Consider the following 576716-nt stretch of genomic DNA (forward strand, 5'->3'; position numbering starts at 1 on the left):
CAGGTGGGGCCCCCATGACATGCGTCATGCATTTGGGGCTGCCGCGACATGCGGCATGCATTTGGTGCCCCCATGACATGCTTCATGCATTTGGGGCTCCCATGACATGCGGCATGCATTTGGGGCCCCAATGATATGTGGCATGCAGGTGGGGCCCCCATGACATGCGGCATGCATTTGGGACCCCAATGACATGTGGCATGCACGTGGGGCCCCCATGACATGCGGGATGCATTTGGGGCCCCCAAGACATGCGTCATGCATTTGGGGCTGCCGCAACATGCGGCATGCATTTGGGGCCCCATGACATGCTTCATGCATTTGGGGCTCCCATGACATGCGGCATGCATTTGGGGCTCCCAAGACATGCGGCATGCATTTGGGGCTCCCATGACATGCGGCATGCATTTGGGACCCCCATGAAATGTGGCATGCTTTTGGGGCCCCCATGAAATTCTTCATGCATTTGGGGCCCCCATGACATGCGGCATGCATTTGGGGCCCCCATGACATGCGGCATGCACTTCGGGCTCCCATGACATGCGGCATGCATTTGGGGCCCCTATGACATGCGGCATGCACGTGGGGCCCCATGACATGCGGCATGCATTTGGGGCCCCCATGACATGCGGCATGCATTTGGGGCCCCAATGACATGCGTCATGCATTTGGGGCCCCAATGACACGCGGCATGCACGTGGGGCCCCCATGACATGCGGCATGCATTTGAGGCCCCCATGACATGCGGCATGCACGTGGGGCCCCCATGACATGCGGCATGCACGTTGGGCCCCTATGACATGCGGCATGCATTTGGGGCCCCAATGACATGCGGCATGCACGTGGGGCCCCCATGACATGCGGCATGCATTTGGGGCCCCCATGACATGCGGCATGCATTTGGGGCCCCCATGACATGCGACATGCACTTCGGGCTCCCATGACATGCGGCATGCATTTGGGACCCCAATGACATGCGGCATGCAATTGGGGCCCCAATGACATGCGGCATGCATTTGGGGCCCCAATGACATGCGGCATGCATTTGGTGCCCCATGACATGCGTCATGCAAGTGGGGCCCCCATGACAAGCGGGATGCATTTGGGGCCCCCATAACACGCGGCATGCATTTGGGGCCCCCATGACAGGTGGCACATAATTGGGTCCCCCATGACATGCGGCATGCATTTGGGGCCGCCACGTCATGCGGCATGCATTTGGGGCCCCAAAGACATGCGGCATGCACGTAGGGCCCCCATGACATGCGGCATGCTTTTGGGGCCCCCATGACATGCAGCATGCACGGGGGGCCCCCACGACATGTGGCATGCTTTTGGGGCCCCCATGACATTCTTCATGCATTTGGGACCCCAATGACATGCGTCATGCACGTTGGGCCCCTATGACATGCGGCATGCATGTGGGGCCCCTATGACATGCGGCATGCATTTGGGGCCTCCATGACATGCGACATGCATTTGGGGCCCCAATGACATGCGGCATGCATTTGGGGCCCCTATGACATTCGGCATGCATTTGGGGTCCCCATGACATGCGGCATGCACGTGGGGCCCCCATGACATGCGCCATGCATTGGGGGAACCAATGAAATGCGGCATGCATGTGGGGCCCCCATGACATGCGGCATGCATTTGGTGTCCCCATGATATGCGGCATGCACGTGGGGCCCCCATGACATGCGGCATGCATTTGGGACCCCAATGACATGCGGCATGCAATTGGGGCCCCAATGACATGCGGCATGCATTTGGGGCCCCAATGACATGCGGCATGCATTTGGTGCCCCATGACATGCGTCATGCAAGTGGGGCCCCCATGACAAGCGGGATGCATTTGGGGCCCCCATAACACGCGGCATGCATTTGGGGCCCCAATGACATGCGGCATGCACGTGGGGCCCCCCATGACATGCGGCATGCATGTGGGGCCCCCATGACAGGCGGCACATAATTGGGGCCCCCATGACATGCGGCATGCATTTGGGGCCCCCAAGACATGCGTCATGCACGTGGGCCCTCATGACATGCGGCATGCATTTGGGTTCCTCATGACATGCGGCATGCATTTGGGACGTGAATGATATGCGGCATGCAGGTGGGGCACCCATGACATGCGGCATGCATTTGGGACCCCAATGACATGCGGCATGCACGAGAGCCCCCCATGACATGCGGCATGCATTTATGGCCCCCATGACATGCGGCACAAAATTGGGGCCCCCAAGACATGTGACATGCACTTTTGGGCCCCTATGACATGCGGAATGCATGTGGGGCCCCCATGACAGGCGGCATGTAATTGGGGCCCCCATGACATGCGGCATGCATTTGGGGCCGCCACGTCATGCGGCATGCATTTGGGGCCCCAAAGACATGCGGCATGCACGTAGGGCCCCCATGACATGCGGCATGCTTTTGGGGCCCCCATGACATGCAGCATGCACGGGGGGCCCCCACGACATGTGGCATGCTTTTGGGGCCCCCATGACATTCTTCATGCATTTGGGACCCCAATGACATGCGTCATGCACGTTGGGCCCCTATGACATGCGGCATGCATGTGGGGCCCCTATGACATGCGGCATGCATTTGGGGCCTCCATGACATGCGACATGCATTTGGGGCCCCAATGACATGCGGCATGCATTTGGGGCCCCTATGACATTCGGCATGCATTTGGGGTCCCCATGACATGCGGCATGCACGTGGGGCCCCCATGACATGCGCCATGCATTGGGGGAACCAATGAAATGCGGCATGCATGTGGGGCCCCCATGACATGCGGCATGCATTTGGTGTCCCCATGATATGCGGCATGCACGTGGGGCCCCCTTGACATGCGGCATGCATTTGGGACCCCAATGACATGCGGCATGCAATTGGGGCCCCAATGACATGCGGCATGCATTTGGGGCCCCAATGACATGCGGCATGCATTTGGTGCCCCATGACATGCGTCATGCAAGTGGGGCCCCCATGACAAGCGGGATGCATTTGGGGCCCCCATAACACGCGGCATGCATTTGGGGCCCCAATGACATGCGGCATGCACGTGGGGCCCCCCATGACATGCGGCATGCATGTGGGGCCCCCATGACAGGCGGCACATAATTGGGGCCCCCATGACATGCGGCATGCATTTGGGGCCCCCAAGACATGCGTCATGCACGTGGGCCCTCATGACATGCGGCATGCATTTGGGTTCCCCATGACATGCGGCATGCATTTGGGACGTGAATGATATGCGGCATGCAGGTGGGGCACCCATGACATGCGGCATGCATTTGGGACCCCAATGACATGCGGCATGCACGAGAGCCCCCCATGACATGCGGCATGCATTTATGGCCCCCATGACATGCGGCACAAAATTGGGGCCCCCAAGACATGTGACATGCACTTTTGGGCCCCTATGACATGCGGAATGCATGTGGGGCCCCCATGACAGGCGGCATGTAATTGGGGCCCCCATGACGTGCGTCATGCATTTGGGGCCGCCACGTCATGCGGCATGCATTTGGGGCCCCAAAGACATGCGGCATGCACGTAGGGCCCCCATGACATGCGGCATGCTTTTGGGGCCCCCATGACATGCAGCATGCACGGGGGGCCCCCACGACATGTGGCATGCTTTTGGGGCCCCCATTACATTCTTCATGCATTTGGGACCCCAATGACATGCGTCATGCACGTGGGGCCCCTATGATATGCGGCATGCACGTTGGGCCCCTATGACATGCGGCATGCATGTGGGGCCCCCATGACATGCGTCATGCACGTGGGGCCCCCATGACATGCGGCATGCATTTGGGGCCCCAATGACATGCGGCATGCATTTGGGGCCCCCATGACATGCGGCATGCATTTGGGGCCCCCATGACATGCGGCATGCACGTGGGGCCCCCATGACATGCGGCATGCATTTGGGGACCCCATGACATGCGGCATGCATTTGGGGCCCCCATGACATGCGGCATGCACTTCGGGCTCCCATGACATGCGGCATGCATTTGGGGCCCCCATGACATGCGGCATGCACTTCGGGCTCCCATGACATGCGGCATGCATTTGGGGCCTCTATGACATGCAGCACGCATGTGGGGGCCCCATGACAGGCGGCATGCATTTGGGGACCCCATGACATGCGGCATGCATTTGGGGCCCCCATGACATGCGGCATGCACTTCGGGCTCCCATGACATGCGGCATGCATTTGGGGCCCCCATGACATGCGGCATGCACTTCGGGCTCCCATGACATGCGGCATGCATTTGGGGCCCCCATGACATGCGGCATGCACTTCGGGCTCCCATGACATGCGGCATGCATTTGGTGCCCCCATGACATGCAGCGTGCATTTGGGGCCCCCATGTCATGCAGAATGCATGTGAGGCCCCCTTGACATGCGGAATGCATGTGGGGCCTCCATGACATGCGGCATGCATTTGGGGCCCCCATGACATGCGGCATGCACTTCGGGCTCCCATGACATGCGGCATGCATTTGGGGCCCCCATGACATGCGGCATGCACTTCGGGCTCCCATGACATGCGGCATGCATTTGGTGCCCCCATGACATGCAGCGTGCATTTGGGGCCCCCATGTCATGCAGAATGCATGTGAGGCCCCCTTGACATGCGGAATGCATGTGGGGCCTCCATGACATGCGGCATGCATGTGGCCCCCCATTACATGCGGCATACATTTGGGGCCCCCATGACATGCGAAATGCCAGCGGGGCCCCCATGACATGCGGCATGCATTTGGGGCGTGCATAACATGCTGCATGCATTTGGGGTACCTGAGAAATGCGGCATGCACGTGGGGCCCCCGTGACATGCTGCATGTATTTGGGTCCCCCATGACATGCGGCATGCATGTGGGGCCCCAATGACCTGAGTCATGCATTTGGGGCCGCCAAGACATGCGGCATGCATTTGGGGCCCCCATGACATGCGGCATGCATTTGGGCCCCATGACATGAGGCATGCATGTGGGGCACCCATGACATGCGGAATGCATTTGGGGGGCCCATGAAATGCGGCATGGACATGGGGCCCCCAGGACATGCGGCATGCATTTGGGTCCCCCATGACATGCGGCATGCACGTGGGGCCCCCAGGACATGTGGCATGCATTTGGGGCCCCCATGACATGCAGCATACGCTTGGGTCCCCCATGACATGCGGCATGCACGTGGGGCCCCCATGACCTGAGTCATGCATTTGGGGCCATCATGACATGCAGCATGCTTTTGGGGCCCCCATGTCATGCAGAATGCACGTGGGGCCCCCAGGACATGCGGCATGCATTTGGGGCTCCCATGACATGCGGCATGCATTTGGGGGCCCCATGACATGCGGCATGCATGTGGGGCTCCCATGACATGCGGTATGCATTTGGGGCCTCCATGACATGCGGCATGCATTTGGGGCACCCATGACTTGCGACATGCACGTGGGGCCCCTATGACATGCGGCATGAATTTGGGGGCCCCATTACATGCGGCATGCACGTGGAGCCCCCATGACATCCGGCATGCATTTGGGGCCCCCATGACATGCGGCGTGCATGTGGGGCTCCCATGACATGTGCCATGCATTTGGGCCCCCATGACATGCGGCATGCATTTGGGGCCTGCATAACATGCTGCATGCATTTGGGGTACCCGAGACATTCGGCATGCACGTGGGGCCCCCATGACATGAGTCATGCATTTGGGTCCCCCATGAAATGCGGCATGCATGTGGGGCCCCCATGACATGTGGCATGCATGTGGGGCCCCAAGAAATGCGGCGTTCATGTGGGGGCCCCCATGACATGCGGCATGCAATTGGGGTCCCCATGACATGCGGCATGCACGTGGGGCCCCCATGACATGCGCCTTGCATTGGGGGCCCCCATGAAATGCGGCATGCATTTGGGGCCCCGATGACATGCGGCATGCATGTGGGGCACCCATGACTTGCGCCGTGCACGTGGGGCCCCTATGACATGCGGCATGCATTTGGATCCCCCATTACATGCTGCATGCAAGTGGGGCCCCCATGACATGCGGCATGCATGTGGGCCCCCCCATGACATGCGGCATGCACGTGGGGCCCTCATGACATGCGGCATACATTTGTGGCCCCCGTGACATGAGGCATGCACGTGGGGCCCCTATGACATGACGCATGCATTTGGGGGCCCCATGGCATGCGGCATGCATGTGGGACCCCCATGACATGCGTCATGCATTTGGATCCCCCATTACATGCTGCATGCAAGTGGGGCCCCCATGACATGCGGCATGCATGTGGGCCCCCCATGACATGCGGCATGCATTTGGGGCCCCCATGACATGCGGCATGCATGTGGTTCACCATGACATGCGCCATGCATGTGGGGCCCCTATGACATGCGGCATGCAATTGGTGCCCCAGTGACATGCGGCATGTATGTGGGGCACCCATGACATGCGCCATGTACGTGGGGCCCCTATGACATGCGGCATGCACATGGGGCCCCCATGACATGTGGAATACATGCGGGGCCCCCATGACATGCGGCATGCACGTGGGGCCCCCATGACATGCGGCATGCATTTGGGGCCCCCATGACATGCAGAATGCCTGCGGGGCCAGCATAACATGCTGCATGCATTTGGGGTACCTGAGACATGCGGCATGCACGTGGGGCCCCCATGACATGCTGCATGTATTTGGGGCCCCCATGACATGCGGCATACGCTTGGGTCCCCCATGACATGCGGCATGCACGTGGGCCCCATGACCTGAGTCATGCATTTGGGGCCGCCATGACATGCGGCATGCATTTGGGGCCCCCATGTCATGCGGAATGCACGTGGGGCCCCCATGACATGCGGCATGCATTTGGGGCCCCCATGACATGCGGCATGCACGTGGGTCCCCCAGGACATGTGGCATGCATGTGGGGCCCCTATGACATGCTCCATGCATGTGGGGCCCCATTACATGCGGCATACATTTGGGGCCCCTGTGACATGCGGCATGCACTTGGGGCCCCTATGTCATGCGGAATGCATGTGGGGCCGCCAGGACATGCGGCATGCATTTGGGGCCCCCATGACATGCGGCATGCACGTGGGTCCCCAAGGACATGTGGCATGCTCTTGGGGCCCCCATGTCATGCGGAATGCACGTGGGGCCGCCAGGACATGCGGCATGCACGTGGGGCCCCCATGACATGCTGCATGTATTTGGGGTGCCCGAGACATGCGGCATGCACGTGGGGCCCCTATGACATGCCGCATGCATTTGGGTCCCCCTTGACATGCGGCATGCACGTGGGTCCCCAATGACCTGAGTCATGCATTTGGGGCCGCCAAGACATGTGGCATGCATTTGGGGCCCCCATGACATGCTGCATGCATTTGGGCTCCCATGACATGCGGCATGCATGTGGGGCACCCATGACATGCGGAATGCATTTGGGGGGCCCATGACATGCGGCATGGACATGGGGCTCCCAGGACATGCGGCATGCATTTGGGGCCCCCATGACATGCGGCATGCACGTGGGGCCCCCAGGACATGTGGCATGCATTTGGGGCCCCCATGACATGCAGCATACGCTTGGGTCCCCCATGACATGCGGCATGCACGTGGGGCCCCCATGACCTGAGTCATGCATTTGGGGCCGCCATGACATGCGGCATGCACGTGGGGCCCCCAGGACATGTGGCATGCATTTGGGGCCCCCATGACATGCAGCATGCACCTGGGGCCCCCATGACCTGAGTCATGCATTTGGGGCCGCCATGACATGCGGCATGCATTTGGGGCTCCCATGACATGCGGTATGCATTTGGGGCCTCCATGACATGCGGCATGCATTTGGGGCACCCATGACTGGCGACATGCACGTGGGGCCCCTATGACATGCGGCATGAATTTGGGGGCCCCATTACATGCGGCATGCACGTGGAGCCCCCATGACATCCGGCATGCATTTGGGGCCCCATGATATCTGATATGCACTTTGGGCTTCCATGACATGCGGCATGCATTTGGGGCCCCATGACATGCGGCATGCACTTTGGTCCCACATGACATGCGGTATGCATGTGGGGCCCCAATGACATGCGGCATGCATTTGGGGACCCCATGACATGCGGCATGCATGTGGGGCCCCCATGACAGGCGGCATGCACGTGGGGCCCCATGACATGCGGCATGGATTTGGTGCCCCCATGACATGCGTCATGCACTTGGGGCCCCCATGACATGCGGCATGCACGTGGGCCCTCATGACATGCGGCATGCATTTGGGCCCCCATGACATGCGGCATGCATTTGGGACCATAATGATATGTGGCATGCAGGTGGGGCCCCCATGACATGCGGCATGCATTTATGCCCCCCATGACATGCGTCACAAAATTGGGGCCCCCAAGACATGTGACATGCACTTTTGGTCCCCCATGACATGCGGCATGCATGTGGGGCCCCCATGACAGGCGTCACATAATTGGGGCCCCATGACATGCGTCATTCATTTGGGGCCGCCACAACATGCGGCATGCACGTGGGCCCTCATGACATGCGGCATGCATTTGGGGTCCCGATGACATGCGGCATGCATTTGGGACCCCCATGACATGCGGCATGCATTTGGGGCCCCCATGACATTCGTCTTGCATTTGGGGCCGCCACGACATGCGGCATGCACGTGGGCCCTCATGACATGCGGCATGCATTTGGGGCCGCCACGACATGCGGCATGCACGTGGGCCCCCATGACATGCGACATGCATTTGGGACCATAATGACATGCGGCACGTACGTGGGGCCCCCATGACATGCGGCATGCACTTCGGGCTCCCATGACATGCGGCATGCATTTTGGGCCCCCATGACATGCGGCATGCATGTGAGGCCCCCAAGACAGGCGGCACGTAATTGGGTCCCCCATGACATGCGGCATGCATTTGGGGCCCCCATGACATGCGTCATGCATTTGGGGCTTCCACGACATGCGGCATGCACGTGGGCCCCCATGACATGCGGCATGCATTTGGGACCCCAATGATATGCGGCATGGAGGTGGGGCCCCCATGACATGCGGCACAAAATTGGGGCCCCCAAGACATGTGACATGCACTTTTGGGCCCTCATGACATGCGGTATGCATTTGGGGCCCTCATGACATGCGGCATGCATTTGGGGCCCCCATGACATGAGGCATGCATGTATGACCCACACGACATGTGGCATGCATTTGGGTCCCCTATGACGTGCGTCATGCACGTGGGGCCCCCATGACAAGCGGGATGCATTTGGGGCCCCAATGACATGCGTCATGCATTTGGGCCCCCATGACATGCGGCATGCACGTTGGGCCCCTATGACATGCGGCATGGATTTGGGTCCCCCAAGACATGCGTCATGCACGTGGGCCCTCATGACATGCAGCATGCATTTGGGGTCCCCAAGACATGCGGCATGCATTTGGGGCCCTCATGACATGCGGCATGCAATTGGGGTCCCCATGACATACGGCATGCATTTGAGACCCCAATGATATGCGGCATGCACATGGGGCCCCCATGACATGCGGCATGTACGTGGGGCCCTCATGACATGCGGCATGCATTTGGGGTCCCGATGACATGCGGCATGCATTTGGGACCCCCATGACATGCGGCATGCATTTGGGGCCCCCATGACATTCGTCTTGCATTTGGGGCCGCCACGACATGCGGCATGCACGTGGGCCCTCATGACATGCAGCATGCATTTGGGGCCGCCACGACATGCGGCATGCACGTGGGCCCCCATGACATGCGACATGCATTTGGGACCATAATGACATGCGGCACGTACGTGGGGCCCCCATGACATGCGGCATGCACTTCGGGCTCCCATGACATGCGGCATGCATTTTGGGCCCCCATGACATGCGGCATGCATGTGAGGCCCCAAGACAGGCGGCACGTAATTGGGTTCCCCATGACATGCGGCATGCATTTGGGGCCCCCATGACATGCGTCATGCATTTGGGGCTTCCACGACATGCGGCATGCACGTGGGCCCCCATGACATGTGGCATGCATTTGGGACCCCAATGATATGCGGCATGGAGGTGGGGCCCCCATGACATGCGGCACAAAATTGGGGCCCCCAAGACATGTGACATGCACTTTTGGGCCCTCATGACATGCGGTATGCATTTGGGGCCCTCATGACATGCGGCATGCATTTGGGGCCCCCATGACATGAGGCATGCATGTATGACCCACACGACATGTGGCATGCATTTGGGGCCCCCATGACATGCGTCATGCACATGGGGCCCCTATGACATGCGTCATGCACGTGGGGCCCCCATGACAAGCGGGATGCATTTGGGGCCCCAATGACATGCGTCATGCATTTGGGCCCCCCATGACATGCGGCATGCACGTTGGGCCCCTATGACATGCGGCATGGATTTGGGTCCCCCAAGACATGCGTCATGCACGTGGGCCCTCATGACATGCAGCATGCATTTGGGGTCCCCAAGACATGCGGCATGCATTTGGGGCCCTCATGACATGCGGCATGCAATTGGGGTCCCCATGACATACGGCATGCATTTGAGACCCCAATGATATGCGGCATGCACATGGGGCCCCCATGACATGCGGCATGTACGTGGGGCCCCCATGACATGCGGCATGCATTTGTTGCCACTATGACATGCGTCATGCACGTGGGGCCCCCATGACATGCGGGATGCATTTGAGACCCCAATGATATGCGGCATGCACATGGGGCCCCCATGACATGTGACATGCACGTGGGCCCCCCATGACATGCGTTATGCACGTGGGGCCCCATGACATGTGGCATGCATTTGGGCCCCCATGACATGCGACATGTATTTGGGACCCCATTGACATGCGGCACGCTCGTGTGGCCCCCATGACATGCGGCATGGATTTGGGACTCCATGACATGCGGCATGCATTTGGGGCCGCCACGACATGCGGCATGCACGTGGGGCTCCCATGACATGCGGGATGCATTTGGGGCCCCCAAGACATGCGTCATGCATTTGGGGCTGCCGCGACATGCGGCATGCTTTTGGGGCCCCCATGACATGCGGCATGCACGTGGGGCCCCCTCGACATGTGGCATGCTTTTGGGGCCCCCATGACATTCTTCATGCATTTGGGACCCCAATGACATGCGTCATGCACGTGGGGCCCCTATGATATGCGGCATGCACGTGGGGCCCCCCAAGACATGCGACATGCATTTGGTACCCCAATGACATGCGGCATGCACGTGGGGCCCCCATGAATTGCGGCATGCACGTGGGGCCCCAATGACATGCGGCATGCACGTGGGGCCCCCATGACATGCGGCATGCATTTGGGGCCCCCATGACATGTGGCATGCTTTTGGGGCCCCCATGGAATTCTTCATGCATTTGGGGCCCCCATGACATGCGGCATGCATTGGGACCCCCATGACATGCGGCATGCACTTCCGGCTCCCATGACATGCAGCATGCATTTGGGGCCCCCAAGACATGCGTCATGCATTTGGGGCTGCCGCGACATGCGGCATGCATTTGGGGCCCCCATGACATGCTTCATGCATTTGGGGCTCCCATGACATGCGGCATGCATTTGGGGCTCCCAAGACATGCGTCATGCTTTTGGGGCCCCCATGACATGCGGCATGCACGTGGGGCCCCCTCGACATGTGGCATGCTTTTGGGGCCCCCATGACATTCTTCATGCATTTGGGACCCCAATGACATGCGTCATGCACGTGGGGCCCCTATGATATGCGGCATGCACGTGGGGCCCCCCAAGACATGCGACATGCATTTGGTACCCCAATGACATGCGGCATGCACGTGGGGCCCCCATGAATTGCGGCATGCACGTGGGGCCCCAATGACATGCGGCATGCACGTGGGGCCCCCATGACATGCGGCATGCATTTGGGGCCCCCATGACATGTGGCATGCTTTTGGGGCCCCCATGGAATTCTTCATGCATTTGGGGCCCCCATGACATGCGGCATGCATTGGGACCCCCATGACATGCGGCATGCACTTCCGGCTCCCATGACATGCAGCATGCATTTGGGGCCCCCAAGACATGCGTCATGCATTTGGGGCTGCCGCGACATGCGGCATGCATTTGGGGCCCCCATGACATGCTTCATGCATTTGGGGCTCCCATGACATGCGGCATGCATTTGGGGCTCCCAAGACATGCGTCATGCTTTTGGGGCCCCCATGACATGCGGCATGCACGTGGGGCCCCCTCGACATGTGGCATGCTTTTGGGGCCCCCATGACATTCTTCATGCATTTGGGACCCCAATGACATGCGTCATGCACGTGGGGCCCCTATGATATCCGGCATGCACGTGGGGCCCCCCAAGACATGCGACATGCATTTGGTACCCCAATGACATGCGGCATGCACGTGGGGCCCCCATGAATTGCGGCATGCACGTGGGGCCCAATGACATGCGGCATGCACGTGGGGCCCCCATGACATGCGGCATGCATTTGGGGCCCCCATGACATGTGGCATGCTTTTGGGGCCCCCATGGAATTCTTCATGCATTTGGGGCCCCCATGACATGCGGCATGCATTGGGACCCCCATGACAAGCGGGATGCATTTGGGGCCCCCATAACATGCAGCATGCATTTGGGGCCCCCATGACATGTGGCATGCATTTGGGGCCCCAATGACATGCGGCATGCACGTGGGGCCCCCATGACATGCGGCATGCACGTGGGGCCCCCATGATATGCGGCATGCACGTGGGGCCCCCATGACATGCGGCATGCATTTGGGGCCCCCATGACATGCGGCATGCACTTCAGTCTCCCATGACATGCGGCATGCATTTGGGGGCCCCATGCCATGCGGCATAAATGTGGGGCCCCCATGACAGGCGGCACATAATTGGGGCCTCCATGACATGCGGCATGCATTTGGGGCCCCCGAGACATGCGTCATGCATTTGGGGCCGCCACGACATGCGGCATGCACGTGGGCCCCCATGACATGCGGCATGCACTTCGGGCTCCCATGACATGTGGCATGCATTTGGGGCCCCCATGACATGCGGCATGCACTTCGGGCTCCCATGACATGTGGCATGCATTTGGGGCCTCCATGACATGCGGCATGCATTTGGGGCCCCCGAGACATGCGTCATGCATTTGGGGCCCCCATGACATGCGGCATGCATGTGGGGCCCCCATGACAGGCGGCACATAATTGGGGCCCCAATGACATGCGGCATGCACTTGGGACCCCAATGACATGCGGCATGCACGTGGGGCCCCCATGACATGCGGCATGCATTTGGGGCCCCCATGACATGCAACATGCATTTGGGACCCCAATGACATGCGGCATGCACGTGGGGCCCCCATGACATGCGGCATGCACGTGGGGCCCCCATAACATGCGGCATGCATTTGGGGCCCCCATGACATGCGGCATGCACTTCGGGCTCCCATGACATGCGGCATGCACTTCGGGCTCCCATGACATGCGGCATGCATTTGGGGCCCCCATGACATGCGGCATGCACTTCGGGCTCCCATGACATGCGGCATGCATTTGGGGCCCCTATGACATGTGGCATGCATGTGGGGAACCATGACAGGCGGCACATAATTGGGGCCCCCATGATATGCGGCATGCATTTGGGGGCCCCAAGACATGCGTCATGCATTTGGGGCCGCCACGACATGCGGCATGCATTTGGGGCCCCAATGACATGCGGCATGCACTTGGGGCCCCTATGATATGAGGCATGCACGTGGGGCCCCCAAGACATGCGGCATGCAATTGGGGCCCCCATGTCATGTGGCATGCTCTTGGGGCCCCCATGACATGTGGCATGCATGTGGGGCCCCCACGACATGTGGCATGCTTTTGGGACCCCATGACATTCTTCATGCATTTGGGACCCCAATGACATGCGTCATGCACGTGGGGACCCCATGACACGCGGGATGCATTTGGGGCCCCCATAACACATGGCATGCATTTGGGGCCCCCATGACATTCGGCATGCACGTGGGGCCCCCATGACATGCGGCATGCATTTGGGACCCCAATGACATGCGGAATGCACGAGGGCCCCCCATGACATGCGGCATGCATTCATGGCCCCCATGACATGCGGCACAAAATTGGGGCCCCCAAGATATGTGACATGCACTTTTGGGCCCCCATGACATGCGGCATGCATGTGGGGCCATCATGACAGGCGGCATGTAATTGGGGCCTCCATGACAAGCGGGATGCATTTGGGGCCCCCATAACATGCAGCATGCATTTGGGGCCCCCATGACATGCGGCATGCATTTGGGGCCCCAATGACATGCGGCATGCACGTGGGGCCCCCATGACATGCGGCATGCACGTGGGGCCCCCATGATATGCGGCATGCACGTGGGGCCCCCATGACATGCGGCATGCATTTGGGGCTCCCATGACATGCGGCATGCACTTCAGTCTCCCATGACATGCGGCATGCATTTGGGGGCCCCATGACATGCGGCATGCATGTGGGGACCCCATGACAGGCGGCACATAATTGGGGCCCCCATGACATGCAGCATGCATTTGGGGCCCCCGAGACATGCGTCATGCATTTGGGGCCGCAAGACATGCGTCATGCATTTGGGCCCCCCACGTGCATGCCGCATGCATGTGGGGCCCCCATGACAGGCGGCACATGATTGGGGCCCCCATGACATGCGGCATGCATTTGGGGCCCCAATGACATGCGTCATGCACGTGGGGCCCCTATGATATGCGGCATGCACGTGGGACCCCATGACATGCGGCATGCTCTTGGGGCCCCCATGACATTCTTCATGCATTTGGGACCCCAATGACATGCGTCATGCACGTGGGGCCCCTATGATATGCGGCATGCACGTGGGGCCCCCATGACATGCGGCATGCACGTGGGGCCCCCATGACATGCGGCATGCATTTGGGACCCCAATGACATGCGGCATGCACGTGGGCCCCCATGACATGCGGCATACATTTGGGGCCCCCATGACATGCGGCATACATTTGGGGCCCCCATGACATGCGGCATGCATTTGGGGCCCCAATGACATGCGGCATGCATTTGGGGCCCCCATGACAGGCGGCATGTAATTGGGGCCCCCATGACAAGCGGGATGCATTTGGGGCCCCCATAGCATGCAGCATGCATTTGGGGCCCCCATGACATGCGGCATGCATTTGGGACCCCAATGACATGCGGCATGCATTTGGGGTTCCCATGACATGCGGCATGCATTTGGGACCCCAATGACATGCGGCATGCACGTGGGGCCCCCATGACATGCGGCATGCATTTGGGACCCCAATGACATGCGGAATGCACGAGGGCCCCCCATGACATGCGGCATGCATTCATGGCCCCCATGACATGCGGCACAAAATTGGGGCCCCCAAGACATGTGACATGCACTTTTGGGCCCCCATGACATGCGGCATGCATGTGTGGCCCCCATGACAGGCGGCATGTAATTGGGGCCCCCATGACAAGCGGGATGCATTTGGGGCCCCCATAACATGCAGCATGCATTTGGGGCCCCCATGACATGCGGCATGCATTTGGGGCCCCAATGACATGCGGCATGCACGTGGGGCCCCAATGACATGCGGCATGCACGTGGGGCCCCCATGATATGCGGCATGCACGTGGGGCCCCCATGACATGCGGCATGCATTTGGGGCCCCCATGACATGCGGCATGCACTTCAGTCTCCCATGACATGCGGCATGCATTTGGGACCCCAATGACATGCGTCATGCACGTGGGGCCCCTATGATATGCGGCATGCACGTGGGGTCCTCATGACATGCGGCATGCATTTGGGGCCCCCATGACATGCGACATGCATTTGGGATCCCAATGACATGCGTCATGCACGTGGGGCCCCTATGATATGCGGCATGCACGTGGGGCCCCCATGACATGCGGCATGCATTTGGGGCCCCCATGACATGCGACATGCATTTGGGACCCCAATGACATGCGGCATGCACGTGGGGCCCCCATGACAAGCGGCATGCACGTGGGGCCCCCATGACATGCGGCATGCATTTGGGACCCCAATGACATGCGGCATGCACGTGGGCCCCCATGACATGCGGCATGCACGTGGGCCCCCATGACATGCGGCACGTGTTTGGGGTCCCCAAGACATGCGGCATGCATTTTGGGCTCCCATGACATGCGGCACGCATTTGGGGCCCCCATGACATGTGGCATGCATGTGGGGCCCCATGACAGGCGGCACATAATTGGGGCCCCCATGACATGCGGCATGCATTTGGGGCCCCCAAGACATGCATCATGTATTTGGGGCCGCCACGACATGCGGCATGCATTTGGGGCCCCAATGACATGCGGCATGCACGTGGGCCCCCATGACATGCGGCATGCACGTGGGCCCCCATGACATGCGGCACGTGTTTGGGGTCCCCAAGACATGCGGCATGCACTTTGGGCTCCCATGACATGCGGCACACATTTGGGGCCCCCATGACATGCGGCATGCACTTCGGGCTCCCATGACATGCGGCATGCATTTGGGGCCCCTATGACATGTGGCATGCATGTGGGGCCCCATGACAGGCGGCACATAATTGGGGCCCCCATGACATGCGGCATACATTTGGGGCCCCCAAGACATGCATCATGTATTTGGGGCCGCCACGACATGCGGCATGCACGTGGGGCCCCCATGACATGCGGCATGCATTTGGGGCCCCCATGACATGCGTCATGCACGTGGGGCCCACACGACATGTGGCATGCAAGTGGGCCCTCATGACATGCGGCATGCATTTGGGGCCGCCACGACATGTGGCATGCAAGTGGGCCCTCATGACATGCGGCATGCATTTGGGCCCCCATGACATGCGGCATGCATTTGAGACCCCAATGACATGCGGCATGCACGTGGGGCCCCCATGACATGCGGCATGCACGTGGGGCCCCCATGACATGCGGCATGCACGTTGGCCCCCATGACATGCGGCATACATTTGGGGCCCCCATGACATGCGGCATGCATTCTGGGCCCCAATGACATGCGGCATGCACGTGGGGCCCCCATGACATGCGGCATGCTTTTGGGGCCCACATGACATTCTTCATGCATTTGGGACCCCAATGACATGCGTCATACACGTGGGGCCCCTATGATATGCGGCATGCACGTGGGGCCCCCAAGACATGCGGCATGTATTTGGGGCCCCCATGACATGCGTCATGCACGTGGGGACCCCATGACACGCGGGATGCATTTGGGGCCCCCATAACACGCGGCATGCATTTGGGGCCCCCATGACATGCGGCATGCACTTGGGGCCCCAACGACATACGGCATGCATTTGGGGCCCCAAGACATGCGTCATGCATTTGGGGCCCCCATGACATGCGGCATGCATGTGGGGCCCCCATGACAGGCGGCACGTAATTGGGGCCCCCATGACATGCGGCATGCATTTGGGGCCCTCATGACATGCGACATTCATTTGTGACCCCAATGACATGCGGCATGCACGTGGGGCACCCATGACTTGCGGCATGCACGTGGGGCCCCCATGACATGCGGCATGCACGTGGGGGCCCCATGACATGCGGCATGCACGTGGGGCCCCCATGACATGCGGCATGCACGTGGGGCCCCCATGACATTCGGCATGCACGTGGGGCCCCCATGACATGCGGCATGCATTTGGGACCCCAATGACATGCGGAATGCACGAGGGCCCCCCATGACATGCGGCATGCATGTGGGGCCCCCATGACAGGCGGCACATAATTGGGGCCCCCATGACATGCGGCATGCATTTGGGGCCCCCGAGACATGCGTCATGCATTTGGGGCCGCAAGACATGCGCCATGCATTTGGGCCCGCCACGACATGCGGCATGCATGTGGGGCCCCCATGACAGGCGGCACATAATTGGGGCCCCCATGACATGCGGCATGCATTTGTGGCCCCAATGACATGCGGCATGCACGTGGTGCCCCATGACATGTGGCATGCTCTTGGGGCCCCCATGACATTCTTCATGCATTTGGGACCCCAATGACATGCGTCATGCACGTGGGGCCCCTATGATATGCGGCATGCACGTGGGGCCCCCATGACATGCGGCATGCACGTGGGGCCCCCATGACATGCGGCATTCATTTGGGACCCCAATGACATGCGGCATGCACGTGGGCCCCCATGACATGCGGCATACATTTGGGGCCCCCATGACATGCGGCATACATTTGGGGCCCCCATGACATGCGGCATGCATTTGGGGCCCCAATGACATGCGGCATGCACGTGGGGCCCCCATGATATGCGGCATGCACGTGGGGCCCCCATGACATGCGGCATGCATTTGGGGCCCCCATGACATGCGGCATGAATTTGGGGCCCCAATGACATGCGGCATGCACGTGGGCCCCCATGATATGCGGCATGCACGTGGGGCCCCCATGATATGCGGCATGCACGTGGGGCCCCCATGACATGCGGCATGCATTTGGGGCCCCCATGACATGCGGCATGAAATTGGGGCCCCAATGACATGCGGCATGCACGTGGTGCCCCATGACATGCGGCATGCATTTGGGGCCCCCATGACATGCGGCATGCATGTGGGGCCCCATGACAGGCGGCACATAATTGGGGCCCACATGACATGCGGCATGCACGTGGGGCCCCCACGACATGTGGCATGCTCTTGGGGCCCCCATGACATTCTTCATGCATTTGGGACCCCAATGACATGCGTCATGCACGTGGGGCCCCTATGATATGCGGCATGCACGTGGGGCCCCCATGACATGCGGCATGCATTTAGGGCCCCCATGACATGCGACATGCATTTGGGACCCCAATGACATGCGGCATGCACGTGGGGCCCCCATGACATGCGGCATGCACGTGGGGCCCCCATGACATGCAGCATGCATTTGGGGCCCCCATGACATTCGGCATGCACGTGGGCCCCCATGACATGCGGCACGTGTTTGGGGCCCCCAAGACATGCGGCATGCATTTGGGACCCCAATGACATGCGGCATGCATTTGGGGCTCCCATGACATGCGGCATGCATTTGGGACCCCAATGACATGCAGCATGCATTTGGGGCTCCCATGACATGCGGCATGCATTTGGGCCCCCATGACATGCGGCATGCATTTGGGACCCCCATGACATGCGGCATGCACTTCGGGCTCCCATGACATGCGGCATGCATTTGAGACCCCCAAGACATGCGTCATGCATTTGGGGCCGCCACGACATGCGGCATGCACGTGGGCCCCCATGACATGCGGCATACATTTGGGGCCCCCATGACATGCGGCATGCATTTGGGGCCCAATGACATGCGGCATGCATTTGGGGCCCCAATGACATGCGGCATGCACGTGGTGCCCCATGAGATGCGGCATGCATTTGGGGCCCCCATGACATGCGGCATGCATGTGGGGCCCCAATGACATGCGGCATGCACGTGGTCCCCCATGACATGCGGCATACATTTGGGGCCCCCATGACATGCGGCATGCATTTGGGGCCCCAATGACATGTGGCATGCATTTGGGGCCCCAATGACATGCGGCATGCACGTGGGGCCCCCATGACATGCGGCATGCATTTGGGGCCCCCACGACATGTGGCATGCTTTTGGGGCCCCCATGACATGCGGCATGCACGTGGGCCCCCCACGACATGTGGCATGCTCTTGGGGCCCCCATGACATTCTTCATGCATTTGGGACCCCAATGACATGCGTCATGCACGTGGGGCCCCTATGATATGCGGCATGCACGTGGGGCCCCCAAGACATGGGGCATGTATTTGGGGCCCCCATGACATGCGGCATGCACGTGGGGCCCCCATGACATGCGGCATGTAATTGGGACCCCAATGACATGCGGCATGCACGTGTGGCCCCCATGACTTGCGGCATGCACGTGGGGCCCCCATGACATGCGGCATGCACATGGGGCCCCCATGACATGCGGCAGGCATTTGGGGCCCCCATGACATGCTTCATGCATTTGGGGCTCCCATGACATGCGGCATGCACGTGGGGCCCCCACGACATGTGGCATGCTTTTGGGGCCCCCATGACATTCTTCATGCATTTGGGGCCCCAATGATATGTGACATGCACTTTTGGGCCCCCTTGACATGCGGCATGCATGTGGGGCCCCCATGACAGGCGGCATGCATATGGGGCCCCATGACATGCGGCATGCATTTGGTGTCCCCATGATATGCGGCATGCACGTGGGGCACCCATTACATGCGGCATGCACGTGGGGCCCCTATGACATGCGGCATGCATTTGGGGCCTCCATGACATGCGACATGCATTTGGGGCCCCGATGACATGCGGCATGCATGTGGGGCACCCATGATTTGCGCCATGCACGTGGGGCCCCTATGACATGCGGCATGCATTTGGGGCCTGCATATCATGTTGCATGCATTTGGGGTACCTGAGACATGTGGCATGCATGTGGGGCCCCCATAACATGCTGCATGCATTTGGGGTGACCGAGACATGCGGCATGCACGTGGGGCCCCCATGACATGCGGGATGCATTTGGGGCCCCCAAGACATGCGTCATGCATTTGGGGCTGCCGCGACATGCGGCATGCATTTGGTGCCCCCATGACATGCTTCATGCATTTGGGGCTTCCATGACATGCGGCATGCATTTGGGGCCCCAATGATATGTGGCATGCAGGTGGGGCCCCCATGACATGCGTCATGCATTTGGGGCTGCCGCGACATGCGGCATGCATTTGGTGCCCCCATGACATGCTTCATGCATTTGGGGCTCCCATGACATGCGGCATGCATTTGGGGCCCCAATGATATGTGGCATGCAGGTGGGGCCCCCATGACATGCGGCATGCATTTGGGACCCCAATGACATGTGGCATGCACGTGGGGCCCCCATGACATGCGGGATGCATTTGGGGCCCCCAAGACATGCGTCATGCATTTGGGGCTGCCGCAACATGCGGCATGCATTTGGGGCCCCATGACATGCTTCATGCATTTGGGGCTCCCATGACATGCGGCATGCATTTGGGGCTCCCAAGACATGCGGCATGCATTTGGGGCTCCCATGACATGCGGCATGCATTTGGGACCCCCATGAAATGTGGCATGCTTTTGGGGCCCCCATGAAATTCTTCATGCATTTGGGGCCCCCATGACATGCGGCATGCATTTGGGGCCCCCATGACATGCGGCATGCACTTCGGGCTCCCATGACATGCGGCATGCATTTGGGGCCCCTATGACATGCGGCATGCACGTGGGGCCCCATGACATGCGGCATGCATTTGGGGCCCCCATGACATGCGGCATGCATTTGGGGCCCCAATGACATGCGTCATGCATTTGGGGCCCCAATGACACGCGGCATGCACGTGGGGCCCCCATGACATGCGGCATGCATTTGAGGCCCCCATGACATGCGGCATGCACGTGGGGCCCCCATGACATGCGGCATGCACGTTGGGCCCCTATGACATGCGGCATGCATTTGGGGCCCCAATGACATGCGGCATGCACGTGGGGCCCCCATGACATGCGGCATGCATTTGGGGCCCCCATGACATGCGGCATGCATTTGGGGCCCCCATGACATGCGACATGCACTTCGGGCTCCCATGACATGCGGCATGCATTTGGGACCCCAATGACATGCGGCATGCAATTGGGGCCCCAATGACATGCGGCATGCATTTGGGGCCCCAATGACATGCGGCATGCATTTGGTGCCCCATGACATGCGTCATGCAAGTGGGGCCCCCATGACAAGCGGGATGCATTTGGGGCCCCCATAACACGCGGCATGCATTTGGGGCCCCCATGACAGGTGGCACATAATTGGGTCCCCCATGACATGCGGCATGCATTTGGGGCCGCCACGTCATGCGGCATGCATTTGGGGCCCCAAAGACATGCGGCATGCACGTAGGGCCCCCATGACATGCGGCATGCTTTTGGGGCCCCCATGACATGCAGCATGCACGGGGGGCCCCCACGACATGTGGCATGCTTTTGGGGCCCCCATGACATTCTTCATGCATTTGGGACCCCAATGACATGCGTCATGCACGTTGGGCCCCTATGACATGCGGCATGCATGTGGGGCCCCTATGACATGCGGCATGCATTTGGGGCCTCCATGACATGCGACATGCATTTGGGGCCCCAATGACATGCGGCATGCATTTGGGGCCCCTATGACATTCGGCATGCATTTGGGGTCCCCATGACATGCGGCATGCACGTGGGGCCCCCATGACATGCGCCATGCATTGGGGGAACCAATGAAATGCGGCATGCATGTGGGGCCCCCATGACATGCGGCATGCATTTGGTGTCCCCATGATATGCGGCATGCACGTGGGGCCCCCATGACATGCGGCATGCATTTGGGACCCCAATGACATGCGGCATGCAATTGGGGCCCCAATGACATGCGGCATGCATTTGGGGCCCCAATGACATGCGGCATGCATTTGGTGCCCCATGACATGCGTCATGCAAGTGGGGCCCCCATGACAAGCGGGATGCATTTGGGGCCCCCATAACACGCGGCATGCATTTGGGGCCCCAATGACATGCGGCATGCACGTGGGGCCCCCCATGACATGCGGCATGCATGTGGGGCCCCCATGACAGGCGGCACATAATTGGGGCCCCCATGACATGCGGCATGCATTTGGGGCCCCCAAGACATGCGTCATGCACGTGGGCCCTCATGACATGCGGCATGCATTTGGGTTCCTCATGACATGCGGCATGCATTTGGGACGTGAATGATATGCGGCATGCAGGTGGGGCACCCATGACATGCGGCATGCATTTGGGACCCCAATGACATGCGGCATGCACGAGAGCCCCCCATGACATGCGGCATGCATTTATGGCCCCCATGACATGCGGCACAAAATTGGGGCCCCCAAGACATGTGACATGCACTTTTGGGCCCCTATGACATGCGGAATGCATGTGGGGCCCCCATGACAGGCGGCATGTAATTGGGGCCCCCATGACATGCGGCATGCATTTGGGGCCGCCACGTCATGCGGCATGCATTTGGGGCCCCAAAGACATGCGGCATGCACGTAGGGCCCCCATGACATGCGGCATGCTTTTGGGGCCCCCATGACATGCAGCATGCACGGGGGGCCCCCACGACATGTGGCATGCTTTTGGGGCCCCCATGACATTCTTCATGCATTTGGGACCCCAATGACATGCGTCATGCACGTTGGGCCCCTATGACATGCGGCATGCATGTGGGGCCCCTATGACATGCGGCATGCATTTGGGGCCTCCATGACATGCGACATGCATTTGGGGCCCCAATGACATGCGGCATGCATTTGGGGCCCCTATGACATTCGGCATGCATTTGGGGTCCCCATGACATGCGGCATGCACGTGGGGCCCCCATGACATGCGCCATGCATTGGGGGAACCAATGAAATGCGGCATGCATGTGGGGCCCCCATGACATGCGGCATGCATTTGGTGTCCCCATGATATGCGGCATGCACGTGGGGCCCCCTTGACATGCGGCATGCATTTGGGACCCCAATGACATGCGGCATGCAATTGGGGCCCCAATGACATGCGGCATGCATTTGGGGCCCCAATGACATGCGGCATGCATTTGGTGCCCCATGACATGCGTCATGCAAGTGGGGCCCCCATGACAAGCGGGATGCATTTGGGGCCCCCATAACACGCGGCATGCATTTGGGGCCCCAATGACATGCGGCATGCACGTGGGGCCCCCCATGACATGCGGCATGCATGTGGGGCCCCCATGACAGGCGGCACATAATTGGGGCCCCCATGACATGCGGCATGCATTTGGGGCCCCCAAGACATGCGTCATGCACGTGGGCCCTCATGACATGCGGCATGCATTTGGGTTCCCCATGACATGCGGCATGCATTTGGGACGTGAATGATATGCGGCATGCAGGTGGGGCACCCATGACATGCGGCATGCATTTGGGACCCCAATGACATGCGGCATGCACGAGAGCCCCCCATGACATGCGGCATGCATTTATGGCCCCCATGACATGCGGCACAAAATTGGGGCCCCCAAGACATGTGACATGCACTTTTGGGCCCCTATGACATGCGGAATGCATGTGGGGCCCCCATGACAGGCGGCATGTAATTGGGGCCCCCATGACGTGCGTCATGCATTTGGGGCCGCCACGTCATGCGGCATGCATTTGGGGCCCCAAAGACATGCGGCATGCACGTAGGGCCCCCATGACATGCGGCATGCTTTTGGGGCCCCCATGACATGCAGCATGCACGGGGGGCCCCCACGACATGTGGCATGCTTTTGGGGCCCCCATTACATTCTTCATGCATTTGGGACCCCAATGACATGCGTCATGCACGTGGGGCCCCTATGATATGCGGCATGCACGTTGGGCCCCTATGACATGCGGCATGCATGTGGGGCCCCCATGACATGCGTCATGCACGTGGGGCCCCCATGACATGCGGCATGCATTTGGGGCCCCAATGACATGCGGCATGCATTTGGGGCCCCCATGACATGCGGCATGCATTTGGGGCCCCCATGACATGCGGCATGCACGTGGGGCCCCCATGACATGCGGCATGCATTTGGGGACCCCATGACATGCGGCATGCATTTGGGGCCCCCATGACATGCGGCATGCACTTCGGGCTCCCATGACATGCGGCATGCATTTGGGGCCCCCATGACATGCGGCATGCACTTCGGGCTCCCATGACATGCGGCATGCATTTGGGGCCTCTATGACATGCAGCACGCATGTGGGGGCCCCATGACAGGCGGCATGCATTTGGGGACCCCATGACATGCGGCATGCATTTGGGGCCCCCATGACATGCGGCATGCACTTCGGGCTCCCATGACATGCGGCATGCATTTGGGGCCCCCATGACATGCGGCATGCACTTCGGGCTCCCATGACATGCGGCATGCATTTGGGGCCCCCATGACATGCGGCATGCACTTCGGGCTCCCATGACATGCGGCATGCATTTGGTGCCCCCATGACATGCAGCGTGCATTTGGGGCCCCCATGTCATGCAGAATGCATGTGAGGCCCCCTTGACATGCGGAATGCATGTGGGGCCTCCATGACATGCGGCATGCATTTGGGGCCCCCATGACATGCGGCATGCACTTCGGGCTCCCATGACATGCGGCATGCATTTGGGGCCCCCATGACATGCGGCATGCACTTCGGGCTCCCATGACATGCGGCATGCATTTGGTGCCCCCATGACATGCAGCGTGCATTTGGGGCCCCCATGTCATGCAGAATGCATGTGAGGCCCCCTTGACATGCGGAATGCATGTGGGGCCTCCATGACATGCGGCATGCATGTGGCCCCCCATTACATGCGGCATACATTTGGGGCCCCCATGACATGCGAAATGCCAGCGGGGCCCCCATGACATGCGGCATGCATTTGGGGCGTGCATAACATGCTGCATGCATTTGGGGTACCTGAGAAATGCGGCATGCACGTGGGGCCCCCGTGACATGCTGCATGTATTTGGGTCCCCCATGACATGCGGCATGCATGTGGGGCCCCAATGACCTGAGTCATGCATTTGGGGCCGCCAAGACATGCGGCATGCATTTGGGGCCCCCATGACATGCGGCATGCATTTGGGCCCCATGACATGAGGCATGCATGTGGGGCACCCATGACATGCGGAATGCATTTGGGGGGCCCATGAAATGCGGCATGGACATGGGGCCCCCAGGACATGCGGCATGCATTTGGGTCCCCCATGACATGCGGCATGCACGTGGGGCCCCCAGGACATGTGGCATGCATTTGGGGCCCCCATGACATGCAGCATACGCTTGGGTCCCCCATGACATGCGGCATGCACGTGGGGCCCCCATGACCTGAGTCATGCATTTGGGGCCATCATGACATGCAGCATGCTTTTGGGGCCCCCATGTCATGCAGAATGCACGTGGGGCCCCCAGGACATGCGGCATGCATTTGGGGCTCCCATGACATGCGGCATGCATTTGGGGGCCCCATGACATGCGGCATGCATGTGGGGCTCCCATGACATGCGGTATGCATTTGGGGCCTCCATGACATGCGGCATGCATTTGGGGCACCCATGACTTGCGACATGCACGTGGGGCCCCTATGACATGCGGCATGAATTTGGGGGCCCCATTACATGCGGCATGCACGTGGAGCCCCCATGACATCCGGCATGCATTTGGGGCCCCCATGACATGCGGCGTGCATGTGGGGCTCCCATGACATGTGCCATGCATTTGGGCCCCCATGACATGCGGCATGCATTTGGGGCCTGCATAACATGCTGCATGCATTTGGGGTACCCGAGACATTCGGCATGCACGTGGGGCCCCCATGACATGAGTCATGCATTTGGGTCCCCCATGAAATGCGGCATGCATGTGGGGCCCCCATGACATGTGGCATGCATGTGGGGCCCCAAGAAATGCGGCGTTCATGTGGGGGCCCCCATGACATGCGGCATGCAATTGGGGTCCCCATGACATGCGGCATGCACGTGGGGCCCCCATGACATGCGCCTTGCATTGGGGGCCCCCATGAAATGCGGCATGCATTTGGGGCCCCGATGACATGCGGCATGCATGTGGGGCACCCATGACTTGCGCCGTGCACGTGGGGCCCCTATGACATGCGGCATGCATTTGGATCCCCCATTACATGCTGCATGCAAGTGGGGCCCCCATGACATGCGGCATGCATGTGGGCCCCCCCATGACATGCGGCATGCACGTGGGGCCCTCATGACATGCGGCATACATTTGTGGCCCCCGTGACATGAGGCATGCACGTGGGGCCCCTATGACATGACGCATGCATTTGGGGGCCCCATGGCATGCGGCATGCATGTGGGACCCCCATGACATGCGTCATGCATTTGGATCCCCCATTACATGCTGCATGCAAGTGGGGCCCCCATGACATGCGGCATGCATGTGGGCCCCCCATGACATGCGGCATGCATTTGGGGCCCCCATGACATGCGGCATGCATGTGGTTCACCATGACATGCGCCATGCATGTGGGGCCCCTATGACATGCGGCATGCAATTGGTGCCCCAGTGACATGCGGCATGTATGTGGGGCACCCATGACATGCGCCATGTACGTGGGGCCCCTATGACATGCGGCATGCACATGGGGCCCCCATGACATGTGGAATACATGCGGGGCCCCCATGACATGCGGCATGCACGTGGGGCCCCCATGACATGCGGCATGCATTTGGGGCCCCCATGACATGCAGAATGCCTGCGGGGCCAGCATAACATGCTGCATGCATTTGGGGTACCTGAGACATGCGGCATGCACGTGGGGCCCCCATGACATGCTGCATGTATTTGGGGCCCCCATGACATGCGGCATACGCTTGGGTCCCCCATGACATGCGGCATGCACGTGGGCCCCATGACCTGAGTCATGCATTTGGGGCCGCCATGACATGCGGCATGCATTTGGGGCCCCCATGTCATGCGGAATGCACGTGGGGCCCCCATGACATGCGGCATGCATTTGGGGCCCCCATGACATGCGGCATGCACGTGGGTCCCCCAGGACATGTGGCATGCATGTGGGGCCCCTATGACATGCTCCATGCATGTGGGGCCCCATTACATGCGGCATACATTTGGGGCCCCTGTGACATGCGGCATGCACTTGGGGCCCCTATGTCATGCGGAATGCATGTGGGGCCGCCAGGACATGCGGCATGCATTTGGGGCCCCCATGACATGCGGCATGCACGTGGGTCCCCAAGGACATGTGGCATGCTCTTGGGGCCCCCATGTCATGCGGAATGCACGTGGGGCCGCCAGGACATGCGGCATGCACGTGGGGCCCCCATGACATGCTGCATGTATTTGGGGTGCCCGAGACATGCGGCATGCACGTGGGGCCCCTATGACATGCCGCATGCATTTGGGTCCCCCTTGACATGCGGCATGCACGTGGGTCCCCAATGACCTGAGTCATGCATTTGGGGCCGCCAAGACATGTGGCATGCATTTGGGGCCCCCATGACATGCTGCATGCATTTGGGCTCCCATGACATGCGGCATGCATGTGGGGCACCCATGACATGCGGAATGCATTTGGGGGGCCCATGACATGCGGCATGGACATGGGGCTCCCAGGACATGCGGCATGCATTTGGGGCCCCCATGACATGCGGCATGCACGTGGGGCCCCCAGGACATGTGGCATGCATTTGGGGCCCCCATGACATGCAGCATACGCTTGGGTCCCCCATGACATGCGGCATGCACGTGGGGCCCCCATGACCTGAGTCATGCATTTGGGGCCGCCATGACATGCGGCATGCACGTGGGGCCCCCAGGACATGTGGCATGCATTTGGGGCCCCCATGACATGCAGCATGCACCTGGGGCCCCCATGACCTGAGTCATGCATTTGGGGCCGCCATGACATGCGGCATGCATTTGGGGCTCCCATGACATGCGGTATGCATTTGGGGCCTCCATGACATGCGGCATGCATTTGGGGCACCCATGACTGGCGACATGCACGTGGGGCCCCTATGACATGCGGCATGAATTTGGGGGCCCCATTACATGCGGCATGCACGTGGAGCCCCCATGACATCCGGCATGCATTTGGGGCCCCATGATATCTGATATGCACTTTGGGCTTCCATGACATGCGGCATGCATTTGGGGCCCCATGACATGCGGCATGCACTTTGGTCCCACATGACATGCGGTATGCATGTGGGGCCCCAATGACATGCGGCATGCATTTGGGGACCCCATGACATGCGGCATGCATGTGGGGCCCCCATGACAGGCGGCATGCACGTGGGGCCCCATGACATGCGGCATGGATTTGGTGCCCCCATGACATGCGTCATGCACTTGGGGCCCCCATGACATGCGGCATGCACGTGGGCCCTCATGACATGCGGCATGCATTTGGGCCCCCATGACATGCGGCATGCATTTGGGACCATAATGATATGTGGCATGCAGGTGGGGCCCCCATGACATGCGGCATGCATTTATGCCCCCCATGACATGCGTCACAAAATTGGGGCCCCCAAGACATGTGACATGCACTTTTGGTCCCCCATGACATGCGGCATGCATGTGGGGCCCCCATGACAGGCGTCACATAATTGGGGCCCCATGACATGCGTCATTCATTTGGGGCCGCCACAACATGCGGCATGCACGTGGGCCCTCATGACATGCGGCATGCATTTGGGGTCCCGATGACATGCGGCATGCATTTGGGACCCCCATGACATGCGGCATGCATTTGGGGCCCCCATGACATTCGTCTTGCATTTGGGGCCGCCACGACATGCGGCATGCACGTGGGCCCTCATGACATGCGGCATGCATTTGGGGCCGCCACGACATGCGGCATGCACGTGGGCCCCCATGACATGCGACATGCATTTGGGACCATAATGACATGCGGCACGTACGTGGGGCCCCCATGACATGCGGCATGCACTTCGGGCTCCCATGACATGCGGCATGCATTTTGGGCCCCCATGACATGCGGCATGCATGTGAGGCCCCCAAGACAGGCGGCACGTAATTGGGTCCCCCATGACATGCGGCATGCATTTGGGGCCCCCATGACATGCGTCATGCATTTGGGGCTTCCACGACATGCGGCATGCACGTGGGCCCCCATGACATGCGGCATGCATTTGGGACCCCAATGATATGCGGCATGGAGGTGGGGCCCCCATGACATGCGGCACAAAATTGGGGCCCCCAAGACATGTGACATGCACTTTTGGGCCCTCATGACATGCGGTATGCATTTGGGGCCCTCATGACATGCGGCATGCATTTGGGGCCCCCATGACATGAGGCATGCATGTATGACCCACACGACATGTGGCATGCATTTGGGTCCCCTATGACGTGCGTCATGCACGTGGGGCCCCCATGACAAGCGGGATGCATTTGGGGCCCCAATGACATGCGTCATGCATTTGGGCCCCCATGACATGCGGCATGCACGTTGGGCCCCTATGACATGCGGCATGGATTTGGGTCCCCCAAGACATGCGTCATGCACGTGGGCCCTCATGACATGCAGCATGCATTTGGGGTCCCCAAGACATGCGGCATGCATTTGGGGCCCTCATGACATGCGGCATGCAATTGGGGTCCCCATGACATACGGCATGCATTTGAGACCCCAATGATATGCGGCATGCACATGGGGCCCCCATGACATGCGGCATGTACGTGGGGCCCTCATGACATGCGGCATGCATTTGGGGTCCCGATGACATGCGGCATGCATTTGGGACCCCCATGACATGCGGCATGCATTTGGGGCCCCCATGACATTCGTCTTGCATTTGGGGCCGCCACGACATGCGGCATGCACGTGGGCCCTCATGACATGCAGCATGCATTTGGGGCCGCCACGACATGCGGCATGCACGTGGGCCCCCATGACATGCGACATGCATTTGGGACCATAATGACATGCGGCACGTACGTGGGGCCCCCATGACATGCGGCATGCACTTCGGGCTCCCATGACATGCGGCATGCATTTTGGGCCCCCATGACATGCGGCATGCATGTGAGGCCCCAAGACAGGCGGCACGTAATTGGGTTCCCCATGACATGCGGCATGCATTTGGGGCCCCCATGACATGCGTCATGCATTTGGGGCTTCCACGACATGCGGCATGCACGTGGGCCCCCATGACATGTGGCATGCATTTGGGACCCCAATGATATGCGGCATGGAGGTGGGGCCCCCATGACATGCGGCACAAAATTGGGGCCCCCAAGACATGTGACATGCACTTTTGGGCCCTCATGACATGCGGTATGCATTTGGGGCCCTCATGACATGCGGCATGCATTTGGGGCCCCCATGACATGAGGCATGCATGTATGACCCACACGACATGTGGCATGCATTTGGGGCCCCCATGACATGCGTCATGCACATGGGGCCCCTATGACATGCGTCATGCACGTGGGGCCCCCATGACAAGCGGGATGCATTTGGGGCCCCAATGACATGCGTCATGCATTTGGGCCCCCCATGACATGCGGCATGCACGTTGGGCCCCTATGACATGCGGCATGGATTTGGGTCCCCCAAGACATGCGTCATGCACGTGGGCCCTCATGACATGCAGCATGCATTTGGGGTCCCCAAGACATGCGGCATGCATTTGGGGCCCTCATGACATGCGGCATGCAATTGGGGTCCCCATGACATACGGCATGCATTTGAGACCCCAATGATATGCGGCATGCACATGGGGCCCCCATGACATGCGGCATGTACGTGGGGCCCCCATGACATGCGGCATGCATTTGTTGCCACTATGACATGCGTCATGCACGTGGGGCCCCCATGACATGCGGGATGCATTTGAGACCCCAATGATATGCGGCATGCACATGGGGCCCCCATGACATGTGACATGCACGTGGGCCCCCCATGACATGCGTTATGCACGTGGGGCCCCATGACATGTGGCATGCATTTGGGCCCCCATGACATGCGACATGTATTTGGGACCCCATTGACATGCGGCACGCTCGTGTGGCCCCCATGACATGCGGCATGGATTTGGGACTCCATGACATGCGGCATGCATTTGGGGCCGCCACGACATGCGGCATGCACGTGGGGCTCCCATGACATGCGGGATGCATTTGGGGCCCCCAAGACATGCGTCATGCATTTGGGGCTGCCGCGACATGCGGCATGCTTTTGGGGCCCCCATGACATGCGGCATGCACGTGGGGCCCCCTCGACATGTGGCATGCTTTTGGGGCCCCCATGACATTCTTCATGCATTTGGGACCCCAATGACATGCGTCATGCACGTGGGGCCCCTATGATATGCGGCATGCACGTGGGGCCCCCCAAGACATGCGACATGCATTTGGTACCCCAATGACATGCGGCATGCACGTGGGGCCCCCATGAATTGCGGCATGCACGTGGGGCCCCAATGACATGCGGCATGCACGTGGGGCCCCCATGACATGCGGCATGCATTTGGGGCCCCCATGACATGTGGCATGCTTTTGGGGCCCCCATGGAATTCTTCATGCATTTGGGGCCCCCATGACATGCGGCATGCATTGGGACCCCCATGACATGCGGCATGCACTTCCGGCTCCCATGACATGCAGCATGCATTTGGGGCCCCCAAGACATGCGTCATGCATTTGGGGCTGCCGCGACATGCGGCATGCATTTGGGGCCCCCATGACATGCTTCATGCATTTGGGGCTCCCATGACATGCGGCATGCATTTGGGGCTCCCAAGACATGCGTCATGCTTTTGGGGCCCCCATGACATGCGGCATGCACGTGGGGCCCCCTCGACATGTGGCATGCTTTTGGGGCCCCCATGACATTCTTCATGCATTTGGGACCCCAATGACATGCGTCATGCACGTGGGGCCCCTATGATATGCGGCATGCACGTGGGGCCCCCCAAGACATGCGACATGCATTTGGTACCCCAATGACATGCGGCATGCACGTGGGGCCCCCATGAATTGCGGCATGCACGTGGGGCCCCAATGACATGCGGCATGCACGTGGGGCCCCCATGACATGCGGCATGCATTTGGGGCCCCCATGACATGTGGCATGCTTTTGGGGCCCCCATGGAATTCTTCATGCATTTGGGGCCCCCATGACATGCGGCATGCATTGGGACCCCCATGACATGCGGCATGCACTTCCGGCTCCCATGACATGCAGCATGCATTTGGGGCCCCCAAGACATGCGTCATGCATTTGGGGCTGCCGCGACATGCGGCATGCATTTGGGGCCCCCATGACATGCTTCATGCATTTGGGGCTCCCATGACATGCGGCATGCATTTGGGGCTCCCAAGACATGCGTCATGCTTTTGGGGCCCCCATGACATGCGGCATGCACGTGGGGCCCCCTCGACATGTGGCATGCTTTTGGGGCCCCCATGACATTCTTCATGCATTTGGGACCCCAATGACATGCGTCATGCACGTGGGGCCCCTATGATATCCGGCATGCACGTGGGGCCCCCCAAGACATGCGACATGCATTTGGTACCCCAATGACATGCGGCATGCACGTGGGGCCCCCATGAATTGCGGCATGCACGTGGGGCCCAATGACATGCGGCATGCACGTGGGGCCCCCATGACATGCGGCATGCATTTGGGGCCCCCATGACATGTGGCATGCTTTTGGGGCCCCCATGGAATTCTTCATGCATTTGGGGCCCCCATGACATGCGGCATGCATTGGGACCCCCATGACAAGCGGGATGCATTTGGGGCCCCCATAACATGCAGCATGCATTTGGGGCCCCCATGACATGTGGCATGCATTTGGGGCCCCAATGACATGCGGCATGCACGTGGGGCCCCCATGACATGCGGCATGCACGTGGGGCCCCCATGATATGCGGCATGCACGTGGGGCCCCCATGACATGCGGCATGCATTTGGGGCCCCCATGACATGCGGCATGCACTTCAGTCTCCCATGACATGCGGCATGCATTTGGGGGCCCCATGCCATGCGGCATAAATGTGGGGCCCCCATGACAGGCGGCACATAATTGGGGCCTCCATGACATGCGGCATGCATTTGGGGCCCCCGAGACATGCGTCATGCATTTGGGGCCGCCACGACATGCGGCATGCACGTGGGCCCCCATGACATGCGGCATGCACTTCGGGCTCCCATGACATGTGGCATGCATTTGGGGCCCCCATGACATGCGGCATGCACTTCGGGCTCCCATGACATGTGGCATGCATTTGGGGCCTCCATGACATGCGGCATGCATTTGGGGCCCCCGAGACATGCGTCATGCATTTGGGGCCCCCATGACATGCGGCATGCATGTGGGGCCCCCATGACAGGCGGCACATAATTGGGGCCCCAATGACATGCGGCATGCACTTGGGACCCCAATGACATGCGGCATGCACGTGGGGCCCCCATGACATGCGGCATGCATTTGGGGCCCCCATGACATGCAACATGCATTTGGGACCCCAATGACATGCGGCATGCACGTGGGGCCCCCATGACATGCGGCATGCACGTGGGGCCCCCATAACATGCGGCATGCATTTGGGGCCCCCATGACATGCGGCATGCACTTCGGGCTCCCATGACATGCGGCATGCACTTCGGGCTCCCATGACATGCGGCATGCATTTGGGGCCCCCATGACATGCGGCATGCACTTCGGGCTCCCATGACATGCGGCATGCATTTGGGGCCCCTATGACATGTGGCATGCATGTGGGGAACCATGACAGGCGGCACATAATTGGGGCCCCCATGATATGCGGCATGCATTTGGGGGCCCCAAGACATGCGTCATGCATTTGGGGCCGCCACGACATGCGGCATGCATTTGGGGCCCCAATGACATGCGGCATGCACTTGGGGCCCCTATGATATGAGGCATGCACGTGGGGCCCCCAAGACATGCGGCATGCAATTGGGGCCCCCATGTCATGTGGCATGCTCTTGGGGCCCCCATGACATGTGGCATGCATGTGGGGCCCCCACGACATGTGGCATGCTTTTGGGACCCCATGACATTCTTCATGCATTTGGGACCCCAATGACATGCGTCATGCACGTGGGGACCCCATGACACGCGGGATGCATTTGGGGCCCCCATAACACATGGCATGCATTTGGGGCCCCCATGACATTCGGCATGCACGTGGGGCCCCCATGACATGCGGCATGCATTTGGGACCCCAATGACATGCGGAATGCACGAGGGCCCCCCATGACATGCGGCATGCATTCATGGCCCCCATGACATGCGGCACAAAATTGGGGCCCCCAAGATATGTGACATGCACTTTTGGGCCCCCATGACATGCGGCATGCATGTGGGGCCATCATGACAGGCGGCATGTAATTGGGGCCTCCATGACAAGCGGGATGCATTTGGGGCCCCCATAACATGCAGCATGCATTTGGGGCCCCCATGACATGCGGCATGCATTTGGGGCCCCAATGACATGCGGCATGCACGTGGGGCCCCCATGACATGCGGCATGCACGTGGGGCCCCCATGATATGCGGCATGCACGTGGGGCCCCCATGACATGCGGCATGCATTTGGGGCTCCCATGACATGCGGCATGCACTTCAGTCTCCCATGACATGCGGCATGCATTTGGGGGCCCCATGACATGCGGCATGCATGTGGGGACCCCATGACAGGCGGCACATAATTGGGGCCCCCATGACATGCAGCATGCATTTGGGGCCCCCGAGACATGCGTCATGCATTTGGGGCCGCAAGACATGCGTCATGCATTTGGGCCCCCCACGTGCATGCCGCATGCATGTGGGGCCCCCATGACAGGCGGCACATGATTGGGGCCCCCATGACATGCGGCATGCATTTGGGGCCCCAATGACATGCGTCATGCACGTGGGGCCCCTATGATATGCGGCATGCACGTGGGACCCCATGACATGCGGCATGCTCTTGGGGCCCCCATGACATTCTTCATGCATTTGGGACCCCAATGACATGCGTCATGCACGTGGGGCCCCTATGATATGCGGCATGCACGTGGGGCCCCCATGACATGCGGCATGCACGTGGGGCCCCCATGACATGCGGCATGCATTTGGGACCCCAATGACATGCGGCATGCACGTGGGCCCCCATGACATGCGGCATACATTTGGGGCCCCCATGACATGCGGCATACATTTGGGGCCCCCATGACATGCGGCATGCATTTGGGGCCCCAATGACATGCGGCATGCATTTGGGGCCCCCATGACAGGCGGCATGTAATTGGGGCCCCCATGACAAGCGGGATGCATTTGGGGCCCCCATAGCATGCAGCATGCATTTGGGGCCCCCATGACATGCGGCATGCATTTGGGACCCCAATGACATGCGGCATGCATTTGGGGTTCCCATGACATGCGGCATGCATTTGGGACCCCAATGACATGCGGCATGCACGTGGGGCCCCCATGACATGCGGCATGCATTTGGGACCCCAATGACATGCGGAATGCACGAGGGCCCCCCATGACATGCGGCATGCATTCATGGCCCCCATGACATGCGGCACAAAATTGGGGCCCCCAAGACATGTGACATGCACTTTTGGGCCCCCATGACATGCGGCATGCATGTGTGGCCCCCATGACAGGCGGCATGTAATTGGGGCCCCCATGACAAGCGGGATGCATTTGGGGCCCCCATAACATGCAGCATGCATTTGGGGCCCCCATGACATGCGGCATGCATTTGGGGCCCCAATGACATGCGGCATGCACGTGGGGCCCCAATGACATGCGGCATGCACGTGGGGCCCCCATGATATGCGGCATGCACGTGGGGCCCCCATGACATGCGGCATGCATTTGGGGCCCCCATGACATGCGGCATGCACTTCAGTCTCCCATGACATGCGGCATGCATTTGGGACCCCAATGACATGCGTCATGCACGTGGGGCCCCTATGATATGCGGCATGCACGTGGGGTCCTCATGACATGCGGCATGCATTTGGGGCCCCCATGACATGCGACATGCATTTGGGATCCCAATGACATGCGTCATGCACGTGGGGCCCCTATGATATGCGGCATGCACGTGGGGCCCCCATGACATGCGGCATGCATTTGGGGCCCCCATGACATGCGACATGCATTTGGGACCCCAATGACATGCGGCATGCACGTGGGGCCCCCATGACAAGCGGCATGCACGTGGGGCCCCCATGACATGCGGCATGCATTTGGGACCCCAATGACATGCGGCATGCACGTGGGCCCCCATGACATGCGGCATGCACGTGGGCCCCCATGACATGCGGCACGTGTTTGGGGTCCCCAAGACATGCGGCATGCATTTTGGGCTCCCATGACATGCGGCACGCATTTGGGGCCCCCATGACATGTGGCATGCATGTGGGGCCCCATGACAGGCGGCACATAATTGGGGCCCCCATGACATGCGGCATGCATTTGGGGCCCCCAAGACATGCATCATGTATTTGGGGCCGCCACGACATGCGGCATGCATTTGGGGCCCCAATGACATGCGGCATGCACGTGGGCCCCCATGACATGCGGCATGCACGTGGGCCCCCATGACATGCGGCACGTGTTTGGGGTCCCCAAGACATGCGGCATGCACTTTGGGCTCCCATGACATGCGGCACACATTTGGGGCCCCCATGACATGCGGCATGCACTTCGGGCTCCCATGACATGCGGCATGCATTTGGGGCCCCTATGACATGTGGCATGCATGTGGGGCCCCATGACAGGCGGCACATAATTGGGGCCCCCATGACATGCGGCATACATTTGGGGCCCCCAAGACATGCATCATGTATTTGGGGCCGCCACGACATGCGGCATGCACGTGGGGCCCCCATGACATGCGGCATGCATTTGGGGCCCCCATGACATGCGTCATGCACGTGGGGCCCACACGACATGTGGCATGCAAGTGGGCCCTCATGACATGCGGCATGCATTTGGGGCCGCCACGACATGTGGCATGCAAGTGGGCCCTCATGACATGCGGCATGCATTTGGGCCCCCATGACATGCGGCATGCATTTGAGACCCCAATGACATGCGGCATGCACGTGGGGCCCCCATGACATGCGGCATGCACGTGGGGCCCCCATGACATGCGGCATGCACGTTGGCCCCCATGACATGCGGCATACATTTGGGGCCCCCATGACATGCGGCATGCATTCTGGGCCCCAATGACATGCGGCATGCACGTGGGGCCCCCATGACATGCGGCATGCTTTTGGGGCCCACATGACATTCTTCATGCATTTGGGACCCCAATGACATGCGTCATACACGTGGGGCCCCTATGATATGCGGCATGCACGTGGGGCCCCCAAGACATGCGGCATGTATTTGGGGCCCCCATGACATGCGTCATGCACGTGGGGACCCCATGACACGCGGGATGCATTTGGGGCCCCCATAACACGCGGCATGCATTTGGGGCCCCCATGACATGCGGCATGCACTTGGGGCCCCAACGACATACGGCATGCATTTGGGGCCCCAAGACATGCGTCATGCATTTGGGGCCCCCATGACATGCGGCATGCATGTGGGGCCCCCATGACAGGCGGCACGTAATTGGGGCCCCCATGACATGCGGCATGCATTTGGGGCCCTCATGACATGCGACATTCATTTGTGACCCCAATGACATGCGGCATGCACGTGGGGCACCCATGACTTGCGGCATGCACGTGGGGCCCCCATGACATGCGGCATGCACGTGGGGGCCCCATGACATGCGGCATGCACGTGGGGCCCCCATGACATGCGGCATGCACGTGGGGCCCCCATGACATTCGGCATGCACGTGGGGCCCCCATGACATGCGGCATGCATTTGGGACCCCAATGACATGCGGAATGCACGAGGGCCCCCCATGACATGCGGCATGCATGTGGGGCCCCCATGACAGGCGGCACATAATTGGGGCCCCCATGACATGCGGCATGCATTTGTGGCCCCAATGACATGCGGCATGCACGTGGTGCCCCATGACATGTGGCATGCTCTTGGGGCCCCCATGACATTCTTCATGCATTTGGGACCCCAATGACATGCGTCATGCACGTGGGGCCCCTATGATATGCGGCATGCACGTGGGGCCCCCATGACATGCGGCATGCACGTGGGGCCCCCATGACATGCGGCATTCATTTGGGACCCCAATGACATGCGGCATGCACGTGGGCCCCCATGACATGCGGCATACATTTGGGGCCCCCATGACATGCGGCATACATTTGGGGCCCCCATGACATGCGGCATGCATTTGGGGCCCCAATGACATGCGGCATGCACGTGGGGCCCCCATGATATGCGGCATGCACGTGGGGCCCCCATGACATGCGGCATGCATTTGGGGCCCCCATGACATGCGGCATGAATTTGGGGCCCCAATGACATGCGGCATGCACGTGGGCCCCCATGATATGCGGCATGCACGTGGGGCCCCCATGATATGCGGCATGCACGTGGGGCCCCCATGACATGCGGCATGCATTTGGGGCCCCCATGACATGCGGCATGAAATTGGGGCCCCAATGACATGCGGCATGCACGTGGTGCCCCATGACATGCGGCATGCATTTGGGGCCCCCATGACATGCGGCATGCATGTGGGGCCCCATGACAGGCGGCACATAATTGGGGCCCACATGACATGCGGCATGCACGTGGGGCCCCCACGACATGTGGCATGCTCTTGGGGCCCCCATGACATTCTTCATGCATTTGGGACCCCAATGACATGCGTCATGCACGTGGGGCCCCTATGATATGCGGCATGCACGTGGGGCCCCCATGACATGCGGCATGCATTTAGGGCCCCCATGACATGCGACATGCATTTGGGACCCCAATGACATGCGGCATGCACGTGGGGCCCCCATGACATGCGGCATGCACGTGGGGCCCCCATGACATGCAGCATGCATTTGGGGCCCCCATGACATTCGGCATGCACGTGGGCCCCCATGACATGCGGCACGTGTTTGGGGCCCCCAAGACATGCGGCATGCATTTGGGACCCCAATGACATGCGGCATGCATTTGGGGCTCCCATGACATGCGGCATGCATTTGGGACCCCAATGACATGCAGCATGCATTTGGGGCTCCCATGACATGCGGCATGCATTTGGGCCCCCATGACATGCGGCATGCATTTGGGACCCCCATGACATGCGGCATGCACTTCGGGCTCCCATGACATGCGGCATGCATTTGAGACCCCCAAGACATGCGTCATGCATTTGGGGCCGCCACGACATGCGGCATGCACGTGGGCCCCCATGACATGCGGCATACATTTGGGGCCCCCATGACATGCGGCATGCATTTGGGGCCCAATGACATGCGGCATGCATTTGGGGCCCCAATGACATGCGGCATGCACGTGGTGCCCCATGAGATGCGGCATGCATTTGGGGCCCCCATGACATGCGGCATGCATGTGGGGCCCCAATGACATGCGGCATGCACGTGGTCCCCCATGACATGCGGCATACATTTGGGGCCCCCATGACATGCGGCATGCATTTGGGGCCCCAATGACATGTGGCATGCATTTGGGGCCCCAATGACATGCGGCATGCACGTGGGGCCCCCATGACATGCGGCATGCATTTGGGGCCCCCACGACATGTGGCATGCTTTTGGGGCCCCCATGACATGCGGCATGCACGTGGGCCCCCCACGACATGTGGCATGCTCTTGGGGCCCCCATGACATTCTTCATGCATTTGGGACCCCAATGACATGCGTCATGCACGTGGGGCCCCTATGATATGCGGCATGCACGTGGGGCCCCCAAGACATGGGGCATGTATTTGGGGCCCCCATGACATGCGGCATGCACGTGGGGCCCCCATGACATGCGGCATGTAATTGGGACCCCAATGACATGCGGCATGCACGTGTGGCCCCCATGACTTGCGGCATGCACGTGGGGCCCCCATGACATGCGGCATGCATTTGGGGCCCCCATGACATTAGGCATGCACGTGGGCCCCCATGACATGCGGCACGTGTTTGGGGCCCCCAAGACATGCGGCATGCATTTGGGACCCCAATGACATGCGGCATGCATTTGGGGCTCCCATGACATGCGGCATGCAATTGGGACCCCAATGAAATGCGGCATGCATTTGGGGCCCCAATGACATGCGGCATGCACGTGGGGCCCCCACGACATGTGGCATGCTTTTGGGGCCCCCATGACATGCGGCATGCACGTGGGGCCCCCACGACATGTGGCATGCTTTTGGGGCCCCCATGACATTCTTCATGCATTTGGGGCCCCAATGATATGTGACATGCACTTTTGGGCCCCCTTGACATGCGGCATGCATGTGGGGCCCCCATGACAGGCGGCATGTAATTGGGGCCCCCTTGACAAGCGTGATGCATTTGGGGCCCCCATAACATGCAGCATGCATTTGGGGCCCCCATGACATGCGGCATGCATTTGGGGCCCCAATGACATGCGGCATGCATGTGGGGCCCCCATGACATGCGACATGCACGTGGGCCCCCATGACATGCGGCATGCACGTGGGGCTCCCATGACATGCGGCATGCATTTGGGACCCCCATGACAGGCGGCATGCATGTGGGGCCCCCATGACATGCGGCATGCACGTGGGGCTTCCACGACATGTGGCATGCTTTTGGGGCCCCCATGACATTCTTCGTGCATTTGGGACCCCAATGACATGCGTCATGCACGTGGGCCCTCATGACATGCGGGATGCATTTGGGGCCCCCATAACACGCGGCATGCATTTGGGGCCCCCATGACATGCGGCATGCATTTGGGGCCCAAATGACAGGCGGCACGTAATTGGGGCGCCCGTGACATGCGGCATGCATTTGGGGCCCCCATGACATGCGACATGCATTTGGGACCCCAATGACATGCGTCATGCACGTGGGGCCCCCATGACTTGCGGCATGCACGTGGGGCCCCCATGACATGCGGCATGCACATGGGGCCCCCATGACATGCGGCATGCATTTGGGGCCCCCATGACATGCTTCATGCATTTGGGGCTCCCATGACATGCGGCATGCATTTGGGGCCGCCACGACATGTGGCATGCACGTGGGCCCTCATGACATGTGGCATGCATTTGGGCCCCCATGACGTGCGGCATGCACGTGGTGCCCCCACGACATGTGGCATGCTTTTGGGGCCCCCATGACATTCTTCATGCATTTGGGACCCCAATGACATGCGTCATGCATGTGGGGCCCCTATGACATGCGGCATGCACTTCGGGCTCCCATGACATGCGGCATGCACGTGTGGCCCCCATGACTTGCGGCATGCATTTGGGGCCCCCACGACATGTGGCATGCTTTTGGGGCCCCCATGACATGCGGCATGCACGTGGGCCCCCCACGACATGTGGCATGCTCTTGGGGCCCCCATGACATTCTTCATGCATTTGGGACCCCAATGACATGCGTCATGCACGTGGGGCACCTATGATATGCGGCATGCACGTGGGGCCCCCATGACATGCGGCATGCATTTGGGGCCCCCATGACATGCGGCATGCATTTGGGGCCCCCATGACATGCGGCATGCACTTCGGGCTCCCATGACATGCGGCATGCATTTGGGGAACCTATGACATGTGGCATGCATGTGGGGCCCCATGACAGTCGGCACATAATTGGGGCCCCCATGACATGCGGCATGCATTTGGGGCCCCCAAGACATGCATCATGCATTTGGGGCCGCCACGACATGCGGCATGCATTTGGGGCCCCAATGACATGCGGCATGCACGTGGGGCCCCCATGACATGCGGCATGCATTTGGGGGCCCCATGACATGCGTCATGCACGTGGGGCTCACACGACATGTGGCATGCTTTTGGGGCCCCCATGACATGCGGCATGCACGTGGGGCCCCCACGACATGTGGCATGCTTTTGGGGCCCCCATGACATTCTTCATGCATTTGGGACCCCAATGACTTGCGTCATGCACGTGGGGCCCCTATGATATGCGGCATGCACATGGGGCCCCCAAGACATGCGGCATGTATTTGGGGCCCCCATGACATGCGGCATGCACTAGGTCCCCCATGACATGCGGCATGTAATTGGGACCCCAATGACATGCGGCATGCACGTGTGGCCCCCATGACTTGCGGCATGCACGTGGGGCCCCCATGACATGTTGCATGCACATGGGGCCCCCATGACATGCGGCATGCATTTGGGGCCCCCATGACATGCTTCATGCATTTGGGGCTCCCATGACATGCGGCATGCACGTGGGGCCCCCATGACATGCGGCATGCATTTGGGGCCCCCATGACATTCGGCATGCACGTGGGCCCCCATGACATGCGGCACGTGTTTGGGGCCCCCAAGACATGCGGCATGCATTTTGGACCCCAATGACATGCGGCATGCATTTGGGGCTCCCATGACATGCGGCATGCAATTGGGACCCCAATGAAATGCGGCATGCATTTGGGGCCCCAATGACATGCGGCATGCACGTGGGGCCCCCACGACATGTGGCATGCTTTTGGGGCCCCCATGACATGCGGCATGCACGTGGGGCCCCCACGACATGTGGCATGCTTTTGGGGCCCCCATGACATTCTTCATGCATTTGGGGCCCCAATGACATGTGACATGCACTTTTGGGCCCCCTTGACATGCGGCATGCATGTGGGGCCCCCATGACAGGCGGCATGTAATTGGGGCCCCCTTGACAAGCGTGATGCATTTGGGGCCCCCATAACATGCAGCATGCATTTGGGGCCCCCATGACATGCGGCATGCATTTGGGGCCCCAATGACATGCGGCATGCATGTGGGGCCCCCATGACATGCGACATGCACGTGGGCCCCCATGACATGCGGCATGCACGTGGGGCTCCCATGACATGCGGCATGCATTTGGGACCCCCATGACATGCGGCATGCATGTGGGGCCCCCATGACATGCGGCATGCACGTGGGGCTTCCACGACATGTGGCATGCTTTTGGGGCCCCCATGACATTCTTCGTGCATTTGGGACCCCAATGACATGCGTCATGCACGTGGGCCCTCATGACATGCGGGATGCATTTGGGGCCCCCATAACACGCGGCATGCATTTGGGGCCCCCATGACATGCGGCATGCATTTGGGGCCCAAATGACAGGCGGCACGTAATTGGGGCGCCCGTGACATGCGGCATGCATTTGGGGCCCCCATGACATGCGACATGCATTTGGGACCCCAATGACATGCGTCATGCACGTGGGGCCCCCATGACTTGCGGCATGCACGTGGGGCCCCCATGACATGCGGCATGCACATGGGGCCCCCATGACATGCGGCATGCATTTGGGGCCCCCATGACATGCTTCATGCATTTGGGGCTCCCATGACATGCGGCATGCATTTGGGGCCGCCACGACATGTGGCATGCACGTGGGCCCTCATGACATGTGGCATGCATTTGGGCCCCCATGACATGCGGCATGCACGTGGTGCCCCCACGACATGTGGCATGCTTTTGGGGCCCCCATGACATTCTTCATGCATTTGGGACCCCAATGACATGCGTCATGCATGTGGGGCCCCTATGACATGCGGCATGCACTTCGGGCTCCCATGACATGCGGCATGCACGTGTGGCCCCCATGACTTGCGGCATGCACGTGGGGCCCCCATAACATGCGGCATGCATTTGGGGCCCCCATGACATGCTTCATGCATTTGGGGCTCCCATGACATGCGGCATGCATTTGGGCCCCCATGACATGCGGCATGCATTTGGGACCCCCATGACATGCGGCATGCACTTCGGGCTCCCATGACATGCGGCATGCATTTGGGGCCCCTATGACATGTGGCATGCATGTGGGGAACCATGACAGGCGGCACATAATTGGGGCCCCCATGATATGCGGCATGCATTTGGGGGCCCCAAGACATGCGTCATGCATTTGGGGCCGCCACGACATGCGGCATGCATTTGGGGCCCCAATGACATGCGGCATGCACTTGGGGCCCCTATGATATGAGGCATGCACGTGGGGCCCCCAAGACATGCGGCATGCAATTGGGGCCCCCATGTCATGTGGCATGCTTTTGGGGCCCCCATGACATGTGGCATGCATGTGGGGCCCCCACGACATGTGGCATGCTTTTGGGCCCCCATGACATGCGGCATGCATTTGGGGGCCCCCATGCCGCATATCATGCATTTGGGACCCCCATGACATGCGACATGCATTTGGGACCCCAATGACATGCGTCATGCACGTGGGGCCCCCATTACTTGCGGCATGCACGTGGGGCCCCCATGACATGCGGCATGCACATGGGGCCCCCATGACATGCGACATGCATTTGGGGCCCCCATGACATGCTTCATGCATTTGGGGCTCTCATGACAAGCGGCATGCACGTGGGGCCCCCAAGACATGCGGCATGCATTTGGGACCCCAATGACATGCGGCATGCACGTGGGGCCCCCATGACATGCGGCATGCATTTGGGGCCCCCATGACATGCAACATGCATTGGGACCCCAATGACATGCGGCATGCACGTGGGGCCCCCATGACATGCGGCATGCACGTGGGGCCCCCATAACATGCGGCATGCATTTGGGGCCCCCATGACATGCGGCATGCACTTCGGGCTCCCATGACATGCGGCATGCACGTGGGGCCCCCATAACATGCGGCATGCACGTGGGGCCCCCATAACATGAGGCATGCATTTGGGGCCCCCATGAAATGCGGCATGCACTTCGGGCTCCCATGACATGCGGCATGCATTTGGGGCCCCTATGACATGTGGCATGCATGTGGGGAACCATGACAGGCGGCACATAATTGGGGCCCCCATGATATGCGGCATGCATTTGGGGGCCCCAAGACATGCGTCATGCATTTGGGGCCGCCACGACATGCGGCATGCATTTGGGACCCCAATGACATGCGTCATGCACGTGGGGACCCCATGACACGCGGGATGCATTTGGGGCCCCCATAACACGTGGCATGCATTTGGGGCCCCCATGACATTCGGCATGCACGTGGGGCCCCCATGACATGCGGCATGCATTTGGGACCCCAATGACATGCGGAATGCACGAGGGCCCCCCATGACATGCGGCATGCATTCATGGCCCCCATGACATGCGGCACAAAATTGGGGCCCCCAGGACATGTGACATGCACTTTTGGGCCCCCATGACATGCGGCATGCATGTGGGGCCATCATGACAGGCGGCATGTAATTGGGGCCTCCATGACAAGCGGGATGCATTTGGGGCCCCCATAACATGCAGCATGCATTTGGGGCCCCCATGACATGCGGCATGCATTTGGGGCCCCAATGACATGTGGCATGCACGTGGGCCCCCATGACATGCGGCATGCACGTGGGGCCCCCATGATATGCGGCATGCACGTGGGGCCCCCATGACATGCGGCATGCATTTGGGGCTCCCATGACATGCGGCATGCACTTCAGTCTCCCATGACATGCGGCATGCATTTGGGGGCCCCATGACATGCGGCATGCATGTGGGGACCCCATGACAGGCGGCACATAATTGGGGCCCCCATGACATGCAGCATGCATTTGGGGCCCCCGAGACATGCGTCATGCATTTGGGGCCGCAAGACATGCGTCATGCATTTGGGCCCCCCACGTGCATGCCGCATGCATGTGGGGCCCCCATGACAGGCGGCACATGATTGGGGCCCCCATGACATGCGGCATGCATTTGTGGCCCCAATGACATGCGGCATGCACGTGGTGCCCCATGACATGTGGCATGCTCTTGGGGCCCCCATGACATTCTTCATGCATTTGGGACCCCAATGACATGCGTCATGCACGTGGGGCCCCTATGATATGCGGCATGCACGTGGGGCCCCCATGACATGCGGCATGCACGTGGGGCCCCCATGACATGCGGCATGCATTTGGGACCCCAATGACATGCGGCATGCACGTGGGCCCCCATGACATGCGGCATACATTTGGGGCCCCCATGACATGCGGCATACATTTGGGGCCCCCATGACATGCGGCATGCATTTGGGGCCCCAATGACATGCGGCATGCATTTGGGGCCCCCATGACAGGCGGCATGTAATTGGGGCCCCCATGACAAGCGGGATGCATTTGGGGCCCCAATAGCATGCAGCATGCATTTGGGGCCCCCATGACATGCGGCATGCATTTGGGACCCCAATGACATGCGGCATGCATTTGGGGCTCCCATGACATGCGGCATGCATTTGGGACCCCAATGACATGCGGCATGCACGTGGGGCCCCCATGACATGCGGCATGCATTTGGGACCCCAATGACATGCGGAATGCACGAGTGGCATGCTTTTGGGGCCCCCATGACATTCTTCGTGCATTTGGGACCCCAATGACATGCGTCATGCACGTGGGCCCTCATGACATGCGGGATGCATTTGGGGCCCCCATAACACGCGGCATGCATTTGGGGCCCCCATGACATGCGGCATGCATTTGGGGCCCAAATGACAGGCGGCACGTAATTGGGGCGCCCGTGACATGCGGCATGCATTTGGGGCCCCCATGACATGCGACATGCATTTGGGACCCCAATGACATGCGTCATGCACGTGGGGACCCCATGACACGCGGGATGCATTTGGGGCCCCCATAACACGTGGCATGCATTTGGGGCCCCCATGACATTCGGCATGCACGTGGGGCCCCCATGACATGCGGCATGCATTTGGGACCCCAATGACATGCGGAATGCACGAGGGCCCCCCATGACATGCGGCATGCATTCATGGCCCCCATGACATGCGGCACAAAATCGGGGCCCCCAAGACATGTGACATGCACTTTTGGGCCCCCATGACATGCGGCATGCATGTGGGGCCATCATGACAGGCGGCATGTAATTGGGGCCTCCATGACAAGCGGGATGCATTTGGGGCCCCCATAACATGCAGCATGCATTTGGGGCCCCCATGACATGCGGCATGCATTTGGGGCCCCAATGACATGCGGCATGCACGTGGGGCCCCCATGACATGCGGCATGCACGTGGGGCCCCCATGATATGCGGCATGCACGTGGGGCCCCCATGACATGCGGCATGCATTTGGGGCTCCCATGACATGCGGCATGCACTTCAGTCTCCCATGACATGCGGCATGCATTTGGGGGCCCCATGACATGCGGCATGCATGTGGGGACCCCATGACAGGCGGCACATAATTGGGGCCCCCATGACATGCAGCATGCATTTGGGGCCCCCGAGACATGCGTCATGCATTTGGGGCCGCAAGACATGCGTCATGCATTTGGGCCCCCCACGTGCATGCCGCATGCATGTGGGGCCCCCATGACAGGCGGCACATGATTGGGGCCCCCATGACATGCGGCATGCATTTGTGGCCCCAATGACATGCGGCATGCACGTGGTGCCCCATGACATGTGGCATGCTCTTGGGGCCCCCATGACATTCTTCATGCATTTGGGACCCCAATGACATGCGTCATGCACGTGGGGCCCCTATGATATGCGGCATGCACGTGGGGCCCCCATGACATGCGGCATGCACGTGGGGCCCCCATGACATGCGGCATGCATTTGGGACCCCAATGACATGCGGCATGCACGTGGGCCCCCATGACATGCGGCATACATTTGGGGCCCCCATGACATGCGGCATACATTTGGGGCCCCCATGACATGCGGCATGCATTTGGGGCCCCAATGACATGCGGCATGCATTTGGGGCCCCCATGACAGGCGGCATGTAATTGGGGCCCCCATGACAAGCGGGATGCATTTGGGGCCCCAATAGCATGCAGCATGCATTTGGGGCCCCCATGACATGCGGCATGCATTTGGGACCCCAATGACATGCGGCATGCATTTGGGGCTCCCATGACATGCGGCATGCATTTGGGACCCCAATGACATGCGGCATGCACGTGGGGCCCCCATGACATGCGGCATGCATTTGGGACCCCAATGACATGCGGAATGCACGAGTGGCATGCTTTTGGGGCCCCCATGACATTCTTCGTGCATTTGGGACCCCAATGACATGCGTCATGCACGTGGGCCCTCATGACATGCGGGATGCATTTGGGGCCCCCATAACACGCGGCATGCATTTGGGGCCCCCATGACATGCGGCATGCATTTGGGGCCCAAATGACAGGCGGCACGTAATTGGGGCGCCCGTGACATGCGGCATGCATTTGGGGCCCCCATGACATGCGACATGCATTTGGGACCCCAATGACATGCGTCATGCACGTGGGGCCCCCATGACTTGCGGCATGCACGTGGGGCCCCCATGACATGCGGCATGCACATGGGGCCCCCATGACATGCGGCATGCATTTGGGGCCCCCATGACATGCTTCATGCATTTGGGGCTCCCATGACATGCGGCATGCATTTGGGGCCGCCACGACATGTGGCATGCACGTGGGCCCTCATGACATGTGGCATGCATTTGGGCCCCCATGACATGCGGCATGCACGTGGTGCCCCCACGACATGTGGCATGCTTTTGGGGCCCCCATGACATTCTTCATGCATTTGGGACCCCAATGACATGCGTCATGCATGTGGGGCCCCTATGACATGCGGCATGCACTTCGGGCTCCCATGACATGCGGCATGCACGTGTGGCCCCCATGACTTGCGGCATGCACGTGGGGCCCCCATAACATGCGGCATGCATTTGGGGCCCCCATGACATGCTTCATGCATTTGGGGCTCCCATGACATGCGGCATGCATTTGGGCCCCCATGACATGCGGCATGCATTTGGGACCCCCATGACATGCGGCATGCACTTCGGGCTCCCATGACATGCGGCATGCATTTGGGGCCCCTATGACATGTGGCATGCATGTGGGGAACCATGACAGGCGGCACATAATTGGGGCCCCCATGATATGCGGCATGCATTTGGGGGCCCCAAGACATGCATCATGCATTTGGGGCCGCCACGACATGCGGCATGCACTTGGGGCCCCTATGATATGAGGCATGCACGTGGGGCCCCCAAGACATGCGGCATGCAATTGGGGCCCCCATGTCATGTGGCATGCTTTTGGGGCCCCCATGACATGTGGCATGCATGTGGGGCCCCCACGACATGTGGCATGCTTTTGGGACCCCATGACATTCTTCATGCATTTGGGACCCCAATGACATGCGTCATGCACGTGGGGACCCCATGACACGCGGGATGCATTTGGGGCCCCCATAACACGTGGCATGCATTTGGGGCCCCCATGACATTCGGCATGCACGTGGGGCCCCCATGACATGCGGCATGCATTTGGGACCCCAATGACATGCGGAATGCACGAGGGCCCCCCATGACATGCGGCATGCATTCATGGCCCCCATGACATGCGGCACAAAATTGGGGCCCCCAAGACATGTGACATGCACTTTTGGGCCCCCATGACATGCGGCATGCATGTGGGGCCATCATGACAGGCGGCATGTAATTGGGGCCTCCATGACAAGCGGGATGCATTTGGGGCCCCCATAACATGCAGCATGCATTTGGGGCCCCCATGACATGCGGCATGCATTTGGGGCCCCAATGACATGCGGCATGCACGTGGGGCCCCCATGACATGCGGCATGCACGTGGGGCCCCCATGATATGCGGCATGCACGTGGGGCCCCCATGACATGCGGCATGCATTTGGGGCTCCCATGACATGCGGCATGCACTTCAGTCTCCCATGACATGCGGCATGCATTTGGGGGCCCCATGACATGCGGCATGCATGTGGGGACCCCATGACAGGCGGCACATAATTGGGGCCCCCATGACATGCAGCATGCATTTGGGGCCCCCGAGACATGCGTCATGCATTTGGGGCCGCAAGACATGCGTCATGCATTTGGGCCCCCCACGTGCATGCCGCATGCATGTGGGGCCCCCATGACAGGCGGCACATGATTGGGGCCCCCATGACATGCGGCATGCATTTGTGGCCCCAATGACATGCGGCATGCACGTGGTGCCCCATGACATGTGGCATGCTCTTGGGGCCCCCATGACATTCTTCATGCATTTGGGACCCCAATGACATGCGTCATGCACGTGGGGCCCCTATGATATGCGGCATGCACGTGGGGCCCCCATGACATGCGGCATGCACGTGGGGCCCCCATGACATGCGGCATGCATTTGGGACCCCAATGACATGCGGCATGCACGTGGGCCCCCATGACATGCGGCATACATTTGGGGCCCCCATGACATGCGGCATACATTTGGGGCCCCCATGACATGCGGCATGCATTTGGGGCCCCAATGACATGCGGCATGCATTTGGGGCCCCCATGACAGGCGGCATGTAATTGGGGCCCCCATGACAAGCGGGATGCATTTGGGGCCCCAATAGCATGCAGCATGCATTTGGGGCCCCCATGACATGCGGCATGCATTTGGGACCCCAATGACATGCGGCATGCATTTGGGGCTCCCATGACATGCGGCATGCATTTGGGACCCCAATGACATGCGGCATGCACGTGGGGCCCCCATGACATGCGGCATGCATTTGGGACCCCAATGACATGCGGAATGCACGAGTGGCATGCTTTTGGGGCCCCCATGACATTCTTCGTGCATTTGGGACCCCAATGACATGCGTCATGCACGTGGGCCCTCATGACATGCGGGATGCATTTGGGGCCCCCATAACACGCGGCATGCATTTGGGGCCCCCATGACATGCGGCATGCATTTGGGGCCCAAATGACAGGCGGCACGTAATTGGGGCGCCCGTGACATGCGGCATGCATTTGGGGCCCCCATGACATGCGACATGCATTTGGGACCCCAATGACATGCGTCATGCACGTGGGGCCCCCATGACTTGCGGCATGCATTTGGGGCCCCCATGACATGCTTCATGCATTTGGGGCTCCCATGACATGCGGCATGCATTTGGGGCCGCCACGACATGTGGCATGCACGTGGGCCCTCATGACATGTGGCATGCATTTGGGCCCCCATGACATGCGGCATGCACGTGGTGCCCCCACGACATGTGGCATGCTTTTGGGGCCCCCATGACATTCTTCATGCATTTGGGACCCCAATGACATGCGTCATGCATGTGGGGCCCCTATGACATGCGGCATGCACTTCGGGCTCCCATGACATGCGGCATGCACGTGTGGCCCCCATGACTTGCGGCATGCACGTGGGGCCCCCATAACATGCGGCATGCATTTGGGGCCCCCATGACATGCTTCATGCATTTGGGGCTCCCATGACATGCGGCATGCATTTGGGCCCCCATGACATGCGGCATGCATTTGGGACCCCCATGACATGCGGCATGCACTTCGGGCTCCCATGACATGCGGCATGCATTTGGGGCCCCTATGACATGTGGCATGCATGTGGGGAACCATGACAGGCGGCACATAATTGGGGCCCCCATGATATGCGGCATGCATTTGGGGGCCCCAAGACATGCGGCATGCATTTGGGGCCCCAATGACATGCGGCATGCACTTGGGGCCCTATGATATGAGGCATGCACGTGGGGCCCCCAAGACATGCGGCATGCAATTGGGGCCCCCATGTCATGTGGCATGCTTTTGGGGCCCCCATGACATGTGGCATGCATGTGGGGCCCCCACGACATGTGGCATGCTTTTGGGACCCCATGACATTCTTCATGCATTTGGGACCCCAATGACATGCGTCATGCACGTGGGGACCCCATGACACGCGGGATGCATTTGGGGCCCCCATAACACGTGGCATGCATTTGGGGCCCCCATGACATTCGGCATGCACGTGGGGCCCCCATGACATGCGGCATGCATTTGGGACCCCAATGACATGCGTAATGCACGAGGGCCCCCCATGACATGCGGCATGCATTCATGGCCCCCATGACATGCGGCACAAAATTGGGGCCCCCAAGACATGTGACATGCACTTTTGCGCCCCCATGACATGCGGCATGCATGTGGGGCCATCATGACAGGCGGCATGTAATTGGGGCCTCCATGACAAGCGGGATGCATTTGGGGCCCCCATAACATGCAGCATGCATTTGGGGCCCCCATGACATGCGGCATGCATTTGGGGCCCCAATGACATGCGGCATGCACGTGGGGCCCCCATGACATGCGGCATGCACGTGGGGCCCCCATGATATGCGGCATGCACGTGGGGCCCCCATGACATGCGGCATGCATTTGGGGCTCCCATGACATGCGGCATGCACTTCAGTCTCCCATGACATGCGGCATGCATTTGGGGGCCCCATGACATGCGGCATGCATGTGGGGACCCCATGACAGGCGGCACATAATTGGGGCCCCCATGACATGCATCATGCATTTGGGGCCCCCGAGACATGCGTCATGCATTTGGGGCCGCAAGACATGCGTCATGCATTTGGGCCCCCCACGTGCATGCCGCATGCATGTGGGGCCCCCATGACAGGCGGCACATGATTGGGGCCCCCATGACATGCGGCATGCATTTGTGGCCCCAATGACATGCGGCATGCACGTGGTGCCCCATGACATGTGGCATGCTCTTGGGGCCCCCATGACATTCTTCATGCATTTGGGACCCCAATGACATGCGTCATGCACGTGGGGCCCCTATGATATGCGGCATGCACGTGGGGCCCCATGACATGCGGCATGCACGTGGGGCCCCCATGACATGCGGCATGCATTTGGGACCCCAATGACATGCGGCATGCACGTGGGCCCCCATGACATGCGGCATACATTTGGGGCCCCCATGACATGCGGCATACATTTGGGGCCCCCATGACATGCGGCATGCATTTGGGGCCCCAATGACATGCGGCATGCATTTGGGGCCCCCATGACAGGCGGCATGTAATTGGGGCCCCCATGAAAAGCGGGATGCATTTGGGGCCCCAATAGCATGCAGCATGCATTTGGGGCCCCCATGACATGCGGCATGCATTTGGGACCCCAATGACATGCGGCATGCATTTGGGGCTCCCATGACATGCGGCATGCATTTGGGACCCCAATGACATGCGGCATGCACGTGGGGCCCCCATGACATGCGGCATGCATTTGGGACCCCAATGACATGCGGAATGCACGAGGGCCCCCCATGACATGCGGCATGCATTCATGGCCCCATGACATGCGGCACAAAATTGGGGCCCCCAAGACATGTGACATGCACTTTTGGGCCCCCATGACATGCGGCATGCATGTGTGGCCCCCATGACAGGCGGCATGTAATTAGGGCCCCCATGACAAGCGGGATGCATTTGGGGCCCCCATAACATGCAGCATGCATTTGGGGCCCCCATGACATGCGGCATGCATTTGGGGCCCCAATGACATGCGGCATGCACGTGGGGCCCCATGACATGCGGCATGCACGTGGGGCCCCCATGATATGCTGCATGCACGTGGGGCCCCCATGACATGCGGCATGAATTTGGGGCCCCCATGACATGCGGCATGCACTTCAGTCTCCCATGACATGCGGCATGCATTTGGGGCCCCCATGACATGCGGCATGCATGTGGGGCCCCCATGACATGCGGCATGCATTTGGGGCCCCGAGACATGCGTCATGCATTTGGGGCCGCCACGACATGCGGCATGCACGTGGGCCCCCATGACATGCGGCATGCACTTCGGGCTCCCATAACATGCGGCATGCATGTGGGGCCCCCATGACATGCGGCATGCATGTGGGGCCCCCATGACAGGCGGCACATAATTGGGGCCCCCATGACATGCGGCATGCATTTGGGGCCCCAATGACATGCGGCATGCACGTGGTGCCCCATGACATGCGGCATGCATTTGGGGCCCCCATGACATGCGGCATGCATGTGGGGCCCCCATGACAGGCGGCACATAATTGGGGCCCACATGACATGCGGCATGCACGTGGGGCCCCCACGACATGTGGCATGCTCTTGGGGCCCCCATGACATTCTTCATGCATTTGGGACCCCAATGACATGCGTCATGCACGTGGGGCCCCTATGATATGCGGCATGCACGTGGGGCCCCCATGACATGCGGCATGCATTTGGGGCCCCCATGACATGCGACATGCATTTGGGACCCCAATGACATGCGGCATGCACGTGGGGCCCCCATGACAAGCGGCATGCACGTGGGGCCCCCATGACATGCGGCATGCATTTGGGACCCCAATGACATGCGGCATGCACGTGGGCCCCCATGACATGCGGCATGCATTTGGGGCCCCAATGACATGCGTCATGCACGTGGGGCCCCTATGATATGCGGCATGCACGTGGGGCCCCCATGACATGCGGCATGCATTTGGGGCCCCCATGACATGCGACATGCATTTGGGACCCCAATGACATGCGGCATGCACGTGGGGCCCCCATGACAAGCGGCATGCACGTGGGGCCCCCATGACATGCGGCATGCATTTGGGACCCCAATGACATGCGGCATGCACGTGGGCCCCCATGACATGCGGCATGCATTTGGGGCCCCAATGACATGCGGCATGCATTTGGGGCCCCAATGACATGCGGCATGCACGTGGGCCCCCATGACATGCGGCACGTGTTTGGGGTCCCCAAGACATGCGGCATGCACTTCGGGCTCCCATGACATGCGGCACGCATTTGGGGCCCCCATGACATGCGGCATGCACTTCGGGCTCCCATGACATGCGGCATGCATTTGGGGCCCCTATGACATGTGGCATGCATGTGGGGCCCCATGACAGGCGGCACATAATTGGGGCCCACATGACATGCGGCATGCACGTGGGGCCCCCACGACATGTGGCATGCTCTTGGGGCCCCCATGACATTCTTCATGCATTTGGGACCCCAATGACATGCGTCATGCACGTGGGGCCCCTATGATATGCGGCATGCACGTGGGGCCCCCATGACATGCGGCATGCATTTGGGGCCCCCATGACATGCGACATGCATTTGGGACCCCAATGACATGCGGCATGCACGTGGGGCCCCCATGACAAGCGGCATGCACGTGGGGCCCCCATGACATGCGGCATGCATTTGGGCCCCCATGACATGCGGCACGTGTTTGGGGTCCCCAAGACATGCGGCATGCACTTCGGGCTCCCATGACATGCGGCACGCATTTGGGGCCCCCATGACATGCGGCATGCACTTCGGGCTCCCATGACATGCGGCATGCATTTGGGGCCCCTATGACATGTGGCATGCATGTGGGGCCCCATGACAGGCGGCACATAATTGGGGCCCCCATGACATGCGGCATGCATTTGGGGCCCCCAAGACATGCATCATGTATTTGGGGCCGCCACGACATGCGGAATGCATTTGGGGCCCCAATGACATGCGGCATGCACGTGGGGCCCCCATGACATGCGGCATGCATTTGGGGCCCCCATGACATGCGTCATGCACGTGGGGCCCACACGACATGTGGCATGCAAGTGGGCCCTCATGACATGCGGCATGCATTTGGGGCCGCCACGACATGTGGCATGCAAGTGGGCCCTCATGACATGCGGCATGCATTTGGGCCCCCATGACATGCGGCATGCATTTGGGACCCCAATGACATGCGGCATGCACGTGGGGCCCTCATGACATGCGGCATGCACGTGGGGCCCCCATGACATGCGGCATGCACGTTGGCCCCCATGACATGCGGCATACATTTGGGGCCCCCATGACATGCGGCATGCATTCTGGGCCCCAATGACATGCGGCATGCACGTGGGGCCCCCATGACATGCGGCATGCTTTTGGGGCCCACATGACATTCTTCATGCATTTGGGACCCCAATGACATGCGTCATACACGTGGGGCCCCTATGATATGCGGCATGCACGTGGGGCCCCCAAGACATGCGGCATGTATTTGGGGCCCCCATGACATGCGTCATGCACGTGGGGACCCCATGACACGCGGGATGCATTTGGGGCCCCCATAACACGCGGCATGCATTTGGGGCCCCCATGACATGCGTCATGCATTTGGGGCCCCCATGACATGCGGCATGCATGTGGGGCCCCCATGACAGGCGGCACGTAATTGGGGCCCCCATGACATGCGGCATGCATTTGGGGCCCTCATGACATGCGCCATTCATTTGTGACCCCAATGACATGCGGCATGCACGTGTGGCACCCATGACTTGCGGCATGCACGTGGGGCCCCCATGGCATGCGGCATGCACATGGGGCCCCCATGACATGCGGCATGCATTTGGGGCCCCCATGACATGCTTCATGCATTTGGGGCTCCCATGACATGCGGCATGCACGTGGGGGCCCCATGACATGCGGCATGCACGTGGGGCCCCCATGACATGCGGCATGCACGTGGGGCCCCCATGACATTCGGCATGCACGTGGGGCCCCCATGACAGGCGGCACGTAATTGGGGCCCCCATGACATGCGGCATGCATTTGGGGCCCTCATGACATGCGACATTCATTTGTGACCCCAATGACATGCGGCATGCACGTGGGGCACCCATGACTTGCGGCATGCACGTGGGGCCCCCATGACATGCGGCATGCACATGGGGCCCCCATGACATGCGGCATGCATTTGGGGCCCCCATGACATGCTTCATGCATTTGGGGCCCCCATGACATGCTTCATGCATTTGGGGCTCCCATGACATGCGGCATGCACGTGGTGCCCCATGACATGCGGCATGCACGTGGGGCCCCCATGACATGCGGCATGCACGTGGGGCCCCCATGACATGCGGCATGCACGTGGGGCCCCCATGACATTCGGCATGCACGTGGGGCCCCCATGACATGCGGCATGCATTTGGGACCCCAATGACATGCGGAATGCACGAGGGCCCCCCATGACATGCGGCATGCATGTGGGGCCCCCATGACAGGCGGCATGTAATTGGGGCCTCCATGACAAGCGGGATGCATTTGGGGCCCCCATAACATGCAGCATGCATTTGGGGCCCCCATGACATGCGGCATGCATTTGGGGCCCCAATGACATGCGGCATGCACGTGGGGCCCCCATGACATGCGGCATGCACGTGGGGCCCCCATGATATGCGGCATGCACGTGGGGCCCCCATGACATGCGGCATGCATTTGGGGGCCCCATGACATGCGGCATGCATGTGGGGCCCCCATGACAGGCGGCACATAATTGGGGCCCCCATGACATGCGACATGCATTTGGGGCCCCCGAGACATGCGTCATACATTTGGGGCCGCAAGACATGCGCCATGCATTTGGGCCCGCCACGACATGCGGCATGCATGTGGGGCCCCCATGACAGGCGGCACATAATTGGGGCCCCCATGACATGCGGCATGCATTTGTGGCCCCAATGACATGCGGCATGCACGTGGTGCCCCATGACATGTGGCATGCTCTTGGGGCCCCCATGACATTCTTCATGCATTTGGGACCCCAATGACATGCGTCATGCACTTGGGGCCCCTATGATATGCGGCATGCACGTGGGGCCCCCATGACATGCGGCATGCACGTGGGGCCCCCATGACATGCGGCATGCATTTGGGACCCCAATGACATGCGGCATGCACGTGGGCCCCCATGACATGCGGCATACATTTGGGGCCCCCATGACTTGCGGCATACATTTGGGGCCCCCATGACATGCGGCATGCATTTGGGGCCCCAATGACATGCGGCATGCATTTGGGGCCCCCATGACAGGCGGCATGTAATTGGGGCCCCCATGACAAGCGGGATGCATTTGGGGCCCCCATAACATGCAGCATGCATTTGGGGCCCCCATGACATGCGGCATGCATTTGGGGCCCCAATGACATGCGGCATGCAGGTGGGGCCCCCATGACATGCGGCATGCACGTGGGGCCCCCATGATATGCGGCATGCACGTGGGGCCCCCATGACATGCGGCATGCATTTGGGGCCCCCATGACATGCGGCATGAATTTGGGGCCCCAATGACATGCGGCATGCACGTGGTGCCCCATGACATGCGGCATGCATTTTGGGCCCCCATGACATGCGGCATGCATGTGGGGCCCCATGACAGGCGGCACATAATTGGGGCCCACATGACATGCGGCATGCACGTGGGGCCCCCACGACATGTGGCATGCTCTTGGGGCCCCCATGACATTCTTCATGCATTTGGGACCCCAATGACATGCGTCATGCACGTGGGGCCCCTATGATATGCGGCATGCACGTGGTGCCCCCATGACATGCGGCATGCATTTAGGGCCCCCATGACATGCGACATGCATTTGGGACCCCAATGACATGCGGCATGCACGTGGGGCCCCCATGACATGCGGCATGCACGTGGGGCCCCCATGACATGCAGCATGCATTTGGGGCCCCCATGACATTCGGCATGCATTTGGGGCCCCCATGACATGCTTCATGCATTTGGGGCTCCCATGACATGCGGCATGCATTTGGGGCCGCCACGACATGTGGCATGCACGTGGGCCCTCATGACATGTGGCATGCATTTGGGCCCCCATGACATGCGGCATGCATTTGGGACCCCAATGACATGCGTCATGCACGTGGGGCCCCCATGACTTGCGGCATGCACGTGGGGCCCCCATGACATGCGGCATGCACATGGGGCCCCCATGACATGCGGCATGCATTTGGGGCCCCCATGACATGCTTCATGCATTTGGGGCTCCCATGACATGCGGCATGCATTTGGGGCCGCCACGACATGTGGCATGCACGTGGGCCCTCATGACATGTGGCATGCATTTGGGCCCCCATGACATGCGGCATGCACGTGGTGCCCCCACGACATGTGGCATGCTTTTGGGGCCCCCATGACATTCTTCATGCATTTGGGACCCCAATGACATGCGTCATGCATGTGGGGCCCCTATGACATGCGGCATGCACTTCGGGCTCCCATGACATGCGGCATGCACGTGTGGCCCCCATGACTTGCGGCATGCACGTGGGGCCCCCATAACATGCGGCATGCATTTGGGGCCCCCATGACATGCTTCATGCATTTGGGGCTCCCATGACATGCGGCATGCATTTGGGCCCCCATGACATGCGGCATGCATTTGGGACCCCCATGACATGCGGCATGCACTTCGGGCTCCCATGACATGCGGCATGCATTTGGGGCCCCTATGACATGTGGCATGCATGTGGGGAACCATGACAGGCGGCACATAATTGGGGCCCCCATGATATGCGGCATGCATTTGGGGGCCCCAAGACATTCGTCATGCATTTGGGGCCGCCACGACATGCGGCATGCATTTGGGGCCCCAATGACATGCGGCATGCACTTGGGGCCCCTATGATATGAGGCATGCACGTGGGGCCCCCAAGACATGCGGCATGCAATTGGGGCCCCCATGTCATGTGGCATGCTTTTGGGGCCCCCATGACATGTGGCATGCATGTGGGGCCCCCACGACATGTGGCATGCTTTTGGGCCCCCATGACATGCGGCATGCATTTGGGGCCCAAATGACATGCGGCATGCATTTGGGGGCCCCCATGCCGCATATCATGCATTTGGGACCCCCATGACATGCGACATGCATTTGGGACCCCAATGACATGCGTCATGCACGTGGGGCCCCCATTACTTGCGGCATGCACGTGGGGCCCCCATGACATGCGGCATGCACATGGGGCCCCCATGACATGCGACATGCATTTGGGGCCCCCATGACATGCTTCATGCATTTGGGGCTCTCATGACAAGCGGCATGCACGTGGGGCCCCCAAGACATGCGGCATGCATTTGGGACCCCAATGACATGCGGCATGCACGTGGGGCCCCCATGACATGCGGCATGCATTTGGGGCCCCCATGACATGCAACATGCATTGGGACCCCAATGACATGCGGCATGCACGTGGGGCCCCCATGACATGCGGCATGCACGTGGGGCCCCCATAACATGCGGCATGCATTTGGGGCCCCCATGACATGCGGCATGCACTTCGGGCTCCCATGACATGCGGCATGCACGTGGGGCCCCCATAACATGCGGCATGCACGTGGGGCCCCCATAACATGAGGCATGCATTTGGGGCCCCCATGAAATGCGGCATGCACTTCGGGCTCCCATGACATGCGGCATGCATTTGGGGCCCCTATGACATGTGGCATGCATGTGGGGAACCATGACAGGCGGCACATAATTGGGGCCCCCATGATATGCGGCATGCATTTGGGGGCCCCAAGACATGCGTCATGCATTTGGGGCCACCACGACATGCGGCATGCATTTGGGACCCCAATGACATGCGTCATGCACGTGGGGACCCCATGACACGCGGGATGCATTTGGGGCCCCCATAACACGTGGCATGCATTTGGGGCCCCCATGACATTCGGCATGCACGTGGGGCCCCCATGACATGCGGCATGCATTTGGGACCCCAATGACATGCGGAATGCACGAGGGCCCCCCATGACATGCGGCATGCATTCATGGCCCCCATGACATGCGGCACAAAATTGGGGCCCCCAGGACATGTGACATGCACTTTTGGGCCCCCATGACATGCGGCATGCATGTGGGGCCATCATGACAGGCGGCATGTAATTGGGGCCTCCATGACAAGCGGGATGCATTTGGGGCCCCCATAACATGCAGCATGCATTTGGGGCCCCCATGACATGCGGCATGCATTTGGGGCCCCAATGACATGCGGCATGCACGTGGGCCCCCATGACATGCGGCATGCACGTGGGGCCCCCATGATATGCGGCATGCACGTGGGGCCCCCATGACATGCGGCATGCATTTGGGGCTCCCATGACATGCGGCATGCACTTCAGTCTCCCATGACATGCGGCATGCATTTGGGGGCCCCATGACATGCGGCATGCATGTGGGGACCCCATGACAGGCGGCACATAATTGGGGCCCCCATGACATGCAGCATGCATTTGGGGCCCCCGAGACATGCGTCATGCATTTGGGGCCGCAAGACATGCGTCATGCATTTGGGCCCCCCACGTGCATGCCGCATGCATGTGGGGCCCCCATGACAGGCGGCACATGATTGGGGCCCCCATGACATGCGGCATGCATTTGTGGCCCCAATGACATGCGGCATGCACGTGGTGCCCCATGACATGTGGCATGCTCTTGGGGCCCCCATGACATTCTTCATGCATTTGGGACCCCAATGACATGCGTCATGCACGTGGGGCCCCTATGATATGCGGCATGCACGTGGGGCCCCCATGACATGCGGCATGCACGTGGGGCCCCCATGACATGCGGCATGCATTTGGGACCCCAATGACATGCGGCATGCACGTGGGCCCCCATGACATGCGGCATACATTTGGGGCCCCCATGACATGCGGCATACATTTGGGGCCCCCATGACATGCGGCATGCATTTGGGGCCCCAATGACATGCGGCATGCATTTGGGGCCCCCATGACAGGCGGCATGTAATTGGGGCCCCCATGACAAGCGGGATGCATTTGGGGCCCCAATAGCATGCAGCATGCATTTGGGGCCCCCATGACATGCGGCATGCATTTGGGACCCCAATGACATGCGGCATGCATTTGGGGCTCCCATGACATGCGGCATGCATTTGGGACCCCAATGACATGCGGCATGCACGTGGGGCCCCCATGACATGCGGCATGCATTTGGGACCCCAATGACATGCGGAATGCACGAGTGGCATGCTTTTGGGGCCCCCATGACATTCTTCGTGCATTTGGGACCCCAATGACATGCGTCATGCACGTGGGCCCTCATGACATGCGGGATGCATTTGGGGCCCCCATAACACGCGGCATGCATTTGGGGCCCCCATGACATGCGGCATGCATTTGGGGCCCAAATGACAGGCGGCACGTAATTGGGGCGCCCGTGACATGCGGCATGCATTTGGGGCCCCCATGACATGCGACATGCATTTGGGACCCCAATGACATGCGTCATGCACGTGGGGACCCCATGACACGCGGGATGCATTTGGGGCCCCCATAACACGTGGCATGCATTTGGGGCCCCCATGACATTCGGCATGCACGTGGGGCCCCCATGACATGCGGCATGCATTTGGGACCCCAATGACATGCGGAATGCACGAGGGCCCCCCATGACATGCGGCATGCATTCATGGCCCCCATGACATGCGGCACAAAATCGGGGCCCCCAAGACATGTGACATGCACTTTTGGGCCCCCATGACATGCGGCATGCATGTGGGGCCATCATGACAGGCGGCATGTAATTGGGGCCTCCATGACAAGCGGGATGCATTTGGGGCCCCCATAACATGCAGCATGCATTTGGGGCCCCCATGACATGCGGCATGCATTTGGGGCCCCAATGACATGCGGCATGCACGTGGGGCCCCCATGACATGCGGCATGCACGTGGGGCCCCCATGATATGCGGCATGCACGTGGGGCCCCCATGACATGCGGCATGCATTTGGGGCTCCCATGACATGCGGCATGCACTTCAGTCTCCCATGACATGCGGCATGCATTTGGGGGCCCCATGACATGCGGCATGCATGTGGGGACCCCATGACAGGCGGCACATAATTGGGGCCCCCATGACATGCAGCATGCATTTGGGGCCCCCGAGACATGCGTCATGCATTTGGGGCCGCAAGACATGCGTCATGCATTTGGGCCCCCCACGTGCATGCCGCATGCATGTGGGGCCCCCATGACAGGCGGCACATGATTGGGGCCCCCATGACATGCGGCATGCATTTGTGGCCCCAATGACATGCGGCATGCACGTGGTGCCCCATGACATGTGGCATGCTCTTGGGGCCCCCATGACATTCTTCATGCATTTGGGACCCCAATGACATGCGTCATGCACGTGGGGCCCCTATGATATGCGGCATGCACGTGGGGCCCCCATGACATGCGGCATGCACGTGGGGCCCCCATGACATGCGGCATGCATTTGGGACCCCAATGACATGCGGCATGCACGTGGGCCCCCATGACATGCGGCATACATTTGGGGCCCCCATGACATGCGGCATACATTTGGGGCCCCCATGACATGCGGCATGCATTTGGGGCCCCAATGACATGCGGCATGCATTTGGGGCCCCCATGACAGGCGGCATGTAATTGGGGCCCCCATGACAAGCGGGATGCATTTGGGGCCCCAATAGCATGCAGCATGCATTTGGGGCCCCCATGACATGCGGCATGCATTTGGGACCCCAATGACATGCGGCATGCATTTGGGGCTCCCATGACATGCGGCATGCATTTGGGACCCCAATGACATGCGGCATGCACGTGGGGCCCCCATGACATGCGGCATGCATTTGGGACCCCAATGACATGCGGAATGCACGAGTGGCATGCTTTTGGGGCCCCCATGACATTCTTCGTGCATTTGGGACCCCAATGACATGCGTCATGCACGTGGGCCCTCATGACATGCGGGATGCATTTGGGGCCCCCATAACACGCGGCATGCATTTGGGGCCCCCATGACATGCGGCATGCATTTGGGGCCCAAATGACAGGCGGCACGTAATTGGGGCGCCCGTGACATGCGGCATGCATTTGGGGCCCCCATGACATGCGACATGCATTTGGGACCCCAATGACATGCGTCATGCACGTGGGGCCCCCATGACTTGCGGCATGCACGTGGGGCCCCCATGACATGCGGCATGCACATGGGGCCCCCATGACATGCGGCATGCATTTGGGGCCCCCATGACATGCTTCATGCATTTGGGGCTCCCATGACATGCGGCATGCATTTGGGGCCGCCACGACATGTGGCATGCACGTGGGCCCTCATGACATGTGGCATGCATTTGGGCCCCCATGACATGCGGCATGCACGTGGTGCCCCCACGACATGTGGCATGCTTTTGGGGCCCCCATGACATTCTTCATGCATTTGGGACCCCAATGACATGCGTCATGCATGTGGGGCCCCTATGACATGCGGCATGCACTTCGGGCTCCCATGACATGCGGCATGCACGTGTGGCCCCCATGACTTGCGGCATGCACGTGGGGCCCCCATAACATGCGGCATGCATTTGGGGCCCCCATGACATGCTTCATGCATTTGGGGCTCCCATGACATGCGGCATGCATTTGGGCCCCCATGACATGCGGCATGCATTTGGGACCCCCATGACATGCGGCATGCACTTCGGGCTCCCATGACATGCGGCATGCATTTGGGGCCCCTTTGACATGTGGCATGCATGTGGGGAACCATGACAGGCGGCACATAATTGGGGCCCCCATGATATGCGGCATGCATTTGGGGGCCCCAAGACATGCATCATGCATTTGGGGCCGCCACGACATGCGGCATGCATTTGGGGCCCCAATGACATGCGGCATGCACTTGGGGCCCCTATGATATGAGGCATGCACGTGGGGCCCCCAAGACATGCGGCATGCAATTGGGGCCCCCATGTCATGTGGCATGCTTTTGGGGCCCCCATGACATGTGGCATGCATGTGGGGCCCCCACGACATGTGGCATGCTTTTGGGACCCCATGACATTCTTCATGCATTTGGGACCCCAATGACATGCGTCATGCACGTGGGGACCCCATGACACGCGGGATGCATTTGGGGCCCCCATAACACGTGGCATGCATTTGGGGCCCCCATGACATTCGGCATGCACGTGGGGCCCCCATGACATGCGGCATGCATTTGGGACCCCAATGACATGCGGAATGCACGAGGGCCCCCCATGACATGCGGCATGCATTCATGGCCCCCATGACATGCGGCACAAAATTGGGGCCCCCAAGACATGTGACATGCACTTTTGGGCCCCCATGACATGCGGCATGCATGTGGGGCCATCATGACAGGCGGCATGTAATTGGGGCCTCCATGACAAGCGGGATGCATTTGGGGCCCCCATAACATGCAGCATGCATTTGGAGCCCCCATGACATGCGGCATGCATTTGGGGCCCCAATGACATGCGGCATGCACGTGGGGCCCCCATGACATGCGGCATGCACGTGGGGCCCCCATGATATGCGGCATGCACGTGGGGCCCCCATGACATGCGGCATGCATTTGGGGCTCCCATGACATGCGGCATGCACTTCAGTCTCCCATGACATGCGGCATGCATTTGGGGGCCCCATGACATGCGGCATGCATGTGGGGACCCCATGACAGGCGGCACATAATTGGGGCCCCCATGACATGCAGCATGCATTTGGGGCCCCCGAGACATGCGTCATGCATTTGGGGCCGCAAGACATGCGTCATGCATTTGGGCCCCCCACGTGCATGCCGCATGCATGTGGGGCCCCCATGACAGGCGGCACATGATTGGGGCCCCCATGACATGCGGCATGCATTTGTGGCCCCAATGACATGCGGCATGCACGTGGTGCCCCATGACATGTGGCATGCTCTTGGGGCCCCCATGACATTCTTCATGCATTTGGGACCCCAATGACATGCGTCATGCACGTGGGGCCCCTATGATATGCGGCATGCACGTGGGGCCCCCATGACATGCGGCATGCACGTGGGGCCCCCACGACATGCGGCATGCATTTGGGACCCCAATGACATGCGGCATGCACGTGGGCCCCCATGACATGCGGCATACATTTGGGGCCCCCATGACATGCGGCATACATTTGGGCCCCCCATGACATGCGGCATGCATTTGGGGCCCCAATAGCATGCAGCATGCATTTGGGGCCCCCATGACATGCGGCATGCATTTGGGACCCCAATGACATGTGACATGCACTTTTGGGCCCCCATGACATGCGGCATGCATGTGTGGCCCCCATGACAGGCGGCATGTAATTAGGGCCCCCATGACAAGCGGGATGCATTTGGGGCCCCCATAACATGCAGCATGCATTTGGGGCCCCCATGACATGCGGCATGCATTTGGGGCCCCAATGACATGCGGCATGCACGTGGGGCCCCATGACATGCGGCATGCACGTGGGGCCCCCATGATATGCGGCATGCACGTGGGGCCCCCATGACATGCGGCATGCATTTGGGGCCCCCATGACATGCGGCATGCACTTCAGTCTCCCATGACATGCGGCATGCATTTGGGGGCCCCATGACATGCGGCATGCATGTGGGGCCCCCATGACATGCGTCATGCATTTGGGGCCCCGAGACATGCGTCATGCATTTGGGGCCGCCACGACATGCGGCATGCACGTGGGCCCCCATGACATGCGGCATGCACTTCGGGCTCCCATGACATGCGGCATGCATGTGGGGCCCCCATGACATGCGGCATGCATGTGGGGCCCCCATGACAGGCGGCACATAATTGGGGCCCCCATGACATGCGGCATGCATTTGGGGCCCCAATGACACGCGGCATGCACGTGGTGCCCCATGACATGCGGCATGCATTTGGGGCCCCCATGACATGCGGCATGCATGTGGGGCCCCCATGACAGGCGGCACATAATTGGGGCCCACATGACATGCGGCATGCACGTGGGGACCCCACGACATGTGGCATGCTCTTGGGGCCCCCATGACATTCTTCATGCATTTGGGACCCCAATGACATGCGTCATGCACGTGGGGCCCCTATGATATGCGGCATGCACGTGGGGCCCCCATGACATGCGGCATGCATTTGGGGCCCCCATGACATGCGACATGCATTTGGGACCCCAATGACATGCGGCATGCACGTGCGGCCCCCATGACAAGCGGCATGCACGTGGGGCCCCCATGACATGCGGCATGCATTTGGGGCCCCAATGACATGCGTCATGCACGTGGGGCCCCTATGATATGCGGCATGCACGTGGGGCCCCCATGACATGCGGCATGCATTTGGGGCCCCCATGACATGCGACATGCATTTGGGACCCCAATGACATGCGGCATGCACGTGGGGCCCCCATGACAAGCGGCATGCACGTGGGGCCCCCATGACATGCGGCATGCATTTGGGACCCCAATGACATGCGGCATGCACGTGGGCCCCCATGACATGCGGCATGCATTTGGGGCCCCAATGACATGCGGCATGCATTTGGGGCCCCAATGACATGCGGCATGCACGTGGGCCCCCATGACATGCGGCACGTGTTTGGGGTCCCCAAGACATGCGGCATGCACTTCGGGCTCCCATGACATGCGGCACGCATTTGGGGCCCCCATGACATGCGGCATGCACTTCGGGCTCCCATGACATGCGGCATGCATTTGGGGCCCCTATGACATGTGGCATGCATGTGGGGCCCCATGACAGGCGGCACATAATTGGGGCCCACATGACATGCGGCATGCACGTGGGGCCCCCACGACATGTGGCATGCTCTTGGGGCCCCCATGACATTCTTCATGCATTTGGGACCCCAATGACATGCGTCATGCACGTGGGGCCCCTATGATATGCGGCATGCACGTGGGGCCCCCATGACATGCGGCATGCATTTGGGGCCCCCATGACATGCGACATGCATTTGGGACCCCAATGACATGCGGCATGCACGTGGGGCCCCCATGACAAGCGGCATGCACGTGGGGCCCCCATGACATGCGGCATGCATTTGGGACCCCAATGACATGCGGCATGCACGTGGGCCCCCATGACATGCGGCACGTGTTTGGGGTCCCCAAGACATGCGGCATGCACTTCGGGCTCCCATGACATGCGGCATGCATTTGGGGCCCCCATGACATGCGGCATGCACTTCGGGCTCCAATGACATGCGGCATGCATTTGGGGCCCCTATGACATGTGGCATGCATGTGGGGCCCCATGACAGGCGGCACATAATTGGGGCCCCCATGACATGCGGCATGCATTTGGGGCCCCCAAGACATGCATCATGTATTTGGGGCCGCCACGACATGCGGCATGCATTTGGGGCCCCAATGACATGCGGCATGCACGTGGGGCCCCCATGACATGCGGCATGCATTTGGGGCCCCCATGACATGCGTCATGCACGTGGGGCCCACACGACATGTGGCATGCAAGTGGGCCCTCATGACATGCGGCATGCATTTGGGGCCGCCACGACATGTGGCATGCAAGTGGGCCCTCATGACATGCGGCATGCATTTGGGCCCCCATGACATGCGGCATGCATTTGGGACCCCAATGACATGCGGCATGCACGTGGGGCCCCCATGACATGCGGCATGCACGTGGGGCCCCCATGACATGCGGCATGCACGTTGGCCCCCATGACATGCGGCATACATTTGGGGCCCCCATGACATGCGGCATGCATTCTGGGCCCCAATGACATGCGGCATGCACGTGGGGCCCCCATGACATGCGGCATGCTTTTGGGGCCCACATGACATTCTTCATGCATTTGGGACCCCAATGACATGCGTCATACACGTGGGGCCCCTATGATATGCGGCATGCACGTGGGGCCCCCAAGACATGCGGCATGTATTTGGGGCCCCCATGACATGCGTCATGCACGTGGGGACCCCATGACACGCGGGATGCATTTGGGGCCCCCATAACACGCGGCATGCATTTGGGGCCCCCATGACATGCGTCATGCATTTGGGGCCCCCATGACATGCGGCATGCATGTGGGGCCCCCATGACAGGCGGCACGTAATTGGGGCCCCCATGACATGCGGCATGCATTTGGGGCCCTCATGACATGCGCCATTCATTTGTGACCCCAATGACATGCGGCATGCACGTGGGGCACCCATGACTTGCGGCATGCACGTGGGGCCCCCATGACATGCGGCATGCACATGGGGCCCCCATGACATGCGGCATGCATTTGGGGCCCCCATGACATGCTTCATGCATTTGGGGCTCCCATGACATGCGGCATGCACGTGGGGGCCCCATGACATGCGGAATGCACGTGGGGCCCCCATGACATGCGGCATGCACGTGGGGCCCCCATGACATTCGGCATGCACGTGGGGCCCCCATGACAGGCGGCACGTAATTGGGGCCCCCATGACATGCGGCATGCATTTGGGGCCCTCATGACATGCGACATTCATTTGTGACCCCAATGACATGCGGCATGCACGTGGGGCACCCATGACTTGCGGCATGCACGTGGGGCCCCCATGACATGCGGCATGCACATGGGGCCCCATGACATGCGGCATGCATTTGGGGCCCCCATGACATGCTTCATGCATTTGGGGCTCCCATGACATGCGGCATGCACGTGGTGCCCCATGACATGCGGCATGCACGTGGGGCCCCCATGACATGCGGCATGCACGTGGGGCCCCCATGACATTCGGCATGCACGTGGGGCCCCCATGACATGCGGCATGCATTTGGGACCCCAATGACATGCGGAATGCACGAGGGCCCCCCATGACATGCGGCATGCATGTGGGGCCCCCATGACAGGCGGCATGTAATTGGGGCCTCCATGACAAGCGGGATGCATTTGGGGCTCCCATGACATGCGGCATGCACTTCAGTCTCCCATGACATGCGGCATGCATTTGGGGGCCCCATGACATGCGGCATGCATGTGGGGCCCCCATGACAGGCGGCACATAATTGGGGCCCCCATGACATGCGACATGCATTTGGGGCCCCCGAGACATGCGTCATACATTTGGGGCCGCAAGACATGCGCCATGCATTTGGGCCCGCCACGACATGCGGCATGCATGTGGGGCCCCCATGACAGGCGGCACATAATTGGGGCCCCCATGACATGCGGCATGCATTTGTGGCCCCAATGACATGCGGCATGCACGTGGTGCCCCATGACATGTGGCATGCTCTTGGGGCCCCCATGACATTCTTCATGCATTTGGGACCCCAATGACATGCGTCATGCACTTGGGGCCCTATGATATGCGGCATGCACGTGGGGCCCCCATGACATGCGGCATGCACGTGGGGCCCCCATGACATGCGGCATGCATTTGGGACCCCAATGACATGCGGCATGCACGTGGGCCCCCATGACATGCGGCATACATTTGGGGCCCCCATGACTTGCGGCATACATTTGGGGCCCCCATGACATGCGGCATGCATTTGGGGCCCCAATGACATGCGGCATGCATTTGGGGCCCCCATGACAGGCGGCATGTAATTGGGGCCCAAATGACAAGCGGGATGCATTTGGGGCCCCCATAACATGCAGCATGCATTTGGGGCCCCCATGACATGCGGCATGCATTTGGGGCCCCAATGACATGCGGCATGCAGGTGGGGCCCCCATGATATGCGGCATGCACGTGGTGCCCCCATGATATGCGGCATGCACGTGGTGCCCCCACGACATGTGGCATGCTTTTGGGGCCCCCATGACATTCTACATGCATTTGGGACCCCAATGACATGCGTCATGCATGTGGGGCCCCTATGACATGCGGCATGCACTTCGGGCTCCCATGACATGCGGCATGCACGTGTGGCCCCCATGACTTGCGGCATGCACGTGGGGCCCCCATAACATGCGGCATGCATTTGGGGCCCCCATGACATGCTTCATGCATTTGGGGCTCCCATGACATGCGGCATGCATTTGGGCCCCCATGACATGCGGCATGCATTTGGGACCCCCATGACATGCGGCATGCACTTCGGGCTCCCATGACATGCGGCATGCATTTGGGGCCCCTATGACATGTGGCATGCATGTGGGGAACCATGACAGGCGGCACATAATTGGGGCCCCCATGGTATGCGGCATGCATTTGGGGGCCCCAAGACATGCGTCATGCATTTGGGGCCGCCACGACATGCGGCATGCATTTGGGGCCCCAATGACATGCGGCATGCACTTGGGGCCCCTATGATATGAGGCATGCACGTGGGGCCCCCAAGACATGCGGCATGCAATTGGGGCCCCCATGTCATGTGGCATGCTTTTGGGGCCCCCATGACATGTGGCATGCATGTGGGGCCCCCACGACATGTGGCATGCTTTTGGGACCCCATGACATTCTTCATGCATTTGGGACCCCAATGACATGCGTCATGCACGTGGGGACCCCATGACACGCGGGATGCATTTGGGGCCCCCATAACACGTGGCATGCATTTGGGGCCCCCATGACATTCGGCATGCACGTGGGGCCCCCATGACATGCGGCATGCATTTGGGACCCCAATGACATGCGGAATGCACGAGGGCCCCCCATGACATGCGGCATGCATTCATGGCCCCCATGACATGCGGCACAAAATTGGGGCCCCCAAGACATGTGACATGCACTTTTGGGCCCCCATGACATGCGGCATGCATGTGGGGCCATCATGACAGGCGGCATGTAATTGGGGCCTCCATGACAAGCGGGATGCATTTGGGGCCCCCATAACATGCAGCATGCATTTGGGGCCCCCATGACATGCGGCATGCATTTGGGGCCCCAATGACATGCGGCATGCACGTGGGGCCCCCATGACATGCGGCATGCACGTGGGGCCCCCATGATATGCGGCATGCACGTGGGGCCCCCATGACATGCGGCATGCATTTGGGGCTCCCATGACATGCGGCATGCACTTCAGTCTCCCATGACATGCGGCATGCATTTGGGGGCCCCATGACATGTGGCATGCATGTGGGGACCCCATGACAGGCGGCACATAATTGGGGCCCCCATGACATGCAGCATGCATTTGGGGCCCCCGAGACATGCGTCATGCATTTGGGGCCGCAAGACATGCGTCATGCATTTGGGCCCCCCACGTGCATGCCGCATGCATGTGGGGCCCCCATGACAGGCGGCACATGATTGGGGCCCCCATGACATGCGGCATGCATTTGTGGCCCCAATGACATGCGGCATGCACGTGGTGCCCCATGACATGTGGCATGCTCTTGGGGCCCCCATGACATTCTTCATGCATTTGGGACCCCAATGACATGCGTCATGCACGTGGGGCCCCTATGATATGCGGCATGCACGTGGGGCCCCCATGACATGCGGCATGCACGTGGGGCCCCCATGACATGCGGCATGCATTTGGGACCCCAATGACATGCGGCATGCACGTGGGCCCCCATGACATGCGGCATACATTTGGGGCCCCCATGACATGCGGCATACATTTGGGGCCCCCATGACATGCGGCATGCATTTGGGGCCCCAATGACATGCGGCATGCATTTGGGGCCCCCATGACAGGCGGCATGTAATTGGGGCCCCCATGACAAGCGGGATGCATTTGGGGCCCCAATAGCATGCAGCATGCATTTGGGGCCCCCATGACATGCGGCATGCATTTGGGACCCCAATGACATGCGGCATGCATTTGGGGCTCCCATGACATGCGGCATGCATTTGGGACCCCAATGACATGCGGCATGCACGTGGGGCCCCCATGACATGCGGCATGCATTTGGGACCCCAATGACATGCGGAATGCACGAGTGGCATGCTTTTGGGGCCCCCATGACATTCTTCGTGCATTTGGGACCCCAATGACATGCGTCATGCACGTGGGCCCTCATGACATGCGGGATGCATTTGGGGCCCCCATAACACGCGGCATGCATTTGGGGCCCCCATGACATGCGGCATGCATTTGGGGCCCAAATGACAGGCGGCACGTAATTGGGGCGCCCGTGACATGCGGCATGCATTTGGGGCCCCCATGACATGCGACATGCATTTGGGACCCCAATGACATGCGTCATGCACGTGGGGCCCCCATGACTTGCGGCATGCACGTGGGGCCCCCATGACATGCGGCATGCACATGGGGCCCCCATGACATGCGGCATGCATTTGGGGCCCCCATGACATGCTTCATGCATTTGGGGCTCCCATGACATGCGGCATGCATTTGGGGCCGCCACGACATGTGGCATGCACGTGGGCCCTCATGACATGTGGCATGCATTTGGGCCCCCATGACATGCGGCATGCACGTGGTGCCCCCACGACATGTGGCATGCTTTTGGGGCCCCCATGACATTCTTCATGCATTTGGGACCCCAATGACATGCGTCATGCATGTGGGGCCCCTATGACATGCGGCATGCACTTCGGGCTCCCATGACATGCGGCATGCACGTGTGGCCCCCATGACTTGCGGCATGCACGTGGGGCCCCCATAACATGCGGCATGCATTTGGGGCCCCCATGACATGCTTCATGCATTTGGGGCTCCCATGACATGCGGCATGCATTTGGGCCCCCATGACATGCGGCATGCATTTGGGACCCCCATGACATGCGGCATGCACTTCGGGCTCCCATGACATGCGGCATGCATTTGGGGCCCCTATGACATGTGGCATGCATGTGGGGAACCATGACAGGCGGCACATAATTGGGGCCCCCATGATATGCGGCATGCATTTGGGGGCCCCAAGACATGCGTCATGCATTTGGGGCCGCCACGACATGCGGCATGCATTTGGGGCCCCAATGACATGCGGCATGCACTTGGGGCCCTATGATATGAGGCATGCACGTGGGGCCCCCAAGACATGCGGCATGCAATTGGGGCCCCCATGTCATGTGGCATGCTTTTGGGGCCCCCATGACATGTGGCATGCATGTGGGGCCCCCACGACATGTGGCATGCTTTTGGGACCCCATGACATTCTTCATGCATTTGGGACCCCAATGACATGCGTCATGCACGTGGGGACCCCATGACACGCGGGATGCATTTGGGGCCCCCATAACACGTGGCATGCATTTGGGGCCCCCATGACATTCGGCATGCACGTGGGGCCCCCATGACATGCGGCATGCATTTGGGACCCCAATGACATGCGTAATGCACGAGGGCCCCCCATGACATGCGGCATGCATTCATGGCCCCCATGACATGCGGCACAAAATTGGGGCCCCCAAGACATGTGACATGCACTTTTGGGCCCCCATGACATGCGGCATGCATGTGGGGCCATCATGACAGGCGGCATGTAATTGGGGCCTCCATGACAAGCGGGATGCATTTGGGGCCCCCATAACATGCAGCATGCATTTGGGGCCCCCATGACATGCGGCATGCATTTGGGGCCCCAATGACATGCGGCATGCACGTGGGGCCCCCATGACATGCGGCATGCACGTGGGGCCCCCATGATATGCGGCATGCACGTGGGGCCCCCATGACATGCGGCATGCATTTGGGGCTCCCATGACATGCGGCATGCACTTCAGTCTCCCATGACATGCGGCATGCATTTGGGGGCCCCATGACATGCGGCATGCATGTGGGGACCCCATGACAGGCGGCACATAATTGGGGCCCCCATGACATGCATCATGCATTTGGGGCCCCCGAGACATGCGTCATGCATTTGGGGCCGCAAGACATGCGTCATGCATTTGGGCCCCCCACGTGCATGCCGCATGCATGTGGGGCCCCCATGACAGGCGGCACATGATTGGGGCCCCCATGACATGCGGCATGCATTTGTGGCCCCAATGACATGCGGCATGCACGTGGTGCCCCATGACATGTGGCATGCTCTTGGGGCCCCCATGACATTCTTCATGCATTTGGGACCCCAATGACATGCGTCATGCACGTGGGGCCCCTATGATATGCGGCATGCACGTGGGGCCCCCATGACATGCGGCATGCACGTGGGGCCCCCATGACATGCGGCATGCATTTGGGACCCCAATGACATGCGGCATGCACGTGGGCCCCCATGACATGCGGCATACATTTGGGGCCCCCATGACATGCGGCATACATTTGGGGCCCCCATGACATGCGGCATGCATTTGGGGCCCCAATGACATGCGGCATGCATTTGGGGCCCCCATGACAGGCGGCATGTAATTGGGGCCCCCATGAAAAGCGGGATGCATTTGGGGCCCCAATAGCATGCAGCATGCATTTGGGGCCCCCATGACATGCGGCATGCATTTGGGACCCCAATGACATGCGGCATGCATTTGGGGCTCCCATGACATGCGGCATGCATTTGGGACCCCAATGACATGCGGCATGCACGTGGGGCCCCCATGACATGCGGCATGCATTTGGGACCCCAATGACATGCGGAATGCACGAGGGCCCCCCATGACATGCGGCATGCATTCATGGCCCCATGACATGCGGCACAAAATTGGGGCCCCCAAGACATGTGACATGCACTTTTGGGCCCCCATGACATGCGGCATGCATGTGTGGCCCCCATGACAGGCGGCATGTAATTAGGGCCCCCATGACAAGCGGGATGCATTTGGGGCCCCCATAACATGCAGCATGCATTTGGGGCCCCCATGACATGCGGCATGCATTTGGGGCCCCAATGACATGCGGCATGCACGTGGGGCCCCATGACATGCGGCATGCACGTGGGGCCCCCATGATATGCTGCATGCACGTGGGGCCCCCATGACATGCGGCATGAATTTGGGGCCCCCATGACATGCGGCATGCACTTCAGTCTCCCATGACATGCGGCATGCATTTGGGGCCCCCATGACATGCGGCATGCATGTGGGGCCCCCATGACATGCGGCATGCATTTGGGGCCCCGAGACATGCGTCATGCATTTGGGGCCGCCACGACATGCGGCATGCACGTGGGCCCCCATGACATGCGGCATGCACTTCGGGCTCCCATAACATGCGGCATGCATGTGGGGCCCCCATGACATGCGGCATGCATGTGGGGCCCCCATGACAGGCGGCACATAATTGGGGCCCCCATGACATGCGGCATGCATTTGGGGCCCCAATGACATGCGGCATGCACGTGGTGCCCCATGACATGCGGCATGCATTTGGGGCCCCAATGACATGCGTCATGCACGTGGGGCCCCTATGATATGCGGCATGCACGTGGGGCCCCCATGACATGCGGCATGCATTTGGGGCCCCCATGACATGCGACATGCATTTGGGACCCCAATGACATGCGGCATGCACGTGGGGCCCCCATGACAAGCGGCATGCACGTGGGGCCCCCATGACATGCGGCATGCATTTGGGACCCCAATGACATGCGGCATGCACGTGGGCCCCCATGACATGCGGCATGCATTTGGGGCCCCAATGACATGCGGCATGCATTTGGGGCCCCAATGACATGCGGCATGCACGTGGGCCCCCATGACATGCGGCACGTGTTTGGGGTCCCCAAGACATGCGGCATGCACTTCGGGCTCCCATGACATGCGGCACGCATTTGGGGCCCCCATGACATGCGGCATGCACTTCGGGCTCCCATGACATGCGGCATGCATTTGGGGCCCCTATGACATGTGGCATGCATGTGGGGCCCCATGACAGGCGGCACATAATTGGGGCCCACATGACATGCGGCATGCACGTGGGGCCCCCACGACATGTGGCATGCTCTTGGGGCATCCATGACATTCTTCATGCATTTGGGACCCCAATGACATGCGTCATGCACGTGGGGCCCCTATGATATGCGGCATGCACGTGGGGCCCCCATGACATGCGGCATGCATTTGGGGCCCCCATGACATGCGACATGCATTTGGGACCCCAATGACATGCGGCATGCACGTGGGGCCCCCATGACAAGCGGCATGCACGTGGGGCCCCCATGACATGCGGCATGCATTTGGGCCCCCATGACATGCGGCACGTGTTTGGGGTCCCCAAGACATGCGGCATGCACTTCGGGCTCCCATGACATGCGGCACGCATTTGGGGCCCCCATGACATGCGGCATGCACTTCGGGCTCCCATGACATGCGGCATGCATTTGGGGCCCCTATGACATGTGGCATGCATGTGGGGCCCCATGACAGGCGGCACATAATTGGGGCCCCCATGACATGCGGCATGCATTTGGGGCCCCCAAGACATGCATCATGTATTTGGGGCCGCCACGACATGCGGAATGCATTTGGGGCCCCAATGACATGCGGCATGCACGTGGGGCCCCCATGACATGCGGCATGCATTTGGGGCCCCCATGACATGCGTCATGCACGTGGGGCCCACACGACATGTGGCATGCAAGTGGGCCCTCATGACATGCGGCATGCATTTGGGGCCGCCACGACATGTGGCATGCAAGTGGGCCCTCATGACATGCGGCATGCATTTGGGCCCCCATGACATGCGGCATGCATTTGGGACCCCAATGACATGCGGCATGCACGTGGGGCCCTCATGACATGCGGCATGCACGTGGGGCCCCCATGACATGCGGCATGCACGTTGGCCCCCATGACATGCGGCATACATTTGGGGCCCCCATGACATGCGGCATGCATTCTGGGCCCCAATGACATGCGGCATGCACGTGGGGCCCCCATGACATGCGGCATGCTTTTGGGGCCCACATGACATTCTTCATGCATTTGGGACCCCAATGACATGCGTCATACACGTGGGGCCCCTATGATATGCGGCATGCACGTGGGGCCCCCAAGACATGCGGCATGTATTTGGGGCCCCCATGACATGCGTCATGCACGTGGGGACCCCATGACACGCGGGATGCATTTGGGGCCCCCATAACACGCGGCATGCATTTGGGGCCCCCATGACATGCGTCATGCATTTGGGGCCCCCATGACATGCGGCATGCATGTGGGGCCCCCATGACAGGCGGCACGTAATTGGGGCCCCCATGACATGCGGCATGCATTTGGGGCCCTCATGACATGCGCCATTCATTTGTGACCCCAATGACATGCGGCATGCACGTGTGGCACCCATGACTTGCGGCATGCACGTGGGGCCCCCATGGCATGCGGCATGCACATGGGGCCCCCATGACATGCGGCATGCATTTGGGGCCCCATGACATGCTTCATGCATTTGGGGCTCCCATGACATGCGGCATGCACGTGGGGGCCCCATGACATGCGGCATGCACGTGGGGCCCCCATGACATGCGGCATGCACGTGGGGCCCCCATGACATTCGGCATGCACGTGGGGCCCCCATGACAGGCGGCACGTAATTGGGGCCCCCATGACATGCGGCATGCATTAGGGGCCCTCATGACATGCGACATTCATTTGTGACCCCAATGACATGCGGCATGCACGTGGGGCACCCATGACTTGCGGCATGCACGTGGGGCCCCCATGACATGCGGCATGCACATGGGGCCCCCATGACATGCGGCATGCATTTGGGACCCCAATGACATGCGTCATGCATGTGGGGCCCCTATGACATGCGGCATGCACTTCGGGCTCCCATGACATGCGGCATGCACGTGTGGCCCCCATGACTTGCGGCATGCACGTGGGGCCCCCATAACATGCGGCATGCATTTGGGGCCCCCATGACATGCTTCATGCATTTGGGGCTCCCATGACATGCGGCATGCATTTGGGCCCCCATGACATGCGGCATGCATTTGGGACCCCCATGACATGCGGCATGCACTTCGGGCTCCCATGACATGCGGCATGCATTTGGGGCCCCTATGACATGTGGCATGCATGTGGGGAACCATGACAGGCGGCACATAATTGGGGCCCCCATGATATGCGGCATGCATTTGGGGGCCCCAAGACATGCGTCATGCATTTGGGGCCGCCACGACATGCGGCATGCATTTGGGGCCCCAATGACATGCGGCATGCACTTGGGGCCCTATGATATGAGGCATGCACGTGGGGCCCCCAAGACATGCGGCATGCAATTGGGGCCCCCATGTCATGTGGCATGCTTTTGGGGCCCCCATGACATGTGGCATGCATGTGGGGCCCCCACGACATGTGGCATGCTTTTGGGACCCCATGACATTCTTCATGCATTTGGGACCCCAATGACATGCGTCATGCACGTGGGGACCCCATGACACGCGGGATGCATTTGGGGCCCCCATAACACGTGGCATGCATTTGGGGCCCCCATGACATTCGGCATGCACGTGGGGCCCCCATGACATGCGGCATGCATTTGGGACCCCAATGACATGCGTAATGCACGAGGGCCCCCCATGACATGCGGCATGCATTCATGGCCCCCATGACATGCGGCACAAAATTGGGGCCCCCAAGACATGTGACATGCACTTTTGGGCCCCCATGACATGCGGCATGCATGTGGGGCCATCATGACAGGCGGCATGTAATTGGGGCCTCCATGACAAGCGGGATGCATTTGGGGCCCCCATAACATGCAGCATGCATTTGGGGCCCCCATGACATGCGGCATGCATTTGGGGCCCCAATGACATGCGGCATGCACGTGGGGCCCCCATGACATGCGGCATGCACGTGGGGCCCCCATGATATGCGGCATGCACGTGGGGCCCCCATGACATGCGGCATGCATTTGGGGCTCCCATGACATGCGGCATGCACTTCAGTCTCCCATGACATGCGGCATGCATTTGGGGGCCCCATGACATGCGGCATGCATGTGGGGACCCCATGACAGGCGGCACATAATTGGGGCCCCCATGACATGCATCATGCATTTGGGGCCCCCGAGACATGCGTCATGCATTTGGGGCCGCAAGACATGCGTCATGCATTTGGGCCCCCCACGTGCATGCCGCATGCATGTGGGGCCCCCATGACAGGCGGCACATGATTGGGGCCCCCATGACATGCGGCATGCATTTGTGGCCCCAATGACATGCGGCATGCACGTGGTGCCCCATGACATGTGGCATGCTCTTGGGGCCCCCATGACATTCTTCATGCATTTGGGACCCCAATGACATGCGTCATGCACGTGGGGCCCCTATGATATGCGGCATGCACGTGGGGCCCCCATGACATGCGGCATGCACGTGGGGCCCCCATGACATGCGGCATGCATTTGGGACCCCAATGACATGCGGCATGCACGTGGGCCCCCATGACATGCGGCATACATTTGGGGCCCCCATGACATGCGGCATACATTTGGGGCCCCCATGACATGCGGCATGCATTTGGGGCCCCAATGACATGCGGCATGCATTTGGGGCCCCCATGACAGGCGGCATGTAATTGGGGCCCCCATGAAAAGCGGGATGCATTTGGGGCCCCAATAGCATGCAGCATGCATTTGGGGCCCCCATGACATGCGGCATGCATTTGGGACCCCAATGACATGCGGCATGCATTTGGGGCTCCCATGACATGCGGCATGCATTTGGGACCCCAATGACATGCGGCATGCACGTGGGGCCCCCATGACATGCGGCATGCATTTGGGACCCCAATGACATGCGGAATGCACGAGGGCCCCCCATGACATGCGGCATGCATTCATGGCCCCATGACATGCGGCACAAAATTGGGGCCCCCAAGACATGTGACATGCACTTTTGGGCCCCCATGACATGCGGCATGCATGTGTGGCCCCCATGACAGGCGGCATGTAATTAGGGCCCCCATGACAAGCGGGATGCATTTGGGGCCCCCATAACATGCAGCATGCATTTGGGGCCCCCATGACATGCGGCATGCATTTGGGGCCCCAATGACATGCGGCATGCACGTGGGGCCCCATGACATGCGGCATGCACGTGGGGCCCCCATGATATGCTGCATGCACGTGGGGCCCCCATGACATGCGGCATGAATTTGGGGCCCCCATGACATGCGGCATGCACTTCAGTCTCCCATGACATGCGGCATGCATTTGGGGCCCCCATGACATGCGGCATGCATGTGGGGCCCCCATGACATGCGGCATGCATTTTGGGGCCCCGAGACATGCGTCATGCATTTGGGGCCGCCACGACATGCGGCATGCACGTGGGCCCCCATGACATGCGGCATGCACTTCGGGCTCCCATAACATGCGGCATGCATGTGGGGCCCCCATGACATGCGGCATGCATGTGGGGCCCCCATGACAGGCGGCACATAATTGGGGCCCCCATGACATGCGGCATGCATTTGGGGCCCCAATGACATGCGGCATGCACGTGGTGCCCCATGACATGCGGCATGCATTTGGGGCCCCCATGACATGCGGCATGCATGTGGGGCCCCCATGACAGGCGGCACATAATTGGGGCCCACATGACATGCGGCATGCACGTGGGGCCCCCACGACATGTGGCATGCTCTTGGGGCCCCCATGACATTCTTCATGCATTTGGGACCCCAATGACATGCGTCATGCACGTGGGGCCCCTATGATATGCGGCATGCACGTGGGGCCCCCATGACATGCGGCATGCATTTGGGGCCCCCATGACATGCGACATGCATTTGGGACCCCAATGACATGCGGCATGCACGTGGGGCCCCCATGACAAGCGGCATGCACGTGGGGCCCCCATGACATGCGGCATGCATTTGGGACCCCAATGACATGCGGCATGCACGTGGGCCCCCATGACATGCGGCATGCATTTGGGGCCCCAATGACATGCGTCATGCACGTGGGGCCCCTATGATATGCGGCATGCACGTGGGGCCCCCATGACATGCGGCATGCATTTGGGGCCCCCATGACATGCGACATGCATTTGGGACCCCAATGACATGCGGCATGCACGTGGGGCCCCCATGACAAGCGGCATGCACGTGGGGCCCCCATGACATGCGGCATGCATTTGGGACCCCAATGACATGCGGCATGCACGTGGGCCCCCATGACATGCGGCATGCATTTGGGGCCCCAATGACATGCGGCATGCATTTGGGGCCCCAATGACATGCGGCATGCACGTGGGCCCCCATGACATGCGGCACGTGTTTGGGGTCCCCAAGACATGCGGCATGCACTTCGGGCTCCCATGACATGCGGCACGCATTTGGGGCCCCCATGACATGCGGCATGCACTTCGGGCTCCCATGACATGCGGCATGCATTTGGGGCCCCTATGACATGTGGCATGCATGTGGGGCCCCATGACAGGCGGCACATAATTGGGGCCCACATGACATGCGGCATGCACGTGGGGCCCCCACGACATGTGGCATGCTCTTGGGGCCCCCATGACATTCTTCATGCATTTGGGACCCCAATGACATGCGTCATGCACGTGGGGCCCCTATGATATGCGGCATGCACGTGGGGCTCCCATGACATGCGGCATGCATTTGGGGCCCCCATGACATGCGACATGCATTTGGGACCCCAATGACATGCGGCATGCACGTGGGGCCCCCATGACAAGCGGCATGCACGTGGGGCCCCCATGACATGCGGCATGCATTTGGGCCCCCATGACATGCGGCACGTGTTTGGGGTCCCCAAGACATGCGGCATGCACTTCGGGCTCCCATGACATGCGGCACGCATTTGGGGCCCCCATGACATGCGGCATGCACTTCGGGCTCCCATGACATGCGGCATGCATTTGGGGCCCCTATGACATGTGGCATGCATGTGGGGCCCCATGACAGGCGGCACATAATTGGGGCCCCCATGACATGCGGCATGCATTTGGGGCCCCCAAGACATGCATCATGTATTTGGGGCCGCCACGACATGCGGAATGCATTTGGGGCCCCAATGACATGCGGCATGCACGTGGGGCCCCCATGACATGCGGCATGCATTTGGGGCCCCCATGACATGCGTCATGCACGTGGGGCCCACACGACATGTGGCATGCAAGTGGGCCCTCATGACATGCGGCATGCATTTGGGGCCGCCACGACATGTGGCATGCAAGTGGGCCCTCATGACATGCGGCATGCATTTGGGCCCCCATGACATGCGGCATGCATTTGGGACCCCAATGACATGCGGCATGCACGTGGGGCCCTCATGACATGCGGCATGCACGTGGGGCCCCCATGACATGCGGCATGCACGTTGGCCCCCATGACATGCGGCATACATTTGGGGCCCCCATGACATGCGGCATGCATTCTGGGCCCCAATGACATGCGGCATGCACGTGGGGCCCCCATGACATGCGGCATGCTTTTGGGGCCCACATGACATTCTTCATGCATTTGGGACCCCAATGACATGCGTCATACACGTGGGGCCCCTATGATATGCGGCATGCACGTGGGGCCCCCAAGACATGCGGCATGTATTTGGGGCCCCCATGACATGCGTCATGCACGTGGGGACCCCATGACACGCGGGATGCATTTGGGGCCCCCATAACACGCGGCATGCATTTGGGGCCCCCATGACATGCGTCATGCATTTGGGGCCCCCATGACATGCGGCATGCATGTGGGGCCCCCATGACAGGCGGCACGTAATTGGGGCCCCCATGACATGCGGCATGCATTTGGGGCCCTCATGACATGCGCCATTCATTTGTGACCCCAATGACATGCGGCATGCACGTGTGGCACCCATGACTTGCGGCATGCACGTGGGGCCCCCATGGCATGCGGCATGCACATGGGGCCCCCATGACATGCGGCATGCATTTGGGGCCCCCATGACATGCTTCATGCATTTGGGGCTCCCATGACATGCGGCATGCACGTGGGGGCCCCATGACATGCGGCATGCACGTGGGGCCCCCATGACATGCGGCATGCACGTGGGGCCCCCATGACATTCGGCATGCACGTGGGGCCCCCATGACAGGCGGCACGTAATTGGGGCCCCCATGACATGCGGCATGCATTTGGGGCCCTCATGACATGCGACATTCATTTGTGACCCCAATGACATGCGGCATGCACGTGGGGCACCCATGACTTGCGGCATGCACGTGGGGCCCCCATGACATGCGGCATGCACATGGGGCCCCCATGACATGCGGCATGCATTTGGGGCCCCCATGACATGCTTCATGCATTTGGGGCTCCCATGACATGCGGCATGCACGTGGTGCCCCATGACATGCGGCATGCACGTGGGGCCCCCATGACATGCGGCATGCACGTGGGGCCCCCATGACATTCGGCATGCACGTGGGGCCCCCATGACATGCGGCATGCATTTGGGACCCCAATGACATGCGGAATGCACGAGGGCCCCCCATGACATGCGGCATGCATGTGGGGCCCCCATGACAGGCGGCATGTAATTGGGGCCTCCATGACAAGCGGGATGCATTTGGGGCCCCCATAACATGCAGCATGCATTTGGGGCCCCCATGACATGCGGCATGCATTTGGGGCCCCAATGACATGCGGCATGCACGTGGGGCCCCCATGACATGCGGCATGCACGTGGGGCCCCCATGATATGCGGCATGCACGTGGGGCCCCCATGACATGCGGCATGCATTTGGGGGCCCCATGACATGCGGCATGCATGTGGGGCCCCCATGACAGGCGGCACATAATTGGGGCCCCCATGACATGCGACATGCATTTGGGGCCCCCGAGACATGCGTCATACATTTGGGGCCGCAAGACATGCGCCATGCATTTGGGCCCGCCACGACATGCGGCATGCATGTGGGGCCCCCATGACAGGCGGCACATAATTGGGGCCCCCATGACATGCGGCATGCATTTGTGGCCCCAATGACATGCGGCATGCACGTGGTGCCCCATGACATGTGGCATGCTCTTGGGGCCCCCATGACATTCTTCATGCATTTGGGACCCCAATGACATGCGTCATGCACTTGGGGCCCCTATGATATGCGGCATGCACGTGGGGCCCCCATGACATGCGGCATGCACGTGGGGCCCCCATGACATGCGGCATGCATTTGGGACCCCAATGACATGCGGCATGCACGTGGGCCCCCATGACATGCGGCATACATTTGGGGCCCCCATGACTTGCGGCATACATTTGGGGCCCCCATGACATGCGGCATGCATTTGGGGCCCCAATGACATGCGGCATGCATTTGGGGCCCCCATGACAGGCGGCATGTAATTGGGGCCCCCATGACAAGCGGGATGCATTTGGGGCCCCCATAACATGCAGCATGCATTTGGGGCCCCCATGACATGCGGCATGCATTTGGGGCCCCAATGACATGCGGCATGCAGGTGGGGCCCCCATGACATGCGGCATGCACGTGGGGCCCCCATGATATGCGGCATGCACGTGGGGCCCCCATGACATGCGGCATGCATTTGGGGCCCCCATGACATGCGGCATGAATTTGGGGCCCCAATGACATGCGGCATGCACGTGGTGCCCCATGACATGCGGCATGCATTTTGGGCCCCCATGACATGCGGCATGCATGTGGGGCCCCATGACAGGCGGCACATAATTGGGGCCCACATGACATGCGGCATGCACGTGGGGCCCCCACGACATGTGACATGCACTTTTGGGCCCCCATGACATGCGGCATGCATTTAGGGCCCCCATGACATGCGACATGCATTTGGGACCCCAATGACATGCGGCATGCACGTGGGGCCCCCATGACATGCGGCATGCACGTGGGGCCCCCATGACATGCAGCATGCATTTGGGGCCCCCATGACATTCGGCATGCACGTGGGCCCCCATGACATGCGGCACGTGTTTGGGGCCCCCAAGACATGCGGCATGCATTTGGGACCCCAATGACATGCGGCATGCATTTGGGGCTCCCATGACATGCGGCATGCTTTTGGGACCCCAATGATATGCAGCATGCACGTGGGGCCCCCATGACATGCGGCATGCATTTGGGGCCCCCATGACATGCTTCATGCATTTGGGGCTCCCATGACATGCGGCATGCATTTGGGCCCCCATGACATGCGGCATGCATTTGGGACCCCCATGACATGCGGCATGCACTTCGGGCTCCCATGACATGCGGCATGCATTTGAGGCCCCCAAGACATGCGTCATGCATTTGGGGCCGTCACGACATGCGGCATGCACGTGGGCCCCCATGACATGCGGCATACATTTGGGGCCCCCATGACATGCGGCATGCATTTGGGGCCCAATGACATGCGGCATGCATTTGGGGCCCCAATGACATGCGGCATGCACGTGGTGCCCCATGACATGCGGCATGCATTTGGGGCCCCCAAGAACTGCGGCATGCATGTGGGGCCCCAATGACATGCGGCATGCACGTGGGCCCCCATGACATGCGGCATACATTTGGGGCCCCCATGACATGCGGCATGCATTTGGGGCCCCCACGACATGTGGCATGCTTTTGGGGCCCCCATGACATGCGGCATGCACGTGGGCCCCCCACGACATGTGGCATGCTCTTGGGGCCCCCATGACATTCTTCATGCATTTGGGACCCCAATGACATGCGTCATGCACGTGGGGCCCCTATGATATGCGGCATGCACGTGGGGCCCCCATGACATGCGGCATGCATTTGGGGCCCCCATGACATGCGGCATGCATTTGGGGCCCCCATGACATGCGGCATGCACTTCGGGCTCCCATGACATGCGGCATGCATTTGGGGAACCTATGACATGTGGCATGCATGTGGGGCCCCATGACAGTCGGCACATAATTGGGGCCCCCATGACATGCGGCATGCATTTGGGGCCCCCAAGACATGCATCATGCATTTGGGGCCGCTACGACATGCGGCATGCATTTGGGGCCCCAATGACATGCGGCATGCACGTGGGGCCCCCATGACATGCGGCATGCATTTGGGGGCCCCATGACATGCGTCATGCACGTGGGGCCCACACGACATGTGGCATGCTTTTGGGGCCCCCATGACATGCGGCATGCACGTGGGGCCCCCACGACATGTGGCATGCTTTTGGGGCCCCCATGACATTCTTCATGCATTTGGGACCCCAATGACATGCGTCATGCACGTGGGGCCCCTATGATATGCGGCATGCACGTGGGGCCCCCAAGACATGCGGCATGTATTTGGGGCCCCCATGACATGCGGCATGCACGTGGGGCCCCCATGACATGCGGCATGTAATTGGGACCCCAATGACATGCGGCATGCACGTGTGGCCCCCATGACTTGCGGCATGCACGTGGGGCCCCCATGACATGCGGCATGCACATGGGGCCCCCATGACATGCGGCATGCATTTGGGGCCCCCATGACATGCTTCATGCATTTGGGGCTCCCATGACATGCGGCATGCACGTGGGGCCCCCATGACATGCGGCATGCATTTGGGGCCCCCATGACATTCGGCATGCACGTGGGCCCCCATGACATGCGGCACGTGTTTGGGGCCCCCAAGACATGCGGCATGCATTTGGGACCCCAATGACATGCGGCATGCATTTGGGGCTCCCATGACATGCGGCATGCAATTGGGACCCCAATGAAATGCGGCATGCATTTGGGGCCCCAATGACATGCGGCATGCACGTGGGGCCCCCACGACATGTGGCATGCTTTTGGGGCCCCCATGACATGCGGCATGCACGTGGGGCCCCCACGACATGTGGCATGCTTTTGGGGCCCCCATGACATTCTTCATGCATTTGGGGCCCCAATGACATGTGACATGCACTTTTGGGCCCCCTTGACATGCGGCATGCATGTGGGGCCCCCATGACAGGCGGCATGTAATTGGGGCCCCCTTGACAAGCGTGATGCATTTGGGGCCCCCATAACATGCAGCATGCATTTGGGGCCCCCATGACATGCGGCATGCATTTGGGGCCCAATGACATGCGGCATGCATGTGGGGCCCCCATGACATGCGACATGCACGTGGGCTCCCATGACATGCGGCATGCACATGGGGCTCCCATGACATGCGGCATGCATTTGGGACCCCCATGACATGCGGCATGCATGTGGGGCCCCCATGACATGCGGCATGCACGTGGGGCTTCCACGACATGTGGCATGCTTTTGGGGCCCCCATGACATTCTTCGTGCATTTGGGACCCCAATGACATGCGTCATGCACGTGGGCCCTCATGACATGCGGGATGCATTTGGGGCCCCCATAACACGCGGCATGCATTTGGGGCCCCCATGACATGCGGCATGCATTTGGGGCCCAAATGACAGGCGGCACGTAATTGGGGCGCCCGTGACATGCGGCATGCATTTGGGGCCCCCATGACATGCGACATGCATTTGGGACCCCAATGACATGCGTCATGCACGTGGGGCCCCCATGACTTGCGGCATGCACGTGGGGCCCCCATGACATGCGGCATGCACATGGGGACCCCATGACATGCGGCATGCATTTGGGGCCCCCATGACATGCTTCATGCATTTGGGGCTCCCATGACATGCGGCATGCATTTGGGGCCGCCACGACATGTGGCATGCACGTGGGCCCTCATGACATGTGGCATGCATTTGGGCCCCCATGACATGCGGCATGCATTTGGGGCCCCCATGACATGCGGCATGCACTTCGGGCTCCCATGACATGCGGCATGCATTTGGGGAACCTATGACATGTGGCATGCATGTGGGGCCCCATGACAGTCGGCACATAATTGGGGCCCCCATGACATGCGGCATGCATTTGGGGCCCCCAAGACATGCATCATGCATTTGGGGCCGCCACGACATGCGGCATGCATTTGGGGCCCCAATGACATGCGGCATGCACGTGGGGCCCCCATGACATGCGGCATGCATTTGGGGGCCCCATGACATGCGTCATGCACGTGGGGCCCACACGACATGTGGCATGCTTTTGGGGCCCCCATGACATGCGGCATGCATGTGGGGCCCCCACGACATGTGGCATGCTTTTGGGGCCCCCATGACATTCTTCATACATTTGGGACCCCAATGACATGCGTCATGCACGTGGGACCCCTATGATATGCGGCATGCACGTGGGGCCCCCAAGACATGCGGCATGTATTTGGGGCCCCCATGACATGCGGCATGCACGTGGGGCCCCCATGACATGCGGCATGTAATTGGGACCCCAATGACATGCGGCATGCACGTGTGGCCCCCATGACTTGCGGCATGCACGTGGGGCCCCCATGACATGCGGCATGCACATGGGGCCCCCATGACATGCGGCATGCATTTGGGGCCCCCATGACATGCTTCATGCATTTGGGGCTCCCATGACATGCGGCATGCACGTGGGGCCCCCATGACATGCGGCATGCATTTGGGGCCCCCATGACATTCGGCATGCACGTGGGCCCCCATGACATGCGGCACGTGTTTGGGGCCCCCAAGACATGCAGCATGCATTTGGGACCCCAATGACATGCGGCATGCATTTGGGGCTCCCATGACATGCGGCATGCATTTGGGGCCCCCATGACATGCTTCATGCATTTGGGGCTCCCATGACATGCGGCATGCACGTGGGGCCCCCATGACATGCGGCATGCATTTGGGGCCCCCATGACATTCGGCATGCACGTGGGCCCCCATGACATGCGGCACGTGTTTGGGGCCCCCATGACATGCGGCATGCATTTGGGGCTCCCATGACATGCGGCATGCAATTGGGACCCCAATGAAATGCGGCATGCATTTGGGGCCCCAATGACATGCGGCATGCACGTGGGGCCCCCACGACATGTGGCATGCTTTTGGGGCCCCCATGACATTCTTCATGCATTTGGGGCCCCAATGACATGTGACATGCACTTTTGGGCCCCCTTGACATGCGGCATGCATGTGGGGCCCCCATGACAGGCGGCATGTAATTGGGGCCCCCTTGACAAGCGTGATGCATTTGGGGCCCCCATAACATGCAGCATGCATTTGGGGCCCCCATGACATGCGGCATGCATTTGGGGCCCCATGACATGCGGCATGCACGTGGGGCTTCCACGACATGTGGCATGCTTTTGGGGCCCCCATGACATTCTTCGTGCATTTGGGACCCCAATGACATGCGTCATGCACGTGGGCCCTCATGACATGCGGGATGCATTTGGGGCCCCCATAACACGCGGCATGCATTTGGGGCCCCCATGACATGCGGCATGCATTTGGGGCCCAAATGACAGGCGGCACGTAATTGGGGCGCCCGTGACATGCGGCATGCATTTGGGGCCCCCATGACATGCGACATGCATTTGGGACCCCAATGACATGCGTCATGCACGTGGGGCCCCCATGACTTGCGGCATGCACGTGGGGCCCCCATGACATGCGGCATGCACATGGGGCCCCCATGACATGCGGCATGCATTTGGGGCCCCCATGACATGCTTCATGCATTTGGGGCCGCCACGACATGTGGCATGCACGTGGGCCCTCATGACATGTGGCATGCATTTGGGCCCCCATGACATGCGGCATGCACGTGGTGCCCCCACGACATGTGGCATGCTTTTGGGGCCCCCATGACATTCTTCATGCATTTGGGACCCCAATGACATGCGTCATGCATGTGGGGCCCCTATGACATGCGGCATGCACTTCGGGCTCCCATGACATGCGGCATGCACGTGTGGCCCCCATGACTTGCGGCATGCACGTGGGGCCCCCATGACATGCGGCATGCATTTGGGGCCCCCATGACATGCTTCATGCATTTGGGGCTCCCATGACATGCGGCATGCATTTGGGCCCCCATGACATGCGGCATGCATTTGGGACCCCCATGACATGCGGCATGCACTTCGGGCTCCCATGACATGCGGCATGCATTTGAGGCCCCCAAGACATGCGTCATGCATTTGGGGCCGCCACGACATGCGGCATGCACGTGGCCCCCCATGACATGCGGCATACATTTGGGGCCCCCATGACATGCGGCATGCATTTGGGTCCCAATGACATGCGGCATGCATTTGGGGCCCCAATGACATGCGGCATGCACGTGGTGCCCCATGACATGCGGCATGCATTTGGGGCCCCCATGACATGTGGCATGCATGTGGGGCCCCAATGACATGCGGCATGCACGTGGGCCCCCATGACATGCGGCATACATTTGGGGCCCCCACGACATGTGGCATGCTTTTGGGGCCCCCATGACATGCGGCATGCACGTGGGCCCCCCACGACATGTGGCATGCTCTTGGGGCCCCCATGACATTCTTCATGCATTTGGGACCCCAATGACATGCGTCATGCACGTGGGGCCCCTATGATATGCGGCATGCACGTGGGGCCCCCATGACATGCGGCATGCATTTGGGGCCCCCATGACATGCGGCATGCATTTGGGGCCCCCATGACATGCGGCATGCACTTCGGGCTCCCATGACATGCGGCATGCATTTGGGGAAACTATGACATGTGGCATGCATGTGGGGCCCCATGACAGTCGGCACATAATTGGGGCCCCCTTGACATGCGGCATGCATTTGGGGCCCCGAAGACATGCATCATGCATTTGGGGCCGCCACGACATGCGGCATGCATTTGGGGCCCCAATGACATGCGGCATGCACGTGGGGCCCCCATGACATGCGGCATGCATTTGGGGCCCCCATGACATGCGTCATGCACGTGGGGCCCACACGACATGTGGCATGCTTTTGGGGCCCCCATGACATGCGGCATGCACGTGGGGCCCCCACGACATGTGGCATGCTTTTGGGGCCCCCATGACATTCTTCATGCATTTGGGACCCCAATGACATGCGTCATGCACGTGGGGCCCCTATGATATGCGGCATGCACGTGGGGCCACCAAGACATGCGGCATGTATTTGGGGCCCCCATGACATGCGGCATGCACGTGGGGCCCCCATGACATGCGGCATGTAATTGGGACCCCAATGACATGCGGCATGCACGTGTGGCCCCCATGACTTGCGGCATGCACGTGGGGCCCCCATGACATGCGGCATGCACATGGGGCCCCCATGACATGCGGCATGCATTTGGGGCCCCCATGACATGCTTCATGCATTTGGGGCTCCCATGACATGCGGCATGCACGTGGGGCCCCCATGACATGCGGCATGCATTTGGGGCCCCCATGACATTCGGCATGCACGTGGGCCCCCATGACATGCGGCACGTGTTTGGGGCCCCCAAGACATGCGGCATGCATTTGGGACCCCAATGACATGCGGCATGCATTTGGGGCTCCCATGACATGCGGCATGCAATTGGGACCCCAATGACATGCGGCATGCATTTGGGGCCCCAATGACATGCGGCATGCACGTGGGGCCCCCACGACATGTGGCATGCTTTTGGGGCCCCCATGACATGCGGCATGCACGTGGGGCCCCCACGACATGTGGCATGCTTTTGGGGCCCCCATGACATTCTTCATGCATTTGGGGCCCCAATGACATGTGACATGCACTTTTGGGCCCCCATGACATGCGGCATGCATGTGGGGCCCCCATGACAGGCGGCATGTAATTGGGGCCCCCTTGACAAGCGGGATGCATTTGGGGCCCCCATAACATGCAGCATGCATTTGTGGCCCCCATGACATGCGGCATGCATTTGGGGCCCCAATGACATGCGGCATGCACGTGGGGCCCCCATGACATGCGACATGCACGTGGGCCCCCATGACATGCGGCATGCACGTGCGGCTCCCATGAAATGTGGCATGCATTTGGGACCCCCATGACATGCGGCATGCATGTGGGGCCCCCATGACATGCGGCATGCACGTGGGGCTTCCACGACATGTGGCATGCTTTTGGGGCCCCCATGACATTCTTCGTGCATTTGGGACCCCAATGACATGCGTCATGCACGTGGGCCCTCATGACATGCGGCATGCATTTGGGGACCCCAAGACATGCGTCATGCATTTGGGGCCGCCACGACATGCGGCATGCATTTGGGGCCCCAATGACATGCGGCATGCACTTGGGGCCCCTATGATAGGCGGCATGCACGTGGGGCCCCCAAGACATGCGGCATGCATTTGGGGCCCCCATGTCATGCGTCATGCACGTGGGGCCCCCACGACATGTGGCATGCTTTTGGGGCCCCCATGACATGCGGCATGCACGTGGGGCCCCACGACATGTGGCATGCTTTTGGGACCCCATGACATTCTTCATGCATTTGCGACCCCAATGACATGCGTCATGCACGTGGGGACCCCATGACACGCGGGATGCATTTGGGGCCCCCATAACACGCGGCATGCATTTGGGGCCCCCATGACATGCGGCATGCATTTGGGGCCCAAATGACAGGCGGCACGTAATTGGGGCGCCCGTGACATGCGGCATGCATTTGGGGCCCCCATGATATGCGACATGCATTTGGGACCCCAATGACATGCGTCATGCACGTGGGGCCCCCATTACTTGCGGCATGCACGTGGGGCCCCCATGACATGCGGCATGCACATGGGGCCCCCATGACATGCGGCATGCATTTGGGGCCCCCATGACATGCTTCATGCATTTGGGGCTCCCATGACATGCGGCATGCATTTGGGGCCGCCACGACATGTGGCATGCACGTGGGCCCTCATGACATGCGGCATGCATTTGGGCCCCCATGACATGCGGGATACATTTGGGGCCCAAATGACATGCGGCATGCATTTGGGGCCCCCAAGACATGCGTCATGCATTTGGGGCCCCCATGACATGCGGCATGCATGTGGGGCCCCCATGACAGGCGGCACGTAATTGGGGCGCCCGTGACATGCGGCATGCATTTGGGGCCCCCGAGACATGCGGCATGCATTTGGTGCCGCCACGACATGCGGCATGCACGTGGGGCCCCCATGACATGCGGCATGCACTTCAGTCTCCCATGACATGCGGCATGCATTTGGGGGCCCCATGACATGCGGCATGCATGTCGGGCCCCCATGACAGGCGGCACATAATTGGGGCCCCCATGACATGCGGCATGCATTTTTGGCCCCCGAGACATGCGTCATGCATTTGGGGCCGCCACGACATGCGGCATGCACGTGGGCCCCCATGACATGCGGCATGCACTTCGGGCTCCCATGACATGCGGCATGCATTTGGGGCCCCCATGACATGCGGCATGCATGTGGGGCCCCCATGACAGGCGGCACATAATTGGGGCCCCCATGACATGCGGCATGCATTTGGGGCCCCCATGACATGCGGCATGCATTTGGGGCCCCAAGACATGCGTCATGCATTTGGGCCCGCCACGACATGCGGCATGCATGTGGGGCCCCCATGACAGGGGGGCACATAATTGGGGCCCCCATGACATGCGGCATGCATTTGGGGCCCCCATGACATGCGGCATGCATTTGGGACCCCAATGACATGCGGCATGCACGTGGGGCCCCCATGACATGCGGCGTGCATTTGGGACCCCAATGACATGCGGCATGCACGTGGTGCCCCATGACATGTGGCATGCTCTTGGGGCCCCCATTACATTCTTCATGCATTTGGGGCCCCCATGACATGCGTCATGCACGTGGGGCCCACACGACATGTGGCATGCAAGTGGGCCCACATGACATGCGGCATGCATTTGGGACCCCAATGACATGCGGCATGCACGTGGGGCCCCATGACATGCGGCATGCACGTGGGGCCCCCATGACATGCGGCATGCACGTGGGGCCCCCATGACATGCGGCATGCACGTTGGCCCCCATGACATGCGGCATACATTTGGGGCCCCCATGACATGCGGCATACATTTGGGTCCCCCATGACATGCGGCATGCATTTGGGGCCCCAATGACATGCGGCATGCATTTGGGGCCCCCATGACAGGCGGCATGTAATTGGGGCCCCCATGACAAGCGGGATGCATTTGGGGCCCCCATAGCATGCAGCATGCATTTGGGGCCCCCATGACATGCGGCATGCATTTGGGACCCCAATGACATGCGGCATGCATTTGGGGCTCCCATGACATGCGGCATGCATTTGGGACCCCAATGACATGCGGAATGCACGAGGGCCCCCCATGACATGCGGCATGCATTCATGGCCCCCATGACATGCGGCACAAAATTGGGGCCCCCAAGACATGTGACATGCACTTTTGGGCCCCCATGACATGCGGCATGCATGTGTGGCCCCCATGACAGGCGGCATGTAATTGGGGCCCCCATGACAAGCGGGATGCATTTGGGGCCCCCATAACATGCAGCATGCATTTGGGGCCCCCATGACATGAGGCATGCATTTGGGGCCCCAATGACATGCGGCATGCACGTGGGGCCCCCATGACATGCGGCATGCACGTGGGGCCCCCATGATATGCGGCATGCACGTGGGGCCCCCATGACATGCGGCATGCATTTGGGGCCCCCATGACATGCGGCATGCACTTCAGTCTCCCATGACATGCGGCATGCATTTGGGGGCCCCATGACATGCGGCATGCATGTGGGGCCCCCATTACATGCGGCATGCATTTGGGGCCCCCGAGACATGCGTCATGCATTTGGGGCCGCCACGACATGCGGCATGCACGTGGGCCCCCATGACATGCGGCATGCACTTCGGGCTCCCATGACATGCGGCATGCATTTGGGGCCCCCATGACATGCGGCATGCATGTGGGGCCCCCATGACAGGCGGCACATAATTGGGGCCCCCATGACATGCGGCATGCATTTGGGGCCCCAATGACATGCGGCATGCACGTGGTGCCCCATGACATGCGGCATGCACTTGGGGCCCCCATGACATGCGGCATGCATGTGGGGCCCCCATGACAGGCGGCACATAATTGGGGCCCACATGACATGCGGCATGCACGTGGGGCCCCCACGACATGTGGCATGCTCTTGGGGCCCCCATGACATTCTTCATGCATTTGGGACCCCAATGACATGCGTCATGCACGTGGGGCCCCTATGATATGCGGCATGCACGTGGGGCCCCCATGACATGCGGCATGCATTTGGGGCCCCCATGACATGCGACATGCATTTGGGACCCCAATGACATGCGGCATGCACGTGGGGCCCCCATGACAAGCGGCATGCACGTGGGGCCCCCATGACATGCGGCATGCATTTGGGACCCCAATGACATGCGGCATGCACGTGGGCCCCCATGACATGTGGCATGCATTTGGGGCCCCAATGACATGCGGCATGCATTTGGGGCCCCAATGACATGCGGCATGCACGTGGGCCCCCATGACATGCGGCACGTGTTTGGGGTCCCCAAGACATGCGGCATGCACTTCGGGCTCCCATGACATGCGGCACGCATTTGGGGCCCCCATGACATGCGGCATGCACTTCGGGCTCCCATGACATGCGGCATGCATTTGGGGCCCCTATGACATGTGGCATGCATGTGGGGCCCCATGACAGGCGGCACATAATTGGGGCCCCCATGACATGCGGCATGCATTTGGGGCCCCAATGACATGCGGCATGCACGTGGGGCCCCCATGACATGCGGCATGCATTTGGGCCCCCCATGACATGCGTCATGCACGTGGGGCCCACACGACATGTGGCATGCAAGTGGGCCCTCATGACATGCGGCATGCATTTGGGGCCGCCACGACATGTGGCATGCAAGTGGGCCCTCATGACATGCGGCATGCATTTGGGCCCCCATGACATGCGGCATGCATTTGGGACCCCAATGACATGCGGCATGCACGTGGGGCCCCATGACATGCGGCATGCACGTGGGGCCCCCATGACATGCGGCATGCACGTGGGGCCCCCATGACATGCGGCATGCATTTGGGGCCCCCATGACATGCGGCATGCATGTGGGGCCCCATGACAGGCGGCACATAATTGGGGCCCACATGACATGCGGCATGCACGTGGGGCCCCCACGACACGTGGCATGCTCTTGGGGCCCCCATGACATTCTTCATGCATTTGGGACCCCAATGACATGCGTCATGCACGTGGGGCCCCTATGATATGCGGCATGCACGTGGGGCCCCCATGACATGCGGCATGCATTTAGGGCCCCCATGACATGCGACATGCATTTGGGACCCCAATGACATGCGGCATGCACGTGGGGCCCCCATGACATGCGGCATGCACGTGGGGCCCCCATGACATGCAGCATGCATTTGGGGCCCCCATGACATTCGGCATGCACGTGGGCCCCCATGACATGCGGCACGTGTTTGGGGCCCCCAAGACATGCGGCATGCATTTGGGACCCCAATGACATGCGGCATGCATTTGGGGCTCCCATGACATGCGGCATGCATTTGGGGCCCCCATGACATGCGGCATGCATTTGAGGCACCCATGACATGCGGCATGCCCCTTATGCCTCCATGACATGCAGCATGCATTTGGGGCCCCCATAACACGCGGCATGCATTTGGGGCCCCCATGACATGCGGCATGCATTTGGGGCCCAAATGACAGGCGGAACGTAATTGGGGCGCCCGTGACATGCGGCATGCATTTGGGGCCCCCATGACATGCGACATGCATTTGGGACCCCAATGACATGCGTCATGCACGTGGGGCCCCCATGACTTGCGGCATGCACGTGGGGCCCCCATGACATGCGGCATGCACGTGGGGCCCCCATGACATGCGGCATGCATTTGGGGCTCCCATGACATGCGGCATGCATTTGGGGCCGCCACGACATGCGGCATGCACGTGGGCCCTCATGACATGTGGCATGCATTTGGGTCCCCATGACATGCGGCATGCACGTGGTGCCCCCACGACATGTGGCATGCTTTTGGGGCCCCCATGACATTCTTCATGCATTTGGGACCCCAATGACATGCGTCATGCATGTGGGGCCCCTATGACATGCGGCATGCACTTCGGGCTCCCATGACATGCGGCATGCACGTGTGGCCCCCATGACTTGCGGCATGCACGTGGTGCCCCATGACATGCGGCATGCATTTGGGGCCCCCATGACATGTGGCATGCATGTGGGGCCCCAATGACATGCGGCATGCACGTGGGCCCCCATGACATGCGGCATACATTTGGGGCCCCCATGACATGCGGCATGCATTTGGGGCCCCAATGACATGCGGCATGCATTTGGGGCCCCAATGACATGCGGTATGCACGTGGGGCCCCCATGACATGCGGCATGCATTTGGGGCCCCCACGACATGTGGCATGCTTTTGGGGCCCCCATGACATGCGGCATGCACGTGGGCCCCCCACAACATGTGGCATGCTCTTGGGGCCCCCATGACATTCTTCATGCATTTGGGACCCCAATGACATGCGTCATGCACGTGGGGCCCCTATGATATGCGGCATGCACGTGGGGCCCCCATGACATGCGGCATGCATTTGGGGCCCCCATGACATGCGGCATGCATTTGGGGCCCCCATGACATGCGGCATGCACTTCGGGCTCCCATGACATGCGGCATGCATTTGGGGAACCTATGACATGTGGCATGCATGTGGGGCCCCATGACAGTCGGCACATAATTGGGGCCCCCATGACATGCGGCATGCATTTGGGGCCCCCAAGACATGCATCATGCATTTGGGGCCGCCACGACATGCGGCATGCATTTGGGGCCCCAATGACATGCGGCATGCACGTGGGGCCCCCATGACATGCGGCATGCATTTGGGGCCCCCATGACATGCGTCATGCACGTGGGGCCCACACGACATGTGGCATGCTTTTGGGGCCCCCATGACATGCGGCATGCACGTGGGGCCCCCACGACATGTGGCATGCTTTTGGGGCCCCCATGACATTCTTCATGCATTTGGGACCCCAATGACTTGCGTCATGCACGTGGGGCCCCTATGATATGCGGCATGCACGTGGGGCCCCCAAGACATGCGGCATGTATTTGGGGCCCCCATGACATGCGGCATGCACGTGGGGCCCCCATGACATGCGGCATGTAATTGGGACCCCAATGACATGCGGCATGCACGTGTGGCCCCCATGACTTGCGGCATGCACGTGGGGCCCCCATGACATGCGGCATGCACATGGGCCCCCATGACATGCGGCATGCATTTGGGGCCCCCATGACATGCTTCATGCATTTGGGGCTCCCATGACATGCGGCATGCACGTGGGGCCCCCATGACATGCGGCATGCATTTGGGGCCCCCATGACATTCGGCATGCACGTGGGCCCCCATGACATGCGGCACGTGTTTGGGGCCCCCAAGACATGCGGCATGCATTTGGGACCCCAATGAGATGCGGCATGCATTTGGGGCTCCCATGACATGCGGCATGCAATTGGGACCCCAATGACATGCGGCATGCATTTGGGGCCCCCATGACATGCGTCATGCACGTGGGGCCCACACGACATGTGGCATGCAAGTGGGCCCTCATGACATGTGGCATGCATTTGGGGCCGCCACGACATGTGGCATGCAAGTGGGCCCTCATGACATGCGGCATGCATTTGGGCCCCCATGACATGCGGCATGCATTTGGGACCCCCATGACAGGCGGCACGTAATTGGGGCCCCCATGACATGCGGCATGCATTTGGGGCCCTCATGACATGCGACATTCATTTGTGACCCCAATGACATGCGGCATGCACGTGGGGCACCCATGACTTGCGGCATGCACGTGGGGCCCCCATGACATGCGGCATGCACATGGGGCCCCCATGACATGCGGCATGCATTTGGGGCCCCCATGACATGCTTCATGCATTTGGGGCTCCCATGACATGCGGCATGCACGTGGGGGCCCCATGACATGCGGCATGCACGTGGGGCCCCCATGACATGTGGCATGCACGTGGGGCCCCCATGACATGTGGCATGCACGTGGGGCCCCCATGACATGTGGCATGCACGTGGGGCCCCCATGACATTCGGCATGCATTTGGGGCCCCCATGACATGCGGCATGCATTTGGGGTCCCAATGACATGCGGCATGCACGTGGGGCCCCCATGACATGCGGCATGCACGTGGGGCCCCCATGATATGCGGCATGCACGTGGGGCCCCCATGACATGCGGCATGCATTTGGGGCTCCCATGACATGCGGCATGCACTTCAGTCTCCCATGACATGCGGCATGCATTTGGGGGCCCCATGACATGCGGCATGCATGTGGGGCCCCCATGACAGGCGGCACATAATTAGGGCCCCCATGACATGCGGCATGCATTTGGGGCCCCCGAGACATGCGTCATGCATTTGGGGCCGCAAGACATGCGCCATGCATTTGGGCCCGCCACGACATGCGGCATGCATGTGGGGCCCCCATGACAGGCGGCATGCACGTGGGGCCCCCATGACATGCGGCATGCATTTTGGACCCCAATGACATGCGGCATGCACGTGGGCCCCCATGACATGCAGCATACATTTGGGGCCCCCATGACATGCGGCATGCATTTGGGGCCCCAATGACATGCGGCATGCATTTGGGGCCCCCATGACAGGCGGCATGTAATTGGGGCCCCCATGACAAGCGGGATGCATTTGGGGCCCCCATAACATGCAGCATGCATTTGGGGCTCCCATGACATGCGGCATGCATTTGGGGCCCCAATGACATGCGGCATGCAGGTGGGGCCCCCATGACATGCGGCATGCACGTGGGGCCCCCATGATATGCGGCATGCACGTGGGGCCCCCATGACATGCGGCATGCATTTGGGGCCCCCATGACATGCGGCATGAATTTGGGGCCCCAATGACATGCGGCATGCACGTGGGGCCCCCATGATATGCGGCATGCACGTGGGGCCCCCATGATATGCGGCATGCACGTGGGGCCCCCATGACATGCGGCATGCATTTGGGGCCCCCATGACATGCGGCATGAATTTGGGGCCCCAATGACATGCGGCATGCACGTGGTGCCCCATGACATGCGGCATGCATTTGGGGCCCCCATGACATGCGGCATGCATGTGGGGCCCCATGACAGGCGGCACATAATTGGGGCCCACATGACATGCGGCATGCACGTGGGGCCCCCACGACATGTGGCATGCTCTTGGGGCCCCCATGACATTCTTCATGCATTTGGGACCCCAATGACATGCGTCATGCACGTGGGGCCCCTATGATATGCGGCATGCACGTGGGGCCCCCATGACATGCGGCATGCATTTAGGGCCCCCATGACATGCGACATGCATTTGGGACCCCAATGACATGCGGCATGCACGTGGGGCCCCCATGACATGCGGCATGCACGTGGGGCCCCCATGACATGCAGCATGCATTTGGGGCCCCCATGACATTCGGCATGCACGTGGGCCCCCATGACATGCGGCACGTGTTTGGGGCCCCCAAGACATGCGGCATGCATTTGGGACCCCAATGACATGCGGCATGCATTTGGGGCTCCCATGACATGCGGCATGCATTTGGGGCCCCCATGACATGCGGCATGCATTTGAGGCACCCATGACATGCGGCATGCCCCTTATGCCTCCATGACATGCAGCATGCATTTGGGGCCCCCATAACACGCGGCATGCATTTGGGGCCCCCATGACATGCGGCATGCATTTGGGGCCCAAATGACAGGCGGCACGTAATTGGGGCGCCCGTGACATGCGGCATGCATTTGGGGCCCCCATGACATGCGACATGCATTTGGGACCCCAATGACATGCGTCATGCACGTGGGGCCCCCATGACTTGCGGCATGCACGTGGGGCCCCCATGACATGCTGCATGCACGTGGGGCCCCCATGACATGCGGCATGCATTTGGGGCTCCCATGACATGCGGCATGCATTTGGGGCCGCCACGACATGTGGCATGCACGTGGGCCCTCATGACATGTGGCATGCATTTGGGCCCCCATGACATGCGGCATGCACGTGGTGCCCCCACGACATGTGGCATGCTTTTGGGGCCCCCATGACATTCTTCATGCATTTGGGACCCCAATGACATGCGTCATGCATGTGGGGCCCCTATGACATGCGGCATGCACTTCGGGCTCCCATGACATGCGGCATGCACGTGTGGCCCCCATGACTTGCGGCATGCACGTGGTGCCCCATGACATGCGGCATGCATTTGGGGCCCCCATGACATGTGGCATGCATGTGGGGCCCCAATGACATGCGGCATGCACGTGGGCCCCCATGACATGCGGCATACATTTGGGGCCCCCATGACATGCGGCATGCATTTGGGGCCCCAATGACATGCGGCATGCATTTGGGGCCCCAATGACATGCGGTATGCACGTGGGGCCCCCATGACATGCGGCATGCATTTGGGGCCCCCACGACATGTGGCATGCTTTTGGGGCCCCCATGACATGCGGCATGCACGTGGGCCCCCCACAACATGTGGCATGCTCTTGGGGCCCCCATGACATTCTTCATGCATTTGGGACCCCAATGACATGCGTCATGCACGTGGGGCCCCTATGATATGCGGCATGCACGTGGGGCCCCCATGACATGCGGCATGCATTTGGGGCCCCCATGACATGCGGCATGCATTTGGGGCCCCCATGACATGCGGCATGCACTTCGGGCTCCCATGACATGCGGCATGCATTTGGGGAACCTATGACATGTGGCATGCATGTGGGGCCCCATGACAGTCGGCACATAATTGGGGCCCCCATGACATGCGGCATGCATTTGGGGCCCCCAAGACATGCATCATGCATTTGGGGCCGCCACGACATGCGGCATGCATTTGGGGCCCCAATGACATGCGGCATGCACGTGGGGCCCCCATGACATGCGGCATGCATTTAGGGCCCCCATGACATGCGTCATGCACGTGGGGCCCACACGACATGTGGCATGCTTTTGGGGCCCCCATGACATGCGGCATGCACGTGGGGCCCCCACGACATGTGGCATGCTTTTGGGGCCCCCATGACATTCTTCATGCATTTGGGACCCCAATGACATGCGTCATGCACGTGGGGCCCCTATGATATGCGGCATGCACGTGGGGCCCCCAAGACATGCGGCATGTATTTGGGGCCCCCATGACATGCGGCATGCACGTGGGGCCCCCATGACATGCGGCATGTAATTGGGACCCCAATGACATGCGGCATGCACGTGTGGCCCCCATGACTTGCGGCATGCACGTGGGGCCCCCATGACATGCGGCATGCACATGGGGCCCCCATGACATGCGGCATGCATTTGGGGCCCCCAAGACATGCGGCATGTATTTGGGGCCCCCATGACATGCGGCATGCACGTGGGGCCCCCATGACATGCGGCATGTAATTGGGACCCCAATGACATGCGGCATGCACGTGGGGCCCCCACGACATGTGGCATGCTTTTGGGGCCCCCATGACATGCGGCATGCACGTGGGGCCCCCACGACATGTGGCATGCTTTTGGGGCCCCCATGACATTCTTCATGCATTTGGGGCCCCAATGACATGTGACATGCACTTTTGGGCCCCCATGACATGCGGCATGCATGTGGGGCCCCCATGACAGGCGGCATGTAATTGGGGCCCCCTTGACAAGCGGGATGCATTTGGGGCCCCCTTAACATGCAGCATGCATTTGGGGCCCCCATGACATGCGGCATGCATTTGGGGCCCCAATGACATGCGGCATGCACGTGGGGCCCCCATGACATGCGACATGCACGTGCGGCTCCCATGACATGCGGCATGCATTTGGGACCCCCATGACATGCGGCATGCATGTGGGGCCCCCATGACATGCGGCATGCACGTGGGGCTTCCACGACATGTGGCATGCTTTTGGGGCCCCCATGACATTCTTCGTGCATTTGGGACCCCAATGACATGCGTCATGCACGTGGGCCCTCATGACATGCGGCATGCATTTGGGGTCCCCAAGACATGCGTCATGCATTTGGGGCCGCCACGACATGCGGCATGCATTTGGGGCCCCAATGACATGCGGCATGCACTTGGGGCCCCTATGATATGCGGCATGCACGTGGGGCCCCCAAGACATGCGGCATGCATTTGGGGACCCCATGTCATGCGTCATGCACGTGGGGCCCCCACGACATGTGGCATGCTTTTGGGGCCCCCATGACATGCGGCATGCACGTGGGGCCCCCACGACATGTGGCATGCTTTTGGGACCCCATGACATTCTTCATGCATTTGGGACCCCAATGACATGCGTCATGCACGTGGGGACCCCATGACACGCGGGATGCATTTGGGGCCCCCATAACACGCGGCATGCATTTGGGGCCCCCATGACATGCGGCATGCATTTGGGGCCCAAATGACAGGCGGCACGTAATTGGGGCGCCCGTGACATGCGGCATGCATTTGGGGCCCCCATGATATGCTACATGCATTTGGGACCCCAATGACATGCGTCATGCACGTGGGGCCCCCATGACTTGCGGCATGCACGTGGGGCCCCCATGACATGCGGCATGCACATGGGGCCCCCATGACATGCGGCATGCATTTGGGGCTCCCATGACATGCGGCATGCATTTGGGGCCGCCACGACATGTGGCATGCACGTGGGCCCTCATGACATGCGGCATGCATTTGGGCCCCCATGACATGCGGGATACATTTGGGGCCCAAATGACATGCGGCATGCATTTGGGGCCCCCAAGACATGCGTCATGCATTTGGGGCCCCCATGACATGCGGCATGCATGTGGGGCCCCCATGACAGGCGGCACGTAATTGGGGCCCCGTGACATGCGGCATGCATTTGGGGCCCCCGAGACATGCGTCATGCATTTGGGGCCGCCACTACATGCGGCATGCACGTGGGGCCCCCATGACATGCGTTATGCATTTGGGGCCCCCATGACATGCGGCATGCACTTCAGTCTCCCATGACATGCGGCATGCATTTGGGGGCCCCATGACATGCGGCATGCATGTGGGGCCCCCATGACAGGCGGCACATAATTGGGGCCCCCATGACATGCGGCATGCATTTGGGGCCCCCGAGACATACGTCATGCATTTGGGGCCGTCACGACATGCGGCATGCACGTGGGCCCCCATGACATGCGGCATGCACTTCGGGCTCCCATGACATGCGGCATGCATTTGGGGCCCCCATGACATGCGGCATGCATGTGGGGCCCCCATGACAGGCGGCACATAATTGGGGCCCCCATGACATGCGGCATGCATTTGGGGCCCCCATGACAAGCGGGATGCATTTGGGGCCCCCATAACATGCAGCATGCATTTGGGGCCCCCATGACATGCGGCATGCATTTGGGGCCCCAATGACATGCGGCATGCACGTGGGGCCCCCATGACATGCGGCATGCACGTGGGGCCCCCATGATATGCGGCATGCACGTGGGGCCCCCATGACATGCGGCATGCATTTGGGGCCCCCATGACATGCGGCATGCACTTCAGTCTCCCATGACATGCGGCATGCATTTGGGGGCCCCATGACATGCGGCATGCATGTGGGGCCCCCATTACATGCGGCATGCATTTGGGGCCCCCGAGAAATGCGTCATGCATTTGGGGCCGCCACGACATGCGGCATGCACGTGGGCCCCCATGACATGCGGCATGCACTTCGGGCTCCCATGACATGCGGCATGCATTTGGGGCCCCCATGACATGCGGCATGCATGTGGGGCCCCCATGACAGGCGGCACATAATTGGGGCCCCCATGACATGCGGCATGCATTTGGGGCCCCCATGACATGCGGCATGCATTTGGGGCCCCAATGACATGCGGCATGCACGTGGTGCCCCATGACATGCGGCATGCATTTGGGGCCCCCATGACATGCGGCATGCATGTGGGGCCCCCATGACAGGCGGCACATAATTGGGGCCCACATGACATGCGGCATGCACGTGGGGCCCCCACGACATGTGGCATGCTCTTGGGGCCCCCATGACATTCTTCATGCATTTGGGACCCCAATGACATGCGTCATGCACGTGGGGCCCCTATGATATGCGGCATGCACGTGGGGCCCCCATGACATGCGGCATGCATTTGGGGCCCCCATGACATGCGACATGCATTTGGGACCCCAATGACATGCGGCATGCACGTGGGGCCCCCATGACAAGCGGCATGCACGTGGGGCCCCCATGACATGCGGCATGCATTTGGGACCCCAATGACATGCGGCATGCACGTGGGCCCCCATGACATGCGGCATGCATTTGGGGCCCCAATGACATGCGGCATGCATTTGGGGCCCCAATGACATGCGGCATGCACGTGGGCCCCCATGACATGCGGCACGTGTTTGGGGTCCCCAAGACATGCGGCATGCACTTCGGGCTCCCATGACATGCGGCACGCATTTGGGGCCCCCATGACATGCGGCATGCACTTCGGGCTCCCATGACATGCGGCATGCATTTGGGGCCCCTATGACATGTGGCATGCATGTGGGGCCCCATGACAGGCGGCACATAATTGGGGCCCCCATGACATGCGGCATGCATTTGGGGCCCCAATGACATGCGGCATGCACGTGGGGCCCCCATGACATGCGGCATGCATTTGGGGCCCCCATGACATGCTTCATGCACGTGGGGCCCACACGACATGTGGCATGCAAGTGGGCCCTCATGACATGCGGCATGCATTTGGGGCCGCCACGACATGTGGCATGCAAGTGGGCCCTCATGACATGCGGCATGCATTTGGGCCCCCATGACATGCGGCATGCATTTGGGACCCCAATGACATGCGGCATGCACGTGGGGCCCCCATGACATGCGGCATGCACGTGGGGCCCCCATGACATGCGGCATGCACGTTGGCCCCCATGACATGCGGCATACATTTGGGGCCCCCATGACATGTGGCATGCATTCTGGGCCCCAATGACATGCGGCATGCACGTGGGGCCCCCATGACATGCGGCATGCTTTTGGGGCCCACATGACATTCTTCATGCATTTGGGACCCCAATGACATGCGTCATACACGTGGGGCCCCTATGATATGCGGCATGCACGTGGGGCCCCCAAGACATGCGGCATGTATTTGGGGCCCCCATGACAGGCGGCATGTAATTGGGACCCCAATGACATGCGGCATGCACGTGTGGCCCCCATGACTTGCGGCATGCACGTGGGGCCCCCATGACATGCGGCATGCACATGGGCCCCCATGACATGCGGCATGCATTTGGGGCCCCCATGACATGCTTCATGCATTTGGGGCTCCCATGACATGCGGCATGCACGTGGGGCCCCCATGACATGCGGCATGCATTTGGGGCCCCCATGACATTCGGCATGCACGTGGGCCCCCATGACATGCGGCACGTGTTTGGGGCCCCCAAGACATGCGGCATGCATTTGGGACCCCAATGAGATGCGGCATGCATTTGGGGCTCCCATGACATGCGGCATGCAATTGGGACCCCAATGACATGCGGCATGCATTTGGGGCCCCCATGACATGCGTCATGCACGTGGGGCCCACACGACATGTGGCATGCAAGTGGGCCCTCATGACATGCGGCATGCATTTGGGGCCGCCACGACATGTGGCATGCAAGTGGGCCCTCATGACATGCGGCATGCATTTGGGCCCCCATGACATGCGGCATGCATTTGGGACCCCCATGACAGGCGGCACGTAATTGGGGCCCCCATGACATGCGGCATGCATTTGGGGCCCTCATGACATGCGACATTCATTTGTGACCCCAATGACATGCGGCATGCACGTGGGGCACCCATGACTTGCGGCATGCACGTGGGGCCCCCATGACATGCGGCATGCACATGGGGCCCCCATGACATGCGGCATGCATTTGGGGCCCCCATGACATGCTTCATGCATTTGGGGCTCCCATGACATGCGGCATGCACGTGGGGGCCCCATGACATGCGGCATGCACGTGGGGCCCCCATGACATGTGGCATGCACGTGGGGCCCCCATGACATGTGGCATGCACGTGGGGCCCCCATGACATGTGGCATGCACGTGGGGCCCCCATGACATTCGGCATGCATTTGGGGCCCCCATGACATGCGGCATGCATTTGGGGTCCCAATGACATGCGGCATGCACGTGGGGCCCCCATGACATGCGGCATGCACGTGGGGCCCCCATGATATGCGGCATGCACGTGGGGCCCCCATGACATGCGGCATGCATTTGGGGCTCCCATGACATGCGGCATGCACTTCAGTCTCCCATGACATGCGGCATGCATTTGGGGGCCCCATGACATGCGGCATGCATGTGGGGCCCCCATGACAGGCGGCACATAATTAGGGCCCCCATGACATGCGGCATGCATTTGGGGCCCCCGAGACATGCGTCATGCATTTGGGGCCGCAAGACATGCGCCATGCATTTGGGCCCGCCACGACATGCGGCATGCATGTGGGGCCCCCATGACATGCGGCATGCATTTTGGACCCCAATGACATGCGGCATGCACGTGGGCCCCCATGACATGCAGCATACATTTGGGGCCCCCATGACATGCGGCATGCATTTGGGGCCCCAATGACATGCGGCATGCATTTGGGGCCCCCATGACAGGCGGCATGTAATTGGGGCCCCCATGACAAGCGGGATGCATTTGGGGCCCCCATAACATGCAGCATGCATTTGGGGCCCCCATGACATGCGGCATGCATTTGGGGCCCCAATGACATGCGGCATGCAGGTGGGGCCCCCATGACATGCGGCATGCACGTGGGGCCCCCATGATATGCGGCATGCACGTGGGGCCCCCATGACATGCGGCATGCATTTGGGGCCCCCATGACATGCGGCATGAATTTGGGGCCCCAATGACATGCGGCATGCACGTGGGGCCCCCATGATATGCGGCATGCACGTGGGGCCCCCATGATATGCGGCATGCACGTGGGGCCCCCATGACATGCGGCATGCATTTGGGGCCCCCATGACATGCGGCATGAATTTGGGGCCCCAATGACATGCGGCATGCACGTGGTGCCCCATGACATGCGGCATGCATTTGGGGCCCCCATGACATGCGGCATGCATGTGGGGCCCCATGACAGGCGGCACATAATTGGGGCCCACATGACATGCGGCATGCACGTGGGGCCCCCACGACATGTGGCATGCTCTTGGGGCCCCCATGACATTCTTCATGGATTTGGGACCCCAATGACATGCGTCATGCACGTGGGGCCCCTATGATATGCGGCATGCACGTGGGGCCCCCATGACATGCGGCATGCATTTAGGGCCCCCATGACATGCGACATGCATTTGGGACCCCAATGACATGCGGCATGCACGTGGGGCCCCCATGACATGCGGCATGCACGTGGGGCCCCCATGACATGCAGCATGCATTTGGGGCCCCCATGACATTCGGCATGCACGTGGGCCCCCATGACATGCGGCACGTGTTTGGGGCCCCCAAGACATGCGGCATGCATTTGGGACACCAATGACATGCGGCATGCATTTGGGGTTCCCATGACATGCGGCATGCATTTGGGGCCCCCATGACATGCGGCATGCATTTGAGGCACCCATGACATGCGGCATGCCCCTTATGCCTCCATGACATGCAGCATGCATTTGGGGCCCCCATAACACGCGGCATGCATTTGGGGCCCCCATGACATGCGGCATGCATTTGGGGCCCAAATGACAGGCGGCACGTAATTGGGGCGCCCGTGACATGCGGCATGCATTTGGGGCCCCCATGACATGCGACATGCATTTGGGACCCCAATGACATGCGTCATGCACGTGGGGCCCCCATGACTTGCGGCATGCACGTGGGGCCCCCATGACATGCTGCATGCACGTGGGGCCCCCATGACATGCGGCATGCATTTGGGACTCCCATGACATGCGGCATGCATTTGGGGCCGCCACGACATGTGGCATGCACGTGGGCCCTCATGACATGTGGCATGCATTTGGGCCCCCATGACATGCGGCATGCACGTGGTGCCCCCACGACATGTGGCATGCTTTTGGGGCCCCCATGACATTCTTCATGCATTTGGGACCCCAATGACATGCGTCATGCATGTGGGGCCCCTATGACATGCGGCATGCACTTCGGGCTCCCATGACATGCGGCATGCACGTGTGGCCCCCATGACTTGCGGCATGCACGTGGTGCCCCATGACATGCGGCATGCATTTGGGGCCCCCATGACATGTGGCATGCATGTGGGGCCCCAATGACATGCGGCATGCACGTGGGCCCCCATGACATGCGGCATACATTTGGGGCCCCCATGACATGCGGCATGCATTTGGGGCCACAATGACATGCGGCATGCATTTGGGGCCCCAATGACATGCGGTATGCACGTGGGGCCCCCATGACATGCGGCATGCATTTGGGGCCCCCACGACATGTGGCATGCTTTTGGGGCCCCCATGACATGCGGCATGCACGTGGGCCCCCCACAACATGTGGCATGCTCTTGGGGCCCCCATGACATTCTTCATGCATTTGGGACCCCAATGACATGCATCATGCACGTGGGGCCCCCATGACATGCGGCATGCATTTGGGGCCCCCATGACATGCGGCATGCATTTGGGGCCCCCATGACATGCGGCATGCACTTCGGGCTCCCATGACATGCGGCATGCATTTGGGGAACCTATGACATGTGGCATGCATGTGGGGCCCCATGACAGTCGGCACATAATTGGGGCCCCCATGACATGCGGCATGCATTTGGGGCCCCCAAGACATGCATCATGCATTTGGGGCCGCCACGACATGCGGCATGCATTTGGGGCCCCAATGACATGCGGCATGCACGTGGGGCCCCATGACATGCGGCATGCATTTAGGGCCCCCATGACATGCGTCATGCACGTGGGGCCCACACGACATGTGGCATGCTTTTGGGGCCCCCATGACATGCGGCATGCACGTGGGGCCCCCACGACATGTGGCATGCTTTTGGGGCCCCCATGACATTCTTCATGCATTTGGGACCCCAATGACATGCGTCATGCACGTGGGGCCCCTATGATATGCGGCATGCACGTGGGGCCCCCAAGACATGCGGCATGTATTTGGGGCCCCCATGACATGCGGCATGCACGTGGGGCCCCCATGACATGCGGCATGTAATTGGGACCCCAATGACATGCGGCATGCACGTGTGGCCCCCATGACTTGCGGCATGCACGTGGGGCCCCCATGACATGCGGCATGCACATGGGGCCCCCATGACATGCGGCATGCATTTGGGGCCCCCAAGACATGCGGCATGTATTTGGGGCCCCCATGACATGCGGCATGCACGTGGGGCCCCCATGACATGCGGCATGTAATTGGGACCCCAATGACATGCGGCATGCACGTGGGGCCCCCACGACATGTGGCATGCTTTTGGGGCCCCCATGACATGCGGCATGCACGTGGGGCCCCCACGACATGTGGCATGCTTTTGGGGCCCCCATGACATTCTTCATGCATTTGGGGCCCCAATGACATGTGACATGCACTTTTGGGCCCCCATGACATGCGGCATGCATGTGGGGCCCCCATGACAGGCGGCATGTAATTGGGGCCCCCTTGACAAGCGGGATGCATTTGGGGCCCCCTTAACATGCAGCATGCATTTGGGGCCCCCATGACATGCGGCATGCATTTGGGGCCCCAATGACATGCGGCATGCACGTGGGGCCCCCATGACATGCGACATGCACGTGCGGCTCCCATGACATGCGGCATGCATTTGGGACCCCCATGACATGCGGCATGCATGTGGGGCCCCCATGACATGCGGCATGCACGTGGGGCTTCCACGACGACATGTGGCATGCTTTTGGGGCCCCCATGACATTCTTCGTGCATTTGGGACCCCAATGACATGCGTCATGCACGTGGGCCCTCATGACATGCGGCATGCATTTGGGGTCCCCAAGACATGCGTCATGCATTTGGGGCCGCCACGACATGCGGCATGCATTTGGGGCCCCAATGACATGCGGCATGCACTTGGGGCCCCTATGATATGCGGCATGCACGTGGGGCCCCCAAGACATGCGGCATGCATTTGGGGACCCCATGTCATGCGTCATGCACGTGGGGCCCCCACGACATGTGGCATGCTTTTGGGGCCCCCATGACATGCGGCATGCACGTGGGGCCCCCACGACATGTGGCATGCTTTTGGGACCCCATGACATTCTTCATGCATTTGGGACCCCAATGACATGCGTCATGCACGTGGGGACCCCATGACACGCGGGATGCATTTGGGGCCCCCATAACACGCGGCATGCATTTGGGGCCCCCATGACATGCGGCATGCATTTGGGGCCCAAATGACAGGCGGCACGTAATTGGGGCGCCCGTGACATGCGGCATGCATTTGGGGCCCCCATGATATGCTACATGCATTTGGGACCCCAATGACATGCGTCATGCACGTGGGGCCCCCATGACTTGCGGCATGCACGTGGGGCCCCCATGACATGCGGCATGCACATGGGGCCCCCATGACATGCGGCATGCATTTGGGGCTCCCATGACATGCGGCATGCATTTGGGGCCGCCACGACATGTGGCATGCACGTGGGCCCTCATGACATGCGGCATGCATTTGGGCCCCCATGACATGCGGGATACATTTGGGGCCCAAATGACATGCGGCATGCATTTGGGGCCCCCAAGACATGCGTCATGCATTTGGGGCCCCCATGACATGCGGCATGCATGTGGGGCCCCCATGACAGGCGGCACGTAATTGGGGCCCCCATGACATGCGTTATGCATTTGGGGCCCCCATGACATGCGGCATGCACTTCAGTCTCCCATGACATGCGGCATGCATTTGGGGGCCCCATGACATGCGGCATGCATGTGGGGCCCCCATGACAGGCGGCACATAATTGGGGCCCCCATGACATGCGGCATGCATTTGGGGCCCCCGAGACATGCGTCATGCATTTGGGGCCGTCACGACATGCGGCATGCACGTGGGCCCCCATGACATGCGGCATGCACTTCGGGCTCCCATGACATGCGGCATGCATTTGGGGCCCCCATGACATGCGGCATGCATGTGGGGCCCCCATGACAGGCGGCACATAATTGGGGCCCCCATGACATGCGGCATGCATTTGGGGCCCCCATGACAAGCGGGATGCATTTGGGGCCCCCATAACATGCAGCATGCATTTGGGGCCCCCATGACATGCGGCATGCACGTGGGGCCCCCATGATATGCGGCATGCACGTGGGGCCCCCATGACATGCGGCATGCATTTGGGGCCCCCATGACATGCGGCATGCACTTCAGTCTCCCATGACATGCGGCATGCATTTGGGGGCCCCATGACATGCGGCATGCATGTGGGGCCCCCATTACATGCGGCATGCATTTGGGGCCCCCGAGAAATGCGTCATGCATTTGGGGCCGCCACGACATGCGGCATGCACGTGGGCCCCCATGACATGCGGCATGCACTTCGGGCTCCCATGACATGCGGCATGCATTTGGGGCCCCCATGACATGCGGCATGCATGTGGGGCCCCCATGACAGGCGGCACATAATTGGGGCCCCCATGACATGCGGCATGCATTTGGGGCCCCCATGACATGCGGCATGCATTTGGGGCCCCAATGACATGCGGCATGCACGTGGTGCCCCATGACATGCGGCATGCATTTGGGGCCCCCATGACATGCGGCATGCATGTGGGGCCCCCATGACAGGCGGCACATAATTGGGGCCCACATGACATGCGGCATGCACGTGGGGCCCCCACGACATGTGGCATGCTCTTGGGGCCCCCATGACATTCTTCATGCATTTGGGACCCCAATGACATGCGTCATGCACGTGGGGCCCCTATGATATGCGGCATGCACGTGGGGCCCCCATGACATGCGGCATGCAATTGGGGCCCCCATGACATGCGACATGCATTTGGGACCCCAATGACATGCGGCATGCACGTGGGGCCCCCATGACAAGCGGCATGCACGTGGGGCCCCCATGACATGCGGCATGCATTTGGGACCCCAATGACATGCGGCATGCACGTGGGCCCCCATGACATGCGGCATGCATTTGGGGCCCCAATGACATGCGGCATGCATTTGGGGCCCCAATGACATGCGGCATGCACGTGGGCCCCCATGACATGCGGCACGTGTTTGGGGTCCCCAAGACATGCGGCATGCACTTCGGGCTCCCATGACATGCGGCACGCATTTGGGGCCCCCATGACATGCGGCATGCACTTCGGGCTCCCATGACATGCGGCATGCATTTGGGGCCCCTATGACATGTGGCATGCATGTGGGGCCCCATGACAGGCGGCACATAATTGGGGCCCCCATGACATGCGGCATGCATTTGGGGCCCCAATGACATGCGACATGCACGTGGGGCCCCCATGACATGCGGCATGCATTTGGGGCCGCCACGACATGTGGCATGCAAGTGGGCCCTCATGACATGCGGCATGCATTTGGGCCCCCATGACATGCGGCATGCATTTGGGACCCCAATGACATGCGGCATGCACGTGGGGCCCCATGACATGCGGCATGCACGTGGGGCCCCCATGACATGCGGCATGCACGTGGGGCCCCCATGACATGCGGCATGCACGTTGGCCCCCATGACATGCGGCATACATTTGGGGCCCCCATGACATGTGGCATGCATTCTGGGCCCCAATGACATGCGGCATGCACGTGGGGCCCCCATGACATGCGGCATGCTTTTGGGGCCCACATGACATTCTTCATGCATTTGGGACCCCAATGACATGCGTCATACACGTGGGGCCCCTATGATATGCGGCATGCACGTGGGGCCCCCAAGACATGCGGCATGTATTTGGGGCCCCCATGACATGCGTCATGCACGTGGGGACCCCATGACACGCGGGATGCATTTGGGGCCCCCATAACACGCGGCATGCATTTGGGGCCCCCATGACATGCGGCATGCATTTGGGGCCCCAACGACATACGGCATGCATTTGGGGCCCCCAAGACATGCGTCATGCATTTGGGGCCCCCATGACATGCGGCATGCATGTGGGGCCCCCATGACAGGCGGCACGTAATTGGGGCCCCCATGACATGCGGCATGCATTTGGGGCCCTCATGACATGCGACATTCATTTGTGACCCCAATGACATGCGGCATGCACGTGGGGCACCCATGACTTGCGGCATGCACGTGGGGCCCCCATGACATGCGGCATGCACATGGGGCCCCCATGACATGCGGCATGCATTTGGGGCCCCCATGACATGCTTCATGCATTTGGGGCTCCCATGACATGCGGCATGCACGTGGGGGCCCCATGACATGCGGCATGCACGTGGGGCCCCCATGACATGTGGCATGCACGTGGGGCCCCCATGACATTCGGCATGCACGTGGGGCCCCCATGACATTCGGCATGCACGTGGGGCCCCCATGACATGCGGCATGCATTTGGGACCCCAATGACATGCGGAATGCACGAGGGCCCCCCATGACATGCGGCATGCATGTGGGGCCCCCATGACAGGCGGCATGTAATTGGGGCCTCCATGACAAGCGGGATGCATTTGGGGCCCCCATAACATGCAGCATGCATTTGGGGCCCCCATGACATGCGGCATGCATTTGGGGTCCCAATGACATGCGGCATGCACGTGGGGCCCCCATGACATGCGGCATGCACGTGGGGCCCCCATGATATGCGGCATGCACGTGGGGCCCCCATGACATGCGGCATGCATTTGGGGCTCCCATGACATGCGGCATGCACTTCAGTCTCCCATGACATGCGGCATGCATTTGGGGGCCCCATGACATGCGGCATGCATGTGGGGCCCCCATGACAGGCGGCACATAATTAGGGCCCCCATGACATGCGGCATGCATTTGGGGCCCCCGAGACATGCGTCATGCATTTGGGGCCGCAAGACATGCGCCATGCATTTGGGCCCGCCACGACATGCGGCATGCATGTGGGGCCCCCATGACAGGCGGCACATAATTGGGGCCCCCATGACATGCGGCATGCATTTGTGGCCCCAATGACATGCGGCATGCACGTGGTGCCCCATGACATGTGGCATGCTCTTGGGGCCCCCATGACATTCTTCATGCATTTGGGACCCCAATGACATGTGTCATGCACGTGGGGCCCCTATGATATGCGGCATGCACGTGGGGCCCCCATGACATGCGGCATGCACGTGGGGCCCCCATGACATGCGGCATGCATTTTGGACCCCAATGACATGCGGCATGCACGTGGGCCCCCATGACATGCGGCATACATTTGGGGCCCCCATGACATGCGGCATACATTTGGGGCCCCCATGACATGCGGCATGCATTTGGGGCCCCAATGACATGCGGCTTGCATTTGGGGCCCCCATGACAGGCGGCATGTAATTGGGGCCCCCATGACAAGCGGGATGCATTTGGGGCCCCTATAACATGCGGCATGCATTTGGGGCCCAAATGACAGGCGGCACGTAATTGGGGCGCCCGTGACATGCGGCATGCATTTGGGGCCCCCATGACATGCGACATGCATTTGGGACCCCAATGACATGCGTCATGCACGTGGGGCCCCATGACTTGCGGCATGCACGTGGGGCCCCCATGACATGCGGCATGCACGTGGGGCCCCCATGACATGCGGCATGCATTTGGGGCTCCCATGACATGCGGCATGCATTTGGGGCCGCCACGACATGTGGCATGCACGTGGGCCCTCATGACATGTGGCATGCATTTGGGCCCCCATGACATGCGGCATGCACGTGGTGCGCCCACGACATGTGGCATGCTTTTGAAGCCCCCATGACATTCTTCATGCATTTGGGACCCCAATGACATGCGTCATGCATGTGGGGCCCCTATGACATGCGGCATGCACTTCGGGCTCCCATGACATGCGGCATGCACGTGTGGCCCCCATGACTTGCGGCATGCACGTGGTGCCCCATGACATGCGGCATGCATTTGGGGCCCCCATGACATGTGGCATGCATGTGGGGCCCCAATGACATGCGGCATGCACGTGGGCCCCCATGACATGCGGCATACATTTGGGGCCCCCATGACATGCGGCATGCATTTGGGGCCCCAATGACATGCGGCATGCATTTGGGGCCCCAATGACATGCGGTATGCACGTGGGGCCCCCATGACATGCGGCATGCATTTGGGCCCCCACGACATGTGGCATGCTTTTGGGGCCCCCATGACATGCGGCATGCACGTGGGCCCCCCACAACATGTGGCATGCTCTTGGGGCCCCCATGACATTCTTCATGCATTTGGGACCCCAATGACATGCGTCATGCACGTGGGGCCCCTATGATATGCGGCATGCACGTGGGGCCCCCATGACATGCGGCATGCATTTGGGGCCCCCATGACATGCGGCATGCATTTGGGGCCCCCATGACATGCGGCATGCACTTCGGGCTCCCATGACATGCGGCATGCATTTGGGGAACCTATGACATGTGGCATGCATGTGGGGCCCCATGACAGTCGGCACATAATTGGGGCCCCCATGACATGCGGCATGCATTTGGGGCCCCAAAGACATGCATCATGCATTTGGGGCCGCCACGACATGCGGCATGCATTTGGGGCCCCAATGACATGCGGCATGCACGTGGGGCCCCCATGACATGCGGCATGCATTTGGGGCCCCCATGACATGCGTCATGCACGTGGGGCCCACACGACATGTGGCATGCTTTTGGGGCCCCCATGACATGCGGCATGCACGTGGGGCCCCTATGATATGCGGCATGCACGTGGGGCCCCCAAGACATGCGGCATGTATTTGGGGCCCCCATGACATGCGGCATGCACGTGGGGCCCCCATGACATGCGGCATGTAATTGGGACCCCAATGACATGCGGCATGCACGTGTGGCCCCCATGACTTGCGGCATGCACGTGGGGCCCCCATGACATGCGGCATGCACATGGGGCCCCCATGACATGCGGCATGCATTTGGGGCCCCCATGACATGCTTCATGCATTTGGGGCTCCCATGACATGCGGCATGCACGTGGGGCCCCCATGACATGTGGCATGCATTTGGGGCCCCCATGACATTCGGCATGCACGTGGGCCCCCATGACATGCGGCACGTGTTTGGGGCCCCCAAGACATGCGGCATGCATTTGGGACCCCAATGACATGCGGCATGCATTTGGGGCTCCCATGACATGCGGCATGCAATTGGGACCCCAATGACATGCGGCATGCATTTGGGGCCCCCATGACATGCGTCATGCACGTGGGGCCCACACGACATGTGGCATGCAAGTGGGCCCTCATGACATGCGGCATGCATTTGGGGCCGCCACGACATGTGGCATGCAAGTGGGCCCTCATGACATGCGGCATGCATTTGGGACCCCAATGACATGCGGCATGCACGTGGGGCCCCATGACATGCGGCATGCACGTGGGGCCCCCATGACATGCGGCATGCACGTGGGGCCCCCATGACATGCGGCATGCACGTTGGCCCCCATGACATGCGGCATACATTTGGGGCCCCCATGACATGCGGCATGCATTCTGGGCCCCAATGACATGCGGCATGCACGTGGGGCCCCCATGACATGCGGCATGCTTTTGGGGCCCACATGACATTCTTCATGCATTTGGGACCCCAATGACATGCGTCATACACGTGGGGCCCCTATGATATGCGGCATGCACGTGGGGCCCACAAGACATGCGGCATGTATTTGGGGCCCCCATGACATGCGTCATGCACGTGGGGACCCCATGACACGCGGGATGCATTTGGGGCCCCCATAACACGCGGCATGCATTTGGGGCCCCCATGACATGCGGCATGCATTTGGGGCCCCAACGACATACGGCATGCATTTGGGGCCCCCAAGACATGCGTCATGCATTTGGGGCCCCCATGACATGCGGCATGCATGTGGGGCCCCCATGACAGGCGGCACGTAATTGGGGCCCCCATGACATGCGGCATGCATTTGGGGCCCTCATGACATGCTTCATGCATTTGGGGCTCCCATGACATGCGGCATGCACGTGGGGGCCCCATGACATGCGGCATGCACGTGGGGCCCCCATGACATGTGGCATGCACGTGGGGCCCCCATGACATTCGGCATGCACGTGGGGCCCCCATGACATGCGGCATGCATTTGGGACCCCAATGACATGCGGAATGCACTTGGGGCCCCCATAACATGCAGCATGCATTTGGGGCCCCCATGACATGCGGCATGCATTTGGGGTCCCAATGACAAGCGGCATGCACGTGGGGCCCCCATGACATGCGGCATGCACGTGGGGCCCCCATGATATGCGGCATGCACGTGGGGCCCCCATGACATGCGGCATGCATTTGGGGCTCCCATGACATGCGGCATGCACTTCAGTCTCCCATGACATGCGGCATGCATTTGGGGGCCCCATGACATGCGGCATGCATGTGGGGCCCCCATGACAGGCGGCACATAATTAGGGCCCCCATGACATGCGGCATGCATTTGGGGCCCCCGAGACATGCGTCATGCATTTGGGGCCGCAAGACATGCGCCATGCATTTGGGCCCGCCACGACATGCGGCATGCATGTGGGGCCCCCATGACAGGCGGCACATAATTGGGGCCCCCATGACATGCGGCATGCATTTGTGGCCCCAATGACATGCGGCATGCACGTGGTGCCCCATGACATGTGGCATGCTCTTGGGGCCCCCATGACATTCTTCATGCATTTGGGACCCCAATGACATGCGTCATGCACGTGGGGCCCCTATGATATGCGGCATGCACGTGGGGCCCCCATGACATGCGGCATGCACGTGGGGCCCCCATGACATGCGGCATGCATTTTGGACCCCAATGACATGCGGCATGCACGTGGGCCCCCATGACATGCGGCATACATTTGGGGCCCCCATGACATGCGGCATGCATTTGGGGCCCCAATGACATGCGGCATGCATTTGGGGCCCCCATGACAGGCGGCATGTAATTGGGGCCCCCATGACAAGCGGGATGAATTTGGGGCCCCCATAACATGCAGCATGCATTTGGGGCCCCCATGACATGCGGCATGCATTTGGGGCCCCAATGACATGCGGCATGCAGGTGGGGCCCCCATGACATGCGGCATGCACGTGGGGCCCCCATGATATGCGGCATGCACGTGGGGCCCCCATGACATGCGGCATGCATTTGGGGCCCCCATGACATGCGGCATGAATTTGGGGCCCCAATGACATGCGGCATGCACGTGGTGCCCCATGACATGCGGCATGCATTTGGGGCCCCCATGACATGCGGCATGCATGTGGGGCCCCATGACAGGCGGCACATAATTGGGGCCCACATGACATGCGGCATGCACGTGGGGCCCCCACGACATGTGGCATGCTCTTGGGGCCCCCATGACATTCTTCATGCATTTGGGACCCCAATGACATGCGTCATGCACGTGGGGCCCCTATGATATGCGGCATGCACGTGGGGCCCCCATGACATGCGGCATGCATTTAGGGCCCCCATGACATGCGACATGCATTTGGGACCCCAATGACATGCGGCATGCACGTGGGGCCCCCATGACATGCGGCATGCACGTGGGGCCCCCATGACATGCAGCATGCATTTGGGGCCCCCATGACATTCGGCATGCACGTGGGCCCCCATGACATGCGGCACGTGTTTGGGGCCCCCAATTCATGCGGCATGCATTTGGGACCCCAATGACATGCGGCATGCATTTGGGGCTCCCATGACATGCGGCATGCATTTGGGGCCCCCATGACATGCGGCATGCATTTGAGGCACCCATGACATGCGGCATGCCCCTTATGCCTCCATGACATGCAGCATGCATTTGGGGCCCCCATAACACGCGGCATGCATTTGGGGCCCCCATGACATGTGGCATGCATTTGGGGCCCAAATGACAGGCGCCACGTAATTGGGGCGCCCGTGACATGCGGCATGCATTTGGGGCCCCCATGACATGCGACATGCATTTGGGACCCCAATGACATGCGTCATGCACGTGGGGCCCCCATGACTTGCGGCATGCACGTGGGGCCCCCATGACATGCGGCATGCACGTGGGGCCCCCATGACATGCGGCATGCATTTGGGGCTCCCATGACATGCGGCATGCATTTGGGGCCGCCACGACATGTGGCATGCACGTGGGCCCTCATGACATGTGGCATGCATTTGGGCCCCCATGACATGCGGCATGCACGTGGTGCCCCCACGACATGTGGCATGCTTTTGGGGCCCCCATGACATTCTTCATGCATTTGGGACCCCAATGACATGCGTCATGCATGTGGGGCCCCTATGACATGCGGCATGCATTTGGGGCCCCCACGACATGTGGCATGCTTTTGGGGCCCCCATGACATGCGGCATGCACGTGGGCCCCCCACAACATGTGGCATGCTCTTGGGGCCCCCATGACATTCTTCATGCATTTGGGACCCCAATGACATGCGTCATGCACGTGGGGCCCCTATGATATGCGGCATGCACGTGGGGCCCCCATGACATGCGGCATGCATTTGGGGCCCCCATGACATGCGGCATGCATTTGGGGCCCCCATGACATGCGGCATGCACTTCGGGCTCCCATGACATGCGGCATGCATTTGGGGAACCTATGACATGTGGCATGCATGTGGGGCCCCATGACAGTCGGCACATAATTGGGGCCCCCATGACATGCGGCATGCATTTGGGGCCCCCAAGACATGCATCATGCATTTGGGGCCGCCACGACATGCGGCATGCATTTGGGGCCCCAATGACATGCGGCATGCACGTGGGGCCCCCATGACATGCGGCATGCATTTGGGGCCCCCATGACATGCGTCATGCACGTGGGGCCCACACGACATGTGGCATGCTTTTGGGGCCCCCATGACATGCGGCATGCACGTGGGGCCCCCACGACATGTGGCATGCTTTTGGGGCCCCCATGACATTCTTCATGCATTTGGGACCCCAATGACATGCGTCATGCACGTGGGGCCCCTATGATATGCGGCATGCACGTGGGGCCCCCAAGACATGCGGCATATATTTGGGGCCCCCATGACATGCGGCATGTACGTGGGGCCCCCATGACATGCGGCATGTAATTGGGACCCCAATGACATGCGGCATGCACGTGTGGCCCCCATGACTTGCGGCATGCACGTGGGGCCCCCATGACATGCGGCATGCACATGGGGCCCCCATGACATGCGGCATGCATTTGGGGCCCCCATGACATGCTTCATGCATTTGGGGCTCCCATGACATGCGGCATGCACGTGGGGCCCCCATGACATGCGGCATGCATGTGGGGCCCCCATGACAGGCGGCATGTAATTGGGGCCCCCTTGACAAGCGGGATGCATTTGGGGCCCCCTTAACATGCAGCATGCATTTGGGGCCCCCATGACATGCGGCATGCACGTGGGGCCCCCATGACATGCGACATGCACGTGGGCCCCCATGACATGCGGCATGCACGTGCGGCTCCCATGACATGTGGCATGCATTTGGGACCCCCATGACATGCGGCATGCATGTGGGGCCCCCATGACATGCGGCATGCACGTGGGGCTTCCACGACATGTGGCATGCTTTTGGGGCCCCCATGACATTCTTCGTGCATTTGGGACCCCAATGACATGCGTCATGCACGTGGGCCCTCATGACATGCGGCATGCATTTGGGGTCCCCAAGACATGCGTCATGCATTTGGGGCCGCCACGACATGCGGCATGCATTTGGGGCCCCAATGACATGCGGCATGCACTTGGGGCCCCTATGATATGCGGCATGCACGTGGGGCCCCCAAGACATGCGGCATGCATTTGGGGCCCCCATGTCATGCGTCATGCACGTGGGGCCCCCACGACATGTGGCATGCTTTTGGGGCCCCCATGACATGCGGCATGCACGTGGGGCCCCCACGACATGTGGCATGCTTTTGGGACCCCATGACATTCTTCATGCATTTGGGACCCCAATGACATGCGTCATGCACGTGGGGACCCCATGACACGCGGGATGCATTTGGGGCCCCCATAACACGCGGCATGCATTTGGGGCCCCCATGACATGCGGCATGCATTTGGGGCCCAAATGACAGGCGGCACGTAATTGGGGCGCCCGTGACATGCGGCATGCATTTGGGGCCCCCATGATATGCGACATGCATTTGGGACCCCAATGACATGCGTCATGCACGTGGGGCCCCCATGACTTGCGGCATGCACGTGGGGCCCCCATGACATGCGGCATGCACATGGGGCCCCCATGACATGCGGCATGCATTTGGGGCTCCCATGACATGCGGCATGCATTTGGAGCCGCCACGACATGTGGCATGCACGTGGGCCCTCATGACATGCGGCATGCATTTGGGCCCCCATGACATGCGGGATACATTTGGGGCCCAAATGACATGCGGCATGCATTTGGGGCCCCCAAGACATGCGTCATGCATTTGGGGCCCCCATGACATGCGGCATGCATGTGGGGCCCCCATGACAGGCGGCACGTAATTGGGGCCCCGTGACATGCGGCATGCATTTGGGGCCCCCGAGACATGCGTCATGCATTTGGGGCCGCCACTACATGCGGCATGCACGTGGGGCCCCCATGACATGCGTTATGCATTTGGGGCCCCCATGACATGCGGCATGCACTTCAGTCTCCCATGACATGCGGCATGCATTTGGGGCCCCCGAGACATGCGTCATGCATTTGGGGCCGCCACGACATGCGGCATGCACGTGGGCCCCCATGACATGCGGCATGCACTTCGGGCTCCCATGACATGCGGCATGCATTTGGGGCCCCCATGACATGCGGCATGCATGTGGGGCCCCCATGACAGGCGGCACATAATTGGGGCCCCCATGACATGCGGCATGCATTTGGGGCCCCCATGACAAGCGGCATGCATTTGGGGCCCCAAGACATGCGTCATGCATTTGGGCCCGCCACGACATGCGGCATGCATGTGGGGCCCCCATGACAGGGGGGCACATAATTGGGGCCCCCATGACATGCGGCATGCATTTGGGGCCCCAATGACATGCGGCATGCACGTGGTGCCCCATGACATGTGGCATGCTCTTGGGGCCCCCATGACATTCTTCATGCATTTGGGACCCCAATGACATGCGTCATGCACGTGGGGCCCCCATGACTTGCGGCATGCACGTGGGGCCCCCATGACATGCGGCATGCACATGGGGCCCCCATGACATGCGGCATGCATTTGGGGCTCCCATGACATGCGGCATGCATTTGGGGCCGCCACGACATGTGGCATGCACGTGGGCCCTCATGACATGCGGCATGCATTTGGGCCCCCATGACATGCGGGATACATTTGGGGCCCAAATGACATGCGGCATGCATTTGGGGCCCCCAAGACATGCGTCATGCATTTGGGGCCCCCATGACATGCGGCATGCATGTGGGGCCCCCATGACAGGCGGCACGTAATTGGGGCGCCCGTGACATGCGGCATGCACTTCAGTCTCCCATGACATGCGGCATGCATTTGGGGGCCCCATGACATGCGGCATGCATGTGGGGCCCCCATGACAGGCGGCACATAATTGGGGCCCCCATGACATGCGGCATGCATTTGGGGCCCCCGAGACATGCGTCATGCATTTGGGGCCGCCACGACATGCGGCATGCACGTGGGCCCCCATGACATGCGGCATGCACTTCGGGCTCCCATGACATGCGGCATGCATTTGGGGCCCCCATGACATGCGGCATGCATGTGGGGCCCCCATGACAGGCGGCACATAATTGGGGCCCCCATGACATGCGGCATGCATTTGGGGCCCCCATGACAAGCGGCATGCATTTGGGGCCCCAAGACATGCGTCATGCATTTGGGCCCGCCACAACATGCGGCATGCATGTGGGGCCCCCATGACAGGGGGGCACATAATTGGGGCCCCCATGACATGCGGCATGCATTTGGGGCCCCAATGACATGCGGCATGCACGTGGTGCCCCATGACATGTGGCATGCTCTTGGGGCCCCCATGACATTCTTCATGCATTTGGGACCCCAATGACATGCGGCATGCACGTGGGGCCCCCATGACATGCGGCATGCACGTGGGGCCCCCATGATATGCGGCATGCACGTGGGACCCCCATGACATGCGGCATGCATTTGGGGCTCCCATGACATGCGGCATGCACTTCAGTCTCCCATGACATGCGGCATGCATTTGGGGGCCCCATGACATGCGGCATGCATGTGGGGCCCCCATGACAGGCGGCACATAATTAGGGCCCCCATGACATGCGGCATGCATTTGGGGCCCCCGAGACATGCGTCATGCATTTGGGGCCGCAAGACATGCGCCATGCATTTGGGCCCGCCACGACATGCGGCATGCATGTGGGGCCCCCATGACAGGCGGCACATAATTGGGGCCCCCATGACAAGCGGCATGCATTTGTGGTCCCAATGAAATGCGGCATGCACGTGGTGCCCCATGACATGTGGCATGCTCTTGGGGCCCCCATGACATTCTTCATGCATTTGGGACCCCAATGACATGCGTCATGCACGTGGGGCCCCTATGATATGCGGCATGCACGTGGGGCCCCCATGACATGCGGCATGCACGTGGGGCCCCCATGACATGCGGCATGCATTTTGGACCCCAATGACATGCGGCATGCACGTGGGCCCCCATGACATGCGGCATACATTTGGGGCCCCCATGACATGCGGCATACATTTGGGGCCCCCATGACATGCGGCATGCATTTGGGGCCCCAATGACATGCGGCATGCATTTGGGGCCCCCATGACAGGCGGCATGTAATTGGGGCCCCCATGACAAGCGGGATGCATTTGGGGCCCCCATAACATGCAGCTTGCATTTTGGGCCCCCATGACATGCGGCATGCACGTGGGGCCCCCATGATATGCGGCATGCACGTGGGGCCCCCATGACATGCGGCATGCATTTGGGGCCCCCATGACATGCGGCATGAATTTGGGGCCCCAATGACATGCGGCATGCACGTGGGGCCCCCATGATATGCGGCATGCACGTGGGGCCCCCTTGATATGCGGCATGCACGTGGGGCCCCCATGACATGCGGCATGCATTTGGGGCCCCCATGACATGCGGCATGAATTTGGGGCCCCAATGACATGCGGCCTGCACGTGGTGCCCCATGACATGCGGCATGCATTTGGGGCCCCCATGACATGCGGCATGCATGTGGGGCCCCATGACAGGCGGCACATAATTGGGGCCCACATGACATGCGGCATGCACGTGGGGCCCCCACGACATGTGGCATGCTCTTGGGGCCCCCATGACATTCTTCATGCATTTGGGACCCCAATGACATGCGTCATGCACGTGGGGCCCCTATGATATGCGGCATGCACGTGGGGCCCCCATGACATGCGGCATGCATTTAGGGCCCCCATGACATGCGACATGCATTTGGGACCCCAATGACATGCGGCATGCACGTGGGGCCCCCATGACATGCGGCATGCACGTGGGGCCCCCATGACATGCAGCATGCATTTGGGGCCCCCATGACATTCGGCATGCACGTGGGCCCCCATGACATGCGGCACGTGTTTGGGGCCCCCAAGACATGCGGCATGCATTTGGGACCCCAATGACATGCGGCATGCATTTGGGGCTCCCATGACATGCGGCATGCATTTGGGGCCCCCATGACATGCGGCATGCATTTGAGGCACCCATGACATGCGGCATGCCCCTTATGCCTCCATGACATGCAGCATGCATTTGGGGCCCCCATAACACGCGGCATGCATTTGGGGCCCCCATGACATGCGGCATGCATTTGGGGCCCAAATGACAGGCGGCACGTAATTGGGGCGCCCGTGACATGCGGCATGCATTTGGGGCCCCCATGACATGCGACATGCATTTGGGACCCCAATGACATGCGTCATGCACGTGGGGCCCCCATGACTTGCGGCATGCACGTGGGGCCCCCATGACATGCGGCATGCACGTGGGGCCCCCATGACATGCGGCATGCATTTGGGGCTCCCATGACATGCGGCATGCATTTGGGGCCGCCACGACATGTGGCATGCACGTGGGCCCTCATGACATGTGGCATGCATTTGGGCCCCCATGACATGCGGCATGCACGTGGTGCCCCCACGACATGTGGCATGCTTTTGGGGCCCCCATGACATTCTTCATGCATTTGGGACCCCAATGACATGCGTCATGCATGTGGGGCCCCTATGACATGCGGCATGCACTTCGGGCTCCCATGACATGCGGCATGCACGTGTGGCCCCCATGACTTGCGGCATGCACGTGGTGCCCCATGACATGCGGCATGCATTTGGGGCCCCCATGACATGTGGCATGCATGTGGGGCCCCAATGACATGCGGCATGCACGTGGGCCCCCATGACATGCGGCATACATTTGGGGCCCCCATGACATGCGGCATGCATTTGGGGCCCCAATGACATGCGGCATGCATTTGGGGCCCCAATGACATGCGGTATGCACGTGGGGCCCCCATGACATGCGGCATGCATTTGGGGCCCCCACGACATGTGGCATGCTTTTGGGGCCCCCATGACATGCGGCATGCACGTGGGCCCCCCACAACATGTGGCATGCTCTTGGGGCCCCCATGACATTCTTCATGCATTTGGGACCCCAATGACATGCGTCATGCACGTGGGGCCCCTATGATATGCGGCATGCACGTGGGGCCCCCATGACATGCGGCATGCATTTGGGGCCCCCATGACATGCGGCATGCATTTGGGGCCCCCATGACATGCGGCATGCACTTCGGGCTCCCATGACATGCGGCATGCATTTGGGGAACCTATGACATGTGGCATGCATGTGGGGCCCCATGACAGTCGGCACATAATTGGGGCCCCCATGACATGCGGCATGCATTTGGGGCCCCCAAGACATGCATCATGCTTTTGGGGCCCCCATGACATTCTTCATGCATTTGGGGCCCCAATGACATGTGACATGCACTTTTGGGCCCCCATGACATGCGGCATGCATGTGGGGCCCCCATGACAGGCGGCATGTAATTGGGGCCCCCTTGACAAGCGGGATGCATTTGGGGCCCCCTTAACATGCAGCATGCATTTGGGGCCCCCATGACATGCGGCATGCATTTGGGGCCCCAATGACATGCGGCATGCACGTGGGGCCCCCATGACATGCGACATGCACGTGGGCCCCCATGACATGCGGCATGCACGTGCGGCTCCCATGACATGCGGCATGCATTTGGGACCCCCATGACATGCGGCATGCATGTGGGGCCCCCATGACATGCGGCATGCACGTGGGGCTTCCACGACATGTGGCATGCTTTTGGGGCCCCCATGACATTCTTCGTGCATTTGGGACCCCAATGACATGCGTCATGCACGTGGGCCCTCATGACATGCGGCATGCATTTGGGGTCCCCAAGACATGCGTCATGCATTTGGGGCCGCCACGACATGCGGCATGCATTTGGGGCCCCAATGACATGCGGCATGCACTTGGGGCCCCTATGATATACGGCATGCACGTGGGGCCCCCAAGACATGCGGCATGCATTTGGGGCCCCCATGTCATGCGTCATGCACGTGGGGCCCCCTCGACATGTGGCATGCTTTTGGGGCCCCCATGACATGCGGCATGCACGTGGGGCCCCCACGACATGTGGCATGCTTTTGGGACCCCATGACATTCTTCATGCATTTGGGACCCCAATGACATGCGTCATGCACGTGGGGACCCCATGACACGCGGGATGCATTTGGGGCCCCCATAACACGCGGCATGCATTTGGGGCCCCCATGACATGCGGCATGCATTTGGGCCCCCATGACATGCGGGATACATTTGGGGCCCAAATGACATGCGGCATGCATTTGGGGCCCCCAAGACATGCGTCATGCATTTGGGGCCCCCATGACATGCGGCATGCATGTGGGGCCCCCATGACAGGCGGCACGTAATTGGGGCCCCGTGACATGCGGCATGCATTTGGGGCCCCCGAGACATGCGTCATGCATTTGGGGCCCCCATGACATGCGGCATGCACTTCAGTCTCCCATGACATGCGGCATGCATTTGGGGCCCCCATGACATGCGGCATGCATGTGGGGCCCCCATGACAGGCGGCACATAATTGGGGCCCCCATGACATGCGGCATGCATTTGGGGCCCCCATGACAAGCGGCATGCATTTGGGGCCCCAAGACATGCGTCATGCATTTGGGCCCGCCACGACATGCGGCATGCATGTGGGGCCCCCATGACAGGGGGGCACATAATTGGGGCCCCCATGACATGCGGCATGCATTTGGGGCCCCAATGACATGCGGCATGCACGTGGTGCCCCATGACATGTGGCATGCTCTTGGGGCCCCCATGACATTCTTCATGCATTTGGGACCCCAATGACATGCGTCATGCACGTGGGGCCCCCATGACTTGCGGCATGCACGTGTGGCCCCCATGACATGCGGCATGCACATGGGGCCCCCATGACATGCGGCATGCATTTGGGGCTCCCATGACATGCGGCATGCATTTGGGGCCGCCACGACATGTGGCATGCACGTGGGCCCTCATGACATGCGGCATGCATTTGGGCCCCCATGACATGCGGGATACATTTGGGGCCCCCATGACAAGCGGCATGCATTTGGGGCCCCAAGACATGCGTCATGCATTTGGGCCCGCCACGACATGCGGCATGCATGTGGGGCCCCCATGACAGGGGGGCACATAATTGGGGCCCCCATGACATGCAGCATGCATTTGGGGCCCCAATGACATGCGGCATGCACGTGGTGCCCCATGACATGTGGCATGCTCTTGGGGCCCCCATGACATTCTTCATGCATTTGGGACCCCAATGACATGCGTCATGCACGTGGGGCCCCTATGATATGCGGCATGCACGTGGGGCCCCCATGACATGCGGCATGCATTTGGGACCCCAATGACATGCGGCATGCACGTGGGGCCCCCATGACATGCGGCATGCATTTGGGACCCCAATGACATGCGGCATGCACGTGGTGCCCCATGACATGTGGCATGCTCTTGGGGCCCCCATGACATTCTTCATGCATTTGGGACCCCAATGACATGCGTCATGCACGTGGGGCCCCTATGATATGCGGCATGCACGTGGGGCTCCCATGACATGCGGCATGCATTTGGGACCCCAATGACATGCGGCATGCACGTGGGGCCCCCATGACATGCGGCATGCATTTGGGACCCCAATGACATGCGACATGCACGTGGTGCCCCATGACATGTGGCATGCTCTTGGGGCCCCCATGACATTCTTCATGCATTTGGGACCCCAATGACATGCGTCATGCACGTGGGGCCCCTATGATATGCGGCATGCACGTGGGGCCCCCATGACATGCGGCATGCATTTGGGACCCCAATGACATGCGGCATGCACGAGGGCCCCCCATGACATGCGGCATGCATTCATGGCCCCCATGACATGCGGCACAAAATTGGGGCCCCCAAGACATGTGACATGCACTTTTGGGCCCCCATGACATGCGGCATGCATGTGGGGCCCCCATGACAGGCGGCATGTAATTGGGGCCCCCATGACAAGCGGGATGCATTTGGGGCCCCCATAACATGCAGCATGCATTTGGGGCCCCCATGACATGCGGCATGCATTTGGGGCCCCAATGACATGCGGCATGCACGTGGGGCCCCCATGATATGCGGCATGCACGTGGGGCCCCCATGACATGCGGCATGCATTTGGGGCCCCCATGACATGCGGCATGCACTTCAGTCTCCCATGACATGCGGCATGCATTTGGGGGCCCCATGACATGCGGCATGCATGTGGGGCCCCCATGACAGGCGGCACATAATTGGGGCCCCCATGACATGCGGCATGCATTTGGGGCCCCCGAGACATGCGTCATGCATTTGGTGCCGCCACGACATGCGGCATGCACGTGGGCCCCCATGACATGCGGCATGCACTTCGGGCTCCCATGACATGCGGCATGCATTTGGGGCCCCCATGACATGCGGTATGCATGTGGGGCCCCCATGACAGGCGGCACATAATTGGGGCCCCCATGACATGCGGTATGCATTTGGGGCCCCCATGACATGCGGCATGCATTTGGGGCCCCAATGACATGCGGCATGCACGTGGTGCCCCATGACATGCGGCATGCATTTGGGGCCCCCATGACATGCGGCATGCATGTGGGGCCCCCATGACAGGCGGCACATAATTGGGGCCCACATGACATGCGGCATGCACGTGGGGCCCCCACGACATGTGGCATGCTCTTGGGGCCCCCCGTGACATTCTTCATGCATTTGGGACCCCAATGACATGCGTCATGCACGTGGGGCCCCTATGATATGCGGCATGTCATTGGGGCCCCCATGACATGCGGCATGCATTTGGGGCCCCCATGACATGCGACATGCATTTGGGACCCCAATGACATGCGGCATGCACGTGGGGCCACCATGACATGCGGCATGCACGTGGGGCCCCCATGACATGCGGCATGCATTTGGGACCCCAATGACATGCGGCATGCACGTGGGCCCCCATGACATGCGGCATACATTTGGGGCCCCCATGACATGCGGCATGCACGTGGGGCCCCCATGACATGCGGCATGCATTTGGGGCCCCCATGACATTCGGCATGCACGTGGGCCCCCATGACATGCGGCACGTGTTTGGGGCCCCCAAGACATGCGGCATGCATTTGGGACCCCAATGACATGCGGCATGCATTTGGGGCTCCCATGACATGCGGCATGCACTTTGGGCTCCCATGACATGCGGCATGCATTTGGGGCCCCTATGACATGTGGCATGCATGTGGGGCCCCATGACAGGCGGCACATAATTGGGGCCCCCATGACATGCGGCATGCATTTGGGGCCCCCAAGACATGCATCATGTATTTGGGGCCGCCACGACATGCGGCATGCATTTGGGGCCCCAATGACATGCTTCATGCACGTGGGGCCCCCATGACATGCGGCATGCATTTGGGGCCCCCATGACATGCGTCATGCACGTGGGGCTCACACGACATGTGGCATGCTTTTGGGGCCCCCATGACATGCGGCATGCACGTGGGGCCCCCATGACATGCGGCATGCATTTGGGGCCCCCATGACATGCGTCATGCACGTGGGGCCCACACGACATGTGGCATGCTTTTGGGGCCCCCATGACATGCGGCATGCACGTGGGGCCCCTATGACATGCGGCATGCACTTCGGGCTCCCATGACATGCGGCATGCATTTGGGGCCCCTATGACATGTGGCATGCATGTGGGGCCTCATGACAGGCGGCACATAATTGGGGCCCCCATGACATGCGGCATGCATTTGGGGCCCCCAAGACATGCATCATGTATTTGGGGCCGCCACGACATGTGGCATGCATTTGGGGCCCCAATGACATGCGGCATGCACGTGGGGCCCCCATGACATGCGGCATGCATTTGGGGTCCCCATGACATGCGTCATGCACGTGGGGCCCACACGACATGTGGCATGCTTTTGGGGCCCCCATGACATGCGGCATGCACGTGGGGCCCCAATGACATGCGGCATGCATTTGGGACCCCAATGACATGCGGAATGCACGAGGGCCCCCCATGACATGCGGCATGAGTTTATGGCCCCCATGACATGCGGCTCAAAATTGGGGCCCCCAAGACATGTGACATGCACTTTTGGGCCCCCATGACATGCGGCATGCATGTGGGGCCCCCATGACAGGCGGCATGTAATTGGGACCCTAATGACATGCGGCATGCACGTGTGGCCCCCATGACATGCTTCATGCATTTGGCACCCCCATGACATGCGGCATGCATGTGGGGCCCCAATGACATGCGGCATGCATTTGGGGCCCCAATGACATGCGGCATGCATTTGGGGCCCCAATGACATGCGGCATGCACGTGGGGCCCCCATGACATGCGGCATGCATTTGGGGCCCCCACGACATGTGGCATGCTTTTGGGGCCCCCATGACATGCGGCATGCACGTGGGGCCCCCACGACATGTGGCATGCTCTTGGGGCCCCCATGACACTCTTCATGCATTTGGGACCCCAATGACATGCGTCATGCACGTGGGGCCCCCATGACATGCGGCATGCATTTGGGGCCCCCATTACATGCGTCATGCTCGTGGTGCCCCCACGACATGTGGCATGCTTTTGGGGCCCCCATGACATGCGGCATGCACGTGGGGCCCCCACGACATGTGGCATGCTTTTGGGGCCCCCATGACATTCTTCATGCATTTGGGACCCCAATGACATGCGTCATGCACGTGGGGCCCCTATGATATGCGGCATGCACGTGGGGACCCCATGACATGCCGCATGCACTTCGGGCTCCCATGACATGCGGCATGCATGTGGGGCCCCCATGACAGGCGGCATGTCATTGGGGCCCCCATGACAAGCGGGATGCATTTGGGGCTCCCATAACATGCAGCATGCATTTGGGGGCCCCATGACATGCGGCATGCACGTGGGCCCCCATGACATGCGCCATGCACTTCGGGCTCCCATGACATGCGGCATGCATTTGGGGCCCCTATGACATGTGGCATGCATGTGGGGCCCCATGACAGGCGGCACATAATTGGGGCCCCCATGACATGCGGCATGCATTTGGGGCCCCCAAGACATGCATCATGCATTTGGGGCCGCCACGACATGCGGCATGCATTTGGGGCCCCAATGACATGCGGCATGCACGTGGGGCCCCCATGACATGCGGCATGCATTTGGGGCCCCCATGACATGCGTCATGCTCGTGGGGCCCCCACGACATGTGGCATGCTTTTGGGGCCCCCATGACATGCGGCATGCACGTGGGGCCCCCACGACATGTGGCATGCTTTTGGGGCCCCCATGACATTCTTCATGCATTTGGGACCCCAATGACATGCGTCATGCACGTGGGGCCCCTATGATATGCGGCATGCACGTGGGGCCCCCATGACATGCCGCATGCACTTCGGGCTCCCATGACATGCGGCATGCATTTGGGGCCCCCATGACATGCGGCATGCATTTGGGACCCCAATGACATGCGTCATGCACGTGGGGCCCCTATGATATGCGGCATGCACGTGGGCCCCCATGACATGCGCCATGCACTTCGGGCTCCCATGACATGCGGCATGCATTTGGGGCCCCCAAGACATGCATCATGTTTTTGGGGCCGCCACGACATGCGGCATGCATTTGGGGCCCCAATGACATGCTTCATGCACGTGGGGCCCCCATGACATGCGGCATGCATTTGGGGCCCCCATGACATGCGTCATGCACGTGGGGCTCACACGACATGTGGCATTCTTTTGGGGCCCCCATGACATGCGGCATGCATGTGGGGCCCCCATGACATGCGGCATGCATTTGGGGCCCCCATGACATGCGGCATGAATTTGGGGCCCCAATGACATGCGGCATGAATTTGGGGCCCCAATGACATGCGGCCTGCACGTGGGGCCCCATGACAGGCGGCACATAATTGGGGCCCACATGACATGCGGCATGCACGTGGGGCCCCCACGACATGTGGCATGCTCTTGGGGCCCCCATGACATTCTTCATGCATTTGGGACCCCAATGACATGCGTCATGCACGTGGGGCCCCTATGATATGCGGCATGCACGTGGGGCCCCCATGATATGCGGCATGCATTTAGGGCCCCCATGACATGCGACATGCATTTGGGACCCCAATGACATGCGGCATGCACGTGGGGCCCCCATGACATGCGGCATGCACGTGGGGCCCCCATGACATGCAGCATGCATTTGGGCCCCCCATGACATTCGGCATGCACGTGGGCCCCCATGACATGCGGCACGTGTTTGGGGCCCCCAAGACATGCGGCATGCATTTGGGACCCCAATGACATGCGGCATGCATTTGGGGCTCCCATGACATGCGGCATGCATTTGGGGCCCCCATGACATGCGGCATGCATTTGAGGCACCCATGACATGCGGCATGCCCCTTATGCCTCCATGACATGCAGCATGCATTTGGGGCCCCCATAACACGCGGCATGCATTTGGGGCCCCCATGACATGCGGCATGCATTTGGGGCCCAAATGACAGGCGGCACGTAATTGGGGCGCCCGTGACATGCGGCATGCATTTGGGGCCCCCATGACATGCGACATGCATTTGGGACCCCAATGACATGCGTCATGCACGTGGGGCCCCCATGACTTGCGGCATGCACGTGGGGCCCCCATGACATGCGGCATGCACGTGGGGCCCCCATGACATGCGGCATGCATTTGGGGCTCCCATGACATGCGGCATGCATTTGGGGCCGCCACGACATGTGGCATGCACGTGGGCCCTCATGACATGTGGCATGCATTTGGGCCCCCATGACATGCGGCATGCACGTGGTGCCCCCACGACATGTGGCATGCTTTTGGGGCCCCCATGACATTCTTCATGCATTTGGGACCCCAATGACATGCGTCATGCATGTGGGGCCCCTATGACATGCGGCATGCACTTCGGGCTCCCATGACATGCGGCATGCACGTGTGGCCCCCATGACTTGCGGCATGCACGTGGTGCCCCATGACATGCGGCATGCATTTGGGGCCCCCATGACATGTGGCATGCATGTGGGGCCCCAATGACATGCGGCATGCACGTGGGCCCCCATGACATGCGGCATACATTTGGGGCCCCCATGACATGCGGCATGCATTTGGGGCCCCAATGACATGCGGCATGCATTTGGGGCCCCAATGACATGCGGTATGCACGTGGGGCCCCCATGACATGCGGCATGCATTTGGGGCCCCCACGACATGTGGCATGCTTTTGGGGCCCCCATGACATGCGGCATGCACGTGGGCCCCCCACAACATGTGGCATGCTCTTGGGGCCCCCATGACATTCTTCATGCATTTGGGACCCCAATGACATGCGTCATGCACGTGGGGCCCCTATGATATGCGGCATGCACGTGGGGCCCCCATGACATGCGGCATGCATTTGGGGCCCCCATGACATGCGGCATGCATTTGGGGCCCCCATGACATGCGGCATGCACTTCGGGCTCCCATGACATGCGGCATGCATTTGGGGAACCTATGACATGTGGCATGCATGTGGGGCCCCATGACAGTCGGCACATAATTGGGGCCCCCATGACATGCGGCATGCATTTGGGGCCCCCAAGACATGCATCATGCTTTTGGGGCCCCCATGACATTCTTCATGCATTTGGGGCCCCAATGACATGTGACATGCACTTTTGGGCCCCCATGACATGCGGCATGCATGTGGGGCCCCCATGACAGGCGGCATGTAATTGGGGCCCCCTTGACAAGCGGGATGCATTTGGGGCCCCCTTAACATGCAGCATGCATTTGGGGCCCCCATGACATGCGGCATGCATTTGGGGCCCCAATGACATGCGGCATGCACGTGGGGCCCCCATGACATGCGACATGCACGTGGGCCCCCATGACATGCGGCATGCACGTGCGGCTCCCATGACATGCGGCATGCATTTGGGACCCCCATGACATGCGGCATGCATGTGGGGCCCCCATGACATGCGGCATGCACGTGGGGCTTCCACGACATGTGGCATGCTTTTGGGGCCCCCATGACATTCTTCGTGCATTTGGGACCCCAATGACATGCGTCATGCACGTGGGCCCTCATGACATGCGGCATGCATTTGGGGTCCCCAAGACATGCGTCATGCATTTGGGGCCGCCACGACATGCGGCATGCATTTGGGGCCCCAATGACATGCGGCATGCACTTGGGGCCCCTATGATATGCGGCATGCACGTGGGGCCCCCAAGACATGCGGCATGCATTTGGGGCCCCCATGTCATGCGTCATGCACGTGGGGCCCCCTCGACATGTGGCATGCTTTTGGGGCCCCCATGACATGCGGCATGCACGTGGGGCCCCCACGACATGTGGCATGCTTTTGGGACCCCATGACATTCTTCATGCATTTGGGACCCCAATGACATGCGTCATGCACGTGGGGACCCCATGACACGCGGGATGCATTTGGGGCCCCCATAACACGCGGCATGCATTTGGGGCCCCCATGACATGCGGCATGCATTTGGGCCCCCATGACATGCGGGATACATTTGGGGCCCAAATGACATGCGGCATGCATTTGGGGCCCCCAAGACATGCGTCATGCATTTGGGGCCCCCATGACATGCGGCATGCATGTGGGGCCCCCATGACAGGCGGCACGTAATTGGGGCCCCGTGACATGCGGCATGCATTTGGGGCCCCCGAGACATGCGTCATGCATTTGGGGCCCCCATGACATGCGGCATGCACTTCAGTCTCCCATGACATGCGGCATGCATTTGGGGCCCCCATGACATGCGGCATGCATGTGGGGCCCCCATGACAGGCGGCACATAATTGGGGCCCCCATGACATGCGGCATGCATTTGGGGCCCCCATGACAAGCGGCATGCATTTGGGGCCCCAAGACATGCGTCATGCATTTGGGCCCGCCACGACATGCGGCATGCATGTGGGGCCCCCATGACAGGGGGGCACATAATTGGGGCCCCCATGACATGCGGCATGCATTTGGGGCCCCAATGACATGCGGCATGCACGTGGTGCCCCATGACATGTGGCATGCTCTTGGGGCCCCCATGACATTCTTCATGCATTTGGGACCCCAATGACATGCGTCATGCACGTGGGGCCCCCATGACTTGCGGCATGCACGTGGGGCCCCCATGACATGCGGCATGCACATGGGGCCCCCATGACATGCGGCATGCATTTGGGGCTCCCATGACATGCGGCATGCATTTGGGGCCGCCACGACATGTGGCATGCACGTGGGCCCTCATGACATGCGGCATGCATTTGGGCCCCCATGACATGCGGGATACATTTGGGGCCCAAATGACATGCGGCATGCATTTGGGGCCCCCAAGACATGCGTCATGCATTTGGGGCCCCCATGACATGCGGCATGCATGTGGGGCCCCCATGACAGGCGGCACGTAATTGGGGCGCCCGTGACATGCGGCATGCATTTGGGGCCCCCGAGACATGCGTCATGCATTTGGGGCCGCCACTACATGCGGCATGCACGTGGGGCCCCCATGACATGCGTTATGCATTTGGGGCCCCCGTGACATGCGGCATGCACTTCAGTCTCCCATGACATGCGGCATGCATTTGGGGGCCCCATGACATGCGGCATGCATGTGGGGCCCCCATGACAGGCGGCACATAATTGGGGCCCCCATGACATGCGGCATGCATTTGGGGCCCCCGAGACATGCGTCATGCATTTGGGGCCGCCACGACATGCGGCATGCACGTGGGCCCCCATGACATGCGGCATGCACTTCGGGCTCCCATGACATGCGGCATGCATTTGGGGCCCCCATGACATGCGGCATGCATGTGGGGCCCCCATGACAGGCGGCACATAATTGGGTCCCCCATGACATGCGGCATGCATTTGGGGCCCCCATGACAAGCGGCATGCATTTGGGGCCCCCATGACATGCGGCATGCATGTGGGGCCCCCATGACAGGGGGGCACATAATTGGGGCCCCCATGACATGCAGCATGCATTTGGGGCCCCAATGACATGCGGCATGCACGTGGTGCCCCATGACATGTGGCATGCTCTTGGGGCCCCCATGACATTCTTCATGCATTTGGGACCCCAATGACATGCGTCATGCACGTGGGGCCCCTATGATATGCGGCATGCACGTGGGGCCCCCATGACATGCGGCATGCATTTGGGACCCCAATGACATGCGGCATGCACGTGGGGCCCCCATGACATGCGGCATGCATTTGGGACCCCAATGACATGCGGCATGCACGTGGTGCCCCATGACATGTGGCATGCTCTTGGGGCCCCCATGACATTCTTCATGCATTTGGGACCGCCACGACATGCGGCATGCATGTGGGGCCCCCATGACAGGGGGGCACATAATTGGGGCCCCCATGACATGCGGCATGCATTTGGGGCCCCAATGACATGCGGCATGCACGTGGTGCCCCATGACATGTGGCATGCTCTTGGGGCCCCCATGACATTCTTCATGCATTTGGGACCCCAATGACATGCGTCATGCACGTGGGGCCCCTATGATATGCGGCATGCACGTGGGGCCCCCATGACATGCGGCATGCATTTGGGACCCCAATGACATGCGGCATGCACGAGGGCCCCCCATGACATGCGGCATGCATTCATGGCCCCCATGACATGCGGCACAAAATTGGGGCCCCCAAGACATGTGACATGCACTTTTGGGCCCCCATGACATGCGGCATGCATGTGGGGCCCCCATGACAGGCGGCATGTAATTGGGGCCCCCATGACAAGCGGGATGCATTTGGGGCCCCCATAACATGCAGCATGCATTTGGGGCCCCCATGACATGCGGCATGCATTTGGGGCCCCAATGACATGCGGCATGCACGTGGGGCCCCCATGATATGCGGCATGCACGTGGGGCCCCCATGACATGCGGCATGCATTTGGGGCCCCCATGACATGCGGCATGCACTTCAGTCTCCCATGACATGCGGCATGCATTTGGGGGCCCCATGACATGCGGCATGCATGTGGGGCCCCCATGACAGGCGGCACATAATTGGGGCCCCCATGACATGCGGCATGCATTTGGGGCCCCCGAGACATGCGTCATGCATTTGGTGCCGCCACGACATGCGGCATGCACGTGGGCCCCCATGACATGCGGCATGCACTTCGGGCTCCCATGACATGCGGCATGCATTTGGGGCCCCCATGACATGCGGTATGCATGTGGGGCCCCCATGACAGGCGGCACATAATTGGGGCCCCCATGACATGCGGTATGCATTTGGGGCCCCCATGACATGCGGCATGCATTTGGGGCCCCAATGACATGCGGCATGCACGTGGTGCCCCATGACATGCGGCATGCATTTGGGGCCCCCCAGGCGTCACATAATTGGGGCACACATGACATGCGGCATGCACGTGGGGCCCCCACGACATGTGGCATGCTCTTGGGGCCCCCCGTGACATTCTTCATGCATTTGGGACCCCAATGACATGCGTCATGCACGTGGGGCCCCTATGATATGCGGCATGTCATTGGGGCCCCCATGACATGCGGCATGCATTTGGGGCCCCCATGACATGCGACATGCATTTGGGACCCCAATGACATGCGGCATGCACGTGGGGCCACCATGACATGCGGCATGCACGTGGGGCCCCCATGACATGCGGCATGCATTTGGGACCCCAATGACATGCGGCATGCACGTGGGCCCCCATGACATGCGGCATACATTTGGGGCCCCCATGACATGCAGCATGCACGTGGGGCCCCCATGACATGCGGCATGCATTTGGGGCCCCCATGACATTCGGCATGCACGTGGGCCCCCATGACATGCGGCACGTGTTTGGGGCCCCCAAGACACGCGGCATGCATTTGGGACCCCAATGACATGCGGCATGCATTTGGGGCTCCCATGACATGTGGCATGCACTTTGGGCTCCCATGACATGCGGCATGCATTTGGGACCCCAATGACATGCGGCATGCACGTGGGCCCCCATGACATGCGGCATACATTTGGGGCCCCCATGACATGCGGCATGCACGTGGGGCCCCCATGACATGCGGCATGCATTTGGGGCCCCCATGACATTCGGCATGCACGTGGGCCCCCATGACATGCGGCACGTGTTTGGGGCCCCCAAGACATGCGGCATGCATTTGGGACCCCAATGACATGCGGCATGCATTTGGGGCTCCCATGACATGCGGCATGCACTTTGGGCTCCCATGACATGCGGCATGCATTTGGGGCCCCTATGACATGTGGCATGCATGTGGGGCCCCATGACAGGCGGCACATAATTGGGGCCCCCATGACATGCGGCATGCATTTGGGGCCCCCAAGACATGCATCATGTATTTGGGGCCGCCACGACATGCGGCATGCATTTGGGGCCCCAATGACATGCTTCATGCACGTGGGGCCCCCATGACATGCGGCATGCATTTGGGGCCCCCATGACATGCGTCATGCACGTGGGGCTCACACGACATGTGGCATGCTTTTGGGGCCCCCATGACATGCGGCATGCACGTGGGGCCCCCATGACATGCGGCATGCATTTGGGGCCCCCATGACATGCGTCATGCACGTGGGGCCCACACGACATGTGGCATGCTTTTGGGGCCCCCATGACATGCGGCATGCACGTGGGGCCCCTATGACATGCGGCATGCACTTCGGGCTCCCATGACATGCGGCATGCATTTGGGGCCCCTATGACATGTGGCATGCATGTGGGGCCCCATGACAGGCGGCACATAATTGGGGCCCCCATGACATGCGGCATGCATTTGGGGCCCCCAAGACATGCATCATGTATTTGGGGCCGCCACGACATGTGGCATGCATTTGGGGCCCCAATGACATGCGGCATGCACGTGGGGCCCCCATGACATGCGGCATGCATTTGGGGTCCCCATGACATGCGTCATGCACGTGGGGCCCACACGACATGTGGCATGCTTTTGGGGCCCCCATGACATGCGGCATGCACGTGGGGCCCCAATGACATGCGGCATGCATTTGGGACCCCAATGACATGCGGAATGCACGAGGGCCCCCCATGACATGCGGCATGAGTTTATGGCCCCCATGACATGCGGCTCAAAATTGGGGCCCCCAAGACATGTGACATGCACTTTTGGGCCCCCATGACATGCGGCATGCATGTGGGGCCCCCATGACAGGCGGCATGTAATTGGGACCCTAATGACATGCGGCATGCACGTGTGGCCCCCATGACATGCTTCATGCATTTGGGGCCCCCATGACATGCGGCATGCACGTGGGGCCCCCATGACATGCGGCATGCATTTGGGGCCCCCATGACATGCGTCATGCACGTGGGGCCCACACGACATGTGGCATGCTTTTGGGGCCCCCATGACATGCGGCATGCACGTGGGGCCCCTATGACATGCGGCATGCACTTCGGGCTCCCATGACATGCGGCATGCATTTGGGGCCCCTATGACATGTGGCATGCATGTGGGGCCCCATGACAGGCGGCACATAATTGGGGCCCCCATGACATGCGGCATGCATTTGGGGCCCCCAAGACATGCATCATGTATTTGGGGCCGCCACGACATGTGGCATGCATTTGGGGCCCCAATGACATGCGGCATGCACGTGGGGCCCCCATGACATGCGGCATGCATTTGGGGTCCCCATGACATGCGTCATGCACGTGGGGCCCACACGACATGTGGCATGCTTTTGGGGCCCCCATGACATGCGGCATGCACGTGGGGCCCCAATGACATGCGGCATGCATTTGGGACCCCAATGACATGCGGAATGCACGAGGGCCCCCCATGAAATGCGGCATGAGTTTATGGCCCCCATGACATGCGGCTCAAAATTGGGGCCCCCAAGACATGTGACATGCACTTTTGGGCCCCCATGACATGCGGCATGCATGTGGGGCCCCCATGACAGGCGGCATGTAATTGGGACCCTAATGACATGCGGCATGCACGTGTGGCCCCCATGACATGCTTCATGCATTTGGCACCCCCATGACATGCGGCATGCATGTGGGGCCCCAATGACATGCGGCATGCATTTGGGGCCCCAATGACATGCGGCATGCATTTGGGGCCCCAATGACATGCGGCATGCACGTGGGGCCCCCATGACATGCGGCATGCATTTGGGGCCCCCACGACATGTGGCATGCTTTTGGGGCCCCCATGACATGCGGCATGCACGTGGGGCCCCCACGACATGTGGCATGCTCTTGGGGCCCCCATGACACTCTTCATGCATTTGGGACCCCAATGACATGCGTCATGCACGTGGGGCCCCCATGACATGCGGCATGCATTTGGGGCCCCCATTACATGCGTCATGCTCGTGGTGCCCCCACGACATGTGGCATGCTTTTGGGGCCCCCATGACATGCGGCATGCACGTGGGGCCCCCACGACATGTGGCATGCTTTTGGGGCCCCCATGACATTCTTCATGCATTTGGGACCCCAATGACATGCGTCATGCACGTGGGGCCCCTATGATATGCGGCATGCACGTGGGGACCCCATGACATGCCGCATGCACTTCGGGCTCCCATGACATGCGGCATGCATGTGGGGCCCCCATGACAGGCGGCATGTCATTGGGGCCCCCATGACAAGCGGGATGCATTTGGGGCTCCCATAACATGCAGCATGCATTTGGGGGCCCCATGACATGCGGCATGCACGTGGGCCCCCATGACATGCGCCATGCACTTCGGGCTCCCATGACATGCGGCATGCATTTGGGGCCCCTATGACATGTGGCATGCATGTGGGGCCCCATGACAGGCGGCACATAATTGGGGCCCCCATGACATGCGGCATGCATTTGGGGCCCCCAAGACATGCATCATGCACGTGGGGCCCACACGACATGTGGCATGCTTTTGGGGCCCCCATGACATTCTTCGTGCATTTGGGACCCCAATGACATGCGTCATGCACGTGGGCCCTCATGACATGCGGCATGCATTTGGGGTCCCCAAGACATGCGTCATGCATTTGGGGCCGCCACGACATGCGGCATGCATTTGGGGCCCCAATGACATGCGGCATGCACTTGGGGCCCCTATGATATACGGCATGCACGTGGGGCCCCCAAGACATGCGGCATGCATTTGGGGCCCCCATGTCATGCGTCATGCACGTGGGGCCCCCTCGACATGTGGCATGCTTTTGGGGCCCCCATGACATGCGGCATGCACGTGGGGCCCCCACGACATGTGGCATGCTTTTGGGACCCCATGACATTCTTCATGCATTTGGGACCCCAATGACATGCGTCATGCACGTGGGGACCCCATGACACGCGGGATGCATTTGGGGCCCCCATAACACGCGGCATGCATTTGGGGCCCCCATGACATGCGGCATGCATTTGGGCCCCCATGACATGCGGGATACATTTGGGGCCCAAATGACATGCGGCATGCATTTGGGGCCCCCAAGACATGCGTCATGCATTTGGGGCCCCCATGACATGCGGCATGCATGTGGGGCCCCCATGACAGGCGGCACGTAATTGGGGCCCCGTGACATGCGGCATGCATTTGGGGCCCCCGAGACATGCGTCATGCATTTGGGGCCCCCATGACATGCGGCATGCACTTCAGTCTCCCATGACATGCGGCATGCATTTGGGGCCCCCATGACATGCGGCATGCATGTGGGGCCCCCATGACAGGCGGCACATAATTGGGGCCCCCATGACATGCGGCATGCATTTGGGGCCCCCATGACAAGCGGCATGCATTTGGGGCCCCAAGACATGCGTCATGCATTTGGGCCCGCCACGACATGCGGCATGCATGTGGGGCCCCCATGACAGGGGGGCACATAATTGGGGCCCCCATGACATGCGGCATGCATTTGGGGCCCCAATGACATGCGGCATGCACGTGGTGCCCCATGACATGTGGCATGCTCTTGGGGCCCCCATGACATTCTTCATGCATTTGGGACCCCAATGACATGCGTCATGCACGTGGGGCCCCCATGACTTGCGGCATGCACGTGTGGCCCCCATGACATGCGGCATGCACATGGGGCCCCCATGACATGCGGCATGCATTTGGGGCTCCCATGACATGCGGCATGCATTTGGGGCCGCCACGACATGTGGCATGCACGTGGGCCCTCATGACATGCGGCATGCATTTGGGCCCCCATGACATGCGGGATACATTTGGGGCCCCCATGACAAGCGGCATGCATTTGGGGCCCCAAGACATGCGTCATGCATTTGGGCCCGCCACGACATGCGGCATGCATGTGGGGCCCCCATGACAGGGGGGCACATAATTGGGGCCCCCATGACATGCAGCATGCATTTGGGGCCCCAATGACATGCGGCATGCACGTGGTGCCCCATGACATGTGGCATGCTCTTGGGGCCCCCATGACATTCTTCATGCATTTGGGACCCCAATGACATGCGTCATGCACGTGGGGCCCCTATGATATGCGGCATGCACGTGGGGCCCCCATGACATGCGGCATGCATTTGGGACCCCAATGACATGCGGCATGCACGTGGGGCCCCCATGACATGCGGCATGCATTTGGGACCCCAATGACATGCGGCATGCACGTGGTGCCCCATGACATGTGGCATGCTCTTGGGGCCCCCATGACATTCTTCATGCATTTGGGACCCCAATGACATGCGTCATGCACGTGGGGCCCCTATGATATGCGGCATGCACGTGGGGCTCCCATGACATGCGGCATGCATTTGGGACCCCAATGACATGCGGCATGCACGTGGGGCCCCCATGACATGCGGCATGCATTTGGGACCCCAATGACATGCGACATGCACGTGGTGCCCCATGACATGTGGCATGCTCTTGGGGCCCCCATGACATTCTTCATGCATTTGGGACCCCAATGACATGCGTCATGCACGTGGGGCCCCTATGATATGCGGCATGCACGTGGGGCCCCCATGACATGCGGCATGCATTTGGGACCCCAATGACATGCGGCATGCACGAGGGCCCCCCATGACATGCGGCATGCATTCATGGCCCCCATGACATGCGGCACAAAATTGGGGCCCCCAAGACATGTGACATGCACTTTTGGGCCCCCATGACATGCGGCATGCATGTGGGGCCCCCATGACAGGCGGCATGTAATTGGGGCCCCCATGACAAGCGGGATGCATTTGGGGCCCCCATAACATGCAGCATGCATTTGGGGCCCCCATGACATGCGGCATGCATTTGGGGCCCCAATGACATGCGGCATGCACGTGGGGCCCCCATGATATGCGGCATGCACGTGGGGCCCCCATGACATGCGGCATGCATTTGGGGCCCCCATGACATGCGGCATGCACTTCAGTCTCCCATGACATGCGGCATGCATTTGGGGGCCCCATGACATGCGGCATGCATGTGGGGCCCCCATGACAGGCGGCACATAATTGGGGCCCCCATGACATGCGGCATGCATTTGGGGCCCCCGAGACATGCGTCATGCATTTGGTGCCGCCACGACATGCGGCATGCACGTGGGCCCCCATGACATGCGGCATGCACTTCGGGCTCCCATGACATGCGGCATGCATTTGGGGCCCCCATGACATGCGGTATGCATGTGGGGCCCCCATGACAGGCGGCACATAATTGGGGCCCCCATGACATGCGGTATGCATTTGGGGCCCCCATGACATGCGGCATGCATTTGGGGCCCCAATGACATGCGGCATGCACGTGGTGCCCCATGACATGCGGCATGCATTTGGGGCCCCCATGACATGCGGCATGCATGTGGGGCCCCCATGACAGGCGGCACATAATTGGGGCCCACATGACATGCGGCATGCACGTGGGGCCCCCACGACATGTGGCATGCTCTTGGGGCCCCCCGTGACATTCTTCATGCATTTGGGACCCCAATGACATGCGTCATGCACGTGGGGCCCCTATGATATGCGGCATGTCATTGGGGCCCCCATGACATGCGGCATGCATTTGGGGCCCCCATGACATGCGACATGCATTTGGGACCCCAATGACATGCGGCATGCACGTGGGGCCACCATGACATGCGGCATGCACGTGGGGCCCCCATGACATGCGGCATGCATTTGGGACCCCAATGACATGCGGCATGCACGTGGGCCCCCATGACATGCGGCATACATTTGGGGCCCCCATGACATGCGGCATGCACGTGGGGCCCCCATGACATGCGGCATGCATTTGGGGCCCCCATGACATTCGGCATGCACGTGGGCCCCCATGACATGCGGCACGTGTTTGGGGCCCCCAAGACATGCGGCATGCATTTGGGACCCCAATGACATGCGGCATGCATTTGGGGCTCCCATGACATGCGGCATGCACTTTGGGCTCCCATGACATGCGGCATGCATTTGGGGCCCCTATGACATGTGGCATGCATGTGGGGCCCCATGACAGGCGGCACATAATTGGGGCCCCCATGACATGCGGCATGCATTTGGGGCCCCCAAGACATGCATCATGTATTTGGGGCCGCCACGACATGCGGCATGCATTTGGGGCCCCAATGACATGCTTCATGCACGTGGGGCCCCCATGACATGCGGCATGCATTTGGGGCCCCCATGACATGCGTCATGCACGTGGGGCTCACACGACATGTGGCATGCTTTTGGGGCCCCCATGACATGCGGCATGCACGTGGGGCCCCCATGACATGCGGCATGCATTTGGGGCCCCCATGACATGCGTCATGCACGTGGGGCCCACACGACATGTGGCATGCTTTTGGGGCCCCCATGACATGCGGCATGCACGTGGGGCCCCTATGACATGCGGCATGCACTTCGGGCTCCCATGACATGCGGCATGCATTTGGGGCCCCTATGACATGTGGCATGCATGTGGGGCCCCATGACAGGCGGCACATAATTGGGGCCCCCATGACATGCGGCATGCATTTGGGGCCCCCAAGACATGCATCATGTATTTGGGGCCGCCACGACATGTGGCATGCATTTGGGGCCCCAATGACATGCGGCATGCACGTGGGGCCCCCATGACATGCGGCATGCATTTGGGGTCCCCATGACATGCGTCATGCACGTGGGGCCCACACGACATGTGGCATGCTTTTGGGGCCCCCATGACATGCGGCATGCACGTGGGGCCCCAATGACATGCGGCATGCATTTGGGACCCCAATGACATGCGGAATGCACGAGGGCCCCCCATGACATGCGGCATGAGTTTATGGCCCCCATGACATGCGGCTCAAAATTGGGGCCCCCAAGACATGTGACATGCACTTTTGGGCCCCCATGACATGCGGCATGCATGTGGGGCCCCCATGACAGGCGGCATGTAATTGGGACCCTAATGACATGCGGCATGCACGTGTGGCCCCCATGACATGCTTCATGCATTTGGCACCCCCATGACATGCGGCATGCATGTGGGGCCCCAATGACATGCGGCATGCATTTGGGGCCCCAATGACATGCGGCATGCATTTGGGGCCCCAATGACATGCGGCATGCACGTGGGGCCCCCATGACATGCGGCATGCATTTGGGGCCCCCACGACATGTGGCATGCTTTTGGGGCCCCCATGACATGCGGCATGCACGTGGGGCCCCCACGACATGTGGCATGCTCTTGGGGCCCCCATGACACTCTTCATGCATTTGGGACCCCAATGACATGCGTCATGCACGTGGGGCCCCCATGACATGCGGCATGCATTTGGGGCCCCCATTACATGCGTCATGCTCGTGGTGCCCCCACGACATGTGGCATGCTTTTGGGGCCCCCATGACATGCGGCATGCTTTTGGGGCCCCCATGACATTCTTCATGCATTTGGGACCCCAATGACATGCGTCATGCACGTGGGGCCCCTATGATATGCGGCATGCACGTGGGGACCCCATGACATGCCGCATGCACTTCGGGCTCCCATGACATGCGGCATGCATGTGGGGCCCCCATGACAGGCGGCATGTCATTGGGGCCCCCATGACAAGCGGGATGCATTTGGGGCTCCCATAACATGCAGCATGCATTTGGGGGCCCCATGACATGCGGCATGCACGTGGGCCCCCATGACATGCGCCATGCACTTCGGGCTCCCATGACATGCGGCATGCATTTGGGGCCCCTATGACATGTGGCATGCATGTGGGGCCCCATGACAGGCGGCACATAATTGGGGCCCCCATGACATGCGGCATGCATTTGGGGCCCCCAAGACATGCATCATGCATTTGGGGCCGCCACGACATGCGGCATGCATTTGGGGCCCCAATGACATGCGGCATGCACGTGGGGCCCCCATGACATGCGGCATGCATTTGGGGCCCCCATGACATGCGTCATGCTCGTGGGGCCCCCACGACATGTGGCATGCTTTTGGGGCCCCCATGACATGCGGCATGCACGTGGGGCCCCCACGACATGTGGCATGCTTTTGGGGCCCCCATGACATTCTTCATGCATTTGGGACCCCAATGACATGCGTCATGCACGTGGGGCCCCTATGATATGCGGCATGCACGTGGGGCCCCCATGACATGCCGCATGCACTTCGGGCTCCCATGACATGCGGCATGCATTTGGGGCCCCCATGACATGCGGCATGCATTTGGGACCCCAATGACATGCGTCATGCACGTGGGGCCCCTATGATATGCGGCATGCACGTGGGCCCCCATGACATGCGCCATGCACTTCGGGCTCCCATGACATGCGGCATGCATTTGGGGCCCCCAAGACATGCATCATGTATTTGGGGCCGCCACGACATGCGGCATGCATTTGGGGCCCCAATGACATGCTTCATGCACGTGGGGCCCCCATGACATGCGGCATGCATTTGGGGCCCCCATGACATGCGTCATGCACGTGGGGCTCACACGACATGTGGCATTCTTTTGGGGCCCCCATGACATGCGGCATGCATGTGGGGCCCCCATGACATGCGGCATGCATTTGGGGCCCCCATGACATGCGGCATGAATTTGGGGCCCCAATGACATGCGGCATGAATTTGGGGCCCCAATGACATGCGGCCTGCACGTGGGGCCCCATGACAGGCGGCACATAATTGGGGCCCACATGACATGCGGCATGCACGTGGGGCCCCCACGACATGTGGCATGCTCTTGGGGCCCCCATGACATTCTTCATGCATTTGGGACCCCAATGACATGCGTCATGCACGTGGGGCCCCTATGATATGCGGCATGCACGTGGGGCCCCCATGATATGCGGCATGCATTTAGGGCCCCCATGACATGCGACATGCATTTGGGACCCCAATGACATGCGGCATGCACGTGGGGCCCCCATGACATGCGGCATGCACGTGGGGCCCCCATGACATGCAGCATGCATTTGGGGCCCCCATGACATTCGGCATGCACGTGGGCCCCCATGACATGCGGCACGTGTTTGGGGCCCCCAAGACATGCGGCATGCATTTGGGACCCCAATGACATGCGGCATGCATTTGGGGCTCCCATGACATGCGGCATGCATTTGGGGCCCCCATGACATGCGGCATGCATTTGAGGCACCCATGACATGCGGCATGCCCCTTATGCCTCCATGACATGCAGCATGCATTTGGGGCCCCCATAACACGCGGCATGCATTTGGGGCCCCCATGACATGCGGCATGCATTTGGGGCCCAAATGACAGGCGGCACGTAATTGGGGCGCCCGTGACATGCGGCATGCATTTGGGGCCCCCATGACATGCGACATGCATTTGGGACCCCAATGACATGCGTCATGCACGTGGGGCCCCCATGACTTGCGGCATGCACGTGGGGCCCCCATGACATGCGGCATGCACGTGGGGCCCCCATGACATGCGGCATGCATTTGGGGCTCCCATGACATGCGGCATGCATTTGGGGCCGCCACGACATGTGGCATGCACGTGGGCCCTCATGACATGTGGCATGCATTTGGGCCCCCATGACATGCGGCATGCACGTGGTGCCCCCACGACATGTGGCATGCTTTTGGGGCCCCCATGACATTCTTCATGCATTTGGGACCCCAATGACATGCGTCATGCATGTGGGGCCCCTATGACATGCGGCATGCACTTCGGGCTCCCATGACATGCGGCATGCACGTGTGGCCCCCATGACTTGCGGCATGCACGTGGTGCCCCATGACATGCGGCATGCATTTGGGGCCCCCATGACATGTGGCATGCATGTGGGGCCCCAATGACATGCGGCATGCACGTGGGCCCCCATGACATGCGGCATACATTTGGGGCCCCCATGACATGCGGCATGCATTTGGGGCCCCAATGACATGCGGCATGCATTTGGGGCCCCAATGACATGCGGTATGCACGTGGGGCCCCCATGACATGCGGCATGCATTTGGGGCCCCCACGACATGTGGCATGCTTTTGGGGCCCCCATGACATGCGGCATGCACGTGGGCCCCCCACAACATGTGGCATGCTCTTGGGGCCCCCATGACATTCTTCATGCATTTGGGACCCCAATGACATGCGTCATGCACGTGGGGCCCCTATGATATGCGGCATGCACGTGGGGCCCCCATGACATGCGGCATGCATTTGGGGCCCCCATGACATGCGGCATGCATTTGGGGCCCCCATGACATGCGGCATGCACTTCGGGCTCCCATGACATGCGGCATGCATTTGGGGAACCTATGACATGTGGCATGCATGTGGGGCCCCATGACAGTCGGCACATAATTGGGGCCCCCATGACATGCGGCATGCATTTGGGGCCCCCAAGACATGCATCATGCTTTTGGGGCCCCCATGACATTCTTCATGCATTTGGGGCCCCAATGACATGTGACATGCACTTTTGGGCCCCCATGACATGCGGCATGCATGTGGGGCCCCCATGACAGGCGGCATGTAATTGGGGCCCCCTTGACAAGCGGGATGCATTTGGGGCCCCCTTAACATGCAGCATGCATTTGGGGCCCCCATGACATGCGGCATGCATTTGGGGCCCCAATGACATGCGGCATGCACGTGGGGCCCCCATGACATGCGACATGCACGTGGGCCCCCATGACATGCGGCATGCACGTGCGGCTCCCATGACATGCGGCATGCATTTGGGACCCCCATGACATGCGGCATGCATGTGGGGCCCCCATGACATGCGGCATGCACGTGGGGCTTCCACGACATGTGGCATGCTTTTGGGGCCCCCATGACATTCTTCGTGCATTTGGGACCCCAATGACATGCGTCATGCACGTGGGCCCTCATGACATGCGGCATGCATTTGGGGTCCCCAAGACATGCGTCATGCATTTGGGGCCGCCACGACATGCGGCATGCATTTGGGGCCCCAATGACATGCGGCATGCACTTGGGGCCCCTATGATATGCGGCATGCACGTGGGGCCCCCAAGACATGCGGCATGCATTTGGGGCCCCCATGTCATGCGTCATGCACGTGGGGCCCCCTCGACATGTGGCATGCTTTTGGGGCCCCCATGACATGCGGCATGCACGTGGGGCCCCCACGACATGTGGCATGCTTTTGGGACCCCATGACATTCTTCATGCATTTGGGACCCCAATGACATGCGTCATGCACGTGGGGACCCCATGACACGCGGGATGCATTTGGGGCCCCCATAACACGCGGCATGCATTTGGGGCCCCCATGACATGCGGCATGCATTTGGGCCCCCATGACATGCGGGATACATTTGGGGCCCAAATGACATGCGGCATGCATTTGGGGCCCCCAAGACATGCGTCATGCATTTGGGGCCCCCATGACATGCGGCATGCATGTGGGGCCCCCATGACAGGCGGCACGTAATTGGGGCCCCGTGACATGCGGCATGCATTTGGGGCCCCCGAGACATGCGTCATGCATTTGGGGCCCCCATGACATGCGGCATGCACTTCAGTCTCCCATGACATGCGGCATGCATTTGGGGCCCCCATGACATGCGGCATGCATGTGGGGCCCCCATGACAGGCGGCACATAATTGGGGCCCCCATGACATGCGGCATGCATTTGGGGCCCCCATGACAAGCGGCATGCATTTGGGGCCCCAAGACATGCGTCATGCATTTGGGCCCGCCACGACATGCGGCATGCATGTGGGGCCCCCATGACAGGGGGGCACATAATTGGGGCCCCCATTACATGCGGCATGCATTTGGGGCCCCAATGACATGCGGCATGCACGTGGTGCCCCATGACATGTGGCATGCTCTTGGGGCCCCCATGACATTCTTCATGCATTTGGGACCCCAATGACATGCGTCATGCACGTGGGGCCCCCATGACTTGCGGCATGCACGTGGGGCCCCCATGACATGCGGCATGCACATGGGGCCCCCATGACATGCGGCATGCATTTGGGGCTCCCATGACATGCGGCATGCATTTGGGGCCGCCACGACATGTGGCATGCACGTGGGCCCTCATGACATGCGGCATGCATTTGGGCCCCCATGACATGCGGGATACATTTGGGGCCCAAATGACATGCGGCATGCATTTGGGGCCCCCAAGACATGCGTCATGCATTTGGGGCCCCCATGACATGCGGCATGCATGTGGGGCCCCCATGACAGGCGGCACGTAATTGGGGCGCCCGTGACATGCGGCATGCATTTGGGGCCCCCGAGACATGCGTCATGCATTTGGGGCCGCCACTACATGCGGCATGCACGTGGGGCCCCCATGACATGCGTTATGCATTTGGGGCCCCCGTGACATGCGGCATGCACTTCAGTCTCCCATGACATGCGGCATGCATTTGGGGGCCCCATGACATGCGGCATGCATGTGGGGCCCCCATGACAGGCGGCACATAATTGGGGCCCCCATGACATGCGGCATGCATTTGGGGCCCCCGAGACATGCGTCATGCATTTGGGGCCGCCACGACATGCGGCATGCACGTGGGCCCCCATGACATGCGGCATGCACTTCGGGCTCCCATGACATGCGGCATGCATTTGGGGCCCCCATGACATGCGGCATGCATGTGGGGCCCCCATGACAGGCGGCACATAATTGGGTCCCCCATGACATGCGGCATGCATTTGGGGCCCCCATGACAAGCGGCATGCATTTGGGGCCCCCATGACATGCGGCATGCATGTGGGGCCCCCATGACAGGGGGGCACATAATTGGGGCCCCCATGACATGCAGCATGCATTTGGGGCCCCAATGACATGCGGCATGCACGTGGTGCCCCATGACATGTGGCATGCTCTTGGGGCCCCCATGACATTCTTCATGCATTTGGGACCCCAATGACATGCGTCATGCACGTGGGGCCCCTATGATATGCGGCATGCACGTGGGGCCCCCATGACATGCGGCATGCATTTGGGACCCCAATGACATGCGGCATGCACGTGGGGCCCCCATGACATGCGGCATGCATTTGGGACCCCAATGACATGCGGCATGCACGTGGTGCCCCATGACATGTGGCATGCTCTTGGGGCCCCCATGACATTCTTCATGCATTTGGGACCGCCACGACATGCGGCATGCATGTGGGGCCCCCATGACAGGGGGGCACATAATTGGGGCCCCCATGACATGCGGCATGCATTTGGGGCCCCAATGACATGCGGCATGCACGTGGTGCCCCATGACATGTGGCATGCTCTTGGGGCCCCCATGACATTCTTCATGCATTTGGGACCCCAATGACATGCGTCATGCACGTGGGGCCCCTATGATATGCGGCATGCACGTGGGGCCCCCATGACATGCGGCATGCATTTGGGACCCCAATGACATGCGGCATGCACGAGGGCCCCCCATGACATGCGGCATGCATTCATGGCCCCCATGACATGCGGCACAAAATTGGGGCCCCCAAGACATGTGACATGCACTTTTGGGCCCCCATGACATGCGGCATGCATGTGGGGCCCCCATGACAGGCGGCATGTAATTGGGGCCCCCATGACAAGCGGGATGCATTTGGGGCCCCCATAACATGCAGCATGCATTTGGGGCCCCCATGACATGCGGCATGCATTTGGGGCCCCAATGACATGTGGCATGCACGTGGGGCCCCCATGATATGCGGCATGCACGTGGGGCCCCCATGACATGCGGCATGCATTTGGGGCCCCCATGACATGCGGCATGCACTTCAGTCTCCCATGACATGCGGCATGCATTTGGGGGCCCCATGACATGCGGCATGCATGTGGGGCCCCCATGACAGGCGGCACATAATTGGGGCCCCCATGACATGCGGCATGCATTTGGGGCCCCCGAGACATGCGTCATGCATTTGGTGCCGCCACGACATGCGGCATGCACGTGGGCCCCCATGACATGCGGCATGCACTTCGGGCTCCCATGACATGCGGCATGCATTTGGGGCCCCCATGACATGCGGTATGCATGTGGGGCCCCCATGACAGGCGGCACATAATTGGGGCCCCCATGACATGCGGTATGCATTTGGGGCCCCCATGACATGCGGCATGCATTTGGGGCCCCAATGACATGCGGCATGCACGTGGTGCCCCATGACATGCGGCATGCATTTGGGGCCCCCCAGGCGTCACATAATTGGGGCCCACATGACATGCGGCATGCACGTGGGGCCCCCACGACATGTGGCATGCTCTTGGGGCCCCCCGTGACATTCTTCATGCATTTGGGACCCCAATGACATGCGTCATGCACGTGGGGCCCCTATGATATGCGGCATGTCATTGGGGCCCCCATGACATGCGGCATGCATTTGGGGCCCCCATGACATGCGACATGCATTTGGGACCCCAATGACATGCGGCATGCACGTGGGGCCACCATGACATGCGGCATGCACGTGGGGCCCCCATGACATGCGGCATGCATTTGGGACCCCAATGACATGCGGCATGCACGTGGGCCCCCATGACATGCGGCATACATTTGGGGCCCCCATGACATGCAGCATGCACGTGGGGCCCCCATGACATGCGGCATGCATTTGGGGCCCCCATGACATTCGGCATGCACGTGGGCCCCCATGACATGCGGCACGTGTTTGGGGCCCCCAAGACATGCGGCATGCATTTGGGACCCCAATGACATGCGGCATGCATTTGGGGCTCCCATGACATGCGGCATGCACTTTGGGCTCCCATGACATGCGGCATGCATTTGGGACCCCAATGACATGCGGCATGCACGTGGGCCCCCATGACATGCGGCATACATTTGGGGCCCCCATGACATGCGGCATGCACGTGGGGCCCCCATGACATGCGGCATGCATTTGGGGCCCCCATGACATTCGGCATGCACGTGGGCCCCCATGACATGCGGCACGTGTTTGGGGCCCCCAAGACATGCGGCATGCATTTGGGACCCCAATGACATGCGGCATGCATTTGGGGCTCCCATGACATGCGGCATGCACTTTGGGCTCCCATGACATGCGGCATGCATTTGGGGCCCCTATGACATGTGGCATGCATGTGGGGCCCCATGACAGGCGGCACATAATTGGGGCCCCCATGACATGCGGCATGCATTTGGGGCCCCCAAGACATGCATCATGTATTTGGGGCCGCCACGACATGCGGCATGCATTTGGGGCCCCAATGACATGCTTCATGCACGTGGGGCCCCCATGACATGCGGCATGCATTTGGGGCCCCCATGACATGCGTCATGCACGTGGGGCTCACACGACATGTGGCATGCTTTTGGGGCCCCCATGACATGCGGCATGCACGTGGGGCCCCCATGACATGCGGCATGCATTTGGGGCCCCCATGACATGCGTCATGCACGTGGGGCCCACACGACATGTGGCATGCTTTTGGGGCCCCCATGACATGCGGCATGCACGTGGGGCCCCTATGACATGCGGCATGCACTTCGGGCTCCCATGACATGCGGCATGCATTTGGGGCCCCTATGACATGTGGCATGCATGTGGGGCCCCATGACAGGCGGCACATAATTGGGGCCCCCATGACATGCGGCATGCATTTGGGGCCCCCAAGACATGCATCATGTATTTGGGGCCGCCACGACATGTGGCATGCATTTGGGGCCCCAATGACATGCGGCATGCACGTGGGGCCCCCATGACATGCGGCATGCATTTGGGGTCCCCATGACATGCGTCATGCACGTGGGGCCCACACGACATGTGGCATGCTTTTGGGGCCCCCATGACATGCGGCATGCACGTGGGGCCCCAATGACATGCGGCATGCATTTGGGACCCCAATGACATGCGGAATGCACGAGGGCCCCCCATGACATGCGGCATGAGTTTATGGCCCCCATGACATGCGGCTCAAAATTGGGGCCCCCAAGACATGTGACATGCACTTTTGGGCCCCCATGACATGCAGCATGCATGTGGGGCCCCCATGACAGGCGGCATGTAATTGGGACCCTAATGACATGCGGCATGCACGTGTGGCCCCCATGACATGCTTCATGCATTTGGGGCCCCCATGACATGCGGCATGCACGTGGGGCCCCCATGACATGCGGCATGCATTTGGGGCCCCCATGACATGCGTCATGCACGTGGGGCCCACACGACATGTGGCATGCTTTTGGGGCCCCCATGACATGCGGCATGCACGTGGGGCCCCTATGACATGCGGCATGCACTTCGGGCTCCCATGACATGCGGCATGCATTTGGGGCCCCTATGACATGTGGCATGCATGTGGGGCCCCATGACAGGCGGCACATAATTGGGGCCCCCATGACATGCGGCATGCATTTGGGGCCCCCAAGACATGCATCATGTATTTGGGGCCGCCACGACATGTGGCATGCATTTGGGGCCCCAATGACATGCGGCATGCACGTGGGGCCCCCATGACATGCGGCATGCATTTGGGGTCCCCATGACATGCGTCATGCACGTGGGGCCCACACGACATGTGGCATGCTTTTGGGGCCCCCATGACATGCGGCATGCACGTGGGGCCCCAATGACATGCGGCATGCATTTGGGACCCCAATGACATGCGGAATGCACGAGGGCCCCCCATGAAATGCGGCATGAGTTTATGGCCCCCATGACATGCGGCTCAAAATTGGGGCCCCCAAGACATGTGACATGCACTTTTGGGCCCCCATGACATGCGGCATGCATGTGGGGCCCCCATGACAGGCGGCATGTAATTGGGACCCTAATGACATGCGGCATGCACGTGTGGCCCCCATGACATGCTTCATGCATTTGGCACCCCCATGACATGCGGCATGCATGTGGGGCCCCAATGACATGCGGCATGCATTTGGGGCCCCAATGACATGCGGCATGCATTTGGGGCCCCAATGACATGCGGCATGCACGTGGGGCCCCCATGACATGCGGCATGCATTTGGGGCCCCCACGACATGTGGCATGCTTTTGGGGCCCCCATGACATGCGGCATGCACGTGGGGCCCCCACGACATGTGGCATGCTCTTGGGGCCCCCATGACACTCTTCATGCATTTGGGACCCCAATGACATGCGTCATGCACGTGGGGCCCCCATGACATGCGGCATGCATTTGGGGCCCCCATTACATGCGTCATGCTCGTGGTGCCCCCACGACATGTGGCATGCTTTTGGGGCCCCCATGACATGCGGCATGCACGTGGGGCCCCCACGACATGTGGCATGCTTTTGGGGCCCCCATGACATTCTTCATGCATTTGGGACCCCAATGACATGCGTCATGCACGTGGGGCCCCTATGATATGCGGCATGCACGTGGGGACCCCATGACATGCCGCATGCACTTCGGGCTCCCATGACATGCGGCATGCATGTGGGGCCCCCATGACAGGCGGCATGTCATTGGGGCCCCCATGACAAGCGGGATGCATTTGGGGCTCCCATAACATGCAGCATGCATTTGGGGGCCCCATGACATGCGGCATGCACGTGGGCCCCCATGACATGCGCCATGCACTTCGGGCTCCCATGACATGCGGCATGCATTTGGGGCCCCTATGACATGTGGCATGCATGTGGGGCCCCATGACAGGCGGCACATAATTGGGGCCCCCATGACATGCGGCATGCATTTGGGGCCCCCAAGACATGCATCATGCATTTGGGGCCGCCACGACATGCGGCATGCATTTGGGGCCCCAATGACATGCGGCATGCACGTGGGGCCCCCATGACATGCGGCATGCATTTGGGGCCCCCATGACATGCGTCATGCTCGTGGGGCCCCCACGACATGTGGCATGCTTTTGGGGCCCCCATGACATGCGGCATGCACGTGGGGCCCCCACGACATGTGGCATGCTTTTGGGGCCCCCATGACATTCTTCATGCATTTGGGACCCCAATGACATGCGTCATGCACGTGGGGCCCCTATGATATGCGGCATGCACGTGGGGCCCCCATGACATGCCGCATGCACTTCGGGCTCCCATGACATGCGGCATGCATTTGGGGCCCCCATGACATGCGGCATGCATTTGGGACCCCAATGACATGCGTCATGCACGTGGGGCCCCTATGATATGCGGCATGCACGTGGGCCCCCATGACATGCGCCATGCACTTCGGGCTCCCATGACATGCGGCATGCATTTGGGGCCCCTATGACATGTGGCATGCATGTGGGGCCCCATGACAGGCGGCACATAATTGGGGCCCCCATGACATGCGGCATGCATTTGGGGCCCCCAAGACATGCATCATGTATTTGGGGCCGCCACGACATGCGGCATGCATTTGGGGCCCCAATGACATGCTTCATGCACGTGGGGCCCCCATGACATGCGGCATGCATTTGGGGCCCCCATGACATGCGTCATGCACGTGGGGCTCACACGACATGTGGCATTCTTTTGGGGCCCCCATGACATGCGGCATGCACGTGGGGCCCCCATGACATGCGGCATGCATTTGGGGCCCCCATGACATGCGTCATGCACGTGGGGCCCACACGACATGTGGCATGCTTTTGGGGCCCCCATGACATGCGGCATGCACGTGGGGCCCCTATGACATGCGGCATGCACTTCGGGCTCCCATGACATGCGGCATGCATTTGGGGCCCCTATGACATGTGGCATGCATGTGGGGCCCCATGACAGGCGGCACATAATTGGGGCCCCCATGACATGCGGCATGCATTTGGGGCCCCCAAGACATGCATCATGTATTTGGGGCCGCCACGACATGCGGCATGCATTTGGGGCCCCAATGACATGCGGCATGCACGTGGGGCCCCCATGACATGCGGCATGCATTTGGGGCCCCCATGACATGCGTCATGCTCGTGGGGCCCCCACGACATGTGGCATGCTTTTGGGGCCCCCATGACATGCGGCATGCACGTGGGGCCCCCACGACATGTGGCATGCTTTTGGGGCCCCCATGACATTCTTCATGCATTTGGGACCCCAATGACATGCGTCATGCACGTGGGGCCCCTATGATATGCGGCATGCACGTGGGGCCCCCATGACATGCCGCATGCACTTCGGGCTCCCATGACATGCGGCATGCATTTGGGGCCCCCATGACATGCGGCATGCATTTGGGACCCCAATGACATGCGGCATGCACGTGGGCCCCCATGACATTCGCCATGCACTTCGGGCTCCCATGACATGCGGCATGCATTTGGGGCCCCTATGACATGTGGCATGCATGTGGGGCCCCATGACAGGCGGCACATAATTGGGGCCCCCATGACATGCGGCATGCATTTGGGGCCCCCAAGACATGCATCATGTATTTGGGGCCGCCACGACATGCGGCATGCATTTGGGGCCCCAATGACATGCGGCATGCACGTGGGGCCCCCATGACATGCGGCATGCATTTGGGGTCCCCATGACATGCGTCATGCACGTGGGGCCCACACGACATGTGGCATGCTTTTGGGGCCCCATGACATGCGGCATGCACGTGGGGCCCCAATGACATGCGGCATGCATTTGGGACCCCAATGACATGCGGAATGCACGAGGGCCCCCCATGACATGCGGCATGAATTTATGGCCCCCAAGAAATGCGGCACAAAATTGGGGCCCCCAAGACATGTGACATGCACTTTTGGGCCCCCATGACATGCGGCATGCATGTGGGGCCCCCATGACAGGCGGCATGTAATTGGGACCCCAATGACATGCGGCATGCACGTGTGGCCCCCATGACATGCTTCATGCATTTGGGACCCCCATGACATGCGGCATGCATGTGGGGCCCCAATGACATGCGGCATGCATTTGGGGCCCCAATGACATGCGGCATGCATTTGGGGCCCCAATGACATGCGGCATGCACGTGGGGCCCCCATGACATGCGGCATGCATTTGGGGCCCCCACGACATGTGGCATGCTTTTGGGGCCCCCATGACATGCGGCATGCACGTGGGGCCCCCACGACATGTGGCATGCTCTTGGGGCCCCCATGACATTCTTCATGCATTTGGGACCCCAATGACATGCGTCATGCACGTGGGGCCCCCATGACATGCGGCATGCATTTGGGGCCCCCATTACATGCGTCATGCTCGTGGTGCCCCCACGACATGTGGCATGCTTTTGGGGCCCCCATGACATGCGGCATGCACGTGGGGCCCCCACGACATGTGGCATGCTTTTGGGGCCCCCATGACATTCTTCATGCATTTGGGACCCCAATGACATGCGTCATGCACGTGGGGCCCCTATGATATGCGGCATGCACGTGGGGACCCCATGACATGCCGCATGCACTTCGGGCTCCCATGACATGCGGCATGCATGTGGGGCCCCCATGACAGGCGGCATGTCATTGGGGCCCCCATGACAAGCGGGATGCATTTGGGGCTCCCATAACATGCAGCATGCATTTGGGGGCCCCATGACATGCGGCATGCACGTGGGCCCCCATGACATGCGCCATGCACTTCGGGCTCCCATGACATGCGGCATGCATTTGGGGCCCCTATGACATGTGGCATGCATGTGGGGCCCCATGACAGGCGGCACATAATTGGGGCCCCCATGACATGCGGCATGCATTTGGGGCCCCCAAGACATGCATCATGCATTTGGGGCCGCCACGACATGCGGCATGCATTTGGGGCCCCAATGACATGCGGCATGCACGTGGGGCCCCCATGACATGCGGCATGCTTTTGGGGCCCCCATGACATGCGGCATGCACGTGGGGCCCCCACGACATGTGGCATGCTTTTGGGGCCCCCATGACATTCTTCATGCATTTGGGACCCCAATGACATGCGTCATGCACGTGGGGCCCCTATGATATGCGGCATGCACGTGGGGCCCCCATGACATGCCGCATGCACTTCGGGCTCCCATGACATGCGGCATGCATTTGGGGCCCCCATGACATGCGGCATGCATTTGGGACCCCAATGACATGCGGCATGCACGTGGGGCCCCCATGACTTGCGGCATGCACGTGGGGCCCCCATGACATGCGGCATGCACATGGGGCCCCCATGACATGCGTCATGCATTTGGGGCCCCCATGACAGGCGGCACATAATTGGGGCCCCCATGACATGCGGCATGCATTTGGGGCCCCCAAGACATGCATCATGTATTTGGGGCCGCCACGACATGCGGCATGCATTTGGGGCCCCAATGACATGCTTCATGCACGTGGGGCCCCCATGACATGCGGCATGCATTTGGGGCCCCCACGACATGCGGCATGAATTTGGGGCCCCAATGACATGCGGCATGCACGTGGGGCCCCCATGACATGCGGCATGCATTTGGGGCCCCCATGACATGCGTCATGCTCGTGGGGCCCCCACGACATGTGGCATGCTTTTGGGGCCCCCATGACATGCGGCATGCACGTGGGGCCCCCACGACATGTGGCATGCTTTTGGGGCCCCCATGACATTCTTCATGCATTTGGGACCCCAATGACATGCGTCATGCACGTGGGGCCCCTATGATATGCGGCATGCACGTGGGGCCCCCATGACATGCCGCATGCACTTCGGGCTCCCATGACATGCGGCATGCATTTGGGGCCCCCATGACATGCGGCATGCATTTGGGACCCCAATGACATGCGGCATGCACGTGGGCCCCCATGACATGCGCCATGCACTTCGGGCTCCCATGACATGCGGCATGCATTTGGGGCCCCTATGACATGTGGCATGCATGTGGGGCCCCATGACAGGCGGCACATAATTGGGGCCCCCATGACATGCGGCATGCATTTGGGGCCCCCAAGACAAGCATCATGTATTTGGGGCCGCCACGACATGCGGCATGCATTTGGGGCCCCAATGACATGCTTCATGCACGTGGGGCCCCCATGACATGCGGCATGCATTTGGGGCCCCCATGACATGCGTCATGCACGTGGGGCTCACACGACATGTGGCATGCTTTTGGGGCCCCCATGACATGCGGCATGCACGTGGGGCCCCTATGACATGCGGCATGCACTTCGGGCTCCCATGACATGCGGCATGCATTTGGGGCCCCTATGACATGTGGCATGCATGTGGGGCCCCATGACAGGCGGCACATAATTGGGGCCCCCATGACATGCGGCATGCATTTGGGGCCCCCAAGACATGCATCATGTTTTTGGGGCCGCCACGACATGCGTCATGCACGTGGGGCCCACACGACATGTGGCATGCTTTTGGGGCCCCCATGACATGCGGCATGCACGTGGGGCCACAATGACATGCGGCATGCATTTGGGACCCCAATGACATGCGGAATGCACGAGGGCCCCCCATGACATGCGGCATGAATTTATGGCCCCCATGACATGCGGCACAAAATTGTGGCCCCCAAGACATGTGACATGCACTTTTGGGCCCCCATGACATGCGGCATGCATGTGGGGCCCCCATGACAGGCGGCATGTCATTGGGACCCCAATGACATGCGGCATGCACATGTGGCCCCCATGACATGCTTCATGCATTTGGGACCCCCATGACATGCGGCATGCATGTGGGGCCCCAATGACATGCGGCATGCATTTGGGGAACCAATGACATGCGGCATGCATTTGGGGCCCCAATGACATGCGGCATGCACGTGCGGCCCCCATGACATGCGGCATGCATTTGGGGCCCCCACGACATGTGGCATGCTTTTGGGGCCCCCATGACATGCGGCATGCACGTGGGGCCCCCACGACATGTGGCATGCTCTTGGGGCCCCCATGACATTCTTCATGCATTTGGGACCCCAATGACATGCGTCATGCACGTGGGGCCCCCATGACATGCGGCATGCATTTGGGGCCCCCATTACATGCGTCATGCTCGTGGTGCCCCCACTACATGTGGCATGCTTTTGGGGCCCCCATGACATGCGGCATGCACGTGGGGCCCCCACGACATGTGGCATGCTTTTGGGGCCCCCATGACATTCTTCATGCATTTGGGACCCCAATGACATGCGTCATGCACGTGGGGCCCCTATGATATGCGGCATGCACGTGGGGACCCCATGACATGCCGCATGCACTTCGGGCTCCCATGACATGCGGCATGCATGTGGGGCCCCCATGACAGGCGGCATGTCATTGGGGCCCCCATGACAAGCGGGATGCATTTGGGGCTCCCATAACATCCAGCATGCATTTGGGGGCCCCATGACATGCGGCATGCACGTGGGCCCCCATGACATGCGCCATGCACTTCGGGCTCCCATGACATGCGGCATGCATTTGGGGCCCCTATGACATGTGGCATGCATGTGGGGCCCCATGACAGGCGGCACATAATTGGGGCCCCCATGACATGCGGCATGCATTTGGGGCCCCCAAGACATGCATCATGCATTTGGGGCCGCCACGACATGCGGCATGCATTTGGGGCCCCAATGACATGCGGCATGCAAGTGGGGCCCCCATGACATGCGGCATGCATTTGGGGCCCCCATGACATGCGTCATGCTCGTGGGGCCCCCACGACATGTGGCATGCTTTTGGGGCCCCCATGACATGCGGCATGCAAGTGGGGCCCCCATGACATGCGGCATGCATTTGGGGCCCCCATGACATGCATCATGCTCGTGGGGCCCCCACGACATGTGGCATGCTTTTGGGGCCCCCATGACATTCTTCATGCATTTGGGACCCCAATGACATGCGTCATGCACGTGGGGCCCCTATGATATCCGGCATGCACGTGGGGCCCCCATGACATGCCGCATGCACTTCGGGCTCCCATGACATGCGGCATGCATTTGGGGCCCCCATGACATGCGGCATGCATTTGGGACCCCAATGACATGCGGCATGCACGTGGGGCCCCCATGACATGCGGCATGCACATGGGGCCCCCATGACATGCGTCATGCATTTGGGGCCCCCATGACATGCTTCATGCATTTGGGGCTCCTATGACATGAAGCATGCATTTGGGGCCCCATGACAGTCGGCACATAATTGGGGCCCCCATGACATGTGGCATGCTTTTGGGGCCCCCATGACATGCGGCATGCACGTGGGGCCGCCACGACATGCGGCATGCATTTGGGGCCCCCATGACATGCGGCATGCACGTGGGGCCCCCACGACATGTGGCATGCTTTTGGGGCCCACATGACATTCTTCATGCATTTGGGACCCCAATGACATGCGTCATGCACGTGGGGCCCCTATGATATGCGGCATGCACGTGGGGCCCCCATGACATGCCGCATGCACTTCGGGCTCCCATGACATGCGGCATGCATTTGGGGCCGCCACGACATGCAGCATGCACGTGGGCCCCCATGACATGCGGCATGCACTTCGGGCTCCCATGACATGCGGCATGCATTTGGGGCCCCCATGACAGGCGGCACATAATTGGGGCCCCCATGACATGCGGCATGCATTTGGGGCCCCCATGACATGCGACATGCACGTGGGGCCCCCATGACATGCGGCATGCATTTGGGGCCCCCATGACATGCGGCATGCATTTGTGGCCCCCAAGACATGCGTCATGTATTTGGGCCCGCCACGACATGCGGCATGCATTTGGGGCCCCCAAGACATGCGTCATGCATTTGGGGCCGCCACGACATGCGGCATGCACGTGGGCCCCCATGACATGCGGGATGCATTTGGGGCCCCCATAACACGCAGCTTGCATTTGGGGCCCCATGACATGTGGCATGCATTTGGGGTCCCAATGACATGCGGCATGCACGTGGGGCCCCCATGACATGCGGCATGCACGTGGGGCCCCCATGATATGCGGCATGCACGTGGGGTCCCCTTGATATGCGGCATGCACGTGGGGCCCCCATGACATGCGGCATGCATTTGGGGCCCCCATGACATGCGGCATGAATTTGGGGCCCCAATGACATGCGGCATGCACGTGGTGCCCCATGACATGCGGCATGCATTTGGGGCCCCCATGACATGCGGCATGCATGTGGGGCCCCATGACAGGCGGCACATAATTGGGGCCCACATGACATGCGGCATGCACGTGGGGCCCCCACGACATGTGGCATGCTCTTGGGGCCCCCATGACATTCTTCATGCATTTGGGACCCCAATGACATGCGTCATGCACGTGGGGCCCCTATGATATGCGGCATGCACGTGGGGCCCCCATGACATGCGGCATGCATTTAGGGCCCCCATGACATGCGACATGCTTTTGGGACCCCAATGACATGCGGCATGCACGTGGGGCCCCCATGACATGCGGCATGCACGTGGGGCCCCCATGACATGCAGCATGCATTTGGGGCCCCCAAGACATGTGACATGCACTTTTGGGCCCCCATGACATGCGGCATGCATGTTTGGCCCCCATGACAGGCGGCATGTAATTGGGACCCCAATGACATGCGGCATGCACGTGTGGCCCCCATGACATGCGTCATGCTCGTGGGGCCCCCACGACATGTGGCATGCTTTTGGGGCCCCCATGACATGCGGCATGCACGTGGGGCCCCCACGACATGTGGCATGCTTTTGGGGCCCCCATGACATTCTTCATGCATTTGGGACCCCAATGACATGCGTCATGCACGTGGGGCCCCTATGATATGCGGCATGCACGTGGGGCCCCCATGACATGCCGCATGCACTTCGGGCTCCCATGACATGCGGCATGCATTTGGGGCCCCCATGACATGCGGCATGCATTTGGGACCCCAATGACATGCGGCATGCACGTGGGGCCCCCATGACATGCGGCATGCACATGGGGCCCCCATGACATGCGTCATGCATTTGGGGCCCCCATGACATGCTTCATGCATTTGGGGCTCCTATGACATGAAGCATGCATTTGGGGCCCCATGACAGTCGGCACATAATTGGGGCCCCCATGACATGTGGCATGCTTTTGGGGCCCCCATGACATGCGGCATGCACGTGGGGCCTCCACGACATGCGGCATGCATTTGGGGCCCCCATGACATGCGGCATGCACGTGGGGCCCCCACGACATGTGGCATGCTTTTGGGGCCCACATGACATTCTTCATGCATTTGGGACCCCAATGACATGCGTCATGCACGTGGGGCCCCTATGATATGCGGCATGCACGTGGGGCCCCCATGACATGCCGCATGCACTTCGGGCTCCCATGACATGCGGCATGCATTTGGGGCCGCCACGACATGCAGCATGCACGTGGGCCCCCATGACATGCGGCATGCACTTCGGGCTCCCATGACATGCGGCATGCATTTGGGGCCCCCATGACAGGCGGCACATAATTGGGGCCCCCATGACATGCGGCGTGCATTTGGGGCCCCCATGACATGCGACATGCACGTGGGGCCCCCATGACATGCGTCATGCATTTGGGGCCGCCACGACATGCGGCATGCACGTGGGCCCCCATGACATGCGGGATGCATTTGGGGCCCCCATAACACGCAGCTTGCATTTGGGGCCCCATGACATGTGGCATGCTTTTGGGGCCCCCATGACATGCGGCATGGACGTGGGGCCCCCACGACATGTGGCATGCTTTTGTGGCCCCCATGACATTCTTCATGCATTTCGGACCCCAATGACATGCGTCGTGCACGTGGGACCCCTATGATATGCGGCATGCACTTCGGGCTCCCATGACATGCGGCATGCATTTGGGGCCCCTATGACATGTGGCATCCATGTGGGGCCCCATGACAGGCGGCACATAATTGGGCCCCCATGACATACATCATGTATTTGGGGCCGCCACGACATGCGGCATGCATTTGGGGCCCCAATGACATGTGGCATGCACGTGGGGCCCCCATGACATGCGGCATGCATTTGGGGCCCCCATGACATGCGGCATGCATTTGGGGCCCCCATGACATGCGGCATGCACTTCGGGCTCCCATGACATGCGGCATGCATTTGGGGCCCCCATGACATGCGGCATGCACTTCGGGCTCCCATGACATGTGGCATGCATTTGGGGCCCCTATGACATGTGGCATGCACGTGGGGCCCACACGACATGTGGCATGCTTTTGGGGCCCCCATGACATGCGGCATGCACGTGGGTCCCCCACGACATGTGGCATGCTTTTGGGGCCCCCATGACATTCTTCATGCATTTGGGACCCCAATGACATGCGTCATGCACGTGGGGCCCCTATGACATGCGGCATGCACTTCGGGCTCCCATGACATGCGGCATGCATTTGGGGCCCCTATGACATGTGGCATGCATGTGGGGCCCCATGACAGGCGGCACATAATTGGGGCCCCCATGACATGCGGCATGCATTTGGGGCCCCCAAGACATGCATCATGCACGTGGGGCCCACACGACATGTGGCATGCTTTTGGGGCCCCCATGACATGCGGCATGCACGTGGGGCCCCCATGACATGCGGCATGCATTTTTGACCCCAATGACATGCGGAATGCACGAGGGCCCCCCATGACATGCGGCATGAATTTATGGCCCCCATGACATGCGGCACAAAATTGGGGCCCCCAAGACATGTGACATGCACTTTTGGGCCCCCATGACATGCGGCATGCATGTTTGTCCCCCATGACTTGCGGCATGCACGTGGGGCCCCCATGACATGCGGCATGCACATGGGGCCCCCATGACATGCGGCATGCATTTGGGGCCCCCATGACATGCTTCATGCATTTGGGGCTCCCATGACATGCGGCATGCATTTGGGCCCCCATGACATGCGGCATGCATTTGGGACCCCCATGACATGCGGCATGCACTTCGGGCCCCCATGACATGCGGCATACATTTGGGGCCCCCATGACATGCGGCATGCATTTGGGGCCCCAATGACATGTGGCATGCATTTGGGGCCCCAATGACATGCGGCATGCATTTGGGGCTCCCATGACATGCGGCATGCATTTGGGACCCCAATGACATGCGGAATGCACGAGGGCCCCCCATGACATGCGGCATGCATTCATGGCCCCCATGACATGCGGCACAAAATTGGGGCCCCCAAGACATGTGACATGCACTTTTGGGCCCCCATGACATGCGGCATGCATGTGTGGCCCCCATGACATTCTTCATGCATTTGGGGCCCCAATGACATGTGACATGCACTTTTGGGCCCCCATGACATGCGGCATGCATGTGGGGCCCCCATGACAGGCGGCATGTAATTGGGGCCCCCTTGACAAGCGGGATGCATTTGGGGCCCCCATAACATGCAGCATGCATTTGGGGCCCCCATGTCATGCGGCATGCATTTGGGGCCCCAATGACATGCGGCATGCACGTGGGGCCCCCATGACATGCGACATGCACGTGGGCCCCCATGACATGCGGCATGCACGTGCGGCTCCCATGAAATGTGGCATGCATTTGGGACCCCCATGACATGCGGCATGCATGTGGGGCCCCCATGACATGCGGCATGCACGTGGGGCTTCCACGACATGTGGCATGCTTTTGGGGCCCCCATGACATTCTTCGTGCATTTGGGACCCCAATGACATGCGTCATGCACGTGGGCCCTCATGACATGCGGCATGCATTTGGGGTCCCCAAGACATGCGTCATGCATTTGGGGCCGCCACGACATGCGGCATGCATTTGGGGCCCCAATGACATGCGGCATGCACTTGGGGCCCCTATGATAGGCGGCATGCACGTGGGGCCCCCAAGACATGCGGCATGCATTTGGGGCCCCCATGTCATGCGTCATGCACGTGGGGCCCCCACGACATGTGGCATGCTTTTGGGGCCCCCATGACATGCGGCATGCACGTGGGGCCCCACGACATGTGGCATGCTTTTGGGACCCCATGACATTCTTCATGCATTTGCGACCCCAATGACATGCGTCATGCACGTGGGGACCCCATGACACGCGGGATGCATTTGGGGCCCCCATAACACGCGGCATGCATTTGGGGCCCCCATGACATGCGGCATGCATTTGGGGCCCAAATGACAGGCGGCACGTAATTGGGGCGCCCGTGACATGCGGCATGCATTTGGGGCCCCCATGATATGCGACATGCATTTGGGACCCCAATGACATGCGTCATGCACGTGGGGCCCCCATGACTTGCGGCATGCACGTGGGGCCCCCATGACATGCGGCATGCACATGGGGCCCCCATGACATGCGGCGTGCATTTGGGGCCCCCATGACATGCTTCATGCATTTGGGGCTCCCATGACATGCGGCATGCATTTGGGGCCGCCACGACATGTGGCATGCACGTGGGCCCTCATTACATGCGGCATGCATTTGGGCCCCCATGACATGCGGGATACATTTGGGGCCCAAATGACATGCGGCATGCATTTGGGGCCCCCAAGACATGCGTCATGCATTTGGGGCCCCCATGACATGCGGCATGCATGTGGGGCCCCCATGACAGGCGGCACGTAATTGGGGCGCCCGTGACATGCGGCATGCATTTGGGGCCCCCGAGACATGCGTCATGCATTTGGGGCCGCCACGACATGCGGCATGCACGTGGGGCCCCCATGACATGCGGCATGCACTTCAGTCTCCCATGACATGCGGCATGCATTTGGGGGCCCCATGACATGCGGCATGCATGTGGGGCCCCCATGACAGGCGGCACATAATTGGGGCCCCCATGACATGCGGCATGCATTTGGGGCCCCAAGACATGCGTCATGCATTTGGGCCCGCCACGACATGCGGCATGCATGTGGGGCCCCCATGACAGGGGCCACATAATTGGGGCCCCCATGACATGCGGCATGCATTTGGGGCCCCAATGACATGCGGCATGCACGTGGTGCCCCATGACATGTGGCATGCTCTTGGGGCCCCCATGACATTCTTCATGCATTTGGGACCCCAATGACATGCGTCATGCACGTGGGGCCCCTATGATATGCGGCATGCACGTGGGCCCCCCATGACATGCGGCATGCATGTGGGGCCCCCATGACAGGCGGCATGTAATTGGGGCCTCCATGACAAGCGGGATGCATTTGGGGCCCCCATAACATGCAGCATGCATTTGGGGCCCCCATGACATGCGGCATGCATTTGGGGTCCCAATGACATGCGGCATGCACGTGGGGCCCCCATGACATGCGGCATGCACGTGGGGCCCCCATGATATGCGGCATGCATGTGGGGCCCCCATGACATGCGGCATGCATTTGGGGCTCCCATGACATGCGGCATGCACTTCAGTCTCCCATGACATGCGGCATGCATTTGGGGGCCCCATGACATGCGGCATGCATGTGGGGCCCCCATGACAGGTGGCACATAATTAGGGCCCCCATGACATGCGGCATGCATTTTGGACCCCAATGACATGCGGCATGCACGTGGGCCCCCATGACATGCGGCATACATTTGGGGCCCCCATGACATGCGGCATACATTTGGGGCCCCCATGACATGCGGCATGCATTTGGGGCCCCAATGACATGCGGCTTGCATTTGGGGCCCCCATGACAGGCGGCATGTAATTGGGGCCCCCATGACAAGCGGCATGCATTTGGGGCCCCAATGACTTGCGGCATGCAGGTGGGGCCCCCATGACATGCGGCATGCACGTGGGGCCCCCATGATATGCGGCATGCACGTGGGGTCCCCTTGATATGCGGCATGCACGTGGGGCCCCCATGACATGCGGCATGCATTTGGGGCCCCCATGACATGCGGCATGAATTTGGGGCCCCAATGACATGCGGCATGCACGTGGTGCCCCATGACATGCGGCATGCATTTGGGGCCCCCATGACATGCGGCATGCATGTGGGGCCCCATGACAGGCGGCACATAATTGGGGCCCACATGACATGCGGCATGCACGTGGGGCCCCCACGACATGTGGCATGCTCTTGGGGCCCCCATGACATTCTTCATGCATTTGGGACCCCAATGACATGCGTCATGCACGTGGGGCCCCTATGATATGCGGCATGCACGTGGGGCCCCCATGACATGCGGCATGCATTTAGGGCCCCCATGACATGCGACATGCTTTTGGGACCCCAATGACATGCGGCATGCACGTGGGGCCCCCATGACATGCGGCATGCACGTGGGGCCCCCATGACATGCAGCATGCATTTGGGGCCCCCAAGACATGTGACATGCACTTTTGGGCCCCCATGACATGCGGCATGCATGTTTGGCCCCCATGACAGGCGGCATGTAATTGGGACCCCAATGACATGCGGCATGCACGTGTGGCCCCCATGACATGCGTCATGCTCGTGGGGCCCCCACGACATGTGGCATGCTTTTGGGGCCCCCATGACATGCGGCATGCACGTGGGGCCCCCACGACATGTGGCATGCTTTTGTGGCCCCCATGACATTCTTCATGCATTTGGGACCCCAATGACATGCGTCATGCACGTGGGGCCCCTATGATATGCGGCATGCACGTGGGGCCCCCATGACATGCCGCATGCACTTCGGGCTCCCATGACATGCGGCATGCATTTGGGGCCCCCATGACATGCGGCATGCATTTGGGACCCCAATGACATGCGGCATGCACGTGGGGCCCCCATGACATGCGGCATGCACATGGGGCCCCCATGACATGCGTCATGCATTTGGGGCCCCCATGACATGCTTCATGCATTTGGGGCTCCTATGACATGAAGCATGCATTTGGGGCCCCATGACAGTCGGCACATAATTGGGGCCCCCATGACATGTGGCATGCTTTTGGGGCCCCCATGACATGCGGCATGCACGTGGGGCCGCCACGACATGCGGCATGCATTTGGGGCCCCCATGACATGCGGCATGCACGTGGGGCCCCCACGACATGTGGCATGCTTTTGGGGCCCACATGACATTCTTCATGCATTTGGGACCCCAATGATATGCGTCATGCACGTGGGGCCCCTATGATATGCGGCATGCACGTGGGGCCCCCATGACATGCCGCATGCACTTCGGGCTCCCATGACATGCGGCATGCATTTGGGGCCGCCACGACATGCAGCATGCACGTGGGCCCCCATGACATGCGGCATGCACTTCGGGCTCCCATGACATGCGGCATGCATTTGGGGCCCCCATGACAGGCGGCACATAATTGGGGCCCCCATGACATGCGGCATGCATTTGGGGCCCCCATGACATGCGACATGCACGTGGGGCCCCCATGACATGCGGCATGCATTTGGGGCCCCCATGACATGCGGCATGCATTTGTGGCCCCCAAGACATGCGTCATGTATTTGGGCCCGCCACGACATGCGGCATGCATTTGGGGCCCCCAAGACATGCGTCATGCATTTGGGGCCGCCACGACATGCGGCATGCACGTGGGCCCCCATGACATGCCGGATGCATTTGGGGCCCCCATAACACGCAGCTTGCATTTGGGGCCCCATGACATGTGGCATGCTTTTGGGGCCCCCATGACATGCGGCATGGACGTGGGGCCCCCACGACATGTGGCATGCTTTTGTGGCCCCCATGACATTCTTCATGCATTTCGGACCCCAATGACATGCGTCGTGCACGTGGGACCCCTATGATATGCGGCATGCACTTCGGGCTCCCATGACATGCGGCATGCATTTGGGGCCCCTATGACATGTGGCATCCATGTGGGGCCCCATGACAGGCGGCACATAATTGGGCCCCCATGACATACATCATGTATTTGGGGCCGCCACGACATGCGGCATGCATTTGGGGCCCCAATGACATGTGGCATGCACGTGGGGCCCCCATGACATGCGGCATGCATTTGGGGCCCCCATGACATGCGGCATGCATTTGGGGCCCCCATGACATGCGGCATGCACTTCGGGCTCCCATGACATGCGGCATGCATTTGGGGCCCCCATGACATGCGGCATGCACTTCGGGCTCCCATGACATGTGGCATGCATTTGGGGCCCCTATGACATGTGGCATGCACGTGGGGCCCACACGACATGTGGCATGCTTTTGGGGCCCCCATGACATGCGGCATGCACGTGGGTCCCCCACGACATGTGGCATGCTTTTGGGGCCCCCAAGACATGCGTCATGCATTTGGGCCCGCCACGACATGCGGCATGCATGTGGGGCCCCCATGACAGGGGGCACATAATTGGGGCCCCCATGACATGCGGCATGCATTTGGGGCCCCAATGACATGCGGCATGCACGTGGTGCCCCATGACATGTGGCATGCTCTTGGGGCCCCCATGACATGCGGGATACATTTGGGGCCCAAATGACATGCGGCATGCATTTGGGGCCCCCAAGACATGCGTCATGCATTTGGGGCCCCCATGACATGCGGCATGCATGTGGGGCCCCCATGACAGGCGGCACGTAATTGGGGCGCCCGTGACATGCGGCATGCATTTGGGGCCCCCGAGACATGCGTCATGCATTTGGGGCCGCCACGACATGCGGCATGCACGTGGGGCCCCCATGACATGCGGCATGCACTTCAGTCTCCCATGACATGCGGCATGCATTTGGGGGCCCCATGACATGCGGCATGCATGTGGGGCCCCCATGACAGGCGGCACATAATTGGGGCCCCCATGACATGCGGCATGCATTTGGGGCCCCCGAGACATGCGTCATGCATTTGGGGCCGCCACGACATGCGGCATGCACGTGGGCCCCCATGACATGCGGCATGCACTTCGGGCTCCCATGACATGCGGCATGCATTCGGGGCCCCCATGACATGCGGCATGCATGTGGGGCCCCCATGACAGGCGGCACATAATTGGGGCCCCCATGACATGCGGCATGCATTTGGGGCCCCCATGACATGCGGCATGCATATGGGGCCCCAAGACATGCGTCATGCATTTGGGCCCGCCACGACATGCGGCATGCATGTGGGGCCCCCATGACAGGGGGCACATAATTGGGGCCCCCATGACATGCGGCATGCATTTGGGGCCCCAATGACATGCGGCATGCACGTGGTGCCCCATGAGATGTGGCATGCTCTTGGGGCCCCCATGACATTCTTCATGCATTTGGGACCCCAATGACATGCGTCATGCACGTGGGGCCCCTATGATATGCGGCATGCACGTGGGCCCCCCATGACATGCGGCATGCATGTGGGGCCCCCATGACAGGCGGCATGTAATTGGGGCCTCCATGACAAGCGGGATGCATTTGGGGCCCCCATAACATGCAGCATGCATTTGGGGCCCCCATGACATGCGGCATGCATTTGGGGTCCCAATGACATGCGGCATGCACGTGGGGCCCCCATGACATGCGGCATGCACGTGGGGCCCCCATGATATGCGGCATGCATGTGGGGCCCCCATGACATGCGGCATGCATTTGGGGCTCCCATGACATGCGGCATGCACTTCAGTCTCCCATGACATGCGGCATGCATTTGGGGGCCCCATGACATGCGGCATGCATGTGGGGCCCCCATGACAGGTGGCACATAATTAGGGCCCCCATGACATGCGGCATGCACGTGGGCCCCCATGACATGCGGCATACATTTGGGGCCCCCATGACATGCGGCATACATTTGGGGCCCCCATGACATGCGGCATGCATTTGGGGCCCCAATGACATGCGGCTTGCATTTGGGGCCCCCATGACAGGGGGCATGTAATTGGGGCCCCCATGACAAGCGGCATGCATTTGGGGCCCCAATGACTTGCGGCATGCAGGTGGGGCCCCCATGACATGCGGCATGCACGTGGGGCCCCCATGATATGCGGCATGCACGTGGGGTCCCCTTGATATGCGGCATGCACGTGGGGCCCCCATGACATGCGGCATGCATTTGGGGCCCCCATGACATGCGGCATGAATTTGGGGCCCCAATGACATGCGGCATGCACGTGGTGCCCCATGACATGCGGCATGCATTTGGGGCCCCCATGACATGCGGCATGCATGTGGGGCCCCATGACAGGCGGCACATAATTGGGGCCCACATGACATGCGGCATGCACGTGGGGCCCCCACGACATGTGGCATGCTCTTGGGGCCCCCATGACATTCTTCATGCATTTGGGACCCCAATGACATGCGTCATGCACGTGGGGCCCCTATGATATGCGGCATGCACGTGGGGCCCCCATGACATGCGGCATGCATTTAGGGCCCCCATGACATGCGACATGCTTTTGGGACCCCAATGACATGCGGCATGCACGTGGGGCCCCCATGACATGCGGCATGCACGTGGGGCCCCCATGACATGCAGCATGCATTTGGGGCCCCCAAGACATGTGACATGCACTTTTGGGCCCCCATGACATGCGGCATGCATGTTTGGCCCCCATGACAGGCGGCATGTAATTGGGACCCCAATGACATGCGGCATGCACGTGTGGCCCCCATGACATGCGTCATGCTCGTGGGGCCCCCACGACATGTGGCATGCTTTTGGGGCCCCCATGACATGCGGCATGCACGTGGGGCCCCCACGACATGTGGCATGCTTTTGGGGCCCCCATGACATTCTTCATGCATTTGGGACCCCAATGACATGCGTCATGCACGTGGGGCCCCTATGATATGCGGCATGCACGTGGGGCCCCCATGACATGCCGCATGCACTTCGGGCTCCCATGACATGCGGCATGCATTTGGGGCCCCCATGACATGCGGCATGCATTTGGGACCCCAATGACATGCGGCATGCACGTGGGGCCCCCATGACATGCGGCATGCACATGGGGCCCCCATGACATGCGTCATGCATTTGGGGCCCCCATGACATGCTTCATGCATTTGGGGCTCCTATGACATGAAGCATGCATTTGGGGCCCCATGACAGTCGGCACATAATTGGGGCCCCCATGACATGTGGCATGCTTTTGGGGCCCCCATGACATGCGGCATGCACGTGGGGCCGCCACGACATGCGGCATGCATTTGGGGCCCCCATGACATGCGGCATGCACGTGGGGCCCCCACGACATGTGGCATGCTTTTGGGGCCCACATGACATTCTTCATGCATTTGGGACCCCAATGACATGCGTCATGCACGTGGGGCCCCTATGATATGCGGCATGCACGTGGGGCCCCCATGACATGCCGCATGCACTTCGGGCTCCCATGACATGCGGCATGCATTTGGGACCGACACGACATGCAGCATGCACGTGGGCCCCCATGACATGCGGCATGCACTTCGGGCTCCCATGACATGCGGCATGCATTTGGGGCCCCCATGACAGGCGGCACATAATTGGGGCCCCCATGACATGCGGCATGCATTTGGGGCCCCCATGACATGCGACATGCACGTGGGGCCCCCATGACATGCGGCATGCATTTGGGGCCCCCATGACATGCGGCATGCATTTGTGGCCCCCAAGACATGCGTCATGTATTTGGGCCCGCCACGACATGCGGCATGCATTTGGGGCCCCCAAGACATGCGTCATGCATTTGGGGCCGCCACGACATGCGGCATGCACGTGGGCCCCCATGACATGCGGGATGCATTTGGGGCCCCCATAACACGCAGCTTGCATTTGGGGCCCCATGACATGTGGCATGCTTTTGGGGCCCCCATGACATGCGGCATGGACGTGGGGCCCCCACGACATGTGGCATGCTTTTGTGGCCCCCATGACATTCTTCATGCATTTCGGACCCCAATGACATGCGTCGTGCACGTGGGACCCCTATGATATGCGGCATGCACTTCGGGCTCCCATGACATGCGGCATGCATTTGGGGCCCCTATGACATGTGGCATCCATGTGGGGCCCCATGACAGGCGGCACATAATTGGGCCCCCATGACATACATCATGTATTTGGGGCCGCCACGACATGCGGCATGCATTTGGGGCCCCAATGACATGTGGCATGCACGTGGGGCCCCCATGACATGCGGCATGCATTTGGGGCCCCCATGACATGCGGCATGCATTTGGGGCCCCCATGACATGCGGCATGCACTTCGGGCTCCCATGACATGCGGCATGCATTTGGGGCCCCCATGACATGCGGCATGCACTTCGGGCTCCCATGACATGTGGCATGCATTTGGGGCCCCTATGACATGTGGCATGCACGTGGGGCCCACACGACATGTGGCATGCTTTTGGGGCCCCCATGACATGCGGCATGCACGTGGGTCCCCCACGACATGTGGCATGCTTTTGGGGCCCCCATGACATTCTTCATGCATTTGGGACCCCAATGACATGCGTCATGCACGTGGGGCCCCTATGACATGCGGCATGCACTTCGGGCTCCCATGACATGCGGCATGCATTTGGGGCCCCTATGACATGTGGCATGCATGTGGGGCCCCATGACAGGCGGCACATAATTGGGGCCCCCATGACATGCGGCATGCATTTGGGGCCCCCAAGACATGCATCATGCACGTGGGGCCCACACGACATGTGGCATGCTTTTGGGGCCCCCATGACATGCGGCATGCACGTGGGGCCCCCATGACATGCGGCATGCATTTGGGACCCCAATGACATGCGGAATGCACGAGGGCCCCCCATGACATGCGGCATGAATTTATGGCCCCCATGACATGCGGCACAAAATTGGGGCCCCCAAGACATGTGACATGCACTTTTGGGCCCCCATGACATGCGGCATGCATGTTTGTCCCCCATGACTTGCGGCATGCACGTGGGGCCCCCATGACATGCGGCATGCACATGGGGCCCCCATGACATGCGGCATGCATTTGGGGCCCCCATGACATGCTTCATGCATTTGGGGCTCCCATGACATGCGGCATGCATTTGGGCCCCCATGACATGCGGCATGCATTTGGGACCCCCATGACATGCGGCATGCACTTCGGGCCCCCATGACATGCGGCATACATTTGGGGCCCCCATGACATGCGGCATGCATTTGGGGCCCCAATGACATGTGGCATGCATTTGGGGCCCCAATGACATGCGGCATGCATTTGGGGCTCCCATGACATGCGGCATGCATTTGGGACCCCAATGACATGCGGAATGCACGAGGGCCCCCCATGACATGCGGCATGCATTCATGGCCCCCATGACATGCGGCACAAAATTGGGGCCCCCAAGACATGCACTTTTGGGCCCCCATGACATGCGGCATGCATGTGTGGCCCCCATGACATTCTTCATGCATTTGGGGCCCCAATGACATGTGACATGCACTTTTGGGCCCCCATGACATGCGGCATGCATGTGGGGCCCCCATGACAGGCGGCATGTAATTGGGGCCCCCTTGACAAGCGGGATGCATTTGGGGCCCCCATAACATGCAGCATGCATTTGGGGCCCCCATGTCATGCGGCATGCATTTGGGGCCCCAATGACATGCGGCATGCACGTGGGGCCCCCATGACATGCGACATGCACGTGGGCCCCCATGACATGCGGCATGCACGTGCGGCTCCCATGAAATGTGGCATGCATTTGGGACCCCCATGACATGCGGCATGCATGTGGGGCCCCCATGACATGCGGCATGCACGTGGGGCTTCCACGACATGTGGCATGCTTTTGGGGCCCCCATGACATTCTTCGTGCATTTGGGACCCCAATGACATGCGTCATGCACGTGGGCCCTCATGACATGCGGCATGCATTTGGGGTCCCCAAGACATGCGTCATGCATTTGGGGCCGCCACGACATGCGGCATGCATTTGGGGCCCCAATGACATGCGGCATGCACTTGGGGCCCCTATGATAGGCGGCATGCACGTGGGGCCCCCAAGACATGCGGCATGCATTTGGGGCCCCCATGTCATGCGTCATGCACGTGGGGCCCCCACGACATGTGGCATGCTTTTGGGGCCCCCATGACATGCGGCATGCACGTGGGGCCCCACGACATGTGGCATGCTTTTGGGACCCCATGACATTCTTCATGCATTTGCGACCCCAATGACATGCGTCATGCACGTGGGGACCCCATGACACGCGGGATGCATTTGGGGCCCCCATAACACGCGGCATGCATTTGGGGCCCCCATGACATGCGGCATGCATTTGGGGCCCAAATGACAGGCGGCACGTAATTGGGGCGCCCGTGACATGCGGCATGCATTTGGGGCCCCCATGATATGCGACATGCATTTGGGACCCCAATGACATGCGTCATGCACGTGGGGCCCCCATGACTTGCGGCATGCACGTGGGGCCCTCATGACATGCGGCATGCACATGGGGCCCCATGACATGCTTCATGCATTTGGGGCTCCCATGACATGCGGCATGCATTTGGGGCCGCCACGACATGTGGCATGCACGTGGGCCCTCATTACATGCGGCATGCATTTGGGCCCCCATGACATGCGGGATACATTTGGGGCCCAAATGACATGCGGCATGCATTTGGGGCCCCCAAGACATGCGTCATGCATTTGGGGCCCCCATGACATGCGGCATGCATGTGGGGCCCCCATGACAGGCGGCACGTAATTGGGGCGCCCGTGACATGCGGCATGCATTTGGGGCCCCCGAGACATGCGTCATGCATTTGGGGCCGCCACGACATGCGGCATGCACGTGGGGCCCCCATGACATGCGGCATGCACTTCAGTCTCCCATGACATGCGGCATGCATTTGGGGGCCCCATGACATGCGGCATGCATGTGGGGCCCCCATGACAGGCGGCACATAATTGGGGCCCCCATGACATGCGGCATGCATTTGGGGCCCCCGAGACATGCGTCATGCATTTGGGGCCGCCACGACATGCGGCATGCACGTGGGCCCCCATGACATGCGGCATGCACTTCGGGCTCCCATGACATGCGGCATGCATTCGGGGCCCCCATGACATGCGGCATGCATGTGGGGCCCCCATGACAGGCGGCACATAATTGGGGCCCCCATGACATGCGGCATGCATTTGGGGCCCCCATGACATGCGGCATGCATTTGGGGCCCCAAGACATGCGTCATGCATTTGGGCCCGCCACGACATGCGGCATGCATGTGGGGCCCCCATGACAGGGGGCACATAATTGGGGCCCCCATGACATGCGGCATGCATTTGGGGCCCCAATGACATGCGGCATGCACGTGGTGCCCCATGACATGTGGCATGCTCTTGGGGCCCCCATGACATTCTTCATGCATTTGGGACCCCAATGACATGCGTCATGCACGTGGGGCCCCTATGATATGCGGCATGCACGTGGGCCCCCCATGACATGCGGCATGCATGTGGGGCCCCCATGACAGGCGGCATGTAATTGGGGCCTCCATGACAAGCGGGATGCATTTGGGGCCCCCATAACATGCAGCATGCATTTGGGGCCCCCATGACATGCGGCATGCATTTGGGGTCCCAATGACATGCGGCATGCACGTGGGGCCCCCATGACATGCGGCATGCACGTGGGGCCCCCATGATATGCGGCATGCATGTGGGGCCCCCATGACATGCGGCATGCATTTGGGGCTCCCATGACATGCGGCATGCACTTCAGTCTCCCATGACATGCGGCATGCATTTGGGGGCCCCATGACATGCGGCATGCATGTGGGGCCCCCATGACAGGTGGCACATAATTAGGGCCCCCATGACATGCGGCATGCATTTTGGACCCCAATGACATGCGGCATGCACGTGGGCCCCCATGACATGCGGCATACATTTGGGGCCCCCATGACATGCGGCATACATTTGGGGCCCCCATGACATGCGGCATGCATTTGGGGCCCCAATGACATGCGGCTTGCATTTGGGGCCCCCATGACAGGCGGCATGTAATTGGGGCCCCCATGACAAGCGGCATGCATTTGGGGCCCCAATGACTTGCGGCATGCAGGTGGGGCCCCCATGACATGCGGCATGCACGTGGGGCCCCCATGATATGCGGCATGCACGTGGGGTCCCCTTGATATGCGGCATGCACGTGGGGCCCCCATGACATGCGGCATGCATTTGGGGCCCCCATGACATGCGGCATGAATTTGGGGCCCCAATGACATGCGGCATGCACGTGGTGCCCCATGACATGCGGCATGCATTTGGGGCCCCCATGACATGCGGCATGCATGTGGGGCCCCATGACAGGCGGCACATAATTGGGGCCCACATGACATGCGGCATGCACGTGGGGCCCCCACGACATGTGGCATGCTCTTGGGGCCCCCATGACATTCTTCATGCATTTGGGACCCCAATGACATGCGTCATGCACGTGGGGCCCCTATGATATGCGGCATGCACGTGGGGCCCCCATGACATGCGGCATGCATTTAGGGCCCCCATGACATGCGACATGCTTTTGGGACCCCAATGACATGCGGCATGCACGTGGGGCCCCCATGACATGCGGCATGCACGTGGGGCCCCCATGACATGCAGCATGCATTTGGGGCCCCCAAGACATGTGACATGCACTTTTGGGCCCCCATGACATGCGGCATGCATGTTTGGCCCCCATGACAGGCGGCATGTAATTGGGACCCCAATGACATGCGACATGCTTTTGGGACCCCAATGACATGCGGCATGCACGTGGGGCCCCCATGACATGCGGCATGCACGTGGGGCCCCCATGACATGCAGCATGCATTTGGGGCCCCCAAGACATGTGACATGCACTTTTGGGCCCCCATGACATGCGGCATGCACGTGTGGCCCCCATGACATGCGTCATGCTCGTGGGGCCCCCACGACATGTGGCATGCTTTTGGGGCCCCCATGACATGCGGCATGCACGTGGGGCCCCCACGACATGTGGCATGCTTTTGGGGCCCCCATGACATTCTTCATGCATTTGGGACCCCAATGACATGCGTCATGCACGTGGGGCCCCTATGATATGCGGCATGCACGTGGGGCCCCCATGACATGCCGCATGCACTTCGGGCTCCCATGACATGCGGCATGCATTTGGGGCCCCCATGACATGCGGCATGCATTTGGGACCCCAATGACATGCGGCATGCACGTGGGGCCCCCATGACATGCGGCATGCACATGGGGCCCCCATGACATGCGTCATGCATTTGGGGCCCCCATGACATGCTTCATGCATTTGGGGCTCCTATGACATGAAGCATGCATTTGGGGCCCCATGACAGTCGGCACATAATTGGGGCCCCCATGACATGTGGCATGCTTTTGGGGCCCCCATGACATGCGGCATGCACGTGGGGCCGCCACGACATGCGGCATGCATTTGGGGCCCCCATGACATGCGGCATGCACGTGGGGCCCCCACGACATGTGGCATGCTTTTGGGGCCCACATGACATTCTTCATGCATTTGGGACCCCAATGACATGCGTCATGCACGTGGGGCCCCTATGATATGCGGCATGCACGTGGGGCCCCCATGACATGCCGCATGCACTTCGGGCTCCCATGACATGCGGCATGCATTTGGGGCCGCCACGACATGCAGCATGCACGTGGGCCCCCATGACATGCGGCATGCACTTCGGGCTCCCATGACATGCGGCATGCATTTGGGGCCCCCATGACAGGCGGCACATAATTGGGGCCCCCATGACATGCGGCATGCATTTGGGGCCCCCATGACATGCGACATGCATGTGGGGCCCCCATGACATGCGGCATGCATTTGGGGCCCCCATGACATGCGGCATGCATTTGTGGCCCCCAAGACATGCGTCATGTATTTGGGCCCGCCACGACATGCGGCATGCATTTGGGGCCCCCAAGACATGCGTCATGCATTTGGGGCCGCCACGACATGCGGCATGCACGTGGGCCCCCATGACATGCGGGATGCATTTGGGGCCCCCATAACACGCAGCTTGCATTTGGGGCCCCATGACATGTGGCATGCTTTTGAGGCCCCCATGACATGCGGCATGGACGTGGGGCCCCCACGACATGTGGCATGCTTTTGTGGCCCCCATGACATTCTTCATGCATTTCGGACCCCAATGACATGCGTCGTGCACGTGGGACCCCTATGATATGCGGCATGCACTTCGGGCTCCCATGACATGCGGCATGCATTTGGGGCCCCTATGACATGTGGCATCCATGTGGGGCCCCATGACAGGCGGCACATAATTGGGCCCCCATGACATACATCATGTATTTGGGGCCGCCACGACATGCGGCATGCATTTGGGGCCCCAATGACATGTGGCATGCACGTGGGGCCCCCATGACATGCGGCATGCATTTGGGGCCCCCATGACATGCGGCATGCATTTGGGGCCCCCATGACATGCGGCATGCACTTCGGGCTCCCATGACATGCGGCATGCATTTGGGGCCCCCATGACATGCGGCATGCACTTCGGGCTCCCATGACATGTGGCATGCATTTGGGGCCCCTATGACATGTGGCATGCACGTGGGGCCCACACGACATGTGGCATGCTTTTGGGGCCCCCATGACATGCGGCATGCACGTGGGTCCCCCACGACATGTGGCATGCTTTTGGGGCCCCCATGACATTCTTCATGCATTTGGGACCCCAATGACATGCGTCATGCACGTGGGGCCCCTATGACATGCGGCATGCACTTCGGGCTCCCATGACATGCGGCATGCATTTGGGGCCCCTATGACATGTGGCATGCATGTGGGGCCCCATGACAGGCGGCACATAATTGGGGCCCCCATGACAAGCGGCATGCATTTGGGGCCCCCAAGACATGCATCATGCACGTGGGGCCCACACGACATGTGGCATGCTTTTGGGGCCCCCATGACATGCGGCATGCACGTGGGGCCCCCATGACATGCGGCATGCATTTGGGACCCCAATGACATGCGGAATGCACGAGGGCCCCCCATGACATGCGGCATGAATTTATGGCCCCCATGACATGCGGCACAAAATTGGGGCCCCCAAGACATGTGACATGCACTTTTGGGCCCCCATGACATGCGGCATGCATGTTTGTCCCCCATGACTTGCGGCATGCACGTGGGGCCCCCATGACATGCGGCATGCACATGGGGCCCCCATGACATGCGGCATGCATTTGGGGCCCCCATGACATGCTTCATGCATTTGGGGCTCCCATGACATGCGGCATGCATTTGGGCCCCCATGACATGCGGCATGCATTTGGGACCCCCATGACATGCGGCATGCACTTCGGGCCCCCATGACATGCGGCATACATTTGGGGCCCCCATGACATGCGGCATGCATTTGAGGCCCCAATGACATGTGGCATGCATTTGGGGCCCCAATGACATGCGGCATGAATTTGGGGCTCCCATGACATGCGGCATGCATTTGGGACCCCAATGACATGCGGAATGCACGAGGGCCCCCCATGACATGCGGCATGCATTCATGGCCCCCATGACATGCGGCACAAAATTGGGGCCCCCAAGACATGTGACATGCACTTTTGGGCCCCCATGACATGCGGCATGCATGTGTGGCCCCCATGACATTCTTCATGCATTTGGGGCCCCAATGACATGTGACATGCACTTTTGGGCCCCCATGACATGCGGCATGCATGTGGGGCCCCCATGACAGGCGGCATGTAATTGGGGCCCCCTTGACAAGCGGGATGCATTTGGGGCCCCCATAACATGCAGCATGCATTTGGGGCCCCCATGTCATGCGGCATGCATTTGGGGCCCCAATGACATGCGGCATGCACGTGGGGCCCCCATGACATGCGACATGCACGTGGGCCCCCATGACATGCGGCATGCATGTGCGGCTCCCATGAAATGTGGCATGCATTTGGGACCCCCATGACATGCGGCATGCATGTGGGGCCCCCATGACATGCGGCATGCACGTGGGGCTTCCACGACATGTGGCATGCTTTTGGGGCCCCCATGACATTCTTCGTGCATTTGGGACCCCAATGACATGCGTCATGCACGTGGGCCCTCATGACATGCGGCATGCATTTGGGGTCCCCAAGACATGCGTCATGCATTTGGGGCCGCCACGACATGCGGCATGCATTTGGGGCCCCAATGACATGCGGCATGCACTTGGGGCCCCTATGATAGGCGGCATGCACGTGGGGCCCCCAAGACATGCGGCATGCATTTGGGGCCCCCATGTCATGCGTCATGCACGTGGGGCCCCCACGACATGTGGCATGCTTTTGGGGCCCCCATGACATGCGGCATGCACGTGGGGCCCCACGACATGTGGCATGCTTTTGGGACCCCATGACATTCTTCATGCATTTGCGACCCCAATGACATGCGTCATGCACGTGGGGACCCCATGACACGCGGGATGCATTTGGGGCCCCCATAACACGCGGCATGCATTTGGGGCCCCCATGACATGCGGCATGCATTTGGGGCCCAAATGACAGGCGGCACGTAATTGGGGCGCCCGTGACATGCGGCATGCATTTGGGGCCCCCATGATATGCGACATGCATTTGGGACCCCAATGACATGCGTCATGCACGTGGGGCCCCCATGACTTGCGGCATGCACGTGGGGCCCCCATGACATGCGGCATGCACATGGGGCCCCCATGACATGCGGCATGCATTTGGGGCCCCCATGACATGCTTCATGCATTTGGGGCTCCCATGACATGCGGCATGCATTTGGGGCCGCCACGACATGTGGCATGCACGTGGGCCCTCATGACATGCGGCATGCATTTGGGCCCCCATGACATGCGGGATACATTTGGGGCCCAAATGACATGCGGCATGCATTTGGGGCCCCCAAGACATGCGTCATGCATTTGGGGCCCCCATGACATGCGGCATGCATGTGGGGCCCCCATGACAGGCGGCACATAATTGGGGCCCCCATGACATGCGGCTTGCATTTGGGGCCCCCGAGACATGCGTCATGCATTTGGGGCCGCCACGACATGCGGCATGCACGTGGGCCCCCATGACATGCGGCATGCACTTCGGGCTCCCATGACATGCGGCATGCATTCGGGGCCCCCATGACATGCGGCATGCATGTGGGGCCCCCATGACAGGCGGCACATAATTGGGGCCCCCATGACATGCGGCATGCATTTGGGGCCCCCATGACATGCGGCATGCATTTGGGGCCCCAAGACATGCGTCATGCATTTGGGCCCGCCACGACATGCGGCATGCATGTGGGGCCCCCATGACAGGGGGCACATAATTGGGGCCCCCATGACATGCGGCATGCATTTGGGGCCCCAATGACATGCGGCATGCACGTGGTGCCCCATGACATGTGGCATGCTCTTGGGGCCCCCATGACATTCTTCATGCATTTGGACCCCAATGACATGCGTCATGCACGTGGGGCCCCTATGATATGCGGCATGCACGTGGGGCCCCCATGACATGCGGCATGCATTTGGGACCCCAATGACATGCGGCATGCACGTGGGGCCCCCATGACATGCGGCGTGCATTTGGGACCCCAATGACATGCGGCATGCACGTGGTGCCCCATGACATGTGGCATGCTCTTGGGGCCCCCATTACATTCTTCATGCATTTGGGGCCCCCATGACATGCGTCATGCACGTGGGGCCCACACGACATGTGGCATGCAAGTGGGCCCTCATGACATGTGGCATGCATTTGGGGCCGCCACGACATGTGGCATGCAAGTGGGCCCTCATGACATGCGGCATGCATTTGGGCCGCCATGACATGCGGCATGCATTTGGGACCCCAATGACATGTGGCATGCACGTGGGGCCCCATGACATGCGGCATGCACGTGGGGCCCCCATGACATGCGGCATGCACGTGGGGCCTGCATGACATGCGGCATGCACGTTGGCCCCCATGACATGCGGCATACATTTGGGGCCCCCATGACATGCGGCATACATTTGGGGCCCCCATGACATGCGGCATGCACGTGGGCCCCCATGACATGCGGCATGCACTTCGGGCTCCCATGACATGCGGCATGCATTTGGGGCCCCCATGACATGCGGCACAAAATTGGGGCCCCCATGACATGCGGCATGCATTTGGGGCCCCCATGACATGCGGCATGCATTTGGGGCCCCAAGACATGCGTCATGCATTTGGGCCCGCCACGACATGCGGCATGCATGTGGGGCCCCCATGACAGGGGGCACATAATTGGGGCCCCCATGACATGCGGCATGCATTTGGGGCCCCAATGACATGCGGCATGCACGTGGTGCCCCATGACATGTGGCATGCTCTTGGGGCCCCCATGACATTCTTCATGCATTTGGGACCCCAATGACATGCGTCATGCACGTGGGGCCCCTATGATATGCGGCATGCACGTGGGGCCCCCATGACATGCGGCATGCATTTGGGACCCCAATGACATGCGGCATGCACGTGGGGCCCCCATGACATGCGGCGTGCATTTGGGACCCCAGTGACATGTGGCATGCTCTTGGGGCCCCCATTACATTCTTCATGCATTTGGGGCCCCCATGACATGCGTCATGCACGTGGGGCCCACACGACATGTGGCATGCAAGTGGGCCCTCATGACATGTGGCATGCATTTGGGGCCGCCACGACATGTGGCATGCAAGTGGGCCCTCATGACATGCGGCATGCATTTGGGCCCCCATGACATGCGGCATGCATTTGGGACCCCAATGACATGCGGCATGCACGTGGGGCCCCATGACATGCGGCATGCACGTGGGGCCCCCATGACATGCGGCATGCACGTGGGGCCTGCATGACATGCGGCATGCACGTTGGCCCCCATGACATGCGGCATACATTTGGGGCCCCCATGACATGCGGCATACATTTGGGGCCCCCATGACATGCGGCATGCATTTGGGGCCCCAATGACATGCGGCATGTAATTGGGGCCCCCATGACAAGCGGGATGCATTTGGGGCCCCCATAGCATGCAGCATGCATTTGGGGCCCCCATGACATGCGGCATGCATTTGGGACCCCAATGACATGCGGCATGCATTTGGGGCTCCCATGACATGCGGCATGCATTTGGGACCCCAATGACATGCGGAATGCACGAGGGCCCCCCATGACATGCGGCATGCATTCATGGCCCCCATGACATGCGGCACAAAATTGGGGCCCCCAAGACATGTGACATGCACTTTTGGGCCCCCATGACATGCGGCATGCATGTGTGGCCCCCATGACAGGCGGCATGTAATTGGGGCCCCCATGACAAGCGGGATGCATTTGGGGCCCCCATAACATGCAGCATGCATTTGGGGCCCCCATGACATGCGGCATGCATTTGGGGCCCCAATGACATGCGGCATGCACGTGGGCCCCCATGACATGCGGCATGCACGTGGGGCCCCCATGATATGCGGCATGCACGTGGGGCCCCCATGACATGCGGCATGCATTTGGGGCCCCCATGACATGCGGCATGCACTTCAGTCTCCCATGACATGCGGCATGCATTTGGGGGCCCCATGACATGCGGCATGCATGTGGGGCCCCCATTACATGCGGCATGCATTTGGGGCCCCCGAGACATGCGTCATGCATTTGGGGCCGCCACGACATGCGGCATGCACGTGGGCCCCCATGACATGCGGCATGCATTTGGGGCCCCAATGACATGCGGCATGCACGTGGTGCCCCATGACATGCGGCATGCATTTGGGGCCCCCATGACATGCGGCATGCATGTGGGGCCCCCATGACAGGCGGCACATAATTGGGGCCCACATGACATGCGGCATGCACGTGGGGCCCCCACGACATGTGGCATGCTCTTGGGGCCCCCATGACATTCTTCATGCATTTGGGACCCCAATGACATGCGTCATGCACGTGGGGCCCCTATGATATGCGGCATGCACGTGGGGCCCCCATGACATGCGGCATGCATTTGGGGCCCCCATGACATGCGACATGCATTTGGGACCCCAATGACATGCGGCATGCACGTGGGGCCCCCATGACAAGCGGCATGCACGTGGGGCCCCCATGACATGCGGCATGCATTTGGGACCCCAATGACATGCGGCATGCACGTGGGCCCCCATGACATGCGGCATGCATTTGGGGCCCCAATGACATGCGGCATGCATTTGGGGCCCCAATGACATGCGGCATGCACGTGGGCCCCCATGACATGCGGCACGTGTTTGGGGTCCCCAAGACTTGCGGCATGCACTTCGGGCTCCCATGACATGCGGCACGCATTTGGGGCCCCCATGACATGCGGCATGCACTTCGGGCTCCCATGACATGCGGCATGCATTTGGGGCCCCTATGACATGTGGCATGCATGTGGGGCCCCATGACAGGCGGCACATAATTGGGGCCCCCATGACATGCGGCATGCATTTGGGGCCCCAATGACATGCGGCATGCACGTGGGGCCCCCATGACATGCGGCATGCATTTGGGGCCCCCATGACATGCGTCATGCACGTGGGGCCCACACGACATGTGGCATGCAAGTGGGCCCTCATGACATGCGGCATGCATTTGGGGCCGCCACGACATGTGGCATGCAAGTGGGCCCTCATGACATGCGGCATGCATTTGGGCCCCCATGACATGCGGCATGCATTTGGGACCCCAATGACATGCGGCATGCACGTGGGGCCCCATGACATGCGGCATGCACGTGGGGCCCCCATGACATGCGGCATGCACGTGGGGCCCCCATGACATGCGGCATGCACGTTGGCCCCCATGACATGCGGCATACATTTGGGGCCCCCATGACATGCGGCATGCATTCTGGGCCCCAATGACATGCGGCATGCACGTGGGGCCCCCATGACATGCGGCATGCTTTTGGGGCCCACATGACATTCTTCATGCATTTGGGACCCCAATGACATGCGTCATACACGTGGGGCCCCTATGATATGCGGCATGCACGTGGGGCCCCCAAGACATGCGGCATGTATTTGGGGCCCCCATGACATGCGTCATGCATTTGGGGCCCCAACGACATACGGCATGCATTTGGGGCCCCCAAGACATGCGTCATGCATTTGGGGCCCCCATGACATGCGGCATGCATGTGGGGCCCCCATGACAGGCGGCACGTAATTGGGGCCCCCATGACATGCGGCATGCATTTGGGGCCCTCATGACATGCGACATTCATTTGTGACCCCAATGACATGCGGCATGCACGTGGGGCACCCATGACTTGCGGCATGCACGTGGGGCCCCCATGACATGCGGCATGCACATGGGGCCCCCATGACATGCGGCATGCATTTGGGGCCCCCATGACATGCTTCATGCATTTGGGGCTCCCATGACATGCGGCATGCACGTGGGGGCCCCATGACATGCGGCATGCACGTGGGGCCCCCATGACATGTGGCATGCACGTGGGGCCCCCATGACATTCGGCATGCACGTGGGGCCCCCATGACATGCGGCATGCATTTGGGACCCCAATGACATGCGGAATGCACGAGGGCCCCCCATGACATGCGGCATGCATGTGGGGCCCCCATGACAGGCGGCATGTAATTGGGGCCTCCATGACAAGCGGGATGCATTTGGGGCCCCCATAACATGCAGCATGCATTTGGGGCCCCCATGACATGCGGCATGCATTTGGGGTCCCAAAGACATGCGGCATGCACGTGGGGCCCCCATGACATGCGGCATGCACGTGGGGCCCCCATGATATGCGGCATGCATGTGGGGCCCCCATGACATGCGGCATGCATTTGGGGCTCCCATGACATGCGGCATGCACTTCAGTCTCCCATGACATGCGGCATGCATTTGGGGGCCCCATGACATGCGGCATGCATGTGGGGCCCCCATGACAGGTGGCACATAATTAGGGCCCCCATGACATGCGGCATGCATTTTGGACCCCAATGACATGCGGCATGCACGTGGGCCCCCATGACATGCGGCATACATTTGGGGCCCCCATGACATGCGGCATACATTTGGGGCCCCCATGACATGCGGCATGCATTTGGGGCCCCAATGACATGCGGCTTGCATTTGGGGCCCCCATGACAGGCGGCATGTAATTGGGGCCCCCATGACAAGCGGGATGCATTTGGGGCCCCTATAACATGCAGCATGCATTTGGGGCCCCCATGACATGCGGCATGCATTTGGGGCCCCAATGACTTGCGGCATGCAGGTGGGGCCCCCATGACATGCGGCATGCACGTGGGGCCCCCATGATATGCGGCATGCACGTGGGGCCCCCATGACATGCGGCATGCATTTGGGGCCCCCATGACATGCGGCATGAATTTGGGGCCCCAATGACATGCGGCATGCATTTGGGGAACCTATGACATGCGGCATGCATGTGGGGCCCCATGACAGGCGGCACATAATTGGGGCCCACATGACATGCGGCATGCACGTGGGGCCCCCACGACATGTGGCATGCTCTTGGGGCCCCCATGACATTCTTCATGCATTTGGGACCCCAATGACATGCGTCATGCACGTGGGGCCCCTATGATATGCGGCATGCACGTGGGGCCCCCATGACATGCGGCATGCATTTAGGGCCCCCATGACATGCGACATGCATTTGGGACCCCAATGACATGCGGCATGCACGTGGGGCCCCCATGACATGCGGCATGCACGTGGGGCCCCCATGACATGCAGCATGCATTTGGGGCCCCCATGACATTCGGCATGCACGTGGGCCCCCATGACATGCGGCACGTGTTTGGGGCCCCCAAGACATGCGGCATGCATTTGGGGCTCCCATGACATGCGGCATGCATTTGGGGCCGCCACGACATGTGGCATGCACGTGGGCCCTCATGACATGTGGCATGCATTTGGGCCCCCATGACATGCGGCATGCACGTGGTGCCCCCACGACATGTGGCATGCTTTTGGGGCCCCCATGACATTCTTCATGCATTTGGGACCCCAATGACATGCGTCATGCATGTGGGGCCCCTATGACATGCGGCATGCACTTCGGGCTCCCATGACATGCGGCATGCACGTGTGGCCCCCATGACTTGCGGCATGCACGTGGTGCCCCATGACATGCGGCATGCATTTGGGGCCCCCATGACATGTGGCATGCATGTGGGGCCCCAATGACATGCGGCATGCACGTGGGCCCCCATGACATGCGGCATACATTTGGGGCCCCCATGACATGCGGCATGCATTTGGGGCCCCAATGACATGCGGCATGCATTTGGGGCCCCAATGACATGCGGTATGCACGTGGGGCCCCCATGACATGCGGCATGCATTTGGGGCCCCCACGACATGTGGCATGCTTTTGGGGCCCCCATGACATGCGGCATGCACGTGGGCCCCCCACAACATGTGGCATGCTCTTGGGGCCCCCATGACATTCTTCATGCATTTGGGACCCCAATGACATGCGTCATGCACGTGGGGCCCCTATGATATGCGGCATGCACGTGGGGCCCCCATGACATGCGGCATGCATTTGGGGCCCCCATGACATGCGGCATGCATTTGGGGCCCCCATGACATGCGGCATGCACTTCGGGCTCCCATGACATGCGGCATGCATTTGGGGAACCTATGACATGTGGCATGCATGTGGGGCCCCATGACAGTCGGCACATAATTGGGGCCCCCATGACATGCGGCATGCATTTGGGGCCCCCAAGACATGCATCATGCATTTGGGGCCGCCACGACATGCGGCATGCATTTGGGGCCCCAATGACATGCGGCATGCACGTGGGGCCCGCATGACATGTGGCATGCATTTGGGGCCCCCATGACATGCGTCATGCACGTGGGGCCCACACGACATGTGGCATGCTTTTGGGGCCCCCATGACATGCGGCATGCACGTGGGGCCCCCACGACATGTGGCATGCTTTTGGGGCCCCCATGACATTCTTCATGCATTTGGGACCCCAATGACATGCGTCATGCACGTGGGGCCCCTATGATATGCGGCATGCACGTGGGGCCCCCAAGACATGCGGCATGTATTTGGGGCCCCCATGACATGCGGCATGCACGTGGGGCCCCCATGACATGCGGCATGTAATTGGGACCCCAATGACATGCGGCATGCACGTGTGGCCCCCATGACTTGCGGCATGCACGTGGGGCCCCCATGACATGCGGCATGCACATGGGGCCCCCATGACATGCGGCAAGCATTTGGGGCCCCCATGACATGCTTCATGCATTTGGGGCTCCCATGACATGCGGCATGCACGTGGGGCCCCCATGACATGCGGCATGCATTTGGGGCCCCCATGACATTCGGCATGCACGTGGGCCCCCTTGACATGCGGCACGTGTTTGGGGCCCCCAAGACATGCGGCATGCATTTGGGACCCCAATGACATGCGGCATGCATTCGGGGCTCCCATGACATGCGGCATGCAATTGGGACCCCAATGACATGCGGCATGCATTTGGGGCCCCCATGACATGCGTCATGCACGTGGGGCCCACACGACATGTGGCATGCAAGTGGGCCCTCATGACATGCGGCATGCATTTGGGGCCGCCACGACATGTGGCATGCAAGTGGGCCCTCATGACATGCGGCATGCATTTGGGCCCCCATGACATGCGGCATGCATTTGGGACCCCAATGACATGCGGCATGCACGTGGGGCCCCATGACATGCGGCATGCACGTGGGGCCCCCATGACATGCGGCATGCACGTTGGCCCCCATGACATGCGGCATACATTTGGGGCCCCCATGACATGCGGCATGCATTCTGGGCCCCAATGACATGCGACATGCACGTGGGGCCCCCATGACATGCGGCATGCTTTTGGGGCCCACATGACATTCTTCATGCATTTGGGACCCCAATGACATGCGTCATACACGTGGGGCCCCTATGATATGCGGCATGCACGTGGGGCCCCCAAGACATGCGGCATGTATTTGGGGCCCCCATGACATGCGTCATGCACGTGGGGACCCCATGACACGCGGGATGCATTTGGGGCCCCCATAACACGCGGCATGCATTTGGGGCCCCCATGACATGCGGCATGCATTTGGGGCCCCAACGACATACGGCATGCATTTGGGGCCCCCAAGACATGCGTCATGCATTTGGGGCCCCCATGACATGCGGCATGCATGTGGGGCCCCCATGACAGGCGGCACGTAATTGGGGCCCCCATGACATGCGGCATGCATTTGGGGCCCTCATGACATGCGACATTCATTTGTGACCCCAATGACATGCGGCATGCACGTGGGGCACCCATGACTTGCGGCATGCACGTGGGGCCCCCATGACATGCGGCATGCACATGGGGCCCCCATGACATGCGGCATGCATTTGGGGCCCCCATGACATGCTTCATGCATTTGGGGCTCCCATGACATGCGGCATGCACGTGGGGGCCCCATGACATGCGGCATGCACGTGGGGCCCCCATGACATGTGGCATGCACGTGGGGCCCCCATGACATTCGGCATGCACGTGGGGCCCCCATGACATGCGGCATGCATTTGGGACCCCAATGACATGCGGAATGCACGAGGGCCCCCCATGACATGCGGCATGCATGTGGGGCCCCCATGACAGGCGGCATGTAATTGGGGCCTCCATGACAAGCGGGATGCATTTGGGGCCCCCATAACATGCAGCATGCATTTGGGGCCCCCATGACATGCGGCATGCATTTGGGGTCCCAATGACATGCGGCATGCACGTGGGGCCCCCATGACATGCGGCATGCACGTGGGGCCCCCATGATATGCGGCATGCACGTGGGGCCCCCATGACATGCGGCATGCATTTGGGGCTCCCATGACATGCGGCATGCACTTCAGTCTCCCATGACATGCGGCATGCATTTGGGGGCCCCATGACATGCGGCATGCATGTGGGGCCCCCATGACAGGCGGCACATAATTAGGGCCCCCATGACATGCGGCATGCATTTGGGGCCCCCGAGACATGCGTCATGCATTTGGGGCCGCAAGACATGCGCCATGCATTTGGGCCCGCCACGACATGCGGCATGCATGTGGGGCCCCCATGACAGGCGGCACATAATTGGGGCCCCCATGACATGCGGCATGCACGTGGTGCCCCATGACATGTGGCATGCTCTTGGGGCCCCCATGACATTCTTCATGCATTTGGGACCCCAATGACATGCGTCATGCACGTGGGGCCCCTATGATATGCGGCATGCACGTGGGGCCCCCATGACATGCGGCATGCACGTGGGGCCCCCATGACATGCGGCATGCATTTTGGACCCTAATGACATGCGGCATGCACGTGGGCCCCCATGACATGCGGCATACATTTGGGGCCCCCATGACATGCGGCATGCATTTGGGGCCCCAATGACATGCGGCATGCATTTGGGGCCCCCATGACAGGCGGCATGTAATTGGGGCCCCCATGACAAGCGGGATGCATTTGGGGCCCCCATAACATGCAGCATGCATTTGGGGCCCCCATGACATGCGGCATGCATTTGGGGCCCCAATGACATGCGGCATGCAGGTGGGGCCCCCATGACATGCGGCATGCACGTGGGGCCCCCATGATATGCGGCATGCACGTGGGGCCCCCATGACATGCGGCATGCATTTGGGGCCCCCATGACATGCGGCATGCACGTGGGGCCCCCATGATATGCGGCATGCACGTGGGGCCCCCATGATATGCGGCATGCACGTGGGGCCCCCATGATATGCGGCATGCACGTGGGGCCCCCATGACATGCGGCATGCATTTGGGGCCCCCATGACATGCGGCATGAATTTGGGGCCCCAATGACATGCGGCATGCACGTGGTGCCCCATGACATGCGGCATGCATTTGGGGCCCCCATGACATGCGGCATGCATGTGGGGCCCCATGACAGGCGGCACATAATTGGGGCCCACATGACATGCGGCATGCACGTGGGGCCCCCACGACATGTGGCATGCTCTTGGGGCCCCCAAGACATTCTTCATGCATTTGGGACCCCAATGACATGCGTCATGCACGTGGGGCCCCTATGATATGCGGCATGCACGTGGGGCCCCCATGACATGCGGCATGCATTTAGGGCCCCCATGACATGCGACATGCATTTGGGACCCCAATGACATGCGGCATGCACGTGGGGCCCCCATGACATGCGGCATGCACGTGGGGCCCCCATGACATGCAGCATGCATTTGGGGCCCCCATGACATTCGGCATGCACGTGGGCCCCCATGACATGCGGCATGCATTTGGGACCCCAATGACATGCGGCATGCATTTGGGGCTCCCATGACATGCGGCATGCATTTGGGGCCCCCATGACATGCGGCATGCATTTGAGGCACCCATGACATGCGGCATGCCCCTTATGCCTCCATGACATTCAGCATGCATTTGGGGCCCCCATAACACGCGGCATGCATTTGGGGCCCCCATGACATGCGGCATGCATTTGGGGCCCAAATGACAGGCGGCACGTAATTGGGGCGCCCGTGACATGCGGCATGCATTTGGGGCCCCCATGACATGCGACATGCATTTGGGACCCCAATGACATGCGTCATGCACGTGGGGCCCCCATGACTTGCGGCATGCACGTGGGGCCCCCATGAAATGCGGCATGCACGTGGGGCCCCCATGACATGCGGCATGCATTTGGGGCTCCCATGACATGCGGCATGCATTTGGGGCCGCCACGACATGTGGCATGCACGTGGGCCCTCATGACATGTGGCATGCATTTGGGCCCCCATGACATGCGGCATGCACGTGGTGCCCCCACGACATGTGGCATGCTTTTGGGGCCCCCATGACATTCTTCATGCATTTGGGACCCCAATGACATGCGTCATGCATGTGGGGCCCCTATGACATGCGGCATGCACTTCGGGCTCCCATGACATGCGGCATGCACGTGTGGCCCCCATGACTTGCGGCATGCACGTGGTGCCCCATGACATGCGGCATGCATTTGGGGCCCCCATGACATGTGGCATGCATGTGGGGCCCCAATGACATGCGGCATGCACGTGGGCCCCCATGACATGCGGCATACATTTGGGGCCCCCATGACATGCGGCATGCATTTGGGGCCCCAATGACATGCGGCATGCATTTGGGGCCCCAATGACATGCGGTATGCACGTGGGGCCCCCATGACATGCGGCATGCATTTGGGGCCCCCACGACATGTGGCATGCTTTTGGGGCCCCCATGACATGCGGCATGCACGTGGGCCCCCCACAACATGTGGCATGCTCTTGGGGCCCCCATGACATTCTTCATGCATTTGGGACCCCAATGACATGCGTCATGCACGTGGGGCCCCTATGATATGCGGCATGCACGTGGGGCCCCCATGACATGCGGCATGCATTTGGGGCCCCCATGACATGCGGCATGCATTTGGGGCCCCCATGACATGCGGCATGCACTTCGGGCTCCCATGACATGCGGCATGCATTTGGGGAACCTATGACATGTGGCATGCATGTGGGGCCCCATGACAGTCGGCACATAATTGGGGCCCCCATGACATGCGGCATGCATTTGGGGCCCCCAAGACATGCATCATGCATTTGGGGCCGCCACGACATGCGGCATGCATTTGGGGCCCCAATGACATGCGGCATGCACGTGGGGCCCCCATGACATGCGGCATGCATTTGGGGCCCCCATGACATGCGTCATGCACGTGGGGCCCACACGACATGTGGCATGCTTTTGGGGCCCCCATGACATGCGGCATGCACGTGGGGTCCCCACGACATGTGGCATGCTTTTGGGGCCCCCATGACATTCTTCATGCATTTGGGACCCCAATGACATGCGTCATGCACGTGGGGCCCCTATGATATGCGGCATGCACGTGGGGCCCCCAAGACATGCGGCATGTATTTGGGGCCCCCATGACATGCGGCATGCACGTGGGGCCCCCATGACATGCGGCATGTAATTGGGACCCCAATGACATGCGGCATGCACGTGTGACCCCCATGACTTGCGGCATGCACGTGGGGCCCCCATGACATGCGGCATGCACATGGGGCCCCCATGACATGCGGCATGCATTTGGGGCCCCCATGACATGCTTCATGCATTTGGGGCTCCCATGACATGCGGCATGCACGTGGGGCCCCCATGACATGCGGCATGCACATGGGGCCCCCATGACATGCGGCATGCATTTGGGGCCCCCATGACATGCTTCATGCATTTGGGGCCCCCATGACATTCGGCATGCACGTGGGCCCCCATGACATGCGGCACGTGTTTGGGGCCCCCAAGACATGCGGCATGCATTTGGGACCCCAATGACATGCGGCATGCATTTGGGGCTCCCATGACATGCGGCATGCAATTGGGACCACAATGACATGCGGCATGCATTTGGGGCCCCAATGACATGCGGCATGCACGTGGGGCCCCCACGACATGTGGCATGCTTTTGGGGCCCCCATGACATGCGGCATGCACGTGGGGCCCCCACAACATGTGGCATGCTTTTGGGGCCCCCATGACATTCTTCATGCATTTGGGGCCCCAATGACATGTGACATGCACTTTTGGGCCCCCATGACATGCGGCATGCATGTCGGGCCCCCATGACAGGCGGCATGTAATTGGGGCCCCCTTGACAAGCGGGATGCATTTGGGGCCCCCTTAACATGCAGCATGCATTTGGGGCCCCCATGACATGCGGCATGCATTTGGGGCCCCAATGACATGCGGCATGCACGTGGGGCCCCCATGACATGCGACATGCACGTGGGCCCCCATGACATGCGGCATGCACGTGCGGCTCCCATGACATGCGGCATGCATTTGGGACCCCCATGACATGCGGCATGCATGTGGGGCCCCCATGACATGCGGCATGCACGTGGGGCTTCCACGACATGTGGCATGCTTTTGGGGCCCCCATGACATTCTTCGTGCATTTGGGACCCCAATGACATGCGTCATGCACGTGGGCCCTCATGACATGCGGCATGCATTTGGGGTCCCCAAGACATGCGTCATGCATTTGGGGCCGCCACGACATGCGGCATGCTTTTGGGGCCCCCATGACATGCGGCATGCATTTGGGACCCCAATGACATGCGTCATGCACGTGGGGCCCCCATGACTTGCGGCATGCACGTGGGCCCCCCATGACATGCGGCATGCACATGGGGCCCCCATGACATGCGGCATGCATTTGGGGCTCCCATGACATGCGGCATGCATTTGGGGCCGCCACGACATGTGGCATGCACGTGGGCCCTCATGACATGCGGCATGCATTTGGGCCCCCATGACATGCGGGATACATTTGGGGCCCAAATGACATGCGGCATGCATTTGGGGCCCCCAAGACATGCGTCATGCATTTGGAGCCCCCATGACATGCGGCATGCATGTGGGGTCCCCATGACAGGCGGCACGTAATTGGGGCCCCGTGACATGCGGCATGCATTTGGGGCCCCCGAGACATGCGTCATGCATTTGGGGCCGCCACTACATGCGGCATGCACGTGGGGCCCCCATGACATGCGTTATGCATTTGGGGCCCCCATGACATGCGGCATGCACTTCAGTCTCCCATGACATGCGGCATGCATTTGGGGGCCCCATGACATGCGGCATGCATGTGGGGCCCCCATGACAGGCGGCACATAATTGGGGCCCCCATGACATGCGGCATGCATTTGGGGCCCCCGAGACATGCGTCATGCATTTGGGGCCGCCACGACATGCGGCATGCACGTGGGCCCCCATGACATGCGGCATGCACTTCGGGCTCCCATGACATGCGGCATGCATTTGGGGCCCCCATGACATGCGGCATGCATGTGGGGCCCCCATGACAGGCGGCACATAATTGGGGCCCCCATGACATGCGGCATGCATTTGGGGCCCCCATGACAAGCGGCATGCATTTGGGGCCCCAAGACATGCGTCATGCATTTGGGCCTGCCACGACATGCGGCATGCATGTGGGGCCCCCATGACAGGGGGGCACATAATTGGGGCCCCCATGACATGCGGCATGCATTTGGGGCCCCAATGACATGCGGCATGCACGTGGTGCCCCATGACATGTGGCATGCTCTTGGGGCCCCCATGACATTCTTCATGCATTTGGGACCCCAATGACATGCGTCATGCACGTGGGGCCCCCATGACTTGCGGCATGCACGTGGGGCCCCCATGACATGCGGCATGCACATGGGGCCCCCATGACATGCGGCATGCATTTGGGGCTCCCATGACATGCGGCATGCATTTGGGGCCGCCACGACATGTGGCATGCACGTGGGCCCTCATGACATGCGGCATGCATTTGGGCCCCCATGACATGCGGGATACATTTGGGGCCCAAATGACATGCGGCATGCATTTGGGGCCCCCAAGACATGCGTCATGCATTTGGGGCCCCCATGACATGCGGCATGCATGTGGGGCCCCCATGACAGGCGGCACGTAATTGGGGCGCCCGTGACATGCGGCATGCATTTGGGGCCCCCGAGACATGCGTCATGCATTTGGGGCCGCCACTACATGCGGCATGCACGTGGGGCCCCCATGACATGCGTTATGCATTTGGGGCCCCCGTGACATGCGGCATGCACTTCAGTCTCCTATGACATGCGGCATGCATTTGGGGGCCCCATGACATGCGGCATGCATGTGGGGCCCCCATGACAGGCGGCACATAATTGGGGCCCCCATGACATGCGGCATGCATTTGGGGCCCCCGAGACATGCGTCATGCATTTGGGGCCGCCACGACATGCGGCATGCACGTGGGCCCCCATGACATGCGGCATGCACTTCGGGCTCCCATGACATGCAGCATGCATTTGGGGCCCCCATGACATGCGGCATGCATGTGGGGCCCCCATGACAGGCGGCACATAATTGGGGCCCCCATGACATGCGGCATGCATTTGGGGCCCCCATGACAAGCGGCATGCATTTGGGGCCCCAAGACATGCGTCATGCATTTGGGCCCGCCACGACATGCGGCATGCATGTGGGGCCCCCATGACAGGGGGGCACATAATTGGGGCCCCCATGACATGCAGCATGCATTTGGGGCCCCAATGACATGCGGCATGCACGTGGTGCCCCATGACATGTGGCATGCTCTTGGGGCCCCCATGACATTCTTCATGCATTTGGGACCCCAATGACATGCGTCATGCACGTGGGGCCCCTATGATATGCGGCATGCACGTGGGGCCCCCATGACATGCGGCATGCATTTGGGACCCCAATGACATGCGGCATGCACGTGGGGCCCCCGTGACATGCGGCATGCATTTGGGACCCCAATGACATGCGGCATGCACGTGGTGCCCCATGACATGTGGCATGCTCTTGGGGCCCCCATGACATTCTTCATGCATTTGGGACCCCAATGACATGCGTCATGCACGTGGGGCCCCTATGATATGCGGCATGCACGTGGGGCCCCCATGACATGCGGCATGCACGTGGTGCCCCATGACATGTGGCATGCTCTTGGGGCCCCCATGACATTCTTCATGCATTTGGGACCCCAATGACATGCGTCATGCACGTGGGGCCCCTATGATATGCGGCATGCACGTGGGGCCCCCATGACATGCGGCATGCATTTGGGACCCCAATGACATGCGGCATGCACGAGGGCCCCCCATGACATGCGGCATGCATTCATGGCCCCCATGACATGCGGCACAAAATTGGGGCCCCCAAGACATGTGACATGCACTTTTGGGCCCCCATGACATGCGGCATGCATGTGGGGCCCCCATGACAGGCGGCATGTAATTGGGGCCCCCATGACAAGCGGGATGCATTTGGGGCCCCCATAACATGCAGCATGCATTTGGGGCCCCCATGACATGCGGCATGCATTTGGGGCCCCAATGACATGCGGCATGCACGTGGGGCCCCCATGATATGCGGCATGCATGTGGGGCCCCCATGACATGCGGCATGCATTTGGGGCCCCCATGACATGCGGCATGCACTTCAGTCTCCCATGACATGCGGCATGCATTTGGGGGCCCCATGACATGCGGCATGCATGTGGGGCCCCCATGACAGGCGGCACATAATTGGGGCCCCCATGACATGCGGCATGCATTTGGGGCCCCCGAGACATGCGTCATGCATTTGGTGCCGCCACGACATGCGGCATGCACGTGGGCCCCCATGACATGCGGCATGCACTTCGGGCTCCCATGACATGCGGCATGAATTTGGGGCCCCCATGACATGCGGTATGCATGTGGGGCCCCCATGACAGGCGGCACATAATTGGGGCCCCGATGACATGCGGTATGCATTTGGGGCCCCCATGACATGCGGCATGCATTTGGGGCCCCAATGACATGCTGCATGCACGTGGTGCCCCATGACATGCGGCATGCATTTGGGGCCCCCATGACATGCGGCATGCATGTGGGGCCCCCATGACAGGCGGCACATAATTGGGGCCCACATGACATGCGGCATGCACGTGGGGCCCCCACGACATGTGGCATGCTCTTGGGGCCCCCCGTGACATTCTTCATGCATTTGGGACCCCAATGACATGCGTCATGCACGTGGGGCCCCTATGATATGCGGCATGTCATTGGGGCCCCCATGACATGCGGCATGCATTTGGGGCCCCCATGACATGCGACATGCATTTGGGACCCCAATGACATGCGGCATGCACGTGGGGCCACCATGACATGCGGCATGCACGTGGGGCCCCCATGACATGCGGCATGCATTTGGGACCCCAATGACATGAGGCATGCACGTGGGCCCCCATGACATGCGGCATACATTTGGGGCCCCCATGACATGCGGCATGCACATGGGGCCCCCATGACATGCGGCATGCATTTGGGGCCCCCATGACATTCGGCATGCACGTGGGCCCCCATGACATGCGGCACGTGTTTGGGGCCCCCAAGACATGCGGCATGCATTTGGGACCCCAATGACATGCGGCATGCATTTGGGGCTCCCATGACATGCGGCATGCACTTCGGGCTCCCATGACATGCGGCATGCATTTGGGGCCCCTATGACATGTGGCATGCATGTGGGGCCCCATGACAGGCGGCACATAATTGGGGCCCCCATGACATGCGGCATGCATTTGGGGCCCCCAAGACATGCATCATGTATTTGGGGCCGCCACGACATGCGGCATGCATTTGGGGCCCCAATGACATGCTTCATGCACGTGGGGCCCCCATGACATGCGGCATGCATTTGGGGCCCCCATGACATGCGTCATGCACGTGGGGCTCACACGACATGTGGCATGCTTTTGGGGCCCCCATGACATGCGGCATGCACGTGGGGCCCCCACGACATGCCGCATGCATTTGGGGCCCCCATGACATGCGTCATGCACGTGGGGCCCACACGACATGTGGCATGCTTTTGGGGCCCCCATGACATGCGGCATGCACATGGGGCCCCTATGACATGCGGCATGCACTTCGGGCTCCCATGACATGCGGCATGCATTTGGGGCCCCTATGACATGTGGCATGCATGTGGGGCCCCATGACAGGCGGCACATAATTGGGGCCCCCATGACATGCGGCATGCATTTGGGGCCCCCAAGACATGCATCATGTATTTGGGGCCGCCACGACATGTGGCATGCATTTGGGGCCCCAATGACATGCGGCATGCACGTGGGGCCCCCATGACATGCGGCATGCATTTGGGGTCCCCATGACATGCGTCATGCACGTGGGGCCCACACGACATGTGGCATGCTTTTGGGGCCCCCATGACATGCGGCATGCACGTGGGGCCCCAATGACATGCGGCATGCATTTGGGACCCCAATGACATGCGGAATGCACGAGGGCCCCCCATGACATGCGGCATGAGTTTATGGCCCCCATGACATGCGGCTCAAAATTGGGGCCCCCAAGACATGTGACATGCACTTTTGGGCCCCCATGACATGCGGCATGCATGTGGGGCCCCCATGACAGGCGGCATGTAATTGGGACCCCAATGACATGCGGCATGCACGTGTGGCCCCCATGACATGCTTCATGCATTTGGCACCCCCATGACATGCGGCATGCATGTGGGGCCCCAATGACATGCGGCATGCATTTGGGGCCCCAATGACATGCGGCTTGCATTTGGGGCCCCAATGACATGCGGCATGCACGTGGGGCCCCCATGACATGCGGCATGCATTTGGGGCCCCCACGACATGTGGCATGCTTTTGGGGCCCCCATGACATGCGGCATGCACGTGGGGCCCCCACGACATGTGGCATGCTCTTGGGGCCCCCATGACACTCTTCATGCATTTGGGACCCCAATGACATGCGTCATGCACGTGGGGCCCCCATGACATGCGGCATGCATTTGGGGCCCCCATTACATGCGTCATGCTCGTGGTGCCCCCACGACATGTGGCATGCTTTTGGGGCCCCCATGACATGCGGCATGCACGTGGGGCCCCCACGACATGTGGCATGCTTTTGGGGCCCCCATGACATTCTTCATGCATTTGGGACCCCAATGACATGCGTCATGCACGTGGGGCCCCTATGATATGCGGCATGCACGTGGGGACCCCATGACATGCCGCATGCACTTCGGGCTCCCATGACATGCGGCATGCATGTGGGGCCCCCATGACAGGCGGCATGTCATTGGGGCCCCCATGACAAGCGGGATGCATTTGGGGCTCCCATAACATGCAGCATGCATTTGGGGGCCCCATGACATGCGGCATGCACGTGGGCCCCCATGACATGCGCCATGCACTTCGGGCTCCCATGACATGCGGCATGCATTTGGGGGCCCTATGACATGTGGCATGCATGTGGGGCCCCATGACAGGCGGCACATAATTGGGGCCCCCATGACATGCGGCATGCATTTGGGGCCCCCAAGACATGCATCATGCATTTGGGGCCGCCACGACATGCGGCATGCATTTGGGGCCCCCAAGACATGCGTCATGCATTTGGGGCCCCCATGACATGCGGCATGCACGTGGGGCCCCTATGACATGCGGCATGCACTTCGGGCTCCCATGACATGCGGCATGCATTTGGGGCCCCTATGACATGTGGCATGCATGTGGGGCCCCATGACAGGCGGCACATAATTGGGGCCCCCATGACATGCGGCATGCATTTGGGGCCCCCAAGACATGCATCATGTATTTGGGGCCGCCACGACATGTGGCATGCATTTGGGGCCCCAATGACATGCGGCATGCACGTGGGGCCCCCATGACATGCGGCATGCATTTGGGGTCCCCATGACATGCGTCATGCACGTGGGGCCCACACGACATGTGGCATGCTTTTGGGGCCCCCATGACATGCGGCATGCACGTGGGGCCCCAATGACATGCGGCATGCATTTGGGACCCCAATGACATGCGGAATGCACGAGGGCCCCCCATGACATGCGGCATGAGTTTATGGCCCCCATGACATGCGGCTCAAAATTGGGGCCCCCAAGACATGTGACATGCACTTTTGGGCCCCCATGACATGCGGCATGCATGTGGGGCCCCCATGACAGGCGGCATGTAATTGGGACCCCAATGACATGCGGCATGCACGTGTGGCCCCCATGACATGCTTCATGCATTTGGCACCCCCATGACATGCGGCATGCATGTGGGGCCCCAATGACATGCGGCATGCATTTGGGGCCCCAATGACATGCGGCTTGCATTTGGGGCCCCAATGACATGCGGCATGCACGTGGGGCCCCCATGACATGCGGCATGCATTTGGGGCCCCCACGACATGTGGCATGCTTTTGGGGCCCCCATGACATGCGGCATGCACGTGGGGCCCCCACGACATGTGGCATGCTCTTGGGGCCCCCATGACACTCTTCATGCATTTGGGACCCCAATGACATGCGTCATGCACGTGGGGCCCCCATGACATGCGGCATGCATTTGGGGCCCCCATTACATGCGTCATGCTCGTGGTGCCCCCACGACATGTGGCATGCTTTTGGGGCCCCCATGACATGCGGCATGCACGTGGGGCCCCCACGACATGTGGCATGCTTTTGGGGCCCCCATGACATTCTTCATGCATTTGGGACCCCAATGACATGCGTCATGCACGTGGGGCCCCTATGATATGCGGCATGCACGTGGGGACCCCATGACATGCCGCATGCACTTCGGGCTCCCATGACATGCGGCATGCATGTGGGGCCCCCATGACAGGCGGCATGTCATTGGGGCCCCCATGACAAGCGGGATGCATTTGGGGCTCCCATAACATGCAGCATGCATTTGGGGGCCCCATGACATGCGGCATGCACGTGGGCCCCCATGACATGCGCCATGCACTTCGGGCTCCCATGACATGCGGCATGCATTTGGGGGCCCTATGACATGTGGCATGCATGTGGGGCCCCATGACAGGCGGCACATAATTGGGGCCCCCATGACATGCGGCATGCATTTGGGGCCCCCATGACATGCGTCATGCTCGTGGGGCCCCCACGACATGTGGCATGCTTTTGGGGCCCCCATGACATGCGGCATGCACGTGGGGCCCCCACGACATGTGGCATGCTTTTGGGGCCCCCATGACATTCTTCATGCATTTGGGACCCCAATGACATGCGTCATGCACGTGGGGCCCCTATGATATGCGGCATGCACGTGGGGCCCCCATGACATGCCGCATGCACTTCGGGCTCCCATGACATGCGGCATGCATTTGGGGCCCCCATGACATGCGGCATGCATTTGGGACCCCAATGACATGCGGCATGCACGTGGGTCCCCATGACATGCGCCATGCACTTCGGGCTCCCATGACATGCGGCATGCATTTGGGGCCCCTATGACATGTGGCATGCATGTGGGGCCCCATGACAGGCGGCACATAATTGGGGCCCCCATGACATGCGGCATGCATTTGGGGCCCCCAAGACATGCATCATGTATTTGGGGCCGCCACGACATGCGGCATGCATTTGGGGCCCCAATGACATGCTTCATGCACGTGGGGCCCCCATGACATGCGGCATGCATTTGGGGCCCCCATGACATGCGTCATGCACGTGGGGCTCACACGACATGTGGCATTCTTTTGGGGCCCCCATGACATGCGGCATGCACGTGGGGCCCCCATGACATGCGGCATGCATTTGGGGCCCCCATGACATGCGTCATGCACGTGGGGCCCACACGACATGTGGCATGCTTTTGGGGCCCCCATGACATGCGGCATGCACGTGGGGCCCCTATGACATGCGGCATGCACTTCGGGCTCCCATGACATGCGGCATGCATTTGGGGCCCCTATGACATGTGGCATGCATGTGGGGCCCCATGACAGGCGGCACATAATTGGGGCCCCCATGACATGCGGCATGCATTTGGGGCCCCCAAGACATGCATCATGTATTTGGGGCCGCCACGACATGCGGCATGCATTTGGGGCCCCAATGACATGCGGCATGCACGTGGGGCCCCCATGACATGCGGCATGCATTTGGGGCCCCCATGACATGCGTCATGCTCGTGGGGCCCCCACGACATGTGGCATGCTTTTGGGGCCCCCATGACATGCGGCATGCACGTGGGGCCCCCACGACATGTGGCATGCTTTTGGGGCCCCCATGACATTCTTCATGCATTTGGGACCCCAATGACATGCGTCATGCACGTGGGGCCCCTATGATATGCGGCATGCACGTGGGGCCCCCATGACATGCCGCATGCACTTCGGGCTCCCATGACATGCGGCATGCATTTGGGGCCCCCATGACATGCGGCATGCATTTGGGACCCCAATGACATGCGGCATGCACGTGGGCCCCCATGACATGCGCCATGCACTTCGGGCTCCCATGACATGCGGCATGCATTTGGGGCCCCTATGACATGTGGCATGCATGTGGGGCCCCATGACAGGCGGCACATAATTGGGGCCCCCATGACATGCGGCATGCATTTGGGGCCCCCACGACATGTGGCATGCTCTTTCGGCCCCCATGACATTCTTCATGCATTTGGGACCCCAATGACATGCGTCATGCACGTGGGGCCCCCATGACATGCGGCATGCATTTGGGGCCCCCATTACATGCGTCATGCTCGTGGTGCCCCCACGACATGTGGCATGCTTTTGGGGCCCCCATGACATGCGGCATGCACGTGGGGCCCCCACGACATGTGGCATGCTTTTGGGGCCCCCATGACATTCTTCATGCATTTGGGACCCCAATGACATGAGTCATGCACGTGGGGCCCCTATGATATGCGGCATGCACGTGGGGACCCCATGACATGCCGCATGCACTTCGGGCTCCCATGACATGCGGCATGCATGTGGGGCCCCCATGACAGGCGGCATGTCATTGGGGCCCCCATGACAAGCGGGATGCATTTGGGGCTCCCATAGCATGCAGCATGCATTTGGGGGCCCCATGACATGCGGCATGCACGTGGGCCCCCATGACATGCGCCATGCACTTCGGGCTCCCATGACATGCGGCATGCATTTGGGGCCCCTATGACATGTGGCATGCATGTGGGGCCCCATGACAGGCGGCACATAATTGGGGCCCCCATGACATGCGGCATGCATTTGGGGCCCCCAAGACATGCATCATGCATTTGGGGCCGCCACGACATGCGGCATGCATTTGGGGCCCCAATGACATGCGGCATGCAAGTGGGGCCCCCATGACATGCGGCATGCATTTGGGGCCCCCATGACATGCGTCATGCTCGTGGGGCCCCCACGACATGTGGCATGCTTTTGGGGCCCCCATGACATGCGGCATGCACGTGGGGCCCCCACGACATGTGGCATGCTTTTGGGGCCCCCATGACATTCTTCATGCATTTGGAACCCCAATGACATGCGTCATGCACGTGGGGCCCCTATGATATGCGGCATGCACGTGGGGCCCCCATGACATGCCGCATGCACTTCGGGCTCCCATGACATGCGGCATGCATTTGGGGCCCCCATGACATGTGGCATGCATTTGGGACCCCAATGACATGCGGCATGCACGTGGGGCCCCCATGACATGCGGCATGCACATGGGGCCCCCATGACATGCGTCATGCATTTGGGGCCCCCATGACATGCTTCATGCATTTGGGGCTCCTATGACATGAAGCATGCATTTGGGGCCCCATGACAGTCGGCACATAATTGGGGCCCCCATGACATGTGGCATGCTTTTGGGGCCCCCATGACATGCGGCATGCACGTGGGGCCGCCACGACATGCGGCATGCATTTGGGGCCCCCATGACATGCGGCATGCACGTGGGGCCCCCACGACATGTGGCATGCTTTTGGGGCCCACATGACATTCTTCATGCATTTGGGACCCCAATGACATGCGTCATGCACGTGGGGCCCCTATGATATGCGGCATGCACGTGGGGCCCCCATGACATGCCGCATGCACTTCGGGCTCCCATGACATGCGGCATGCATTTGGGGCCGCCACGACATGCAGCATGCACGTGGGCCCCCATGACATGCGGCATGCACTTCGGGCTCCCATGACATGCGGCATGCATTTGGGGCCCCCATGACAGGCGGCACATAATTGGGGCCCCCATGACATGCGGCATGCATTTGGGGCCCCCATGACATGCGACATGCACGTGGGGCCCCCATGACATGCGGCATGCATTTGGGGCCCCCATGACATGCGGCATGCATTTGTGGCCCCCAAGACATGCGTCATGTATTTGGGCCCGCCACGACATGCGGCATGCATTTGGGGCCCCCAAGACATGCGTCATGCATTTGGGGCCGCCACGACATGCGGCATGCACGTGGGCCCCCATGACATGCGGGATGCATTTGGGGCCCCCATAACACGCAGCTTGCATTTGGGGCCCCCATGACATGTGGCATGCTTTTGGGGCCCCCATGACATGCGGCATGGACGTGGGGCCCCCACGACATGTGGCATGCTTTTGTGGCCCCCATGACATTCTTAATGCATTTGGGACCCCAATGACATGCGTCGTGCACGTGGGACCCCTATGATATGCGGCATGCACTTCGGGCTCCCATGACATGCGGCATGCATTTGGGGCCCCTATGACATGTGGCATGCATGTGGGGCCCCATGACAGGCGGCACATAATTGGGGCCCCCATGACATGCATCATGTATTTGGGGCCGCCACGACATGCGGCATGCATTTGGGGCCCCAATGACATGCGGCATGCACGTGGGGCCCCCATGACATGCGGCATGCATTTGGGGCCCCCATGACATGCGGCATGCATTTGGGGCCCCCATGACATGCGGCATGCACTTCGGGCTCCCATGACATGCGGCATGCATTTGGGGCCCCCATGACATGCGGCATGCACTTCGGGCTCCCATGACATGTGAGATGCATTTGGGGCCCCTATGACACGTGGCATGCACGTGGGGCCCACACGACATGTGGCATGCTTTTGGGGCCCCCATGACATGCGGCATGCACGTGGGTCCCCCACGACATGTGGCATGCTTTTGGGGCCCCCATGACATTCTTCATGCATTTGGGACCCCAATGACATGCGTCATGCACGTGGGGCCCCTATGACATGCGGCATGCACTTCGGGCTCCCATGACATGCGGCATGCATTTGGGGCCCCTATGACATGTGGCATGCATGTGGGGCCCCATGACAGGCGGCACATAATTGGGGCCCCCATGACATGCGGCATGCATTTGGGGCCCCCAAGACATGCATCATGCACGTGGGGCCCACACGACATGTGGCATGCTTTTGGGGCCCCCATGACATGCGGCATGCACGTGGGGCCCCCATGACATGCGGCATGCATTTGGGACCCCAATGACATGCGGAATGCAAGAGGGCCCCCCATGACATGCGGCATGAATTTATGGCCCCCATGACATGCGGCACAAAATTGGGGCCCCCAAGACATGTGACATGCACTTTTGGGCCCCCATGACATGCGGCATGCATGTTTGGCCCCCATGACAGGCGGCATGTAATTGGGACCCCAATGACATGCGGCATGCACGTGTGGCCCCCATGACTTGCGGCATGCACGTGGGGCCCCCATGACATGCGGCATGCACATGGGGCCCCCATGACATGCGGCATGCATTTGGGGCCCCCATAACACGCAGCATGCATTTGGGGCCCCAATGACATGCGGCATGCATTTGGGGGCCCCATGACATGCGGCATGCATTTGGGACCCCCATGACATGCGGCATGCACTTCGGGCCCCCATGACATGCGGCATACATTTGGGGCCCCCATGACATGCGGCATGCATTTGGGGCCCCAATGACATGTGGCATGCATTTGGGGCCCCAATGACATGCGGCATGCACGTGGTGCCCCATGACATGCGGCATGCATTTGGGGCCCCCATGACATGCGGCATGCATGTGGGGCCCCAATGACATGCCGCATGTCCTGGGGGCCCCACGTGCATGCCGCATGTCATTGGGGCCTAAAATGCATGCCGCATGTCATTGGGTCCCCAAATGCATGCCGCATGTCATGGGGGCCCCAAATGCATGCCGCATGTCATGGGGGCCCACGTGCATGCCGCATGTCATGGGGGCCCCAAATGCATGCCGCATGTCATGGGGGCCCACGTGCATGCCGCATGTCATGGGGGCCCCAAATGCATGCCGCATGTCATGGGGCCCCCAAATGCATGCCGCATGTCATTGGGGCCCCAAATGCATGCTGCGTGTTATGGGGGCCCCAAATGCATCCCGCATGTCATTGGGGCCCCAAATGCATGCTGCGTGTTATGGGGGCCCCAAATGCATGCCACATGTCGTGGGGGCCCCACATGCATGCCGCATGTCATGGGGGCCCCAATTATGTGCCGCCTGTCATGGGGGCCCCACATGCATGCCGCATGTCATGGGGGTCCCAAATGCATGCCGCATGTCATGGGAGCCCGAAGTGCATGCCGCATGTCATGGGGGCACCAAATGCATGCCGCATGTCTTGGGGAACCCAAATGCATGCCGCATGTCATGAGGGCCCACGTGCATGATGCATGTCTTGGGGGCCCCAAATGCATGCCGCATGTCATGGGGGCCCCAATTATGTGCCGCCTGTCATGGGGCCCCACATGCATGCCACATGTCATAGGGGCCCCAAATGCATGCCGCATGTCATGGGAGCCCGAAGTGCATGCGGCATGCATTTGGGGCCCCCATGACATGCGTCATGCTCGTGGGGCCCCCACGACATGTGGCATGCTTTTGGGGCCCCCATGACATGCGGCATGCACGTGGGGCCCCCACGACATGTGGCATGCTTTTGGGGCCCCCATGACATTCTTCATGCATTTGGGACCCCAATGACATGCGTCATGCACGTGGGGCCCCTATGATATGCGGCATGCACGTGGGGCCCCCATGACATGCCGCATGCACTTCGGGCTCCCATGACATGCGGCATGCATTTGGGGCCCCCATGACATGCGGCATGCATTTGGGACCCCAATGACATGCGGCATGCACGTGGGCCCCCATGACATGCGCCATGCACTTCGGGCTCCCATGACATGCGGCATGCATTTGGGGCCCCTATGACATGTGGCATGCAAGTGGGGCCCCCATGACATGCGGCATGCTTTTGGGGCCCCCATGACATGCGGCATGCACGTGGGGGCCCAAACATGCGGCATGCATTTGGGGCCCCTATGACATGCGTCATGCACGTGGGGCCCACACGACATGTGGCATGCTTTTGGGGCCCCCATGACATGCGGCATGCACGTGGGGCCCCTATGACATGCGGCATGCACTTCGGGCTCCCATGACATGCGGCATGCATTTGGGGCCCCTATGACATGTGGCATGCATGTGGGGCCCCATGACAGGCGGCACATAATTGGGGCCCCCATGACATGCGGCATGCATTTGGGGTCCCCAAGACAAGCATCATGTATTTGGGGCCGCCACGACATGCGGCATGCATTTGGGGCCCCAGTGACATGCGGCATGCACGTGGGGCCCCCATGACATGCGGCATGCATTTGGGGTCCCCATGACATGCGTCATGCACGTGGGGCCCACACGACATGTGGCATGCTTTTGGGGCCCCCATGACATGCGGCATACACGTGGGGCCCCAATGACATGCGGCATGCATTTGGGACCCCAATGACATGCGGAATGCACGAGGGCCCCCCATGACATGCGGCATGAATTTATGGCCCCCATGACATGCGGCACAAAATTGGGGCCCCCAAGACATGTGACATGCACTTTTGGGCCCCCATGACATGCGGCATGCATGTGGGGCCCCCATGACAGGCGGCATGTAATTGGGACCCCAATGACATGCGGCATGCACGTGTGGCCCCCATGACATGCTTCATGCATTTGGGACCCCCATGACATGCGGCATGCATGTGGGGCCCCAATGACATGCGGCATGCATTTGGGGCCCCAATGACATGCGGCATGCATTTGGGGCCCCAATGACATGCGGCATGCACGTGGGGCCCCCATGACATGCGGCATGCATTTGGGGCCCCCACGACATGTGGCATGCTTTTGGGGCCCCCATGACATGCGGCATGCACGTGGGGCCCCCACGACATGTGGCATGCTCTTGGGGCCCCCATGACATTCTTCATGCATTTGGGACCCCAATGACATGCGTCATGCACGTGGGGCCTCCATGACATGCGGCATGCATTTGGGGCCCCCATTACATGCGTCATGCTCGTGGTGCCCCCACGACATGTGGCATGCTTTTGGGGCCCCCATGACATGCGGCATGCACGTGGGGCCCCCACGACATGTGGCATGCTTTTGGGGCCCCCATGACATTCTTCATGCATTTGGGACCCCAATGACATGCGTCATGCACGTGGGGCCCCTATGATATGCGGCATGTACGTGGGGACCCCATGACATGCCGCATGCACTTCGGGCTCCCATGACATGCGGCATGCATGTGGGGCCCCCATGACAGGCGGCATGTCATTGGGGCCCCCATGACAAGCGGGATGCATTTGGGGCTCCCATAACATGCAGCATGCATTTGGGGGCCCCATGACATGCGGCATGCACGTGGGCCCCCATGACATGCGCCATGCACTTCGGGCTCCCATGACATGCGGCATGCATTTGGGGCCCCTATGACATGTGGCATGCATGTGGGGCCCCATGACAGGCGGCACATAATTGGGGCCCCCATGACATGCGGCATGCATTTGGGGCCCCCAAGACATGCATCATGCATTTGGGGCCGCCACGACATGCGGCATGCACGTGGGGCCCCCACGACATGTGGCATGCTTTTGGGGCCCACATGACATTCTTCATGCATTTGGGACCCCAATGACATGCGTCATGCACGTGGGGCCCCTATGATATGCGGCATGCACGTGGGGCCCCCATGACATGCCACATGCACTTCGGGCTCCCATGACATGCGGCATGCATTTGGGGCCGCCACGACATGCAGCATGCACGTGGGCCCCCATGACATGCTACATGCACGTGGGGCCCCCATGACATGCGGCATGCATTTGGGGCCCCCATGACATGCGGCATGCATTTGTGGCCCCCAAGACATGCGTCATGTATTTGGGCCCGCCACGACATGCGGCATGCATTTGGGGCCCCCAAGACATGCGTCATGCATTTGGGGCCGCCACGACATGCGGCATGCACGTGGGCCCCCATGACATGCGGGATGCATTTGGGGCCCCCATAACACGCAGCTTGCATTTGGGGCCCCCATGACATGTGGCATGCTTTTGGGGCCCCCATGACATGCTGCATGGACGTGGGGCCCCCACGACATGTGGCATGCTTTTGTGGCCCCCATAACATTCTTCATGCATTTGGGACCCCAATGACATGCTTCGTGCACGTGGGACCCCTATGATATGCGGCATGCACTTCGGGCTCCCATGACATGCGACATGCATTTGGGGCCCCTATGACATGTGGCATGCATGTGGGGCCCCATGACAGGCGGCACATAATTGGGGCCCCCATGACATGCATCATGTATTTGGGGCCGCCACGACATGCGGCATGCATTTGGGGCCCCAATGACATGCGGCATGCACGTGGGGCCCCCATGACATGCGGCATGCATTTGGGGCCCCAATGACATGCGGCATGCATTTGGGGCCCCCATGACATGCGGCATGCACTTCGGGCTCCCATGACATGCGGCATGCATTTGGGGCCCCCATGACATGCGGCATGCACTTCGGGCTCCCATGACATGTGGCATGCATTTGGGGCCCCTATGACATGTGGCATGCACGTGGGGCCCACACGACATGTGGCATGCTTTTCGGGCCCCCATGACATGCGGCATGCACGTGGGTCCCCCACGACATGTGGCATGCTTTTGGGGCCCCCATGACATTCTTCATGCATTTGGGACCCCAATGACATGCGTCATGCACGTGGGGCCCCTATGACATGCGGCATGCACTTCGGGCTCCCATGACATGCGGCATGCATTTGGGGCCCCTATGACATGTGGCATGCATGTGGGGCCCCATGACAGGCGGCACATAATTGGGGCCCCCATGACATGCGGCATGCATTTGGGGCCCCCAAGACATGCATCATGCACGTGGGGCCCACACGACATGTGGCATGCTTTTGGGGCCCCCATGACATGCGGCATGCACGTGGGGCCCCCATGACATGCGGCATGCATTTGGGACCCCAATGACATGCGGAATGCACGAGGGCCCCCCATGACATGCGGCATGAATTTATGGCCCCCATGACATGCGGCACAAAATTGGGGCCCCCAAGACATGTGACATGCACTTTTGGGCCCCCATGACATGCGGCATGCATGTGGGGCCCCCATGACAGGCGGCATGTAATTGGGACCCCAATGACATGCGGCATGCACGTGTGGCCCCCATGACTTGCGGCATGCACGTGGGGCCCCCATTACATGCGGCATGCACATGGGGCCCCCATGACATGCGGCATGCATTTGGGGCCCCCATGACATGCTTCATGCATTTGGGGCTCCCATGACATGCGGCATGCATTTGGGCCCCCATGACATGCGGCATGCATTTGGGACCCCCATGACATGCGGCATGCACTTCGGGCCCCCATGACATGCGGCATACATTTGGGGCCCCCATGACATGCGGCATGCATTTGGGGCCCCAATGACATGTGGCATGCATTTGGGGCCCCAATGACATGCGGCATGCACGTGTTGCCCCATGACATGCGGCATGCATTTGGGGCCCCCAAGACATGCGGCATGCATGTGGGGCCCCAATGACATGCGGCATGCATTTGGGGCCCCAATGACATGCGGCATGACATGTCATAGGGGCCCCAAATGCATGCCGCATGTCATGGGGTCCCCAAATGCATGAAGAATTTCATGGGGGCCCCAAAAGCATGCCACATGTCGTGGGGGCCCCACGTGCATGTCGCATGTCATGGGGGCCCCAAAAGCATGCCACATGTCGTGGGGGTCCCACGTGCATGCCGCATGTCATGGGGGCCCCAATTATGTGCCGCATGTCCTGGGGGCCCCACATGCATGCCGAATGTCATGGGGGCCCCAAATGCATGCCGCATGTCCTGGGGGCCCCACGTGCATGCCGCATGTCATTGGGGCCTAAAATGCATGCCGCATGTCATTGGGTCCCCAAATGCATGCCGCATGTCATGGGGGCCCCAAATGCATGCCGCATGTCATGGGGGCCCACGTGCATGCCGCATGTCACGGGGGCCCCAAATGCATGCCGCATGTCATGGGGGCCCACGTGCATGCCGCATGTCATGGGGGCCCCAAATGCATGCCGCATGTCATGGGGCCCCCAAATGCATGCCGCATGTCATTGGGGCCCCAAATGCATGCTGCGTGTTATGGGGGCCCCAAATGCATCCCGCATGTCATTGGGGCCCCAAATGCATGCTGCGTGTTATTGGGGCCCCAAATGCATGCCACATGTCGTGGGGGCCCCACGTGCATGCCGCATGTCATGGGGGGCACACGTGCATGCCGCATGTCATGGAGTCCCAAATCCATGACGCATGTCTTGGGGGCCCCAAATGCATGCCGCATGTCATGGGGGCCCCAATTATGTGCCGCCTGTCATGGGGGCCCCACATGCATGCCGCATGTCATGGGGGTCCCAAATGCATGCCGCATGTCATGGGAGCCCGAAGTGCATGCCGCATGTCATGGGGGCACCAAATGCATGCCGCATGTCTTGGGGACCCCAAATGCATGCCGCATGTCATGAGGGCCCACGTGCATGACGCATGTCTTGGGGGCCCCAAATGCATGCTGCATGTCTTGGGGACCCGAAATGCAAGCCGCATGTCATGAGGGCCCACGTGCATGACGGATGTCATTGGGGCCCCAAATGCATGACGCATGTCATGGGGGCCCCAAATGCATGCTGCATGTTATGGGGGCCCCAAATGCATGCCGCATGTCATGGGGGCCCAAAAGTGCATGCCACATGTCGTTGGGGCCCCACGTGCATGACGGATGTCATTGGGGTCCCAAATGCATGAAGAATGTCATGGGGGCCCAAGAGCATGCCACATGTCGTTGGGGCCCCACGTGCATGCCGCATGTCATGGGGGCCCCAATTATGTGCCGCCTGTCATGGGGCCCCACATGCATGCCGCATGTCATGGGGGCCCCAAATGCATACCGCATGTCAGGGGGCACCACGTGCATGCCGCATGTCATGGGGGCCCCAATTATGTGCCGCCTGTCATGGGGGCCCCACATGCATGCCGCATGTCGTGGCTGGCCCAAATGCATGACGCATGTCTTGGGGCCCCAAATGCATGCCGCATGTCATGGGGGCCCCAATTATGTGCCGCCTGTCATGGGGGCCCCACATGCATGCCGCATGTCATGGGGCCCCCAAATGCATGCCGCATGTCGTGGGAGACTGAAGTGCATGCCGCATGTCATGGGGGCCCCAAATGCATGCCGCATGTCATGGGGGCCCCACGTGCATGCCGCATATCATGGGTTCCCCACGTGCATGCCGCATGTCATGGGGGCCCCACGTGCATGCCGCATGTCATTGGGGCCCCAAATGCATGACGCATGTCATGGGGGCCCCAAATGCATGCTGCATGTTATGGGGGCCCCAAATGCATGCCGCATGTCATGGGGGCCCAAAAGTGCATGTCACATGTCTTGGGGGCCCCAATTTTGTGCCACATGTCATGGGGGCCATGAATGCATGCCGCATGTCACGGGGAGCCCTCGTGCACTCCGCATGTCATTGGGGTCCCAAATGCATGCCGCATGTCATGGGGGCCCCACGTGCATGCCGAATGTCATGGGGGCCCCACGTGCATGCCGCATGTCATGGGGGCCCCACGTGCATGCCGCATGTCATTGGTGTCCCAAATGCATGCCGCATGTCAAGGGGGCCCCAATGCATGCCGCATGTCATGAGGGCCCACGTGCATGCCACATGTCGTGGCGGCCCCAAATGCATGCCGCATGTCATGGGAGCCCCAAATGCATGAAGCATGTCATGGGGGCCCCAAATGCATGCCGCATGTCATGGGGGCCCCATGTGCATGCCGCATGTCATGGGGGCCCCACGTGCATGCCGCAAGTCATGGGGGCCCCACGTGCATGCCGCATGTCATTGGGGTCACAAATGCATGTCGCATGTCATGGGGGCCCCAAATGCATGCCGCATGTCATGGGGGCCCCAATTACGTGCCGCCTGTCATGGGGGCCCCAAATGCATGACGCATGTCTTGGTGGCCCCAAATGCATGCCGCATGTCATTGGGGCCCCAAATGCTTGCCGCATGTCATGGGGGCCCCAAATGCTTGCCGCGTGTTATGGGGGCCCCAAATGCTTCCCGCGTGTCATGGGGTCCCCACGTGCATGACGCATGTCATGGGGGCCCCAAATACATGCCGCATGTCTTGGGGGCCCCACGTGCATGCCGCATATCATAGGGGCCCCACGTGCATGACGCATGTCATTGGGGTCCCAAATGCATGAAGAATGTCATGGGGGCCCCAAAAGCATGCCGCATGTCATGGGGGCCCCACGTGCATGCCGCATGTCATTGGGGCCCCAAATGCATGCCGCATGTCATGGGGGCCCCAAATGTATGCCGCATGTCATGGGGGCCCAAATGCATGCCGCATGTCATGGGAGCCCCAAATGCATGAAGCATGTCATGGGGGCCCCAAATGCATGCCGCATGTCATGGGGGCCCCATGTGCATGCCGCATGTCATGGGGGCCCCACGTGCATGCCGCAAGTCATGGGGGCCCCACGTGCATGACGCATGTCATGGGGGCCCCAAATGCATGCCGCATGTCACGGGCGCCCCAATTACGTGCCGCCTGTCATGGGGGCCCCACATGCATGCCGCATGTCATGGGGGCCCCAAATGCATTACGCATGTCTTGGGGGCCCCAAATGCATGCCGCATGTCATTTGGGCCCCAAATGCATGCCGCATGTTATGGGGGCCCCAAATGCATGCCGCGTGTTATGGGGACCCCAAATGCATCCCGCGTGTCATGGGGTCCCCACCTGCATGACGCATGTCATTGGGGTCCCAAATGCATGAAGAATGTCATGGGGCCCCAAAAGCATGCCACATGTCGTGGGGGCCCCACGTGCATGACGCATGACATGGGGGCCCCAAATGCATGCCGCATGTCTTGGGGGCCCCTTGTGCATGCCGCATATCATAGGGGCCCCAAGTGCATGCCGCATGTCATTGGGGCCCCAAATGCATGCCGCATGTCATGAGGGCCCACGTGCATGACGCATGTCATTGGGGTCCCAAATGCATGAAGAATGTCATGGGGGCCCCAAAAGCATGCCACATGTCGTGGAAGCCCCACGTGCATGCTGCATGTCATGGGGGCCCCACATGCATGCCGCATGTCATGGGGGTCCCAAATGCATGCCGCATGTCATGGGAGCCCCACGTGCATGCCGCATGTCACGGGGGCCCCACGTGCATGCCGCATGTCATGGGGGCCCCACGTGCATGCCGCATGTCATTGGGGCCCCAAATGCATGCCGCATGTCATGGGGGCCCCACGTGCATGCCGCATGTCATTGGGGCCCCAAATGCATGCCGCATGTCATGGGGGGCCCAAATGCATGCTGCATGTTATGGGGGACCCAAATGCATCCCGCTTGTCAAGGGGGCCACAATTACATGCCGCCTGTCATGGGGGCCCCACATGCATGCCGCATGTCATTGGGGTCCCAAATGCATGCCGCATGTCTTGGGGGCCCCAAACACGTGCCGCATGTCATGGGGGCCCACGTGCATGCCGAATGTCATGGGGGCCCCAAATGCATGCCGCATGTCATGGGGGCCCCACGTGCATGCCGCATGTCATTGGGGCCCCAAATGCATGCCGCATGTCATTGGGGCCCCAAATGCATGCCGCATGTCATTGGGGCCCCAAATGCATGCCGCATGTCATGGGGGCCCAAATGCATGCCGCATGTCATTGGTGCCCCAAATGCATGCCGCATGTCATGGCGGCCCCAAATGCATGACGCATGTCTTGGGGGCCTCAAATGCATGCCGCATGTCATGGGAGCCCGAAGTGCATGCCGCATGTCATGGGGGTCCCACGTGCATGCCGCAAGTCATGGGGGCCATACGTGCATGCCGCATGTCATTGGGGTCCCAATTACATGCCGCCTGTCATGGGGGCCCCACATGCATGCCGCATGTCATGGGGGCCCAAAAGTGCATGTCAAATGTCTTGGGGGCCCCAATTTTGTGCCGCATGTCATGGGGGCCATAAATTCATGCCGCATGTCATGGGGGGCCCTCGTGCATTCCGCATGTCATTGGGGTCCCAAATGCATGCCGCATGTCATGGGGGCCCCACGTGCATGCCGCATGGCATGGGGGCCCCAAATACATGCCGCATGTCTTGGGGGCCCCACGTGCATGCCGCATATCATAGGGGCCCCACGTGCATGACGCATGTCATTGGGGTCCCAAATGCATGAAGAATGTCATGGGGGCCCCAAAAGCATGCCACATGTCGTGGGGGCCCCACGTGCATGCCGCATGTCATGGGGGCCCCAAAAGCATGCCACATGTCGTGTGGGCCCCACGTGCATGACGCATGTCATGGGGGCCCCAAATGCATGCCGCATGTCATGGGAGCCCCACGTGGGGCCGCATGTCTTGGGGGCCCCACGTGCATGCCGCATATCATAGGGGCCCCACCTGCATGACGCATGTCATTGGGGTCCCAAATGCATGAAGAATGTCATGGGGGCCCCAAAAGCATGCCGCATGTCATGGGGGCCCCACGTGCATGCCGCATGTCATTGGGGCCCCAAATGCATGCCGCATGTCATGGGGGCCCCAAATGTATGCCGCATGTCATTGGGGCCCACGTGCATGCCACATGTCGTGGCGGCCCCAAATGCATGCCGCATGTCATGGGAGCCCCAAATGCATGAAGCATGTCATGGGGGCCCCAAATGCATGCCGCATGTCATGGGGGCCCCATGTGCATGCCGCATGTCATGGGGGCCCCACGTGCATGCCGCAAGTCATGGGGGTACCAAATGCATGTTGCATGTCATGGGGGCCCCAAATGCATGCCGCATGTCTTGGGGCCCCCTTGTGCATGCCGCATATCATAGGGGCCCCAAGTGCATGCCGCATGTCATTGGGGCCCCAAATGCATGCCGCATGTCGTGGCGGCCCCAAATGCATGACGCATGTCTTGGGGACCCCAAATGCATGCCGCATGTCATGAGGGCCCACGTGCATGACGCATGTCATTGGGGTCCCAAATGCATGAAGAATGTCATGGGGGCCCCAAAAGCATGCCACATGTCGTGGAAGCCCCACGTGCATGCCGCATGTCATGGGGGCCCCACATGCATGCCGCATGTCATGGGGGTCCCAAATGCATGCCGCATGTCATGGGAGCCCCACGTGCATGCCGCATGTCATGGGGGCCCCACGTGCATGCCGCATGTCATGAGGGCCCCACGTGCATGCCGCATGTCATTGGGGCCCCAACTGCATGCCGCATGTCGTGGGGGCCCCACGTGCATGCCGCATGTCATTGGGGCCCCAAATGCATGCCGCATGTCATTGGGGTCCCAATTGCATGCCGCATGTCATGGGAGCCCCAAATGCATGCCGCATGTCTTGGGGGCCCCAAACACGTGCCGCATGTCATGGGGCCCCAAATGCATGCCGCATGTCGTGGCGGCCCCAAATGCATGACGCATGTCTCGGGGGCCCCAAATGCATGCCGCATGTCATGGGGGCCCCAATTATGTGCCGCCTGTCATGGGGGCCCCACATGCATGCCGCATGTCATGGGGCCCCCAAATGCATGCCGCATGTCGTGGGAGACTGAAGTGCATGCCGCATGTCATGGGGGCCCCAAATGCATGCCGCATGTCATGGGGGCCCCACGTGCATGCCGCATATCATGGGGGCCCCACGTGCATGCCGCATGTCATGGGGGCCCCACGTGCATGCCGCATGTCATTGGGGCCCCAAATGCATGACGCATGTCATGGGGGCCCCAAATGCATGCTGCATGTTATGGGGGCCCCAAATGCATGCCGCATGTCATGGGGGCCCAAAAGTGCATGTCACATGTCTTGGGGGCCCCAATTTTGTGCCACATGTCATGGGGGCCAAGATTGCATGCCGCATGTCACGGGGAGCCCTCGTGCACTCCGCATGTCATTGGGGTCCCAAATGCATGCCGCATGTCATGGGGGCCCCACGTGCATGCCGAATGTCATGGGGGCCCCACGTGCATGCCGCATGTCATGGGGGCCCCACGTGCATGCCGCATGTCATTGGTGTCCCAAATGCATGCCGCATGTCAAGGGGGCCCCAATGCATGCCGCATGTCATGAGGGCCCACGTGCATGCCACATGTCGTGGCGGCCCCAAATGCATGCCGCATGTCATGGGAGCCCCAAATGCATGAAGCATGTCATGGGGGCCCCAAATGCATGCCGCATGTCATGGGGGCCCCATGTGCATGCCGCATGTCATGGGGGCCCCACGTGCATGCCGCAAGTCATGGGGGCCCCACGTGCATGCCGCATGTCATTGGGGTCACAAATGCATGTCGCATGTCATGGGGGCCCCAAATGCATGCCGCATGTCATGGGGGCCCCAATTACGTGCCGCCTGTCATGGGGGCCCCAAATGCATGACGCATGTCTTGGTGGCCCCAAATGCATGCCGCATGTCATTGGGGCCCCAAATGCTTGCCGCATGTCATGGGGGCCCCAAATGCTTGCCGCGTGTTATGGGGGCCCCAAATGCTTCCCGCGTGTCATGGGGTCCCCACGTGCATGACGCATGTCATGGGGGCCCCAAATACATGCCGCATGTCTTGGGGGCCCCACGTGCATGCCGCATATCATAGGGGCCCCACGTGCATGACGCATGTCATTGGGGTCCCAAATGCATGAAGAATGTCATGGGGGCCCCAAAAGCATGCCGCATGTCATGGGGGCCCCACGTGCATGCCGCATGTCATTGGGGCCCCAAATGCATGCCGCATGTCATGGGGGCCCCAAATGTATGCCGCATGTCATGGGGGCCCACGTGCATGCCACATGTCGTGGCGGCCCCAAATGCATGCCGCATATCATGGGAGCCCCAAATGCATGAAGCATGTCATGGGGGCCCCAAATGCATGCCGCATGTCATGGGGGCCCCATGTGCATGCCGCATGTCATGGGGGCCCCACGTGCATGCCGCAAGTCATGGGGGTACCAAATGCATGTCGCATGTCATGGGGGCCCCAAAAGCATGCCGCATGTCACGGGCGCCCCAATTACGTGCCGCCTGTCATGGGGGCCCCACATGCATGCTGCATGTCAAGGGGGCCCCAAATGCATGCCGCATGTCTTGGGGCCCCCTTGTGCATGCCGCATATCATAGGGGCCCCAAGTGCATGCCGCATGTCATTGGGGCCCCAAATGCATGCCGCATGTCGTGGCGGCCCCAAATGCATGACGCATGTCTTGGTGACCCCAAATGCATGCCGCATGTCATGAGGGCCCACGTGCATGACGCATGTCATTGGGGTCCCAAATGCATGAAGAATGTCATGGGGGCCCCAAAAGCATGCCACATGTCGTGGAAGCCCCACGTGCATGCCGCATGTCATGGGGGCCCCACATGCATGCCGCATGTCATGGGGGTCCCAAATGCATGCCGCATGTCATGGGAGCCCCACGTGCATGCCGCATGTCATGGGGGCCCCATGTGCATGCCGCATGTCATGAGGGCCCCACGTGCATGCCGCATGTCATTGGGGCCCCAACTGCATGCCGCATGTCGTGGGGGCCCCACGTGCATGCCGCATGTCATTGGGGCCCCAAATGCATGCCGCATGTCATTGGGGTCCCAATTGCATGCCGCATGTCATGGGAGCCTCAAATGCATGCCGCATGTCTTGGGGGCCCCAAATGCATGAAGCATGTCATGGGGGCCCCAAATGCATGCCGCATGTCATGGGGGCCCCACGTGCATGCCGCAAGTCATGGGGGCCACACGTGCATGCCGCATGTCATTGGGGTCCCAATTACATGCCGCCTGTCATGGGGGCCCCACATGCATGCCGCATGTCATGGGGGCCCAAAAGTGCATGTCACATGTCTAGGGGGCCCCAATTTTGTGCCGCATGTCATGGGGGCCATAAATTCATGCCGCATGTCATGGGGGGCCCTCGTGCATTCCGCATGTCATTGGGGTCCCAAATGCATGCCGCATGTCATGGGGGCCCCACGTGCATGCCGCATGTCATGGGGGCCCCAAATACATGCCGCATGTCTTGGGGGCCCCACGTGCATGCCGCATATCATAGGGGCCCCACGTGCATGACGCATGTCATTGGGGTCCCAAATGCATGAAGAATGTCATGGGGGCCCCAAAAGCATGCCACATGTCGTGGGGGCCCCACGTGCATGCCGCATGTCATGGGGGCCCCAAAAGCATGCCACATGTCGTGTGGGCCCCACGTGTATGACGCATGTCATGGGGGCCCCAAATGCATGCCGCATGTCATGGGGGCCCCACATGCATGCCGCATGTCGTGGCGGCCCCAAATGCATGATGCATGCATTGGGGGCCCCAAATGCATGCCGCATGTCATGGGGGCCCCAATTATGTGCCGCCTGTCATGGGGCCCCACATGCATGCCACATGTCATAGGGGCCCCAAATGCATGCCGCATGTCATGGGAGCCCGAAGTGCATGCAGCATGTCATGGGGGCCCCAAATACATGCCGCATGTCATGGGGGTCCCAAATGCATGCCGCATGTCATGGGAGCCCCACGTGCATGCCGCATGTCATGGGGGCCCCACGTGCATGCCGCATGTCATGGGGGTCCCAAATGCATGCCGCATGTCATGGGGGCTCAAATGCATGCCGCATGTCATGGGAGCCCCAAATGCATGAAGCATGTCATGGGGGCCCCAAATGCATGCCGCATGTCATGGGGGCCCCACGTGCATGCCGCAAGTCATGGGGGCCACACGTGCATGCCGCATGTCATTGGGGTCCCAATTACATGCCGCCTGTCATGGGGGCCCCACATGCATGCCGCATGTCATGGGGGCCCAAAAGTGCATGTCACATGTCTAGGGGGCCCCAATTTTGTGCCGCATGTCATGGGGGCCATAAATTCATGCCGCATGTCATGGGGGGCCCTCGCGCATTCCGCATGTCATTGGGGTCCCAAATGCATGCCGCATGTCATGGGGGCCCCACGTGCATGCTGCATGTCATGGGGGCCCCAAACACATGCCGCATGTCTTGGGGGCCCCACGTGCATGCCGCATATCATAGGGGCCCCACGTGCATGACGCATGTCATTGGGGTCCCAAATGCATGAAGAATGTCATGGGGGCCCCAAAAGCTTGCCACATGTCGTGGGGGCCCCACGTGCATGCCGCATGTCATGGGGGCCCCAAAAGCATGCCACATGTCGTGTGGGCCCCACGTGTATGACGCATGTCATGGGGGCCCCAAATGCATGCCGCATGTCATGGGGGCCCCACATGCATGCCGCATGTTGTGGCGGCCCCAAATGCATGATGCATGTATTGGGGGCCCCAAATGCATGCCGCATGTCATGGGGGCCCCAATTATGTGCCGCCTGTCATGGGGCCCCACATGCATGCCACATGTCATAGGGGCCCCAAATGCATGCCGCATGTCATGGGAGCCCGAAGTGCATGCAGCATGTCATGGGGGCCCCAAATACATGCCGCATGTCATGGGGGCCCCAAATGCATGCCGCATGTCAGGGGGCCCCACATGCATGCCGCATGTCATGGGGGCCCCGCGTGCATGCCGCATGTCATGGGGGCCCCACGTGCATGCCGCATGTCATGGGGGCCCCAAATGCATGACGCATGTCTTGGGGGCCCCAAATGCATGCCGCATGTCATTGGGGCCCCAAATGCATGCCGCATGTCATGGGGGCCCCAAATGCTTGCCGCGTGTTATGGGGCCCCAAATGCATCCCGCGTGTCATGGGGTCCCCACGTGCATGACGCATGTCATGGGGGCCCCAAATACATGCCGCATGTCTTGGGGGCCCCACGTGCATGCCGCATATCATAGGGGCCCCACGTGCATGACGCATGTCATTGGGGTCCCAAATGCATGCCGCATGTCATGGGGGCCCAAATGCATGCCGCATGTCATGGGAGCCCCAAATGCATGAAGCATGTCATGGGGGCCCCAAATGCATGCCGCATGTCATGGGGGCCCCATGTGCATGCCGCATGTCATGGGGGCCCCACGTGCATGCCGCAAGTCATGGGGGCCCCACGTGCATGACGCATGTCATGGGGGCCCCAAATGCATGCCGCATGTCACGGGCGCCCCAATTACGTGCCGCCTGTCATGGGGGCCCCACATGCATGCCGCATGTCATGGGGGCCCCAAATGCATTACGCATGTCTTGGGGGCCCCAAATGCATGCCGCATGTCATTTGGGCCCCAAATGCATGCCGCATGTTATGGGGGCCCCAAATGCATGCCGCGTGTTATGGGGACCCCAAATGCATCCCGCGTGTCATGGGGTCCCCACCTGCATGACGCATGTCATTGGGGTCCCAAATGCATGAAGAATGTCATGGGGCCCCAAAAGCATGCCACATGTCGTGGGGGCCCCACGTGCATGACGCATGACATGGGGGCCCCAAATGCATGCCGCATGTCTTGGGGGCCCCTTGTGCATGCCGCATATCATAGGGGCCCCAAGTGCATGCCGCATGTCATTGGGGCCCCAAATGCATGCCGCATGTCATGAGGGCCCACGTGCATGACGCATGTCATTGGGGTCCCAAATGCATGAAGAATGTCATGGGGGCCCCAAAAGCATGCCACATGTCGTGGAAGCCCCACGTGCATGCTGCATGTCATGGGGGCCCCACATGCATGCCGCATGTCATGGGGGTCCCAAATGCATGCCGCATGTCATGGGAGCCCCACGTGCATGCCGCATGTCATTGGGGCCCCAAATGCATGCCGCATGTCAAGGGGGGCCCAAATGCATCCCGCTTGTCAAGGGGGCCACAATTACATGCCGCCTGTCATGGGGGCCCCACATGCATGCCGCATGTCATTGGGGTCCCAAATGCATGCCGCATGTCTTGGGGGCCCCAAACACGTGCCGCATGTCATGGGGGCCCACGTGCATGCCGAATGTCATGGGGGCCCCAAATGCATGCCGCATGTCATGGGGGCCCCACGTGCATGCCGCATGTCATTGGGGCCCCAAATGCATGCCGCATGTCATTGGGGCCCCACGTGCATGCCGCATGTCATTGGGGCCCCAAATGCATGCCGCATGTCATTGGGGCCCCAAATGCATGCCGCATGTCATGGGGGCCCAAATGCATGCCGCATGTCATTGGTGCCCCAAATGCATTCCGCATGTCATGGCGGCCCCAAATGCATGACGCATGTCTTGGGGGCCTCAAATGCATGCCGCATGTCATGGGAGCCCGAAGTGCATGCCGCATGTCATGGGGGTCCCACGTGCATGCCGCAAGTCATGGGGGCCATACGTGCATGCCGCATGTCATTGGGGTCCCAATTACATGCCGCCTGTCATGGGGGCCCCACATGCATGCCACATGTCATGGGGGCCCAAAAGTGCATGTCACATGTCTTGGGGGCCCCAATTTTGTGCCGCATGTCATGGGGGCCATAAATTCATGCCGCATGTCATGGGGGGCCCTCGTGCATTCCGCATGTCATTGGGGTCCCAAATGCATGCCGCATGTCATGGGGGCCCCACGTGCATGCCGCATGTCATGGGGGCCCCAAATACATGCCGCATGTCTTGGGGGCCCCACGTGTATGCCGCATATCATAGGGGCCCCACGTGCATGACGCATGTCATTGGGGTCCCAAATGCATGAAGAATGTCATGGGGGCCCCAAAAGCATGCCACATGTCGTGGGGGCCCCACGTGCATGCCGCATGTCATGGGGGCCCCAAAAGCATGCCACATGTCGTGTGGGCCCCACGTGCATGACGCATGTCATGGGGGCCCCAAATGCATGCCGCATGTCATGGGAGCCCCACGTGCATGCCGCATGTCGTGGCGGCCCCAAATGCATGATGCATGTCTTGGGGGCCCCAAATGCATGCCGCATGTCATGGGGGCCCCAATTATGTGCCGCCTGTCATGGGGCCCCACATGCATGCCACATGTCATAGGGGCCCCAAATGCATGCCGCATGTCATGGGAGCCCGAAGTGCATGCCGCATGTCATGGGGGCCCCAAATGCATGCCGCATGTCATGGGGGCCCCAAATGCATGCCGCATGTCATGGGGGCCGCCACGACATGCGGCATGCACGTGGGCCCCCATGACATGTGGCATGCACTTAGGGCTTCCATGACATGCGGCATGCATTTGGGGCCCAGATGACATGCGGCATGCATTTGGGCCCGCCACGACATGTGGCATGCATGTGGGGCCCCCATGACATGCGGCATGCATGTGGGGCCCCCATGACAGGCGGCACATAATTGGGGCCCCCATGACATGCGGCATGCATTTGGGGCCCCCAAGACATGCGTCATGCACGTGGGGCCCCCACGACATGTGGCATGCTCTTGGGGCCCCCATGACATTCTTCATGCATTTGGGACCCCAATGACATGCGGCATGCACGTGGGGCCCCCATGACATGCGGCATGCATTTGGGGCCCCCATGACATGCGACATGCATTTGGGACCCCAATGACATGCGGCATGCACGTGGGGCCCCCATGACATGCCGCATGCACTTCGGGCCCCCAAGACATGCGGCATGCATTTGGGACCCCAATGACATGCGGCATGCATTTGGGACCCCAATGACATGCGGCATGTACGTGGGGCCCCCATGACATGCGGCATGCATTTGGGGCCGCCACGACATGCGGCATGCTTTTGGGGCCCCAAATGCATGCCGCATGTCATGGGGGCCCCACGTGCATGCCGCATGTCATTGGGGTCCCAAATGCATGCCGCATGTCTTGGGGGCCCCACGTGCATGCCGCTTGTCATGGGAGCCCCAAATGCATGAAGCATGTCATGGGGGCCCCACGTGCATGCCGCAAGTAATGGGGGCCCCACGTGCATGACGCATGTCATTGGGGTCCCAAATGCATGTTGCATGTCATGGGGGTGCCAAATGCATGATATGCGGCATGGGGGGCCGCAAATGCATGCCGCATGTCATTTGGGCCCCAAATGCATGCCGCATGTCATGGGGGTCCCAAATGCATGCCACGTGTTATGGGGGCCCCAAATGCATCCCGCGTGTCATGGGGTCCCCACGTGCATGACGCATGTCATTGGGGTCCCAAATGCATGAAGAATGTCATGGGGTCCCAAAAGCATGCCACATGTCGTGGGGGCCCCACATGCATGCCACATGTCATGGGGGCCCCAAAAGCATGCCACATGACATGGGGGCCCCAAGTGCATGCCGCATGTCATTGGGGACCCAAATGCATGCCGCATATCATGGGGGCCCCAATTATGTGCCGCCTGTCATGGTTCCCCACATGCATGCCACATGTCATAGGGGCCCCAACTGCATGCCGCATGTCATGGGAGCCCGAAGTGCATGCCGCATTTCATGGGGGCCCCAAATGCATGCCGCATGTTATGGGGGCCCCACGTGCATGCCGCATGTCATGGGGGCCCCACGTGCATGCCGCATGTCATTGGGGTCCCAAATGCATGCCGCATGTCATGGGGGCCAAAAATGCATGCCGCATGTCATGGGAGCCTGAAGTGCATGCCGCATGTCATGGGGGCCCCAAATGCATGCCGCATGTTATGGGGGCCCCACGTGCATGCCGCATGTCATGGGGGCCCCACGTGCATGCCGCATGTCATTGGGGTCCCAAATGCATGTTGCATGTCATGGGGGCCCCAAATGCATGCCGCATGTCATGGGGGCCCCACGTGCATGCCACATGCCATTGGGGTCCCAAATGCATGCCGCATGTCTTGGGGGCCCCACGTGCATGCCGCATATCATAGGGGCCCCACGTGCACGACGCATGTCATTGGGGTCCCAAATGCATGAAGAATGTCATGGGGGCCCCAGAAGCATGCCACATGTCGTGGGGGCCCCACGTCCATGCCGCATGTCATGGGGGCCCCAAAAGCATGCCACATGTCGTGGGGGCCCCAAATGCAAGCTGCATCTTATGGGGGCCCCAAATGCATCCCGCATGTCATGGGGGCCCACGTGCATGCCGCATGTCGTGGCGGCCCCAAATGCATGACGCATGTCTTGGGGGCCCAAAATGCATGCCGCATGTCGTGGCGGGCCCAAATGCATGACGCATGTCTTGGGGGCCACAAATGCATGCCGCATGTCATGGGGGCCCCAATTATGTGCCGCCTGTCATGGGGGCCCCAAATGCATGCCGCATGTCATGGGAGCCCGAAGTGCATGACGCATGTGTCGGGGGCCCCACGTGCATGCCGCAAGTCATGGGGGCCCCACGTGCATTCCGCATGTCATTGGGGTCCCAAATGCATGCCGCATGTCATGGGGGCCCCAAATACATGCCGCATGTCTTGGGGGCCCCACGTGCATTCCGCATATCATAGGGGCCCCACGTGCATGACGCATGTCATTGGGGTCCCAAATGCATGAAGAATGTCATGGGGGCCCCAAAAACATGCCACATGTCGTGGGGGCCCCACGTGCATGCCGCATGTCATGGGGGCCCCAAAAGCATGCCACATGTCGTGGCGGCCCCAAATGCATGATGCCATGACATGCAACATGCATTTGGGGCTCCCATGACAAGCGGCATGCACGTGGGGCCCCCAAGACATGCGGTATGCATTTGGGACCCCAATGACATGCGGCATGCACGTGGGGCCCCCATGACATGCGGCATGCATTTGGGGCCCCCATGACATGCAACATGCAACATGCATTTGGGACCCCAATGACATGCGGCATGCACGTGGGGCCCCCATGACATGCGGCATGCACGTGGGGCCCCCATAACATGCGGCATGCATTTGGGGCCCCCATGACATGCGGCATGCACATGGGCCCCCATGACATGCGGCATACATTTGGGGCCCCCATCACATGCGTCATGCACGTGGGGACCCCATGACATGCGGCATGCACGTGGGGCCCAAATGACATGCGGCATGCACGTGGGCCCCCATGACATGCGGCATACATTTGGGGCCCCCATGACATGCGTCATGCACGTGGGGACCCCATGACACGCGGGATGCATTTGGGGCCCCCATAACACGCGGCATGCATTTGGGGCCCCCATGACATGCGGCATGCATTTGGGGCCCCAATGACATGCGGCAATGCATTTGGGGCCCCAAGACATGCGTCATGCATTTGGGGCCCCCATGACATGCGGCATGCATGTGGGGCCCCCATGACAGGCGGCACGTAATTGGGGCCCCCATGACATGCGGCATGCATTTGGGGCCCCCATGACATGCGACATGCATTTGTGACCCCAATGACATGCGGCATGCACGTGGGGCCCCCATGACTTGCGGCATGCACGTGGGGCCCCCATGACATGCGGCATGCACATGGGGCCCCCATGACATGCGGTATGCATTTGGGGCCCCCATGACATGCTTCATGCATTTGGGGCTCCCATGACATGCGGCATGCATTTGGGGCCGCCACGACATGTGGCATGCACGTGGGCCCTCATGACATGCGGCATGCATTGGGGCCCCCATGACATGCGGCATGCATTTGGGACACCAATGACATGCAGCATGCACGTGGGGCCCCCACGACATGTGGCATGCTTTTGGGGCTCCCATGACATGCAGCATGCATTTGGGGCCCCCGAGACATGCGTCATGCATTTGGGACCCCAATGACATGCGGCATGCACGTGGGGCCCCCACGACATGTGGCATGCTTTTGGGGCCCCCATGACATGCGTCATGCACGTGGGGCCCCCACGACATGTGGCATGCTTTTGGGGCCCCCTTGACATGCGTCATGCACGTGGGGCCCCCACGACATGTGGCATGCTTTTGGGGCCCCCATGACATGCGGCATGCATTTATGGCCCCCATGACATGCGGCACAAAATTGTTGCCCCCAAGACATGTGACATGCACTTTTGGGCCCCCATGACATGCGGCATGCATGTGGGGCCCCCATGACAGGCGGCATGTAATTGGGGCCCCCATGAAATGCGGCATGCATTTGGGGCCCCCATGAGATGCGGCATGCATTTGGGGCCCCAATGACATGCGGCATGCATTTGGGGACCCCATGACATGCGGCATGCATTTGGGGCCCCAATGACATGCGGCATGCACGTGGGGCCCCCATGACTTGCGGCATGCACGTGGGGCCCCCATGACATGCGGCATGCACATGGGGCCCCCATGACATGCAGCATGCATTTGGGGCCCCCGAGACATGCGTCATGCACTTCGGGCTCCCATGACATGCGGCATGCATTTGGGGCCCCCATGACAGGCGGCACATAATTGGGGCCCCTATGACATGCGTCATGCACGTGGGGCCCCTATGATATGCGGCATGCACGTGGGGCCCCCAAGACATGCGGCATGTGTTTGGGGCCCCCATGACATGCGTCATGCACGTGGGGACCCCATGACACGCGGGATGCATTTGGGGCCCCCATAACACGCGGCATGCATTTGGGGCCCCCATGACATGCGGCATGCATTTGGGGCCCCAATGACATGCGGCATGCATTTGGGGCACCCAAGACATGCGTCATGCATTTGGGGCCCCCATGACATGCGGCATGCATGTGGGGCGCCCATGACAGTCGGCACGTAATTGGGGCCCCCATGACATGTGGCATGCATTTGGGGCCCCCATGACATGCGACATGCATTTGTGACCCCAATGACATGCGGCATGCACGTGGGGCCCCCATCACTTGCGGCATGCACGTGGGGCCCCCATGACATGCGGCATGCACATGGGGTCGCCATGACATGCGGCATGCATTTGGGGCCCCCATGACATGCTTCATGCATTTGGGGCTCCCATGACATGCGGCATGCACGTGGGGCCCCCATGACATGCGGCATGCATTTGGGGCCCCCATGACATGTGGCATGATTTTGGGGCCCCCATGAAATTCTTCATGCACTTCAGTCTCCCATGACATGCGGCATGCATCTGGGGGCCCCATGACATGCGGCATGCATGTGGGGCCCCCATGACAATCGGCACATAATTGGGGCCCCCATGACATGCGGCATGCATTTGGGGCCCCCGAGACATGCGTCATGCATTTGGGGCCGCCACGACATGCGGCATGCACGTGGGCCCCCATGACATGTGGCATGCACTTCGTGCTCCCATGACATGCGGCATGCATTTGGGGCCCCCATGACAGGCGGCACATAATTGGGGCCCCCATGACATGCGGCATGCATTTGGGGCCCCCATGACATGTGACATGCATTTGGGGCCCCAATGACATGCGGCATGCACGTGGGGCCCCCATGACATGCCGCATGCACTTCGGGCTCCCATGACAAGCGGCATGCATTTGGGGCCCCCATGACATTCGGCATGCACGTGGGCCCCCATGACATGCGGCACGTGTTTGGGGCCCCCAAGACATGCGGCATGCATTTGGGACCCCAATGACATGCGGCATGCATTTGGGGCTCCCATGACAAGCGGCATGCATTTGGGACCCCAATGACATGCGGCATGCACGTGGGGCCCCCATGACATGCGGCATGCATTTGGGGCCCCCATGACATGCGGCATGCATTTGGGGCCCCCATGACATGCAGCATGCACGTGGGGCCCCCATGACATGCGGCATGCATTTGGGGCCCCCATGACATGCGTCATGCACGTGGGGCCCCCACGACATGTGGCATGCTTTTGGGGCCCCCATGACATGCGGCATGCACGTGGGGCCCCCACGACATGCGGCATGCATGTGGGGCCCCCATGACAGGCGGCATGTAATTGGGGACCCCATGACATGCGGCATGCATTTGGGGCCCCCATGACATGTGGCATGCATTTGGGGCCCCAATGACATGCGGCATGCATTTGGGGACCCCATGACATGCGGCATGCATTTGGGGCCCCAATGACATGCGGCATGCACGTGGGGCCCCATGACATGCGGCATGCACGTGGGGCCCCCATGACATGCGACATGCATTTGGGGCCCCCATGACATGCTGCATGCACTTCGGGCTCCCATGACATGCGGCATGCACATGGGGCCCCCATGACATGCGGCATGCATTTGGGGCCCCCATGACATGCTTCATGCATTTGGGGCTCCCATGACATGCAGCATGCATTTGGGGCCCCCGACACATGCATCATGCACTTCGGGCTCCCATGACATGCGGCATGCATTTGGGGCCCCATGACAGGCGGCACATAATTGGGGCCCCCATGACATGCGGCATGCATTTGGGGCCCCCATGACATGTGACATGCACGTGGGGCCCCCATGACATGCGGCATGCATTTGGGGCCCCCATGACATGCGGCATGCATTTGTGGCCCCCAAGACATGCGTCATGCATTTGGGCCCGCCACAACATGCGGCATGCATTTTGGGCCCCCAAGACATGCGTCATGCATTTGTGGCCGCCACGACATGCGGCATGCACGTGGGCCCCCATGACATGCGGGATGCATTTGGGGCCCCCATAAGACGCAGCTTACATTTGGGACCCCCACGACATGTGGCATGCTTTTGGGGCCCCCATGACATGCGGCATGCACGTGGGGCCCCCACGACATGTGGCATGCTTTTGGGGCCCCCATGACATTCTTCATGCATTTGGGACCCCAATGACATGCGTCGTGCACGTGGGGCCCCTATGATATGCGGCATGCACGTGGGGCCCCCAAGACATGCGGCATGCATTTGGGACCCCAATGACATGCGGCATGCACGTGGGGCCCCATGACATGCGGCATGCATTTGGGGCCCCCATGACATGCAACATGCATTTGGGACCCCAATGACATGCGGCATGCACGTGGGGCCCCCATGACATGCGGCATGCACGTGGGGCCCCCATAACATGCGGCATGCATTTGGGGCCCCCATGACATGCGGCATGCACTTCGGGCTCCCATGACATGCGGCATGCATTTGGGACCCCAATGACATGCGGCATGCACGTGGGGCCCCCATGACATGCGGCATGCACGTGGGGCCCCCATAACATGCGGCATGCATTTGGGGCCCCCATGAAATGCGGCATGCACTTCGGGCTCCCATGACATGTGGCATGCATGTGGGGAACCATGACAGGCGGCACATAATTGGGGCCCCCATGATATGCGGCATGCATTTGGGTCCCCAATGACATGCGGCATGCACTTGGGGCCCCTATGATATGAGGCATGCACGTGGGGCCCCCAAGACATGCGGCATGCATTTGGGGCCCCCATGTCATGTGGCATGCTTTTTTGGCCCTCATGACATGTGGCATGCATGTGGGGCCCCCACGACATGTGGCATGCTTTTGGGACCCCATGACATTCTTCATGCATTTGGGACCCCAATGACATGCGTCATGCACGTGGGGACCCCATGACACGCGGGATGCATTTGGGGCCCCCATAACACGTGGCATGCATTTGGGGCCCCCATGACATGCGGCATGCATTTGGGGACCAAATGACATGCGGCATGCATTTGGGGCCCCCCATGCCGCATATCATGCATTTGGGACCCCCATGACATGCGACATGCATTTGGGACCCCAATGACATGCGTCATGCACGTGGGGCCCCCATTACTTGCGGCATGCACGTGGGGCCCCCATGACATGTGGCATGCACATGGGGCCCCCATGACATGCGACATGCATTTGGGGCCCCCATGACATGCTTCATGCATTTGGGGCTCCCATGACAAGCGGCATGCACGTGGGGCCCCCAAGACATGCGGCATGCATTTGGGACCCCAATGACATGCGGCATGCACGTGGGGCCCCCATGACATGCGGCATGCATTTGGGGCCCACATGACATGCAACATGCATTTGGGACCCCAATGACATGCGGCAAGCACGTGGGGCCCCCATGACACGCGGGATGCATTTTGGGCCCCCATAACACGCGGCATGCATTTGGGGCCCCCATGACATGCGGCATGCATTTGGGGCCCCAATGACATGCGGCATGCATGTGGGGCCCCCATGACAGGCGGCACGTAATTGGGCCCCCCATGACATGCGGCATGCATTTGGGGCCCCCATGACATGCGGCATGCATTTGGGGCCCCCATGACATGCTTCATGCATTTGGGGCTCCCATGACATGCGGCATGCATTTGGGGCCGCCACGACATGTGGCATGCACGTATGCCCTCATGACATGCGGCATGCATTGGGGCCCCCATGACATGCGGCATGCATTTGGGGCCGCCACGACATGTGGCATGCACGTGGGCCCTCATGACATGCGGCATGCATTGGGGCCCCCATGACATGCGGCATACATTTGGGGCCCCCATGACATGCGGCATGCATTTGGGGCCCCAATGACATGCGGCATGCATTTGGGGCCCCAATGACATGCGGTATGCACGTGGGGCCCCCATGACAAGCGGCATGCATTTGGGGCCCCCACGACATGTGGCATGCTTTTGGGGCCCCCATGACATGCGGCATGCACGTGGGCCCCCCACGACATGTGGCATGCTCTTGGGGCCCCCATGACATTCTTCATGCATTTGGGACCCCAATGACATGCGTCATGCACGTGGGGCCCCTATGATATGCGGCATGCACGTGGGGCCCCCATGACATGCGGCATGCATTTGGGGCCCCCATGACATGCGGCATGCATTTGGGGCCCCCATGACATGCGGCATGCACTTCGGGCTCCCATGACATGCGGCATGCATTTGGGGAAACTATGACATGTGGCATGCATGTGGGGCCCCATGACAGTCGGCACATAATTGGGGCCCCCATGACATGCGGCATGCATTTGGGGCCCCGAAGACATGCATCATGCATTTGGGGCCGCCACGACATGCGGCATGCATTTGGGGCCCCAATGACATGCGGCATGCACGTGGGGCCCCCATGACATGCGGCATGCATTTGGGGCCCCCATGACATGCGTCATGCACGTGGGGCCCACACGACATGTGGCATGCTTTTGGGGCCCCCATGACATGCGGCATGCACGTGGGGCCCCCACGACATGTGGCATGCTTTTGGGGCCCCCATGACATTCTTCATGCATTTGGGACCCCAATGACATGCGTCATGCACGTGGGGCCCCTATGATATGCGGCATGCACGTGGGGCCACCAAGACATGCGGCATGTATTTGGGGCCCCCATGACATGCGGCATGCACGTGGGGCCCCCATGACATGCGGCATGTAATTGGGACCCCAATGACATGCGGCATGCACGTGTGGCCCCCATGACTTGCGGCATGCACGTGGGGCCCCCATGACATGCGGCATGCACATGGGGCCCCCATGACATGCGGCATGCATTTGGGGCCCCCATGACATGCTTCATGCATTTGGGGCTCCCATGACATGCGGCATGCACGTGGGGCCCCCATGACATGCGGCATGCATTTGGGGCCCCCATGACATTCGGCATGCACGTGGGCCCCCATGACATGCGGCACGTGTTTGGGGCCCCCAAGACATGCGGCATGCATTTGGGACCCCAATGACATGCGGCATGCATTTGGGGCTCCCATGACATGCGGCATGCAATTGGGACCCCAATGACATGCGGCATGCATTTGGGGCCCCAATGACATGCGGCATGCACGTGGGGCCCCCACGACATGTGGCATGCTTTTGGGGCCCCCATGACATGCGGCATGCACGTGGGGCCCCCACGACATGTGGCATGCTTTTGGGGCCCCCATGACATTCTTCATGCATTTGGGGCCCCAATGACATGTGACATGCACTTTTGGGCCCCCATGACATGCGGCATGCATGTGGGGCCCCCATGACAGGCGGCATGTAATTGGGGCCCCCTTGACAAGCGGGATGCATTTGGGGCCCCCATAACATGCAGCATGCATTTGGGGCCCCCATGACATGCGGCATGCATTTGGGGCCCCAATGACATGCGGCATGCACGTGGGGCCCCCATGACATGCGACATGCACGTGGGCCCCCATGACATGCGGCATGCACGTGCGGCTCCCATGAAATGTGGCATGCATTTGGGACCCCCATGACATGCGGCATGCATGTGGGGCCCCCATGACATGCGGCATGCACGTGGGGCTTCCACGACATGTGGCATGCTTTTGGGGCCCCCATGACATTCTTCGTGCATTTGGGACCCCAATGACATGCGTCATGCACGTGGGCCCTCAAGACATGCGTCATGCACTTCGGGCTCCCATGACATGCGGCATGCATTTGGGGCCCCCATGACAGGCGGCACATAATTGGGGCCCCTATGACATGCGTCATGCACGTGGGGCCCCAAGACATGCGGCATGTATTTGGGGCCCCCATGACATGCGTCATGCACGTGGGGACCCCATGACACGAGGGATGCATTTGGGGCCCCCATAACACGCGGCATACATTTGGGGCCCCCATGACATGCGGCATGCATTTGGGGCCCCAATGACATGCGGCATGCATTTGGGGCCCCAAGACATGCGTCATGCATTTGGGGCCCCCATGACATGCGGCATGCATGTGGGGCGCCCATGACAGTCGGCACGTAATTGGGGCCCCCATGACATGTGGCATGCATTTGGGGCCCCCATGACATGCGACATGCATTTGTGACCCCAATGACATGCGTCATGCACGTGGGGCCCCTATGATATGCGGCATGCACGTGGGGCCCCCATGACATGCGGCATGCATTTGGGGCCCCCATGACATGCGGCATGCATTTGGGGCCCCCATGACATGCGGCATGCACTTCGGGCTCCCATGACATGCGGCATGCATTTGGGGAAACTATGACATGTGGCATGCATGTGGGGCCCCATGACAGTCGGCACATAATTGGGGCCCCCATGACATGCGGCATGCATTTGGGGCCCCGAAGACATGCATCATGCATTTGGGGCCGCCACGACATGCGGCATGCATTTGGGGCCCCAATGACATGCGGCATGCACGTGGGGCCCCCATGACATGCGGCATGCATTTGGGGCCCCCATGACATGCGTCATGCACGTGGGGCCCACACGACATGTGGCATGCTTTTGGGGCCCCCATGACATGCGGCATGCACGTGGGGCCCCCACGACATGTGGCATGCTTTTGGGGCCCCCATGACATTCTTCATGCATTTGGGACCCCAATGACATGCGTCATGCACGTGGGGCCCCTATGATATGCGGCATGCACGTGGGGCCACCAAGACATGCGGCATGTATTTGGGGCCCCCATGACATGCGGCATGCACGTGGGGCCCCCATGACATGCGGCATGTAATTGGGACCCCAATGACATGCGGCATGCACGTGTGGCCCCCATGACTTGCGGCATGCACGTGGGGCCCCCATGACATGCGGCATGCACATGGGGCCCCCATGACATGCGGCATGCATTTGGGGCCCCCATGACATGCTTCATGCATTTGGGGCTCCCATGACATGCGGCATGCACGTGGGGCCCCCATGACATGCGGCATGCATTTGGGGCCCCCATGACATTCGGCATGCACGTGGGCCCCCATGACATGCGGCACGTGTTTGGGGCCCCCAAGACATGCGGCATGCATTTGGGACCCCAATGACATGCGGCATGCATTTGGGGCTCCCATGACATGCGGCATGCAATTGGGACCCCAATGACATGCGGCATGCATTTGGGGCCCCAATGACATGCGGCATGCACGTGGGGCCCCCACGACATGTGGCATGCTTTTGGGGCCCCCATGACATGCGGCATGCACGTGGGGCCCCCACGACATGTGGCATGCTTTTGGGGCCCCCATGACATTCTTCATGCATTTGGGGCCCCAATGACATGTGACATGCACTTTTGGGCCCCCATGACATGCGGCATGCATGTGGGGCCCCCATGACAGGCGGCATGTAATTGGGGCCCCCTTGACAAGCGGGATGCATTTGGGGCCCCCATAACATGCAGCATGCATTTGGGGCCCCCATGACATGCGGCATGCATTTGGGGCCCCAATGACATGCGGCATGCACGTGGGGCCCCCATGACATGCGACATGCACGTGGGCCCCCATGACATGCGGCATGCACGTGCGGCTCCCATGAAATGTGGCATGCATTTGGGACCCCCATGACATGCGGCATGCATGTGGGGCCCCCATGACATGCGGCATGCACGTGGGGCTTCCACGACATGTGGCATGCTTTTGGGGCCCCCATGACATTCTTCGTGCATTTGGGACCCCAATGACATGCGTCATGCACGTGGGCCCTCAAGACATGCGTCATGCACTTCGGGCTCCCATGACATGCGGCATGCATTTGGGGCCCCCATGACAGGCGGCACATAATTGGGGCCCCTATGACATGCGTCATGCACGTGGGGCCCCAAGACATGCGGCATGTATTTGGGGCCCCCATGACATGCGTCATGCACGTGGGGACCCCATGACACGAGGGATGCATTTGGGGCCCCCATAACACGCGGCATACATTTGGGGCCCCCATGACATGCGGCATGCATTTGGGGCCCCAATGACATGCGGCATGCATTTGGGGCCCCAAGACATGCGTCATGCATTTGGGGCCCCCATGACATGCGGCATGCATGTGGGGCGCCCATGACAGTCGGCACGTAATTGGGGCCCCCATGACATGTGGCATGCATTTGGGGCCCCCATGACATGCGACATGCATTTGTGACCCCAATGACATGCGGCATGCACGTGGGGCCCCCATCACTTGCGGCATGCACGTGGGGCCCCCATGACATGCGGCATGCACATGGGGCCCCCATGACATGCGGCATGCATTTGGGGCCCCCATGACATGCTTCATGCATTTGGGGTTCCCATGACATGCGGCATGCACGTGGGGCCCCCATGACATGCGGCATGCATTTGGGGCCCCCATGACATGTGGCATGCTTTTGGGGCCCCCATGAAATTCTTCATGCATTTGGGGCCCCCATGACATGCGGCATGCATTTGGGGCCCCCATGACATGCGGCATGCACTTCAGTCTCCCATGACATGCGGCATGCATCTGGGGGCCCCATGACATGCGGCATGCATGTGGGGCCCCCATGACAATCGGCACATAATTGGGGCCCCCATGACATGCGGCATGCATTTGGGGCCCCCGAGACATGCGTCATGGACGTGGGCCCCCATGACATGCGGCATGCACTTCGTGCTCCCATGACATGCGGCATGCATTTGGGGCCCCCATGACAGGCGGCACATAATTGGGGCCCCCATGACATGCGGCATGCACGTGGGGCCCCCATGACATGCCGCATGCACTTCGGGCTCCCATGACAAGCGGCATGCATTTGGGGCCCCCATGACATTCGGCATGCACGTGGGCCCCCATGACATGCGGCACGTGTTTGGGGCCCCCAAGACATGCGGCATGCATTTGGGGCCCCAATGACATGCGGCATGCATTTGGGGCCCCCATGACATGCGGCATGCATTTGGGGTCCCAAGACATGCGTCATGCATTTGGGGCCCCCATGACATGCGGCATGCATGTGGGGCGCCCATGACAGTCGGCACGTAATTGGGGCCCCCATGACATGTGGCATGCATTTGGGGCCCCCATGACATGCGACATGCATTTGTGACCCCAATGACATGCGGCATGCACGTGGGGCCCCCATCACTTGCGGCATGCACGTGGGGCCCCCATGACATGCGGCATGCACATGGGGCCCCCATGACATGCGGCATGCATTTGGGGCCCCCATGACATGCTTCATGCATTTGGGGCTCCCATGACATGCGGCATGCACGTGGGGCCCCCATGACATGCGGCATGCATTTGGGGCCCCCATGACATGTGGCATGCTTTTGGGGCCCCCATGAAATTCTTCATGCATTTGGGGCCCCCATGACATGCGGCATGCATTTGGGGCCCCCATGACATGCGGCATGCACTTCAGTCTCCCATGACATGCGGCATGCATCTGGGGGCCCCATGACATGCGGCATGCATGTGGGGCCCCCATGACAATCGGCACATAATTGGGGCCCCCATGACATGCGGCATGCATTTGGGGCCCCCGAGACATGCGTCATGCATTTGGGGCCGCCACGACATGCGGCATGCACGTGGGGCCCCCATGACATGCCGCATGCACTTCGGGCTCCCATGACAAGCGGCATGCATTTGGGGCCCCCATGACATTCGGCATGCACGTGGGCCCCCATGACATGCGGCACGTGTTTGGGGCCCCCAAGACATGCGGCATGCATTTGGGACCCCAATGACATGCGGCATGCATTTGGGGCTCCCATGACAAGCGGCATGCATTTGGGACCCCAATGACATGCGGCATGCACGTGGGGCCCCCATGACATGCGGCATGCATTTTGGGCCCCCATGACATGCGGCATGCATTTGGGGCCCGCACGACATGTGGCATGCTTTTGGGGCCCCCATGACATTCTTCATGCATTTGGGACCCCAATGACATGCGTCATGCACGTGGGGCCCCTATGATATGCGGCATGCACGTGGGGCCCCCAAGACATGCGGCATGTATTTGGGGCCCCCATGACATGCGGCATGCATTTGGGACCCCAATGACATGCGGAATGCACGAGGGCCCCCCATGACATGCGGCATGCATTTATGGCCCCCGTGACATGCGGCACAAAATTGGGGCCCCCAGGACATGTGACATGCACTTTTGGGCCCCCATGACATGCGGCATGCATGTGGGGCCCCCATGACAGGCGGCATGTAATTGGGGCCCCCATGACATGCGGCATGCATTTGGGGCCCCCATGACATGCGGCATGCATTTGGGGCCCCAATGACATGCGGCATGCATTTGGGGCCCCCATGAAATGCGGCATGCACTTCGGGCTCCCATGACATGCGGCATGCATTTGGGGCCCCTATGACATGTGGCATGCATGTGGGGAACCATGACAGGCGGCACATAATTGGGGCCCCCATGATATGCGGCATGCATTTGGGTCCCCAATGACATGCGGCATGCACTTGGGGCCCCTATGATATGAGGCATGCACGTGGGGCCCCCAAGACATGCGGCATGCATTTGGGGCCCCCATGTCATGTGGCATGCTTTTGGGGCCCCCATGACATGTGGCATGCATGTGGGGCCCCCACGACATGTGGCATGCTTTTGGGACCCCATGACATTCTTCATGCATTTGGGACCCCAATGACATGCGTCATGCACGTGGGGACCCCATGACACGCGGGATGCATTTGGGGCCCCCATAACACGTGGCATGCATTTGGGGCCCCCATGACATGCGGCATGCATTTGGGGCCCAAATGACATGCGGCATGCATTTGGGGCCCCCCATGCCGCATATCATGCATTTGGGACCCCCAAGACATGCGACATGCATTTGGGACCCCAATGACATGCGTCATGCACGTGGGGCCCCCATTACTTGCGGCATGCACGTGGGGCCCCCATGACATGCTTCATGCATTTGGGGCTCCCATGACAAGCGGCATGCACGTGGGGCCCCCAAGACATGCGGCATGCATTTGGGACCCCAATGACATGCGGCATGCACGTGGGGCCCCCATGACATGCGGCATGCATTTGGGGCCCCCATGACATGCAACATGCATTAGGGACCCCAATGACATGCGGCATGCACGTGGGGCCCCCATGACATGCGGCATGCATGTGGGGCCCCCATAACATGCGGCATGCATTTGGGGCCCCCATGACATGCGTCATGCACGTGGGGCCCCCATGACAGGCGGCACGTAATTGGGGCCCCCATGACATGCGGCATGCATTTGGGGCCCCCATGACATGCGACATGCATTTGTGAGCCCAATGACATGCGGCATGCACGTGGGGCCCCCATGACTTGCGGCATGCACGTGGGGCCCCCATGACATGCGGCATGCACATGGGGCCCCCATGACATGCGGCATGCATTTGGGGCCCCCATGACATGCTTCATGCATTTGGGGCTCCCATGACATGCGGCATGCATTTGGGGCCGCCACGACATGTGGCATGCACGTGGGCCCTCATGACATGCGGCATGCATTGGGGCCCCCATGACATGCGGCATGCATGTGGGGCCCCCATGACAGGCGGCATGTAATTGGGGCCCCCATGAAATGCGGCATGCATTTGGGGCCCCCGAGACATGCGTCATGCATTTGGGACCCCAATGACATGCGGCATGCACGTGGGGCCCCCACGACATGTGGCATGCTTTTGGGGCCCCCATGACATGCGTCATGCACGTGGGGCCCCCACGACATGTGGCATGCTTTTGGGGCCCCCATGACATACGTCATGCACGTGGGGCCCCCACGACATGTGGCATGCTTTTGGGGCCCCCATGACATGCGGCATGCATTTATGGCCCCCATGACATGCGTCATGCACGTGGGGCCCCCACGACATGTGGCATGTATTTGGGGCCCCCATGACATGCGTCATGCACGTGGGGACCCCATGACACGAGGGATGCATTTGGGGCCCCCATAACACGCGGCATGCATTTGGGGCCCCCATGACATGCGGCATGCATTTGGGGCCCCAATGACATGCGGCATGCATTTGGGGCCCCAAGACATGCGGCATGCATTTGGGGCCCCAAGACATGCTTCATGCATTTGGGGCTCCCATGACATGCGGCATGCACGTGGGGCCCCCATGACATGCGGCATGCATTTGGGGCCCCAATGACATGCGGCATGCATTTGGGGCCCCAATGACATGCGGCATGCATTTGGGGCCCCAAGACATGCGTCATGCATTTGGGGCCCCCATGACATGCGGCATGCATGTGGGGCGCCCATGACAGGCGGCACATAATTGGGGCCCCCATGACATGCGGCATGCACGTGGGGCCCCCATGACATGCCGCATGCACTTCGGGCTCCCATGACAAGCGGCATGCATTTGGGGCCCCCATGACATTCGGCATGCACGTGGGCCCCCATGACATGCGGCACGTGTTTGGGGCCCCCAAGACATGCGGCATGCATTTGGGGCCCAATGACATGCGGCATGCATTTGGGGCCCCCATGACATGCGGCATGCATTTGGGGGCCCAAGACATGCGTCATGCATTTGGGGCCCCCATGACATGCGGCATGCATGTGGGGCGCCCATGACAGTCGGCACGTAATTGGGGCCCCCATGACATGTGGCATGCATTTGGGGCCCCCATGACATGCGACATGCATTTGTGACCCCAATGACATGCGGCATGCACGTGGGGCCCCCATCACTTGCGGCATGCACGTGGGGCCCCCATGACATGCGGCATGCACATGGGGCCCCCATGACATGCGGCATGCATTTGGGCCCCCATGACATGCTTCATGCATTTGGGGCTCCCATGACATGCGGCATGCACGTGGGGCCCCCATGACATGCGGCATGCATTTGGGGCCCCCATGACATGTGGCATGCTTTTGGGGCCCCCATGAAATTCTTCATGCATTTGGGGCCCCCATGACATGCGGCATGCATTTGGGGCCCCCATGACATGCGGCATGCACTTCAGTCTCCCATGACATGCGGCATGCATCTGGGGGCCCCATGACATGCGGCATGCATGTGGGGCCCCCATGACAATCGGCACATAATTGGGGCCCCCATGACATGCGGCATGCATTTGGGGCCCCCGAGACATGCGTCATGCATTTGGGTCCGCCACGACATGCGGCATGCACGTGGGCCCCCATGACATGCGGCATGCACTTCGTGCTCCCATGACATGCGGCATGCATTTGGGGCCCCCATGACAGGCGGCACATAATTGGGGCCCCCATGACATGCGGTATGCACGTGGGGCCCCCATGACATGCCGCATGCACTTCGGGCTCCCATGACAAGCGGCATGCATTTGGGGCCCCCATGACATTCGGCATGCACGTGGGCCCCCATGACATGCGGCACGTGTTTGGGGCCCCCAAGACATGCGGCATGCATTTGGGACCCCAATGACATGCGGCATGCATTTGGGGCTCCCATGACAAGCGGCATGCATTTGGGACCCCAATGACATGCGGCATGCACGTGGGGCCCCCATGACATGCGGTATGCATTTTGGGCCCCCATGACATGCGGCATGCATTTGGGGCCCCCATGACATGCGGCATGCACTTCAGTCTCCCATGACATGCGGCATGCATCTGGGGGCCCCATGACATGCGGCATGCATGTGGGGCCCCCATGACAATCGGCACATAATTGGGGCCCCCATGACATGCGGCATGCATTTGGGTCCCCCGAGACATGCGTCATGCATTTGGGGCCGCCACGACATGCGGCATGCACGTGGGCCCCCATGACATGCGGCATGCACTTCGTGCTCCCATGACATGCGGCATGCATTTGGGGCCCCCATTACAGGCGGCACATAATTGGGGCCCCCATGACATGCGGCATGCATTTGGGGCCCCCATGACATGTGACATGCATTTGGGACCCCAATAACATGCGGCATGCACGTGGGGCCCCCATGACATGCCGCATGCACTTCGGGCTCCCATGACAAGCGGCATGCATTTGGGGCCCCCATGATATTCGGCATGCACGTGGGCCCCCATGACATGCGGCACGTGTTTGGGGCCCCCAAGACATGCGGCATGCATTTGGGACCCCAATGACATGCGGCATGCATTTGGGGCTCCCATGACAAGCGGCATGCATTTGGGACCCCAATGACATGCGGCATGCACGTGGGGCCCCCACGACATGTGGCATGCTTTTGGGGCCCCCATGACATTCTTCATGCATTTGGGACCCCAATGACATGCGTCATGCACGTGGGGCCCCTATGATATGCGGCATGCACGTGGGGCCCCCAAGACATGCGGCATGCATTTGGGACCCCAATGACATGCGGAATGCACGAGGGCCCCCCATGACATGCGGCATGCATTTATGGCCCCCGTGACATGCGGCACAAAATTGGGGCCCCCAGGACATGTGACATGCACTTTTGGGCCCCCATGACATGCAGCATGCATGTGGGGCCCCCATGACAGGCGGCATGTAATTGGGGCCCCCATGACATGTGGCATGCATTTGGGGCCCCCATGACATGCGGCATGCATTTGGGGCCCCAATGACATGCGGCATGCATTTGGGGACCCCATGACATGCGGCATGCATTTGGGGCCCCAATGACATGCGGCATGCACGTGGGGCCCCTATGATATGCGGCATGCACGTGGGGCCCCCAAGACATGCGGCATGCATTTGGGACCCCAATGACATGCGGCATGCACGTGGGGCCCCCATGACATGCGGCATGCACGTGGGGCCCCCATAACATGCGGCATGCATTTGGGGCCCCCATGACATGCGGCATGCACTTCGGGCTCCCATGACATGCGGCATGCATTTGGGGCCCCCATGACATGCGGCATGCATTTGGGACCCCAATGACATGCGGCATGCACGTGGGGCCCCCATGACATGCGGCATGCACGTGGGGCCCCCATAACATGCGGCATGCATTTGGGGCCCCCATGAAATGCGGCATGCACTTCGGGCTCCCATGACATGCGGCATGCATTTGGGGCCCCTATGACATGTGGCATGCATGTGGGGAACCATGACAGGCGGCACATAATTGGGGCCCCCATGATATGCGGCATGCATTTGGGTCCCCAATGACATGCGGCATGCACTTGGGGCCCCTATGATATGAGGCATGCACGTGGGGCCCCCAAGACATGCGGCATGCATTTGGGGCCCTCATGTCATGTGGCATGCTTTTGGGGCCCCCATGACATGTGGCATGCATGTGGGGCCCCCACGACATGTGGCATGCTTTTGGGACCCCATGACATTCTTCATGCATTTGGGACCCCAATGACATGCGTCATGCACGTGGGGTCCCCATGACACGCGGGATGCATTTGGGGCCCCCATAACACGTGGCATGCATTTGGGGCCCCCATGACCTGCGGCATGCATTTGGGGCCCAAATGACATGCGGCATGCATTTGGGGCCCCCCATGCCGCATATCATGCATTTGGGACCCCCAAGACATGCGACATGCATTTGGGACCCCAATGACATGCGTCATGCACGTGGGGCCCCCATTACTTGCGGCATGCACGTGGGGCCCCCATGACATGCTTCATGCATTTGGGGCTCCCATGACAAGCGGCATGCACGTGGGGCCCCCAAGACATGCGGCATGCATTTGGGACCCCAATGACATGCGGCATGCACGTGGGGCCCCCATGACATGCGGCATGCATTTGGGGCCCCCATGACATGCAACATGCATTTGGGACCCCAATGACATGCGGCATGCACGTGGGGCCCCCATGACATGCGGCATGCATGTGGGGCCCCCATAACATGCGGCATGCATTTGGGGCCCCCATGACATGCGGCATGCACGTGGGCCCCCATGACATGCGGCATACATTTGGGGCCCCCATCACATGCGTCATGCACGTGGGGACCCCATGACATGCGGCATGCACGTGGGGCCCAAATGACATGCGGCATGCACGTGGGCCCCCATGACATGCGGCATACATTTGGGGCCCCCATGACATGTGTCATGCACGTGGGGACCCCATGACACGCGGGATGCATTTGGGGCCCCCATAACACGCGGCATGCATTTGGGGCCCCCATGACATGCGGCATGCATTTGGGGCCCCAATGACATGCGGCATGCATTTGGGGCCCCCAAGACATGCGGCATGCATTTGGGGCCCCCATGACACGCGGCACGTAATTGGGGCCCCCATGACATGCGGCATGCATTTGGGGCCCCCATGACATGCGACATGCATTTGTGACCCCAATGACATGCGGCATGCACGTGGGGCCCCCATGACTTGCGGCATGCACGTGGGGCCCCCATGACATGCGGCATGCACATGGGGCCCCCATGACATGCGGCATGCATTTGGGGCCCCCATGACATGCTTCATGCATTTGGGGCTCCCATGACATGCGGCATGCATTTGGGGCCGCCACGACATGTGGCATGCACGTGGGCCCTCATGACATGCGGCATGCATTGGGGCCCCCATGACATGCGGCATGCATTTGGGACACCAATGACATGCGGCATGCACGTGAGACCCCAATGACATGCGTCATGCACGTGGGGACCCCATGACTTGCGGCATGCACATGGGGACCCCATGACATGCGGCATGCAAGTGGGGCCCCCATGACATGCGGCATGCATTTGGGGCCCCCATGACATGCTTCATGCATTTGGGGCTCCCATGACATGCAGCATGCATTTGGGGCCCCCGAGACATGCGGCACAAAATTGGGGCCCCCAAGACATGTGACATGCACTTTTGGGCCCCCATGACATGCGGCATGCATGTGGGGCCCCCATGACAGGCGGCATGTAATTGGGGCCCCCATGAAATGCGGCATGCATTTGGGGCCCCCGAGACATGCGTCATGCATCTGGGACCCCAATGACATGCGGCATGCACGTGGGGCCCCCACGACATGTGGCATGCTTTTGGGGCCCCCATGACATGCGTCATGCACGTGGGGCCCCCACGACATGTGGCATGCTTTTGGGGCCCCCATGACATACGTCATGCACGTGGGGCCCCCACGACATGTGGCATGCTTTTGGGGCCCCCATGACATGCGGCATGCATTTATGGCCCCCATGACATGCGGCACAAAATTGGGGCCCCCAAGACATGTGACATGCACTTTTGGGCCCCCATGACATGCGGCATGCATGTGGGGCCCCCATGACAGGCGGCATGTAATTGGGGCCCCCATGAAATGCGGCATGCATTTGGGGCCCCCATGACATGCGGCATGCATTTGGGGCCCCAATGACATGCGGCATGCATTTGGGGACCCCATGACATGCGGCATGCATTTGGGGCCCCAATGACATGCGGCATGCACGTGGGGCCCCCATGACTTGCGGCATGCACGTGGGCCCCCATGACATGCGGCATGCACATGGGGCCCCCATGACATGCAGCATGCATTTGGGGCCCCCGAGACATGCGTCATGCACTTCGGGCTCCCATGACATGCGGCATGCATTTGGGGGCCCATGACAGGCGGCACATAATTGGGGCCCCTATGACATGCGGCATGCACGTGGGGCCCCAAGACATGCGGCATGTATTTGGGGCCCCCATGACATGCGTCATGCACGTGGGGACCCCATGACACGAGGGATGCATTTGGGGCCCCCGTAACACGCGGCATGCATTTGGGGCCCCCATGACATGCGGCATGCATTTGGGGCCCCCATGGCATGCGGCATGCATTTGGGGCCCCAAGACATGCGTCATGCATTTGGGGCCCCCATGACATGCGGCATGCATGTGGGGCGCCCATGACAGTCGGCACGTAATTGGGGCCCCCATGACATGTGGCATGCATTTGGGGCCCCCATGACATGCGACATGCATTTGTGACCCCAATGACATGCGGCATGCACGTGGGGCCCCCATCACTTGCGGCATGCACGTGGGGCCCCCATGACATGCGGCATGCACATGGGGCCCCCATGACATGCGGCATGCATTTGGGGCCCCCATGACATGCTTCATGCATTTGGGGCTCCCATGACATGCGGCATGCACGTGGGGCCCCCATGACATGCGGCATGCATTTGGGGCCCCCATGACATGTGGCATGCTTTTGGGGCCCCCATGAAATTCTTCATGCATTTGGGGCCCCCATGACATGCGGCATGCATTTGGGGCCCCCATGACATGCGGCATGCACTTCAGTCTCCCATGACATGCGGCATGCATCTGGGGGCCCCATGACATGCGGCATGCATGTGGGGCCCCCATGACAATCGGCACATAATTGGGGCCCCCATGACATGCGGCATGCATTTGGGGCCCCCGAGACATGCGTCATGCATTTGGGGCCGCCACGACATGCGGCATGCACGTGGGCCCCCATGACAAGCGGCATGCACTTCGTGCTCCCATGACATGCGGCATGCATTTGGGGCCCCCATGACAGGCGGCACATAATTGGGGCCCCCATGACATGCGGCATGCACGTGGGGCCCCCATGACATGCCGCATGCACTTCGGGCTCCCATGACAAGCGGCATGCATTTGGGGCCCCCATGACATTCGGCATGCACGTGGGCCCCCATGACATGCGGCACGTGTTTGGGGCCCCCAAGACATGCGGCATGCATTTGGGACCCCAATGACATGCGGCATGCATTTGGGGCTCCCATGACAAGCGGCATGCATTTGGGACCCCAATGACATGCGGCATGCACGTGGGGCCCCCATGACATGCGGCATGCATTTTGGGCCCCCATGACATGCGGCATGCATTTGGGGCCCCCATGACATGCGGCATGCACTTCAGTCTCCCATGACATGCGGCATGCATCTGGGGGCCCCATGACATGCGGCATGCATGTGGGGCCCCCATGACAATCTGCACATAATTGGGGCCCCCATGACATGCGTCATGCATTTGGGGCCCCCGAGACATGCGTCATGCATTTGGGGCCGCCACGACATGCGGCATGCACGTGGGCCCCCATGACATGCGGCATGCACTTCGTGCTCCCATGACATGCGGCATGCATTTGGGGCCCCCATGACAGGCGGCACATAATTGGGGCCCCCATGACATGCGGCATGCATTTGGGGCCCCCATGACATGTGACATGCATTTGGGACCCCAATGACATGCGGCATGCACGTGGGGCCCCTATGACATGCCGCATGCACTTCGGGCTCCCATGACAAGCGGCATGCATTTGGGGCCCCCATGACATTCGGCATGCACGTGGGCCCCCATGACATGCGGCACGTGTTTGGGGCCCCCAAGACATGCGGCATGCATTTGGGACCCCAATGACATGCGGCATGCATTTGGGGCTCCCATGACAAGCGGCATGCATTTGGGACCCCAATGACATGCGGCATGCACGTGGGGCCCCCATGACATGCGGCATGCATTTGGGGCCCCCATGACATGCGGCATGCATTTGGGGCCCCCATGACATGCGGCATGCACGTGGGGCCCCCATGACATGCGGCATGCATTTGGGGCCCCCATGACATGCGTCATGCACGTGGGGCCCCCACGACATGTGGCATGCTTTTGGGGCCCCCATGACATGCGGCATGCACGTGGGGCCCCCACGACATGTGGCATGCTTTTGGGGCCCCCATGACATTCTTCATGCATTTGGGACCCCAATGACATGCGTCATGCACGTGGGGCCCCTATGATATGCGGCATGCACGTGGGGCCCCCAAGACATGCGGCATGTATTTGGGGCCCCCATGACATGCGGCATGCATTTGGGACCCCAATGACATGCGGAATGCACGAGGGCCCCCCATGACATGCGGCATGCATTTATGGCCCCCGTGACATGCGGCACAAAATTGGGGCCCCCAGGACATGTGACATGCACTTTTGGGCCCCCATGACATGCGGCATGCATGTGGGGCCCCCATGACAGGCGGCATGTAATTGGGGCCCCCATGACATGCGGCATGCATTTGGGGCCCCCATGACATGCGGCATGCATTTGGGGCCCCAATGACATGCGGCATGCATTTGGGGCCCCCATGACATGCGGCATGCATTTGGGGCCCCAATGACATGCGGCATGCATTTGGGGACCCCATGACATGCGGCATGCATTTGGGGCCCCAATGACATGCGGCATGCACGTGGGGCCCCATGACATGCGGCATGCACGTGGGGCCCCCATGACATGCGGCATGCATTTGGGGCCCCCGACACATGCGTCATGCACTTCGGGCTCCCATGACATGCGGCATGCATTTGGGGCCCCATGACAGGCGGCACATAATTGGGGCCCCCATGACATGCGGCATGCATTTGGGGCCCCCATGACATGTGACATGCATTTGGGACCCCCATGACATGCGACATGCATTTGGGACCCCAATGACATGCGTCATGCACGTGGGGCCCCCATTACTTGCGGCATGCACGTGGGGCCCCCATGACATGAGGCATGCACATGGGGCCCCCATGACATGCGACATGCAGTTGGGGCCCCCATGACATGCTTCATGCATTTGGGGCTCCCATGACAAGCGTCATGCACGTGGGGCCCCCAAGACATGCGGCATGCATTTGGGACCCCAATGACATGCGGCATGCACGTGGGGCCCCCATGACATGCAACATGCATTTGGGACCCCAATGACATGCGGCAAGCACGTGGGGCCCCCATGACATGCGGCATGCACGTGGGGCCCCCATAACATGCGGCATGCACGTGGGGCCCCCATGACATGCGGCATGCACGTGGGCCCCCATGACATGCGGCATACATTTGGGGCCCCCATGACATGCGTCATGCACGTGGGGACCCCATGACATGCGGCATGCACGTGGGGCCCCCATGACATGCGGCATGCACGTGGGCCCCCATGACATGCGGCATACATTTGGGGCCCCCATGACATGCGTCATGCACGTGGGGACCCCATGACACGCGGGATGCATTTGGGGCCCCCATAACACGCGGCATGCATTTGGGGCCCCAATGACATGCGGCATGCATTTGGGGTCCCCAAGACATGCGTCATGCATTTGGGCCCCCATGACATGCGGCATGCATGTGGGGCCCCCATGACAGGCGGCACGTAATTGGGGCCCCCATGACATGCGGCATGCATTTGGGGCCCCATGACATGCGGCATGCATTTGGGGCCCCCATGACATGCTTCATGCATTTGGGGCTCCCATGACATGCGGCATGCATTTGGGGCCGCCACGATATGTGGCATGCACGTGGGCCCTCATGACATGCGGCATGCATTGGTGCCCCCATGACATGCGGCATGCATTTGGGACACCAATGACATGCGGCATGCACGTGGGACCCCAATGACATGCGGCATGCACGTGGGGCCCCCATGACTTGCGGGATGCACGTGGGGCCCCCATGACATGCGGCATGCACGTGGGGCCCCCATGACATGCGGCATGCATTTGGTGCCCCCATGACATGCTTCATGCATTTGGGGCTCCCATGACATGCAGCATGCATTTGGGGCCCCCGAGACATGTGTCATGCAATTGGGACCCCAATGACATGGGGCATGCACGTGGGGCCCCCATGACTTGCGGCATGCACGTGGGGCCCCCATGACATGCGGCATGCACATGGGGCCCCCATGACAGGCGGCACATAATTGGGGCCCCCATGACATGTGGCATGCTTTTGGGGCCCCCATGACATTCTTCATGCATTTGGGACCCCAATGACATGCTTCGTGCACGTGGGGCCCTTATGATATGCGGCATGCACGTGGGGCCCCCAAGACATGCGGCATGCATTTGGGACCCCAATGACATGCGGCATGCACGTGGGGCCCCAATGACATGCGGCATGCACGTGGGGCCCCCATGACATGCGGCATGCACGTGGGGCCCCCATAACATGCGGCATGCATTTGGGGCCCCCATGACATGCGGCATGCACTTCGGGCTCCCATGACATGCGGCATGCATTTGGGGCCCCCATGACATGCGGCATGCATTTGGGACCCCAATGACATGCGGCATGCACGTGGGGCCCCCATGACATGCGGCATGCACGTGGGGCCCCCATAACATGCGGCATGCATTTGGGGCCCCCATGAAATGCGGCATGCACTTCGGGCTCCCATGACATGCGGCATGCATTTGGGGCCCCTATGATATGAGGCATGCACGTGGGGCCCCCAAGACATGCGGCATGCATTTGGGGCCCCAATGTCATGTGGCATGCTTTTGGGGCCCCCATGACATGTGGCATGCATGTGGGGCCCCCACGACATGTGGCATGCTTTTGGGACCCCATGACATTCTTCATGCATTTGGGACCCCAATGACGTGCGTCATGCACGTGGGGACCCCATGACACGCGGGATGCATTTGGGGCCCCCATAACACGTGGCATGCATTTGGGGCCCCCATGACATGCGGCATGCATTTGGGGCCCAAATGACATGCGGCATGCATTTGGGGCCCCCCATGCCGCATATCATGCATTTGGGACCCCCATGACATGCGACATGCATTTGGGACCCCAATGACATGCGTCATGCACGTGGGGCCCCCATTACTTGCGGCATGCACGTGGGGCCCCCATGACATGCGGCATGCACATGGGGCCCCCATGACATGCGACATGCATTTGGGGCCCCCATGACATGCTTCATGCATTTGGGGCTCCCATGACAAGCGGCATGCACGTGGGGCCCCCAAGACATGCGGCATGCATTTGGGACCCCAATGACATGCGGCATGCACGTGGGGCCCCCATGACATGCGGCATGCATTTGGGGCCCCCATGACATGCAACATGCATTTGGGACCCCAATGACATGCGGCATGCACGTGGGGCCCCCATGACATGCGGCATGCACGTGGGGCCCCCATAACATGCGGCATGCATTTGGGGCCCCCATGACATGCAGCATGCACTTCGGGCTCCCATGACATGCGGCATGCACGTGGGGCCCCCATAACATGCGGCATGCACGTGGGGCCCCCATAACATGCGGCATGCATTTGGGGCCCCCATGAAATGCGGCATGCACTTCGGGCTCCCATGACATGCGGCATGCATTTGGGGCCCCTATGACATGTGGCATGCATGTGGGGAACCATGACAGGCGGCACATAATTGGGGCCCCCATGATATGCGGCATGCATTTGGGGGCCCCAAGACATGCGTCATGCATTTGGGGCCGCCACGACATGCGGCATGCATTTGGATCCCCAATGACATGCGGCATGCACTTGGGGCCCCTATGATATGAGGCATGCACGTGGGGCCCCCAAGACATGCGGCATGCATTTGGGGCCCCCATTACAAGCGGCATGCATTTGGGGCCCCCATGACATTCGGCATGCACGTGGGCCCCCATGACATGCGGCACGTGTTTGGGGCCCCCAAGACATGTGACATGCATTTGGGACCCCAATGACATGCGGCATGCATTTGGGGCTCCCATGACAAGCGGCATGCACGTGGGGCCCCCATAACATGCGGCATGCATTTGGGGCCCCCATGAAATGCGGCATGCACTTCGGGCTCCCATGACATGCGGCATGCATTTGGGGCCCCTATGACATGTGGCATGCATGTGGGGAACCATGACAGGCGGCACATAATTGGGGCCCCCATGATATGCGGCATGCATTTGGGTCCCCAATGACATGCGGCATGCACTTGGGGCCCCTATGATATGAGGCATGCACGTGGGGCCCCCATAACACGTGGCATGCATTTGGGGCCCCCATGACATGCGGCATGCATTTGGGGCCCAAATGACATGCGGCATGCATTTGGGGCCCCCCATGCCGCATATCATGCATTTGGGACCCCCATGACATGCGACATGCACTTGGGGCCCCTATGATATGAGGCATGCACGTGGGGCCCCCAAGACATGCGGCATGCATTTGGGGCCCCCATGTCATGTGGCATGCTTTTGGGGCCCCCATGACATGTGGCATGCATGTGGGGCCCCCACGACATGTGGCATGCTTTTGGGACCCCATGACATTCTTCATGCATTTGGGACCCCAATGACATGCATCATGCACGTGGGGACCCCATGACACGCGGGATGCATTTGGGGCCCCCATAACACGTGGCATGCATTTGGGGCCCCCATGACATGCGGCATGCATTTGGGGCCCAAATGACATGCGGCATGCATTTGGGGCCCCCCATGCCGCATATCATGCATTTGGGACCCCCATGACATGCGACATGCATTTGGGACCCCAATGACATGCGTCATGCACGTGGGGCCCCCATGACATGCGGCATGCATGTGGGGCCCCCATAACATGCGGCATGCATTTGGGGCCCCCATGACATGCGGCATGCACGTGGGCCCCCATGACATGCGGCATACATTTGGGGCCCCCATCACATGCGTCATGCACGTGGGGACCCCATGACATGCGGCATGCACGTGGGGCCCAAATGACATGCGGCATGCACGTGGGCCCCCATGACATGCGGCATACATTTGGGGCCCCCATGACATGCGTCATGCACGTGGGCCCCCATGACATGCGGCATACATTTGGGGCCCCCATCACATGCGTCATGCACGTGGGGACCCCATGACATGCGGCATGCACGTGGGGCCCAAATGACATGCGGCATGCACGTGGGCCCCCATGACATGCGGCATACATTTGGGGCCCCCATGACATGCGTCATGCACGTGGGGACCCCATGACACGCGGGATGCATTTGGGGCCCCATAACACGCGGCATGCATTTGGGGCCCCCATGACATGCGGCATGCATTTGGGGCCCCAATGACATGCGGCATGCATTTGGGGCCCCCAAGACATGCGTCATGCATTTGGGGCCCCCATGACATGCGGCATGCATGTGGGGCCCCCATGACAGGCGGCACGTAATTGGGGCCCCCATGACATGCGGCATGCATTTGGGGCCCCCATGACATGCGACATGCATTTGTGACCCCAATGACATGCGGCATGCACGTGGGGCCCCCATGACTTGCGGCATGCACGTGGGGCCCCCATGACATGCGGCATGCACATGGGGCCCCCATGACATGCGGCATGCATTTGGGGCCCCCATGACATGCTTCATGCATTTGGGGCTCCCATGACATGCGGCATGCATTTGGGGCCGCCACGACATGTGGCATGCACGTGGGCCCTCATGACATGCGGCATGCATTGGGGCCCCCATGACATGCGGCATGCATTTGGGACACCAATGACATGCGGCATGCACGTGAGACCCCAATGACATGCGGCATGCACGTGGGGACCCCATGACATGCGGCATGCACGTGGGGCCCCCATGACATGCGGCATGCATTTGGGGCCCCCATGACATGCTTCATGCATTTGGGGCTCCCATGACATGCAGCATGCATTTGGGGCCCCCGAGACATGCGGCACAAAATTGGGGCCCCCAAGACATGTGACATGCACTTTTGGGCCCCCATGACATGCGGCATGCATGTGGGGCCCCCATGACAGGCGGCATGTAATTGGGGCCCCCATGAAATGCGGCATGCATTTGGGGCCCCCGATACATGCGTCATGCATTTGGGACCCCAATGACATGCGGCATGCACGTGGGGCCCCCACGACATGTGGCATGCTTTTGGGGCCCCCATGACATGCGTCATGCACGTGGGGCCCCCACGACATGTGGCATGCTTTTGGGGCCCCCATGACATACGTCATGCACGTGGGGCCCCCACGACATGTGGCATGCTTTTGGGGCCTCCATGACATGCGTCATGCATTTGGGGCCCCCATGACATGCGGCATGCATGTGGGGCGCCCATGACAGTCGGCACGTAATTGGGGCCCCCATGACATGTGGCATGCATTTGGGGCCCCCATGACATGCGACATGCATTTGTGACCCCAATGACATGCGGCATGCACGTGGGGCCCCCATCACTTGCGGCATGCACGTGGGGCCCCCATGACATGCGGCATGCACATGGGGCCCCCATGACATGCGGCATGCATTTGGGGCCCCCATGACATGCTTCATGCATTTGGGGCTCCCATGACATGCGGCATGCACGTGGGGCCCCCATGACATGCGGCATGCATTTGGGGCCCCCATGACATGTGGAATGCTTTTGGGGCCCCCATGAAATTCTTCATGCATTTGGGGCCCCCATGACATGCGGCATGCATTTGGGGCCCCCATGACATGCGGCATGCACTTCAGTCTCCCATGACATGCGGCATGCATCTGGGGGCCCCATGACATGCGGCATGCATGTGGGGCCCCCATGACAATCGGCACATAATTGGGGCCCCCATGACATGCGGCATGCATTTGGGGCCCCCGAGACATGCGTCATGCATTTGGGGCCGCCACGACATGCGGCATGCACGTGGGCCCCCATGACATGCCGCATGCACTTCGGGCTCCCATGACAAGCGGCACGCATTTGGGGCCCCCCATGACATTCGGCATGCACGTGGGCCCCCATGACATGCGGCACGTGTTTGGGGCCCCAAGACATGCGGCATGCATTTGGGACCCCAATGACATGCGGCATGCATTTGGGGCTCCCATGACAAGCGGCATGCATTTGGGACCCCAATGACATGCGGCATGCACGTGGGGCCCCCATGACATGCGGCATGCATTTGGGGCCCCCATGACATGCGGCATGCATTTGGGGCCCCCATGACATGCGGCATGCACTTCAGTCTCCCATGACATGCGGCATGCATCTGGGGGCCCCATGACATGCGGCATGCATGTGGGGCCCCCATGACAATCGGCACATAATTGGGGCCCCCATGACATGCGGCATGCATTTGGGGCCCCCGAGACATGCGTCATGCATTTGGGGCCGCCACGACATGCGGCATGCACGTGGGCCCCCATGACATGCGGCATGCACTTCGTGCTCCCATGACATGCGGCATGCATTTGGGGCCCCCATGACAGGCGGCACATAATTGGGGCCCCCATGACATGCGGCATGCATTTGGGGCCCCCATGACATGTGACATGCATTTGGGACCCCAATGACATGCGGCATGCACGTGGGGCCCCCATGACATGCCGCATGCACTTCGGGCTCCCATGACAAGCGGCATGCATTTTGGGGCCCCGATGACATTCGGCATGCACGTGGGCCCCCATGATATGCGGCACGTGTTTGGGGCCCCCAAGACATGCGGCATGCATTTGGGACCCCAATGACATGCTGCATGCATTTGGGGCTCCCATGACAAGCGGCATGCATTTGGGACCCCAATGACATGCGGCATGCACGTGGGGCCCCCATGACATGCGGCATGCATTTGGGGCCCCCATGACATGCGGCATGCATTTGGGGCCCCCATGACATGCGGCATGCACGTGGGGCCCCCATGACATGCGGCATGCATTTGGGGCCCCCATGACATGCGTCATGCACGTGGGGCCCCCACGACATGTGGCATGCTTTTGGTGCCCCCATGACATGCGGCATGCACGTGGGGCCCCCACGACATGTGGCATGCTTTTGGGGCCCCCATGACATTCTTCATGCATTTGGGACCCCAATGACATGCGTCATGCACGTGGGGCCCCTATGATATGCGGCATGCACGTGGGGCCCCCAAGACATGCGGCATGTATTTGGGGCCCCCATGACATGCGGCATGCATTTGGGACCCCAATGACATGCGGAATGCACGAGGGCCCCCCATGACATGCGGCATGCATTTATGGCCCCCGTGACATGCGGCACAAAATTGGGGCCCCCAGGACATGTGACATGCACTTTTGGGCCCCCATGACATGCGGCATGCATGTGGGGCCCCCATGACAGGCGGCATGTAATTGGGGCCCCCATGACATGCGGCATGCATTTGGGGCCCCCATGACATGCGGCATGCATTTGGGGCCCCAATGACATGCGGCATGCATTTGGGGCCCCCATGACATGCGGCATGCATTTGGGGCCCCAATGACATGCGGCATGCATTTGGGGACCCCATGACATGTGGCATGCATTTGGGGCCCCAATGACATGCGGCATGCACGTGGGGCCCCATGACATGCGGCATGCACGTGGGGCCCCCATGACATGCGGCATGCATTTGGGGCCCCCATGACATGCCGCATGCACTTTGGGCTCCCATGACATGCGGCATGCACATGGGGCCCCCATGACATGCGGCATGCATTTGGGGCTCCCATGACATGCAGCATGCATTTGGGGCCCCCGACACATGCGTCATGCACTTCGGGCTCCCATGACATGCGGCATGCATTTGGGGCCCCCATGACATGTGACATGCACGTGGGGCCCCCATGACATGCGGCATGCATTTGGGGCCCCCATGACATGCGGCATGCATTTGTGGCTCCCAAGACATGCGTCATGCATTTGGGCCCGCCACAACATGCGGCATGCATTTTGGGCCCCCAAGACATGCGTCATGCATTTGTGGCCGCCACGACATGCGGCATGCACGTGGGCCCCCATGACATGCGGGATGAATTTGGGGCCCCCATAAGACGCAGCTTGCATTTGGGGCCCCCACGACATGTGGCATGCTTTTGGGGCCCCCATGACATGCGGCATGGACGTGGGGCCACCACGACATGTGGCATGCTTTTGGGGCCCCCATGACATTCTTCATGCATTTGGGACCCCAATGACATGCGTCGTGCACGTGGGGCCCCTATGATATGCGGCATGCACGTGGGGCCCCCAAGACATGCGGCATGCATTTGGGACCCCAATGACATGCAAGATGCATTTGGGACCCCAATGACATGCGGCATGCACGTGGGGCCCCCATGACATGCGGCATGCACGTGGGGCCCCCATAACATGCGGCATGCATTTGGGGCCCCCATGACATGCGGCATGCACTTCGGGCTCCCATGACATGCGGCATGCATTTGGGGCCCCCATGACATGCGGCATGCATTTGGGACCCCAATGACATGCGGCATGCACGTGGGGCCCCCATGACATGCGGCATGCACGTGGGGCCCCCATAACATGCGGCATGCATTTGGGGCCCCCATGAAATGCTTCATGCACTTCGGGCTCCCATGACATGCGGCATGCATTTGGGACCCCAATGACATGCGGCATGCACGTGGGGCCCCCATGACATGCGGCATGCACGTGGGGCCCCCATAACATGCGGCATGCATTTGGGGCCCCCATGAAATGCGGCATGCACTTCGGGCTCCCATGACATGCGGCATGCATTTGGGGCCCCTATGACATGTGGCATGCATGTGGGGAACCATGACAGGCGGCACATAATTGGGGCCCCCATGATATGCGGCATGCATTTGGGTCCCCAATGACATGCGGCATGCACTTGGGGCCCCTATGATATGAGGCATGCACGTGGGGCCCCCAAGACATGCGGCATGCATTTGGGGCCCCCATGTCATGTGGCATGCTTTTGGGGCCCCCATGACATTTGGCATGCATGTGGGGCCCCCACGACATGTGGCATGCTTTTGGGACCCCATGACATTCTTCATGCATTTGGGACCCCAATGACATGTGTCATGCACGTGGGGACCCCATGACACGCGGGATGCATTTGGGGCCCCCATAACACGTGGCATGCATTTGGGGCCCCCATGACATGCGACATGCATTTGGGACCCCAATGACATGCGTCATGCACGTGGGGCCCGCATTACTTGCGGCATGCACGTGGGGCCCCCATGACATGTGGCATGCACATGGGGCCCCCATGACATGCGACATGCGTTTTTGGGCCCCCATGACATGCTTCATGCATTTGGGGCTCCCATGACAAGCGGCATGCACGTGGGGCCCCCAAGACATGCGGCATGCATTTGGGACCCCAATGACATGCGGCATGCACGTGGGGCCCCCATGACATGCGGCATGCATTTGGAGCCCCCATGACATGCAACATGCATTTGGGACCCCAATGACATGCGGCAAGCACGTGGGGCCCCCATGACATGCGGCATGCACGTGGGGCCCCCATAACATGCGGCATGCATTTGGGGCCCCCATGACATGCGGCATGCACGTGGGCCCCCATGACATGCGGCATACATTTGGGGCCCCCATGACATGCGTCATGCACGTGGGGACCCCATGACATGCGGCATGCACGTGGGGCCCCCATGACATGCGGCATGCACGTGGGCCCCCATGACATGCGGCATACATTTGGGGCCCCCATGACATGCGTCATGCACGTGGGGACCCCATGACACGCGGGATGCATTTGGGGCCCCCATAACACGCGGCATGCATTTGGGGCCCCCATGACATGCGGCATGCATTTGGGGCCCCAATGACATGCGGCATGCATTTGGGGCCCCCAAGACATGCGTCATGCATTTGGGGCCCCCAAGACATGCGTCATGCATTTGGGGCCCCCATGACATGCGGCATGCATGTGGGGCCCCCATGACAGGCGGCACGTAATTCGGGCCCCCATGACATGCGGCATGCATTGGGGCCCCCATGACATGCGGCATGCATTTGGGGCCCCCAAGACATGCGTCATGCATTTGGGGCCCCCATGACATGCGGCATGCATGTGGGGCCCCCATGACAGGCGGCACGTAATTCGGGCCCCCATGACATGCGGCATGCATTGGGGCCCCCATGACATGCGGCATGCATTTGGGACACCAATGACATGCGGCATGCACGTGGGACCCCAATGACATGCGGCATGCACGTGGGGCCCCCATGACTTGCGGGATGCACGTGGGGCCCCCATGACATGCGGCATGCATTTGGGGCCCCCGTGACATGCTTCATGCATTTGGGGCTCCCATGACATGCAGCATGCATTTGGGGCCCCTGAGACATGCGTCATGCATTTGGGACCCCAATGACATGGGGCATGCACGTGGGGCCCCCATGACTTGCGGCATGCACGTGGGGCCCCCATGACATGCGGCATGCACATGGGGCCCCCATGACATGCGGCATGCATTTGGGGCACCCATGACAGGCGGCACATAATTGGTGCCCCCATGACATGCGGCATGCTTTTGGGGCCCCCATGACATTCTTCAGGCATTTGGGACCCCAATGACATGCGTCGTGCACGTGGGGCCCTTATGATATGCGGCATGCACGTGGGGCCCCCAAGACATGCGGCATGCATTTGGGACCCCAATGACATGCGGCATGCACGTGGGGCCCCCATGACATGCGGCATGCATTTGGGGCCCCCATGACATGCAACATGCATTTGGGACCCCAATGACATGCGGCATGCACGTGGGGCTCCCATGACATGCGGCATGCATTTGGGGCCCCTATGACATGTGGCATGCATGTGGGGAACCATGACAGGCGGCACATAATTGGGGCCCCCATGATATGCGGCATGCATTTGGGTCCCCAATGACATGCGGCATGCACTTGGGGCCCCTATGATATGAGGCATGCACGTGGGGCCCCCAAGACATGCGGCATGCATTTGGGGCCCCCATGTCATGTGGCATGCTTTTGGGGCCCCATGACATGTGGCATGCATGTGGGGCCCCCACGACATGTGGCATGCTTTTGGGACCCCAATGACATGCGGCAAGCACGTGGGGCCCCCATGACATGCGGCATGCACATGGGGCCCCCATAACATGCGGCATGCATTTGGGGCCCCCATGACATGCGGCATGCACGTGGGCCCCCATGACATGCGGCATACATTTGGGGCCCCCATGACATGCGTCATGCACGTGGGGACCCCATGACATGCGGCATGCACGTGGGGCCCCCATGACATGCGGCATGCACGTGGGCCCCCATGACATGCGGCATACATTTGGGGCCCCCATGACATGCGTCATGCACGTGGGGACCCCATGACACGCGGGATGCATTTGGGGCCCCCATAACACGCGGCATGCATTTGGGGCCCCCATGACATGCGGCATGCATTTGGGGCCCCAATGACATGCGGCATGCATTTGGGGCCCCCAAGACATGCGTCATGCATTTGGGGCCCCCATGACATGCTTCATGCATTTGGGGCTCCCATGACATGCGGCACGTAATTCGGGCCCCCATGACATACGGCATGCATTTGGGGCCCCAATGACATGCGGCATGCATTTGGGGCCCCCATGACATGCTTCAAGCATTTGGGGCCCCATGACATGCGGCATGCATTTGGGGCCGCCACGACATGTGGCATGCACGTGGGCCCTCATGACATGCGGCATGCATTGGGGCCCCCATGACATGCGGCATGCATTTGGGACACCAATGACATGCGGCATGCACGTGGGACCCCAATGACATGCGGCATGCACGTGGGGCCCCCATGACTTGCGGGATGCACGTGGGGCCCCCATGACATGCGGCATGCACGTGGGGCCCCCATGACATGCGGCATGCATTTGGGGCCCCCATGACATGCTTCATGCATTTGGGGCTCCCATGACATGCAGCATGCATTTGGGGCCCCCGAGACATGCGTCATGCATTTGGGACCCCAATGACATGGGGCATGCACGTGGGGCCCCCATGACTTGCGGCATGCACGTGGGGCCCCCATGACATGCGGCATGCACATGGGGCCCCATGACATGCGGCATGCATTTGGGGCCCCCATGACATGCTTCATGCATTTGGGGCTCCCATGACATGCAGCATGCATTTGGGGCCCCCGACACATGCGTCATGCACTTCGGGCTCCCATGACATGCGGCATGCATTTGGGGCCCCCATGACAGGCGGCACATAATTGGGGCCCCCATGACATGCGGCATGCTTTTGGGGCCCCCATGACATTCTTCAGGCATTTGGGACCCCAATGACATGCGTCGTGCACGTGGGGCCCTTATGATATGCGGCATGCACGTGGGGCCCCCAAGACATGCGGCATGCATTTGGGACCCCAATGACATGCGGCATGCACGTGGGGCCCCCATGACATGCGGCATGCATTTGGGGCCCCCATGACATGCAACATGCATTTGGGACCCCAATGACATGCGGCATGCATTTGGGGCCCCCATGAAATGCGGCATGCACTTCGGGCTCCCATGACATGCGGCATGCATTTGGGGCCCCTATGACATGTGGCATGCATGTGGGGAACCATGACAGGCGGCACATAATTGGGGCCCCCATGTCATGTGGCATGCTTTTGGGGCCCCCATGACATGTGGCATGCATGTGGGGCCCCCACGACATGTGGCATGCTTTTGGGACCCCATGACATTCTTCATGCATTTGGGACCCCAATGACATGCGTCATGCACGTGGGGACCCCATGACACGCGGGATGCATTTGGGGCCCCCATAACACGTGGCATGCATTTGGGGCCCCCATGACATGCGGCATGCATTTGGGGCCCAAATGACATGCGGCATGCATTTGGGGCCCCCCATGCCGCATATCATGCATTTGGGACCCCCATGACATGCGACATGCATTTGGGACCCCAATGACATGCGTCATGCACGTGGGGCCCCCATGACATGCGGCATGCACGTGGGGCCCCCATGACATGCGGCATGCACGTGGGGCCCCCATAACATGCGGCATGCATTTGGGGCCCCCATGACATGCGGCATGCACTTCGGGCTCCCATGACATGCGGCATGCATTTGGGGCCCCCATGACATGTGGCATGCACATGGGGCCCCCATGACATGCGACATGCATTTGGGGCCCCCATGACATGCTTCATGCATTTGGGGCTCCCATGGCAAGCGGCATGCACGTGGGGCCCCCAAGACATGCGGCATGCATTTGGGACCCCAATGACATGCGGCATGCACGTGGGGCCCCCATGACATGCGGCATGCATTTGGGGCCCCCATGACATGCAACATGCATTTGGGACCCCAATGACATGCGGCAAGCACGTGGGGCCCCCATGACATGCGGCATGCACGTGGGGCCCCCATGACATGCGGCATGCACGTGGGGCCCCCATAACATGCGGCATGCATTTGGGGCCCCCATGAAATGCGGCATGCACTTCGGGCTCCCATGACATGCGGCATGCATTTGGGGCCCCTATGATATGAGGCATGCACGTGGGGCCCCCAAGACATGCGGCATGCATTTGGGGCCCCAATGTCATGTGGCATGCTTTTGGGGCCCCCATGACATGTGGCATGCATGTGGGGCCCCCACGACATGTGGCATGCTTTTGGGACCCCATGACATTCTTCATGCATTTGGGACCCCAATGACATGCGTCATGCACGTGGGGACCCCATGACACGCGGGATGCATTTGGGGCCCCCATAACACGTGGCATGCATTTGGGGCCCCCATGACATGCGGCATGCATTTGGGGCCCAAATGACATGCGGCATGCATTTGGGGCCCCCCATGCCGCATATCATGCATTTGGGACCCCCATGACATGCGACATGCATTTGGGACCCCAATGACATGCGTCATGCACGTGGGGCCCCCATTACTTGCGGCATGCACGTGGGGCCCCCATGACATGCGGCATGCACATGGGGCCCCCATGACATGCGACATGCATTTGGGGCCCCCATGACATGCTTCATGCATTTGGGGCTCCCATGACAAGCGGCATGCACGTGGGGCCCCCAAGACATGCGGCATGCATTTGGGACCCCAATGACATGCGGCATGCACGTGGGGCCCCCATGACATGCGGCATGCATTTGGGCCCCCCATGACATGCAACATGCATTTAGGACCCCAATGACATGCGGCATGCACGTGGGGCCCCATGACATGCGGCATGCACGTGGGGCCCCATAACATGCGGCATGCATTTGGGGCCCCCATGACATGCGGCATGCACTTCGGGCTCCCATGACATGCGGCATGCACGTGGGGCCCCCATAACATGCGGCATGCACGTGGGGCCCCCATAACATGCGGCATGCATTTGGGGCCCCCATGAAATGCGGCATGCACTTCGGGCTCCCATGACATGCGGCATGCATTTGGGGCCCCTATGACATGTGGCATGCATGTGAGGAACCATGACAGGCGGCACATAATTGGGGCCCCCATGATATGCGACATGCATTTGGGGGCCCCAAGACATGCGTCATGCATTTGGGGCCGCCACGACATGCGGCATGCATTTGGGTCCCCAATGACATGCGGCATGCACTTGGGACCCCTATGATATGAGGCATGCACGTGGGGCCCCCAAGACATGCGGCATGCATTTGGGGCCCCCATGTCATGTGGCATGCTTTTGGGGCCCCCATGACATGTGGCATGCATGTGGGGCCCCCACGACATGTGGCATGCTTTTGGGACCCCATGCCATTCTTCATGCATTTGGGACCCCAATGACATGCGTCATGCAAGTGGGGACCCCATGACACGCGGGATGCATTTGGGGCCCGCATAACACGTGGCATGCATTTGGGGCCCCCATGACATGCGGCATGCATTTGGGGCCCAAATGACATGCGGCATGCATTTGGGGCCCCCAAGACATGCATCATGCATTTGGGGCCCCCATGACATGCGGCATGCATTTGGGCCCCCACGACATGCGGCATGCATTTGGGACCCCAATGACATGCGGCATGCACGTGGGGCCCCCATGACATGCGGCATGCACGTGGGCCCCCATGACATGCGGCATACATTTGGGGCCCCCATGACATGTGTCATGCACGTGGGGACCCCATGACATGCGGCATGCACGTGGGGCCCCCATGACATGCGGCATGCACGTGGCCCCCATGACATGCGGCATACATTTGGGGCCCCCATGACATGCGTCATGCACGTGGGGACCCCATGACACGCGGGATGCATTTGGGGCCCCCATAACACGCGGCATGCATTTGGGGCCCCCATGACATGCGGCATGCACATGGGGCCCCCATGACATGCGGCATGCATTTGGGGCCCCCATGACATGCTTCATGCATTTGGGGCTCCCATGACATGCGGCATGCATTTGGGACACCAATGACATGCGGCATGGACGTGGGGCCCCCATGACATGCGGCATGGACGTGGGGCCCCCATGACATGCGGCATGCACGTGGGGCCCCCATGATATGCGGCATGCACGTGGGGAGCCCATGACATGCGGCATGCATTTGGGGCCCCCATGACATGCGGCATGCACTTCAGTCTCCCATGACATGCGGCATGCATTTGGGGGCCCCATGACATGCGGCATGCATGTGGGGCCCCCATGACAGGCGGCACATAATTGGGGCCCCCATGACATGCGGCATGCATTTGGGGCCCCCGAGACATGCGTCATGCATTTGGGGCCGCCACGACATGCGGCATGCACGTGGGCCCCCATGACATGCGGCATGCACTTCGGTCTCCCATGACATGCGGCATGCATTTGGGGCCCCCATGACATGCGGCATGCATGTGGGGCCCCCATGACAGGCGGCACATAATTGGGGCCCCAATGACATGCGGCATGCACTTGGGACCCCAATGACATGCGGCATGCACGTGGGGCCCCCATGACATGCGGCATGCACTTGGGGCCCCCATGACATGCAACATGCATTTCGGACCCCAATGACATGCGGCATGCACGTGGGGCCCCCTTGACATGCGGCATGCACGTGGGGCCCCCATAACATGCGGCATGCATTTGGGGCCCCCATGACATGCGGCATGCACTTCGGGCTCCCATGACATGCGGCATGCATTTGGGGCCCCCATGACATGCGGCATGCATTTGGGGCCCCCATGACATGCGGCATGCATTTGGGCCCCCACGACATGCGGCATGCATTTGGGACCCAATGACATGCGGCATGCACGTGGGGCCCCCATGACATGCGGCATGCACGTGGGGCCCCCATGACATGCGGCATGCACGTGGGGCCCCCATGACAAGCGGCATGCACGTGGGGCCCCCATGACATGCGGCATGCACGTGGGCCCCATGACATGTGGCATGCACGTGGGCCCTCATGACATGCGGCATGCAATTGGGCCCTCATAACACGCGGCATGCATTTGGGGCCCCCATGACATGCGGCATGCATTTGGGGCCCCAATGACATGCGGCATGCATTTGGGGCCCCCATGACATGCGGCATGCATGCGGGGCCCCCATGACAGGCGGCACGTAATTGGGGCCCCCATGACATGCGGCATGCATTTGGGGCCCCCATGACATGCGGCATGCATGCGGGGCCCCCATGACAGGCGGCACGTAATTGGGGCCCCCATGACATGCGGCATGTAATTGGGGCCCCCATGACAAGAGGGATGCATTTGGGGCCCCCATAACATGCAGCATGCATTTGGGGCCCCCATGACATGCGGCATGCATTTGGGGCCCCAATACATGTGGCATGCACGTGGGGCCCCCATGACATGCGGCATGCACGTGGGGCCCCCATGATATGCGGCATGCACGTGGGGCCCCCATGACATGCGGCATACATTTGGGGCCCCCATGACATGCGGCATGCACTTCAGTCTCCCATGACATGCGGCATGCATTTGGGGGCCCCATGACATGCGGCATGCATGTGGGGCCCCCATGACAGGCGGCACATAATTGGGGCCCCCATGACATGCGGCATGCATTTGGGGCCCCCATGACAGGCGGCACATAATTGGGGCCCCCATGACATGCGGCATGCTTTTGGGGCCCCCATGACATTCTTCAGGCATTTGGGACCCCAATGACATGCGTCGTGCACGTGGGGCCCTTATGATATGCGGCATGCACGTGGGGCCCCCAAGACATGCGGCATGCATTTGGGACCCCAATGACATGCGGCATGCACGTGGGGCCCCCATGACATGCGGCATGCATTTGGGGCCCCCATGACATGCAACATGCATTTGGGACCCCAATGACATGCGGCATGCATTTGGGGCCCCCATGAAATGCGGCATGCACTTCGGGCTCCCATGACATGCGGCATGCATTTGGGGCCCCTATGACATGTGGCATGCATGTGGGGAACCATGACAGGCGGCACATAATTGGGGCCCCCATGTCATGTGGCATGCTTTTGGGGCCCCCATGACATGTGGCATGCATGTGGGGCCCCCACGACATGTGGCATGCTTTTGGGACCCCATGACATTCTTCATGCATTTGGGACCCCAATGACATGCGTCATGCACGTGGGGACCCCATGACACGCGGGATGCATTTGGGGCCCCCATAACACGTGGCATGCATTTGGGGCCCCCATGACATGCGGCATGCATTTGGGGCCCAAATGACATGCGGCATGCATTTGGGGCCCCCCATGCCGCATATCATGCATTTGGGACCCCCATGACATGCGACATGCATTTGGGACCCCAATGACATGCGTCATGCACGTGGGGCCCCCATGACATGCGGCATGCACGTGGGGCCCCCATGACATGCGGCATGCACGTGGGGCCCCCATAACATGCGGCATGCATTTGGGGCCCCCATGACATGCGGCATGCACTTCGGGCTCCCATGACATGCGGCATGCATTTGGGGCCCCCATGACATGTGGCATGCACATGGGGCCCCCATGACATGCGACATGCATTTGGGGCCCCCATGACATGCTTCATGCATTTGGGGCTCCCATGGCAAGCGGCATGCACGTGGGGCCCCCAAGACATGCGGCATGCATTTGGGACCCCAATGACATGCGGCATGCACGTGGGGCCCCCATGACATGCGGCATGCATTTGGGGCCCCCATGACATGCAACATGCATTTGGGACCCCAATGACATGCGGCAAGCACGTGGGGCCCCCATGACATGCGGCATGCACGTGGGGCCCCCATGACATGCGGCATGCACGTGGGGCCCCCATAACATGCGGCATGCATTTGGGGCCCCCATGAAATGCGGCATGCACTTCGGGTTCCCATGACATGCGGCATGCATTTGGGGCCCCTATGATATGAGGCATGCACGTGGGGCCCCCAAGACATGCGGCATGCATTTGGGGCCCCAATGTCATGTGGCATGCTTTTGGGGCCCCCATGACATGTGGCATGCATGTGGGGCCCCCACGACATGTGGCATGCTTTTGGGACCCCATGACATTCTTCATGCATTTGGGACCCCAATGACATGCGTCATGCACGTGGGGACCCCATGACACGCGGGATGCATTTGGGGCCCCCATAACACGTGGCATGCATTTGGGGCCCCCATGACATGCGGCATGCATTTGGGGCCCAAATGACATGCGGCATGCATTTGGGGCCCCCCATGCCGCATATCATGCATTTGGGACCCCCATGACATGCGACATGCATTTGGGACCCCAATGACATGCGTCATGCACGTGGGGCCCCCATTACTTGCGGCATGCACGTGGGGCCCCCATGACATGCGACATGCACATGGGGCCCCCATGACATGCGACATGCATTTGGGGCCCCCATGACATGCTTCATGCATTTGGGGCTCCCATGACAAGCGGCATGCACGTGGGGCCCCCAAGACATGCGGCATGCATTTGGGACCCCAATGACATGCGGCATGCACGTGGGGCCCCCATGACATGCGGCATGCATTTGGGCCCCCCATGACATGCAACATGCATTTAGGACCCCAATGACATGCGGCATGCACGTGGGGCCCCATGACATGCGGCATGCACGTGGGGCCCCATAACATGCGGCATGCATTTGGGGCCCCCATGACATGCGGCATGCACTTCGGGCTCCCATGACATGCGGCATGCACGTGGGGCCCCCATAACATGCGGCATGCACGTGGGGCCCCCATAACATGCGGCATGCATTTGGGGCCCCCATGAAATGCGGCATGCACTTCGGGCTCCCATGACATGCGGCATGCATTTGGGGCCCCTATGACATGTGGCATGCATGTGAGGAACCATGACAGGCGGCACATAATTGGGGCCCCCATGATATGCGACATGCATTTGGGGGCCCCAAGACATGCGGCATGCATTTGGGGCCGCCACGACATGCGGCATGCATTTGGGTCCCCAATGACATGCGGCATGCACTTGGGACCCCTATGATATGAGGCATGCACGTGGGGCCCCCAAGACATGCGGCATGCATTTGGGGCCCCCATGTCATGTGGCATGCTTTTGGGGCCCCCATGACATGTGGCATGCATGTGGGGCCCCCACGACATGTGGCATGCTTTTGGGACCCCATGCCATTCTTCATGCATTTGGGACCCCAATGACATGCGTCATGCAAGTGGGGACCCCATGACACGCGGGATGCATTTGGGGCCCGCATAACACGTGGCATGCATTTGGGGCCCCCATGACATGCGGCATGCATTTGGGGCACAAATGACATGCGGCATGCATTTGGGGCCCCCAAGACATGCATCATGCATTTGGGGCCCCCATGACATGCGGCATGCATTTGGGCCCCCACGACATGCGGCATGCATTTGGGACCCCAATGACATGCGGCATGCACGTGGGGCCCCCATGACATGCGGCATGCACGTGGGCCCCCATGACATGCGGCATACATTTGGGGCCCCCATGACATGCGTCATGCACGTGGGGACCCCATGACATGCGGCATGCACGTGGGGCCCCCATGACATGCGGCATGCACGTGGCCCCCATGACATGCGGCATACATTTGGGGCCCCCATGACATGCGTCATGCACGTGGGGACCCCATGACACGCGGGATGCATTTGGGGCCCCCATAACACGCGGCATGCATTTGGGGCCCCCATGACATGCGGCATGCACATGGGGCCCCCATGACATGCGGCATGCATTTGGGGCCCCCATGACATGCTTCATGCATTTGGGGCTCCCATGACATGCGGCATGCATTTGGGACACCAATGACATGCGGCATGGACGTGGGGCCCCCATGACATGCGGCATGGACGTGGGGCCCCCATGACATGCGGCATGCACGTGGGGCCCCCATGATATGCGGCATGCACGTGGGGAGCCCATGACATGCGGCATGCATTTGGGGCCCCCATGACATGCGGCATGCACTTCAGTCTCCCATGACATGCGGCATGCATTTGGGGGCCCCATGACATGCGGCATGCATGTGGGGCCCCCATGACAGGCGGCACATAATTGGGGCCCCCATGACATGCGGCATGCATTTGGGGCCCCCGAGACATGCGTCATGCATTTGGGGCCGCCACGACATGCGGCATGCACGTGGGCCCCCATGACATGCGGCATGCACTTCGGTCTCCCATGACATGCGGCATGCATTTGGGGCCCCCATGACATGCGGCATGCATGTGGGGCCCCCATGACAGGCGGCACATAATTGGGGCCCCAATGACATGCGGCATGCACTTGGGACCCCAATGACATGCGGCATGCACGTGGGGCCCCCATGACATGCGGCATGCACTTGGGGCCCCCATGACATGCAACATGCATTTCGGACCCCAATGACATGCGGCATGCACGTGGGGCCCCCATGACATGCGGCATGCACGTGGGGCCCCCATAACATGCGGCATGCATTTGGGGCCCCCATGACATGCGGCATGCACTTCGGGCTCCCATGACATGCGGCATGCATTTGGGGCCCCCATGACATGCGGCATGCATTTGGGGCCCCCATGACATGCGGCATGCATTTGGGCCCCCACGACATGCGGCATGCATTTGGGACCCAATGACATGCGGCATGCACGTGGGGCCCCCATGACATGCGGCATGCACGTGGGGCCCCCATGACATGCGGCATGCACGTGGGGCCCCCATGACAAGCGGCATGCACGTGGGGCCCCCATGACATGCGGCATGCACGTGGGCCCCATGACATGTGGCATGCACGTGGGCCCTCATGACATGCGGCATGCAATTGGGCCCTCATAACACGCGGCATGCATTTGGGGCCCCCATGACATGCGGCATGCATTTGGGGCCCCAATGACATGCGGCATGCATTTGGGGCCCCCAAGACATGCGTCATGCATTTGGGGCCCCCATGACATGCGGCATGCATGCGGGGCCCCCATGACAGGCGGCACGTAATTGGGGCCCCCATGACATGCGGCATGCATTTGGGGCCCCCATGACATGCGGCATGCATGCGGGGCCCCCATGACAGGCGGCACGTAATTGGGGCCCCCATGACATGCGGCATGTAATTGGGGCCCCCATGACAAGAGGGATGCATTTGGGGCCCCCATAACATGCAGCATGCATTTGGGGCCCCCATGACATGCGGCATGCATTTGGGGCCCCAATACATGTGGCATGCACGTGGGGCCCCCATGACATGCGGCATGCACGTGGGGCCCCCATGATATGCGGCATGCACGTGGGGCCCCCATGACATGCGGCATACATTTGGGGCACCCATGACATGCGGCATGCACTTCAGTCTCCCATGACATGCGGCATGCATTTGGGGGCCCCATGACATGCGGCATGCATGTGGGGCCCCCATGACAGGCGGCACATAATTGGGGCCCCCATGACATGCGGCATGCATTTGGGGCCCCCGAGACATGCGTCATGCATTTGGGGCCGCCACGACATGCGGCATGCACGTGGGCCCCCATGACATGCGGCATGCACTTCGGGCTCCCATGACATGCGGTATGCATTTGGGGCCCCCATGACATGCGGCATGCATGTGGGGCCCCCATGACAGGCGGCACATAATTGGGGCCCCAATGACATGCGGCATGCACTTGGGACCCCAATGACATGCGGCATGCACGTGGGGCCCCCATGACATGCGGCATGCATTTGGGGCCCCCATGACATGCAACATGCATTTGGGACCCCAATGACATGCGGCATGCACGTGGGGCCCCCATGACATGCGGCATGCACGTGGGGCCCCCATAACATGCGGCATGCATTTGGGGCCCCCATGACATGCGGCATGCACTTCGGGCTCCCATGACATGCGGCATGCACTTCGGGCTCCCATGACATGCGGCATGCATTTGGGGCCCCCATGACATGCGGCATGCACTTCGGGCTCCCATGACATGCGGCATGCATTTGGGGCCCCTAAGACATGTGGCATGCATGTGGGGAACCATGACAGGCGGCACATAATTGGGGCCCCCATGATATGCGGCATGCATTTGGGGGCCCCAAGACATGCGTCATGCATTTGGGGCCGCCACGACATGCGGCATGCATTTGGGGCCCCAATGACATGCGGCATGCACTTGGGGCCCCTATGATACGAGGCATGCACGTGGGCCCTCATGACATGCGGCATGCATTTGGGGTCCCCAAGACATGCGTCATGCATTTGGGGCCGCCACGACATGCGGCATGCATTTGGGGCCCCAATGACATGCGGCATGCACTTGGGGCCCCTATGATATGCGGCATGCACGTGGGGCCCCCCAAGACATGCGGCATGCATTTGGGACCCCAATGACATGCGGCATGCACGTGGGGCCCCCATGACATGCGGCATGCATTTGGGGCCCCCATGACATGCAACATGCATTTGGGACCCCAATGACATGCGGCATGCACGTGGGGCCCCCATGACATGCGGCATGCACGTGGGGCCCCCATGACATGCGGCATGCACGTGGGGCTCCCATGACATGCGGCATGCAGTTGGGACCCCAATGACATGCGGCATGCACGTGGGGCCCCCATGACATGTGGCATGCATTTGGGGCTCCCATGACATGCGGCATGCAATTGGGACCCCAATGACATGCGGCATGCACGTGGGGCCCCCATGACATGCGGCATGCACGTGGGGCCCCCATGACATGCGGCATGCACGTGGGGCTCCCATGACATGCGGCATGCAGTTGGGACCCCCATGACATGCGGCATGCACGTGGGGCTTCCACGACATGTGGCATGCTTTTGGGGCCCCCATGACATTCTTCATGCATTTGGGACCCCAATGACATGCGTCATGCACGTGGGCCCTCATGACATGCGGCATGCATTTGGGGTCCCCAAGACATGCGTCATGCATTTGGGGCCGCCACGACATGCGGCATGCATTTGGGGCCCCAATGACATGCGGCATGCACTTGGGGCCCCTATGATATGCGGCATGCACGTGGGGCCCCCAAGACATGCGGCATGCATTTGGGACCCCAATGACATGCGGCATGCACGTGGGGCCCCCATGACATGCGGCATGCATTTGGGGCCCCCATGACATGCGGCATGCACGTGGGCCCCCATGACATGCGGCATGCATTTGGGGCCCCCAAGACATGCGTCATGCATTTGGGGCCCCCATGACAGGCGGCACGTAATTGGGGCCCCCATGACATGCGGCATGCATTTGGGGCCCCCATGACATGCGGCATGCATTTGGGGCCCCCATGACATGCTTCATGCATTTGGGGCTCCCATGACATGCGGCATGCATTTGGGGCTGCCACGACATGTGGCATGCACGTGGGCCCTCATGACATGCGGCATGCATTGGGGCCCCCATGACATGCGGCATGCATTTGGGACACCAATGACATGCGGCATGCACGTGGGGCCCCCATGACTTGCGGGATGCACGTGGGGCCCCCATGACATGCGGCATGCATTTGGGGCCCCCATGACATGCTTCATGCATTTGGGGCTCCCATGACATGCAGCATGCATTTGGGGCCCCCGAGACATGCGTCATGCATTTGGGACCCCAATGACATGGGGCATGCACGTGGGGCCCCCATGACTTGCGGCATGCACGTGGGGCCCCCATGACATGCGGCATGCACATGGGGCCCCCATGACATGCGGCATGCATTTGGGGCCCCCATGACATGCTTCATGCATTTGGGGCTCCCATGACATGCAGCATGCATTTGGGGCCCCCGACACATGCGTCATGCACTTCGGGCTCCCATGACATGCGGCATGCATTTGGGGCCCCCATGACAGGCGGCACATAATTGGGGCCCCCATGACATGCGGCATGCTTTTGGGGCCCCCATGACATTCTTCATGCATTTGGGACCCCAATGACATGCGTCGTGCACGTGGGGCCCTTATGATATGCGGCATGCATTTGGGGCCCCCATGACATGCAACATGCATTTGGGACCCCAATGACATGCGGCATGCACGTGGGGCCCCCATGACATGCGGCATGCACGTGGGGCCCCCATAACATGCGGCATGCATTTGGGGCCCCCATGACATGCGGCATGCACTTCGGGCTCCCATGACATGCGGCATGCATTTGGGGCCCCCATGACATGCGGCATGCATTTGGGACCCCAATGACATGCGGCATGCACGTGGGGCCCCCATGACATGCGGCATGCACGTGGGGCCCCCATAACATGCGGCATGCATTTGGGGCCCCCATGAAATGCTTCATGCACTTCGGGCTCCCATGACATGCGGCATGCATTTGGGGCCCCTATGATATGAGGCATGAACGTGGGGCCCCCAAGACATGCGGCATGCATTTGGGGCCCCAATGTCATGTGGCATGCTTTTGGGGCCCCCATGACATGTGGCATGCATGTGGGGCCCCCACGACATGTGGCATGCTTTTGGGACCCCATGACATTTTTCATGCATTTGGGACCCCAATGACATGCGTCATGCACGTGGGGACCCCATGACACGCGGGATGCATTTGGGGCCCCCATAACACGTGGCATGCATTTGGGGCCCCCATGACATGCGGCATGCATTTGGGGCCCAAATGACATGCGGCATGCATTTGGGGCCCCCCATGCCGCATATCATGCATTTGGGACCCCCATGACATGCGACATGCATTTGGGACCCCAATGACATGCGTCATGCACGTGGGGCCCCCATTACTTGCGGCATGCACGTGGGGCCCCCATGACATGCGGCATGCACATGGGGCCCCCATGACATGCGACATGCATTTGGGGCCCCCATGACATGCTTCATGCATTTGGGGCTCCCATGACAAGCGGCATGCACGTGGGGCCCCCAAGACATGCGGCATGCATTTGGGACCCCAATGACATGCGGCATGCACATGGGGCCCCCATGACATGCGGCATGCATTTGGGGCCCCCATGACATGCAACATGCATTTGGGACCCCAATGACATGCGGCATGCACGTGGGGCCCCCATGACATGCGGCATGCACGTGGGGCGCCCATAACATGCGGCATGCATTTGGGGCCCCCATGACATGCGGCATGCACTTCGGGCTCCCATGACATGCGGCATGCACGTGGGCCCCCATAACATGCGGCATGCACGTGGGGCCCCCATAACATGCGGCATGCATTTGGGGCCCCCATGAAATGCGGCATGCACTTCGGGCTCCCATGACATGCGGCATGCATTTGGGGCCCCTATGACATGTGGCATGCATGTGGGGAACCATGACAGGCGGCACATAATTGGGGCCCCCATGATATGCGGCATGCATTTGGGTCCCCAATGACATGCGGCATGCACTTGGGGCCCCTATGATATGAGGCATGCACGTGGGGCCCCCAAGACATGCGGCATGCATTTGGGGCCCCCATGTCATGTGGCATGCTTTTGGGGCCCCCATGACATGTGGCATGCATGTGGGGCCCCCACGACATGTGGCATGCTTTTGGGACCCCATGACATTCTTCATGCATTTGGAACCCCAATGACATGCGTCATGCACGTGGGGACCCCATGACACGCGGGATGCATTTGGGGCCCCCATAACACGTGGCATGCATTTGGGGCCCCCATGACATGCGGCATGCATTTGGGGCCCAAATGACATGCGGCATGCATTTGGGGCCCCCCATGCCGCATATCATGCATTTGGGACCCCCATGACATGCGACATGCATTTGGGACCCCAATGACATGCGTCATGCACGTGGGGCCCCTATTACTTGCGGCATGCACGTGGGGCCCCCATGACATGTGGCATGCACATGGGGCCCCCATGACATGCGACATGCATTTGGTGCCCCCATGACATGCTTCATGCATTTGGGGCTCCCATGACAAGCGGCATGCAAGTGGGGCCCCCAAGACATGCGGCATGCATTTGGGACCCCAATGACATGCGGCATGCACGTGGGGCCCCCATGACATGCGGCATGCATTTGGGGCCCCCATGACATGCAACATGCATTTGGGACCCCAATGACATGCGGCAAGCACGTGGGGCCCCCATGACATGCGGCATGCACGTGGGGCCCCCATAACATGCGGCATGCATTTGGGGCCCCCATGACATGCGGCATGCACGTGGGCCCCCATGACATGCGGCATACATTTGGGGCCCCCATGACATGCGTCATGCACGTGGGGACCCCATGACATGCGGCATGCACGTGGGGCCCCCATGACATGCGGCATGCATTTGGGGCCCCCATGACATGCGGCATGCATTTGGGGCCCCAATGACATGCGGCATGCATTTGGGGCCCCCAAGACATGCGTCATGCATTTGGGGCCCCCATGACATGCGGCATGCATGTGGGGCCCCCATGACAGGCGGCACGTAATTGGGGCCCCCATTACATGCGGCATGCATTTGGGGCCCCCATGACATGCGGCATGCATTTGGGGCCCCCATGACATGCTTCATGCATTTGGGGCTCCCATGACATGCGGCATGCATTTGGGGCCGCCACGACATGTGGCATGCACGTGGGCCCTCATGACATGCGGCATGCATTGGGGCCCCCATGACATGCGGCATGCATTGGGGCCCCCATGACATGTGGCATGCATTTGGGACACCAATGACATGCGGCATGCATTTGGGGCCCCCAAGACATGCGTCATGCATTTGGGGCCCCCATGACATGCGGCATGCATGCGGGGCCCCCATGACAGGCGGCACGTAATTGGGACCCCCATGACATGCGGCATGCATTTGGGGCCCCCATGACATGCGACATGCATTTGTGACCCCAATGACATGCGGCATGTACGTGGGGCCCCCATGACTTGCGGCATGCACGTGGGGCCCCCATGGCATGCGGCATGCACATGGGGCCCCCATGACATGCGGCATGCATTTGGGGCCCGCATGACATGCTTCATGCATTTGGGGCTCCCATGACATGCGGCATGCATTTGGGGCCGCCACGACATGTGGCATGCACGTGGGCCCTCATGACATGCGGCATGCATTGGGGCCCCCATGACATGCGGCATGCATTTGGGACACCAATGACATGCGGCATGCACGTGGGGCCCCCATGACATGCAGCATGCATTTGGGGCCCCCATGACATGCGGCATGCATTTGGGGCCCCAATGACATGCGGCATGCACGTGGGGCCCCCATGACATGCGGCATGCACGTGGGGCCCCCATGATATGCGGCATGCACGTGGGGCCCCCATGACATGCGGCATGCATGTGGGGCCCCCATGACAGGCGGCACATAATTGGGGCCCCCATGACATGCGGCATGCATGTGGGGCCCCCATGACAGGCGGCACATAATTGGGGCCCCCATGACATGCGGCATGCATTTGGGGCCCCCGAGACATGCGTCATGCATTTGGGGCCGCCACGACATGCGGCATGCACGTGGGCCCCCATGACATGCGGCATGCACTTCGGGCTCCCATGACATGCGGCATGCATTTGGGGCCCCCATGACATGCGGCATGCACTTCGGGCTCCCATGACATGCGGCATGCATTTGGGGCCCCTAAGACATGTGGCATGCATGTGGGGAACCATGACAGGCGGCACATAATTGGGGCCCCCATGATATGCGGCATGCATTTGGGGGCCCCAAGACATGCGTCATGCATTTGGGGCCGCCACGACATGCGGCATGCATTTGGGGCCCCAATGACATGCGGCATGCACTTCGGGCCCCTATGATACGAGGCATGCACGTGGGGCCCCCAAGACATGCGGCATGCATTTGGGGCCCCCATGTCATGTGGCATGCTTTTGGGGCCCCCATGACATGTGGCATGCATGTGGGGCCCCCACGACATGTGGCATGCTTTTGGGACCCCATGACATTCTTCATGCATTTGGGACCCCAATGACATGCGTCGTGCACGTGGGGCCCTTATGATATGCGGCATGCACGTGGGGCCCCCAAGACATGCGGCATGCATTTGGGACCCCAATGACATGCGGCATGCACGTGGGGCCCCCATGACATGCGGCATGCATTTGGGGCCCCCATGACATGCAACATGCATTTGGGACCCCAATGACATGCGGCATGCACGTGGGGCCCCCATGACATGCGGCATGCACGTGGGGCCCCCATAACATGCGGCATGCATTTGGGGCCCCCATGACATGCGGCATGCACTTCGGGCTCCCATGACATGCGGCATGCATTTGGGGCCCCCATGACATGCGGCATGCATTTGGGACCCCAATGACATGCGGCATGCACGTGGGGCCCCCATGACATGCGGCATGCACGTGGGGCCCCCATAACATGCGGCATGCATTTGGGGCCCCCATGAAATGCGGCATGCACTTCGGGCTCCCATGACATGCGGCATGCATTTGGGGCCCCTATGATATGAGGCATGCACGTGGGGCCCCCAAGACATGCGGCATGCATTTGGGGCCCCAATGTCATGTGGCATGCTTTTGGGGCCCATATGACATGTGGCATGCATGTGGGGCCCCCACGACATGTGGCATGCTTTTGGGACCCCATGACATTCTTCATGCATTTGGGACCCCAATGACATGCGTCATGCACGTGGGGACCCCATGACACGCGGGATGCATTTGGGGCCCCCATAACACGTGGCATGCATTTGGGGCCCCCATGACATGCGGCATGCATTTGGGGCCCAAATGACATGCGGCATGCATTTGGGGCCCCCCATGCCGCATATCATGCATTTGGGACCCCCATGACATGCGACATGCATCTGGGACCCCAATGACATGCGTCATGCACGTGGGGCCCCCATTACTTGTGGCATGCACGTGGGCCCCCATGACATGCGGCATGCACATGGGGCCCCCATGACATGCGACATGCATTTGGGGCCCCCATGACATGCTTCATGCATTTGGGGCTCCCATGACAAGCGGCATGCAAGTGGGGCCCCCAAGACATGCGGCATGCATTTGGGACCCCAATGACATGCGGCATGCACGTGGGGCCCCCATGACATGCGGCATGCATTTGGGGTCCCCATGACATGCAACATGCATTTGGGACCCCAATGACATGCGGCATGCACGTGGGACCCCCATGACATGCGGCATGCACGTGGGGCCCCCATAACATGTGGCATGCATTTGGGGCCCCCATGACATGCGGCATGCACTTCGGGCTCCCATGACATGCGGCATGCACGTGGGGCCTCCATAACATGCGGCATGCACGTGGGGCCCCCATAACATGCGGCATGCATTTGGGGCCCCCATGAAATGCGGCATGCACTTCGGGCTCCCATGACATGCGGCATGCATTTGGGGCCCCTATGACATGTGGCATGCATGTGGGGAACCATGACAGGCGGCACATAATTGAGGCCCCCATGATATGCGGCATGCATTTGGGGCTCCCATGACAAGCGGCATGCATTTGGGACCCCAATGACATGCGGCATGCACGTGGGGCCCCCATGACATGCGGCATGCATTTGGGGCCCCCATGACATGCGGCATGCATTTTGGGCCCCCATGACATGCGGCATGCACTTCGGGCTCCCATGACATGCGGCATGCATTTGGGGCCCCTATGACATGTTGCATGCATGTGGGGCCCCATGACAGGCGGCACATAATTGGGGCCCCCATGACATGCGGCATGCATTTGGGGCCCCCAAGACATGCATCATGCATTTGGGGCCGCCACGACATGCGGCATGCATTTGGGGCCCCAATGACATGCGGCATGCACGTGGGGCCCCCATGACATGCGTCATGCACGTGGGGCCCCCACGACATGTGGCATGCTTTTGGGGCCCCCATAACATGCGGCATGCACGTGGGGCCCCCACGACATGTGGCATGCTTTTGGGGCCCCCATGACATTCTTCATGCATTTGGGACCCCAATGACATGCGTCATGCACGTGGGGCCCCTATGATATGCGGCATGCACGTGGGGCCCCCAAGACATGCGGCATGTATTTGGGGCCCCCATGACATGCGGCATGCATTTGGGACCCCAATGACATGCGGAATGCACGAGGGCCCCCCATGACATGCGGCATGCATTTATGGCCCCCATGACATGCGGCATGCATTTGGGGCCCCCATGACATGCTTCATGCATTTGGGGCTCCCATGACATGCAGCATGCATTTGGGGCCCCCGAGACTTGCGTCATGCATTTGGGACCCCAATGACATGCGGCATGCACGTGGGGCCCCCATGACTTGCGGCATGCACGTGGGGCCCCCATGACATGCGGCATGCACATGGGGCCCCCATGACATGCGGCATGCATTTGGGGCCCCCATGACATGCTTCATGCATTTGGGGCTCCCATGACATGCAGCATGCATTTGGGGCCCCCGACACATGCGTCATGCACTTCGGGCTCCCATGACATGCGGCATGCATTTGGGGCCCCCATGACAGGCGGCACATAATTGGGGCCCCCATGACATGCGGCATGAATTTGGGGCCCCCATGACATGTGACATGCACGTGGGGCCCCCATGACATGCGGGATGCATTTGGGGCCCCCATAAGACGCAGCTTGCATTTGGGGCCCCCACGACATGTGGCATGCTTTTGGGGCCCCCATGACATGCGGCATGGACGTGGGGCCCCCACGACATGTGGCATGCTTTTGGGGCCCCCATGACATTCTTCATGCATTTGGGACCCCAATGACATGCGTCGTGCACGTGGGGCCCCTATGATATGCGGCATGCACGTGGGGCCCCCAAGACATGCGGCATGCATTTGGGACCCCAATGACATGCGGCATGCACGTGGGGCCCCCATGACATGCGGCATGCATTTGGGGCCCCCATGACATGCAACATGCATTTGGGACCCCAATGACATGCGGCATGCACGTGGGGCCCCCATAACATGCGGCATGCATTTGGGGCCCCCATGACATGCGGCATGCACTTCGGGCTCCCATGACATGCGGCATGCATTTGGGGCCCCCATGACATGCGGCATGCATTTGGGACCCCAATGACATGCGGCATGCACGTGGGGCCCCCATGACATGCGGCATGCACGTGGGGCCCCCATAACATGCGGCATGCATTTGTGGCCCCCATGAAATGTGGCATGCACTTCGGGCTCCCATGACATGCGGCATGCATTTGGGGCCCCTATGACATGTGGCATGCATGTGGGGAACCATGACAGGCGGCACATAATTGGGGCCCCCATGATATGCGGCATGCATTTGGGTCCCCAATGACATGCGGCATGCACTTGGGGCCCCTATGATATGAGGCATGCACGTGGGGCCCCCAAGACATGCAGCATGCATTTGGGGCCCCCATGTCATGTGGCATGCTTTTGGGGCCCCCATGACATGTGGCATGCATGTGGGGCCCCCACGACATGTGGCATGCTTTTGGGACCCCATGACATTCTTCATGCATTTGGGACCCCAATGACATGCATCATGCACGTGGGGACCCCATGACACGCGGGATGCATTTGGGGCCCCCATAACACGTGGCATGCATTTGGGGCCCCCATGACATGCGGCATGCATTTGGGGCCCAAATGACATGCGGCATGCATTTGGGGCCCCCCATGCCGCATATCATGCATTTGGGACCCCCATGACATGCGACATGCATTTGGGACCCAAATGACATGCGTCATGCACGTGGGGCCCCCATTACTTGCGGCATGCACGTGGGGCCCCCATGACATGCTTCATGCATTTGGGGCTCCCATGACAAGCGGAATGCACGTGGGGCCCCCAAGACATGCGGCATGCATTTGGGACCCCAATGACATGCGGCATGCACGTGGGGCCCCCATGACATGCGGCATGCATTTGGGGCCCCCATGACATGCAACATGCATTTGGGACCCCAATGACATGCGGCATGCACGTGGGGCCCCCATGACATGCGGCATGCACGTGGGGCCCCCATAACATGCGGCATGCATTTGGGGCCCCCATGACATGCGGCATGCACGTGGGCCCCCATGACATGCGGCATTCATTTGGGGCCCCCATCACATGCGTCATGCACGTGGGGACCCCATGACATGCGGCATGCACATGGGGCCCAAATGACATGCGGCATGCACGTGGGCCCCCATGACATGCGGCATACATTTGGGGCCCCCATGACATGCGTCATGCACGTGGGGACCCCATGACACGCGGGATGCATTTGGGGCCCCCATAACACGCGGCATGCATTTGGGGCCCCCATGACATGCGGCATGCATTTGGGGCCGCCACGACATGTGGCATGCACGTGGGCCCTCATGACATGCGGCATGCATTGGGGCCCCCATGACATGCGGCATGCATTTGGGACACCAATGACATGCGGCATGCACGTGGGACCCCAATGACATGCGGCATGCACGTGGGGACCCCATGACTTGCGGCATACACGTGGGGACCCCATGACATGCGGCATGCACGTGGGGCCCCCATGACATGCGGCATGCATTTGGGGCCCCCATGACATGCTTCATGCATTTGGGGCTCCCATGACATGCAGCATGCATTTGGGGCCCCCGAGACATGCGTCATGCATTTGGGACCCCAATGACATGCGGCATGCACGTGGGGCCCCCACGACATGTGGCATGCTTTTGGGGCCCCCATGACATGCGTCATGCACGTGGGGCCCCCACGACATGTGGCATGCTTTTGGGGCCCCCATGACATACGTCATGCACGTGGGGCCCCCACGACATGTGGCATGCTTTTGGGGCCCCCATGACATGCGGCATGCATTTATGGCCCCCATGACATGCGGCACAAAATTGGGGCCCCCAAGACATGTGACATGCACTTTTGGGCCCCCATGACATGCGGCATGCATGGGGGGCCCCCATGACAGGCGGCATGTAATTGGGGCCCCCATGAAATGCGGCATGCATTTGGGGCCCCCATGACATGCGGCATGCATTTGGGGCCCCAATGACATGCGGCATGCATTTGGGGACCCCATGACATGCGGCATGCATTTGGGGCCCCAATGACATGCGTCATGCACGTGGGGCCCCCAAGACATGTGGCATGCATGTGGGGCCCCCACGACATGTGGTATGCTTTTGGGACCCCATGACATTCTTCATGCATTTGGGACCCCAATGACATGCGTCATGCACGTGGGGACCCCATGACACGCGGGATGCATTTGGGGCCCCCATAACACGTGGCATGCATTTGGGGCCCCCATGACATGCGGCATGCATTTGGGGCCCAAATGACATGCGGCATGCATTTGGGGCCCCCCATGCCGCATATCATGCATTTGGGACCCCCATGACATGCGACATGCATTTGGGACCCCAATGACATGCGTCATGCACGTGGGGCCCCTATTACTTGCGGCATGCACGTGGGGCCCCCATGACATGTGGCATGCACATGGGGCCCCCATGACATGCGACATGCATTTGGTGCCCCCATGACATGCTTCATGCATTTGGGGCTCCCATGACAAGCGGCATGCACGTGGGGCCCCCAAGACATGCGGCATGCATTTGGGACCCCAATGACATGCGGCATGCACGTGGGGCCCCCATGACATGCGGCATGCATTTGGGGCCCCCATGACATGCAACATGCATTTGGGACCCCAATGACATGCGGCAAGCACGTGGGGCCCCCATGACATGCGGCATGCACGTGGGGCCCCCATAACATGCGGCATGCATTTGGGGCCCCCATGACATGCGGCATGCACGTGGGCCCCCATGACATGCGGCATACATTTGGGGCCCCCATGACATGCGTCATGCACGTGGGGACCCCATGACATGCGGCATGCACGTGGGGCCCCCATGACATGCGGCATGCACGTGGGCCCCCATGACATGCGGCATACATTTGGGGCCCCCATGACATGTGTCATGCACGTGGGGACCCCATGACACGCGGGATGCATTTGGGGCCCCCATAACACGCGGCATGCATTTGGGGCCCCCATGACATGCGGCATGCATTTGGGGCCCCAATGACATGCGGCATGCATTTGGGGCCCCCAAGACATGCGTCATGCATTTGGGGCCCCAATGACATGCGTCATGCATTTGGGGCCCCCAAGACATGCGTCATGCATGTGGGGCCCCCATGACAGGCGGCACGTAATTGGGGCCCCCATGACATGCGGCATGCATTTGGGGCCCCCATGACATGCGGCATGCATTTGGGGCCCCCATGACATGCTTCATGCATTTGGGGCTCCCATGACATGCGGCATGCATTTGGGGCCGCCACGACATGTGGCATGCACGTGGGCCCTCATGACATGCGGCATGCATTGGGGCCCCCATGACATGCGGCATGCATTTGGGACACCAATGACATGCGGCATGCACGTGGGACCCCAATGACATGCGGCATGCACGTGGGGCCCCCATGACTTGCGGGATGCACGTGGGGCCCCCATGACATGCGGCATGCACGTGGGGCCCCCATGACATGCGGCATGCATTTGGGGCCCCCATGACATGCTTCATGCATTTGGGGCTCCCATGACATGCAGCATGCATTTGGGGCCCCCGAGACATGCGTCATGCATTTGGGACCCCAATGACATGGGGCATGCACGTGGGGCCCCCATGACTTGCGGCATGCACGTGGGGCCCCCATGACATGCGGCATGCACATGGGGCCCCCATGACATGCGATATGCATTTGGGGCCCCCATGACATGCTTCATGCATTTGGGGCTCCCATGACATGCAGCATGCATTTGGTGCCCCCGACACATGCGTCATGCACTTCGGGCTCCCATGACATGCGTCATGCATTTGGGGCCCCCATGACAGGCGGCACATAATTGGGGCCCCCATGACATGCGGCATGCTTTTGGGGCCCCCATGACATTCTTCATGCATTTGGGACCCCAATGACATGCGTCGTGCACGTGGGGCCCCTATGATATGCGGCATGCACGTGGGGCCCCCAAGACATGTGGCATGCATTTGGGACCCCAATGACATGCGGCATGCACGTGGGGCCCCCATGACATGCGGCATGCATTTGGGGCCCCCATGACATGCAACATGCATTTGGGACCCCAATGACATGCGGCATGCACGTGGGGCCCCCATGACATGCGGCATGCACGTGGGGCCCCCATAACATGCGGCATGCATTTGGGGCCCCCATGACATGCGGCATGCACTTCGGGCTCCCATGACATGCGGCATGCATTTGGGGCCCCCATGACATGCGGCATGCATTTGGGACCCCAATGACATGCGGCATGCACGTGGGGCCCCCATGACATGCGGCATGCACGTGGGGCCCCCATAACATGCGGCATGCATTTGTGGCCCCCATGAAATGTGGCATGCACTTCGGGCTCCCATGACATGCGGCATGCATTTGGGGCCCCTATGACATGTGGCATGCATGTGGGGAACCATGACAGGCGGCACATAATTGGGGCCCCCATGATATGCGGCATGCATTTGGGTCCCCAATGACATGCGGCATGCATTTGGGACCCAAATGACATGCGTCATGCACGTGGGGCCCCCATTACTTGCGGCATGCACGTGGGGCCCCCATGACATGCTTCATGCATTTGGGGCTCCCATGACAAGCGGCATGCACGTGGGGCCCCCAAGACATGCGGCATGCATTTGGGACCCCAATGACATGCGGCATGCACGTGGGGCCCCCATGACATGCGGCATGCATTTGGGGCCCCCATGACATGCAACATGCATTTGGGACCCCAATGACATGCGGCATGCACGTGGGGCCCCCATGACATGCGGCATGCACGTGGGGCCCCCATAACATGCGGCATGCATTTGGGGCCCCCATGACATGCGGCATGCACGTGGGCCCCCATGACATGCGGCATTCATTTGGGGCCCCCATCACATGCGTCATGCACGTGGGGACCCCTTGACATGCGTCATGCACATGGGGCCCAAATGACATGCGGCATGCACGTGGGCCCCCATGACATGCGGCATACATTTGGGGCCCCCATGACATGCGTCATGCACGTGGGGACCCCATGACACGCGGGATGCATTTGGGGCCCCCATAACACGCGGCATGCATTTGGGGCCCCCATGACATGCGGCATGCATTTGGGGCCCCAATGACATGCGGCATGCATTTGGGGCCCCCAAGACATGCGTCATGCATTTGGGGCCCCCATGACATGCGGCATGCATGTGGGGCCCCCATGACAGGCGGCACGTAATTGGGGCCCCCATGACATGCGGCATGCATTTGGGGCCCCCATGACATGCGACATGCATTTGTGACCCCAATGACATGCGGCATGCACGTGGGGCCCCCATGACTTGCGGCATGCACGTGGGGCCCCCATTACATGCGGCATGCACATGGGGCCCCCATGACATGCGGCATGCATTTGGGGCCCCCATGACATGCTTCATGCATTTGGGGCTCCCATGACATGCGGCATGCATTTGGGGCCGCCACGACATGTGGCATGCACGTGGGCCCTCATGACTTGTGGCATGCATTGGGGCCCCCATGACATGCGGCATGCATTTGGGACACCAATGACATGCGGCATGCACGTGGGACCCCAATGACATGCGGCATGCACGTGGGGACCCCATGACTTGCGGCATACACGTGGGGACCCCATGACATGCGGCATGCACGTGGGGCCCCCATGACATGCGGCATGCATTTGGGGCCCCCATGACATGCTTCATGCATTTGGGGCTCCCATGACATGCAGCATGCATTTGGGGCCCCCGAGACATGCGTCATGCATTTGGGACCCCAATGACATGCGGCATGCACGTGGGGCCCCCACGACATGTGGCATGCTTTTGGGGCCCCCATGACATGCGTCATGCACGTGGGGCCCCCACGACATGTGGCATGCTTTTGGGGCCCCCATGACATACGTCATGCACGTGGGGCCCCCACGACATGTGGCATGCTTTTGGGGCCCCCATGACATGCGGCATGCATTTATGGCCCCCATGACATGCGGCACAAAATTGGGGCCCCCAAGACATGTGACATGCACTTTTGGGCCCCCATGACATGCGGCATGCATGGGGGGCCCCCATGACAGGCGGCATGTAATTGGGGCCCCCATGAAATGCGGCATGCATTTGGGGCCCCCATGACATGCGGCATGCATTTGGGGCCCCAATGACATGCGGCATGCATTTGGGGACCCCATGACATGCGGCATGCATTTGGGGCCCCAATGACATGCGGCATGCACGTGGGGCCCCCATTACTTGCGGCATGCACGTGGGGCCCCCATGACATGCGGCATGCAGATGGGTCCCCCATGACATGCAGCATGCATTTGGGGCCCCCGAGACATGCGTCATGCACTTCGGGCTCCCATGACATGCGGCATGCATTTGGGGCCCCCATGACAGGCGGCACATAATTGGGGCCCCTATGACATGCGTCATGCACGTGGGGCCCCCAAGACATGTGGCATGCATGTGGGGCCCCCACGACATGTGGTATGCTTTTGGGACCCCATGACATTCTTCATGCATTTGGGACCCCAATGACATGCGTCATGCACGTGGGGACCCCATGACACGCGGGATGCATTTGGGGCCCCCATAACACGTGGCATGCATTTGGGGCCCCCATGACATGCGGCATGCATTTGGGGCCAAATGACATGCGGCATGCATTTGGGGCCCCCCATGCCGCATATCATGCATTTGGGACCCCCATGACATGCGACATGCATTTGGGACCCCAATGACATGCGTCATGCACGTGGGGCCCCTATTACTTGCGGCATGCACGTGGGGCCCCCATGACATGTGGCATGCACATGGGGCCCCCATGACATGCGACATGCATTTGGTGCCCCCATGACATGCTTCATGCATTTGGGGCTCCCATGACAAGCGGCATGCACGTGGGGCCCCCAAGACATGCGGCATGCATTTGGGACCCCATGACATGCGGCATGCACGTGGGGCCCCCATGACATGCGGCATGCATTTGGGGCCCCCATGACATGCAACATGCATTTGGGACCCCAATGACATGCGGCAAGCACGTGGGGCCCCCATGACATGCGGCATGCACGTGGGGCCCCCATAACATGCGGCATGCATTTGGGGCCCCCATGACATGCGGCATGCACGTGGGCCCCCATGACATGCGGCATACATTTGGGGCCCCCATGACATGCGTCATGCACGTGGGGACCCCATGACATGCGGCATGCACGTGGGGCCCCCATGACATGCGGCATGCACGTGGGCCCCCATGACATGCGGCATACATTTGGGGCCCCCATGACATGTGTCATGCACGTGGGGACCCCATGACACGCGGGATGCATTTGGGGCCCCCATAACACGCGGCATGCATTTGGGGCCCCCATGACATGCGGCATGCATTTGGGGCCCCAATGACATGCGGCATGCATTTGGGGCCCCCAAGACATGCGTCATGCATTTGGGGCCCCAATGACATGCGTCATGCATTTGGGGCCCCCAAGACATGCGTCATGCATGTGGGGCCCCCATGACAGGCGGCACGTAATTGGGGCCCCCATGACATGCGGCATGCATTTGGGGCCCCCATGACATGCGGCATGCATTTGGGGCCCCCATGACATGCTTCATGCATTTGGGGCTCCCATGACATGCGGCATGCATTTGGGGCCGCCACGACATGTGGCATGCACGTGGGCCCTCATGACATGCGGCATGCATTGGGGCCCCCATGACATGCGGCATGCATTTGGGACACCAATGACATGCGGCATGCACGTGGGACCCCAATGACATGCGGCATGCACGTGGGGCCCCCATGACTTGCGGGATGCACGTGGGGCCCCCATGACATGGGGCATGCACGTGGGGCCCCCATGACATGCGGCATGCATTTGGGGCCCCCATGACATGCTTCATGCATTTGGGGCTCCCATGACATGCAGCATGCATTTGGGGCCCCCGAGACATGCGTCATGCATTTGGGACCCCAATGACATGGGGCATGCACGTGGGGCCCCCATGACTTGCGGCATGCACGTGGGGCCCCCATGACATGCGGCATGCACATGGGGGCCCCATGACATGCGGTATGCATTTGGGGCCCCCATGACATGCTTCATGCATTTGGGGCTCCCATGACATGCAGCATGCATTTGGTGCCCCCGACACATGCGTCATGCACTTCGGGCTCCCATGACATGCGGCATGCATTTGGGGCCCCCATGACAGGCGGCACATAATTGGGGCCCCCATGACATGCGGCATGCTTTTGGGGCCCCCATGACATTCTTCATGCATTTGGGACCCCAATGACATGCGTCGTGCACGGGGGGCCCTTATGATATGCGGCATGCACGTGGGGCCCCCAAGACATGCGGCATGCATTTGGGACCCCAATGACATGCGGCATGCACGTGGGGCCCCCATGACATGCGGCATGCATTTGGGGCCCCCATGACATGCAACATGCATTTGGGACCCCAATGACATGCGGCATGCACGTGGGGCCCCCATGACATGCGGCATGCACGTGGGGCCCCCATAACATGCGGCATGCATTTGGGGCCCCCATGACATGCGGCATGCACTTCGGGCTCCCATGACATGCGACATGCATTTGGGGCCCCATGACATGCGGCATGCATTTGGGACCCCAATGACATGCGGCATGCACGTGGGGCCCCCATGACATGCGGCATGCACGTGGGGCCCCCATAACATGCGGCATGCATTTGGGGCCCCCATGAAATGCGGCATGCACTTCGGGCTCCCATGACATGCGGCATGCATTTGGGGCCCCTATGATATGAGGCATGCACGTGGGGCCCCCAAGACATGCGGCATGCATTTGGGGCCCCAATGTCATGTGGCATGCTTTTGGGGCCCCCATGACATGTGGCATGCATGTGGGGCCCCCACGACATGTGGCATGCTTTTGGGACCCCATTACATGCGGCATGCACGTGAGGCCCCCATGACATGCGGCATGCATTTGGGGCCCCCATGACATGCAGCATGCATGTGGGGCCCCCATGACATGCCGCATACATTTGTGGCCCCCATGACATGAGGCATGCACGTGGGGCACCCATGACATGCCGCATGCATTTGGACCCTCATGACATGCGGCATGCATGTGGGACCCCCATGATATGCGTCATGCATTTGGATCCCCCATTACATGCTGCATGCAAGTGGGGCCCACATGACATGCGGCACGCATGTGGGCCCCCCATGACATGCGCCATGCATATGGGGCCCCCATGACATGCGGCATGCATGTGGGACCCCCATGACATGCGGCATGCACGTGGGGCCCCCATGACATGCAGCATGCATGTGGGGCCCCCATGACATGCCGCATACATTTGTGGCCCCCATGACATGAGGCATGCACGTGGGGCACCCATGACATGCGGCAAGCACGTGGGGCCCCAAAGATATGCAGTATGTACGTTGGGCACCCATGACATGCGGCATGTATTTATGGCCCCCATGACATGCGGCATGCATTTGGGGCCCCCATGACTTGAGGCATGCAAGTGGGGCCCCCATGACATGCACCATGCATGTGGGGCCCCTATGACATGCTGCATGCATTTGGGGCCCCCATGACTTGAGGCATGCATTTGGGGCCCCCATGACATGCGGAATGCATGTAGGGCCCCCAAGAAATGTGCCATGCATGTGGTGCCCCTATGACATGCGGCATGCATTTGTGGGCCCCAAGACATGCTGCATGCATTTGGGGGGCCCCATGACATGCGGCATGCACGTGGGGCCCCCATGATATGCGGCATGCATTTGTGGGCCCCAAGACATGCTGCATGCATTTGGGGGGCCCCATGCCATGCGGCATGCACGTGGGGCCCCCATGATATGCGACATGCATTTAGGGCCCCCATGACATGCGGCATGCATTTGGGGCCCCCATGACATGCTGCATGCATGTGGGGCACCATGACATGCGCCATGCATGTGGGGCCCCTATGACATGCGGAATGCAATTGGGGCCCCGATGACATGCGGCATGCATGTGGGGCACCCATGACATGCGCATTGTAAGTGGTGCCCCTATGACATGCGGCATGCACGTGGGGCCCCAATGACATGAAGCATGCACGTGGGGCCCCCATGACATGCGGCATGCATGTAGGGCCCCCATGAAATGTGCCATGCATGTTTGGCACCTATGACATGCGGCATGCATTTGTGGGCCCCAAGACATGCGGCATGCATGTGGGGCACCCATGACATGCGCCATGTACGTGGTGCCCCTATGACATGCGGCATGCACGTGGGGCCCCAATGACATGCGGCATGCACGTGGGGCCCCCATGACATGCAGCATGCATTTGAATCCCCCATTACATGACGGATGCACGTGGGGCCCCCATGACATGCGGCATGCATTTGGGGCCCCCATGACATGTGGAATGCCTGCGGGGCCCCCATGACATGCGGCATGCATGCGGGGCCCTCATGACATGCGGCATGAATTTGAGGCCCCCATGACATGTGGCATGCATTTGGGGCCCCCATGACATGCGTCAAGCATTTGGGCCCCCATGACATGCGGCATGCATGTGGGGCCCCTATGACATGCGGCATGCATTTGGGGCCTCCATGACATGCGGCATGCATTTGGGGGGCCCCATGACATGCGGCATGCACGTGTTGCCCCTTTGACATGCGGCATGAATTTGGGGGCCCCATTACATGCGGCATGCATGTGGGGCCCCCATGACATGCATCATGCATTTGGGCCCCCATGACATGCGGCATGCATTTGGGGCCTGCATAACATGCTGCATGCATTTGGGGTACCTGAGACATGCGGCATGCACGTGGGGCCCCCATTACATGCGGCATGCATTTGGGGCCCCCATGACATGCGGAATGCCTGTGGGGCCCCCATGACATGCGCCATGCATTTGGGGTGCCCGAGACATGCGGCATGCACGTGGGGCCCCCATAACATGCTGCATGCATTTGGGGTGCCCGAGACATGCGGCATGCACGTGGGGCCCCTATGACATGCCGCATGCATTTGGGGCCCCCATTACATGTGGCATACACATGGGGCCCTCATGACATGCGGCATATGCTTGGGGCCCCAATGACATGCGACATGAGTTTGGATCCCCCATGACATGTGGCATGCACGTGGGACCCCCCTGACATGAGTCATGCATTTGGGGCAGCCATGACATCAGGCATGCATTTGGGCCCCCCATGAAATGCGGCATGCATGTGGGGCCCCCATGACATGTGGCATGCATGTGGGGCCCCATGATATGCGGCATGCAGCTGGGGCCCCCAATACATGCGACATGCACGTTGGGCACCCATGACATGCGGCATGCATTTATGGCCCTCATGACATGCGGCATACATGTGGGGCCCCCATGACATGCGGCATGCATGTGGGGCCCCCATGACATGCGGCATGCATATGCGGGCCCCATGACATGTGTTATGCACGTGGGGCCCCTATGACATGCCGCATGCATTTGGACCCTCATGACATGCGGCATGCATGTGGGACCCCCATGATATGCGTCATGCATTTGGATCCCCCATTACATGCTGCATGCAAGTGGGGCCCACATGACATGCGGCACGCATGTGGGCCCCCCATGACATGCGCCATGCATATGGGGCCCCCATGACATGCGGCATGCATGTGGGACCCCCATGACATGCGGCATGCACGTGGGGCCCCCATGACATGCAGCATGCATGTGGGGCCCCCATGACATGCCGCATACATTTGTGGCCCCCATGACATGAGGCATGCACGTGGGGCACCCATGACATGCGGCAAGCACGTGGGGCCCCAATGACATGCAGTATGTACGTTGGGCACCCATGACATGCGGCATGTATTTATGGCCCCCATGACATGCGGCATGCATTTGGGGCCCCCATGACTTGAGGCATGCAAGTGGGGCCCCCATGACATGCACCATGCATGTGGGGCCCCTATGACATGCTGCATGCATTTGGGGCCCCCATGACTTGAGGCATGCATTTGGGGCCCCCATGACATGCGGCATGCATGTAGGGCCCCCAAGAAATGTGCCATGCATGTGGTGCCCCTATGACATGCGGCATGCATTTGTGGGCCCCAAGACATGCTGCATGCATTTGGGGGGCCCCATGACATGCGGCATGCACGTGGGGCCCCCATGATATGCGGCATGCATTTGTGGGCCCCATGACATGCGGCATGCATTTGGGGCCCCCATGACTTGAGGCATGCAAGTGGGGCCCCCATGACATGCACCATGCATGTGGGGCCCCTATGACATGCTGCATGCATTTGGGGCCCCCATGACTTGAGGCATGCATTTGGGGCCCCCATGACATGCGGCATGCATGTAGGGCCCCCAAGAAATGTGCCATGCATGTGGTGCCCCTATGACATGCGGCATGCATTTGTGGGCCCCAAGACATGCTGCATGCATTTGGGGGGCCCCATGACATGCGGCATGCACGTGGGGCCCCCATGATATGCGGCATGCATTTGTGGGCCCCAAGACATGCTGCATGCATTTGGGGAGCCCCATGACATGCGGCATGCACGTGGGGCCCCCATGATATGCGACATGCATTTAGGGCCCCCATGACATGCGGCATGCATTTGGGGCCCCCATGACATGCTGCATGCATGTGGGGCACCATGACATGCGCCATGCATGTGGGGCCCCTATGACATGCGGCATGCAATTGGGGCCCCGATGACATGCGGCATGCATGTGGGGCACCCATGATATGCGCATTGTACGTGGTGCCCCTATGACATGCGGCATGCACGTGGGGCCCCAATGACATGAAGTATGCACGTGGGGCCCCCATGACATGCGGCATGCATGTAGGGCCCCCATGAAATGTGCCATGCATGTTTGGCACCTATGACATGCGACATGCATTTGTGGGCCCCAAGACATGCTGCATGCATGTGGGGCACCCATGACATGCGCCATGTACGTGGTGCCCCTATGACATGCGGCATGCACGTGGGGCCCCAATGACATGCGGCATGCACGTGGGGCCCCCATGACATGCAGCATGCATTTGAATCCCCCATTACATGACGGATGCACGTGGGGCCCCCATGACATGCGGCATGCATTTGGGGCCCCCATGACATGTGGAATGCCTGCGGGGCCCTCATGACATGCGGCATGCATGCGGGGCCCTCATGACATGCGGCATGAATTTGAGGCCCCCATGACATGTGGCATGCATTTGGGTCCCCTTGACATGTGGCATGCATTGGGGGCCCCCATGACATGCGGCATGAATGTGGGTCCCATGACATGCGGCATGCATTTGGGCCCCCATGACATGCGGCATGCATTTGGGGCCTGCATAACATGCTGCATGCATTTGGGGTACCTGAGAGATGCGGCATGCATGTGGGGCCCCTACGACATGCCGCATGCATTTGGGGCCCCCATTACATGCGGCATGCACATGGGGCACCCGTGACACGCGGCATACGCTTGGGGCCCCAATGACATGCGGCATGCGTTTGGGTCCCCCATGACATGAGTCATGCATTTGGGGCCCCCGTGACATGCGGCATGCACGTGGGGCCCCGTTGACATGCGGCATGCATTTGGGGCACCCATGACTTGCACCATGCACGCGGGGCCCCTTTGACATGCCGCATGAATTTGGGGGCCCCATTACATGCGGCATGCACGTGGAGCCCCCATGACATGCGGCATGCATTTGGGGCCCCATGACATGTGGCATGCATTTGGGGCCTGCATAACATGCTGCATGCATTTGGGGTACTTGAGACATGCGGCATGCATTTGGGGCCCCAATGACATGCGGCATGCCTGTTGGGCCCCCATGACATGCGGCATGCATATGGGGTCCCCATGACATGCGGCATGCACGTGGGGCCCTCATGACATGCAGCATGCATTTGGGGCCACTATGACATGCGGCATGCATTTGGGGCCCCCATTACATGCGGCATGCACGTGAGGCCCCCATGACATGCGGCATGCATTTGGGGCCCACATGACATGCGGAATGCCTGTGGGGCCCCCATGACATGCGGCATGAATTTGGGGCCCCAATACATTCGGCATGCACGTTGGGCCCCCATGACATGTGGCATGCATTTGGGCCCCCATGACATGCGGCATGCATGTGGGGCCCCCATGACATGTGGATGCATTTGCGGGCCCCCATGACATGCGGAATGCCTGCGGGGCACCCATGACATGCGGCATGCATGGGGGGCCCTCATGACATGCGGCATGAATTTGAGGCCCCCATGACATGTGGCATGCATTTGGGTCCCCATGACATGTGGCATGCATTGGGGGCCCCCATGACATGCGGCATGAATGTGGGTCCCATGACATGCGGCATGCATTTGGGCCCCCATGACATGCGGCATGCATTTGGGGCCTGCATAACATGCTGCATGCATTTGGGGTACCTGAGACATGCGGCATGCATGTGGGGCCCCAATGACATGCGGCATGCCTGTTGGGCCCCCATGACATGCGGCATGCATTTGGGGGCCCCATGACATGCGGCATGCACGTGGGGCCCTCATGACATGCGGCATGAATTTGAGGCCCCCATGACATGTGGAATGCCTGCGGGGCCCCCATGACATGCGGCATGCATGCGGGGCCCTCATGACATGCGGCATGAATTTGAGGCCCCCATGACATGTGGCATGCATTTGGGGGCCCCATGGCATGCGGCATGCATGTGGGGCCCCCATGACATGTGGCATGCATTTGCGGGCCCCATGACATGTGTTATGCACGTGGGGCCCCTATGACATGCGTTATGCATTTGAATCCCCCATTACATGACGGATGCACGTGGGGCCCCCATGACATGCGGCATGCATTTGGGGCCCCCATGACATGTGGAATGCCTGCGGGGCCCCCATGACATGCGGCATGCATGCGGGGCCCTCATGACATGCGGCATGAATTTGAGGCCCCCATGACATGTGGCATGCATTTGGGGGCCCCATGGCATGCGGCATGCATGTGGGGCCCCCATGACATGTGGCATGCATTTGCGGGCCCCATGACATGTGTTATGCACGTGGGGCCCCTATGACATGCGTTATGCATTTGGATCCCCCATTACATGCTGCATGCAAGTGGGGCCCCCATGACATGCCACATACATTTGTGGCACGGTGACATGAGGCATGCACGCGGGGCCCCCATGACATGCAACAAGCACGTGGGGCCCCAATGACATGCAGCATGTACGTTGGGCACCCATGACATGCGGCATGCATTTATGGCCCCCATGACATGCGGCATGCATTTGGGGCCCCCATGACTTGAGGCAAGCATGTGGGGCCCCCATGACATGCACCATGCATGTGGGGCCCCTATGACATGCTGCATGCATTTGGGGCCCCCAAGACTTGAGGCATGCATTTGGGGCCCCCATGACATGCGGCATGCATGTAGGGCCCCCATGAAATGTTCCATGCATGTGGGACCCCTATGACATGTGGCATGCATTTGTGGGCCCCAAGACATGTGGCATGCACGTGGGGCCCCCATGACATGCTGCATGCATTTGTGCCCCCATGATATGCGGTACGCATTTGGGGCCCCCATGACATGAGGCATGCATGTGGGGCCCCCATGAAATGAGCCATGCATGTGGGGCCCCTATGACATGCGACATGCATTTGGGGCCCCCATGTCATGCGGAATGCACGTGAGGCCCCCTTGACATGTGGAATGCATGTGGGGCCCTCATGACATGCGGCATGCATTTGGGGCCCCCATGACATGTGGAATGCCTGCGGGGCCCCTATGACATGCGGCATGCATTTGTGGGCCCCAAGACATGCGGCATGCATGTGGGGCACCCATGACATGCACCAGGCACGCGGGGCCCCTATGACATGTGGCATGAATTTGGGGCCCCCAATAAATGCGGCATGCACGTGAGGCCCCCATGATATGCGGAATGCCTGTGGGGCCCCCATGACTTGAGGCATGCATTTGGGGCCCCCATGACATGCGGCATGAACATGGAGCCCCATGACAAGCGGCATGCACGTGGGGCCCCCATGACATGCGGAATGCCTGTGGGGCCCCCATGACATGCGCCATGCATTTGGGGTGCCCGAGACATGCGGCATGCATGTGGGGCCCCCATAACATGCTGCATGCATTTGGGGTGCCCGAGACATGCGGCATGCACGTGGGGCCCCTATGACATGCCGCATGCATTTGGGGCCCCCATTACATGTGGCATGCACATGGGGCCCTCATGACATGCGGCATATGCTTGGGGCCCCAATGACATGCGACATGAGTTTGGATCCCCCATGACATGTGGCATGCACGTGGGACCCCCATGACATGAGTCATGCATTTGGGGCAGCCATGACATCAGGCATGCATTTGGGCCCCCCATGCAATGCGGCATGCATGTGGGGCCCCCATGACATGTGGCATGCATGTGGGGCCCCATGATATGCGGCATGCAGCTGGGGCCCCCAATACATGCGACATGCACGTTGGGCACCCATGACATGCGGCATGCATTTATGGCCCTCATGACATGCGGCATGCATGTGGGGCCCCCATGACATGCGGCATGCATGTGGGGCCCCCATGACATGCGGCATGCATATGCGGGCCCCATGACATGTGTTATGCACGTGGGGCCCCTATGACATGCCGCATGCATTTGGACCCTCATGACATGCGGCATGCATGTGGGACCCCCATGACATGCGTCATGCATTTGGATCCCCCATTACATGCTGCATGCAAGTGGGGCCCACATGACATGCGGCACGCATGTGGGCCCCCCATGACATGCGCCATGCATGTGGGGCCCCATGACATGCGGCATGCATGTGGGACCCCCATGACATGCGGCATGCACGTGGGGCCCCCATGACATGCGGCATGCATGTGGGGCCCCCATGACATGCCGCATACATTTGTGGCCCCCATGACATGAGGCATGGACGTGGGGCACCCATGACATGCGGCAAGCACGTGGGGCCCCAATGACATGCAGTATGTACGTTGGGCACCCATGACATGCGGCATGTATTTATGGCCCCCATGACATGCGGCATGCATTTGGGGCCCCCATGACTTGAGGCATGCAAGTGGGGCCCCCATGACATGCACCATGCATGTGGGGCCCCTATGACATGCTGCATGCATTTGGGGCCCCTATGACATGCTGCATGCATTTGGGGCCCCCATGACTTGAGGCATGCATTTGGGGCCCCCATGACATGCGGCATGCATGTAGGGCCCCCAAGAAATGTGCCATGCATGTGGTGCCCCTATGACATGCGGCATGCATTTGTGGGCCCCAAGACATGTGGCATGCACGTGGGGCCCCCATGACATGCTGCATGCATTTGTGGCCCCCATGATATGCGGCACGCATTTGGGGCCCCCATGACATGCGGCATGCATGTGGGGCCCCCATGAAATAAGCCATGCATGTGGGGCCCCTATGACATGCGGCATGCATTTGTGGGCCCCAAGACATGCTGCATGCATTTGGGGGGCCCCATGACATGCGGCATGCACGTGGGGCCCCCATGATATGCGACATGCATTTAGGGCCCCCATGACATGCGGCATGCATTTGGGGCCCCCATGACATGCTGCATGCATGTGGGGCACCATGACATGCGCCATGCATGTGGGGCCCCTATGACATGCGGCATGTAATTGGGGCCCCGATGACATGCGGCATGCATGTGGGGCACCCATGACATGCGCATTGTACGTGGTGCCCCTATGACATGCGGCATGCATGTGGGGCCCCAATGACATGAAGCATGCACGTGGGGCCCCCATGACATGCGGCATGCATGTAGGGCCCCCATGAAATGTGCCATGCATGTTTGGCACCTATGACATGCGGCATGCATTTGTAGGCCCCAAGACATGTGGCATGCACGTGGGGCCCCTATGACATGTGGCATGCATTTGTGGGCCCCAAGACATGCGGCATGCATGTGGGGCACCCATGACATGCGCCATGTACGTGGTGCCCCTATGACATGCGGCATGCACGTGGGGCCCCAATGACATGCGGCATGCACGTGGGGCCCCCATGACATGCAGCATGCATTTGAATCCCCCATTACATGACGGATGCACGTGGGGCCCCCATGACATGCGGCATGCATTTGGGGCCCCCATGACATGCGGAATGCCTGCGGGGCCCCCATGACTTGCGGCATGCATGCGGGGCCCTCATGACATGCGGCATGAATTTGAGGCCCCCATGACATGTGGCATGCATTTGGGTCCCCTTGACATGTGGCATGCATTGGGGGCCCCCATGACATGCGGCATGAATGTGGGTCCCATGACATGCGGCATGCATTTGGGCCCCCATGACATGCGGCATGCATTTGGGGCCTGCATAACATGCTGCATGCATTTGGGGTACCTGAGAGATGCGGAATGCATGTGGGGCCCCTATGACATGCCGCATGCATTTGGGGCCCCCATTACATGCGGCATGCACATGGGGCACCCGTGACACGCGGCATACGCTTGGGGCCCCAATGACATGCGGCATGCGTTTGGGTCCCCCATGACATGCGGCATGCAGGTGGGGCCCCCATGACATGAGTCATGCATTTGGGGCCCCCGTGACATGCGGCATGCACGTGGGGCCCCGTTGACATGCGGCATGCATTTGGGGCACCCATGACTTGCACCATGCATGCGGGGCCCCTTTGACATGCCGCATGAATTTGGGGGCCCCATTACATGCGGCATGCACGTGGAGCCCCCATGACATGCGGCATGCATTTGGGGCCCCATGACATGTGGCATGCATTTGGGGCCTGCATAACATGCTGCATGCATTTGGGGTACCTGAGACATGCGGCATGCATTTGGGGCCCCAATGACATGCGGCATGCCTGTTGGGCCCCCATGACATGCGGCATGTATTTGGGGGCCCCATGACATGCGGCATGCACGTGGGGCCCTCATGACATGCAGCATGCATTTGGGGCCACTATGACATGCGGCATGCATTTGGGGCCCCCATTACATGCGGCATGCACGTGGGGCCCCCATGACATGCGGCATGCATTTGGGGCCCACATGACATGCGGAATGCCTGTGGGGCCCCCATGACATGCGGCATGAATTTGGGGCCCCAATACATGCGGCATGCACGTTGGGCCCCCATGACATGTGGCATGCATTTGGGCCCCCATGACATGCGGCATGCACGTGTTGCCCCTTTGACATGCGGCATGAATTTGGGGGCCCCATTACATGCGGCATGCATTTGGGGCCTGCATAACATGCTGCATGCATTTGGGGTACCTGAGACATGCGGCATGCACGTGGGGCCCCCATTACATGCGGCATGCATTTGGGGCCCCCATGACATGCGGAATGCCTGTGGGGCCCCCATGACATGCGCCATGCATTTGGGGTGCCCGAGACATGCGGCATGCACGTGGGGCCCCCATAACATGCTGCATGCATTTGGGGTGCCCGAGACATGCGGCATGCACGTGGGGCCCCTATGACATGCCGCATGCATTTGGGGCCCCCATTACATGTGGCATGCACATGGGGCCCTCATGACATGCGGCATATGCTTGGGGCCCCAATGACATGCGACATGAGTTTGGATCCCCCATGACATGTGGCATGCACGTGGGACCCCCATGACATGAGTCATGCATTTGGGGCAGCCATGACATCAGGCAAGCATTTGGGCCCCCCATGAAATGCGGCATGCATGTGGGGCCCCCATGACATGTGGCATGCATGTGGGGCCCCATGATATGCGGCATGCAGCTGGGGCCCCCAATACATGCGACATGCACGTTGGGCACCCATGACATGCGGCATACATTTATGGCCCTCATGACATGCGGCATGCATGTGGGGCCCCCATGACATGCGGCATGCATGTGGGGCCCCCATGACATGCGGCATGCATATGCGGGCCCCATGACATGTGTTATGCACGTGGGGCCCCTATGACATGCCGCATGCATTTGGACCCTCATGACATGCGGCATGCATGTGGGACCCCCATGACATGCGTCATGCATTTGGATCTTCCATTACATGCTGCATGCAAGTGGGGCCCACATGACATGCGGCACGCATGTGGGCCCCCCATGACATGTGCCATGCATGTGGGGCCCCCATGACATGCGGCATGCATGTGGGGCCCCCATGACATGCCGCATACATTTGTGGCCCCCATGACATGAGGCATGCACGTGGGGCACCCATGACATGCGGCAAGCACGTGGGGCCCCAATGACATGCAGTATGTACGTTGGGCACCCATGACATGCGGCATGTATTTATGGCCCCCATGACATGCGGCATGCATTTGGGGCCCCCATGACTTGAGGCATGCAAGTGGGGCCCCCATGACATGCACCATGCATGTGGGGCCCCTATGACATGCTGCATGCATTTGGGGCCCCTATGACAGGCTGCATGCATTTGGGGCCCCAATGACTTGAGGCATGCATTTGGGGCCCCCATGACATGCAGCATGCATGTAGGGCCCCCAAGAAATGTGCCATGCATGTGGTGCCCCTATGACATGCGGCATGCATTTGTGGGCCCCAAGACATGTGGCATGCATGTGGGGCCCCCATGACATGCTGCATGCATTTGTGGCCCCCATGATATGCGGCACGCATTTGGGGCCCCCCATGACATGCGGCATGCATGTGGGGCCCCCATGAAATAAGCCATGCATGTGGGGCCCCTATGACATGCTGCATGCATTTGTGGGCCCCAAGACATGCTGCATGCATTTGGGGGGCCCCATGACATGCGGCATGCACATGGGCCCCCATGATATGCGACATGCATTTAGGGCCCCCCATGACATGCGGCATGCATTTGGGTCCCCATGACATGTGGCATGCATTGGGGGCCCCCATGACATGCGGCATGAATGTGGGTCCCATGACATGCGGCATGCATTTGGGCCCCCATGACATGCGGCATGCATTTGGGGCCTGCATAACATGCTGCATGCATTTGGGGTACCTGAGAGATGCGGCATTCATGTGGGGCCCCTATGACATGCCGCATGCATTTGGGGCCCCCATTACATGCGGCATGCACATGGGGCACCCGTGACACGCGGCATACGCTTGGGGCCCCAATGACATGCGGCATGCATTTGGGCCCCCATGACATGTGGCATGCATTTGGGGCCTGCATAACATGCTGCATGCATTTGGGGTACCTGAGACATGCGGCATGCATTTGGGGCCCCAATGACATGCGGCATGCCTGTTGGGCCCCCATGACATGCGGCATGCATTTGGGGGCCCCATGACATGCGGCATGCACGTGGGGCCCTCATGACATGCAGCATGCATTTGGGGCCATTATGACATGCGGCATGCATTTGGGGCCCCCATTACATGCGGCATGCACGTGGGGCCCCATGACATGCGGCATGCATTTGGGGCCCCCATGACATGCGGAATGCCTGTGGGGCCCCCATGACATGCGGCATGAATTTGGGGCCCCAATACATGCGGCATGCACGTTGGGCCCCCATGACATGTGGCATGCATTTGGGTCCCCATGACATGCGGCATGCATGTGGGGCCCCCATGACATGTGGCATGCATTTGCGGGCCCCATGACATGTGTTATGCACGTGGGGCCCCTATGACATGCGTTATGCATTTGGATCCCCCATTACATGCTGCATGCAAGTGGGGCCCCCATGACATGCCGCATACATTTGTGGCACCGTGACATGAGACATGCACGTGGGGCCCCCATGACATGCAACAAGCACGTGGGGCCCCAATGACATGCAGCATGTACGTTGGGCACCCATGACATGCGGCAAGCATTTATGGCCCCCATGACATGCGGCATGCATTTGGGGCCCCCATGACTTGAGGCAAGCATGTGGGGCCCCCATGACATGCACCATGCATGTGGGGCCCCTATGACATGCTGCATGCATTTGGGGCCCCCAAGACTTGAGGCATGCATTTGGGGCCCCCATGACATGCGGCATGCATGTAGGGCCCCCATGAAATGTTCCATGCATGTGGGACCCCTATGACATGTGGCATGCATTTGTGGGCCCCAAGACAGGTGGCATGCACGTGGGGCCCCCATGACATGCTGCATGCATTTGTGCCCCCATGATATGCGGTACGCATTTGGGGCCCCCATGACATGAGGCATGCATGTGGGGCCCCCATGAAATGAGCCATGCATGTGGGGCCCCTATGACATGCGACATGCATTTGGGGCCCCCATGTCATGCGGAATGCACGTGAGGCCCCCTTGACATGTGGAATGCATGTGGGGCCCTCATGACATGCGGCATGCATTTGGGGCCCCCATGACATGTGGAATGCCTGCGGGGCCCCTATGACATGCGGCATGCATTTGTGGGCCCCAAGACATGCGGCATGCATGTGGGGCACCCATGACATGCACCAGGCACGCGGGGCCCCTATGACATGTGGCATGAATTTGGGGCCCCCAATAAATGCGGCATGCACGTGAGGCCCCCATGATATGCGGAATGCCTGTGGGGCCCCCATGACTTGAGGCATGCATTTGGGGCCCCCATGACATGCGGCATGAACATGGAGCCCCATGACAAGCGGCATGCACGTGGGGCCCCCATGACATGCGGAATGCCTGTGGGGCCCCCATGACATGCGCCATGCATTTGGGGTGCCCGAGACATGCGGCATGCACGTGGGGCCCCCATAACATGCTGCATGCATTTGGGGTGCCCGAGACATGCGGCATGCACGTGGGGCCCCTATGACATGCCGCATGCATTTGGGGCCCCCATTACATGTGGCATGCACATGGGGCCCTCATGACATGTGGCATATGCTTGGGGCCCCAATGACATGCGACATGAGTTTGGATCCCCCATGACATGTGGCATGCACGTGGGACCCCCATGACATGAGTCATGCATTTGGGGCAGCCATGACATCAGGCATGCATTTGGGCCCCCATGCAATGCGGCAAGCACGTGGGGCCCCAATGACATGCAGTATGTACGTTGGGCACCCATGACATGCGGCATGTATTTATGGCCCCCATGACATGCGGCATGCATTTGGGGCCCCCATGACTTGAGGCATGCAAGTGGGGCCCCCATGACATGCACCATGCATGTGGGGCCCCTATGACATGCTGCATGCATTTGGGGCCCCTATGACATGCTGCATGCATTTGGGGCCCCCATGACTTGAGGCATGCATTTGGGGCCCCCATGACATGCGGCATGCATGTAGGGCCCCCAAGAAATGTGCCATGCATGTGGTGCCCCTATGACATGCGGCATGCATTTGTGGGCCCCAAGACATGTGGCATGCACGTGGGGCCCCCATGACATGCTGCATGCATTTGTGGCCCCCATGATATGCGGCACGCATTTGGGGCCCCCATCACATGCGGCATGCATGTGGGGCCCCCATGAAATAAGCCATGCATGTGGGGCCCCTATGACATGCGGCATGCATTTGTGGGCCCCAAGACATGCTGCATGCATTTGGGGGGCCCCATGACATGCGGCATGCACGTGGGGCCCCCATGATATGCGACATGCATTTAGGGCCCCCATGACATGCGGCATGCATTTGGGGCCCCCATGACATGCTGCATGCATGTGGGGCACCATGACATGCGCCATGCATGTGGGGCCCCTATGACATGCGGCATGCAATTGGGGCCCCGATGACATGCGGCATGCATGTGGGGCACCCATGACATGCGCATTGTACGTGGTGCCCCTATGACATGCGGCATGCACGTGGGGCCCCAATGACATGAAGCATGCACGTGGGGCCCCCATGACATGCGGCATGCATGTAGGGCCCCCATGAAATGTGCCATGCATGTTTGGCACCTATGACATGCGGCATGCATTTGTAGGCCCCAAGACATGTGGCATGCACGTGGGGCCCCTATGACATGCGGCATGCATTTGTGGGCCCCAAGACATGCGGCATGCATGTGGGGCACCCATGACATGCGCCATGTACGTGGTGCCCCTATGACATGCGGCATGCACGTGGGGCCCCAATGACATGCGGCATGCACGTGGGGCCCCCATGACATGCAGCATGCATTTGAATCCCCCATTACATGACGGATGCACGTGGGGCCCCCATGACATTCGGCATGCATTTGGGGCCCCCATGACATGCGGAATGCCTGCGGGGCCCCCATGACATGCGGCATGCATGCGGGGCCCTCATGACATGCGGCATGAATTTGAGGCCCCCATGACATGTGGCATGCATTTGGGTCCCCTTGACATGTGGCATGCATTGGGGGCCCCCATGACATGCGGCATGAATGTGGGTCCCATGACATGCGGCATGCATTTGGGCCCCCATGACATGCGGCATGCATTTGGGGCCTGCATAACATGCTGCATGCATTTGGGGTACCTGAGAGATGCGGAATGCATGTGGGGCCCCTATGACATGCCGCATGCATTTGGGGCCCCCATTACATGCGGCATGCACATGGGGCACCCGTGACACGCGGCATACGCTTGGGGCCCCAATGACATGCGGCATGCGTTTGGGTCCCCCATGACATGCGGCATGCAGGTGGGGCCCCCATGACATGAGTCATGCATTTGGGGCCCCCGTGACATGCGGCATGCACGTGGGGCCCCGTTGACATGCGGCATGCATTTGGGGCACCCATGACTTGCACCATGCATGCGGGGCCCCTTTGACATGCCGCATGAATTTGGGGGCCCCATTACATGCGGCATGCACGTGGAGCCCCCATGACATGCGGCATGCATTTGGGGCCCCATGACATGTGGCATGCATTTGGGGCCTGCATAACATGCTGCATGCATTTGGGGTACCTGAGACATGCGGCATGCATTTGGGGCCCCAATGACATGCGGCATGCCTGTTGGGCCCCCATGACATGCGGCATGTATTTGGGGGCCCCATGACATGCGGCATGCACGTGGGGCCCTCATGACATGCAACATGCATTTGAGGCCACTATGACATGCGGCATGCATTTGGGGCCCCCATTACATGCGGCATGCACGTGGGGCCCCCATGACATGCGGCATGCATTTGGGGCCCACATGACATGCAGAATGCCTGTGGGGCCCCCATGACATGCGGCATGAATTTGGGGCCCCAATACATGCGGCATGCACGTTGGGCCCCCATGACATGTGGCATGCATTTGGGCCCCCATGACATGCGGCATGCACGTGTTGCCCCTTTGACATGCGGCATGAATTTGGGGGTCCCATTACATGCGGCATGCATTTGGGGCCTGCATAACATGCTGCATGCATTTGGGGTACCTGAGACATGCGGAATGCACGTGGGGCCCCCATTACATGCGGCATGCATTTGGGGCCCCATGACATGCGGAATGCCTGTGGGGCCCCCATGACATGCGCCATGCATTTGGGGTGCCCGAGACATGCGGCATGCACGTGGGGCCCCCATAACATGCTGCATGCATTTGGGGTGCCCGAGACATGCGGCATGCACGTGGGGCCCCTATGACATGCCGCATGCATTTGGGGCCCCCATTACATGTGGCATGCACATGGGGCCCTCATGACATGCGGCATATGCTTGGGGCCCCAATGACATGCGACATGAGTTTGGATCCCCCATGACATGTGGCATGCACGTGGGACCCCCATGACATGAGTCATGCATTTGGGGCAGCCATGACATCAGGCAAGCATTTGGGCCCCCCATGAAATGCGGCATGCATGTGGGGCCCCCATGACATGTGGCATGCATGTGGGGCCCCATGATATGCGGCATGCAGCTGGGGCCCCCAATACATGCGACATGCACGTTGGGCACCCATGACATGCGGCATACATTTATGGCCCTCATGACATGCGGCATGCATGTGGGGCCCCCATGACATGCGGCATGCATGTGGGGCCCCCATGACATGCGGCATGCATATGCGGGCCCCATGACATGTGTTATGCACGTGGGGCCCCTATGACATGCCGCATGCATTTGGACCCTCATGACATGCGGCATGCATGTGGGACCCCCATGACATGCGTCATGCATTTGGATCTTCCATTACATGCTGCATGCAAGTGGGGCCCACATGACATGCGGCACGCATGTGGGCCCCCCATGACATGTGCCATGCATGTGGGGCCCCCATGACATGCGGCATGCATGTGGGGCCCCCATGACATGCCGCATACATTTGTGGCCCCCATGACATGAGGCATGCACGTGGGGCACCCATGACATGCGGCAAGCACGTGGGGCCCCAATGACATGCAGTATGTACGTTGGGCACCCATGACATGCGGCATGTATTTATGGCCCCCATGACATGCGGCATGCATTTGGGGCCCCCATGACTTGAGGCATGCAAGTTGGGCCCCCATGACATGCACCATGCATGTGGGGCCCCTATGACATGCTGCATGCATTTGGGGCCCCTATGACAGGCTGCATGCATTTGGGGCCCCCATGACTTGAGGCATGCATTTGGGGCCCCCATGACATGCGGCATGCATGTAGGGCCCCCAAGAAATGTGCCATGCATGTGGTGCCCCTATGACATGCGGCATGCATTTGTGGGCCCCAAGACATGTGGCATGCACGTGGGGCCCCCATGACATGCTGCATGCATTTGTGGCCCCCATGATATGCGGCACGCATTTGGGGCCCCCCATGACATGCGGCATGCATGTGGGGCCCCCATGAAATAAGCCATGCATGTGGGGCCCCTATGACATGCGGCATGCATTTGTGGGCCCCAAGACATGCTGCATGCATTTGGGGGGCCCCATGACATGCGGCATGCACATGGGCCCCCATGATATGCGACATGCATTTAGGGCCCCCCATGACATGCGACATGCATTTGGGGCCCCCATGACATGCTGCATGCATGTGGGGCACCATGACATGCGCCATGCATGTGGGGCCCCTATGACATGCGGCATGCAATTGGGGCCCCGATGACATGCGGCATGCATGTGGGGCACCCATGACATGCGCATTGTACGTGGTGCCCCTATGACATGCGGCATGCACGTGGGGCCCCAATGACATGAAGCATGCACGTGGGGCCCCCATGACATGCGGCATGCATGTAGGGCCCCCATGAAATGTGCCATGCATGTTTGGCACCTATGACATGCGGCATGCATTTGTAGGCCCCAAGACATGTGGCATGCACGTGGGGCCCCTATGACATGCGGCATGCATTTGTGGGCCCCAAGACATGCGGCATGCATGTGGGGCACCCATGACATGCGCCATGTACGTGGTGCCCCTATGACATGCGGCATGCACGTGGGGCCCCCATGACATGTGGCATGCACGTGGGGCCCCCATGACATGCAGCATGCATTTGAATCCCCCATTACATGACGGATGCACGTGGGGCCCCCATGACATGCGGCATGCATTTGGGGCCCCCATGACATGCGGAATGCCTGCGGGGCCCCCATGACATGCGGCATGCATGCGGGGCCCTCATGACATGCGGCATGAATTTGAGGCCCCCATGACATGTGGCATGCATTTGGGTCCCCTTGACATGTGGCATGCATTGGGGGGCCCCCATGACATGCGGCATGAATGTGGGTCCCATGACATGCGGCATGCATTTGGGCCCCCATGACATGTGGCATGCATTTGGGGCCTGCATAAGATGCTGCATGCATTTGGGGTACCTGAGAGATGCGGCATGCATGTGGGGCCCCTACGACATGCCGCATGCATTTGGGGCCCCCATTACATGCGGCATGCACATGGGGCACCCGTGACACGCGGCATACGCTTGGGGCCCCAATGACATGCGGCATGCGTTTCTGTCCCCCATGACATGCGGCATGCAGGTGGGGCCCCCATGAGATGAGTCATGCATTTGGGGCCCCCGTGACATGCGGCATGCACGTGGGGCCCCGTTGACATGCGGCATGCATTTGGGGCACCCATGACTTGCACCATGCACGCGGGGCCCCTTTGACATGCCGCATGAATTTGGGGGCCCCATTACATGCGGCATGCATTTGGGGCCCCATGACATGTGGCATGCATTTGGGGCCTGCATAACATGCTGCATGCATTTGGGGTACCTGAGACATGCGGCATGCATTTGGGACCCCAATGACATGCGGCATGCACGTGGGGCCCTCATGACATGCTGCATGCATTTGGGGCCACTATGACATGCGGCATGCATTTGGGGCCCCCATTACATGCGGCATGCACGTGGGGCCCCCATGACATGCGGCATGCATTTGGGGCCCACATGACATGCGGAATGCCTGTGGGGCCCCCATGACATGCGGCATGAATTTGGGGCCCCAATACATGCGGCATGCACGTTGGGCCCCCATGACATGTGGCATGCATTTGGGCCCCCATGACATGCGGCATGCATGTGGGGCCCCCATGGCATGTGGCATGCATTTGCGGGCCCCCATGACATGCGGAATGCCTGCGGGGCACCCATGACTTGCATCATGCACGCGGGGCCCCTTTGACATGCCGCATGAATTTGGGGGCCCCATTACATGCGGCATGCACGTGGAGCCCCCATGACATGCGGCATGCATTTGGGGCCCCATGACATGTGGCATGCATTTGGGGCCTGCATAACATGCTGCATGCATTTGGGGTACCTGAGACATGCGGCATGCATTTGGGGCCCCAATGACATGCGGCATGCCTGTTGGGCCCCCATGACATGCGGCATGCATTTGGGGCCCCCATTACATGCGGCATGCACGTGGGGTCCCCATGACATGCGGCATGCATTTGGGGCCCACATGACATGCGGAATGCCTGTGGGGCCCCCATGAAATGCGGCATGAATTTGGGGCCCCAATACATGCGGCATGCATGTTGGGCCCCCATGACATGTGGCATGCATTTGGGCCCCCATGACATGCGGCATGCATTTGGTGCCCCATGACATGTGGCATGCATTTGGGGCCTGCATAACATGCTGCATGCATTTGGGGTACCTGAGACATGCGGCATGCATTTGGGGCCCCAATGACATGCGGCATGCCTGTTGGGCCCCCATGACATGCGGCATGCATTTGGGGGCCCCATGACATGCGGCATGCACGTGGGGCCCTCATGACATGCAGCATGCATTTGGGGCCACTATGACATGCGGCATGCATTTGGGGCCCCCATTACATGCGGCATGCACGTGGGGCCCCCATGACATGCGGCATGCATTTGGGGCCCACATGACATGCGGAATGCCTGTGGGGCCCCCATGACATGCGGCATGAATTTGGGGCCCCCATGACATGCGGAATGCCTGCGGGGCACCCATGACATGCGGCATGCATGCGGGGCCCTCATGACATGCGGCATGAATTTGAGGCCCCCATGACATGTGGCATGCATTTGGGTCCCCTTGATATGTGGCATGCATGTGGGGCCCCCATGACATGTGGCATGCATTTGCGGGCCCCCATGACATGCGGAATGCCTGCGGGGCACCCATGACATGCGGCATGCATGCGGGGCCCTCATGACATGCGGCATGAATTTGAGGCCCCCATGACATGTGGCATGCATTTGGGTCCCCTTGATATGTGGCATGCATTGGGGGCCCCCATGACATGCGGCATGAATGTGGGTCCCATGACATGCGGCATGCATTTGGGCCCCCATGACATGCGGCATGCATTTGGGGCCTGCATAACATGCTGCATGCATTTGGGGTACCTGAGAGATGCGGCATGCATGTGGGGCCCCTATGACATGCCGCATGCATTTGGGGCCCCCATTACATGCGGCATGCACATGTGGCACCCGTGACACGCGGCATTCGCTTGGGGCCCCAATGACATGCGGCATGCATTTGGGCCCCCATTACATGTGGCATGCATTTGGGGCCTGCATAACATGCTGCATGCATTTGGGGTACCTGAGACATGCGGCATGCATTTGCGGCCCCAATGACATGCGGCATGCCTGTTGGGCCCCCATGACATGCGGCATGCATTTGGGGGCCCCATGACATGCGGCATGCACGTGGGGCCCTCATGACATGCAGCATGCATTTGGTGCCACTATGACATGCGGCATGCATTTGGGGCCCCCATTACATGCGGCATGCATTTGGGGCCCCCATTACATGCGGCATGCACGTGGGGCCCCATGACATGTGGCATGCATTTGGGTCCCCATGACATGCGGCATGCATGTGGGGCCCCCATGACATGTGGCATGCATTTGCGGGCCCCATGACATGTGTTATGCACGTGGGGCCCCTATGACATGCGTTATGCATTTGGATCCCCCATTACATGCTGCATGCAAGTGGGGCCCCCATGACATGCCGCATACATTTGTGGCACCGTGACATGAGGCATGCACGTGGGGCCCCCATGACATGCAACAAGCACGTGGGGCCCCAATGACATGCAGCATGTACGTTGGGCACCCATGACATGCGGCATGCATTTATGGCCCCCATGACATGCGGCATGCATTTGTGGCCCCCATGACTTGAGGCAAGCATGTGGGGCCCCCATGACATGCACCATGCATGTGGGGCCCCTATGACATGTGGCATGCATTTGTGGGCCCCAAGACATGTGGCATGCACGTGGGGCCCCCATGACATGCTGCATGCATTTGTGGCCCCCATGATATGCGGTACGCATTTGGGGCCCCCATGACATGAGGCATGCATGTGGGGCCCCCATGAAATGAGCCATGCATGTGGGGCCCCTATGACATGCGGCATGCATTTGGGGCCCCCAATACATGCGGCATGCACGTGGGGCCCCCATGATATGCGGCATGCTTTTGGGGCCCCATGACTTGAGGCATGCATTTTGGGCCCCCATGACATGCGGCATGCACATGGGGCCCCCATTACATGCGGCATGCACATGGGGCCCCCATGACATGCGGCATACTCTTGGGGCCCCAATGACATGCGGCATGAGTTTGGATTCTCCATGACATGCGGCATGCACGTGGGGCCCCCATGACATGAGTCATGCATTTGGGGCCCCTGTGACACGCGGCATGCACGTGGGGCCCCATGACATGCAACATGCATTTGGGGCCCCCATGTCATGCGGAATGCACGTGAGGCCCCCTTGACATGTGGAATGCATGTGGGGCCCTCATGACATGCGGCATGCATTTGGGGCCCCCATGACATGTGGAATGCCTGCGGGGCCCCTATGACATGCGGCATGCATTTGTGGGCCCCAAGACATGCGGCATGCATGTGGGGCCCCTTGAAATGCACCATGCACGTGGGGCCCCTATGACATGTGGCATGAATTTGGGGCCCCCAATAAATGCGGCATGCACGTGAGGCCCCCATGATATGCGGCATGCATTTGGGGCCCCCATGACTTGAGGCATGCATTTGGGGCCCCCATGACATGCGGCATGAACATGGAGCCCCATGACAAGCGGCATGCACGTGGGGCCCCCATGACATGCGGAATGCCTGTGGGGCCCCCATGACATGCGCCATGCATTTGGGGTGCCCGAGACATGCGGCATGCACGTGGGGCCCCCATAACATGCTGCATGCATTTGGGGTGCCCGAGACATGCGGCATGCACGTGGGGCCCCTATGACATGCCGCATGCATTTGGGGCCCCCATTACATGTGGCATGCACATGGGGCCCTCATGACATGCGGCATATGCTTGGGGCCCCAATGACATGCGACATGAGTTTGGATCCCCCATGACATGTGGCATGCACGTGGGACCCCCTTGACATGAGTCATGCATTTGGGGCAGCCATGACATCAGGCATGCATTTGGGCCCCCCATGAAATGCGGCATGCATGTGGGGCCCCCATGACATGTGGCATGCATGTGGGGCCCCATGATATGAAGCATGCAGCTGGGGCCCCCAATACATGCGACATGCACGTTGGGCACCCATGACATGCGGCATGCATTTATGGCCCTCGTGACATGCGGCATGCATGTGGGGCCCCCATGACATGCGGCATGCATGTGGGGCCCCCATGACATGCGGCATGCATATGCGGGCCCCATGACATGTGTTATGCACGTGGGGCCCCTATGACATGCCGCATGCATTTGGACCCTCATGACATGCGGCATGCATGTGGGACCCCCATGACATGCGTCATGCATTTGGATCCCCCATTACATGCTGCATGCAAGTGGGGCCCACATGACATGCGGCACGCATGTGGGCCCCCCATGACATGCGCCATGCACGTGGGGCCCCCATGACATGCGGCATGCATGTGGGACCCCAATGACATGCGGCATGCACGTGGGGCCCCCATGACATGCGGCATGCATGTGGGGCCCCCATGACATGCCGCATACATTTGTGGCCCCCATGACATGAGACATGCACGTGGGGCACCCATGACATGCGGCAAGCACGTGGGGCCCCAATGACATGCAGTATGTATGTTGGGCACCCATGACATGCGGCATGTATTTATGGCCCCCATGACATGCGGCATGCATTTGGGGCCCCCATGACTTGAGGCATGCAAGTGGGGCCCCCATGACATGCACCATGCATGTGGGGCCCCTATGACATGCTGCATGCATTTGGGGCCCCTATGACATGCTGCATGCATTTGGGGCCCCCATGACTTGAGGCATGCATTTGGGGCCCCCATGACATGCGGCATGCATGTAGGGCCCCCAAGAAATGTGCCATGCATGTGGTGCCCCTATGACATGCGGCATGCATTTGTGGGCCCCAAGACATGTGGCATGCACGTGGGGCCCCCATGACATGCTGCATGCATTTGTGGCCCCCATGATATGCGGCACGCATTTGGGGCCCCCATGACATGCGGCATGCATGTGGGGCCCCCATGAAATAAGCCATGCATGTGGGGCCCCTATGACATGCGGCATGCATTTGTGGGCCCCAAGACATTCTGCATGCATTTGGGGGGCCCCATGACATGCGGCATGCACGTGGGGCCCCCATGATATGCGACATGCATTTAGGGCCCCCATGACATGCGGCATGCATTTGGGGCCCCCATGACATGCTGCATGCATGTGGGGCACCATGACATGCGCCATGCATGTGGGGCCCCTTGAAATGCACCATGCACGTGGGGCCCCTATGACATGTGGCATGAATTTGGGGCCCCAATAAATGCGGCATGCACGTGAGGCCCCCATGATATGCGGCATGCATTTGGGGCCCCCATGACTTGAGGCATGCATTTGGGGCCCCCATGACATGCGGCATGAACATGGAGCCCCATGACAAGCGGCATGCACGTTGGGCCCCCATGATATGCAGCATGCATGTGAGGCCCCCATGACAGGCGGCATGCATTTGGGGCCCCCATGACATGTGGCATGCATGTGGGACCCCCATGACATGCGGCATGCATGCGGGGCCCCCATGACATGCGGCATGCACATGGAGCCCCATGACAAGCGGCATGCACGTGGGGCCCCCATGATATGCAGCATGCATGTGAGGCCCCAATGACATGCGGCTTGCATTTATGGAACCCATGACATGTGGCAAGCATTTGCGCCCCCATGAAATGCGGCATGCATGTTGGGCCCCCATGACTTGCGCCATGCACGTGGGGCCCCTTTGACATGCGGCATGAATTTGGGGGCCCCATTACATGCGGCATGCATGTGGGGCCCCCATGACATGCGTCATGCATTTGGGCCCCCATGACATGCGGCATGCATGTGGGGCCCCTATGACATGCGGCATGCATTTGTGGCCTCCATGACATGCGGCATGCATTTGGGGGGCCCCATGACATGCGGCATGCACGTGTTGCCCCTTTGACATGCGGCATGAATTTGGGGGCCCCATTACATGCGGCATGCATGGGGCCCCCATGACATGCGTCATGCATTTGGGCCCCCATGACATGCGGCATGCATTTGGGGCCTGCATAACATGCTGCATGCATTTGGGGTACCTGAGACATGCGGCATGCACGTGGGGCCCCCATTACATGCGGCATGCATTTGGGGCCCCCATGACATGCGGAATGCCTGTGGGGCCCCCATGACATGCGCCATGCATTTGGGGTGCCCGAGACATGCGGCATGCACGTGGGGCCCCCATAACATGCTGCATGCATTTGGGGTGCCCGAGACATGCGGCATGCACGTGGGGCCCCTATGACATGCCGCATGCATTTGGGGCCCCCATTACATGTGGCATGCACATGGGGCCCTCATGACATGTGGCATATGCTTGGGGCCCCAATGACATGCGACATGAGTTTGGATCCCCCATGACATGTGGCATGCACGTGGGACCCCCATGACATGAGTCATGCATTTGGGGCAGCCATGACATCAGGCATGCATTTGGGCCCCCCATGATATGCGGCATGCAGCTGGGGCCCCCAATACATGCGACATGCACGTTGGGCACCCATGACATGCGGCATGCATTTATGGCCCTCATGACATGCGGCATACATGTGGGGCCCCCATGACATGCGGCATGCATGTGGGGCCCCCATGACATGCGGCATGCATATGCGGGCCCCATGACATGTGTTATGCACGTGGGGCCCCTATGACATGCCGCATGCATTTGGACCCTCATGACATGCGGCATGCATGTGGGACCCCCATGACGTGCGTCATGCATTTGGATCTTCCATTACATGCTGCATGCAAGTGGGGCCCACATGACATGCGGCACGCATGTGGGCCCCCCATGACATGCGCCATGCATGTGGGGCCCCCATGACATGCGGCATGCATGTGGGACCCCCATGACATGCGGCATGCACGTGGGGCCCCCATGACATGCGGCATGCATGTGGGGCCCCCATGACATGCCGCATACATTTGTGGCCCCCATGACATGAGGCATGCACGTGGGGCACCCATGACATGCGGCAAGCACGTGGGGCCCCAATGACATGCAGTATGTACGTTGGACACCTATGACATGCTGCATGCATTTGGGGCCCCCATGACTTGAGGCATGCATTTGGGGCCCCCATGACATGCGGCATGCATGTAGGGCCCCCAAGAAATGTGCCATGCATGTGGTGCCCCTATGACATGCGTTATGCATTTGTGGGCCCCAAGACATGTGGCATGCACGTGGGGCCCCCATGACATGCTGCATGCATTTGTGGCCCCCATGATATGCGGCACGCATTTGGGGCCCCCATGACATGCGGCATGCATGTGGGGCCCCCATGAAATAAGCCATGCATGTGGGGCCCCTATGACATGCGGCATGCATTTGTGGGCCCCAAGACATGCGGCATGAATTTGGGGGCCCCATTACATGCGGCATGCATGGGGCCCCCATGACATGCGTCATGCATTTGGGCCCCCATGACATGCGGCATGCATTTGGGGCCTGCATAACATGCTGCATGCATTTGGGGTACCTGAGACATGCGGCATGCACTTGGGGCCCCCATTACATGCGGCATGCATTTGGGGCCCCCATGACATGCGGAATGCCTGTGGGGCCCCAAGACATGCTGCATGCATTTGGGGGGCCCCATGACATGCGGCATGCACGTGGGTCCCCCATGATATGCGACATGCATTTAGGGCCCCCATGACATGCGGCATGCATTTGGGGCCCCCATGACATGCTGCATGCATGTGGGGCACCATGACATGCGCCATGCATGTGGGGCCCCTATGACATGCGGCATGCATGTGGGGCACCCATGACATGCGCATTGTACGTGGTGCCCCTATGACATGCGGCATGCACGTGGGGCCCCCATGACATGAAGCATGCACGTGGGGCCCCCATGACATGCGGCATGCATGTAGGGCCCCCATGAAATGTGCCATGCATGTTTGGCACCTATGACATGCGGCATGCATTTGTAGGCCCCAAGACATGTGGCATGCACGTGGGGCCCCCATGACATGCGGCATGCATGTGGGGCCCCCATGACATGCGGCATGCATATGCGGGCCCCATGACATGTGTTATGCACGTGGGGCCCCTATGACATGCCGCATGCATTTGGACCCTCATGACATGCGGCATGCATGTGGGACCCCCATGACATGCGTCATGCATTTGGATCTTCCATTACATGCTGCATGCAAGTGGGGCCCACATGACATGCGGCACGCATGTGGGCCCCCCATGACATGCGCCATGCATGTGGGGTTCCCATGATATGCGGCATGCATGTGGGACCCCTATGACATGCGGCATGCACGTGGGGCCCCCATGACATGCGGCATGCATGTGGGGCCCCCATGACATGCCGCATACATTTGTGGCCCCCATGACATGAGGCATGCACGTGGGGCACCCATGACATGCGGCAAGCACGTGGGGCCCCAATGACATGCAGTATGTACGTTGGGCACCTATGACATGCTGCATGCATTTGGGGCCCCCATGACTTGAGGCATGCATTTGGGGCCCCCATGACATGCGGCATGCATGTAGGGCCCCCAAGAAATGTGCCATGCATGTGGTGCCCCTATGACATGCGGTATGCATTTGTGGGCCCCAAGACATGTGGCATGCACGTGGGGCCCCCATGACATGCTGCATGCATTTGTGGCCCCCATGATATGCGGCACGCATTTGGGGCCCCCATGACATGCGGCATGCATGTGGGGCCCCCATGAAATAAGCCATGCATGTGGGGCCCCTATGACATGCGGCATGCATTTGTGGGCCCCAAGACATGCGGCATGAATTTGGGGGCCCCATTACATGCGGCATGCATGGGGCCCCCATGACATGCATGATGCATTTGGGCCCCCATGACATGCGGCATGCATTTGGGGCCTGCATAACATGCTGCATGCATTTGGGGTACCTGAGACATGCGGCATGCACTTGGGGCCCCCATTACATGCGGCATGCATTTGGGGCCCCCATGACATGCGGAATGCCTGTGGGGCCCCAAGACATGCTGCATGCATTTGGGGGGCCCCATGACATGCGGCATGCATGTGGGGCCCCCATGATATGCACATGCATTTAGGGCCCCCATGACATGCGGCATGCATTTGGGGCCCCCATGACATGCTGCATGCATGTGGGGCACCATGACATGCGCCATGCATGTGGGGCCCCTATGACATGCGGCATGCATGTGGGGCACCCATGACATGCGCATTGTACGTGGTGCCCCTATGACATGCGGCATGCACGTGGGGCCCCAATGACATGAAGCATGCACGTGGGGCCCCCATGACATGCGGCATGCATGTAGGGCCCCCATGAAATGTGCCATGCATGTTTGGCACCTATGACATGCGGCATGCATTTGTGGGCCCCAAGACATGCGGCATGCATGTGGGGCACCCATGACATGCGCCATGTACGTGGTGCCCCTATGACATGCGGCATGCACGTGGGGCCCCAATGACATGCTGCATGCACGTGGGGCCCCCATGACATGCAGCATGCATTTGAATCCCCCATTACATGACGGATGCACGTGGGGCCCCCATGACATGCGGCATGCATTTGGGGCCCCCATGACATGCGGAATGCCTGCGGGGCCCCCATGACATGTGGCATGCATGCGGGGCCTTCATGACATGCGGCATGAATTTGAGGCCCCCATGACATGTGGCATGCATTTGGGTCCCCTTGACATGTGGCATGCATTGGGGGCCCCCATGACATGCGGCATGAATGTGGGTCCCATGACATGCGGCATGCATTTGGGCCCCCATGACATGCGGCATGCATTTGGGGCCTGCATAACATGCTGCATGCATTTGGGGTACCTGAGAGATGCGGCGTGCATGTGGGGCCCCTATGACATGCCGCATGCATTTGGGGCCCCCATTACATGCGGCATGCACATGGGGCACCCGTGACACGCGGCATACGCTTGGGGCCCCAATGACATGCGGCATGCGTTTGGGTCCCCCATGACATGCGGCATGCAGGTGGGGCCCCCATGACATGAGTCATGCATTTGGGGCCCCCGTGACATGCGGCATGCACGTGGGGCCCCGTTGACATGCGGCATGCATTTGGGGCACCCATGACTTGCACCATGCATGCGGGGCCCCTTTGACATGCCGCATGAATTTGGGGGCCCCATTACATGCGGCATGCACGTGGAGCCCCCATGACATGCGGCATGCATTTGGGGCCCCATGACATGTGGCATGCATTTGGGGCCTGCATAACATGCTGCATGCATTTGGGGTACCTGAGACATGCGGCATGCATTTGGGGCCCCAATGACATGCGGCATGCCTGTTGGGCCCCCATGACATGCGGCATGCATTTGGGGGCCCCATGACATGCGGCATGCACGTGGGGCCCTCATGACATGCAGCATGCATTTGGGGCCACTATGACATGCGGCATGCATTTGGGGCCCCCATGACATGCGGCATGCATTTGGGGCCCACATGACATGCGGAATGCCTGTGGGGCCCCCATGACATGCGGCATGAATTTGGGGCCCCAATACATGCGGCATGCACGTTGGGCCCCCATGACATGTGGCATGCATTTGGGCCCCCATGACATGCGGCATGCATGTGGGGCCCCCATGACATGCGGCATGCATGTGGGGCCCCCATGACATGTGGCATGCATTTGCGGGCCCCATGACATGTGTTATGCACGTGGGGCCCCTATGACATGCCGCATGCATTTGGGGCCCCCATGACATGCGACATGCATGTGGGACCCCCATGACATGCGTTATGCATTTGGATCCCCCATTACATGCTGCATGCAAGTGGGGCCCCCATGACATGCCGCATACATTTGTGGCACCGTGACATGAGGCATGCACGTGGGGCCCCCATGACATGCGACAAGCACGTGGGGCCCCAATGACATGCAGCATGTACGTTGGGCACCCATGACATGCGGCATGCATTTATGGCCCCCATGACATGCGGCATGCAATGGGGCTTCCATGACTTGAGGCAAGCATGTGGGGCCCCCATGACATGCAGCATGCATGTGGGGCCCCTATGACATGCTGCATGCATTTGGGGCCCCCAAGACTTGAGGCATGCATTTGGGGCCCCCATGACATGAGGCATGCATGTAGGGCCCCCATGAAATGTGCCATGCATGTGGGACCCCTATGACATGTGGCATGCATTTGTGGGCCCCAAGACATGTGGCATGCACGTGGGGCCCCCATGACATGAGGCATGCATGTGGGGCCCCCATGAAATGAGCCATGCATGTGGGGCCCCTATGACATGCGGCATGCATTTGTGGGCCCCAAAACATGCTGCATGCATTTGGGGGGCCCCATGACATGCAGCATGCACGTGGGGCCCCCATGAAATGCGGCATGCATTTCGGGCCCCCATGACATGCGGCATGCATTTCGGGCCCCCATGACATGCGGCATGCATGCGTCGCCCTCATGACATGCGGCATGCATTTGGGGCCCCCAATACATGCGGCATGCACATGGGGCCCCATGACTTGAGGCATGCATTTGGGGCCCCCATGACATGCGGCATGCATGTGGGACACCATGACATGAGCCATGCATGTGGGGCCCCTATGACATGCGGCTTGCAATTGGGGCCCCGATGACATGTGGCATGCACGTGGGGCCCCCATGACATGCTGCATGCATTTGGTGTGCCCGAGACATGCGGCATGCACGTGGGGCCCCTATGACATGCCGCATGCATTTGGGGCCCCCAATACATGCGGCATGCACATGGGGCCCCCATGACATGCGGCATACCCTTGTGGCCCCAATGACATGCGGCATGAGTTTGGATCCCCCATGACATGTGGCATGCACGTGGGGCCTCCATGACATGAGTCATGCATTTGGGGCCGCCATGACATGCTGCATGCATTTGGGGCCCCCATAACATGCGGCATGCATTTGGGCCCCCCATGAAATGCGGCATGCATGTGGAGCCCCCATGACATGTGGCATGCATGTGGGGCCCCATGATATGCGGCATGCAGTTGGGGCCCCCAATACATGCGGCATGCACGTTGGGCACCCATGACATGCGGCATGCATTTATGGCCCCCATGACATGCGGCATGCATTTGGGCCCCCATGACATGCGGCATGCACGTGGGGCCCCAATGACATGCGGCATGCATTTGGGCCCCCATGACATGCGGCATGCACGTGGGGCCCCAATGACATGAAGCATGCACGTGGGGCCCCCATGACATGCGGCATGCATGTAGGGCCCCCATGAAATGTGCCATGCATCTTTGGCACCTATGACATGCGGCATGCATTTGTAGGCCCCAAGACATGTGGCATGAACGTGGGGCCCCTATGACATGCGGAACGCATTTGTGGGCCCAAGACATGCTGCATGCATGTGGGGCATCTATAACATGCGGCATGCACGTGGGGCCCCCATGACATGCAGCATGCATTTGAATCCCCCATTACATGACGGATGCACTTGGGGCCCCCATGACATGCGGCATGCATTTGGGGCCCCCATGACATGCGGAATGCCTGCGGGGCCCCCATGACATGCGGCATGTATGCGGGGCCCTCATGACATGCGGCATGAATTTGAGGCCCCCTGACATGTGGCATGCATTTGGGTCCCCATGACATGCGGCATGCACGTGGGGCCGCCATGATATGCGGCATGCATTTGGAGCCCCCATGACTTGAGGCATGCATTTTGGGCCCCCATGACATGCGCAATGCATGTGGGGCCCCTATGACATGCGGCATGCAATTGGGGACCCGATGACAAGCGGCATGCATGTGGGGCACCCATGACATGCGCCATGTACGTGGGGCCCCTATGACATGCGGCATGCATGCGGGGCCCCCATGACATGCCCCATGCATGTTGGGCCCCTATGACTTGCGGCATGCATTTGGGGGGCCCCATGACATGCGGCATGCACGTGGGGCCCCCATGACATGACACATACATTTGTGGCCCCAATGACATGAAGCATGCACGTGGGGCCCCCATGACATGCGGCAAGCATGTGGGGCCCCAATGACATGAAGCATGCACGTGAGGCCCCCATGACATGCGGAATGCCTGTGGGGCCCCAATGACATGCGGCATGCATGCGGGGCCATCATGACATGCGGCATGCATTTGGGGCCCCCAATATATGCGGCATGCACGTGGGCCCCCCATGATATGTGGCATGCATTTGGGGCCCCCATGACTTGAGGCATGCATTTGGGGCCGCCATGATATGTGGCACGCATTTGGGCCCCCATGACATGCGGAATGCCTGTGGGGCCCCAATGACATGCGGCATGCATGCGGGGCCATCATGACATGCGGCATGCATTTGGGGCCCCCAATATATGCGGCATGCACGTGGGGCCCCCATGATATGTGGCATGCACGTGGGGCCCCCATGACATGCTAAATGCATTTGTGGCCGCCATGATATGTGGCACGCATTTGGGCCCCCATGACATGCGGCATGCATGTGGGGCCCCTTGAAATGCACCATGCACGTGGGGCCCCTATGACATGTGGCATGAATTTGGGGCCCCCAATAAATGCGGCATGCACGTGAGGCCCCCATGATATGCGGCATGCATTTGGGGCCCCCATGACTTGAGGCATGCATTTGGGGCCCCCATGACATGCGGCATGAACATGGAGCCCCATGACAAGCGGCATGCACGTGGGGCCCCCATGACATGCGGAATGCCTGTGGGGCCCCCATGACATGCGCCATGCATTTGGGGTGCCCGAGACATGCGGCATGCACGTGGGGCCCCCATAACATGCTGCATGCATTTGGGGTGCCCGAGACATGCGGCATGCACGTGGGGCCCCTATGACATGCCGCATGCATTTGGGGCCCCCATTACATGTGGCATGCACATGGGGCCCTCATGACATGCGGCATATGCTTGGGGCCCCAATGACATGCGACATGAGTTTGGATCCCTCATGACATGTGGCATGCACGTGGGACCCCCTTGACATGAGTCATGCATTTGGGGCAGCCATGACATCAGGCATGCATTTGGGCCCCCCATGAAATGCGGCATGCATGTGGGGCCCCCATGACATGTGGCATGCATGTGGGGCCCCATGATATGCAGCATGCAGCTGGGGCCCCCAATACATGCGACATGCACGTTGGGCACCCATGACATGCGGCATGCATTTATGGCCCTCATGACATGCGGCATGCATGTGGGGCCCCCATGACATGCGGCATGCATGTGGGGCCCCCATGACATGAGGCATGCATATGCGGGCCCCATGACATGTGTTATGCACGTGGGGCCCCTATGACATGCCGCATGCATTTGGACCCTCATGACATGCGGCATGCATGTGGGACCCCCATGACATGCGTCATGCATTTGGATCCCCCATTACATGCTGCATGCAAGTGGGGCCCACATGACATGCGGCACGCATGTGGGCCCCCCATGACATGCGCCATGCATGTGGGGCCCCCATGACATGCGGCATGCATGTGGGACCCCAATGACATGCGGCATGCACGTGGGGCCCCCATGACATGCGGCATGCATGTGGGGCCCCCATGACATGCCGCATACATTTGTGGCCCCCATGACATGAGGCATGCACGTGGGTCACCCATGACATGCGGCAAGCACGTGGGGCCCCAATGACATGCAGTATGTATGTTGGGCACCCATGACATGCGGCATGTATTTATGGCCCCCATGACACGCGGCATGCATTTGGGGCCCCCATGACTTGAGGCATGCAAGTGGGGCCCCCATGACATGCACCATGCATGTGGGGCCCCTATGACATGCTGCATGCATTTGGGGCCCCTATGACATGCTGCATGCATTTGGGGCCCCCATGACTTGAGGCATGCATTTGGGGCCCCCATGACATGCGGCATGCATGTAGGGCCCCCAAGAAATGTGTCATGCATGTGGTGCCCCTATGACATGCGGCATGCATTTGTGGGCCCCAAGACATGTGGCATGCACGTGGGGCCCCCATGACATGCTGCATGCATTTGTGGCCCCCATGATATGCGGCACGCATTTGGGGCCCCCATGACATGCGGCATGCATGTGGGGCCCCCATGAAATAAGCCATGCATGTGGGGCCCCTATGACATGTGGCATGCATTTGTGGGCCCCAAGACATGCTGCATGCATTTGGGGGGCCCCATGACATGCGGCATGCACGTGGGGCCCCCATGATATGCGACATGCATTTAGGGCCCCCATGACATGTGGCATGCATTTGGGGCCCCCATGACATGCTGCATGCATGTGGGGCACCATGACATGCGCCATGCATGTGGGGCCCCTTGAAATGCACCATGCACGTGGGGCCCCTATGACATGTGGCATGAATTTGGGGCCCCAATAAATGCGGCATGCACGTGAGGCCCCCATGATATGCGGCATGCATTTGGGGCCCCCATGACTTGAGGCATGCATTTGGGGCCCCCATGACATGCGGCATGAACATGGAGCCCCATGACAAGCGGCATGCACGTGGGGCCCCCATGATATGCAGCATGCATGTGAGGCCCCCATGACAGGCGGCATGCATTTGGGGCCCCCATGACATGTGGCATGCATGTGGGACCCCCATGACATGCGGCATGCATGCGGGGCCACCATGACATGCGGCATGCACATGGAGCCCCATGACAAGCGGCATGCACGTGGGGCCCCCATGATATGCAGCATGCATGTGAGGCCCCAATGACATGCGGCTTGCATTTATGGAACCCATGACATGTGGCAAGCATTTGGGCCCCCATGAAATGCGGCATGCATGTTGGGCCCCCATGACTTGCGCCATGCACGTGGGGCCCCTTTGACATGCGGCATGAATTTGGGGGCCCCATTACATGCGGCATGCATGTGGGGCCCCCATGACATGCGTCATGCATTTGGGCCCCCATGACATGCGGCATGCATGTGGGGCCCCTATGACATGCGGCATGCATTTGTGGCCTCCATGACATGCGGCATGCATTTGGGGGGCCCCATGACATGCGGCATGCACGTGTTGCCCCTTTGACATGCGGCATGAATTTGGGGGCCCCATTACATGCGGCATGCATGGGGCCCCCATGACATGCGTCATGCATTTGGGCCCCCATGACATGCGGCATGCATTTGGGGCCTGCATAACATGCTGCATGCATTTGGGGTACCTGAGACATGCGGCATGCACGTGGGGCCCCCATTACATGCGGCATGCATTTGGGGCCCCCATGACATGCGGAATGCCTGTGGGGCCCCCATGACATGCGCCATGCATTTGGGGTGCCCGAGACATGTGGCATGCACGTGGGGCCCCCATAACATGCTGCATGCATTTGGGGTGCCCGAGACATGCGGCATGCACGTGGGGCCCCTATGACATGCCGCATGCATTTGGGGCCCCCATTACATGTGGCATGCACATGGGGCCCTCATGACATGTGGCATATGCTTGGGGCCCCAATGACATGCGACATGAGTTTGGATCCCCCATGACATGTGGCATGCACGTGGGACCCCCATGACATGAGTCATGCATTTGGGGCAGCCATGACATCAGGCATGCATTTGGGCCCCCCATGAAATGCGGCATGCATGTGGGGCCCCCATGACATGTGGCATGCATGTGGGGCCCCATGATATGCGGCATGCAGCTGGGGCCCCCAATACATGCGACATGCACGTTGGGCACCCATGACATGCGGCATGCATTTATGGCCCTCATGACATGCGGCATACATGTGGGGCCCCCATGACATGCGGCCTGCATGTGGGGCCCCCATGACATGCGGCATGCATATGCGGGCCCCATGACATGTGTAATGCACGTGGGGCCCCTATGACATGCCGCATGCATTTGGACCCTCATGACATGCGGCATGCATGTGGGACCCCCATGACATGCGTCATGCATTTGGATCTTCCATTACATGCTGCATGCAAGTGGGGCCCACATGACATGCGGCACGCATGTGGGCCCCCCATGACATGCGCCATGCATGTGGGGCCCCCATGACATGCGGCATGCATGTGGGACCCCCATGACATGCGGCATGCACGTGGGGCCCCCATGACATGCGGCATGCATGTGGGGCCCCCATGACATGTGTAATGCACGTGGGGCCCCTATGACATGCCGCATGCATTTGGACCCTCATGACATGCGGCATGCATGTGGGACCCCCATGACATGCGTCATGCATTTGGATCTTCCATTACATGCTGCATGCAAGTGGGGCCCACATGACATGCGGCACGCATGTGGGCCCCCCATGACATGCGCCATGCATGTGGGGCCCCCATGACATGCGGCATGCATGTGGGACCCCCATGACATGCGGCATGCACGTGGGGCCCCCATGACATGCGGCATGCATGTGGGGCCCCCATGACATGCCGCATACATTTGTGGCCCCCATGACATGAGGCATGCACGTGGGGCACCCATGACATGCGGCAAGCACGTGGGGCCCCAATGACATGCAGTATGTACGTTGGGCACCTATGACATGCTGCATGCATTTGGGGCCCCCATGACTTGAGGCATGCATTTGGGGCCCCCATGACATGCGGCATGCATGTAGGGCCCCCAAGAAATGTGCCATGCATGTGGTGAACCTATGACATGCGGTATGCATTTGTGGGCCCCAAGACATGTGGCATGCACGTGGGGCCCCCATGACATGCTGCATGCATTTGTGGCCCCCATGATATGCGGCACGCATTTGGGGCCCCCATGACATGCGGCATGCATGTGGGGCCCCCATGAAATAAGCCATGCATGTGGGGCCCCTATGACATGCGAAATGCATTTGTGGGCCCCAAGACATGCGGCATGAATTTGGGGGCCCCATTACATGCGACATGCATGGGGCCCCCATGACATGCGTCATGCATTTGGGGCCCCCATGACATGCGGCATGCATGTGGGGCCCCCATGAAATAAGCCATGCATGTGGGGCCCCTATGACATGCGGCATGCATTTGTGGGCCCCAAGACATGCTGCATGCATTTGGGGGGCCCCATGACATGCGGCATGCACGTGGGGCCCCCATGATATGCGACATGCATTTAGGGCCCCCATGACATGCTGCATGCATGTGGGGCACCATGACATGCGCCATGCATGTGGGGCCCCTATGACATGCGGCATGCAATTGGGGCCCCGATGACATGCGGCATGCATGTGGGGCACCCATGACATGCGCATTGTACGTGGTGCCCCTATGACATGCGGCATGCACGTGGGGCCCCAATGACATGAAGCATGCACGTGGGGCCCCCATGACATGCGGCATGCATGTAGGGCCCCCATGAAATGTGCCATACATGTTTGGCACCTATGACATGCGGCATGCATTTGTAGGCCCCAAGACATGTGGCATGCACGTGGGGCCCCTATGACATGCGGCATGCATTTGTGGGCCCCAAGACATGCGACATGCATGTGGGGCACCCATGACATGCGCCATGTACGTGGTGCCCCTATGACATGCGGCATGCACGTGGGGCCCCAATGACATGCGGCATGCACGTGGGGCCCCCATGACATGCAGCATGCATTTGAATCCCCCATTACATGACGGATGCACGTGGGGCCCCCATGACATGCGGCATGCATTTGGGGCCCCCATGACATGCGGAATGCCTGCGGGGCCCCCATGACATGCGGCATGCATGCGGGGCCCTCATGACATGCGGCATGAATTTGAGGCCCCCATGACATGTGGCATGCATTTGGGTCCCCTTGACATGTGGCATGCATTGGGGGCCCCCATGACATGCGGCATGAATGTGGGTCCCATGACATGCGGCATGCATTTGGGCCCCCATGACATGCGGCATGCATTTGGGGCCTGCATAACATGCTGCATGCATTTGGGGTACCTGAGAGATGCGGCATGCATGTGGGGCCCCTATGACATGCCGCATGCATTTGGGGCCCCCATTACATGCGGCATGCACATGGGGCACCCGTGACACGCGGCATACGCTTGGGGCCCCAATGACATGCGGCATGCGTTTGGGTCCCCCATGACATGCGGCATGCAGGTGGGGCCCCCATGACATGAGTCATGCATTTGGGGCACCCGTGACATGCGGCATGCACGTGGGGCCCCGTTGACATGCGGCATGCATTTGGGGCACCCATGACTTGCACCATGCACGCGGGGCCCCCATGACATGCGACATGCATTTGGGGCCTGCATAACATGCTGCATGCATTTGGGGTACCTGAGACATGCGGCATGCATTTGGGGCCCCAATGACATGCGGCATGCCTGTTGGGCCCCCATGACATGCGACATGCATTTGGGGGCCCCATGACATGCGGCATGCACGTGGGGCCCTCATGACATGCAGCATGCATTTGGGGCCACTATGACATGCGGCATGCATTTGGGGCCCCCATGACATGCGGCATGCACGTGGGGCCCCCATGACATGCGGCATGCATTTGGGGCCCACATGACATGCGGAATGCCTGTGGGGCCCCCATGACATGCGGCATGCATTTGGGTCCCCATGACATGTGGCATGCATTGGGGGCCCCCATGACATGCGGCATGAATGTGGGTCCCATGACATGCGGCATGCATTTGGGCCCCCATGACATGCGGCATGCATTTGGGGCCTGCATAACATGCTGCATGCATTTGGGGTACCTGAGAGATGCGGCATTCATGTGGGGCCCCTATGACATGCCGCATGCATTTGGGGCCCCCATTACATGCGGCATGCACATGGGGCACCCGTGACACGCGGCATACGCTTGGGGCCCCAATGACATGCGGCATGCATTTGGGCCCCCATGACATGTGGCATGCATTTGGGGCCTGCATAACATGCTGCATGCATTTGGGGTACCTGAGACATGCGGCATGCATTTGGGGCCCCAATGACATGCGGCATGCCTGTTGGGCCCCCATGACATGCGGCATGCATTTGGGGGCCCCATGACATGCGGCATGCACGTGGGGCCCTCATGACATGCAGCATGCATTTGGGGCCATTATGACATGCGGCATGCATTTGGGGCCCCCATTACATGCGGCATGCACGTGGGGCCCCATGACATGCGGCATGCATTTGGGGCCCCCATGACATGCGGAATGCCTGTGGGGCCCCCATGACATGCGGCATGAATTTGGGGCCCCAATACATGCGGCATGCACGTTGGGCCCCCATGACATGTGGCATGCATTTGGGTCCCCATGACATGCGGCATGCATGTGGGGCCCCCATGACATGTGGCATGCATTTGCGGGCCCCATGACATGTGTTATGCACCTGGGGCCCCTATGACATGCGTTATGCATTTGGATCCCCCATTACATGCTGCATGCAAGTGGGGCCCCCATGACATGCCGCATACATTTGTGGCACCGTGACATGAGACATGCACGTGGGGCCCCCATGACATGCAACAAGCACGTGGGGCCCCAATGACATGCAGCATGTACGTTGGGCACCCATGACATGCGGCATGCATTTATGGCCCCCATGACATGCGGCATGCATTTGGGGCCCCCATGACTTGAGGCAAGCATGTGGGGCCCCCATGACATGCACCATGCATGTGGGGCCCCTATGACATGCTGCATGCATTTGGGGCCCCCAAGACTTGAGGCATGCATTTGGGGCCCCCATGACATGCGGCATGCCTGTGGGGCCCCCATGAAATGTTCCATGCATGTGGGACCCCTATGACATGTGGCATGCATTTGTGGGCCCCAAGACATGTGGCATGCACGTGGGGCCCCCATGACATGCTGCATGCATTTGTGCCCCCATGATATGCGGTACGCATTTGGGGCCCCCATGACATGAGGCATGCATGTGGGGCCCCCATGAAATGAGCCATGCATGTGGGGCCCCTATGACATGCGACATGCATTTGGGGCCCCCATGTCATGCGGAATGCACGTGAGGCCCCCTTGACATGTGGAATGCATGTGGGGCCCTCATGACATGCGGCATGCATTTGGGGCCCCCATGACATGTGGAATGCCTGCGGGGCCCCTATGACATGCGGCATGCATTTGTGGGCCCCAAGACATGCGGCATGCATGTGGGGCACCCATGACATGCACCAGGCACGCGGGGCCCCTATGACATGTGGCATGAATTTGGGGCCCCCAATAAATGCGGCATGCACGTGAGGCCCCCATGATATGCGGAATGCCTGTGGGGCCCCCATGACTTGAGGCATGCATTTGGGGCCCCCATGACATGCGGCATGAACATGGAGCCCCATGACAAGCGGCATGCACGTGGGGCCCCCATGACATGCGGAATGCCTGTGGGGCCCCCATGACATGCGCCATGCATTTGGGGTGCCCGAGACATGCGGCATGCACGTGGGGCCCCCATAACATGCTGCATGCATTTGGGGTGCCCGAGACATGCGGCATGCACGTGGGGCCCCTATGACATGCCGCATGCATTTGGGGCCCCCATTACATGTGGCATGCACATGGGGCCCTCATGACATGCGGCATATGCTTGGGGCCCCAATGACATGCGACATGAGTTTGGATCCCCCATGACATGTGGCATGCACGTGGGACCCCCATGACATGAGTCATGCATTTGGGGCAGCCATGACATCAGGCATGCATTTGGGCCCCCCATGCAATGCGGCATGCATGTGGGGCCCCCATGACATGTGGCATGCATGTGGGGCCCCATGATATGCGGCATGCAGCTGGGGCCCCCAATACATGCGACATGCACGTTGGGCACCCATGACATGCGGCATGCATTTATGGCCCTCATGACATGCGGCATGCATGTGGGGCCCCCATGACATGCGGCATGCATGTGGGGCCCCCATGACATGCGGCATGCATATGCGGGCCCCATGACATGTGTTATGCACGTGGGGCCCCTATGACATGCCGCATGCATTTGGACCCTCATGACATGCGGCATGCATGTGGGACCCCCATGACATGCGTCATGCATTTGGATCCCCCATTACATGCTGCATGCAAGTGGGGCCCACATGACATGCGGCACGCATGTGGGCCCCCCATGACATGCGCCATGCATGTGGGGCCCCATGACATGCGGCATGCATGTGGGACCCCCATGACATGCGGCATGCACGTGGGGCCCCCATGACATGCGGCATGCATGTGGGGCCCCCATGACATGCCGCATACATTTGTGGCCCCCATGACATGAGGCATGCACGTGGGGCACCCATGACATGCGGCAAGCACGTGGGGCCCCAATGACATGCAGTATGTACGTTGGGCACCCATGACATGCGGCATGTATTTATGGCCCCCATGACATGCGGCATGCATTTGGGGCCCCCATGACTTGAGGCATGCAAGTGGGGCCCCCATGACATGCACCATGCATGTGGGGCCCCTATGACATGCTGCATGCATTTGGGGCCCCTATGACATGCTGCATGCATTTGGGGCCCCCATGACTTGAGGCATGCATTTGGGGCCCCCATGACATGCGGCATGCATGTAGGGCCCCCAAGAAATGTGCCATGCATGTGGTGCCCCTATGACATGCGGCATGCATTTGTGGGCCCCAAGACATGTGGCATGCACGTGGGGCCCCCATGACATGCTGCATGCATTTGTGGCCCCCATGATATGCGGCACGCATTTGGGGCCCCCATGACATGCGGCATGCATGTGGGGCCCCCATGAAATAAGCCATGCATGTGGGGCCCCTATGACATGCGGCATGCATTTGTGGGCCCCAAGACATGCTGCATGCATTTGGGGGGCCCCATGACATGCGGCATGCACGTGGGGCCCCCATGATATGTGACATGCATTTAGGGCCCCCATGACATGCGGCATGCATTTGGGGCCCCCATGACATGCTGCATGCATGTGGGGCACCATGACATGCGGCATGCAATTGGGGCCCCGATGACATGCGGCATGCATGTGGGGCACCCATGACATGCGCATTGTACGTGGTGCCCCTATGACATGCGGCATGCATGTGGGGCCCCAATGACATGAAGCATGCACGTGGGGCCCCCATGACATGCGGCATGCATGTAGGGCCCCCATGAAATGTGCCATGCATGTTTGGCACCTATGACATGCGGCATGCATTTGTAGGCCCCAAGACATGTGGCATGCACGTGGGGCCCCTATGACATGTGGCATGCATTTGTGGGCCCCAAGACATGCGGCATGCATGTGGGGCACCCATGACATGCGCCATGTACGTGGTGCCCCTATGACATGCGGCATGCACGTGGGGCCCCAATGACATGCGGCATGCACGTGGGGCCCCCATGACATGCAGCATGCATTTGAATCCCCCATTACATGACGGATGCACGTGGGGCCCCCATGACATGCGGCATGCATTTGGGGCCCCCATGACATGCGGAATGCCTGCGGGGCCCCCATGACATGCGGCATGCATGCGGGGCCCTCATGACATGCGGCATGAATTTGAGGCCCCCATGACATGTGGCATGCATTTGGGTCCCCTTGACATGTGGCATGCATTGGGGGCCCCCATGACATGCGGCATGAATGTGGGTCCCATGACATGCGGCATGCATTTGGGCCCCCATGACATGCGGCATGCATTTGGGGCCTGCATAACATGCTGCATGCATTTGGGGTACCTGAGAGATGCGGAATGCATGTGGGGCCCCTATGACATGCCGCATGCATTTGGGGCCCCCATTACATGCGGCATGCACATGGGGCACCCGTGACACGCGGCATACGCTTGGGGCCCCAATGACATGCGGCATGCGTTTGGGTCCCCCATGACATGCGGCATGCAGGTGGGGCCCCCATGACATGAGTCATGCATTTGGGGCCCCCGTGACATGCGGCATGCACGTGGGGCCCCGTTGACATGCGGCATGCATTTGGGGCACCCATGACTTGCACCATGCATGCGGGGCCCCTTTGACATGCCGCATGAATTTGGGGGCCCCATTACATGCGGCATGCACGTGGAGCCCCCATGACATGCGGCATGCATTTGGGGCCCCATGACATGTGGCATGCATTTGGGGCCTGCATAACATGCTGCATGCATTTGGGGTACCTGAGACATGCGGCATGCATTTGGGGCCCCAATGACATGCGGCATGCCTGTTGGGCCCCCATGACATGCGGCATGTATTTGGGGGCCCCATGACATGCGGCATGCACGTGGGGCCCTCATGACATGCAGCATGCATTTGGGGCCACTATGACATGCGGCATGCATTTGGGGCCCCCATTACATGCGGCATGCACGTGGGGCCCCCATGACATGCGGCATGCATTTGGGGCCCACATGACATGCGGAATGCCTGTGGGGCCCCCATGACATGCGGCATGAATTTGGGGCCCCAATACATGCGGCATGCACGTTGGGCCCCCATGACATGTGGCATGCATTTGGGCCCCCATGACATGCGGCATGCACGTGTTGCCCCTTTGACATGCGGCATGAATTTGGGGGCCCCATTACATGCGGCATGCATTTGGGGCCTGCATAACATGCTGCATGCATTTGGGGTACCTGAGACATGCGGCATGCACGTGGGGCCCCCATTACATGCGGCATGCATTTGGGGCCCCCATGACATGCGGAATGCCTGTGGGGCCCCCATGACATGCGCCATGCATTTGGGGTGCCCGAGACATGCGGCATGCACGTGGGGCCCCCATAACATGCTGCATGCATTTGGGGTGCCCGAGACATGCGGCATGCACGTGGGGCCCCTATGACATGCCGCATGCATTTGGGGCCCCCATTACATGTGGCATGCACATGGGGCCCTCATGACATGCGGCATATGCTTGGGGCCCCAATGACATGCGACATGAGTTTGGATCCCCCATGACATGTGGCATGCACGTGGGACCCCCATGACATGAGTCATGCATTTGGGGCAGCCATGACATCAGGCAAGCATTTGGGCCCCCCATGAAATGCGGCATGCATGTGGGGCCCCCATGACATGTGGCATGCATGTGGGGCCCCATGATATGCGGCATGCAGCTGGGGCCCCCAATACATGCGACATGCACGTTGGGCACCCATGACATGCGGCATACATTTATGGCCCTCATGACATGCGGCATGCATGTGGGGCCCCCATGACATGCGGCATGCATGTGGGGCCCCCATGACATGCGGCATGCATATGCGGGCCCCATGACATGTGTTATGCACGTGGGGCCCCTATGACATGCCGCATGCATTTGGACCCTCATGACATGCGGCATGCATGTGGGACCCCCATGACATGCGTCATGCATTTGGATCTTCCATTACATGCTGCATGCAAGTGGGGCCCACATGACATGCGGCACGCATGTGGGCCCCCCATGACATGTGCCATGCATGTGGGGCCCCCATGACATGCGGCATGCATGTGGGGCCCCCATGACATGCCGCATACATTTGTGGCCCCCATGACATGAGGCATGCACGTGGGGCACCCATGACATGCGGCAAGCACGTGGGGCCCCAATGACATGCAGTATGTACGTTGGGCACCCATGACATGCGGCATGTATTTATGGCCCCCATGACATGCGGCATGCATTTGGGGCCCCCATGACTTGAGGCATGCAAGTGGGGCCCCCATGACATGCACCATGCATGTGGGGCCCCTATGACATGCTGCATGCATTTGGGGCCCCTATGACAGGCTGCATGCATTTGGGGCCCCCATGACTTGAGGCATGCATTTGGGGCCCCCATGACATGCGGCATGCATGTAGGGCCCCCAAGAAATGTGCCATGCATGTGGTGCCCCTATGACATGCGGCATGCATTTGTGGGCCCCAAGACATGTGGCATGCACGTGGGGCCCCCATGACATGCTGCATGCATTTGTGGCCCCCATGATATGCGGCACGCATTTGGGGCCCCCCATGACATGCGGCATGCATGTGGGGCCCCCATGAAATAAGCCATGCATGTGGGGCCCCTATGACATGCGGCATGCATTTGTGGGCCCCAAGACATGCTGCATGCATTTGGGGGGCCCCATGACATGCGGCATGCACATGGGCCCCCATGATATGCGACATGCATTTAGGGCCCCCCATGACATGCGGCATGCATTTGGGTCCCCATGACATGTGGCATGCATTGGGGGCCCCCATGACATGCGGCATGAATGTGGGTCCCATGACATGCGGCATGCATTTGGGCCCCCATGACATGCGGCATGCATTTGGGGCCTGCATAACATGCTGCATGCATTTGGGGTACCTGAGAGATGCGGCATTCATGTGGGGCCCCTATGACATGCCGCATGCATTTGGGGCCCCCATTACATGCGGCATGCACAGGGGGCACCCGTGACACGCGGCATACGCTTGGGGCCCCAATGACATGCGACATGCATTTGGGCCCCCATGACATGTGGCATGCATTTGGGGCCTGCATAACATGCTGCATGCATTTGGGGTACCTGAGACATGCGGCATGCATTTGGGGCCCCAATGACATGCGGCATGCCTGTTGGGCCCCCATGACATGCGGCATGCATTTGGGGGCCCCATGACATGCGGCATGCACGTGGGGCCCTCATGACATGCAGCATGCATTTGGGGCCATTATGACATGCGGCATGCATTTGGGGCCCCCATTACATGCGGCATGCACGTGGGGCCCCATGACATGCGGCATGCATTTGGGGCCCCCATGACATGCGGAATGCCTGTGGGGCCCCCATGACATGCGGCATGAATTTGGGGCCCCAATACATGCGGCATGCACGTTGGGCCCCCATGACATGTGGCATGCATTTGGGTCCCCATGACATGCGGCATGCATGTGGGGCCCCCATGACATGTGGCATGCATTTGCGGGCCCCATGACATGTGTTATGCACGTGGGGCCCCTATGACATGCGTTATGCATTTGGATCCCCCATTACATGCTGCATGCAAGTGGGGCCCCCATGACATGCCGCATACATTTGTGGCACCGTGACATGAGACATGCACGTGGGGCCCCCATGACATGCAACAAGCACGTGGGGCCCCAATGACATGCAGCATGTACGTTGGGCACCCATGACATGCGGCATGCATTTATGGCCCCCATGACATGCGGCATGCATTTGGGGCCCCCATGACTTGAGGCAAGCATGTGGGGCCCCCATGACATGCACCATGCATGTGGGGCCCCTATGACATGCTGCATGCATTTGGGGCCCCCAAGACTTGAGGCATGCATTTGGGGCCCCCATGACATGCGGCATGCATGTAGGGCCCCCATGAAATGTTCCATGCATGTGGGACCCCTATGACATGTGGCATGCATTTGTGGGCCCCAAGACATGTGGCATGCACGTGGGGCCCCCATGACATGCTGCATGCATTTGTGCCCCCATGATATGCGGTACGCATTTGGGGCCCCCATGACATGAGGCATGCATGTGGGGCCCCCATGAAATGAGCCATGCATGTGGGGCCCCTATGACATGCGACATGCATTTGGGGCCCCCATGTCATGCGGAATGCACGTGAGGCCCCCTTGACATGTGGAATGCATGTGGGGCCCTCATGACATGCGGCATGCATTTGGGGCCCCCATGACATGTGGAATGCCTGCGGGGCCCCTATGACATGCGGCATGCATTTGTGGGCCCCAAGACATGCGGCATGCATGTGGGGCACCCATGACATGCACCAGGCACGCGGGGCCCCTATGACATGTGGCATGAATTTGGGGCCCCCAATAAATGCGGCATGCACGTGAGGCCCCCATGATATGCGGAATGCCTGTGGGGCCCCCATGACTTGAGGCATGCATTTGGGGCCCCCATGACATGCGGCATGAACATGGAGCCCATGACAAGCGGCATGCACGTGGGGCCCCCATGACATGCGGAATGCCTGTGGGGCCCCCATGACATGCGCCATGCATTTGGGGTGCCCGAGACATGCGGCATGCACGTGGGGCCCCCATAACATGCTGCATGCATTTGGGGTGCCCGAGACATGCGGCATGCACGTGGGGCCCCTATGACATGCCGCATGCATTTGGGGCCCCCATTACATGTGGCATGCACATGGGGCCCTCATGACATGCGGCATATGCTTGGGGCCCCAATGACATGCGACATGAGTTTGGATCCCCCATGACATGTGGCATGCACGTGGGACCCCCATGACATGAGTCATGCATTTGGGGCAGCCATGACATCAGGCATGCATTTGGGCCCCCCATGCAATGCGGCATGCATGTGGGGCCCCCATGACATGTGGCATGCATGTGGGGCCCCATGATTTGCGGCATGCAGCTGGGGCCCCCAATACATGCGACATGCACGTTGGGCACCCATGACATGCGGCATGCATTTATGGCCCTCATGACATGCGGCATGCATGTGGGGCCCCCATGACATGCGGCATGCATGTGGGGCCCCCATGACATGCGGCATGCATATGTGGGCCCCATGACATGTGTTATGCACGTGGGGCCCCTATGACATGCCGCATGCATTTGGACCCTCATGACATGCGGCATGCATGTGGGACCCCCATGACATGCGTCATGCATTTGGATCCCCCATGCAAGTGGGGCCCACATGACATGCGGCACGCATGTGGGCCCCCCATGACATGCGCCATGCATGTGGGGCCCCATGACATGCGGCATGCATGTGGGACCCCCATGACATGCGGCATGCACGTGGGGCCCCCATGACATGCGGCATGCATGTGGGGCCCCCATGACATGCCGCATACATTTGTGGCCCCCATGACATGAGGCATGCACGTGGGGCACCCATGACATGCGGCAAGCACGTGGGGCCCCAATGACATGCAGTATGTACGTTGGGCACCCATGACATGCGGCATGTATTTATGGCCCCCATGACATGCGGCATGCATTTGGGGCCCCCATGACTTGAGGCATGCAAGTGGGGCCCCCATGACATGCACCATGCATTTGGGGCCCCTATGACATGCTGCATGCATTTGGGGCCCCTATGACATGCTGCATGCATTTGGGGCCCCCATGACTTGAGGCATGCATTTGGGGCCCCCATGACATGCGGCATGCATGTAGGGCCCCCAAGAAATGTGCCATGCATGTGGTGCCCCTATGACATGCGGCATGCATTTGTGGGCCCCAAGACATGTGGCATGCACGTGGGGCCCCCATGACATGCTGCATGCATTTGTGGCCCCCATGATATGCGGCACGCATTTGGGGCCCCCATGACATGCGGCATGCATGTGGGGCCCCCATGAAATAAGCCATGCATGTGGGGCCCCTATGACATGCGGCATGCATTTGTGGGCCCCAAGACATGCTGCATGCATTTGGGGGACCCCATGACATGCGGCATGCACATGGGGCCCCCATGATATGCGACATGCATTTAGGGCCCCCATGACATGCGGCATGCATTTGGGGCCCCCATGACATGCTGCATGCATGTGGGGCACCATGACATGCGCCATGCATGTGGGGCCCCTATGACATGCGGCATGCAATTGGGGCCCCGATGACATGCGGCATGCATGTGGGGCACCCATGACATGCGCATTGTACGTGGTGCCCCTATGACATGCGGCATGCACGTGGGGCCCCAATGACATGAAGCATGCACGTGGGGCCCCCATGACATGCGGCATGCATGTAGGGCCCCCATGAAATGTGCCATGCATGTTTGGCACCTATGACATGCGGCATGCATTTGTAGGCCCCAAGACATGTGGCATGCACGTGGGGCCCCTATGACATGCGGCATGCATTTGTGGGCCCCAAGACATGCGGCATGCATGTGGGGCACCCATGACATGCGCCATGTACGTGGTGCCCCTATGACATGCGGCATGCACGTGGGGCCCCAATGACATGCGGCATGCACGTGGGGCCCCCATGACATGCAGCATGCATTTGAATCCCCCATTACATGACGGATGCACGTGGGGCCCCCATGACATGCGGCATGCATTTGGGGCCCCCATGACATGCGGAATGCCTGCGGGGCCCCCATGACATGCGGCATGCATGCGGGGCCCTCATGACATGCGGCATGAATTTGAGGCCCCCATGACATGTGGCATGCATTTGGGTCCCCTTGACATGTGGCATGCATTGGGGGCCCCCATGACATGCGGCATGAATGTGGGCCCCATGACATGCGGCATGCATTTGGGCCCCCATGACATGCGGCATGCATTTGGGGCCTGCATAACATGCTGCATGCATTTGGGGTACCTGAGAGATGCGGAATGCATGTGGGGCCCCTATGACATGCCGCATGCATTTGGGGCCCCCATTACATGCGGCATGCACATGGGGCACCCGTGACACGCGGCATACGCTTGGGGCCCCAATGACATGCGGCATGCGTTTGGGTCCCCCATGACATGCGGCATGCAGGTGGGGCCCCCATGACATGAGTCATGCATTTGGGGCCCCCGTGACATGCGGCATGCACGTGGGGCCCCGTTGACATGCGGCATGCATTTGGGGCACCCATGACTTGCACCATGCATGCGGGGCCCCTTTGACATGCCGCATGAATTTGGGGGCCCCATTACATGCGGCATGCACGTGGAGCCCCCATGACATGCGGCATGCATTTGGGGCCCCATGACATGTGGCATGCATTTAGGGCCTGCATAACATGCTGCATGCATTTGGGCCCCCATGACATGCGGCATGCACGTGTTGCCCCTTTGACATGCGGCATGAATTTGGGGGCCCCATTACATGCGGCATGCATTTGGGGCCTGCATAACATGCTGCATGCATTTGGGGTACCTGAGACATGCGGCATGCACGTGGGGCCCCCATTACATGCGGCATGCATTTGGGGCATCCATGACATGCGGAATGCCTGTGGGGCCCCCATGACATGCGCCATGCATTTGGGGTGCCCGAGACATGCGGCATGCACGTGGGGCCCCCATAACATGCTGCATGCATTTGGGGTGCCCGAGACATGCGGCATGCACGTGGGGCCCCTATGACATGCCGCATGCATTTGGGGCCCCCATTACATGTGGCATGCACATGGGGCCCTCATGACATGCGGCATGCATGTGGGGCCCCCATGACATGTGGCATGCATGTGGGGCCCCATGATATGCGGCATGCAGCTGGGGCCCCCAATACATGCGACATGCACGTTGGGCACCCATGACATGCGGCATACATTTATGGCCCTCATGACATGCGGCATGCATGTGGGGCCCCCATGACATGCGGCATGCATGTGGGGCCCCCATGACATGCGGCATGCATATGCGGGCCCCATGACATGTGTTATGCACGTGGGGCCCCTATGACATGCCGCATGCATTTGGACCCTCATGACATGCGGCATGCATGTGGGACCCCCATGACATGCGTCATGCATTTGGATCTTCCATTACATGCTGCATGCAAGTGGGGCCCACATGACATGCGGCACGCATGTGGGCCCCCCATGACATGTGCCATGCATGTGGGGCCCCCATGACATGCGGCATGCATGTGGGGCCCCCATGACATGCCGCATACATTTGTGGCCCCCATGACATGAGGCATGCACGTGGGGCACCCATGACATGCGGCAAGCACGTGGGGCCCCAATGACATGCAGTATGTACGTTGGGCACCCATGACATGCGGCATGTATTTATGGCCCCCATGACATGCGGCATGCATTTGGGGCCCCCATGACTTGAGGCATGCAAGTTGGGCCCCCATGACATGCACCATGCATGTGGGGCCCCTATGACATGCTGCATGCATTTGGGGCCCCTATGACAGGCTGCATGCATTTGGGGCCCCCATGACTTGAGGCATGCATTTGGGGCCCCCATGACATGCGGCATGCATGTAGGGCCCCCAAGAAATGTGCCATGCATGTGGTGCCCCTATGACATGCGGCATGCATTTGTGGGCCCCAAGACATGTGGCATGCACGTGGGGCCCCCATGACATGCTGCATGCATTTGTGGCCCCCATGATATGCGGCACGCATTTGGGGCCCCCCATGACATGCGGCATGCATGTGGGGCCCCCATGAAATAAGCCATGCATGTGGGGCCCCTATGACATGCGGCATGCATTTGTGGGCCCCAAGACATGCTGCATGCATTTGGGGGGCCCCATGACATGCGGCATGCACATGGGCCCCTATGATATGCGACATGCATTTAGGGCCCCCCATGACATGCGGCATGCATTTGGGGCCCCCATGACATGCTGCATGCATGTGGGGCACCATGACATGCGCCATGCATGTGGGGCCCCTATGACATGCGGCATGCAATTGGGGCCCCGATGGCATGCGGCATGCATGTGGGGCACCCATGACATGCGCATTGTACGTGGTGCCCCTATGACATGCGGCATGCACGTGGGGCCCCAATGACATGAAGCATGCACGTGGGGCCCCCATGACATGCGGCATGCATGTAGGGCCCCCATGAAATGTGCCATGCATGTTTGGCACCTATGACATGCGGCATGCATTTGTAGGCCCCAAGACATGTGGCATGCACGTGGGGCCCCTATGACATGCGGCATGCATTTGTGGGCCCCAAGACATGCGGCATGCATGTGGAGCACCCATGACATGCGCCATGTACGTGGTGCCCCTATGACATGCGGCATGCACGTGGGGCCCCCATGACATGCGGCATGCACGTGGGGCCCCCATGACATGCAGCATGCATTTGAATCCCCCATTACATGACGGATGCACGTGGGGCCCCCATGACATGCGGCATGCATTTGGGGCCCCCATGACATGCGGAATGCCTGCGGGGCCCCCATGACATGCGGCATGCATGCGGGGCCCTCATGACATGCGGCATGAATTTGAGGCCCCCATGACATGTGGCATGCATTTGGGTCCCCTTGACATGTGGCATGCATTGGGGGGCCCCCATGACATGCGGCATGAATGTGGGTCCCATGACATGCGGCATGCATTTGGGCCCCCATGACATGTGGCATGCATTTGGGGCCTGCATAAGATGCTGCATGCATTTGGGGTACCTGAGAGATGCGGCATGCATGTGGGGCCCCTACGACATGCCGCATGCATTTGGGGCCCCCATTACATGCGGCATGCACATGGGGCACCCGTGACACGCGGCATACGCTTGGGGCCCCAATGACATGCGGCATGCGTTTCTGTCCCCCATGACATGCGGCATGCAGGTGGGGCCCCCATGAGATGAGTCATGCATTTGGGGCCCCCGTGACATGCGGCATGCACGTGGGGCCCCGTTGACATGCGGCATGCATTTGGGGCACCCATGACTTGCACCATGCACGCGGGGCCCCTTTGACATGCCGCATGAATTTGGGGGCCCCATTACATGCGGCATGCACGTGGAGCCCCCAAGACATGCGGCATGCATTTGGGGCCCCATGACATGTGGCATGCATTTGGGGCCTGCATAACATGCTGCATGCATTTGGGGTACCTGAGACATGCGGCATGCATTTGGTACCCCAATGACATGCGGCATGCCTGTTGGGCCCCCATGACATGCGGCATGCATTTGGGGGCCCCATGACATGCGGCATGCACGTGGGGCCCTCATGACATGCTGCATGCATTTGGGGCCACTATGACATGCGGCATGCATTTGGGGCCCCCATTACATGCGGCATGCACGTGGGGCCCCCATGACATGCGGCATGCATTTGGGGCCCACATGACATGCGGAATGCCTGTGGGGCCCCCATGACATGCGGCATGAATTTGGGGCCCCAATACATGCGGCATGCACGTTGGGCCCCCATGACATGTGGCATGCATTTGGGCCCCCATGACATGCGGCATGCATGTGGGGCCCCCATGGCATGTGGCATGCATTTGCGGGCCCCCATGACATGCGGAATGCCTGCGGGGCACCCATGACTTGCACCATGCACGCGGGGCCCCTTTGACATGCCGCATGAATTTGGGGGCCCCATTACATGCGGCATGCACGTGGAGCCCCCATGACATGCGGCATGCATTTGGGGCCCCATGACATGTGGCATGCATTTGGGGCCTGCATAACATGCTGCATGCATTTGGGGTACCTGAGACATGCGGCATGCATTTGGGGCCCCAATGACATGCGGCATGCCTGTTGCGCCCCCATGACATGCGGCATGCATTTGGGGCCCCCATTACATGCGGCATGCACGTGGGGTCCCCATGACATGCGGCATGCATTTGGGGCCCACATGACATGCGGAATGCCTGTGGGGCCCCCATGAAATGCGGCATGAATTTGGGGCCCCAATACATGCGGCATGCATGTTGGGCCCCCATGACATGTGGCATGCATTTGGGCCCCCATGACATGCGGCATGCATTTGGTGCCCCATGACATGTGGCATGCATTTGGGGCCTGCATAACATGCTGCATGCATTTGGGGTACCTGAGACATGCGGCATGCATTTGGGGCCCCAATGACATGCGGCATGCCTGTTGGGCCCCCATGACATGCGGCATGCATTTGGGGGCCCCATGACATGCGGCATGCACGTGGGGCCCTCATGACATGCAGCATGCATTTGGGGCCACTATGACATACGGCATGCATTTGGGGCCCCCATTACATGCGGCATGCACGTGGGGCCCCCATGACATGCGGCATGCATTTGGGGCCCACATGACATGCGGAATGCCTGTGGGGCCCCCATGACATGCGGCATGAATTTGGGGCCCCAATACATGCGGCATGCACGTTGGGCCCCCATGACATGTGGCATGCATTTGGGCCCCCATGACATGCGGCATGCATGTGGGGCCCCCATGACATGTGGCATGCATTTGCGGGCCCCCATGACATGCGGAATGCCTGCGGGGCACCCATGACATGCGGCATGCATGCGGGGCCCTCATGACATGCGGCATGAATTTGAGGCCCCCATGACATGTGGCATGCATTTGGGTCCCCTTGACATGTGGCATGCATTGGGGGCCCCCATGACATGCGGCATGAATGTGGGTCCCATGACATGCGGCATGCATTTGGGCCCCCATGACATGCGGCATGCATTTGGGGCCTGCATAACATGCTGCATGCATTTGGGGTACCTGAGAGATGCGCCATGCATGTGGGGCCCCTATGACATGCCGCATGCATTTGGGGCCCCCATTACATGCGGCATGCACATGTGGCACCCGTGACACGCGGCATACGCTTGGGGCCCCAATGACATGCGGCATGCATTTGGGCCCCCATTACATGTGGCATGCATTTGGGGCCTGCATAACATGCTGCATGCATTTGGGGTACCTGAGACATGCGGCATGCATTTGGGGCCCCAATGACATGTGGCATGCCTGTTGGGCCCCCATGACATGCGGCATGCATTTGGGGGCCCCATGACATGCGGCATGCACGTGGGGCCCTCATGACATGCAGCATGCATTTGGGGCCACTATGACATGCGGCATGCATTTGGGGCCCCCATTACATGCGGCATGCATTTGGGGCCCCCATTACATGCGGCATGCACGTGGGGCCCCATGACATGCGGCATGCATTTGGGGGCCCCATGACATGCGGCATGCACGTGGGGCCCTCATGACATGCAGCATGCATTTGGGGCCACTATGACATGCGGCATGCATTTGGGGCCCCCATTACATGCGGCATGCATTTGGGGCCCCCATTACATGCGGCATGCACGTGGGGCCCCATGACATGCGGCATGCATTTGGGTCCCCCATGACATGCGGAATGCCTGTGGGGCCCCCATGACATGCGGCATGAATTTGGGGCCCCAATACATGCGGCATGCACGTTGGGCCCCCATGACATGTGGCATGCATTTGGGTCCCCATGACATGCGGCATGCATGTGGGGCCCCCATGACATGTGGCATGCATTTGCTTGCCCCATGACATGTGTTATGCACGTGGGGCCCCTATGACATGCGTTATGCATTTGGATCCCCCATTACATGCTGCATGCAAGTGGGGCCCCCATGACATGCCGCATACATTTGTGGCACCGTGACATGAGGCATGCACGTGGGGCCCCCATGACATGCAACAAGCACGTGGGGCCCCAATGACATGCAGCATGTACGTTGGGCACCCATGACATGCGGCATGCATTTATGGCCCACATGACATGCGGCATGCATTTGTGGCCCCCATGACTTGAGGCAAGCATGTGGGGCCCCCATGACATGCACCATGCATGTGGGGCCCCTATGACATGTGGCATGCATTTGTGGGCCCCAAGACATGTGGCATGCACGTGGGGCCCCCATGACATGCTGCATGCATTTGTGGCCCCCATGATATGCGGTACGCATTTGGGGCCCCCATGACATGAGGCATGCATGTGGGGCCCCCATGAAATGAGCCATGCATGTGGGGCCCCTATGACATGCGGCATGCATTTGGGGCCCCCAATACATGCGGCATGCACGTGGGGCCCCCATGATATGCGGCATGCTTTTGGGGCCCCATGACTTGAGGCATGCATTTTGGGCCCCCATGACATGCGGCATGCACATGGGGCCCCCATTACATGCGGCATGCACATGGGGCCCCCATGACATGCGGCATACTCTTGGGGCCCCAATGACATGCGGCATGAGTTTGGATTCTCCATGACATGCGGCATGCACGTGGGGCCCCCATGACATGAGTCATGCATTTGGGGCCCCTGTGACACGCGGCATGCACGTGGGGCCCCATGACATGCAACATGCATTTGGGGCCCCCATGTCATGCGGAATGCACGTGAGGCCCCCTTGACATGTGGAATGCATGTGGGGCCCTCATGACATGCGGCATGCATTTGGGGCCCCCATGACATGTGGAATGCCTGCGGGGCCCCTATGACATGCGGCATGCATTTGTGGGCCCCAAGACATGCGGCATGCATGTGGGGCACCCATGACATGCACCAGGCACGCGGGGCCCCTATGACATGCGGCATGATTTTTGGGCCCCCAATAAATGCGGCATGCACGTGGGGCCCCCCTGATATGCGGCATGCATTTGGGGCCCCCATGACTTGATGCATGCATTTGGGGCCCCCATGACATGCGGCATGCATGTGGGGCCCCTTGAAATGCACCATGCACGTGGGGCCCCTATGACATGTGGCATGAATTTGGGGCCCCCAATAAATGCGGCATGCACGTGAGGCCCCCATGATATGCGGAATGCCTGTGGGGCCCCCATGACATGCGCCATGCATTTGGGGTGCCCGAGACATGCGGCATGCACGTGGGGCCCCCATAACATGCTGCATGCATTTGGGGTGCCCGAGACATGCGGCATGCACGTGGGGCCCCTATGACATGCCGCATGCATTTGTGGCCCCCATTACATGTGGCATGCACATGGGGCCCTCATGACATGCGTCATATGCTTGGGGCCCCAATGACATGCGACATGAGTTTGGATCCCCCATGACATGTGGCATGCACGTGGGACCCCCTTGACATGAGTCATGCATTTGGGGCAGCCATGACATCAGGCATGCATTTGGGCCCCCCATGAAATGCGGCATGCATGTGGGGCCCCCATGACATGTGGCATGCATGTGGGGCCCCATGATATGAAGCATGCAGCTGGGGCCCCCAATACATGCGACATGCACGTTGGGCACCCATGACATGCGGCATGCATTTATGGCCCTCGTGACATGCGGCATGCATGTGGGGCCCCCATGACATGCGGCATGCATGTGGGGCCCCCATGACATGCGGCATGCATATGCGGGCCCCATGACATGTGTTATGCACGTGGGGCCCCTATGACATGCCGCATGCATTTGGACCCTCATGACATGCGGCATGCATGTGGGACCCCCATGACATGCGTCATGCATTTGGATCCCCCATTACATGCTGCATGCAAGTGGGGCCCACATGACATGCGGCACGCATGTGGGCCCCCCATGACATGCGCCATGCATGTGGGGCCCCCATGACATGCGGCATGCATGTGGGACCCCAATGACATGCGGCATGCACGTGGGGCCCCCATGACATGCGGCATGCATGTGGGGCCCCCATGACATGCCGCATACATTTGTGGCCCCCATGACATGAGGCATGCACGTGGGGCACCCATGACATGCGGCAAGCACGTGGGGCCCCAATGACATGCATTATGTATGTTGGGCACCCATGACATGCGGCATGTATTTATGGCCCCCATGACATGCGGCATGCATTTGGGGCCCCCATGACTTGAGGCATGCAAGTGGGGCCCCCATGACATGCACCATGCATGTGGGGCCCCTATGACATGCTGCATGCATTTGGGGCCCCTATGACATGCTGCATGCATTTGGGGCCCCCATGACTTGAGGCATGCATTTGGGGCCCCCATGACATGCGGCATGCATGTAGGGCCCCCAAGAAATGTGCCATGCATGTGGTGCCCCTATGACATGCGGCATGCATTTGTGGGCCCCAAGACATGTGGCATGCACGTGGGGCCCCCATGACATGCTGCATGCATTTGTGGCCCCCATGATATGCGGCACGCATTTGGGGCCCCCATGACATGCGGCATGCATGTGGGGCCCCCATGAAATAAGCCATGCAAGTGGGGCCCCTATGACATGCGGCATGCATTTGTGGGCCCCAAGACATGCTGCATGCATTTGGGGGGCCCCATGACATGCGGCATGCACGTGGGGCCCCCATGATATGCGACATGCATTTAGGGCCCCCATGACATGCGGCATGCATTTGGGGCCCCCATGACATGCTGCATGCATGTGGGGCACCATGACATGCGCCATGCATGTGGGGCCCCTTGAAATGCACCATGCACGTGGGGCCCCTATGACATGTGGCATGAATTTGGGGCCCCAATAAATGCGGCATGCACGTGAGGCCCCCATGATATGCGGCATGCATTTGGGGCCCCCATGACTTGAGGCATGCATTTGGGGCCCCCATGACATGCGGCATGAACATGGAGCCCCATGACAAGCGGCATGCACGTGGGGCCCCCATGATATGCAGCATGCATGTGAGGCCCCCATGACAGGCGGCATGCATTTGGGGCCCCCATGACATGTGGCATGCATGTGGGACCCCCATGACATGCGGCATGCATGCGGGGCCCCCATGACATGCGGCATGCACATGGAGCCCCATGACAAGCGGCATGCACGTGGGGCCCCCATGATATGCAGCATGCATGTGAGGCCCCAATGACATGCGGCTTGCATTTATGGAACCCATGACATGTGGCAAGCATTTGGGCCCCCATGAAATGCGGCATGCATGTTGGGCCCCCATGACTTGCGCCATGCACGTGGGTCCCCTTTGACATGCGGCATGAATTTGGGGGCCCCATTACATGCGGCATGCATGTGGGGCCCCCATGACATGCGTCATGCATTTGGGCCCCCATGACATGCGGCATGCATGTGGGGCCCCTATGACATGCGGCATGCATTTGTGGCCTCCATGACATGCGGCATGCATTTGGGGGGCCCCATGACATGCGGCATGCACGTGTTGCCCCTTTGACATGCGGCATGAATTTGGGGGCCCCATTACATGCGGCATGCATGGGGCCCCCATGACATGCGTCATGCATTTGGGCCCCCATGACATGCGGCATGCATTTGGGGCCTGCATAACATGCTGCATGCATTTGGGGTACCTGAGACATGCGGCATGCACGTGGGGCCCCCATTACATGCGGCATGCATTTGGGGCCCCCATGACATGCGGAATGCCTGTGGGGCCCCCATGACATGCGCCATGCATTTGGGGTGCCCGAGACATGCGGCATGCACGTGGGGCCCCCATAACATGCTGCATGCATTTGGGGTGCCCGAGACATGCGGCATGCACGTGGGGCCCCTATGACATGCCGCATGCATTTGGGGCCCCCATTACATGTGGCATGCACATGGGGCCCTCATGACATGTGGCATATGCTTGGGGCCCCAATGACATGCGACATGAGTTTGGATCCCCCATGACATGTGGCATGCACGTGGGACCCCCATGACATGAGTCATGCATTTGGGGCAGCCATGACATCAGGCATGCATTTGGGCCCCCCATGATATGCGGCATGCAGCTGGGGCCCCCAATACATGCGACATGCACGTTGGGCACCCATGACATGCGGCATGCATTTATGGCCCTCATGACATGCGGCATACATGTGGGGCCCCCATGACATGCGGCATGCATGTGGGGCCCCCATGACATGCGGCATGCATATGCGGGCCCCATGACATGTGTTATGCACGTGGGGCCCCTATGACATGCCGCATGCATTTGGACCCTCATGACATGCGGCATGCATGTGGGACCCCCATGACATGCGTCATGCATTTGGATCTTCCATTACATGCTGCATGCAAGTGGGACCCACATGACATGCGGCACGCATGTGGGCCCCCCATGACATGCGCCATGCATGTGGGGCCCCCATGATATGCGGCATGCATGTGGGACCCCTATGACATGCGGCATGCACGTGGGGCCCCCATGACATGCGGCATGCATGTGGGGCCCCCATGACATGCCGCATACATTTGTGGCCCCCATGACATGAGGCATGCACGTGGGGCACCCATGACATGCGGCAAGCACGTGGGGCCCCAATGACATGCAGTATGTACGTTGGGCACCTATGACATGCTGCATGCATTTGGGGCCCCCATGACTTGAGGCATGCATTTGGGGCCCCCATGACATGCGGCATGCATGTAGGGCCCCCAAGAAATGTGCCATGCATGTGGTGCCCCTATGACATGCGGTATGCATTTGTGGGCCCCAAGACATGTGGCATGCACGTGGGGCCCCCATGACATGCTGCATGCATTTGTGGCCCCCATGATATGCGGCACGCATTTGGGGCCCCCATGACATGCGGCATGCATGTGGGGCCCCCATGAAATAAGCCATGCATGTGGGGCCCCTATGACATGCGGCATGCATTTGTGGGCCCCAAGACACGCGGCATGAATTTGGGGGCCCCATTACATGCGGCATGCATGGGGCCCCCATGACATGCATCATGCATTTGGGCCCCCATGACATGCGGCATGCATTTGGGGCCTGCATAACATGCTGCATGCATTTGGGGTACCTGAGACATGCGGCATGCACTTGGGGCCCCCATTACATGCGGCATGCATTTGGGGCCCCCATGACATGCGGAATGCCTGTGGGGCCCCAAGACATGCTGCATGCATTTGGGGGGCCCCATGACATGCGGCATGCACGTGGGGCCCCCATGATATGCGACATGCATTTAGGGCCCCCATGACATGCGGCATGCATTTGGGGCCCCCATGACATGCTGCTTGCATGTGGGGCACCATGACATGCGCCATGCATGTGGGGCCCCTATGACATGCGGCATGCATGTGGGGCACCCATGACATGCGCATTGTACGTGGTGCCCCTATGACATGCGGCATGCACGTGGGGCCCCAATGACATGAAGCATGCACGTGGGGCCCCCATGACATGCGGCATGCATGTAGGGCCCCCATGAAATGTGCCATGCATGTGGGGCACCCATGACATGCGCATTGTACGTGGTGCCCCTATGACATGCGGCATGCACGTGGGGCCCCAATGACATGAAGCATGCACGTGGGGCCCCCATGACATGCGGCATGCATGTAGGGCCCCCATGAAATGTGCCATGCATGTGGGGCACCCATGACATGCGCCATGTACGTGGTGCCCCTATGACATGCGGCATGCACGTGGGGCCCCAATGACATGCTGCATGCACGTGGGGCCCCCATGACATGCAGCATGCATTTGAATCCCCCATTACATGACGGATGCACGTGGGGCCCCCATGACATGCGGCATGCATTTGGGGCCCCCATGACATGCGGAATGCCTGCGGGGCCCCCATGACATGCGGCATGCATGCGGGGCCTTCATGACATGCGGCATGAATTTGAGGCCCCCATGACATGTGGCATGCATTTGGGTCCCCTTGACATGTGGCATGCATTGGGGGCCCCCATGACATGCGGCATGAATGTGGGTCCCATGACATGCGGCATGCATTTGGGCCCCCATGACATGCGGCATGCATTTGGGGCCTGCATAACATGCTGCATGCATTTGGGGTACCTGAGAGATGCGGCATGCATGTGGGGCCCCTATGACATGCCGCATGCATTTGGGGCCCCCATTACATGCGGCATGCACATGGGGCACCCGTGACACGCGGCATACGCTTGGGGCCCCAATGACATGCGGCATGCGTTTGGGTCCCCCATGACATGCGGCATGCAGGTGGGGCCCCCATGACATGAGTCATGCATTTGGGGCCCCCGTGACATGCGGCATGCACGTGGGGCCCCGTTGACATGCGGCATGCATTTGGGGCACCCATGACTTGCACCATGCATGCGGGGCCCCTTTGACATGCCGCATGAATTTGGGGGCCCCATTACATGCGGCATGCACGTGGAGCCCCCATGACATGCGGCATGCATTTGGGGCCCCATGACATGTGGCATGCATTTGGGGCCTGCATAACATGCTGCATGCATTTGGGGTACCTGAGACATGCGGCATGCATTTGGGGCCCCAATGACATGCGGCATGCCTGTTGGGCCCCCATGACATGCGGCATGCATTTGGGGGCCCCATGACATGCGGCATGCACGTGGGGCCCTCATGACATGCAGCATGCATTTGGGGCCACTATGACATGCGGCATGCATTTGGGGCCCCCATGACATGCGGCATGCATTTGGGGCCCACATGACATGCGGAATGCCTGTGGGGCCCCCATGACATGCGGCATGAATTTGGGGCCCCAATACATGCGGCATGCACGTTGGGCCCCCATGACATGTGGCATGCATTTGGGCCCCCATGACATGCGGCATGCATGTGGGGCCCCCATGACATGCGGCATGCATGTGGGGCCCCCATGACATGTGGCATGCATTTGCGGGCCCCATGACATGTGTTATGCACGTGGGGCCCCTATGACATGCCGCATGCATTTGGGGCCCCCATGACATGCGACATGCATGTGGGACCCCCATGACATGCGTTATGCATTTGGATCCCCCATTACATGCTGCATGCAAGTGGGGCCCCCATGACATGCCGCATACATTTGTGGCACCGTGACATGAGGCATGCACGTGGGACCCCATGACATGCGACAAGCACGTGGGGCCCCAATGACATGCAGCATGTACGTTGGGCACCCATGACATGCGGCATGCATTCATGGCCCCCATGACATGCGGCATGCATTTGGGGCTTCCATGACTTGAGGCAAGCATGTGGGGCCCCCATGACATGCAGCATGCATGTGGGGCCCCTATGACATGCTGCATGCATTTGGGGCCCCCAAGACTTGAGGCATGCATTTGGGGCCCCCATGACATGAGGCATGCATGTAGGGCCCCCATGAAATGTGCCATGCATGTGGGACCCCTATGACATGTGGCATGCATTTGTGGGCCCCAAGACATGTGGCATGTACGTGGGGCCCCCATGACATGAGGCATGCATGTGGGGCCCCCATGAAATGAGCCATGCATGTGGGGCCCCTATGACATGCGGCATGCATTTGTGGGCCCCAAAACATGCTGCATGCATTTGGGGGGCCCCATGACATGCAGCATGCACGTGGGGCCCCCATGAAATGCGGCATGCATTTCGGGCCCCCATGACATGCGGCATGCATTTCGGGCCCCCATGACATGCGGCATGCATGCGTCGCCCTCATGACATGCGGCATGCATTTGGGGCCCCCAATACATGCGGCATGCACATGGGGCCCCATGACTTGAGGCATGCATTTGGGGCCCCCATGACATGCGGCATGCATGTGGGACACCATGACATGCGCCATGCATGTGGGGCCCCTATGACATGCGGCTTGCAATTGGGGCCCCGATGACATGCGGCATGCACGTGGGGCCCCCATGACATGCTGCATGCATTTGGTGTGCCCGAGACATGCGGCATGCACGTGGGGCCCCTATGACATGCCGCATGCATTTGGGGCCCCCAATACATGCGGCATGCACATGGGGCCCCCATGACATGCGGCATACACTTGTGGCCCCAATGACATGCGGCATGAGTTTGGATCCCCCATGACATGTGGCATGCACTTGGGGCCTCCATGACATGAGTCATGCATTTGGGGCCGCCATGACATGCTGCATGCATTTGGGGCCCCCATAACATGCGGCATGCATTTGGGCCCCCCATGAAATGCGGCATGCATGTGGGGCCCCCATGACATGTGGCATGCATGTGGGGCCCCATGATATGCGGCATGCAGTTGGGGCCCCCAATACATGCGGCATGCACGTTGGGCACCCATGACATGCGGCATGCATTTATGGCCCCCATGACATGCGGCATGCATTTGGGCCCCCATGACATGCGGCATGCACGTGGGGCCCCAATGACATGCGGCATGCATTTGGGCCCCCATGACATGCGGCATGCACGTGGGGCCCCAATGACATGAAGCATGCACGTGGGGCCCCCATGACATGCGGCATGCATGTAGGGCCCCCATGAAATGTGCCATGCATCTTTGGCACCTATGACATGCGGCATGCATTTGTAGGCCCCAAGACATGTGGCATGAACGTGGGGCCCCTATGACATGCGGAACGCATTTGTGGGCCCAAGACATGCTGCATGCATGTGGGGCATCTATAACATGCGGCATGCTTGTGGGGCCCCCATGACATGCAGCATACATTTGGGGCCCCCGTGACATGCGGCATGCACGTGGGGCCCCCATGACATGCAGCATGCATTTGAATCCCCCATTACATGACGGATGCACTTGGGGCCCCCATGACATGCGGCATGCATTTGGGGCCCCCATGACATGCGGAATGCCTGCGGGGCCCCCATGACATGCGGCATGCATGCGGGGCCCTCATGACATGCGGCATGAATTTGAGGCCCCCTGACATGTGGCATGCATTTGGGTCCCCATGACATGCGGCATGCACGTGGGGCCGCCATGATATGCGGCATGCATTTGGAGCCCCCATGACTTGAGGCATGCATTTTGGGCCCCCATGACATGCGCAATGCATGTGGGGCCCCTATGACATGCGGCATGCAATTGGGGACCCGATGACAAGCGGCATGCATGTGGGGCACCCATGACATGCGCCATGTACGTGGGGCCCCTATGACATGCGGCATGCATGCTGGGCCCCCATGACATGCCCCATGCATGTTGGGCCCCTATGACATGCGGCATGCATTTGGGGGGCCCCATGACATGCGGCATGCACGTGGGGCCCCCATGACATGACACATACATTTGTGGCCCCAATGACATGAAGCATGCACGTGGGGCCCCCATGACATGCGGCAAGCATGTGGGGCCCCAATGACATGAAGCATGCACGTGAGGCCCCCATGACATGCGGAATGCCTGTGGGGCCCCAATGACATGCGGCATGCATGCGGGGCCATCATGACATGCGGCATGCATTTGGGGCCCCCAATATATGCGGCATGCACGTGGGGCCCCCATGATATGTGGCATGCATTTGGGGCCCCCATGACTTGAGGCATGCATTTGGGGCCGCCATGATATGTGGCACGCATTTGGGCCCCCATGACATGCGGAATGCCTGTGGGGCCCCAATGACATGCGGCATGCATGCGGGGCCATCATGACATGCGGCATGCATTTGGGGCCCCCAATATATGCGGCATGCACGTGGGGCCCCCATGATATGTGGCATGCACGTGGGGCCCCCATGACATGCTAAATGCATTTGTGGCCGCCATGATATGTGGCACGCATTTGGGCCCCCATGACATGCGGCATGCATGTGGGGCCCCTTGAAATGCACCATGCACGTGGGGCCCCTATGACATGTGGCATGAATTTGGGGCCCCCAATAAATGCGGCATGCACGTGAGGCCCCCATGATATGCGGCATGCATTTGGGGCCCCCATGACTTGAGGCATGCATTTGGGGCCCCCATGACATGCGGCATGAACATGGAGCCCCATGACAAGCGGCATGCACGTGGGGCCCCCATGACATGCGGAATGCCTGTGGGGCCCCCATGACATGCGCCATGCATTTGGGTTGCCCGAGACATGCGGCATGCACGTGGGGCCCCCATAACATGCTGCATGCATTTGGGGTGCCCGAGACATGCGGCATGCACGTGGGGCCCCTATGACATGCCGCATGCATTTGGGGCCCCCATTACATGTGGCATGCACATGGGGCCCTCATGACATGCGACATATGCTTGGGGCCCCAATGACATGCGACATGAGTTTGGATCCCTCATGACATGTGGCATGCACGTGGGACCCCCTTCACATGAGTCATGCATTTGGGGCAGCCATGACATCAGGCATGCATTTGGGCCCCCCATGAAATGCGGCATGCATATGGGGCCCCCATGACATGTGGCATGCATGTGGGGCCCCATGATATGCAGCATGCAGCTGGGGCCCCCAATACATGCGACATGCACGTTGGGCACCCATGACATGCGGCATGCATTTATGGCCCTCATGACATGCGGCATGCATGTGGGGCCCCCATGACATGCGGCATGCATGTGGGGCCCCCATGACATGCGGCATGCATATGCGGGCCCCATGACATGTGTTATGCACGTGGGGCCCCTATGACATGCCGCATGCATTTGGACCCTCATGACATGCGGCATGCATGTGGGACCCCCATGACATGCGTCATGCATTTGGATCCCCCATTACATGCTGCATGCAAGTGGGGCCCACATGACATGCGGCACGCATGTGGGCCCCCCATGACATGCGCCATGCATGTGGGGCCCCCATGACATGCGGCATGCATGTGGGACCCCAATGACATGCGGCATGCACGTGGGGCCCCCATGACATGCGGCATGCATGTGGGGCCCCCATGACATGCCGCATACATTTGTGGCCCCCATGACATGAGGCATGCACGTGGGTCACCCATGACATGCGGCAAGCACGTGGGGCCCCAATGACATGCAGTATGTATGTTGGGCACCCATGACATGCGGCATGTATTTATGGCCCCCATGACATGCGGCATGCATTTGGGGCCCCCATGACTTGAGGCATGCAAGTGGGGCCCCCATGACATGCACCATGCATGTGGGGCCCCTATGACATGCTGCATGCATTTGGGGCCCCTATGACATGCTGCATGCATTTGGGGCCCCCATGACTTGAGGCATGCATTTGGGGCCCCCATGACATGCGGCATGCATGTAGGGCCCCCAAGAAATGTGTCATGCATGTGGTGCCCCTATGACATGCGGCATGCATTTGTGGGCCCCAAGACATGTGGCATGCACGTGGGGCCCCCATGACATGCTGCATGCATTTGTGGCCCCCATGATATGCGGCACGCATTTGGGGCCCCCATGACATGCGGCATGCATGTGGGGCCCCCATGAAATAAGCCATGCATGTGGGGCCCCTATGACATGCGGCATGCATTTGTGGGCCCCAAGACATGCTGCATGCATTTGGGGGGCCCCATGACATGCGGCATGCACGTGGGGCCCCCATGATATGCGACATGCATTTAGGGCCCCCATGACATGCGGCATGCATTTGGGGCCCCCATGACATGCTGCATGCATGTGGGGCACCATGACATGCGCCATGCATGTGGGGCCCCTTGAAATGCACCATGCACGTGGGGCCCCTATGACATGTGGCATGAATTTGGGGCCCCAATAAATGCGGCATGCACGTGAGGCCCCCATGATATGCGGCATGCATTTGGGGCCCCCATGACTTGAGGCATGCATTTGGGGCCCCCATGACATGCGGCATGAACATGGAGCCCCATGACAAGCGGCATGCACGTGGGGCCCCCATGATATGCAGCATGCATGTGAGGCCCCCATGATATGCAGCATGCATGTGAGGCCCCCATGACAGGCGGCATGCATTTGGGGCCCCCATGACATGTGGCATGCATGTGGGACCCCCATGACATGCGGCATGCATGCGGGGCCACCATGACATGCGGCATGCACATGGAGCCCCATGACATGCGGCATGCACGTGTTGCCCCTTTGACATGCGGCATGAATTTGGGGGCCCCATTACATGCGGCATGCATGGGGCCCCCATGACATGCGTCATGCATTTGGGCCCCCATGACATGCGGCATGCATTTGGGGCCTGCATAACATGCTGCATGCATTTGGGGTACCTGAGACATGAGGCATGCACGTGGGGCCCCCATTACATGCGGCATGCATTTGGGGCCCCCATGACATGCGGAATGCCTGTGGGGCCCCCATGACATGCGCCATGCATTTGGGGTGCCCGAGACATGCGGCATGCACGTGGGGCCCCCATAACATGCTGCATGCATTTGGGGTGCCCGAGACATGCGGCATGCACGTGGGGCCCCTATGACATGCCGCATGCATTTGGGGCCCCCATTACATGTGGCATGCACATGGGGCCCTCATGACATGTGGCATATGCTTGGGGCCCCAATGACATGCGACATGAGTTTGGATCCCCCATGACATGTGGCATGCACGTGGGACCCCCATGACATGAGTCATGCATTTGGGGCAGCCATGACATCAGGCATGCATTTGGGCCCCCCATGAAATGCGGCATGCATGTGGGGCCCCCATGACATGTGGCATGCATGTGGGGCCCCATGATATGCGGCATGCAGCTGGGGCCCCCAATACATGCGACATGCACGTTGGGCACCCATGACATGCGGCATGCATTTATGGCCCTCATGACATGCGGCATACATGTGGGGCCCCCATGACATGCGGCATGCATGTGGGGCCCCCATGACATGCGGCATGCATATGCGGGCCCCATGACATGTGTTATGCACGTGGGGCCCCTATGACATGCCGCATGCATTTGGACCCTCATGACATGCGGCATGCATGTGGGACCCCCATGCCATGTCTCATGCATTTGGATCTTCCATTACATGCTGCATGCAAGTGGGGCCCACATGACATGCGGCACGCATGTGGGCCCCCCATGACATGCGCCATGCATGTGGGGCCCCCATGACATGCGGCATGCATGTGGGACCCCCATGACATGCGGCATGCACGTGGGGCCCCCATGACATGCGGCATGCATGTGGGGCCCCCATGACATGCCGCATACATTTGTGGCCCCCATGACATGAGGCATGCACGTGGGGCACCCATGACATGTGGCAAGCACGTGGGGCCCCAATGACATGCAGTATGTACGTTGGGCACCTATGACATGCTGCATGCATTTGGGGCCCCCATGACTTGAGGCATGCATTTGGGGCCCCCATGACATGCGGCATGCATGTAGGGCCCCCAAGAAATGTGCCATGCATGTGGTGCCCCTATGACATGCGGTATGCATTTGTGGGCCCCAAGACATGTGGCATGCACGTGGGGCCCCCATGACATGCTGCATGCATTTGTGGCCCCCATGATATGCGGCACACATTTGGGGCCCCCATGAAATAAGCCATGCATGTGGGGCCCCTATGACATGCGGCATGCATTTGTGGGCCCCAAGACATGCGGCATGAATTTGGGGGCCCCATTACATGCGGCATGCATGGGGCCCCCATGACATGCGTCATGCATTTGGGCCCCCATGACATGCGGCATGCATTTGGGGCCTGCATAACATGCTGCATGCATTTGGGGTACCTGAGACATGCGGCATGCACTTGGGGCCCCCATTACATGCGGCATGCATTTGGGGCCCCCATGACATGCGGAATGCCTGTGGGGCCCCAAGACATGCTGAATGCATTTGGGGGGCCCCATGACATGCGGCATGCACGTGGGGCCCCCATGATGTGCGACATGCATTTAGGGCCCCCATGACATGCGGCATGCATTTGGGGCCCCCATGACATGCTGCATGCATGTGGGGCACCATGACATGCGCCATGCATGTGGGGCCCCTATGACATGCGGCATGCATGTGGGGCACCCATGACATGCGCATTGTACGTGGTGCCCCTATGACATGCGGCATGCACGTGGGGCCCCAATGACATGAAGCATGCACGTGGGGCCCCCATGACATGCGGCATGCATGTAGGGCCCCCATGAAATGTGCCATGCATGTTTGGCACCTATGACATGCGGCATGCATTTGTAGGCCCCAAGACATGTGGCATGCACGTGGGGCCCCTATGACATGCGGCATGCATTTGTGGGCCCCAAGACATGCGGCATGCATGTGGGGCACCCATGACATGCGCCATGTACGTGGTGCCCCTATGACATGCGGCATGCACGTGGGGCCCCAATGACATGCGGCATGCACGTGGGGCCCCCATGACATGCAGCATGCATTTGAATCCCCCATTACATGACGGATGCACGTGGGGCCCCCATGACATGCGGCATGCATTTGGGGCCCCCATGACATGCGGAATGCCTGCGGGGCCCCCATGACATGCGGCATGCATGCGGGGCCTTCATGACATGCGGCATGAATTTGAGGCCCCCATGACATGTGGCATGCATTTGGGTCCCCTTGACATGTGGCATGCATTGGGGGCCCCCATGACATGCGGCATGAATGTGGGTCCCATGACATGCGGCATGCATTTGGGCCCCCATGACATGCGGCATGCATTTGGGGCCTGCATAACATGCTGCATGCATTTGGGGTACCTGAGAGATGCGGCATGCATGTGGGGCCCCTATGACATGCCGCATGCATTTGGGGCCCCCATTACATGCGGCATGCACATGGGGCACCCGTGACACGCGGCATACGCTTGGGGCCCCAATGACATGCGGCATGCGTTTGGGTCCCCCATGACATGCGGCATGCACGTGGAGCCCCCATGACATGCGGCATGCATTTGGGGCCCCATGACATGTGGCATGCATTTGGGGCCTGCATAACATGCTGCATGCATTTGGGGTACCTGAGACATGCGGCATGCATTTGGGGCCCCAATGACATGCGGCATGCCTGTTGGGCCCCCATGACATGCGGCATGCATTTGGGGGCCCCATGACATGCGGCATGCACGTGGGGCCCTCATGACATGCAGCATGCATTTGGGGCCACTGTGACATGCGGCATGCATTTGGGGCCCCCATGACATGCGGCATGCATTTGGGGCCCACATGACATGCGGAATGCCTGTGGGGCCCCCATGACATGCGGCATGAATTTGGGGCCCCAATACATGCGGCATGCACGTTGGGCCCCCATGACATGTGGCATGCATTTGGGCCCCCATGACATGCGGCATGCATGTGGGGCCCCCATGACATGCGGCATGCATGTGGGGCCCCCATGACATGTGGCATGCATTTGCGGGCCCCATGACATGTGTTATGCACGTGGGGCCCCTATGACATGCCGCATGCATTTGGGGCCCCCATGACATGCGACATGCATGTGGGACCCCCATGACATGCGTTATGCATTTGGATCCCCCATTACATGCTGCATGCAAGTGGGGCCCCCATGACATGCCGCATACATTTGTGGCACTGTGACATGAGGCATGCACGTGGGGCCCCCATGACATGCGACAAGCACGTGGGGCCCCAATGACATGCAGCATGTACGTTGGGCACCCATGACATGCGGCATGCATTTGGGGCCCCCATGACATGCGGCATGCATGCGTCGCCCTCATGACATGCGGCATGCATTTGGGGCCCCCAATACATGCGGCATGCACATGGGGCCCCATGACTTGAGGCATGCATTTGGGGCCCCCATGACATGCGGCATGCATGTGGGACACCATGACATGCGCCATGCATGTGGGGCCCCTATGACATGCGGCTTGCAATTGGGGCCCCGATGACATGCGGCATGCACGTGGGGCCCCCATGACATGCTGCATGCATTTGGTGTGCCCGAGACATGCGGCATGCACGTGGGGCCCCTATGACATGCCGCATGCATTTGGGGCCCCCAATACATGCGGCATGCACATGGGGCCCCCATGACATGCGGCATACACTTGTGGCCCCAATGACATGCGGCATGAGTTTGGATCCCCCATGACATGTGGCATGCACGTGGGGCCTCCATGACATGAGTCATGCATTTGGGGCCGCCATGACATGCTGCATGCATTTGGGGCCCCCATAACATGCGGCATGCATTTGGGCCCCCCATGAAATGCGGCATGCATGTGGGGCCCCCATGACATGTGGCATGCATGTGGGGCCCCATGATATGCGGCATGCAGTTGGGGCCCCCAATACATGCGGCATGCACGTTGGGCACCCATGACATGCGGCATGCATTTATGGCCCCCATGACATGCGGCATGCATTTGGGCCCCCATGACATGCGGCATGCACGTGGGGCGCCAATGACATGCGGCATGCATTTGGGCCCCCATGACATGCGGCATGCACGTGGGGCCCCAATGACATGAAGCATGCACGTGGGGCCCCCATGACATGCGGCATGCATGTAGGGCCCCCATGAAATGTGCCATGCATCTTTGGCACCTATGACATGCGGCATGCATTTGTAGGCCCCCATGACATGCGGCATGCACGTGGGGCCCCAATGACATGAAGCATGCATGTGGGGCCCCCATGAAATAAGCCATGCATGTGGGGCCCCTATGACATGCGACATGCATTTGTGGGCCCCAAGACATGCTGCATGCATTTGGGGGGCCCCATGACATGCGGCATGCACATGGGCCCCCATGATATGTGACATGCATTTAGGGCCCCCCATGACATGCGGCATGCATTTGGGGCCCCCATGACATGCTGCATGCATGTGGGGCACCATGACATGCGCCATGCATGTGGGGCCCCTATGACATGCGGCATGCAATTGGGGCCCCGATGACATGCGGCATGCATGTGGGGCACCCATGACATGCGCATTGTACGTGGTGCCCCTATGACATGCGGCATGCACGTGGGGCCCCAATGACATGAAGCATGCATGTGGGGCCCCCATGACATGCGGCATGCATGTAGGGCCCCCATGAAATGTGCCATGCATGTTTGGCACCTATGACATGCGGCATGCATTTGTAGGCCCCAAGACATGTGGCATGCACGTGGGGCCCCTATGACATGCGGCATGCATTTGTGGGCCCCAAGACATGCGGCATGCATGTGGGGCACCCATGACATGCGCCATGTACGTGGTGCCCCTATGACATGCGGCATGCACGTGGGGCCCCCATGACATGCGGCATGCACGTGGGGCCCCCATGACATGCAGCATGCATTTGACTCCCCCATTACATGACGGATGCACGTGGGGCCCCCATGACATGCGGCATGCATTTGGGGCCCCCATGACATGCGTAATGCCTGCGGGGCCCCCATGACATGCGGCATGCATTTGTAGGCCCCAAGACATGTGGCATGCACGTGGGGCCCCTATGACATGCGGCATGCATTTGTGGGCCCCAAGACATGAGGCATGCATGTGGGGCACCCATGACATGCGCCATGTACGTGGTGCCCCTATGACATGCGGCATGCACGTGGGGCCCCCATGACATGCGGCATGCACGTGGGGCCCCCATGACATGCAGCATGCATTTGAATCCCCCATTACATGACGGATGCACGTGGGGCCCCCATGACATGCGGCATGCATTTGGGGCCCCCATGACATGCGTAATGCCTGCGGGGCCCCCATGACATGCGGCATGCATGCGGGGCCCTCATGACATGCAGCATGAATTTGAGGCCCCCATGACATGTGGCATGCATTTGGGTCCCCTTGACATGTGGCATGCATTGGGGGCCCCCATGACATGCGGCATGAATGTGGGTCCCATGACATGCGGCATGCATTTGGGCCCCCATGACATGTGGCATGCATTTGGGTCCTGCATAAGATGCTGCATGCATTTGGGGTACCTGAGAGATGCGGCATGCATGTGGGGCCCCTACGACATGCCGCATGCATTTGGGGCCCCCATTACATGCGGCATGCACATGGGGCACCCGTGACACGCGGCATACGCTTGGGGCCCCAATGACATGCGGCATGCGTTTCTGTCCCCCATGACATGCGGCATGCAGGTGGGGCCCCCATGAGATGAGTCATGCATTTGGGGCCCCCGTGACATGCGGCATGCACGTGGGGCCCCGTTGACATGCGGCATGCATTTGGGGCACCCATGACTTGCACCATGCACGCGGGGCCCCTTTGACATGCCGCATGAATTTGGGGGCCCCATTACATGCGGCATGCACGTGGAGCCCCCATGACATGCGGCATGCATTTGGGGCCCCATGACATGTGGCATGCATTTGGGGCCTGCATAACATGCTGCATGCATTTGGGGTACCTGAGACATGCGGCATGCATTTGGGACCCCAATGACATGCGGCATGCCTGTTGGGCCCCCATGACATGCGGCATGCATTTGGGGCCCCCATGACATGCGGAATGCCTGCGGGGCCCCCATGACATGCGGCATGCATGCGGGGCCTTCATGACATGCGGCATGAATTTCAGGCCCCCATGGCATGTGGCATGCATTTGGGTCCCCTTGACATGTGGCATGCATTGGGGGCCCCCATGACATGCGGCATGAATGTGGGTCCCATGACATGCGGCATGCATTTGGGCCCCCATGACATGCGGCATGCATTTGGGGCCTGCATAACATGCTGCATGCATTTGGGGTACCTGAGAGATGCGGCATGCATGTGGGGCCCCTATGACATGCCGCATGCATTTGGGGCCCCCATTACATGCGGCATGCACATGGGGCACCCGTGACACGCGGCATACGCTTGGGGCCCCAATGACATGCGGCATGCGTTTGGGTCCCCCATGACATGTGGCATGCACGTGGAGCCCCCATGACATGCGGCATGCATTTGGGGCCCCATGACATGTGGCATGCATTTGGGGCCTGCATAACATGCTGCATGCATTTGGGGTACCTGAGACATGCGGCATGCATTTGGGGCCCCAATGACATGCGGCATGCCTGTTGGGCCCCCATGACATGCGGCATGCATTTGGGGGCCCCATGACATGCGGCATGCACGTGGGGCCCTCATGACATGCAGCATGCATTTGGGGCCACTATGACATGCGGCATGCATTTGGGGCCCCCATGACATGCGGCATGCATTTGGGGCCCACATGACATGCGGAATGCCTGTGGGGCCCCCATGACATGCGGCATGAATTTGGGGCCCCAATACATGCGGCATGCACGTTGGGCCCCCATGACATGTGGCATGCATTTGGGCCCCCATGACATGCGGCATGCATGTGGGGCCCCCATGACATGCGGCATGCATGTGGGGCCCCCATGACATGTGGCATGCATTTGCGGGCCCCATGACATGTGTTATGCACGTGGGGCCCCTATGACATGCCGCATGCATTTGGGGCCCCCATGACATGCGACATGCATGTGGGACCCCCATGACATGCGTTATGCATTTGGATCCCCCATTACATGCTGCATGCAAGTGGGGCCCCCATGACATGCCGCATACATTTGTGGCACCGTGACATGAGGCATGCACGTGGGGCCCCCATGACATGCGACAAGCACGTGGGGCCCCAATGACATGCAGCATGTACGTTGGGCACCCATGACATGCGGCATGCATTTATGGCCCCCATGACATGCGGCATGCATTTGGGGCCCCCATGACTTGAGGCAAGCATGTGGGGCCCCCATGACATGCACCATGCATGTGGGGCCCCTATGGCATGCTGCATGCATTTGGGGCCCCCAAGACTTGAGGCATGCATTTGGGGCCCCCATGACATGAGGCATGCATGTAGGGCCCCCATGAAATGTGCCATGCATGTGGGACCCCTATGACATGTGGCATGCATTTGTGGGCCCCAAGACATGTGGCATGCACGTGGTGCCCCCATGACATGAGGCATGCATGTGGGGCCCCCATGAAATGAGCCATGCATGTGGGGCCCCTATGACATGCAGCATGCATTTGTGGGCCCCAAAACATGCTGCATGCATTTGGGGGGCCCCATGACATGCAGCATGCACGTGGGGCCCCCATGAAATGCGGCATGCATTTCGGGGCCCCATGACATGCGGCATGCATTTGGGGCCCCCATGACATGCGGCATGCATGCGTCGCCCTCATGACATGCGGCATGCATTTGGGGCCCCCAATACATGCGGCATGCACATGGGGCCCCATGACTTGAGGCATGCATTTGGGGCCCCCATGACATGCGGCATGCAAGTGGGACACCATGACATGCGCCATGCATGTGGGGCCCCTATGACATGCGGCTTGCAATTGGGGCCCCGATGACATGCGGCATGCACGTGGGGCCCCCATGACATGCTGCATGCATTTGGTGTGCCCGAGACATGCGGCATGCACGTGGGGCCCCTATGACATGCCGCATGCATTTGGGGCCCCCAATACATGCGGCATGCACATGGGGCCCCCATGACATGCGGCATACACTTGTGGCCCCAATGACATGCGGCATGAGTTTGGATCCCCCATGACATGTGGCATGCACGTGGGGCCTCCATGACATGAGTCATGCATTTGGGGCCGCCATGACATGCTGCATGCATTTGGGGCCCCCATAACATGCGGCATGCATTTGGGCCCCCCATGAAATGCGGCATGCATGTGGGGCCCCCATGACATGTGGCATGCATGTGGGGCCCCATGATATGCGGCATGCAGTTGGGGCCCCCAATACATGCGGCATGCACGTTGGGCACCCATGACATGCGGCATGCATTTATGGCCCCCATGACATGCGGCATGCATTTGGGCCCCCATGACATGCGGCATGCACGTGGGGCGCCAATGACATGCGGCATGCATTTGGGCCCCCATGACATGCGGCATGCACGTGGGGCCCCAATGACATGAAGCATGCACGTGGGGCCCCCATGACATGCGGCATGCATGTAGGGCCCCCATGAAATGTGCCATGCATCTTTGGCACCTATGACATGCGGCATGCATTTGTAGGCCCCCATGACATGCGGCATGCACGTGGGGCCCCAATGACATGAAGCATGCACGTGGGGCCCCCATGACATGCGGCATGCATGTAGGGCCCCCATGAAATGTGCCATGCATCTTTGGCACCTATGACATGCGGCATGCATTTGTAGGCCCCAAGACATGTGGCATGCACGTGGGGCCCCTATGACATGCGGAACGCATTTGTGGGCCCAAGACATGCTGCATGCATGTGGGGCATCTATAACATGCGGCATGCTTGTGGGGCCCCCATGACATGCAGCATACATTTGGGGCCCCCGTGACATGCGGCATGCACGTGGGGCCCCCATGACATGCAGCATGCATTTGAATCCCCCATTACATGACGGATGCACTTGGGGCCCCCATGACATGCGGCATGCATTTGGGGCCCCCATGACATGCGGAATGCCTGCGGGGCCCCCATGACATGCGGCATGCATGCGGGGCCCTCATGACATGCGGCATGAATTTGAGGCCCCCTGACATGTGGCATGCATTTGGGTCCCCATGACATGCGGCATGCACGTGGGGCCGCCATGATATGCGGCATGCATTTGGAGCCCCCATGACTTGAGGCATGCATTTTGGGCCCCCATGACATGCGCAATGCATGTGGGGCCCCTATGACATGCGGCATGCAATTGGGGACCCGATGACAAGCGGCATGCATGTGGGGCACCCATGACATGCGCCATGTACGTGGGGCCCCTATGACATGCGGCATGCATGCGGGGCCCCCATGACATGCCCCATGCATGTTGGGCCCCTATGACATGCGGCATGCATTTGGGGGGCCCCATGACATGCGGCATGCACGTGGGGCCCCATGACATGACACATACATTTGTGGCCCCAATGACATGAAGCATGCACGTGGGGCCCCCATGACATGCGGCAAGCATGTGGGGCCCCAATGACATGAAGCATGCACGTGAGGCCCCCATGACATGCGGAATGCCTGTGGGGCCCCAATGACATGCGGCATGCATGCGGGGCCATCATGACATGCGGCATGCATTTGGGGCCCCCAATATATGCGGCATGCACGTGGGGCCCCCATGATATGTGGCATGCATTTGGGGCCCCCATGACTTGAGGCATGCATTTGGGGACCCCATGACATGCGGCATGCATGTAGGGCCCCCATGAAATGCGCCATGCATGTGGGGCCCCTATGCCATGCGGCATGCATTTGTGGGCCCCAAGACATGTGGCATGCACGTGGGGCCCCCATGACATGCTAAATGCATTTGTGGCCGCCATGATATGTGGCACGCATTTGGGCCCCCATGACATGCGGCAAGCACGTGGGGCCCCAATGACATGCAGCATGCACGTGGGGCCCCCATGACATGCGGAATGCATGTGAGGCCCCCATGAAATGTGGCATGAATTTGGGGCCCCCATGACATGCGGAATGCCTGCGGGGCCCCCATGACATGAGGCATGCACGTGGGGCCCCAATGACATGGGGCATGCACGTGGGGCCCCCATTACATGCGGCGTGCATTTGGGGCCCCCATGACATGCGGCATGCATTTGGGGCCCCCATGACATGCGTCGTACATGTGGGGCACCATGACATGTGCCATGCATGTTGGGCCCCTATTACATGCGGCATGCAACTGGGGCCCCATGACATGCGGCATGCACGTGGGGCCCCCATGAAATGCGGCATGCATTTGGGTCCCCGATGACATGCGGAATGCCTGCGGGGCCCCCATGACATGCGGCATGCACGTGGGGCCCCCATGACATGCGGCATGCATTTGGGGCCCCCATGACATGCGGAATGCCTGCGGGGCCCCCATGACATGCGGCATGCATGCGGGGCCTTCATGACATGCGGCATGAATTTGAGGCCCCCATGACATGTGGCATGCATTTGGGTCCCCTTGACATGTGGCATGCATTGGGGGCCCCCATGACATGCGGCATGAATGTGGGTCCCATGACATGCGGCATGCATTTGGGCCCCCATGACATGCGGCATGCATTTGGGGCCTGCATAACATGCTGCATGCATTTGGGGTACCTGAGAGATGCGGCATGCATGTGGGGCCCCTATGACATGCCGCATGCATTTGGGGCCCCCATTACATGCGGCATGCACATGGGGCACCCGTGACACGCGGCATACGCTTGGGGCCCCAATGACATGCGGCATGCGTTTGGGTCCCCCATGACATGCGGCATGCAGGTGGGGCCCCCATGACATGAGTCATGCATTTGGGGCCCCCGTGACATGTGGCATGCACGTGGGGCCCCGTTGACATGCGTCATGCATTTGGGGCACCCATGACTTGCACCATGCATGCGGGGCCCCTTTGACATGCCGCATGAATTTGGGTGCCCCATTACATGCGGCATGCACGTGGAGCCCCCATGACATGCGGCATGCATTTGGGGCCCCATGACATGTGGCATGCATTTGGGGCCTGCATAACATGCTGCATGCATTTGGGGTACCTGAGACATGCGGCATGCATTTGGGGCCCCAATGACATGCGGCATGCCTGTTGGGCCCCCATGACATGCGGCATGCATTTGGGGGCCCCAAGACATGCGGCATGCACGTGGGGCCCCCATTACATGCGGCATGCACATGGGGCACCCGTGACACGCGGCATACGCTTGGGGCCCCAATGACATGCGGCATGCGTTTGGGTCCCCCATGACATGCGGCATGCAGGTGGGGCCCCCATGACATGAGTCATGCATTTGGGGCCCCCGTGACATGTGGCATGCACGTGGGGCCCCGTTGACATGCGGCATGCATTTGGGGCACCCATGACTTGCACCATGCATGCGGGGCCCCTTTGACATGCCGCATGAATTTGGGTGCCCCATTACATGCGGCATGCACGTGGAGCCCCCATGACATGCGGCATGCATTTGGGGCCCCATGACATGTGGCATGCATTTGGGGCCTGCATAACATGCTGCATGCATTTGGGGTACCTGAGACATGCGGCATGCATTTGGGGCCCCAATGACATGCGGCATGCCTGTTGGGCCCCCATGACATGCGGCATGCATTTGGGGGCCCCATGACATGCGGCATGCACGTGGGGCCCTCATGACATGCAGCATGCATTTGGGGCCACTATGACATGCGGCATGCATTTGGGGCCCCCATGACATGCGGCATGCATTTGGTGCCCACATGACATGCGGAATGCCTGTGGGGCCCCCATGACATGCGGCATGAATTTGGGGCCCCAATACATGCGGCATGCACGTTGGGCCCCCATGACATGTGGCATGCATTTGGGCCCCCATGACATGCGGCATGCATTTGGGGCCCCCATGACTTGAGGCAAGCATGTGGGGCCCCCATGACATGCACCATGCATGTGGGGCCCCTATGACATGCTGCATGCATTTGGGGCCCCCAAGACTTGAGGCATGCATTTGGGGCCCCCATGACATGAGGCATGCATGTAGGGCCCCCATGAAATGTGCCATGCATGTGGGACCCCTATGACATGTGGCATGCATTTGTGGGCCCCAAGACATGTGGCATGCACGTGGGGCCCCCATGACATGAGGCATGCATGTGGGGCCCCCATGAAATGAGCCATGCATGTGGGGCCCCTATGACATGCGGCATGCATTTGTGGGCCCCAAAACATGCTGCATGCATTTGGGGGGCCCCATGACATGCAGCATGCACGTGGGGCCCCCATGAAATGCGGCATGCATTTCGGGCCCCCATGACATGCGGCATGCATTTGGGGCCCCCATGACAAGCGGCATGCATGCGTCGCCCTCATGACATGCGGCATGCATTTGGGGCCCCCAATACATGCGGCATGCACATGGGGCCCCATGACTTGAGGCATGCATTTGGGGCCCCCATGACATGCGGCATGCATGTGGGACACCATGACATGCGCCATGCATGTGGGGCCCCTATGGCATGCGGCTTGCAATTGGGGCCCCGATGACATGCGGCATGCATTTGGGGCCGCCATGACATGCTGCATGCATTTGGGGCCCCCATAACATGCGGCATGCATTTGGGCCCCCCATGAAATGCGGCATGCATGTGGGGCCCCCATGACATGTGGCATGCATGTGGGGCCCCATGATATGCGGCATGCAGTTGGGGCCCCCAATACATGCGGCATGCACGTTGGGCACCCATGACATGCGGCATGCATTTGGGCCCCCATGACATGCGGCATGCACGTGGGGCCCCAATGACATGCGGCATGCATTTGGGCCCCCATGACATGCGGCATGCACGTGGGGCCCCAATGACATGAAGCATGCACGTGGGGCCCCCATGACATGCGGCATGCATGTAGGGCCCCCATGAAATGTGCCATGCATCTTTGGCACCTATGACATGCGGCATGCATTTGTAGGCCCCAAGACATGTGGCATGCACGTGGGGCCCCTATGACATGCGGAACGCATTTGTGGGCCCAAGACATGCTGCATGCATGTGGGGCATCTATAATATGCGGCATGCTTGTGGGGCCCCCATGACATGCAGCATACATTTGGGGCCCCCGTGACATGCGGCATGCACGTGGGGCCCCCATGACATGCAGCATGCATTTGAATCCCCCATTACATGACGGATGCACTTGGGGCCCCCATGACATGCGGCATGCATTTGGGGCCCCCATGACATGCGGAATGCCTGCGGGGCCCCCATGACATGCGGCAAGCACGTGGGACCCCAATGACATGCAGCATGCACGTGGGGCCCCCATGACATGCGGAATGCATGTGAGGCCCCCATGAAATGTGGCATGAATTTGGGGCCCACATGACATGCAGCATGCATTTGGGGCCCCCATGACATGCGGCATACATGTGGGGCACCATGACATGCGCCATGCATGTGGGGCCCCTATTACATGCGGCATGCAACTGGGGCCCCATGACATGCGGCATGCACGTGGGGCCCCCATGAAATGCGGCATGCATTTGGGTCCCCCATGACATGCGGAATGCCTGCGGGGCCCCCATGACATGCGGCATGCATTTTGGGCCCCCATGACATGCGGCATGCATGTGGGGCACCCATGACATGCGCCATGCACGTGGGGCCCCTATGACATGTGGCATGCATTTGGGGGCCCCATTACATGCGGCATGCATTTGGATCCCTCATTCCATGCTGCATGCAAGAGGGGCCCCCATGACATGCGGCATGCATGTGGACCCCCATGACATGCGCCATGCATGTGGTGCCCCCATAAAATGCTGCATGCATTTGGAATGCCCGAGACATGCGGCATGCACGTGGGGCCCCTATGACATGCGGCATGCATTTGGATCCCTCATTCCATGCTGCATGCAAGAGGGGCCCCCATGACATGCGGCATGCATGTGGACCCCCATGACATGCGCCATGCATGTGGTGCCCCCATAAAATGCTGCATGCATTTGGAATGCCCGAGACATGCCGCATGCATTTGGGGCCCCCATGACATGCGGCATGCATTTGGATCCCTCATTCCATGCTGCATGCAAGAGGGGCCCCCATGACATGCGGCATGCATGTGGACCCCCATGACATGCGCCATGCCTGCGGGGCCCCCATGACATGCGGCATGACATGCTGCATGCAAGTGGGGCCCCCATGACATGCGGCATGCATGTGGACCCCCATGACATGCGCCATGCATGTGGTGCCCCTATGACATGCGACATGCACGTGGGACCCCCATGACATTCGGCATGTATGGGGGGCCCCTATGACATGCGGCATGCACGTGGGGCCCCTATGACATGCCTCATGCATTTGGGGCCCCAATGACATGCAGCATGTACGTTGGGCACCCATGACATGCGGCATGCATTTATGGCCCCCATGACATGCGGCATGCATTTGGGGCCCCCATGACTTGAGGCAAGCATGTGGGGCCCCCATGACATGCACCAAGCATGTGGGGCCCCTATGACATGCTGCATGCATTTGGGGCCCCCAAGACTTGAGGCATGCATTTAGGGCCCCCATGACATGAGGCATGCATGTAGGGCCCCCATGAAATGCGCCATGCATGTGGGGCCCCTATGCCATGCGTCATGCATTTGTGGGCCCCAAGACATGTGGCATGCACGTGGGGCCCCCATGACATGCTGCATGCATTTGTGGCCGCCATGATATGTGGCACGCATTTGGGGCCCCCATGACATGCGGCAAGCACGTGGGGCCCCAATGACATGCAGCATGCACGTGGGGCCCCCATGACATGCGGAATGCATGTGTGACCCCCATGAAATGTGGCATGCATTTGGGGCCCCATGACATGCGGAATGCCTACGGGGCCCCCATGACATGAGGCATGCATTTGGGGCCCCCATGACATGCGGCATGCATTTGGGGCCCCCATGACATGCGGCATACATGTGGGGCACCATGACATTCGCCATGCATGTGGGGCCCCTATTGCACGCGTCATGCAATTGGGGCCCCATGACATGCGGCATGCACGTGGGGCCCCCATGAAATGCGGCATGCATATGGGTCCCCCATGAAATGCGGCATGCATATGGGTCCCCCATGACATGCCGAATGCCTGCGGGGCCCCCATGACATGTGGCATGCATGTGGTGCCCTCATGACATGCGCCATGCATGTGGTGCCCCTATGACATGCGGCATGCACGTGGGACCCCCATGACATTCGGCATGTATGTGATGCCCCTATGACATGCGGCATGCACGTGGGACCCCCATGACATTTGGCATGCATTTGGGGCCCCCATGACATGCGGAATGCCTGCGGGGCCCCATGACATGCGGCATGCATGCGGTGCCCTCATGATATGCGGCATGAATTTGGGCCCCCGATATATGCAGCATGCACGTGGGGCCCCCATGATATGCGCCGTGCATGTGGGGCCCCTATGACATTCGGCATGCATTCTTGGGCCCCAAGACATGTGGCATGCATTTGGGGGCCCCATTACATGCGGCATGCACGTGGAGCACCCATGACATGCGGCATGCATTTGGGGCACCCATGACATACGGCATGCATGTGGGGCCCCCATGACATGCGGCATGTATTTGGGCCCCCATGACATGCGGCATGCATTTGGGGCCTGCATAACATGCTGCATGCATTTGGGGTACCTGAGACATGCGGAATGCACGTGGGGCCCCCATAAAATGCTGCATGCATTTGGGATGCCCGAGACATGCGGCATTCACCTGGGGCCCCCATTTGGGGCCCCCATGACATGCGGCATGCATGTGGGACCCCCATGAGATGCAGCATGCATTTGGATCCCTCATTACATGCTGCATGCAAGTGGGGCCCCCCATGACATGCGGCATGCATGTGGGACCCCCATGACATGCTGCATGCATTTGTGGCCCCCATGATATGCGGCACGCCTTTGGGGCCCCCATGACATGAGGCATGCATGTGGGGCCCCCATGAAATGAGCCATGCATGTGGGGCCCCTATGACATTCGGCATGCATTTGTGGGCCCCAAGTCATGCTGCATGCATTTGGGGCCCCCATGACATGCGGCATGCATTTTAGGCCCCCATAACATGCGGCATGCATGCGTTGCCCTCATGACATGCGGTATGCATTTGGGGCCCCCAATACATGCGGCATGCACGTGGGGCCGCCATTATATGCGGCATGCATTTGGAGCCCCCATGACTTGAGGCATGCATTTTGGGCCCCCATGACATGCGCAATGCATGTGGGGCCCCTATGACATGCGGCATGCAATTGGGGACCCGATGACAAGCGGCATGCATGTGGGGCACCCATGACATGCGCCATGTACGTGGGGCCCCTATGACATGCGGCATGCATGCGGGGCCCCCATGACATGTTCCATGCATGTTGGGCCCCTATGACATGCGGCATGCATTTGGGGGGCCCCATGACATGCGGCATGCACGTGGGGCCCCCATGACATGACACATACATTTGTGGCCCCCGTGACATGAGGCATGCACGTGGGGCCCCCATGACATGCGGCAAGCACGTGGGGCCCCATTGACATGCAGCATGTACGTTGGGCACCCATGACATGCGGCATGCATTTATGGCCCCCATGACATGCGGCATGCATTTGGGCCCCCATGACATGCGGCAAGCACGTGGGGCCCCAATGACATGAAGCATGCACGTGGGGCCCCCATGACATGCGGCAAGCACGTGGGGCCCCAATGACATGAAGCATGCACGTGAGGCCCCCATGACATGCGGAATGCCTGTGGGGCCCCAATGACATGCGGCATGCATGCGGGGCCCCCATGATATGTGGCATGCATTTGGGGCCCCCATGACTTGAGGCATGCATTTGGGGCCCCCATGACATGCGGCATGCATGTAGGGCCCCCATGAAATGCGCCATGCATGTGGGGCCCCTTTGCCATGCGGCATGCATTTGTGGGCCCCAAGACATGTGGCATGCACGTGGGGCCCCCATGACATGCTAAATGGATTTGTGGCCGCCATGATATGTGGCACGCATTTGGGCCCCCATGACATGCGGCAAGCACGTGGGGCCCCAATGACATGCAGCATGCACGTGGGGCCCCCATGACATGCGGAATGCATGTGAGGCCCCCATGAAATGTGGCATGAATTTGGGGCCCCCATGACATGCGGAATGCCTGCGGGGCCCCCATGACATGAGGCATGCACGTGGGGCCCCCATGACATGGGGCATGCACGTGGGGCCCCCATTACATGCGGCGTGCATTTGGGGCCCCCATGACATGCGGCATGCATTTGGGGCCCCCATGACATGCGGCATACATTTGGGGCACCATGACATGCGCCATGCATGTGGGGCCCCTATTACATGCGGCATGCAATTGGGGCCCCATGACATGCGGCATGCACGTGGGGCCCCCATGAAATGCGGCATGCATTTGAGTCCCCCATTACATGACGGATGCACGTGGGGCCCCCATGACATGCGGCATGCATTTGGGGCCCCCATGACATGCGGAATGCCTGCGGGGCCCCCATGACATGCGGCATGCATGCGGAGCCCTCATGACATGCGGTATGCATTTGGGACCCCCATGACTTAAGGCATGCATTTGGGGCCCCCATGAAATGCGCCATGCATGTGGGACCCCTATGAAATGCCGCATGCATTTGTGGGCCAAAAGACATGCAGCATGCATGTGGGGCCCTCATGACATGCGGCATGAATTTGGGGCCCCAATACATGCGGCATGCACGTGGGGCCCCGATGACATGCGGCATGCATGTGGGGCACCCATGACATGCGCCATGCACGTGGGGCCCCTATGACATGTGGCATGCATTTGGGGGCCCCATTACATGCGGCATGCATGTGGTGCCCCCATAAAATGCTGCATGCATTTGGAATGCCCGAGACATGCGGCATGCACGTGGGGCCCCTATGACATGCCGCATGCATTTGGGGCCCCCATGACATGCGGCATGCATTTGGATCCCTCATTCCATGCTGCATGCAAGAGGGGCCCCCATGACATGCGGCATGCATGTGGACCCCCATGTCATGCGCCATGCCTGCGGGGCCCCCATGACATGCGGCATGACATGCTGCATGCAAGTGGGGCCCCCATGACATGCGGCATGCATGTGGACCCCCATGACATGCGCCATGCATGTGGTGCCCCTATGACATGCGGCATGCACGTGGGACCCAGATGACATTCGGCATGTATGTGGGGCCCCTATGACATGCGGCATGCACGTGGGGCCCCTATGACATGCCGCATGCATTTGGGGCCCCCATGACATGCGGCATGCATGTGGGACCCCCATGACATGCGTTATGCATTTGGATCCCCCATTACATGCTGCATGCAAGTGGGGCCCCCATGACATGCCGCATACATTTGTGGCACCGTGACATGAGGCATGCACGTGGGGCCCCCATGACATGCGACAAGCACGTGGGGCCCCAATGACATGCAGCATGTACGTTGGGCACCCATGACATGCGGCATGCATTTATGGCCCCCATGACATGCGGCATGCATTTGGGGCCCCCATGACTTGAGGCAAGCATGTGGGGCCCCCATGACATGCACCAAGCATGTGGGGCCCCTATGACATGCTGCATGCATTTGGGGCCCCCAAGACTTGAGGCATGCATTTGGGGCCCCCATGACATGCGGCATGCATGTAGGGCCCCCATGAAATGCGCCATGCATGTGGGACCCCTATGACATGCGGCATGCATTTGTGGGCCCCAAGACATGTGGCATGCACGTGGGGCCCCCATGACATGCTGCATGCATTTGTGGCCCCCATAATATGCGGCACGCATTTGGGGCCCCCATGACATGAGGCATGCATGTGGGGCCCCCATGAAATGAGCCATGCATGTGGGGCCCCTATGACATGCGGCATGCATTTGTGGGCCCCAAGACATGCTGCATGCATTTGGGGGGCCCCATGACATGCAGCATGCACGTGGGGCCCCCATGAAATGCGGCATGCATTTGGGGCCCCCATGACATGCGGCATGCATTTAGGGCCCCCATGACATGCGGCATGCATGCGGCGCCCTCATGACATGCGGCATGCATTTGGGGCCCCATGACTTGAGGCATGCATTTTGGGCCCCCATGACATGCGGCATGCCCATGGGGCCCCCATGACATGCGGCATGCACGTGGGGCCCCCATTACATGCGGCATGCATTTAGGGCCCCCATGACATTCGACATGCATTTGGAGCCCCCATGACATGCGGTATGCATGTGGGACACCATGACATGCGCCATGCATGTGGGGCCCCTATGACATGCGGCTTGCAATTGGGGCCCCGATGACATGCGGCATGCACGTGGGGCCCCCATGACATGCTGCATGCATTTGGTGTACCCGAGACATGCGGCATGCACGTGGGGCCCCTATGACATGCCGCATGCATTTGGGGCCCCCATTACATGCGACATGCACATGGGGCCCCCATGACATGCGGCATACGCTTGGGGCCCCAATGACATGCGGCATGAGTTTGGATCCCCCTTGACATGTGGCATGCACGTGGGGCCTCCATGACATGAGTCATGCATTTGGGGCACCATTACATGCTGCATGCATTTGGGGCCCCCATAACATGCGGCATGCATTTGGGCCCCCCATGAAATGCGGCAAGCATGTGGGGCCCCCATGACATGTGGCATGCACGTGGGGCCTCCATGACATGAGTCATGCATTTGGGGCCCCCATGACTTGAGGCATGCATGTGGGGCCCCCATGACATGCACCATGCATGTGGGGCCCCTATGACATGCTGCATGCATTTGGGGCCCCTATGACATGTTGCATGCATTTGGGGCCCCCATGACTTGAGGCATGCATTTGGGGCCCCCATGACATGCGGAATGCATGTAGGGCCCCCAAGAAATGTGCCATGCATGTGGTGCCCCTGTGACATGCGGCATGCATTTGTGGGCCCCAAGACATGTGGCATGCACGTGGTGCCCCCATGACATGCTGCATGCATTTGTGGCCCCCATGATATGCGGCACGAATTTGGGGCCCCCATGAAATAAGCCATGCATGTGGGGCCCCTATGACATGCCGCATGCATTTGTGGGCCCCAAGACATGCTGCATGCATTTGGGGGGCCCAATCACATGCGGCATGCACGTGGGGCCCCCATGATATGCGACATGCATTTGGGGCCCCCATGATTGAGGCATGCATTTTGGGCCTCCATGACATGCGGCATGCACATGGGGCCCCCAAGACATGCGGCATGCACGTGTTGCACCATGACATGCGCCATGCATGTGGGGCCCCTATGACATGCGGCATGCAATTGGGGCCTCGATGACATGCGGCATGCATGTGGGGCACCCATGACATGCGCCATGTACGTGGTGCCCCTATGACATTCGGCATGCACGTGGGGCCCCCATGACATGCGGCATGCATTTGGGGCCCCCATGACATGCTGCATGCATGTGGGGCACCATGACATGCGCCATGCATGTGGGGCCCCTATGACATGCGGCATGCATTTGGGCCCCCATGACATGTGGCATGCATTTGGGGCCTGCATAACATGCTGCATGCATTTGGGGTACCTGAGACATGCGGCATGCATTTGGGGCCCCAATGACATGGAGCATGTTTGTTGGGCACCCATGACATGCGGCATGCATTTGGGGGCCCCATGACATGCGGCATGCACGTGGGGCCCTGATGACATGCAGCATGCATTTGGGGCCACTATGACATGCGGCATGCATTTGGGGCCCCCATTACATGCGGCATGCACGAGGGGGCCCCATGACATGCGGCATGCATTTGGGGCCCCCATGACATGCGGAATGCCTGTGGGGCCCCCATGACATGCGGCATGAATTTGGGGACCCAATACATGCGGCATGCACGTTGGGCCCCCATGACATGTGGCATGCATTTGGGCCCCCATAACATGCGGCATGCATGTGGGGCCCCCATGACATGTGGCATGCATTTGCGGGCCCCATGACATGTGTTATGCACGTGGGGCCCCTATGACATGCCGCATGCATTTGGGGCCCCCATGACATGCAGCATGCATGTGGGACCCCCATGACATGCGTTATGCATTTGGATCCCCCATCACATGCTGCATGCAAGTGGGGCCCCCTTGACATGCCGCATACATTTGTGGCACCGTGACATGAGGCATGCACGTGGGGCCCCCATGACATGCGACAAGCACGTGGGGCCCCAATGACATGCAGCATGTACGTTGGGCACCCATGACATGCGGCATGCATTTATGGCCCCCATGACATGCGGCATGCATTTGGGGCCCCCATGACTTGAGGCAAGCATGTGGGGCCCCCATGACATGCACCATGCATGTGGGGCCCCTATGACATGCTGCATGCATTTGGGGCCCCCAATACATGCGGCATGCACGTCGGGCCCCCATGATATGCGGCATGCATTTGGGGCCCCATGACTTGAGGCATGCATCTTGGGCCCCCATGACATGCGGCATGCACATGGGGCCCCCATGACATGAGTCATGCATTTGGGGCCGCCATGACATCAGGCATGCATTTGGCCCCCCATGAAATGCGGCATGCATGTGGGGCCCCCATGACATGTGGCATGCATGTGGGGCCCCATGATATGCGGCATGCAGTTGGGGCCCCCAATACATGCGGCATGCACGTTGGGCACCCATGACATGCGGCATGCATTTATGGCCCCCATGACATGTGGCATGCATTTGGGCCCCCATGACATGCGGCATGCATGTGGGGCCCCCATGACATGTGGCATGCATTTGCGGGCCCCATGACATGTGTTATGCACGTGGGGCCCCTATGACATGCCGCATGCATTTGGGGCCCCCATGACATGCGGCATGCATGTGGGACCCCCATGACATGCGTTATGCATTTGGATCCCCCATTACATGCTGCATGCAAGTGGGGCCCCCATGACATGCCGCATACATTTGTGGCACCGTGACATGAGGCATGCACGTGTGGCCCCCATGACATGCGACAAGCACGTGGGGCCACAATGACATGCAGCATGTACGTTGGGCACCCATGACATGCGGCATGCATTTATGGCCCCCATGACTTGCGGCATGCATTTGGGGCCCCCATGACTTGAGGCAAGCATGTGGGGCCCCTATGACATGCACCATGCATGTGGGGCCCCTATGACATGCTGCATGCATTTGGGGCCCCCATGACTTGAGGCATGCATTTGGGGCCCCCATGACATGCGGCATGCATGTAGGGCCCCCATGAAAAGCGCCATGCATGTGGGACCCCTATGACATGCGGCATGCATTTGTGGGCCCCAAGACATGTGGCATGCATGTGCCCCATGACATGCTGCATGCATTTGTGGCCCCCATGATATGCGGCACGCATTTGGGGCCCCCATGACATGAGGCATGCATGTGGGGCCCCCATGAAATGAGGCATGCATGTGGGGCCCCAATGACATGCGGCATGCATTTGTGGGCCCCAAGACATGCTGCATGCATTTGGGGGGCCCCATGACATGCAGCATGCACGTGGGGCCCCCATGAAATGCGGCATGCATTTGGGGCCCCATGACATGCGGCATGCATGCGGCGCCCTCATGACATGCGGCATGCATTTGGGGCCCCCAATACATGCGGCATGCATGTGGGGCCCCCATGATATGCAGCCTGCATTTGGGGCCCCATAACTTGAGGCATGCATTTTGGGCCCCCATGACATGCGGCATGCACATGGGGCCCCCATGACATGCGGCATGCACGTGGGGCCCCAATTACATGCGGCATGCATTTAGGGCCCCCATGACATTCGACATGCATTTGGGGCCCCCATGACATGCGGCATGCATGTGGGACACCATGACATGCGCCATGCATGTGGGGCCCCTATGACATGCGGTTTGCAATTGGGGCCCCGATGACACGCGGCATGCACGTGGGGCCCCCATGACATGCTGCATGCATTTGGTGTGCCCGAGACATGCGGCATGCACGTGGGGCCCCTATGACATGCCACATGCATTTGGAGCCCCCATTACATGCGGCATGCACATGGGGCCCCCATGACATGCGGCATACGCTTGGGGCCCCAATGACATGCGGCATGAGTTTGGATCCCCCATGACATGTGGCATGCACGTGGGGCCTCCATGACATGAGTCATGCATTTGGGGCCGCCATGACAGTCTGCATGCATTTGGGGCCCCCATAACATGCGGCATGCATTTGGGCCCCCCATGAAATGTGGCATGCATGTGGGGCCCCCATGACATGTGGCATGCATGTGGGGCCCCATGATATGCGGCATGCAGTTGGGGCCCCCAATACATGTGGCATGCACGTTGGGCACCCATGACATGCGGCATGCATTTATGGCCCCCATGACATGCGGCATGCATTTGGGCCATCATGACATGCGGCATACATGTGAGACCCCCATGACATGCGTCATGCAATTGGATCCCCCATTACATGCTGCATGCAAGTGGGGCCCCCATGACATGCGGCACGCATGTGGGCCCCCCATGACATGCGCCATGCATGTGGGGCCCCTATGACATGCGGCATGCATGTGGGACCCCCTTGACATGCGGCATGCACGTGGGGCCCCCATGACATGCGGCATGCATGTGGGGCCCCCATGACATGCCGCATACATTTGTGGCCCCCGTGACATGAGGCATGCACGTGGGGCCCCCATGACATGCGACAAGCACGTGGGGCCCCAATGACATGCAGCATGTACGTTGGGCACCCATGACATGCGGCATGCATTTATGGCCCCCATGTCATGCGGCATGTATTTGGGGCCCCCATGACTTGAGTCATGCATGTGGGGCCCCCATGACATGCACCATGCATGTGGGGCCCCTATGACATGCTGCATGCATTTGGGGCCCCTATGACATGCTGCATGCATTTGGGGCCCCCATGACTTGAGGCATGCATTTGGGGCCCCCATGACATGCGGCATGCATGTAGGGCCCCCAAGAAATGTGCCATGCATTTGGTGCCCCTATGACATGCGGCATGCATTTGTGGGCCCCAAGACATGCGGCATGCACGTGGGGCCCCCATGATATGCGACATGCATTTGGGGCCCCCATGATTGAGGCATGAATTTTGGGCCCCCAAGACATGCGGCATGCACGTGGGGCCCCCATTAAATGTGGCATGCATGTGGGACCCCCATGAGATGCAGCATGCATTTGGATCCCTCATTACATGCTGCATGCAAGTGGGGCCCCCCATGACATGCGGCATGCATGTGGGACCCCCATGACATGCTGCATGCATTTGTGGCCCCCATGATATGCGGCACGCCTTTGGGGCCCCCATGACATGAGGCATGCATGTGGGGCCCCCATGAAATGAGCCATGCATGTGGGGCCCCTATGACATTCGGCATGCATTTGTGGGCCCCAAGTCATGCTGCATGCATTTGGGGCCCCCATGACATGCGGCATGCATTTTAGGCCCCCATAACATGCGGCATGCATGCGTTGCCCTCATGACATGCGGTATGCATTTGGGGCCCCCAATACATGCGGCATGCACGTGGGGCCGCCATTATATGCGGCATGCATTTGGAGCCCCCATGACTTGAGGCATGCATTTTGGGCCCCCATGACATGCACAATGCATGTGGGGCCCCTATGACATGCGGCATGCAATTGGGGACCCGATGACAAGCGGCATGCATGTGGGGCACCCATGACATGTGCCATGTACGTGGGGCCCCTATGACATGCGGCATGCATGCGGGGCCCCCATGACATGCTCCATGCATGTTGGGCCCCTATGACATGCGGCATGCATTTGGGGGGCCCCATGACATGCGGCATGCACGTGGGGCCCCCATGACATGACACATACATTTGTGGCCCCCGTGACATGAGGCATGCACGTGGGGCCCCCATGACATGAGTCATGCATTTGGGTCCGCCATGACATCAGGCATGCATTTGGGCCCCCAATGAAATGCGGCATGCATGTGGGGCCCCCATGACATGTGGCATGCATGTGGGGCCCCATGATATGCGGCATGCAGTTGGGGCCCCCAATACATGCGGCATGCACGTTGGGCACCCATGACATGCGGCATGCATTTATGGCCCCCATGACATGCGGCATGCATTTGGGCCCCCATGACATGCGGCATGCATGTGGGGCCCCCATGACATGTGGCATGCATTTGCGGGCCCCATGACATGTGTTATGCACGTGGGGCCCCTATGACATGCCGCATGCATTTGGGGCCCCCATGACATGCGGCATGCATGTGGGACCCCCATGACATGCGTTATGCATTTGGATCCCCCATTACATGCTGCATGCAAGTGGGGCCCCCATGACATGCCGCATACATTTGTGGCACCGTGACATGAGGCATGCACGTGTGGCCCCCATGACATGCGACAAGCACGTGGGGCCCCAATGACATGCAGCATGTACGTTGGGCACCCATGACATGCGGCATGCATTTATGGCCCCCATGACTTGCGGCATGCATTTGGGGCCCCCATGACTTGAGGCAAGCATGTGGGGCCCCTATGACATGCACCATGCATGTGGGGCCCCTATGACATGCTGCATGCATTTGGGGCCCCCATGACTTGAGGCATGCATTTGGGGCCCCCATGACATGCGGCATGCATGTAGGGCCCCCATGAAAAGTGCCATGCATGTGGGACCCCTATGACATGCGGCATGCATTTGTGGGCCCCAAGACATGTGGCATGCATGTGCCCCATGACATGCTGCATGCATTTGTGGCCCCCATGATATGCGGCATGCATTTGGGGCCCCCATGACATGAGGCATGCATGTGGGGCCCCCATGAAATGAGGCATGCATGTGGGGCCCCAATGACATGCGGCATGCATTTGTGGGCCCCAAGACATGCTGCATGCATTTGGGGGGCCCCATGACATGCAGCATGCACGTGGGGCCCCCATGAAATGCGGCATGCATTTGGGGCCCCATGACATGCGGCATGCATGCGGCGCCCTCATGACATGCGGCATGCATTTGGGGCCCCCAATACATGCGGCATGCATGTGGGGCCCCCATGATATGCGGCATGCATTTGGGGCCCCATGACTTGAGGCATGCATTTTGGGCCCCCATGACATGCGGCATGCACATGGGGCCCCCATGACATGCGGCATGCACGTGGGGCCCCAATTACATGCGGCATGCATTTAGGGCCCCCATGACATTCGACATGCATTTGGGGCCCCCATGACATGCGGCATGCATGTGGGACACCATGACATGCGCCATGCATGTGGGGCCCCTATGACATGCGGTTTGCAATTGGGGCCCCGATGACACGCGGCATGCACGTGGGGCCCCTATGACATGCCACATGCATTTGGAGCCCCCATTACATGCGGCATGCACATGGCGCCCCCATGACATGCGGCATACGCTTGGGGCCCCAATGACATGTGGCATGAGTTTGGATCCCCCATGACATGTGGCATGCACGTGGGGCCTCCATGACATGAGTCATGCATTTGGGGCCGCCATGACAGTCTGCATGCATTTGGGGCCCCCATAACATGCGGCTTGCATTTGGGCCTCCCATGAAATGTGGCATGCATGTGGGCCCCCATGACATGTGGCATGCATGTGGGGCCCCATGATATGCGGCATGCAGTTGGGGCCCCCAATACATGTGGCATGCACGTTGGGCACCCATGACATGCGGCATGCATTTATGGCCCCCATGACATGCGGCATGCATTTGGGCCATCATGACATGCGGCATACATGTGAGACCCCCATGACATGCGTCATGCAATTGGATCCCCCATTACATGCTGCATGCAAGTGGGGCCCCCATGACATGCGGCACGCATGTGGGCCCCCCATGACATGCGCCATGCATGTGGGGCCCCTATGACATGCGACAAGCACGTGGGGCCCCAATGACATGCAGCATGTACGTTGGGCACCCATGACATGCGGCATGTATTTGGGGCCCCCATGACTTGAGGCATGCATGTGGGGCCCCCATGACATGCACCATGCATGTGGGGCCCCTATGACATGCTGCATGCATTTGGGGCCCCTATGACATGCTGCATGCATTTGGGGCCCCCATGACTTGAGGCATGCATTTGGGGCCCCCATGACATGCGGCATGCATGTAGGGCCCCCAAGAAATGTGCCATGCATGTGGTGCCCCTATGACATGCGGCATGCATTTGTGGGCCCCAAGACATGCGGCATGCACGTGGGGCCCCCATGATATGCAACATGCATTTGGGGCCCCCATGATTGAGGCATGCATTTTGGGCCCCCATGACATGCGGCATGCACATGGGGCCCCCAAGACATGCGGCATGCACGTGGGGCCCCCATTAAATGCGGCATGCATGTGGGACCCCCCATGAGATGCAGCATGCATTTGGATCCCTCATTACATGCTGCATGCAAGTGGGGCCCCCCATGACATGCGGCATGCATGTGGAACCCCCATGACATGCTGCATGCATTTGTGGCCCCCATGATATGCGGCACGCCTTTGGGGCCCCCATGACATGAGGCATGCATGTGGGGCCCCCATGAAATGAGCCATGCATGTGGGGCCCCTATGACATTCGGCATGCATTTGTGGGCCCCAAGTCATGCTGCATGCATTTGGGGCCCCCATGACATGCGGCATGCATTTTAGGCCCCCATAACATGCGGCATGCATGCGTTGCCCTCATGACATGCGGTATGCATTTGGGGCCCCCAATACATGCGGCATGCACGTGGGGCCGCCATTATATGCGGCATGCATTTGGAGCCCCCATGACTTGAGGCATGCATTTTGGGCCCCCATGACATGCGCAATGCATGTGGGGCCCCTATGACATGCGGCATGCAATTGGGGACCCGATGACAAGCGGCATGCATGTGGGGCACCCATGACATGCGCCATGTACGTGGGGCCCCTATGACATGCGGCATGCATGCGGGGCCCCCATGACATGCTCCATGCATGTTGGGCCCCTATGACATGCGGCATGCATTTGGGGGGCCCCATGACATGCGGCATGCACGTGGGGCCCCCATGACATGACACATACATTTGTGGCCCCCGTGACATGAGGCATGCACGTGGGGCCCCCATGACATGCGGCAAGCACGTGGGGCCCCATTGACATGCAGCATGTACGTTGGGCACCCATGACATGCGGCATGCATTTATGGCCCCCATGACATGCGGCATGCATTTGGGCCCCCATGACATGCGGCAAGCACGTGGGGCCCCAATGACATGAAGCATGCACGTGGGGCCCCCATGACATGCGGCAAGCACGTGGGGCCCCAATGACATGAAGCATGCACGTGAGGCCCCCATGACATGCGGAATGCCTGTGGGGCCCCAATGACATGCGGCATGCATGCGGGGCCCCCATGATATGTGGCATGCATTTGGGGCCCCCATGACTTGAGGCATGCATTTGGGGCCCCCATGACATGCGGCATGCATGTAGGGCCCCCATGAAATGCGCCATGCATGTGGGGCCCCTATGCCATGCGGCATGCATTTGTGGGCCCCAAGACATGTGGCATGCACGTGGGGCCCCCATGACATGCTAAATGGATTTGTGGCCGCCATGATATGTGGCACGCATTTGGGCCCCCATGACATGCGGCAAGCACGTGGGGCCCCAATGACATGCAGCATGCACGTGGGGCCCCCATGACATGCGGCATACATTTGGGGCACCATGACATGCGCCATGCATGTGGGGCCCCTATTACATGCGGCATGCAATTGGGGCCCCATGACATGCGGCATGCATTTGGGGCCCCATGACATGCGGCATGCATTTGGGGCCCCCATGACATGCGGCATACATTTGGGGCACCATGACATGCGCCATGCATGTGGGGCCCCTATTACATGCGGCATGCAATTGGGGCCCCATGACATGCGGCATGCACGTGGGGCCCCCATGAAATGCGGCATGCATTTGAGTCCCCCATTACATGACGGATGCACGTGGGGCCCCCATGACATGCGGCATGCATTTGGGGCCCCCATGACATGCGGAATGCCTGCGGGGCCCCCATGACATGCGGCATGCATGCGGTGCCCTCATGACATGCGGTATGCATTTGGGCCCCCCATGACTTAAGGCATGCATTTGGGGCCCCCATGAAATGCGCCATGCATGTGGGACCCCTATGAAATGCCGCATGCATTTGTTGGCCAAAAGACATGCGGCATGCATGTGGGGCCCTCATGACATGCGGCATGAATTTGGGGCCCCAATACATGCGGCATGCACGTGGGGCCCCGATGACATGCGGCATGCATGTGGGGCACCCATGACATGCGCCATGCACGTGGGGCCCCTATGACATGTGGCATGCATTTGGGGGCCCCATTACATGCGGCATGCATTTGGATCCCTCATTCCATGCTGCATGCAAGAGGGGCCCCCATGACATGCGGCATGCATGTGGACCCCCATGACATGCGCCATGCATGTGGTGCCCCCATAAAATGCTGCATGCATTTGGAATGCCCGAGACATGCGGCATGCACGTGGGGCCCCTATGACATGCCGCATGCATTTGGGGCCCCCATGACATGCGGCATGCATTTGGATCCCTCATTCCATGCTGCATGCAAGAGGGGCCCCCATGACATGCGGCATGCATGTGGACCCCCATGTCATGCGCCATGCCTGCGGGGCCCCCATGACATGCGGCATGACATGCTGCATGCAAGTGGGGCCCCCATGACATGCGGCATGCATGTGGACCCCCATGACATGCGCCATGCATGTGGTGCCCCTATGACATGCGGCATGCACGTGGGACCCAGATGACATTCGGCATGTATGTGGGGCCCCTATGACATGCGGCATGCACGTGGGGCCCCTATGACATGCCGCATGCATTTGGGGCCCCCATGACATGCGGCATGCATGTGGGACCCCCATGACATGCGTTATGCATTTGGATCCCCCATTACATGCTGCATGCAAGTGGGGCCCCCATGACATGCCGCATACATTTGTGGCACCGTGACATGAGGCATGCACGTGGGGCCCCCATGACATGCGACAAGCACGTGGGGCCCCAATGACATGCAGCATGTACGTTGGGCACCCATGACATGCGGCATGCATTTATGGCCCCCATGACATGCGGCATGCATTTGGGGCCCCCATGACTTGAGGCAAGCATGTGGGGCCCCCATGACATGCACCAAGCATGTGGGGCCCCTATGACATGCTGCATGCATTTGGGGCCCCCAAGACTTGAGGCATGCATTTGGGGCCCCCATGACATGCGGCATGCATGTAGGGCCCCCATGAAATGCGCCATGCATGTGGGACCCCTATGACATGCGGCATGCATTTGTGGGCCCCAAGACATGTGGCATGCACGTGGGGCCCCCATGACATGCTGCATGCATTTGTGGCCCCCATAATATGCGGCACGCATTTGGGGCCCCCATGACATGAGGCATGCATGTGGGGCCCCCATGAAATGAGCCATGCATGTGGGGCCCCTATGACATGCGGCATGCATTTGTGGGCCCCAAGACATGCTGCATGCATTTGGGGGGCCCCATGACATGCAGCATGCATGTGGGGCCCCCATGAAATGCGGCATGCATTTGGGGCCCCCATGACATGCGGCATGCATTTAGGGCCCCCATGACATGCGGCATGCATGCGGCGCCCTCATGACATGCGGCATGCATTTGTGGCCCCCAATACATGCGGCATGCACGTGGGGCCCCCATGATATGCGGCATGCATTTGGGGCCCCATGACTTGAGGCATGCATTTTGGGCCCCCATGACATGCGGCATGCACATGGGGCCCCCATGACATGCGGCATGCACGTGGGGCCCCCATTACATGCGGCATGCATTTAGGGCCCCCATGACATTCAACATGCATTTGGGGCCCCCATGACATGCGGTATGCATGTGGGACACCATGACATGTGCCATGCATGTGGGGCCCCTATGACATGCGGCTTGCAATTGGGGCCCCGATGACATGCGGCATGCACGTGGGGCCCCTATGACATGCCGCATGCATTTGGGGCCCCCATTACATGCGACATGCACATGGGGCCCCCATGACATGCGGCATACGCTTGGGGCCCCAATGACATGCGGCATGAGTTTGGATCCCCCTTGACATGTGGCATGCACGTGGGGCCTCCATGACATGAGTCATGCATTTGGGGCACCATTACATGCTGCATGCATTTGGGGCCCCCATAACATGCGGCATGCATTTGGGCCCCCCATGAAATGCGGCAAGCATGTGGGGCCCCCATGACATGTGGCATGCACGTGGGGCCTCCATGACATGAGTCATGCATTTGGGGCCCCCATGACTTGAGGCATGCATGTGGGGCCCCCATGACATGCACCATGCATGTGGGGCCCCTATGACATGCTGCATGCATTTGGGGCCCCTATGACATGTTGCATGCATTTGGGGCCCCCATGACTTGAGGCATGCATTTGGGGCCCCCATGACATGCGGAATGCATGTAGGGCCCCCAAGAAATGTGCCATGCATGTGGTGCCCCTATGACATGCGGCATGCATTTGTGGGCCCCAAGACATGTGGCATGCACGTGGTGCCCCCATGACATGCTGCATGCATTTGTGGCCCCCATGATATGCGACACGCATTTGGGGCACTATGACATGCGGCATGCATGTGGGGCCCCAAGACATGCTGCATGCATTTGGGGGGCCCAATCACATGCGGCATGCACGTGGGGCCCCCATGATATGCGACATGCATTTGGGGCCCCCATGATTGAGGCATGCATTTTGGGCCCCCATGACATGCGGCATGCACATGGGGCCCCCAAGACATGCGGCATGCACGTGGGGCCCCCATGACATGCGGCATGCATTTGGGGCCCCCATGACATGCTGCATGCATGTGGGGCACCATGACATGCGCCATGCATGTGGGGCCCCTATGACATGCGGCATGCAATTGGGGCCTCGATGACATGCGGCATGCATGTGGGGCACCCATGACATGCGCCATGTACGTGGTGCCCCTATGACATGCGGCATGCACGTGGGGCCCCCATGACATGCGGCATGCATTTGGGGCCCCCATGACATGCTGCATGCATGTGGGGCACCATGACATGCGCCATGCATGTGGGGCCCCTATGACATGCGGCATGCATTTGGGCCCCCATGACATGTGGCATGCATTTGGGGCCTGCATAACATGCTGCATGCATTTGGGGTACCTGAGACATGCGGCATGCATTTGGGGCCCCAATGACATGGGGCATGTTTGTTGGGCACCCATGACATGCGGCATGCATTTGGGGGCCCCATGACATGCGGCATGCACGTGGGGCCCTGATGACATGCAGCATGCATTTGGGGCCACTATGACATGCGGCATGCATTTGGGGCCCCCATTACATGCGGCATGCATGTGGGGCCCCCATGACATGCGGCATGCATTTGGGGCCCCCATGACATGCGGAATGCCTGTGGGGCCCCCATGACATGCGGCATGAATTTGGGGCCCCAATACATGCGGCATGCACTTTGGGCCCCCATGACATGTGGCATGCATTTGGGCCCCCATAACATGCGGCATGCATGTGGGGCCCCCATGACATGTGGCATGCATTTGCGGGCCCCATGACATGTGTTATGCACGTGGGGCCCCTATGACATGCCGCATGCATTTGGGGCCCCCATGACATGCAGCATGCATGTGGGACCCCCATGACATGCGTTATGCATTTGGATCCCCCATTACATGCTGCATGCAAGTGGGCCCCCCTTGACATGCCGCATACATTTGTGGCACCGTGACATGAGGCATGCATGTGGGGCCCCTATGACATGCACCATGCATGTGGGGCCCCTATGACATGCTGCATGCATTTGGGGCCCCCAATACATGCGGCATGCACGTCGGGCCCCCATGATATGCGGCATGCATTTGGGGCCCCATGACTTGAGGCATGCATTTTGGGCCCCCATGACATGCGGCATGCACATGGGGCCCCCATGACATGAGTCATGCATTTGGGGCCGCCATGACATCAGGCATGCATTTGGGCCCCCATGAAATGCGGCATGCATGTGGGGCCCCCATGACATGTGGCATGCATGTGGGGCCCCATGATATGCGGCATGCAGTTGGGGCCCCCAATACATGCGGCATGCACGTTGGGCACCCATGACATGCGGCATGCATTTATGGCCCCCATGACATGCGGCATGCATTTGGGCCCCCATGACATGCGGCATGCATGTGGGGCCCCCATGACATGTGGCATGCATTTGCGGGCCCCATGACATGTGTTATGCACGTGGGGCCCCTATGACATGCCGCATGCATTTGGGGCCCCCATGACATGCGGCATGCATGTGGGACCCCCATGACATGCGTTATGCATTTGGATCCCCCATTACATGCTGCATGCAAGTGGGGCCCCCATGACATGCCGCATACATTTGTGGCACCGTGACATGAGGCATGCACGTGTGGCCCCCATGACATGCGACAAGCACGTGGGGCCCCAATGACATGCAGCATGTACGTTGGGCACCCATGACATGCGGCATGCATTTATGGCCCCCATGACTTGCGGCATGCATTTGGGGCCCCCATGACTTGTGGCAAGCATGTGGGGCCCCTATGACATGCACCATGCATGTGGGGCCCCTATGACATGCTGCATGCATTTGGGGCCCCCATGACTTGAGGCATGCATTTGGGGCCCCCATGACATGCGGCATGCATGTAGGGCCCCCATGAAAAGCGCCATGCATGTGGGACCCCTATGACATGCGGCATGCATTTGTGGGCCCCAAGACATGTGGCATGCATGTGCCCCATGACATGCTACATGCATTTGTGGCCCCCATGATATGCGGCACGCATTTGGGGCCCCCATGACATGAGGCATGCATGTGGGGCCCCCATGAAATGAGGCATGCATGTGGGGCCCCAATGACATGCGGCATGCATTTGTGGGCCCCAAGACATGCTGCATGCATTTGGGGGGCCCCATGACATGCAGCATGCACGTGGGGCCCCCATGAAATGCGGCATGCATTTGGGGCCCCATGACATGCGGCATGCATGCGGCGCCCTCATGACATGCGGCATGCATTTGGGGCCCCCAATACATGCGGCATGCATGTGGGGCCCCCATGATATGCGGCATGCATTTGGGGCCCCATGACTTGAGGCATGCATTTTGGGCCCCCATGACATGCGGCATGCACATGGGGCCCCCATGACATGCGGCATGCACGTGGGGCCCCAATTACATGCGGCATGCATTTAGGGCCCCCATGACATTCGACATGCATTTGGGGCCCCCATGACATGCGGCATGCATGTGGGACACCATGACATGCGCCATGCATGTGGGGCCCCTATGACATGCGGTTTGCAATTGGGGCCCCGATGACACGCGGCATGCACGTGGGGCCCCCATGACATGCTGCATGCATTTGGTGTGCCCGAGACATGCGGCATGCACGTGGGGCCCCTATGACATGCCACATGCATTTGGAGCCCCCATTACATGCGGCATGCACATGGGGCCCCCATGACATGCGGCATACGCTTGGGGCCCCAATGACATGCGGCATGAGTTTGGATCCCCCATGACATGTGGCATGCACGTGGGGCCTCCATGACATGAGTCATGCATTTGGGGCCGCCATGACAGTCTGCATGCATTTGGGGCCCCCATAACATGCGGCATGCATTTGGGCCCCCCATGAAATGTGGCATGCATGTGGGGCCCCCATGACATGTGGCATGCATGTGGGGCCCCATGATATGCGGCATGCAGTTGGGGCCCCCAATACATGTGGCATGCACGTTGGGCACCCATGACATGCGGCATGCATTTATGGCCCCCATGACATGCGGCATGCATTTGGGCCATCATGACATGCGGCATACATGTGAGACCCCCATGACATGCGTCATGCAATTGGATCCCCCATTACATGCTGCATGCAAGTGGGCCCCCCATGACATGCGCCGTGCATGTGGGGCCCCTATGACATGCGGCATGCATGTGGGACCCCCTTGACATGCCGCATACATTTGTGGCCCCCGTGACATGAGGCATGCACGTGGGGCCCCCATGACATGCGACAAGCACGTGGGGCCCCAATGACATGCAGCATGTACGTTGGGCACCCATGACATGCGGCATGCATTTATGGCCCCCATGTCATGCGGCATGTATTTGGGGCCCCCATGACTTGAGGCATGCATGTGGGGCCCCCATGACATGCACCATGCATGTGGGGCCCCTATGACATGCTGCATGCATTTGGGGCCCCTATGACATGCTGCATGCATTTGGGGCCCACATGACTTGAGGCATGCATTTGGGGCCCCCATGACATGCGGCATGCATGTAGGGCCCCCAAGAAATGTGCCATGCATGTGGTGCCCCTATGACATGCGGCATGCATTTGTGGGCCCCAAGACATGCGGCATGCACGTGGGGCCCCCATGATATGCGACATGCATTTGGGGCCCCCATGATTGAGGCATGCATTTTGGGCCCCCATGACATGTGGCATGCACATGGGGCCCCCAAGACATGCGGCATGCACGTGGGGCCCCCATTAAATGCGGCATGCATTTAGTGCCCCCATGACATGCGGCATGCATTTGGGGCCCCCGTGACATGCTGCATGCATGTGGGGCACCATGACATGCACCATGCATGTGGGGCCCCTATGACATGCGGCATGCAATTGGGGCCCCGATGACATGCGGCATGCATGTGGGTCACCCATGACATCCGCCATGTACGTGGTGCCCCTATGACATGCGGCATGCACGTGGGCCCCCAATGACATGAAGCATGCACGTGGGGCCCCCATGACATGCTGCATGCATGTAGGGCCCCCATGAAATGTGCCATGCATGTTTGGCACCTATGACATGCGGCATGTATTTGTAGGCCCCAAGACATGTGGCATGCACGTGGGGCCCCTATGACATGCGGCATGCATTTGATGGCCCCAAGACATGCTGCATGCATGTGGGGCCTCTATAACATGCGGCATGCTTGTGGGGCCCCCATGACATGCAGCATACATTTGGGGCCCCCGTGACATGCGGCATGCATGTGGGGCCCCCATGACATGCAGCATGCATTTGAATCCCCCATTACATGACGGATGCACGTGGGGCCCCCATGACATGCGGCATGCATTTGGGGCCCCCATGACATGCGGAATGCCTGCGGGGCCCCCAAGACATGCGGCATGCATGCGGGGCCCTCATGACATGCGGCATGAATTTGAGGCCCCCATGACATGTGGCATGCATTTGGGTCCCCATGACATGTGGCATGCATTGGGGGCCCCCATGACATGCGGCATGAATGTGGGTCCCATGACATGCGGCATGCATTTGGGGCCTGCATAACATGCTGCATGCATTTGGGGTACCTGAGACATGCGGCATGCCTTTTGGGCCCCCATGACATGCGGCATGCATTTGGGGACCTCATGACATGCAGCATGCATTTGGGGCCACTATGACATGCGGCATGCATTTGGGGCCCCCATTACATGCGGCATGCACGTGGGGCCCCCATGACATGCGGCATGCATTTGGGGCCCCCATGACATGCGGAATGCCTGTGGGGCCCCCATGACATGCGGCATGAATTTGGGGCCCCAATACATGCGGCATGCACGTTGGGCCCCCATGACATTTGGCATGCATTTGGGTCCCCATGACATGCGGCATGCATGTGGGGCCCCCATGACATGTGGCACGCATTTGCTGGCCCCATGACATGTGTTATGCACGTGGGGCCCCTATGACATGCGTTATGCATTTGGATCCCCCATTACATGCTGCATGCAAGTGGGGCCCCCATGACATGCCACATACATTTGTGGCACGGTGACATGAGGCATGCACGCGGGGCCCCCATGACATGCAACAAGCACGTGGGGCCCCAATGACATGCAGCATGTACGTTGGGCACCCATGACATGCGGCATGCATTTATGGCCCCCATGACATGCGGCATGCATTTGGGGCCCCCATGACTTGAGGCAAGCATGTGGGGCCCCCATGACATGCACCATGCATGTGGGGCCCCTATGACATGCTGCATGCATTTGGGGCCCCCAAGACTTGAGGCATGCATTTGGGGCCCCCATGACATGCGGCATGCATGTAGGGCCCCCATGAAATGTTCCATGCATGTGGGACCCCTATGACATGTGGCATGCATTTGTGGGCCCCAAGACATGTGGCATGCACGTGGGGCCCCCATGACATGCTGCATGCATTTGTGGCCCCCATGATATGCGGCACGCATTTGGGGCCCCCATGACATGAGGCATGCATGTGGGGCCCCCATGAAATGAGCCATGCATGTGGGGCCCCTATGACATGCGGCATGCATTTGTGGGCCATAAGACATGCTGCATGCATTTGGGGGGCCCCATGACATGCAGCATGCACTTGGGGCCCCCATGAAATGTGGCATGCATTTGGGGCCCCCATGACATGCGGCATGCATTTAGGGCCCCCATGACATGCGGCATGCATGCGGCGCCCTCATGAAATGCGGCATGCATTTGGGGCCCCCAATACATGAGGCATGCACGTGGGGCCCCCATGATATGCGGCATGCTTTTGGGGCCCCATGAGTTGAGGCATGCATTTTGGGCCCCCATGACATGCGGCATGCACATGGGGCCCCCATGACATGCGGCATGCACGTGGGGCCCCCATTACATGTGGCATGCATTTAGGGTCCCCATGATATGCGACATGCATTTGGGGCCCCCATGACATGCGGCATGCATGTGGGACACCATGACATGCGCCATGCATGTGGGGCCCCTATGACATGCGGCTTGCAATTGGGGCCCCGATGACATGCGGCATGCACGTGGGGCCCCTATGACATGCCGCATGCATTTGGGGCCCCCATTACATGCGGCATGCACATGGGGCCCCCATGACATGCGGCATACGCTTGTGGCCCCAATGACATGCGGCATGAGTTTGAATCCCCCATGACATGTGGCAGGCACGTGGGGCCTCCATGACATGAGTCATGCATTTGGGGCCGCCATGACATGCTGCATGCATTTGGGGCCCCCATAACATGCGGCATGCATTTGGGCCCCCCATGAAATGCGGCATGCATGAGGGGCCCCCATGACATGTGGCATGCATGTGGGGCCCCATGATATGCGGCATGCAGTTGGGGCCCCCAATACATGCAGCATGCAGTTGGGGCCCCCAATACATGCGGCATGCACATTGGGCACCCATGACATGCGGCATGCATTTATGGCCCCCATGACATGTGGCATGCATGTGGGCACCCATGACATGCGGCATGCACGTGGGGCCGCAATGACATGAAGCATGCATGTAGGGCCCCCATAAAATGTGCCATGCATCTTTGGCACCTATGACATGCGGCATGCATTTGTAGGCCCCAACACATGTGGCATGCACGTGGGGCCCCTATGACATGCGGCATGCATTTGTGGGCCCCAAGACATGCTGCATGCATGGGGGGCCTCTATAACATGCGGCATGCTTGTGGGGCCCTCATGACATGCAGCATATATTTGGGGCCCCCGTGACATGCGGCATGCACGTGGGGCCCCCATGACATGCAGCATGCATTTGAATCCCCCATTACATGACGGATGCACGTGGGGCCCCCATGACATGCGGCATGCATTTGGGGCCCCCATGACATGCGGAATGCCTGCGGGGCCCCCATGACATGCGGCATGCATGCGGGGCCCTCATGACATGCGGCATGAATTTGAGGCCCCCATGACATGTGGCATGCATTTGGGTCCCCATGACATGTGGCATGCATTGGGGGCCCCCATGACATGCGGCATGAATGTGGGTCCCATGACATGCGGCATGCATTTGGGCCCCCATGACATGCGGCATGCATTTGGGGCCTGCATAACATGCTGCATGCATTTGGGGTACCTAAGAGATGCGGCATGCATGTAGGGCCCCTATGACATGCCGCATGCATTTGGGGCCCCCATTACATGCGGCATGCACATGGGGCACCCGTGACACGCGGCATACGCTTGGGGCCTCAATGACATGCGGCATGCGTTTGGGTCCCCCATGACATGCGGCATGCAGGTAGGGCCCCCATGACATGAGGCATGCATTTGGGGCCCCCGTGACATGCGGCATGCACGTGGGGCCCCGATGACATGCGGCATGCATTTGGGGCACCCATGACTTGCACCATGCACGCGGGGCCCCTTTGACATGCCGCATGAATTTGGGGGCCCCATTACATGCGGCATGCACGTGGAGCCCCCATGACATGCGGCATGCATTTGGGGCCCCATGACATGTGGCATGCATGTGGGGCCCCCATGACATGCGGCATGCATTTGGGCCCCCATGACATGTGGCATGCATTTGGGGCCCCCATAACATGCGGCTTGCATTTGGGCCCCCCATGAAATGCGGCATGCATGTGGGGCCCCCATGACATGTGGCATGCATGTGGGGCCCCATGATATGCGGCATGCAGTTGGGGCCACCAATACATGCAACATGCACGTTGGGCACCCATGACATGCGGCATGCATTTATGGCCCCCATGACATGCGGCATGCATTTGGGGCCCCCATGACATGTACCATGCATGTGGGGCCCCTATGACATGATGCATGCATTTGGGGCCCCCATGACATGCGGCATGCATTTATGGCCCCCATGACATGCTGCATGCATGTGGCGCCCTCATGACATGCGGCATGCATTTGGGGCCCCCAATACATGCGGCATGCACGTGGGGCCCCCATGATATGCGGCATGCATTTGGGGCCCCATGACTTGAGGCATGCATTTTGTGCCCCCATGACATGCGGCATGCACATGGGGCCCCCATGACATGCGGCATGCACGTGGGGCCCCCATTACATGCGGCATGCATGTGGGGCCCCCATGACATGCGGCATGCATTTGCGGGCCCCATGACATGTGTTATGCACGTGGGGCCCCTATGACATGCCACATGCATTTGGGACCCCCATGACATGCTCCATGCATGTTGGGCCCGTATGACATGCGGCATGCATTTGGGGGAGTCCATGACATGCGCAATGCATGTGGGGCCCCTATGACATGCGGCATGCAATTGGGGACCCGATGACAAAAGGCATGCATGTGGGGCACCCATGACATGCGCCATGTACGTGGGGCCCCTATGACATGCGGCATGCATGCGGGGCCCCCATGACATGCTCCATGCATGTTGGGCCCCTATGACATGCGGCATGCATTTGGGGGGCCCCATGACATGCGGCATGCACGTGGGGCCCCCATGACATGACACATACATTTGTGGCCCCCGTGACATGAGGCATGCACGTGGGGCCCCCATGACATGCAGCATGTACGTTGGGCACCCATGACATGCGGCATGCATTTATGGCCCCCATGACATGCGGCATGCATTTGGGCCCCCATGACATGCGGGAAGCACATGGGGCCCCTATTACATGCGGCATGCATTTGGGGCCCCCATGACATGCGGCATGCATTTGGGGCCCCCATGACATGCGGCATACATGTGGGGCACCATGACATGCGCCATGCATGTGGGGCCCCTATTACATGCGGCGTGCAATTGGGGCCCCATGACATGCGGCATGCACGTGGGGCCCCCATGAAATGCGGCATGCATTTGGGGCCCCCATGACATGCGGCATGCATTTAGGGTCCCCATGACATGTGGCATGCATGCGGCACCCCCATGATATGCGGCATGCAGTTGGGGCCCCCAATACATGCGGCATGCACGTTGGGCACCCATGACATGCGGCATGCATTTATGGCCCCCATGACATGCGGCATGCATTTGGGCCCCCATGACATGCGGCATGCATGTGGGGCCCCCATGACATGTGGCATGCATTTGCGGGCCCCATGACATGTGTTATGCATTTGGATCCCCCATTACATGCTGCATGTAAGTGGGGCCCCCATGAAATGCGGCATACATTTGTGGCACCGTGACATGAGGCATGCACGTGGGGCCCCCATGACACATGACATGCGACAAGCACGTGGGGCCCCATTGACATGCAGCATGTACGTTGGGCCCCCATGAAATGCGCCATGCATGTGGGACCCGTATGACATGCGACATGCATTTGTGGGCCCCAAGACATGTGGCATGCATGTGCCCCATGACATGATGCATGCATTTGTGGCCCCCATGATATGCGGCACGCATTTGGGGCCCCCATGACATGAGGCATGCATGTGGGGCCCCCATGAAATGAGCCATGCATGTGGGGCCCCAATGACATGCGGCATGCATTTGTGGGCCCTAAGACATGCTGCATGTATTTGGGGGGCCCCATGACATGCAGCATGCACGTGGGGCCCCCATGGATTGCGGCATGCATTTGGGGCCCTCATGACATGCGGCATGCATTTGGGGCCCCCAATACATGCGGCATGCATGTGGGGCCCCATGATATGCGGCATGCATTTGGGGCCCCATGACTTGAGGCATGCATTTTGGGGCCCCATGACATGTGGCATGCACATGGGGACCCCATGACATGCGGCATGCACGTGGGGCCCCAATTACATGCGGCATGCATTTAGGGCCCCCATGACATTCGACATGCATTTGGGGCCCCCATGACATGCGGCATGCACGTGGGGCCCCTATGACATGCCGCATGCATTTGGGGCCCCCATTACATGCGGCATGCACATGGGGCCCCCATGACATGCGGCATACGCTTGGGGCCCCAATGACATGCGGCATGAGTTTGGATCCCCCATGACATGTGGCATGCACTTGGGGCCTCCATGACATGAGTCATGCATTTGGGGCCGCCATGACATGCTGCATGCATTTGGGGCCCCCATAACATGCAGCATGCATTTGGGCCCCCCATGAAATGCGGCATGCATGTGGGGCCCCCATGACATGTGGCATGCATGTGGGGCCCCATGATATGCGGCATGCAGTTGGGGCCCCCAATACATGCGGCATGCACGTTGGGCACCCATGACATGCGGCATGCATTTATGGCCCCCATGACATGCGGCATGCATTTGGGCCCCCATGACATGCGGCATGCATGTGAGACCCCCATGACATGCGGCATGCATTTGGGGCCCCCATGTCATGCGGAATGCACGTGGGGCCCCTATGACATGCGACATGAATTTGGGAGCCCCATTACATGCGGCATGCAATTGGATCCCCCATTACATGCTGCATGCAAGTGGGGCCCCCATGACATGCGGCATGCATGTGGGCCCCCCATGACATGCGCCATGCATGTGGGGCCCCTATGACATGCGGCATGCATGTGGGACCCCCTTGACATGCGGCATGCACGTGGGGCCCCCATGACATGGGGCATGCATGTGGGGCCCCCATGACATGAGGCATGCATGTGGGGCCCCCATGACATGCGGCAAGCACGTGGGGCCCCAATGACATGCAGCATGTACGTTGGGCACCCATGACATGCGGCATGCATTTATGGCCCCCATGTCATGCGGCATGTATTTGGGGCCCCCATGACTTGAGGCATGCATGTGGGGCCCCCATGACATGCACCATGCATGTGGGGCCCCTATGACATGCTGCATGCATTTGGGGCCCCCATGATATGCGACATGCATTTGGGGCCCCCATGATTGAGGCATGCATTTTGGGCCCCCATGACATGCGGCATGCACATGGGGCCCCCAAGACATGCGGCATGCACGTGGAGCCCCCATGACATGCGGCATGCATTTGGGGCCCCATGACATGTGGCATGCATTTGGGGCCTGCATAACATGCTGCATGCATTTGGGGTACCTGAGACATGCGTCATGCAGTTGGGGCCCCCATGACATGCGGCATGCACGTGAGGCCCCCATGACATGCGGAATGCCTGCGGGGCCCCCATGATATGCGGCATGCATTTGGGGCCCCCATGACATGAGGCATGCATGTGGGACCCTCATGACATGCGGCATGCATTTGAATCCCCCATTACATGCGGCATGCAGGTGGTTCCCCCATGACATGCGGCATGCAGGTGGGACCCCTATGACATGCGGCATGCATTTGAGGGCACCAAAACATGCTGCATGCATTTGGGGGGCCCCATGACATGCGGCATACACGTGGGGCCCCCATGAAATGCGGCATGCATTTGGGGCCCCCATGACATGCGGAATGCCTGCGGGGCCCCCATGACATGCAGTATGCACGTGGGACCCCTATGACATGTGGCATGCATTTGTGGGTCCCAAGACATGCTGCATGCATTTGGCGGCCCCATGAAATGCGGCATGCATTTGCGTCCCCCATGAAATGCGGCATGCACGTGGGGCCCCCTGTACATGCGGCATGCATTTGGGGCCCCCATGACATGCGGCATGCACGTGGGGCCCCCTTGACATGCGACATTCATTTGGGGCCACCATGACATGTGGCATGCATGGGGGCTCTCATTACATGCGGCATGCATTTGGGGCCTCCATGACATGCGGTATGAATGTGGGGCCCCCATGACATGCGCCATGCATGTGGGGCCCCTATGACATGCGGCATGCATTTGGGGCCCCCATGAAATGCGCCATGCATGTGGGACCCCCATGAAATGTGCCATGCATGTGGGACCCCTATGACATGCGGCATGCATTTGTGGGCCCCAAGACATGCTGCATGCATTTGGGGGGCCCCATGACATGCGGCATGCATTTGGGGCCCCCATGACATGCGGCATGCATTTGGGGCCCCCATGACATGCGGCATGCACGTGGGGCCCCTTTGACATGCGACATTCATTTGGGGCCCCCATGACATGTGGCATGCATGTGGGGCTCCCATGACATGCGGCATGCATTTATGGCCCTCATGACATTCGGCAAGCATTTGGCCCCCCATGACATGCGGCATGCATGTGGGGCCCCCAAATGCATGCCGCATGTCATGGGGGCCTCCATGACATGTGGCATGCATATGGGTCCCCATGACATGCGTCATGCACGTGGGGCCCCCTTGACATGCGACATTCATTTGGGGCCCCCATGACATGTGGCATGCATGTGGGGCCCCCATGACATGCGGCATGCATTTGGGGCCCCCATGACATGTGGTATGCACGTGGGGCCCCTATGACATGCGGCATGCATTTGTGGCCCCCGTAACATGAGGCATGCACGTGGGGCCCCCATGACAAGCGGCAAGCACGTGGGGCCCCCATGACATGCGGAATGCACGTGAGGCCCCCATAACATGCGGAATGCCTACGGGGCCCCAATGACATGCGGCATGCATGCGGGGCCCTCATGACATGCGGCATGCAATTGGGGCCCCCAATATATGCGGCATGCATGTGGGGCCCCCATGATATGTGGCATGCATTTGGGGCCCCCGTGACTTGAGGCATGCATGTGGGGCCCCCATGACATGCACCATGCATGTGGGGCCCCTATGACATGCTGCATGCATTTGGGGCCCCATGACTTGAGGCATGCATTTGTGGGCCCCAAGACATGTGGCATGCACATGGGGCCCCAATGACATGCGGCATGCATGCGGGGCCCTCATGACATGCGGCATGCAATTGAGGCCCCCAATATATGCGGCATGCATGTGGGGCCCCCATGATATGTGGCATGCATTTGGGGCCCCCATGACTTGAGGCATGCATGTGGGGCCCCCATGACATGCACCATGCATGTGGGGCCCCTATGACATGCATTTGAATCCCCCATTACATGCGGCATGCAAGTGGGGCCCCCATGACATGCGGCATGCATTTGGGGCCCCCATGTAATGCGGAATGCACTTGGGGCCCCTATGACATGCGACATGAATTTGGGAGCCCCATTACATGCGGCATGCACGTGGAGCCCCCATGACATGCGTCATGCATTTGGGCCCCCATGACATGCGGCATGCAATTGGGGCCTGCATAACATGCTGCATGCATTTGGGGTACCTGAGACATGCGGCATGCAAGTTGGGGCCCCCAATACATGCGGCATGCACGTGAGGCCCCCATGACATGCGGCATGCACGTGAGGCCCCCATGACATGCGGAATGCCTGCGGGGCCCCATGATATGCGGCATGCATTTGGGGCCCCCATGACATGCAGCATGCATGTGTGACCCCCATGACATGCGGCATGCATTTGAATCCCCCATTACATGCGGCATGCATTTGGGGCCCCCATGACATGTGGTATGCACCTGGGGCCCCTATGACATGCCGCATGCATTTATGCCGCATGCATTTATGGCCCCCATGACATGCGGCATGCACGTGGGGCCCCCTTGACATGCGACATTCATTTGGCGCCCCCATGACATGTGGCATGCATGGGGGCTCCCATTACATGCGGCATGCATGTGGGGTCTCCATGACATGCGGTATGAATGTGGGGCCCCCATGAAATGCGCCATGCATGTGGGGCCCCTATGACATGCGGCATGAATTTGTGGGCCCCATGTCATGCGGAATGCACGTGGGGCCCCTATGACATGCGACATGAATTTGGGAGCCCCATTACATGCGGCATGCACGTGGAGCCCCCATGACATGCATCATGCATTTGGGCCCCCATGACATGCGGCATGCATTTGGGGCCTGCATAACATGCTGCATGCATTTGGGGTACCTGAGACATGCGTCATGCAGTTGGGGCCCCCATTACATGCGGCATGCATGTGAGGCCCCCATGACATGCGGCATGCACGTGAGGCCCCCATGACATGCGGAATGCCTGCGGGGCCCCCAATACATGCGGCATGCACTTTGGGCCCCCATGACATGCGGCATGCATGTGGGACCCCTATGACATGCGACATGTATTTGAGGGCAACAAGACATGCTGCATGCACGTGGGGGCCCCCAGTACATGCGGCATGCATTTGGGGCCCCCATGACATGTGGTATGCACGTGGGGCCCCCATGACATGCGGCATGCATTTGCATCCCCCATGAAATGTGGCATGCACGTGGGGCCCCCTGTACATGCGGCATGCATTTGGGGCCCCCATGACATGCGGCATGCACGTGGGGCCCCCTTGACATGCGACATTCATTTGGGGCCTCCATGACATGAGTCATGCATTTGGGGCCCCCATGACTTGAGGCATGCATGTGGGGCCCCCATGACATGCACCATGCATGTGGGGCCCCTATGACATGCGGCATCCATTTGGGGCCCCCATGAAATGCTCCATGCATGTGGGACCCCCATGAAATGTGCCATGCATGTGGGACCCCTATGACATGCGGCATGCATTTGTGGGCCCCAAGACATGCTGCATGCATTTGGGGGGCCCCATGACATGCGGCATGCATGTGGGGCTCCCATGACATGCGGCATGCATTTATGGCCCTCATGACATGCGGCAAGCATTTGGCCCCCCATGACATGCGGCATGCATGTGGGGACCCCATGACATGCGGCATGCATGTGGGGCTCCCATGACATGCGGCATGCATTTATGGCCCTCATGACATGCGGCAAGCATTTGGCCCCCCATGACATGCGGCATGCATGTGGGGACCCCAAATGCATGCCGCATGTCATGGGGGCCTCCATGACATGCGGCATGCATGTGGGTCCCCATGACATGCGTCATGCACGTGGGGCCCCCTTGACATGCGACATTCATTTGGGGCCCCCATGACATGTGGCATGCATGTGGGGCCCCCATGACATGCGGCATGCATTTGGGGCCCTCATGACATGTGGTATGCACGTGGGGCCCCTATGACATGCGGCATGCATTCGTGGCCCCCGTAACATGAGGCATGCACGTGGGGCCCCCATGACAAGCGGCAAGCACTTGGGGCCCCAATGACATGAAGCATGCACGTGGGACCCCCATGACATGCGGAATGCACGTGAGGCCCCCATGACATGCGGAATGTCTACGGGGCCCCAATGACATGCGGCATGCATGCGGGGTCCTCATGACATGCGGCATGCAATTGAGGCCCCGAATATATGCGGCATGCATGTGGGGCCCCCATGATATGTGGCATGCATTTGGGGCCCCCGTGACTTGAGGCATGCATGTGGGGCCCCCATGACATGCACCATGCATGTGGGGCCCCTATGACATGCTGCATGCATTTGGGGCCCCATGACTTGAGGCATGCATTTGGGGCCCCCATGAAATGCGGCATTTATTTGGGGCCCCCATGACATGTGGAATGCCTGCGGGGCCCCCGTGACATGCGGCATGCACGAGGGGCCCCCATGAAATGCGGCATTTATTTGGGGCCCATGACATTTGGAATGCCTGCGGGGCCCCCGTGACATGAGGCATGCACTTTGGGCACCCATGACATGCGACATGCATTTATGGCCTCATGACATGCGGCATGCATTTGGGCCCTCATGAAATGCGCCATGCACGTGGGGCCCCCATGACATGTGGCATGCATTTGGGGGCCCCATGACATGCGGCATGCATGTGGGGCCCAAATGCTTGCCGCATGTCATGGGGTCCTCCATGACATGTGGCATGCATGTGGGGCTCCCATGACATGCGGCATGCATTTATGGCCCTCATGACATGCGGCAAGCATTTGGGCCCCCATGACATGCGGCATGCATGTGGGGCTCCCATGACATGCGGCATGCATTTGGGGCCCCCATGACATGCTCCATGACTGCGGGGCCCCAATGACATGCGGCATGCATGCGGGGCCCTCATGACATGCGGCATGCAATTGAGGTCCCCAATATATGTGGCATGCATGTGGGGCCCCCATGATATGTGGCATGCATTTGGGGCCCCCATGACATGTGGCATGCATGTGGGGCTCCCATGACATGCGGCATGCATTTGGGGCCCCCATGACATGCTCCATGACTGCGGGGCCCCAATGACATGCGGCATGCATGCGGGGCCCTCTTGACATGCGGCATGCAATTGAGGCCCCCAATATATGCGGCATGCATGTGGGGCCCCCATGATATGTGGCATGCATTTGGGGCCCCCATGACTTGAGGCATGCATGTGGGGCCCCCATGACATGCACCATACATGTGGGGCCCCTATGACATGCTGCATGCATTTGGGGCCCCATGACTTGAGGCATGCATTTGGGGCCACCATGACATGCGGCATGCATGTAGGGCCCCCATGAAATGCGCCATGCATGTGGGGCTCCTATGACATGCGGCATGCATTTGTGGGCCCCAAGACATGTGGCATGCACATGGGGCACCCATGAAATGCGGCATTTATTTGGGGCCCCCATGACATGTGGAATGCCTGCGGGGCCCCCGTGACATGCGGCATGCACGTGGGGCCCCCATGAAATGCGGCATTTATTTGGTGCCCCCATGACATGTGGAATGCCTGCGGGGCCCCCGTGACATGAGGCATGCACGTTGGGCACCCATGACATGTGACATGCATTTATGGCCTCATGACATGCGGCATGCATTTGGGCCCTCATGAAATGTGCCATGCAGGTGGGGCCCCCATGACATGCGGCATGCATGTGGGGCCCCCATGACATGCAGCATGCATTTGGGGGCCCCACGGCATGCGCCATGCATGTGGGGCCCGAATGCTTGCCGCATGTCATGGGGGCCTCCATGACATGCGGCATGCATGTGGGTCCCCCTTGACATGCGACACTCATTTGGGGCCCCCATGACATGTGGCATGCATGTGGAGCTCCCATGACATGCGGCATGCATTTGGGGCCCCCATGACATGTGGTATGCACGTGGGGCCCCTATGACATGCCGCATGCATTTGGGGCCCCCATGACATGCTCCATGCATGTGGGGCACCTATGATATGCGGCATGCATTTGTGGCCCCCGTAACATGAGGCATGCACGTGGGGCCCCCATGACATGCGGCAAGCACGTTGGGCCCCAATGACATGCAGCATGCACGTGGGACCCCCATGACATGCGGAATGCACGTGAGGCCCCCATGACATGCGGAATGCCTGCGGGGCCCCAATGACATGCAGCATGCATGCGGGGCCCTCATGACATGCGGCATGCATTTGAGGCTCCCAATATATGCGGCATGCACGTGGGGCCCCCATGATATGTGGCATGCATTTGGGCCCCCCATGACTTGTGGCATGCATGTGGGGCCCCCATGACATGCACCATGCATGTTGGGCCCCTATGACATGCTGCATGCATTTGGGGCCCCCATGACTTGAGGCATGCATTTGGGGCCCCCATGACATGCGGCATGCATGTAGGGCCCCCATGAAATGCGCTATGCATGTGGGACCCCCATGACATGCGGCATGCATTTGAATCCCCCATTACATGCGGCATGCACGTGGGGCCCCCATGACATGCGGCATGCATTTGGGGCCCCCATGTCATGCGGAATGCACGTGGGGCCCCTATGACATGCGACATGAATTTGGGAGCCCCATTACATGCGGCATGCATTTGGGGCCTGCATAACATGCTGCATGCATTTGGGGTACCTGAGACATGCGGCATGCAAGTTGGGGCCCCCAATACATGCGGCATGCACGTGAGGCCCCCATGACATGCGGCATGCACGTGAGGCACCCATGACATGCGGAATGCCTGCGGGGCCCCCATGATATGCGGCATGCATTTGGTGCCCCCATGACATGCGGCATGCATTTGAATCCCCCATTACATGCGGCATGCAGGTGGTTCCCCCATGACATGCGGCATGCAGGTGGTTCCCCCATGACATGCGGCATGCACGTGGTTCCCCAATGACATGCGTCATGCATTTGGGGCCCCGATGACAAGCGGCATGCATGTGGGGCACCCATGACATGCGGCATGCATGCGGGGCCCCCATGACATGCTCCATGCATGTTGGGCCCCTATGACATGCGGCATGCATTTGGGGGGCCCCATGACATGCGGCATGCACGTGGGGCCCCCATGACATGACACATACATTTGTGGCCCCCGTGACATGAGGCATGCACGTGGGGCCCCCATGACATGCAGCATGTACGTTGGGCACCCATGACATGCGGCATGCATTTATGGCCCCCATGACATGCGGCATGCATTTGGGCCCCCATGACATGCGGGAAGCACGTGGGGCCCCCATTACATGCGGCATGCATTTGGGGCCCCCATGACATGCGGCATGCATTTGGGGCCCCCATGACATGCGGCATACATGTGGGGCACCATGACATGCGCCATGCATGTGGGGCCCCTATTACATGCGGCATGCAATTGGGGCCCCATGACATGCGGCATGCACGTGGGGCCCCCATGAAATGCGGCATGCATTTGGGGCCCCCATGACATGCGGCATGCATTTAGGGCCCCCATGACATGCGACATGCATGCGGCGCCCTCATGACATGCGGCATGCATTTGGGGCCCCATGACTTGAGGCATGCATTTTGGGCCCCCATGACATGCGGCATGCACATGGGGCCCCCATGACATGCGGCATATGCTTGTGGCCCCAATGACATGCGGCATGAGTTTGGATCCCCCATGACATGTGGCATGCACGTGGGGCCCCATGACATGAGTCATGCATTTGGGGCCGCCATGACATCAGGCATGCATTTGGGCCCCCCATGAAATGCGGCATGCATGTGGGGCCCCCATGACATGTGGCATGCATGTGGGGCCCCATGATATGCGGCATGCAGTTGGGGCCCCCAATACATGCGGCATGCACGTTGGGCACCCATGACATGCGGCATGCATTTATGGCCCCCATGACATGCGGCATGCATTTGGGCCCCCATGACATGCGGCATGCATGTGGGGCCCCCATGACATGTGGCATGCATTTGCGGGCCCCATGACATGTGTTATGCATTTGGATTCCCCATTACATGCTGCATGCAAGTGGGGCCCCCATGAAATGCCGCATACATTTGTGGCACCGTGACATGAGGCATGCACATGGTTCCCCCATGACATGCGGCATGCAGGTGGTTCCCCCATGACATGCTGCATGCATTTGGGGCCCCCAATACATGCGGCATGCATGTAGGGCCCCCATGAAATGCGCCATGCATGTGGGGCCCCTATGACATGCGGCATGCATTTGTGGGCCCCAAGACATGTGGCATGCACATGGGGCCCCAATGACATGCGGCATGCATGCGGGGCCCTCATGACATGCGGCATGCAATTGAGGCCCCCAATATATGCGGCATGCATGTGGGGCCCCCATGATATGTGGCATGCATTTGGGGCCCCCATGACTTGAGGCATGCATGTGGGGCCCCCATGACATGCACCATGCATGTGGGGCCCCTATGACATGCTGCATGCATTTGGGGCCCCCATGACTTGAGGCATGCATTTGGGGCACCCATGAAATGCGGCATTTATTTGGGGCCCCCATGACATGTGGAATGCCTGCGGGGCCCCCGTGACATGCGGCATGCACGTTGGGCACCCATGACATGTGACATGCATTTATGGCCTCATGACATGCGGCATGCATTTGGGCCCTCATGAAATGTGCCATGCAGGTGGGGCCCCATGGCATGCGCCATGCATGTGGGGCCCAAATGCTTGCCGCATGTCATGGAGGCCTCCATGACATGCGGCATGCATGTGGGTCCCCCTTGACATGCGACATTCATTTGGGGCCCCCATGACATGTGGCATGCATGTGGAGCTCCCATGACATGCGGCATGCATTTGGGGCCCCCATGACATGTGGTATGCACGTGGGGCCCCTATGACATGCCGCATGCATTTGGGGCCCCCATGACATGCTCCATGCATGTGGGGCACCTATGACATGCGGCATGCATTCGTGGCCCCCGTAACATGAGGCATGCACGTGGGGCCCCCATGACATGCGGCAAGCACGTTGGGCCCCAATGACATGCAGCATGCATGCGGGGCCCTCATGACATGCGGCATGCATTTGAGGCTCCCAATATATGTGGCATGCACGTGGGGCCCCCATGATATGTGGCATGCATTTGGGGCCCCCATGACTTGAGGCATGCATGTGGGGCCCCCATGACATGCACCATGCATGTGGGGCCCCTATGACATGCTGCATGCATTTGGGGCCCCCATGACTTGAGGCATGCCTTTGGGGCCCCCATGACATGCGGCATGCATGTAGGGCCCCCATGAAATGCGCCATGCATGTGGGACCCCCATGACATGCGGCATGCATTTGAATCCTCCATTACATGCGGCATGCAAGTGGGGCCCCCATGACATGCGGCATGCATTTGGGGCCCCCATGTAATGCGGAATGCACTTGGGGCCCCTATGACATGCGACATGAATTTGGGAGCCCCATTACATGCGGCATGCACGTGGAGCCCCCATGACATGCGTCATGCATTTGGGCCCCCATGACATGCGCCATGCAATTGGGGCCTGCATAACATGCTGCATGCATTTGGGGTACCTGAGACATGCGGCATGCAAGTTGGGGCCCCCAATACATGCGGCATGCACGTGAGGCCCCCATGACATGCGACATGCACGTGAGGCCCCCATGACATGCGGAATGCCTGCGGGGCCCCATGATATGCGGCATGCATTTGGGGCCCCCATGACATGCAGCATGCATGTGTGACCCCCATGACATGCGGCATGCATTTGAATCCCCCATTACATGCGGCATGCATTTGGGGCCCCCATGACATGTGGTAAGCACCTGGGGCCCCTATGACATGCCGCATGCATTTATGCCGCATGCATTTATGGCCCCCATGACATGCGGCATGCACGTGGGGCCCCCTTGACATGCGACATTCATTTGGCGCCCCCATGACATGTGGCATGCATGGGGGCTCCCATTACATGCGGCATGCATGTGGGGTCTCCATGACATGCGGTATGAATGTGGGGCACCCATGACATGCGGCATGCATGCAGGGCCCTCATGATATGCGGCATGAATTTGGGGCCCCCAATACATGCGGCATGCACGTTGGGCACCCATGACATGCGGCATGCATGCAGGGCCCTCATGATATGCGGCATGAATTTGGGGCCCCCAATACATGCGGCATGCACGTTGGGCCCCCTTGACATGCGACATTCATGTGGGGCTCCCATGACATGCGGCATGCATTTATGGCCCCCATGACATGCGGCAAGCTTTTGGGCCCCATGACATGCGGCATGCATGTGGGGCCCCCATGACATGCGACATGCATTTATGGCCTCATGACATGCGGCATGCATTTGGGCCCTCGTGAAATGCGCCATGCATGTGGGGCCCCTATGACATGCGGCATGCATTTGTGGGCCCCAAGACATGCGGCATGCATGCGGCGCCCTCATGCCATGCGGCATGCATTTTGGGCCCCCACGACATGCTCGTGGGGCCCCCATGACATGCGGCATTTAAATGGGGCCCCCATGACATGCGGCATAAATTTGGGGCCCCCATGACATGCGGCATGCATTTGGGTCCCCCATGAAATGTGTCATGCATGTGGGGCCCTCATGACATGCGGCATGCATTTGGGGATCCCATGACATGCGGCATGCATTTGGGTCCCCCATGAAATGTGTCATGCATGTGGGGCCCCCAGGACATGCGGCATGCATTTGGTTCCCCCATGACATGTGGTATGCATGTGGGACCCCCATGACATGCGTCATGCATTTGGATCCCCCATTACATGCTGCATGCAAGTGGTGCCCCCATGACATGCGGCATGCATGTGGGGCCCCCATGACATGCGGCATGCACGTGGGACCCCCATGACATGCGTCATGCATTTGGATCCCCATTACATGCTGCATGCAAGTGGGGCCCCCATGACATGCGGCACGCATTTGGGGCCCCCATGAAATGCGCCATGCATGTGGGGCCCCTATGACATGCGGCATGAATTTGTGGGCCCCATGTCATGCGGAATGCACGTGGGGCCCCTATGACATGCGACATGAATTTGGGAGCTCATTACATGCGGCATGCACGTGGAGCCCCCATGACATGCATCATGCATTTGGGCCCCCATGACATGCGGCATGCATTTGGGGCCTGCATAACATGCTGCATGCATTTGGGGTACCTGAGACATGCGTCATGCAGTTGGGGCCCCCATTACATGCGGCATGCATGTGAGGCCCCCATGACATGCGGCATGCACGTGAGGCCCCCATGACATGCGGAATGCCTGCGGGGCCCCCAATACATGCGGCATGCACTTTGGGCCCCCATGACATGCGGCATGCATGTGGGACCCCTATGACATGCGACATGTATTTGAGGGCAACAAGACATGCTGCATGCACGTGGGGGCCCCCAGTACATGCGGCATGCATTTGGGGCCCCCATGACATGTGGTATGCACGTGGGGCCCCCATGACATGCGGCATGCATTTGCATCCCCCATGAAATGTGGCATGCACGTGGGGCCCCCTGTACATGCGGCATGCATTTGGGGCCCCCATGACATGCGGCATGCACGTGGGGCCCCCTTGACATGCGACATTCATTTGGGGCCCCCATGACATGTGGCATGCATGGGGGCTCCATTACATGCGGCATGCATTTGGGGCCTCCATGACATGCGCCATGCATGTGGGGCCCCTATGACATGCGGCATCCATTTGGGGCCCCCATGAAATGCTCCATGCATGTGGGACCCCCATGAAATGTGCCATGCATGTGGGACCCCTATGACATGCGGCATGCATTTGTGGGCCCCAAGACATGCTGCATGCATTTGGGGGGCCCCATGACATGCGGCATGCATGTGGGGCTCCCATGACATGCGGCATGCATTTATGGCCCTCATGACATGCGGCAAGCATTTGGCCCCCCATGACATGCGGCATGCATGTGGGGACCCCATGACATGCGGCATGCATGTGGGGCTCCCATGACATGCGGCATGCATTTATGGCCCTCATGACATGCGGCAAGCATTTGGCCCCCCATGACATGCGGCATGCATGTGGGTCCCCATGACATGCGTCATGCACGTGGGGCCCCCTTGACATGCGACATTCATTTGGGGCCCCCATGACATGTGGCATGCATGTGGGGCCCCCATGACATGCGGCATGCATTTGGGGCCCTCATGACATGTGGTATGCACGTGGGGCCCCTATGACATGCGGCATGCATTCGTGGCCCCGTAACATGAGGCATGCACGTGGGGCCCCCATGACAAGCGGCAAGCACTTGGGGCCCCAATGACATGAAGCATGCACGTGGGACCCCCATGACATGCGGAATGCACGTGAGGCCCCCATGACATGCGGAATGTATACGGGGCCCCAATGACATGCGGCATGCATGCGGGGTCCTCATGACATGCGGCATGCAATTGAGGCCCCGAATATATGCGGCATGCATGTGGGGCCCCCATGATATGTGGCATGCATTTGGGGCCCCCGTGACTTGAGGCATGCATGTGGGGCCCCCATGACATGCACCATGCATGTGGGGCCCCTATGACATGCTGCATGCATTTGGGGCCCCATGACTTGAGGCATGCATTTGGGGCCCCCATGACATGCGGCATGCATGTAGGGCCCCCATGAAATGCGCCATGCATGTGGGGCCCCTATGATATGCGGCATGCATTTGTGGGCCCCAAGACATGTGGCATGCACATGGGGCCCCCATGAAATGCTGCATTTATTTGGGGCCCCCATGACATGTGGAATGCCTGCGGGGCCCCCGTGACATGCGGCATGCACGTGGGGCCCCCATGAAATGCGGCATTTATTTGGGGCCCCCATGACATGTGGAATGCCTGCGGGGCCCCCGTGACATGCGGCATGCACGAGGGGCCCCCATGAAATGCGGCATTTATTTGGGGCCCATGACATTTGGAATGCCTGCGGGGCCCCCGTGACATGAGGCATGCACTTTGGGCACCCATGACATGCGACATGCATTTATGGCCTCATGACATGCGGCATGCATTTGGGCCCTCATGAAATGCGCCATGCACGTGGGGCCCCCATGACATGTGGCATGCATTTGGGGGCCCCATGACATGCGGCATGCATGTGGGGCCCAAATGCTTGCCGCATGTCATGGGGTCCTCCATGACATGTGGCATGCATGTGGGGCTCCCATGACATGCGGCATGCATTTATGGCCCTCATGACATGCGGCAAGCATTTGGGCCCCCATGACATGCGGCATGCATGTGGGGCTCCCATGACATGCGGCATGCATTTGGGGCCCCCATGACATGCTCCATGACTGCGGGGCCCCAATGACATGCGGCATGCATGCGGGGCCCTCATGACATGCGGCATGCAATTGAGGCCCCCAATATATGTGGCATGCATGTGGGGCCCCCATGATATGTGGCATGCATTTGGGGCCCCCATGACATGTGGCATGCATGTGGGGCTCCCATGACATGCGGCATGCATTTGGGGCCCCCATGACATGCTCCATGACTGCGGGGCCCCAATGACATGCGGCATGCATGCGGGGCCCTCTTGACATGCGGCATGCAATTGAGGCCCCCAATATATGCGGCATGCATGTGGGGCCCCCATGATATGTGGCATGCATTTGGGGCCCCCATGACTTGAGGCATGCATGTGGGGCCCCCATGACATGCACCATACATGTGGGGCCCCTATGACATGCTGCATGCATTTGGGGCCCCATGACTTGAGGCATGCATTTGGGGCCACCATGACATGCGGCATGCATGTAGGGCCCCCATGAAATGCGCCATGCATGTGGGGCTCCTATGACATGCGGCATGCATTTGTGGGCCCCAAGACATGTGGCATGCACATGGGGCACCCATGAAATGCGGCATTTATTTGGGGCCCCCATGACATGTGGAATGCCTGCGGGGCCCCCGTGACATGCGGCATGCACGTGGGGCCCCCATGAAATGCGGCATTTATTTGGTGCCCCCATGACATGTGGAATGCCTGCGGGGCCCCCGTGACATGAGGCATGCACGTTGGGCACCCATGACATGTGACATGCATTTATGGCCTCATGACATGCGGCATGCATTTGGGCCCTCATGAAATGTGCCATGCAGGTGGGGCCCCCATGACATGCGGCATGCATGTGGGGCCCCCATGACATGCAGCATGCATTTGGGGGCCCCACGGCATGCGCCATGCATGTGGGGCCCGAATGCTTGCCGCATGTCATGGGGGCCTCCATGACATGCGGCATGCATGTGGGTCCCCCTTGACATGCGACACTCATTTGGGGCCCCCATGACATGTGGCATGCATGTGGAGCTCCCATGACATGCGGCATGCATTTGGGGCCCCCATGACATGTGGTATGCACGTGGGGCCCCTATGACATGCCGCATGCATTTGGGGCCCCCATGACATGCTCCATGCATGTGGGGCACCTATGATATGCGGCATGCATTTGTGGCCCCCGTAACATGAGGCATGCACGTGGGGCCCCCATGACATGCGGCAAGCACGTTGGGCCCCAATGACATGCAGCATGCACGTGGGACCCCCATGACATGCGGAATGCACGTGAGGCCCCCATGACATGCGGAATGCCTGCGGGGCCCCAATGACATGCAGCATGCATGCGGGGCCCTCATGACATGCGGCATGCATTTGAGGCTCCCAATATATGCGGCATGCACGTGGGGCCCCCATGATATGTGGCATGCATTTGGGCCCCCCATGACTTGAGGCATGCATGTGGGGCCCCCATGACATGCACCATGCATGTTGGGCCCCTATGACATGCTGCATGCATTTGGGGCCCCCATGACTTGAGGCATGCATTTGGGGCCCCCATGACATGCGGCATGCATGTAGGGCCCCCATGAAATGCGCTATGCATGTGGGACCCCCATGACGTGCGGCATGCATTTGAATCCCCCATTACATGCGGCATGCACGTAGGGCCCCCATGACATGCGGCATGCATTTGGGGCCCCCATGTCATGCGGAATGCACGTGGGGCCCCTATGACATGCGACATGAATTTGGGAGCCCCATTACATGCGGCATGCACGTGGAGCCCCCATGACATGCATCATGCATTTGGGCCCCCATGACATGCGGCATGCATTTGGGGCCTGCATAACATGCTGCATGCATTTGGGGTACCTGAGACATGCGGCATGCAAGTTGGGGCCCCCAATACATGCGGCATGCACGTGAGGCCCCCATGACATGCGGCATGCACGTGAGGCACCCATGACATGCGGAATGCCTGCGGGGCCCCCATGATATGCGGCATGCATTTGGTGCCCCCATGACATGCAGCATGCATGTGTGACCCCCATGACATGCGGCATGCATTTGAATCCCCCATTACATGCGGCATGCAGGTGGTTCCCCCATGACATGCGGCATGCACGTGGTTCCCCCATGACATGCGTCATGCATTTGGGGCCCCGATGACAAGCGGCATGCATGTGGGGCACCCATGACATGCGCCATGTACGTGGGGCCCCTATGACATGCGGCATGCATGCGGGGCCCCCATGACATGCTCCATGCATGTTGGGCCCCTATGACATGCGGCATGCATTTGGGGGGCCCCATGACATGCGGCATGCACGTGGGGCCCCCATGACATGACACATACATTTGTGGCCCCCGTGACATGAGGCATGCACGTGGGGCCCCCATGACATGCAGCATGTACGTTGGGCACCCATGACATGCGGCATGCATTTATGGCCCCCATGACATGCGGCATGCATTTGGGCCCCCATGACATGCGGGAAGCACGTGGGGCCCCCATTACATGCGGCATGCATTTGGGGCCCCATGACATGCGGCATGCATTTGGGGCCCCCATGACATGCGGCATACATGTGGGGCACCATGACATGCGCCATGCATGTGGGGCCCCTATTACATGCGGCATGCAATTGGGGCCCCATGACATGCGGCATGCACGTGGGGCCCCCATGAAATGCGGCATGCATTTGGGGCCCCCATGACATGCGGCATGCATTTAGGGCCCCCATGACATGCGACATGCATGCGGCGCCCTCATGACATGCGGCATGCATTTGGGGGCCCAAATACATGCGGCATGCAAGTCGGGCCCCCATGATATGCGGCATGCATTTGGGGCCCCATGACTTGAGGCATGCATTTTGGGCCCCCATGACATGCGGCATGCACATGGGGCCCCCATGACATGCGGCATATGCTTGTGGCCCCAATGACATGCGGCATGAGTTTGGATCCCCCATGACATGTGGCATGCACGTGGGGCCCCATGACATGCGGCATGCATTTATGGCCCCCATGACATGCGGCATGCATTTGGGCCCCCATGACATGCTGCATGCATGTGGGGCCCCCATGACATGTGGCATGCATTTGCGGGCCCCATGACATGTGTTATGCATTTGGATCCCCCATTACATGCTGCATGCAAGTGGGGCCCCCATGAAATGCGGCATACATTTGTGGCACCGTGACATGAGGCATGCACGTGGGGCCCCCATGACATGCGACAAGCACGTGGGGCCCCAATGACATGCAGCATGTACGTTGGGCCCCCATGAAATGCGCCATGCATGTGGGACCCGTATGACATGCGGCATGCATTTGTGGGCCCCAAGACATGTGGCATGCATGTGCCCCATGACATGCTGCATGCATTTGTGGCCCCCATGATATGCGGCACGCATTTGGGGCCCCCATGACATGAGGCATGCATGTGGGGCCCCCATGAAATGAGTCATGCATGTGGGGCCCCAATGACATGCGGCATGCATTTGTGGGCCCTAAGACATGCTGCATGCATTTGGGGGGCCCCATGACATGCAGCATGCACGTGGGGCCCCCATGAAATGCGGCATGCATTTGGGTCCAACATGACATGCGGCATGCATGCGACGCCCTCATGACATGCGGCATGCATTTGGGGCCCCCAATTCATGCGGCATGCATGTGGGGCCCCATGATATGCGGCATGCATTTGGGGCCCCATAACTTGAGGCATGCATTTTGGGCCCCCATGACATGCGGCATGTACATGGGGGCCCCATGACATGCGGCATGCACGTGGGGCCCCAATTACATGCGGCATGCATTTAGGGCCCCCATGACATTCGACATGCATTTGGGGCCCCCATGACATGCGGCATGCATGTGGGACACCATGACATGCGCCATGCATGTGGGGCCCCTATGACATGCGGTTTGCAATTGGGGCCCCGATGACATGCGGCATGCACGTGGGGCCCCAATGACATGCTGCATGCATTTGGTGTGCCCGAGACATGCGGCATGCACGTGGGGCCCCTATGACATGCCGCATGCATTTGGGGCCCCCATTACATGCGGCATGCACATGGGGCCCCCATGACATGCGGCATACGCTTGGGGCCCCAATGACATGCGGCATGAGTTTGGATCCCCCATGACATGTGGCATGCACGTGGGGCCTCCATGACATGAGTCATGCATTTGGGGCCGCCATGACATGCTGCATGCATTTGGGGCCCCCATAACATGCAGCATGCATTTGGGCCCCCCATGAAATGCGGCATGCATGTGGGGCCCCCATGACATGTGGCATGCATGTGGGGCCCCATGATATGCGGCATGCAGTTGGGGTCCCCAATACATGCAGCATGCACGTTGGGCACCCATGACATGCGGCATGCATTTATGGCCCCCATGACATGCGGCATGCATTTGGGCCCCCATGACATGCGGGAAGCACGTGGGGCCCCCATGACATGCGGCATACATGTGGGGCACCATGACATGCGCCATGCATGTGGGGCCCCTATTACATGCAGCATGCAATTGGGGCCCCATGACATGCGGCATGCACGTGGGGCCCCCATGAAATGCGGCATGCATTTGGGGCCCCCATGACATGCGGTATGCATTTGGGGCCCCCAATACATGCGGCATGCACGTGGGGCCGCCATTATATGCGGCATGCATTTGGAGCACCCATGACTTGAGGCATGCATTTTGGGCCCCCATGACATGCGCAATGCATGTGGGGCCCCTATGACATGCGGCATGCAATTGGGGACCCGATGACAAGCGGCATGCATGTGGGGCACCCATGACATGCGCCATGTACGTGGGGCCCCTATGACATGCGGCATGCATGCGGGGCCCCCATGACATGCTCCATGCATGTTGGGCCCCTATGACATGCGGCATGCATTTGGGGGGCCCCATGACATGCGGCATGCACGTGGGGCCCCCATGACATGACACATACATTTGTGGCCCCCGTGACATGAGGCATGCACGTGGGGCCCCCATGACATGCGGCAAGCACGTGGGGCCCCATTGACATGCAGCATGTACGTTGGGCACCCATGACATGCGGCATGCATTTATGGCCCCCATGACATGCGGCATGCATTTGGGCCCCCATGACATGCGGCAAGCACGTGGGGCCCCAATGACATGAAGCATGCACGTGGGGCCCCCATGACATGCGGCAAGCACGTGGGGCCCCAATGACATGAAGCATGCACGTGAGGCCCCCATGACATGCGGAATGCCTGTGGGGCCCCAATGACATGCGGCATGCATGCGGGGCCCCCATGATATGTGGCATGCATGTGGGGCCCCCATGACTTGAGGCATGCATTTGGGGCCCCCATGACATGCGGCATGCATGTAGGGCCCCCATGAAATGCGCCATGCATGTGGGGCCCCTATGCCATGCGGCATGCATTTGTGGGCCCCAAGACATGTGGCATGCACGTGGGGCCCCCATGACATGCTAAATGGATTTGTGGCCGCCATGATATGTGGCACGCATTTGGGCCCCCATGACATGCGGCAAGCACGTGGGGCCCCAATGACATGCAGCATGCACGTGGGGCCCCCATGACATGCGGCATACATTTGGGGCACCATGACATGCGCCATGCATGTGGGGCCCCTATTACATGCGGCATGCAATTGGGGCCCCATGACATGCGGCATGCATTTGGGGCCCCCATGACATGCGGCATACATTTGGGGCACCATGACATGCGCCATGCATGTGGGGCCCCTATTACATGCGGCATGCAATTGGGGCCCCATGACATGCGGCATGCACGTGGGGCCCCCATGAAATGCGGCATGCATTTGAGTCCCCCATTACATGACGGATGCACGTGGGGCCCCCATGACATGCGGCATGCATTTGGGGCCCCCATGACATGCGGAATGCCTGCGGGGCCCCCATGACATGCGGCATGCATGCGGTGCCCTCATGACATGCGGTATGCATTTGGGCCCCCCATGACTTAAGGCATGCATTTGGGGCCCCCATGAAATGCGCCATGCATGTGGGACCCCTATGAAATGCCGCATGCATTTGTTGGCCAAAAGACATGCGGCATGCATGTGGGGCCCTTATGACATGCGGCATGAATTTGGGGCCCCAATACATGCGGCATGCACGTGGGGCCCCGATGACATGCGGCATGCATGTGGGGCACCCATGACATGCGCCATGCACGTGGGGCCCCTATGACATGTGGCATGCATTTGGGGGCCCCATTACATGCGGCATGCATTTGGATCCCTCATTCCATGCTGCATGCAAGAGGGGCCCCCATGACTTGCGGCATGCATGTGGACCCCCATGACATGCGCCATGCATGTGGTGCCCCCATAAAATGCTGCATGCATTTGGAATGCCCGAGACATGCGGCATGCACGTGGGGCCCCTATGACATGCCGCATGCATTTGGGGCCCCCATGACATGCGGCATGCATTTGGATCCCTCATTCCATGCTGCATGCAAGAGGGGCCCCCATGACATGCGGCATGCATGTGGACCCCCATGTCATGCGCCATGCCTGCGGGGCCCCCATGACATGCGGCATGACATGCTGCATGCAAGTGGGGCCCCCATGACATGCGGCATGCATGTGGACCCCCATGACATGCGCCATGCATGTGGTGCCCCTATGACATGCGGCATGCACGTGGGACCCAGATGACATTCGGCATGTATGTGGGGCCCCTATGACATGCGGCATGCACGTGGGGCCCCTATGACATGCCGCATGCATTTGGGGCCCCCATGACATGCGGCATGCATGTGGGACCCCCATGACATGCGTTATGCATTTGGATCCCCCATTACATGCTGCATGCAAGTGGGGCCCCCATGACATGCCGCATACATTTGTGGCACCGTGACATGAGGCATGCACGTGGGGCCCCCATGACATGCGACAAGCACGTGGGGCCCCAATGACATGCAGCATGTACGTTGGGCACCCATGACATGCGGCATGCATTTATGGCCCCCATGACATGCGGCATGCATTTGGGGCCCCCATGACTTGAGGCAAGCATGTGGGGCCCCCATGACATGCACCAAGCATGTGGGGCCCCTATGACATGCTGCATGCATTTGGGGCCCCCAAGACTTGAGGCATGCATTTGGGGCCCCCATGACATGCGGCATGCATGTAGGGCCCCCATGAAATGCGCCATGCATGTGGGACCCCTATGACATGCGGCATGCATTTGTGGGCCCCAAGACATGTGGCATGCACGTGGGGCCCCCATGACATGCTGCATGCATTTGTGGCCCCCATAATATGCGGCACGCATTTGGGGCCCCCATGACATGAGGCATGCATGTGGGGCCCCCATGAAATGAGCCATGCATGTGGGGCCCCTATGACATGCGGCATGCATTTGTGGGCCCCAAGACATGCTGCATGCATTTGGGGGGCCCCATGACATGCAGCATGCATGTGGGGCCCCCATGAAATGCGGCATGCATTTGGGGCCCCCATGACATGCGGCATGCATTTAGGGCCCCCATGACATGCGGCATGCATGCGGCGCCCTCATGACATGCGGCATGCATTTGTGGCCCCCAATACATGCGGCATGCACGTGGGGCCCCCATGATATGCGGCATGCATTTGGGGCCCCATGACTTGAGGCATGCATTTTGGGCCCCCATGACATGCGGCATGCACATGGGGCCCCCATGACATGCGGCATGCACGTGGGGCCCCCATTACATGCGGCATGCATTTAGGGCCCCCATGACATTCAACATGCATTTGGGGCCCCCATGACATGCGGTATGCATGTGGGACACCATGACATGCGCCATGCATGTGGGGCCCCTATGACATGCGGCTTGCAATTGGGGCCCCGATGACATGCGGCATGCACGTGGGGCCCCTATGACATGCCGCATGCATTTGGGGCCCCCATTACATGCGACATGCACATGGGGCCCCCATGACATGCGGCATACGCTTGGGGCCCCAATGACATGCGGCATGAGTTTGGATCCCCCTTGACATGTGGCATGCACGTGGGGCCTCCATGACATGAGTCATGCATTTGGGGCACCATTACATGCTGCATGCATTTGGGGCCCCCATAACATGCGGCATGCATTTGGGCCCCCCATGAAATGCGGCAAGCATGTGGGGCCCCCATGACATGTGGCATGCACGTGGGGCCTCCATGACATGAGTCATGCATTTGGGGCCCCCATGACTTGAGGCATGCATGTGGGGCCCCCATGACATGCACCATGCATGTGGGGCCCCTATGACATGCTGCATGCATTTGGGGCCCCTATGACATGTTGCATGCATTTGGGGCCCCCATGACTTGAGGCATGCATTTGGGGCCCCCATGACATGCGGAATGCATGTAGGGCCCCCAAGAAATGTGCCATGCATGTGGTGCCCCTATGACATGCGGCATGCATTTGTGGGCCCCACAGACATGTGGCATGCACGTGGTGCCCCCATGACATGCTGCATGCATTTGTGGCCCCCATGATATGCGGCACGCATTTGGGGCACTATGACATGCGGCATGCATGTGGGGCCCCAAGACATGCTGCATGCATTTGGGGGGCCCAATCACATGCGGCATGCACGTGGGGTCCCCATGATATGCGACATGCATTTGGGGCCCCCATGATTGAGGCATGCATTTTGGGCCCCCATGACATGCGGCATGCACATGGGGCCCCCAAGACATGCGGCATGCACGTGGGGCCCCCATGACATGCGGCATGCATTTGGGGCCCCCATGACATGCTGCATGCATGTGGGGCACCATGACATGCGCCATGCATGTGGGGCCCCTATGACATGCGGCATGCAATTGGGGCCTCGATGACATGCGGCATGCATGTGGGGCACCCATGACATGCGCCATGTACGTGGTGCCCCTATGACATGCGGCATGCACGTGGGGCCCCCATGACATGCGGCATGCATTTGGGGCCCCCATGACATGCTGCATGCATGTGGGGCACCATGACATGCGCCATGCATGTGGGGCCCCTATGACATGCGGCATGCATTTGGGCCCCCATGACATGTGGCATGCATTTGGGGCCTGCATAACATGCTGCATGCATTTGGGGTACCTGAGACATGCGGCATGCATTTGGGGCCCCAATGACATGGGGCATGTTTGTTGGGCACCCATGACATGCGGCATGCATTTGGGGGCCCCATGACATGCGGCATGCACGTGGGGCCCTGATGACATGCAGCATGCATTTGGGGCCACTATGACATGCGGCATGCATTTGGGGCCCCCATTACATGCGGCATGCACGTGGGGCCCCCATGACATGCGGCATGCATTTGGGGCCCCCATGACATGCGGAATGCCTGTGGGGCCCCCATGACATGCGGCATGAATTTGGGGCCCCAATACATGCGGCATGCACGTTGGGCCCCCATGACATGTGGCATGCATTTGGGCCCCCATAACATGCGGCATGCATGTGGGGCCCCCATGACATGTGGCATGCATTTGCGGGCCCCATGACATGTGTTATGCACGTGGGGCCCCTATGACATGCCGCATGCATTTGGGGCCCCCATGACATGCAGCATGCATGTGGGACCCCCATGACATGCGTTATGCATTTGGATCCCCCATTACATGCTGCATGCAAGTGGGCCCCCCTTGACATGCCGCATACATTTGTGGCACCGTGACATGAGGCATGCATGTGGGGCCCCTATGACATGCACCATGCATGTGGGGCCCCTATGACATGCTGCATGCATTTGGGGCCCCCAATACATGCGGCAAGCACGTCGGGCCCCCATGATATGCGGCATGCATTTGGGGCTCCATGACTTGAGGCATGCATTTTGGGCCCCCATGACATGCGGCATGCACATGGGGCCCCCATGACATGAGTCATGCATTTGGGGCCGCCATGACATCAGGCATGCATTTGGGCCCCCATGAAATGCGGCATGCATGTGGGGCCCCCATGACATGTGGCATGCATGTGGGGCCCCATGATATGCGGCATGCAGTTGGGGCCCCCAATACATGCGGCATGCACGTTGGGCACCCATGACATGCGGCATGCATTTATGGCCCCCATGACATGCGGCATGCATTTGGGCCCCCATGACATGCGGCATGCATGTGGGGCCCCCATGACATGTGGCATGCATTTGCGGGCCCCATGACATGTGTTATGCACGTGGGGCCCCTATGACATGCCGCATGCATTTGGGGCCCCCATGACATGCGGCATGCATGTGGGACCCCCATGACATGCGTTATGCATTTGGATCCCCCATTACATGCTGCATGCAAGTGGGGCCCCCATGACATGCCGCATACATTTGTGGCACCGTGACATGAGGCATGCACGTGTGGCCCCCATGACATGCGACAAGCACGTGGGGCCCCAATGACATGCAGCATGTACGTTGGGCACCCATGACATGCGGCATGCATTTATGGCCCCCATGACTTGCGGCATGCATTTGGGGCCCCCATGACTTGTGGCAAGCATGTGGGGCCCCTATGACATGCACCATGCATGTGGGGCCCCTATGACATGCTGCATGCATTTGGGGCCCCCATGACTTGAGGCATGCATTTGGGGCCCCCATGACATGCGGCATGCATGTAGGGCCCCCATGAAAAGCGCCATGCATGTGGGACCCCTATGACATGCGGCATGCATTTGTGGGCCCCAAGACATGTGGCATGCATGTGCCCCATGACATGCTGCATGCATTTGTGGCCCCCATGATATGCGGCACGCATTTGGGGCCCCCATGACATGAGGCATGCATGTGGGGCCCCCATGAAATGAGGCATGCATGTGGGGCCCCAATGACATGCGGCATGCATTTGTGGGCCCCAAGACATGCTGCATGCATTTGGGGCCCCCATGACATGACACATACATTTGTGGCCCCCGTGACATGAGGCATGCACGTGGGGCCCCCATGACATGCGGCAAGCACGTGGGGCCCCATTGACATGCAGCATGTACGTTGGGCACCCATGACATGCGGCATGCATTTATGGCCCCCATGACATGCGGCATGCATTTGGGCCCCCATGACATGCGGCAAGCACGTGGGGCCCCAATGACATGAAGCATGCACGTGGGGCCCCCATGACATGCGGCAAGCACGTGGGGCCCCAATGACATGAAGCATGCACGTGAGGCCCCCATGACATGCGGAATGCCTGTGGGGCCCCAATGACATGCGGCATGCATGCGGGGCCCCCATGATATGTGGCATGCATTTGGGGCCCCCATGACTTGAGGCATGCATTTGGGGCCCCCATGACATGCGGCATGCATGTAGGGCCCCCATGAAATGCGCCATGCATGTGGGGCCCCTATGCCATGCGGCATGCATTTGTGGGCCCCAAGACATGTGGCATGCACGTGGGGCCCCCATGACATGCTAAATGGATTTGTGGCCGCCATGATATGTGGCACGCATTTGGGCCCCCATGACATGCGGCAAGCACGTGGGGCCCCAATGACATGCAGCATGCACGTGGGGCCCCCATGACATGCGGCATACATTTGGGGCACCATGACATGCGCCATGCATGTGGGGCCCCTATTACATGCGGCATGCAATTGGGGCCCCATGACATGCGGCATGCATTTGGGGCCCCCATGACATGCGGCATACATTTGGGGCACCATGACATGCGCCATGCATGTGGGGCCCCTATTACATGCGGCATGCAATTGGGGCCCCATGACATGCGGCATGCACGTGGGGCCCCCATGAAATGCGGCATGCATTTGAGTCCCCCATTACATGACGGATGCACGTGGGGCCCCCATGACATGCGGCATGCATTTGGGGCCCCCATGACATGCGGAATGCCTGCGGGGCCCCCATGACATGCGGCATGCATGCGGTGCCCTCATGACATGCGGTATGCATTTGGGCCCCCCATGACTTAAGGCATGCATTTGGGGCCCCCATGAAATGCGCCATGCATGTGGGACCCCTATGAAATGCCGCATGCATTTGTTGGCCAAAAGACATGCGGCATGCATGTGGGGCCCTCATGACATGCGGCATGAATTTGGGGCCCCAATACATGCGGCATGCACGTGGGGCCCCGATGACATGCGGCATGCATGTGGGGCACCCATGACATGCGCCATGCACGTGGGGCCCCTATGACATGTGGCATGCATTTGGGGGCCCCATTACATGCGGCATGCATTTGGATCCCTCATTCCATGCTGCATGCAAGAGGGGCCCCCATGACTTGCGGCATGCATGTGGACCCCCATGACATGCGCCATGCATGTGGTGCCCCCATAAAATGCTGCATGCATTTGGAATGCCCGAGACATGCGGCATGCACGTGGGGCCCCTATGACATGCCGCATGCATTTGGGGCCCCCATGACATGCGGCATGCATTTGGATCCCTCATTCCATGCTGCATGCAAGAGGGGCCCCCATGACATGCGGCATGCATGTGGACCCCCATGTCATGCGCCATGCCTGCGGGGCCCCCATGACATGCGGCATGACATGCTGCATGCAAGTGGGGCCCCCATGACATGCGGCATGCATGTGGACCCCCATGACATGCGCCATGCATGTGGTGCCCCTATGACATGCGGCATGCACGTGGGACCCAGATGACATTCGGCATGTATGTGGGGCCCCTATGACATGCGGCATGCACGTGGGGCCCCTATGACATGCCGCATGCATTTGGGGCCCCCATGACATGCGGCATGCATGTGGGACCCCCATGACATGCGTTATGCATTTGGATCCCCCATTACATGCTGCATGCAAGTGGGGCCCCCATGACATGCCGCATACATTTGTGGCACCGTGACATGAGGCATGCACGTGGGGCCCCCATGACATGCGACAAGCACGTGGGGCCCCAATGACATGCAGCATGTACGTTGGGCACCCATGACATGCGGCATGCATTTATGGCCCCCATGACATGCGGCATGCATTTGGGGCCCCCATGACTTGAGGCAAGCATGTGGGGCCCCCATGACATGCACCAAGCATGTGGGGCCCCTATGACATGCTGCATGCATTTGGGGCCCCCAAGACTTGAGGCATGCATTTGGGGCCCCCATGACATGCGGCATGCATGTAGGGCCCCCATGAAATGCGCCATGCATGTGGGACCCCTATGACATGCGGCATGCATTTGTGGGCCCCAAGACATGTGGCATGCACGTGGGGCCCCCATGACATGCTGCATGCATTTGTGGCCCCCATAATATGCGGCACGCATTTGGGGCCCCCATGACATGAGGCATGCATGTGGGGCCCCCATGAAATGAGCCATGCATGTGGGGCCCCTATGACATGCGGCATGCATTTGTGGGCCCCAAGACATGCTGCATGCATTTGGGGGGCCCCATGACATGCAGCATGCATGTGGGGCCCCCATGAAATGCGGCATGCATTTGGGGCCCCCATGACATGCGGCATGCATTTAGGGCCCCCATGACATGCGGCATGCATGCGGCGCCCTCATGACATGCGGCATGCATTTGTGGCCCCCAATACATGCGGCATGCACGTGGGGCCCCCATGATATGCGGCATGCATTTGGGGCCCCATGACTTGAGGCATGCATTTTGGGCCCCCATGACATGCGGCATGCACATGGGGCCCCCATGACATGCGGCATGCACGTGGGGCCCCCATTACATGCGGCATGCATTTAGGGCCCCCATGACATTCAACATGCATTTGGGGCCCCCATGACATGCGGTATGCATGTGGGACACCATGACATGCGCCATGCATGTGGGGCCCCTATGACATGCGGCTTGCAATTGGGGCCCCGATGACATGCGGCATGCACGTGGGGCCCCTATGACATGCCGCATGCATTTGGGGCCCCCATTACATGCGACATGCACATGGGGCCCCCATGACATGCGGCATACGCTTGGGGCCCCAATGACATGCGGCATGAGTTTGGATCCCCCTTGACATGTGGCATGCACGTGGGGCCTCCATGACATGAGTCATGCATTTGGGGCACCATTACATGCTGCATGCATTTGGGGCCCCCATAACATGCGGCATGCATTTGGGCCCCCCATGAAATGCGGCAAGCATGTGGGGCCCCCATGACATGTGGCATGCACGTGGGGCCTCCATGACATGAGTCATGCATTTGGGGCCCCCATGACTTGAGGCATGCATGTGGGGCCCCCATGACATGCACCATGCATGTGGGGCCCCTATGACATGCTGCATGCATTTGGGGCCCCTATGACATGTTGCATGCATTTGGGGCCCCCATGACTTGAGGCATGCATTTGGGGCCCCCATGACATGCGGAATGCATGTAGGGCCCCCAAGAAATGTGCCATGCATGTGGTGCCCCTATGACATGCGGCATGCATTTGTGGGCCCCAAGACATGTGGCATGCACGTGGTGCCCCCATGACATGCTGCATGCATTTGTGGCCCCCATGATATGCGGCACGCATTTGGGGCACTATGACATGCGGCATGCATGTGGGGCCCCAAGACATGCTGCATGCATTTGGGGGGCCCAATCACATGCGGCATGCACGTGGGGCCCCCATGATATGCGACATGCATTTGGGGCCCCCATGATTGAGGCATGCATTTTGGGCCCCCATGACATGCGGCATGCACATGGGGCCCCCAAGACATGCGGCATGCACGTGGGGCCCCCATGACATGCGGCATGCATTTGGGGCCCCCATGACATGCTGCATGCATGTGGGGCACCATGACATGCGCCATGCATGTGGGGCCCCTATGACATGCGGCATGCAATTGGGGCCTCGATGACATGCGGCATGCATGTGGGGCACCCATGACATGCGCCATGTACGTGGTGCCCCTATGACATGCGGCATGCACGTGGGGCCCCCATGACATGCGGCATGCATTTGGGGCCCCCATGACATGCTGCATGCATGTGGGGCACCATGACATGCGCCATGCATGTGGGGCCCCTATGACATGCGGCATGCATTTGGGCCCCCATGACATGTGGCATGCATTTGGGGCCTGCATAACATGCTGCATGCATTTGGGGTACCTGAGACATGCGGCATGCAATTGGGGCCCCAATGACATGGGGCATGTTTGTTGGGCACCCATGACATGCGGCATGCATTTGGGGGCCCCATGACATGCGGCATGCACGTGGGGCCCTGATGACATGCAGCATGCATTTGGGGCCACTATGACATGCGGCATGCATTTGGGGCCCCCATTACATGCGGCATGCACGTGGGGCCCCCATGACATGCGGCATGCATTTGGGGCCCCCATGACATGCGGAATGCCTGTGGGGCCCCCATGACATGCGGCATGAATTTGGGGCCCCAATACATGCGGCATGCACGTTGGGCCCCCATGACATGTGGCATGCATTTGGGCCCCCATAACATGCGGCATGCATGTGGGGCCCCCATGACATGTGGCATGCATTTGCGGGCCCCATGACATGTGTTATGCACGTGGGGCCCCTATGACATGCCGCATGCATTTGGGGCCCCCATGACATGCAGCATGCATGTGGGACCCCCATGACATGCGTTATGCATTTGGATCCCCCATTACATGCTGCATGCAAGTGGGCCCCCCTTGACATGCCGCATACATTTGTGGCACCGTGACATGAGGCATGCATGTGGGGCCCCTATGACATGCACCATGCATGTGGGGCCCCTATGACATGCTGCATGCATTTGGGGCCCCCAATACATGCGGCATGCACGTCGGGCCCCCATGATATGCGGCATGCATTTGGGGCCCCATGACTTGAGGCATGCATTTTGGGCCCCCATGACATGCGGCATGCACATGGGGCCCCCATGACATGAGTCATGCATTTGGGGCCGCCATGACATCAGGCATGCATTTGGGCCCCCATGAAATGCGGCATGCATGTGGGGCCCCCATGACATGTGGCATGCATGTGGGGCCCCATGATATGCGGCATGCAGTTGGGGCCCCCAATACATGCGGCATGCACGTTGGGCACCCATGACATGCGGCATGCATTTATGGCCCCCATGACATGCGGCATGCATTTGGGCCCCCATGACATGCGGCATGCATGTGGGGCCCCCATGACATGTGGCATGCATTTGCGGGCCCCATGACATGTGTTATGCACGTGGGGCCCCTATGACATGCCGCATGCATTTGGGGCCCCCATGACATGCGGCATGCATGTGGGACCCCCATGACATGCGTTATGCATTTGGATCCCCCATTACATGCTGCATGCAAGTGGGGCCCCCATGACATGCCGCATACATTTGTGGCACCGTGACATGAGGCATGCACGTGTGGCCCCCATGACATGCGACAAGCACGTGGGGCCCCAATGACATGCAGCATGTACGTTGGGCACCCATGACATGCGGCATGCATTTATGGCCCCCATGACTTGCGGCATGCATTTGGGGCCCCCATGACTTGTGGCAAGCATGTGGGGCCCCTATGACATGCACCATGCATGTGGGGCCCCTATGACATGCTGCATGCATTTGGGGCCCCCATGACTTGAGGCATGCATTTGGGGCCCCCATGACATGCGGCATGCATGTAGGGCCCCCATGAAAAGCGCCATGCATGTGGGACCCCTATGACATGCGGCATGCATTTGTGGGCCCCAAGACATGTGGCATGCATGTGCCCCATGACATGCTGCATGCATTTGTGGCCCCCATGATATGCGGCACGCATTTGGGGCCCCCATGACATGAGGCATGCATGTGGGGCCCCCATGAAATGAGGCATGCATGTGGGGCCCCAATGACATGCGGCATGCATTTGTGGGCCCCAAGACATGCTGCATGCATTTGGGGGGCCCCATGACATGCAGCATGCACGTGGGGCCCCATGAAATGCGGCATGCATTTGGGGCCCCATGACATGCGGCATGCATGCGGCGCCCTCATGACATGCGGCATGCATTTGGGGCCCCCAATACATGCGGCATGCATGTGGGGCCCCCATGATATGCGGCATGCATTTGGGGCCCCATGACTTGAGGCATGCATTTTGGGCCCCCATGACATGCGGCATGCACATGGGGCCCCCATGACATGCGGCATGCACGTGGGGCCCCAATTACATGCGGCATGCATTTAGGGGCCCCATGACATTCGACATGCATTTGGGGCCCCCATGACATGCGGCATGCATGTGGGACACCATGACATGCGCCATGCATGTGGGGCCCCTATGACATGCGGTTTGCAATTGGGGCCCCGATGACACGCGGCATGCACGTGTGGCCCCCATGACATGCTGCATGCATTTGGTGTGCCCGAGACATGCGGCATGCACGTGGGGCCCCTATGACATGCCACATGCATTTGGAGCCCCCATTACATGCGGCATGCACATGGGGCCCCCATGACATGCGGCATACGCTTGGGGCCCCAATGACATGCGGCATGAGTTTGGATCCCCCATGACATGTGGCATGCACGTGGGGCCTCCATGACATGAGTCATGCATTTGGGGCCCCCATGACATGCCGCATACATTTGTGGCCCCCGTGACATGAGGCATGCACGTGGGGCCCCCATGACATGCGACATGCATGTGGGGCCCCCATGACATGCCGCATACATTTGTGGCCCCCGTGACATGAGGCATGCACGTGGGGCCCCCATGACATGCGACAAGCACGTGGGGCCCCAATGACATGCAGCATGTACGTTGGGCACCCATGACATGCGGCATGCATTTATGGCCCCCATGTCATGCGGCATGTATTTGGGGCCCCCATGACTTGAGGCATGCATGTGGGGCCCCCATGACATGCACCATGCATGTGGGGCCCCTATGACATGCTGCATGCATTTGGGGCCCCTATGACATGCTGCATGCATTTGGGGCCCCCATGACTTGAGGCATGCATTTGGGGCCCCCATGACATGCGGCATGCATGTAGGGCCCCCAAGAAATGTGCCATGCATGTGGTGCCCCTATGACATGCGGCATGCATTTGTGGGCCCCAAGACATGCGGCATGCACGTGGGGCCCCCATGATATGCGACATGCATTTGGGGCCCCCATGATTGAGGCATGCATTTTGGGCCCCCATGACATGCGGCATGCACATGGGGCCCCCAAGACATGCGGCATGCACGTGGGGCCCCCATTAAATGCGGCATGCATTTAGGGCCTCCATGACATGCGGCATGCATTTGGGGCCCCCGTGACATGCTGCATGCATGTGGGGCACCATGACATGCACCATGCATGTGGGGCCCCTATGACATGCGGCATGCAATTGGGGCCCCGATGACATGCGGCATGCATGTGGGTCACCCATGACATCCGCCATGTACGTGGTGCCCCTATGACATGCGGCATGCACGTGGGCCCCCAATGACATGAAGCATGCACGTGGGGCCCCCATGACATGCTGCATGCATGTAGGGCCCCCATGAAATGTGCCATGCATGTTTGGCACCTATGACATGCGGCATGTATTTGTAGGCCCCAAGACATGTGGCATGCACGTGGGGCCCCTATGACATGCGGCATGCATTTGATGGCCCCAAGACATGCTGCATGCATGTGGGGCCTCTATAACATGCGGCATGCTTGTGGGGCCCCCATGACATGCAGCATACATTTGGGGCCCCCGTGACATGCGGCATGCATGTGGGGCCCCCATGACATGCAGCATGCATTTGAATCCCCCATTACATGACGGATGCACGTGGGGCCCCCATGACATGCGGCATGCATTTGGGGCCCCCATGACATGCGGAATGCCTGCGGGGCCCCCATGACATGCGGCATGCATGCGGGGCCCTCATGACATGCGGCATGAATTTGAGGCCCCCATGACATGTGGCATGCATTTGGGTCCCCATGACATGTGGCATGCATTGGGGGCCCCCATGACATGCGGCATGAATGTGGGTCCCATGACATGCGGCATGCATTTGGGGCCTGCATAACATGCTGCATGCATTTGGGGTACCTGAGACATGCGGCATGCCTTTTGGGCCCCCATGACATGCGGCATGCATTTGGGGACCTCATGACATGCAGCATGCATTTGGGGCCACTATGACATGCGGCATGCACGTGGGGCCCCCATGACATGCGGAATGCCTGTGGGGCCCCCATGACATGCGGCATGAATTTGGGGCCCCAATACATGCGGCATGCACGTTGGGCCCCCATGACATGTGGCATGCATTTGGGTCCCCATGACATGCGGCATGCATGTGGGGCCCCCATGACATGTGGCATGCATTTGCGGGCCCCATGACATTTGTTATGCACGTGGGGCCCCTATGACATGCGGCATGCATTTAGGGCCCCCATGACATGCGGCATGCATTTGGGGCCCCCGTGACATGCTGCATGCATGTGGGGCACCATGACATGCACCATGCATGTGGGGCCCCTATGACATGCGGCATGCAATTGGGGCCCCGATGACATGTGGCATGCATGTGGGTCACCCATGACATCCGCCATGTACGTGGTGCCCCTATGACATGCGGCATGCACGTGGGCCCCCAATGACATGAAGCATGCACGTGGGGCCCCCATGACATGCTGCATGCATGTAGGGCCCCCATGAAATGTGCCATGCATGTTTGGCACCTATGACATGCGGCATGTATTTGTAGGCCCCAAGACATGTGGCATGCACGTGGGGCCCCTATGACATGCGGCATGCATTTGATGGCCCCAAGACATGCTGCATGCATGTGGGGCCTCTATAACATGCGGCATGCTTGTGGGGCCCCCATGACATGCAGCATACATTTGGTGCCCCCGTGACATGCGGCATGCATGTGGGGCCCCCATGACATGCAGCATGCATTTGAATCCCCCATTACATGACGGATGCACGTGGGGCCCCCATGACATGCGGCATGCATTTGGGGCCCCCATGACATGCGGAATGCCTGCGGGGCCCCCATGACATGCGGCATGCATGCGGGGCCCTCATGACATGCGGCATGAATTTGAGGCCCCCATGACATGTGGCATGCATTTGGGTCCCCATGACATGTGGCATGCATTGGGGGCCCCCATGACATGCGGCATGAATGTGGGTCCCATGACATGCGGCATGCATTTGGGGCCTGCATAACATGCTGCATGCATTTGGGGTACCTGAGACATGCGGCATGCCTTTTGGGCCCCCATGACATGCGGCATGCATTTGGGGGCCCCATGACATGCGGCATGCACGTGGGGACCTCATGACATGCAGCATGCATTTGGGGCCACTATGACATGCGGCATGCATTTGGGGCCCCCATTACATGCGGCATGCACGTGGGGCCCCCATGACATGCGGCATGCATTTGGGGCCCCCATGACATGCGGAATGCCTGTGGGGCCCCCATGACATGCGGCATGAATTTGGGGCCCCAATACATGCGGCATGCACGTTGGGCCCCCATGACATTTGGCATGCATTTGGGTCCCCATGACATGCGGCATGCATGTGGGGCCCCCATGACATGTGGCACGCATTTGCGGGCCCCATGACATGTGTTATGCACGTGGGGCCCCTATGACATGCGTTATGCATTTGGATCCCCCATTACATGCTGCATGCAAGTGGGGCCCCCATGACATGCCACATACATTTGTGGCACGGTGACATGAGGCATGCACGCGGGGCCCCCATGACATGCAACAAGCACGTGGGGCCCCAATGACATGCAGCATGTACGTTGGGCACCCATGACATGCGGCATGCATTTATGGCCCCCATGACATGCGGCATGCATTTGGGGCCCCCATGACTTGAGGCAAGCATGTGGGGCCCCCATGACATGCACCATGCATGTGGGGCCCCTATGACATGCTGCATGCATTTGGGGCCCCCAAGACTTGAGGCATGCATTTGGGGCCCCCATGACATGCGGCATGCATGTAGGGCCCCCATGAAATGTTCCATGCATGTGGGACCCCTATGACATGTGGCATGCATTTGTGGGCCCCAAGACATGTGGCATGCACGTGGGGCCCCCATGACATGCTGCATGCATGTGGGACCCCTATGACATGTGGCATGCATTTGTGGGCCCCAAGACATGTGGCATGCACGTGGGGCCCCCATGACATGCTGCATGCATTTGTGGCCCCCATGATATGCGGCACGCATTTGGGGCCCCCATGACATGAGGCATGCATTTAGGGCCCCCATGACATGCGGCATGCATGCGGCGCCCTCATGAAATGCGGCATGCATTTGGGGCCCCCAATACATGAGGCATGCACGTGGGGCCCCCATGATATGCGGCATGCTTTTGGGGCCCCATGAGTTGAGGCATGCATTTTGGGCCCCCATGACATGCGGCATGCACATGGGGCCCCCATGACATGCGGCATGCACGTGGGGCCCCCATTACATGTGGCATGCATTTAGGGTCCCCATGATATGCGACATGCATTTGGGGCCCCCATGACATGCGGCATGCATGTGGGACACCATGACATGCGCCATGCATGTGGGGCCCCTATGACATGCGGCTTGCAATTGGGGCCCCGATGACATGCGGCATGCACGTGGGGCCCCTATGACATGCCGCATGCATTTGGGGCCCCCATTACATGCGGCATGCACATGGGGCCCCCATGACATGCGGCATACGCTTGAGGCCCCAATGACATGCGGCATGAGTTTGAATCCCCCATGACATGTGGCAGGCACGTGGGGCCTCCATGACATGAGTCATGCATTTGGGGCCGCCATGACATGCTGCATGCATTTGGGGCCCCCATAACATGCGGCATGCATTTGGGCCCCCCATGAAATGCGGCATGCATGAGGGGCCCCCATGACATGTGGCATGCATGTGGGGCCCCATGATATGCGGCATGCAGTTGGGGCCCCCAATACATGCAGCATGCAGTTGGGGCCCCCAATACATGCGGCATGCACATTGGGCACCCATGACATGCGGCATGCATTTATGGCCCCCATGACATGTGGCATGCATGTGGGCACCCATGACATGCGGCATGCACGTGGGGCCGCAATGACATGAAGCATGCATGTAGGGCCCCCATAAAATGTGCCATGCATCTTTGGCACCTATGACATGCGGCATGCATTTGTAGGCCCCAACACATGTGGCATGCACGTGGGGCCCCTATGACATGCGGCATGCATTTGTGGGCCCCAAGACATGCTGCATGCATGGGGGGCCTCTATAACATGCGGCATGCTTGTGGGGCCCTCATGACATGCAGCATATATTTGGGGCCCCCGTGACATGCGGCATGCACGTGGGGCCCCCATGACATGCAGCATGCATTTGAATCCCCCATTACATGACGGATGCACGTGGGGCCCCAATGACATGCGGCATGCATTTGGGGCTCCCATGACATGCGGAATGCCTGCGGGGCCCCCATGACATGCGGCATGCATGCGGGGCCCTCATGACATGCGGCATGAATTTGAGGCCCCCATGACATGTGGCATGCATTTGGGCCCCCATGACATGCGGCATGAATGTGGGTCCCATGACATGCGGCATGCATTTGGGCCCCCATGACATGCGGCATGCATTTGGGGCCTGCATAACATGCTGCATGCATTTGGGGTACCTAAGAGATGCGGCATGCATGTAGGGCCCCTATGACATGCCGCATGCATTTGGGGCCCCCATTACATGCGGCATGCACATGGGGCACCCGTGACACGCGGCATACGCTTGGGGCCTCAATGACATGCGGCATGCGTTTGGGTCCCCCATGACATGCGGCATGCAGGTAGGGCCCCCATGACATGAGGCATGCATTTGGGGCCCCCGTGACATGCGGCATGCACGTGGGGCCCCGATGACATGCGGCATGCATTTGGGGCACCCATGACTTGCACCATGCACGCGGGGCCCCTTTGACATGCCGCATGAATTTGGGGGCCCCATTACATGCGGCATGCACGTGGAGCCCCCATGACATGCGGCATGCATTTGGGGCCCCATGACATGTGGCATGCATGTGGGGCCCCCATGACATGCGGCATGCATTTGGGCCCCCATGACATGTGGCATGCATTTGGGGCCCCCATAACATGCGGCTTGCATTTGGGCCCCCCATGAAATGCGGCATGCATGTGGGGCCCCCATGACATGTGGCATGCATGTGGGGCCCCATGATATGCGGCATACAGTTGGGGCCACCAATACATGCAACATGCACGTTGGGCACCCATGACATGCGGCATGCATTTATGGCCCCCATGACATGCGGCATGCATTTGGGGCCCCCATGACTTGAGGCAAGCATGTGGGGCCCCCATGACATGTACCATGCATGTGGGGCCCCTATGACATGCTGCATGCATTTGGGGCCCCCATGACATGCGGCATGCATTTATGGCCCCCATGACATGCTGCATGCATGTGGCGCCCTCATGACATGCGGCATGCATTTGGGGCCCCCAATACATGCGGCATGCACGTGGGGCCCCCATGATATGCGGCATGCATTTGGGGCCCCATGACTTGAGGCATGCATTTTGTGCCCCCATGACATGCGGCATGCACATGGGGCCCCCATGACATGCGGCATGCACGTGGGGCCCCCATTACATGCGGCATGCATGTGGGGCCCCCATGACATGCGGCATGCATTTGCGGGCCCCATGACATGTGTTATGCACGTGGGGCCCCTATGACATGCCGCATGCATTTGGGACCCCCATGACATGCTCCATGCATGTTGGGCCCGTATGACATGCGGCATGCATTTGGGGGGGCCCATGACATGTGCAATGCATGTGGGGCCCCTATGACATGCGGCATGCAATTGGGGACCCGATGACAAAAGGCATGCATGTGGGGCACCCATGACATGCGCCATGTACGTGGGGCCCCTATGACATGCGGCATGCATTTGGGGGGCCCCATGACATGCGGCATGCACGTGGGACCCCCATGACATGACACATACATTTGTGGCCCCCGTGACATGAGGCATGCACGTGGGGCCCCCATGACATGCAGCATGTACGTTGGGCACCCATGACATGCGGCATGCATTTATGGCCCCCATGACATGTGGCATGCATTTGGGCCCCCATGACATGCGGGAAGCACATGGGGCCCCTATTACATGCGGCATGCATTTGGGGCCCCCATGACATGCGGCATGCATTTGGGGCCCCCATGACATGCGGCATACATGTGGGGCACCATGACATGCGCCATGCATGTGGGGCCCCTATTACATGCGGCGTGCAATTGGGGCCCCATGACATGCGGCATGCACGTGGGGCCCCCATGAAATGCGGCATGCATTTGGGGCCCCCATGACATGCGGCATGCATTTAGGGCCCCCATGACATGTGGCATGCATGCGGCACCCCCATGATATGCGGCATGCAGTTGGGGCCCCCAATACATGCGGCATGCACGTTGGGCACCCATGACATGTGGCATGCATTTATGGCCCCCATGACATGCGGCATGCATTTGGGCCCCCATGACATGCGGCATGCATGTGGGGCCCCCATGACATGTGGCATGCATTTGCGGGCCCCATGACATGTGTTATGCATTTGGATCCCCCATTACATGCTGCATGTAAGTGGGGCCCCCATGAAATGCGGCATACATTTGTGGCACCGTGACATGAGGCATGCACGTGGGGCCCCCATGACACATGACATGCGACAAGCACGTGGGGCCCCAATGACATGCAGCATGTACGTTGGGCCCCCATGAAATGCGCCATGCATGTGGGACCCGTATGACATGCGGCATGCATTTGTGGGCCCCAAGACATGTGGCATGCATGTGCCCCATGACATGCTGCATGCATTTGTGGCCCCCATGATTTGCGGCACGCATTTGGGGCCCCCATGACATGAGGCATGCATGTGGGGCCCCCATGAAATGAGCCATGCATGTGGGGCCCCAATGACATGCGGCATGCATTTGTGGGCCCTAAGACATGCTGCATGTATTTGGGGGGCCCCATGACATGCAGCATGCACGTGGGGCCCCCATGGAATGCGGCATGCATTTGGGGCCCTCATGACATGCGGCATGCATTTGGGGCCCCCAATACATGCGGCATGCATGTGGGGCCCCATGATATGCGGCATGCATTTGGGGCCCCATGACTTGAGGCATGCATTTTGGGGCCCCATGACATGTGGCATGCACATGGGGACCCCATGACATGCGGCATGCACGTGGGGCCCCAATTACATGCGGCATGCATTTAGGGCCCCCATGACATTTGACATGCATTTGGGGCCCCCATGACATGCGGCATGCACGTGGGGCCCCTATGACATGCCGCATGCATTTGGGGCCCCCATTACATGCGGCATGCACATGGGGCCCCCATGACATGCGGCATACGCTTGGGGCCCCAATGACATGCGGCATGAGTTTGGATCCCCCATGACATGTGGCATGCACTTGGGGCCTCCATGACATGAGTCATGCATTTGGGGCCGCCATGACATGCTGCATGCATTTGGGGCCCCCATAACATGCAGCATGCATTTGGGCCCCCCATGAAATGCGGCATGCATGTGGGGCCCCCATGACATGTGGCATGCATGTGGGGCCCCATGATATGCGGCATGCAGTTGGGGCCCCCAATACATGCGGCATGCATGTTGGGCACCCATGACATGCGGCATGCATTTATGGCCCCCATGACATGCGGCATGCATTTGGGCCCCCATGACATGCGGCATGCATGTGAGACCCCCATGACATGCGTCATGCAATTGGATCCCCCATTACATGCTGCATGCAAGTGGGGCCCCCATGACATGCGGCACGCATGTGGGCCCCCCATGACATGCGCCATGCATGTGGGGCCCCTATGACATGCGGCATGCATGTGGGACCCCCTTGACATGCGGCATGCACGTGGGGCCCCCATGACATGGGGCATGCATGTGGGGCCCCCATGACATGAGGCATGCATGTGGGGCCCCCATGACATGCGGCAAGCACGTGGGGCCCCAATGACATGCAGCATGTACGTTGGGCACCCATGACATGCGGCATGCATTTATGGCCCCCATGTCATGCGGCATGTATTTGGGGCCCCCATGACTTGAGGCATGCATGTGGGGCCCCCATGACATGCACCATGCATGTGGGGCCCCTATGACATGCTGCATGCATGTGGGGCCCCTATGACATGCTGCATGCATTTGGGGCCCCTATGACATGCTGCATGCATTTGGGGCCCCCATGACTTGAGGCATGCATTTGGGGCCCCCATGACATGCGGCATGCATGTAGGGCCCCCAAGAAATGTGCCATGCATGTGGTGCCCCTATGACATGCGGCATGCATTTGTGGGCCCCAAGACATGTGGCATGCACGTGGGGCCCCCATGACATGCTGCATGCATTTGTGGCCCCCATGATATGCGGCCCCCATTTGGGGCCCCCATGACATGTGGCATGCATGTGGGGCCCCCATTAAATAAGCCATGCATGTGGGGCCCCTATGACATGCGGCATGCATTTGTGGGCCCCAAGACATGCTGCATGCATTTGGGGGGCCCCATGACATGCGGCATGCACGTGGGGCCCCCATGATATGCGACATGCATTTGGGGCCCCCATGATTGAGGCATGCATTTTGGGCCCCCATGACATGCGGCATGCACATGGGGCCCCCAAGACATGCGGCATGCACGTGGGGCCCCCATTAAATTAGGCATGCATTTAGGGTCCCTTTGACATGCCGCATGAATTTGGGGGCCCCATTACATGCGGCATGCACGTGGAGCCCCCATGACATGCGGCATTCATTTGGGGCCCCATGACATGTGGCATGCATTTGGGGCCTGCATAACATGCTGCATGCATTTGGGGTACCTGAGACATGCGTCATGCAGTTGGGGCCCCCATGACATGCGGCATGCACGTGAGGCCCCCATGACATGCGGAATGCCTGCGGGGCCCCCATGATATGCGGCATGCATTTGGGGCCCCCATGACATGAGGCATGCATGTGGGACCCTCATGACATGCGGCATGCATTTGAATCCCCCATTACATGCGGCATGCAGGTGGTTCCCCCATGACATGCGGCATGCAGGTGGGACCCCTATGACATGCGGCATGCATTTGAGGGCACCAAAACATGCTGCATGCATTTGGGGGGCCCCATGACATGCGGCATACACGTGGGGCCCCCATGAAATGCGGCATGCATTTGGGGCCCCCATGACATGCGGAATGCCTGCGGGGCCCCCATGACATGCAGTATGCACGTGGGACCCCTATGACATGTGGCATGCATTTGCGGGTCCCAAGACATGCTGCATGCATTTGGCGGCCCCATGAAATGCGGCATGCATTTGCGTCCCCCATGAAATGCGGCATGCACGTGGGGCCCCCTGTACATGCGGCATGCATTTGGGGCCCCCATGACATGCGGCATGCACGTGGGGCCCCCTTGACATGCGACATTCATTTGGGGCCACCATGACATGTGGCATGCATGGGGGCTCTCATTACATGCGGCATGCATTTGGGGCCTCCATGACATGCGGTATGAATGTGGGGCCCCCATGACATGCGCCATGCATGTGGGGCCCCTATGACATGCGGCATGCATTTGGGGCCCCCATGAAATGCGCCATGCATGTGGGACCCCCATGAAATGTGCCATGCATGTGGGACCCCTATGACATGCGGCATGCATTTGTGGGCCCCAAGACATGCTGCATGCATTTGGGGGGCCCCATGACATGCGGCATGCATTTGGGGCCCCCATGACATGCGGCATGCATTTGGGGCCCCCATGACATGCGGCATGCACGTGGGGCCCCTTTGACATGCGACATTCATTTGGGGCCCCCATGACATGTGGCATGCATGTGGGGCTCCCATGACATGCGGCATGCATTTATGGCCCTCATGACATGCGGCAAGCATTTGGCCCCCCATGACATGCGGCATGCATGTGGGGCCCCCAAATGCATGCCGCATGTCATGGGGGCCTCCATGACATGTGGCATGCATATGGGTCCCCATGACATGCGTCATGCACGTGGGGCCCCCTTGACATGCGACATTCATTTGGGGCCCCCATGACATGTGGCATGCATGTGGGGCCCCCATGACATGCGGCATGCATTTGGGGCCCCCATGACATGTGGTATGCACGTGGGGCCCCTATGACATGCGGCATGCATTTGTGGCCCCCGTAACATGAGGCATGCACGTGGGGCCCCCATGACAAGCGGCAAGCACGTGGGGCCCCCATGACATGCGGAATGCACGTGAGGCCCCCATGACATGCGGAATGCCTACGGGGCCCCAATGACATGCGGCATGCATGCGGGGCCCTCATGACATGCGGCATGCAATTGGGGCCCCCAATATATGCGGCATGCATGTGGGGCCCCCATGATATGTGGCATGCATTTGGGGCCCCCGTGACTTGAGGCATGCATGTGGGGCCCCCATGACATGCACCATGCATGTGGGGCCCCTATGACATGCTGCATGCATTTGGGGCCCCATGACTTGAGGCATGCATTTGGGGCCCCCATGACATGCGGCATGCATGTAGGGCCCCCATGAAATGCGCCATGCATGTGGGGCCCCTATGACATGCGGCATGCATTTGTGGGCCCCAAGACATGTGGCATGCACATGGGGCCCCAATGACATGCGGCATGCATGCGGGGCCCTCATGACATGCGGCATGCAATTGAGGCCCCCAATATATGCGGCATGCATGTGGGGCCCCCATGATATGTGGCATGCATTTGGGGCCCCCATGACTTGAGGCATGCATGTGGGGCCCCCATGACATGCACCATGCATGTGGGGACCCTATGACATGCTGCATGCATTTGGGGCCCCCATGACTTGAGGCATGCATTTGGGGCACCCATGAAATGCGGCATTTATTTGGGGCCCCCATGACATGTGGAATGCCTGCGGGGCCCCCGTGACATGCGGCATGCACGTTGGGCACCCATGACATGTGACATGCATTTATGGCCTCATGACATGCGGCATGCATTTGGGCCCTCATGAAATGTGCCATGCAGGTGGGGCCCCATGGCATGCGCCATGCATGTGGGGCCCAAATGCTTGCCGCATGTCATGGAGGCCTCCATGACATGCGGCATGCATGTGGGTCCCCCTTGACATGCGACATTCATTTGGGGCCCCCATGACATGTGGCATGCATGTGGAGCTCCCATGACATGCGGCATGCATTTGGGGCCCCCATGACATGTGGTATGCACGTGGGGCCCCTATGACATGCCGCATGCATTTGGGGCCCCCATGACATGCTCCATGCATGTGGGGCACCTATGACATGCGGCATGCATTCGTGGCCCCCGTAACATGAGGCATGCACGTGGGGCCCCCATGACATGCGGCAAGCACGTTGGGCCCCAATGACATGCAGCATGCATGCGGGGCCCTCATGACATGCGGCATGCATTTGAGGCTCCCAATATATGTGGCATGCACGTGGGGCCCCCATGATATGTGGCATGCATTTGGGGCCCCCATGACTTGAGGCATGCATGTGGGGCCCCCATGACATGCACCATGCATGTGGGGCCCCTATGACATGCTGCATGCATTTGGGGCCCCCATGACATGCGGCATGCATGTAGGGCCCCCATGAAATGCGCCATGCATGTGGGACCCCCATGACATGCGGCATGCATTTGAATCCCCCATTACATGCGGCATGCAAGTGGGGCCCCCATGACATGCGGCATGCATTTGGGGCCCCCATGTAATGCGGAATGCACTTGGGGCCCCTATGACATGCGACATGAATTTGGGAGCCCCATTACATGCGGCATGCACGTGGAGCCCCCATGACATGCGTCATGCATTTGGGCCCCCATGACATGCGGCATGCAATTGGGGCCTGCATAACATGCTGCATGCATTTGGGGTACCTGAGACATGCGGCATGCAAGTTGGGGCCCCCAATACATGCGGCATGCACGTGAGGCCCCCATGACATGCGGCATGCATGTGAGGCCCCCATGACATGCGGAATGCCTGCGGGGCCCCATGATATGCGGCATGCATTTGGGGCCCCCATGACATGCAGCATGCATGTGTGACCCCCATGACATGCGGCATGCATTTGAATCCCCCATTACATGCGGCATGCATTTGGGGCCCCCATGACATGTGGTATGCACCTGGGGCCCCTATGACATGCCGCATGCATTTATGCCGCATGCATTTATGGCCCCCATGACATGCGGCATGCACGTGGGGCCCCCTTGACATGCGACATTCATTTGGCGCCCCCATGACATGTGGCATGCATGGGGGCTCCCATTACATGCGGCATGCATGTGGGGTCTCCATGACATGCGGTATGAATGTGGGGCACCCATGACATGCGGCATGCATGCAGGGCCCTCATGATATGCGGCATGAATTTGGGGCCCCCAATACATGCGGCATGCACGTTGGGCCCCCTTGACATGCGACATTCATGTGGGGCTCCCATGACATGCGGCATGCATTTATGGCCCCCATGACATGCGGCAAGCTTTTGGGCCCCATGACATGCGGCATGCATGTGGGGCCCCCATGACATGCGACATGCATTTATGGCCTCATGACATGCGGCATGCATTTGGGCCCTTGTGAAATGCGCCATGCATGTGGGGCCCCTATGACATGCGGCATGCATTTGTGGGTCCCAAGACATGCGGCATGCATGCGGCGCCCTCATGCCATGCGGCATGCATTTTGGGCCCCCGCGACATGCTCGTGGGGCCCCCATGACATGCGGCATTTAAATGGGGCCCCCATGACATGCGGCATAAATTTGGGGCCCCCATGACATGCGGCATGCATTTGGGTCCCCCATGAAATGTGTCATGCATGTGGGGCCCTCATGACATGCGGCATGCATTTGGGGATCCCATGACATGCGGCATGCATTTGGGTCCCCCATGAAATGTGTCATGCATGTGGGGCCCCCAGGACATGCGGCATGCATTTGGTTCCCCCATGACATGTGGTATGCATGTGGGACCCCCATGACATGCGTCATGCATTTGGATCCCCCATTACATGCTGCATGCAAGTGGTGCCCCCATGACATGCGGCATGCATGTGGGGCCCCCATGACATGCGGCATGCACGTGGGACCCCCATGACATGCGTCATGCATTTGGATCCCCATTACATGCTGCATGCAAGTGGGGCCCCCATGACATGCGGCACGCATTTGGGGCCCCCATGAAATGCGCCATGCATGTGGGGCCCCTATGACATGCGGCATGAATTTGTGGGCCCCATGTCATGCGGAATGCACGTGGGGCCCCTATGACATGCGACATGAATTTGGGAGCCCCATTACATGCGGCATGCACGTGGAGCCCCCATGACATGCATCATGCATTTGGGCCCCCATGACATGCGGCATGCATTTGGGGCCTGCATAACATGCTGCATGCATTTGGGGTACCTGAGACATGCGTCATGCAGTTGGGGCCCCCATTACATGCGGCATGCATGTGAGGCCCCCATGACATGCGGCATGCACGTGAGGCCCCCATGACATGCGGAATGCCTGCGGGGCCCCCAATACATGCGGCATGCACTTTGGGCCCCCATGACATGCGGCATGCATGTGGGACCCCTATGACATGCGACATGTATTTGAGGGCAACAAGACATGCTGCATGCACGTGGGGGCCCCCAGTACATGCGGCATGCATTTGGGGCCCCCATGACATGTGGTATGCACGTGGGGCCCCCATGACATGCGGCATGCATTTGCATCCCCCATGAAATGTGGCATGCACGTGGGGCCCCCTGTACATGCGGCATGCATTTGGGGCCCCCATGACATGCGGCATGCACGTGGGGCCCCCTTGACATGCGACATTCATTTGGGGCCCCCATGACATGTGGCATGCATGGGGGCTCCATTACATGCGGCATGCATTTGGGGCCTCCATGACATGCGCCATGCATGTGGGGCCCCTATGACATGCGGCATCCATTTGGGGCCCCCATGAAATGCTCCATGCATGTGGGACCCCCATGAAATGTGCCATGCATGTGGGACCCCTATGACATGCGGCATGCATTTGTGGGCCCCAAGACATGCTGCATGCATTTGGGGGGCCCCATGACATGCGGCATGCATGTGGGGCTCCCATGACATGCGGCATGCATTTATGGCCCTCATGACATGCGGCAAGCATTTGGCCCCCCATGACATGCGGCATGCATGTGGGGACCCCATGACATGCGGCATGCATGTGGGGCTCCCATGACATGCGGCATGCATTTATGGCCCTCATGACATGCGGCAAGCATTTGGCCCCCCATGACATGCGGCATGCATGTGGGGACCCCAAATGCATGCCGCATGTCATGGGGGCCTCCATGACATGCGGCATGCATGTGGGTCCCCATGACATGCGTCATGCACGTGGGGCCCCCTTGACATGCGACATTCATTTGGGGCCCCCATGACATGTGGCATGCATGTGGGGCCCCCATGACATGCGGCATGCATTTGGGGCCCTCATGACATGTGGTATGCACGTGGGGCCCCTATGACATGCGGCATGCATTCGTGGCCCCCGTAACATGAGGCATGCACGTGGGGCCCCCATGACAAGCGGCAAGCACTTGGGGCCCCAATGACATGAAGCATGCACGTGGGACCCCCATGACATGCGGAATGCACGTGAGGCCCCCATGACATGCGGAATGTCTACGGGGCCCCAATGACATGCGGCATGCATGCGGGGTCCTCATGACATGCGGCATGCAATTGAGGCCCCGAATATATGCGGCATGCATGTGGGGCCCCCATGATATGTGGCATGCATTTGGGGCCCCCGTGACTTGAGGCATGCATGTGGGGCCCCCATGACATGCACCATGCATGTGGGGCCCCTATGACATGCTGCATGCATTTGGGGCCCCATGACTTGAGGCATGCATTTGGGGCCCCCATGACATGCGGCATGCATGTAGGGCCCCCATGAAATGTGCCATGCATGTGGGGCCCCTATGATATGCGGCATGCATTTGTGGGCCCCAAGACATGTGGCATGCACATGGGGCCCCCATGAAATGCTGCATTTATTTGGGGCCCCCATGACATGTGGAATGCCTGCGGGGCCCCCGTGACATGCGGCATGCACGTGGGGCCCCCATGAAATGCGGCATTTATTTGGGGCCCCCATGACATGTGGAATGCCTGCGGGGCCCCCGTGACATGCGGCATGCACGAGGGGCCCCCCTGAAATGCGGCATTTATTTGGGGCCCATGACATTTGGAATGCCTGCGGGGCCCCCGTGACATGAGGCATGCACTTTGGGCACCCATGACATGCGACATGCATTTATGGCCTCATGACATGCGGCATGCATTTGGGCCCTCATGAAATGCGCCATGCACGTGGGGCCCCCATGACATGTGGCATGCATTTGGGGGCCCCATGACATGCGGCATGCATGTGGGGCCCAAATGCTTGCCGCATGTCATGGGGTCCTCCATGACATGTGGCATGCATGTGGGGCTCCCATGACATGCGGCATGCATTTATGGCCCTCATGACATGCGGCAAGCATTTGGGCCCCCATGACATGCGGCATGCATGTGGGGCTCCCATGACATGCGGCATGCATTTGGGGCCCCCATGACATGCTCCATGACTGCGGGGCCCCAATGACATGCGGCATGCATGCGGGGCCCTCATGACATGCGGCATGCAATTGAGGTCCCCAATATATGTGGCATGCATGTGGGGCCCCCATGATATGTGGCATGCATTTGGGGCCCCCATGACATGTGGCATGCATGTGGGGCTCCCATGACATGCGGCATGCATTTGGGGCCCCCATGACATGCTCCATGACTGCGGGGCCCCAATGACATGCGGCATGCATGCGGGGCCCTCTTGACATGCGGCATGCAATTGAGGCCCCCAATATATGCGGCATGCATGTGGGGCCCCCATGATATGTGGCATGCATTTGGGGCCCCCATGACTTGAGGCATGCATGTGGGGCCCCCATGACATGCACCATACATGTGGGGCCCCTATGACATGCTGCATGCATTTGGGGCCCCATGACTTGAGGCATGCATTTGGGGCCACCATGACATGCGGCATGCATGTAGGGCCCCCATGAAATGCGCCATGCATGTGGGGCTCCTATGACATGCGGCATGCATTTGTGGGCCCCAAGACATGTGGCATGCACATGGGGCACCCATGAAATGCGGCATTTATTTGGGGCCCCCATGACATGTGGAATGCCTGCGGGGCCCCCGTGACATGCGGCATGCACGTGGGGCCCCCATGAAATGCGGCATTTATTTGGTGCCCCCATGACATGTGGAATGCCTGCGGGGCCCCCGTGACATGAGGCATGCACGTTGGGCACCCATGACATGTGACATGCATTTATGGCCTCATGACATGCGGCATGCATTTGGGCCCTCATGAAATGTGCCATGCAGGTGGGGCCCCCATGACATGCGGCATGCATGTGGGGCCCCCATGACATGCAGCATGCATTTGGGGGCCCCACGGCATGCGCCATGCATGTGGGGCCCGAATGCTTGCCGCATGTCATGGGGGCCTCCATGACATGCGGCATGCATGTGGGTCCCCCTTGACATGCGACACTCATTTGGGGCCCCCATGACATGTGGCATGCATGTGGAGCTCCCATGACATGCGGCATGCATTTGGGGCCCCCATGACATGTGGTATGCACGTGGGGCCCCTATGACATGCCGCATGCATTTGGGGCCCCCATGACATGCTCCATGCATGTGGGGCACCTATGATATGCGGCATGCATTTGTGGCCCCCGTAACATGAGGCATGCACGTGGGGCCCCCATGACATGCAGCAAGCACGTTGGGCCCCAATGACATGCAGCATGCACGTGGGACCCCCATGACATGCGGAATGCACGTGAGGCCCCCATGACATGCGGAATGCCTGCGGGGCCCCAATGACATGCAGCATGCATGCGGGGCCCTCATGACATGCAGCATGCATTTGAGGCTCCCAATATATGCGGCATGCACGTGGGGCCCCCATGATATGTGGCATGCATTTGGGCCCCCCATGACTTGAGGCATGCATGTGGGGCCCCCATGACATGCACCATGCATGTTGGGCCCCTATGACATGCTGCATGCATTTGGGGCCCCCATGACTTGAGGCATGCATTTGGGGCCCCCATGACATGCGGCATGCATGTAGGGCCCCCATGAAATGCGCTATGCATGTGGGACCCCCATGACGTGCGGCATGCATTTGAATCCCCCATTACATGCGGCATGCACGTGGGGCCCCCATGACATGCGGCATGCATTTGGGGCCCCCATGTCATGCGGAATGCACGTGGGGCCCCTATGACATGCGACATGAATTTGGGAGCCCCATTACATGCGGCATGCACGTGGAGCCCCCATGACATGCATCATGCATTTGGGCCCCCATGACATGCGGCATGCATTTGGGGCCTGCATAACATGCTGCATGCATTTGGGGTACCTGAGACATGCGGCATGCAAGTTGGGGCCCCCAATACATGCGGCATGCACGTGAGGCCCCCATGACATGCGGCATGCACGTGAGGCACCCATGACATGCGGAATGCCTGCGGGGCCCCCATGATATGCGGCATGCATTTGGTGCCCCCATGACATGCGGCATGCATTTGAATCCCCCATTACATGCGGCATGCAGGTGGTTCCCCCATGACATGCGGCATGCACGTGGTTCCCCCATGACATGCGTCATGCATTTGGGGCCCCGATGACAAGCGGCATGCATGTGGGGCACCCATGACATGCGCCATGTACGTGGGGCCCCTATGACATGCGGCATGCATGCGAGGCCCCCATGACATGCTCCATGCATGTTGGGCCCCTATGACATGCGGCATGCATTTGGGGGGCCCCATGACATGCGGCATGCACGTGGGGCCCCCATGACATGACACATACATTTGTGGCCCCCGTGACATGAGGCATGCACGTGGGGCCCCCATGACATGCAGCATGTACGTTGGGCACCCATGACATGCGGCATGCATTTATGGCCCCCATGACATGCGGCATGCATTTGGGCCCCCATGACATGCGGGAAGCACGTGGGGCCCCCATTACATGCGGCATGCATTTGGGGCCCCCATGACATGCGGCATGCATTTGGGGCCCCCATGACATGCGGCATACATGTGGGGCACCATGACATGCGCCATGCATGTGGGGCCCCTATTACATGCGGCATGCAATTGGGGCCCCATGACATGCGGCATGCACGTGGGGCCCCCATGAAATGCGGCATGCATTTGGGGCCCCCATGACATGCGGCATGCATTTAGGGCCCCCATGACATGCGACATGCATGCGGCGCCCTCATGACATGCGGCATGCATTTGGGGCCCCATGACTTGAGGCATGCATTTTGGGCCCCCATGACATGCGGCATGCACATGGGGCCCCCATGACATGCGGCATATGCTTGTGGCCCCAATGACATGCGGCATGAGTTTGGATCCCCCATGACATGTGGCATGCACGTGGGGCCCCATGACATGAGTCATGCATTTGGGGCCGCCATGACATCAGGCATGCATTTGGGCCCCCCATGAAATGCGGCATGCATGTGGTTCCCCCATGACATGTGGCATGCATGTGGGGCCCCATGATATGCGGCATGCAGTTGGGGCCCCCAATACATGCGGCTTGCACGTTGGGCACCCATGACATGCGGCATGCATTTATGGCCCCCATGACATGCGGCATGCATTTGGGCCCCCATGACATGCGGCATGCATGTGGGGCCCCCATGACATGTGGCATGCATTTGCGGGCCCCATGACATGTGTTATGCATTTGGATCCCCCATTACATGCTGCATGCAAGTGGGGCCCCCATGAAATGCGGCATACATTTGTGGCACCGTGACATGAGGCATGCACATGGTTCCCCCATGACATGCGGCATGCAGGTGGTTCCCCCATGACATGCTGCATGCATTTGGGGCCCCCAATACATGCGGCATGCATGTAGGGCCCCCATGAAATGCGCCATGCATGTGGGGCCCCTATGACATGCGGCATGCATTTGTGGGCCCCAAGACATGTGGCATGCACATGGGGCCCCAATGACATGCGGCATGCATGCGGGGCCCTCATGACATGCGGCATGCAATTGAGGCCCCCAATATATGCGGCATGCATGTGGGGCCCCCATGATATGTGGCATGCATTTGGGGCCCCCATGACTTGAGGCATGCATGTGGGGCCCCCATGACATGCACCATGCATGTGGGGCCCCTATGACATGCTGCATGCATTTGGGGCCCCCATGACTTGAGGCATGCATTTGGGGCACCCATGAAATGCGGCATTTATTTGGGGCCCCCATGACATGTGGAATGCCTGCGGGGCCCCCGTGACATGCGGCATGCACGTTGGGCACCCATGACATGTGACATGCATTTATGGCCTCATGACATGCGGCAAGCATTTGGGCCCTCATGAAATGTGCCATGCAGGTGGGGCCCCATGGCATGCGCCATGCATGTGGGGCCCAAATGCTTGCCGCATGTCATGGAGGCCTCCATGACATGCGGCATGCATGTGGGTCCCCCTTGACATGCGACATTCATTTGGGGCCCCCATGACATGTGGCATGCAAGTGGAGCTCCCATGACATGCGGCATGCATTTGGGGCCCCCATGACATGTGGTATGCACGTGGGGCCCCTATGACATGCCGCATGCATTTGGGGCCCCCATGACATGCTCCATGCATGTGGGGCACCTATGACATGCGGCATGCATTCGTGGCCCCCGTAACATGAGGCATGCACGTGGGGCCCCCATGACATGCGGCAAGCACGTTGGGCCCCAATGACATGCAGCATGCATGCGGGGCCCTCATGACATGCGGCATGCATTTGAGGCTCCCAATATATGTGGCATGCACGTGGGGCCCCCATGATATGTGGCATGCATTTGGGGCCCCCATGACTTGAGGCATGCATGTGGGGCCCCCATGACATGCACCATGCATGTGGGGCCCCTATGACATGCTGCATGCATTTGGGGCCCCCATGACTTGAGGCATGCATTTGGGGCCCCCATGACATGCGGCATGCATGTAGGGCCCCCATGAAATGCGCCATGCATGTGGGACCCCCATGACATGCGGCATGCATTTGAATCCCCCATTACATGCGGCATGCAAGTGGGGCCCCCATGACATGCGGCATGCATTTGGGGCCCCCATGTAATGCGGAATGCACTTGGGGCCCCTATGACATGCGACATGAATTTGGGAGCCCCATTACATGCGGAATGCACGTGGAGCCCCCATGACATGCGTCATGCATTTGGGCCCCCATGACATGCGGCATGCAATTGGGGCCTGCATAACATGCTGCATGCATTTGGGGTACCTGAGACATGCGGCATGCAAGTTGGGGCCCCCAATACATGCGGCATGCACGTGAGGCCCCCATGACATGCGGCATGCACGTGAGGCCCCCATGACATGCGGAATGCCTGCGGGGCCCCATGATATGCGGCATGCATTTGGGGCCCCCATGACATGCAGCATGCATGTGTGACCCCCATGACATGCGGCATGCATTTGAATCCCCCATTACATGCGGCATGCATTTGGGCCCCCCATGACATGTGGTATGCACCTGGGGCCCCTATGACATGCCGCATGCATTTATGCCGCATGCATTTATGGCCCCCATGACATGCGGCATGCACGTGGGGCCCCCTTGACATGCGACATTCATTTGGCGCCCCCATGACATGTGGCATGCATGGGGGCTCCCATTACATGCGGCATGCATGTGGGGTCTCCATGACATGCGGTATGAATGTGGGGCACCCATGACATGCGGCATGCATGCAGGGCCCTCATGATATGCGGCATGAATTTGGGGCCCCCAATACATGCGGCATGCAGGTTGGGCCCCCTTGACATGCGACATTCATGTGGGGCTCCCATGAGATGCGGCATGCATTTATGGCCCCCATGACATGCGGCAAGCTTTTGGGCCCCATGACATGCGGCATGCATGTGGGGCCCCCATGACATGCGACATGCATTTATGGCCTCATGACATGCGGCATGCATTTGGGCCCTCGTGAAATGCGCATTGCATGTGGGGCCCCTATGACATGCGGCATGCATTTGTGGGCCCCAAGACATGCGGCATGCATGCGGCGCCCTCATGCCATGCGGCATGCATTTTGGGCCCCCACGACATGCTCGTGGGGCCCCCATGACATGCGGCATTTAAATGGGGCCCCCATGACATGCGGCATAAATTTGGGGCCCCCATGACATGCGGCATGCATTTGGGTCCCCCATGAAATGTGTCATGCATGTGGGGCCCTCATGACATGCGGCATGCATTTGGGGATCCCATGACATGCGGCATGCATTTGGGTCCCCCATGAAATGTGTCATGCATGTGGGGCCCCCAGGACATGCGGCATGCATTTGGTTCCCCCATGACATGTGGTATGCATGTGGGACCCCCATGACATGCGTCATGCATTTGGATCCCCCATTACATGCTGCATGCAAGTGGTGCCCCCATGACATGCGGCATGCATGTGGGGCCCCCATGACATGCGGCATGCACGTGGGACCCCCATGACATGCGTCATGCATTTGGATCCCCATTACATGCTGCATGCAAGTGGGGCCCCCATGACATGCGGCACGCATTTGGGGCCCCCATGAAATGCGCCATGCATGTGGGGCCCCTATGACATGCGGCATGAATTTGTGGGCCCCATGTCATGCGGAATGCACGTGGGGCCCCTATGACATGCGACATGAATTTGGGAGCTCATTACATGCGGCATGCACGTGGAGCCCCCATGACATGCATCATGCATTTGGGCCCCCATGACATGCGGCATGCATTTGGGGCCTGCATAACATGCTGCATGCATTTGGGGTACCTGAGACATGCGTCATGCAGTTGGGGCCCCCATTACATGCGGCATGCATGTGAGGCCCCCATGACATGCGGCATGCACGTGAGGCCCCCATGACATGCGGAATGCCTGCGGGGCCCCCAATACATGCGGCATGCACTTTGGGCCCCCATGACATGCGGCATGCATGTGGGACCCCTATGACATGCGACATGTATTTGAGGGCAACAAGACATGCTGCATGCACGTGGGGGCCCCCAGTACATGCGGCATGCATTTGGGGCCCCCATGACATGTGGTATGCACGTGGGGCCCCCATGACATGCGGCATGCATTTGCATCCCCCATGAAATGTGGCATGCACGTGGGGCCCCCTGTACATGCGGCATGCATTTGGGGCCCCCATGACATGCGGCATGCACGTGGGGCCCCCTTTACATGCGACATTCATTTGGGGCCCCCATGACATGTGGCATGCATGGGGGCTCCATTACATGCGGCATGCATTTGGGGCCTCCATGACATGCGCCATGCATGTGGGGCCCCTATGACATGCGGCATCCATTTGGGGCCCCCATGAAATGCTCCATGCATGTGGGACCCCCATGAAATGTGCCATGCATGTGGGACCCCTATGACATGCGGCATGCATTTGTGGGCCCCAAGACATGCTGCATGCATTTGGGGGGCCCCATGACATGCGGCATGCATGTGGGGCTCCCATGACATGCGGAATGCATTTATGGCCCTCATGACATGCGGCAAGCATTTGGCCCCCCATGACATGCGGCATGCATGTGGGGACCCCATGACATGCGGCATGCATGTGGGGCTCCCATGACATGCGGCATGCATTTATGGCCCTCATGACATGCGGCAAGCATTTGGCCCCCATGACATGCGGCATGCATGTGGGGACCCCAAATGCATGCCGCATGTCATGGGGGCCTCCATGACATGCGGCAAGCATGTGGGTCCCCATGACATGCGTCATGCACGTGGGGCCCCCTTGACATGCGACATTCATTTGGGGCCCTAATGACATGTGGCATGCATGTGGGGCCCCCATGACATGCGGCATGCATTTGGGGCCCTCATGACATGTGGTATGCACGTGGGGCCCCTATGACATGCGGCATGCATTCGTGGCCCCGTAACATGAGGCATGCACGTGGGGCCCCCATGACAAGCGGCAAGCACTTGGGGCCCCAATGACATGAAGCATGCACGTGGGACCCCCATGACATGCGGAATGCACGTGAGGCCCCCATGACATGCGGAATGTATACGGGGCCCCAATGACATGCGGCATGCATGCGGGGTCCTCATGACATGCGGCATGCAATTGAGGCCCCGAATATATGCGGCATGCATGTGGGGCCCCCATGATATGTGGCATGCATTTGGGGCCCCCGTGACTTGAGGCATGCATGTGGGGCCCCCATGACATGCACCATGCATGTGGGGCCCCTATGACATGCTGCATGCATTTGGGGCCCCATGACTTGAGGCATGCATTTGGGGCCCCCATGACATGCGGCATGCATGTAGGGCCCCCATGAAATGCGCCATGCATGTGGGGCCCCTATGATATGCGGCATGCATTTGTGGGCCCCAAGACATGTGGCATGCACATGGGGCCCCCATGAAATGCTGCATTTATTTGGGGCCCCCATGACATGTGGAATGCCTGCGGGGCCCCCGTGACATGCGGCATGCACGTGGGGCCCCCATGAAATGCGGCATTTATTTGGGGCCCCCATGACATGTGGAATGCCTGCGGGGCCCCCGTGACATGCGGCATGCACGAGGGGCCCCCATGAAATGCGGCATTTATTTGGGGCCCATGACATTTGGAATGCCTGCGGGGCCCCCGTGACATGAGGCATGCACTTTGGGCACCCATGACATGCGACATGCATTTATGGCCTCATGACATGCGGCATGCATTTGGGCCCTCATTAAATGCGCCATGCACGTGGGGCCCCCATGACATGTGGCATGCATTTGGGGGCCCCATGACATGCGGCATGCATGTGGGGCCCAAATGCTTGCCGCATGTCATGGGGTCCTCCATGACATGTGGCATGCATGTGGGGCTCCCATGACATGCGGCATGCATTTATGGCCCTCATGACATGCGGCAAGCATTTGGGCCCCCATGACATGCGGCATGCATGTGGGGCTCCCATGACATGCGGCATGCATTTGGGGCCCCCATGACATGCTCCATGACTGCGGGGCCCCAATGACATGCGGCATGCATGCGGGGCCCTCATGACATGCGGCATGCAATTGAGGCCCCCAATATATGTGGCATGCATGTGGGGCCCCCATGATATGTGGCATGCATTTGGGGCCCCCATGACATGTGGCATGCATGTGGGGCTCCCATGACATGCGGCATGCATTTGGGGCCCCCATGACATGCTCCATGACTGCGGGGCCCCAATGACATGCGGCATGCATGCGGGGCCCTCTTGACATGCGGCATGCAATTGAGGCCCCCAATATATGCGGCATGCATGTGGGGCCCCCATGATATGTGGCATGCATTTGGGGCCCCCATGACTTGAGGCATGCATGTGGGGCCCCCATGACATGCACCATACATGTGGGGCCCCTATGACATGCTGCATGCATTTGGGGCCCCATGACTTGAGGCATGCATTTGGGGCCACCATGACATGCGGCATGCATGTAGGGCCCCCATGAAATGCGCCATGCATGTGGGGCTCCTATGACATGCGGCATGCATTTGTGGGCCCCAAGACATGTGGCATGCACATGGGGCACCCATGAAATGCGGCATTTATTTGGGGCCCCCATGACATGTGGAATGCCTGCGGGGCCCCCGTGACATGCGGCATGCACGTGGGGCCCCCATGAAATGCGGCATTTATTTGGTGCCCCCATGACATGTGGAATGCCTGCGGGGCCCCCGTGACATGAGGCATGCACGTTGGGCACCCATGACATGTGACATGCATTTATGGCCTCATGACATGCGGCATGCATTTGGGCCCTCATGAAATGTGCCATGCAGGTGGGGCCCCCATGACATGCGGCATGCATGTGGGGCCCCCATGACATGCAGCATGCATTTGGGGGCCCCGCGGCATGCGCCATGCATGTGGGGCCCGAATGCTTGCCGCATGTCATGGGGGCCTCCATGACATGCGGCATGCATGTGGGTCCCCCTTGACATGCGACACTCATTTGGGGCCCCCATGACATGTGGCATGCATGTGGAGCTCCCATGACATGCGGCATGCATTTGGGGCCCCCATGACATGTGGTATGCACGTGGGGCCCCTATGACATGCCGCATGCATTTGGGGCCCCCATGACATGCTCCATGCATGTGGGACCCCCATGACATGCGGAATGCACGTGAGGCCCCCATGACATGCGGAATGCCTGCGGGGCCCCAATGACATGCAGCATGCATGCGGGGCCCTCATGACATGCGGCATGCATTTGAGGCTCCCAATATATGCGGCATGCACGTGGGGCCCCCATGATATGTGGCATGCATTTGGGCCCCCCATGACTTGAGGCATGCATGTGGGGCCCCCATGACATGCACCATGCATGTTGGGCCCCTATGACATGCTGCATGCATTTGGGGCCCCCATGACTTGAGGCATGCATTTGGGGCCCCCATGACATGCGGCATGCATGTAGGGCCCCCATGAAATGCGCTATGCATGTGGGACCCCCATGACGTGCGGCATGCATTTGAATCCCCCATTACATGCGGCATGCACGTGGGGCCCCCATGACATGCGGCATGCATTTGGGGCCCCCATGTCATGCGGAATGCACGTGGGGCCCCTATGACATGCGACATGAATTTGGGAGCCCCATTACATGCGGCATGCACGTGGAGCCCCCATGACATGCATCATGCATTTGGGCCCCCATGACATGCGGCATGCATTTGGGGCCTGCATAACATGCTGCATGCATTCGGGGTACCTGAGACATGCGGCATGCAAGTTGGGGCCCCCAATACATGCGGCATGCACGTGAGGCCCCCATGACATGCGGCATGCACGTGAGGCACCCATGACATGCGGAATGCCTGCGGGGCCCCCATGATATGCGGCATGCATTTGGTGCCCCCATGACATGCAGCATGCATGTGTGACCCCCATGACATGCGGCATGCATTTGAATCCCCCATTACATGCGGCATGCAGGTGGTTCCCCCATGACATGCGGCATGCACGTGGTTCCCCCATGACATGCGTCATGCATTTGGGGCCCCGATGACAAGCGGCATGCATGTGGGGCACCCATGACATGCGCCATGTACGTGGGGCCCCTATGACATGCGGCATGCATGCGGGGCCCCCATGACATGCTCCATGCATGTTGGGCCCCTATGACATGCGGCATGCATTTGGGGGGCCCCATGACATGCGGCATGCACGTGGGGCCCCCATGACATGACACATACATTTGTGGCCCCCGTGACATGAGGCATGCACGTGGGGCCCCCATGACATGCAGCATGTACGTTGGGCACCCATGACATGCGGCATGCATTTATGGCCCCCATGACATGCGGCATGCATTTGGGCCCCCATGACATGCGGGAAGCACGTGGGGCCCCCATTACATGCGGCATGCATTTGGGGCCCCATGACATGCGGCATGCATTTGGGGCCCCCATGACATGCGGCATACATGTGGGGCACCATGACATGCGCCATGCATGTGGGGCCCCTATTACATGCGGCATGCAATTGGGGCCCCATGACATGCGGCATGCACGTGGGGCCCCCATGAAATGCGGCATGCATTTGGGGCCCCCATGACATGCGGCATGCATTTAGGGCCCCCATGACATGCGACATGCATGCGGCGCCCTCATGACATGCGGCATGCATTTGGGGGCCCAAATACATGCGGCATGCAAGTCGGGCCCCCATGATATGCGGCATGCATTTGGGGCCCCATGACTTGAGGCATGCATTTTGGGCCCCCATGACATGCGGCATGCACATGGGGCCCCCATGACATGCGGCATATGCTTGTGGCCCCAATGACATGCGGCATGAGTTTGGATCCCCCATGACATGTGGCATGCACGTGGGGCCCCATGACATGCGGCATGCATTTATGGCCCCCATGACATGCGGCATGCATTTGGGCCCCCATGACATGCTGCATGCATGTGGGGCCCCCATGACATGTGGCATGCATTTGCGGGCCCCATGACATGTGTTATGCATTTGGATCCCCCATTACATGCTGCATGCAAGTGGGGCCCCCATGAAATGCGGCATACATTTGTGGCACCGTGACATGAGGCATGCACGTGGGGCCCCCATGACATGCGACAAGCACGTGGGGCCCCAATGACATGCAGCATGTACGTTGGGCCCCCATGAAATGCGCCATGCATGTGGGACCCGTATGACATGCGGCATGCATTTGTGGGCCCCAAGACATGTGGCATGCATGTGCCCCATGACATGCTGCATGCATTTGTGGCCCCCATGATATGCGGCACGCATTTGGGGCCCCCATGACATGAGGCATGCATGTGGGGCCCCCATGAAATGAGCCATGCATGTGGGGCCCCAATGACATGCGGCATGCATTTGTGGGCCCTAAGACATGCTGCATGCATTTGGGGGGCCCCATGACATGCAGCATGCACGTGGGGCCCCCATGAAATGCGGCATGCATTTGGGTCCAACATGACATGCGGCATGCATGCGGCGCCCTCATGACATGCGGCATGCATTTGGGGCCCCCAATTCATGCGGCATGCATGTGGGGCCCCATGATATGCGGCATGCATTTGGGGCCCCATAACTTGAGGCATGCATTTTGGGCCCCCATGACATGCGGCATGTACATGGGGGCCCCATGACATGCGGCATGCACGTGGGGCCCCAATTACATGCGGCATGCATTTAGGGCCCCCATGACATTCGACATGCATTTGGGGCCCCCATGACATGCGGCATGCATGTGGGACACCATGACATGCGCCATGCATGTGGGGCCCCTATGACATGCGGTTTGCAATTGGGGCCCCGATGACATGCGGCATGCACGTGGGGCCCCAATGACATGCTGCATGCATTTGGTGTGCCCGAGACATGCGGCATGCACGTGGGGCCCCTATGACATGCCGCATGCATTTGGGGCCCCCATTACATGCGGCATGCACATGGGGCCCCCATGACATGCGGCATACGCTTGGGGCCCCAATGACATGCGGCATGAGTTTGGATCCCCCATGACATGTGGCATGCACGTGGGGCCTCCATGACATGAGTCATGCATTTGGGGCCGCCATGACATGCTGCATGCATTTGGGGCCCCCATAACATGCAGCATGCATTTGGGCCCCCCATGAAATGCGGCATGCATGTGGGGCCCCCATGACATGTGGCATGCATGTGGGGCCCCATGATATGCGGCATGCAGTTGGGGTCCCCAATACATGCAGCATGCACGTTGGGCACCCATGACATGCGGCATGCATTTATGGCCCCCATGACATGCGGCATGCATTTGGGCCCCCATGACATGCGGGAAGCACGTGGGGCCCCCATTACATGCGGCTTGCATTTGGGGCCCCCATGACATGCGGCATGCATTTGGGGCCCCCATGACATGCGGCATACATGTGGGGCACCATGACATGCGCCATGCATGTGGGGCCCCTATTACATGCAGCATGCAATTGGGGCCCCATGACATGCGGCATGCACGTGGGGCCCCCATGAAATGCGGCATGCATTTGGGGCCCCCATGACATGCGGCATGCATTTAGGGCCCCCATGACATGCGACATGCATGCGGCGCCCTCATGACATGCGGCATGCATTTGGGGGCCCAAATACATGCGGCATGCACGTCGGGCCCCCATGATATGCGGCATGCATTTGGGGCCCCATGACTTGAGGCATGCATTTTGGGCCCCCATGATATGCGGCATGCACATGGGGCCCCCATGACATGCGGCATATGCTTGTGGCCCCAATGACATGCGGCATGAGTTTGGATCCCCCATGACATGTGGCATGCACGTGGGGCCCCATGACATGAGTCATGCATTTGGGGCCGCCATGACATCAGGCATGCATTTGGGCCCCCCATGAAATGCGCCATGCATGTGGGGCCCCTATTACATGCAGCATGCAATTGGGGCCCCATGACATGCGGCATGCACGTGGGGCCCCCATGAAATGCGGCATGCATTTGGGGCCCCCATGACATGCGGCATGCATTTAGGGCCCCCATGACATGCGACATGCATGCGGCGCCCTCATGACATGCGGCATGCATTTGGGGGCCCAAATACATGCGGCATGCACGTCGGGCCCCCATGATATGCGGCATGCATTTGGGGCCCCATGACTTGAGGCATGCATTTTGGGCCCCCATGACATGCGGCATGCACATGGGGCCCCCATGACATGCGGCATATGCTTGTGGCCCCAATGACATGCGGCATGAGTTTGGATCCCCCATGACATGTGGCATGCACGTGGGGCCCCATGACATGAGTCATGCATTTGGGGCCGCCATGACATCAGGCATGCATTTGGGCCCCCCATGAAATGCGGCATGCATGTGGGGCCCCCATGAAATGCGCCATGCATGTGGGGCCCCAATGACATGCGGCATGCATTTGTGGGCCCTAAGACATGCTGCATGCATTTGGGGGGCCCCATGACATGCAGCATGCACGTGGGGCCCCCATGAAATGCGGCATGCATTTGGGGCCAACATGACATGCGGCATGCATGCGGCGCCCTCATGACATGCGGCATGCATTTGGGGCCCCCAATTCATGCGGCATGCATGTGGGGCCCCATGATATGCGGCATGCATTTGGGGTCCCATGACTTGAGGCATGCATTTGTGGCCCCCATGACATGCGGCATGCACATGGGGCCCCCATGACATGCGGCATGCACGTGGGGCCCCAATTACATGCGGCATGCATTTAGGGCCCCCATGACATTCGACATGCATTTGGGGCCCCCATGACATGCGGCATGCATGTGGGACACCATGACATGCGCCATGCATGTGGGGCCCCTATGACATGCGGTTTGCAATTGGGGCCCCGATGACATGCGGCATGCACGTGGGGCCCCCATGACATGCTGCATGCATTTGGTGTGCCCGAGACATGCGGCATGCACGTGGGGCCCCTATGACATGCCGCATGCATTTGGGGCCTCCATTACATGCGGCATGCACATGGGGCCCCCATGACATGCGGCATACGCTTGGGGCCCCAATGACATGCGGCATGAGTTTGGATCCCCCATGACATGTGGCATGCACGTGGGGCCTCCATGGCATGAGTCATGCATTTGGGGCCGCCATGACATGCTGCATGCATTTGGGGCCCCCATAACATGCAGCATGCATTTGGGCCCCCATGACATGCGGCATGCATGTGAGACCCCCATGACATGCGTCATGCAATTGGATCCCCCATTACATGCTGCATGCAAGTCTGGCCCCCATGACATGCGGCACACATGTGGGCCCCCCATGACATGCGCCATGCATGTGGGGCCCCTATGACATGCGGCATGCATGTGGGACCCCCTTGACATGCGGCATGCACGTGAGGCCCCCATGACATGGGGCATGCATGTGGGGCCCCCATGACATGCCACATACATTTGTGGCCCCCGTGACATGAGGCATGCACGTGGGGCCCCCATGACATGCGGCAAGCACGTGGGGCCCCAATGACATGCAGCATGTACGTTGGGCACCCATGACATGCGGCATGCATTTATGGCCCCCATGTCATGCGGCATGTATTTGGGGCCCCCATGACTTGAGGCATGCATGTGGGGCCCCCATGACATGCACCATGCATGTGGGGCCCCTATGACATGCTGCATGCATTTGGGGCCCCTATGACATGCTGCATGCATTTGGGGCCCCCATGACTTGAGGCATGCATTTGGGGCCCCCATGACATGCGGCATGCATGTAGGGCCCCCAAGAAATGTACCATGCATGTGGTGCCCCTATGACATGCGGCATGCATTTGTGGGCCCCAAGACATGTGGCATGCACGTGGGGCCCCCATGACATGCTGCATGCATTTGTGGCCCCCATGATATGCGGCCCCCATTTGGGGCCCCCATGACATGCGGCATGCATGTGGGGCCCCCATGAAATAAGCCATGCATGTGGGGCCCCTATGACATGCGGCATGCATTTGTGGGCCCCCATGACATGAGGCATGCATGTGGGACCCTCATGACATGCGGCATGCATTTGAATCCCCCATTACATGCAGCATGCAGGTGGTTCCCCCATGACATGCGGCATGCAGGTGGTTCCCCCTTGACATGCGACATTCATTTGGGGCCCCCATGACATGTGGCATGCATGTGGGGCCCCCATGACATGCGGCATGCATTTGGGGCCCCCATGACATGTGGTATGCACGTGGGGCCCCTATGACATGCGGCATGCATTCGTGGTCCCCGTAACATGAGGCATGCACGTGGGGCCCCCATGACAAGCGGCAAGCACGTGGGGCCCCAATTACATGAAGCATGCATGTGGGACCCCCATGACATGCGGAATGCACGTGAGGCCCCCATGACATGCGGAATGCCTACGGGGCCCCAATGACATGCGGCATGCATGCGGGGCCCTCATGACATGCGGCATGCAATTGGGGCCCCCAATATATGCGGCATGCATGTGGGGCCCCCATGATATGTGGCATGCATTTGGGGCCCCCGTGACTTGAGGCATGCATGTGGGGCCCCCATGACATGCACCATGCATGTGGGGCCCCTATGACATGCTGCATGCATTTGGGGCCCCATGACTTGAGGCATGCATTTGGGGCCCCCATGACATGCGGCATGCATGTAGGGCCCCCATGAAATGCGCCATGCATGTGGGGCCCCTATGACATGCGGCATGCATTTGTGGGAACCAAGACATGTGGCATGCACATGGGGCCCCAATGACATGCGGCATGCATGCGGGGCCCTCATGACATGCGGCATGCAATTGAGGCCCCCAATATATGCGGCATGCATGTGGGGCCCCCATGATATGTGGCATGCATTTGGGGCCCCCATGACTTGAGGCATGCATGTGGGGCCCCCATGACATGCACCATGCATGTGGGGACCCTATGACATGCTGCATGCATTTGGGGCCCCCATGACTTGAGGCATGCATTTGGGGGCCCCATGACATGCGGCATGCATGTAGGGCCCCCATGAAATGCGCCATGCATGTGGGGCTCCTATGACATGCGGCATGCATTTGTGGGCCCCAAGACATGTGGCATGCACATGGGGCACCCATGAAATGCGGCATTTATTTGGGGCCCCCATGACATGTGGAATGCCTGCGGGGCCCCCGTGACATGCGGCATGCACGTGGGGCCCCCATGAAATGCGGCATTTATTTGGTGCCCCCATGACATGTGGAATGCCTGCGGGGCCCCCGTGACATGAGGCATGCACGTTGGGCACCCATGACATGTGACATGCATTTATGGCCTCATGACATGCGGCATGCATTTGGGCCCTCATGAAATGTGCCATGCAAGTGGGGCCCCATGGCATGCGCCATGCATGTGGGGCCCAAATGCTTGCCGCATGTCATGGAGGCCTCCATGACATGCGGCATGCATGTGGGTCCCCCTTGACATGCGACATTCATTTGGGGCCCCCATGACATGTGGCATGCATGTGGAGCTCCCATGACATGCGGCATGCATTTGGGGCCCCCATGACATGTGGTATGCACGTGGGGCCACTATGACATGCCGCATGCATTTGGGGCCCCCATGACATGCTCCATGCATGTGGGGCACCTATGACATGCGGCATGCATTCGTGGCCCCCGTAACATGAGGCATGCACGTGGGGCCCCATGACATGCGGCAAGCACGTTGGGCCCCAATGACATGCAGCATGCACGTGGGACCCCCATGACATGCGGAATGCACGTGAGGCCCCCATGACATGCAGAATGCCTGCGGGGCCCCAATGACATGCAGCATGCATGCGGTGCCCTCATGACATGCGGCATGCATTTGAGGCTCCCAATATATGCGGCATGCACGTGGGGCCCCCATGATATATGGCATGCATTTGGGGCCCCCATGACTTGAGGCATGCATGTGGGGCCCCCATGACATGCACCATGCATGTGGGGCCCCTATGACATGCTGCATGCATTTGGGGCCCCCATGACTTGAGGCATGCATTTGGGGCCCCCATGACATGCGGCATGCATGTAGGGCCCCCATGAAATGCGCCATGCATGTGGGACCCCCATGACATGCGGCATGCATTTGAATTCCCCATTACATGCGGCATGCACGTGGGGCCCCCATGACATGCGGCATGCATTTGGGGCCCCCATGTCATGCGGAATGCACTTGGGGCCCCTATGATATGCGACATGAATTTGGGAGCCCCATTACATGCGGCATGCACGTGGAGCCCCCATGACATGCGTCATGCATTTGGGCCCCCATGACATGCGTCATGAATTTGGGCCCCCATGACATGCGGCATGCAATTGGGGCCTGCATAACATGCTGCATGCATTTGGGGTACCTGAGACATGCGGCATGCAAGTTGGGGCCCCCAATACATGTGGCATGCACGTGAGGCCCCCATGACATGCGGCATGCACGTGAGGCCCCCATGACATGCAGCATGCATGTGTGACCCCCATGACATGCGGCATGCATTTGGGCCCCCATGACATGCGGCATGCAATTGGGGCCTGCATAACATGCTGCATGCATTTGGGGTACCTGAGACATGAGGCATGCAAGTTGGGGCCCCCAATACATGCGGCATGCACGTGAGGCCCCCATGACATGCGGCATGCACGTGAGGCCCCCATGACATGCGGAATGCCTGCGGGGCCCCATGATATGCGGCACGCATTTGGGGCCCCCATGACATGCATCATGCATGTGTGACCCCCATGACATGCGGCATGCATTTGAATCCCCCATTACATGCGGCATGCAGGTGGTTCCCCCATGACATGCGGCATGCAGGTGGTTCCCCCATGACATGCTGCATGCATTTGGGGCCCCCAATACATGCGGCATGCACGTTGGGCCCCCATGACATGCTGCATGCATTTGGGGCCCCCATGATATGGGGCACGCACTTGGGGCCCCCATGCCATGCGGCATGCATGTGGGACCCCTATGACATGCTGCATGCATTTGGGGCCCCTATGACATGCGGCATGCATTTGGGGCCCCCATGATATGCGGCATGCATTTGGGGCCCCCATGACATGCGCATGCATGTGGGACCCCCATGAAATGCGCCATGCATGTGGGACCCCTATGACATGCGGCATGCATTTGTGGGCCCCAAGACATGCTGCATGCATTTAGGGGGCCCCATGACATGCGGCATGCATTTGGGGGGCCCCATGACATGCAGCATGCATTTGGGGCCCCATGACATGCAGCATGCACGTGGGGCCCCCAGTACATGCGGCATGCATTTGGGGCCCCCATGACATGTGGTATGCACGTGGGGCCCCTATGACATGCCGCATGCATTTATGCCGCATGCATTTATGGCCCCCATGACATGTGGCATGCATGGGGGCTCCCATTACATGCGGCATGCATGTGGGGTCTCCATGACATGCGGTATGAATGTGGGGCACCCATGACATGCGGCATGCATGCAGGGCCCTCATGATATGCGGCATGAATTTGGGGCCCCCAATACATGCGGCATGCACGTTGGGCCCCCTTGACATGCGACATTCATGTGGGGCTCCCATGACATGCGGCATGCATTTATGGCCCCCATGACATGCGGCAAGCTTTTGGGCCCCATGACATGCAGCATGCATGTGGGGCCCCCATGACATGCGACATGCATTTATGGCCTCATGACATGCGGCATGCATTTGGGGCCCCCATGAAATGCGCCATGCATGTGGGACCCCCATGAAATGCGCCATGCATGTGGGACCCCTATGACATGCGGCATGCATTTGTGGGCCCCAAGACATGCTGCATGCATTTGGGGGGCCCTATGACATGCGGCATGCATTTGGGGCCCCCATGACATGCGGCATGCATTTGGGGCCCCCATGACATGCGGCATGCACGTGGGGCCCCCTTGACATGCGGCATGCATTTGGGGCCCCCATGACATGCGGCATGCACGTGGGGCCCCCTTGACATGCGACATTCATTTGGGGCCCCCATGACATGTGGCATGCATGTGGGGCTCCCATAACATGCGGCATGCATTTATGGCCCTCATGACATGCGGCAAGCATTTGGCCCCCCATGACATGCGGCATGCATGTGGGGACCCCAAATGCATGCCGTATGTCATGGGGGCCTCCATGACATGCGGCATGCATGTGGGTCCCCATGACATGCGTCATGCACGTGGGGCCCCCTTGACATGCGACATTCATTTGGGGCCCCCATGACATGTGGCATGCATGTGGGGCCCCCATGACATGCGGCATGCATTTGGGGCCCTCATGACATGTGGTATGCACGTGGGGCCCCTATGACATGCGGCATGCATTCGTGGCCCCCGTAACATGAGGCATGCACGTGGGGCCCCCATGACAAGCGGCAAGCACTTGGGGCCCCAATGACATGAAGCATGCACGTGGGACCCCCATGACATTCGGAATGCACGTGAGGCCCCCATGACATGCGGAATGTCTACGGGGCCCCAATGACATGCGGCATGCATGCGGGGTCCTCATGACATGCGGCATGCAATTGAGGCCCCGAATATATGCGGCATGCATGTGGGGCCCCCATGATATGTGGCATGCATTTGGGGCCCCCGTGACTTGAGGCATGCATGTGGGGCCCCCATGACATGCACCATGCATGTGGGGCCCCTATGACATGCTGCATGCATTTGGGGCCCCCATGACTTGAGGCATGCATTTGGGGCCCCCATGACATGCAGCATGCATGTAGGGCCCCCATGAAATGCGCCATGCATGTGGGGCCCCTATGATATGCGGCATGCATTTGTGGGCCCCAAGACATGTGGCATGCACATGGGGCCCCCATGAAATGCTGCATTTATTTGGGGCCCCCATGACATGTGGAATGCCTGCGGGGCCCCCGTGACATGCGGCATGCACGTGGGGCCCCTATGAAATGCGGCATTTATTTGGGGCCCCCATGACATGTGGAATGCCTGCGGGCCCCCGTGACATGAGGCATGCACTTTGGGCACCCATGACATGCGACATGCATTTATGGCCTCTTGACATGCGGCATGCATTTGGGCCCTCATGAAATGCGCCATGCACGTGGGGGCCCCAATACATGCGGCATGCATTTATGGCCTCTTGACATGCGGCATGCATTTGGGCCCTCATGAAATGCGCCATGCACGTGGGGCCCCCATGACATGCAGCATGCACGTGGGGCCCCCAGTACATGCGGCATGCATTTGGGGCCCCCATGACATGTGGTATGCACGTGGGGTCCCTATGACATGCCGCATGCATTTATGCCGCATGCATTTATGGCCCCCATGACATGCGGCATGCACGTGGGGCCCCCTTGACATGCGACATTCATTTGGCGCCCCCATGACATGTGGCATGCATGGGGGCTCCCATTACATGCGGCATGCATGTGGGGTCTCCATGACATGCGGTATGAATGTGGGGCACCCATGACATGCGGCATGCACGTTGGGCCCCCTTGACATGCGACATTCATGTCGGGCTCCCATGACATGCGGCATGCATTTATGGCCCCCATGACATGCGGCAAGCTTTTGGGCCCCATGACATGCAGCATGCATGTGGGGCCCCCATGACATGCGACATGCATTTATGACCTCATGACATGCGGCATGCATTTGGGGCCCCCATGAAATGCGCCATGCATGTGGGACCCCCATGAAATGCGCCATGCATGTGGGACCCCTATGACATGCGGCATGCATTTATGGCCCTCATGACATGCGGCAAGCATTTGGCCCCCCATGACATGCGGCATGCATGTGGGGACCCCAAATGCATGCCGCATGTCATGGGGGCCTCCATGACATGCGGCATGCATGTGGGTCCCCATGACATGCGTCATGCACGTGGGGCCCCCTTGACATGCGACATTCATTTGGGGCCCCCATGACATGTGGCATGCATGTGGGGCCCCCATGACATGCGGCATGCATTTGGGGCCCTCATGACATGTGGAATGCACGTGGGGCCCCTATGACATGCGGCATGCATTCGTGGCCCCCGTAACATGAGGCATGCACGTGGGGCCCCCATGACAAGCGGCAAGCACTTGGGGCCCCAATGACATGAAGCATGCACGTGGGACCCCCATGACATTCGGAATGCACGTGAGGCCCCCATGACATGCGGAATGTCTACGGGGCCCCAATGACATGCGGCATGCATGCGGGGTCCTCATGACATGCGGCATGCAATTGAGGCCCCGAATATATGCGGCATGCATGTGGGGCCCCCATGATATGTGGCATGCATTTGGGGCCCCCGTGACTTGAGGCATGCATGTGGGGCCCCCATGACATGCACCATGCATGTGGGGCCCCTATGACATGCTGCATGCATTTGGGGCCCCATGACTTGAGGCATGCATTTGGGGCCCCCATGACATGCAGCATGCATGTAGGGCCCCCATGAAATGCGCCATGCATGTGGGGCCCCTATGATATGCGGCATGCATTTGTGGGCCCCAAGACATGTGGCATGCACATGGGGCCCCCATGAAATGCTGCATTTATTTGGGGCCCCCATGACATGTGGAATGCCTGCGGGGCCCCCGTGACATGCGGCATGCACGTGGGGCCCCCATGAAATGCGGCATTTATTTGGGGCCCCCATGACATGTGGAATGCCTGCGGGCCCCCGTGACATGAGGCATGCACTTTGGGCACCCATGACATGCGACATGCATTTATGGCCTCTTGACATGCGGCATGCATTTGGGCCCTCATGAAATGCGCCATGCACGTGGGGCCCCCATGACATGCGGCATGCATTTGGGGGCCCCATGACATTTGGCATGCATGTGGGGCTCCCATGACATGCGGCATGCATTTATGGCCCTCATGACATGCGGCAAGCATTTGGGCCCCCATGACATGCGGCATGCATGTGGGGCCCCCTTGGCATGCCGCATGTCATGGGGGCCTCCATGACATGCGGCATGCATGTGGGTCCCCATGACATGCGTCATGCACGTGGGGCCCCCTTGACATGCGACATTCATTTGGGGCCCCCATGACATGTGGCATGCATGTGGGGCCCCCATGACATGCGGCATGCATTTGGGGCCCCCATGACATGTGGTATGCACGTGGGGCCCCTATGACATGCGGCATGCATTCTTGGCCCCCGTAACATGAGGCATGCACGTGGGGCCCCCATGACAAGCGGCAAGCACGTGGGGCCCCAATGACATGAAGCATGTACGTGGGACCCCCATGACATGCGGAATGCACGTGAGGCCCCCATGACATGTGGAATGCCTACGGGGCCCCAATGACATGCGGCATGCATGCGGGGCCCTCATGACATGCGGCATGCAATTGAGGCCCCCAATATATGCAGCATGCATGTGGGGCCCCCATGATATGTGGCATGCATTTGGGGCCCCCATTACTTGAGGCATGCATTTGGGGCCCCCATGACATGCGGCATGCATGTAGGGCCCCCAAGAAATGCGCCATGCATGTGGGGCCCCTATGACATGCGGCATGCATTTGTGGGCCCCAAGACATGTGGCATGCACATGGGGCCCCCATGAAATGCGGCATTTATTTGGGGCCCCCATGACATGTGTAATGCCTGCGGGGCCCCCGTGACATGCGGCATGCACGTGGGGCCCCCATGAAATGCGGCATTTATTTGGGGCCCCATGACATTTGGAATGCCTGCGGGGCCCCCGTGACATGAGGCATGCACTTTGGGCACCCATGACATGCGACATGCATTTATGGCCTCATGACATGCGGCATGCATTTGGGCCCTCATGAAATGTGCCATGCACGTGGGGCCCCCATGACATGCGGCATGCATTTGGGGGCCCCATGACATGCGGCATGCATGTGGGGCCCAAATGCTTGCCGCATGTCATGGGGGCCTCCATGACATGTGGCATGCATGTGGGGCTCCCATGACATGCGGCATGCATTTATGGCCCTCATGACATGCGGCAAGCATTTGGGCCCCTATGACATGCGGCATGCATGTGGGGCCCCCATGACATGCGGCATGCATTTGGGGGCCCCATGGCATGGAGCATGCATGTGGGGCCCAAATGCTTGCCGCATGTCATGGGGGCCTCCATGACATGCGGCATGCATGTGGGTCCCCAAGACATGCGTCATGCACGTGGGGCCCCCTTGACATGCGACATTCATTTGGGGCCCCCATGACATGTGTCATGCATGTGGGGCTCCCATGATATGCGGCATGCATTTGGGGCCCCCATGACATGCTCCATGACTGCGGGGCCCCAATGACATGCGGCATGCATGCGGGGCCCTCATGACATGCGGCATGCAATTTTCCCCCAATATATGCGGCATGCATGTGGGGCCCCATGATATGTGGCATGCATTTGGGGCCCCCATGACTTGAGGCATGCATGTGGGGCCCCCATGACATGCACCATGCATGTGGGGCCCCTATGACATGCTGCATGCATTTGGGGCCCCATGACTTGAGGCATGCATTTGGGGCCACCATGACATGCGGCATGCATGTAGGGCCCCCATGAAATGCGCCATGCATGTGGGGCTCCTATGACATGCGGCATGCATTTGTGGGCCCCAAGACATGTGGCATGCACATGGGGCACCCATGAAATGCGGCATTTATTTGGGGCCCCCATGACATGTGGAATGCCTGCGGGGCCCCCGTGACATGCGGCATGCACGTGGGGCCCCCATGAAATGCGGCATTTATTTGGTGCCCCCATGACATGTGGAATGCCTGCGGGGCCCCCGTGACATGAGGCATGCACGTTGGGCACCCATGACATGTGTCATGCAGTTATGGCCTCATGACATGCGGCATGCATTTGGGCCCTCATGAAATGAGCCATGCAGGTGGGGCCCCCATGACATGCGGCATGCATGTGGGGCCCCCATCACATGCAGCATGCATTTGGGGGCCCCATGGCATGCGCCATGCATGTGGGGCCCAAATGCTTGCCGCATGTCATGGGGGCCTCCATGACATGCGGCATGCATGTGGGTCCCCCTTGACATGCGACATTCATTTGGGGCCCCCATGACATGTGGCATGCATGTGGAGCTCCCATGACATGCGGCATGCATTTGGGGCCCCCATGACATGTGGTATGCACGTGGGGCCCCTATAACATGCCGCATGCATTTGGGGCCCCCATGACATGCTCCATGCATGTGGGGCACCTATGATATGCGGCATGCATTCGTGGCCCCCGTAACATGAGGCATGCACGTGGGGCCCCCATGACATGCGGCAAGCACGTTGGGCCCCAATGACATGCAGCATGCACGTGGGACCCCCATGACATGCGGAATGCACGTGAGGCCCCCATGACATGCGGAATGCCTGCGGGGCCCCAATGACATGCAGCATGCATGCGGGGCCCTCATGACATGCGGCATGCATTTGAGGCTCCCAATATATGCGGCATGCACGTGGGGCCCCCATGATATGTGGCATGCATTTGGGGCCCCCATGACTTGAGGCATGCATGTGGGGCCCCCATGACATGCACCATGCATGTTGGGCCCCTATGACATGCTGCATGCATTTGGGGCCCCCATGACTTGAGGCATGCATTTGGGGCCCCCATGACATGCGGCATGCATGTAGGGCCCCCATGAAATGCGCCATGCATGTGGGACCCCCATGACATGCGGCATGCATTTGAATCCCCCATTACATGCGGCATGCACGTGGGGCCCCCATGACATGCGGAATGCATTTGGGGCCCCCATGTCATGCGGAATGCACGTGGGGCCCCTATGACATGCGACATGAATTTGGGAGCCCCATTACATGCGGCATGCACGTGGAGCCCCCATGACATGCGTCATGCATTTGGGCCCCCGTGACATGCGGCATGCATTTGGGGCCTGCATAACATGCTGCATGCATTTGGGGTACCTGAGACATGCGGCATGCAAGTTGGGGCCCCCAATACATGCGGCATGCACGTGAGGCCCCCATGACATGCGGCATGCACGTGAGGCACCCATGACATGCGGAATGCCTGCTGGGCCCCCATGATATGCGGCATGCATTTGGTGCCCCCATGACATGCAGCATGCATGTGTGACCCCCATGACATGCGGCATGCATTTGAATCCCCCATTACATGCGGCATTCAGGTGGTTCCCCCATGACATGCGGCATGCAGGTGGTTCCCCCATGACATGCGGCATGCATTTGGGGCCCCCAATACATGCGGCATGCACGTTGGGCCCCCATGACATGCTGCATGCATGTGGGACCCCTATGACCTGCGGCATGCATTTGAGGGCGCCAAGACATGCTGCATGCATTTGGGGGGCCCCATGACATGCGGCATGCACGTGGGGCCCCCATGACATGCGCATGCATGTGGGACCCCATGAAATGCGCCATGCATGTGGGACCCCTATGACATGCGGCATGCATTTGTGGGCCCCAAGACATGCTGCATGCATTTGGGGGCCCATGACATGCGGCATGCATTTGGGGCCCCCATGACATGCGGCATGCATTTGGGGCCCCATGACATGCAGCATGCACGTGCCCCCCCCAGTACATGCGGCATGCATTTGGGGCCCCCATGACATGTGGTATGCACGTGGGGCCCCATGACATGCCGCATGCATTTATGGCCCCCATGACATGCGGCATGCATTTGGGTCCCCCATGAAATGCGGCATGCACGTGGGGCCCCCTGAACATGCGGCATGCATTTGGGGCCCCCATGACATGCGGCATGCACGTGGGGCCCCCTTGACATGCGACATTCATTTGGGGCCTCCATGACATGCGGTATGAATGTCGGGCCCCCATGACATGCGCCATGCATGTGGGGCCCCTATGACATGCGGCATGCATTTGGGGCCCCCATGATATGCGGCATGCATTTGGGGCCCCCATGATATGCGGCATGCATTTGGGGGCCCCATGACATGCGAATGCATGTGGGACCCCCATGAAATGTGCCATGCATGTGGGACCCCTATGACATGTGGCATGCATTTGTGGGCCCCAAGACATGCTGCATGCATTTGGGGGGCCCCATGACATGCGGCATGCATTTGGGGCCCCATGACATGCATCATGCACGTGGGGCCCCCAGTACATGCGGCATGCATTTGGGGCCCCCATGACATGTGGTATGCACGTGGGGCCCCTAAGACATGCCGCATGCATTTATGGCCCCCATGACATGCGGCATGCACGTGGGGCCCCCTTGACATGCGACATTCATTTGGCGCCCCCATGACATGTGGCATGCATGGGGGCTCCCATTACATGCGGCATGCATGTGGGGCCTCCATGACATGCGGTATGAATGTGGTGCCCCCATTACATGCGGCATGCATTTGGGGCCCCAATGACATGCGGCATGCATGTGGGGCACCCATGACATGCGGCATGCATGTCGGGACCCCAAATGCATGCCACATGTCATGGGGGCCTCCATGACATGCGGCATGCATGTGGGTCCCCATGACATGCGTCATGCACGTGGGGCCCCCTTGACATGCGACATTCATTTGGGGCCCCCATGACATGTGGCATGCATGTGGGGCCCCCATGACATGCGGCATGCATTTGGGGCCCTCATGACATGTGGTATGCACGTGGGGCCCCTATGACATGCGGCATGCATTCGTGGCCCCCGTAACATGAGGCATGCACGTGGGGCCCCCATGACAAGCGGCAAGCACTTGGGGCCCCAATGACATGAAGCATGCACGTGGGACCCCCATGACATTCGGAATGCACGTGAGGCCCCCATGACATGCGGAATGTCTACGGGGCCCCAATGACATGCGGCATGCATGCGGGGTCCTCATGACATGCGGCATGCAATTGAGGCCCCGAATATATGCGGCATGCATGTGGGGCCCCCATGATATGTGGCATGCATTTGGGGCCCCCGTGACTTGAGGCATGCATGTGGGGCCCCCATGACATGCACCATGCATGTGGGGCCCCTATGACATGCTGCATGCATTTGGGGCCCCCATGACTTGAGGCATGCATTTGTGGGCCCCAAGACATGTGGCATGCACATGGGGCCCCCATGAAATGCTGCATTTATTTGGGGCCCCCATGACATGTGGAATGCCTGCGGGGCCCCCGTGACATGCGGCATGCACGTGGGGCCCCTATGAAATGCGGCATTTATTTGGGGCCCCCATGACATGTGGAATGCCTGCGGGCCCCCGTGACATGAGGCATGCACTTTGGGCACCCATGACATGCGACATGCATTTATGGCCTCTTGACATGCGGCATGCATTTGGGCCCTCATGAAATGCGCCATGCACGTGGGGCCCCCATGACATGCGGCATGCATTTATGGCCTCTTGACATAAGGCATGCATTTGGGCCCTCATGAAATGCGCCATGCACGTGGGGCCCCCATGACATGCAGCATGCACGTGGGGCCCCCAGTACATGCGGCATGCATTTGGGGCCCCCATGACATGTGGTATGCACGTGGGGTCCCTATGACATGCCGCATGCATTTATGCCGCATGCATTTATGGCCCCCATGACATGCGGCATGCACGTGGGGCCCCCTTGACATGCGACATTCATTTGGCGCCCCCATGACATGTGGCATGCATGGGGGCTCCCATTACATGCGGCATGCATGTGGGGTCTCCATGACATGCGGTATGAATGTGGGGCACCCATGACATGCGGCATGCACGTTGGGCCCCCTTGACATGCGACATTCATGTGGGGCTCCCATGACATGCGGCATGCATTTATGGCCCCCATGACATGCGGCAAGCTTTTGGGCCCCATGACATGCAGCATGCATGTGGGGCCCCCATGACATGCAACATGCATTTATGGCCTCATGACATGCGGCATGCATTTGGGGCCCCCATGAAATGCGCCATGCATGTGGGACCCCCATGAAATGCGCCATGCATGTGGGACCCCTATGACATGCGGCATGCATTTATGGCCCTCATGACATGCGGCAAGCATTTGGCCCCCCATGACATGCGGCATGCATGTGGGGACCCCAAATGCATGCCGCATGTCATGGGGGCCTCCATGACATGCGGCATGCATGTGGGTCCCCATGACATGCGTCATGCACGTGGGGCCCCCTTGACATGCGACATTCATTTGGGGCCCCCATGACATGTGGCATGCATGTGGGGCCCCCATGACATGCGGCATGCATTTGGGGCCCTCATGACATGTGGAATGCACGTGGGGCCCCTATGACATGCGGCATGCATTCGTGGCCCCCGTAACATGAGGCATGCACGTGGGGCCCCCATGACAAGCGGCAAGCACTTGGGGCCCCAATGACATGAAGCATGCACGTGGGACCCCCATGACATTCGGAATGCACGTGAGGCCCCCATGACATGCGGAATGTCTACGGGGCCCCAATGACATGCGGCATGCATGCGGGGTCCTCATGACATGCGGCATGCAATTGAGGCCCCGAATATATGCGGCATGCATGTGGGGCCCCCATGATATGTGGCATGCATTTGGGGCCCCCGTGACTTGAGGCATGCATGTGGGGCCCCCATGACATGCACCATGCATGTGGGGCCCCTATGACATGCTGCATGCATTTGGGGCCCCATGACTTGAGGCATGCATTTGGGGCCCCCATGACATGCAGCATGCATGTAGGGCCCCCATGAAATGCGCCATGCATGTGGGGCCCCTATGATATGCGGCATGCATTTGTGGGCCCCAAGACATGTGGCATGCACATGGGGCCCCCATGAAATGCTGCATTTATTTGGGGCCCCCATGACATGTGGAATGCCTGCGGGGCCCCCGTGACATGCGGCATGCACGTGGGGCCCCCATGAAATGCGGCATTTATTTGGGGCCCCCATGACATGTGGAATGCCTGCGGGCCCCCGTGACATGAGGCATGCACTTTGGGCACCCATGACATGCGACATGCATTTATGGCCTCTTGACATGCGGCATGCATTTGGGCCCTCATGAAATGCGCCATGCACGTGGGGCCCCCATGACATGCGGCATGCATTTGGGGGCCCCATGACATTTGGCATGCATGTGGGGCTCCCATGACATGCGGCATGCATTTATGGCCCTCATGACATGCGGCAAGCATTTGGGCCCCCATGACATGCGGCATGCATGTGGGGCCCCCTTGGCATGCCGCATGTCATGGGGGCTCCATGACATGCGGCATGCATGTGGGTCCCCATGACATGCGTCATGCACGTGGGGCCCCCTTGACATGCGACATTCAATTGGGGCCCCCATGACATGTGGCATGCATGTGGGGCCCCCATGACATGCGGCATGCATTTGGGGCCCCCATGACATGTGGTATGCACGTGGGGCCCCTATGACATGCGGCATGCATTCTTGGCCCCCGTAACATGAGGCATGCACGTGGGGCCCCCATGACAAGCGGCAAGCACGTGGGGCCCCAATGACATGAAGCATGTACGTGGGACCCCCATGACATGCGGAATGCACGTGAGGCCCCCATGACATGTGGAATGCCTACGGGGCCCCAATGACATGCGGCATGCATGCGGGGCCCTCATGACATGCGGCATGCAATTGAGGCCCCCAATATATGCAGCATGCATGTGGGGCCCCCATGATATGTGGCATGCATTTGGGGCCCCCATTACTTGAGGCATGCATTTGGGGCCCCCATGACATGCGGCATGCATGTAGGGCCCCCAAGAAATGCGCCATGCATGTGGGGCCCCTATGACATGCGGCATGCATTTGTGGGCCCCAAGACATGTGGCATGCACATGGGGCCCCCATGAAATGCGGCATTTATTTGGGGCCCCCATGACATGTGTAATGCCTGCGGGGCCCCCGTGACATGCGGCATGCACGTGGGGCCCCCATGAAATGCGGCATTTATTTGGGGCCCCATGACATTTGGAATGCCTGCGGGGCCCCCGTGACATGAGGCATGCACTTTGGGCACCCATGACATGCGACATGCATTTATGGCCTCATGACATGCGGCATGCATTTGGGCCCTCATGAAATGTGCCATGCACGTGGGGCCCCCATGACATGCGGCATGCATTTGGGGGCCCCATGACATGCGGCATGCATGTGGGGCCCAAATGCTTGCCGCATGTCATGGGGGCCTCCATGACATGTGGCATGCATGTGGGGCTCCCATGACATGCGGCATGCATTTATGGCCCTCATGACATGCGGCAAGCATTTGGGCCCCTATGACATGCGGCATGCATGTGGGGCCCCCATGACATGCGGCATGCATTTGGGGGCCCCATGGCATGGAGCATGCATGTGGGGCCCAAATGCTTGCCGCATGTCATGGGGGCCTCCATGACATGCGGCATGCATGTGGGTCCCCAAGACATGCGTCATGCACGTGGGGCCCCCTTGACATGCGACATTCATTTGGGGCCCCCATGACATGTGTCATGCATGTGGGGCTCCCATGACATGCGGCATGCATTTGGGGCCCCCATGACATGCTCCATGACTGCGGGGCCCCAATGACATGCGGCATGCATGCGGGGCCCTCATGACATGCGGCATGCAATTTTCCCCCAATATATGCGGCATGCATGTGGGGCCCCATGATATGTGGCATGCATTTGGGGCCCCCATGACTTGAGGCATGCATGTGGGGCCCCCATGACATGCACCATGCATGTGGGGCCCCTATGACATGCTGCATGCATTTGGGGCCCCATGACTTGAGGCATGCATTTGGGGCCACCATGACATGCGGCATGCATGTAGGGCCCCCATGAAATGCGCCATGCATGTGGGGCTCCTATGACATGCGGCATGCATTTGTGGGCCCCAAGACATGTGGCATGCACATGGGGCACCCATGAAATGCGGCATTTATTTGGGGCCCCCATGACATGTGGAATGCCTGCGGGGCCCCCGTGACATGCGGCATGCACGTGGGGCCCCCATGAAATGCGGCATTTATTTGGTGCCCCCATGACATGTGGAATGCCTGCGGGGCCCCCGTGACATGAGGCATGCACGTTGGGCACCCATGACATGTGTCATGCAGTTATGGCCTCATGACATGCGGCATGCATTTGGGCCCTCATGAAATGAGCCATGCAGGTGGGGCCCCCATGACATGCGGCATGCATGTGGGGCCCCCATGACATGCAGCATGCATTTGGGGGCCCCATGGCATGCGCCATGCATGTGGGGCCCAAATGCTTGCCGCATGTCATGGGGGCCTCCATGACATGCGGCATGCATGTGGGTCCCCCTTGACATGCGACATTCATTTGGGGCCCCCATGACATGTGGCATGCATGTGGAGCTCCCATGACATGCGGCATGCATTTGGGGCCCCCATGACATGTGGTATGCACGTGGGGCCCCTATAACATGCCGCATGCATTTGGGGCCCCCATGACATGCTCCATGCATGTGGGGCACCTATGATATGCGGCATGCATTCGTGGCCCCCGTAACATGAGGCATGCACGTGGGGCCCCCATGACATGCGGCAAGCACGTTGGGCCCCAATGACATGCAGCATGCACGTGGGACCCCCATGACATGCGGAATGCACGTGAGGCCCCCATGACATGCGGAATGCCTGCGGGGCCCCAATGACATGCAGCATGCATGCGGGGCCCTCATGACATGCGGCATGCATTTGAGGCTCCCAATATATGCGGCATGCACGTGGGGCCCCCATGATATGTGGCATGCATTTGGGGCCCCCATGACTTGAGGCATGCATGTGGGGCCCCCATGACATGCACCATGCATGTTGGGCCCCTATGACATGCTGCATGCATTTGGGGCCCCCATGACTTGAGGCATGCATTTGGGGCCCCCATGACATGCGGCATGCATGTAGGGCCCCCATGAAATGCGCCATGCATGTGGGACCCCCATGACATGCGGCATGCATTTGAATCCCCCATTACATGCGGCATGCACGTGGGGCCCCCATGACATGCGGAATGCATTTGGGGCCCCCATGTCATGCGGAATGCACGTGGGGCCCCTATGACATGCGACATGAATTTGGGAGCCCCATTACATGCGGCATGCACGTGGAGCCCCCATGACATGCGTCATGCATTTGGGCCCCCGTGACATGCGGCATGCATTTGGGGCCTGCATAACATGCTGCATGCATTTGGGGTACCTGAGACATGCGGCATGCAAGTTGGGGCCCCCAATACATGCGACATGCACGTGAGGCCCCCATGACATGCGGCATGCACGTGAGGCACCCATGACATGCGGAATGCCTGCTAAGCCCCCATGATATGCGGCATGCATTTGGTGCCCCCATGACATGCAGCATGCATGTGTGACCCCCATGACATGCGGCATGCATTTGAATCCCCCATTACATGCGGCATGCAGGTGGTTCCCCCATGACATGCGGCATGCAGGTGGTTCCCCCATGACATGCGGCATGCATTTGGGGCCCCCAATACATGCGGCATGCACGTTGGGCCCCCATGACATGCTGCATGCATGTGGGACCCCTATGACCTGCGGCATGCATTTGAGGGCGCCAAGACATGCTGCATGCATTTGGGGGGCCCCAAGACATGCTGCATGCATTTGGGGGCCCATGACATGCGGCATGCATTTGGGGCCCCCATGACATGCGGCATGCATTTGGGGCCCCATGACATGCTGCATGCATTTGGGGGCCCATGACATGCGGCATGCATTTGGGGCCCCCATGACATGCGGCATGCATTTGGGGCCCCATGACATGCAGCATGCACGTGCCCCCCCCCCCAGTACATGCGGCATGCATTTGGGGCCCCCATGACATGTGGTATGCACGTGGGGCCCCATGACATGCCGCATGCATTTATGGCCCCCATGACATGCGGCATGCATTTGGGTCCCCCATGAAATGCGGCATGCACGTGGGGCCCCCTGAACATGCGGCATGCATTTGGGGCCCCCATGACATGCGGCATGCACGTGGGGCCCCCTTGACATGCGACATTCATTTGGGGCCTCCATGACATGCGGTATGAATGTCGGGCCCCCATGACATGCGCCATGCATGTGGGGCCCTTATGACATGCGGCATGCATTTGGGGCCCCCATGATATGCGGCATGCATTTGGGGCCCCCATGATATGCGGCATGCATTTGGGGGCCCCATGACATGCGAATGCATGTGGGACCCCCATGAAATGTGCCATGCATGTGGGACCCCTATGACATGTGGCATGCATTTGTGGGCCCCATGACATGCTGCATGCATTTGGGGGGCCCCATGACATGCGGCATGCATTTGGGGCCCCATGACATGCAGCATGCACGTGGGGCCCCCAGTACATGCGGCATGCATTTGGGGCCCCCATGACATGTGGTATGCACGTGGGGCCCCTAAGACATGCCGCATGCATTTATGGCCCCCATGACATGCGGCATGCACGTGGGGCCCCCTTGACATGCGACATTCATTTGGCGCCCCCATGACATGTGGCATGCATGGGGGCTCCCATTACATGCGGCATGCATGTGGGGCCTCCATGACATGCGGTATGAATGTGGTGCCCCCATTACATGCGGCATGCATTTGGGGCCCCAATGACATGCGGCATGCATGTGGGGCACCCATGACATGCGGCATGCATTTGTGGGCCCCAAGATATGCGGCATGCATGTGGGGCCCCTATGACATTCGGCATCCATTTGGGGGGCCCCATGACATGCAGCATGCACGTGGGGCCCCCATGAAATGCTGCATTTATTTGGGGCCCCCATGGCATGTGGAATGCCTGCGGGGGCCCCCATGACATGTGGCATGCATGTGGGGCCCCCATGACGTGCAGCATGCATTTGGATCCCCCATTACATGCTGCATGCAAGTGGGGCCCCCATGAAATGCACCATGCATGTGGGGCCCCTATGACATGCTGCATGAATTTGGGGCCCCCAATACATGCGGCATGCTTGTTGGGCTCACATGACATGTGCCATGCACGTGGGGCCCCCATGACATGCGGCATGCATTTGGGGGCCCCATGACATGCGGCATGCATGTGGGGCCCAAATGCTTGCCGCATGTCATGGGGGCCTCCATGACATGTGGCATGCATGTGGGGCTCCCATGACATGCGGCATGCATTTATGGCCCTCATGACATGCGGCAAGCATTTGGGCCCCTATGACATGCGGCATGCATGTGGGGCCCCCATGACATGCGGCATGCATTTGGGGGCCCCATGGCATGGAGCATGCATGTGGGGCCCAAATGCTTGCCGCATGTCATGGGGGCCTCCATGACATGCGGCATGCATGTGGGTCCCCAAGACATGCGTCATGCACGTGGGGCCCCCTTGACATGTGACATTCATTTGGGGCCCCCATGACATGTGTCATGCATGTGGGGCTCCCATGACATGCGGCATGCATTTGGGGCCCCCATGACATGCTCCATGACTGCGGGGCCCCAATGACATGCGGCATGCATGCGGGGCCCTCATGACATGCGGCATGCAATTTTCCCCCAATATATGCGGCATGCATGTGGGGCCCCATGATATGTGGCATGCATTTGGGGCCCCCATGACTTGAGGCATGCATGTGGGGCCCCCATGACATGCACCATGCATGTGGGGCCCCTATGACATGCTGCATGCATTTGGGGCCCCATGACTTGAGGCATGCATTTGGGGCCACCATGACATGCGGCATGCATGTAGGGCCCCCATGAAATGCCCATGCATGTGGGGCTCCTATGACATGCGGCATGCATTTGTGGGCCCCAAGACATGTGGCATGCACATGGGGCACCCATGAAATGCGGCATTTATTTGGGGCCCCCATGACATGTGGAATGCCTGCGGGGCCCCCGTGACATGAGGCATGCACGTTGGGCACCCATGACATGTGACATGCATTTATGGCCTCATGACATGCGGCATGCATTTGGGCCCTCATGAAATGTGCCATGCAGGTGGGGCCCCCATGACATGCGGCATGCACGTTGGGCCCCCATGACATGCGGCATGCATGTGGGACCCCTATGACATGCGACATGTATTTGAGGGCACCAAGACATGCTGCATGCACGTGGGACCCCCCAGTACATGCGGCATGCATTTGGGGCCCCCATGACATGTGGTATGCACGTGGGGCCCCCTTGACATGCGACATTCATTTGGGGCCCCCATGACATGTGGCATGCATGGGGGCTCCCATTACATGCGGCATGCATTTGGGGCCTCCATGACATGCGCCATGCATGTGGGGCACCTATGACATGCGGCATGCATTTGGGGCCCCCATGAAATGCGCCATGCATGTGGGACCCCCATGAAATGCGCCATGCATGTGGGACCCCTATGACATGCGGCATGCATTTGTGGGCCCCAAGACATGCTGCATGCATTTGGGGGGCCCCATGACATGCGGCATGCATTTGGGGCCTCCATGACATGCGGCATGCACGTGGGGCCCCCTTGACATGCGACATTCATTTGGGGCCCCCATGACATGTGGCATGCATGTGGGGCTCCCATGACATGCGGCATGCATTTATGGCCCTCATGACATGCTGCAAGCATTTGGCCCCCCATGACATGCGGCATGCATGTGGGGACCCCAAATGCATGCCGCATGTCATGGGGGCCTCCATGACATGCGGCATGCAGGTGGGTCCCCATGACATGCGTCATGCACGTGGGGCCCCCTTGACATGCGACATTCATTTGGGGCCCCCATGACATGTGGCATGCATGTGGGGCCCCCATGACATGCGGCATGCATTTGGGGCCCTCATGACATGTGGTATGCACGTGGGGCCCCTATGACATGCGGCATGCATTCGTGGCCCCCGTAACATGAGGCATGCACGTGGGGCCCCCATGACAAGCGGCAAGCACTTGGGGCCCCAATGACATGAAGCATGCACGTGGGACCCCCATGACATGCGGAATGCACGTGAGGCCCCCATGACATGCGGAATGTCTACGGGGCCCCAATGACATGCGGCATGCATGCGGGGTCCTCATGACATGCGGCATGCAATTGAGGCCCCGAATATATGCGGCATGCATGTGGGGCCCCCATGATATGTGGCATGCATTTGGGGCCCCATGACTTGAGGCATGCATTTGGGGCCCCCATGACATGCACCATGCATGTAGGGCCCCCATGAAATGCGCCATGCATGTGGGGCCCCTATGATATGCGGCATGCATTTGTGGGCCCCAAGACATGTGGCATGCACATGGGGCCCCCATGAAATGCTGCATTTATTTGGGGCCCCCATGACATGTGGAATGCCTGCGGGACCCCCGTGAAATGCGGCATGCACGTGGGGCCCCCATGAAATGCGGCATTTATTTGGGGCCCCCATGACATGTGGAATGCCTGCGGGCCCCCGTGACATGAGGCATGCACTTTGGGCACCCATGACATGCGACATGCATTTATGGCCTCTTGACATGCGGCATGCATTTGGGCCCTCATGAAATGCGCCATGCACGTGGGGCCCCCATGACATGCGGCATGCATTTGGGGGCCCCATGACATTTGGCATGCATGTGGGGCTCACATGACATGCGGCATGCATTTATGGCCCTCATGACATGCGGCAAGCATTTGGGCCCCCATGACATGCGGCATGCATGTGGGGCCCCCAAATGCATGCCGCATGTCATGGGGGCCTCCATGGCATGCGGCATGCATGTGGGTCCCCTTGACATGCGACATTCATTTGGGGCCCCCATGACATGTGGCATGCATGTGGGGACCCCATGACATGCGGCATGCATTTGGGGCCCCCATGACATGTGGTATGCACGTGGGGCCCCTATGACATGCGGCATGCATTCGTGGCCCCCGTAACATGAGGCATGCACGTGGGGCCCCCATGACAAGTGGCAAGCACGTGGGGCCCCAATGACATGAAGCATGTACGTGGGACCCCCATGACATGCGGAATGCACGTGAGGCCCCCATGACATGCGGAATGCCTACGGGGCCCCAATGACATGCGGCATGCATGCGGGGCCCTCATGACATGCGGCATGCAATTGAGGCCCCCAATATATGCGGCATGCATGTGGGGCCCCCATGATATGTGGCATGCATTTGGGGCCCCCATTACTTGAGGCATGCATTTGGGGCCCCCATGACATGCGGCATGCATGTAGGGCCCCCATGAAATGCGCCATGCATGTGGGGCCCCTATGACATGCGGCATGCATTTGTGGGCCCCAAGACATGTGGCATGCACATGGGGCCCCCATGAAATGCGGCATTTATTTGGGGCCCCCATGACATGTGTAATGCCTGCGGGGCCCCCGTGACATGCGGCATGCACGTGGGGCCTCCATGAAATGCGGCATTTATTTGGGGCCCCATGACATTTGGAATGCCTGCGGGGCCCCCGTGACATGAGGCATGCACTTTGGGCACCCATGACATGCGACATGCATTTATGGCCTCATGACATGTGGCATGCATTTGGGCCCTCATGAAATGCGCCATGCACGTGGGGCCCCCATGACATGCGGCATGCATTTGGGGGCCCCATGACATGCGGTATGCATGTGGGACCCAAATGCTTGCCGCATGTCATGGGGGCCTCCATGACATGTGGCATGCATGTGGGGCTCCCATGACATGCGGCATGCATTTATGGCCCTCATGACATGCGGCAAGCAATTGGGCCCCCATGACATGCGGCATGCATGTGGGGCCCCCATGACATGCGGCATGCATGTGGGTCCCCAAGACATGCGTCATGCACGTGGGGCCCCCTTGACATGCGACATTCATTTGGGGCCCCCATGACATGTGGCATGCATGTGGGGCTCCCATGACATGCGGCATGCATTTGGGGCCCCCATGACATGCTCCATGACTGCGGGGCCCCAATGACATGCGGCATGCATGCGGGGCCCTCATGACATGCGGCATGCAATTGAGGCCCCCAATATATGAGGCATGCATGTGGGGCCCCCATGATATGTGGCATGCATTTGGGGCCCCCATGACTTGAGGCATGCATGTGGGGCCCCCATGACATGCACCATGCATGTGGGGCCCCTATGACATGCTGCATGCATTTGGGGCCCCATGACTTGAGGCATGCATTTGGGGCCACCATGACATGCGGCATGCATGTAGGGCCCCCATGAAATGCGCCATGCATGTGGGGCTCCTATGACATGCGGCATGCATTTGTGGGCCCCAAGACATGTGGCATGCACATGGGGCACCCATGAAATGCGGCATTTATTTGGGGCCCCCATGACATGTGGAATGCCTGCGGGGCCCCCGTGACATGCGGCATGCACGTGGGGCCCCCATGAAATGCGGCATTTATTTGGTGCCCCCATGACATGTGGAATGCCTGCGGGGCCCCCGTGACATGAGGCATGCATTTATGGCCTCATGACATGCGGCATGCATTTGGGCCCTCATGAAATGTGCCATGCAGGTGGGGCCCCCATGACATGCGGCATGCATGTGGGGCCCCCATGACATGCAGCATGCATTTGGGGGCCCCATGGCATGCGCCATGCATGTGGGGCCCAAATGCTTGCCGCATGTCATGGGGGCCTCCATGACATGCGCCATGCATGTGGGTCCCCCTTGACATGCGACATTCATTTGGGGCCCCCATGACATGTGGCATGCATGTGGAGCTCCCATGACATGCGGCATGCATTTGGGGCCCCCATGACATGTGGTATGCACGTGGGGCCCCTATGACATGCCGCATGCATTTGGGGCCCCCATGACATGCTCCATGCATGTGGGGCACCTATGATATGCGGCATGCATTCGTGGCCCCCGTAACATGAGGCATGCACGTGGGGCCCCCATGACATGCGGCAAGCACGTTGGGCCCCAATGACATGCAGCATGCACGTGGGACCCCCATGACATGCGGAATGCACGTGAGGCCCCCATGACATGCGGAATGCCTGCGGGGCCCCAATGACATGCAGCATGCATGCGGGGCCCTCATGACATGCGGCATGCATTTGAGGCTCCCAATATAAGTGGCATGCACGTGGGGCCCCCATGATATGTGGCATGCATTTGGGGCCCCCATGACTTGAGGCATGCATGTGGGGCCCCCATGACATGCACCATGCATGTTGGGCCCCTATGACATGCTGCATGCATTTGGGGCCCCCATGACTTGAGGCATGCATTTGGGGCCCCCATGACATGCGGCATGCATGTAGGGCCCCCATGAAATGCGCCATGCATGTGGGACCCCCATGACATGCGGCATGCATTTGAATCCCCCATTACATGCGGCACGCACGTGGGGCCCCCATGACATGCGGCATGCATTTGGGGCCCCCATGTCATGCGGAATGCACGTGGGGCCCCTATGACATGCGACATGAATATGGGAGCCCCATTACATGCGGCATGCACGTGGAGCCCCCATGACATGCGTCATGCATTTGGGCCCCCATGACATGCGGCATGCATTTGGGGCCTGCATAACATGCTGCATGCATTTGGGGTACCTGAGACATGCGGCATGCAAGTTGGGGCCCCCAATACATGCGGCATGCAAGTTGGGGCCCCCAATACATGCGGCATGCACGTGAGGCCCCCATGACATGCGCCATGCACGTGAGGCACCCATGACATGCGGAATGCCTGCGGGGCCATCATGATATGCGGCATGCATTTGGTGCCCCCATGACATGCAGCATGCATGTGTGACCCCCATGACATGCGGCATGCATTTGAATCCCCCATTACATGCGGCATGCAGGTGGTTCCCCCATGACATGCGGCATGCATGTGGTTCCCCCATGACATGTGGCATGCATTTGGGGCCCCGATGACAAGCGGCATGCATGTGGGGCACCCATGACATGCGCCATGTACGTGGGGCCCCTATGACATGCGGCATGCATGCGGGGCCCCCATGACATGCTCCATGCATGTTGGGCCCCTATGACATGCGGCATGCATTTGGGGGGCCCCATGACATGCGGCATGCACGTGGGGCCCCCATGACATGACACATACATTAGTGGCCCCCGTGACATGAGGCATGCACGTGGGGCCCCCATGACATGCAGCATGTACGTTGGGCTCCCATGACATGCGGCATGCATTTATGGCCCCCTTGACATGCGGCATGCATTTGGGCCCCCATGACATGCGGGAAGCACGTGGGGCCCCCATTACATGCGGCATGCATTTGGGGCCCCCATGACATGCGGCATGCATTTGGGGCCCCCATGACATGCGGCATACATGTGGGGCACCATGACATGCGCCATGCATGTGGGGTCCCTATTACATGCGGCATGCAATTGGGGCCCCATGACATGCGGCATGCACGTGGGGCCCCCATGAAATGCGGCATGCATTTGGGGCCCCCATGACATGCGGCATGCATTTAGGGCCCCCATGACATGCGACATGCATGCGGCGCCCTCATGACATGCGGCATGCATTTGGGGGCCCAAATACATGCGGCATGCAAGTCGGGCCCCCATGATATGCGGCATGCATTTGGGGCCCCATGACTTGATGCATGCATTTTGGGCCCCCATGACATGCGGCATGCACATGGGGCCCCCATGACATGCGGCATATGCTTGTGGCCCCAATGACATGCGGCATGAGTTTGGATTCCCCATGACATGTGGCATGCACGTGGGGCCCCCATGACATGCGTCATATGCTTGTGGCCCCAATGACATGCGGCATGAGTTTGGATCCCCCATGACATGTGGCATGCACGTGGGGCCCCATGACATGAGTCATGCATTTGGGGCCGCCATGACATCAGGCATGCATTTGGGCCCCCCATGAAATGCGGCATGCATGTGGGGCCCCCATGACATGTGGCATGCATGTGGGGCCCCATGATATGCGGCATGCAGTTGGGGCCCCCAATACATGCGGCATGCATGTTGGGCACCCATGACATGCGGCATGCATTTATGGCCCCCATGACATGCGGCATGCATTTGGGCCCCCATGACATGCGGCATGCATGTGGGGCCCCCATGACATGTGGCATGCATTTGCGGGCCCCATGACATGTGTTTTGCATTTGGATCCCCCATTACATGCTGCATGCAAGTGGGGCCCCCATGAAATGCGGCATACATTTGTGGCACCGTGACATGAGGCATGCACGTGGGGCCCCCATGACATGCGACAAGCACGTGGGGCCCCAATGACATGCAGCATGTACGTTGGGCCCCCATGAAATGTGCCATGCATGTGGGACCCGTATGACATGCGGCATGCATTTGTGGGCCCCAAGACATGTGGCATGCATGTGCCCCATGACATGCTGCATGCATTTGTGGCCCCCATGATATGCGGCACGCATTTCGGGCCCCCATGACATGAGGCATGCATGTGGGGCCCCCATGAAATGAGCCATGCATGTGGGGCCCCAATGACATGCGGCATGCATTTGTGGGCCCTAAGACATGCGGCATGCACATGGGGCCCCCATGACATGCGGCATGCACGTGGGGCCCCAATTACATGCGGCATGCATTTAGGGCCCCCATGACATTCGACATGCATTTGGGGCCCCCATGACATGCGGCATGCATGTGGGACACCATGAAATGCGCCATGCATGTGGGGCCCCTATGACATGCGGTTTGCAATTGGGGCCCCGATGACATGCGGCATGCACGTGGGGCCCCCATGACATGCTGCATGCATTTTGTGTGCCCGAGACATGCGGCATGCACGTGGGGCCCCTATGACATGCCGCATGCATTTGGGGCCCCCATTACATGCGGCATGCACATGGGGCCCCCATGACATGCGGCATACACTTGGGGCCCCAATGACATGCGGCATGAGTTTGGATCCCCCATGACATGTGGCATGCACGTGGGGCCTCCATGACATGCTGCATGCATTTGGGGCCCCCATAACATGCAGCATGCATTTGGGCCCCCCATGAAATGCGGCATGCATGTGGGGCCCCCATGACATGTGGCATGCATGTGGGGCCCCATGATATGCGGCATGCAGTTGGGGTCCCCAATACATGCGGCATGCACGTTGGGCACCCATGACATGCGGCATGCATTTATGGCCCCCATGACATGCGGCATGCATTTGGGCCCCCATGACATGCGGCATGCATGTGAGACCCCCATGACATGCGCCATGCAATTGGATCCCCCATTACATGCTGCATGCAAGTGGGGTCCCCATGACATGCGGTACGCATGTGGGCCCCCCATGACATGCGCCATGCATGTGGGGCCCCTATGACATGCGGCATGCATGTGGGACCCCCTTGACATGCGGCATGCACGTGGGGCCCCCATGACATGGGGCATGCATGTGGGGCCCCCATGACATGCCACATACATTTGTGGCCCCCGTGACATGAGGCATGCACGTGGGGCCCCCATGACATGCGTCAAGCACGTGGGGCCCCAATGACATGCAGCATGTACGTTGGGTACCCATGACATGCGGCATGCATTTATGGCCCCCATGTCATGCGGCTTGTATTTGGGGCCCCCATGACTTGAGGCATGCATGTGGGGCCCCCATGACATGCACCATGCATATGGGGCCCCTATGACATGCTGCATGCATTTGGGGCCCCTATGACATGCTGCATGCATTTGGGGCCCCCATGACTTGAGGCATGCATTTGGGGCCCCCATGACATGCGGCATGCATGTAGGGCCCCCAAGAAATGTGCCATGCATGTGGTGCCCCTATGACATGCGGCATGCATTTGTGGGCCCCAAGACATGTGGCATGCAAGTGGGGCCCCCATGACATGCTGCATGCATTTGTGGCCCCCATGATATGCGGCCCCCATTTGGGGCCCCCATGACATGCGGCATGCATGTGGGGCCCCCATGAAATAAGCCATGCATGTGGGGCCCCTATGACATGCGGCATGCATTTGTGGGCCCCAAGACATGCTGCATGCATTTGGGGGGCCCCATGACATGCAGCATGCACGTGGGGCCCCCATGAAATGCGGCATGCATTTGGGGCCAACATGACATGCGGCATGCATGCGGCGCCCTCATGACATGCGGCATGCATTTGGGGCCCCCAATTCATGCGGCATGCATGTGGGGCCCCATGATATGCGGCATGCATTTGGGGCCCCATGACTTGAGGCATGCATTTTGGGCCCCCATGACATGCGGCATGCACATGGGGCCCCCATGACATGCGGCATGCACGTGGGGCCCCAATTACATGCGGCATGCATTTAGGGCCCCCATGACATTCGACATGCATTTGGGGCCCCCATGACATGCGGCATGCATGTGGGACACCATGACATGCGCCATGCATGTGGGGCCCCTATGACATGCAGTTAGCAATTGGGGCCCCGATGACATGCGGCATGCACGTGGGGCCCCCATGACATGCTGCATGCATTTGGTGTGCCCGAGACATGCGGCATGCACGTGGGGCCCCTATGACATGCCGCATGCATTTGGGGCCCCCATTACATGCGGCATGCACATGGGGCCCCCATGACATGCGGCATACGCTTGGGGCCCCAATGACATGCGGCATGAGTTTGGATCCCCCATGACATGTGGCATGCACGTGGGGCCTCCATGACGTGAGTCATGCATTTGGGGCCGCCATGACATGCTGCATGCATTTGGGGCCCCCATGACATGCGGCATGCATTTGGGGCCCGCATGACATGCGGCATACATGTGGGGCACCATGACATGCGCCATGCATGTGGGGCCCCTATTACATGCGGCATGCAATTGGGGCCCCATGACATGCGGCATGCACGTGGGGCCCCCATGAAATGCGGCATGCATTTGGGGCCCCCATGACATGCGGCATGCATTTAGGGCCCCCATGACATGCGACATGCATGCGGCGCCCTCATGACATGCGGCATGCATTTGGGGGCCCAAATACATGCGGCATGCACGTCGGGCCCCCATGATATGCGGCATGCATTTGGGGCCCCATGACTTGAGGCATGCATTTTGGGCCCCTAATGACATGCGGCATGCACATGGGGCCCCCATGACATGCGGCATATGCTTGTGGCCCCAATGACATGCGGCATGAGTTTGGATCCCCCATGACATGTGGCATGCACGTGGGGCCCCATGACATGAGTCATGCATTTGGGGTCGCCATGACATCAGGCATGCATTTGGGCCCCCCATGAAATGCGGCATGCATGTGGGGCCCCCATGACATGTGGCATGCATGTGGGGCCCCATGATATGCGGCTTGCAGTTGGGGCCCCCAATACATGCGGCATGCACGTTGGGCACCCATGACATGCGGCATGCATTTATGGCCCACATGACATGCGGCATGCATTTGGGCCCCCATGACATGCGGCATGCATGTGGGGCCCCCATGACATGTGGCATGCATTTGCGGGCCCCATGACATGTGTTTTGCATTTGGATCCCCCATTACATGCTGCATGCAAGTGGGGCCCCCATGAAATGCGGCATACATTTGTGGCACCGTGACATGAGGCATGCACGTGGGGCCCCCATGACATGCGACAAGCACGTGGGGCCCCAATGACATGCAGCATGTACGTTGGGACCCCATGAAATGCGCCATGCATGTGGGACCCGTATGACATGCGGCATGCATTTGTGGACCCCAAGACATGTGGCATGCATGTGCCCCATGACATGCTGCATGCATTTGTGGCCCCCATGATATGCGGCACGCATTTGGGGCCCCCATGACATGAGGCATGCATGTGGGGCCCCCATGAAATGAGCCATGCATGTGGGGCCCCAATGACATGCGGCATGCATTTGTGGGCCCTAAGACATGCTGCATGCATTTGGGGGGCCCCATGACATGCAGCATGCACGTGGGGCCCCCATGAAATGCGGCATGCATTTGGGGCCAACATGACATGCGGCATGCATGCGGCGCCCTCATGACATGCGGCATGCATTTGGGGCCCCCAATTCATGCGGCATGCATGTGGGGCCCCATGATATGCGGCATGCATTTGGGGCCCCATGACTTGAGGCATGCATTTTGGGCCCCCATGACATGCGGCATGCACATGGGGCCCCCATGACATGCGGCATGCACGTGGGGCCCCAATTACATGCGGCATGCATTTAGGGCCCCCATGACATTCGACATGCATTTGGGGCCCCCATGACATGCGGCATGCATGTGGGACACCATGAAATGCGCCATGCATGTGGGGCCCCTATGACATGCGGTTTGCAATTGGGGCCCCGATGACATGCGGCATGCACCTGGGGCCCCCATGACATGCTGCATGCATTTGGTGTGCCCGAGACATGCGGCATGCACGTGGGGCCCCTATGACATGCCGCATTTCATGGGGGGCCCCCATTACATGCGGCATGCACATGGGGCCCCCATGACATGCGGCATACGCTTGGGGCCCCAATGACATGCGGCATGAGTTTGGATCCCCCATGACATGTGGCATGCACGTGGGGCCTCCATGACATGAGTCATGCATTTGGGGCCGCCATGACATGCTGCATGCATTTGGGGCCCCCATAACATGCAGCATGCATTTGGGCCCCCCATGAAATGCGGCATGCATGTGGGGCCCCCATGACATGTGGCATGCATGTGGGGCCCCATGATATGCGGCATGCAGTTGGGGTCCCCAATACATGCGGCATGCACGTTGGGCACCCATGACATGCGGTATGCATTTATGGCCCCCATGACATGCGGCATGCATTTGGGCCCTCATGACATGCGGCATGCATGTGAGACCCCCATGACATGCGCCATGCAATTGGATCCCCCATTACATGCTGCATGCAAGTGGGGTCCCCATGACATGCGGCACGCATGTGGGCCCCCCCATGACATGCGCCATGCATGTGGGGCCCCTATGACATGCGGCATGCATGTGGGACCCCCTTGACATGCGGCATGCACGTGGGGCCCCCATGACATGGGGCATGCATGTGGGGCCCCCATGACATGCCACATACATTTGTGGCCCCCGTGACATGAGGCATGCACGTGGGGCCCCCATGACATGCGGCAAGCACGTGGGGCCCCAATGACATGCAGCATGTACGTTGGGCACCCATGACATGCGGCATGCATTTATGGCCCCCATGTCATGCGGCATGTATTTGGGGCCCCCATGACTTGAGGCATGCATGTGGGGCCCCCATGACATGCTGCATGCATTTGGGGCCCCTATGACATGCTGCATGCATTTGGGGCCCCCATGACTTGAGGCATGCATTTGGGGCCCCCATGACATGCGGCATGCATGTAGGGCCCCCAAGAAATGTGCCATGCATGTGGTGCCCCTATGACATGCGGCATGCATTTGTGGGCCCCAAGACATGTGGCATGCAAGTGGGGCCCCCATGACATGCTGCATGCATTTGTGGCCCCCATGATATGCGGCCCCCATTTGGGGCCCCCATGACATGCGGCATGCATGTGGGGCCCCCATGAAATAAGCCATGCATGTGGGGCCCCTATGACATGCGGCATGCATTTGTGGGCCCCAAGACATGCTGCATGCATTTGGGGGGCCCCATGACATGCGGCATGCACGTGGGGCCCCCATGATATGCGACATGCATTTGGGGCCCCCATGATTGAGACATGCATTTTGGGCCCCCATGACATGCGGCATGCACATGGGGCCCCCAAGACATGCGGCATGCACGTGGGGCCCCCATTAAATGCGGCATGCATTTAGGGCCCCCATGACATGCCGCATGCATTTGGGGCCTGCATAACATGCTGCATGCATTTGGGGTACCTGAGACATGCGTCATGCAGTTGGGGCCCCCATGACATGCGGCATGCACGTGAGGCCCCCATGACATGCGGAATGCCTGCGGGGCCCCCATGATATGCGGCATGCATTTGGGGCCCCCATGACATGAGGCATGCATGTGGGACCCTCATGACATGCGGCATGCATTTGAATCCCCCATTACATGCGGCATGCAGGTGGTTCCCCCATGACATGCGGCATGCAGGTGGGACCCCTATGACATGCGGCATGCATTTGAGGGCACCAAGACATGCTGCATGCATTTGGGGGGCCCCATGACATGCGGCATACACGTGGGGCCCCCATGAAATGCGGCATGCATTTGGGGCCCCCATGACATGCGGAATGCCTGCGGGGCCCCCATGACATGCAGTATGCACGTGGGACCCCTATGACATGTGGCATGCATTTGTGGGCCCCAAGACATGCTGCATGCATTTGGCGGCCCCATGACATGCGGCATGCATTTGCGTCCCCCATGAAATGTGGCATGCACGTGGGGCCACCTGTACATGCGGCATGCATTTGGGGCCCCCATGACATGCGGCATGAATTTGGGGGCCCCATTAGATGCGGCATGCATGTGAAGCCCCCATGACATGCGGCATGCATTTGGCCCCCCATGACATGCGGCATGCATGTGGGGCCCCAAAATGCATGCCGCATGTAATGGGGGCCTCCATGACATGCGGCATGCATGTGGGTCCCCATGACATGCGTCATGCACGTGGGGCCCCCTTGACATGCGACATTCATTTGTTGCCCCCATGACATGTGGCATGCATGTGGGGCCCCCATGACATGCGGCATGCATTCGGGGCCCCCATGACATGTGGTATGCACGTGGGGCCCCTATGACATGCGGCATGCATTCGTGGCCCCCGTAACATGAGGCATGCACGTGGGGCCCCCATGACAAGCGGCAAGCACGTGGGGCCCCAATGACATGAAGCATGCACGTGGGACCCCCATGACATGCGGAATGCACGTGAGGCCCCCATGACATGAAGCATGCACGTGGGACCCCCATGACATGCGGAATGCACGTGAGGCCCCCATGACATGCGGAATGCACGTGAGGCCCCCATGACATGCGGAATGCCTACGGGGCCCCAATGACATGCGGCATGCATGCGGGGCCCTCATGACATGCGGCATGCAATTGGGGCCCCCAATATATGCGGCATGCATGTGGGGCCCCCATGATATGTGGCATGCATTTGGGGCCCCCGTGACTTGAGGCATGCATGTGGGGCCCCCATGACATGCACCATGCATGTGGGGCCCCTATGACATGCTGCATGCATTTGGGGCCCCATGACTTGAGGCATGCATTTGGGGCCCCCATGACATGCGGCATGCATGTAGGGCCCCCATGAAATGCGCCATGCATGTGGAGCCCCCATGACATGCGGCATGCATTTGGCCCCCCATGACATGCGGCATGCATGTGGGGCCCCAAAATGCATGCCGCATGTAATGGGGGCCTCCATGACATGCGGCATGCATGTGGGTCCCCATGACATGCGTCATGCACGTGGGGCCCCCTTGACATGCGACATTCATTTGGGGCCCCCATGACATGTGGCATGCATGTGGGGCCCCCATGACATGCGGCATGCATTCGGGGCCCCCATGACATGTGGTATGCACGTGGGGCCCCTATGACATGCGGCATGCATTCGTGGCCCCCGTAACATGAGGCATGCACGTGGGGCCCCCATGACAAGCGGCAAGCACGTGGGGCCCCAATGACATGAAGCATGCACGTGGGACCCCCATGACATGCGGAATGCACGTGAGGCCCCCATGACATGAAGCATGCACGTGGGACCCCCATGACATGCGGAATGCACGTGAGGCCCCCATGACATGCGGAATGCACGTGAGGCCCCCATGACATGCGGAATGCCTACGGGGCCCCAATGACATGCGGCATGCATGCGGGGCCCTCATGACATGCGGCATGCAATTGGGGCCCCCAATATATGCGGCATGCATGTGGGGCCCCCATGATATGTGGCATGCATTTGGGGCCCCCGTGACTTGAGGCATGCATGTGGGGCCCCCATGACATGCACCATGCATGTGGGGCCCCTATGACATGCTGCATGCATTTGGGGCCCCATGACTTGAGGCATGCATTTGGGGCCCCCATGACATGCGGCATGCATGTAGGGCCCCCATGAAATGCGCCATGCATGTGGGGCCCCTATGACATGCGGCATGCATTTGTGGGCCCCAAGACATGTGGCATGCACATGGGGCCCCAATGACATGCGGCATGCATGCGGGGCCCTCATGACATGCGGCATGCAATTGAGGCCCCCAATATATGCGGCATGCATGTGGGGCCCCCATGATATGTGGCATGCATTTGGGGCCCCCATGACTTGAGGCATGCATGTGGGGCCCCCATGACATGCACCATGCATGTGGGGCCCCTATGACATGGTGCATGCATTTGGGGCCCCCATGACTTGAGGCATGCATTTGGGGCCCCCATGACATGCGGCATGCATGTAGGGCCCCCATGAAATGCGCCATGCATGTGGGGCTCCTATGACATGCGGCATGCATTTGTGGGCCCCAAGACATGTGGCATGCACATGGGGCACCCATGAAATGCGGCATTTATTTGGGGCCCCCATGACATGTGGAATGCCTGCGGGGCCCCCGTGACATGCGGCATGCACGTGGGGCCCCCATGAAATGCGGCATTTATTTGGTGCCCCCATGACATGTGGAATGCCTGCGGGGCCCCCGTGACATGAGGCATGCACGTTGGGCACCCATGACATGTGACATGCATTTATGGCCTCATGACATACGGCATGCATTTGGGCCCTCATGAAATGTGCCATGCAAGTGGGGCCCCATGGCATGCACCATGCATGTGGGGCCCAAATGCTTGCCGCATGTCATGGAGGCCTCCATGTCATGCGGCATGCATGTGAGTCCCCCGTGACATGCGACATTCATTTGGGGCCCCCATGACATGTGGCATGCATGTGGAGCTCCCATGACATGCGGCATGCATTTGGGGCCCCCATGACATGTGGTATGCACGTGGGGCCCCTATGACATGCCGCATGCATTTGGGGCCCCCATGACATGCTCCATGCATGTGGGGCACCTATGACATGCGGCATGCATTCGTGGCCCCCGTAACATGAGGCATGCACGTGGGGCCCCCATGACATGCGGCAAGCACGTTGGGCCCCAATGACATGCAGCATGCACGTGGGACCCCCATGACATGCGGAATGCACGTGAGGCCCCCATGACATGCAGAATGCCTGCGGGGCCCCAATGACATGCAGCATACATGCGGGGCACTCATGACATGCGGCATGCATTTGAGGCTCCCAATATATGCGGCATGCACGTGGGGCCCCCATGACATGCTGCATGCATTTGGGGCCCCCATGATATGCGGCACACATTTGGGGCCCCCATGACATGCGCATGCATGTGGGGCCTCCATGAAATGTGCCATGCATGTGGGGCCCATATGACATGCGGCATGCATTTGTGGGCCCCAAGACATGCTGCATGCATTTAGGGGGCCCCATGATATGCGGCATGCATTTGGGCCCCCCATGACATGAGGCATGCATTTGGGGCCCCCATGACATGCAGCATGCACGTGGGGCCCCCATGACATGTGACATGCATTTGGGGCCCCCATGACATGCGGCATGCATTTGGGTCCCCCATGAAATGCGGCATGCACGTGGAGCCCCCATGACATGCGGCATGCATTTGGGGCACCCATGACATGCGGCATGCACATGGGGCCCCCATGACATGCGGCATACGTTTGGGGCCCCAATGACATGCGGCATGAGTTTGGATCCCCCATGACATGCGGCATGCACGTGGGGCCTCCATGAGTCATGCATGTGGGTCCCCATGACATGCATCATGCACGTGGAGACCCCATGACATGCGTCATGCATTTGGGCCCCCATGACATGCGGCATGCAATTGGGGCCTGCATAACATGCTGCATGTATTTGGGGTACCTGAGACATGCGGCATGCAAGTTGGGGCCCCCAATACATGCGGCATGCACGTGAGGCCCCCATGACATGCGGCATGCACGTGAGGCCCCCATGACATGCGGAATGCCTGCGGGGCCCCATGATATGCGGCATGCATTTGGGGCCCCCATGACATGCAGCATGCATGTGTGACCCCCATGACATGCGGCATGCATTTGAATCCCCCATTACATGCGGCATGCAGGTGGTTCCCTCATGACATGCGGCATGCAGGTGGTTCCCCCATGACATGCTGCATGCATTTGGGGGCCCCAATACATGCGGCATGCACGTTGGGCCCCCATGACATGCTGCATGCATTTGGGGCCCCCATGATATGGGGCACGCACTTGGGGCCCCCATGCCATGCGGCATGCATGTGGGACCCCTATGACATGCTGCATGCATTTGGGGCCCCTATGACATGCGGCATGCATTTGGGGCCCCCATGATATGCGGCATGCATTTGGGGCCCCCATGACATGCGCATGCATGTGGGACCCCCATGAAATGCGCCATGCATGTGGGACCCCTATGACATGCGGCATGCATTTGTGGGCCCCAAGACATGCTGCATGCATTTGGGGGGCCCCATGACATGCGGCATGCATTTGGGGCCTCCATGACATGCGGCATGCATTTGGGGCCCCATGACATGCAGCATGCACGTTGGGCCCCCAGTACATGCGTCATGCATTTGGGGCCCCCATGACATGTGGTATGCACGTGGGGCCCCTATGACATGCCGCATGGATTTATGCCGCATGCATTTATGGCCCCCATGACATGCGGCATGCACGTGGGGCCCCCTTGACATGCGACATTCATTTGGCGCCCCCATGACATGTGGCATGCATGGGGGCTCCCATTACATGCGGCATGCATGTGGGGTCTCCATGACATGCGGTATGAATGTGGGGCACCCATGACATGCGGCATGCATGCAGGGCCCTCATGATATGCGGCATGAATTTGGGGCCCCCAATACATGCGGCATGCACGTTGGGCCCCCTTGACATGCGACATTCATGTGGGGCTCCCATGACATGCGGCATGCATTTATGGCCCCCATGACATGCGGCAAGCTTTTGGGCCCCATGACATGCGGCATGCATGTGGGGCCCCCATGACATGCGACATGCATTTATGGCCTCATGACATGCGGCATGCATTTGGGGCCCCCATGAAATGCGCCATGCATGTGGGACCCCCATGAAATGCACCATGCATGTGGGACCCCTATGACATGCGGCATGCATTTGTGGGCCCCAAGACATGCTGCATGCATTTGGGGGGCCCCATGACATGCGGCATGCATTTGGGGCCCCCATGACATGCGGCATGCATTTGGGGCCCCCATGACATGCGGCATGCACGTGGGGCCCCCTTGACATGCGGCATGCATTTGGGGCCCCCATGACATGCGGCATGCACGTGGGGCCCCCTTGACATGCGACATTCATTTGGGGCCCCCATGACATGTGGCATGCATGTGGGGCTCCCATGACATGCGGCATGCATTTATGGCCCTCATGACATGCGGCAAGCATTTGGCCCCCCATGACATGCGGCATGCATGTGGGGACCCCAAATGCATGCCGCATGTCATGGGGGCCTCCATGACATGCGGCATGCATGTGGGTCCCCATGATATGCGTCATGCACGTGGGGCCCCAAGACATGCAACATTCATTTGGGGCCCCCATGACATGTGGCATGCATGTGGGGCCCCCATGACATGCGGCATGCATTTGGGGCCCTCATGACATGTGGTATGCACGTGGGGCCCCTATGACATGCGGCATGCATTTGTGGCCCCCGTAACATGAGGCATGCACGTGGGGCCCCCATGACAAGCGGCAAGCACTTGGGGCCCCAATGACATGAAGCATGCACGTGGGACCCCCATGACATGCGGAATGCACGTGAGGCCCCATGACATGAGGAATGTCTACGGGGCCCCAATGACATGCGACATGCATGCGGGGTCCTCCTGACATGCGGCATGCAATTGAGGCCCCGAATATATGCGGCATGCATGTGGGGCCCCCATGATATGTGGCATGCATTTGGGGCCCCCGTGACTTGAGGCATGCATGTGGGGCCCCCATGACATGCACCATGCATGTGGGGCCCCTATGACATGCTGCATGCATTTGGGGCCCCATGACTTGAGGCATGCATTTGGGGCCCCCATGACATGCGGCATGCCTGCGGGCCCCCGTGACATGAGGCATGCACTTTGGGCACCCATGACATGCGACATGCATTTATGGCCTCTTGACATGCGGCATGCATTTGGGCCCTCATGAAATGCGCCATGCACGTGGGGCCCCCATGACATGCGGCATGCATTTGGGGGCCCCATGACATTTGGCATGCATGTGGGGCTCCCATGACATGCGGCATGCATTTATGGCCCTCATGACATGCGGCAAGCATTTGGGCCCCCATGACATGCGGCATGCATGTGGGGCCCCCAAATGCATGCCGCATGTCATGGGGGCCTCCATGACATGCGGCATGCATGTGGGTCCCCATGACATGCGTCATGCACGTGGGGCCCCCTTGACATGCGACATTCATTTGGGGCCCCCATGACATGTGGCATGCATGTGGGGCCCCCATGACATGCGGCATGCATGTGGGGCACCCATGACATGCGGCATGCATTTGTGGGCCCCAAGATATGCGGCATGCATGTGGGGCCCCTATGACATTCGGCATCCATTTGGGGGGCCCCATGACATGCAGCATGCACGTGGGGCCCCCATGAAATGCTGCATTTATTTGGGGCCCCCATGGCATGTGGAATGCCTGCGGGGGCCCCCATGACATGTGGCATGCATGTGGGGCCCCCATGACGTGCAGCATGCATTTGGATCCCCCATTACATGCTGCATGCAAGTGGGGCCCCCATGAAATGCACCATGCATGTGGGGCCCCTATGACATGCTGCATGAATTTGGGGCCCCAAATACATGCGGCATGCTTGTTGGGCTCACATGACATGTGCCATGCACGTGGGGCCCCCATGACATGCGGCATGCATTTGGGGGCCCCATGACATGCGGCATGCATGTGGGGCCCAAATGCTTGCCGCATGTCATGGGGGCCTCCATGACATGTGGCATGCATGTGGGGCTCCCATGACATGCGGCATGCATTTATGGCCCTCATGACATGCGGCAAGCATTTGGGCCCCTATGACATGCGGCATGCATGTGGGGCCCCCATGACATGCGGCATGCATTTGGGGGCCCCATGGCATGGAGCATGCATGTGGGGCCCAAATGCTTGCCGCATGTCATGGGGGCCTCCATGACATGCGGCATGCATGTGGGTCCCCAAGACATGCGTCATGCACGTGGGGCCCCCTTGACATGTGACATTCATTTGGGGCCCCCATGACATGTGTCATGCATGTGGGGCTCCCATGACATGCGGCATGCATTTGGGGCCCCCATGACATGCTCCATGACTGCGGGGCCCCAATGACATGCGGCATGCATGCGGGGCCCTCATGACATGCGGCATGCAATTTTCCCCCAATATATGCGGCATGCATGTGGGGCCCCATGATATGTGGCATGCATTTGGGGCCCCCATGACTTGAGGCATGCATGTGGGGCCCCCATGACATGCACCATGCATGTGGGGCCCCTATGACATGCTGCATGCATTTGGGGCCCCATGACTTGAGGCATGCATTTGGGGCCACCATGACATGCGGCATGCATGTAGGGCCCCCATGAAATGCCCATGCATGTGGGGCTCCTATGACATGCGGCATGCATTTGTGGGCCCCAAGACATGTGGCATGCACATGGGGCACCCATGAAATGCGGCATTTATTTGGGGCCCCCATGACATGTGGAATGCCTGCGGGGCCCCCGTGACATGAGGCATGCACGTTGGGCACCCATGACATGTGACATGCATTTATGGCCTCATGACATGCGGCATGCATTTGGGCCCTCATGAAATGTGCCATGCAGGTGGGGCCCCCATGACATGCGGCATGCACGTTGGGCCCCCATGACATGCGGCATGCATGTGGGACCCCTATGACATGCGACATGTATTTGAGGGCACCAAGACATGCTGCATGCACGTGGGACCCCCCAGTACATGCGGCATGCATTTGGGGCCCCCATGACATGTGGTATGCACGTGGGGCCCCCTTGACATGCGACATTCATTTGGGGCCCCCATGACATGTGGCATGCATGGGGGCTCCCATTACATGCGGCATGCATTTGGGGCCTCCATGACATGCGCCATGCATGTGGGGCACCTATGACATGCGGCATGCATTTGGGGCCCCCATGAAATGCGCCATGCATGTGGGACCCCCATGAAATGCGCCATGCATGTGGGACCCCTATGACATGCGGCATGCATTTGTGGGCCCCAAGACATGCTGCATGCATTTGGGGGGCCCCATGACATGCGGCATGCATTTGGGGCCTCCATGACATGCGGCATGCACGTGGGGCCCCCTTGACATGCGACATTCATTTGGGGCCCCCATGACATGTGGCATGCATGTGGGGCTCCCATGACATGCGGCATGCATTTATGGCCCTCATGACATGCTGCAAGCATTTGGCCCCCCATGACATGCGGCATGCATGTGGGGACCCCAAATGCATGCCGCATGTCATGGGGGCCTCCATGACATGCGGCATGCATGTGGGTCCCCATGACATGCGTCATGCACGTGGGGCCCCCTTGACATGCGACATTCATTTGGGGCCCCCATGACATGTGGCATGCATGTGGGGCCCCCATGACATGCGGCATGCATTTGGGGCCCTCATGACATGTGGTATGCACGTGGGGCCCCTATGACATGCGGCATGCATTCGTGGCCCCCGTAACATGAGGCATGCACGTGGGGCCCCCATGACAAGCGGCAAGCACTTGGGGCCCCAATGACATGAAGCATGCACGTGGGACCCCCATGACATGCGGAATGCACGTGAGGCCCCCATGACATGCGGAATGTCTACGGGGCCCCAATGACATGCGGCATGCATGCGGGGTCCTCATGACATGCGGCATGCAATTGAGGCCCCGAATATATGCGGCATGCATGTGGGGCCCCCATGATATGTGGCATGCATTTGGGGCCCCATGACTTGAGGCATGCATTTGGGGCCCCCATGACATGCACCATGCATGTAGGGCCCCCATGAAATGCGCCATGCATGTGGGGCCCCTATGATATGCGGCATGCATTTGTGGGCCCCAAGACATGTGGCATGCACATGGGGCCCCCATGAAATGCTGCATTTATTTGGGGCCCCCATGACATGTGGAATGCCTGCGGGACCCCCGTGAAATGCGGCATGCACGTGGGGCCCCCATGAAATGCGGCATTTATTTGGGGCCCCCATGACATGTGGAATGCCTGCGGGCCCCCGTGACATGAGGCATGCACTTTGGGCACCCATGACATGCGACATGCATTTATGGCCTCTTGACATGCGGCATGCATTTGGGCCCTCATGAAATGCGCCATGCACGTGGGGCCCCCATGACATGCGGCATGCATTTGGGGGCCCCATGACATTTGGCATGCATGTGGGGCTCACATGACATGCGGCATGCATTTATGGCCCTCATGACATGCGGCAAGCATTTGGGCCCCCATGACATGCGGCATGCATGTGGGGCCCCCAAATGCATGCCGCATGTCATGGGGGCCTCCATGGCATGCGGCATGCATGTGGGTCCCCTTGACATGCGACATTCATTTGGGGCCCCCATGACATGTGGCATGCATGTGGGGACCCCATGACATGCGGCATGCATTTGGGGCCCCCATGACATGTGGTATGCACGTGGGGCCCCTATGACATGCGGCATGCATTCGTGGCCCCCGTAACATGAGGCATGCACGTGGGGCCCCCATGACAAGTGGCAAGCACGTGGGGCCCCAATGACATGAAGCATGTACGTGGGACCCCCATGACATGCGGAATGCACGTGAGGCCCCCATGACATGCGGAATGCCTACGGGGCCCCAATGACATGCGGCATGCATGCGGGGCCCTCATGACATGCGGCATGCAATTGAGGCCCCCAATATATGCGGCATGCATGTGGGGCCCCCATGATATGTGGCATGCATTTGGGGCCCCCATTACTTGAGGCATGCATTTGGGGCCCCCATGACATGCGGCATGCATGTAGGGCCCCCATGAAATGCGCCATGCATGTGGGGCCCCTATGACATGCGGCATGCATTTGTGGGCCCCAAGACATGTGGCATGCACATGGGGCCCCCATGAAATGCGGCATTTATTTGGGGCCCCCATGACATGTGTAATGCCTGCGGGGCCCCCGTGACATGCGGCATGCACGTGGGGTCTCCATGAAATGCGGCATTTATTTGGGGCCCCATGACATTTGGAATGCCTGCGGGGCCCCCGTGACATGAGGCATGCACTTTGGGCACCCATGACATGCGACATGCATTTATGGCCTCATGACATGTGGCATGCATTTGGGCCCTCATGAAATGCGCCATGCACGTGGGGCCCCCATGACATGCGGCATGCATTTGGGGGCCCCATGACATGCGGTATGCATGTGGGACCCAAATGCTTGCCGCATGTCATGGGGGCCTCCATGACATGTGGCATGCATGTGGGGCTCCCATGACATGCGGCATGCATTTATGGCCCTCATGACATGCGGCAAGCAATTGGGCCCCCATGACATGCGGCATGCATGTGGGGCCCCCATGACATGCGGCATGCATGTGGGTCCCCAAGACATGCGTCATGCACGTGGGGCCCCCTTGACATGCGACATTCATTTGGGGCCCCCATGACATGTGGCATGCATGTGGGGCTCCCATGACATGCGGCATGCATTTGGGGCCCCCATGACATGCTCCATGACTGCGGGGCCCCAATGACATGCGGCATGCATGCGGGGCCCTCATGACATGCGGCATGCAATTGAGGCCCCCAATATATGAGGCATGCATGTGGGGCCCCCATGATATGTGGCATGCATTTGGGGCCCCCATGACTTGAGGCATGCATGTGGGGCCCCCATGACATGCACCATGCATGTGGGGCCCCTATGACATGCTGCATGCATTTGGGGCCCCATGACTTGAGGCATGCATTTGGGGCCACCATGACATGCGGCATGCATGTAGGGCCCCCATGAAATGCGCCATGCATGTGGGGCTCCTATGACATGCGGCATGCATTTGTGGGCCCCAAGACATGTGGCATGCACATGGGGCACCCATGAAATGCGGCATTTATTTGGGGCCCCCATGACATGTGGAATGCCTGCGGGGCCCCCGTGACATGCGGCATGCACGTGGGGCCCCCATGAAATGCGGCATTTATTTGGTGCCCCCATGACATGTGGAATGCCTGCGGGGCCCCCGTGACATGAGGCATGCATTTATGGCCTCATGACATGCGGCATGCATTTGGGCCCTCATGAAATGTGCCATGCAGGTGGGGCCCCCATGACATGCGGCATGCATGTGGGGCCCCCATAACATGCAGCATGCATTTGGGGGCCCCATGGCATGCGCCATGCATGTGGGGCCCAAATGCTTGCCGCATGTCATGGGGGCCTCCATGACATGCGCCATGCATGTGGGTCCCCCTTGACATGCGACATTCATTTGGGGCCCCCATGACATGTGGCATGCATGTGGAGCTCCCATGACATGCGGCATGCATTTGGGGCCCCCATGACATGTGGTATGCACGTGGGGCCCCTATGACATGCCGCATGCATTTGGGGCCCCCATGACATGCTCCATGCATGTGGGGCACCTATGATATGCGGCATGCATTCGAGGCTCCCAATATAAGCGGCATGCACGTGGGGCCCCCATGATATGTGGCATGCATTTGGGGCCCCCATGACTTGAGGCATGCATGTGGGGCCCCCATGACATGCACCATGCATGTTGGGCCCCTATGACATGCTGCATGCATTTGGGGCCCCCATGACTTGAGGCATGCATTTGGGGCCCCCATGACATGCGGCATGCATGTAGGGCCCCCATGAAATGCGCCATGCATGTGGGACCCCCATGACATGCGGCATGCATTTGAATCCCCCATTACATGCGGCACGCACGTGGGGCCCCCATGACATGCGGCATGCATTTGGGGCCCCCATGTCATGCGGAATGCACGTGGGGCCCCTATGACATGCGACATGAATATGGGAGCCCCATTACATGCGGCATGCACGTGGAGCCCCCATGACATGCGTCATGCATTTGGGCCCCCATGACATGCGGCATGCATTTGGGGCCTGCATAACATGCTGCATGCATTTGGGGTACCTGAGACATGCGGCATGCAAGTTGGGGCCCCCAATACATGCGGCATGCAAGTTGGGGCCCCCAATACATGCGGCATGCACGTGAGGCCCCCATGACATGCGCCATGCACGTGAGGCACCCATGACATGCGGAATGCCTGCGGGGCCATCATGATATGCGGCATGCATTTGGTGCCCCCATGACATGCAGCATGCATGTGTGACCCCCATGACATGCGGCATGCATTTGAATCCCCCATTACATGCGGCATGCAGGTGGTTCCCCCATGACATGCGGCATGCATGTGGTTCCCCCATGACATGTGGCATGCATTTGGGGCCCCGATGACAAGCGGCATGCATGTGGGGCACCCATGACATGCGCCATGTACGTGGGGCCCCTATGACATGCGGCATGCATGCGGGGCCCCCATGACATGCTCCATGCATGTTGGGCCCCTATGACATGCGGCATGCATTTGGGGGGCCCCATGACATGCGGCATGCACGTGGGGCCCCCATGACATGACACATACATTTGTGGCCCCCGTGACATGAGGCATGCACGTGGGGCCCCCATGACATGCAGCATGTACGTTGGGCACCCATGACATGCGGCATGCATTTATGGCCCCCTTGACATGCGGCATGCATTTGGGCCCCCATGACATGCGGGAAGCACGTGGGGCCCCCATTACATGCGGCATGCATTTGGGGCCCCCATGACATGCGGCATGCATTTGGGGCCCCCATGACATGCGGCATACATGTGGGGCACCATGACATGCGCCATGCATGTGGGGCCCCTATTACATGCGGCATGCAATTGGGGCCCCATGACATGCGGCATGCACGTGGGGCCCCCATGAAATGCGGCATGCATTTGGGGCCCCCATGACATGCGGCATGCATTTAGGGCCCCCATGACATGCGACATGCATGCGGCGCCCTCATGACATGCGGCATGCATTTGGGGGCCAAATACATGCGGCATGCAAGTCGGGCCCCCATGATATGCGGCATGCATTTGGGGCCCCATGACTTGAGGCATGCATTTTGGGCCCCCATGACATGCGGCATGCACATGGGGCCCCCATGACATGCGGCATATGCTTGTGGCCCCAATGACATGCGGCATGAGTTTGGATTCCCCATGACATGTGGCATGCACGTGGGGCCCCCATGACATGCGTCATATGCTTGTGGCCCCAATGACATGCGGCATGAGTTTGGATCCCCCATGACATGTGGCATGCACGTGGGGCCCCATGACATGAGTCATGCATTTGGGGCCGCCATGACATCAGGCATGCATTTGGGCCCCCCATGAAATGCGGCATGCATGTGGGGCCCCCATGACATGTGGCATGCATGTGGGGCCCCATGATATGCGGCATGCAGTTGGGGCCCCCAATACATGCGGCATGCATGTTGGGCACCCATGACATGCGGCATGCATTTATGGCCCCCATGACATGCGGCATGCATTTGGGCCCCCATGACATGCGGCATGCATGTGGGGCCCCCATGACATGTGGCATGCATTTGCGGGCCCCATGACATGTGTTTTGCATTTGGATCCCCCATTACATGCTGCATGCAAGTGGGGCCCCCATGAAATGCGGCATACATTTGTGGCACCGTGACATGAGGCATGCACGTGGGGCCCCCATGACATGCGACAAGCACGTGGGGCCCCAATGACATGCAGCATGTACGTTGGGCCCCCATGAAATGTGCCATGCATGTGGGACCCGTATGACATGCGGCATGCATTTGTGGGCCCCAAGACATGTGGCATGCATGTGCCCCATGACATGCTGCATGCATTTGTGGCCCCCATGATATGCGGCACGCATTTCGGGCCCCCATGACATGAGGCATGCATGTGGGGCCCCCATGAAATGAGCCATGCATGTGGGGCCCCAATGACATGCGGCATGCATTTTTGGGCCCTAAGACATGCGGCATGCACATGGGGCCCCCATGACATGCGGCATGCACGTGGGGCCCCAATTACATGCGGCATGCATTTAGGGCCCCCATGACATTCGACATGCATTTGGGGCCCCCATGACATGCGGCATGCATGTGGGACACCATGAAATGCGCCATGCATGTGGGGCCCCTATGACATGCGGTTTGCAATTGGGGCCCCGATGACATGCGGCATGCACGTGGGGCCCCCATGACATGCTGCATGCATTTGGTGTGCCCGAGACATGCGGCATGCACGTGGGGCCCCTATGACATGCCGCATTTCATGGGGGGCCCCCATTACATGCGGCATGCACATGGGGCCCCCATGACATGCGGCATACGCTTGGGGCCCCAATGACATGCGGCATGAGTTTGGATCCCCCATGACATGTGGCATGCACGTGGGGCCTCCATGACATGAGTCATGCATTTGGGGCCGCCATGACATGCTGCATGCATTTGGGGCCCCCATAACATGCAGCATGCATTTGGGCCCCCCATGAAATGCGGCATGCATGTGGGGCCCCCATGACATGTGGCATGCATGTGGGGCCCCATGATATGCGGCATGCAGTTGGGGTCCCCAATACATGCGGCATGCACGTTGGGCACCCATGACATGCGGTATGCATTTATGGCCCCCATGACATGCGGCATGCATTTGGGCCCTCATGACATGCGGCATGCATGTGAGACCCCCATGACATGCGCCATGCAATTGGATCCCCCATTACATGCTGCATGCAAGTGGGGTCCCCATGACATGCGGCACGCATGTGGGCCCCCCCATGACATGCGCCATGCATGTGGGGCCCCTATGACATGCGGCATGCATGTGGGACCCCCTTGACATGCGGCATGCACGTGGGGCCCCCATGACATGGGGCATGCATGTGGGGCCCCCATGACATGCCACATACATTTGTGGCCCCCGTGACATGAGGCATGCACGTGGGGCCCCCATGACATGCGGCAAGCACGTGGGGCCCCAATGACATGCAGCATGTACGTTGGGCACCCATGACATGCGGCATGCATTTATGGCCCCCATGTCATGCGGCATGTATTTGGGGCCCCCATGACTTGAGGCATGCATGTGGGGCCCCCATGACATGCACCATGCATGTGGGGCCCCTATGACATGCTGCATGCATTTGGGGCCCCTATGACATGCTGCATGCATTTGGGGCCCCCATGACTTGAGGCATGCATTTGGGGCCCCCATGACATGCGGCATGCATGTAGGGCCCCCAAGAAATGTGCCATGCATGTGGTGCCCCTATGACATGCGGCATGCATTTGTGGGCCCCAAGACATGTGGCATGCAAGTGGGCCCCCATGACATGCTGCATGCATTTGTGGCCCCCATGATATGCGGCCCCCATTTGGGGCCCCCATGACATGCGGCATGCATGTGGGGCCCCCATGAAATAAGCCATGCATGTGGGGCCCCTATGACATGCGGCATGCATTTGTGGGCCCCAAGACATGCTGCATGCATTTGGGGGGCCCCATGACATGCGGCATGCACGTGGGGCCCCCATGATATGCGACATGCATTTGGGGCCCCCATGATTGAGGCATGCATTTTGGGCCCCCATGACATGCGGCATGCACATGGGGCCCCCAAGACATGCGGCATGCACGTGGGGCCACCATTAAATGCGGCATGCATTTAGGGCCCCCATGACATGCCGCATGCATTTGGGGCCTGCATAACATGCTGCATGCATTTGGGGTACCTGAGACATGCGTCATGCAGTTGGGGCCCCCATGACATGCGGCATGCACGTGAGGCCCCCATGACATGCGGAATGCCTGCGGGGCCCCCATGATATGCGGCATGCATTTGGGGCCCCCATGACATGAGGCATGCATGTGGGACCCTCATGACATGCGGCATGCATTTGAATCCCCCATTACATGCGGCATGCAGGTGGTTCCCCCATGACATGCGGCATGCAGGTGGGACCCCTATGACATGCGGCATGCATTTGAGGGCACCAAGACATGCTGCATGCATTTGGGGGGCCCCATGACATGCGGCATACACGTGGGGCCCCCATGAAATGCGGCATGCATTTGGGGCCCCCATGACATGCGGAATGCCTGCGGGGCCCCCATGACATGCAGTATGCACGTGGGACCCCTATGACATGTGGCATGCATTTGTGGGCCCCAAGACATGCTGCATGCATTTGGCGGCCCCATGACATGCGGCATGCATTTGCGTCCCCCATGAAATGTGGCATGCACGTGGGGCCACCTGTACATGCGGCATGCATTTGGGGCCCCCATGACATGCGGCATGAATTTGGGGGCCCCATTAGATGCGGCATGCATGTGAAGCCCCCATGACATGCGGCATGCATTTGGCCCCCCATGACATGCGGCATGCATGTGGGGCCCCAAAATGCATGCCGCATGTAATGGGGGCCTCCATGACATGCGGCATGCAAGTGGGTCCCCATGACATGCGTCATGCACGTGGGGCCCCCTTGACATGCGACATTCATTTGGGGCCCCCATGACATGTGGCATGCATGTGGGTCCCCCATGACATGCGGCATGCATTCGGGGCCCCCATGACATGTGGTATGCACGTGGGGCCCCTATGACATGCGGCATGCATTCGTGGCCCCCGTAACATGAGGCATGCACGTGGGGCCCCCATGACAAGCGGCAAGCACGTGGGGCCCCAATGACATGAAGCATGCACGTGGGACCCCCATGACATGCGGAATGCACGTGAGGCCCCCATGACATGAAGCATGCACGTGGGACCCCCATGACATGCGGAATGCACGTGAGGCCCCCATGACATGCGGAATGCACGTGAGGCCCCCATGACATGCGGAATGCCTACGGGGCCCCAATGACATGCGGCATGCATGCGGGGCCCTCATGACATGCGGCATGCAATTGGGGCCCCCAATATATGCGGCATGCATGTGGGGCCCCCATGATATGTGGCATGCATTTGGGGCCCCCGTGACTTGAGGCATGCATGTGGGGCCCCCATGACATGCACCATGCATGTGGGGCCCCTATGACATGCTGCATGCATTTGGGGCCCCATGACTTGAGGCATGCATTTGGGGCCCCCATGACATGCGGCATGCATGTAGGGCCCCCATGAAATGCGCCATGCATGTGGGGCCCCTATGACATGCGGCATGCATTTGTGGGCCCCAAGACATGTGGCATGCACATGGGGCCCCAATGACATGCGGCATGCATGCGGGGCCCTCATGACATGCGGCATGCAATTGAGGCCCCCAATATATGCGGCATGCATGTGGGGCCCCCATGATATGTGGCATGCATTTGGGGCCCCCATGACTTGAGGCATGCATGTGGGGCCCCCATGACATGCACCATGCATGTGGGGCCCCTATGACATGGTGCATGCATTTGGGGCCCCCATGACTTGAGGCATGCATTTGGGGCCCCCATGACATGCGGCATGCATGTAGGGCCCCCATGAAATGCGCCATGCATGTGGGGCTCCTATGACATGCGGCATGCATTTGTGGGCCCCAAGACATGTGGCATGCACATGGGGCACCCATGAAATGCGGCATTTATTTGGGGCCCCCATGACATGTGGAATGCCTGCGGGGCCCCCGTGACATGCGGCATGCACGTGGGGCCCCCATGAAATGCGGCATTTATTTGGTGCCCCCATGACATGTGGAATGCCTGCGGGGCCCCCGTGACATGAGGCATGCACGTTGGGCACCCATGACATGTGACATGCATTTATGGCCTCATGACATGCGGCATGCATTTGGGCCCTCATGAAATGTGCCATGCAAGTGGGGCCCCATGGCATGCACCATGCATGTGGGGCCCAAATGCTTGCCGCATGTCATGGAGGCCTCCATGTCATGCGGCATGCATGTGAGTCCCCCTTGACATGCGACATTCATTTGGGGCCCCCATGACATGTGGCATGCATGTGGAGCTCCCATGACATGCGGCATGCATTTGGGGCCCCATGACATGTGGTATGCACGTGGGGCCCCTATGACATGCCGCATGCATTTGGGGCCCCCATGACATGCTCCATGCATGTGGGGCACCTATGACATGCGGCATGCATTCGTGGCCCCCGTAACATGAGGCATGCACGTGGGGCCCCCATGACATGCGGCAAGCACGTTGGGCCCCAATGACATGCAGCATGCACGTGGGACCCCCATGACATGCGGAATGCACGTGAGGCCCCCATGACATGCAGAATGCCTGCGGGGCCCCAATGACATGCAGCATACATGCGGGGCACTCATGACATGCGGCATGCATTTGAGGCTCCCAATATATGCGGCATGCACGTGGGGCCCCCATGACATGCTGCATGCATTTGGGGCCCCCATGATATGCGGCACACATTTGGGGCCCCCATGACATGCGCATGCATGTGGGGCCTCCATGAAATGTGCCATGCATGTGGGGCCCATATGACATGCGGCATGCATTTGTGGGCCCCAAGACATGCTGCATGCATTTAGGGGGCCCCATGATATGCGGCATGCATTTGGGCCCCCCATGACATGAGGCATGCATTTGGGGCCCCCATGACATGCAGCATGCACGTGGGGCCCCCATGACATGTGACATGCATTTGGGGCCCCCATGACATGCGGCACGCATTTGGGTCCCCCATGAAATGCGGCATGCACGTGGAGCCCCCATGACATGCGGCATGCATTTGGGGCACCCATGACATGCGGCATGCACATGGGGCCCCCATGACATGCGGCATACGTTTGGGGCCCCAATGACATGCGGCATGAGTTTGGATCCCCCATGACATGCGGCATGCACGTGGGGCCTCCATGAGTCATGCATGTGGGTCCCCATGACATGCATCATGCACGTGGAGACCCCATGACATGCGTCATGCATTTGGGCCCCCATGACATGCGGCATGCAATTGGGGCCTGCATAACATGCTGCATGTATTTGGGGTACCTGAGACATGCGGCATGCAAGTTGGGGCCCCCAATACATGCGGCATGCACGTGAGGCCCCCATGACATGCGGCATGCACGTGAGGCCCCCATGACATGCGGAATGCCTGCGGGGCCCCATGATATGCGGCATGCATTTGGGGCCCCCATGACATGCAGCATGCATGTGTGACCCCCATGACATGCGGCATGCATTTGAATCCCCCATTACATGCGGCATGCAGGTGGTTCCCTCATGACATGCGGCATGCAGGTGGTTCCCCCATGACATGCGGCATGCATGTGGGACCCCTATGACATGCTGCATGCATTTGGGGCCCCTATGACATGCGGCATGCATTTGGGGCCCCCATGATATGCGGCATGCATTTGGGGCCCCCATGACATGCGCATGCATGTGGGACCCCCATGAAATGCGCCATGCATGTGGGACCCCTATGACATGCGGCATGCATTTGTGGGCCCCAAGACATGCTGCATGCATTTGGGGGGCCCCATGACATGCGGCATGCATTTGGGGCCTCCATGACATGCGGCATGCATTTGGGGCCCCATGACATGCAGCATGCACGTTGGGCCCCCAGTACATGCGTCATGCATTTGGGGCCCCCATGACATGTGGTATGCACGTGGGGCCCCTATGACATGCCGCATGGATTTATGCCGCATGCATTTATGGCCCCCATGACATGCGGCATGCACGTGGGGCCCCCTTGACATGCGACATTCATTTGGCGCCCCCATGACATGTGGCATGCATGGGGGCTCCCATTACATGCGGCATGCATGTGGGGTCTCCATGACATGCGGTATGAATGTGGGGCACCCATGACATGCGGCATGCATGCAGGGCCCTCATGATATGCGGCATGAATTTGGGGCCCCCAATACATGCGGCATGCACGTTGGGCCCCCTTGACATGCGACATTCATGTGGGGCTCCCATGACATGCGGCATGCATTTATGGCCCCCATGACATGCGGCAAGCTTTTGGGCCCCATGACATGCGGCATGCATGTGGGGCCCCCATGACATGCGACATGCATTTATGGCCTCATGACATGCGGCATGCATTTGGGGCCCCCATGAAATGCGCCATGCATGTGGGACCCCCATGAAATGCACCATGCATGTGGGACCCCTATGACATGCGGCATGCATTTGTGGGCCCCAAGACATGCTGCATGCATTTGGGGGGCCCCATGACATGCGGCATGCATTTGGGGCCCCCATGACATGCGGCATGCATTTGGGGCCCCCATGACATGCGGCATGCACGTGGGGCCCCCTTGACATGCGGCATGCATTTGGGGCCCCCATGACATGCGGCATGCACGTGGGGCCCCCTTGACATGCGACATTCATTTGGGGCCCCCATGACATGTGGCATGCATGTGGGGCTCCCATGACATGCGGCATGCATTTATGGCCCTCATGACATGCGGCAAGCATTTGGCCCCCCATGACATGCGGCATGCATGTGGGGACCCCAAATGCATGCCGCATGTCATGGGGGCCTCCATGACATGCGGCATGCATGTGGGTCCCCATGATATGCGTCATGCACGTGGGGCCCCAAGACATGCAACATTCATTTGGGGCCCCCATGACATGTGGCATGCATGTGGGGCCCCCATGACATGCGGCATGCATTTGGGGCCCTCATGACATGTGGTATGCACGTGGGGCCCCTATGACATGCGGCATGCATTTGTGGCCCCCGTAACATGAGGCATGCACGTGGGGCCCCCATGACAAGCGGCAAGCACTTGGGGCCCCAATGACATGAAGCATGCACGTGGGACCCCCATGACATGCGGAATGCACGTGAGGCCCCATGACATGAGGAATGTCTACGGGGCCCCAATGACATGCGACATGCATGCGGGGTCCTCCTGACATGCGGCATGCAATTGAGGCCCCGAATATATGCGGCATGCATGTGGGGCCCCCATGATATGTGGCATGCATTTGGGGCCCCCGTGACTTGAGGCATGCATGTGGGGCCCCCATGACATGCACCATGCATGTGGGGCCCCTATGACATGCTGCATGCATTTGGGGCCCCATGACTTGAGGCATGCATTTGGGGCCCCCATGACATGCGGCATGCCTGCGGGCCCCCGTGACATGAGGCATGCACTTTGGGCACCCATGACATGCGACATGCATTTATGGCCTCTTGACATGCGGCATGCATTTGGGCCCTCATGAAATGCGCCATGCACGTGGGGCCCCCATGACATGCGGCATGCATTTGGGGGCCCCATGACATTTGGCATGCATGTGGGGCTCCCATGACATGCGGCATGCATTTATGGCCCTCATGACATGCGGCAAGCATTTGGGCCCCCATGACATGCGGCATGCATGTGGGGCCCCCAAATGCATGCCGCATGTCATGGGGGCCTCCATGACATGCGGCATGCATGTGGGTCCCCATGACATGCGTCATGCACGTGGGGCCCCCTTGACATGCGACATTCATTTGGGGCCCCCATGACATGTGGCATGCATGTGGGGCCCCCATGACATGCGGCATGCATTTGGGGCCCCCATGACATGTGGTATGCACGTGCGGCCCCTATGACATGCGGCATGCATTCGTGGCCCCCGTAACATGAGGCATGCACGTGGGGCCCCCATGACAAGCGGCAAGCACGTGGGGCCCCAATGACATGAAGCATGTACGTGGGACCCCCATGACATGCGGAATGCACGTGAGGCCCCCATGACATGTGGAATGCCTACGGGGCCCCAATGACATGCGGCATGCATGCGGGGCCCTCATGACATGTGGCATGCAATTGAGGCCCCCAATATATGCGGCATGCATGTGGGGCCCCCATGATATGTGGCATGCATTTGGGGCCCCCATTACTTGAGGCATGCATTTGGGGCCCCCATGACATGCTGCATGCATGTAGGGCCCCCATGAAATGCGCCATGCATGTGGGGCCCCTATGACATGCGGCATGCATTTGTGGGCCCCAAGACATGTGGCATGCACATGGGGCCCCCATGAAATGCGGCATTTATTTGGGGCCCCCATGACATGTGTAATGCCTGCGGGGCCCCCGTGACATGCGGCATGCACGTGGGGCCCCCATGAAATGTGGCATTTATTTGGGGCCCCATGACATTTGGAATGCCTGCGGGGCCCCCGTGACATGAGGCATGCACTTTGGGCACCCATGACATGCGACATGCATTTATGGCCTCATGACATGCGGCATGCATTTGGGCCCTCATGAAATGAGCCATGCACGTGGGGCTCCCATGACATGCGGCATGCATTTGGGGGCCCCATGACATGCGGCATGCATGTGGGGCCCAAATGCTTGCCGCATGTCATGGGGGCCTCCATGACATGTGGCATGCATGTGGGGCTCCCATGACATGCGGCATGCATTTATGGCCCTCATGACATGCGGCAAGCATTTGGGCCCCTATGACATGCGGCATGCATGTGGGGCCCCCATGAAATGTGGCATGCATTTGGGGGCCCCATGGCATGGAGCATGCATGTGGGGCCCAAATGCTTGCCGCATGTCATGGGGGCCTCCATGACATGCGGCATGCATGTGGGTCCCCAAGACATGCGTCATGCACGTGGGGCCCCCTTGACATGCGACATTCATTTGGGGCCCCCATGACATGTGGCATGCATGTGGGGCTCCCATGACATGCGGCATGCGTTTGGGGCCCCCATGACATGCTCCATGACTGCGGGGCCCCAATGACATGCGGCATGCATGCGGGGCCCTCATGACATGCGGCATGCAATTGAGGCCCCCAATATATGCGGCATGCATGTGGGGCCCCCATGATATGTGGCATGCATTTGGGGCCCCCATGACTTGAGGCATGCATGTGGGGCCCCCATGACATGCACCATGCGTGTGGGGCCCCTATGACATGCTGCATGCATTTGGGGCCCCATGACTTGAGGCATGCATTTGGGGCCACCATGACATGCGGCATGCATGTAGGGCCCCCATGAAATGCGCCATGCATGTGGGGCTCCTATGACATGCGGCATGCATTTGTGGGCCCCAAGACATGTGGCATGCACATGGGGCACCCATGAAATGCGGCATTTATTTGGGGCCCCCATGACATGTGGAATGCCTGCGGGGCCCCCGTGACATGCGGCATGCACGTGGGGCCCCCATGAAATGCGGCATTTATTTGGTGCCCCCATGACATGTGGAATGCCTGCGGGGCCCCCGTGACATGAGGCATGCACGTTGGGCACCCATGACATGTGACATGCATTTATGGCCTCATGACATGCGGCATGCATTTGGGCCCTCATGAAATGTGCCATGCAGGTGGGGCCCCCATGACATGCGGCATGCATGTGGGGCCCCCATGACATGCAGCATGCATTTGGGGGCCCCATGGCATGCGCCATGCATGTGGGGCCCAAATGCTTGCCGCATGTCATGGGGGCCTCCATGACATGCGGCATGCATGTGGGTCCCCCTTGACATGCGACATTCATTTGGGGCCCCCATGACATGTGGCATGCATTTGGGGCCCCCAAGACATGTGGTATGCACGTGGGGCCCCTATGACATGCCGCATGCATTTGGGGCCCCCATGACATGCTCCATGCATGTGGGGCACCTATGATATGCGGCATGCATTCGTGGCCCCCGTAACATGAGGCATGCACGTGGGGCCCCCATGACATGTGGCAAGCACGTTGGGCCCCAATGACATGCAGCATGCATGTGGGACCCCCATGACATGCGGAATGCACGTGAGGCCCCCATGACATGCGGAATGCCTGCGGGGCCCCAATGACATGCAGCATGCATGCGGGGCCCTCATGACATGCGGCATGCATTTGAGGCTCCCAATATATGCGGCATGCACGTGGGGCCCCCATGATATGTGGCATGCATTTGGGGCCCCCATGACTTGAGGCATGCATGTGGGGCCCCCATGACATGCACCATGCATGTTGGGCCCCTATGACATGCTGCATGCATTTGGGGCCCCCATGACTTGAGGCATGCATTTGGGGCCCCCATGACATGCGGCATGCATGTAGGGCCCCCATGAAATGCGCCATGCATGTGGGACCCCAATGACATGCGGCATGCATTTGAATCCCCCATTACATGCGGCATGCACGTGGGGCCCCCATGACATGCGGCATGCATTTGGGGCCCCCATGTCATGCGGAATGCACGTGGGGACCCTATGACATGCGACATGAATTTGGGAGCCCCATTACATGCGGCATGCACGTGGAGCCCCCATGACATGCGTCATGCATTTGGGGCCTGCATAACATGCTGCATGCATTTCGGGTACCTGAGACATGCGGCATGCAAGTTGGGGCCCCCAATACATGCGGCATGCACGGGATGCCCCCATGACATGCGGCATGCACGTGAGGCACCCATGACATGCGGAATGCCTGGGGGGCCCTCATGATATGCGGCATGCATTTGGTGCCCCCATGACATGCAGCATGCATGTGTGACCCCATGACATGCGGCATGCATTTGAATCCCCCATTACATGCGGCATGCAGGTGGTTCTCCCATGACATGCGGCATGCAGGTGGTTCCCCCATGACATGCGGCATGCATTTGGGGCCCCCAATACATGCGGCATGCACGTGCCCCCCCAGTACATGCGGCATGCATTTGGGGCCCCCATGACATGTGGTATGCACGTGGGGCCCCATGACATGCCGCATGCATTTATGGCCCCCATGACATGCGGCATGCATTTGGGTCCCCCATGAAATGCGGCATGCACGTGGGGCCCCCTGAACATGCGGCATGCATTTGGGGCCCCCATGACATGCGGCATGCACGTGGGGCCCCCTTGACATGCGACATTCATTTGGGGCCTCCATGACATGCGGTATGAATGTGGGGCCCCCATGACATGCGCCATGCATGTGGGGCCCCTATGACATGGGGCATGCATTTGGGGCCCCCATGACATGCGGCATGCACGTGGGGCCCCCTTGACATGCGACATTCATTTGGGGCCTCCATGACATGCGGTATGAATGTGGGACCCCCATGAAATGCGCCATGCATGTGGGACCCCTATGACATGTGGCATGCATTTGTGGGCCCCAAGACATGCTGCATGCATTTGGGGGGCCCCATGACATGCGGCATGCATTTGGGGCCCCCAGTACATGCGGCATGCATTTGGGGCCCCCATGACATGTGGTATGCACGTGGGGCCCCTATGACATGCCGCATGCATTTATGGCCCCCATGACATGCGGCATGCACGTGGGGCCCCCTTGACATGCGACATTCATTTGGCGCCCCCATGACATGTGGCATGCACGTGGGGCCCCCATTACATGCGGCATGCATTTGGGGCCCCAATGACATGCGGCATGCATTTGTGGGCCCCAAGATATGCGGCATGCATGTGGGGCCCCTATGACATTCGGCATCCATTTGGGGGGCCCCATGACATGCAGCATGCACGTGGGGCCCCCATGAAATGCTGCATTTATTTGGGGCCCCCATGGCATGTGGAATGCCTGCGGGGGCCCCCATGAAATGCACCATGCATGTGGGGCCCCTATGACATGCTGCATGAATTTGGGGCCCCCAATACATGCGGCATGCACGTTGGGCCCCCTTGACATGCGACATTCATGTGGGGCTCCCATGACATGCGGCATGCATTTGGGCCCTCATGAAATGCACCATGCATGTGGGGCCCCTATGACATGCGGCATGCATTTGTGGGCCCCAAGACATGCGGCATGCATGCGGCACCCTCATGACATGCGGCATGCATTTTGGACCCCCATGACATGCGACATGCACGTGGGGCCCCCATGACATGCGGCATGCAAGTGGGGCCCCCATGACATGCAGCATGCACGTGGGGCCCTCATGACATGCGGCATGCATTTGGGGACCCCATGACATGCGGCATGCATTTGGGTCCCCCATGAAATGTGTCATGCATGTGGGGCCCCCAGGACATGCGGCATGCATTTGGTTCCCCCATGACATGTGGTATGCATGTGGGACCCCCATGACATGCGTCATGCATTTGGATCCCCCATTACATGCTGCATGCAAGTGGTGCCCCCATGACATGCGGCATGCATGTGGGGCCCCCATGACATGCGGCATGCACGTGGGACCTCCATGACATGCGTCATGCATTTGGATCCCCATTACATGCTGCATGCAAGTGGGGCCCCATGACATGCGGCATGCATGTGGGCCCCCAATGACATGTGGCATGCACGTTTGGCCCCCATGACATGCTGCATGCAAGTGGGGCCCCATGACATGCGGCACGCATTTGGGGCCCCCATGAAATGCGGCATGCATGTGGGGCCCCTATGACATGCGGCATGCATTTGTGGGCCCCAAGACATGCAGCATGCACGTGGGGCCCACATGACATGCGGAATGCACGTGAGTCCCCCATGACATGCGGAATGCCTGCGGGGCCCCAATGACATGTGGCATGCATGTGGGACCCCCATGACATGCGGCATGCATTTGAATCCCCCATTACATGCGGCATGCACGTGGGGCCCCCATGACATGCGGCATGCATTTGCGGCCCCCATGTCATGCGGAATGCAAGTGGGGCCCCTATGACATGCGACATGAATTTGGGAGCCCCATTACATGCGGCATGCACGTGGAGCCCCCATGACATGCGTCATGCATTTGGGCCCCCATGACATGCGGCATGCATTTGGGGCCTGCATAACATGCTGCATGCATTTGGGGTACCTGAGACATGCGTCATGCAGTTGGGGCCCCCAATACATGCGGCATGCATGTGAGGCCCCCATGACATGCGGCATGCACGTGAGGCCCCATGACATGCGGAATGCCTGCGGGGCCCCCATGATATGCGGCATGCATTTGGGGCCCCCATGACATGAGGCATGCATGTGGGACCCCCATGACATGCGGCATGCATTTGAATCCCCCATTACATGCGGCATGCAGGTGGTTCCCCCATGACATGCGGCATGCAGGTGGGACCCCTGTGACATGCGGCATGCATTTGAGGGCACCAAGACATGCTGCATGCATTGGGGGGGGCCCATGACATGCGGCATGCACGTGGGGCCCCCATGAAATGCGGCATGCATTTGGGGCCCCCATGACATGCGGAATGCCTGCGGGGCCCCCATGACATGCGGCATGCACGTGGGGCCCCCATGACATGCGGCATGCATGTGGGGCCCCAATGACATGCTCCATGCATGTGGGGCCCCCTGTACATGCGGCATGCATTTGGGGCCCCCATGACATGCGGTAAGAATGTGGGGCCCCCATGACATGCGCCATGCATGTGGGACCCCTATGACATGCGGCATGCATTTGGGGGCCCCATGAAATGCGCCATGCATGTGGGACCCCCATGAAATGCGCCATGCATGTGGGACCCCTATGACATGCGGCATGCATTTGTGGGCCCCAAGACATGCTGCATGCATTTGGGGGGCCCCATGACATGCGGCATGCATTTGGGGCCCCCATGACATGCGGCATGCATTTGGGGCCCCCATGACATGCGGCATGCATTTGGGGCCCCCATGACATGCGGCATGCACGTGGGGCCCCCTTGACATGTGACATTCATTTGGGGCCCCCATGACATGTGGCATGCATGTGGGGCTCCCATGACATGCGGCATGCATTTATGGCCCTCATGACATGCGGCAAGCATTTGGCCCCCCATGACATGCGGCATGCATTTGGGGCCCCCATGACATGCGGCATGCACGTGGGGCCCCCTTGACATGCGACATTCATTTGGGGCCCCCATGACATGTGGCATGCATGTGGGGCCCCCATGAAATGCGGCATTTATTTGGGGCCCCATGACATGTGGAATGCCTGCGGGGCCCCTGTGACATGAGGCATGCACTTTGGGCATCAATGACATGCGACATGCATTTATGGCCTCTTGACATGCGGCATGCATTTGGGCCCTCATGAAATGCGCCATGCACGTGGGGCCCCCGTGACATGCGGCATGCATTTGGGGGCCCCATGACATTTGGCATGCATGTGGGGCTCCCATGACATGCGGCATGCATTTATGGCCCTCATGACATGCGGCAAGCATTTGGGCCCCCATGACATGCGGCATGCATGTGGGTCCCCATGACATGCGTCATGCACGTGGGGCCCCCTTGACATGCGACATTCATTTGGGGCCCCCATGACATGTGGCATGCATGTGGGGCCCCCATGACATGCGGCATGCATTTGGGGCCCCCATGACATGTGGTATGCACGTGCGGCCCCTATGACATGCGGCATGCATTCGTGGCCCCCGTAACATGAGGCATGCACGTGGGGCCCCCATGACATGCGGCAAGCACGTGGGGCACCAATGACATGAAGCATGTACGTGGGACCCCCATGACATGCGGAATGCACGTGAGGCCCCCATGACATGTGGAATGCCTACGGGGCCCCAATGACATGCGGCATGCATGCGGGGCCCTCATGAAATGCGCCATGCACGTGTGGCCCCCATGACATGCGGCATGCATTTGGGGGCCCCATGACATTTGGCATGCATGTGGGGCTCCCATGACATGCGGCATGCATTTATGGCCCTCATGACATGCGGCAAGCATTTGGGCCCCCATGACATGCGGCATGCATGTGGGTCCCCATGACATGCGTCATGCACGTGGGGCCCCCTTGACATGCGACATTCATTTGGGGCAACCATGACATGCGGCATGCATTTGGGGCCCCCATGACATGTGGTATGCACGTGGGGCCCCTATGACATGCGGCATGCATTCGTGGCCCCCGTAACATGAGGCATGCACGTGGGGCCCCCATGACAAGCGGCAAGCACGTGGGGCCCCAATGACATGAAGCATGTACGTGGGACCCCCATGACATGCGGAATGCACGTGAGGCCCCCATGACATGCGGAATGCCTACGGGGCCCCAATGACATGCGGCATGCATGCGGGGCCCTCATGACATGCGGCATGCAATTGAGGCCCCCAATATATGCGGCATGCATGTGGGGGCCCCATGATATGTGGCATGCATTTGGTGCCCCCATGACTTGAGGCATGCATGTGGGGCCCCCATGACATGCACCATGCATGTGGGGCCCCTATGACATGCTGCGTGCATTTGGGGCCCCCATGACTTGAGGCATGCATTTGGGGCCCCCATGACATGCGGCATGCATGTAGGGCCCCCATGAAATGCTCCATGCATGTGGGGCCCCTATGACATGCGGCATGCATTTGTGGGCCCCAAGACATGTGGCATGCACATGGGGCCCCCATGACATGCGGCATGCATTTGGGGGCCCCATGACATGCGGCATGCATGTGGGGCTCCCATGACATGCGGCATGCATTTATGGCCCTCATGACATGCGGCAAGCATTTGGGCCCCCATGACATGCGGCATGCATGTGGAGCCCAAATGCTTGCCGCATGTCATGGGGGCCTCCATGACATGCGGCATGCATGTGGGTCCCCATGACATGCGTCATGCACGTGGGGCCCCCTTGACATGCGACATTCATTTGGGGCCCCCATGACATCTGGCATGCATGTGGGGCTCCCATGACATGTGGCATGCATTTGGGGCCCCCATGACATGTGGTATGCACGTGGGGCCCCTATGACATGCCGCATGCATTTGGGGCCCCCATGACATGCTCCATGGATGTGGGGCCCCTATGACATGCGGCATGCATTCGTGTCCCCCGTAACATGAGGCATGCACGTGGGGCCCCCATGACATGCGGCAAGCACGTGGGGCCCCAATGACATGCAGCATGCACGTGGGACCCCCATGACATGCGGAATGCACGTGAGGCCCCCATGACATGCGGAATGCCTGCGGGGCCCCAATGACATGCGGCATGCACGTGAGGCCCCCATGACATGCGGAATGCCTGCGGGGCCCCAATGACATGCGGCATGCATTTGGGGCCCTCATGACATGCGGCATGCATTTGAGGCCCCCAATATATGCGGCATGCATGTGGGGCCCCCATGGTATGTGGCATGCATTTGGGGCCCCCATGACTTGAGGCATGCATGTGGGGCCCCTATGACATGCTGCATGCATTTGGGGCCCCCATGACTTGAGGCATGCATTTGGGGCCCCCATGACATGCGGAATGCCTGCGGGGCCCCAATGACATGTGGCATGCATGTGGGACCCCCATGACATGCGGCATGCATTTGAATCCTCCATTACATGCGGCATGCACGTTGGGCCCCATGACATGCGGCATGCATTTGGGGCCCCCATGACATGCGGAATGCACGTGGGGCCCCTATGACATGCGACATGAATTTGGGAGCCACATTACATGCGGCATGCACGTGGAGCCCCCATGACATGCGTCATGCATTTGGGCCCCCATGACATGCGGCATGCATTTGGGGCCCAAATGCTTGCCGCATGTCATCGGGGCCTCCATGACATGTGGCATGCATGTGGGGCTCCCATGACATGCGGCATGCATTTATGGCCCTCATGACAAGCGGCAAGCATTTGGGCCCCCATGACATGCGTCATGCATGTGGGGCCCAAATGCTTGCTGCATGTCATGGGGGCCTCCATGACATTTGGCATGCACGTGGGGCCCCTATGACATGCCGCATGCATTTGGGGCCCCCATGACATGCGGCATGCATTTGGGGGCCCCATGGCATGCGGCATGCATGTGGGGCCCAAATGCTTGCCGCATGTCATGGGGGCCTCCATGACATGTGGCATGCATGTGGGGCTCCCATGACATGCGGCATGCATTTATGGCCCTCATGACAAGCGGCAAGCATTTGGGCCCCCATGACATGCGGCATGCATGTGGGGCCCCCATGACATGTGGCATGCATTTGGGGGCCCCATGGCATGCGGCATGCATGTGGGGCTCCCATGACATGCGGCATGCATTTGGGGCCCCCATGACATGTGGTATGCACATGGGGCCCCTATGACATGCGGCATGCATTTGGGGCCCCCATGACATGCTCCATGCATGTGGGGCCCCTTTGACATGCGGCATGCATTCGTGGCCCCCGTAACATGAGGCATGCACGTGGGGCCCCCATGACATGCGGCAAGCACATGGGGCCCCAATGACATGCAGCATGCACGTGGGACCCCCATGACATGCGGAATGCACGTGAGGCCCCCATGACATGCGGAATGCCTGCGGGGCCCCAATGACATGTGGCATGCATGCGGGGCCCTCATGACATGCGGCATGCATTTGAGGCCCCCAATATATGCGGCATGCATGTGGGGCCCCCATGATATGTGGCATGCATTTGGGGCCCCCGTGACTTGAGGCATGCATGTGGGGCCCCCATGACATGCACCATGCATGTGGGGCCCCTATGACATGCTGCATGCATTTGGGGCCCCCATGACTTGAGGCATGCATTGGGGGCCCCCATGACATGCGGCATGCATGTAGGGCCCCCATGAAATGCGCCATGCATGTGGGGCCCCTATGACATGCGGCATGCATTTGTGGGCCCCAAGACATGTGGCATGCACATGGGGTCCCCATGAAATGCGCCATTTATTTGGGGCCCCCATGACATGTGGAATGCCTGCGGGGACCCCGTGACATGCGGCATGCATGTGGGGCCCCCATGAAATGCGCCATTTATTTGGGGCCCCCATGACATGTGGAATGCCTGCGGGGCCCCCGTGACATGCGGCATGCACGTGGGGCCACAATGACATGCAGCATGCACGTGGGGGCCCACATGACATGCGGAATGCATTTGGGCCCCCATGACATGCGGCATGCATTTGGGGCCTGCATAACATGCTGCATGCATTTGGGGTAACTGAGACATGCGGCATGCAGTTGGGGCCCCCAATACATGCAGCATGCACGTGAGGCCCCCATGACATGCGGCATGCCTGCGGGGCCCCCATGATATGCGGCATGCATTTGGGGCCGCCATGACATGCAGCATGCATGTGGGACCCCCATGACATGCGGCATGCATTTGAATCCCCCATTACATGCGGCATGCAGGTGGTTCCCCCATGACATGCGGCATGCAGGTGGTTCCCCCATGACATGCGGCATGCATTTGGGGCCCCCAATACATGTGGCATGCACGTTGGGCCCCCATGATATGCTGCATGCATTTGGGGCCCCCATGATATGGGGCACGCACTTGGGGCCCCCATGCCATGCGGCATGCATGTGGGACCCCTATGACATGCGGCATGCATTTGAGGGCGCCAAGACATGCTGCATGCATTTGGGGGGCCCCATGACATGCGGCATGCACGTGGGGCTTCCATGACATGCGGCATGCATTTGGGGCCCCATGACATGCAGCATGCACGTGGGCCCACCCAGTACATGCGGCATGCATTTGGGGCCCCCATGACATGTGGTATGCACGTGGGGCCCCTATGACATGCCGCATGCATTTATGGCCCCCTTGACATGTGGCATGCATTTGGGTCCCCCATGAAATGCGGCATGCACGTGGGGCCCCCTGTACATGCGGCATGCATTTGGGGCCCCCTTGACATGCGACATTCATTTGGGGCCCCCATGACATGTGGCATGCATGGGGGCTCCCATTACATGCGGCATGCATTTGGGGCCTCCATGACATGCGGTATGAATGTGGGGTCCCCATGACATGCGCCATGCATGTGGGGCCACTATGACATGCGGCATGCATTTGGGGCCCCCATGATATGCGGCACGCATTTGGGGCCCCCATGACATGTGCATGCATGTGGGACCCCCATGAAATGCGCCATGCATGTGGTACCCCTATGACATGCGGCATGCATTTGAGGCCCCCAATATATGCGGCATGCATGTGGGGCCCCCATGATATGTGGCATGCATTTGGGGCCCCCATGACTTGAGGCATGCATGTGGGGCCCCCATGACATGCACCATGCATGTGGGGCCCCTATGACATGCTGCATGCATTTGGGGCCCCCATGACTTGAGGCATGCATTGGGGTCCCCCATGACATGCGGCATGCATGTAGGGCCCCCATGAAATGCGCCATGCATGTGGGGCCCCTATGACATGCGGCATGCATTTGTGGGCCCCAAGACATGTGGCATGCACATGGGGTCCCCATGAAATGCGCCATGTATTTGGGGCCCCCATGACATGCGAATGCCTGAGGGGACCCCGTGACATGCGGCATGCATGTGGGGCCCCCATGAAATGCGGCATTTATTTGGGGCCCCCATGACATGTGGAATGCCTGCGGGGCCCCCGTGACATGCGGCATGCACGTGGGGCCACAATGACATGCAGCATGCATGTGGGGCCCACATGACATGCGGAATGCACGTGAGTCCCCCATGACATGCGGAATGCCTGCGGGGCCCCAATGACATGTGGCATGCATGTGGGACCCCCATGACATGCGGCATGCATTTGAATCCCCCATTACATGCGGCATGCACGTGGGGCCCCCATGACATGCGGCATGCATTTGGGGCCCCCATGTCATGCGGAATGCACGTGGGGCCCCTATGACATGCGACATGAATTTGGGAGCCCCATTACATGCGGCATGCACGTGGAGCCCCCATGACATGCGTCATGCATTTGGGCCCCCATGACATGCGGCATGCATTTGGGGCCTGCATAACATGCTGCATGCATTTGGGGTACCTGAGACATGCGGCATGCAGTTGGGGCCCCCAATACATGCAGCATGCACGTGAGGCCCCCATGACATGCGGCATGCCTGCGGGGCCCCCATGATATGCGGCATGCATTTGAATCCCCCATTACATGCGGCATGCAGGTGGTTCCCCCATGACATGCGGCATGCAGGTGGTTCCCCCATGACATGCGGCATGCAGGTGGTTCCCCCATGACATGCGGCATGCATTTGGGGCCCCCAATACATGCGGCATGCACGTTGGGCCCCCATGACATGCTGCATGCATTTGGGGCCCCCATGATATGGGGCACGCACTTGGGGCCCCCATGCCATGCAGCATGCACGTGGGCCCACCCAGTACATGCGGCATGCATTTGGGGCCCCCATGACATGTGGTATGCACGTGGGGCCCCTATGACATGAAGCATGCATTTGAGGGCGCCAAGACATGCTGCATGCATTTGGGGGGCCCCATAACATGCGGCATGCACGTGGGGCTTCCATGACATGCGGCATGCATTTGGGGCCCCATGACATGCAGCATGCACGTGGGCCCACCCAGTACATGCGGCATGCATTTGGGGCCCCCATGACATGTGGTATGCACGTGGGGCGCCTATGACATGCCGCATGCATGTATGGCCCCCATGACATGTGGCATGCATTTGGGTCCCCCATGAAATGCGCCATGCATGTGGGGCCACTATGACATGCGGCATGCATTTGGGGCCCCCATGATATGCGGCATGCATTTGGGGCCCCCATGACATGCGCATGCATGTGGGACCCCCATGAAATGCGCCATGCATGTGGTACCCCTATGACATGCGGCATGCATTTGTGGGCCCCAAGACATGCTGCATGCATTTGGGGGGCCCCATGACATGCGGCATGCACGTGGGGCCCCTATGACATGCCGCATGCATTTATGGCCCCCATGACATGCGGCATGCACGTGGGGCCCCCTTGACATGCGGCATGCATTTGGGGTCCCCGTGACATGCGGCATGCACGCGGGGCCCCCATTACATTCGGCATGCATTTGGGGCCCCAATGACATGCGGCATGCATGTGGGGCACCCATGACATGCGGCATGCATTTGTGGGCCCCAAGACATGCTGCATGCATGCGGCGCCCTCATGACATGCGGCATGCATTTTGGGCCCCCATGACATGCGACATGCACGTGGGGCCCCCATGACATGCGGCATGCAAGTGGGGCCCCCATTACATGTGGCATGCATTTGGGGGCCCCATGAAATGTGTCATGCATGTGGGTCCCCCAGGACATGCGGCATGCATTTGGTTCCCCCATGACATGTGGTATGCATGTGGGACCCCCATGACATGCGTCATGCATTTGGATCCCCCATTACATGCTGCATGCAAGTGGTTCCCCCATGACATGCGGCATGCATGTGGGGCCCCCATGACATGCGGCATGCACGTAGGACCCCCATGACATGCGTCATGCATTTGGATCCCCATTACATGAAATGCGGCATGCACGTGGGGCCCCCAGTACATGCGGCATGCATTTGGGGCCCCCATGACATGTGGTATGCACGTGGGGCCCCTATGACATGCTGCATGCATTTGGGGTGCCCAAGACATGCGGCATGCACGTGGGGCCCCTATGACATGCCACATGCTTTTGGGGCCCCCATTACATGTGGCATGCACATGGGGCCCCCATGACATGCGGCATGCATTTGGGGCACCGATGACATGTGCCATGTACGTGGGGCCCCTATGACATGCGGTATGCACATGGGGCCCTCATGACATGCATCATGCATTTGGGGCCAATGTGACATGCGGCATGCATTTGGGGCCCCCATGACATGCGGCATGCATGTGGGACCCCCATGATATGCGGCATGCATGTGGGCCCCCATGATATGCGGCATGCATTTGGGGCCCCCATGACTTGAGGCATGCATTTGGGGCCCCCAATACATGCGGCATGCACGTTGGGCCCCCTTGACATGCGGCATGCATTTATGGTCCCCATGACATGCGGCAAGCTTTTGGGGCCCATGACATGCGGCATGCATGTGGTGCCCCCATGACATGCGCATGCATGTGGGGCCCCCATGAAATGCGCCATGCATGTGGGGCCCCCAGTACATGCGGCATGCATTTGGGGCCCCCATGACATGTGGTATGCACGTGGGGCCCCTATGACATGCTGCATGCATTTGGGGTGCCCAAGACATGCGGCATGCACGTGGGGCCCCTATGACATGCCACATGCTTTTGGGGCCCCCATTACATGTGGCATGCACATGGGGCCCCCATGACATGCGGCATGCATTTGGGGCCCCCATGACTTGAGGCATGCATTTGAATCCCCCATTACATGCGGCATGCACGTGGGGCCCCTATGACATGCGGCATGCATTTGGGCCCCCATGACATGCGGAATGCCTGCGGGGCTCCCATGACATGCGGCATGCATGCAGGGCCCTCATGACATGCGGCATGAATTTGGGGCCCCCAATACATGCGGCATGCACGTTGGGCCCCCTTGACATTCGACATTCATGTGGGGCTCCCATGACATGCTGCATGCATTTGTGGCCCCCTTGATATGCGGCATGCATTTGGGGGCCCCCATGACTTGAGCCATGCATTTGGGGTCTCCATGACATACAGGCATGCATGTGGGACCCCCATGACATGCGTCATGCATTTGGATCCCCATTACATGCTGCATGCAAGTGGGGCCCCCATGACATGTGGCATGCACGTGGGGCCCCCATGACATGCTGCATGCATTTGGGGCCCCCATGATATGCGGCACACATTTGGGGCCCCCATGACATGCGCATGCATGTGGGGCCTCCATGAAATGTGCCATGCATGTGGGGCCCATATGACATGCGGCATGCATTTGTGGGCCCCAAGACATGTTGCATGCATTTAGGGGGCCCCATGATATGCGGCATGCATTTGGGCCCCCCATGACATGAGGCATGCATTTGGGGCCCCCATGACATGCAGCATGCACGTGGGGCCCCCATGACATGTGACATGCATTTGGGGCCCCCATGACATGCGGCATGCATTTGGGTCCCCCATGAAATGCGGCATGCACGTGGAGCCCCCATGACATGCGGCATGCATTTGGGGCACCCATGACATGCGGCATGCACATGGGGCCCCCATGACATGCGGCATACGTTTGGGGCCCCAATGACATGCGGCATGAGTTTTCATCCCCCATGACATGCGGCATGCACGTGGGGCCTCCATGAGTCATGCATGTGGGTCCCCATGACATGCGTCATGCACGTGGAGACCCCATGACATGCGTCATGCATTTGGGCCCCCATGACATGCGGCATGCAATTGGGGCCTGCATAACATGCTGCATGCATTTGGGGTACCTGAGACATGCGGCATGCAAGTTGGGGCCCCCAATACATGCGGCATGCACGTGAGGCCCCCATGACATGCGGCATGCACGTGAGGCCCCCATGACATGCGGAATGCCTGCGGGGCCCCATGATATGCGACATGCATTTGGGGCCCCCGTGACATGCAGCATGCATGTGTGACCCCCATGACATGCGGCATGCATTTGAATCCCCCATTACATGCGGCATGCAGGTGGTTCCCTCATGACATGCGGCATGCAGGTGGTTCCCCATGACATGCTGCATGCATTTGGGGCCCCCAATACATGCGGCATGCACGTTGGGCCCCCATGACATGCTGCATGCATTTTGGGCTCCCATGATATGGGGCACGCACTTGGGGCCCCCATGCCATGCGGCATGCATGTGGGACCCCTATGACATGCTGCATGCATTTGGGGCCCCTATGACATGCGGCATGCATTTGGGGCCCCCATGATATGCGGCATGCATTTGGGGCCCCCATGACATGCGCATGCATGTGGGACCCCCATGAAATGCGCCATGCATGTGGGACCCCTATGACATGCGGCATGCATTTGTGGGCCCCAAGACATGCTGCATGCATTTGGGGGGCCCCATGACATGCGGCATGCATTTGGGGCCTCCATGACATGCGGCATGCATTTGGGGCCCCATGACATGCAGCATGCACGTGGGGCCCCCAGTACATGCGGCATGCATTTGGGGCCCCCATGACATGTGGTATGCACGTGGGGCCCCTATGACATGCCGCATGCATTTATGCCGTATGCATTTATGGCCCCCATGACATGCGGCATGCACGTGGGGCCCCCTTGACATGCGACATTCATTTGGCGCCCCCATGACATGTGGCATGCATGGGGGCTCCCATTACATGCGGCATGCATGTGGGGTCTCCATGACATGCGGTATGAATGTGGGGCACCCATGACATGCGGCATGCATGCAGGGCCCTCATGATATGCGGCATGAATTTGGGGCCCCCAATACATGCGGCATGCACGTTGGGCCCCCTTGACATGCGACATTCATGTGGGGCTCCCATGACATGCGGCATGCATGTGGGGTCTCCATGACATGCGGTATGAATGTGGGGCACCCATGACATGCGGCATGCATGCAGGGCCCTCATGATATGCGGCATGAATTTGGGGCCCCCAATACATGCGGCATGCACGTTGGGCCCCCTTGACATGCGACATTCATGTGGGACTCCCATGACATGCGGCATGCATTTATGGCCCCCATGACATGCGGCAAGCTTTTGGGCCCCATGACATGCGGCATGCATGTGGGGCCCCCATGACATGCGACATGCATTTATGGCCTCATGACATGCGGCATGCATTTGGGGCCCCCATGAAATGCGTCATGCATGTGGGACCCCCATGAAATGCACCATGCATGTGGGACCCCTATGACATGCGGCATGCATTTGTGGGCCCCAAGACATGCTGCATGCATTTGGGGGGCCCCATGACATGCGGCATGCATTTGGGGCCCCCATGACATGCGGCATGCATTTGGGGCCCCCATGACATGCGGCATGCACGTGGGGCCCCCTTGACATGCGGCATGAATTTGGGGCCCCCATGACATGCGGCATGCACGTGGGGCCCCCTTGACATGCGACATTCATTTGGGGCCCCCATGACATGTGGCATGCATGTGGGGCTCCCATGACATGCGGCATGCATTTATGGCCCTCATGACATGCGGCAAGCATTTGGCCCCCCATGACATGCGGCATGCATGTGGGGACCCCAAATGCATGCCGCATGTCATGGGGGCCTCCATGACATGCGGCATGCATGTGGGTCCCCATGACATGCGTCATGCACGTGGGGCCCCAAGACATGCGACATTCATTTGGGGCCCCCATGACATGTGGCATGCATGTGGGGCCCCCATGACATGCGGCATGCATTTGGGGCCCTCATGACATGTGGTATGCACGTGGGGCCCCTATGACATGCGGCATGCATTTGTGGCCCCCGTAACATGAGGCATGCACGTGGGGCCCCCATGACAAGCGGCAAGCACTTGGGGCCCCAATGACATGAAGCATGCACGTGGGACCCCCATGACATGCGGAATGCACGTGAGGCCCCCATGACATGCGGAATGTCTACGGGGCCCCAATGACATGCGGCATGCATGCGGGGTCCTCATGACATGCGGCATGCAATTGAGGCCCCGAATATATGCGGCATGCATGTGGGGCCCCCATGATATGTGGCATGCATTTGGGGCCCCGTGACTTGAGGCATGCATGTGGGGCCCCCATGACATGCACCATGCATGTGGGGCCCCTATGACATGCTGCATGCATTTGGGGCCCCCATGACTTGAGGCATGCATTGGGGGCCCCCATGACATGCGGCATGCATGTAGGGCCCCCATGAAATGCGCCATGCATGTGGGGCCCCTATGACATGCGGCATGCATTTGTGGGCCCCAAGACATGTGGCATGCACATGGGGTCCCCATGAAATGCGCCATTTATTTGGGGCCCCCATGACATGTGGAATGCCTGCGGGGACCCCGTGACATGCGGCATGCATGTGGGGCCCCCATGAAATGCGCCATTTATTTGGGGCCCCCATGACATGTGGAATGCCTGCGGGGCCCCCGTGACATGCGGCATGCACGTGGGGCCACAATGACATGCAGCATGCACGTGGGGGCCCACATGACATGCGGAATGCATTTGGGCCCCCATGACATGCGGCATGCATTTGGGGCCTGCATAACATGCTGCATGCATTTGGGGTAACTGAGACATGCGGCATGCAGTTGGGGCCCCCAATACATGCAGCATGCACGTGAGGCCCCCATGACATGCGGCATGCCTGCGGGGCCCCCATGATATGCGGCATGCATTTGGGGCCGCCATGACATGCAGCATGCATGTGGGACCCCCATGACATGCGGCATGCATTTGAATCCCCCATTACATGCGGCATGCAGGTGGTTCCCCCATGACATGCGGCATGCAGGTGGTTCCCCCATGACATGCGGCATGCATTTGGGGCCCCCAATACATGTGGCATGCACGTTGGGCCCCCATGACATGCTGCATGCATTTGGGGCCCCCATGATATGGGGCACGCACTTGGGGCCCCCATGCCATGCGGCATGCATGTGGGACCCCTATGACATGCGGCATGCATTTGAGGGCGCCAAGACATGCTGCATGCATTTGGGGGGCCCCATGACATGCGGCATGCACGTGGGGCTTCCATGACATGCGGCATGCATTTGGGGCCCCATGACATGCAGCATGCACGTGGGCCCACCCAGTACATGCGGCATGCATTTGGGGCCCCCATGACATGTGGTATGCACGTGGGGCCCCTATGACATGCCGCATGCATTTATGGCCCCCTTGACATGTGGCATGCATTTGGGTCCCCCATGAAATGCGGCATGCACGTGGGGCCCCCTGTACATGCGGCATGCATTTGGGGCCCCCTTGACATGCGACATTCATTTGGGGCCCCCATGACATGTGGCATGCATGGGGGCTCCCATTACATGCGGCATGCATTTGGGGCCTCCATGACATGCGGTATGAATGTGGGGTCCCCATGACATGCGCCATGCATGTGGGGCCACTATGACATGCGGCATGCATTTGGGGCCCCCATGATATGCGGCACGCATTTGGGGCCCCCATGACATGTGCATGCATGTGGGACCCCCATGAAATGCGCCATGCATGTGGTACCCCTATGACATGCGGCATGCATTTGAGGCCCCCAATATATGCGGCATGCATGTGGGGCCCCCATGATATGTGGCATGCATTTGGGGCCCCCATGACTTGAGGCATGCATGTGGGGCCCCCATGACATGCACCATGCATGTGGGGCCCCTATGACATGCTGCATGCATTTGGGGCCCCCATGACTTGAGGCATGCATTGGGGTCCCCCATGACATGCGGCATGCATGTAGGGCCCCCATGAAATGCGCCATGCATGTGGGGCCCCTATGACATGCGGCATGCATTTGTGGGCCCCAAGACATGTGGCATGCACATGGGGTCCCCATGAAATGCGCCATGTATTTGGGGCCCCCATGACATGCGAATGCCTGAGGGGACCCCGTGACATGCGGCATGCATGTGGGGCCCCCATGAAATGCGGCATTTATTTGGGGCCCCCATGACATGTGGAATGCCTGCGGGGCCCCCGTGACATGCGGCATGCACGTGGGGCCACAATGACATGCAGCATGCATGTGGGGCCCACATGACATGCGGAATGCACGTGAGTCCCCCATGACATGCGGAATGCCTGCGGGGCCCCAATGACATGTGGCATGCATGTGGGACCCCCATGACATGCGGCATGCATTTGAATCCCCCATTACATGCGGCATGCACGTGGGGCCCCCATGACATGCGGCATGCATTTGGGGCCCCCATGTCATGCGGAATGCACGTGGGGCCCCTATGACATGCGACATGAATTTGGGAGCCCCATTACATGCGGCATGCACGTGGAGCCCCCATGACATGCGTCATGCATTTGGGCCCCCATGACATGCGGCATGCATTTGGGGCCTGCATAACATGCTGCATGCATTTGGGGTACCTGAGACATGCGGCATGCAGTTGGGGCCCCCAATACATGCAGCATGCACGTGAGGCCCCCATGACATGCGGCATGCCTGCGGGGCCCCCATGATATGCGGCATGCATTTGAATCCCCCATTACATGCGGCATGCAGGTGGTTCCCCCATGACATGCGGCATGCAGGTGGTTCCCCCATGACATGCGGCATGCAGGTGGTTCCCCCATGACATGCGGCATGCATTTGGGGCCCCCAATACATGCGGCATGCACGTTGGGCCCCCATGACATGCTGCATGCATTTGGGGCCCCCATGATATGGGGCACGCACTTGGGGCCCCCATGCCATGCAGCATGCACGTGGGCCCACCCAGTACATGCGGCATGCATTTGGGGCCCCCATGACATGTGGTATGCACGTGGGGCCCCTATGACATGAAGCATGCATTTGAGGGCGCCAAGACATGCTGCATGCATTTGGGGGGCCCCATAACATGCGGCATGCACGTGGGGCTTCCATGACATGCGGCATGCATTTGGGGCCCCATGACATGCAGCATGCACGTGGGCCCACCCAGTACATGCGGCATGCATTTGGGGCCCCCATGACATGTGGTATGCACGTGGGGCGCCTATGACATGCCGCATGCATGTATGGCCCCCATGACATGTGGCATGCATTTGGGTCCCCCATGAAATGCGCCATGCATGTGGGGCCACTATGACATGCGGCATGCATTTGGGGCCCCCATGATATGCGGCATGCATTTGGGGCCCCCATGACATGCGCATGCATGTGGGACCCCCATGAAATGCGCCATGCATGTGGTACCCCTATGACATGCGGCATGCATTTGTGGGCCCCAAGACATGCTGCATGCATTTGGGGGGCCCCATGACATGCGGCATGCACGTGGGGCCCCTATGACATGCCGCATGCATTTATGGCCCCCATGACATGCGGCATGCACGTGGGGCCCCCTTGACATGCGGCATGCATTTGGGGTCCCCGTGACATGCGGCATGCACGCGGGGCCCCCATTACATTCGGCATGCATTTGGGGCCCCAATGACATGCGGCATGCATGTGGGGCACCCATGACATGCGGCATGCATTTGTGGGCCCCAAGACATGCTGCATGCATGCGGCGCCCTCATGACATGCGGCATGCATTTTGGGCCCCCATGACATGCGACATGCACGTGGGGCCCCCATGACATGCGGCATGCAAGTGGGGCCCCCATTACATGTGGCATGCATTTGGGGGCCCCATGAAATGTGTCATGCATGTGGGTCCCCCAGGACATGCGGCATGCATTTGGTTCCCCCATGACATGTGGTATGCATGTGGGACCCCCATGACATGCGTCATGCATTTGGATCCCCCATTACATGCTGCATGCAAGTGGTTCCCCCATGACATGCGGCATGCATGTGGGGCCCCCATGACATGCGGCATGCACGTAGGACCCCCATGACATGCGTCATGCATTTGGATCCCCATTACATGAAATGCGGCATGCACGTGGGGCCCCCAGTACATGCGGCATGCATTTGGGGCCCCCATGACATGTGGTATGCACGTGGGGCCCCTATGACATGCTGCATGCATTTGGGGTGCCCAAGACATGCGGCATGCACGTGGGGCCCCTATGACATGCCACATGCTTTTGGGGCCCCCATTACATGTGGCATGCACATGGGGCCCCCATGACATGCGGCATGCATTTGGGGCACCGATGACATGTGCCATGTACGTGGGGCCCCTATGACATGCGGTATGCACATGGGGCCCTCATGACATGCATCATGCATTTGGGGCCAATGTGACATGCGGCATGCATTTGGGGCCCCCATGACATGCGGCATGCATGTGGGACCCCCATGATATGCGGCATGCATGTGGGACCCCCATGATATGCGGCATGCATTTGGGGCCCCCATGACTTGAGGCATGCATTTGGGGCCCCCAATACATGCGGCATGCACGTTGGGCCCCCTTGACATGCGGCATGCATTTATGGTCCCCATGACATGCGGCAAGCTTTTGGGGCCCATGACATGCGGCATGCATGTGGTGCCCCCATGACATGCGCATGCATGTGGGGCCCCCATGAAATGCGCCATGCATGTGGGGCCCCCAGTACATGCGGCATGCATTTGGGGCCCCCATGACATGTGGTATGCACGTGGGGCCCCTATGACATGCTGCATGCATTTGGGGTGCCCAAGACATGCGGCATGCACGTGGGGCCCCTATGACATGCCACATGCTTTTGGGGCCCCCATTACATGTGGCATGCACATGGGGCCCCCATGACATGCGGCATGCATTTGGGGCCCCCATGACTTGAGGCATGCATTTGAATCCCCCATTACATGCGGCATGCACGTGGGGCCCCTATGACATGCGGCATGCATTTGGGCCCCCATGACATGCGGAATGCCTGCGGGGCTCCCATGACATGCGGCATGCATGCAGGGCCCTCATGACATGCGGCATGAATTTGGGGCCCCCAATACATGCGGCATGCACGTTGGGCCCCCTTGACATTCGACATTCATGTGGGGCTCCCATGACATGCGGCATGCATGTGGCCCCCAATGATATGCGGCATGCACGTGGGGCCCCATGACATGCTGCATGCATTTGGGGCCCCCATGATATGCGGCATGCATTTGGGGCCCCCATGACATGCGCATGCATTTGGGGGCCCCCATGCATTTGGGGGGCCCAATGACATGTGACATGCACATGGGGACCCCATGACATGCTGCATGCATTTGTGGCCCCCTTGATATGCGGCATGCATTTGGGGGCCCCCATGACTTGAGCCATGCATTTGGGGTCTCCATGACATACAGGCATGCATGTGGGACCCCCATGACATGCGTCATGCATTTGGATCCCCATTACATGCTGCATGCAAGTGGGGCCCCCATGACATGTGGCATGCACGTGGGGCCCCCATGACATGCTGCATGCATTTGGGGCCCCCATGATATGCGGCACACATTTGGGGCCCCCATGACATGCGCATGCATGTGGGGCCTCCATGAAATGTGCCATGCATGTGGGGCCCATATGACATGCGGCATGCATTTGTGGGCCCCAAGACATGTTGCATGCATTTAGGGGGCCCCATGATATGCGGCATGCATTTGGGCCCCCCATGACATGAGGCATGCATTTGGGGCCCCCATGACATGCAGCATGCACGTGGGGCCCCCATGACATGTGACATGCATTTGGGGCCCCCATGACATGCGGCATGCATTTGGGTCCCCCATGAAATGCGGCATGCACGTGGAGCCCCCATGACATGCGGCATGCATTTGGGGCACCCATGACATGCGGCATGCACATGGGGCCCCCATGACATGCGGCATACGTTTGGGGCCCCAATGACATGCGGCATGAGTTTTCATCCCCCATGACATGCGGCATGCACGTGGGGCCTCCATGAGTCATGCATGTGGGTCCCCATGACATGCGTCATGCACGTGGAGACCCCATGACATGCGTCATGCATTTGGGCCCCCATGACATGCGGCATGCAATTGGGGCCTGCATAACATGCTGCATGCATTTGGGGTACCTGAGACATGCGGCATGCAAGTTGGGGCCCCCAATACATGCGGCATGCACGTGAGGCCCCCATGACATGCGGCATGCACGTGAGGCCCCCATGACATGCGGAATGCCTGCGGGGCCCCATGATATGTGACATGCATTTGGGGCCCCCGTGACATGCAGCATGCATGTGTGACCCCCATGACATGCGGCATGCATTTGAATCCCCCATTACATGCGGCATGCAGGTGGTTCCCTCATGACATGCGGCATGCAGGTGGTTCCCCATGACATGCTGCATGCATTTGGGGCCCCCAATACATGCGGCATGCACGTTGGGCCCCCATGACATGCTGCATGCATTTTGGGCTCCCATGATATGGGGCACGCACTTGGGGCCCCCATGCCATGCGGCATGCATGTGGGACCCCTATGACATGCTGCATGCATTTGGGGCCCCTATGACATGCGGCATGCATTTGGGGCCCCCATGATATGCGGCATGCATTTGGGGCCCCCATGACATGCGCATGCATGTGGGACCCCCATGAAATGCGCCATGCATGTGGGACCCCTATGACATGCGGCATGCATTTGTGGGCCCCAAGACATGCTGCATGCATTTGGGGGGCCCATGACATGCGGCATGCATTTGGGGCCTATATGACATGCGGCATGCATTTGGGGCCCCATGACATGCAGCATGCACGTGGGGCCCCCAGTACATGCGGCATGCATTTGGGGCCCCCATGACATGTGGTATGCACGTGGGGCCCCTATGACATGCCGCATGCATTTATGCCGTATGCATTTATGGCCCCCATGACATGCGGCATGCACGTGGGGCCCCCTTGACATGCGACATTCATTTGGCGCCCCCATGACATGTGGCATGCATGGGGGCCCCCATGACATGCGGCAAGCTTTTGGGCCCCATGACATGCGGCATGCATGTGGGGCCCCCATGACATGCGACATGCATTTATGGCCTCATGACATGCGGCATGCATTTGGGGCCCCCATGAAATGCGTCATGCATGTGGGACCCCCATGAAATGCACCATGCATGTGGGACCCCTATGACATGCGGCATGCATTTGTGGGCCCCAAGACATGCTGCATGCATTTGGGGGGCCCCATGACATGCGGCATGCATTTGGGGCCCCCATGACATGCGGCATGCATTTGGGGCCCCCATGACATGCGGCATGCACGTGGGGCCCCCTTGACATGCGGCATGAATTTGGGGCCCCCATGACATGCGGCATGCACGTGGGGCCCCCTTGACATGCGACATTCATTTGGGGCCCCCATGACATGTGGCATGCATGTGGGGCTCCCATGACATGCGGCATGCATTTATGGCCCTCATGACATGCGGCAAGCATTTGGCCCCCCATGACATGCGGCATGCATGTGGGGACCCCAAATGCATGCCGCATGTCATGGGGGCCTCCATGACATGCGGCATGCATGTGGGTCCCCATGACATGCGTCATGCACGTGGGGCCCCAAGACATGCGACATTCATTTGGGGCCCCCATGACATGTGGCATGCATGTGGGGCCCCCATGACATGCGGCATGCATTTGGGGCCCTCATGACATGTGGTATGCACGTGGGGCCCCTATGACATGCGGCATGCATTTGTGGCCCCCGTAACATGAGGCATGCACGTGGGGCCCCCATGACAAGCGGCAAGCACTTGGGGCCCCAATGACATGAAGCATGCACGTGGGACCCCCATGACATGCGGAATGCACGTGAGGCCCCCATGACATGCGGAATGTCTACGGGGCCCCAATGACATGCGGCATGCATGCGGGGTCCTCATGACATGCGGCATGCAATTGAGGCCCCGAATATATGCGGCATGCATGTGGGGCCCCCATGATATGTGGCATGCATTTGGGGCCCCGTGACTTGAGGCATGCATGTGGGGCCCCCATGACATGCACCATGCATGTGGGGCCCCTATGACATGCTGCATGCATTTGGGGCCCCATGACTTGAGGCATGCATTTGGGGCCCCCATGACATGAGGCATGCATGTAGGGCCCCCATGAAATGCGCCATGCATGTGGGGCCCCTATGATATGCGGCATGCATTTGTGGGCCCCAAGACATGTGGCATGCACACGGGGCCCCCATGAAATGCTGCATTTATTTGGGGCCCCCATGAAATGTGGAATGCCTGCGGGGCCCCCGTGACATGAGGCATGCACTTTGGGCACCCATGACATGCGACATGCATTTATGGCCTCTTGACATGCGGCATGCATTTGGGCCCTCATGAAATGCGCCATGCACGTGGGGCCCCCATGACATGCGGCATGCATTTGGGGGCCCCATGACATTTGGCATGCATGTGGGGCTCCCATGACATGCGGCATGCATTTATGGCCCTCATGACATGCGGCAAGCATTTGGGCCCCCATGACATGCGGCATGCATGTGGGGCCCCCAAATGCATGCCGCATGTCATGGGGGCCTCCATGACATGCGGCATGCATGTGGGTCCCCATGACATGCGTCATGCATTTGGGGCCCCCATGACATGTGGTATGCACGTGCGGCCCCTATGACATGCGGCATGCATTCGTGGCCCCCGTAACATGAGGCATGCACGTGGGGCCCCCATGACAAGCGGCAAGCACGTGGGGCCCCAATGACATGAAGCATGTACGTGGGACCCCCATGACATGCGGAATGCACGTGAGGCCCCCATGACATGTGGAATGCCTACGGGGCCCCAATGACATGCGGCATGCATGCGGGGCCCTCATAACATGCGGCATGCAATTGAGGCCCCCAATATATGCGGCATGCATGTGGGGCCCCCATGATATGTGGCATGCATTTGGGGCCCCCATTACTTGAGGCATGCATTTGGGGCCCCCATGACATGCTGCATGCATGTAGGGCCCCCATGAAATGCGCCATGCATGTGGGGCCCCTATGACATGCGGCATGCATTTGTGGGCCCCAAGACATGTGGCATGCACATGGGGCCCCCATGAAATGCGGCATTTATTTGGGGCCCCCATGACATGTGTAATGCCTGCGGGGCCCCCGTGACATGCGGCATGCACGTGGGGCCCCCATGAAATGCGGCATTTATTTGGGGCCCCATGACATTTGGAATGCCTGCGGGGCCCCCGTGACATGAGGCATGCACTTTGGGCACCCATGACATGCGACATGCATTTATGGCCTCATGACATGCGGCATGCATTTGGGCCCTCATGAAATGCGCCATGCACGTGGGGCCCCCATGACATGCGGCATGCATTTGGGGGCCCCATGACATGCGGCATGCATTTGGGGCCCCCATGACATGCGGCATGCATTTGGGGCCCCCATGACATGCGGCATGCATTTGGGGCCCCCATGACATGCGGCATGCACGTGGGGCCCCCTTGACATGCGACATTCATTTGGGGCCCCCATGACATGTGGCATGCATGTGGGGCTCCCATGACATGCGGCATGCATTTATGGCCCTCATGACATGCGGCAAGCATTTGGCCCCCCATGACATGCGGCATGCATTTGGGGCCCCCATGACATGCGGCATGCACGTGGGGCCCCCTTGACATGCGACATTCATTTGGGGCCCCCATGACATGTGGCATGCATGTGGGGCCCCCATGAAATGCGGCATTTATTTGGGGCCCCATGACATGTGGAATGCCTGCGGGGCCCCTGTGACATGAGGCATGCACTTTGGGCATCAATGACATGCGACATGCATTTATGGCCTCTTGACATGCGGCATGCATTTGGGCCCTCATGAAATGTGCCATGCACGTGGGGCCCCCATGACATGCGGCATGCATTTGGGGGCCCCATGACATTTGGCATGCATGTGGGGCTCCCATGACATGCGGCATGCATTTATGGCCCTCATGACATGCGGCATGCATTTGGGGCCCCCATGACATGTGGTATGCACGTGGGGCCCCTATGACATGCGGCATGCATTCGTGGCCCCCGTAACATGAGGCATGCACGTGGGGCCCCCATGACAAGCGGCAAGCACGTGGGGCCCCAATGACATGAAGCATGTACGTGGGACCCCCATGACATGCGGAATGCACGTGAGGCCCCCATGACATGCGGAATGCCTACGGGGCCCCAATGACATGCGGCATGCATGCGGGGCCCTCATGACATGCGGCATGCAATTGAGGCCCCCAATATATGCGGCATGCATGTGGGGGCCCCATGATATGTGGCATGCATTTGGTGCCCCCATGACTTGAGGCATGCATGTGGGGCCCCCATGACATGCACCATGCATGTGGGGCCCCTATGACATGCTGCGTGCATTTGTGGCCCCCATGACTTGAGGCATGCATTTGGGGCCCCCATGACATGCGGCATGCATGTAGGGCCCCCATGAAATGCTCCATGCATGTGGGGCCCCTATGACATGCGGCATGCATTTGTGGGCCCCAAGACATGTGGCATGCACATGGGGCCCCCATGACATGCGGCATGCATTTGGGGGCCCCATGACATGCGGCATGCATGTGGGGCTCCCATGACATGCGGCATGCATTTATGGCCCTCATGACATGCGGCAAGCATTTGGGCCCCCATGACATGCGGCATGCATGTGGAGCCCAAATGCTTGCCGCATGTCATGGGGGCCTCCATGACATGCGGCATGCATGTGGGTCCCCATGACATGCGTCATGCACGTGGGGCCCCCTTGACATGCGACATTCATTTGGGGCCCCCATGACATCTGGCATGCATGTGGGGCTCCCATGACATGTGGCATGCATTTGGGGCCCCCATGACATGTGGTATGCACGTGGGGCCCCTATGACATGCCGCATGCATTTGGGGCCCCCATGACATGCTCCATGGATGTGGGGCCCCTATGACATGCGGCATGCATTCGTGTCCCCCGTAACATGAGGCATGCACGTGGGGCCCCCATGACATGCGGCAAGCACGTGGGGCCCCAATGACATGCAGCATGCACGTGGGACCCCCATGACATGCGGAATGCACGTGAGGCCCCCATGACATGCGGAATGCCTGCGGGGCCCCAATGACATGCGGCATGCACGTGAGGCCCCCATGACATGCGGAATGCCTGCGGGGCCCCAATGACATGCGGCATGCATTTGGGGCCCTCATGACATGCGGCATGCATTTGAGGCCCCCAATATATGCGGCATGCATGTGGGGCCCCCATGGTATGTGGCATGCATTTGGGGCCCCCATGACTTGAGGCATGCATGTGGGGCCCCTATGACATGCTGCATGCATTTGGGGCCCCCATGACTTGAGGCATGCATTTGGGGCCCCCATGACATGCGGAATGCCTGCGGGGCCCCAATGACATGTGGCATGCATGTGGGACCCCCATGACATGCGGCATGCATTTGAATCCTCCATTACATGCGGCATGCACGTTGGGCCCCATGACATGCGGCATGCATTTGGGGCCCCCATGACATGCGGAATGCACGTGGGGCCCCTATGACATGCGACATGAATTTGGGAGCCACATTACATGCGGCATGCACGTGGAGCCCCCATGACATGCGTCATGCATTTGGGCCCCCATGACATGCGGCATGCATTTGGGGCCCAAATGCTTGCCGCATGTCATCGGGGCCTCCATGACATGTGGCATGCATGTGGGGCTCCCATGACATGCGGCATGCATTTATGGCCCTCATGACAAGCGGCAAGCATTTGGGCCCCCATGACATGCGTCATGCATGTGGGGCCCAAATGCTTGCTGCATGTCATGGGGGCCTCCATGACATTTGGCATGCACGTGGGGCCCCTATGACATGCCGCATGCATTTGGGGCCCCCATGACATGCGGCATGCATTTGGGGGCCCCATGGCATGCGGCATGCATGTGGGGCCCAAATGCTTGCCGCATGTCATGGGGGCCTCCATGACATGTGGCATGCATGTGGGGCTCCCATGACATGCGGCATGCATTTATGGCCCTCATGACAAGCGGCAAGCATTTGGGCCCCCATGACATGCGGCATGCATGTGGGGCCCCCATGACATGTGGCATGCATTTGGGGGCCCCATGGCATGCGGCATGCATGTGGGGCTCCCATGACATGCGGCATGCATTTGGGGCCCCCATGACATGTGGTATGCACATGGGGCCCCTATGACATGCGGCATGCATTTGGGGCCCCCATGACATGCTCCATGCATGTGGGGCCCCTTTGACATGCGGCATGCATTCGTGGCCCCCGTAACATGAGGCATGCACGTGGGGCCCCCATGACATGCGGCAAGCACGTGGGGCCCCAATGACATGCAGCATGCACGTGGGACCCCCATGACATGCGGAATGCACGTGAGGCCCCCATGACATGCGGAATGCCTGCGGGGCCCCAATGACATGTGGCATGCATGCGGGGCCCTCATGACATGCGGCATGCATTTGAGGCCCCCAATATATGCGGCATGCATGTGGGGCCCCCATGATATGTGGCATGCATTTGGGGCCCCCGTGACTTGAGGCATGCATGTGGGGCCCCCATGACATGCACCATGCATGTGGGGCCCCTATGACATGCTGCATGCATTTGGGGCCCCCATGACTTGAGGCATGCATTGGGGGCCCCCATGACATGCGGCATGCATGTAGGGCCCCCATGAAATGCGCCATGCATGTGGGGCCCCTATGACATGCGGCATGCATTTGTGGGCCCCAAGACATGTGGCATGCACATGGGGTCCCCATGAAATGCGCCATTTATTTGGGGCCCCCATGACATGTGGAATGCCTGCGGGGACCCCGTGACATGCGGCATGCATGTGGGGCCCCCATGAAATGCGCCATTTATTTGGGGCCCCCATGACATGTGGAATGCCTGCGGGGCCCCCGTGACATGCGGCATGCACGTGGGGCCACAATGACATGCAGCATGCACGTGGGGGCCCACATGACATGCGGAATGCATTTGGGCCCCCATGACATGCGGCATGCATTTGGGGCCTGCATAACATGCTGCATGCATTTGGGGTAACTGAGACATGCGGCATGCAGTTGGGGCCCCCAATACATGCAGCATGCACGTGAGGCCCCCATGACATGCGGCATGCCTGCGGGGCCCCCATGATATGCGGCATGCATTTGGGGCCGCCATGACATGCAGCATGCATGTGGGACCCCCATGACATGCGGCATGCATTTGAATCCCCCATTACATGCGGCATGCAGGTGGTTCCCCCATGACATGCGGCATGCAGGTGGTTCCCCCATGACATGCGGCATGCATTTGGGGCCCCCAATACATGTGGCATGCACGTTGGGCCCCCATGATATGCTGCATGCATTTGGGGCCCCCATGATATGGGGCACGCACTTGGGGCCCCCATGCCATGCGGCATGCATGTGGGACCCCTATGACATGCGGCATGCATTTGAGGGCGCCAAGACATGCTGCATGCATTTGGGGGGCCCCATGACATGCGGCATGCACGTGGGGCTTCCATGACATGCGGCATGCATTTGGGGCCCCATGACATGCAGCATGCACGTGGGCCCACCCAGTACATGCGGCATGCATTTGGGGCCCCCATGACATGTGGTATGCACGTGGGGCCCCTATGACATGCCGCATGCATTTATGGCCCCCTTGACATGTGGCATGCATTTGGGTCCCCCATGAAATGCGGCATGCACGTGGGGCCCCCTGTACATGCGGCATGCATTTGGGGCCCCCTTGACATGCGACATTCATTTGGGGCCCCCATGACATGTGGCATGCATGGGGGCTCCCATTACATGCGGCATGCATTTGGGGCCTCCATGACATGCGGTATGAATGTGGGGTCCCCATGACATGCGCCATGCATGTGGGGCCACTATGACATGCGGCATGCATTTGGGGCCCCCATGATATGCGGCACGCATTTGGGGCCCCCATGACATGTGCATGCATGTGGGACCCCCATGAAATGCGCCATGCATGTGGTACCCCTATGACATGCGGCATGCATTTGAGGCCCCCAATATATGCGGCATGCATGTGGGGCCCCCATGATATGTGGCATGCATTTGGGGCCCCCATGACTTGAGGCATGCATGTGGGGCCCCCATGACATGCACCATGCATGTGGGGCCCCTATGACATGCTGCATGCATTTGGGGCCCCCATGACTTGAGGCATGCATTGGGGTCCCCCATGACATGCGGCATGCATGTAGGGCCCCCATGAAATGCGCCATGCATGTGGGGCCCCTATGACATGCGGCATGCATTTGTGGGCCCCAAGACATGTGGCATGCACATGGGGTCCCCATGAAATGCGCCATGTATTTGGGGCCCCCATGACATGCGAATGCCTGAGGGGACCCCGTGACATGCGGCATGCATGTGGGGCCCCCATGAAATGCGGCATTTATTTGGGGCCCCCATGACATGTGGAATGCCTGCGGGGCCCCCGTGACATGCGGCATGCACGTGGGGCCACAATGACATGCAGCATGCATGTGGGGCCCACATGACATGCGGAATGCACGTGAGTCCCCCATGACATGCGGAATGCCTGCGGGGCCCCAATGACATGTGGCATGCATGTGGGACCCCCATGACATGCGGCATGCATTTGAATCCCCCATTACATGCGGCATGCACGTGGGGCCCCCATGACATGCGGCATGCATTTGGGGCCCCCATGTCATGCGGAATGCACGTGGGGCCCCTATGACATGCGACATGAATTTGGGAGCCCCATTACATGCGGCATGCACGTGGAGCCCCCATGACATGCGTCATGCATTTGGGCCCCCATGACATGCGGCATGCATTTGGGGCCTGCATAACATGCTGCATGCATTTGGGGTACCTGAGACATGCGGCATGCAGTTGGGGCCCCCAATACATGCAGCATGCACGTGAGGCCCCCATGACATGCGGCATGCCTGCGGGGCCCCCATGATATGCGGCATGCATTTGAATCCCCCATTACATGCGGCATGCAGGTGGTTCCCCCATGACATGCGGCATGCAGGTGGTTCCCCCATGACATGCGGCATGCAGGTGGTTCCCCCATGACATGCGGCATGCATTTGGGGCCCCCAATACATGCGGCATGCACGTTGGGCCCCCATGACATGCTGCATGCATTTGGGGCCCCCATGATATGGGGCACGCACTTGGGGCCCCCATGCCATGCAGCATGCACGTGGGCCCACCCAGTACATGCGGCATGCATTTGGGGCCCCCATGACATGTGGTATGCACGTGGGGCCCCTATGACATGAAGCATGCATTTGAGGGCGCCAAGACATGCTGCATGCATTTGGGGGGCCCCATAACATGCGGCATGCACGTGGGGCTTCCATGACATGCGGCATGCATTTGGGGCCCCATGACATGCAGCATGCACGTGGGCCCACCCAGTACATGCGGCATGCATTTGGGGCCCCCATGACATGTGGTATGCACGTGGGGCGCCTATGACATGCCGCATGCATGTATGGCCCCCATGACATGTGGCATGCATTTGGGTCCCCCATGAAATGCGCCATGCATGTGGGGCCACTATGACATGCGGCATGCATTTGGGGCCCCCATGATATGCGGCATGCATTTGGGGCCCCCATGACATGCGCATGCATGTGGGACCCCCATGAAATGCGCCATGCATGTGGTACCCCTATGACATGCGGCATGCATTTGTGGGCCCCAAGACATGCTGCATGCATTTGGGGGGCCCCATGACATGCGGCATGCACGTGGGGCCCCTATGACATGCCGCATGCATTTATGGCCCCCATGACATGCGGCATGCACGTGGGGCCCCCTTGACATGCGGCATGCATTTGGGGTCCCCGTGACATGCGGCATGCACGCGGGGCCCCCATTACATTCGGCATGCATTTGGGGCCCCAATGACATGCGGCATGCATGTGGGGCACCCATGACATGCGGCATGCATTTGTGGGCCCCAAGACATGCTGCATGCATGCGGCGCCCTCATGACATGCGGCATGCATTTTGGGCCCCCATGACATGCGACATGCACGTGGGGCCCCCATGACATGCGGCATGCAAGTGGGGCCCCCATTACATGTGGCATGCATTTGGGGGCCCCATGAAATGTGTCATGCATGTGGGTCCCCCAGGACATGCGGCATGCATTTGGTTCCCCCATGACATGTGGTATGCATGTGGGACCCCCATGACATGCGTCATGCATTTGGATCCCCCATTACATGCTGCATGCAAGTGGTTCCCCCATGACATGCGGCATGCATGTGGGGCCCCCATGACATGCGGCATGCACGTAGGACCCCCATGACATGCGTCATGCATTTGGATCCCCATTACATGAAATGCGGCATGCACGTGGGGCCCCCAGTACATGCGGCATGCATTTGGGGCCCCCATGACATGTGGTATGCACGTGGGGCCCCTATGACATGCTGCATGCATTTGGGGTGCCCAAGACATGCGGCATGCACGTGGGGCCCCTATGACATGCCACATGCTTTTGGGGCCCCCATTACATGTGGCATGCACATGGGGCCCCCATGACATGCGGCATGCATTTGGGGCACCGATGACATGTGCCATGTACGTGGGGCCCCTATGACATGCGGTATGCACATGGGGCCCTCATGACATGCATCATGCATTTGGGGCCAATGTGACATGCGGCATGCATTTGGGGCCCCCATGACATGCGGCATGCATGTGGGACCCCCATGATATGCGGCATGCATGTGGGCCCCCATGATATGCGGCATGCATTTGGGGCCCCCATGACTTGAGGCATGCATTTGGGGCCCCCAATACATGCGGCATGCACGTTGGGCCCCCTTGACATGCGGCATGCATTTATGGTCCCCATGACATGCGGCAAGCTTTTGGGGCCCATGACATGCGGCATGCATGTGGTGCCCCCATGACATGCGCATGCATGTGGGGCCCCCATGAAATGCGCCATGCATGTGGGGCCCCCAGTACATGCGGCATGCATTTGGGGCCCCCATGACATGTGGTATGCACGTGGGGCCCCTATGACATGCTGCATGCATTTGGGGTGCCCAAGACATGCGGCATGCACGTGGGGCCCCTATGACATGCCACATGCTTTTGGGGCCCCCATTACATGTGGCATGCACATGGGGCCCCCATGACATGCGGCATGCATTTGGGGCCCCCATGACTTGAGGCATGCATTTGAATCCCCCATTACATGCGGCATGCACGTGGGGCCCCTATGACATGCGGCATGCATTTGGGCCCCCATGACATGCGGAATGCCTGCGGGGCTCCCATGACATGCGGCATGCATGCAGGGCCCTCATGACATGCGGCATGAATTTGGGGCCCCCAATACATGCGGCATGCACGTTGGGCCCCCTTGACATTCGACATTCATGTGGGGCTCCCATGACATGCTGCATGCATTTGTGGCCCCCTTGATATGCGGCATGCATTTGGGGGCCCCCATGACTTGAGCCATGCATTTGGGGTCTCCATGACATACAGGCATGCATGTGGGACCCCCATGACATGCGTCATGCATTTGGATCCCCATTACATGCTGCATGCAAGTGGGGCCCCCATGACATGTGGCATGCACGTGGGGCCCCCATGACATGCTGCATGCATTTGGGGCCCCCATGATATGCGGCACACATTTGGGGCCCCCATGACATGCGCATGCATGTGGGGCCTCCATGAAATGTGCCATGCATGTGGGGCCCATATGACATGCGGCATGCATTTGTGGGCCCCAAGACATGTTGCATGCATTTAGGGGGCCCCATGATATGCGGCATGCATTTGGGCCCCCCATGACATGAGGCATGCATTTGGGGCCCCCATGACATGCAGCATGCACGTGGGGCCCCCATGACATGTGACATGCATTTGGGGCCCCCATGACATGCGGCATGCATTTGGGTCCCCCATGAAATGCGGCATGCACGTGGAGCCCCCATGACATGCGGCATGCATTTGGGGCACCCATGACATGCGGCATGCACATGGGGCCCCCATGACATGCGGCATACGTTTGGGGCCCCAATGACATGCGGCATGAGTTTTCATCCCCCATGACATGCGGCATGCACGTGGGGCCTCCATGAGTCATGCATGTGGGTCCCCATGACATGCGTCATGCACGTGGAGACCCCATGACATGCGTCATGCATTTGGGCCCCCATGACATGCGGCATGCAATTGGGGCCTGCATAACATGCTGCATGCATTTGGGGTACCTGAGACATGCGGCATGCAAGTTGGGGCCCCCAATACATGCGGCATGCACGTGAGGCCCCCATGACATGCGGCATGCACGTGAGGCCCCCATGACATGCGGAATGCCTGCGGGGCCCCATGATATGCGACATGCATTTGGGGCCCCCGTGACATGCAGCATGCATGTGTGACCCCCATGACATGCGGCATGCATTTGAATCCCCCATTACATGCGGCATGCAGGTGGTTCCCTCATGACATGCGGCATGCAGGTGGTTCCCCATGACATGCTGCATGCATTTGGGGCCCCCAATACATGCGGCATGCACGTTGGGCCCCCATGACATGCTGCATGCATTTTGGGCTCCCATGATATGGGGCACGCACTTGGGGCCCCCATGCCATGCGGCATGCATGTGGGACCCCTATGACATGCTGCATGCATTTGGGGCCCCTATGACATGCGGCATGCATTTGGGGCCCCCATGATATGCGGCATGCATTTGGGGCCCCCATGACATGCGCATGCATGTGGGACCCCCATGAAATGCGCCATGCATGTGGGACCCCTATGACATGCGGCATGCATTTGTGGGCCCCAAGACATGCTGCATGCATTTGGGGGGCCCCATGACATGCGGCATGCATTTGGGGCCTCCATGACATGCGGCATGCATTTGGGGCCCCATGACATGCAGCATGCACGTGGGGCCCCCAGTACATGCGGCATGCATTTGGGGCCCCCATGACATGTGGTATGCACGTGGGGCCCCTATGACATGCCGCATGCATTTATGCCGTATGCATTTATGGCCCCCATGACATGCGGCATGCACGTGGGGCCCCCTTGACATGCGACATTCATTTGGCGCCCCCATGACATGTGGCATGCATGGGGGCTCCCATTACATGCGGCATGCATGTGGGGTCTCCATGACATGCGGTATGAATGTGGGGCACCCATGACATGCGGCATGCATGCAGGGCCCTCATGATATGCGGCATGAATTTGGGGCCCCCAATACATGCGGCATGCACGTTGGGCCCCCTTGACATGCGACATTCATGTGGGGCTCCCATGACATGCGGCATGCATGTGGGGTCTCCATGACATGCGGTATGAATGTGGGGCACCCATGACATGCGGCATGCATGCAGGGCCCTCATGATATGCGGCATGAATTTGGGGCCCCCAATACATGCGGCATGCACGTTGGGCCCCCTTGACATGCGACATTCATGTGGGACTCCCATGACATGCGGCATGCATTTATGGCCCCCATGACATGCGGCAAGCTTTTGGGCCCCATGACATGCGGCATGCATGTGGGGCCCCCATGACATGCGACATGCATTTATGGCCTCATGACATGCGGCATGCATTTGGGGCCCCCATGAAATGCGTCATGCATGTGGGACCCCCATGAAATGCACCATGCATGTGGGACCCCTATGACATGCGGCATGCATTTGTGGGCCCCAAGACATGCTGCATGCATTTGGGGGGCCCCATGACATGCGGCATGCATTTGGGGCCCCCATGACATGCGGCATGCATTTGGGGCCCCCATGACATGCGGCATGCACGTGGGGCCCCCTTGACATGCGGCATGAATTTGGGGCCCCCATGACATGCGGCATGCACGTGGGGCCCCCTTGACATGCGACATTCATTTGGGGCCCCCATGACATGTGGCATGCATGTGGGGCTCCCATGACATGCGGCATGCATTTATGGCCCTCATGACATGCGGCAAGCATTTGGCCCCCCATGACATGCGGCATGCATGTGGGGACCCCAAATGCATGCCGCATGTCATGGGGGCCTCCATGACATGCGGCATGCATGTGGGTCCCCATGACATGCGTCATGCACGTGGGGCCCCAAGACATGCGACATTCATTTGGGGCCCCCATGACATGTGGCATGCATGTGGGGCCCCCATGACATGCGGCATGCATTTGGGGCCCTCATGACATGTGGTATGCACGTGGGGCCCCTATGACATGCGGCATGCATTTGTGGCCCCCGTAACATGAGGCATGCACGTGGGGCCCCCATGACAAGCGGCAAGCACTTGGGGCCCCAATGACATGAAGCATGCACGTGGGACCCCCATGACATGCGGAATGCACGTGAGGCCCCCATGACATGCGGAATGTCTACGGGGCCCCAATGACATGCGGCATGCATGCGGGGTCCTCATGACATGCGGCATGCAATTGAGGCCCCGAATATATGCGGCATGCATGTGGGGCCCCCATGATATGTGGCATGCATTTGGGGCCCCGTGACTTGAGGCATGCATGTGGGGCCCCCATGACATGCACCATGCATGTGGGGCCCCTATGACATGCTGCATGCATTTGGGGCCCCCATGACTTGAGGCATGCATTGGGGGCCCCCATGACATGCGGCATGCATGTAGGGCCCCCATGAAATGCGCCATGCATGTGGGGCCCCTATGACATGCGGCATGCATTTGTGGGCCCCAAGACATGTGGCATGCACATGGGGTCCCCATGAAATGCGCCATTTATTTGGGGCCCCCATGACATGTGGAATGCCTGCGGGGACCCCGTGACATGCGGCATGCATGTGGGGCCCCCATGAAATGCGCCATTTATTTGGGGCCCCCATGACATGTGGAATGCCTGCGGGGCCCCCGTGACATGCGGCATGCACGTGGGGCCACAATGACATGCAGCATGCACGTGGGGGCCCACATGACATGCGGAATGCATTTGGGCCCCCATGACATGCGGCATGCATTTGGGGCCTGCATAACATGCTGCATGCATTTGGGGTAACTGAGACATGCGGCATGCAGTTGGGGCCCCCAATACATGCAGCATGCACGTGAGGCCCCCATGACATGCGGCATGCCTGCGGGGCCCCCATGATATGCGGCATGCATTTGGGGCCGCCATGACATGCAGCATGCATGTGGGACCCCCATGACATGCGGCATGCATTTGAATCCCCCATTACATGCGGCATGCAGGTGGTTCCCCCATGACATGCGGCATGCAGGTGGTTCCCCCATGACATGCGGCATGCATTTGGGGCCCCCAATACATGTGGCATGCACGTTGGGCCCCCATGACATGCTGCATGCATTTGGGGCCCCCATGATATGGGGCACGCACTTGGGGCCCCCATGCCATGCGGCATGCATGTGGGACCCCTATGACATGCGGCATGCATTTGAGGGCGCCAAGACATGCTGCATGCATTTGGGGGGCCCCATGACATGCGGCATGCACGTGGGGCTTCCATGACATGCGGCATGCATTTGGGGCCCCATGACATGCAGCATGCACGTGGGCCCACCCAGTACATGCGGCATGCATTTGGGGCCCCCATGACATGTGGTATGCACGTGGGGCCCCTATGACATGCCGCATGCATTTATGGCCCCCTTGACATGTGGCATGCATTTGGGTCCCCCATGAAATGCGGCATGCACGTGGGGCCCCCTGTACATGCGGCATGCATTTGGGGCCCCCTTGACATGCGACATTCATTTGGGGCCCCCATGACATGTGGCATGCATGGGGGCTCCCATTACATGCGGCATGCATTTGGGGCCTCCATGACATGCGGTATGAATGTGGGGTCCCCATGACATGCGCCATGCATGTGGGGCCACTATGACATGCGGCATGCATTTGGGGCCCCCATGATATGCGGCACGCATTTGGGGCCCCCATGACATGTGCATGCATGTGGGACCCCCATGAAATGCGCCATGCATGTGGTACCCCTATGACATGCGGCATGCATTTGAGGCCCCCAATATATGCGGCATGCATGTGGGGCCCCCATGATATGTGGCATGCATTTGGGGCCCCCATGACTTGAGGCATGCATGTGGGGCCCCCATGACATGCACCATGCATGTGGGGCCCCTATGACATGCTGCATGCATTTGGGGCCCCCATGACTTGAGGCATGCATTGGGGTCCCCCATGACATGCGGCATGCATGTAGGGCCCCCATGAAATGCGCCATGCATGTGGGGCCCCTATGACATGCGGCATGCATTTGTGGGCCCCAAGACATGTGGCATGCACATGGGGTCCCCATGAAATGCGCCATGTATTTGGGGCCCCCATGACATGCGAATGCCTGAGGGGACCCCGTGACATGCGGCATGCATGTGGGGCCCCCATGAAATGCGGCATTTATTTGGGGCCCCCATGACATGTGGAATGCCTGCGGGGCCCCCGTGACATGCGGCATGCACGTGGGGCCACAATGACATGCAGCATGCATGTGGGGCCCACATGACATGCGGAATGCACGTGAGTCCCCCATGACATGCGGAATGCCTGCGGGGCCCCAATGACATGTGGCATGCATGTGGGACCCCCATGACATGCGGCATGCATTTGAATCCCCCATTACATGCGGCATGCACGTGGGGCCCCCATGACATGCGGCATGCATTTGGGGCCCCCATGTCATGCGGAATGCACGTGGGGCCCCTATGACATGCGACATGAATTTGGGAGCCCCATTACATGCGGCATGCACGTGGAGCCCCCATGACATGCGTCATGCATTTGGGCCCCCATGACATGCGGCATGCATTTGGGGCCTGCATAACATGCTGCATGCATTTGGGGTACCTGAGACATGCGGCATGCAGTTGGGGCCCCCAATACATGCAGCATGCACGTGAGGCCCCCATGACATGCGGCATGCCTGCGGGGCCCCCATGATATGCGGCATGCATTTGAATCCCCCATTACATGCGGCATGCAGGTGGTTCCCCCATGACATGCGGCATGCAGGTGGTTCCCCCATGACATGCGGCATGCAGGTGGTTCCCCCATGACATGCGGCATGCATTTGGGGCCCCCAATACATGCGGCATGCACGTTGGGCCCCCATGACATGCTGCATGCATTTGGGGCCCCCATGATATGGGGCACGCACTTGGGGCCCCCATGCCATGCAGCATGCACGTGGGCCCACCCAGTACATGCGGCATGCATTTGGGGCCCCCATGACATGTGGTATGCACGTGGGGCCCCTATGACATGAAGCATGCATTTGAGGGCGCCAAGACATGCTGCATGCATTTGGGGGGCCCCATAACATGCGGCATGCACGTGGGGCTTCCATGACATGCGGCATGCATTTGGGGCCCCATGACATGCAGCATGCACGTGGGCCCACCCAGTACATGCGGCATGCATTTGGGGCCCCCATGACATGTGGTATGCACGTGGGGCGCCTATGACATGCCGCATGCATGTATGGCCCCCATGACATGTGGCATGCATTTGGGTCCCCCATGAAATGCGCCATGCATGTGGGGCCACTATGACATGCGGCATGCATTTGGGGCCCCCATGATATGCGGCATGCATTTGGGGCCCCCATGACATGCGCATGCATGTGGGACCCCCATGAAATGCGCCATGCATGTGGTACCCCTATGACATGCGGCATGCATTTGTGGGCCCCAAGACATGCTGCATGCATTTGGGGGGCCCCATGACATGCGGCATGCACGTGGGGCCCCTATGACATGCCGCATGCATTTATGGCCCCCATGACATGCGGCATGCACGTGGGGCCCCCTTGACATGCGGCATGCATTTGGGGTCCCCGTGACATGCGGCATGCACGCGGGGCCCCCATTACATTCGGCATGCATTTGGGGCCCCAATGACATGCGGCATGCATGTGGGGCACCCATGACATGCGGCATGCATTTGTGGGCCCCAAGACATGCTGCATGCATGCGGCGCCCTCATGACATGCGGCATGCATTTTGGGCCCCCATGACATGCGACATGCACGTGGGGCCCCCATGACATGCGGCATGCAAGTGGGGCCCCCATTACATGTGGCATGCATTTGGGGGCCCCATGAAATGTGTCATGCATGTGGGTCCCCCAGGACATGCGGCATGCATTTGGTTCCCCCATGACATGTGGTATGCATGTGGGACCCCCATGACATGCGTCATGCATTTGGATCCCCCATTACATGCTGCATGCAAGTGGTTCCCCCATGACATGCGGCATGCATGTGGGGCCCCCATGACATGCGGCATGCACGTAGGACCCCCATGACATGCGTCATGCATTTGGATCCCCATTACATGAAATGCGGCATGCACGTGGGGCCCCCAGTACATGCGGCATGCATTTGGGGCCCCCATGACATGTGGTATGCACGTGGGGCCCCTATGACATGCTGCATGCATTTGGGGTGCCCAAGACATGCGGCATGCACGTGGGGCCCCTATGACATGCCACATGCTTTTGGGGCCCCCATTACATGTGGCATGCACATGGGGCCCCCATGACATGCGGCATGCATTTGGGGCACCGATGACATGTGCCATGTACGTGGGGCCCCTATGACATGCGGTATGCACATGGGGCCCTCATGACATGCATCATGCATTTGGGGCCAATGTGACATGCGGCATGCATTTGGGGCCCCCATGACATGCGGCATGCATGTGGGACCCCCATGATATGCGGCATGCATGTGGGACCCCCATGATATGCGGCATGCATTTGGGGCCCCCATGACTTGAGGCATGCATTTGGGGCCCCCAATACATGCGGCATGCACGTTGGGCCCCCTTGACATGCGGCATGCATTTATGGTCCCCATGACATGCGGCAAGCTTTTGGGGCCCATGACATGCGGCATGCATGTGGTGCCCCCATGACATGCGCATGCATGTGGGGCCCCCATGAAATGCGCCATGCATGTGGGGCCCCCAGTACATGCGGCATGCATTTGGGGCCCCCATGACATGTGGTATGCACGTGGGGCCCCTATGACATGCTGCATGCATTTGGGGTGCCCAAGACATGCGGCATGCACGTGGGGCCCCTATGACATGCCACATGCTTTTGGGGCCCCCATTACATGTGGCATGCACATGGGGCCCCCATGACATGCGGCATGCATTTGGGGCCCCCATGACTTGAGGCATGCATTTGAATCCCCCATTACATGCGGCATGCACGTGGGGCCCCTATGACATGCGGCATGCATTTGGGCCCCCATGACATGCGGAATGCCTGCGGGGCTCCCATGACATGCGGCATGCATGCAGGGCCCTCATGACATGCGGCATGAATTTGGGGCCCCCAATACATGCGGCATGCACGTTGGGCCCCCTTGACATTCGACATTCATGTGGGGCTCCCATGACATGCGGCATGCATGTGGCCCCCAATGATATGCGGCATGCACGTGGGGCCCCATGACATGCTGCATGCATTTGGGGCCCCCATGATATGCGGCATGCATTTGGGGCCCCCATGACATGCGCATGCATTTGGGGGCCCCCATGCATTTGGGGGGCCCAATGACATGTGACATGCACATGGGGACCCCATGACATGCTGCATGCATTTGTGGCCCCCTTGATATGCGGCATGCATTTGGGGGCCCCCATGACTTGAGCCATGCATTTGGGGTCTCCATGACATACAGGCATGCATGTGGGACCCCCATGACATGCGTCATGCATTTGGATCCCCATTACATGCTGCATGCAAGTGGGGCCCCCATGACATGTGGCATGCACGTGGGGCCCCCATGACATGCTGCATGCATTTGGGGCCCCCATGATATGCGGCACACATTTGGGGCCCCCATGACATGCGCATGCATGTGGGGCCTCCATGAAATGTGCCATGCATGTGGGGCCCATATGACATGCGGCATGCATTTGTGGGCCCCAAGACATGTTGCATGCATTTAGGGGGCCCCATGATATGCGGCATGCATTTGGGCCCCCCATGACATGAGGCATGCATTTGGGGCCCCCATGACATGCAGCATGCACGTGGGGCCCCCATGACATGTGACATGCATTTGGGGCCCCCATGACATGCGGCATGCATTTGGGTCCCCCATGAAATGCGGCATGCACGTGGAGCCCCCATGACATGCGGCATGCATTTGGGGCACCCATGACATGCGGCATGCACATGGGGCCCCCATGACATGCGGCATACGTTTGGGGCCCCAATGACATGCGGCATGAGTTTTCATCCCCCATGACATGCGGCATGCACGTGGGGCCTCCATGAGTCATGCATGTGGGTCCCCATGACATGCGTCATGCACGTGGAGACCCCATGACATGCGTCATGCATTTGGGCCCCCATGACATGCGGCATGCAATTGGGGCCTGCATAACATGCTGCATGCATTTGGGGTACCTGAGACATGCGGCATGCAAGTTGGGGCCCCCAATACATGCGGCATGCACGTGAGGCCCCCATGACATGCGGCATGCACGTGAGGCCCCCATGACATGCGGAATGCCTGCGGGGCCCCATGATATGTGACATGCATTTGGGGCCCCCGTGACATGCAGCATGCATGTGTGACCCCCATGACATGCGGCATGCATTTGAATCCCCCATTACATGCGGCATGCAGGTGGTTCCCTCATGACATGCGGCATGCAGGTGGTTCCCCATGACATGCTGCATGCATTTGGGGCCCCCAATACATGCGGCATGCACGTTGGGCCCCCATGACATGCTGCATGCATTTTGGGCTCCCATGATATGGGGCACGCACTTGGGGCCCCCATGCCATGCGGCATGCATGTGGGACCCCTATGACATGCTGCATGCATTTGGGGCCCCTATGACATGCGGCATGCATTTGGGGCCCCCATGATATGCGGCATGCATTTGGGGCCCCCATGACATGCGCATGCATGTGGGACCCCCATGAAATGCGCCATGCATGTGGGACCCCTATGACATGCGGCATGCATTTGTGGGCCCCAAGACATGCTGCATGCATTTGGGGGGCCCCATGACATGCGGCATGCATTTGGGGCCTATATGACATGCGGCATGCATTTGGGGCCCCATGACATGCAGCATGCACGTGGGGCCCCCAGTACATGCGGCATGCATTTGGGGCCCCCATGACATGTGGTATGCACGTGGGGCCCCTATGACATGCCGCATGCATTTATGCCGTATGCATTTATGGCCCCCATGACATGCGGCATGCACGTGGGGCCCCCTTGACATGCGACATTCATTTGGCGCCCCCATGACATGTGGCATGCATGGGGGCCCCCATGACATGCGGCAAGCTTTTGGGCCCCATGACATGCGGCATGCATGTGGGGCCCCCATGACATGCGACATGCATTTATGGCCTCATGACATGCGGCATGCATTTGGGGCCCCCATGAAATGCGTCATGCATGTGGGACCCCCATGAAATGCACCATGCATGTGGGACCCCTATGACATGCGGCATGCATTTGTGGGCCCCAAGACATGCTGCATGCATTTGGGGGGCCCCATGACATGCGGCATGCATTTGGGGCCCCCATGACATGCGGCATGCATTTGGGGCCCCCATGACATGCGGCATGCACGTGGGGCCCCCTTGACATGCGGCATGAATTTGGGGCCCCCATGACATGCGGCATGCACGTGGGGCCCCCTTGACATGCGACATTCATTTGGGGCCCCCATGACATGTGGCATGCATGTGGGGCTCCCATGACATGCGGCATGCATTTATGGCCCTCATGACATGCGGCAAGCATTTGGCCCCCCATGACATGCGGCATGCATGTGGGGACCCCAAATGCATGCCGCATGTCATGGGGGCCTCCATGACATGCGGCATGCATGTGGGTCCCCATGACATGCGTCATGCACGTGGGGCCCCAAGACATGCGACATTCATTTGGGGCCCCCATGACATGTGGCATGCATGTGGGGCCCCCATGACATGCGGCATGCATTTGGGGCCCTCATGACATGTGGTATGCACGTGGGGCCCCTATGACATGCGGCATGCATTTGTGGCCCCCGTAACATGAGGCATGCACGTGGGGCCCCCATGACAAGCGGCAAGCACTTGGGGCCCCAATGACATGAAGCATGCACGTGGGACCCCCATGACATGCGGAATGCACGTGAGGCCCCCATGACATGCGGAATGTCTACGGGGCCCCAATGACATGCGGCATGCATGCGGGGTCCTCATGACATGCGGCATGCAATTGAGGCCCCGAATATATGCGGCATGCATGTGGGGCCCCCATGATATGTGGCATGCATTTGGGGCCCCGTGACTTGAGGCATGCATGTGGGGCCCCCATGACATGCACCATGCATGTGGGGCCCCTATGACATGCTGCATGCATTTGGGGCCCCATGACTTGAGGCATGCATTTGGGGCCCCCATGACATGAGGCATGCATGTAGGGCCCCCATGAAATGCGCCATGCATGTGGGGCCCCTATGATATGCGGCATGCATTTGTGGGCCCCAAGACATGTGGCATGCACACGGGGCCCCCATGAAATGCTGCATTTATTTGGGGCCCCCATGAAATGTGGAATGCCTGCGGGGCCCCCGTGACATGAGGCATGCACTTTGGGCACCCATGACATGCGACATGCATTTATGGCCTCTTGACATGCGGCATGCATTTGGGCCCTCATGAAATGCGCCATGCACGTGGGGCCCCCATGACATGCGGCATGCATTTGGGGGCCCCATGACATTTGGCATGCATGTGGGGCTCCCATGACATGCGGCATGCATTTATGGCCCTCATGACATGCGGCAAGCATTTGGGCCCCCATGACATGCGGCATGCATGTGGGGCCCCCAAATGCATGCCGCATGTCATGGGGGCCTCCATGACATGCGGCATGCATGTGGGTCCCCATGACATGCGTCATGCATTTGGGGCCCCCATGACATGTGGTATGCACGTGCGGCCCCTATGACATGCGGCATGCATTCGTGGCCCCCGTAACATGAGGCATGCACGTGGGGCCCCCATGACAAGCGGCAAGCACGTGGGGCCCCAATGACATGAAGCATGTACGTGGGACCCCCATGACATGCGGAATGCACGTGAGGCCCCCATGACATGTGGAATGCCTACGGGGCCCCAATGACATGCGGCATGCATGCGGGGCCCTCATAACATGCGGCATGCAATTGAGGCCCCCAATATATGCGGCATGCATGTGGGGCCCCCATGATATGTGGCATGCATTTGGGGCCCCCATTACTTGAGGCATGCATTTGGGGCCCCCATGACATGCTGCATGCATGTAGGGCCCCCATGAAATGCGCCATGCATGTGGGGCCCCTATGACATGCGGCATGCATTTGTGGGCCCCAAGACATGTGGCATGCACATGGGGCCCCCATGAAATGCGGCATTTATTTGGGGCCCCCATGACATGTGTAATGCCTGCGGGGCCCCCGTGACATGCGGCATGCACGTGGGGCCCCCATGAAATGCGGCATTTATTTGGGGCCCCATGACATTTGGAATGCCTGCGGGGCCCCCGTGACATGAGGCATGCACTTTGGGCACCCATGACATGCGACATGCATTTATGGCCTCATGACATGCGGCATGCATTTGGGCCCTCATGAAGTGCGCCATGCACGTGGGGCCCCCATGACATGCGGCATGCATTTGGGGGCCCCATGACATGCGGCATGCATTTGGGGCCCCCATGACATGCGGCATGCATTTGGGGCCCCCATGACATGCGGCATGCATTTGGGGCCCCCATGACATGCGGCATGCACGTGGGGCCCCCTTGACATGCGACATTCATTTGGGGCCCCCATGACATGTGGCATGCATGTGGGGCTCCCATGACATGCGGCATGCATTTATGGCCCTCATGACATGCGGCAAGCATTTGGCCCCCCATGACATGCGGCATGCATTTGGGGCCCCCATGACATGCGGCATGCACGTGGGGCCCCCTTGACATGCGACATTCATTTGGGGCCCCCATGACATGTGGCATGCATGTGGGGCCCCCATGAAATGCGGCATTTATTTGGGGCCCCATGACATGTGGAATGCCTGCGGGGCCCCTGTGACATGAGGCATGCACTTTGGGCATCAATGACATGCGACATGCATTTATGGCCTCTTGACATGCGGCATGCATTTGGGCCCTCATGAAATGTGCCATGCACGTGGGGCCCCCATGACATGCGGCATGCATTTGGGGGCCCCATGACATTTGGCATGCATGTGGGGCTCCCATGACATGCGGCATGCATTTATGGCCCTCATGACATGCGGCAAGCATTTGGGCCCCCATGACATGCGGCATGCATGTGGGTCCCCATGACATGCGTCATGCACGTGGGGCCCCCTTGACATGCGACATTCATTTGGGGCCCCCATGACATGTGGCATGCATGTGGGGCCCCCATGACATGCGGCATGCATTTGGGGCCCCCATGACATGTGGTATGCACGTGCGGCCCCTATGACATGCGGCATGCATTCGTGGCCCCCGTAACATGAGGCATGCACGTGGGGCCCCCATGACAAGCGGCAAGCACGTGGGGCACCAATGACATGAAGCATGTACGTGGGACCCCCATGACATGCGGAATGCACGTGAGGCCCCCATGACATGTGGAATGCCTACGGGGCCCCAATGACATGCGGCATGCATGCGGGGCCCTCATGAAATGCGCCATGCACGTGTGGCCCCCATGACATGCGGCATGCATTTGGGGGCCCCATGACATTTGGCATGCATGTGGGGCTCCCATGACATGCGGCATGCATTTATGGCCCTCATGACATGCGGCAAGCATTTGGGCCCCCATGACATGCGGCATGCATGTGGGTCCCCATGACATGCGTCATGCACGTGGGGCCCCCTTGACATGCGACATTCATTTGGGGCAACCATGACATGCGGCATGCATTTGGGGCCCCCATGACATGTGGTATGCACGTGGGGCCCCTATGACATGCGGCATGCATTCGTGGCCCCCGTAACATGAGGCATGCACGTGGGGCCCCCATGACAAGCGGCAAGCACGTGGGGCCCCAATGACATGAAGCATGTACGTGGGACCCCCATGACATGCGGAATGCACGTGAGGCCCCCATGACATGCGGAATGCCTACGGGGCCCCAATGACATGCGGCATGCATGCGGGGCCCTCATGACATGCGGCATGCAATTGAGGCCCCCAATATATGCGGCATGCATGTGGGGGCCCCATGATATGTGGCATGCATTTGGTGCCCCCATGACTTGAGGCATGCATGTGGGGCCCCCATGACATGCACCATGCATGTGGGGCCCCTATGACATGCTGCGTGCATTTGGGGCCCCCATGACTTGAGGCATGCATTTGGGGCCCCCATGACATGCGGCATGCATGTAGGGCCCCCATGAAATGCTCCATGCATGTGGGGCCCCTATGACATGCGGCATGCATTTGTGGGCCCCAAGACATGTGGCATGCACATGGGGCCCCCATGACATGCGGCATGCATTTGGGGGCCCCATGACATGCGGCATGCATGTGGGGCCCAAATGCTTGCCGCATGTCATGGGGGCCTCCAAGACATGTGGCATGCATGTGGGGCTCCCATGACATGCGGCATGCATTTATGGCCCTCATGACATGCGGCAAGCATTTGGGCCCCCATGACATGCGGCATGCATGTGGAGCCCAAATGCTTGCCGCATGTCATGGGGGCCTCCATGACATGCGGCATGCATGTGGGTCCCCATGACATGCGTCATGCACGTGGGGCCCCCTTGACATGCGACATTCATTTGGGGCCCCCATGACATCTGGCATGCATGTGGGGCTCCCATGACATGTGGCATGCATTTGGGGCCCCCATGACATGTGGTATGCACGTGGGGCCCCCATGACATGCGGCATGCATTTGGGGCCCAAATGCTTGCCGCATGTCATCGGGGCCTCCATGACATGTGGCATGCATGTGGGGCTCCCATGACATGCGGCATGCATTTATGGCCCTCATGACAAGCGGCAAGCATTTGGGCCCCCATGACATGCGGCATGCATGTGGGGCCCCCATGACATGCGGCATGCATTTGGGGGCCCCATGGCATGCGTCATGCATGTGGGGCCCAAATGCTTGCTGCATGTCATGGGGGCCTCCATGACATTTGGCATGCATGTGGGTCCCCATGACATGCGTCATGCACGTGGGTCCCCCTTGACATGCGACATTCATTTGGGGCCCCCATGACATGTGGCATGCATGTGGGGCTCCCATGACATGCGGCATGCATTTGGGGCCCCCATGACATGTAGTATGCACGTGGGGCCCCTATGACATGCCGCATGCATTTGGGGCCCCCATGACATGCGGCATGCATTTGGGGGCCCCATGGCATGCGGCATGCATGTGGGGCCCAAATGCTTGCCGTATGTCATGGGGGCCTCCATGACATGTGGCATGCATGTGGGGCTCCCATGACATGCGGCATGCATTTATGGCCCTCATGACAAGCGGCAAGCATTTGGGCCCCCATGACATGCGGCATGCATGTGGGGCCCCCATGACATGTGGCATGCATTTGGGGGCCCCATGGCATGCGGCATGCATGTGGGGCTCCCATGACATGCGGCATGCATTTGGGGCCCCCATGACATGTGGTATGCACGTGGGGCCCCTATGACATGCGGCATGCATTTGGGGCCCCCATGACATGCTCCATGCATGTGGGGCCCCTTTGACATGCGGCATGCATTCGTGGCCCCCGTAACATGAGGCATGCACGTGGGGCCCCCATGACATGCGGCAAGCACGTGGGGCCCCAATGACATGCAGCATGCACGTGGGACCCCCATGACATGCGGAATGCACGTGAGGCCCCCATGACATGCGGAATGCCTGCGGGGCCCCAATGACATGTGGCATGCATGCGGGGCCCTCATGACATGCGGCATGCATTTGAGGCCCCCAATATATGCGGCATGCATGTGGGGCCCCCATGATATGTGGCATGCATTTGGGGCCCCCGTGACTTGAGGCATGCATGTGGGGCCCCCATGACATGCACCATGCATGTGGGGCCCCTATGACATGCTGCATGCATTTGGGGCCCCCATGACTTGAGGCATGCATTGGGGGCCCCCATGACATGCGGCATGCATGTAGGGCCCCCATGAAATGCGCCATGCATGTGGGGCCCCTATGACATGCGGCATGCATTTGTGGGCCCCAAGACATGTGGCATGCACATGGGGTCCCCATGAAATGCGCCATTTATTTGGGGCCCCCATGACATGTGGAATGCCTGCGGGGACCCCGTGACATGCGGCATGCATGTGGGGCCCCCATGAAATGCGCCATTTATTTGGGGCCCCCATGACATGTGGAATGCCTGCGGGGCCCCCGTGACATGCGGCATGCACGTGGGGCCACAATGACATGCAGCATGCACGTGGGGCCCACATGACATGCGGAATGCATTTGGGCCCCCATGACATGCGGCATGCATTTGGGGCCTGCATAACATGCTGCATGCATTTGGGGTAACTGAGACATGCGGCATGCAGTTGGGGCCCCCAATACATGCAGCATGCACGTGAGGCCCCCATGACATGCGGCATGCCTGCGGGGCCCCCATGATATGCGGCATGCATTTGGGGCCCCCATGACATGCAGCATGCATGTGGGACCCCCATGACATGCGGCATGCATTTGAATCCCCCATTACATGCGGCATGCAGGTGGTTCCCCCATGACATGCGGCATGCAGGTGGTTCCCCCATGACATGCGGCATGCATTTGGGGCCCCCAATACATGTGGCATGCACGTTGGGCCCCCATGACATGCTGCATGCATTTGGGGCCCCCATGATATGGGGCACGCACTTGGGGCCCCCAAGCCATGCGGCATGCATGTGGGACCCCTATGACATGCGGCATGCATTTGAGGGCGCCAAGACATGCTGCATGCATTTGGGGGGCCCCATGACATGCGGCATGCACGTGGGGCTTCCATGACATGCGGCATGCATTTGGGGCCCCATGACATGCAGCATGCACGTGGGCCCACCCAGTACATGCGGCATGCATTTGGGGCCCCCATGACATGTGGTATGCACGTGGGGCCCCTATGACATGCCGCATGCATTTATGGCCCCCTTGACATGTGGCATGCATTTGGGTCCCCCATGAAATGCGGCATGCACGTGGGGCCCCCTGTACATGCGGCATGCATTTGGGGCCCCCTTGACATGCGACATTCATTTGGGGCCCCCATGACATGTGGCATGCATGGGGGCTCCCATTACATGCGGCATGCATTTGGGGCCTCCATGACATGCGGTATGAATGTGGGGCCCCCATGACATGCGCCATGCATGTGGGGCCACTATGACATGCGGCATGCATTTGGGGCCCCCATGATATGCGGCACGCATTTGGGGCCCCCATGACATGCGCATGCATGTGGGACCCCCATGAAATGCGCCATGCATGTGGTACCCCTATGACATGCGGCATGCATTTGAGGCCCCCAATATATGCGGCATGCATGTGGGGCCCCCATGATATGTGGCATGCATTTGGGGCCCCCATGACTTGAGGCATGCATGTGGGGCCCCCATGACATGCACCATGCATGTGGGGCCCCTATGACATGCTGCATGCATTTGGGGCCCCCATGACTTGAGGCATGCATTGGGGTCCCCCATGACATGCGGCATGCATGTAGGGCCCCCATGAAATGCGCCATGCATGTGGGGCCCCTATGACATGCGGCATGCATTTGTGGGCCCCAAGACATGTGGCATGCACATGGGGTCCCCATGAAATGCGTCATGTATTTGGGGCCCCCATGACATGCGAATGCCTGAGGGGACCCCGTGACATGCGGCATGCATGTGGGGCCCCCATGAAATGCGGCATTTATTTGGGGCCCCCATGACATGTGGAATGCCTGCGGGGCCCCCGTGACATGCGGCATGCACGTGGGGCCACAATGACATGCAGCATGCATGTGGGGCCCACATGACATGCGGAATGCACGTGAGTCCCCCATGACATGCGGAATGCCTGCGGGGCCCCAATGACATGTGGCATGCATGTGGGACCCCCATGACATGCGGCATGCATTTGAATCCCCCATTACATGCGGCATGCACGTGGGGCCCCCATGACATGCGGCATGCATTTGGGGCCCCCATGTCATGCGGAATGCACGTGGGGCCCCTATGACATGCGACATGAATTTGGGAGCCCCATTACATGCGGCATGCACGTGGAGCCCCCATGACATGCGTCATGCATTTGGGCCCCCATGACATGCGGCATGCACGTGGGGCCCCTATGACATGCAACATGAATTTGGGAGCCACATTACATGCGGCATGCACGTGGAGCCCCCATGACATACGTCATGCATTTGGGCCCCCATGACATGCGGCATGCATTTGGGGCCCAAATGCTTGCCGCATGTCATCGGGGCCTCCATGACATGTGGCATGCATGTGGGGCTCCCATGACATGCGGCATGCATTTATGGCCCTCATGACAAGCGGCAAGCATTTGGGCCCCCATGACATGCGGCATGCATGTGGGGCCCCCATGACATGCGGCATGCATTTGGGGGCCCCATGGCATGCGTCATGCATGTGGGGCCCAAATGATTGCTGCATGTCATGGGGGCCTCCATGACATTTGGCATGCATGTGGGTCCCCATGACATGCGTCATGCACGTGGGTCCCCCTTGACATGCGACATTCATTTGGGGCCCCCATGACATGTGGCATGCATGTGGGGCTCCCATGACATGCGGCATGCATTTATGGCCCTCATGACAAGCGGCAAGCATTTGGGCCCCCATGACATGCGGCATGCATGTGGGGCCCCCATGACATGCGGCATGCATTTGGGGGCCCCATGGCATGCGTCATGCATGTGGGGCCCAAATGCTTGCTGCATGTCATGGGGGCCTCCATGACATTTGGCATGCATGTGGGTCCCCATGACATGCGTCATGCACGTGGGTCCCCCTTGACATGCGACATTCATTTGGGGCCTCCATGACATGTGGCATGCATGTGGGGCTCCCATGACATGCGGCATGCATTTATGGCCCTCATGACAAGCGGCAAGCATTTGGGCCCCCATGACATGCGGCATGCATGTGGGGCCCCCATGACATGTGGCATGCATTTGGGGGCCCCATGGCATGCGGCATGCATGTGGGGCTCCCATGACATGCGGCATGCATTTGGGGCCCCCATGACATGTGGTATGCACGTGGGGCCCCTATGACATGCGGCATGCATTTGGGGCCCCCATGACATGCTCCATGCATGTGGGGCCCCTTTGACATGCGGCATGCATTCGTGGCCCCCATGTCATGCGGAATGCACGTGGGGCCCCTATGACATGCGACATGAATTTGGGAGCCCCATTACATGCGGCATGCACGTGGAGCCCCCATGACATGCGTCATGCATTTGGGCCCCCATGACATGCGGCATGCATTTGGGGCCTGCATAACATGCTGCATGCATTTGGGGTACCTGAGACATGCGGCATGCAGTTGGGGCCCCCAATACATGCAGCATGCACGTGAGGCCCCCATGACATGCGGCATGCCTGCGGGGCCCCCATGATATGCGGCATGCAGGTGGTTCCCCCATGACATGCGGCATGCAGGTGGTTCCCCCATGACATGCGGCATGCAGGTGGTTCCCCCATGACATGCGGCATGCATTTGGGGCCCCCAATACATGCGGCATGCACGTTGGGCCCCCATGACATGCTGCATGCATTTGGGGCCCCCATGATATGGGGCACGCACTTGGGGCCCCCATGCCATGCAGCATGCACGTGGGCCCACCCAGTACATGCGGCATGCATTTGGGGCCCCCATGACATGTGGTATGCACGTGGGGCCCCTATGACATGCCGCATGCATTTGAGGGCGCCAAGACATGCTGCATGCATTTGGGGGGCCCCATAACATGCGGCATGCACGTGGGGCTTCCATGACATGCGGCATGCATTTGGGGCCCCATGACATGCAGCATGCACGTGGGCCCACCCAGTACATGCGGCATGCATTTGGGGCCCCCATGACATGTGGTATGCACGTGGGGCGCCTATGACATGCCGCATGCATGTATGGCCCCCATGACATGTGGCATGTATTTGGGTCCCCCATGAAATGCGGCATGCACGTGGGGCCCCCTGTACATGCGGCATGCATTTGGGGCCCCCTTGACATGCGACATTCATTTGGGGCCCCCATGACATGTGGCATGCATGGGGGCTCCCATTACATGCGGCATGCATTTGGGGCCTCCATGACATGCGGTATGAATGTGGGGCCCCCATGACATGCGCCATGCATGTGGGGCCACTATGACATGCGGCATGCATTTGGGGCCCCCATGATATGCGGCACGCATTTGGGGCCCCCATGACATGCGCATGCATGTGGGACCCCCA

Source organism: Phyllobates terribilis, unplaced genomic scaffold (assembly GCF_046119375.1).
Source record: "Phyllobates terribilis strain yellow unplaced genomic scaffold, ASM4611937v1 Scaffold_4__5_contigs__length_816908805, whole genome shotgun sequence".
NCBI classification, from domain to species: domain Eukaryota; kingdom Metazoa; phylum Chordata; class Amphibia; order Anura; family Dendrobatidae; genus Phyllobates; species Phyllobates terribilis.